At 43.9% G+C, this 576,716-nt stretch overlaps 9 protein-coding genes and 3 long non-coding RNA genes across 24 annotated transcripts; 4 read left to right on the top strand and 8 right to left on the bottom strand.

The window, feature by feature from the left end:
* Positions 1–182,955: 182,955 nt before the first annotated feature.
* LOC118667408 (death-associated protein kinase 1) lies at positions 182,956–341,088 on the top strand. Of its 4 annotated transcripts, none has more exons than XM_036330626.1 (27): positions 182,956–183,082; positions 184,184–184,353; positions 266,703–266,924; positions 291,967–292,105; positions 294,098–294,227; positions 294,404–294,452; positions 294,540–294,566; positions 295,037–295,189; positions 295,550–295,595; positions 297,236–297,325; positions 297,837–297,929; positions 299,194–299,313; positions 300,018–300,116; positions 300,971–301,069; positions 302,378–302,476; positions 303,416–303,613; positions 304,908–305,105; positions 310,641–310,739; positions 313,332–313,409; positions 323,544–323,766; positions 328,054–328,242; positions 329,885–330,082; positions 331,159–331,297; positions 333,132–333,252; positions 335,494–335,682; positions 338,552–339,780; positions 340,273–341,087. In XM_036330626.1, exons 2-27 carry the CDS (start codon positions 184,292–184,294, stop codon positions 340,304–340,306), a joined length of 4,323 nt encoding a protein of 1,440 aa, XP_036186519.1. In that variant the 5' UTR covers positions 182,956–183,082; positions 184,184–184,291; the 3' UTR covers positions 340,307–341,087. The 4 variants fall into 4 exon arrangements, with proteins under 4 accessions (XP_036186519.1, XP_036186518.1, XP_036186521.1 ...); XM_036330625.1 differs by having other exon boundaries at positions 182,997–183,359; XM_036330627.1 differs by lacking the exon at positions 182,956–183,082 and adding an exon at positions 183,717–183,862.
* Positions 341,089–345,349: 4,261 nt separating this feature from the next.
* Positions 345,350–349,227, bottom strand: LOC118667406 (cathepsin L1-like). Its single transcript, XM_036330623.1, has 4 exons — positions 348,848–349,227; positions 347,992–348,154; positions 346,756–346,873; positions 345,350–345,680 (listed from the first exon to the last, which is right to left on the bottom strand). Exons 1-4 carry the CDS (start codon positions 349,016–349,018, stop codon positions 345,581–345,583), a joined length of 552 nt encoding a protein of 183 aa, XP_036186516.1. The 5' UTR covers positions 349,019–349,227; the 3' UTR covers positions 345,350–345,580.
* Positions 349,228–349,479: 252 nt separating this feature from the next.
* LOC118667407 lies at positions 349,480–351,396 on the bottom strand. Its single transcript, XR_004971249.1, has 4 exons — positions 351,243–351,396; positions 350,685–350,793; positions 349,618–349,740; positions 349,480–349,517 (listed from the first exon to the last, which is right to left on the bottom strand). It is a non-coding gene; the product is annotated as an uncharacterized LOC118667407 (long non-coding RNA).
* Positions 351,397–363,113: 11,717 nt separating this feature from the next.
* LOC118666780 lies at positions 363,114–365,726 on the top strand. The gene is made up of 3 exons (XR_004971078.1): positions 363,114–363,236; positions 364,598–364,786; positions 365,670–365,726. It is a non-coding gene; the product is annotated as an uncharacterized LOC118666780 (long non-coding RNA).
* Positions 365,727–376,143: 10,417 nt separating this feature from the next.
* LOC118667715 (death-associated protein kinase 1-like) lies at positions 376,144–379,199 on the bottom strand. The gene is made up of 3 exons (XM_036331492.1): positions 378,948–379,199; positions 378,572–378,790; positions 376,144–376,233 (listed from the first exon to the last, which is right to left on the bottom strand). Exons 1-3 carry the CDS (start codon positions 378,999–379,001, stop codon positions 376,144–376,146), a joined length of 363 nt encoding a protein of 120 aa, XP_036187385.1. The 5' UTR covers positions 379,002–379,199.
* Positions 379,200–383,724: 4,525 nt separating this feature from the next.
* On the bottom strand, positions 383,725–395,663 carry LOC118667405 (cathepsin L1-like). Of its 3 annotated transcripts, XM_036330621.1 has the most exons (9): positions 394,455–395,663; positions 389,573–390,476; positions 388,993–389,128; positions 387,569–387,691; positions 387,319–387,465; positions 386,911–387,135; positions 386,286–386,448; positions 385,525–385,642; positions 383,728–384,484 (listed from the first exon to the last, which is right to left on the bottom strand). In XM_036330621.1, the coding sequence occupies exons 3-9, from the start codon at positions 389,116–389,118 to the stop codon at positions 384,385–384,387; spliced, it is 1,002 nt and encodes a 333-aa protein (XP_036186514.1). In that variant the 5' UTR covers positions 389,119–389,128; positions 389,573–390,476; positions 394,455–395,663; the 3' UTR covers positions 383,728–384,384. The 3 variants fall into 3 exon arrangements, with proteins under 3 accessions (XP_036186515.1, XP_036186514.1, XP_036186513.1); XM_036330620.1 differs by lacking the exon at positions 394,455–395,663 and having other exon boundaries at positions 389,573–390,665; XM_036330622.1 differs by lacking the exons at positions 385,525–385,642; positions 394,455–395,663 and having other exon boundaries at positions 383,725–384,484; positions 389,573–390,667.
* Positions 395,664–403,839: 8,176 nt separating this feature from the next.
* On the bottom strand, positions 403,840–461,697 carry DDX58 (DExD/H-box helicase 58). 5 transcript variants are annotated; one of them, XM_036330615.1, is made up of 18 exons: positions 461,563–461,697; positions 441,577–441,711; positions 436,494–436,675; positions 434,386–434,533; positions 432,962–433,081; positions 430,095–430,196; positions 429,536–429,689; positions 428,795–429,053; positions 426,302–426,464; positions 424,748–424,867; positions 421,959–422,116; positions 420,489–420,624; positions 419,493–419,641; positions 416,215–416,305; positions 413,401–413,571; positions 411,890–412,041; positions 405,192–405,335; positions 403,840–404,502 (listed from the first exon to the last, which is right to left on the bottom strand). In XM_036330615.1, exons 2-18 carry the CDS (start codon positions 441,665–441,667, stop codon positions 404,206–404,208), a joined length of 2,637 nt encoding a protein of 878 aa, XP_036186508.1. In that variant the 5' UTR covers positions 441,668–441,711; positions 461,563–461,697; the 3' UTR covers positions 403,840–404,205. The 5 variants fall into 5 exon arrangements, 4 of the variants coding, with proteins under 4 accessions (XP_036186508.1, XP_036186507.1, XP_036186505.1 ...); XM_036330614.1 differs by lacking the exon at positions 461,563–461,697 and adding an exon at positions 459,548–459,671; XM_036330612.1 differs by lacking the exon at positions 461,563–461,697 and adding an exon at positions 447,547–447,779.
* On the bottom strand, positions 452,733–461,698 carry TOPORS (TOP1 binding arginine/serine rich protein, E3 ubiquitin ligase). Of its 2 annotated transcripts, XM_036330609.1 has the most exons (3): positions 461,563–461,698; positions 459,548–459,742; positions 452,733–455,982 (listed from the first exon to the last, which is right to left on the bottom strand). In XM_036330609.1, exons 1-3 carry the CDS (start codon positions 461,563–461,565, stop codon positions 453,055–453,057), a joined length of 3,126 nt encoding a protein of 1,041 aa, XP_036186502.1. In that variant the 5' UTR covers positions 461,566–461,698; the 3' UTR covers positions 452,733–453,054. The 2 variants fall into 2 exon arrangements, with proteins under 2 accessions (XP_036186502.1, XP_036186503.1); XM_036330610.1 differs by lacking the exon at positions 459,548–459,742.
* Positions 461,431–462,248, top strand: SMIM27 (small integral membrane protein 27). Its single transcript, XM_036330619.1, has 2 exons — positions 461,431–461,608; positions 461,976–462,248. The coding sequence occupies exons 1-2, from the start codon at positions 461,564–461,566 to the stop codon at positions 462,087–462,089; spliced, it is 159 nt and encodes a 52-aa protein (XP_036186512.1). The 5' UTR covers positions 461,431–461,563; the 3' UTR covers positions 462,090–462,248.
* Positions 462,249–462,658: 410 nt separating this feature from the next.
* Positions 462,659–476,155, bottom strand: NDUFB6 (NADH:ubiquinone oxidoreductase subunit B6). 2 transcript variants are annotated; one of them, XM_036330617.1, is made up of 4 exons: positions 475,854–476,154; positions 473,443–473,535; positions 466,519–466,563; positions 462,659–462,837 (listed from the first exon to the last, which is right to left on the bottom strand). In XM_036330617.1, exons 1-4 carry the CDS (start codon positions 476,031–476,033, stop codon positions 462,769–462,771), a joined length of 387 nt encoding a protein of 128 aa, XP_036186510.1. In that variant the 5' UTR covers positions 476,034–476,154; the 3' UTR covers positions 462,659–462,768. The 2 variants fall into 2 exon arrangements, with proteins under 2 accessions (XP_036186510.1, XP_036186511.1); XM_036330618.1 differs by lacking the exon at positions 473,443–473,535 and having other exon boundaries at positions 475,854–476,155.
* Positions 476,156–542,681: 66,526 nt separating this feature from the next.
* On the top strand, positions 542,682–543,608 carry TMEM215 (transmembrane protein 215). Its single transcript, XM_036329106.1, has one exon. The coding sequence runs from the start codon at positions 542,682–542,684 to the stop codon at positions 543,387–543,389; it is 708 nt and encodes a 235-aa protein (XP_036184999.1). The 3' UTR covers positions 543,390–543,608.
* A 22,654-nt stretch (positions 543,609–566,262) lies between these two features.
* LOC118666878 lies at positions 566,263–570,919 on the bottom strand. Of its 2 annotated transcripts, none has more exons than XR_004971091.1 (4): positions 570,832–570,919; positions 567,399–567,492; positions 566,566–566,724; positions 566,263–566,354 (listed from the first exon to the last, which is right to left on the bottom strand). It is a non-coding gene; the product is annotated as an uncharacterized LOC118666878 (long non-coding RNA). The 2 variants fall into 2 exon arrangements; XR_004971092.1 differs by lacking the exon at positions 570,832–570,919 and adding an exon at positions 569,368–569,502.
* Between the last annotated feature and the right edge of the window lie 5,797 nt (positions 570,920–576,716).

The following is a 576,716-nucleotide window of genomic DNA, read 5'->3' as shown; positions in this document are numbered from 1 at the left end:
CTGCCCAGATGTGGACTTGAATCTGAAACTAGCTGTTCGTAGCATGTGACCTTGACCAAGTTACTTAGCCTTGCTGACCCTCAACAAATGAAGGGATAACACTCTTGCAGGGTGGGTATGAGGATATATTGAGATGACAAATGTACCATTCCTTGGTACTCAATAATGCCAGCTCCCTTCTGTCTTCCCTCCCCTAAAAGCCTCAAACTTTCATTGCACTGGCAGCTGGGCTGGTGAGCTAGTCCAAGTCCATGAAAGGAGTGGGTAGCAATTGGATGGGCAAAGGAGAAATGAGAGGGTGTTCTTGACAGCAGGAAAAGCCTGAGCTATTTTGAGGGGTTATTAGGAGACAGTGAGGTAGCCATGTGGCTGAAAAACCTACTAACCATCCAGCTGTGATGAAGAGTCAAGCCTGGCTGGAAAAGTGGGTATTTGGCAAAATTTCATTCTTTTTTTTTTTTTATAAGAATAAATCCCTTAACACAATGCTTTCAAACTAAAAATGCTTACTTCATAGCACTGCCCTTCATCCATGTATTCCCCAATATCTGTTAAGTGTATTTAATAATTGCCTATTATGGGCCAGCATTCCATTGGATATCAGGCGAACAAAATAAAACAAAGCCCCTGTGTTTATGGAGCTTGCACACCATGAGTAGAGGCAGACATTGGCCACATGCTCAGACAAATCAGGTGACGTTACAGCTGTGAAGTGCAAACAAGAGATACTAGTGCCATGAGAAGGTATGGGGACATGGGGGCTCCTCTAGTGAGCAGAAGGCCCAGATGGTTTCCCTGAGGCAGAGATGACAAAGTTGCTCGAGGCACAAAGGATGAGAAAGGTAAAACAGAGAAGGTGGAAGAGCCTGGCAGGCAGAGGGACCAGAGAAAGCGAGGCGAAGCTAAAGATGTCTGAGGATGTCTGGGCCAAGGTGACAAGGTGGTGAGCTCCTATTGAGTCCTTAAGCACATTGCTCAAAAAAGCCCACGGCTTTGATCAGAGCTGATTGTGATCATGAAGGACAGCACAAGAGAAACAGTAAGTATTTGGGTAATATTATCTGTGTTGTTAAAAGACACCAAGAAAGCATTACAAAAAATTACACAAAAAGGAGTGTTCATATTTTGATTTACAAATTGTCGATTTTGTGTGCATTGATAAAGCCATAAATAAGTTTACATCTCTACTTATATCAGGCATATAGGATAATTTGTACAACTCTGTGATAAAATATATCTCTGTATTATTTATGCACTAGTATATTTTGTTTTGAATAAAGAGCAATGTAATACTGGCATCTACTAGGTGAAACTCTTAACTTGTAGAAAATTGACAATATTTTTTTCAGAAATTTCTATTTAGAGTATAAATTTTTAAAAGCACACAGACACATTCCTATAGTGTAGACATTTCAAGGTGAAATACTGCAAAAGATTCAGACTCCACAAGCCCGACTTTCCCAATAATCTGTCATCACTGAAAGTCTTGAAGGTACTGAGTGGAATATAATCATTTTACCAGTGCTTTTCTTAATTTTTTTGCTCAAGCAAAAAGTCTTTGGCTAAATCCTCGATGCAATGAGCAACTCTCATTAAACCTTAAAGATTGGGACATGTGGCAAAGTGGAATAAAAGGACCCTTTAATTGCCTTTCCAGTTTGCAAAGTGCTTTCAAATGAATTGCTTTATGAAACAGGGTATTAAAAGGCCTGCTTTTTCTTTCAGTGCCCATGACTTTGAGCTATTCATTTCATTTACATTGGTAGTATATCATGTACTACATTTCAAGCTGTATTTTGGAGCCCATTTCATCATGGGTGCATATGCAATGTGTCCAGAAGGATCTAGAATGAGATGGAGAGCATGTTGCTCCCAATCGCACTGCAGCCAGTTAAGTCTGTCATGCTCCAGGATAAGTTTTGAGTTATTTTTATTATTATCTATTCATTTTTTTAAATTTTTTTATTTTTAATCCTCACCCAAGGATATTTTCGCACTGATTTTTAGAGAGAGTGGAAGAGAGAGGGAAGGACAGAGAGAGACATCGATGTGAATGAAACACATTGATTGGTTGCCTCCTGCAGCCCCAACCAGGGCCCAGGTCCTGCAGGAGCCTGCAACTAAGGTACACGCCCTTGACCAGAATCAAACCCAGGACCCTTCAGCCCGCAGGCCGATGCTTTATTCACTGCACCAAACTGACTAGGGCCATTGTTTTTCATTTTTTAAACCAACCTGCTACTTGAAAAAAAGCCTTAAAGCTAATTACAACTTTTTTTTTTTATAGAACCAACTTGATTACAGAGCTAATTTAATAGATGAGTCCTTTCACTGTGAAGTGGGGCTCCTGGGAGAGACGGCGTGTATGCGAGAGGAGGGTCTGTACTCTTCAGTGCGCTTGTCCTTAAAATTCACACACCCAGCAGCAGCCTGCAGGTCCCGCTCCTCCTCAGCCCACCTTAATTCTGATACTTTCCTGTCTGTTTGCTACCTAAAACGCCTAAACACAGAAGAATATTAACATGCTTGGGCTGCCATAAGGAAGTATCACAAACTGAGTGACTTAAACAAGAGAAATGTATTGTCTCGCAGTTCTGGAGGCTGGGAGTCTGAGATCAGGGTGTCCGCAGGGCTGGTTCCTTCTGAGGCTGAGAGGGAGAATCTGTCCCAGGCCCCTCCCCCAATTCCTGATGGGTCACTGGCCATCTTTGAGGTTCTTTGCCTTGCGAAGCATCACCCCTATCTCAGCCTTCATCTTCACATGGTGGTCACCTGTGTGTATATCTTTTTCCAAATTTCTTCTTTATATAACAACACAGTCATATTGGCTTAGAGGCCCACCTTACTCCAGCATAACCTCATTCTAACCTAATTATTTATATCTCAAACTACCCTATCCCCAAATAAGATTATATTCTGAGGTACTGGGGCCTTAAATATGTGAATTCTGAGGTGACACAATCCCAACTCATAACATGTGTCATGTATAAATTGCTGGTTAACATTTCATAAAGGCACTGAAATTATACATACTAAGCAATTGGCCATGGTTACCCCTGGGGATGAGAGAAAGCTGGACCAGAATGGGGGAAGTCAAAGAGGACTTAATTTCAGATGTAATATCTTCTTTTTTTACAAGGAAAAGTGTATTGCCTGTGTAAGTGGGAATTAATATAAATAAATTGAGGTTTTGTAGTGATTCCCAATGGAAATGATATCAGCTGCCAAGGCATGTGTTGGAAATTTGTGGAGGGTTCTGTTGGCTGTTGCAATGACTGTGGGCACTTCTGGCAGTCAGTGGATGGAGACTGGGGGTGCCAGACATCCTGCGATGCTGGGGATCATCTCCCACAGAGAAGAATTGTCTGTGTCCCGCACTATTTACTTTATAAAAACAAAGTGATCTTTTGGCATGATTTTAACATACACTGAATTTTCCAGGAATGCAACGTGTGCACCTATGGGGGGGATCATACTTTGTTTGGTTCAGAACATTACCATGACTTTTCCCCTTATTGAAAAACTATGTCACCAATGGCAATATCACTCTCAATAGTTGAGTCACCCCCAGAACATGCCTATGGTGGGCTGAGCTGGAAGCTGTCACCTTCATGGTGATTCTTTTTGCAGGTGTCCACTTAGTTCTGGTTTCCAGTGTGTGTCTGTCAAGCCTTCAGTTACTGAAGTATGTATTATATGACTATAAACTTCTTTAATTCTATTTTTCCTTTACAACAAAGTTTGGGCTCTATGAGTATTTTTTAAATGCGTGTTCAGGTAGATTGTATTGTTTATGAATTTTATTTCAGGGTAGGAAAGGGGGTGTCACAAAATGTTTCTTATGAAATGGGAGCCTTTGTCCTGTGAGCGCTGAGCACTGCCAGGCTTCTCTGGTGCTCTGAAGAAGACATACTGAAGACCTAACGCAAAGATTTTGGAGATGGAGGAGAGGGAATGTATGCAGGAGATATTTTAAAAGCAACAATAAATCAAAGGGATGGAACTGTGTATCATATTTTAGACTGAAATGGATGGAACTGTCAAAAACGCCTCTAAGATGTTTAACTGGGGCTAAATGAAAAGTGTTAAGTGCGAGGAGGAGGGTGCGGGATTCAATGTGGAACATTTCACCCCAAGGCACCGAGGGGGCAAGAGGGAGATGTCCACAGACATTGAGCGGCAAATGTATGACGAAGGGATCCCGAGTGGGGGGTGACCATGCGACCAGGATTGCTAGAACCTTGAAAATGGAGAAGGTCATGAAAAAGTCTTGTCATTCTTCAATCTTATCTCCCTGCTGAGCTTGAAGCTTCTCAACATAAAGAGCAAAAACAGGCAACCAACAACATAACACAAGCCCCAGGACACATATCACTTTGTTACCCCTCACAATGCCTAGCCTAGCACTAGATACCCTATAAGCATCTCCCCACCAGCCAACTGGTTTTCCACAGCCCTTTCCTCCTGGAACATTCAGGAAGGGGGAAGAACATCCCTGCCATGATTGGGCTTCACCAAGCAAGACTTCATCGGGCCTGTGGGAAGATTTCTCCCAAAGCTCAGGCTATCTCAGGGCTCAGAGTCCTCGGGCAGGCAGAGGGAGGCCATCTTTACCTGACCACTGCATTGCCATGCCGGGAATTGCTATCTTGCCACCTGCAAGAGAGGCCATTTCTCTCACCAACAATATTAGACTAAACCATAACTAAAATTAATATCTGGAAAAGTGTTACTCCCCAAAATCTTCATCTAGCACAAATTCAGAAAAAAAAGAAAAAAAGCCATGGTCATGGAAAGCCCACGTCCCACACACAGGGGCACTCACCCTCCCGACAGTGACATGGCAGCCTCAGGGGCACTCCCCCTGCCTCCATTTCACCTTCCACTCGCCTGCCAGGAGATACAATATGGGATAGGAGAGCTGTCACCCAGGGCACATACCTGTGGTCACATGAACACATAAACACTTTCCCTAGCAGCCACGTTCTCCAGCTCTGGCCATGAGGGGCAGCCCACGGCCAGACAGGAGAGACCACGCCGAGCGCTGGCCGCTGCTCGGCATCCCCCGTCCACCCTGGCAGGAAATGGGTTCCAGATGTGGCCCCAGCTGAGACTCTCACGGAGTCAGACTGTTATAAATGCGCCTCCGGGCCTGGGTCTCCAGCCTTCAGTAAGCTCCCTGGACAATGCTGAGGAAGGGTGGGGAGGGGGAGTGGGGAAAAGGTAAGACTATTCTGCACTGCAAGGCACAGTGTCAGTAGGAAGATGACAATCTGTTTTGAGTTTTCAGGTCCTGTTTGTATTTTGTTTTTTGGAGATGATGCTGTGTGTGTGTGTGTGTGTGTGTGTGTGTGTGTAAGGAGGAGGAGAACAAAGGAAATGGGGGAAGGGAAGAGAAGAGCCTATTTCAGTTATAGAAAGGTATCGTGCATTTTAGACAAACTAAAATAATAATATAATCCCATGTCAACCCAGGAAATTCAAAAAAGGTAAAAAAAAGATCAACACTCTATCTTTGTTTCATCTTCATTGTATGTGGATACTTCTGAATTGTGGGAACAGGGTTCCTAACTCAAGTTTGTTACAGATCTTTATTAATAGCATTCAACTAGAATAGCTTTTATTCTAAATTTCCACATTTTACAGATGCGTAACCTTAGAATCTCTATACTTTGGCAGCTTAATTTTATTTTTATTTATAGGGATAACCACTTTCAAATCTCATTTGAAAGTAGAATTTACATAGTATGAGATCAAGACAGCCTGAGAAAAGTAAACAATAAGTAACCTAACCTCTGACGTTCTCCATAAATAGGCAATTTTAGCTTGGGGGTGGGGAGGGGTGTCTAAGCCTAAACTGCCAGGTTCAGAATTGATTATTCTCCAGAATCCTGATGAGATAAGCAGGCGGTTGTAGATCAGGCCCTCCAATGAGCAGCTGAGGAGGGCCCAAGTCCGGAGCTGGGCGGCACTGGCCATTTGTCATCGACTTGGAGCTGCTGCCTGATGGACAGAGTCCCGCCAAGGCCACTGAGTGAACTAGGATGAGATAACCACTCCGGTTCGCAGTTTCTTCTCTGGTAAAGGGAAAGGTTAGGTTATAGTCCACGGTAGTTTAGCGTTTCAGAGATTAATTTTTAAAAGCCTACTATGTTTTAAGCATCATTAAAATTCATCGTTCATGTAGGATTTGTTATTTTCTTTTTAAAAAATATATTTTATTGATTTTTTTACAGAGAGGAAGGGAAAGGGATAGAAAGCTAGAAACATCGATGAGAGAGAAACATCAATCAGCTGCCTCCTGCACACCCCCCACTGGGGATGTGCCCGCAACCAAGGTACGTGCCCTTGACCGGAATCGAACCCGGGACCCTCCAGTCCGCAGGCCGACTCTCTATCCACTGAGCCAAACTGGTCAGGGCTGTTATTTTCTTATTAAGCTATAGGCAGCCTTTGTATGTTCTGATAGTAATTCTTTTTCGTTACACTTATTAAAACTTTTCTCCAGTTTAATGACAGTTATTTGGCTTTGTCTATGGGGACTTCGTGTGAATAAAAGTTTCTTCCTCTTTCTTCTTGAAATATTTTTTATACATATATCCAAATGTATAGATTCATCTGCATAATTAGTATTGTATGAGTGGGGGTTTTTAGTCCAGTCTCTTTTATCCTTCCTTCCACTTGTCTCAGTCCCCTCTCTGTCTTAACTTCTTTTAGTCTCCTGCCCTGAGCCCCTCCAATTCAGCTGTATGGGAGGCAATAAAGAAAGACATGAGACAGAAAAATAAAAATGAGGAAAAATATAACAGGCAAATATTACCAACTAAAAAACGTTGTTATAAATATATTACTATCAAACAACATACACTTTAAACAAAAAGCAGTATTATGAATAAAGAGGGTCATTACATGATGATAACTGATTTATTTCACCAAGAACGTGTTATAAAGTGTATGCACCCAATAGCAGAGCCTTACATTACACAGAGCCAAATTTTGCTAGATTAAGAGGAAAATTGCCTTCTTGAGATTGCCTTTTCCCCTTTTCCTGAAAGCACAGAGTTGATTGTCGCAGAAGCCTGAGGATAGAATTTAAGATACATGGGAAGAAAAGCAAGTAACTAAAATATATTTTACTAATAGGAAAATCTTATCCATTTTTCTTGGGAGGCAGTACCAATCAAAGGGATCAGAAGAGATCATTTTGTTTATAGAAGAGTAAAAGAAATCAAGGTAGATTTAGAGGGAAGATGCTTGAAGTAAGTGAAAAACCAAGCTTTCAAGGAAATTTCCTGAAAAAAAATTTTTTTCTAGGTTTGGCAGTTTGTGTATGTTATGCATTTTAATTACAAAGTTCAGTGTTTCAACACTTGGTTAAGGAATCATTTATAATTGGGACCTGCCTGACCACAGTCAGCAAACCTTCTTCACCTCCAGGAGGTTTGGGAAATCAAAACAGAGCCTATCTGCCAGCGAGCTGTGGTCCTCCTCAAATAAAGCAGCCGCAGCTGGCATGCCTCTGCTGGGGACGGCCTCGGCTACCCGACGCGGAGACGAAAATATCTCCGGGCTGGTTGGAACGTGGGTAAATTCATAGCACAGAAACCAGCCTGTGTGAAACCCCTCACTTATAGCCAATCGGTATGTGGCTTGTGGAAAGAAGGGAGGTTTAATTTCTATTTCTTTCCATCCCATGTCATAAGCACAAAAATTGCTGTTGAACATTCAGCTAGTGGCTCTAGGACTTTCCCATCCTGAAATGTGAGGGGAAGGTGTGTGCACTCCTAAAACTCACCCTGCACGAAGATTTCTCCCAGGGGGAAAGGGGACTCGTGCACTTGAAATAAGAATTGTGAGGAGTTTATTTGCCAACATTCTCACCAAATAACATTAGTCATAGAAAAAAAATATAGTTTTCCAAATAAAATAGCTTCACTAATAACACCTCTCTCCCACAAAATGAAGGTGCTAATAACTCCTTGTTGGGTTATTTCAAATGCTACCATTATCAATGTTTCATGAACCTGAACTATATGACAAATAGATGAAGGGCCAGCGGAAACCGGACAAAGGGAAGGGGAAAGCAGGTGTACAAAATCACCGGGCCCGAAGTCGCAGAATTTCATCCTAAAGAGCTTTTAGATGACCTTAGGAGACGATAGTTGCACAAAAACTTTAGGCATAGTACTACAGATTTGCATTTAGTACCATCCTTCTAGAGCATTCTAGAAAGTTCCTTCAACACTTTAACATCAAGATGAACAAGCCAAAGCTCATCATCATAAAACCTCCTGCTTTTTTATTTATGTGAAATCAGCTTCACAGAGATGTGTGGCAGGCAGGCCTCTCTGCCCTCATCCATGTGCCCACTCAGTTATCAAGGCTGTTCATCTACCTCCAGATGTCACTCGCAGTTGTTTCCAACCCCCTCGTCAGACACTGTAGGTCTCACCTGGACTATTGCGATTGCATTAGCACTGGTGTTCTCCAATTCTTCTCTCTTGGATCCATTCTATGTGTTTGTTTTTTCCAGAATAATCCTCCTAAGAAACATATCTGGCCATCCAACAAAATAAGTTAAGAAGTTCTCGATTTCTAACCATTTTCAGTCAATATCGAAGCCCTCTCTACTATTCCTCCAAACTAATGCCCTACTAAGCTCCTGCTCTCCCTTATAGTACCAGATGGGCCCAACTAGTGGCTGTCCATTAACCACCATATATCTTCTTGCCTCAATGTCTTGTTCAAATTGTTCCCTCTACTTAAAATGCCATTCTCTCAACTCCACCCAACACAGTCTGTACCTCTGTCAAAGCTAAGGTCAAATTCTACATCCACATGAATGCTTTCCCTGAATCTCTGCTCTGAACATCCCCCCACTCTGTACCTCCCCAACGTGCTTTGTCACATTCTCTCTTTATTGATAACTAGAGGCATGAAATTCGTGCAAGGGGCTCAGCCCTCACAGCCCCTGCTTCATCTAGAAGGTCATTTGGCTTCCGGCCTAATTAGCATGTTACCCTTTTATTATTATGATAACAAAGCATGGGACATCACCTACACCAGTGGTCAGCAAACTGCAGCCCCTTGAGTGTGGCTCTTCCACAAAATACCACGTGTGGGCACGCACGTACAGTGCGATTGAAACTTCGTGGCCACACTCAAGGGGCCAAAGAGTCGCATGTGGCTCGTGAGCTGCAGTTTGCCGACCACTGACCTATACCATCAATCTTCCTCCCTGTGTCCAAAGAAGACACCATTTACATCATTAATCAGTCTCAACACTCTCTCTTACTAAATCCAGACCTGTTCTCAGACTTCATCTCAACACCAGGCTTCAGGCAGCCACTGTCAAGTCATTGAAGTTGATAACGTGAAAGAAAGACCTATATCATAGCAAATACCCAATAAATGGTAACTGTTATCATCATCATTATTATTATCCTCTGCATAATGCTCATCCCATAAAAGAGGGGATTGTTGAAGATAACATTATTTCTTAAACAAACTGCTTCTAAAATGTTATTCAACATTTCTTCACTCTGTACTTCATGAAGAAGGCAGAACATTTATACTCCTTGCAAGCCAGAGATTTTCTGTCATGCTGAAGAAAACTATGTTGTTTCCCAAAGCGAAATGTCATGATTTCTCTCTCTTCATGCACATGCTGACTTGTAATAAATGCTATCAATCCTCCAGTTCAGAATGAGTTATAGTTTTATCAACCCCAGAGAAATTTGAGGAAATTATGTCATCTCTGACTCTCCAGGATGGCTGGTGCTGTTTGAGCTCGCCGTAACAGCTGCATTCCCATGGAAAAGCTGGGTCCTGTTTTAAGTGCTGTGTTTGTGTGGATAATTTGACTGGGTGTTTCCCCAAGAGAACAGGTGAGGGGGAAATGTGCACGTGGGAGCACATGTGGAAACATCTGTTCTTAGATGTCATTGGTTGACTCAGGATGCTCTCGAGTTTGCTCTTCCAAAAGCTTAAGTACTTCTGCAGTGATTGCTGTTCACATGCTCTTTCTTGTCACCCTGTAGTGACAATGACAATGATTATGATGACTTTAATGCTGCTGGTGATGATAATGATGGCACATCCCTCTATATAATCCTCTACAATGTTCAAATAGAGGAATGGCTGGCAATTAAGTGTAAATAGGGACGAAGGGAAGTAAGGCAGGGACACTCAAATTAAAAATTATAAAACTCCAGACAGAAGGAAACATCTAAGCCCCACTGCAAAATTAGGACCAAGAGCTACTCCCCACTCCTTTAGGGCCTCATTCCAAGTTGGATGGTGAGTCTCAGAAGGGAATGGAGGCTGAAACCATGTCCAGACACTCCATTTGTATGGGAGATTTTAAATATAATTCCAGAAGTTCCAACACCTCAAACTTCATCTCCATTTTGGACCTTTTACAACATTATTTCTCCTTCCTTAAGATGCCTTCAGGGACTGGGATTGTTTGCCCACCCCCAATGTCCCTTAGATCACTCATTCCCCTACAGCAATTAACTCCAGCTTTGTTCATGTTTGTGTTGCTTTACTGGACTGTTTCTTTGGGGAAGGGAGTCCAGTTTTCATAGTGATGACAGAATAATCCATTGTGGTGTCTTTTCACCCTCTTGGGGCACCAGTCACTGGGGTGGAGCAGAAGACCACCAACTGTGCCACGTCTGCTCCTTGCCTCTCACCATGTGGATTTTATCACGAGTGGAACCAATGGAGATGATCACGTCCCAGTGGTTGGGTTTGAAGTTGGGCTCAACGTGCCTTTGCTGTACTCATTGATTTGTAACTTCAGATATTGATTTATTATACCTTTTGACCTTCAGCCCAGAGATATAATCTTGTGAGATGCTAACTAGTATATTTCCATCCCTGAAATTTATACAATTCCTTGATCATGGGAGAAAATCCAGTAGAAATTTTTTTTGAAACATTTCTATCCTGAATTAAGGTGCCCAAGGAAAACCAAATAAATAAAATAAGATTCGGTAATTTTTTTTCTTCTTCCTCTTTCTTTATTTAAATATCTAAAAACCTGGATTATCCAGGCAACAGAATAGTCTGCCCAGGACCTTTATTTTGCAGACCTTGTTTGAGAGATTTTAGGTAAACCTAAAGCATGAGCCAAGACAGGTTGTTGGTATGGAAAAGCCACTGGAAACAGCTTGGGTGAGCCCGAAAGTTCAGTGGGGTGGGGTCTCAGGGAATCTCGAGGGCAGGGCAAACAGGGTTATGGAGACTCAGATATGGTATCTTCCTACCAGCTCTATGGGGGAGGGCTCATAAAAGCAACAATGGCCTCTGCCAGCACTTCCGTCTATCAGAAAGCTGCCCCTCCAGCTTCATGCTGATGCCAGATAATTCAGTTCCTCCCCATATGTTCCTGGTGCCTGCCAAGCTGCTGCCCCAGTGCTGGAACTTAGAGCAAGTGAGCCCAAGCAAGTCCATTCTTGGGCCCTTTAGAAGGAAATTCTAGGATTCCAGCTCCCTTCTTTCTCACACAGCCACAATCCCCTCTGATATTTATAGCCAGAAATTATGGAACCTTCTCTTCCTGGCACTAGAACCCTAGGGTGGGGACCTAGTGTGGGGCTGGGTCCCTTCACTCCACAGAGTGGCCCTCCACAGCTGAGATATCTCTCTCAATCTGCTACACATGGGTATGGGACCAGCTCATTCCTTGTTTCCACCCCTCCTACCAGTCTCACTGTGGCTTCTTCTTTATATCCTTCATTGTAAGACTTCTGTTCAGCTAGATTTCAGGCGGTTCGGAATAAAGGTTGTTCTGTGTGTTAGTTGTAATTGTGATGTGGTGTTGCAGCGGTTCTCAACCTGTGGGTCGTGAACAATGAAAATACATACTGCATATCAGATATTTACATTACGATTCATAACAGTAGCAAAATTACAGTTATGAAGTAGCAACGAAAATAATTTTATGGTTGGGGGTCACCACAACATGAGGAACTGTATTAAAGGGTCACGGCATTAGGAAGGTTGAGAACCACTGTTAGGGGTATGTAAGTACCACATTTACCTATGTCTCCATCTTGACTGGAAACCCCTACCATTTTCTTACAGCTCACATTTGGTACCAAATTATTACAAAACATAGATCTTTTTTTGAGAATACTAAACTTGTCCTGGAATGAAATTATTTAGAAGCCTTTAGATACCTGGGTCAGATCCCAGACACTGCTTTTTTTTTTGCAGAAACATTATTACATTCTACTGCTTGTGATAATGAAACTGCTAATGTGCTTATGCCCACAAACTTAGACATTTGAACAAGAGCTTATAATTCTTTTAAAGTCTAAGAAATCTGATTCCCCAGAAACATGAGCTTCTCTGACAGTTTTGCATCCTCTATGCAAAACCTGAGTCTCCGTCATTGTATCTCTTAAAGTCTCTGCTGTGTCATTAAGAAATTGGAGCAAAGACAATTGCTCAGATTCTGGCAAATACTGTAGACGGTCAAGACAACCTTTTTTCCCAGAATAGCATGCCTCTGGACAAGAAAAAATTCTCAGGCTGAGTTCTTGTCGATGCCATTCAGCTGTGAGAGACGGGTTAGTGTGTATTAGTGGCTTGCCTTCTTCATTCCTAGGAGTAAATATAAGGTATTTGCTTATTCTCTGAGTAACTTCTTATGCCAAGGAAAATTCCCCGAAAAGATAGGGGTGACAGACCTCAAAAATATTCCGCTAAGTGAAAGAGCCAGAGAGGAAAAACCACATATTGTATGATCCCACACATAAAATGACCAGAACAGGCAAATCTATAAAGACAGAGAGTGCATTTGCTTGGGTCTGGGAGTAGGAACAGGGATTTACTGTAATTGGGCCCAAGGGATTCCTTTGGGGTGATGGAAACATTTAAAAACTGAATTGTGATGGTTGAACAACTCCATAAATTTAGTAAAAGTAGTTGAATTATACATTTAAAGCAGATACATTTTATGTATGTAAAAAATACAATGGCTATCTAACAAGGTATTTATAACCTTTTCTAACGTATGCAATATACTATGTTCAGAAAAAAGCAGTCACCTGTAATTGCACACCTGCATCCAAAGAAATTCAAAGAATTTGCTCAGTTTGCATTATATTTCAGTAAAAGTTATGAACTGAATGTGCAGTCATGTCGTGCATGCTTCCACTGTACAATAGCTTCTCCCTCAGCCTATAGTTTTCTCTATTATATTTTAAATCTATGATTTTAAGCAAAGCCTGTAATCTAGGCGTTGTTGGGATTCCTAGGGAAATTCCAAGCAAATTTATTGGAATTACCCCTGTTAAGCATTACCCGAGAATTACTGACATGCCTTTAATCTGTTTATGCCATTACAGTAACTTTTTATTCTGATATTATTTCAAACTTACAGAAAAGTCAAAAGATTAGTACAAAGAATTCCAAATGTCATTAGCCAGGTTCATGAATTGCTTACATTTTTACCATTTCATTTTCATTCTTTCTCTATCTATATATATTTTCTATATATTTTTCTTTTTCAGATACAAACATGTTGCTTGTGCATTGGAAAAGCAAAATTATTTATAAAATTACTTAAATAACTGTAATTTTCCTGCTTCCCTAGAAAAAAATCATTATTAACAAATCCTTAATTACTCTTCATAAGAGTTTTTGAGAGAAGCAAATGAAATAATCTGTGTTAAAATGCTTTGCAAATTGTAATGTGCATATACAAATATGAGTTACTATGAGAAACAAAACAAAAACAGTCCATTCTAGTTTCCTCTTGCAGTTGAACTGGCAATGACCTTGTACTCTATATCTCTCTTTGTATGTAAAGTGACTTCTTTGGAAGGCAGCTGAGCTGACAGATTTTCAGACTGAGTGTAATGGCTAAGTGAAAAGTCCCAGAAAAATAGAAGCAATCATCACACTTCTATGATATGTATCATAGGACATTCACAGAAAGGTAGAGACACCTGTGTGATCATACACCCGTACAAAGGAAATGAACCAACATTGGTAACTGTGTTTTGTAATTGTTTTTCCTAGCCATCCATCTCTAAGCCATGGGTCTCCCATCATTGATCATGTGTAGTTGGAATCACAACAGACAAAGCACATCTGAGCCAACGCTGATCAGAGACAGTTCATAGAAAGGACCCCTGGCTGCAACCCTGCTGACAATGGAGAGAGAGAAGAACAAATAATAGTGAGTGAAAAGGAGCTGTGCTAACAAGGAACATGTTAAAACAACAGCTACCACGAGTGCCCCATCTCCATGTTTATCATGTGCTTTCCCTCCAGCAGCCGCCCTAGTCTACAGTTTCTCATAATGACCCTCCTGACCTCATGGAACCTCACAGATCCTGTGCAGACGCCCAGCGGGTGTGGAGAGCAGCAGTGGCTGTAAATATAGACATTAACTGCTCCTGGAAAGTGGCTTGAGACAACGCTCTGGAAGGGCAAGGTCTTCCAAAGCCATAGGGAAGTCTTGTTCACAGGAACGTGAGCATTTATGTGAGTAAACATGTGCATACCTGGGTGCTAGTGCACTTGCAGGTGTGTGATTTGGTTTATGTCTAAACCATGCTGTTGTGGAAATTATCCCACAATCTCAGCATTGCCTCTGTTGTTGAAGGAAGTGAATGGGCAACATGCTAGGTCTGATCAGCATTTGTACAGTCAAGCAAAGATGATAAATCTGATTTTTCTAACTGTAACTAGATCATACATAGAACTTCTAAGTATATTAACAAGATTGTCCATTGAGTTTAGCACAGTATGAGAGACTAACAACTTGGAAAAGAACTTTCTTGACTGTTACCAGTCACCAATTGATTTATGATCATCATTGTCTAATTAAAAAAGGCTCCCATGGCTCTTAAGTTTAAAATGTTAAACATGACCCCGACCTGTCATCCTGGGCACTAGTGCATTGAAGAGATTGATTAAACTAAAACAATAGGCAGGGACATGCCTAAATGCTCCTGTAAGAGATGGGGAAGGTGCTCAAAGCCAAGACAATTAGGAAGAAGAGGAGGATCGCAGTCTGTTTGGCCTGAAGAAGAGAAATCCTAATGTCTTCAACTTTAAGATGGCTGTTAGAGCTAGATTTAATATTAATCTACAGATAGATTAATATTCAATATTGGGAAGGTATTTCTAATTACCATAGTTAATTTTAAAATCAAATGGGTGACTACTGAAGGGACAGAGTCTCTCTTATTGGAGTTGTTCAACAGTGATACTTACCTAAGTTAGAAGCAAACAGAGAACAGACTGCATCTGTATCCCACAGCTTAGCACAGATCCCAGCATGTGGCAGGTATCCAAACACCACTGGTTAGATGAAGTATGCCCAAGGTTCCTTTCCAGCTAATTATTTGGTTCAGTGAAGTCTTGGGAAGGAACAAGAGTATGGGAATGCAAAAATACATTGGGAAAGCAGGGGACACAGCATGCTTTAAACAATACATAATTGATACATGTCTTTGGAAAATACTTTCAAATATTTCAAAGCAAAATTCCATGGAGCATAAACAGTGGCCAGTTCTATGGTCCCTATCTTAGTTAGGGTATTGCCAGCTGCTGTAACAAATAAGCACTAATATTTCAATGACTTGATGTAATGAAAGTTTATTCTTGCAGACATAGTGGGCAATACAGGCAGTTCTACTGAAAGCCAACTCTCCCACCTGGAGATTCAGATACTCAGGTTACATCTGTCTTAAAGTTCTGCCTTCCCTTAAGACTCCAGAGTCATTTTCAAGGGAAAGGGCTTGAAGGGGCATAAATACAAAAATTTTATGGCTTAAAGATGACACAGATTTGTTCTGTTCCCATTGCATGGAAGACTTTCATTCACGCCTAAATGCAAGGGATGCTGGGAGCTATTGCCAATAATTTTGGTGGACAGCTAGTAGTCTCCTCTGCTATATTCACGTGCACCCTTCTTCCCACACATAGATAACACTCAGTACCTCTCAGAGATCCATCTATTACAGCAACCATTTCAAAGATTCAGTTTTTTGAGAATTCATCACCAAATCAAGTGGCTAAGGATATGCTGATAAACTTTATGGGAGTCCAATAAAATGTTGAGAAATCTGCCAAAGTCACATTGCAGGAATTTATTTTCCAAGCAAGAGAACCCATGACTCTCTGAAACCAACTACTACACTTAATGCCATATTCAATTCCCTCTTTGAACAGTGAAAGGGATATCTCAACCAGGACCTGAGATGATACATTCTAGTTTTTCAACTATTCTGATTGTTTAAAGAGATTCTTTAATACCTAGCCAATGTTTCCCTCTTCATGGCAGCAAGCCAAAGCATTTTGCTCTTGTCTGTCAGTGGGTACAGTTTGCCATGCCAATAAAAAGAACAGCAAGATAAAACATGATGAAGGACTAATACCTTTGCATTCCTGTCTCCTGCCTTTTCTAGTACAGAGTGATTGGCACATTCTTGCTCCGTGACATCTGAGCTATATCCAGGATTACAATATCTTCAGAGTTCTTAGGGAGTCTGCTAAGCAACCTACCACTTACCCAAGCCCTTCAACTTCGGCCTAATAAGGCATTATTTCCTCTACATTAATGATCAATTACATGTTCATTGCTAATTTATTAACCATATCTCTTTTTTTAAGTTTACTTTCTGTCCCTAGGCCATAAAAAAAGAATGAAATCTTACTATTTGGGACAACATGGATAGACCTTGAGGGTATTATGCTAAGTGAAATAAGTCAAACAGAGAAAGACAAATGCCATATGATCTCACTCTATGTGGAATCTAGAAAAACAAAATAAATAAGTGAACAAACAAAACAGAAACAGATTCTTAGATACAGAGAACAAATTGATGGTTGCCAGATGGGAATGGGGTGGGGTACTGGGTAAAAAAGGTGAATGGGGTTAAGAAGTACAAACTGGCAGTTACAGAATAGTCACGGGTATGTAAAGGACAGCCTAGAGAATATAGTAAGAAATATTGTAATAACAATGTATGTCAGATGGGTACTGGAAATATCAAGGGGGTTACTTTGTAAGTTACATGTAATGTCTAACCACTATGTTGTACACATGAAACTAATATAATGTTGAATGTCAACTGTAATTGAAAAATAAATAAGTAATAATAAAAAGATTACTTTCCATTCTTTGCTCTTTGTTTTAAAACCTATCTTCCATTTGCTCTTCCAGGCCAATACTCTTTAATTTTAACAGCAATATCCTTCTTGCACTCAGCTACTGAATAATCAATTATGTTAAAAATTAGATTTCTTGCTCCAAAATACCTGGTTTTGTACTTTTTTATTATGCAATTTGTGATGTAGGTGTCTCCTCAGCCACCTGTTCTCTGAGCTCACCTTCTTCTCCCTCCCTGGGTTACGGTAGAGATTTTCTTTGCCTGCTCCTGTTTCTCCTCATCCTGTGGGCTCAAGTCCGTTTACAGGGAACCTTGAGCAGTAGCGACCTTATGAGGAGTTGGAGGCATAGGTTCCTGCCAGCAAAGTGGCCACCTTGGGTAAGGCACCGGAAGGGAGCATCTCTTCTCCTGGGAACGCTCAGCAGGGAGTCCTCCAGCCAGCCTCAGGGAGGCAGAAAGTCAGCCCACCAGGCATCTTCTCCCACAGTTCCCAAACCTGGCAGCCCAGAGGTTCTCTTAAGATGACATGCACACACTCTAGGGGTCACAGACCTCTGGTGGCCATGCAATTCTACCACCCTCATTCCGAGGTGCAAGTCCTGCACCTGTTCAACCTCCTCTGGCTCCTGGCAGAGCCTGAGGGTCACAGCCTTCCCGTCCTGTCCACTTGCAAGCCCGGCAGCTGTGCGCCCGGGACAGCTGGTGGTGGATCAAGAGGAGCGGCACAAGGAGGGCATCAGAAGTCCTCGCTCACTGCCAACTTCCCAGAATCTCCTTCACTAGATGCAATTTTAAGAATCTTAACATTCTTTCTGATAAAATGTCATTGTTCACTTATCTCCTTTAAAGAGTAGCATTTGGCTGCAGCTCAAATCTTTCAGCCAGGACTCTTGAGAACCAAGAGATAATTCTTCAGTTGGCTTGAGGATTTGGGGACAAAAGACCTTTTATTCTGATAGTTGATTCTGTTTCAGGAATCTATCAGGCTCTCCGATAGTCACTAATGTTTCCACATCTTCACATCTCTGCCCTCTTGGAGCTGGTTTGGGAATGTTAATTGCCAGGGCCAGTTAGGGGGAAAGAGCTACAAGAATGTCAACCACCATTTTGTATGGGAATGTCGTAGGGATGATCATAACAATGTTCTCTCACATTTATTAGGCATTACTATATATCAGACTGTCTTCGAAGAAAGTATTTTCTGCAAATAATGCCATCAAATTATCACAATAACCCCAAAGCCACCTTGCCGATGCGATACAAGGCGAAGGAATAGTCAGAAGAGAGACAACGGGACCATCTCAGCATTCTAACGCCAGTAGTGCAAGTCAGTGTGACCGTCAGGCTGTCGTTTCTTCTGCTGGAGTAAAGGTCTCCAGACTTGGGATTGCAGAGGAATGTTCACGTTGGCATAATTTGGTAATGAGTATAGGCCTGCCAGCATTTTTGTTGCCAAGTGTCTTTACTTGGAAACATCTACTATTTCATAAAATGAAATGTTAATTTCAAAAAAAGTAGGAAAGCCCTAGCCACTTTGACTCAGTGAATAGAGCATTGGCCAGTAGACTGAAGGGCCCCAGGTTTGATTCTGGCCAAGGGCACATACCTTGGTTTCAGTCTCAATCCCCAGCCCGGGTCAGGATGCATGCGGGAGGCAACCAACGGATGTGTCTCTCTCATATCTATGTTTCTCTCTGTCTCACCTTCTCCCTTCCACTCTTTCTAAATATCAATGGAAAAATATTCTCTGTGAAGATGGACAAAACAAACAAAAAAATATAGGAAAAGACAAAGTCTCATAATTTTAAAAGCAAATAAATATAAACTTTATGAAAATCTCACCCAAATGCGAAAATGTTACCACCAGCTGGCATCACATCACAGAGAAACTTTTGGAAACCAATTGTTGGGGAAGCTTCAGCTGCCAGAGGTATTTCCCTCCAGGAGAGACAAAGAAGGGTGGGAGTAGGCTCAGTGCTAGAGCCAGCCCTGCAGCATGCCTATGTCCCCTCTGGTTTCAAAGGGAATCCACCTAGCAAGTGTCATCTGCCTCCTTCATGTCTGAACAAGACGACAATAGAAGCAGCCACAGGGCTGTAATGGTGACAAATGATTCCACAAAAGAATAAACCACTGAAAGCCGATCTTTCCTCCTTTCAGTAGAATGTTCTGTGCTCCAGCTCTGGAGCCAGGCTGCTGAGTCGGAATTCCAGCTCCACATTTTACTAGTTTAATAATCTTGGGCAATTTTCCTACCACCTCCAAGCCTCAATTTGCTCAGCAAAATGGGGATAATAATACCTCAAAGAGTCGTGAGGTTTAAACAAGATGATGCATGTAAATGTTTACATAAGTGAAGCTTATTAAAATGCCAGTTCATATTACTATTGAGCAACTACGGTGCTCCAGGCATATGCTAAGTGTTGAGAATAAATAGGAGGTTACCAAAAAAATGGCCACATCAATCCCCTCATTCTCTCCTGCAGCATGACTTTGCTGATCCTGCCATCAAAGGGTGGAGTCTATTTCCCCACCCCATCAGCCAGGGCGTCCTTGTGTCTTGCTTTGGCTGAAGTGCTGCTGCATGACTTCTGGACTAAGATGAAAGAGACGTGGCACCTCCCATTTCTTCCTCTTGGGAGCCAGCTGCCATGTCAGAAGGCTCCAGCTGGACTATTGGATGATGCCAGACCTCTGGAGAGAGAGAACCTACACGGAGGACAACTGAGATGCCCCAGCCGACAGCCAGGACCAAGGCCCCAGATATGTGAGAGAGGTCATGGTAGGTACTCAGCCCCAGCTGAGCCACCTCACCTAAATTCCTCACTCCAGAGTCATGGGCAATTCAATGGTTTTAAGGCATTAAGTTCTGGGGTGGTTTGTGATGCAGCAATAGAAAACTGAAACAGAAGACATAACCCAATCCACAGTGGAAACGAGCAGAGACCCATAAACCACTCTCATGTCACATGGAAAATACCATGATAGAGGCACTAGGCCTATGCCACCTACTGTGAGCACACAGAGAAACAATGATTTGTCCTGTCTCAGCCAGAGAGTTGAAAAAGAGAAGACGTGGGCGGTTGGAAGGGACCATCAAAGCTACCTGAGTAGGCACAGCCCGAAAAATTGAAGGGAATTTCTGCTCTCCACAAAGGGCATGCCACTTCGTAGGCAGGGGGAGCTGGCAGGTCGGGACACCTCAGAGGGATGTATGTTCCTCTGCTATCTAGCTGAGCCTTTCTACTGAAAGGGACAGATATAAATATTACTTAAGTCAAGGATGGCCTGCCATTATCTTGTCATCTGTATGTATTTTGTGTTCCCAACAAAAATTGTACATTCCTTGAGAGCAGATGTTCCCTTTACTTTGTCTTATTTTCTACCCCTATTCCCACTCTGCCTATCCTACCCCCTAGCAAGGTGTTTTGCCTGAATATATGTCCAGTAAATACACAGAAAATGGTGGATTCATGCAATCTTATCCTTGAAAAGAAACTTGTAGCTCTTCTAGTTTAAGCTCCCCCACAAAGTCCTTCAAAGCGAGACAGCCCCAGCCTTGGCCACTGCTGACTGGTCAGTGGATAAATGTTCTATACGTCTCCTGCCCCACCCATGCAAGGATACAGAGACATGCTTGCTACCAGAGCCTTCACGAACCCTCAGGCTGAAGCAGGTCTGAAGACCTTACCACTCTCATGAGTCTTTGTGCTCCCTATTGATAGGAATTATCCAAGTACTTAATGGGTATCTGCCCCTTTGGACTATACACTTGGAGTGCATGGAAGCATTTACCCTGCTCTTTTCCAGACTCTTAAAGCCTAGAATAGTGCCTGCCACAGAGTGTGTGTTGTGTGAATGAATGAATAAATGAATTACTGAATCCAATTATAAAACATGGTCTTAGAGACCTGGCATTTATTGATTTATAATGTCTGGATATTTATGCTATAGCCAAATAAATAGCCAAATTCATGCAGGAAAGAGGTCCAAACATCTGTGTTCTATATATAATCTATATAATTTCCATAATAATAATTAATATAAGTTGAATGCTTACTGTATGCCAGGCAATGCTCTAAGTACTTACATATGTTTACCTTATTTTACACATGGGGGATTTCATTAAGGTAGTTCCTATTACAATCCTGATTTATAGGTGAAGAAATGTGAGGCACAGAAAGATTCAGTAACTTGTCCAAAGTCACACAGCTGGTAAGTAGCTGAGCTTGTATTCAGACCCAAGCAACTGCACATTATAGAGACTTCCCTTTACACCGCACAGTAATGCTTCTCTTAATGAGATTCCATTAAAATTAAAGAAAGAGCAACAGAAGACTCAGCTGACAAGATATGGCCACTTTTCCCCATGAGTTACTTTGCCCAGTTCCAGCTATGTGTGTGTTGAAGACTTGCTGTGTGTCTTTTGCAGCCTGCAAGGACTAAAAGTAAGTCCAAGAGAGTACTTCCGGGTGGGAAGGAGTCCGGGCATGGCAACAGCCATTGAGTGCTCAACATAGATAGCACACAGGGGATCCTTTTAACGAAGCTATTGAAGGATCTCAATGATGGGGCAGGGGCTCCTTCCAGAGAAATGCCCTTCTTTTTGAAAGGGTGGGGCCTCGTGGGCAGGGCCAAACACGTCTTGAAAGGAAGCACCAATTCTAGGTCCACCTCTGTCATCCACCAAGTGCTGGGGAAGTTCAGGGTCACATCCATCCACACCCAAAATCCCAAGCTCTTTTCCAGCAGCAAAATGCTACAGATTCTTTTGGAATTTACACGGAAACCTAACAGTTCCAGGAAAAGCAGTTCTAACAGTTCATGACCACCCTTCAGTCTAGTTCCCAATGATGACCGAGTGCAGGCGGCAGCAGCTCGCGGTCTTCAAGACAATTAAACCGAGTCAAGTCTTGATGGGCATTGGGTCTTGTATTAGCAACAATATAGCTATGAGAACTACAGACACAGCTTGCCAGACCAGAACTCTCTTATGTGATTTGTTTTTCATAAACAGAGAAAAAGCCACAGTTATCACACTGTGTTTGGTGTGAAATTTTTCCTAACAATGTTCTTGTAGATGTCAACAGAAATAGCAGGAAGGAGAAACTGCCATTACAAAGCTTTCTGTTTCTATATTGGTGGATGTCAAAACTTTCTGAAAAGAAGTGTGCTCTCCAAAGTCTCAGCTTGATTCTTTAGTCCTTTGCCCACATAAGTGAAGCACATGGGAGAACTTGAATGGCCCCACTCACCAAAGTGCTTCAGTGAAAGCAAAATTAAAAAGTAAGTATCGCCTGGCCAGTGTTGCTCAGTGGTTGAGCGTTGACCCAGGAACCAAGAAGTCATTGGTTTGATTCCTGGTCAGGGCACATGCCCAGGTTGTGGGCTCAATTCCCAGTATGGGGTGTGCAGGAGGCAGCCAGTTGACATGTTCCTCTCTCATTGATGTTTACATCTTTCTATTCCTCTCCCTTCCTCTCTCTCTAAAAATCAATAAAAACATATTTAAAAAAATAAGTATCTGTGTTGAGAGTTCCACAATCTCCACTTGAAGGCAAAGGAAACCAGATCCACAAGCAGGAAAAAGGAAGAAGACTCTAGGGTTAAAGGAAAACTCATTTTCCACATCTCTTCTCCTGCCACCCTTCTCATCTCTGGTCACTTCTGCTTGGTGTCCAACTGGCATCGATCCACTTGGAAGTCAACACCAAGAGTTTAAAATACAGTGACACCCTTTGTTTTCAGCTTTGCTGCATAGAAAAGAAGAAGAAGAAGAAGAAGAAGAAGAAGAAGAAGAAGAAGAAGAAGAAGAAGAAGAAGAAGAAGGAGGAGGAGGAGGAGGAGGAGGAGGAGGAGGAGGAGGAGGAGGAGGAGGAGGAGGAGGAGGAGGGGAAGGAGAGAGATAGGAAAGACCACAAAAGCCCTTATTAGAAGCTGCCTGATTCTGTTGAATGTAATCAATTTTCTGGTAGACAATGTTAACAAATCTGTGACTTTGTTCTTCTGTTCCAAGTCCCTTCTTGTCCACCCAGCCTCTCCAGCACTGGGTTCAAACTCTGAAAGCAGACTGGTCTCTAGGAAGACCCTTGCTTGTCAGTTTTCAGCCTTGTGATCATGGGCAGGTTGGTTTAACCTCTCAATGTCTTTATTCCCTCTTTTGTAAAATAAGGATAATAAATTGTAACAAGACATAGAGCGTAGTTATAATTGAGCAAATGGGTTAGTGGGTGCAAAGAAAATCAGCATAGAAGCACCTAGGAAACTCCAATTTTAACAATTAGTAATGTTATTCTTTTTATTAACCACCCTTATCTCACTAGTCAATGAAAATGATCTGTTAGCCAGTATTTGCACCAAGGCAGAAGCTCATTGACTTTAGTGTGTAAATTGGTGATGAATTTTCATGTTCCACTTTATATCTCTAATTGTGACATGCAAGGCTGTTTCCCTAGGTTACATTTATTCAACAGACTTTCACGAAGAACATATAGTATGCTGGGTACTATACTGTATTCCCAGTAGATAGGGGGTGCTCAGGAAATGTTGACTGGTAGATGAATGAATGAATGAACAAATGAACAACCCTCTCACAGATGTAATTGCAGAGGCTTGTCTGCCCCTTCATTTCAGCTCCTTCCAGATCTGGGTGCTCCCCACTCCTGCCCAGGGCTGCAGAGCCCCTGGCTTCAGCCCTTCTCCTGTTTCCCTACTTGGCTTCCAACCAAGAAGCTCTGACAAAGAAGCAGTCATTAGAACACATCCTCTTTGTATTACTATAGTCAGGGGTTATAAAGGATGCTCAAAAAGAATGCATCTCACATGCATATGGAAAGTATCTTCACCCTTTACTCCAATCAAGGACCTATTCTTATTTTGCCCCATATAACAGGGCCATCTCCCAAACTTGAATTACCAAGTGAGAAAGGAATACTTTGTACATGGCTGTGGCATCTGAGCTTTGACAGGCTCTGGGAGTAATCCAGCTGTATTTCCATCTTTATTTCCACATAGTAGACATTGATTGATTTTGGCCACTAATACCAATCTCCCTTATTTGGGTGATTACAGTCATACACCCTCTTCTGCAAGTGATTTAGGTGGGGCCCCTCCCCACCTAAAGTCTCCAAAATGGAACAAGTGTCACAACCTGGACTAGCAGGGCACCCAACCCACAGAGCCACAGGGATGGGTGAGGGAGGGTCCCTGACTCAAGTTGATCTAATCAAGATAAATCCCAGGACTAAACCAGGTGATTCCAGGATGAAACATTCTCTTCTTTTACGTGGACTATGCACAGGGGGAGATTGACCCTGGAACTATGGGGACCAGAAGATGGCACCTACGAATGAAGCAAATACAGGGAAAGACAGATCTGAGGCCCAGGAAAAGATTGCTTTGATGATTTCACTTGAGCCCTGAATCAACCCATGCGGGAAGCCAGATTTCCTCTGGATATTAAATGAACTCCCTTGTCCCTGCTTAAGCCTGTCAAGGTTCAGTTTTTATTTATAACCAAAGAGTCCTATGTTACCCACAGATCTTGTCACAGGGCCTAAAGTTTCACATTACTTATTCCTTTGTATTAATCCAGGAAATAAAGCTGTAAAATTGCAAATGTGTTCTAAGCAATCAGCCCAAGAGGCCTTTGTAGTTTGATAACTATCATTTTCATTTATTTGGTAATATTCACAATTAGACTGTAAGCACCCAAAGGATTTAACCCAAAACTACATTAAACAAAAGAAGCAAAGGCCACCGTGAAGTTTCATAGTCTAAGACACTCTTTTTAGGTAATCTCCCTTGGTAGAGAGCAGTAACTGAACACGGGAAGGTGGCTTAAACTTCTTGGATGTGTGGGGCTTGCAATGAGCTATAAATGGATAGGATTATAGAGATAACGGTAAAAGGAAAAATATTTTTTGTAAGTATTTTGTTTCCAGTGACTTCCACAGACATTATGGACCATAAAAGAAGAACCCAGAATTCAGTTACCTCAGCTGGATTGTCAGTAAGTCAGTTTTTCAAAGTCTTTGTCCAAAGTTGGCAAATAAGTGGAGCTTTATGAGCCCATGAGCCTGAGATTCTTTTATTCACTCAGTCAATGCTATTTATTGAGCACCTACTGAATATTAGGTGCTGTTATTGGGCACTGGAGATGCGAATGAGCACATTTCTTTCACTCAAGGCTTAAAGTCCATGAGTAATGCTGACAATTTCCCCCACAACTATAACAGGGTATTACTGATGCCTTTACAGAAATGAGCTTGTGGCAATGACAAGGGCACCAGTCCCAGGCTAAGAGATGGAGAAAGGGACTCAAGACCAAGTGGTTTTTGAGCAGGCATAAGCCAAGCAAATGGGGAAGGGATGGCAATGCAAGAGAGAATGATATTGGCAAAAATAGAACGGTAAGAGAAATGTTGGGACATTCAGTGAACTGGATTTGGTCAACTGAGCTCCCGTGCAAGAGTGGAAAACAGTGAGAGAGAAGACAAACACCTCATCATAAAGAGTTCTTTCTGCCAAGCCAAGGACAGCATTTGATTGGGGAAGCCTTCAGTGGCTCCCCATTTGCTACAGAATAAAATCCAGAACTCTGGGATCCTTGAATCAAGACCAGCGAGACGTGATTTTACTTTTTCACATCCAGGAGAAAAGAGAACAAAATATATGAAGAATGCAGAGCCTGAAGACACTCCCTGGTATGGCATTTTGTTCACATCAGCTGTATCTTTTCCCTTATCTCTACTTCCCAGGTAACCCTGGGCCCAGGAGATGAGAGGAACCACAAATATCCTCATGCAAGTCCCATGCTCAACGCCCCCTCCCCGCCAACAAGCCATACTCAGCTTAGAATCATTTTTCATTTGGTATGAAGTCATTTTTAAAGTGCCTGCTTTTCATTAGAAAGGTAACACGATAGTCCCCGCGGGGATGCATCTGAGGCAGAAGTGAAACAGCCTTTTCCTTCAGGCGGCGGCCTTTTCCTTCCCTGGTTTTCCTGAGAATAAGCGTTGCTGAGTCTTTTGTTCAGAAAACTCTGCCTGAATCTTGGACTCTGTGGTGTTTGGTGTTGTTGCTTTGTTTGTGTACTGATGTTTGTTTTGATAGGCATCTTTTCATAAAATGGGCCCAGTCCAAAAAACATTGGCTCTTTCCCCACGTCTCTGCCGTGGGTCAAATGTGTCCCAGGTGTGGCTCCCTCAACATTCAGTGTACACATGATTCTCATTACACAATTCCCAAGGGCTGTGAAAACATTTTCTTGAGCGTCCTCCAAACAGCCACAACTATGAACTGGTAAACACCCATTGGAAAAGCACTGTTTATTTCAAATGTAACTTGGGCAGCCCCTCAGCCCAATGCCTGCTCAGGCTCCACGTGGCTTCAGTGCCCTCCTGTCCATCACAACCAAGCTGTCTCCTACCCATCATGCTTCTTGGGTTTCTCAAGAGTCCCTCAGTCCTGCCCTGGAATTTCTGACTCCAAGGCACAGGAGCACCAAAAGCATGTGCAGGCGGGAGGAGGGCCAGACCTTCTGGTGCCCGCATTATAATTTCACTCCCTTGCTCATCCTTCAACTTGTGCAATTGGAACATGCTTATTTAGCCTTTAAAAAATATTGTAATTTAATAATTATTTAACTAAAATTCATCCATGGAAAGAAATGGACAAGATCACTAAGGGAAACATAGTTTGTAGAAAAAGCACTGGACCAAGAAGAGGGAGGAGCACTGGTGAAGGAATGCTTTGGGACCGTGTTAGAAAAGTCCTTTTTCCTCTCTGTGCCTTTGTTTCTCCATTTGTAAAATGAGGAGTTAGGTCAGATGGTCCCTAAGCTACTGAAATATTATGATTGGAATACTTGTTGAAATGCTATGATTCTATTATGTTGAATCTGGGTCATTAAAAGTAAAATTGTAAATTTAATTTGACTCATAATGGCATCTTCTTTGTGAAGCAGATATTGAGAATCTAAAATCTCACATTTGTCATCAATAAAAATAATCACTTTTAGAGTGGGAATGAAGGGGGAAATCTTAAGTCGTGTATAATACATAGAATAGAAATTAAGATGGGTTTTTCTTTCTCTTTTAAGGAACTGAGCATGAAAGTATTTCTGTAAAAGTCAAACTTGGCCTATCTGGTAAAGTCAACTTCTTCTCTAACTCTAGAGGTTTGAAACCATTCCTAGCAGCAAGCAATAGCAGACATAAAAAATGGAGAACGAAGTCATCAGAATCATGGCCAAGCTCCTCCATGCCCCACACCATCTCCTGATAATTCCAAGAGAGCCATCAGATAGAACCACTACACTGGGAACCCTGGGCCTGACCTAGGAAGGCAGCCTCCTGCCTTGGTCAAGCTCCTCTAAAGAGAAAAGAAAGAGGAACAGAAGGGCAGCTTAATACAGACACCTGGTTACCAGAACTTATATCTGAGTTTAATTGGAGCCCCTGAGGAGGGCTGCTTTTGCAGGGGAGGCTAGAGAAGATGACACAAAGATAAAAGAGGTCAGAATAGTTGATAGCAGTAAGGTTCTAGAAAAGCATCTCTCAGGCCCAGGATACTACTTGGGGACTAGAGGTATGGGGATAGGGTTCAAGATTCAAGGAATCTAAGCATAGTTTCAGGATGCTGGTCCCAGCAAGAAACTGGATTGCCAACTTTGAACCCAGTCTACTCTCCAGTGACAGATGGGGCAGGGTCTACTGAATCAAAGCTTTCCTGGCAGGATGGGCTCCAGAACCTGATGGTGGTATCAAGACTTAATGAGGAAATAAAAGTCCACCCTGTCCATCTTCCCTCCCCCAAGCTGCTCCTACTCCACTCTTCCTCCACCAGCTTAGACACTTGTCTTTATTACCTATTTACTGTCCTACCCCTAGCTGGAACCTGAGTTCTCATTTAGTTGGCCTGAGCTTAATCCTCACCTTTCCCTACACATTACATGCTACAGAGCCATGGGAAGGCTACTGCATCCTTGCTGACCCATAGGATATTGTCCTGCCTCCAGCCCCCAGCCAACACCTTAGCAAATACTGTGAAATCCAGACAGGATCGGGATCTGGACACCAAATCCAGGTGTTCTAGTTTTTTAGTCATTTTTAAAAACATATTTGACATCATCAATAGAGACTTGAACCTACTTCAGACAGTTTCCATTAGGAATCTCCAAATGAGTGCAGTGGCAAGCCATCCTATGGGTATCTCACACTTCTCAGAGGTTCTTGATCATTAATCAATTCCAAGGCAATCACTCAGGACACACTTATAGCCACACTCAATCCTGACAAATAGAGTTTCAAGTCCTTAGTTCTGTGACTCCAAGTTCTAAGTCATCCTGGACCTTCTGGATTTTCATACCAAGTCTTCCTGGTTTGGGGCTTCACATGGCCAAAGCTGTTCATCTCACACAGGGAAACAATAAAGGTCAAGGATTTTTCAGGCCATATTCATGCTCTGAGGCTTCAAGAAAATAAAGGAATACCAATATATAGTTAAAAACTGAGGTTAAGCCCAGCTGGTGTGGCTCAGTGGTTGATCATCGACCCCTGAACCAGGAGGTCATGGTTCGATTCCCAGTCAGGGCACATGCCTGGGTTGCAGGCTTGATCTCCAGTGGGGGTAGGGGGTTCAGGAAGCAGCTGATCAATGATTCTCTCTCATCATTGATGTTTCTATCGCTCTTTCCCTCTTCCTTTCTCTCTGAAATTGATTAAAAATAAAACTGAGGTTAAATATTTGCACCAAACAATTTAGCATTTTTAATGCAAAAAAATAAAATTCAATATAATTATGCTACTCACCGCACAAAAGATTAGTTAGAAATATTAGTTTGGTCCTAGCCAGTGTGGCTCAGTGGATGGAGTGTCAGCCTGCAGACTGAAGGATACCGGTTTCGATTTTGGTCAAGGGCACATGCCCGGGTTGCAGGCTGAATCCCCAGTGGGGAGCATGCAAAAGGCAGCCAATTGATGATACTCTCATCATTGATGTTTCTATCTCTCTCTCCCTGTCCCTTTCTCTCTGAAATCAATAAATATTATTTTTTAAAAGAAATATTAGTTTGTAGAGCCTCTGGTCTGGAAACGGGATCCAAAGTTTAAATTATTTCCATTTGGCCTTTTACACTATACATAAATTCATTTTGATGTGAACTCAAAGGTATGAATTGGAGGCCCGTGGTGAAAATGAGTCCTGTTTTGATTGACCTGTGGCCCCCACTTAAAGATGAATTCTTATCTTTTGAGCTCACCCCTTCGAAATTAAACCCCACCTCAGCTTGTCAAACTACCTCTGCTCTGCACCCTGTGAGGTTGGAGGTGCTTAGACACACTCCGGCCCTGATGATCAACACCAGTAGAAGTAACCAGAGGGAGTGATAATACAAAATGTATTCAATTTGATTCCCATATGCATTCCCCTCCCTCTCTCATTCGGGCCATAACTAGATTTTTGACTTGTTTTTTCCAAAATAATGGAGGCCTTTTGTGGGGTTGGAATGATGGATAATGAGGAAGAGAATATGAAAAGTTCAGTAATAAAGGTCATTCTGGCTTCTGGACATGCAGGAGGAAGGAAGCTCTCCCACTTTTTCTGATCCTTCTAGGCTGCCTGCTGAAAGCATCCTGAAAGATGAGGCTACAAAAAATGTCCGTAAGAAGCTGAATCCAAAGCAATGCCAAACGTAGCCAGACTTTCCATCTAGTCCCCAACTACCAGCCCTTGAATATTACAGTGGATAATGTTCAGGCTTTTCAGGCTTCCCAGTATGGTTTCCTATGTTGACGAAATCCCTTCCTTTGTGAGTCTTTGTAAGTAAGGGCCCCTGCCCCCTTCTAGAGATGAAAAACATTTATATTCATTTTCCCAGCCCTCTCAGCAGCTAGGACATGGCCACATGACTTAAATGTGGTCAGTAAGTGGCACCCACCCAGCACTTTAAATCTTAAGGGAGTGACATTGCAGGCTAAGGTCCAATTAAAGTTACTCACAGTGGCTTCAGGGAAATGGGCAGTGGCACGGGGAATGGAGTGCTGGCGATGCCAGAGGGCACAGCTCACAGGGGCCATGCTTGTGGTGGGACTGTGGTTGTGCCTCCCCCCCCTCCCTCTGGAGCCTTGTTCTCCAGGCTTCCTATCAATTGTGCGATTACCCAATAATCTTCCCATAAATCTTTCTTCTGCTTCAGTTAAAGAGAGTCCGCGTCTGCACAAATAAAATACAAATCATGTTGGAAGAGATTGATTTCTAGCCCCTTTGTTGAACTCAGGAGTGGCCACATGTCTTGTTGAGTGGAGAAACTGTGAGCAGAAATGACCACGTGCCCCTTCTGGGAAGAAGTTTTAAGAACCAGACCATGGTTTGCTCTGTCCCTTTTCCTTCAGCCAGAGGGCGGAAAATCATCAATGTTTCAGATAGACCAGGCAGGGGTCAGCCAACTTGCTTTATAAAGGACCAAAAATATAGACTTTGCTTTATGAGCCATATGTCCCTATTCCAACTACATTATTCTATTGTAGTGCAAAAGCAGCCATAAATAATACAAACACGAGTGACCATGTCTATGTTTCAATAAAACTTTATTTATAAAAAGAGATGGTAGACTGGATTTAGCCCATGACCCATAGTTTTCCACTCCTGAGACAGAGGCAGCTTTATCAGTCTTAGTCCTAGAGTAAGGAGATGAGGGGCAGAAAACTTGAAACAGGCATGTAGCATGAGTGAGAAACACACCTTTGTTTTTGTAAGCCTCTTAGCTTTGGGGGGTCATTTGTTACCACAACATAACTCAGCTTATCCTGACTGATACATAAGTATACAAAGATCACGTCCATGGGAGCAAACAAAAGTTCATTATATATGATTTGATGAGGTTGGATCTATGGAATGAAGCAAAAAACTCTTTTATGTCTCAAGGTCAGAGTCGTCAGTTCTGAGGTATGGCTTCAAATGGACCATCAGTGCCTGTAACCCCATCATCCTGGTCATCACAGAGCAGCAGTGTAGTTCTGTCTCAAATGGGCTGCTGGAATAGAAGCCCAGAGAACTGGATTCTCGTTCTCACTTCACCTGAAATTAGTCATGTGACTCTGAACCGCTCACCTCCCTCCCTGTCTCTCCAGTCCCCCATGTGAAAAACAAAAGGGTGCACCAACCCAGAGGCGTCTTCTTCAACCTCTCCCCTCTCCGACAGCCCTGTTTACCGGATGACTGACAACAACAGGAGGTGCAAAAACGGCCCTGGGTAACAAAAAGCTGCTTTTGAAATCGATCCTGTCTGCTGGCACATGCATGTTGAGCTCCTGGAAAGTTGGGGTCATTTTCCAGACCCACAGGAAGCAGCAGGATGGAGCCAGCCGAGCAAAGCCAAGCCGCCGGGATGAAATGTGAGTTCTGTGCCCACGCTTCCCTGCATCCCTACTGAGAACTTAACACTCAGCAGTTTAGTCACTCTTGGCCTTGGGAAGAAATTCCTTCATGCTCCTTGGTTGTTTCCAAAGTATGTTCTCATCTCAGATTCAGTAAAAATATTAAAAAATCGAGGCTGAAAGCAGAAAGGCAGACCCCCTCGTGTTTTTTCTTTAGTGTTATGCTCACAACAGGATTGAGGACCCTCTTGGAGCCAACAGCACGTGCTGCACCAGACCCAGCCCACCGTCTGGTGCCAGCGGGGTCTGTGCATGAGAAATTCCAGTTTAATCCCCACGCCGGAGGCTTAATCCCTGAACTCTGAATCAGTCCTTTGCACAGACGGCTCTCGGCCGACTTGTAAATTTCCATCCTCCAAACCATCCCAGGCCAGTCAACTGCTGACCAAGCTCCTGGTTTCGGCGTGAGAGCCTCAGCACAGCCCTGCCTGCATCTCAGGGACAGTCAGGCAAGGAAGGGGGGAGAGGCGGGGAGGGCAGGGCTCAAAGCCCTCTGCTTTAAAGTTCTTTCCCATAACCTGCAGCAACGTCTGGGGTTGCCACCGTCACTACCGTTCTTTTGTCTGTGGCAGAGGTCAGCAAACTGACTAAATCAAGCGCACTGTCCAGTTTTACAAATAAAGCTTTATTGGAACACAGCCATGCCCATTCATTTCTGTGTTGCCTACAGTTGCTTTCCTGTTACAATGGCAGGGTTCAGTTGTTGCAACAGAGACCGTATGGCCCATAAAACTGAAAATATTTACTAACTGGCCCTTTAGAGAAAAAGATGGCTGGCCCCTCATCCAGTGCTTTCTACCAAAAGTGGTTTTATGTTACATTAACCCATCAACAGCTCTGAAAATAACGTCAGGATAACAAATAGGGAGCAAGATCCTGTAGATTATGGGCCAAATTGGATGTGTGTGTGTGGCAGTTTGTGTGCATATATTAGAAATGAAACCTGGGAAAGAGAAAGCTGAGAGAAAAAATCTTGAATATTTAACAGGTTTAAGCAAAGCGTTTTAACAGAGGACTCTGGAAGGACAGCAGAATGCTGGGCTCTGGGAAGAAAAAAGGAAACTCTATTTATCTATATTATCACTGATATTATTATTAGACACAGTGTTTCACACAAACTATCTTATTTAATTTTCCCTCCGAAGCCACATGAGGCCTTAGGGAGGATGTAACTTTCTATCAGAGGGACCCGAGTTCTGAAACGTTGACCCAGTGTTGGGATTAGAATCCATTTCTTCTATTTTGGAGTTGAGTGCTCTTTTCACAGGGACATTTAGACTTCCTTCAAAATTTGCCCCAGGCTGAACATAGACCAGAACCAGATATGCCCTTCGACAGAGGAACAAAAAGCCTAGTAGAGCCTGATTGGGTATACAGCCGACAGGTGCCAACACAGAGCACAGGGGGGAGTGCAGGTGGAGCCAGGCTCACCCCATCCCGCTTCCTGCCACACCCAGCACCGCACCAAGCCACAACACATTCCAGACCTGCCCCTGCTGCCCGACTTTCTTTACTCCTGACTTTGGCCCAACACCCAAGATTTAAAATGGTAATGAGAAGCAAAATAAGCCAATCAGAGAAAAACAAGTATCACATGATCTCACACAAAATAAACTGATGGACAAAATAGATCCAGAGACATAGAAGCATGGAACAACCTGATGAATCTCAGAGGGAAGATAGGGATGGGTGGGAGGGGGGAAGAGATCAATCAAAGAACTTGTATGCATATATGCATAACCCATGGACACAGACAGCAAGCAGTGTGGTGAAGGCCTGGGGCAGGGAGCATTTGAAGGGATCAATGGGGGGGAAAGGAGGACATCGGTAATACTTTCAGCAATAAAAAATTTTTAAAATAATGAATAAATAAATGATAATAATAAGAAAACATTGAGTGCCTGCCTTTTATATATAACTAGAGGCCCAGTACACGGATTTGTGCACATCGAAAGGAAATTAATTAGCAGGACAGGGCTGGGCAAGACAGGCCAGACATGCCCTGGAGCCAACCTCCCTCGGTCCCTCCCTGGCCGGCCACACCTGGGGTGGCACTGAGGCTTGAAGGGCATCTGCCAAGTGAGTAGGGTCCCTCCGGCAGGTGGGGTCCTTTGGCCTAGCCTGCAGGGACCAGGCTGAAACCAGCAGTCCGACATCCCCCGAGGGGTCCAGGAGTGAGAGAGGGCACTCTGCAAAGTTGCTGTCACTTGGCAGCTCCTGCATTGAGCATCTACCCCCTGGTGGTCATTGTGCATCATAGCTACTGGCCGGTTGGCTGGTCAGCTGGTCACTTAGGCTTTTATATATCTAGATATCTGAGCTAACCCTAAGAACCCCATGAGGTGGTTGTGACCTCCTTTTTTTATAAGAACACTGAGGCTCAGAGAGGTTAAGGTCACACAGCTAATAAGAGAGGGAACCAGAATACAGATCAGCTTCAAGTCGGTGCTCTTCCAAGTGGCACACCAGCCCCTCAGGGCTGAGACACTAACACAAGGGTCCAGTGGGGATGTGGAGGGAAGCAAAGATGAGCACTCACTTCCCCCACATCCGCTGCCCTGACAAGGTGGTGGTCCTGGTGACAGTAACTTGGGGAGAGCTGTGGCTGTGGCAGTGAGGAGACAGACCAGGGAAGATGCCTGGCGTTCCTGCCTGAACCCCAAACCTTTCCTCACCTCTCTATCTTTCTTCACAGAATCTATCATTTGTTCCTAAACAACATCATTTTAGTTATTAATATAAGTCTTCAATACACGTGCATCATGCTATAGTTAAACAGGATTTCTACTTAGCAGGTTTGTTAAAGTCAAAGAATTATGATTAGGCCAGGGGAAAGTCAGGAATTTACAAAGAAAAGAGAGATTTGAGCCCTAACCGGTTTGGCTCAGTGGATAGAGCGTCGGCCTGCGAACTGAAAGGTCCCAGGTTCGATTCCAGCCAAGGGCATGTACCTTGGTTGCAGGCACATCCCCAGTAGGAGGTGTGCAAGAGGCAGCTGATCGATGTTTCTCTCTCATCAATGTTTCTAACTCTCTATCCCTCTCTCTTCTTCTCTGTGAAAAATCAATAAAATATATATTTTTTAAAAAAAAAGAAAAGAGAGATTTGAATGCTAAACCCAAATAATGGTAGAGAAATTTAAAAAACAACAACAACATGGTGTTCTTTCTGCATTTCTCTCCAGAGTCCCACATCTTAAGCTACCATTATATGTATAGTGACAAAAAAAGAAAAAAGGTGATTCTGAAAAATATCTATTCAGATTTGTTATTTGAGGTCTAAGGAATTCATTAAATCCCTTACACATTAATTTAAAATTTTTAAATAAAAGCCCCAATTTTCTTAATTTTTCATGTAGCTTTTATTTTTCATCTCTGGCTCTGGTGAATTTCAAGGCATTCGTTTTCCACTATAGGAAAAACAGTCTTAAGAGAAAGTGTGAAATCCCATCTCTCGAGGCTGTCTACACATCTGGGGAGGCGATCAGAGTGAATTCAAACCGCAAAGTCCAGGCTGGCACTAAATGTGAGCTGCTGGCCGGGAGGAGGAGGAGAGGAACTGGTCCTGCGATTCTGCACTTGCTCAGAGCAGAACGCATCTTTCCTTCTGTATTCTGAGCAGAAGGGAGATCTCAAACAAACGAACGAAAAGAATATGGACTGGGGAAGTTTTCACCTATCTGTTAGCCATATTTTTCTAAGCACATTTGCAGTGTAATACGTGTGTGTGTGTGTGTGTGTGTGTGTGTGTGTGTGTGTGTGTGTGTCTTCTAACCACAGACTCTCCTCTCCTTTGACTACGTCAACCTGCTGTGCCCCATTATCTCTGGCCTTTGTGGCTCAGAAGGTCAGAGACACTGGTCCCTGGATAAGACCCAGGGAAGGAAGGAAGCTGAAACAAAAATGTTTTCCCAGTGAAGTGACCTGATTACACACAGAGTGACTCTTTCTGAGCATCTCATAACTGCCCCCATTCACTGCTGGAGCCAGTCCACAGAGCAGCGGAGGCCTCCTCCAGCATCTGCTACTGGCAACACAAAAACTGCAGCCGCCTGGGGGAGGGGGCATGTGAATGGCAAAGATAGTCCTTTTTCCTGGGCGATTGTGGCTACCAGTGTGCATGGAGAGTTTGAAAGGATGGCCACACCTTCACGTTGACCAGGGGGTCCTCCTCAGTTAAGTGTAGTGACGACAAGTGTGGGTTCTGTATCCATTGGGGTTTGAATCTTGGCTCCATCATCTGCAAGCTGCATGACTTGAAACACTGCTTACTAAAGATGCTACCTCAGTTAGTCTTATCTGTGAAATGGGCAGCTGTGCTGAGTGATGTAGTGAAACAAATGAGTGCCCAGAATATAACATCACCTATTATTATTGTCTGATATCCTTACCGAGGCCCACAAAGCCCTCATCCCTCCCCAGTCCCTCCTGAACACTCTGACCTGGCCACCACCCATTTCTCAAATAGTCCAAGACCTTTTCTCTCTCGGGCCCCCTGCATTTCCTGTTCCTGCTGCCTGGGACACAATTCCCCTTGCTACCCACGTGTCTGCAACCTTCTCATCAGTACCCACCTTCCCATCCGTACCCACCTGCGTGTAAATGTGCTTTCCTCAGAGACCACCTTGAGACCACCCCTTCTGAAGTCCCAACGCACTGAAAATCCATGAATGCTTTCCAGAGCATCATCCTAAGAATTCGCTAGATGATACCTTTCCCTATCGGAAATTGCCTCTCCCTTATTTTTTAAAATTCACTTTTTTTAAAAAAAATTCCTTTATGTTCAGCCTTTCCCACATGGTGTGATGGACTGGTCCCCAGAACCTTCCCAGTTTTATCAGGAAGCCTGGGAAGGTGGGTCACCACACTCCTCCTAGGAGGTTAGGGCAGGTCACTCCTGTAGCTTCAGCTTTAGAAAAGTGTCTGACACAGAGCAGAATCCCAAGGACGATCTGTAGAATGAAGTAAGAAATTAATCATTTTCTCTTAAAAGTTGCTAAAAATTCCTTGTATCTAATCATAAGAGACTCGCGGTTCCTCTTGTTTCAAATCTATAAAGCAAACAGAAAAAAAGTAATAGTAAGAGTTGCCAGAGTGGTGGATGTTTTGAGCTAGAAGGAGCTTTGCTGGAAGGAAGACTCCAGGCCACTCCTCCCACCCTGGTGGGGAGGGGACGGGGGGAACTGAGGACCCAGACCTGAGAGGTCCTGGTTGCAGACATCAGCAGATCTACAACAGCAACAAGATCTCTCAGGATATGATTTATCTGAATGTGTTATATGTCAGTGATAGAATGCCTAAACCTGCAGAAAATTTTCATAGGAGTTTATTAGAATTTATTTGAGTCAAACAGAGGACACATCTGGATGCAAGATCTCAACAGACTGAGAAAAATGCTTCCCAGAATGACAATTTGCTGTTTCTTTTGTACATTTGGAATTGAGGAGGGAGTGTAAGGAAGATTGCAAGAATAGGAGAAAACTAGGTGGGGATTGGGTTACAAGGCAGTTAACAAGATTATGTGCTCTCCTGAGGGGTGATCATGCTTTTCAAGGGGTCTGAAAAAGAGGCATTTCAAAAGTGTATTAACCTAGATGCACAAAAACAATGTACAGGGCGTGTTTAACGCAAAGATAACCTTTTACTAGGAAAATTATAGTCCTGAGGTATGACCTGTCCAGTTAGGAATTTATGATCTGATTGCCCTATGAGGTTACTTTCAGTTAGATTCATTACAGAGCCCAGTTTTTATCCACATATATGGACTATAAAGCAGCATTTTGATGTAAGGCATTTACATTATTCTTTTTTTAATTAAATCTTTATTGTTTAGATTATTACAGTTGTTCCTCTCTCCCCGCCCCAATAGCTTCCCTCCACCCAGTTCCCACCCCACCCTCTGCCCTTACCCCCACACTCCTTACCCCTCCCCGAGACTAGTCAGTCCACTCCCTTTCTATGCCCCTGATTCTATTATATTCACCAGTTTATTCTGTTCATCAGATTATTTATTCACTTGATTTTTAGGTTCACTTGTTGATAGATGTGTATTTGTTGTTCAAAATTTGTATCTTTACCTTTTTCTTCTTCTTCCTCTTCTTAAAGGATATCTTTCAGCATTTCATATAATACTGGTTTGGTGGTGATGAACTCTTTTAGCTTTTTCTTACCTGTGAAGCTCTTTATCTGACCTTCAATTCTGAATGATAGCTTTGCTGGGTAGAGTAATCTTCGTTGTAGGTTCTTGGTATTCATCATTTTGAATATTTCTTGCCACTCCCTTCTGGCCTGCATAGTTTCTGTTGAGAAATCAGCTGACAGTTGTATGGGTACTCCCTTGTAGGTAACTGACTGTTTTTCCCTTGCTGCTTTTAAGATTCTCTCTTTGTCTTTTGCTCTTGGCATTTTAATGATGATGTGTCTTGGTGTGGTCCTCTTTGGATTCCTTTTGTTTGGGATTCTCTGAGCTTCCTGGACTTGTATGTCTATTTCTTTCACCAGGCAGGGGAATTTTTCTGTCATTATTTCTTCAAATAGGTTTTCAATATCTTGCTCTCTCTCTTCTTCTGGCACCCCTATAATTTGGATGTTGGTACACTTGAAGTTGTCCCAGAGGTTCCTTACACTATTCTTCATATTTTTGGATTCCTTTTTCTTTTTGCTTTTCTGGTTAGGTGTTTTTTGCTTCTTCGTATTTAAAATCTTTGACTTGATTCTTGCGATCCTCTAGTCTGCTGTTGGAACTCTGTGTATATTCTTTATTTCAATCAGTGTATGCTTAATTTCTAGTTGGTTCTTTTTCATAACCTCGAGGGTCTCACTACACTTATTGAGGATCTCATTAAATTTATCGGCGGTCTCACTAGATTTCTTGAGTGTCTCACTAAGTTTATCAGCAGTTTCTAGAAAATTCTTGAAAAACCGAAAAAGTGTGGTTTTGAACTCTATATCCAGTAGTTTGCTTTCCTCCATTTCTGTCATTTGTGACCTGTTTCTTTGTCTCCACATTTTTTATGCTTCCCTGTGTTGATAGAGTGGCTTTCTGTGCTATGTGTCCTATAGGGCCCAGTGGCTCAGCATCCCCAATTACCTGAGGTGGACACTCTTGGTGCACCCCCTTGTAGGCTTTGTGCACAGTCTTGTTGTAATTAAGCCTTGATTGTTATAGTTATCACTGTGAGGAATTGACCTCCAGGCCAATTGGCTGTGAGAATCAGCTGTGTCTATGGTGGGGGAACTTCTGTGCTGGAGACACCACTCTAGGGCAAGACTTGCTTCAGTGGGGCTTTGGTACTCACTGAGTCTGTCCCCTGAGTGTGTCCCTTATGGATCTGAGGACTTGTAATCTGGATGGTCCCACTCTGACCACTGGGTACACTGGCTCTTGGATCTCTAAGGAGGTGCTAATTTAGCCTCTGCCTGAGGCTACCCAGCAGGTGCTATGGAGAGATCTGCAGATTCCTATTCTTTGTTTGGGGTTTGCTGGTGCCCAGATGAGGGCCAGCTGTGAAGCAATGCAAGCTGCTGTGGGGCCTTGGGCCTTCTTTTGGATGTTCTGGGTTTCTCTGACCCAGCTGCAGTTTGTTAGGTAATTTTCAGATTGCAAAGGGCCAGGCCTTTCATATGCAAAAGCCTCTGAGCACAGCTTGAGTGGGGCAGGGTCTCAGGGGATCAATAGGGCGGAGCAAGCAGCTATGGCTGCTCCTCAGTCCTACCCTAAGAAGCCCGGGTCTCAGTGTCCCTGTAATCGCTGCAAGCACCTCTGAGAGAAAGCCGCCCTCAAGTTCTGATCAATGTCAAACAGTCCAGTTTCTCCCGTATGAGTCTGGGTCCCCAGAGACTCACCCAGAACTGGAGTTCATAGCAGTCGGGAGCTTGAGACTCCCTCCCAATTGAAAAAGTCAACCGCATCCTCAGCCGCCAGCCCTTTCCACGTGTGCCACGTCCTCAGCTGCCAGCCCTTTCCACGTGCACCTCCATACCTCTGCACTTTACTTCCGCACCTCCTCTGAGTCTCAGTGTGCTTTTCTCTTTCCTTCTAGTTGTATAATTTCCACTCAGCCAGCCTTCCTGTGGTTCTGGATGATGTCCGTTTTGTCTCTTAGTTGTATTTTTGAAGTGGTTGTGAGAGGCAGCAATTTCTGGTGTTTACCTATGCCGCCATCTTGGTTTCTCCCCTACATTATTCTTTTTTAATATATGTTTATTGATTTCAGAGAGGAAAGGAAAAAGAGAGGTTAAAACCTCAGTGATAAGAGAGAATCATTGATTGGCTGCCTTCTGCACATCCCCAACTGGGGATTGAGCCCACAACTTTGAAATGTGTCCTGAACTGTGTGATCTTCTGGTTCATAGTCCATGCTCAACCACATTATTCTTTAGTTATAAGTTTGTGATTATTTTATCTTAGCAGGAATCCAAAATGGAATAGGCTTAATACAGAGTGGGACAAAAGTTGTAAGTACTCAAAACACAGATTTCATTCTTGTGTCATTATTTATTAATTATTGTATTATTTTCCATACGAACAACTGTAAAACTACTTTTTCCCCACCCTGCATAAGGAACTGATCATTTATCTAGAACTCCTACATCAGTTCTAAACTAAAACATTACCATGACCCTAGTTGCTAATCAATTCAAATTATTTAAACATATTACATATTTTCATTCCTTTTTAATAAACTCAGCTATACCAGTGCCTCAGAAATGTCTGCCATTTGTCACAGGTGGTTCCATGAGACCAAAGAAAAGTTAAATCTAAGGATAAAAACACCTATGCAGGAAATCACACACACCAAATTTTTGGTGGGAATTTGTTGATCGCTGAGAAGAACAAGAAAAGAATACAAAAAGGGGTCCACCTCCATCTTGAGTGGTCTTCACGGTTTGGTGACACAAGACCCTATAGCCAGCCGGGGCGACAGCTGTCCTTGTTCATGTACAGTGGACAAAGGCAACGAAATGTCACCCTATTCATTCTGAGACCCAAATTCCACACGCGCATTTTAAAAATAAAGTCACCTTGGAACAAATTTTAACCTGATGTGAAGGCTGGTACTCATCCTAGTCACCTCTAGCATGTGTTTAGAAAGCACTCTAAAATTCACAGTGGGATTTCAGAAATAATCTTGCTTGTACTCAGTGCGGTCCAAGAGAACTATTATTCTGCTTATACACAAAATATCTGTAATTTATCAAAAGCGTGCTTTGTGGCCAGAGCTAAATGTGAAGAAAAGCTCAGTGAAATAAGCTGACTACCCCAAGTCTACCCAGCTATGATGCAGGAGAGTGGAATTCCAACTCAAATCTCTTTGTGTGATTCTCTTTCTTTTCCCCCATTTGTCTGTACACACGTGTGTAACACATACCCAAAATGATGTGAAGTAACTCATCAAAAGAAAATTCCCATACATGCATTTTATTTCCCAATTTACTATTGTCAGTGCTGCTTTGGGAAGAAGATAGAAGAAAAGAAGACCCTCAGACCAATGTATACTTTTTTGCGAAATGCACACCCAATGCAAATTACACAGTAAAGTTAGCCGAGGGGCGTAATTTGTTACACAAATAAACAAACACTATTTGGTTCCGTCTGTGGCTACTGCAGTTATAATGAAAATCTAAAAACAACTGTAATGCTTCTAACCATAAAATTATAAGGCAAGAAAGTGGATTTAGATAACTGTAAGAGCCTTAATTGTATGTTTGTAAACTCACAGACAAAGCTTCTACTCAAATTTAGCTCCGGCTCAAATAGCACATCCAAAGCCCAAGTTTTATTTCTCCCTTTCTTCTGCCATATGGGCCTAAGACCCCAAGCATTAGAAAATTCCATCCTTCTGAAAGTGTGTGTGCTGGCGATGGAGGGGAAGGAAGAGAGGAATGCAGCTTAATGTGGCCAACGAAGCCACAGAGACCAGATTTATTGATGTTGTGTTTCCAGGTACACCTACCTGTGTTCATTTAGCGCCTGATCAGAGAAGTCGGTCACAGTGCCAGAGGCTCAGAACTAGAAGGAGATCAGGTCCAATGTCCTCATCTTACAGCAGCTCTGAGAGGCCAGACAATGGCGGGGGTCCTACAGAAAGTTAGAACTCAAGTTCCCAGAACCCCAGGCCCCACTTTCTTGCCCTTCTCCGTGTCAGGCCGGCACCTAGAGACTGTGGCAGCATCTGTTTCCGGGGCCAGTGGTCAGGGAGATGTTTGGTCCAGGAATAAATTAGGGTGAGCAGTCCTTCCCTTTAGATGCCGCCCCAGTCACTTCGCCTCCGCCAACGTCAGGGTGGCGAGGTGCAGAAAGAGCAGCCGCCCGCCCTGTTCCTCCTTTCAGTCCCCAATTTTAACCTGGGCTGAGAACTGAGGAAGCAGCAGGATCAAGAAGTCTTGTCCTAGGAGAGCTGAGGGCTGCAGGCCACACACGGGTGAGAAATGTCAGAGCGCTCTCGCTGTGGAGACAGTAAAGCCAGGAGAACAGCGGGTGGGTGGTATTTTAGGTTAGGGGAAAGCTCTTATCTCCTTAGAGGTGACATTCAAGCAAAGACTTGAATGGCAAGAAGGGAGTAAGCCAATATCTGGGCTAAGAGCATTGCAGAGGGAGGGAAGGACAGGATGGAAAGATGAGCAAAGTCCTAAACGATGGGTGTACAACTCTGCTAAAATATGTAAAATTTAGTACAATATGCTAAAAACCACTCAATTGCACACGTTGAATGGATAAATGCTATGGCATGTGAACTACATCTCTCTCAATAAAGCTGTTAAAAATTAAAAATACGTTTTAAATGATAAAGTCACTCGTGGTTTTTCAAGTACACATTTTCATGATTCCTGACCACGTTCCTTTAGACAATGTACAGGAAATCGTGTGAGGAACAAACCCAGGGTCCTTCTCCTTAATCCTTTCCCTCTTCCTTTTATCGTCCTGGTCCCTGTGGCCTTCCTAAGTGACTGGGCTCATCAGTGAGTGAATTCCCGGTCAGGCCACCACGGTTGCTGATGGCACATCCACTGTTGGTTTCCTCCATCTCCACTCAACCAAGATTAGTATTTAGACAAAGGCCTTTGATGCCTTACCCCAATTTTCACCATTTTTGGCCAAAAGGCCTCAGTTTGGAGGAGAGAAGGACACACTTAAAAGTTGGAACTGTTAAATAACCTTCTGTGGGTTTTTTAAATTTTCAACTCCTAGAAACCCACATGCCACGATTAAGAGTGTGTGGTCTAAAGACTGGGATTTTTAAGCATCCCAGTAGGCCAATCGGACAGAAATGTTTAATTCGGGACAACTTTTCTGTTACCTTGAACCAAACCATATAGATAACTCTAGTTTCTCTTTTCAGGCATTCATATGCCAAAAGAGAGGGGAGCAAGCAGAAGAGAAACTTTCAAAGAATTTTTCTTGCACCATTTGCCCATACTTCTTATGTCTGAGTCAGACCACAGAAATGGTCAAATATGTGCAGAATACCTAAAAATATCAGAGGAATAATGAAGACAGATGTTGAAAATGCCATAAAGTAGAAATGGAGTTGGCCATCTTCTTAAAAACTCACTTTTAAAACAAATAGCACTTAATTTCAAACACTGTCAATAAGACCCAACTTCCTGGAAAACCATTCACCAAGGATTCCTATGAATCACATTGATGAAAGGCAGATAACGTGGTTCGTGTTGACCCAAACAAAACAATACTAATCTCTTCCATTTTTAGATACAACATCTCTCCCTGATGGATCACCAGAGCAGATTTTCTCTTCTCTCAGTTTGTAGACCTGCTTCAAGTTGTTGAAACCCAGGGCCACTGAAAGGGAAAAGCAAATTATTTCAATGCAAGAAAAAGCAAATGGCAGTACCAAGCTTGTGCAGCTGAGCTCCCGTAAAAGATGAATGTGGCCACGGTTAGTGAGCCTCCAGGGGAAAACTAAGGGGTGAGCTTACCACAGAAAAATGCAGGCCCCAGCTTGAAAGGTCTATAAAACTAATTGAAACAAAAAAAAAAAAGTGCAGGTTTTTCTGAACATACCAGGAAGAATCACCATCAGGCAATTGATGTCCATCAAGACTCACACCAGCTGTTGTGGTTTCTGGACAGCTGCTGTAGAGGGTTGTCACCTTATTTCTGTGCTTACAAATTAAATGGGGAGGGGGAGGGAATTAATATGTCAAAATCCAGAGATGAGATTTTAATAAGAAAAATATACCAGCAATGGTCATTCAAACAACTTGGCGGCAAGCATTGACCTTATTTGGGTGTTGTTGTTGTTTTTAGTTGTTTAAGTCATAGTTTCTTATGCAACACATGTTACAACATATTGTTACCCAGGTCGGCACATGTGAGACAAAGCCAGCCACTCAGCCAATTTTTCTCTGGAATAGACAGGGCCAAATCCTCCAACATGACCAATCAAAGAACAATTGTATGACCCAACTGAATGTAGGATCCAAACATGGCTTTGTCTTCAGCTGTGCCCCCTCTCTCCTTATGGCAGGAGGATGCTAGAACCAAGCTATCTAACTCATATGGCATAGAGACAAAGATAATGAAAAACAGAGTTACCAAAAAGTAGATATCCAGAGTATCCAAAGGAAAAGCTCCTAATAATAGATTTTTAAGCTTCTTTCCTCCTACCTCCTCTTTACTTCAAGGCTTCCAACACTCCCCTTCAAATGATATTCAATGTTTCAGTTGCAGAAACTGTATTAGTTTTTGTCAGCCTATTCCTTTGCATCTGTTAGGACTATGGGAAACAATATACTCATAAGCACCAAGCAGCCAACCATGTTTGATCTCTTTCATAAAAAATGCATGATCAAAAGTAAAATTTATTTTGCTTGGATGCCATTCTCCTACTCAAACTCTCCTCCCAGATTTGCACCTTGAACATAACAACTTTGGGAATTGCTTTGGAGGTCTTATCAGACACATGCTTCTCAACCTTTGTTTAACTAGGGTAATCATATACTTTAATGTATGATGATATAATTTAATGCCAAGATACATGGAAAGCAAAAAAGGGGTACTAAACATAATTATTTCTGAACAATAAGTATTAACTGGGACAGAACTAAAAAAACTGGACATACAGTCATCCTGTATCTAACTCATTCCTTTATAATATTATCTTTCTCTATTTTCTGCTTATCCACAATTTTCCATCTATCTAGAAGATATCCTAGCTCATCAAGCTAGGAAAATGTAGCCTCTCTTTCTTGAAGTCCATATTGTGGAAAAATAATTATATTGAAATATTTTTTACCCTGCAAACATCCCTCCACAGATACCACTATTCTTCCAAGAAGGGTATCTTTGTCCCTGCTGAATTGGTTCAATGGAAAATCACTGTATGTTGAAAACTCTGACAGAGACCCTGGGTCATGTGCTGTGGTAGAGAAAGCAGGCGGTGCAGTGCTTCCGCACCAATGAGCAAGAGGAGATCAGAGAGTTAGATGTCACCTTATGGCCTTTTAAGTTGAGTTTAAGGGATGGCTCTGTTCCAAATGTAGGGTCTGGGTGGGTCTAGAAAAATGGAAGGTTTCAATGAGTTTCCTGTCAATGACTGGCCACTGGGCAAATCCAACTTCAATGGCCTAGGCCTGGTTACTAAACCAACTACACCACGTCTAATAGAAATATAATCAAGGAAAGTAAAGCTGTCCTACATAATGTAGGAGACACTGCACTTCAGTTTCTTGATGATCTGTGAGAAACTGGACTGTGAAAGGGCTGAGATGAAAAGACATCTATGTGACAGAACAGGAACAGTATTTCCACAATGCAGCCTTTGAAAGACAAAGGGTCCAAACCCAGTAGGTCCTCAAGATTTGGTCATGTCCAAAGCTGTCGCCAACAGGGCAGGAAGCCACAGAAATGCTTGGTTTTGTTATTGTTGTGCTCTGGAATGGAGTTGTCCCAGACCGTTTCCTTCGCCAAAGGGAAAAATGCTTTATGCATTGGTATTTCACACAGTTCAGTAATATGAGCAGCCCTGCATAGGTCTTCGATAAGAAGCAGCAAGGTTGTTATTATTTATTTATCTGAAAGGAATCAGCTGGGGTTGGAGAGTGTTTAATGTCCCATAGGACACAGGATGGAAATGCTAACTCACAGAATTAGGGACTCACCTGAAGAAACCTTGCAAACATCTTCTAGTTCAGCCATTCATTTTTTTCTTAATCCTCACCTGAGGATATTTTTTCCATTGCTTTTCAAAAGAGAGTGAAAGGGAGGGAGGAAGGAGAGAGAGAGAGAGAGAGAGAGAGAGAGAGAGAGAGAATGAATATCAATGTGAGAGAGACACATCGATTGGTTGCCCCCACACACTCCCTGACCAGGGCTGGGGATTGAACCGCAACCCAGGTACATGCCCCTAATGGGGAATCAAACCTGTGGTGTGTGGGCAGATGCTCTAACTACTAAGCAACAGTGCCAGAGCCCAGCCATTCATTTTTATTGCAATATTGCCCAATAACCTAAATTTGAGTACTTCTGTTCTAGAATCAGCAACTTTCAGGGCTGAGTTGGATAATGGGCTGAGTAAGAATTTGTATCTGAACATCAATTCTAGAACTTACTTGATCATATGAATTATTTTTGATCGTCAGGGAGGAAGACAGAAAGATGAGCAAAGAGGCAAGACAGGTGGGCCTTCAGGGAGTCCCAGAACTTTGAGAAGATAGGTGGTCATTATGAAAAAGAAGTGATCTACCCTAAAAATAACTACCAAGGCCCAAGGGAAACTCAGAAATGTTCACGGCTGGCATTGGAAAAGTCTCAATGAAAATCTCACCCCCATTTCTCAGGTGGTGGAAAGGCAGTGAAGTTAAAAGCCTGGAAGCTTCTCTGAGGCCCAGGCCTACGGAGGCTTCAGCGATTCATGAGAGAAGATCCGGTTTGGCTGATGTTACTTATTATTTGTGGGGGGACCAGCATCGTGGTACGTTCTTTCATCTGAAGCAAGTAAATGCACAAGGATGTGTAATTTCCACTTACAGGGCATCTTCATGCCCCTACACTCCTGACTTATGAATGAAACCAGGAAGGGGAAACTCCTCACCACAAGGCTCGGTTACCACGGCCGGGGGCTTCCATTTAATTGCTCCTCCTCAACAGCCAGCCTCCATGGCGTGAAAACAACAAGAGACGCCAGACGATGTCTCCCTTTGTCGCCGGAGAGCCACATGAATAACCCTTGAAGCGCATTTTACATTCCTACTCTCCCGGAGGGTTTTTTTAAACCACGCAAGCCTGTGGTCTGTTTGAACAAGAAATCGCTTTACACTCCCGAATAATGCATTCCTCTCCAACGATTTCTCCATAGCCTTCCAGGGAATGACAACCACCCAAGGCTCCCAACATGGCTGCTTTCTTTGCCCTCATAAACACACTCCGCAGCAGTCATGCTGGTGTGGTCCCTCTGGAGCTCTGTATTGCTTAAGCTTTTCCCCTCCATCTTTTGTTCCGCCAGGCACTGATTATGGTATTTCACCCCAAGTCTGGAGAGGAGGAAGGCTCTCTTCTGCTGATCTCTTGCCTGCAGCCTTTTCCATTGTCGGCCACGCATACATGACGCCAGCATGATGGACCCAGGCTCAGCTGGTAGGTTCTCTACTGGCCCCAAAGATTGTAGGTTCTAATCCCTTGAACATGTAAATGTCACCTTATAAGGAAAAAGGGTCTTTGCCAATGTAATTAAATTAAGGATGATGACGAAAGGACATTATCCCGAATTATCTGGGTGGGTCCTAAATGCAATCACATGTATCCTTCCTAAGGAGAGTAAGGTGAAGGGAGATTTGACACACAGAAAAGGAGACGGCAAGATGTCCACAGAGGCAGAGACCAGAGCGATGCAGCTATAAGCCAAGGCATCCTGGCCGCCTCCGGAAGAACAAGGAATAAATTCTACCCTAGAGTCTTTGGAGGGAGCAGGGCCTTGCCAACACCTTGATTTCAGTTCAATGAAACTGATTTCAGACATCTAGCCTCCAAAACTGTGAGAGAATAAATTTCTGCCGTTTTAAGCCATTTCTGTTGTTATAGCAACCACAGGAAACTAATACACTCAGTTACCTGGGTCAGACCTCCAGTCCCTGCAGCTTTATTCAAGTCATTGTTGTGACTTGTGCACTCAAGTGTATCCCAGCACACTAATTTCTATGATTTTTCTGAGGAAATCTGATTTTTCCCTCCCTCAACTGACTCAGGCAACTTGGCATCTCCTGTGTCATTCTGATCCCTTGAGAATAAACTTGGGGAAACAAAAGCCAAATGAATATTCAAACATTAATTTTCAAGCTCAACTATTGACTCCCAATGTAGTATGCCCCCTCCACTGAGCTCCTCTCTCTCATCTAAACTGCAATGCTGCACAAACTGTCTTCAGGCCACTTGATGGTCAGAATAATTTTGGTTTCGCTATGTGAATTTGGTTACTTAATGTTTTTTCTAGACTTGAATTTTGTCATCTGAATATGGAGATCATAAAACACCTATCAAAAACAAACAAAAAAAGAAACTTTCCTCGCTGTAGGATATATCTGAAATGCATCAATAAAATGTTTTCCAGTGGGGTAAATGTTGTCACCTAATTCTTTCTTCAGTGCCCATAGCTTTGACTGAATCTGATAGATTCAGAAACACAGGGTTTTGTCCCAGAACAATGCCGAAGAAAAAAAAAAGGAATTTCCTAAGTAAAAGACCTAATATAAAAGAACTTTAATTATAACCAGTTCAGGAAGCATTATTTCATATTAGGTTATTCCATGATTCCCAAAGGAATTTTCAACTCAGCCATGAAAACTATGTTCTAGATTAAACTTTAACCAATAAGATTCAACATAGAAAAAAAAATTATTTTTATAAAATCTTAAATTAGAAATGCTTTATTGAGTTTGAAATCTTAAGGAAACCAAAGGAAAAGAGGGGATTCATTCATTTCTTTCCCGTTTTTGAACTTTGCATTCCATGCAACTCTGCAAATGGCAAATGCTTTGTTAGAATGCTGTTTCATGGTCTTAAATATGCTTCAGAGCTTCGGGGTATTTAAAAAATATCATTAATATAAGCCAGGTTTAAAAAAAAAAAAAAGTAGCACTTCTGGAGTCTAAATTAAATTGGTTGCTGTCCAAGAAAACTCTTGCATGAGGAGCTGCTGGGAGACCAAAAAAGACCATTAATCACTTCCTGCAGGTACTCGGAGTCTCCTGCGCACCCAGGGATGAAAAGTGCTTTGGAAACAAGCTGCAAGGCCTCAGAGAGCACAGCTGCGACCCACCTTTACCAAGGAGACCCACGGTGGGATGGAGGGTGCTGGTGCTCGGTTCAGACGGGCCTGGATCCTAGGATGGGGTACTCGCTAACCCCCTAACAGTACCTCTCTGAGCTTCTGCCTTGTTGCCTGTAAAATGAGAGTTGAATCAGATGACCTGGAGAATTCCTTCAAGCTCATGTACTCCAGGATTGCAGGAAGATCAAGGAAAATTTGGGGGAAGGGAGGATCCAGGAGTCCATTTATAAAGTCCGCACCAAATGACAAGCTCTTAAAGGCCTGGGAAGGTGATAGGCTCTGCTCTAGGCAAACTGCGACTCAAAAAAAGAGAATGCACCTCGGGAGAAAAACCTCACCTCCTCACAGAGGCCTTCCGTGAAGTCAGTAGACTGGCGAAGGTAGCGCCCCCTGCTGCCAGCGTCCCTGTGCTGTCGACCAGATTACACTTGGTTGATTTTTTCACTGCTCTTGTTACCATTGGAAGTTATCACTTATCTTAATCCATGTGTCCATTTATTTTTCCTCACCCAATAAACTATAATTCCTGACAGGCAGGGACCATCACTTTCTCTCTCACCATTGTATCCCAGGTCCTGGGCCTGGCTGGAGAACAGGAAACATTTCATGAATAAATGAATGATTGAATGGATCCACTCTGGCATTCTGAACATCTGTTCCCTACACTGAAACAGAAGTAATCTTCTTGAAATGCAAATTTAATCTTGTCACTTTCCAGCATAGAACCCATTAGTAACTCTAAGGCTAGAAGCTAAATCTCTCCTCCTGGCCAATATCAGGGGTCCGGGGACCCTGCAGGTCCCTGTTGCTCCACTGTCCCTCTCATACTCAGAAAGCCAGCCTCTCTGGCCCAGGTTCATTTCTTCTGTCACCATCTGGCCTTTGTACATGTCACTCCCTCTGTCAGGAACACATCACTAAAAGCATACCCAAACCTGGATCCCCACCGTCAGCCAATGAACTCTCCCTCTCAGGAGTGCCTTCCTCAGGAGAGAGCCTGCCCTGACACACGCCCCAGCTCTCACACCCGGGCCTAGGTGGGACCCTCCTGTTATCTGCCCTGGAGAGATCCTCCTCTCCTCAGCACACCTATCTCCGTTTACAAATGTTCACTTATGCGTGTGGCTATTTATTTAATGTCGGTCACCATCACTTTGTGTAAGAGCTGAGAGAGCAGGGCCCAGTCTGCTTTTGCTTACTTGGCGTCCTCCGAGCCTAGCACAGTGCCTGATGCATCGTGGCCATGCAATCAACATTTGCAGGATGAATGAGTGAGCAAACAAAAGAATGAGTAACGGCGTCATATTTGGCTAAAGTCAAAACCTCTGTATTGTCTCAAATAGTCTAAGAAATTGTTTTTAAAACCCAACTGTCACGGGTAACAAGAACAGACTTCCTCTCAAAACCCCTCTCCTCCAGCTCCAAAGCCATGCTCCTTTCAGCCGATTAATCATATCAGAGACCAGCGAGGAAGGTCTCCCCGAGACATAATCCCTCTGTACAGCCGGAGCTCCCTGCTGCCCTGTCTCTTTATACTCACTCATTCCAACCAGAACGTTTTAATTTGGAGAGAATAATGAACCTCAAGAGAAAAGGGGGAAAGGGGAGGGTGGCCATGGGGCCACGGAATTTGAGTCAGTGTCTGGTTACCATTTCGGGCCTAAAAGGAAACAACTCAAACCAAGGAACTGGCAGTTGCAACTGCTCTTTGTTCTGTTTTTAAAAAGAAAATTCCACAAAACACAGTTCTGGGGCTCAAAGCAAAAATGTAGAGGATCTACCAGAAATGTTCCTCAAAACTGCTGAAAACGCCAAACATTTGCTAATTGGAGAGGAAGGACCAATTGAGATCCAGATGGACAGCCTGGAGAAAGAAGTCTTTCCCTCCGAAGAGACGGCTCACCGATGCTGACCCCCGTCTGCACAGCTATTTAGGAGATAATCTCTGCACCAACCAGACAACAAAAGGCGGAAAGTGACACAAATAGCCCTTCTGGCAGAACACAGGTAACTGATAACAAAGGAAACGACAGAGGGACAGAGACGTGAGGGGAACATTGTGCACAATGAACAGAGTCAAATGGCAAAAGCTTATCTGGGAGAGGAGACCAGGGAGCTGGAGAGCCTAATGATGCTGCCAAGATAAGAGAAAAATGTAAACACAACCGAGTAATCCACCAGCATTGCTCCCAGCCCAGGAGAACACGGCCATAAATCTTGTAGAAATGTGATATATTGGAAACCAGGAGAATGGATCTAATCCAGATCTTATCCTGACTTATGTCCCATTCCAGAGCCAGAAAATGAAAAAAAAAAAAAAATGAAGGTGAAATATTGGTGAACTGTTCGTTTTCTTCCATGTATGCCCCCTCCTGCCCTCTGTGGAGGCAGGCACCTGGGCTGGAGTTCTGGTGCCTGCCATAGCTAGATAGCCAGTGCACCCCCTGTAGACCCTACTTTCTCATGTGTGAAAGGAGGGTGCTTCTTGTCCCTCTGTGATCCATGGGTCCCTAACATCTGGACGTTATAAGAGCATGTGGGAAAGCACAGCTTTCACCGACAAAATTAACCATCCATCTATATCTGTATCTCTTTCATGGACTTGCTGTGTGACCTTGGGCAGGTGGCCCAACTCCATTCAGATCCAGTTGACTCATTTGACAAATGGGGAAAACAATGGAGAATCATTAACTGTGCTCAAAGTTATAGTCAGAATTCGGGCTCGAATCTTAGTAATAACAATGACCCTATTCTTTCCAGTATGGCCCACTGCTATCCAATGAGACAACATCAAGTCTTGTATTCATGAAAGACAGCTACTAATGGTCAGAACTAAAGGTAATAATAAACCACATAAATTCCCAACAGTTAAAATATATTTAGCAAATATGAGCCACTATTATAGTTATTTTTTATAACTGTAAATCCCTTGAGCCAAGGGTCATAAGGAATAAAGGGAGAAAAATGAATAACTTAATTTTTCACAAGGTAAATTTTATATACTTTTTCACATCTCTCTGCTCAAAGTCTTTCTTCTAAATATTTAGTTCATGTCATGATCCACAAATAATATATACTGAGCAAACTCAAATTTGCTAACCTTTTGAAAATTTTGCACAGTTGACCAAGTTCATTGGGAGATAACTGAGAAAAGATGTACTGAAAAGGTTCAGGGTCTGGCTTGGGTGAAATATGTGCTTTCTTACTTGACTATAAATATATTCAAGTACTTGGTCTACATCTGTGGGACACATGAAACTGAGCCCCATTTCACTTCAGTTTTTAGGGCTCTGTATACCCAAATCCATTCTGTTTCCTAGAGAGGTACAACTTTTTCCAGATGGAATTTCATAGTTTCACTCTAGCTTCCAAATACTGAATGTGTCCCCCAGACCCATCTCTAGCCCTTACATTTGGTTTTGGATGGTAATCGCCAAACCTTACCATGTCACTAAAATTTCAATTTGGTTTCTTAACTGAAACCTTGTGGTGCTCTGAAACCCACTCCCCCCTCCATTAATGGGCTGAATTTGAATCCTCCAGAGGTTCAGCCCTGAAGCCATAATCCCATCTGGCACAAACTCAGAGAGTAAAAGAATTGAATACCCAACACAGTCCCGGCACAAAGTAGGTGTTCAATAAGCATCTGTTGAGTGAAAGAATGAGAAACAAGACACAAATGAAAGGAAACCATCACAGATGGTACTAGGTTTCTCACTAGGTCTTTTCAATATTGTAGATTCTTTCTTTTTAACCTGAGGCCTCATTTTATAGATCAGAAAAATGAGGCTGGGAAAGAGACAGTTTAAAAGTGTACAGCTTGGCAATAGTGGCGTCAAGATTTAAATCCAATTCTGCCAGATGCCAAAGTCCCTACAATTTCCACTACTTCCTCCCTCTTCTATGAAACTTCAACTAATAGTTTTCCACGCATTCAGTGACAACTAAGTCAAAGCAAAAGGGTTTTTCCTCAGGCTAAATTAAACTTGAAAGGATGCTGCCTTTTTTTTCTTTTTTTAAAACTAGGCCTCGGTGCTATATAGGATTTATAGAGAGGACATGTCCCATCCTCAGTGTTAAAAGTTAGAATTTCCCCAAAACTCTTGGGTAAAGAATGTTTTCATGCCAGAAATTTATTTTTCTGTCTTATCTCTAAGTAATGCAACCGAAAAATTGAGAATTGAGTTTTGCTGCAATGTAACAGAAAACACATGTGACTTGAAAGAACAGTAGAGATGAGAACGTGATGGCTGACATGAAATTTCTGCAGTGTTATTTTCGAAATTATGATAGGCTCCTTCTATCCTGAGCACATAGTTTTCAATCATATAGTGTCTTCATGATCCCAAAATGGCTGCTGGAGCACCAATAACTACAATAGCCATTCCAAGCAAAAGGAAGATGGAAGGGCCAAGAGCAAAAGGATGCATGTCATTTGAGACTTTAAACTTCCCCTTTAATTTTTCTTATCCAGAAGCCCTCATCCAGTGATTTCTGTGAACATCTCTTTGACTAGAACTATGTCTCATGCAATAGGGGGTAGGAAACATACATATGCAAGGCAGTTACACTGCCAGCCCACCAAAATGTCATTCTCTTGGGAGGAAAACAGACAATAGTAGATAAGTAACTGCCAGGTCTGACACAAATTCCTGACACATCATTTAAATATCTGGAATTTAATGAGTGTCTTTTAGTTCCATGAGACTAGACAATTGGAAGAATTGAGTGGTATGTTGAAGATAGAATCCTTACTTCTTTGGAGTATAACAAAGCCATATTATAGCCTGTGACCTCAAATATTGGATAACAGAAGTTAAAAGTTATCTATTAAAAAGTCAATTTAAATGAAAAGAAAGCATGAGTTTATCAAGAATATCAGTCTGCCATTAAATACCCTTGACTTCAAAGCCTCTGAAGTATAGATCTATGAGGTTTGCATTTTCCTTGCATGTTCTCCAATAAACCTAAAAGCACATGTTCCTGATCTGATGGCTAAGGAAAGGTAAAGCACCCCTAACTAGAAAGAGAGACTACCACACTCAGGAAAACCAAAGATTCCCTTCTCCTACCCCAGGGCCCATCTCACAAAGCTGCTGTAAATGACCTTCTGCCAGACGTTAGAGGGGCTCAGAACCGAGCCCCCACATCATTGGCAAGAATGCAGGCTCTCTACATCAGAATGAGTCTTACAGGTGCTCAAGGTCAGTGCCTCGCAACCCACCTCCATCTCTGCAAAGTTAAGGAGAGCACAGTGAGGAAGTGAAAGAGTGGCCATATGGATGGTGGATGCAGAGGGGGCAGAGGGCAGAGTCAGCAGGGGGCAGAGTCTGACTCCCAGGACTTCCCACAGGAGGCTCACTTTCAACCCTGAGGAAGGTGCCCACTCCCAGTGACACCACTGGGGAATTGTTCTTGAAAACACTGCACCACTTTTTGTAACATTAAGTTAGTCCGGTGAGCTTCTTTAGGGTGTATTAACACCATATGGTTGGCTGAGCAGATTTTGGTCAACACTCGGGTGATCAATGAAAATTAGAACCAGGAGTGATGTGGTCCACCCATAAAGCCACTCAGATGTTGGCGAACCAAAGGATAACAGCCATCTCAGGAACAAAAGCTTTCTCAATTCCATCCTTGTGTTCACATGTTGTGTTCACATCTACTCTTACCCCTTGCTTTTCAGGCCATGTTCATTCTTGTCTGGTTTGTGACGATGTCCTAAAAAGTGTTGACTGACACACTCTTCTAAAGAGTGACACATTACAGAACAGGACTAGGTGGAGGAGATGTATACAGAGAAAGCCATGTGATGGAAAGTGCAAAGACAACAAAGGCTGAAGATGGTGTCACCCCTTACATTGTTCCCATCCACATGCCCTTGACATTGATATGCAGTGAATATTTCCAAGATATAGTTCATTATTTCTAAACACAAATATGCATCAACTTGAAGTCCTTAGATTTGTCCTGTGTATTCGACTATGTCATTCTTATATGCCATGGAGAAACCACAACTAGAAGAAAAAACGGCAGAAGGGACTGGACATAACTTCTGGAACACGGCTACCACATACGCTGAGGTAATTTTTTTTTATTTTTTTGTCTCTTTGTGTATAAACTTAAACACAGCCAACTGTTAAAAGCATCTACAGATCGACTTCAGGAATATTCCAGTCTACAAGAGCATCCCATATCTCTGAACTCTGGTCAGAACCGCAGTCTTTTCCCCATCACAAAGTCCTTTCTTATATGCCATCTTTGGCTGGTCTTGCCTTTCATGCAAGTTTGTCCTTTCTTTCAAGAAGTTCCAATCTGTTTAAGAAGACTCAGAACTGCTTTGTTCTTCTGAAATCACACAGTCTCAGCAGTTTTGCACATAGCAGGAATGCCCTAAGAATTCATTGATTTGTGTATTGCATGCAAATATTAGCTGTGCATCTATTAGAATCCAAAAAATCAATAAATATTTCCATTGCCCATGTCTGCTCTAAGTCCAGAATCAGTTGAGAGACATGGGGTCATGTCCATGAAGTTGAAAATGTGAGCTTTATTACAAATCAAAGCTGTTTTGGAAGGTGTGGGTTAGACAGTCAACCTCCCCTCTGAACTGGACAGACCGCTCCACTGTCATTGTTACAGGCTGAGGCTGGCCTCTCACGCACCCCACAGGGCTCCCAGCTAGGAGCCCTGAGCACAGCCTAAGGCACCCCTTTGAAAATGAGGAGATCTAGAGGGGCAGATATCACTGAGCTCCTTTTCCAAATATCACTGAGCAGATAAATCTCTCCTCCCATGCGGAGGCATTAGAAAGGGACTTAAGAACAAGGACCACAGTTCTGACTCCTGGCGATTGGAAGCCCCTTTCCCTCTGAGAAGAGTAGGGCATCTTCCCATTGAAATTCCGCAGATGCCTGATTTGTTTTTCCTCCCTAAATGTTAATCTACTGTCCTGTGAGAATCATTTATATTTATTAGGTGCCAAACCCAACACCCAACACATAATTCAAGATAACCCCCCTCATAAATTCTATGCATAGGATTTATCTAGCCCAGATGGGTGGAAGTTTTGATCTTTAGAACTGAGCAGATTTTTATAATTCATAAAAGTCCCTGCAATGCCCAGAGCTCTGTTCCTCATGTTTCCAATGCAGCCTCCTCCCTGTGCTGGGAGATTATGGAGCAAAGACAGTGAAATAAATACTAAGCTTGAAGAATTTGTTATAAGGGTGTTGATAAATGTTTTTGGATAAACGTGATTTATTCCATATGACTGATGCCTTCTCAGACTCTTTCCAACTAAGTAAGACAAATACTTTTTAGGGAAAGGTCTGTTTTGAAGATTGCCTGGGAGTAACAAAAATATGTACCCAGGTCACAGGCAGGGGACCATTCTAAAGGAATCACAGTTCTTTGGGTGAGTGGCCAGTCTAAGACACCTTAAGAAAAAGACAACGCGTGATCGGAGTTCTTGATACATAAAGTATAAAATATACACAATCGTGGGTTTTCAGAGTGTTTTAGTAGGAAAGGGAGATAAGACGCTGCTGTAGTAGACAACTCCTAAAATGCAGTGGCTAATTTTGCACAGTCAACATTTGTTGAAAGCCCAGAGCACACAGTCCAATACATTTTGCTCATTCAGCATCCCAGGCTTTTCCTATCTCCTGCTTTCACATTCTTCTGGGTCTTGGCAAGTCTCCTTATTCAGCCCAAATGTGGGAAAGAGTGTGTATGGGGGTAGGGGGGACCCTAGGATATTTGGTTTGGTTTAGCTTTCAAAGAACCAGTCCTAGAAATGGCACAGCCATCACTTCTGCTTGTACCGCTTTGGCCAGAACTCAGCCACATGCCACACCTGACTACAAGGGGGCTGGTAATGGAGTTTGCAGAGAGCCCAGGGAGAACAGAACACGAGTGGTGGTGACCACAGCAGCCTAACACAGCCAGGGCCAAAAGAAGCCAGAAACAAATACCACATATTACATGATGCAAAGCATATGAAATATCCAGACAGGTTGATCTATAAAAACAGAAGCAGATTAGTGGTTGCTTAGGGGTGGGAGGGGCTAGAGGGGAATAAAGGGATGATAACTAAAATATCATACAGGTTTCCTTTTTGAGATGAGAAAAATGTTTCAAAATTGGTAATGATGGTTGCACATATATGTGGTAATGATTGCACATCACACATATGTGAATATACTGAAAACCATTTAATTGTAAAAGACAAATTGTATAGCATATGAATTATATTTCAATAAAGCTGTTTAAAAAAACAAGACAGGCTAGATATATGGGAATCATTTGCACAACCTTTGCAACTTTTCTGTAAGTATTTAACTATGAGAAAAATAAATGATTTTTTAACTATTAAAAAAATAAAGAACTAAGACCAATTTCAAGGATAGTGATTATGTTTCCCTGCAGTGTCTTCCCTCTCACCTTTTTTCTCAGGTGAAATCTGGTGAAATTAAATATGAAAGGCCTTGTATTTCAAATCAGAAAGCTTCAACGTTAAGGGAGGATTTCGGTCTGTCTGGGGTTCACTTTCCTATTTTGCAAAATGGGAATAATACATTGACCTCAAAGGTTTGTTGTACTGATTAAGATAGTAAGTCTGAAAGCCTTGGCAATCCAGGCATCTAGTTGTCTCTTGATTAAAGAATATTAATTACTTAAACTATTCAAATGGAAATGAAATATTAAAATAAAACTAACCCAATAAAAAAATGTAAGACTTAAACAGATACTTCACAAAAAGAAGATGTTCAAATGTTCAATGTTGTGGGCGAAATGTTTGTGTCACCCCCCCCAAAATATATATAAATGTTGAAATCCTCCAATATGATGGTATGTGGAGGTGAGACCTTGGAGAGGTTGATTAGGTCATGAGGGTGGAGCCCTCATGAATGAGATTTGTGCCCTTTATAAGACTAGACATAAGAAGAGAGCTCTCTCTCTCTCTCTCTCTCTCTCTCTCTCTCTCTCTCTCTCTTTTCTCCCCTCCATCCTTCTCTCTCTGACATGTAAGCCTACAGTAAGAAAATGGCTGTCTACAAGCCATGGACCAGCCCTCACCAGGCACTGCTTTCCCAGCCTTCAGAACTGTGAAAAATAAATGTTTAGGATTAAGCCACCCAGTCTATGGAATTCTTGTTACAGCATCTGGAATGGACTAAGACAATCAATAAGCATATGAAAGAGTGCTCATCATTAGTCATCAGGAAAATGAAAAGCAAAATCACAATGAGATACCTTATACAGTCCAGAATGGTTAAAATTAAAACCAACTCTACTAAGTGTTGACAAGAATGTGGACCAACTAGAACTCTCATCATTGCTGGTGGGAGTTTAACATTTGGAAACAAGTTGTCACTGATAAATTTAAATGTTTACCTACCCTATGACCTACCAATAACACTGCTAGGTATTTACCAAGTAAAATAAATGTATATGTTCATAAAAACAGCTATCCATAAATAACAGCTTTATGTATAAAAAGCAATAATTGTTACAGTCCAGGTGTTCATCAATAGAAAAATGCATAAACAAATTGTGGTATGTCCATACAGTGGAAAAATACTGAGTAAAAACGAAGAATAAACTACCGATATACATAACATAGATGAGTCTCAAAAAATGTGCTAAGTGAAATGATGCACAAACAAAAGAACACATATGTATGATTCCATTTATATAAAGTTCGTAAACAGAAAATGAATTGATAGTGACAGAAAGCATGTCAGTGATTACCTGGAGGTGGGAGTTGTAGAATAAGAATTGACTAGAAAAAAGTTTGAAATCACTTTCTAAAGTGATGGGATTATTTTATATGTCAATCAGGGTACATGCATTTGTCAAAATTCATTGTGTTGAAGACAAGATTTATGCACTTTACTGAATATAATACAATACTTTTAATGTAAAAAAAAAATAAGGAAATGGGCTAATGGGAGGAGAAGAGAAACTATTCTATCCTTTTTGCCTTGGAAATGAGAGGGTGTGTGGTGCCTACATGTGTGTCCCACCAGCTGCCTTCCCAGGTCACCAAGGTGCAGAGCCCTGGGAAATGACCTCTTTAGACTCAATGTCATCTAAAGACAACTTTGTAAATAGCCATGCCCAGTGTACACGATGATGGTCAATATATTACATAGTACTAAAAATATATATATATATAATAACCTCTAACCCAGACATCTTGGATCACGGTTTTCGTAAGTTATAGAAAGCTAATGAAAACAGGAAATCAAGCACATTGAAGACATGGCAGAAAAAAATCCAAAATAGACTAAAATGCAAATGAAGGCTATGAGAAAAAGACAAAAGATGCTTTTTTTTTTCAGCTGCAAATTATTCTGGACACAACTCAGGAGAGGAGGAAATGAGAATCCTGGGATAGAAGGGCAATCAAAGGCAAGGAGACTCGGAACATTTCAAAGCATTGTGCATAAGCATGGAGGGGGGAAAGCTGCATAAGTCTGCGTATTAACTTACAGCCGGCAAGCCAGTTAAAATGGGAATTTAATGACTCTGACGGCTTATGTCTTATACATGAACGGGAATGGAATCAAAGTTGGAGGCAGAATCTTATTAAGTTACTGGAGCAGATTTTATTCCTTCATTTTTAGGTTTTAAGACTTAATCTTTGGTGTGATAGAAACATTCAGCTACCTGTTAGTAAACTTTGAATGTTCTTCTAATGGCTAATAAGACTTTACTGTTGTTAGCCATTTATGCAATACACATGCTTAGTAGCTCCTCTTTAAAAAATGTTCATAGATTCTAAAATAAGAACAAATTATGTACATGTATAAATAAGAAAGTATGTGTATCACTGCTGTTTATGAATTGTGCCTATTATAGTATCTGACCTATATTATCTATTTCTCTTAATAGTTTGATTTTTCATATATTTCAAGTTTACATTGTTAGGAATATAAAGATTCATCATGATTACATCTTCTCTGTGGATTATAAATCTTACTAAATAGAAATGATAACTCCTTTTCTCATGTAATGCTTTTCCCTTCGACACTATCTCTATCAGCCATTCACTTTCCTGTGCTTGCCTTTCCTTTGGCCAGAACCTGCCTGTTCTTTAATTTTTCATGTTCCTGGGTTGTTTTGTTTTAGGTGCACCTCTGTTAAACAGTATGTGGCTGCATTTTCCTGTCGATGCTGACGGGTTTTTATTGCTGCTTGGATTGGGTCTGGCTTCTCTGTGGCTTTTTGTCTTGTTTGGGAGCACAGAGTCCTTGGCCCTCCACACTTAACAGTGACATCTTCCTCCACCTCGTCCATGCCAACAACAGCTCCTGTGGCCCCATCCGGGGCCTGACCTCCACCATCTCCAGCATCTCAGGTTTAAGCATCTTACTGTCTGTCTATGATCACCACTCCTGGTATCAATCTTCAACAGTTCCTTCAGCAGTCCACTTAGACCTCAGATGATTGAATATGCCCCTTTATCACTTCTCCCTCAGCCCAAACTAGACTACACAGCCTGTCGCTGTTGTCATTCTGTGCAGATTCCCAGCCCTCTGTGCATATATGGCCTCACTCTCCTTTCCTGTCTCCGTCACTGGCACTTGGCAAATCCCATCGTGACTGAAACCAGCTCTGTTTACTCTCCACCTGCATCCGAGCAGCAAAACTTAGATGAACATGGAGCATCACTGAAATGGCCTGTATCTCTACAGTGGTTTTACTCTGAAGGTTGCTTTGCACCTACATTTTCTACCCTCTGGTTTCTCTGAAAATATAACCCTGTGCTCTCTTATCTTCCAGGAACAACACTTCTGGCTCCCTGGTGATGGTATCTCTTCTTGTTTCAAAGGCCATGTTTTTTTTTAGCAACTGTTCCTCTTACTTCAAGACCTAGAAAGGTGGGAGATGGATTCGTTCAGCTCACCCTCTACACTAATCTTCTGTCAAGTCATGGGATTGTTGGTAATACACTCAGAACCAACCAAATACTTTTTCATTTTATTGAAGAGGATGGGACAAATACTAATATATAATGAGGGCTGGCCTGGGGGGTGGGGGAGGTGCATCATCCCCCTTGGCCCTTTGGTAACAGAATCAAACAGATATCGGTCTGCCCTAGTTGATTTGGCTCAGTGGATAGAGCGTTGGCCTGCAGACTGAAGGGTCCTTGGTTCGATTCTGGTCAAGGGCACATGCCTGGGTGGGGTGTGTAGGAGGCAGCCAATCAATGATTCTCTCTTATCATTAATGTTCTCTCTCTCTCTCTCTCTCTCTCTCTCTCTCTCTCTCTCTCTCTCTCCCCCTTCCTCTCTAAAATCAATAAAAAAAATTTTTTTTAATTTTTAAAAGGGAAAGAAATCAGTCTAGAAAAAGAACCAGCAAGTCTCAGTATCTTCCCCTGAGCCAACAGACAGTAATAGGGAAAATGCACTATCGCCCCCACGGAAAAGAGGAAAGGAACTAGAACTCTGAAGAAAATAGAGCAGAAAAACATATTACCCAGTCACACTACAAATGATTCTCTTTTAAATGATCAGTCCCCAGAATAAACATTAAATTTACAAGGTCTTATTCTTTTCCTTGGTTTCACTACCTTAAAATATATCTGCTATATAGATTGACTGCATCCTTCATTGCAGGCCTAATGAATTTTTGGCATCGAAAACCTGATCCATTTTTGGTCCATACCTTATAAAACTTCATGTCTGTCAGATTCTTTAATGGACACAGAAGGTCATTAAATCTCCAGGCATTTCTGCAGCTCAGGTCTGGGAAGTAGCAAATCCCATTTTTTTTTTTTTTTTTCAAATTCAGTGATGGTCTGTATTATACAGCTGACTACAAAGATCTGATTGGACTGAGAACCTCCAAATCTGCTGAAGGTCTTTCTGAACCTGCATTTGTAATTCATGGTTCTGGAAGTCGGGCCCCACACCCAGTGGACATTTTTAGCAGCAAGAAGGAAAAATGATTAGTCACCTCTCAGCCAAAGTTGGAGAGGTGGTTCCTACCACCTTTAGGTTGATGGCATGCGGCTTTGGTCAATTGGGTTTCCACACAGGAAAGCATTCCAGAATATTCCTCTCCAGCACTGCAGTCCTTCAGGCAGATGTGGTAAGGTTGACAAGGTCTACATGACTATTGAAATACTACATACGAGTGGTGAAATTGAAAAGATCATTGAGTTTGAGATGAATTGGTGGGTCCAGGTGTAGCCTTGCAGTTATTTCATGGGCAGGATCTGGAGAAGAGGGTTGGTGATCATTATAACACAGCATAATCAGCTTTGGAGTTAAGAGTTGCGTGAACCTCAGTTCTGCCACTTACTAGCCATGTGGCCTCAGGTAAAACACCTCACCTCTCTGAGCTTCAGTAAAATGGAGATTGTAACAGCGTTGTTCCATGAGATCACAATGGAAAGTATGTATTAAATCAGTCATGTGCTAAGTAAGTCAGTACTCTTGTATTGAGGATTTGACCCTTTCCAAAGATTCCAAGTTCCAAGGACTTCAAATTTTCATAACTCTCTCCGGTGCCATTAGCTACAACAAGGTGACAAGAGTTGGTACTTGCCCATAGTAGTTGCTCAGGAAATACTTATTAAGTTGGTTTAATTTAACTGTGTCCTCAACCCTGATTAAACTGCCATTATCATTCCAATACACTACGGACTCTGCAGTCCCCAGAAAGACCAGATTGATCCTAGAGCCTCTAAAACTAACCCAGAGATGGGACGTTGAGGGCAGAGTGATCAGAAACAGGGCAAGATGACCACTCTCCAGGTCTGGAACAGTGTCTAGTAATTAGTGTCCAGGGCACATGGATAAGGGTTAACACCATCCTAGGTGTTGGTCGTTGCTCTAGGAAACCACCCATAGCCCATTTTAATTCAGACTTCTCAGAACCATCTAGAAGGCCTAAGAGTTCCTAAAATTATCTCAGGATTTAGGAGTGAAATCTTTGATCGCCCCACTCGTCATCCACATACCTGAAATGACCAAGCCTCTTGGTCATCCTACTGGTGTGCTGGACATCTTAACCTTGAGTATCTCCTTTTTGCTGAGACTTGGGAGTAAATGGAACTGCTTGGGGGAGGCATTTTCCCACATTCTGACCTATAATAACAGACACTTGGTAGCATCACATTCACCCATTCTGAGCTAATATGTTCATAGCTCCATTATTACAGAAGACCAAAAATCATTGCTATGGAGATCCTGGAGGAATCCAAGTAAGGTCAGTAATTTCCCTTTTTCTTGTTGTGGTCAGCTGAGTTTAGCTTGCATGAACACCAGAGCTCTGGTTTCTCGCAGAGCCCTGATCTTGGAAGTCTAGATCATTTGAGACAGCTGATGTTTGCTCCATCATATAGGTTTGGGATCCAAGTGAAAATGAAATGGAAAGCCAGCCCACAGATTCTCATCAGTCACTTTAACGATCTCAACAGGTAGTCAGGCCACGTGGGCACCGTCCTCTTGGGAACTCAGGCATCTTTCAGGGTCTCAGAGGACTGGCTGCAGCCCAGCCCTGGGAGTCCAGCTTGCAAGCATTAGCATTCACACCTGTATTCAAATGATGAGGAAGCAGCACTCCCTCCCTCCCCAAAGAAGAGATCACAGGACCATGATGCCCGACCTTCTGCTTGAATTAAAATTATAGTCCAGTCGTGGTCAAATCTCAGCTTGAGGAGCCTGCCTTCAAATAAGGGGTGGTAGGAGAATACAGAGGAGTGCATACAGCTAAATTTAGCCTACTAAAAGGATGTTAAAATACACACAATGTCCTTTCTTTTATGAGCGGCACTGACATCAGATAGTAGTTATGGCTTCTTAATGTCTTTACTTGTTCAAAGAAGAAGTTGGCAATTATATTATATTATATTATATTATATTATATTATATTATATTATATTATATTATATTATATTATACTATATTAATATTATTCATATTATATTATTCATGCTCCACTCCATCCCTGTTCCCATTTTTTTTAAATTGCTGATCTTTAAAATTCAGAAATACAGGACATCTGACAAAAAGTAAAATAGCAATATGTTTGTGCTGTACACCAGCTGTGGGATATCAAGCAAACCCCTCGGATTCCTTGGTATTTAGTTTCTTCATCAGGAAATTCCGGGGGAGTGGAGCCAGTGCACCCCCACCGGTGTGCTCATGCATAGCTTGGTGGCTTGGGGTCTCCTGGGGATCACACACATAATAAATGGCAATTTTTAAGAAAACTTTTTAAATGATGGAAATTACTTAGGTACATTTCAGATACCTATAACACTGTATAAGTATAGATCAAGAATTTTTCACAACATATAAATCTAAGGAACTCTTTCTTTCTTTCTTTCTTTCTTTCTTTCTTTCTTTCTTTCTTTCTTTTTCTTTTTCTTTCTTTCTTTCTATAGTGGCTGTAACAATCCTCCACCTAGCTTTGCTCTCCCTGCTCTCCATTTGTTTCTGAAATGCCCAAAGTGGAGACATTGGCACCAAAAGCAGCCAACAAGCCGGGACCCAGCCCTGTCCGTAACCTTCCTGGCTATGCTATTCTCTCTCCCAAGTTTCACTTGGAAGCTCATGATTAATCAGCCCCCACAGCAGGGCTCGCAGCGCTGGCCAGCCCTCCTCAGCTGCAGTCAAAAGCTCATAAATCTAATGAGGTAAAGACAGAGGGCAGCCAACAAACCCCTCTTTGAAAGAGTAGGGAGTGTCGAGGCAAGATCTCTGGGAATGTTATGGACACAATCCTGGCCTCAGCTTTTTGTTCCAGTCAACTAGCTAGGGATTCATAATCCAAAATTGGCATCTAAAAGTGTGCTCAGTACATACCTCAGACTTTCAGCTCCTCAGACCCCAAAGCAGGGGTTCACTGTGAAGTTAAATGTCCTCTGAATCTCCAAGGCTATGGAATCTTAAGACAGAGCCCAGGAAAGAAGATGCAATGGTTTCTGATCCTACTTCTGCAACTGACCAGCCATGTGACTCTCAGCAATTAATCCCTCTCAGGGTCAGTTTTGTCTTCATTGAAATGAGATACAACAATGGCTTGTCATCAGGCTTCAATAAGATAATGCAAGGAAAGCACTTAGCACAGTACTGGGCATATAGAAGGTGCTCGAAAAATATGTCCTTGTTATCCAAGGGTTTGTCTGTTATAGCAGTTGTCAAAGTTTTTGGCCTCAGAACCCCTTTGCACTTTAAAAAATTATGGAGAACCTCAAAGAACTTTTGTTCATAAGGGATATGTCTTTTTATATTTACCACTTTTGCTATTAAAACTAAAACAAATCTAAAAAACAAGAATACAGAAGCCCACATTCCATTAACCATCAGAGTAATGATATCATCACATGTCATCTGGCTTCTGGAAAACTCCATGTACATTCAAGAGAATGACAATGAACCCAGCAGGTGTGATTCAGTAGTTGAGTGGCAACCCATGAACCAGGAGGTCACGGTTCGATTCCTAATCAGGGCACATGCCCAGGTTTCAGGTTCGATCCCCAGTAGGGGGTGTGCAGGAGGGAGCTGACCAATGATCTCTCTCATCATGGATGTTTCTCTCTCTCTCCCCATTTCCTTTCCTCTCTCTGAAATCAATAAAAACATATTTTTTTTAAAAAGAGAGGGAATGACAATGAAAACGGTAAACAACAGTTTAGTTATAGCTTGGACCTGTACAGACCTCAGATTACAGTATATTCTTTTGGTGTATTATGTTCCTTTTTTCAAGCAATAGTATACTTTAAAATGCCCCACACTATGGCTGTCCTAATCAATTGGATGCCATCAGGTAAAGAAGCCAAGTCTTATTTTAAGGAGCTATTTACAAGTTGGTGCCAAGAACTCTCCCTTATATTATTATGTAATTAAGTCTATAATTTGCCTCATGTCTTTAATTCTCTTCTGAACAGAAGTGATAAATGTCCAATGACAATAATAATTGCGATTATATACTGGGCACCAATGTGCCAGACTATGCCAGGAGCATAAAAAAACAAGTTGTCTGACTTGATGCTTATAATCACCCTACAATATACCCATATTTACTCCAACTTTATAATTTTTATGAGGAAACAGAAAAAAAGTTAAACAGAAAAAAGTTAAATAACTTATGCAAAAATTATATTAGTAATTGGAGCACCCAGAAGGAGCCCAGACCTCCCTGATTCCAAGCATATGCTACAATTTAACCTTCCTCTCTAGCTCACTATGCACACACTTCACAATCATTTTGTTTTCTTATATTTTAAGATAATGGTAGTGGTTGAGTCATGACTTCTTTTTTTTTTTAACAAATCCTATTTCACTATCAAAACCTCAGCTGCCACTTTTGCAAAAATTGACCAGCTGATTTAAAATTTATATAGAAATGCAACGAATTCACAATAACCAAAAATATCTTGAAAAAGTTGTAGGTCTTCATACTCCCCAATTTTAAACTTACAACAAAACTACCATAATCAAGACAGCCTGGTTGGTGCTGGCATGATGATGGACAACATAGATCAGTGGAATAGAATTGAGAATCCAGATATAACCTTGATTTTCAGCAAAGATGCCAAGGCAATTTAACGGGGAAAAATAGTCTATTCAACAAATGGTGCTGGGACAACTGGATATTCACTGCAAACATAAGAAGGTGGAGCCCTACTTCACACCATATACAAAAATTAACAGACTATGGATCCAAGATTCCTTTTAAAGCTAAAACTATAAATTCTTAAAATAAGACATAGGAGTAAATATTCACACCTTTGGATTAGGCAATGTTTTTTTTTTTAGATAAAACACCAAAAGCATAAGTGAAAAAAGGAAATATGATCAATTGAACTTCATAGAAATTAAAAACATTTGCGTTTTTAAAGAAACCCCTAGGAAAGTGAAAACACAGTCCACAGGATGGGAGAAAACATTTGTAAATCATATACAAGGGACTTGTATCCGGAATATATAAAGAACTCTTACAACTCAACAATAAAAAGACAAATGACTCAATTTAAAAATGAGTGAGAGGTTTGAACAGACATTTCTCCAACACAAATAGCCAACAAGTACATGAAAAGATGTTCAACATCATTAGTTATTAGGGAGATGCACATCAAAAGCACAATAAGATACCAATTCACACCCACTAAAATGACTAAAATAAAAAAAGAAAGATAATAACAAGTGTCAGCAAGGATGTAGAGAAGTTAGAATCCTCAGACACTACTGGTAGGAAAAATGGTGCAGCTACTTTAGAAAGCAATCAGTTCCTCAAAAGGTTAAACACAGACCCAGCAATCCCACTCCTAAGTACACAACAAGAGAACTGGAAACATTCGTTCACACAAGAACTTGTACGTGAATGTTTATAGTAGAATTATTCATAATAATCAAAAAATGTCTTGAAATGTCATTTAACTGATATATGATTAAGTAAAATGTGTATATATATGTGTGTATACACATAATAAAATATAATTCAGCATGAAAACATGCTAAATGAAAAAAGAATGTCCAAAAAAGCACATTTATATAGCTTCATTTATATAATGTATCTACAATAGGCAAATCGATAGGGACAAAAATGGGGTTCTAGAATGGGGCTCTGGTGAATGGGAAGTTACTTGTAAAAGGCTTTTTTCTGGGGTGATGAAAATATTCTGAAATTAGATAGTGGTGATGGTTGCACAACTTTACGAATATACTAAAAATTACTGAATTATTATGGTATGTGAAATATATCTCACTAACGCTGTTATTTTTAAAATGTCAAATCCTATTCTTGTGTTGGGCTTTATATCATTGCATTACTTCTGTTTTTCTTGATCTTCTTACCCACCCCAGGCAGTGAATCTAAAAACGAAACAAGTTATTAATTTTATTTAGTTGAAGTACTCTGCATTGCTGAAAGCTGAAGGAAATACTGTTTACACCCAAGCAAACCATATCATAAATTAAAGCTAGGAAGTACATGTAAATAAAACCAGCAATGATTCAAGATTTCACCTTGTGAGTGGGTGTTAGTTATCCAGAGAAAATGTGTTTCATAGGTGGGGGAAAAATGGGCCTGCTTTTGTGAGCAGGATTGGATCACTTTAAGCAGATAATAAATGCTACGTCCCCATGTTTTACCCTCTTGTGCCCCACCGCCCAAGGTACCAATTCTCACCTCAATTCACCAACATTCTGTGAGCCTCTGGAGACAGCTAGTGGACACAAGCAAGCTCCAGAGTCCTGTCTTCTGCAGAGGAAGGCTGTTAGCAGGGTTGGCAGGAGCCTGAGCCTCTCTGAAGAGCCACGGACCCACCTGAGTCTTGCAGACCAGCTGTCCTCCCGTGATTCCTGCTGAAGAATAGCACTCCAATCCAGCAGTCTGAGAGCAAAGCATTCTTGACACTTGTCAAAGTCACCAAATCTGGAAGAGCTGAGTAAAATTCACCTAGGAAGTTGGAATGACAGGAGAATTAGATAAAAGAAGACAGTTGGAAGAATTAAGGAGGGAAAATAAACTGTCCAACAGACCTTCATACTATCTCAAAGGTGACAGATCATAAGTACTCTTTTTACTTTATTAACCCATGTAAAATACTTGGGATTCTTTAAATGTGTTACTTTGGAGCTACTTTTTTGTAAAGCAAGGAGTAGGGATTGAGTTTCAGTGTTTGTGCCGGGAAGAGGGGAGGGGGTTAACAGGAATGGGAGCACTGCTTTTATTGTTGTTCTCGTGTCCAAAGCCATTATTCGTAATACCAAAGCACCCATATTAGCTTTAAGAACCAACAAAAGGGCAAGTCAAGAAATAAGAGAAGTAGTAAAAGATTTCCAAGCCCCACCTCCGGCTTGCAAACAACCCCAACATTCCTTATGGGAAATTCATCATGTCCCACTTTGGGAATATTGATGTTCTGACAAAATTTGAGCCTCTCAAAATGCAAATATTTTTGTTCATGAAAAGGACATTCATTAAATTAAAGCCAAAGAAAGGAAATGGGTAAAAAATTCATGAGGTTCAATGAAAATTAGAAATGAAAACAACAAATAACTGACCAAACACCATTCTGCTGAGTTATATGCAAATAATCAGAAACATATTGTGCTGATTAACTCTCCCTTGAACTTCACTTCGATTTTGAAGTTAATAGACAAAGAGTTCAGCAAAAACTAAACCAAAAACAGCCAAACATATATGGGGTTTTGCCAGGAATCAAAATAGCTTTAAAAAAAAAAAAAAAAAAAGCCTATGATCTTGTTTTTCCTAAACTGTCTAGATGCCTTCAGGATAACCATTTTTCCTACCAATGGTGACTAAAATAAGAAATATTGGGAAGTCAAACCTCCTTCCCTTATCCAAATCTGAATCCATTTGCTCTAAAAATGTTCACTACCTTATTCAAGCTATTTTAACTCATTTGTTTATAAGTTTAATGCTTTAAAAAAGAGAGAGAGAGAAAATAAAAAAATAAAAAAGAGAGAGAGAAGTTCCTTTTATAAAATAATACCATATATGTCAATACAAAAAGAAGGTGTGAGTTTCCCTTCTGGGTAAGAAAAAATTATGTGCAAAAAGTTGAATAGGGACTGTATGAGTCTCTTTGGTCAATATTCAACCTGTTCATGCTCCTTGAAAATTCCCTTGCTCTCAATCATAGAAGTTCATGCCTGAATATAAACACAATCTAGTCAGTTCTGCCATAATGCATATTTCTGGAACATAAACTATTTCCTATGTGATTAATAAATAAGGGAATGATGTAAGTAGGAGTTACATGGATTCATACAAGTCCCAGTGTGTTAAAGTTGAGCATCACTGATGCCAAGTACACTAACAAGATTGAAAGCTGCAAACAATGAAGGAATACAGTACCGTGCAAGATGCCCACTCACCCCATGTCTTCCTCTTTGCTCTGTTCAGCTACGTATAGCAAAGACATATTGCTCAGCTGTCCCCAAACTTTATGCATCGCCCTTGTCTCCAGAACTCAGCTGCCGGGAGCCGGTCCATGCTTGCTGTTTCAAGGGACCTGGCATATATGGCATACTGTTCTTAATATGTTTGCTCACCTTCTTGGCACTATGTGTTTTAACCAAGGTCTCTGAGAAAGGTTGTTTCCCCAGGTAGGGATTTTCCCCTGAAGTTAGGGAGGGAATAAAACCTCTTAACTAAGTACCAGGCGGGTAATTAATCACTTTAACTACGAACAATCATGCTTAAGCTACATAATCTTTACTCCCTGGAATGGAGATAAGAAACACCCTAACCTTTGGAATAGAGATTGATAGGATTGGAATCAACTGGTATAAATACAGATGTAAGAACACAGAACTTAGAATACAGAACTTAGAACACAGAACTTAGAACACAGAACTTAGACACAGAACTCAGAAGACAGAAGGAAGAACACAGAACCTACTCAGAACCTAGAGACAGAAGAACTTCGCTGGAGAGAACATGGCAAAAGATCCTGGACTGAACCTGACTACAGAAATTGGCAAGAGAACCTGACTAGAACCTGGTGACTGAACCTAGCTGGAGAACCTAGCGAGGGAACATGGCTACAGAACCTGGCTGGAGAACCTAGCAAGAGAATCTAGCAAGAGAACATGGACACAGAACCTGGCTGGAGATCCTAAGCAGAACCTCTCTGGAGATCCAGACCAGAACTTGGCTGGAGATCCTGGCTGGAGATCCTGGCTAGGCTGCTGATCAACTGAACACTGTCTCCGTGTCCTTCCTTCTTGGCCGACTCCGTCTACACCTTTGGGGACCCCTGGACCTGCTGGGGTTGGACCCTGGCACTCAGCAAGCCCTTCTTGTCTAAAATCCCCTTCAAACAAGCTACCTTCATCTTTGTTTTAGAGGCAAAGTCGGTTTTTAAGTAGTTTTTATTTTTTTAGAAACTTAGTCTTTTATAATGTATTAGCATTTTTATGATGATTATTTGTATTGTGTTGTCCAGTTACAAAAGTGCAAAGGTAAAAATAAGCCCAGTTCTTTTAATTGCTCAATTTCGCAGAATTCAACTTTCTTTGAAATGCAAATGTCACATGACAGCAGAAATATATGTCTATGAAATGGAATAATATTTGCCTATTTACCTAGGATGGTAATAGTCGTGGTATAGAGAATCCATAACTTTGGTTGGATCCAAATCTCTAAACTGACTCAGCTAATAAAAGGCACTGGCAAGTTTTTTTTTCCATGAGTCCTAGTTTAGTCTAGTTTATCCAATCATTTGGAATTGTGCCTAGTTGGGGTAAATATTGCCTCCAGCCCTTTCATTGACAACAGTCCAAAGTGGATTGGGAGTTTGCCAACAACAGTGGATCTGAACTCAAAGGACATCACTAAACACCCATGATAACCCAGCCTGACCCCTGACCCCAAGGCCCGCTTTGTTTCAAAGCATCACAGCTAACACAAGCTGAAAGGCAAAAGCTACACCAACTTTCTAAAGAAGTTGGTGGTCCAAGACTCGCAGTGGAATTTTTGCTGAAGTATCAATTCTCGCTCTGATTGCAGGAAAAAAACAGTGCTGGTCTGTCTCTCTATAGATGAAAATCATGTTATTGACCACTCAAGGGATGAGGCCTGGGAGGGAGATGAAGCCAACACAGCTCTGACCAGCAAGAAGCTTATGGTCTCTGCCCAGGGAGTGACAGATGCTTGAGTAGGCATGTGTCCACTCTGGCATGAGCCTGGTAGTAGGTCCCTCCTTACATTTTGCAGCCTAGGCACCTTGCTGGCCTCACCCTACTGAATGGATTCATACTTTATGTACACACTGAAAACCTCAAGGTGATATATATGTAATTTGCACAGTTTCTCATTTTCATTCAGCCAAAGGAAGTTGGTCCTAGTCATTATATTCATCACAAAAATGCAGAAACTAAGGCCTAGATATCATTCAGCAAACAAACAAAGAAGCCGGGTCCAAAACCTCCAGGCCTGACTTTAAAGCCTGTGCTCTTCCATAGCGTAGTGCTACTTTTTGTTAAGTAATGGCCTAGTACATACATATATATATACTGTATGTGTTACTGTACATCTACGATATAATGGCTTAATAAACATAATAGCTTGATATATATATATGCCTAAGCGACCATAAAGATTGAGGAATGACCAGTTGCTATGATGCACACTGACCACTAGGGGGAAGATGCTCAATGCAGGAGCTGCCCCTGATAGTCAATGATCTCCCACAGCCAACCTCCCCTGGCTGGCCAACCTCCCACAGCCCCTCCCTGCCGGAGTCCATTCGTTGTCTTTACTAGTTGAGTTTAGACAGAGACCCCCCAAGAAAGGCTAGTAACCTTTGAAGTTCTGGTGAAGGTTAGAACTGTGAACTACCCAGTTAATTTGGGTGATAATGGTTGAAGCATCTCCACCTTAGTTCACTTAGTTCCTTGGGTGCTTATGTAGATCTTTGCTGATTGTTGTTGATCAGATACTCCTGGAGATCTGTTGATGAGTTAATCAGATACTCTGCCTATTCCTGAAAATTGTCTGCTGATGTGTGTCATTAAAACTTCCTTACCCTAAGGGCTACTCCAGATGAATAAAAGCTTGGTGAGACCTGAGCACGGCGGAGGAAGTCTTTCCAGACTTGCCCGCCTGGTCCCCCGGTATTGCAAAATTATCTCGTGTCTCTTTCTTTCATTTGTGTGCAGCTCCTCTTCCAGATATTGAACCCTGAACCACGCAGGACGTGGAAGGAATCACTCAACACCTCCCCCCAGCCCTGGGCTGGGATGGGGAACCTGGGGTGGGTGGCTGCAGATGCGGCCACCCACCCCCGGCAGCCAACCTCCTGCACCCCGTCCCTCCCCCCAATCGGCCTGCCACCCACCCGCCATGGTGGCGGTGCGGCAGTGAGGGAAGGAGGAGGGGGCGGTGCGGGGAACCACGCTGTGGTGGCATCAGTGTCAGGCATCCGTTCCTTCCGCACCCAGCCCAGAGACCATCGCCTCCTCTCCCGACCCCGCCAGAGCCTCAGACCCTGATCAGCCCAGCCCTGATTGCTGACCAGGCCTAGGGATCCCACCCATGAGCGAATTCCATGCACTGGGCCTCTAGTATGTATATGTGTGTGTGTGTGTGTGTGTGTGTGTGTGTGTGTGTGTGTGTATATCCCTAATATGCAAATAGACAGAACAGTGGAACAACCGAACAACCAGTCGCTATGACATGCGCTGACCACCAGGGGTTGTGCGTGGAACATGGCGGACGTCAGTTGCAGCAGGATGGTGGAGCAGGTGAGCGGGGGCACCAGACCAAGGAGGGGTGCCAGTCGCTGTCATCGGGGTGAGCCTCTGGTGGTTATTGAAAATTCTTTGCTCCCGTGCACTGCAGTCCCACCCAGCACTCACAGCTGCTGCTGGCACCGGCCCCGCTCACACCCACTGCCGGCACCTGGCGCCAGCCCAGATTGCTCGGCACCATTAGTGGGTACAAGTGGCAGCAGCTGGCCCTAGTCACCCCTCAGGGCTTCTCCACCTCCCCCTGCTCCTGAAGGGTGATCAGGGCAGCAGCCATTGCTCACATCCACTGCTGGCGCTGGCCCCAATCACTCTGTGCCATCAGCAAGTGCGAGCAGGGCCGGCACCATCAGCACATGGGAGCAGTGGCAGCAGGAGCGGGGCTGCTGGCAGACAGGGACCGGGGGCCGTGGCAGGAGGGACCAGGCAGGGGCTCAGAGGATGGGCCAAGACCCACCCCTTTGCCCACCGTGGCCCACAATTCCTTTCAAGGTGTACGAATTTGTGCACTGGGCCCCTAGTATATATATATATAATGTGTGTGTGTGTGTGTGTATAATATGTGTATATAACATATACATATATGACATAAATATATATATACTAGAAGCACAGTGCATGAATTTGTGCATGGGTGGGGGTCCGGCCGGCTGCCCCAATCGGGGCCGATTAGGGCCAGCCAGCCAGGGGGAGGGGACACAGGTGGTTGGCCGGCCGGCCTTGCCCCCATTGGGCCAGTGCAGTGTGCATCATAGCAATGGTTGTTCTGGTCATTCTGGTCATTCCGGTAGTTCTGGTTGCTTGGCTTTTATATATATAGATATTTATACCAGTCAAAATAAGCTGAGATTAATCTATTAAAACAAATCATCAAATCTTGGTGGCATGAAATATACCTTAGAGGTCAGGGCCACTCTGCAGGCCAGCTGTACTCCACGTGCTGACTCACCATCAGCTCTCCATATCAATAAATATTTCCATACTTGCTGAGGCAGGGAAAAGAGGCTGGACAGTTGAGCACCATTCATTTACAGTCTCCTCTGGAAAGTGACACATGGCACTTCCATTCACATTTCACTGGTTGAAGCAGGTCATGCTTCATGTCTAACTTCAAGGGGACGGGATGTACAATTTTTGCAGGTGTCTGCAAGCAGAGGTAAATCAGACCTTGATGAAAAGTAGCAACATCTGCCACTTTGCTCACCAATAGTAACTAGGCAGTGCAGTGATTCCAACAGGGAGGTGGTAACTTTCTAGTCATACCCCCTTGGACTTTCACTAATAAAAGAGAGCACCAAAATAAATAAGTAAATACAAGATTACAACTGGTCTTTAGATCTCTGGGCTCAACCCATCATTTATTCTGGCAATAATAGCAAGGCATCTACTGGCAACCACAATGAAAACCATCATTAACATGTATAGAGTGCTTTATAATTTACACACCATTTGCATATATATGAGATCTATCGAGCAACATGAGAAACCTCCAGAAAAGTTTTCAAGTGTTCCTTTCCTTCAGAATTTCACAACATGCTATGAAATAAACACCAAGGGTTAGACTAAGTGCTGAATCTAAGTATAAAAGGATGTGAGGGAAAGAGTGGTCAGTGTGGGCCCAATATGAGCTTCAAGGGAGGGAAACTTGAAACCACAGTACAGGGTGACCTCCGGTCACCTCAAGGATGGAGTGTGGACGTCAGTTTTCTCCACCCTGCCCTCCTCATGCTGACCCTGGGGAAGCTGTGACCCACCCTGGGCTGGGCAGACATTCTGAAGTTTGATTAATGTATCCCATAAACTGGAAGTTGGAAAGGGATGGCTGCTGAGCTGAATCTGGCCCATGGATATATTTAGTTTGGCCCACCATTTTAGTAAATGAATTTTCATCAAAATTATTTTTTAGAATTATTGTGTTTTATTTCTTAAAACATATTTCAATTTTAGGGGGGCTTTAAAAGACAGTCACCACTCATATATTCTCCCACCTCCCCTCCTAAACCTCTTAATTTTTAAAAATTATATTAGGAAGTACTATGTTTTCATTGTAAGCATAACACAAGTATATGGGTTGTGTGTTTTTTTAATTATAGGAAAGTCTTTAGAGAGGAAGGATCCAAAATGGCAGCAGAGTAGGTGGTTGCTACATTCACCTCCTCCTGGGACCAAACTGAAATTACAAATAAGATATAGATAGATCAACCAACCTGAATAACCAACTGAAGACTAGCTGAAGAGAAGTCTTATAACCAAGGATTTATAGGAGAAGCCATTTTGAGGCTGGTAGGAAGGGTGGAGATGCAGAAAGGGCTGGCTCTAGGCAGTGGCTGAGATTCCAGAGGGATGTCTCTCAGCTGTGGGGGTCTCCCCTGAGAAGCATGGTGTCTCAACCCCAAGCCGGGCTCCCCAGCCCAGAACACCAGAGCCAGGAAGAGGTGCCCACATAATATCAGGCTGTGAAAACCAGCAGGGATTCTGTCCATCAAGGAAAGACAGGAGTCTACTAGAGACAGAGGCACCCTCTTAAAGGGCCAATGCACAAAAACTCATTCATTTGCCCTGGGTTCCTATGGAGAGAGGGCAACATGGACTAGAGTCACCAGAGGAGAGACTAGAGTCTATGGCTCTGGGGAGAGAGCTGAAGGGACAGTCTCCAGGATCCCTGTGCTGAGTCACTATTCCACACCCCAGACACTATCTTTCTTGGCTGAAGCACTTCCTTCCGTACCCATCAGCCTGGGAGAAAGCAATAAGCCCCACCCTCTAGACTTCCTCTTTCCCCAGCCTGCAGAGCTTGCACCCTGCTGAGGAGTCAGCTGCCCAGGCTGAGTTGTAGAAGTCAGGGCAGACTCAGAAGATGTCATTAACTGGGTTGTGTGGCTTTGAGGTGGGGGTCATTCCCCCCACTTACCTGTGAACCTAACTGGCACCTCCCCTTCAGGGGAGATCTGTTAGCCCCACTCTCTGGGCTCCCTGTGGCCCCACCCTCTCAACTCCTGGTGCCTCTACCTGCCAAGGTCTAGCCAGAATCTGGGACAGACTGAGTTGTGTGGCTTTGGGGCAAGAACCACTCCCCCCACCTTCTCCCAAGCCTGACCAGCATCTCACCCTCCCAGAAGATCCACTAGCCCCATCCCCTTGATTCCTGGCAGCTCCACCCCGCTGTGATTGGATCACCTGACTATTTGAACATAAAGTTGAGCCAACCAAGAGATGAATGCAAAAAGAAAAGGCAGGGATTATGTTTACCGAACAAAATATAAATAAGATTTGACCACGATTGACATTTTTAAACCGGAAACTTCACATGAAAATTCTGTACTTCCAGCTCCTCCTTAAATGGCTGACCACTCCACGCTCACTGGTGTCATCCTGCTAGAGTGCCGGGGGCTGTCCTGGTGGGTGAGGCCCTCGCTGCATCTCTAAGACTTCCAATTGTCTCCCCCAGGCCTGCCTCACTAATGTGCCTGGCCTCCATTCACATTTTTGTTCACATTTCCTGAAGCAGACAAATAGTGGACCTGTGCTGGAAAAAAAAACAAAAAAACCCACTGGAACACTGACTGCTTCATTTCTATTAACAATTTACCCAAGTATCCACCTCAGTCTTTCACAACGACAGTCCCCCTGGACCACTGTTCCTCCACACGCCTGCAGGGATGCACGCTCTCACCTCCTGCAAGCCTGCTCAATGTGTGTATGCATTCAACTACCACCAACTGCCAACCCCCAGCGCCCGCTTTCTCCATAGCAATCACTGTCTAGCTTCCTTATGGACTCAATAAATGTATTATATTATTTATATTAATGTAAATTTATTATGACTACATCTATTGTTTATTCTCTGTCCCCTCCAGCCCTCACTGTTAAAATATAAGTTCCATGAAGCCCGGGATCTTTATCTACTTCATTTATTAATGGATTTCAAGTGCTTAAAAGAGGCCTGGCACACAGTAGGTGCTCAATCAATACTTGTACAATGAAGGCTGTCCCCAGTTTACCTCTGTTGCTGCAAACATCTTACTCTACTATGTTACTTCTACTACTGAGACAGAATATATTATCATCATTACAATAAAAATACTTTAAGACATTAGCTATCACTTAAGAAAGTGATAATATATTTGCTCATCATGAAGAAAGCATTTTTGCATATATCATCTTTCTTGAGTGCTTCAGTGAGCCCCTGAGGTTGACTAATGTGGCAGGCTGAATAATGACCCTGAATGATAAAGACCTAAGCTCCAGAATCTGTAAATATTACCTCATAAGGCAAAAACTGCAGGTGTTAAGGTTCTTAAGATAGGGAGTGGATCCTGATTGTTAGGTGAGCCCTAAATGTAATCACTAATATCCTTATGAGAGGAAGGCAGAGGGAGATTTGACACACACAGAAGAGGAGGGGGCAATATGACCATCGAGGCAGAGACTGGAGTGATGGGGCCACGAGCCAAGGAATGGCAGCAGCTTCCAGGAGCTAGAAGAGGCAAAAGAAACGGATACTCATATAGAGCCTCCGGAGGGAGTATGGCTCCAACCAACACCTTGATTTCAGCCTAATGACACTAATTTTGGACTTCTGACCTCCACAACTGTAAGAAAATAAACATCTGCTGTTTTAAACCACCAAGTTTGTGGTGACTTGTTGCAGCAACCACAGGAAGCTAATATGACTAGTCCCCTGATTATTATGATTTTCCTTTTCCAGATGAGACGACTGTGGCCCAGTGAAAGAAAACAACTTCCCCATCATCTGGAAGCGAGATAGTAGGGGGTTAAGACTAGAAAACAGGAGCTTCTGGCTCTGCTCCTTTACCAAAGCATCTCCAAGCAGGATGTATGTGACAGCAGGACTTCTCCCAGGAGATCATAGGAAGTGACCCACCATGACTTATAATAGGAAAAACAAAATACTCCATCACTGCAAGTCAAGGGTAAAGCAGTGTGGTGGTTGGGAGAGGGAGAAGCTTCTGAAAGAAACACTCACTGCTTCGCTCACTTGCAGATGCTCTTGGGAAGGCCCTGGGCCTCGGTCCCTCATACGTCAGAGGAAAAAATTGGACCACTTTGCTGGTTCTCAGAGGCTCCTCCTGGGGGTTGTTGTGAGAGCTGAGGGCACAACCCTGGAAAATATTAGCCCACACGCCCTGCCTTGACCGCTTTAACCTGAAGTGCCCCCTTCCATCAACTTTCCACATTGCAATTTTGTAACACATTTATTTTAAACAAAAGACTCCTTAACGAAAATTAAGTTTGAAAACCACTAAACCCACCATCTCTAAGGTCATACCCTTCCAGTCCCAAGTCTCTGTGGTTCTAGAACTCCACATGGAACAGTAGCAACCAACCCACCAGAGACCAGATCTGTCCAGAGACTGGATCCCAGCCAGCATGACAGAGAAGGTCTTCCCAGGCGTCAGAAAGCATTTAAGAGGCATAAACTGCAAAGTCATTTCACCTCCATGCTCTGTGTCCACAGCAAGTTAGAGAATTGCTCTGTTTACAGGCCCTGGGTCACAGCTGTTTTATCATAAAAGCGTCCTGAGCCAACCCTCATCAGTGAGCACTTACTGATGTGAGACTGCTCTGGGATTACACAGAACCATCCTAGTCCTCCTTAATGGTCCACCAGGACCTGGGGCTACCAGGCTTACATAGGCATGCGACCGTTCTCACCAACACACACTAAAACCAGACAGCAAACGACCCAGGCCCAGTGAGCACACCTCCTAGATCAGGCCACTTAAGTCAAAGAGAATCTGTTTGGTTCCACTTTAAGTGATGGACCCTGACACTTATATGGCTGTTCTCCCCAACCCGCTCAGACACGTGAGAGAAAATGCATGATGAATAGCAATCAATGCATTATGAAAATGAATTGGGCAAACTATAATTTTATTGGCTCTGAGGCCAAGTAATAAAGAGGAAAATGTGAGCAGGTGTGCCAGTTAATGTTTCTGGGTAATTGATTAAGTATGGTAACCCCCAAGAAGCTGCCTCTATTCAGCTCACACAACTTAAACTGCAGAAAGTAGGAAGTGCAAAATATGCCCCCTTTTTAGAGCTCCTTTTTTAAAAAGCTTATTATATGGTCCCCACCTGGTCCATAATTAAGCTCTCATTATTGCAGTAACAATGACGCCATTGTTTCTTTTTTATCCTAATAACCATATTTAAATTACAGAAATTTTTGAGAGCTATAGCCATAATGAAACTGAGGCCCAGGAAGGTTGATTGGTTTTCCCAAGGTCACAGAGGGCCAGAGCCAGAAGCCTAACACAAGCTCCAAATTCTCAACCCAATAATTGCTTTAATGGATGTAACAAGGGGTCATTCACTACTGTTCCAGCTCAGAAGGCCCTGCGCTTACTATAATCTGTGATGGTCTGGGTCCTACAGAGAAATAGAACCAACAGGCTCATAAAGAGAGAGAGAGAGAGAGAGAGAGAGAGAGAGAGAGAGAGAGAGAGAGAGAGAGAGAGAGAGATTTTAAGGAGCTGGCTCACACAATTGTGGAAGGGATGGGTGAGTTCAAAACCCGATGGGGTAGGCCACCAGGCTAGAGACTCAAGGAAGCATTGCAATTCGAGTCTGAAGACCTACTGCTGGTAGCATTTCTCCTTGCTCTAGGGAGGTCAGTCTTTGTTCTATTAAGGCCTTCAACTGATTAGATGAGACTCACCCACATTAAAACTCAAGTCCACAACTTGCACTATGGCACTGCTGTAGTATTCTACTGTTAAAGTAACTCACAGACCCAGATCAGATTCAAGAGGAAGAGACAACACAAGTCCAGCTGGCATGGGAGAGCGTCGGCCTATGAACCAGATCATGGCTCGATTCCCAGTCAGGGCATATGCCCGGGTTGTGGGCTCCATCCCCGTCGTGGGGCATGTGTGAGGCAGCCAATCATGATTCTCTCTCATCATTGATGTTTCTCTCTCTCTCTCCCTCTCCCTTCCTCTCTGAAATCAATAAAAATATTTTTTTTAAAAAAAAAAGAGACAACACAAGTGTGTGAATACTGGAGGCATACTTCATTGAGAATCACAAAAATGACAACATACTCCATCATTCATGATGACCTTTGGCTAAGTGTACATAGCCATGCAAGTCTTCCCAGGGTGAGAGTCCTTATTCCTTGGGCAATTTCTCTCAGATCAGCTCCATAATTCCCTTCCTTCTTCTTCCCCATCCTCTGACTTCATTTTGTCTTAGAGATCTCATCCTATATCAAGCTAGCTGCATCTCAAGCTCACTTTTTATCTAGTTCTTTCACACTAGAGTACATAATCCATTAAAAGCAGAAACTTTCCCCAAAGCAAAACTAGTTTCCCTTTCCTGGAGCGTCTAGAAGATTTAATATCCAAATTTTCTAGGAGGTTTGGGGCAGGAAAGATATTGCATTCCATTCTCCTAAGGCAAAAACAAAGCGGGTAAAACAAATGAATTGCTTTTCCATTTTCAGAGACAGACACCAGAGTGGTTGAGACAGCTGACCTCAGAGTGAGCCTGGCTCTTACTAGCTATCTCCCTGTCCTCAGCTGCAAGTGGGTATATCCATCCCATGGGGTTGCGGTGAGCATTAAATGAGTGAAAGTATGTAAAGTGCTTAGAACAAAGAACAGTAACTGTTTGCTGTGCTTCTATAAACAGTTGTATCCTGTCACACACATCATGCGTCTGCCTCAAGTTTACGGTGTGATGAGCACAATCCAAGTGCATATAATTTCTAAGATATACATCTTAATCCTTTTTCTTGGAAAACGAAGTTCCATCAAAATGCAAAAAAAAAAAAAAATTATAGGGCTCTTCTCCTAGAAAATGAAGAAATATGGGTCAGTGTCTGGGTGTACATCTAGGCATTGGGTTCCCAGATGAAATACATTTGGGGTATTTTCTCTAAAATATGTTTCTTTTGGGAACACATTTACCTAAGAAACACTGATCTCAGTGTTAATCTCAACTAAAGAACACCTGTACAGAAACATCCAGAATACTGTGTGACCACATATCTGGGCACTATGGTCCAGCCAAGTTGGCATAAACCTATGGAAGCGATCATACACTCAGGGTGTGACAGTACAAAAGAAGCATAATTCCTCTGAAACTAATACAAAGTCATATTGAATGTAAATTGCAATTGAAAAATAAAGAAATAGTTTCTACTTCCATGTATGGGTTTTCCCAACCCTCCTTCCCAGCTATCTATGCAGTCATGGGCCTTGGGAAAACCTGGTTCTGTGTCACCACCAGCACTCATCAAAATGTCTGGGGTGGAGAAAGGAAGAAAGGAAGGTCAAGAGAAAAACTGTAGGGCCATGAGAATATGTTTCTGGTGAGACAGCAAATATGGGTAAGACTTCACAACCCAAACTACTCCCTGACTAGCCCCTTTCTCTTCATCATAGATCGAGGGTTAAGCTCTTAAGTAAGAGCGTCTTGATTTTTTCTTAAAATGTCATTTACCAAGAAGACTTTTTTTAAAAACACAGTTAGATGTGGTTTTTCCCCCCTTTGTGTTTTCAAGACAGGATCTGACCTCTCCGTAGGACATGTAGCAAATACACGACTCTCCAAGCAGTGGCCCTCGGGCCTGCAGAGGCAGTTTCCTAGTCATTCTTTGCTCTTGCCAATGCTCTCCAGCCCTTGTTTTGTGCTTGTGGCTGCATGGACCCTGCTCTGGGTGGCTTCTCTCACCCTCCCATATCCGCAGTTCCTTTGGAATTAGTGACAGATGTGGGTTCTCCAGTTATGAGTCTCTACACACTGTGGCTGAACCCCTACCGTCTCTGGGACCTGAGTGAACTCTGGTCCCCGCTACTCTCCTAGACTCCCATGGGCTACTCAAGCCCTTCATGAGGTTAAATCAAACTGGGATAAAAGGAAGGTCACTTTCCCTGCACCATTCAGCCAGATGGCCAACCAGTTGACCATAATTCCAAAACTGCCTCTTTCTTTCTTTTCTTTTTAATTAAATCTTTATTGTTCAGATTATTACAGTTGTTCCTCTTTTTTCTCCCCATAGCTCCCCTCCACCCGGTTCCCACCCCACCCTCTGCCCTTACCCTCCCCCCCCCCCACACACACACACACACTGTCCTCATCCATAGGTGTACGATTTTTGTTCAGTCTCTTCCCGCACCCCCCACCCCCCTCCCCCCCACCAGAATAGTCAGTGCACTCCCTTTCTATGCCCCTGATTCTATTATATTCACCAGTTTATTCTGTTCATCAGATTATTTATTCACTTGATTTTTAGGTTCACTTGTTGATAGATGTGTATTTGTTGTTCATAATTTGTATCCTTACTTTTTTCTTCTTCTTCCTCTTCTTAAAGGATACCTTTCAGCATTTCATATAATACTGGTTTGGTGGTGATGAACTCCTTTAGCTTTTTCTTATCTGTGAAACTCTTTGTCTGACCTTTAATTCTGAATGATAGCTTTGCTGGATAAAGTAATCTTGGTTGTAGGTTCTTGGTATTCATCACTTTGAATGTTTCTTGCCACTCCCTTCTGGCCTGCATAGTTTCTGTTGAGAAATCAGCTGACAGTTGTATGTGTACTCCCTTGTAGGTAACTGACTGTTTTTCCCTTGCTGCTTTTAAGATTCTCTCTTTGTCTTTTGCTCTTGGCATTTTAATTATGATGTGTCTTGGTGTGGTCCTCTTTGGATTCCTTTTGTTTGGGGTTCTCTGTGCTTCCTGGACTTATAAGTCTATTTCTTTCACCAGGCAGGGGAATTTTTCTGTCATTATTTCTTCAAATAGGTTTTCAATATCTTGCTCTCTCTCTTCTTCTGGCACCCCTATAATTTGGATGTTGGTATGCTTGAAGTTGTCCCAGAGGCTCCTTACACTGTCTTCATATTTCTGGATTCTTTTTTCTTTTTGTTTTTCCAGTTGGGTGTTTTTTGCTTCTTCGTATTTCAAATCTTTGACTTGATTCTTGTGATTCTCTAGTCTGCTTGTTGAACTCTGTATGATATTCTTTATTTCAGTCAGTGTATGCTTAATTTCAAGTTGGTCCTTTTTCATATCCTCGAGGATTTCACTAGACTTATTGAGGGTCTTACTAAATTTATCGGCGGTTTCTAGAAAATTCTTGAAAAACCTCATAAGTGTGGTTTTGAACTCTATATCCAGTCATTTGCTTTCCTCCATTTCTGTCATTTGTGACCTGTTTCTTTGTCTCCGCATTTTTTATGCTTCCCTGTGTTGATAGAGTGGCTTTCTGTGCTAGGTGTCCTATGGGGCCCAGTGGCTCAGCCTCCTCAGTTACCTGAGGTGGATACTCTTGGTGCACACCTTTGTGGGCTTTGTGCACAGTCTTGTTGTAGTTAAGCCTTGATTGTTGTAGGTATCACTGGGAGGAATTGACCTCCAGGCCAATTGGCTGTGAGAATCAGCTGTGTCTATGGTGGGGGAACTTCTGTGCTGGAGACACCACTCTGGGGCAAGACTTGCTTCAGTGGGGCTTTGGTATTCACTGAGTCTGCCCCCTGAGTGTGTCCCTTATGGATCTGAGGACTTGTAATCTGGATGGTCCCACTCTGACCACTGGGTACACTGGCTCTTGGATCTCTAAGGAGGTGCTAATTTAGCCTCTGCCTGAGGCTACCCAGCAGGTGCTATGGAGAGATCTGCAGATTCCTATTCTTTGTTTGGGGTTTGCTGGTGCCCAGATGAGGGCCAGCTGTGAAGCAATGCAAGCTGCTGTGGGGCCTTGGGCCTTCTTTTGGAAGTTCTGGGTCTCTCTGACCCAGCTGCAGTTTGTTAGGTAATTTTCAGATTGCAAAGGGCAAGGTCTTTCATATGCAAAAGCCTCTGAGCACAGCTTGAGTGGGGCAGGGTCTCAGGGGATCAACAGGGCGGAGCAAGCAGCTATAGCTGCTCCTTGGTCCTACCCTAAGAGGCCCCGAGTCTCAGTGTCCCAGTAATCGCTGCAAGCACCTCTGAGAGAAAGCCACCCTCGAGTTCCGACCAATGCCAGACAGTCCAGTTTCTCCCAGTATGAGTCTGGGTCCCCAGAGATTCACCCAGAACTGGAGTCAGGGCCCTCGGGAGCTTGAGACTCCCTCCCGATTGAAAAAGACAACCATGTCCTCAGTTGCCAGGCCTTTCCACGTGCGCCTTTGTACCTCTGCACTTTACTTCCGCAGCTCCTCTGAGTCTCAGTGTGCTTTTCTCTTTCCTTCTAGTTGTAGAATTTCCACTCAGCCAGCCTTCCGGTGGTTCTGGATGATATCCGTTTTGTCTTATAGTTGTATTTTCGAAGTGGTTGTGTGAGGCAGCAATTTCTGGTGTTTACTTATGCCGCCATCTTGGTTTCTCCCAAAACTGCCTCTTTCTTATTCTGAACAAAAATGAAGCATGTGAGAGGGTCCAGAAAGGCTTCTCAATTGGCACCTGCAAACAGGGAGATGTTCAGTGGCAAATGTCTTTTCACAGCACTTTGAAGTTAAAATTATATTTAATTCTGTGAATTAATAATTTCTGCTTTATACATGAATCACAAACATTGGTTTTATTCCTAAGGAATATTTGATGAGTTTATAACAATCTTTTTACAGAACCAAGGAAAAGAGATGACACAAGGATAATAAAATAGGGTTTTCTCACTTCCCTTGCAAAGCAGATAGTCTCTGTAAGTCAATTTTTCTAAATTACCATGTGTAATTTTTAGCCAAGAAAGTAAAGTGAAAGTGAACACAGCTATGGGTCATAAGCTCCTACAAGGACCACAGAGCACATCTCTCAGTCTCCATGTTAGATATTTTTAAGAGATTTTCCCTCTCTCTTTCGGATTATAAATGATTCACTTTTTTTTTTCCACCTTTGCTATTTTCTTGCATTGAATATAGCGTGTCTGAAATCATTTTAAGCCAGAGAAAACTGGCTTAACTGTTTCACTTTTTGGATTTCTCTGTAAGAGCTCCTTTAACACCAGACAAATTGGGGTTCACATATCATCAAAGCCAAGAAAATATGGCAAAGTCAAGAGTATTTGAAAACACCTGCAAAATGAAATAAAAGTGGGGAGAAAAACTTTTCAAGACAAGCCAGGAAGATGAGGCAAGTTTGGAAATGTTAATAAAACATGGAGAAATGAAACCATAATAAAGTTCAGTTTTATACACCACAGCACGTTTTTCATTGAAACTGCGTTTCTGATGCCCATGTTCTCTTCATCTGAGTCAAAACCTCCCTCTACATCCTCCAAGTCATTATCCTTGAGGACTTCTGACCAAGTTTCCAATATTAAAATAAAGTTAAAACAAGTTCATCTTCATCTATTTTAACATTAGTGCTATATTCATGCAACTTCTCTGCATTGACTTTTCTCTCTGGGTTGCAATACTTGTCATTCCGACCACTGGAACCACTGCCCAGGCAGCATTTCATTGTCTCATTCTCTCACGTTCTCCTTCATTCACTCATCATTCATTCAGCTCAGGCGATGGGCTCTCCTATTGAACGGCGGCAGAGTGGAGTATGTGGCTGTGACTTCTAGAGCCAGATTGCCTGCTTCTTACCAGCTCTGTGACCTTGAGCAGTTCACTTTGCTCTGTGCCTCCATTTCCCAAATATGAAATGAGGGTGGCAATAACTACTTCCAACTTTACTGGAGCATTGTGAGGATAAATGAGTTAATACTTGTGACAGACTTAGCACATAGCAAGCCTTTCATAAACACCTAGTGCTACTGGCACCTGCAATGGACTTTTTATTTGGATATTTTTGAAGTGAGTGAGTGCTGGGAGGGGGAGGGGATGTTCTTTACCTACCCTGGGATTTGTATTTCAAATCAGTGCAGCAAAATGTTTGTATTGCCTTTTTGAACACGGTTCTGTCTGATAAGTATAAAATTATGGTGTTTTTAGGAATCTGACTGAAGACCTTGTGCATAAGTGATTTTATCTATATCCCTTAAAGTTGATGGATCCTGAACACGCTCCAGTTCCTATCTCTATCTTTGCTATGGAAATGGCTCCCCTCGGTGGAATTGCTGAGTTATTACACAGTATCCTCCCCTCACATTTAAGAACAGGAGTCCCGCTTTAATGGAAACCAGCATCAATAGCTAAAGCCATTTTGTAACATTACATTAAATTGGGTTTAAAATTATTTTCCCAAAGATTCACTCAACCAACCAAAACCCCATTCCAATTTCATAACATCATAATGTCCTATCGAGAAGAGAGTTAGTATTGAGCTGTACCAACAAAAGGCAAAGACATATTGCCACCTAATTAAAATGATGTCTATCTATTCAAGTTGCAAAGTAGTTTACACATTTGTCTAATTCTGTGCATGTTTTAAACATCAGTCTTGGCCCTTTAAGAAGTATCTGCGTTCGGGTAGGATTGGTCTGTTGACCGCTAGGAAACCTGGGGGAACAAAGAAGAACCAGGTTTATACTTGTCCAGATGCCGAAGCTGGTCTGGACATTATTGAGATCTTCCACATTTGAACTGGCATTTCATAAAGTATTTGCAGGGTCTTCCAATTGCTGGCATGCGAACTATGCAATCAGAACAGGCTTTCCTGATCTCCTTGTCTTCTTTTGTGACATTTGGGGATTGGACTAATCGCTTTACAGTTCTGGAATTAAATAGAAATTAGTGGATTTTCTAAATGTGTATTAGTCAATGTATATTTTCAGGGAACATAGTCATGGACCAGCTGATGATAATGATGATGATGGTGGTGGTGATGGAGATGATGATGATAGTGACACTTATACAGCACTTACTATGTGACAGGCTCCCCTCACTTACTTATGTGATAGTAAGTGCTGTCACATACATCACATGAATCATCTCATATTATCCTCACAATAACTCTTCACAGTAAATACTCTTCTATCCTTATCTTACAGACAAGGAAACAGTCACAGAATTTCACAACAACCTGCCCAAGAGCATGTGGCTAGTAAGTTACTGAGCTGCAGTTAGAACCCTGCTCCTGTCCCTAACAACTACACTCTTCTGCGTCCTCCATAATGATTAGAAGTAAACATTTTAAATTTTATGTGAACATCCATTATGTGTTGGAATTAATTATATTTGTTACTAAGCATAAGGTTAATGAAAATAAAATTTTATTTTTAGGAAAGCATTTCAAAGAAGACATAGAGATAGCCAATAAACCCATGAAAACATGCTCAGCGTCACTAGTCACGTGGAAAATGCATATTAAAACCACAGTGAGAAACCACTACACAACTATTAGAATGGCTTAAAAAAAATTTTAAACCTGACTATTCCAAGTGCTGAAAAAGATGTAGAGCAACTGAGAAGATCACACATTGCTGGTGAAAACACAAAACAGTACAGCCTTTTTGAAAGAAGCAGTTTGGCTCTTTCATACAAAGTTTGATGTTTGCTTATTATATGACCCAGCAATCCTGCTCCTAGGCATTAACCCAAGAAAATGAAAATATTTTTTCATACAAATATCTGTAGGCAAATACTTATAGCAGCTTCATTCATAATCACCTAAAACTGAGAAATAGCCATCAAGTGGAAATTATATAAATAAACTGTTAAGCATTCATACGATGGAATACCCCTCAGTCATAAACAAGAACAAACTACTCATACATGCAGCAGCATGGATGAATTTCATGCACATTATGCTGAGTGAAAGAAGGCTACTCAAAAGGCTACACACGCTATCATTCTACTCATGTGACATTCTCCAAAAGGCAAAGCCACAGGGAGAGGGAATAGATCATTGGTTGCCAGAGCCTGGGGGTGAAGGAAAATAACTTCTTGGAGTGAAGAGAATGTCTGTATCTTGATTCTGGTATCATTAGCCATTTGTCAATTACATAATAATGTAATATAAACATGTGTTAAAGAAAAAAGAAGGAAAGACAAACAGAAGGAAGGAAAGAAGGGAGGGAGGGAGAAAGGGAAATGCATTGGCAAGAGAACCAGGGTAGCAAAGTGACTGAGAGCACGGATGGGCCTAAGTGTAGACTTCCTGTGTTCAAATAGGGTTCAACCACTGTGGGACCTGAGGGACATTATTGGGCCTCTCTGTGCCTTAATTTCTTCACCTATAAAATGAGATAATAACACTTCTTACTTACAGTGTTGATGTAAGAATCAAATTACTTAATTGTTTAAAGCAGTTAGAACAATATCTTGCAACAGTAGGTTCTCAATTGTGCCATAAATGATCATAGACCTTAATGCAACCCACTCAATCAGCAAATTATGCCAGCTGTAAAGTGGGCAGAATCAGGGCTTGTTAAGCCATCTGCCCTGACAGTGTTTACTAATCTAAGCTGGTGATGGACATCCAAGTGACATCCATTTCAACTTCATGATGCTGAATATACAACTAAATCCCTGGTTGATTTTTTTAAATAAGTCAGATGCTTTATTTAAAATTACAGTTTCTATTCAATATTATTTTGTATTAGTTACAGGTGTGCAGCATAGCAGTTAGACAATCATATACTCTGGTTGATTTTCAATGCTCTAAACCAACCCCTAAGGTAGGCCTCCTGCGAGCACCAACATTGTCGACTCCAAACCCAAAGCTGCAGCCCAGCTGCCCACACAGTCCCGTGCACAGCATTCACAGTGTGCATCGTTTAAGCCCAAACCTCAATTGATTGTGAGTAGTCTCTCCACAACCCTTCCAGGACCCTCCCACCCACTTAGATAGGAATACTTCAGAGTGGCTTCAGGAGGCAGGGTGATGAACCCCTCAGGCTCTACTTCACTGCCCCTACCCCACCCACCCCCAAGGGACAAGGAGTCTCTTAGAAGTGACCAGAGTGAGGCAGGGAAAGAGGCACCAGCAGGGGATGCTACTGGCTGCTTCAAGAGGCGAAACAGCTGCACCGCAGGGCAGATGGTCCAGGGAAGTAAGGGCACTGTCTATCTACTGGCTCCTATGCCCCAGCGCCAAAGGTTTGGCCCATGGGCATTAGCTCCCCGCACTTCACGGTATACACGCTAGGTAAGACATTGAGCAAGGATCTGTGGTGTCCCTTGCCTAAGCCTGAGCTGGTGGCAAGAGGCAGGCAGCACAGACAGGAGGAAATGCCTGTGCAGAGTCACTGGGAACTCCCTCAGAGCTGGTTGCCATGGCAATAACAGAAAAACCAGGTCAGGCCAACAGGCAATGAATTGTGCATAAGTGGTATCTGAGTCTCCACAACCCAGTAGTTTCACTCCCCAGTATATCTTGGAAATAAAAGCCACACATGTCCACAAAGGCACACGTACTAAAGTTTTATTGGTGCGTTATTATGTAATAGCAAAGAAGAAGGAGGAGGAGGAGGAGACTAAACTACCGAATGTCCACAATATGAGAATGGGTTATTGTGTGGTGTAATCAGAAAATGAAGCCTTTTACAACAGTAACAATGAGTAGATTAAAACTGCAGGTATTGACATGCAAAACCTTACAAGTTCATTAGAATTACTGAAGGATTAGCAAGGTGACTGATATAAGAACAAAATGTTAACATCAGTTGGATTCCTATAACAGCACCAAACAGTTAAAAGTGCAATATTTCCAAAAGACACCACTTATAATGTAACCAAACTGTAAAGCAGAAAATATTCATATATTTCCTCACCTTTTATACCTGTAGCTGTCAGTAAATACTGCCCAAAGGTGACCAATCAACAAGAAAGTATTTTTTCAAAAAAAAAAAAGTACTTTTTCATATGACACAAAGATAAGCACCAGAATTAAAATATATGTAAGTAAGAAAAATCAGTACATAAATGAGGAAGAAGAAGAGGAAGTAGTGTAAGTCAAAAATAACTTCTTATTCTTCATGACAGGGGTTCTCAGAATATGGTCCTTGACAAAAGCATCAACATCACTGAGGAACGTGCTAGAAATGCAAATTCTCAGGCCCCACCCCCACCTGCTGAATCAGAAACTCTGGCAGTATTTTAAGAAACCTTCAAGATGTTTCTGACAAATGCCAAAATTTGGGAACAACTGCTTGCTAATGAGGACACAACAAATACTGTTTAAATTTACCAATCAAGAAAGAAAGAAAGAGAGGTACAAATATATTAGGTTAATTTCCAATGGCAGCCCTGGACTGTGTGGCTCAGTTGGTTGAGCGAAGTCCCATGCACCAAGAAGTCACTGGTTCAATTCCGAGTCAGGGCACGTGTCCAATTTTCAGGCTCAATTCCCAGTAGGGGCTGTGCAGAAGGCAGCCAATCGATGGTCCTTGCTCAGTGATATTTCTCTCTCTCCCCCTTTCATTTCCTCTCTCTCTCTCTCTCTCAAATCAATAAAAACTTATATTTAACAAAAAGAAACAAAAAATTTTCCAATGGCAACGACCAGAGGATCTGACACCAGAAACTGTTGATGGTCTCTGGAGATTGGTGCAGAGTTTTTGAAAGAGGTGAGGCATGAGCAGAGAAAAATTTTTCTGTCATTCTGAATTATTTGAATTGTGATAGCATGTTAAACTGTGTTTTAAAAACACACACCAGACATACACTAAAATTAAATTAGTGGGGAAATTCCTCCTTTTTTCTCGTTAGGGAGGACTGCAACTCCTTGTTGATGTTCCATTACCCAGATTATAATCAGCCAGAGAATTCATAACAATTTACAAAAAAAAAAAAAAAAGGAATGCTGTGGTGGCTCTCTATTCTGCATATCAACGCTAAATATGACTCGGTGTCATACCATAATCCCTGTTTTTCCAACTTTTTACCAAGATTTACTATTCAACAGAAGGAAACATCACATGCATTTTTCTTGCACTGGATTCTCGGGAGATAGAGAGTGAAATATCATCCATTTCATAAATTTCCATACTCACCTCAGTTGGTTTTTCCTACTAGAGGGTATTTTCTGAAATGTTTCCCTAATGTAAACTAAGTAGTGATCACTGCACATAGATTTTATTACCAGGAAGGCCAAAGTTACATTGGCGGTAGAGTATCACACTTCCCAAACGAATTAATTCATCCTTGACTTACAAATTCTAAATACAGTTGTCATCCACAAGGTGGCTCTGTACGCAACAAAATACAGCCTTCCAGACCAGCCCTGCCACTAAAAGGAGTTATATTCGTGTTTTTTTTTTGTTTTCCCATTCTCATTTATGGGCAATTAACTGAATGGCGGGGTGGGGAGCGGGGGAGGGGGGATAATTAAGCATTGTGCTAACAGATTGGTGTCTTAAGTGAGTGGAAAGGAACCACGTAGACAGCAACACAGCACACCTTGTCTGCTTCAGAAACCAAGGGACCTTGCGTGACTTCGAAGGATTTCTGCCAATTTTTTAAACATAAAATACTGTAATAATGGTAAAGGAGCCAGCCCTGATACACTAGCAATTGTGCAAATGGGGTTTTAAAAAAAAAAGAAGAAGAAAAACAGTCTTCAGCCATCACAAAATTCCAGATTGCCAGATTTCTTGATTGTGGCTTTTAATCAAAACACAGCCAGCTGCCTGTATTTAAAACTAATCGTTAAGCTCTAAGTCTCAGCCAATCATCTTACTTCTGAGCTGGCAGGGTAACAACAACAACAAAAATATGAAACTCCCTAACCCAGTTTAGGGGAGCGTGGGGGGAAAGAAGAGGAAAAAGAATGAATACTAGGATTTGGTCGGCTTTCCTATGAAAAATGCATCTCTAGCGTTCTAAAGCAAAACATCGGTGCCTGGAAACTGGCCTTGCGCCTTCAAGATGAACAGATAGTGTGTTTACAACCCTGTAATTCCCTCTCCTTTCTCCTTACCTCCCCCTCCATCGGAAAGCAAGGTTAGCACTTCAAAGAGATGAGTGTGTTGTTTGTGCTCAGCCAGTGGGGTGGCCCCTGAGGAATCTTTCTTAGCTGTCCTCTGCTTCCCTGTTGGCTAAGAACTCACTCTGTGCTCATAATTTCTCTGTTCTTGACCCTTTGGGTGATTTGGAGGAAGAATTGCTCTCTCCTCCTAGATTACTAACAGCTCCAAATAGCCAAGACCCCTATTTTCCTATCTGTCCTCAGGGGACTGATGCCTTAGCTGACTTTCTGGACCTGCAATGCGAAGAATGCTCCTTCTTTTAAGTGAATTAAGAATTCTTGATAAACAGAAAGAATCCATCTCTCTCTGTCCTCCTTCCATCTTTCTCTCATAAATCATAAATAACAGACAAGATGGAGATCTTTCTGACATTCTTTAAAAAAACAAAAGCTGCTTTTTAGAATCACCTTAAGCACAGATCTGGCAGGTGGAGTGTCTTCCTTCAGGGTCTGCAAACAACCTCCCCTCACCCCCACCCAGCAACCAATTTGACTTTGAGCTTGACCTTGAGATCTGACACAAGGTTAGCCAGCAAGAATGGCGTCGGGAATAGGTCACAGTGCACAGCAACAAGTTTCCTTCTCTCCGGTCATTTACATGTAGACGACAGCTAATATTCAAATTGGTGCAAGCAAACACACCGTTGATTAAATTAAATCTCTTCCCTAGCTTGATTTGCATAACTTGCAATAATCAGAATGGAGAGGAAATCATAATTGAAAGGAGAAAATATAACTGCAGCGACTTGGAATTAGGTGTAGTTGAATTAAGCTTGTAAATTCTGCTATTTCTAAATGCAGAACTGTCCTGGGCTAACTTTAATTTTAAGATATTAAGATATTTGAGTTGAAGAACTGGAAAGTCAATGCACAAATAAAGTCCTAGAACACCTTTGATTAACTACAACATCAAAAAAAGTAAGAGAAAAAAATGTTGAGCAGGGGTCTGAAAAGTTTGCTCACATGATCTTGGGCCCATCAGAGGCCTCTCTGCATACCACGCTCTATTCTAGCCTTTGGAAGGGAAATAATTCAGCCAGTATTTTCTTTATTTTATTGAAAAAATTTACTCCATGATCCTCCCCCCATTGCTGCACCCAAATTCCAGTTCTCTTTTGTTATAGCCCATATATGGCACCCCCACTTCCTCCCTCTGCCCACATTACCTTTATATAAGAACAAAGCCTGAAAGAAAACCCCCTCCATGCCCTGCAAGGACTGGGCGGCCCACTGTCAGGAAACGAACTTTACAGATCTGGTACACAGACACCTTAATTTTCTTCATTTCACCTTTCCTTGCTGTTCCCATCACCTGGGGTCTCAGAAGAGAAAGGGGAAAAGCGAACTGGCACAGCAGCAATGCCTGGATCTAGAGCGCGCCACCTCCCACACCCTCGATTACCTCCCATCTCTTTCTCAAGTAGCAGAGGCAGCAGCAGGTCGAGGCCCTGCACCCCAAACTGAGCAGAAGTAGAGGACAATCTAAGGAACAGAGTCCCCTCACATGAGCACGTCAGGCCTTGGACAGTGTCACATTCTCCCACCAACAGCACAGGTCGCCTTCTTGTCTGCAGTAAACATGTTCCTTTGTCGTAGAATTTCCACAATAATGTGCAGACTGTATTGGTTAGGATAAATGTCCTATATTTGTTCTTGAAATCCACTACATACTGAAAATGTCAAAAATAAAATTGAAGTTTAAGGGTAAACAAGGATTTTATAACAGAATGCATTAGAACTTCCTTTCACTGCCCCACAATTAGCCAGTTATAGTAATCGCTGCATTCAATAGCCATCACGTTTAAGGAGATGAATATGAAAATTAATATGTTCCCCTTTTTGCAGATAAGAACACTAAGGCTCAGTGAGGGGAAGTAACTTAGCCACGACCCACCCCTAGAAAGAAGCAGCCAGCAATTCAAACCCAGGCCGTCTGTACAGAAACCCCCACTCTTAACCACCAGGCCAACTGCCTTCCTAAACAGCAGGAATAATTTTTCTGGGTATTTAGAGATTGTTTTACTTTAACAGCCAAGGTGGAGAACACAGTTCAGAAATAGTTGTTTATGCCTCAGAGTTTGGTCCACGTCCCTAAGGTCCTCTTTGTTTTGTCTCAATTTACCTTCCAGCACTGAGGTTGGTGTAGAATGATCTTCCTTCAGGGAACTCCTAGAAAGTTCTATTCTTTGCTCAGCTGCAAATCCCAGGGAACTTGGAATTTGGGGAAAACCCTGAATATCTAATAAGCAAGCACAAAGACCACTCTAGTCAGCAAAACCAGGCCTGGGTGCAACTCCGGGAGACTATTGAGTCTCCCTCTTTCAGCTCTAAGGACAGGGGCACATTAGAGTTGGTACAGGTGGTTGAGAGCATTGAAGGACACCTGTGTAAACAGGCTTGTTTCTGCCAACTGGGCTGACAGGGACTTGGGAACAACCTACTCCTGAAGAAGAAGAAACCCTTTCAAGTCCTGGAGACCAGCTATAGCCAGGCCTCTTTCCTCCTCCTGGGAACTTCCCAGGCACTGCCCAGACTCCCTTGCAGCTCGGTGCAGGACCACATAACAAGTAAGTTCTAGCCTATTCCAAGCCTGTCCCTTAGAAACATCCCTTCAGCTCTATCCTCCTGGGTCTCAACCTCTTGGGACCACATGTTACAGATGGTATAACTATAAAAAGGAGAGTCTGCCCTGCCCTTATTGGAATTTGTGTGAGAAACAAATATAGTACATTAAGCCACTGGGATTTCAGGGTTAATTTGTTATAAGAGCACAGCTTGATCTATCCTGACTACATGCTCGTATTCCTTCTGCAACAGGGATTTTAGTTCTGACTTCGGTGCAAGGCAAACTAATTACCTGGAAAGTTATTGGAAATAGAGATTCCTGGATTTACTCCTGAGATTCTGAGGAAATGGGGAGGGGGGCTGTGTTTGGGGCAGGCAACCTGGGCCCTGGTGTGTCCGGTACAAAAGGGAATGAAAAGATATCCCAAAAACATCTCTAAAGAAGAAGCCACAGGATTTCTGTGACAGTTTGGATGAGGCATTGGGGGGAAAAGTGAAGTCCAGGGCTTCTAGCTTGAGAGGCTGGAAAAAATGGGATAGTGGGAGTCTGAGGGTCCATGTTAGAGAGAAAGCTGAGTTTGACTTCTAGATGCTGGAGGTCTGAGCTGAAGGGTGTCTGTACAGTTAGAAACACAGCCAGGCATGAGGGTAACCACAGATACGCAGGTGGGAGGTTGGGATGGGACTCCTCCAGGTGTTTCAGAGCCCCCCACGGAGCAAGTGCATAGAAAAGGGCGGGTCAAGGCCTGGGCACATGGGGATGAGTCCCAGGCCTTGGGCCACCTGCCTGCTCTTTCTCTTCTGCTGACCTCATCAGTGCCCTTCACCACTTGTTCCTCCTGCGCCCACGATGTCACAGCAGCCTTACTTACTGGTGGCCACGGCCAGTTCCCTCTGACAGGACACTAAGCCCTCTTCTTTCCTTGCCTGTTGGTCTCTGAACACCAGGGCCCCATAGAGCTCAAGTAGCAGCTGAAACTTACGGTTCGAAAAGAACTCTGGATTCTTGATTAGATCCTGGGCTTCAGCCTCAGTGTTCACTGCCTTCCCACAACAGGAGATGAGACCTCTTTGTAAGGTACCAAGGACACCCTCAGGCGTTTATACTTGGCCTATTCTTAGAGCTTCCAGGGGCCATCTTTTTCCAAAGGCCAGCAGGGTCCTTCAGCATCTCCTGGCTGGTCTCAGTAAGAACTGAGTGGGGATAATGAAATCGCCCGAGGTTGTCAGCAATGAGTCCCAGACTGAAGGACTAGGCCAGGGGTGGGCAAACTTTTTGACTCAAGGGCCCCAATGGGTTCTTAAACTGGACCGGAGGGCCGGAACAAAATCATGGATGGAGTGTTTGTGTGAACTAATATAAATTCAAAGTAAACATCATTACATAAAAGGGTACGGTCTTCTTTTTTTTTTAGTTTTATTCGTTTCAAACGGGCCGGATCCGGCCCGCGGGCTGTAGTTTGCCCATGGCTGGACTAGGGGCAGGTCAACCTGCTGGCTCAGCAGGGTTAAAACATGAGGGAGAAGGAGGAAAGTTTCATTCTTCCGAATCTGAGCACTGGGGCTGAACTGAACCTGAATTGACAAGCACTCGGTCATGTCTGAACTCGCACAGATGGAATTTTAAATACATGAAACTCTGCAGCGCTTGTGCCAAAGAGCCAGCTTTAGCAGCAGACTTCTGCTGGTCCCACGAGGGCAACAGGAACGAATGAGCCGATGTCTCAGCAAAGTGAATGTCTGTCTATTTTGTACCTGGAAAACATGGCTCCTTAGCAGGCACCAATGGACACACCTTCGTGTGGAGGCAGATGCCTCGGGTCCTGGTAGTGAGGCTGATTGACCTTCTCTCAGCTCATCCAAATCCCAGAGAGAGGCTCTTACCTCCTCCACCACAACCCTCTCTGGGTTCCTAGGGCCCAGTCTCCATCTGGAGGAAATGAAAAAAGAGATTTTACATGTGTGTTAAGTCACATGTAGACTGAGAAAAGACTGGGAGCTCAAACATATAACACTCCTGTTGGACTGTTGTCAAAATGAGGGGAATGCTGTCAAAATGAAGCCAATGGGAAGGGTGATCACATTGTCCCACGACGCAGGCCCTGTCAGGTGCTTCTTAGTTCCCGCATGGGCTCTGGGTGCTGGTAGTTGGTGGTGCTGGCTCCAGGGGCGGGTAGCGTTCTTTGAGTGCTGATGACACTCTTCCACTTGGGGTCCCCTAGGGCCCTATGCTTTCAGAACCTTACCAACCTCTCTCCCTTTGCCTTTCCTCTCTGTCTTTCCCCACACTCCCTAGGTCCAGGAAGTATTTTCTAGTCAAAAGAAGGGGAGGAAAGCTTTGCTCTCATATTACGTGCATTGTCACAAACCTATTTTATTGCCTAAGATGCAATAACTTCATATTTTGTGTCACTCCAAAAGTCTACCCTTTTGAAACATGAAAGCCAAGGGAAAAAAAATCTCCTAAGTTCCCTCCTGCTGCTGCCTCGCCTTTTCCTTGTGGTGATGAGTGGAGGTGCCCCTGGCTGTTTTTCAACTTAGGCAGCAGTGGGGAAGGGGCATATGGTAACAGGGATACTCAGGGACACACATCAGCTAATATTTTTAAAAAAGCTCCCACCTTTTTGATAATGTCTCAGAAATAGTCATTTTTACACCCTGTCTGCATTGTCTTCACATAATAGTCATTCCAGGCCCATTGAAAGTCTTTCCACATGGCCTTCCCTAAACAGCGCCTCTGACATCCTAAGGGTTGTCCAGCCTGGAGTCTTCTGCTCCAGGTGGTACATCAGAAAGGAGTGGCTCCAGGAGGCACTGGCCCGGGGGCACCTAGGCCCAGTCACAGATGCCACTGCCACGAGTCCTCAGGTTCACTTTGTTCTCCCCTCAGTTGGACATCACTGAGTCTCTTCTCTTTAGCATTTAAATAAAATAATAATGAGAATAATAATAATAAATAAACAAATAAATAAATAAAATAGAAACCATTCTTTGGTGGAAGATGCACATCCTAAGCTAAATTCAAATCTTAACTTTGCCCTCAAATTAACTTCTGTTATGTTGTTCCAAACTCTCTAAATCTATATCTTCTGCCAAATTGAGTTACTAATACCTGCTACATGGAGTCAACCTACACAGTAAATACAGGGCTGGCTTCCTATCCCCTCCACAAACGGGAGAGGAAATGCGGGTTGTTCTATCAGACCAATGCTTCCCTCTTAAATTAACCACTCACCAAGTGCTGCGCCATTTCACATGGAACAATACCATCCACCCACACCATCAGCCCTGTGCGGGCAAATTCAAAAGAGAGCAAAGCTCACAAACCAAGAAATAGCTCTTGATTCCTTTTCCCAATTTAAAAAAAAAAAAAAAAAATTACAGGCTGCCTCCTGGTTCTCCAGGCCCTGCCTCCTACTTCTCAGCACTTCCAGTGTGTCCTGCCTCTTTCTAGGCCTTTGTTTGAGATGTTTCCCGTTTTCTCTAAATTGTAGCCTGCCTTGGGAGCAAAGAATATGTTCTGCCTGCCATGCTAAGTGCCCAGGGCATGCAGAAAACTTCTTATATTACAAAATCCAGAAGATCCTGGTTCAATGGGAAGATGTATGCAGTGATCTCTCTCTAGTCTCTCCCCTTATCCTGGTGTATTTTCAGAAGGCAGATACCTTGGAGCTCCAGGGCCCACAGAGCCAAGTGTCTACAGGTTTTGGCAGAGAAAGGCCATCTCTCAATATCCATTACCAAGTGATTCCTCCAAGTCTCCTGCTAAGTAATTCCAGGAACCCTGTTGTATCACTTCCCACTTACTGTGGCCAGATTACCTCATGGTATTGAAGCAATTTACCTCCCTAGGGGTGGATGCCATGTCCCATTCACCTTTGCATCCCTCACCCTCTGTACAACGCCTGGCACACAGAGCAGGATGGTTGGATTGAATGAGCCACAATATTCCTCGCCACAGTGCACTGTACTTAGACTGTTCACATGTGGATCGAGCGCAGCTGAGCACACTTGGTAGGAATCCTGTGATTGCTCTCCAGCTGGAAGCAGCGTTACGTGGCCCGACTTGAGAAGTGATTTTGTGCTCTGGCTGTTTTAAGTAGTGAGAGAGTCTCCAAGAAGAAAGAGAACCATGAAAAGGGACTAGCAGATGGTATTCAATATAGGAGAGCCACATACTCACCGAAAGGGCATTGTCTAGGTAGTTTGAGAGTCAAATGGAATATTCCTGCCTGACTTCTTTGGAGGATCAATATTGCTCCATCCCAAAAAGAATGGAGCCTGAATGTTTTGTTTGTCCAAGATGTTGAACCAGATCTTCCGACTCCAAGGTTCAATAGCTTGGATTCCTTAGAATGAATTCCGCATGTTGGTCAGTGTATTCACTTGCTAGAGCTGCCGTGACAAAGTGCCACAGACGGAGTGGCTTAAACAACAGGAACTTATTTTCTCACAGTCCTGGAGACTAGGAGTCCAAGATCAAGATGTTGCCAAGGTTGGTTTCTGCTGAGTCCCCATTCCTTGGTTTGTAGTTGGCTGTCCTCTTGTGTCTTCACATGTTCCCTCTGCATGTGTCTGTGTCCAAATTTCCAATTCTTATCAGGATACCGGTGGTACTGATTAGAGTCGACACTACTGAGATCATTTCGCCTTACTTACCTCCTTTATGGCCCCTCCCTAAATACAGAGCATCAGCCCACGGAAGTCTACTCTTGAGACTTAAGATCTAATGGGATTTTGCCTTGCTACGTTTTGGACTTGCTTGGTTCCCACCTCCCATTCCTTCTTTCCTATCTCTCCCTTTTGGGACGGGAATGTCTGTCTTATGCCAGGTCCATCATTATATGTTAGAAGCACATCACTTGTCTGTGGGTTCATAACTGGAGAGGAATTTTATCTCAGGATGAATCATACCTTGAGTCTCACCCATACCTGATTTAGATGATATTTAGATAAGACACTGGACTTTTAGAATTTAGAACTGCTAAAATGAGAGTTCAGACTTTGGAGCTTGTTGCGTTAGAATGAATGTATTTTGCATAGAACTCCACAAATTTTGAAAGAATCAAAGCAAAAAATATTATAGACTGAATGTGTGTGTCCCTCTAAAAGTTATATGTTAAAGTCATAGCGCCCCACTGTGATGTTATTTGGAGGTGAGGTCTTTGGGAGGTTAAATAGGTTTAAATGAGGTCATGAGGGTAGGAATCTCATGGTAGGATTAGTGTTCTTATCAGAAGAGAAAATGAGACCAATCTCCTCTCTCTCTCTCCCTCTCTCTCTCTCTCTCTCTCTCTCTCTCTCTCCAGAACTACGAGAAATAAATTCCTATTGCTTAAGCCACCCAGTTTATGATATTTTATATTTTGTAACGGCAGCTCCAGCTAACTAGTACAGTATATAAGCAATAAGATCAGGGAGTCTTCACCAACAATCAGCACATTCATAACCCATTTAAGCAATTTTCTTCCCATTTTATTGGTTTCTTTATTTAACCGTTGTTTGTATTTCCTTGAGGGGCTGTGTGATAGCTGGCCTCAAGGCCAGCAGCACATTTCTGCACAGGCACTGTAACTCGTGCATTGACTGCGCGATTCAAATTAGCTCAAGTTTAAGAGGTGAAGCCATTTAAATTCTCAGAATAGATCTTTTTTTTAATTTGGTTGAGCCTTAAGGGCACTTTTTATTTTGTGGAATTAAAAATCTGTCTGTATAAAAAAAACCCAATACAATAGAAAGATTCATAGGGGGCTCCAGGGCATCTGTTACTGTTGAAAATCTATTTCAATAAATTTTCAGAATTGGCTTAATTACTTAAATAACTAGGATGTGCTAAAAGGAAAGTCTGTTTGGGGTTATTTTTTTTAAATGTATTTTTATTGAATTTTTTACAGAGAGGAAGGGAGAGGGATAGTCAGAAACAACGAGAGAGAAACATGGATCAGCTGCTTCCTGCACACCCCCCACTGGGGATGTGCCCGCAACCAAGGTACATGCCCTTGACCGGAATCAAACCTGGGACGCCCGCCCACCCCACCCCCCACCCCCCCAGTCTGCAGGCCGACGCTCTATCCACTGAGCCAAACCGGCCAGGGCTGGGGTTATTTTTTAATATTGGAAATGAAATAAGTAAACTGAGTGCCATTAAAGTACACGCTGAAATAGCCAAGCCTTTGGGGAGTTAAGTGCATTCTTTGTAACTTCTCCAGGCAATAATCACAGTGTATGGGATCAGATTGTGTTCCCTACTTTGTATTACCAAGAAAAGAAACAAACACCCATTTTCCCTCGAGCAGTTTATGAAAAGAAAGTCCAACGTAATTGTGGCAATGCATGTCCTTTCTCCTGCTTGCAGCTCCCAGAATGGTACGTATTTTAATCATGTCTCAGCCTTCACAGGGAAGTCCACCACTGTTAAGCAAGCGAGACATCTATCAACTTGTGTTTCAAGTTCCAAGATTTTTGTTTAACAATACCCGAAGGCTGTCAGCTCCCCAGACAGGCGTATCAAAATGATGAACAACCCAGGCATGGCAGGAAAGCCTTTGCGGAGGGAGCTAGAGAAGTCTGTGGAGGGAGGAGAGATGAAAGTGAAGTGGTCTGTCTCTCAGAGTCAAGTTATCGGTGTGTAGGGGACCATGACGGAAGTGGCTAGGTCAGTTTTACTATCCCTAAAATCTTTTCATTCATTTAAAAATAATAATCAAGATCTATCAAGTACCGGGCATTGTTATGAGCTCTGGAAACCTCAGGGTATGATAGGAGGCAGATCTGGCAAATGCAGTAGTAATTTTTATTCACATGAACTCATTTATCTTTTCGTTTCTATGTGAACTACAAATTTAAGAACAAGATCCAAACACAGAGTTGAATCTGCAATGATTATATTTATATTCACTCATTCGAAGAACATTTTTAGTTTTGGACTTTGGAGTGTTTTTTCAATAGAAAACTCATTGCTTGAAATTCAGATGCTTCCAAAATAGTTTTTGAAACCTACTATGGCCTTTTGATGTAGTTCATTAAGGAAATAACATTTATTTTATTTTTACCATTGTTTCTATTAGCGATCATATTACCATGACTGCTTGGCCAATGGCACTTCACATTTTTTGATTCCTTAATAATTTTCAAAAGATTTAACTAATTTTGATGACATTTATTGCACTACTAAATCATGTCAAGATTCATATTATCACTTCTTCCTATTAAAACAAATTATTATTCAGCAGATGGCTCCAAATCTTGCACATAGACAGTACCTTCACCCATATGTTTTAAAAGTGTATTTATTTTCTGTCAACTATTTTTCAACAGATTCCAATGTTTGGTTGTTTTTATTACTCATAATGGCTATAAAATATTTTCATATTTATATGGTTTCACTGATTAAAGTCTCTAGTTCATAAAAACACCAATTCCTTTTATAAACCCAGAATGAGTGCCTATATCAATCTCTTATTTCAAGCAGTTTAATTGAGATATAATTGGCATATTAGACTGCACATGTTAATCATGTAAACTCAGATAAATTAGGCATATGTATATATCTGTGAAACCATTACCACACCAAAATCATGAGCATATTTATACAAAAAGATTCCTTGTGTCTTTTTCTAACTCGTCCTTCCCACCACTCTCCACACTTTCCCTCTCCCCTCCCCTTTCCAAGGATCCGCACACTGTGACTATGGATTAAATTAAGTTTTCTAAAATGTTATGTAAATTAAATCAGACAATCTGTACTCAATTTCTCATGCAACATAATGCTCTTAAGATTCGTCCATATTGTTGTGTCTTTCAACAGCTTCTCCTTTTTACTAGTATTGCATGGATCCACCACAGTTTGCTTGTCCACTCACCTGTCGATGGCTATTTCAGTAGTTTGAAGCTATTACAAATAAAGCTACCAGGAATACTTGTGCACAGGTGTTTGCATGGACATATAATTTTATTTATCTTTCATAGGTTCCTAAAAGTTCAATGACTGCATCTCTGGGATGTGCATGTTTAACATTTGAAGAAACTGTCCAACTGTTCTCCAAAATGGCTGCTCCCTTACACGCCCATCAGAAGTGTCTGAGAATTCCGGTTGTTTCACACCCTCACCGACACTTAGTGTGGTCAGTTTTTATAAAAGGTAAACCACGCTCATAGGTCCCTGTGGTATCTCATTGTGTGAACTTTCATTTCTCTGGTGACTAACGATGGGGAGCAGCATTCCACACGCTTACCGCCATCCTGATGCCTCCTTTGGTGAAGTGCTTGTTCACATTTTTGGCCATTTTTTTCATTGAGTTTTTGTTTTCTTCATCCTGCATTCTCTCTATACCCCTCTCTCCTCGCTGGGGCTCTGCCCTGTGAATTCTAGCAGCCCCGACTGCAGTTTTGTTTTTCTCAGCTCAAAGAGAGTTCCCCCTCCCTGCACTACAGACCAGGAACTTACCATAGGGCTCCTTTCATTTGTTTCAGGTCATGGTCTTTCATTACCTAATGCTCCACGTGTTGCCTGCCTTCCCCGCCCCCCCCCCCCTTTTTCTTTTGGTATACTTTTGTCTGACTTTTTGGTTATTTCAGGCTGGGAGATAAATCCAGTCCCTGTTACTCCATTTTGACCAGAAACAAAAGTCTATTAACCTTCTTTTTAATCTTTTCTAGAACACAGAGCCTCAGTGGTCATTTTTGAAATTCCAAATGAATATAATATATGATCAACAACTGTAAAATTTAAGATATATGAGCCATAAATATGCTTTTTAAAGATATGTTTCCTTTAATCTTACCAAATATGTGCTCCCAATTTTGCTTTCCAGTATTGTTGTTTTTTTTTTCCAGTATTGTTTTATTCGTTGTGACAGCTTGATTATTTTCTTCATGAAGAAGTAAACTATGTCAGACTAAAACAACATGGGGGTTTATTTTCACCTTTTTTTGTTGTTGTTAGCAAATGCAATGATTAAAAAATTAAATTTGACTTAAGTTCAAACACACAAAGAAAGCAGTAGCAACACTTCCCTGAGTTAGAAATACTTTTGATTCTCTCTTGTCTTGATGTTTAAAAGTTTGTGAGTTTAATGACTTTGAAAGAAAAATGACTCTCGGCCATTTCAGGAACAAGGAAGGAGACAGCTTAAGGGAGGATTGGAAATTTGATCTTTATCTTTGGGTTTGCAGCTTTTAGGAATGACACTCTACCCATCTCTAGCTGTTTCACCACTCTATCCCCCACAAGTATTCCTGGCGCTCTCCTAACCCTGACTCAAAACATGCTTCCTTTTTGTTGCTCATCTACATCTAAGCAAATCCATAAGAATGAAATTTGAGCAAGCTCATGATCTTAATCAGTGCTGCCTAAGGCTTTAATGTCCGGGCAGCGGGCTTGGAGTCAAAGAGATGAAATTCACCCAGGACCTCCCATCAATTTACTTATCTTTTAAAGGCACTTATCTTTTAATGACTAGGAGAATGCAGCCTGGGTGATAGTTTGGGTTTGTTTTGCTTTTGTTGGTTTATTTTGGGTTAAAAGGTATTAGCTTAAAACAACATCAAGGACATTCCCAAAGAGGGAAAGAATCGATAAACAGGCAACTCACAGCTGAAGGAGAGAAAGACGGTGGAGGGGATGAAGAGCTGACTTCCACACACGTCTCTATCATGGCAGGGGCAGGATGAGAACAGGTCCTGAGGTGGCGAATGTGTCAGACACTCAGTGGTTTAACCCGCACCCTGGACCAGGCTACACATAGGCAGATGAAGTAGCAGGTGGAGTTCACCTCGGCCCAGGTCTCGGCACAGGCGACTGGCCTTGGGTGATCCACTGGCAAGCTGGGGCGGACGAGAGTCTCGGGAGCAGAGTCAGGGACAGGGCTAGGTGCTGGAAGAGTCACATCCGGAGGGAAAGGCTCTGGTCCTCTGGGCCTTCCATTTTACCAACAGTTGCTGAGCCCCTGCCTCTGGGTCAGGCGCTGTGCTCTTGATAGTGGTACTGATACACCAGAACCAGTCCCTGGCGTGGGCTGTGATGGTGCATCTTACCGGGACACACACACACACACACACACACACACACACACACACACACATACACACACGTACACACACACACGTGTACACACACGTACACACACGTGTACACACACACGTACACACACAAGCAAAAATGAGCCATAAACAATTAACTATAACCCAATAGCAGATCTCTAAAAGTGATACCAGGAAAATTTGTGGGAAACAGGTCAGGGAGGAATCAGTTCTTGAGAAAAGAGGAGACAGAAGTTTCTAGAAAAGGGACATTTGAGCTACACTTTTTAAAAGAAGGAAACTAAGTGGTTGGAGGGGGAGAGTTGGAAGGAGAGCACCGAAGGGAGTGAAAGCCACGTGGTGGAAGGCCCCGGGTGTGGGAGGCCTGAGTGGTTCTGTGGGACTGACCTTGGGGGTGAGGAGGCTGGGAGGCAGAATCAGCCTCGGGTGGTGTGTGGGGGGGGGGGGGGGGGGGGGGAGCCTTTCCCTGGCCTGTAAAGTACCCTCAGGAGCAGTTCTGTGTTTTAGAAAGCGAGAGCCAGCAGTGAAATGGAGAATGAAGTATTACATAGGGAGTGACAGGAAGTAAGGAAATCGATGAGAAAGTTACCGTAATAGACCAGGCAAAGGATCTTGATGGCTTTTCACATGGTGGAATACTCCTAGAGCAAGAGTTTTATGAGCACATTAAATTACAGTTAACATATTTATGTTCAGAAACTAACAGAATTGAGAAATGGGAACACATAAATTTCCTTCCCGGCTCGCCTCTCTCAGTCCCAATTCCTGCAAAAAAAAAAAAAAAAAATTTTTTTCCCCCCTCATTTTAGCTTTAAATTTTTCAGAGTGTTTACATCTCTACTTTTCACAACACCTAGCAGGGATGCGGGCAAAGAGAAGGTGGTTAATAGATAACGTTGCCCTTAGAGAAAAGTAACACGGGATAAAATATAACTCTGGGTGACCTGCTGTTGCCCCATATACGTGCAAACACCACACTCCCCTCAAGTGCCGTTAATGAAACCAGGGAGAGTGGACAAGGGCCGTTACCACAACACGCCAGCACGCCCCACTGCATTCCTCAGAGGCAGATCCTCGCCTCGATCCAGCCCCCATCACCACCACCACCCGTAACTGGGAAAAACAGAGATAAAACCAAATATGCAGACTGTGCCTGGCCTTTAACTATCAACCCCCATTTCAAAATGCACTGGAACTATCACACACAAAAAACTCTAAAATGGGTGTTAGGAGCCTTCGTATGAGCCGCTGCTCTGCCATCATGGACCAACTGGGCATCAAGCAAGTTTCCCCTTCTGTTCAAGGATATGTAACTTCCCTACCCATGTTTCCTAGAGTGTTTTCATAAAGGTAATAGCTGAAAAATATAATCTGCGAGATGATATGTACCTGTAAAATATGAACAAATAAATATATATAACATGGTATTTGACTTTAAAAATTAGAAAGGGCTTCCCTTTATCAATAACCAGCACCTACATATTGATCCTAATAAGTGTTAAGATAATATGACATCGTATTTGTTTTCCTTTCCTTTCTCTCCTCCTTTCTGTATTTTTCTCTGTGTACTGTTACTTCTTAAAAATCAATCCAAGGTCCTGAATGATCTGAGAAGGTCTGCTACTGTTTTTGAAAGCCATCTGCCATCTTTGCTGGATCTTCACTTTTCCCTCGACTCGATCCCTGTTGCAGAACTAGTCTGAGCCTCGAGATCCATTTGAGATGGAAAGATGGTGTCTTAGGACAAGCTCTACCCAGTGAAGGAATTTAGGCCACAGGGGCCTCTGGGTGCCTCTCACATTTGCTCTCCTAATTTGCTCTCACATTTGCTCTCCTAAAGGCCGCATTCAAAGCTCTCCTAAAAAGCTTTGCTAGTGAGTATAGTCTTTCGTAGCACCTTTAGTAAGTAGGCTAATTAGTCTGCACATCTACTTCAGCGGCTGAAAAAAAATCACCGAGTTTAGCCCCTTTATACTTTGTCCACAGAGACACCCAGATGGTCACACTGCTCTTACTGACCACCAGGCTCACTACACCAGCACGTTTACAAATATAATTATTATTCAAGTTATTTGCTTTCCTGGGAAACTAGAGCACAGTTGAGGGGGGCAAATGTTTACAAAGTTCATCAAGGAAAAGAGTTCTTGCTGGGGCTGAAGCAGGACTTCAAAGCCTGGAAGCCAGACGTTGATCTACAGCACAGTTTGCTCGCATGGCAACCTCAAGTTTAAAATCAACAGTTGGTAATACTTAGTGACGGCCTAGCTTTGTAGTGGTCTGCAGTTAAGCATCACTCTTGTCAAGGAGCTTTAAAATATACCCTAGACAAACATGGAGATCTATGGGCAGATATGCAGAGTATTTGGAGATACAGATGGCAACAAGGTTTAAAATATAACTAGGATCCCAAACGCAAATGTCTTCAGAGCCTCTCAGGTAATATAAACGTGTACATGGGAGACAGGGACAAAGGAGAGTGGTGGGGCCTGCAGCAGAGTGGAGAGCACATGCTTTGCTGAAAGTCTGTAAATTCCAATTATCCTAACACATGATTTGAGACATGTCGGTGGACTGCAGTGGCCTGTGGACCACAGCCCGAGACTCTCTGATTCTGATAGGCTGCCAGAACATTCATTTCTTTATTGCTGTTGCTAACACTAAAGGTCATTGCCATGAGTGCCGACGAATTAGTAAACAGGATTCATCCACACTTGTTGACCTCAGTGGTTTGGGGCAGAAAAGAGAGAGGGGCTGCATAATGATGCCATTCATTCATGCCCACCATCATAGGAGATGCAAATCCCTGTCCTCCACAAGTTAAGGGGCAAAGAGAGGGAAAATGGGTTTGTAAACGAAGGGCCAATTACCAAGCAGTACCAACAAGACTGGTCCAGACGATCCATATCACAGCTTGTCAGAGCGGGGGAGGGTCTTTCTAGATGCGGTCAACTGGAAAAGCATTACAAAAATATTTGGGGTTTTCACTCTACTTGAAGAATAGGTGAGCTTTTTGAGATACCAAGATGGAGAAGAATAAGGTCAGCCTTTTCCATTAGTGTGAAAATGTTTAATTTCAAAAATTAAAATTACAAATTGATATTCATGCTGCCTCCACAAACCAACTCAGTCCATCTGTGAAACTTGATGAAGATAACAAAGAAATACTTTGGAAAGAGGCCCCAAAGTCTAGAATGGAACCTAGAGACGGGTACCAGGAGCACAAATGACCCAGACCAGAAGAAAACAACAAAGGGCTGGTGGCCAGATCCTCCCCTTCACGGTGAAATCTGCCGGAGTCTGGACACCACTTTCCAGACTGAGCTGCAGTGACAGTACCAACAGCTTGGATAAGCCATCCCAAGAGTATAAACTAATCCAGAAAAAATAGGCCTGTCAAAATATTTGTGTAAGCCCAGCAACGTTAAACTGCTTATTAATATGTTTTTTCCCAACACCATTTGCTGTGCAAGATCCCATAATTAACCTTTTAACAATGATTCATTTTGGTTGGATTTTAAAAATCTTTAAAGAAGACTAGAGTTTCTGGAATGGCTATCATGTGAGGACATCTAAGTTACTCACAAATATATCCTGTCTTCGTCATTGTATCCCTTAGATTTCTAGGGTCACAAGCAAACAAAACCAGATCAAGTTAATTTAAGTAACAATGGAGAATATTGAATCAGAAAAGGACAAATATAGAGAAACTAAGATGGCGGCATAGGGAAATTTTATCCATAACCAGCTGAATGTCTGCCTTGGTAAGATATATAATTTTTGCTTCTTCTGTGGGGCTGATGTTAGTCTCCCTTAGAAATTTATTAAAGAATGGATGACAAAGGAAATATTTTAGGCACTTAATTTGTACTTAAAAGTTTGCTTGACGTTATTTTTCTACCTAAGGTTTCCTCTGACCAAGTATTGAGATTGACATAAAGACCACTTATATTTAGAGACTGAGAGTCTCTCTATGCACTGGGGAGAGACTCTGGAAGAAATAGAATGTTATATTCACTCTATCCACTGCCACCCTAATATATAAGCTATTTCGTTTAACCAACCACCAAAAAAGACGGAGAGGAGAGTAGCATGTGCCATTAAGGGTAGGAAGATGGAAAAGGAAGAAGAAAATTTAGGGGAGAAACTAAGATGGCGGCATAGGGAAACACCGAAATTGCTGCCTCCTACAACAACTTCAAAACGCAATAAGAAGACAAAACGGACATCATCCAGAACTTACAGGAAGTGTAGCGGAGTGGAAATTCTACAACTAGAAGGAAAGAGAAAAGCACATTGAGGGTCAGGAGCTGCAGAAGTAAAGTGCAAAGGTACGGAGGCTCGAGAGTGCGCGGAAGGGGCTGGTACTTGAGGACGTGGCTGTCTTTTTGAATCGGGAGGGAGTCACAAGCTCCCGACTGCTCTGAACTCCGGTTCCGGGAAGTCTCTGGGGACCCAGGACTCATACGGGGAGAAACTGGACTGTCTGGCAGCGGGCAGAACTCGGAACTCGAGGGCGGCTTTCCCTCAGAGATGCTTGCAGCAATTAAATTATCAGGACACTGAGACGCGCACGGCCCCTTAGGGCAGGGCTGAGAATCCGCCATAGTTCCTTGCTCCGCCCTTTGATTCCCTGAGTCCCCACCCCACCCAGGCTGTGGCAGAGGCTTTTGCATATAAATGCCCTGGCCCTTTGCAACCTGAAAATTACCTAACAAACTGCAGCTGGGCCACAGACCCAGAACTTCCAAGAGAAGGCCCAAGACCCCACAGCAGCTTGCATTGCTTCACAGCAGGGCCTCATCAGGGCACCTCCAAACTCCAAAAAAGGAAGGGGAATCTGCAGTTCTCTTCATAGCTCCTGCTGGGTAACCTCCAAGAGCCAGTGTACCCAGTGGTCAGAGGGGGACCATCCAGATTACAACCCCTCAGATCCATAAGGGACACACCCACGGGGCAGACTCAGTGAGCACCAAAGCCCCACTGAATCAAGTCTTGCCCCAGAAGGGTGTCTTCAGCACAGAAGTTCTCCCACTGCAGACACAGCCGATTCTCACTGCCAATTGGCCTGGAGGTCAACTCCTCCCAGTGATCCTACAACAATCAAGGCATAACTACAACAAGACTGTGCACAAAGCCCACAAGGGGGTGCACCAAGAGTGTCCACCTCAGGTAACAGGGGAGGCTGAGCCACTGGGCCCTACAGGACACCTAGCACACAAAACCACTCTACCAACACAGGGAAGCATAAAAAATGTGGAGACAAAGAAACAGGTCACAAATGACAGAAATGGAGGAAAGCAAATGACTGGATATAGAGTTCAAAACCACGTTTATAAGGTTTTTCAAGAATTTTATGGAAACCGCCGATAAATTTAGTGAGACCCTCAAGAAATCTAGTGAGGCCCTCGAGGATATGAAAAAGGACCAACTAGAAATTAAGCATACACTGACTGAAATAAAGAATAATATACAGAGATCCAACAGCAGACAAGAGGATCCCAAGAATCAAGTCAAAGATTTGAAATACAAAGAAACAAAAAATACCCAACCAAAAAAGAAAAAAGAAAAAAGATTCCAAAAATATGAAGATAGTGTAAGGAGCCTCTGGGACAACTTCAAGCGTACCAACATCAGAATTATAGGGATACCAAAAGAAGAGAGAGGGCAAGATATTGAAAACCTATTTGAAGAAATAATGACAGAAAACTTCCCCTACCTGGTGAAAGAAATAGACTTACAAGTCCAGGAAGTGCAGAGAACCCCAAACAAAAGGAACCCAAAGAGGACCACACTAAGACACATCATAATTAAAATGCCAAGAGCAAAAGACAAAGAGAGAATCTTAAAAGCAGCAAGAGAAAGAAACTCAGTTACCTACAAGGGAGTACCCATACGACTGTCAGCTGATTTCTCAACAGAAACCATGCAGGCCAGAAAAGAGTGGCAAGAAATATTCAAAGTGATGAATAGCAAGAACCTACAACCAAGATTACTTTATCCAGCAAAGCTATCATTCAGAACAGAAGGTCAGATAAAGAGCTTCACAGATAAGAAAAAGCTAAAGGAGTTCATTACCACCAAACCAGCATTATATGAAATGCTGAAAGGTATTCTTTAAGAAGAGGAAGAAGAAAAAGGAACTCTTACCATTTGCCACAGCATGGATGGAACTGGAGAGCGGATAAATACCACATGATCTCACTCATTTGTGGAATACAATGAACAACATAAACTGATGAACAAGGACTGATCCAGGGACAAAGAGGCATTGATTGGACTGTCGGGCCTTGGAGGGAAGGTAGGGGAGGGTGGGGGTAAGGGGGAAAGATCAACCAAAGGACTTATATGCAAGTATATAGGCCTAACCAATGGACACGGACAACGGGGGGGGGGGGGGGGCATGAGCGGGGGGGGGGGGGTAGGGGGTAACGTGGGGATAAGGACACATATGTAATATCTTAATCAATAAAAAATATATTTTAAAAAATGGGAAATATTGAATGGCTGACAGAATGGGAAACAAGGCTGAAGAAACAGATCTCATGAGGGAGCAGACACTAAATGTTAGTCTCTCTGGGGTAATATCCTTGAATGAATGAATGCTACTTGTTTTCCGTTTCTGCCTAATATTCAGATTCCATGGGGAGAGTGTGATTGAACTTGGGATTACACACTTGCCTACCCCCTGGCAAGTAAATGGAAGACACCTTGGACACCAATGCCATCAACATTATATCTGATAACAGCATTGAGGTGTGATTTCAGGAGCGTGTCAATGGATCCTTGTCACTCAAAAGCAATGGAACACCATGTATAAATGCAGCGTCATTATAACTGTATGCCCATGTTACAAAGGGAAAAGGGAAAATGTTTGAGTGTTGAGTCAGTTGTAGCAATCTCATGTTCTCAAATGCCATCTGAAAAACACCTAGCTCTTGACGATTAGCTCTGCTCTAACTAACGCAATGTAACATATAAGGACAGTAACAGAATGTGGAGTCATGATTTGCAGGATAAGACGATGGTAGTGAATCTCCCTAACATCCAGAGGATCATTTGGGTGAATTTCAAGGAGCTGGCAAGAAAAGAAATTTTTTTTAACAACATGCTTTTTCTGATATTTCTGACTCTGGGTTTGAGGAAAATCAGCATCTTTCAAAAATTTCTCTTAGGGCCTTTTCAGATTTCTTTTGATTTTAGATTCATGTCATCCATTATTGGTTTTTAGCTTAACCCCTCTGTCACAGAAGAGCTAGTGTGATATGCTGTTCTTTTGATTTAAGAAAAGATGATTAATTTAAGCATAAAAATTAGAAAAGTCTTTTTAGAAAGAAAGAAAGAAAGAAAGAAAGAAAGAAAGAAAGAAAGAAAGAAAGAAAGAAGTGATCTTCCTAGAAAGATGGTGATTTCCTTCTCCCAAAAAGTTGCCAAGCAAAGGGAGAGGAGTCCTGAGTTGTGTCCTAATGGCCAAATCTTATGACCTTCATGTCTGTTTCAGTGATAAGAATCTGGAATGCTAAATCTATTTAACACCAATATAGCATCTCAAAACACAACCAGCAGTTGTAGAAAAGGAAGATATTATTTCAGAAGATATCATCACTTTCACCCAGAAATTATTCAAATCTTAACACCTAAAGAAACCAATAAATTGAAATTTATGAAAAATTATAAATAATGGAAAGTATGATGTGCTTCTTCAGTAAGATTGGCTGTTGCTTTTAGCCTGGCTTTTAGAACAGTGGAAGCAAGTAATTCTAGCCAAAGCAAAGATTTGTAAATGGAAAATGACTTCATTGTTAATGATATTTCTAAGTGCTATGCTTTGGTGTAGTAGAAGAGTGTGATAGCATATCAAAGCAGAGTATCAATTGCACTAAAAAAAGCATAAGCCAAAACAGCAAAAATTGGCAATATAAAAACATTATGGAGTTATCAAAGAAAAGAAAAAAGGCTCATAGAACTTTATAAGAGTCTAAATGTAATCATTAGAATAACATATCTTTTAATGAGTAAAACTCAAGTGCTTTCTAAATGCTGCTGAAATAATAGCCATTGAAATTCATATGTACATGTGATTATCAAACTGGTAAGTCTAGAGAAAGAAAGGGAGATGAAGCTATTCAATGGATTCTAGATCTTCAATTGTTTTTTAAAATGCTTAATGAATGGAAACAATCTCAAACTTCCCGTAGAAAGCCTGGTTAAATCAATCCTGATGTATGCATTTAATGATAATCCATGCAACCGTAAAAAAAGGGGGGGGGGGAGAAAAACAGAATGAAAGGCCCCATCATGTTGTAACACAGAAATCAAGGTCTAGATCAATTTATATTAGCTGCTGTTTGAGGACAAAGAGAAAAATACCAAGAGAATGCTTTCGCATATGCTTCTATGTGCATTGAATAGCTCCGAAGGTCATATCAGAAACTGATAGCACTGATTGCTTCTGAAGCAAGCTGGGTAGCTGGGGAAGGACTAAGTAGAGATTTTTTTTTTTACTACATATGCTTTTTTTCCCCTCTTGGGTTAAAATAATGTGAATATATTATCTAATCAATACATAAATAAAAAAAATATTCACTTTCTCGATTCATTAAATTGTTTCTAATAATGGATGAGACTATGGGATATTAAATCAAGAATCACCTGGTAGTGCTACCTAAAGCAATTTGGACAGCTTGCTAGAGGACGTTCACATTACATGGTGATCAGTATCAACCTTCAGCAACACCCTATTGCTGTTTCCTTTGGCCTCTATTAAGAACATAAAAAACTCAGCTACCAGATGGCAAAAGACAAATCCGTTGGTATTGAGCAGAATCAACAGGACCAACGGGGGGGGGGGGGGGGGGGGGGTCTTCCTCCTTATTCTTTCTGTCAAAAGACAGACCCAAACACAGTGGGTACCAATGTCAGACACAGGTGTATAAGATCTATAGCATTTTTTATTTTCTGTAATTCAACTAAAACTGTCCTGAGGCCTGCTCCACCAAATCCCATATTCTCCCTTCTTTTCCAAGAATGGTTCCTAAGGTCTTTGTGCCAAAGGGCTGGGGTGAGAGGAGGAAGTAACATCTGATTTTCTATGTCTGTCCATGAAGACATCTGTTAAGATTTCATTGCCCCTACTTGGTCCCCCATCGCAATTTATCCCTCGTGTCTACGAGGGTCTCCAACACCCCAAATAAATTAGCCTCATCACTTTCCCCCTGGTTCCTCCTTTCATCATCCTTGCAGCCTAAAGAATCTTTTCCTTTGCTTTGCTTCCTTGTAACTCATGCTGTTTTCTGTGGATCTTCTGTCTGTCTTGTATCCTTTCCATTCCCCTGCTAGTCTGCTAAAACTCACACAGAGTTTTCTGATATCTTTCTTTTTTCTCTCTTTAAATGTTTAGCTCTTGCATGAGAATTTCAGTCATCCCAGTGATCCTCAAATTTGACTGTATGTTAGAAACCTCTAGAGAGCTTTTCAAAAATATCCATGGTCTGAGCCAGTATCTGTGCCCTCTGGGGGTAAAGCCCATACAGGGTTAATTTGTAAAAGCCCAGGTGATTCTAAGGCGAGGTCAGTTTTTTAGCACTGAAAGAAATGGAAGTTCAAAGGAAATACTGGGAAAAGAAAACTTTGCTTAATGAATATTTCATGATATTACACAGTCATATAGGAACGCCAGAAGATAGGAAAGTCCTTGAGAAGGACTTTGACTGTGAGTGTGAACAGAGAAAATGAAAAGAAAACTGTGAAAACATTACCTTTCACAGGCATCTAGTGGCTTTTCTCTTTTATGTGACTCAGGATATCAGAATACTGACCCCATCCTGGCCGTGTATTTAGAAAATCCTGTTTTCCAACTTACATATTTTGATTATCTTACTTTTTTTCTGAAGTCTAGCAGCCAGCTAGGACCAAGCTAGCTTGGATTCTCATGGAAAGGAGAGGGCTCAGGTTTGACTGTGACCTTCAGAGGTATCTGAGCACAAATTACAGTGACCTTTGAACAACAGTGAGGTTAGAGATGCCAACCTCCCACCCCCCCATGCAATCAAAAATCGTGTATAACTTTTTACTCTATAGCAGGCCCGTCGCATCTGCAGATTCAACCAACCTCAAATGACAAACAGTATTTTCAGTCCCACGGGTGGGAATGAAAAAATACTGGTTTTGATCCTCAGTTGGTTGAATCCATGTATGCAAAACCCATAGATACAAAGTGCCAACTCCATTTATTGAAAAAAAAATCTGAGTATTAGTGGATACAGGCAGTTCAGTAAACCATGTTGTTCCAGGGTCAACTGTAGATCCTGAGAAGCTAAAAAGAAAAGGATCCTGATTCCAAGTCCTAAGAGCTTCAGGGTGGTACGTTGTGACCCCTTATGCCAAGTTCTAAGAAATCAGGATTCTGTCCCACATGCAAAAGGCTACACCCAGCTTCCTTCTCTGGAGACTCCCCTGGCTGCTCACTGAGACCCTCAGGAAGTCCTTGGGAGAGGCCAAGGCGTGGATCTATGGGCGTGGGATTCAAGCACACAGTGTTCCTGTTCAGAATGAGTAAGTCCAGCTGAGAGTTTGCTACTTGAGCACTAAAATCTCATGATTAGAAGATACACCAGTGCTTGCTTGGAAGCAGAAATATACAAAATGTGGGCTCTGGAACTAGTCCAAATCCTGGCTCCTGGCTCCACCGTGTGTCAGCTGTGTGAGCTTGAGCAAATCACTGGACCTCTCTGTGCCTCATTTGGCACATCCGTCAAACAAGGACAATAAGAGAACCTTCTTAGTAGGGTTTTTAGAAAGGATTAAATGTGAAAAATTGATAGAAATCTTCATATGGTACCTCACCCAGAAAGCCCTCAGTAAACACCAGTTAACACAATTTTTTAATTTAGTTACATGGATGAACCCCTTCTATGACATTTCTAAAGAAATGGTGCAGATCACCTTGAAACGTGCTAAGTGGCCAGACAGAAGTAGTGAAAAAGAGAAAGAAGTCACAGAGTAATATTTTTTAAGAGTTGGCATTTCGATCAATCAGTCAGAGCGACCCTCCGTCATCGAAGCGTCGGGCAGCCCTCCGCCTGCTCTCTCGGCACATTGGGTAGAGATCGCCGTGTATGCGTGAGTCTGTCTCAGGACAGGAGCTGTGTTTTCTCCATCTTTGTCCGCCCAGAGCCGAACACCTACTAGGTGCTCAATAAACGGACGTTTAACTGAGCCAATCACCACGTCTTCCCCTTGCAACGGTACAGCACTTCTCTAGACTTGGGGAGACTAGAGAATGACGAAGGAAAGCAGACAGGGAATATTCTCCCTCCTTTCTTAACACTGACAAGAGCCGCCAACCAGCACATCTCAAAGACGTGCCTTGCCCATCTCCAGGCAGGGTCTCAGTCAGGCAGGCCCCTCCAGGTCCTCTGTTTTTATTATCAGGGGTTGCAGCCCTGCTGGTGATGGCACGCCTCCCCCTCCTCTTCCTCCTCTGTTTCTCTAGAGGACTTCACAAATTCTCAATTCTTCCTCTCGTTCTCCAGACTCTAAGGAAATCTCAGTGAGGTATTGCTGGGAGTTCCGTACCAGATACAAAATGGCTATGACTTCTATGCAATTACAAATTTAATGATACGTAAAATTTACCATTTAAAGTGAGAAAAGTGGTTTTGCAAGTCTCTGAGTCCTATTCACAGGGTAAAATATGTATTATGCAAAAAAGAATAAGGTGACAACAGGTACAATGGGAGTTAACAATTGTTATTACTCCCTCCTACGTGATGTTTCCCTTTTCATCTTGCCTTTGCCATCGAGAGCTTTCCTCTCCCTCACACAAACCTCCCTCGGAAGCCTGGTGTTTGCACACTGCCGCGTGATACCCTGCAGCTTGACCCCCCGTCTAACAAAAGGCATGGAGAGAAACTGCAGCGAAGCGGATGAATCATAATTAGCTGAAGAAACAAAACAAATGCCCACCTACGTGTGAACTGATCTCACCCGTTGCCTGAGAACCACTTTGTGAGAGAGAGCATGGAGATTCCGAAGGGACATCTCTTCATAACCTGGCCTCGCTGGCGATTGCTCGTGGATTCTGGGAGCTTAGACACTCACCTTCTGCACTGCTGCCCATGTTTGTTTATATGTAGGAAAGGAGAGGGAGAGAGAGATAGAAACATCAATGATGAGAGCGAATCATTGATTGGCTGCCTCCTGCACGTCCCCTACTGGGATCAAGCCTGCAACCTGGGCATGTGCCCTTGGCCGGAATTGAACCTGGGACCCTTCAGTCCACAGGCCGATACTCCATCCACTGAGCCAAACCAGCTAGGGCTGCTGACCATGTTTTATCATCGAGAGGCTTTCTTACAGAAATAGGAAAAATAAAGGAGAAAGAAAAAAAAATATTAAGATGAAATTAATATGAGGCCCTTGGTAGTTTTTAAATCTGCCATTGATTAGTGTTTACTTATTGCTATGTACTAAAGCAGCCCAAACTTAGTAGCAGAAAACAGCAACAATTTTTATTAGAAAGAGGAGGAGGGAAAGGGGAGGGGGAAATCTCTCTTATTTCCATAGGTTGAGTGGGTTCAGCTAGGCGTTCTCACTCAGGGTCTCTCATGAGGTTGCTGTTGAAACTGGACTGGGGCTGGGTCTTCCGGAAGCTTCCTCACTCACAGGTCTGACAGGTGCTGCTGGTGTTGGCTGGCAGTTCAGCTGAGGCTGCTAACCAGACCCCCTACACATGGCTCTCCATCATTGCCTGGGTTTCCTCCAAGCAAGGTAGCTGGGTTCCAAGAGCAAGTGTCCCAGGAAAAAGCCGGGTGATCACCGGCTAAGACTAGCCTCTGGGGTCATGCTGTCACTTCTATTACATTCTATTAATTAGGAGCTAACCCACATTGGAGTGAAGGGGAATTAGACTCTTAGTTGGAGGAGTATCAAAGCAGATGCGGACATGTTTTTAAACCACCACAATTAGCATTGTCATCCTTTTTCTTGTTTATCTCTTTCAAAACCTTGACTAAACATTTTTTTAAAACTCTACAAATGCAAGCATCCAAAATTAGATCTCTCTACTTCTTTTTGCTCTAACAATCAACCCCTTCTTCTCACACATTCTTTGATGACTCAAAGCATCTCTGACACAGTCTCTTCTTCCTCCTTCCTTGCCCATTCCTAAATACATCCTCTTGTGGGCTCCTTTGGGAAAGACCACTCACCACAATGAAACCCTAGACCAGTGTTCACAATAGGAAGACTTGATAGAAGGTAAGTTTACTTTCTTTCAAATCTCCTTTCCATTCAACTACAGCACTGTTACTGGTAGCGACTGTCTGCTGTCATCTTTGAGAGTCTTCACATCCTGTCAGTCATCAGGCCCAGAACTAAGCATTCATATACCAGAGTCTTTCCCACATCACCTAGACTGTCCAGAACTCACCCTCTGTTCTCTGGACTCCCACCTTCTCCATGGTTGTCCATGGAGATAATGATGATTATCTCTTCAAGTTTAGTGACCAAGATATCTTTTTGAAATGTTGGCTACCTTCACAATTCTGGCAAGACCTCTATAGTTGCTGTATGCATTTTACCCAAACTCATGGTCATGGATTTCAAAGATCTGATCATCACTCACAGATATATATATGCCCTGCAAATTGTGTTCCTCTTCCATTCCTGTCCTGTTACAACTTCAACTGCATGTTCAGGAAAAACTTTTTATTGTCCTGTCTCCACACTCATACGCCCAATGATGGATGATTCCTCAATCCAACTATGTGTTTTCACCTGCCAGCCTCCTTCAGTGGTAGAATGGAAAGATCACGGGATTTAAAAACAAGAGACCCAAGTTCCAGTGTTATAAAGCTAAAAATAAGATATTCAATACAATTATTTTTTAAATTTTATTTATGTATTGATTTTTTTTTTCTGAGAAAGAGAGAAAGACATCAATGTGTTGTTCCACTTATTTATGCATTCATTAACTAATTCTTGTATGTGCCCTGACAGGGGACCAAACACGCAATCTTGGCATCTTTGGGTGATGCTCTAACCAACTCAGCTATCCAGCCAGGGCTCGATACAATCATTTGAAGAAGTAAAAGATACACTATCACAGTGAGCATTCCTTCCATCTTTAGAAAATTCTTCTCAAGTTTCATTTACCTCATGAATCTTCCACTATGAAAAAAAAAAAGGAAGCTCCCATTGTGTTGCTGCTCACAACAGCCTTTCCTGAGAGCCGGTGGCTGTGCCCATCCTGCAGCCTCCCTTCTGTGAAGACAGTGTTGACAAAGGCCAGCTCAGGGCTTATAGGCCTCTACGGCAATCACAGAGTATTGGTGATGTGAGAAGACCCCAGGTATCTCACGCTGGACACTCCCTCAGTTCACACATAGCTGAGGGCTTGTCCTGAATTCCACCTGAGCAGCAAAGGATATTTACAACCAATGAGGAGGTCTCAGAATGCACCTGGCAAGGACTTCCTGAGAAGGCACGGAGATTTGGAGATTCGGGTGCTCATTACACTGTCAGAGTGGTAGAGACTTGCCTTTCTTGAGGCAGGCCAACTTGAATCTTCCAATAAGATAGCGAACATATGTGCAGTCCTCTAGAAGTTACTAGGACATTTCATGTGAATTCCCTCACCACAATCCAACAACATATCCCGGAATATACAAGGTGGGGCAAAAGTACATTTACAGTTGTGAGTATATGAACCACAGAGTTCATTCTTATATTATTATTTATTTAATTTTGTATTCTTTTCCATACGAACAACTATAAACCTACTTTTGCCCCACCCGGTATTATCTCTATTCTGTAGGCTCTGTCTCTTACCTCCGCATGTCTCACACCTAAAACAGTGCCTTCCAACTGCATGCCCCAAAGGGTCACTGAATGGCAAAAACGGAAGTTCACATGTTCATGTGGTCCAGCCCACTATTTCAAATTGGGATTTGGGGACAAAGTTCCAATTGATTATAAAAGATATATCCCCGAGCTTCTGTTGTGCATACAGCTCCCTCAGGAAGCCTGAAAGGAGACGTGGCTGGTGCTCTGTGAGGATGTGGGTGTTCCCGGGTCCCTGGCCAAATAGCATTAAGTCTGTCCTATGAGCTCTCCCAACCTGGGAAGGACTCAAGCATTGGCACTCCCTGAAAAAATGACTGTGCCCAAAAATCTAAGTGGAAGCTACCCATACGCACCATTTAGACAGAACCGGGATGTCTAAATCTTGTTCAGTGCACAAGCAGAGATCAATGAGAACACCTTCAAGGGCGGTCGCATCTTTCACATTTCAGTGACACTGTCAACATTTATTCATTCAACACCTATCTGTTGAGTACCTCCTGTGCGCAGGCACTGCTCTGGATGCTGGGATATAGAGGTAAACAAACCAAGCTCACATTCTAGGGTGAGACAAACAACTTACCTGTGTGTGGCTGATAACTACTGTGGAGAAAAATCAAGCAGGGAAGAGGCAGGCCTGGGTAATAGGGATTAAGCATATAGGATGGTCAGGGAGGCCTCTGATAAGGTGCCATTTGAGCCAAGGCCTAAAGGAGGGATAAGGATGAGTCCCGCAGATGTGCGGGCAGAGGAGGTAGGAACCTGAGGTGTAAGCAGGCGTGGCAGACCCCACTGTCAACCCCCACCCTAAGCAGCTCAAAGCTTCAAGACAATGAAGAATTCCAACTCCCTCCACACCCAGAGAGAGTCTCCTGTAAGAGCCCAGTCCATTCTCCCAATAACTAATTGCAGAGTTTGTTCGCTCAAGTTAAGAATTTCACCAGAGCCTCTTGTGGTAGCGCATGGACTCACTAATAGATGTTGGAAAGAAAAATGGAAAAATGAAGAACAAAGAGGAGGTAGAAATGGTGTAGAAGAAAGAAAAATATATATATAATTCATATAGTAATTAAAGCAGTCACATCTTTGATGCCTAAGGCAAGCAATTTTGCCTAAGCCTCAATAACTTTATCTCTACAAAGGTGCATTTGATTAAACAGTGGTTACCCAGTTTTAAAGAGTTCAACCTTTCTGTGAATTAGCATGAAAAATAAGTATTTTCTTTATAAGCTTTTTTTAAAAAAAAAAAAAAATCCACAATTAAAAAAAAACTCTCCCTTTTGATCTATTTCATACATGTATTTATATACGTCAGGTGTACTTATAGCTTATAAGTTTATTCTATTTCAAATATGTCAAGTAAATGTATTTCTTCAGCACATTTCTAACCTCCAAAAGCCCTTTTATTGTATCTGGGCAGATTTCTTTCAAAAGGCCATCAAGAGTTATTTGAAATGTGCAAAAATAAGGAGAAGTTGAATGAACAAATGCTAAAGCCTTTATTTGATTCTAAAGTATTTCTCTGATGTTTTGGGGGAAACTTTTTAAAGGCTACTGGCCCTTTAAATATGCTTAATCCCATCCTGAACAGCAGCTGTCATTACAGGAAGCAGGGGTTCTGGCTTCCACAAAGCAGTTGATAAAGAGGTGCTGATTGAGAGGCCCATTTACCCTCTCTGCCTCAACCACACCGCAAAGAAGTGGTTACACCGGGTTTTCAGACTCAGCTATGATCTGGCTGAGCAATTCTTGTCACTAAGGGACTTTACCTTGAAGTTCTTACATAAAATAATACTAAAATTACATTCGAAGAACGATTGCTTGTGATTTTGTGTTTGTTATCAACACAAAAGACCTGCATCCAAAGCATGATAGTCTGAATACTTTGTACACAAAGAAACAACAATCATCTATAAAGTCCTTTCAAAGCATAACTGGCAACACCAAATTATATTTAATTACCAGAGGAAGTGATCTATATGCCAAAAACAAATATCTAAATTAATTCTAATGTGAGAATTTACAACAGCCTAGAATGTGGCCGCTGAAAATAAATAGCACAATCAATGGTGCTGAAGTTTCCGGTCAAAAATGGAGGAGTGACTTGTCTTCTCCTTAAAACAAACCAAACATAAAAGAAAAAGAAAAATTATTTAATGCATCTTTCATGAAACCAGAAGTATGTCATCATTTTTTTTTAAAACATATTCAAGGAAGAAGGACTATAAAATGCAGAAAAAAGTGAATTAGCCAAGGCAAGGGCCATGTGATGGGGATTGCTATGTGCTCACAGAACTCATTTCCTATTCTTGCTTAGCACACAGACAGACTACATTTCCCAGCCTCCCTTGCAGTTAGTTTTGGCATGCTGCTGAGTTTTGACTCAGAGAGCAAGAGAGGGAACAAGGGGAAGGGGTTTAAAATGGCCACTTTCAATTTTAAACCACATTATTTGATGAGGGAAGTTCATACTCCCACCCAAATTTTGTGATCAAAGAGTTTGGTAGCCCAATGCTCGAAGGAGAAATTCTAGCAGGGAATATAGTTTGATTTGGTTCTGTTATGTTAGAAGCTGAAACTATTCTACGACCAGTCTGGGCTCTTCATACAACTGCCCTCACAAGCAGAGGAGAGGGTTTCTACTGACAAGGTGACAGGTGGGCACTGGGTGCTGGGACAATAGATATAAGGAGCTCCAGGTCTGGGATCCAGGAGGCTGACTGCGGTGCCTCTTAATATTTCCTGGCCCAGTGCTTCTGGTCACTGGAAAACTGGCAATGTAATAAAGAGAAAACAATCAAGGTGTCAGACCCCACAGAACTGAAGATTTCAGTAAGGTACCAGGAAAAGGGCCCGATGCAGCTGAGATGTTGCTAGAAAATATGAAAACATGGAATGCGAGTATTCACTTTGCTATGCTCTGTTGCCTTCTGAGTTCGCAAAATGCATAATAATCATTATCTACTAATATGTAAGCTGAGGTTTTCTAAAAATCTTAAGAGAATGTGGTAAAGTGGGTTTTTAATAAAGTCTAATCCCTCCAGCCAAGACCTGGCAACAGAGTGGCCATGATCGTAGCAGAGGGCAACAGAGCTGAGGCCTGGACCTTTCCCACAGATTGTATTTCCTCCAGCTCCCTGACTTAAAAACAACAAAGCAGAACACAGGCATTCACTAATTCTCTTTTCTACATCCTGAAAAGCACCAAAAAGACATTTGGTAGCAAGAGTCTGCAAAAGAAGTAAGCAGCATTCACTTTGTTGACTTCTATGTAACCCCAAACATTTTTAAATAAGCAACCACAGGAATTATATCATGAGAAGACATAATGCATGATAGTCAGCGAAGCTCTCAAAACCAACTATATTATACTAGAGGCCTGGTGCATGAATTCATGCACCAGTGGGGTCCCTTGGCCTGGCCTGCAGGATCGGGCCGAAACCAGCTCTCTGACATCCCCCTAGGGGTCCCAGGTTGCGAGAGGGTGCAGGTCAGGCCGAGGGACCCCACCGATGCATGATCAGGGCCAGGGAGGGATAAGAGAGGTTGTCCAGCTGGGGAGGGACCATGGGAGGACTCCAGGGCATGTCCAGCCCATCTCACTCAGTCCCGATCAGCCAGACCCCAGCAGCAAGCTAACCTACCAGTCGGAACATCTGCCCCCTGGTGGTCAGTGCACATCATAGCGAGCGGTTGAGCGGCCTTCCCATATCATAGACATATTACACTTTGATTGGTTGAACAGATGACCAGATGACTGGACACTTAGCTTATTAGGCTTTTATTATATAGGATTACTCTTATAAATAAATAAAAAAAAATCCCAAAACAAAAACAAAAACTAATTCAAAGAATAAGACGCTCTGGATAAATTGGAAAGATAACTCATTATCCTAGATTGAATGATGAAGACCACAGGAGGGTGGGAGGGTGGGGAAAGGGGTAGATTAAAAGACTATTTTCCTAAACTCCCATGCAGTGATCTGATTATTTCCTGGGTCGTAGAGCAAACATGCCTTGAAAGAATGTATTTACTTACAGTGGTGCCCTTTGGAAGGTACTTGTATGACCTCACTTTCCTTTTATGCCTATTGAGGAAACCCAAGGTTGGGTCTTCCCATGTTTCCCATGGGGCAGCCACGAGAGCATTCAGGCACACAATGTTTTTCTCTCAAAAAAAAAAAAAAGAAAGAAAGAAAAGAAAAGAAAGAAAAAGAAGAGAAACCAAAAAGAAACAAACAAAAAAATACTGTCAGAACCAAAAGATAACTAGAATCTTCTCCGAGTTCCTTTATCACTTAAAGCCCAAATTTTTAGTTTGATTTCTCCCATTGTGAGGAATTTCCATGCCAAATCAATTAATTACAGATTTATGTGTCCCCATTTCCCTTCCACTCAAAATAAAATGAATCCCTACCACATTAGAATTTCATGCATGTTTCCCCATGAAAAAATAGTCATGCTCATTTATCTAACCTCCAAAGTAAGATACCGTTTTATTTTTTAAAGCATTTTAGAGCCATGATTAAACTAGCAACCAAAATGAATATTAAATGAAGCAGATAACTTTAAAATTGCTTAATACCATCTTCATGTTGAGCTCTAAATATTTGCTGTCAACTAAAGACGAAGAATTCATCAGCACTGTATTGTGTTTTATTGAACATTGACATGCTTCATTGTTCTCTTTGCCTGGTCTTAACATGCTCCAACTCTTTTTCCAGGATGAAACCAGAACAGTCATCTAAAAGCCACAATTCTGATCTCAACATATCCCTTTTTTAACCCATCACTGGTTCCCATTGTCCTTTGAGTGACGCACGAATTTTCAACATGGCTCCCAAGTTCCCAAATTATCTGACCTCCTGTTTTCCTCTCCAGTTATAACAGCTCAACCTTAACCTTCATATTCTATGTTCCTGCCCAGCTAAGGCTTCTTAAAAATGCAACACTACCTCCTGCCTATGATCTTCACATGTGCTGTTCTATTGTAGAAACTTAGTGCTCACCATGCATCCATGTCTTCCTATTTCCCAGACCCTATGTATGTAGGAGGGTCACGTGTTGTTTTTTGCCAATTATGTGTGAGCAAAAGTGGGCATCATCTCCAGTCCAAGGACTGAAGAACAGGTATGAGATTTTCATTCTATACGTCACTGTCTCTCCCATCTGTGCACATGGAAGTGAAGGACTGCAGGGTTCCAAGATGGAAGCAGCCAGGGTCCCAAAGTCACTGCTTGGAAGAAAGTCATGCTGAAAAGCTGCCTCATCCACCTTGAACTTGATATGACTAAAAAGTAATCCTTTATTGTTACATCACTGAGATTTAGGGGTTTCCTACTGCAGCAGCAAGCTTTGATTAACTTGCTAACCACTCAGCCTGTAAAATGTTCTCCCTATTTTTTCACCTTCACCTCTACCATCTATTCCTCTATAAATTTCCATGTAAATCTCTCTTTTTCTAGGATTCCTGTCCTCTCACATCAGGTCTCACATTTCTTCAATGAATTCATTCATCATATTTCATTATAATGACTTTATTAAAATTCCTTATTCCTATATGGACAGTAAGGTCCAAAAGGTCCGGGATTCAGACCACATTAATCCCCATTGTATCCTCAGGGCTGACATGCTGTGTCACATATAACAGGTGCTTAACCACTAGAGGAGAGTGAATGAATGAACAGAGACTTGGTTTTCAGCAAGTGTTAAAGTCAACATGATTTTGTTCATTGAGACAATAAATGTTCACTGATTATCTAAGAGACTAAATATACACATGGTCAGCGGCCAAACAGTATATAAAAATAAAACTCTCATCTCCAATCTGCAGTAACCAGTGTAGGACACCAATCCATTATCTACAGTAAGCAGCCCAAGAAACCAGCCAGTCTAGCAATCTGTAAGTCAGCCTAGGAAGCCAAACCATTATCTCTAGCAACCAGTCCAGGAAGCCAAACAATAACCACTGTAGCAATCAGCCCCAAAGGTCCAGGACTTAATTAATAACTGACAGCTTCTCTGACTTTTGTCAACACTTCTAACTTAAGACCAGCCAGAGAAAGCCAAATGTAGCCCACTCCCAGTTAGCCTGTCTACAGCTTCCCCATGCAAACAATCTCCAATCAGAGCAGCCCTGAGGGCTGGGAAAGGCAATCTTTTGACCACCACTAAGCCGCATAAGAATGGGTCTATGGGCCCTAGCCAGTTTGCTCAGTGGATAGAGCATCGACCTGCAGTCTAAAGGGGCCCGGGTTCGATTCCAATCAAGGGCACATGCCCGGGGTGCCGGCTCGTTCCCCAGTGTGGGGAGTGCAGGAGGCAGCTGAACAATGATTCTCTCTCATCATTGATGTGTGTCTCTCTCTCTCTCTCTCTCTCTCTCTCTCTCTCCCTTCCTCTCTGAAATCAATAAAAATATATTTTTTAAAAAAGAATGGGTTTTTGGACTGAAACACTTTCTTTCCAACACATAACATGAGTCCTCATAGCCTATGAGGGTTATCTACTTATGTGGGAATCTCTTGCCCTATTTCAAACTTAATGAATGCTCTTTTGTCTATGCTTAAAGCATGTGCATCATATAGCACCCAGCCAACCCTGCTGTTACACTGGTCCTCCTTTGCGAAGGGACAGGGTCCTTCCACTGCAGTACAAGAGGGGTACACTTGGGCAAATTGCCCTGTGTTGACCACAGGGAAAGACCCATTGGTCATGGGGAACCAATACTCACTATTGTTGATCCTGCTCTATCTCTTCTCTATGTGAGGAAAGTGTTATTCCATCTAGTACTTGAGTGTGTTGTTTTCTTTGATGACTGATACTGAGATGCAATGAGTGGAAGTGGTTAGACTCCTCCCCTGGCCTGGTAGATACCCTATTCCCTTGGAATTCGTAACCAGTGCTTGGTGCTCTGCCCTACATGAAGTTTCTATTTCTAAAGTTTCCCCACTTCTCTGCCTTCTTCCAGTCTCTGCCAAAATGCAAGTGATGGTGGCTGACTCCCTCACGACAGCACACCCTGAATAAAGAAGGAGAGCAAGGGCAAGTCAACCTCTAGTGGCTCATGTGGAACTTGGACACCAGCATCAGCCTCATCTGAGAAGTGGTTAGAAATGCCAATTCTCAGGCCCCATCCCAGACCAACTGAGTCAGAAACTCTGGATATGGGCCCCCCATCTGTTAAAACAAGGTCTCCAAGTGCTGCTGATGCTAAAGTTTGAGAACCACAGCCATATAATCAGATCTGAATTACCTTATGTCCCAAAGGCATCTACCCTTTGGGGCCTATTTCATAAGTGGCACCAGAAGGTTCCTTCCCTGTGAGAAGGTCCTACCAATCTGTTCTTCCCCCAGTCATTGCTACCAAGCGCCAGACAAGCCCCATCTGAACATCAGGTACAGCAAATGCCTTCCTCTGGGATCCATGCCTTTTGCATAACACAGCAATCCCCTTTGCAACATGCTGCATGCTTCTCCTTTCCCTCTTTTTCTATGCCACCTGGCATTATGGTCTGTTAGAAGACAAACACACCAATTTTGGCTGCGCCCCGTTACTAACTGTTCTTAAGAACCAGCCAAATTATTCTTATGACATGGCTTCCTTCCTACTGAACGTTGCTTTATATTTTTAGAGATTTCTGTGTGTTGATCTAACATGAGGAAATGGCTGAAATCTTATTTTTATAAAAGCCAGGAGAATCTGAGTACAGATTCAGAATAGCAGTTTCCAATATTGATGGCCTTCTCTCCAGGCTCAAATATATTGTTTTACAAGTGCCTGGGAACACAGGAGACTAGGAAGGTGAAGCTTTTAACTTCCGAGTTGAAACCTCCTGATTTAGAAGCCTTACAAAACAAGTTTCTTTCATTTTTATTTTTTCAGCTTTTATTTTTTCAGAAGGATCACAGCGCTTTCAAACAGTTGGAGCCAGGAACAGGTCTAGGTGTGGAAGCCTCTGAAGATTTCTTTTTTTCAGAAAGGATACAAAATTGGGTATAATGAGAGGGAAGTCAGAAATCATAACAAAATACTAATTTTGGGAAACTGACAAATATCACAAGCAGCATAAAACACAGGGGAAAACAAAATAAAATATACAATTAATACAAATTAAAGTCCTGACATCTCAATAACACCTTCCTTCCCACATTTTTGGCTGCATTATCTTTGATCACCTCTTCACATGGCGAAGAGGTTGTAACATCACATACAAGATCAAAGACCTTTACGTTAGCATGCTTGAGCAAATTGTTTTATTGATAGTTGAGAAAATGCTCTTAGCATCACAATCACTATTGATACTGCTTGGGAAGCTTTCTATTAACTTCCCCTCACATTTGAGCTTTAAAACGTGGAAGAGTTTTTCACAGACTGGCTTCAGGCTCTGTACCCTTTAGATTGCATCTCTCCAGCCTCACATATATTTAGGGTGTGAGGGTCCCTAGGTCATTCTCGCAGAGAACCAGAGCTCGCCATTCCTCCATGAAGGCAACCAGCAATAACTGAACGACATACACAGACACGAGTGCCAACCAAGTAAGTCTATTCCACTGAATCCAAATCAGATGTGTCCCCAGCTCAGGTTTCCCTTAGTTCCCCCAAAATGTCCATGGCCATTGGAACTCCGCCCGTGTGAAGGGAGATGGACCGAGAAGTCGGAGTAGAGAGAGGCTAAATATCTGACATTTGTCCCTTTCACAATGTACGGTCATGTGAACACTTTGCAAAGGCCCTAAAGCTAAACTTCCTCAAAAAACCCACCTGCAGTCGAGCCTGAGAAGCCGCGCCTGAGTCCTGATGAGCCCGGGCAGGTGCAGGTACATTTGGGCCTTTCATTGGCAACCGAGGAAAGGGGGAGAGCAGAAGGAGATGATGTAGAGAAGGTGATACGAAAACATGAGTGGCCTGAGGCTAGTGTGTGAACCGGGAACAGTACACTGGAGAATACGAGCATTTTTAAAGAGGCAACTGGGCTCCCCTGTTCTGGGGCTCGTCTGCACCACAGAGCGCACGCATCTGCCAAGCAAATTTGTCACAAATGATTAACTTTTGGGAGAACAAATCCTTTGACCTCTCCAGCTGAACAAACACAGAGCTGCAGTAACTAAACGAGCCAAAGGCAATGCTTCAGCAACACTGAACACATTTTCATGGAAGTCCTGCCGTTTTATGTCAGGGGAGCCGGAGGGGAAGCTCAGGTAATGGCGGCTCTTTAGCTAAAGGAAGCTAAGGGTGGCAGTCTGGGAAAGATGCAGAGAATGGCTTCCGATTCAAAGGCTGATTGTGCTTTAAAAGCATGGACCTATGAGTTCTTGAAAGGAGAGTTTGATTTATGAAAAGATTCTAATTTGGGAGATGTCAACAGAGAAACGGAATGAAGGAAGCAAAATGGCACAAGGAACCATCCGGTAACACCATGTGCAAGTTTCAAGGGGCTCCGTGCTTCTCTCCTAAGCGCCCAGCCACCAGCATTTATACAAAATAGCTTTTAGCTAAAGGGTTCTTTAAGATACAGCATGCAAATGTGCAACCACATTAATTCCAAGCTTCCCTGTTCCATGCAGCCTTCAATTTCAATGACAAGTAGATTTTTAAATAAGGACTAAGCACCCCTGCCCCCAGGGAATTCTTGTTTCATTCAGATATCACGTTACAAGGACTTTCACAAATAAAATGCAAATGAGAATAGAGAAAATTAACTAGAAACAAAGATCAGAATTCCGTTTCATTAACTCCTTAAAAACCACCATTTCCCTCAAAGAAACTCTAAGAAATGTTAATACACTAAAGTTGAAATTGGAGTCCCCACTTGGTGGTGGTGGTGGTGGTGAGGGGGGGGTGGGGGGGCGGGTGTTGATGGGGTGTTGTTTTTTTTTGCAATGACCTTGCTAAACTAAAATTAATGATCTGGTCAGCCCAGAGAACACGTCTTAAAGGGCATTTACTTCTATAAAACGAAAGGTCAGAATTCTGTTTTGAAGCCTGTACCTGATCCATGGTTATTTTAAAAACTGCGTTCTCCCTTTATAGGCTCTGGAAGCCAGAACCCACTGAACATGATTCAACAGCCCTGATGGATTGTTGATTTCTTTGGATGAAGCATCAAGTACATGGCAATTCCTGTAATATATTTTTAATTATCTCAGCTTTACTTTATTTTATATTTTACTTTATTTATTATTTTATTTTATAGTATACCCATACAGTACATACAGAGTCACCTATGGTTTCATCTTACGTTTAAAAAGTTGAAAAGATAGAAATAATTTATGAATAATCATTTAAAACAAAATGCATTCAAGTTTAAAGCAGCTCCATTTTTATACCATTTACATGCAATGCATGCTTGACCCTGGCTGGGTAACTCAGTTGGTTAGAGCATCGTCTCTGATACTCCAAGGCTGAGGTTTTTGATCCCCAGTCAGGACACATACAAGTATCAAACCATGAATGTATAAATAAGTGTTTATTTGACGTTTCTTTCTCTCTCTAAAATCAATCAATAAGTAAACATTTATATGCAATGCATTCTTTAAAAAACACATATTTTTTTTAATTTAAAAGAAAGGTGTGCTCATCACAAACCACTACTTGAAAAAAAAACAAACCCAGAAGACAAAAGGAAATCACTGAAATATCTAACCTCTAGATACAGTACACTCATGCTAACCCATGGGCTCATCTTCTTCCAGTATTTTTGCTGTTCATATTTTTATGTATATGTCCCAATATGTGGAGTACTCAAGATTTTATATGCTGATTTTCAGTCTTTTTCTGATTATAAAAATACCTGCTTATTGTAGATTATCTGAATAATATAGAAAATTATACACCTAAAATGCTTCCATGCAGAGATAACTTTTTAAATACAATGGTATAATTCTTTATATTCTTTTTTTTTAACTTCAACAAGTAAATATGCTTATATTTTTGTTTAAAATATTTTTTAAAAGAGAAACATAAGGAGTAAAACATGAAATGGCCCCTTTACACTCCCCATCAATGTCTGCCACTCCCACCCCATCTTTGGGCATGTATGTTAGTCCTCTTTTTTTATTATAAACTAGAGGCTCTGTGCACAGACTTCCTGTACTCTGGGGGGGGGGGGGGTATCCCTCAGCCTGGTCTGCACCCTCTCGCAGACCAGGAGCCCTCAGGAGTTGTCTGACTGATGGCTTAAGCCCAAGCGGGCTTCAGCCGTCAGTCAGACATCCTTAGCGCTGCTGCGGAGGCGGGAGAGGCTCCCACCACCACTGCTGCACTCTCCATCCATGAGCCAGCTTCTGGCTGAGCGGTACTCCCCATGTGGGAGCGCACTGACCACCAGGGGGCAACTCCTGCATTGAGCGTCTGCCCCCTTGTGGTCAGTGCACATCATAGCAACCATTCGTTCTGCTGTTCGATGGATTGCATACTAGCCTTTTATTATATAGGATAATGCTGCAAAGGACATCTTTCTATACACATTTGTGTACATATACAAGTATTTCTTTAAACAAACCCTAGATTTAAAATTCCTTCATCAAAGAATAATTTGCAATTTGTATTCTAATCTATAGTGTGAATATATATCCTTGCCTACCAATTATGAACTATACTTGTAATTCATACTTCCCTAATGGCTAGCAAGGTTAAGCATCTTTCTATTTGCTCATTGGCCCTTTGTGTTTATTTCATAAATTTCTTGTTCATATCTGTTCATTTGTATTCTTTATTGATTTTTAGGAGTTCTTATGCTTTCTGGATACTAATAATCTTCTCCCTGTCTGCCAAGTGTCTTAGCTTTTTACAGTGACATTTGTCATAATGACATTTGTTATTTTTATGTAGTCCCATTTGTAAATCTTTTTTTCTGGGACTCTGGGTTTTGTATCTTACTCTGAAAGTCCTTCCCACTCCCAATATTATTTTTTAAATTTAAAATTATTTTCTTCTAATACTTCTTTGGTTTTTCTCTTGAGACTTATCTCTTTATATCTGTTTCTGGTATAAAGTAAGGTCATAATTTCATATATTTCCCAATAGCTTAGTGTTCCAATATTTTTCGTCAAATTGTCCAAATTTGTGTTCGGCATCTAATAGCATATTTTAAATTACTCCAGCTTTGTAGTATATTTTGGTGCAGGATAGTGGATAGTAGTGGTGAAGGGTCTCCCCTCAGCCTCTGTTGGTTTTTTTATTATTTCAGCATTCATAACTATTCTGTGTTTTCTCTTTCAGAAGAATTTTGAAATTATTTTACCCATAAATAATTCCCCTGGGATTTGATTGGAAATATCCTGAATTTATAGATTAATCTGGCAGTTGATAAAATTCTGATAATATCATCTTGCCATTAAGAGCATGCTATCTTTCTCCAACATGTAACTATTATTTTGTGTTTTTCAATAAAGATTTACAATTTTTTCTTGTTTTATTTTTCTTATTTTGTTTTTTTAATTGAATTTATTGTGGTGACATTGGTTAATAAAATCATATAGGTTCAGGTATACAATTCTATAACACATTATCTTTTAGAATTTTTTCATATAGGCCTTAAACATTTGGGAGGGTTATTTCTGGGTTTTCAATTGGAAATAGTTTTGGAATATGATAATTTTTATTTTCCTGGAAAATCATTCTTTCAAATGCATTAGCTTGACTTGTCCAATTATTCCCTTCAATATTTTTTCATTTCCCGCAGTGATGTCAATTTCTCATTTCCAATATTTTTTTGTGTGTGATTGAGTTTGCTATAAGTTTGCTTCTTTAATTTGTATTTTTTAAAATCAAGTTTGTTTTTTATGTCATTAATTCTACTTTTTTTGTTTGTTTTCTTCCTTCTTTTTGGGGAGAAGAGGTTTGTGGGTGGTTTTTTGTGTGTGTTTGTTTGTTTTGTTTTCTTCCTTCTTTGGATTTCTTGTTGTTCACTCTTCAGCTTCTTTCTTATTCTGTAATACAATGTGTAACACTATACATTTGCCTTGAGTACTCCTTTGGCCACTTCCCACATGGTTGATACTTCGGAGACTTCAAAGCTGATAGCCTCTGTCTCTGCGTCTCCTTCCCCCACAGGGTATCCCTTACATTTACCCCCTTTCTTCAGCATTGCTACACCCCACACTCCTGGGATTATCCAGTTATGTTTCATTACCAAGAAAACCACTGATGTGCTGTCAATTGATCACATCAGGCTGCCCTGGGTGCCAGAGCCACATTCCTTAGCACATCTTCCTCCTCCCTTGGCAAATTCTCTGTGCTGCCAAGGGGCCCCCATACTGTTACTGCCCCTTGTGAGTCACTGATACCCTTTTTGCCTCCATCATGAGAAAAGCCAGATTATCATATTTTTCTAAATGGATTACCCATAAGAAACAAACCTTTTCCTGCTACTATCAACCACCTCTTTTACATATTGTTGGTATGTGATTATACTATGCATATAAGGAAACACACAACGTGCTCTTTAGGGCTGTCAAAATGGGATGAATTTCCTAATGTCCTTTTAGAGAGAACTTTTCTGAATCGTGGTTGGGATTTTCCCATCTCTTACCATTTTCTTCCCCAAACAGCATCCATCCTGGGCACACCTACTGAATCTCCCACAGGCCAGAAATCTGATGACCTATACTAAGGTCTAGATGAGAAGGGCGTGCCCCTGCCTTGGAGAATTAGAAGCTGGTCCTCCACTGCACCCCAGATGGAGTTTACCAGGTTCACAACCAGACCAAAGGAGAAACAAAGAGCAGACACACATATAAATCCCAAGAAGTGCTAAAATGAATTTGCATAATAAATGCAAAACTTGCTTTCCATGAGGAGGGAGGGGATCAATTGCCCCTCCACCAGACGAAGTTTATTTGCATGCCCATGGCCAAGAATCATGTTCATTGCTATCAGTTATCTACAATTTACAAAACTGTAAAGTAGCTAAAACAATAAAACTGTAGAGATAATTTAGAAAAGTATGCTATACAAGACATCTGATAATCTGTGTTGCCCATTTCAAAGGCATTCACAATTTTTCTGATGTGCTTACCTTAAAAGCTTCAGTTCCAGCTTTACTGTATAAACTGTTAGGGTCCCCTTACCATGCCTGGTAGTTTGTGACTACCTGGGATTTCCAAATGAGATATATTCTGACTCCTGCCAGGCCAGTTATCATGGGGCCTTCTGTTGAATAATCAAGCTCCCATGGATACCAGCTATTGAGCTGCTTGTAACTTTCCCTCAGATCAGGTTTGCACTGGATGAGTCTTTCTTCTTCTGCCTTTTAACCACACACAAAAGTCACTGGGTATCTAGGGGTCCTTCAGATATCAAGAGCTAGGAACTGAATCATTATTTGCAATGGCTGTATGTGGACCAGTCCTTTTTTTTTATTCCAATTCATCTTACAAATATGTTGTACTCCCTTTCAAGAGCATAAGGAATGGCTGTAGACTTTTTAAATGTCTCCCACTGAAATAATTCCAGCACGAATCCACTCCCACAATCTCTCCTTTGCTGCACATGAACTCAATCTAAATTCATGAACCTACAGGCACTGCTCTGATCTCTTAACATAAGTGGGATGTGGATTGTGATAGGCGACTCTTGACTTTTTAGAGTCATTTTTAATGTGATTGCTCTTTTAAGAAATAATAATTTAAAGGGTTATATTAATTCTAATCCTGACCTAGTCCTACTGAGGTCAGTATAATTTTCCCACTACATAGATGAAGAAACTAAAGCTCAGAGAGGTTCAGAGACTTGCTCAGAATCCCACAATGATTAGGTAACCACGCAGAGGTTCAAGCGAAGTCATTGTGACTCCACATACTAACTGCCCCCATCACCCTGTGCTGTCTTCTATATTCCAGGTATTTGCCCCGCCATTCTGCAAATATTCACTCAGTGCTTACCGTGTGTAAGGCATGGTGGGCATCACCGTCTATCTGGTCATCCAAGATAGAAAGTTTCATATTAGCCTCACCCCCATTGGCTCCACCGTGTACATCTGGTTGAATTCTCAGTTCTAGAAATTTTATCTTGATGTATTTCTCCACTTTATTCCTTCATCTCTATACCCCACACTATTGGCTTATTCGTCTCTTTTCTGGAACAACACAATGTTGTATTCTGGCCACCCCAATCCTCATGTGTTCCCACCTCTTTTTCTTCTCCATGTACCCTTCCTATTATCAGTGACTAATACTGCTAATCTGCATGTCCCCCCTTACTTGACAAATCTCAAAGGCTCCCTTTTACTGTAAGATAATGTGCAAACACCTTAGTTATCCTAGCCCATAAAGACTAAAAGCATACCAGCTCATCTCTCTGATCACTCTTCCTCTTCGCTGTGGGAGAACCTATGATCTAGCCACAGCATATTACTGCCTAATTCCTTTGCATCTTCTCACTTTCCTGCCTCTGTGCCTTTCCTCATGTTGTTCTTCTGAGTTGCAAAGCCCTTCCCTGATTCCAGGTCAAATCTTTCCTCTTCTCTGACACATTCACTGATACCACCACCACCACCATTCCCTGTGCACCAGGGAAAATAATTTTCCAATCGGACTGTACATTCCTCTATCACACACACACACACACACACACACACACACACACACACACACACTCTTTCTACAATAGATGGAGCATTGTATACTTTTACGTTTGTATCCCTGGCTGGGCTGCAGTCTCCTAATGGGTGAGGGCCCTTCCATGCACCTTAGAACTCACAGCATACAGCACAGAGCCTACCAGGAGGCACTCAATAAATGTGCTGTTGAAAATCTAAATTAATAAGGAACAGATGTTGAACTCAAGGATCGCACTCTGGGGCTCTTTTCACCATATCTTAGAAATTTAGAGAAAATAATAATAAAATCAAACAAGCAGAAGGAAGTACATTCCAAAAGCTAGCATTGCTGGAAAGCTATATACCCCTCGAGGTCTCCCTAAACCATGGTGGGGAGGAAACAAATTCCCACCCTGGGAACCAGCGGTGCCCTGGAGCCTGTGCCCTTCCCAGTGGCACATTCGGTGATCCCATTGGGGCCCCTTGAAATCAGAATCAGTGTGAGTATTTATACCTTGGACACTGGCAAATGGTGTGAACAAGGTTTGGAAGGAGGTGGGTTTTGTGTTGTTGTTCCTCATTTTAATTTGTACAATTCAGTGTAGTTCAGTGTATTCACTATGTCATCAATATCAAATTTTAGAATATTTTCATCATCCCCGTAAAGAAACCCGTACCCATTAGCCATCATTCCCCTTCCTCTCCTGCCCCCAGGCCCTGCCAATATTTCTAGTTTTTTGAGAGCTGGTTGTTAAACATTTACAACACTCCACTGCTGAAACCCATCTGTTTCCATAATAACAGTTACTTTTCTCCTCTTCACTTAACTCCTTGATTCTTCAAGTACCTAGAGGCCTCCAAAACCTCAAGGCTTCAATCACAAAGATTTATATATCTTTAAAAAGAAGTTATTTCAGCTCTTGCTTAATTCAATTTATCCATCACAGAATGGGATGAAAAATAGTCATGCATAGAAAGGAGATCAGGAACTAATAAATCTTTTAAAAGGCTAGATCACTTTCTGGCGGATTCATATGTGGGATTTACTTTTGCCTGAGACAATGGGCTCTTGTCTATTTTTAGATTAGATAATGCATTTCCTAGGACCCACAGGAGGCCTTGGCTTCTCTTATTACTGAGCACACATGCAGAGACCAGAGATTTTGTGAAAGGGAAAAAGAAAAAAACAGGGTGAAAGGATTGGTGCTTTACTCTTTTGATCACTAATGCAACTCCATCAGGAAAAATGAAATAACTGCCCAAGAATTTCCTCAAAGAAGTTCACCACAAATGCACAAAAACACACATGTATCAGAAGATGTATGCACATGCACACACACACATGTTCATGTGAGTGCACTTGCACTATGAGATCACTGGTTAATGTCCTAATGACCCCATAGACCCAGAACAGTGTCCTCACATGTGGGCCCCAATACACCAGATGCATATTACTCATCTAATTAATGCCTGCTGATTGAACTTGTTTCTAAATCTTTTATATTAGCAGGCAGGGAATGCTGGGCTGTCCTCTAAGCCTTGAATGTAAAGTGTGCTCCATGGACCAGCAACATCTGCATTATCTGAGAGCTTGTTAGAAATGCAGGGCCTCAGGCTCCAACCAGACTTACTAAATTTGATTTGTGTTGTATTGACATCTCTAGTTGTTTCATGTGCACATCAGTGTTTGAGAAGGACTAGGGACTAAAACCAATGGAGGACCCTTTAATCGGTATCTGCCCTCAACTCACTTTCTTGAGTTTGTGTGGAGGGAAATGTTGTTGAGACTTAGAATTCATCCAGACCATCCCCAGTCAGATCTTAAATGTCTGGGGAATTCTCATCCCATCTCTGTCTTTAGTTTTGGAGCTAGAACAAGAGACTAATTCTCTCCATAGGATGGAACTCTACTGGCTCCAGAAGGGCCAATACACATCTGTGAAGATGTGTTACTTAAAATAACATTTTTCTGTTATAAAAGAACATAATATGCTCATTACAAAATCTATGAAGTATGAAGAAGAAAATTCAAATCATCTGACTTCTACCATTGAGTGTTAATCACTTAATATTTTGGCACTTTTTCTTTCTTTCTTTCTTTTTTTTGTACATGTGGGTGTTATATGTCCTTTTTTCAATGGAATTCTTTATTTTACATAATTGGGAATAAAAAGCATATAGAGTGTATTCTGGTTGTTGTTGTTTTTTCCATGTCATGATTATTCTCATGCCCTTAAAAATTCTGCAAGAATATGATCTTAATGAACTTACATTCTTGAGTGACTAAACCATATTTTATTGACATATTCTCATATTCTACAATGCTTTTAGATTTTTTAAGCCCTCATAATTGGATTAACATCCTTGTGTATAACTCTCTCTCTGACTTTCTGAGTATTTCTTCTGTATAGATTTTCAGAAGTACACTTGCTGTCTCAAATGGTGTTAGATTTACAGATTATTGATACATAATGTGGAACTTTATTCTGTATCATAATATGGGACTCCCCCCAAGACCCCAGCAGTCAAGTCACACTTCCCCAACCTTTTCAACTCCCCAGCCTCTTGGGTTATAATTACCGTTGCATGTTTTAATTTGTATTTCTTTAATAATCCCTGTGTGTTTTTCTGTGAATTTCCTATACGTCTTGGTCTTGGTCTTCTTTATTGATGGGGTGTTACTACCATCAGAAATGCTAATATATTAAGATCATTAATTCTTTATTTATCTTATCATTTCTCTATCTTCCCAACTGGCATTTAATTATTTTTAAAGTCATGTAAATGTTTTACATTTTAAATTGAATATAGTAAAAATTATGAATCTTTTTTGTGTGATTCCTTCCATAATGCCTGTACTTAGAAAAATTCTCCCCATTTGCAAAGGGCATAATTAAATCTATATAGTTTTCCAGAACAAAGTGAAAAAGTAAGACTGATAGCAGCTATCTTCACCTTATTCCTGATCAAGTGTGATTGCTGGCTTTTACCTGGATCCCTTGCTGAATAACTCATTCCTTCATATTTTTTGTAATCTTTCCTTAATCATTTTATTTGCTCCTAAAACATACTCAGAAGTCTGTTTCACAGATGCCCTTTCTCGCTGATCTGTCCATTTTTGCTCTGGTATCATATACTAGTATGTCATAGCCTTAAAACACCTGGCCAACTCCATTTTTACAAACAAGGTGTCTTTTATTACTTTACTTTCTAACTCTGGCCCCTTATAAAATAAATCAAATTTCTAACCCAAAAACTGATATGTAAGTCCACATTTTCAGACAAAAAAAAAAAGAAAGAAAGAAACCACACCACTAGTCGTCTTTTGTTGTCTTAATGTAGAGCATCAGATATGAATAGAGGTAGCTCCTCAAAATGCCCTGATAGCTTTGCTTTTCCAAGCTTTTTAATGTAAAGTCTGAAGTTTCATTATATTTTGTCTTGCAAAATGATGCCCAGTCTCCATTTTTTAACATATCTGGCAGTATGGGGATATTAAAAAGTCCCTTTAAAACAGCTAGGAAAACATCTGTTTGTTTTTGTGGCTATATTTGGTGTTAAGATCAAGTGTCTTATATTTTCTTGAAGAAAGTTTTTCTTTCACTTTTGGCTCATCTCACACCAACTCATTTTTTAAATTTCTCACAGTTGTTGTTCTTAAGTAAATGACTCAAGGGCTGTTGAGAAGGATGAAGAATTTGCCCTCTGGTGCCCATCAGAACTGGTTTGCCTGTACATTTCCCTAATGCCCATTAGCTTTCGCTATATCAGCTATAAAACTGAGAAAGTAATTGTTCCTGTCTCGTTGAGTTGGTAGAATAGTTAATGAGATTAGTCATGGGAGGAGCTAGCACAATGCTTGGCTTAAATGTAAGCTTAAAAAATAATCAAGCAGAGGGAAAGGCCCCCACAGTCTTTGCAGATGATCTTGCTGGGCTGCTATTTTGCTGAGAAGATAAAATTCTCAGTCGACCCCCTCTTTAATGCTCATCCCTAACAATCTTATTCCTCTTTCTTCTGATCTCAAGAAAAATAGGTCCTCTTCCCTGATGAGCATCTTAGAATGGGTTCCCCAGAAGTAAACCCAGAGACAAGACTTCATTTCTGAGCAATTTATTAAGCAGTCAGATTAGATAGCAGGAAAACAAAGACACGAGAGAAGCTTAATAAGGTTACTGAGTGGCATTCAATGTGTAATGGAGATTTGTGGTCACGAAGCGAAGCAAGAACCAGTCAACACAGCGTTGTTTTTCCAGCAATAATTAGCTGCTCGATTTTAAGTGCGAAGGAGATGGAGAATCGGGTTTAATTAAGATTTTTAGGCTTGCTAGAGAAGTAAACCATTGGGAACAGAGCCTGTGAGCTTTATGGCATGTGCAAAAGGGGGCTGTAGTGATGAGCCATGACCTCTAAATGAGAATATGATGAAGTGCTGCTTGTGAAAAGGGGATAGGACCAAAGGATTAGGGTCCTTGTTGAGGCTGGAGAATTGTTGGCGTGGAGGTTCTAGAGAAAGAGAGGCAGAGGACAGGAGGTCATGGTCACATAATGAGGTACTGAAGTTGATTTTCAGGGACCATGCATCTAGGGATAATGAAAAGTTCATGTTGTAGCCATGTCAGTCAATAGCTTAGGTCAGTGGTCAGCAAACTCATTAGTCAACAGAGCCAAATATCAACAGTACAACGATTGAAATTTCTTTTGAGAGCCAAATTTTTTAAACTTAAACTATATAGGTAGGTACATTGTTATTAACTTAATTAGGGTACTCGGAAGGCTTAGGAAGAGCCACACTCAAGGGGCCAAAGAGCCGCTTGTGGCTCGCAAGCCGCAGTTTGCAGACCACTGGCTTAGGTGGAATAAAAGAAAATAATGGACGTGAAGGGGTAGAGAAACTGAAACTCTGAAGTGCAAGATGGGTCATCCATGTGGTTGTGGAAATCTCCAAGAACAGAGTGGAGAGGTGAGTTTTCGGTGAGTGAACCATTAAATGTCCTTGGGATATGGAGGGCATTTAATCCTCTCAAGGATTTTATGTGGTATGACAATTTTATCCCCATTTTACAGAAAAAGGTGCCTTGAATAATAACCTAACAGCACTCAGAGACTAAGGGGTTGAGCTGGAATTTGAAAATAAGTCTTTCTGGCTCCAAAGTTTATTATAGTCTTTCTATGCCAGGGTATTTCTTCCATTTTTCACTGGTGAGACTAAGCAGAAGAGAATTAAGACATGATCCATGGCATTCTCAGGCAATGAATTCTAAGCCCAGCAAAGAAAATAAAAGGCCGAACTGAGATGCCTTGGGGGAAAAAATCAGGCTCTAGAAACTCTTAATCTCATTAATCTTAATAATATTAATTTCTAGACACTACAATCCCAGTAAGAAACGTGACTTAACTGTTCAGAAGAATAAGCAGGGTTCTGAAAATAAAGGTACATAATTGAACCATAGAATCTTGGAACTAAAAGGTACCTTAGAAAGTACGTTTCTCCAACTCGTTTTCTGCTTAGAAAACTGGCACCTAAAAAGGCTAAGTGTTTTTGCCCTGGCTGGTTTGGCTCAGTGGATAGAGCGTCGGCCTGTGGACTGAAGGGTCCCAGGCTTGATCCCCAGTGGGGAGCGTGCAGGAGGCAGCAGATCGATGATTCTCTCTCATCATTGATGTTTTTATCTCTCTGTCCCTCACTCTTCCTCTCTGAAATCAATAAAGAAATATATATATTTTTTTAAAAAAGCTAAGTGCTTTTGCCTAATATCGCAAAGCTAAGAGGTAGCTATGTCAAGTCTAACCAGGCCACTGCCAACCCCTTCCATCATACAGACTGTGGCTTTTTCCTCCCACTCCAGGAATATTTTGACTCCAAATCTTGGAGACTGTATCTCTTTTCTCAGATTGAAGTTACCCACAAGTTAAAATTCATTTTGCTTGGAGGTCTTCTCTGCAGTGCATTTGGCATTGATATCCATGTGGGCCCTTTTGGCTTGGATTTGCTGATGCTGGCCTTCTTAGGGACCCAGAAACCATCATAGAAACCATGACTTAACATGCTGTGACCTTGTGGGCAAATCTTGCCAGAGGCAAGAGCCACTTCCTGATGGGTCTTTTCTCGTGCAGGACAGCTCTCTTGAGAAACCGGAAATGCAAGTACCTGTTGCCAAGAAAAAAGTACAAATCATTGAGCACTAAAATGTGAGACAATAGAGGACCAACCGCTCACCAACTGAAATTTGGAAAGCTGAAAATACACTGAGCTTTCCTGGCTTCTTCAGTGAAGTCAGATTCAGCAAATGGGCATTTTTCTGTACCTTCCAGTCTTAGGATTCTCCTGTGCTGGGAGAAAGAGTGGGGTGGATTGGCTTAAAGCCTCCACTGTCAACCTATGCTTTGGAGTTGTTATTCTTTTTCTCTGTTTTGAACAGGACTATAGCGTTCAAGCACAAATCCAAATCAAAACCTCATTTCTTCAGGTGGTTCATTGAATCAAAAGAAGAGTTGCTTCTAATTATCAGCTGTCTCCTGATTGCAGGGTTTTATCTGTATTCATCCATGACTAGGAAATTCATAATTTATGAGCCCTACACAGCCACTTGCCTTAATAGCCTTCATCTTAGAAAGCTGATGTCTTCGAGCCAAAGGATGCTTAACACAATGTTTATTAATGTTTGATATGCCTTGATTGACTTCCTGAAGTAAGTGCTTGTGGAAAAGAAAGTAGTTTCTAATTCATCTCTCTTTCTTTTCTCAACTATGGTTAAACGTCAATGCTTTTTTATTTTTTTAATCTCTCACCATGTGTTATTGTTGTGAATGATTGCCATTGATCAAATCAGGTGGGAGGATGGGACAAAATATCTTCCATTTCTGAAATCTGATCATCCCCACAGTTGAAGACAGGCACCTGCTCCAACCGGTTTGGTTTGACGAATGGGAACCTAAGGTTGAGAAGTCGCCCCGTGATTACCTAGTGAGTAGGCTATAGACTGAGCTCCTCATTTTCTAATCTATTGCTTGCTACCTACAGCAATGACCCCCCAGATGTGCAAGGATAGAGAAGGAAAATTCATCTACTGATCTGTATTAGATCCTGTGCCCCCCTTCCAACCCCCCAGTTTGCTACCCTATTGATATATAAGACAGAGCAGAATGTTTTCCTCCACCCTCACCCCCACAAGTCAGGTGGTTTAATAAAATCTACAAAATGTAGTCAGCTTACTATTTTCAGATTCATTAATGATATTACATGAGTAGTTCATCTTTTTTTCTTTTTCTGAGTAGTATCATCTTTGGCTGTACCACTATTAGTTTATCCATTCCTTTATTTATAGACAAGTGTTTCCAGCTGTATTTCCCTTATCTTTTCTCAATAACTTAGAGTGCACTGTCTGAGTCACAGTGTAGGTTAACATTTAAGTTTGGGGGGAAAAACTAAAAAATTGTGGTCTAATCTGATTGTACTTTTTGCATTCTTACCAGCAGTGTATGAGGGTTCCATTACTCGCACATTGTAGCAAATTCTTCAGTTATTTGTTTTAAATTTTAGTTCTTTTAATAAATCTGTCGTGCTATATCTCTGTTGTTGTAGTTGCATTTCCCTGAGGATTCGTGATGAACATTTTTGCAGATGTGTATTTACTACTGATAAGTTTTTACTAAAATGTGTGCTCAAAAAAAAAAATGTGGTCAGCATCTCTGAAGAAAGGTGTTGCCTGGCAGCAGTGACCTTTAAAAAAAGGTCAAACAGGTTTTTCCTGAAGATTTTTCAGGATATTTGCAGCCAAGTTTCCTAATTATTTACCTAAACATAGTACTGAGAACTTACCACCTGCATTATTAGAGAGAGCCTTTCAATACTCAGGCTCGATATATATATATATATATATATATATATATATATATATATATATATATAAATGATGGGCAACATTGACTTGGTGCATTGTTTCACAAAGTATGGTACAGTACCTGTTCAGATACCACAGCTGGTATGCAAAGTGATCTTAGGTCCTATCAGGTGAATATTTATTATTTTAAAGGTTATGTATATGCAATAGAGTGGCTCATACCAGCTCATGTGAGTTGGTTATGTGCATCCCTTCCCAACTCTGCATTCCAGAACAGCATGTTGGTAGCTTGAAATTGCCCATGATGAGAGTATTTACACCATAGGTATTGGTAAAGGCTATAACTTAGAGTTTGAGTTTGTTTCCTGCTGGACAACCAGTTGTTAAATATTTACCAAAATAAAACTGTATTCAACCTCATTTGTAAAGTTTACCTACAACACATCACTCTGTCTCTGCACAATCAGAAACATCTACCTAAACATATGTGCAAATATGACAGCAGCAGAGTGAAGCATGGAAGGAAAGATAGATAGTTTCTTTTTTAAAACTCTTCTTCCATTAAAAAGATAAATTTAAAAACTGAAAAAAAACTTTCCAATAAATGCAAGTTTGATTATACAAAAAAAATCTCTTCTTCCAATCAAAACATATACTTTTGTTACATGGCTAAAAGTGGGTTATTAACTTTTTAAAATCCTCACTCATATATTGATTTTCTGGAAAGGAAGGGAAAGAGAGAGAATGCGCCCTGACCAGGATCAAATCAGCAACATGGGTATGTGCCCTGACCAGGAATCAAACCTGCCACCCTTTGGTGTACAGGAGGATGCTCCAACCAACTGAGCCACACTGGCCAGGGAAGGTTGTTAAGTTTTTACCAGTAAATGCTACCAGGATTGCATATCTTCCAAATGACATTAGTAAATCAATCAGCTCTCTACTCGTTTATGCTACACACCACATCTTAAAATATTGTATCTAGGTGATATCTGATTCATAACAAACATCAAGCTAATATCAAAAAAGGAAAGAAATTAGAATGCCACAAGAAGGCAAAAAGTAAAATGGTGTGAAGGGGGAAGGAAATAGCGTTGCTAGGCAACTACCTCCATAGTTAGTTAATATACATATGATAATCTCTAGTTTTTCTCAGCATCATTTGACCCATCTTTCTCTACCCAATCTGCGCTGATGCTCCTGTAGCCTGACAGAAAGTATCTCTGGAGTCCTCAAAGCTCAGAGTTCAGGACCCCAGTGTGAGCCTGATTGGCTGTCTCCTGTAGAGATGAAAACTTCAGAACATGTGTAAGCTTTCTGTTTCCCTCATAGGTTTATACTTGCTGATTCCCACTTAACAAATAAAATCTCAAAAGCATAAAGCTCATTACAGCAGGGTTGACTACTTCCCTGGTGGGCATTTCATTATGACTTCAAGCGCATACCATTGACTATGGACTACACCTTGATTATGGGAGAGGTCAATGAGGTAGCATTGACTTCAAGCCAAGAAAGTCACAATTCTTACTAGGCTCTGCCACTGAGGGTAGTTAGCAACAGAAGGCCCTCCATGGTGCACTCCAGGGAATCCATTTTACATTGTCATCTATGTGATGGTGGCTCCTAAATGTTGTACATTGCACACAAATTATCAAACCTTCACAGGTAAAGAAAGCAAGGCCGTTGGTTAGAGAAGATGACTTCTCCCAGTTATTTAGCTACTAATAGCAGAACCGGATCATAATCTTTCTAAAACTCTATAAACTACCTCCCATCTTTAACGAATAACAACAGAAATTTATGATGCTCCTGTATTGAAGATTTACTTTGTGCCTGGCTCCTGAGGGCGTCTGGACCCACCACATGTTGGCCAAGTCATAAGAAAGGATTTGGTGGAGTTTTAGAAAGCCTCGGGGTGAATGCAGCAGGACTCAATGTTTCTCCTTGCTTCAAAGCACAATAGCCTTCTCTCATTTACTCTGCCCCTGAGGTGCCGGGGTCCAACCCCAGCAGGTCCAGGGGTCCCCAAAAGTGTGGACGGAGTCGGCAAAGAAGGAATGACACGGAGACAGCGTTCAGTTGATCAGCAGCCCTGCCAGGATCTCTAGCCACAATCTCCAGCGAAGTTCTGGTTAGGATCTCCAGCCAGGTTCTGTGTCCATATTCTCTTGCTAGGTTCTCCAGCCAGGTTCTCCAGGTTCTCCAGCCAGGTTCTGTAGCCATGTTCCCTCGCTAGGTTCTCCAGCCAGGTTCTGTCCAGGTTCTCCAGCCAGGTCCAGTCACCAGGTTCTAGTCAGGTTCTCTTGCCGTGTTCTATCCAGGTTCTGTAGCCAGGTTCTGTCTCTAGGTTCTTCAGCCAGGTTCTCTCGCTAGGTTCTGTCTGCAGGTTCTGTGGCCAGTTTCTGTCCAGGATCTTTTGCCATGTTCTCTCCAGCGAAGTTCTTCTGTCTCTAGGTTCTGTGTAGGTTCTGTCTTCTTGGTTCTGTCTTCTAAGTTCTGTGTCTTGTCTTGTTACATCTGTATTTATACCAGTTGATTCAATCCTATCAATCTCTATTACAAAGGTTAGGGCGTTTCTTATCTCCATTCCAGGGAGTAAAGATTATGTAGCTTAAGCATGATTGTTCATAGTTAAAGTGATTAATTACCCCCCTGGCACTTAGTTGAGGGGTTTTATTCCCTCCCTAACTTCAGGGGGAAATCCCTACCTGGGGAAACAACCTTTCTCAGAGAGGTGACCCTGGCCAAAACACACAGTGCCAAGAAGGTGAGCAAACATATTAAGAACAGTATGCCATATATGCCAGGTCCTTTGAAACAGCAAGGATGGACCAGCTCCTGGCACTGAGGAGCTGAGGTGACTTAACTAATCACTAGTATTTGGCCTGTGTAGTGCAGCCCACTGTCTTTCCGCTGTCTCTGCATACTTTACATCTTACCTGGGCGAGATTATCATGTAGACAGAGCCTGTCCTAATGTTCCCCTAACCTAGCAGCCAGAGGGGTCCAGAGAAAGGCCTTCCCGGGCTACACAGGGAACAGATGCCCCTGTATATGGGCTGAGAGGCAGCTGGTGGTAGTCATGGCCATGTGGTCTCTTGGATAGCTGGGGTTCTGTACTCCCATCCTCCCACTGCACCATTTCTGGAACCCGGGGAGAGCCTCTTTCTGGTGTGCTTGATAGTCTTCTTCCTATGGCTGGGCCCTGTTTACACTCTTCATTGCCCCTGAGATTGATTCATACAGGGCTCTGCATGCCCGAGTTGTTCCATGGTCTTCCCTCTATGCTGAGCAGCCACAGCCCCTAACAAACAAACTCACTCCCACCAAACACAAATGCACACCTCTCTGCTCTGGCTCTCAAAGCCTATTTGAATCTAGCCTATTTTTCTGCAGCTCCACCTCCTATCTCTATTTCTGCTCTCACACACACCCCATCTGACACATTTTGACCACACTAACCAGTAAAGACTTTGTCATTGTCTAACTAGGGGAACTTGGATGAATCTCTTAGTCCCTCCTATCTCAGTTTCTTTATCAGAATGATGGGGTTGAACAGTGAACTTAAAGATCCCTTCCCATTCTTTCTTTTTTTTTAATGTATTTTTTTATTGATTTCAGAGAAGAAGGGAGAGGGGGAGAGAGATAGAAACATCAATGATGAGAGAGAATCATTGATCGGCTGCCTCCTGTATGCCCCACACTGGGGATTGAGCCCACAATAAGGGGATTAAGTCCACAACCTGAGCATGTGCCTTGACCTCCTGGTTCATAGGTAGATACTCAACCACTGAGCCATGCTGGCTGGGCAAGATCCCTTCCCATTCTGAAAGACTGCCATATTTTGTGCATAGATTCTCTCCCATTCAGGCCCATATCTTTCCTGATAGGTAATATAGATAGTAATAGTGATAGCTGACACAGAGTACCTACCATGTGCAAGGCATAGTACAAATGGCTTGATCTGCATTATGTCATTTGACTCCTCCAAACTAGTCTATAAAAAATGAAGACAGCCCTAACTGGTTTGGCTTAGCGGATAGAGCATCGGCCTGTGGACTGAAGGGTCCCAGGTTCGATTCCGGTCAAGTGCATGTACCTTGGTTTCAGGCACATCCCCAGTAGGCAGCTGATCGATGTTTCTCTCTCATCGATGTTTCTAACTCTTTATTCTTCTCCCTTCCTCTCTGTAAAAAATCAATAAAATATATATATTTTAAAAAAGATGAACACCGTTATTCTCCTTCTTTTGCATCAAAGAAAAACCAGAGTGTTAGAACAATATGTCCAAGGTAACAACGATTGCAGCCAGGACTGACCCCAGAACTGATCTCATGACCACTGTGCCAGAGTCCTAGGTTCAAATTCTGATACCACCACCTCCAAGTAAAGTTTTGAAAACAATGTCAGCATTTAATAAATGACCAATTTTTATCAGCTATTATTCTTGTTGCTCCCAAAGCTCTTCCGTTATTGTTTCCTCTTAGGAGCAACAGATTCCTTTTGTCTGCAATATACATAGACTACCTCCTGAAAACAAATTAATGACACCACAGAAGAGGGAACTCCAAGAAAAAATAAACCCTTTGGAGAAGAATTTATTTTTCAAAACCTTGACATAATTCAACCTCCACAAAGTATGATTGTTTCAGAGGAACATTTGAAGCGGGGGGGAGGGGGGGGTGGTATATATGGAATTCAAAGAACTGCTTTAACAAGAATTCAAGTTCCACTTAAAAACTCTACTGGTAATAGCATGTTCTGCAGATATGCTATTGGGTAAAGAAGCTACACTGTTCCTAGGCAACAGACCAAAGCAACAGAGGTGAACTAGCAAACAACTCAAGCTCAAGGACTGTGAATTCCAGTTCCCATTCTGCTTCTATGACTTTGAGCAAGTCACCTGCTCCATGCACCTTTTGCACCTTGTTCTGTTAAATGGGGATAACAAATTCAGCCTTGTATTGAAAAAGCAATTTCTCAAAGCAACCTGCCAATAAAATGCATAATTAAAATGTATAATAGAATGTTATTTATCCATTAACATAATTGCCTATTCATTAATATACATGTGTGGCCTTGGCTTTCATGCATTATAATTATTAAGAATTCTTCAATCAGAGTCTTCCTGAATGTAAACTAGGGCCAGACTTGTGTTCTATATTAAGATTGAAAAATGCCAAAACTGGTTTGGCTCGGTGGATAGAGCGTCGGCCTGCGGACTGAAGGGTCCCGGGTTCGATTCCGGTCAGGGGCATGTACCTGGGTTGCAGGCACATCCCCAGTAGGAGATGTGCAGGAAGCAGCTGATCGATGTTTCTCTCTCATCAATGTTTCTAACTCTCTATCTCTCTCCCTTCCTCTCTGTAAAAAATCAATAAAATATATTTTTTTTAAAAAAAAGATTGAAAAATATGACCTCAAGGGAGCCCAGGTCTTAGAGCTGTAATTTATACAAGGACACAAATACCTTTGATATAATTGTTCTGCTGCCCATCGTTATTTCTAGCTAAATTAGCTTTAATTGAGAAAGATCCTGAAAGCTGTTTAGCATCTCGGTAGGGAGGATGACCCCAGATGCCCTAAGTTTTATGTATCATTCTTGTATAACTAATTATAATCATCATCCTATTATCAACCACAAGAGAATGAAGACCCAACTAATTACTTAATAGAGTAGCTGAGCGTCAGTAAACATTGGGAGGCCCTTCCATTTTCCTTAAGTTATTATTTAGTTCAGCAGAGAACATGAAGTTCAACCTCACAGTACATCTGCTTTCATTTTGATGGAGAAGAAAGAAAAAGAATTCAGCCAAAATTAAAGATAAGACCTGCAGGCTTCTTGCCCTTTTCTTCTGAGGAAAAGCAGATTATAAAGCCTGCAGAGAGTCTGACCTGGTTATTTCTATATTTTAGAAATTGGAGAGAAGAGAGACACTGAAAATGACCCCCCAAAAATTTATTACTAAAGATTCATGACTAGCTGATCTATTTCCCTCAGTCATGGTGGTAACCCAGAATTCCCTCACATGCTTGTACTTTCTTTGGTTCTTTCTTTTCAAAGACACTATGAGCACCCTTGGAAAGACTCGGTCAGAATCTCACCTCAAGGAAGACTGAGACTCAAAGAATCTCACCTTCCAATAACAATTGAGAGTGTGCCAGAACTTCCTTGGTTCTTATATTGTTTTTGTTTTGCTTCTTTCCTTTTTTTAAGAATTGTTTTTGGGTTTGTTTGTTTTTTTACAAAATGAAGCCACTCTGGTTTGGAAAGCATCCAATAAGCGGTTCTTTATTTGGAGATTTCCCTTTCTCACTTTAAAGACATCTCTGGTGAGCAGAAGCCTGTTTAAATCAACCAAGCGGGGAGGAAATTGTTATTAATAGAGCTCTCCCTTCAGGTCCCCAAATATAATTCATAAGAGCCACTCGAAGCTGATGTTCTCCTGCTGAGAGGTTAGTAATATAAACATTGGAGATATCAAGTTAAACAGCGAAGTCAGTATTGTCTCAGTTTACACATCAAACTGGAAAACCAAACAAACGACTCTGACTGTAAGAAATGAACTGGGGATGGCGATTTTGTTATGCTATTTTGATAACAGGGTCGGCAGGAGCCCAGAAGCTATCTACCAAGGAAGTCATACACAGACGGGGTAACACAATCATAAGACCACAAAGTTATGAATATGTGAAATCTACTCGTCTGCAAACCAAACATCCATTCTTAGGTGTTGACAGAAAAAGGCAGCCACAGTGTATCTAAGTCCTGAGGTCACTGCCCCTGGTTACCTCATTCCCTGCACACAGGTGGAAGGAAGCAAGTATTTCTTGGTGATGATGTCTGTCGGTGAGGGGGGAGCTGAGTTACCTCATCAGAAGCCTCCACCTCCCTTTCTCCATCCCAGGTCAGACCCCCCCTCACAAGGTTATCAACTGTTCAGTTAACATCTTCTCATAGTAAAGGCTCTTGAAAAGGTTCACTTTTCAAACGATCAACTTTCTTGCCCCTTATAGTTAGTACACTATGTACCAACTATATTTATTAACTTTCAAATTATTCTTTAGAACTTATATAAAAGTATCATTGTTCAATTTTCTGTCTGTAAACATTGTTTGAGCATGTTGGTGCTGGTCTGGAACACATTCTAATGTTTTCTATTAAAGATAATGAGAGCCCCGCCAGTGTGGTTCAGTGGTTGAGCGTCAACCTATGAACCAGATCATGGTTTGATTCCCATTCAGAGCACATGCCAGCTCCATCCCCAGTAGGGGGCGTGTAGGAGGCAGCTGATCAATTACTCTTTCTCATCATTGATGTTTCTATCTCTCCCTCTCCCTCTCTGAAATCAATAAAAATAGAAATGATAATGGAAATTTTTCTTCACTCAATGGCTTTTCAATGAACAACAGGGTTTGCAGGAATGAATGATACTTGCTAAGGGAGGAACAGGTGTACTCTTTAGAATCTGATCTACAAATGCATTCTTGCATCTTCTCAGTGGAATCTGTTCTCTCTAATCTCTAATTGGGTGCTTTCACTGGGCCTTAAAAGTAGTTCTTTTCCTAGCTTCCTTCTTTTGGCAGGTTATTCCCGTTCCTTGGAATTTTTTCTCCATGCAAATCACCCAAACCAAAGCATGCTCATGCTTTAACATTATACTTAAGTGCCTCTGATGTATAGCTGCTTTCTCTGGCATCCAGATTGTCTTCTTGGCTGCACCATTCATTTTTTCATGTAAGCACATCTTACTTGAACATTACCATAAAACCGGTGCACAAGGCCAAGTCCTTCCCCCAGTTAGACTGCAAATCCTATTGTTTCCTCTCCCCACCATCACCAAGTCACCTTCTCACAGCAACTAGCAGGGAGCTGGACAAAGGTGTATATACTCAATAAATATTTATTGAATTGCAATTCAATAGAATTGTTTTCTAGTTCAGCATACAACAGAGGCCAAATCTATGCACATCCAAATCATTTTTAACAATGTATTCTGTTGCATTTCTTCGATTTCTGCCAATGCCTGAAACAGGCAAAGACATTTTGCCCTCGACACTGATGAGTAATAATAATAATACAGTGCTTAAGTCATTGGCTTTCGAGGCAGCTCTGAGTGTGAAACCTGGCTCTCCTACTTACTGGCTGTAGGATATTGAGCTAGTTTCTTAATCTGTCTAAGCCTTAGATCCTTAATTAGCAAAAGAACAAAATGACACCTGCTTTCCTGTTGTTGTAAGGCTTAAATGAATGTTTTTCCTTCCTCTGTCTCTTTTAACGGTAGGCATACTTATTTTACAGTCATTTTCAGATTGCTCCATTATTTTCATTTCCTTGGGAGTAAATTCATCACTCAACTGCGGAGCGTATTCCTTGTCTTTGTTAGCATCAGCTTTCTTCAAACGTTTTGACCTTAGAGCCTGTGAGCATCTCATGAGTAGTTGGGCTGTACTTGTGTTCCCTTCTCTCCAGTTTGGCCTCCCTTTCTAGCAGCTTTGCTGTTTCCCCGGCATGCTACCTCTGTGCTTCCAGAGAGAGCCAGATCTTACATGACAATCGCAGGACTCCTACCTTAGGGTGAGATTGACGTTGCAGAGGCATCGACTGACACACCCATGACGGTTGGACTCCTTCTTAGATTGAGGCTGAATCTGCTTCCTCCTGACACCAAGGTACATAACTTTATCAACACCACCCTCCAGAAAGTATTGGCACGCCCGTCAGTTTCTGTTTGTGGGCCAGAGATTTGATGGGATTCCCTAGTGTTAGGCAGGGTGCCTGATTCACCTTTCCGGGGGTATTTTGGTCCTAATTACCCCATAGAAGTTGAATTCTTTTCCCAGACCCAGAGACCCACTGGCCTGTGATTTCAGCCTGCTCACTGCTTTGTGTTTCTGTCCTATGTTCAGGCTTAGAAAGATCTTTGTCTTGTTTGGGGGAAAGGCACGCCTTTATTACTTATTTATGTTTTATTATTGTCATATATTTTTAATATATGTCTGGAGCTATAGACAGAAAGAAACAGGGTGCTGGAGGGGGACTTGCGGGTGTTTGAAATCACAGTGCCATCTTAACCTGCAAGGAGCGCCGAGGAAGGCTTACTGAAGGAGGCTCCTTTGAAGTGGGCCGTAGACTATGGATGGCAAGAGATGAAGGCCGACCCTGTGGAGGGGCATGAGCTCCCCTCTGGAGGAAGGAACTGAAGCCATATGTCAGGGAGGGCAAGGGACTGATTTCAGTAGGTATACCATGGCTGCTGACCTCTGAAACTGTTCTCCTGTAGAAGCAAATTAACTTCAAAACTGAATCATGTTTTTCTCTCAAGCATAAACTTAATGCATAGATGTAGCATCTTTTTTTTCTTTCTAATCAAAAGCTGACCTTCTCTCCAAAGCCCCTAGTATTGAATTTTGACATTTTATTAAACTTTGGTTTGGTTTCTAAAGCAAAATTGAACCTTAGGAGACACTAATAAGATAAAGGAATTTATTGTCCTATCCTATCATGCTGTATTTCTAGAGATAGTGTATGATCTTTTCACTGGAAAGACTATGATTTTTATCATTATTAAAGTTCTTATTGTTTAAAAAAAAAGAAGTTTAGATATTTTAAGCAAGCAATTCCCTTTCTAGGAAGCAACTCTAAGGAAACAATCAGAAAGTCAGATTAATATATAGATATGCTCATTACTTAATCACCTATCATCATAAAAATAAACGTCAGTCCAAAAGTCAAACAATACTTGAAACCTATATAATCTTATTAAATAATATCACCACAATAAATTTAATTTTTAAAAAAGAAGAAAATTCAAACAATAGTAGAATAATTAAATTATATACACTAGATACATACATACACTAGAATATTAGATACTATTGAGTTACATACACTAGAATACATACACTAGAATATTAGATACTATTGAGTTCATATTTCAAAGAACATTTAAGGTCATGGGACAATATCTCCTACAGAATGTAAACTCCATGACAATAGAGGCCAGATCTGAGTTCGCTCTACACTGTTTTCTCAATTTCTAGCACAATAGCTCAATGAATATTTGTTGGATGAATGAATGGGTAGATATAAATATTAAGTTAAAACAAGAAAGAATAATTTAAAGCTATATATACATTGCAAATTACACTAGTTCTCAAGTAGAAGACTCCAAAGAGATACTGTCACTATTATTACAAACAAAATAATATCACCAAAAACATTTCTTTCTTGTGGCTTTATATCATGTAAACATAATTAAACTGTGTTTGCTTTTGAAAGTAGAAATTTGTTTCTTGGGTGCTCATGTAGCATTTTGGTGCATATAAAAAGTTGAGAGTAAAACAAAAGATAAATAGTTTCTATTCTAATCAATTTTTCTCCCCTAATTCTATTATATTGAACGCTATTTTTTCAAAATGTGTTCTCTGTTGCCATAGTGATCAGCTCCCAATGTGAAATTATATCACACTGGCTTTCTTTCAAGTTTCAATAATGTGCCATCACCACCCACTCCTCTTTCAAAATGTTCAAATCCTCTAATCACTCAGTACCTTAAGCCTCACTTTTGGGGAGCTGAAGTAGGAGCTGGGGGGTTAGGAAAGAGATATATGCAGAGAGTAGGAATGAAATAAAAAGAAAAAAGAAAAATTTGAAAATAAGTTAATTTACAATATAAAACAAGGCTTCGCCTCCATATAGCAATCTACTCTTCCCAATATACCTTAACTTTTCATTTTATAAATGATATGCTAATGAGTGAATGGAGCCTTAATGGAAAATAAGAGTAATTTGAGAATAAACGTGTATGATCTGTATTAGAACTTACAGGTTATTCTTAATAAAGAAAAAGACTTTGCAAAGCAATAAGAAAATTTTTCCCAATAGAAGAATGGGGGAAAGTTATAGACAGCTGCACATTACAAAAGAAAATAATAAAATGGTCAATAAACACATAAAAGATGTTCAACTTTGCTAGTACTTAAAGAAATAATAATAAAGTAAAATGCCATCTTTTGTCTGATGAGTGGTAAAAATTTCAAAAGATGATAATGCCAATATAATTAGAGTTTAGAGAAATAGACATTCTTATACACTGTGGTAAGAATGTAAATTGATACAGCCTTTCTGAATATCTTTTAAATTCAAATTTCCACTTCTAGGAATTTATCCAAGAGAGGAAAAATAGAGAAATGGGAATATATATTTATAGAGATGAAATAGATAAAGATATTCATCTTAGCTTTGATTTCATACAATAAATGGAATCAAGCTCAATGTCAGTCAATGGAGGATAGTTATGTAAATTAGGACAATTGTATAATGGAGAGTTCTGAAGCCCTTGAAAATGCTACAAATCTATATTTCTTCATGTAAAAAGTTTTCATATTGAGCCCTAGCCTGTTTGGCTCAGTGGATAGAGCGTCAGCCTGCGGACTGAGGGGTCCCAGGTTCGATTCCGGCCAAGGGCACATGCCTGGGTTGCGGGCTTGATCCCCAGTAGGGGGCGTGCAGGAGGCAGCCGATCAATGATTCTCTCTCATCATTGATGTTTCCATCTCTCTCTCTCCTTCTCCCTTCCTCTCTGAAATCAATAAAGAAATATATATATATATATTTAAAAAATTTTCATATTGATATAAAAAGATGTCCACATAACATGTGGTGGTGATGGTGGGGGGAAACACAGGAATTTGGAAGTCTTCTGAAAATGCCCTAGGAGAACATAAATATGTATGAGTCTCCACAGAAACAGGTCTAGATCCTGCTATATCAAAATATGAACTGTGATTATTGCTGAGAGATACACTTTCAAGTGATTTTTAGTGTCTAATGCCTGTATTATATGAATATTTATAATTGGCAAGTGGAAAAAAGGAAAAACAATAGAGATGTTTTCATTTTTGTTACACACTAAGTTCCTTACAGGATTTGAAACCTAACTTCACAGACACATAAAGCGATGAGGACTGAAGTGGACCTTGGAAGTCAGGTAGCCCTAAAGGGAAATGGAGATTCCTGGCACATACCTGTTAGTCAACAAGCAGCTATTGAATAAGAACCTGGCTTTAGCCTCCTCATTGAACAAGACAGGAAGCCCAGGCTCAGAAGGGTAAAGATGCTTGCTCAAGTTCACATGTGAATGAGGGAGGAACTTATGTTTCCTGACTCTGGGTGTCTTGGTTTTCCCACCCCAACATGCCATCGCTGTTGTGCAAACCGACTGCAGCCTGCAGCACTTCCAGGTGACCGACTGCCTATTTTGTACAGCCAAACATGCTATTGTTGTTGTTTTTAATGGATGACAAGTCTTAAGCAAAGAAAGAAACAGACCAAGCCTCAGTCAGTTGAGTTTACATAGAAATTACAGGCTGTGCTGCGGTTTGGTAAGCGTTTGGAACTAATTACAAGGTAGTCCCCAAACAACACCTCTTTGGGCATCACATGCATTTCTGAAGATTTCCTGCAGATGACTGTTGGCCAGGGGCATTTCCTCTGTGAAAATCCAAACATTGCTTGTTTATTCTTACATTCCAGTGTAAGATTTCTAGAAGTCTTTCTAGGAACCAAAGACTTAACTGGATGTGTTTCCTCTCGCCATTGACCTGCCTGCTTGGTGACCTATCACGCTAAGGCAGCATTTTTGTTGCTGATGTAAATCGTCATTCCCAAATCAAAGCGATCCCAACTTTCTAGTAGTCGAAGGTCTGCTCGCCTATAGCAGGAACTGAGTATAAATGGAGTCATACTAATGAGAAAAGCATGTATTTCTCTGAGTCTTGACCTGATCTGTTCTAGAACACTGAGAAGTATTGCAAATGATATCTGGGTGCCCCTGGCTGGTGTCTCATGTGGGCTCCCACACCTGATCCTCAGCTACAGCCCTCAAGGAGGGGTGGGTGGGCACCCTCACATTCTTCCCCTCTGCTTGGTCTCTTCATTGATACTCTCTGCCCTCTGAGACCCTCATCCTGCTGCCGGCACCCACCAGAGGAAGATCAAAGTTTATCCTCTGGCTCTCTCTGGGGGCTCCCAAGAGTATCAAGCTTTAATGGCAGCACGGTGACATCTCTGCGGATTGGGAAGAAAGCATCAGTGACTCTAACCATATTTTGTCACCAGCTGCTGAAGGAAACTCAGTCTCTTACTAATGACTCCACCAGGGCCAGAAAGAGGGGGGTTGGGCAGGCACCAGAACACCCTCCCCAAACACCTATCTCTCCCTAGGAATCCTCCTCATCTCTCCTGCAACAAAAAACAGGCTAGATGAAGATCAGCTCATGTAAATCTCTTCTCAACAACCCACCCCCAGCTCTTGATCCAGGTCTGAATCTTGAAATGGGCTCAAGTAAAAATCTTGGCTACACCCATTTCCCTTGCCATTTTACAGTCCAGAGCAAAAGCCTGTTTTGAAAGAATAAAACCAGTTTGAATGTGATAAAAGAAATTGAGCATCTGGCATCCCTAAAAAATGGTCTATCGGCTCAGGTCAAATTCACTGGGAAAGGAACTGGCAAAGCAAAACACCTAAACATGGATATGAAAACAAACAATGAAAATGTTGCCTTTCCTTTATGGCTTTAATTTGTCATTTCTGTCAGCTCAGATAAAATCACTATTTAGACAGCTTTATAAAAGTTAGCAACAGTTCAAGCTTAATTTTATTTCACTTTTCAAAGTCAACTTAAAAAATGCCTTACGTGACTTCCACGAATAGACTGAAATGCTAAACACATTATGCAGTGGCTGAAAGAGATCAGACTCCATTTCGATAATATATGCCTGGGTCTGCGGGGACGCACTCAGATCAATCTCAAACGTCAGGGATTACCTACACAAACACGCAAAACTTGGCACCACTGAATTTGACCACTCAGACGTAAATGCAACTGTTCTCAGAAAAGATCGATGTTTATGGCCTTAAATTCATTCAATATTTGATTTAAATGCAAGCTGGTTTATGCCTCAAGCCAAGGCTTGACATTTCAGGATTTACTTTTTTTAAATTGTTGACAGCCCAGCCCAGCAAAAAGCATCAAACAAACTCTCAGGTGCCAGTGAGGTTTCAGGGCTGCAACCACAAGTACCACCCGGCCAGGGGTCCAGGAAAAAGGTAGGAAAGCAGGCTCACTCACCTGACCGAGTCCTGGGAAGCCTGCTTGCTGGCTGCCCCGCCTCCTGGCTGGTTTTTCTGCCTCTCCTTAAGCCTCTATATGGGGCTGCCAGGGCTATCCTTTCAGGGGCAAAGTTGAGGAAACATTCAACTCACCATCCCATTCAAGGCCAAAATAAACACTTAGGAAAACATTGCCAAAAAGCAGAACAGACATAATGGGTTGGAAATGAGAAGCAGAACCCAAACAAACGCTCCAAATAATTCTAGATCCAACTCTCCATTGTTTCTTTAATTGGATTTTGTTTTATTATCTTGCATTTCAAATGCCATGCACGCTTAGCCCAGAAAATAGAAATAAGCAAAAAGAACATCTTTATATTTAGACTTGTATCTCCTGGAATGGAATATTTGTACCTGTCCTTCCAGGTTCTTTTTCCTGGCAGCACATAAACATATAGACAATATTTTTACAAAACTGGATACCTGAAGTTTTGTTGCCCACCATGGCTTGGGTCAGTGGTTCTCAGACTTGACTATATATTATAATCCCCTGGGGAGATTTTTAATACCTTGGTAGACAGGCCTCACTCCTTATGACTAAATTAGAATGTCTGGAATGAGAATCAGACATCAGTATTTTGTAAAACTTCCTAATGCATCTAAGGTAAAAACTAGTTTGAGGTCAATAGTCTTATGAACCTGCCACTCCAAACTACACATGTGTATTTTTAACATAAGGGTTATTTTGAGAAACTGCAGACATAGAAGTTACCCTTACCTAAGGAACATTTGCATTGATAAGGGAAAATTATGTAGAAGATTTTGAGCTGTCAACAATAATTAAAAAAAAAAAAAATCCTTCTCCATCCTACCAGAAAAAGTACGATGACTCTAAATCTCCAGAAACTCTTATCAATGGAGAAGGCACCACTTTACCCAGTTTGCTGTGCTTTTCCTGGTAACCTCCCATAACTGGCCTCCCCACCCCAACATTTTTCTTTTGTCTTTAGCTGAAGATCGTATTTTAGGTGGTGCTTGAGCCATATCAAGGAGAGTTACTCAGTTTTCCTGGGTTTCTCCCAAGTCTCCAGGAGGTACATACCACTAAACTTCTATTTGTTTTTCTCTTGTCAATCTCCTGTCTTACAGTGTGACTCAGCTAAGAACCTAGAATCGGGGAGGGAAGATTATTTTTCCTCCCCTGCGCTTGCCTAAAGAACTGGGAGGGGAAAAGATTAGGTTTGGGGTGAGGAAGGGCAGTGGTTGCTAAACTTTGCTGTGTATCAGGGTCCTCTGGGGAACCTGGTGAAGATGCACAGTCCCAGGTTCTCCTACTTCCTCGAGCCTTGGGTTCTGTGCTCTTTGTTAGTTCTCTGGGCAATTCACATACAGACCCAGTTGGAAAGCCACCAGTGTAGGTGAGCGTCTCCTACAGTGTCATCGCTTCTTAGGCGGCCTGCTCCTTTCTCAGGCCCACAAGACTACGCTTCAGGAGCTGGGCTGTTCCCTAGGCACATGGGGCTATTGAGCACTTGTAATGTGGCCAGTTCAAATAGAGAGGTGCTGCAAATATAAAACGAGCTCTGGACTTTAAAGACTTAGTGCACATTGAAATGATAGTATTTTGGGTTCCTTTGTTTCCCCTCCTTTTCCCCCCAATGAAATTACACATATAACTCACTTTATACTACTAAGGGAGAGACTGCTCTAGGGAACAGAATCTATTTCTATTCACTACTGTCTTTCCAGCATCTAGCTCAGCAATTTGGCATCGAATAGGCACTCCATCAATTTTTTTTTTTTAATGAGTCAATTCCACATCAAAGGAGAAGCTTCTGGAAAATAGACGTTATTCTGGTTTGAATTCCCCTGAAGGAGTCCCTGAGACAAGGATCCAAGTGCAAGCAATCTATTAGGGAGCGGGAGGGGCGGGGGGGGGGGGGAAAAACCCCAGTCCCAGAGTGGAGAAGTAAAGCTGGGAAGGGAAGGAGGCCGATAAGTGTGTTTTCTTGAGCCAGTTACTGCTGTAGGCAACTGGAGCTTGATCTTGCTGAGGAACTGTAGGGGACAGGACAGCATTTGTGCCTCAAAGTTATCTTCTTCCACCAGCGTGAGGGAGCCAGGGCACTTACACACCATTTCCCATGAAGGCTTCTGGGAGGGCTGCATGCATTACTCCCAGGCTCTTCTGTCCTACTGTGTAGGGTACACAGAGAAAGCCTGCAGGCAGAGATACTATGCTTAGAGATAGCATGTGTTAAAATGGTATGGCTGAGGGGACAGGGGCAGAACCAGTGACAACTAACTATAGTTTCTTTCTAAACAAGCCTATTAACTCCATCATTTAATAATTAAAATTGTTGCCACCATCACACAGCTCTACCCATCTCCCTAGATGGTCAATAAAGCCCCTTTGTGGTCCTTTGCCAGCTCCTTCCTTGTGGAACCCACTTCTTTCTCTGCCATCCTATCCTTGAGGTGCCAAACAGATGTGGGGAAGAGGCCCCCAGTGATGAGCCCAGTGTGGCTTGATTACGAGTTGACCGAGTTGAGGGACTTGATGAGCTCTGGTGGGCCTAGGCCTCTTCCCAGGCCGGCGCTCGTCAAGGAGAAGGCTCTGTTCGGTTAAAACACCAAGATGGAGAAGCCCAACAGTGAGAAGAAGGATGAGTTCAACTCGCTGGAGCTGGAGATGAACTCAGACCTCAAGGCCCAGCTGTGGGAGCTGAATATCAAAATGATCAAGGAAATTAAAGTTGGTGGCAATAGCAAAGTTAGTATCATCTTTGTTCCTGTTCCTCAACTGAAGTCTTTCCAGTAAATCTAAGTACGGCTGGTACATGAGTTGGAAAAAAAGTTCAGCGGGAAGCCTGCTGTCCTGGTCACTCAGAGGAGAATTCTGCCTAAGCCAACTCGAAAGAGCCGTACAAAGAAGAAGCAAAAGTGTCCCAGGAGCCCCACTCTAGAGGAAGCTCATTGGCAAGGATGTTAATTTTGAATTCCCAGAGTTTCCAATGTAAACAAAAATGACTAAATAAAATATCACTTAAAGATAGTCCCACCTCCTCTGTCCCTGAGTCCACAGCTCCGCCTTCCGTCTCCTGTTAGTTCACCCTCCACAGCTGTTGGCAGGCAGTTGTCTTTCTTCTTCTTCTTCTTCTTCTTCTTCTTCTTCTTCTTCTTCTTCTTCTTCTTCTTCTTCTTCTTTTTTATTATGATGTCAGCTCGCTGTTGTCTTTGAATTGCCCACAATGCATGCACACAGACCTGAAATGGTAGCAGCTGAGTGTTTTAATAAAGAGTCTCAAATTCTTAGCTTCAGAAAATATAACTCCACTCGATATTAAATCATTTCACAGAACACAGACCATCTTGGTTCTGTGTGGGGAGGTTAATTCAGTCTAGTTCTAATTTGAAACGAATCAGGAGAAGCTTCGGAATCATTTCCTAAGCACAGTGGAGCAAGGCAAATAAGAGAGAAGTTGAAAACAAACTGAAGCTGAGAAATGGCTGTTATAAAGGGAATTGAACTCTAAGGACTTACAAGTTTTTTCAGTAATTTTAAATTTACTTGATGCCATAAAAATGTATCTGTGTTTTCCATGAACCGTTCATTTCAGTCAAGGCCTTGGTTTCACTCAGAAGACGTGGGCCAAACCATTGTCACAACCTATCATGGCTGAAAGTTTAAGTTCAAGGTCTTGTCCCCAATCTAACATTCTAGTATTTATTTCCTCCCTCTGGAATTCAGGAAGTATAAAACTTTAGGTTATTTAATTAAAATGTTGTTATAGCCGAAACCGGTTTGGCTCAGTGGATGGAGCGTCGGCCTGCGGACTGAAGGGTCCCGGGTTCGATTCCGGTCGAGGGCATGTACCTTGGTTGCAGGCACATCCCCAGTAGGAGATGTGCAGGAGGCAGCTGATCGATGTTTCTCTCTCATCGATGTTTCTAGCTCTCTGTCTCTCTCCCTTCCTCTCTGTAAAAAAATCAATAAAATATATTTTAAAAAAATAAAAAAAATAAAATGTTGTTATAGATAATTAGGTTATTTAATTTAAATAGATGATAGATAGCTAAAAAGATCATAGATGATAATCTTATAAATCCTGCAAATAACTGAGCCAGGACAACTTTCAAAATAAAATGAGAAATTCCAATAAAAATCATACAGATTTAAAGGAATCCCCAACTCTCTCTCCCTTCTATGAAACATCAAGGATTGGCAAACACAGATGTCTATAGTCAGGTATACTGGATAACACCTCTGTCTAGGCAAACAGCCCCCAAGGAACTCTACCCAATTGTTGTGATAAAGACATATGAGCTTTGTGTTTTCAAATCTACTGATTTTACAAGAAAAGTCAAATTCCCAAATTTTTATGAGAAATACTCTTTTTTTAAACATTGGCGACTAACTTGTAAAAATACTGTACAGACCCAAATGAGCAGGGCTGAGCAGGGGACAGGCAAGGTTGTGAGTTGGATCTACTAGATACAATCCTAGGCACTAACGGGCTTGTTACAAAGATCCTTATGCTCTGCCTTCCAGCAGTTCCAGAGGAATTCAATGATGAATACAACTGAAATTTTCATACAAAGAAAATAAGGTGGGCATAGGGTGGGATGTGTGAGTCAAGGTTCTCCAGAGAAATGAAACCAATAGATTCTCCTCTTAGGGGATATATATATATATATATATATATATTTCTAATAAAAGAGAAACATGGTAATTGGCGTATGACTGCTACCCTTCCCATTGGCTAATCAGCGAGATATGCAAATTAACTGCCAGCCAAGATGGCGGCCGGCAGCCAGGCAGCTTGAAACTAACATGAGGCTTGCTTGCTTCAGTGACGGAGGACTCCAACGTTCCCCGCCTGCCTTGCTGGCCTCTGAGCCTGCAGTATAAGAAACATTGTAACAAATATAGAAGCTAAACAAAACCCCAGAAACCAGCTTTCAGCGAGCTGGGACCTCAGAGCTGGAGTTATACATTGTTTCGATTATAGAACCTAAACAAACCAGATACCTTCTTTCAGCAGCAGAGGCCTCAGAGCTGGAGCCAGAGCTAAAGCTGGCCCCGAATTAAAAAAAAAAGTAAAAAAGGAGCAGTTGGGAGCTTCAGTCGCAGCCTGAAAACAACCCTCAGCCCCTCACCCAGACTGGCCAGGCACCCCAGTGGGGACCCCCACCCTGATCCAGGACACCCTTCAGGGCAAACCAGCCAGCCCCCACCCATGCACCAGCCCTCTATTCTATATAGTAAAAGGGTAATATGCCTCCCAGCACCAGGGAGCCGCAAGGCCTCCAGGCACCAGGATCAGCATGATGGGGGCAGCGCCCAAACCCCCTGATCGCCCTGCGGCTCTGTGTGTGACAGGGGGCGGGGCCACAACCTCCCTATCGGCCCTGCTCTGTTCCTGATAGGGGAAGGCGCCCCAACCCCCTGATCGGCCCTGCTCTGTGCCTGATAAGGGGGAGCTCCCCAACCCCCTGATCGCCCTGCCGCTCTGTGTGTGACGGGGTGCGGCGCCGCAACTCCCCAATCAGCCCTGCTCTGAGCCCGACCAGGGGCTGCACCTAGGGATTGGGCCTGCCCTCTGCCACCCGGGAGCAGGCCTAAGCCAGCAGGTCGTTATCTCCCAAGGGGTCCCAGACTGCGAGAGGGCACAGCCCTGCCTGTGCCCTCTCGCAGCCTGGTACCCCTCGGGGGATGACCACCTGCTGGCTTAGGCCTGCTCCCCAGGGGATTGGGCCTAAGCTGGCAATCAGACATCCCTCTGGCAGCCCAGCAGCCCTTGGGGGATGTCCACTTGCCAGTGGGGAGCAGACCTAAGCTGCAGTCGGACATCCTTAGTGCTGCTGAGGAGGCAGGAGAGGCTCCCACAACCACCGCTGTACTGGCAGCCATCAGCCTGGCTTGTGGCTGAGCAGAGCTCCCCCATGTGGGATCGCACTGACCACCAGAGGGCAGCTCCTGCATTGAGTGTCTGCCCCCTGGTGGTGTGTGTCATAGTGACCAGTCTTTCTGCTATTAGGGCCAGTTTGCATATTACCCTTTTACTATATAGGATAGAGGCCTGGTGCACAGGTGGGGGCTGGCTGGTTTGCTCTGAAGGGTGTCCCGGATCAGGGTGGGGGTCCTGCTTGTGTGCCTGGCCAGCCTGGGTGAGGGGCTGATGGCTGTTTGCAACTGGTCACACCCCCTTCAGGGTGGGGGTCCCCACTGGGGTGCCTGGCCAGTCTGGGTGAGGGGCTGAGGGCTGTTTTCAGGCTGGCAGTGACTGAAGCTCCCAGCCTCTCCTTTTTTTCTTTTTTTTATTCTGGGATTTATTTACCTTCTATAATTGAAACTCTGTTGCAGTCACTGGCACTCCCAGCTCCTCGGCTGAAAGCAGGTATCTGGGGTTTGTTTGGCTTCTATAATTGAAACTTTGTTGCTTTCAGAGCTTAGAGCAGGCCGCGGCAGGCAGGGAACCTTGGCTTCCTCCATCACTGGAGCAAGCAAACCTCATGTTCACTTCAGCTGCGTGGCTGCCGGCCGCCATCTTTGTTGGCAGTTAATTTGCATATCTAGCTGATTAGCCAATGGGAGGTGTAGCGGAGGTATGGTTAATTACCCTTTTTGTCTTTTATTAGATAGGATATATATATGAGAGAGAGAGAGACAGAGATAAATGGAGAGATTTATGATATTTGCAGGGTGGCATGGGATTGGCAAGTCTGTAAGTAGGGCAGGCTGGCAGGTTGGCAACTCAGGCAGGAGTTGGTGCTGCAGTCTGGAGGCAGGATTTCTTCTTTTCCAAGAAACCTCGTTTTTTTCTCCTCAGGCCTCAACGGCTGGATGAGGTCCACCCACACGATCCAGGGCAGTATCAGTGACCAGAAGCCAGCTGAATATAGATGTTAGCCACATCCACAAAGGCCTTCATACAACACGTAGTTTTGTGTTTGACTGATTAACTATATCCAGCCACGTTGACACATAAAACGAACTATCCCGTGAGATAAGTGCTCTAAGAGAGGTACGAGAAATTACTACAGGAGTTCCAAAGAATGAAAAATTAAGGCGCTTTCAGGGGTTAAAAAAATAATCCTCATGATAAAAACTAAAGACATATGGATGTCTCAATAGAGAAGATCAAAAAGAAATACTACTAGCACATATTAGTTGTTATCATGTAATATTTCATCTAATCATCTCGACTCGCCCTGTTGGGGGGTATCAAGTATCATCATCTCTGTACAAAAAATATATCTAAAAGGAGCCAGTTTAAAATTTGGAGTTGGAGCTGCCATGCCAGAGGAACTGCCTTTCATGTCTGAGGCCTCAAATCTCTGGAATGTTAAAAGAAAGCAAAATAACCTTTGGACTGGGCCTAAAGCAACATGATGTCCCAAAGCACTACTTGCAAAGATAACAAGAAAACAGATATTGTAACTATCAGATTGAAAATTAAAAACATTCTTTAGAATTAATGTCACTGTGTTAGCTTATCTGCACCCACAGAATGCCTTGGCTCCTCTTCCCTTTCTCATAAATCCCCTTGCCTTTGTCTCCCACTTGGAATACCATTTGGGCTTCTGCCTAAATCAGTGCTTCCCAAATAGCTATTCTTTTTTTTTTTTTTTAATCTCAAATAAATGCTTACTGGCTAGCTTTGGTCTTTTCTTTTTAGGTTAACATCCCCATTTTATTGATGAAGCCCCCAACCCCAGTGTCTTTAATACCATCTATAATAATAAAAGTGTAATATGCTCCTGGTAATTAGACTGGGCAGCCAAATGACCTCCCGGATGATGCGGCGGCTGCGAGGGCTGAGCCCCTTGCACGAATTTTGTGCATTGGGCCTCTAGTACAACTATAAAGTGATGGAGATGGGACTCAGATTCTGGCAACTGAAGTCTTCAGAGCCTTAACCACTACTTATGCCACCTCTCAAATGAACTCATACCCATACATGACCTCATCAATTCTCACAAGAGTCCCGTGAGACAGGAATTATTATTATCATTATTACTCACATTGGACAAAGGAGGAAACTGAGTCTTGGAGTACAGGTGGCAGCACAATTAGATCCTCGCGTATCTGACTCTGAACATGTGCTCTGATCCCTCCACTGCACCCATTATGCGAGGGACCCACCCCGCTCCAATTATACAAGGGAGAATGAGTCAAGTGGTCTGGTTTATAGCCATATGTGACCAACAAGAAGAGTGGGGCTTAAATTAAAGTGGAAAAAAGTGTTGGTAGAACATTGAATGTAACTTCATGATTGTCCATCAGGGAAATACATACCTCACCTGGAGAAAAAAATCATCCCTCCTCAGAGATCCAGCTACTTTCAACCTGAATCTCCCTGAAGACCAGAGATAAGGTTATGGTCATTGAACGGGAACGTGCATTGAGACTCTAGGTTTTGGTTATCGGTTGGCAAGAATAAAAACATAGCATTGCCACTCACACAACAGCAACGTTGGCTTCTCTTCCATGAAAATATTTTCTTGGCTTTCTCTGAGCTACATATTTTTAGCAGAAATTTAACATACACTGCAAACCATGCCTTCGTTTCTTGGGTGGGAAACAGACTCATTTCGATCGAACGTCAAAGGAGCATCCAGGGAACTTTCTTTCCTAGCCCACTTTGAAACACTCCTACACTATTTTGTCCTTTTTCTTCTCAGAGTTATTTTTTCTCTCCTCGGAACGTATAGTATGTGAGAAATCTGTACTATTCTATTTTTTCTGAGGGCTGAATTTTGAACTCAGAAATTGTTATCTATTCAATTGTTATCCTTTTTTTCAGACCATTATATTAGAATCAATGCCAGGTCATATTGCTAACATGAGAGGAGCTGATGTAAGTATTGTCTAAGACTAAATGATGCCCTTTAATTGTAAGTACTATTTTCATTGTAATTATATCTCTATCATAGTAATCAGCCAGCTTCTCATAATTTTATGTGATGGCTATGATATCACAGATCAAGTAATAAAAGTAAAATCTATATTCATTAGCCCTACTATGTCCCAGGCACAAAGCTATACACACATTTAAAACTCATATCAACCCTATAAGATAGATACTAATTATCCCCATTTTTTTAATCTTTAAAAAAATATTTATTTTTCAATTACAGTTGACATTCAATATATGTCCATGTTTTCCTCGAGAGAAAATTGAGGTGTAGCTGACATCAGTAACTGGCCTGTGTTTACTATATAGGGATGGAGTTGAGATTTAAGATGCAGCATCTAACTGTAGAAACCATCTGTGTTTGTAACGTGAACAACTCCCACTAAAAAATAATGAGATTTTATTTTCTTGTGTTACTTTTCCTTCTTGGGAGTTCAAAACAACATTCTATGGCAGAACAAATAACCACAAACACTCCAAGGGGAAACACTGTGGTTAAGTAGGTGGTTTTACCCATCTTCCAGGGGAGATGCCGGCAAAGAGGTGAGCCATGAGTCTATTCCTGAGAATAACATGGAAGGTGAAGACTTTGGGAGACCCTTCACCCAAATCACCAGACCTTAAGGACCCTAATAGGATTTTTCTGATGTAGCAAACTTGGGGAGAAATGGTAGACCTAGAGCCTGACAACTGTTTCAGTCTCTTCAGGCTGCTGTAACAAAATACTGTAGACTGGATGGCTTATGAACAATAGACATGTATTGCTCACAGTTCTGGGGGCTGGGAGCCCAAGATCAGGGCGCCAGTGTGGTGGTGGGGTTCTGGTGAAAGCCGTCTTGCAGGTTACAGAATGCCACCTTTTTACTGTGTCCTCACACAGTGGAAGGAGAGGAAGTTCTCCCAGATCTCTTTTATCGGAACACGAATCCTATTCATGAGGGTTCCGCCCTATAACCCAATCATCTCCCAAAGGCCCCATCTCCTAATACTATCACACTGGGCATGAGGATTCAACATACACATTCGGGAAGGAGTACAATTATTTAGTCCATAGCAACACTCAACCTAACTCCCCGTTTTTACCGAAGCGACAACAGAGGTCTAAAGTGGCCAAGTGGCATATCCAGATCCACAAAAGTTTTGGGTAAAACTAGAACCATTTATCCAGTTAGCCAATTTCTCTGCACTTCATGCCCAAGTTAAACACAGAGACAAGAACACCAAGGTAGCAGACATTCCCTTTCTACGTGGCGTTGCAGCAGGTTTTAGTGATCTCTCGGCACCTCTGAATCTCTGTTAATCCGACTTCTATAAAAGATGCTCGTAATTCTTCAAGAGCTCATGGCACCTTCTGGATCATTTTGGAAGAGATAAAATTGTGGTCAGTGCAGTTTTGCTGTTGTGCAATCTATTTTATTCCATCTCTTCATATGGTATTTTATCTCATATCTCCTGAACTTGAGAATGCTTGTTAACCAGAGCAGCCAGGCTGAGCAGGAGCTGCTAAAAGTCAACGGAGGTGAATCATCTTGTCCCTCCAGAAAAGGCAGTGGGTTCTAAGTATAACTGGAAGGAAACTGGGACAATATAACAACAAAGAGCTGTAATACAGCATCAAGATCTCTCAGACATAGAAATATAATCTCTGCTTTCATGCAGGGGGGGTGGGGGGGAAGAAGCTTCCTTAAGCTTATATATAAAACCTTTATAAACATACCTCTTCCACATATTTAAAGCTGCAGAACTCAGTCTCATTTCAAGAAACACTCGGAGCCTGGCCAGCATGGCTCAGTAGTTGAGCATCAACCTATGAACCAGGAGATCACAGTTCCATTTCCTGTCAGGGCACATGCCTGGTTGTGGGGTCGATTCCCATTGAGGGGTGTGCAGGAGGCAGCCTCATCATTGATGTTTCCATCTTTCTCTCCCTCTCCCTTCCTCTCTGAAAATCAATAAACATATATTTTTAAAAAGAAAGAAAAGAAATACTTGGAAACAGGGTGCAGAGCCCTGCCAGAGAATCCAGGTGGCTCTGAACATGTAAAACCAGAGCAGAGGGTGTCATTTCAGAAGTCCTGGAGGCCCACGTACAGAGGTGTGGGCAGGCTGGATTCCTGGGATTCTGAGCTGAGGAGATAAGCCTGCAGAGGGTCGGTTGCTTTGGGGATCAACACCTGAAGAAAGAAATGGCAGGAAATAAAACTGGGCCAAGGGTGAAGCTGAGCAGCCAAAGGCCATAGAAAATTCCACCAGGAGGTCTGAGACTGGGATAACCATTCATAGTGGTCCCAAGTTCCTGCAAAGGGTGAATGGGTCTTTGTGCCCCATCTCCGGCAGTCACTGGATGCTGTTCGCCCCAGCGAGGACCAGGAGTCCCCCAGTGGGCTGACAGTTAAGAGCTTTCTGCCAGGAGCACCCCCAGCAGCTGGAACCATTAGTCCTTCATTCCTAAAGGGAACCCTGTGGGGGCACATCCCAGGACCATCCCAGGACCGTGAACATGCTCCTCTCCTGGGAGCGGGGCCTTTCAAGAGGGTGTCAGAGCTGCCATCTGAAAAGCAAGGGGAGGGAATATATGGGGCCTGCAAGATGAATCTGTGCTTCCCAACAGAGCACCAGCTAGATTCAAGGCCAGCCTTTGACAGGGCCAACTCAGACAGAAGGGGTGCCAACATGCGGCTATGTAAGGACTTGGGGTACGACATGAGGCCCATGCCCTGCTGTCCTCTCTCTCTCCCTCTCCCCCACCCCCACCCCACCCAAAGCCCCCTCTCAAGCCTCTTGAGTTATGAGCCACCTCTGCACTGAGGTGGCTGAGCCATTGCGGATTTCCTTGGCCCGGTGACCATCCTTGCCCAGGAAGACGCCTCTAGTAGTCCTTTCATCTTCTTACCCTTCACTTTCTCATTCACAATGTTAAATGACATCACCATTTTGGGGGGGGAGACTCACCCAAACTGGGCAGATGGCGAGGTCATGTCATTACTTTAATGTTTAACCAAACCAGCCACAGCACTGTCAGCAGCAACCTCAGCTCCAAGGAAGTCGCTCCTCGTGTCTGGTCTGTGGGACTGAAATACGTGTTTTGTGCAAGAAAACATATAACAGCAAAAGATAAGCTCTCAGCAGTCGTAACTGTCAATCAAACATGACTCTGCAAGAGGTGCATTGTGGGACCAAAGCATAAACTAAGGTAAACAGTAATGCACAGGCTTGCCTATTAAAATGAAGGGTTGACCACATCCCATGGCTGTAGACTGGATTGAGTGGCTGTAGACAAAGAAGGCAGGACAATGGAAAATCATATACGCACAACCTGAGAGGCTGATTGAAATTGCCATTGCCAGCTGCTCACAAGTGGCTCTTTGAGGTCACATCCTTATTATTTTAACAGGCGAAGCATAGCCCTTCAATGCCAATTAACAAATGCTTTATTCAGTTATTTGCATGCTTATAACTGTTGAGGGATGTCCTTGCACAGGGCAGCATCTTGCTGTCTATTTTCAGGTACAGTACCTAATTAATGGCCTTGCTCCAGGATAAACATCATGTTTTCAATAACTCGATGAAAAGCTTTGGGGGGGGGGGGAGGGGGGGGGAGGGAGTATCTTGAGCTTCCTTACACTTGAAATTGTCCTTCAACACAAAATTGTGAACAATTATTTTATTTTTAATCCTCACCCGAGAATATGTTTTTATTGAATTTTTAGAGAGAGGAAGGAAGAGAGAGAGAGAAGGAAACATCGATCAGCTGCCATTTCTCCCACCAGCCTCCCCGTATGGGCCCCTACAACCCAAGAATGTGCCCTGACCGGAAATTGAACAGCAACCTTTTGGTGCACAGGATGATACTCAACCAACTGAGCCAACCCTAGCCGGGCGTGACCAATTATTTTAAAGAAAACTATGGTAGCAGCAACTGAAGAGGGTGTGAATTCTGTGGTTTCTCTGACAGCTAATTCAGCCATACTGCAGAGATTTTAAGAAGATGCTTATACTATATATTAAATGTAATATGTGGTATGTTCGATGACATCCCAGCAGTACTCACCTTCAAGAATTTCAAAAGTGAGGAGCAACTAAGATGGCGGCATAGGTAAACACCGGGAAATTATCGCCTCACACAACAATTGAAAATTACCGCAAAGGACTGAGCAAACATCATCCAGAACAACAGGAAGGCTGGCTGAGTGTAAATTCCACAACTAGAAGGAAAGAAAAGCACGCTGAGAGCCAGAGGCGCTGCGGAGGTGAAGTGCAGAGGTACAGCGGCGCGCGCGCGAGGAAAGGGGGTGGCGCCTGAGGACGCGGCTGTCTTTTTGAGTCACAAGCTCCTGACTGCTCTGAACTCTGGTTCCGGGAAGTCTCTGGGGACCCAGGACTCATACGGGGAGAGGCTGGTCTGTCCAGCAGCGAGCGAACTTGAGGGCGGCTTTCCCTCAGAGGTGCTTGCAGCCGTTACCGGAACACTGAGACGCGCGACTCCGGGCGGAGAATCGGCCATGGCTGCTTTCTCCGCCCTCTGACTCCCTGAGACCCCGCCCCACCCAGGCTGCGGCAGAGGCTTTTGCATGTGAATGTACCTAACTGCAGCCGAACCAGGCAGACCTGGAACTTCCAAGAGAAGGCCCAAGGCCCCGCAGCGGCTTGCATTGCTTCACAGCTGAGCCTCTTCGTGGCTCCTGCTGTGTGGCCTCAGGCAGAGGCTGAATTAGCACCTCCTTAGATCCAGGAGCCACTGTACCCAGTGATCAGAGGGGGTCCATCCAGACTGCAACTCCTCAGATCCATAAGGGACGCACTCAGGGAGCAGACTCAGTGAGCACCAAAGCCCCACTGAAGCAAGTCTTGCCCCAGAAGGGTGTCTTCAGCACAGAAGTTCTCCCACTTTAGACACAGCTGATTCTCACAGCCAATTGGCCTGGAGGTCAATTCCTCCCAGTGATTCTACAACAACCAAGGCACCAAGAGTGCACCAAGAGTGTCCACCCCAGGTAACTGGGGAGGCTGAGCTACTGGGCCCTACAGGACACCTGGCACACAGGGCCACTCTATCAACACAGGGAAGCTGCCAAAATGCGGAGACAAAGAAACAGGTCACAAATGGCAGAAATGGAGGAAAGCAAACGATTGGATATAGAGTTCAAGGCCACGGTTATAAGGTTTTTCAAGAATTTTATGGAAACCGCCGATAAATTTAATGAATCCCTCAATAAGTATAGGGAGACCATGGAGGACATGAAAAAGGACCAACTAGAAATTAAGCATACACTGACTGAAATAAAGAATAATTTACAGAGATCCAGCAGCAGAAAAGAGGATCCCAAGAATCAAGTCAAAGATTTGAAATACAAAGAAACAAAAAATACCCAACCGAAAAAGAAAAAAGAAAAGAGATTCCAAAAATATGAAGATAGTGTAAGGAACCTCTGGGACAACTTCAAGCGTACCAACATCAGAATTATAGGGGTACCAGAAGGAGAGAGAGGGCAAGATATTGAAAACCTTTTTGAAGAAATAATGACAGAAAACTTCCCCTACCTGGTGAAAGAAATGGACTTACAAGTCCAGGAAGCGCAGAGAACCCCAAACAAAAGGAATCCAAGGAGGACCACACCAAGACACATCATAATTAAAATGCCAAGAGCAAAAGATAAAGAGAGAATCTTAAAAGCAGCAAGAGAAAGACAGTCAGTTACCTACAAGGGAGTACCCATACGACTGTCAGCTGATTTCTCAACAGAAACCATGCAGGCCAGAAGAGACTGGCAAGAAATATTCAAAGTGATGAATAGCAAGAACCTGCAACCAAGATTACTTTATCCAGCAAAGCTATCATTCAGAATAGAAGGTCAGATAAAGAGCTTCACGGATAAGAAAACGCTAAAGGAGTTCATCACCACCAAACCAGCATTATATGAAATGCTGAAAGGTATTCTTTAAGAAGAGGAAGAAGAAAAAGGAACTCTTACCATTTGCCACAGCATGGATGGAACTTGAGAGCGGATAAACACCACAGGATCTCACTCATTTGTGGAATATAATGAACAACATAAGCTGATGAACAAGGACCGATCCAGAGACAGAGAGGCATTGATTGGACTGTCGGGACTTGGAGGGAAGGTAGGGGAGGGTGGGGGTAAGGGGGAAAGATCAACCAAAGGACTTATATGCAAGCATATAGGCCTAATCAATGGACATGGACAACGGGGGGGGGTGAGGGCATGAGCGGGGGTGGGGGGGGTGGGGGGTAGAGGGTAACGTGGGGACAAGGACACATATGTAATATCTTAATCAATAAAAAAATATATTAAAAAAAAAAAAGAATTTCAAAAGCACTCTTGATTCCACTCTGGATAAAATTCTGCAATTCGTTTGTTTTAAAACAGTTTATGTGTGATTTACTTGTTTTAAATGCCCAGTTGAATGATGGTTAGTACATTTTGCAATTCCTTTTAAAAATGATTGTCCCTGGTAAAAGCATGTATTGGGTTTTTCCCAGTCAGGTGAATCATTTTCAATTCAGGTATTTGGGCTGCTCCCGTTTCTAGGTGACGCATTTGTGCAGAACTTCCAGATCTTTCTAGTTGGAAGATTGAAAACCCTGGGTTTCCCTCATGACAGATTTTAACAAATATTTGATTGCCTCTGCATTGTAATCGGGATACTGAGAAATCAGCCTGACTAATCCTATTTAACACCACAAATCCCTCCAAGGGCAGGCCGTGATATGTTAAATATTTGCAATGCTGCTTATACGTCTGTCCTGTTGCAATCATATTTTAAAATGGTTTATTCCACTGTCAAAATACAATGCACTTAGTCATCATTAAGTACATTTTGCTCTGCTTTTTGGCAGATGTACAAGCTATGGGTGTTTGGAAAGATTGCCACAAAGCATAATTTAAAGGTGCTGGAAAGTTTGCACTTATGGACACCAGTGCATTCATGTGCTTAAACAGCTCACAGTACATATTAGAAGAAGCCAGCTGATGTAATTTAGCAGTACTGTGATCCACTTTGAAAACAGAACTGTTATGCTTTCAATTAACATATATTTTTAAAATATATTTTATTGATTTTTTACAGAGAAGAAGGGAGAGGGATACAGAGTTAGAAACATCGATGAGAGAGAAACATCGATTCAGCTGCCTCTTGCAGGCCCCCTACTGGGGATGTGCCCGCAACCCAGGTACACGCCCTTGACCGGATCGAACCTGGGACCATTCAGTCTGCAGGCCGATGCTCTATCCCCTGAGCCAAACCAGTTAGGGCCAATTAACATGTATTTAATCAAAATGAAAGAAGGAAAAGTAGGAGGGAGAGAGGGAGGGGGGAGGGAGGGAATGGAGGGAGGAGAGAGAGGGAGGGAAGGAAGGAAGGAAGGAAGGAAGGAAGGAAGGAAGGAAGGAAGGAAGGAAGGAAGGAAGGAAGGAAGAAGGAAGGGTATGGAGAAGGAAAGAAGGCAGGCAGGCAACCCTAGAAAAAAAACACTATCTGACAGTTTTAATTAAAAGCCATGTGTAGAACACTCAAATACAAGAAGCAAACTCTGTATTGAAAGATGAGATCATGGAACATAGAATAATGAAGGCTATACAAGGGAACACATTTATGGGGGTAAATTGCATAGAAGGAGCGAAAGGTCAAAGTAGTTTAGAAAAGAAAAACCAATGTAGACCATAAATATTAGGGAAATTTTCATGGAGGAAACAGGACATCAGGAAAGGTTAATACTTTTAACAGTAAGTTTCCAAATTTGGGACTACTCTGGTACATACAGGCATAATTTTGAGAGAGTGGCATAACCTATATTTATATCCACCTAAATTCACTTAGAAATAGCACATAAATAGAAGTGTGTCCATATGGTTTTATGCAGAACAATGGAGCTGAAAGACACAAAAAGTAGTTTGCCAGCACCTAGTGTTCCCAGCTGTTCTCATGGTCCTGGCAAAATGGGGTCCAATAACCTGGCTCACCAAATTCTGGACTTGGAACATCACCCATACATTAGAATATTAAAGGCCTGAGAAGTTGTACTGAAGCAAAACCATTTAGCTCTGCTTATTTTATTTTATTTTTAATATATTTTTATTGATTTTGGAGAGGGAGATACAGAAACAACAATGATGAGAGAGAATCATTGATCGACTGCCTCCTGTATGTCCCCTACCAGGGACGAGTCCGCAACCAAGACATGTGCCCTTGACCTGAATCAAACTTGGGACCCTTCAGTCCACAGGCTGACGCTCTATCCACTGAGCCAAACTGGCTAGGGCAGCTCTGCTTATTTTTAAATTCCCCAAGGTCATCTGACTATAGACCTCTCTTTCCCACAGAATACACATGTCAAGGAACTAAATTCCATGGAACACAGACAGGGAAATAGTAATCCACAAAACAAACAAACAAACAAAAACCAACAAGTAACCAGATTTTTAGAAATGGGCAACAGACCTTAACAGACACTTCACCAAAGAAGATACATAGACGGCAAATAAGCATATAAAAAGATGTCCACATCACATGTCATCAGGGAAATGCAAATTAAAACAACAACGAGGTGCCACTACACACCTATTTGAATGGCCAACACAGTGACAACACCAAATGCTGGTGAGGGAGTGGAGTAGAGGTATGCAGAAGAGGTGAGCAATGCATTTTCATTTATTAGGCCTTTTTCAGTAATCTTGGTCAGGAAGTACTTTCGTTGATTGTGGTTGCAGAGCTCCAATTGGAGAATGTCTTCTGGGAAACTTAAACAAGACATTTCAGAAAAAACAACAAGTAGATCTTTTATTTGAGAAGAATCTAAAGAAATACAAAATGTGCTTACTTCTAAATCATAAACTCCTTGGATCTATCTTATTCACCATTGTCCTTATCACTCAATAAATAATTAAATGAATGAGGAACATTAACCTATCAGATGTAAGTCTGGATTTCTATGGTAGCATAAACCCAGAATAGTGTTCTTTTTTCTTTTAATACATTTTTATTTATTTCAGAGATGAAGAGGGGGCAAGAGTGAGATAGAGAAAGAGAGAGAGAGATCAATGATGAGATAGAATCATTGATCGCTGCCTCCTGCAGGCCCCACACTGGGGATCAAGCCTGCAACTTGGGCATGTGCCCTGACTGAGAATTGAACCGTGACCTCCTGGTTCATAGGTCAACACTCAACCACTGAACCATGCCAGTTGGGCTATAGTATTCTTTTTAAATTAAATTTTTGGGGGTAGCATTGGTTAATAACAGGATATACTCTTTACATGTATAACATTTTAATTTGACATCTGTGTGCTCTATTGCCCGTTCCCTGCTCGAAGTTAGTTTCCTTCCATTATAATATACTAGTGACCCGGTGCACAGATTCATGCACATTGAAAGGAAATTAATTAGAAAGTGGCTGGCAGGGTGGGACTGGGTGAGATGGGCCAGACACACCCTAGAGCCAATCTCCTGCGGTCCCTCCCCTGTGTCTGCAGAGTGAGCAGGGTCCCTCCAGCAGGTAGGGTCCCTAAGCCTGGTCTCTGGGGATGGGGCCAAAACCAGCTCTCTGACATCTCCCGAGGGGTCCTGGAGTACGAGAGGGCACTCTGCAAAGTTGCTGTCATACAGGGTGTGGAACGCAAACACAAGTGTGCAGTAAACCAGATTTGGGGCCGACAGAGCCCCAGCAACAACATAACCCATGGCCAAAGGTGGAATCGCCCAGCCCTGCGAGGAATTGGGCTCCCTCATCTCTGGTTTTGGGGTGTGTCACCTGAGAAATGCCGCTGCAAAGTCCCTGCAGCTTGGCCACTCCTGCATTGAGGGTCTTCCCCCTGGTGGTCAGTGTGCATCATAACGACTGGTCAGGTGATCGAACACTTAGCATATTAACCTTTTATATATATAGATTAGAGCCCTTTACCCATTGCACCCTCTTTCCAGCCTCTTTCTCCTCTTGTAACCACCATTCTGTTATTAAACTTAATTTATTTTATTTTTCAGTTTTTGTCTCCTTTCAATATTATTTTGTATTGGTTTCAGGTATACAGCATAATATTTAGACAATCATATACTTTACAACCCAATATAGTGTTCTTGAGAGGTATTTCCTCAGAAATTCTTATCAACTCAGAATCTCTTAAAATTAAGAGAAAAATTCCAGAAAATGTTTAAGCAAGAAATAAAATTGCCAATTTTCTCATGTAATTTTTTAAAGAGTATATTGAATCTAGAAAAGCAAAAATATTGGACTTATGGAGTCTAGATAAGCAAAAATCACCAATTTTATAGGTGTGTAAATTTATGAGACTACAGCATTGAAAGGGTCAAAGATTATTGCTCTATTTGCAAATCTTCAAACTGACAAAACCTCCTGGAAGAATTTATGGAAAGTTTATCTTTTTTAAAAAGCAATATTTCTATACATCCTACCAAACTGCTATGAATAAAGCTGTAAATCACTTCACTGGCTTGAGTAATGGGACTTTGCAGTTCGCAAAACCATGCCAAGGCACCTACCTAAAGGCTTTCACTGATATTGAATTTTCTGTAAAACTTAATACCTATCTGCCCCTAAAAGATGAATTTTGATTCAACTGAAAATATTTTTACCATGGTTTTTGCTGAAAGAACACCAAATAGAAATCACTGGTATTAAGTCTGGATGGTTCTAAAGAAGTTCATTAGTCACCACAGAGAAAAAAAAGTTGGAAGCAACAGAAAATAACTTCATCACTCCATCAGCGTGGCTGTAAGTTCAGATGTTATCTGTAATTGTGATTTGTGCATCCAGTTCTAATGGATGAATAATGTTGAGTGCTTTTTTCTGGGTGATTTTTTCTGTCTCGCTTTAAGTTTGACAAAACAGAAACTCTTTTGAATGTTTCACTCTTCTCCTTCCCCATCATATCTATGTATCTCAAAGGGAAACAGAGTCTGGTAGCTAATGGCACTTCACATCCAATAGCGGGAAGCCCTGTGGGGAGGAAGGGTACAGGTTACATGAGTGCTAATTGGCATTACCAGCAAAATGAGTGACGTCTACACTGCCTAAAGGCAACTCTGTGTACCTTTAGTTAGGACCCCGGCTGATGTTCTGGGCCATGAGTTTTATAAGTGCTGTTCAGTGCTACCAATTCTTCGCTTCAGGTAGTGTCAGAACCTAAAAGAAATCGGGCCAGGCACTAAAAGAAATCAGACTAAAGGTAAAAGTAAACCTGTAACCCAAGATACTTACAATCTCCTCTGGCCTTTCAAATACTGGTCAGTGATTTGTATGTCTTTATGTACCCCCTGCTTATTTTTACGAAGGATTTAATGAGGGTTAGAGATACATTCAATACCACGAGGCCCAATAAGTGAAAACTGGAAAGAAACTGAGTCAGGGGGAAAGAGAGTTGGGCAAGGTCTATGCCATGGGGTCTTCAACTTGGCGTCACAATCAGCTAGTTCAGAGGGCCAGGCAGGTAATGTGAGCCCTAATCTTTACACCCATGAGCTACAAAACGCTGTGTTTTTGGAGCAATGGTGGTAAAAGAGGTCAGAGGGGTGCTTTAAATAACTCACAGCTCAGAAGAAGGTCTGTAATGTGCATTTGCTATTTTGTTTGTGAATATTACATTTTGCTGTAGAAAACAAGAAAAGAAAAGGGATGGATGAAACCCACAAGATGTGTTAAGCATAGATAAGGAAGTTAATTATCTACTAAGCTGAGAAGACAAGAAATATTCAAGACGTACTATGTATACAGGAGGCATATGAGGCACTCAATATTCATGAGGTTTTAATCCACCACCCTTTAGTGGTGCCCATTCTAGCCCCAAGAAATACAAGCAAACCATAGCTGCTCACAAGACTAATTGGCAATCTATAGCTATTGGCCAGGCATACTTTCCTCCGTATTTGCTTAGGTTAATATGCTTCTGTTCCCACGAGTTCTGCCCCCTAGTGCTCCTCTTTTCAGTCTTGTATCCTGTTCCTAGGTGACCTCATCTACCTCATGCTCGAGGGTACCCTGGTGTACACCACAATCACTCCTGTCTATCCTGTAGGTACCCATCTACACTTTGACATCATCTAGATGCCCTCAAATTTCAGATCTCCAAGACATTTTGTCTCCCCCAAACAGCTTGCCCATCTGTATTTCAGTCTACATGGCAGCAATATCTACCCAATCACTCAACTAAAACTTTGGATAGTGCCTGGTCTCTGTCCTTTTTCTTAAATACCAAGTCCTACAATTTTTACTTCCTTAAAGGATCTTATAGTTTTTCTCTACTCACCATCTCTGAGGATGTGCCAAATTAATCAACCCTGAGTATCAAAGAGTCTTCAGAGCAAAGACCCAAGTGTTGAGCATAATGGACAAGACTGTCAAGATCTAGCTTGGTTTACCTTTCCACTCTTATCCAAGACCTGAGTATGGTGGAAAAGGCCCATCCCCTCTCTGTTCTTACTTCTTGCCATTTCATTATGTGACCTGTTACTACTTATAGATGCCTGAATGAGCCACTATCTTTTTCACGTCTGTGGTTTTCGTCTCACTCTTTTCCTCTGATGCTCTCCAGATCTGCTAACCTTACCATCCCATCATCCACCATTTTTTCTGCTCTTACTCTTCTTTCATGTTTTTTACTGGGATGTCAGCTCCTCTAGGAAACTTTTTCTGAAACCCCAGGCTCACTCCTATGGTTACCCCCCATCCCTGGCCTTTATCTGAATTAAGTGTTATGACCTTTGTGTTTCCACAGCAGTCTGAGATTCCTCTCTTACGCTATCAAGCAGGGTCCCAGAGGAAAGAGATGGCATATTCCAAAGAGGATGATTCAAAGGAGGTGCAGGGGAACCATAAGGGATGGGAGAGGAACACAGGTTAGTAACAGTGGAGCTGGCACCAACTCTAAGTCCAAAGAGACAAGGAGAGAGAGTGGTTTAAAAAGCCTGGACAGAGAAAAACATGTGGAAAAAAATTACCTGGTGAGGCATGGTGACTTTTGCTTGATAGTAATTGAGGCAACCTAAAGAGAGAAAAGCAAGAGAATAACTATCCTGGCCTTATTTGCCTCCCTTCTACTGGACCTCATTCCAAAATTCCTCACTGGCCAAATGGACCAGAAGCCAGAGGACAAGGAAGTGAGTTTAAAAACTCTTACAGCTCAGCCTGCTGATTGTCAGGGTGAAGGGTAGATAGTAATCTAGAGAAGCAAATGGATTGTATCTGGCACAATCACACTTTAATGGAATTGTCTCTTTGTTCATTGGTCTTCCTCATTAGTTTGAGTTACTTGAAGACAGGGAATGTTTCTTTTATCTCTGCATCCTTAGCATCTAATATATACTAGATAATAAATGCTTATTGATTGATTCAGAGGACATGGTAAATGGACATCACTTGGAGGGCTGTACTTTCTGAGCTTGGCACATGCTTTCCGCATTATCTTGTTTTGTGCACTATCTTTTAGATTCTTCCAACAACTCTGAGGAATATCCAGGGAGAAATGGAGAACAGAGTGAGCTCTATAATTTTCATTATCTGGCAAAAAAAAAAATGAAAAAGAAAGAAAGGAAGGAAGGAAGGAAGGAAGGAAGGAAGGAAGGAAGGAAAACATTTGGTCAAGAGAGGCAAGTTCTCTTAGCACTCAACACTGAGAGGAACTGGAATCAGTCATAAGATTGCTTATACAAGAAGCACTCAGTTGCAAAATGGTCAATATCTTCAACAGCAAAACCATGGGTGCAGAAACTTTCTCATGGAGCCATTTAAAAGTATTAAACCTTACTAAAAGCCAAAGGCCTGTTATTAAAAAGTAACCCAAAGGTTAACTGAGTTAGTGTAATTCACTTTGGTTGATCTTAAAAGGCCTTACCCCCCAAAATAATTAAGCTTTAAACTTCTAGCCTAGCCAGTATGGCTTGGATTCTCCCTTCTCTTATCAGCCAATAGATGAAAAGGACCAACTGAGAAACTCAGATGCACCGAGAGACCATAGATCCACGGGAAGGCAAAACCTGAGTCCCTGAATAATACTACGTGGAGTGGAGCCCTCTCCCCAACCCCTCTAAACATCTGTGCTGAGAGCAAGAAATAAACCTTTAATGTGTCAAGCCTCTGATATTTGTTGGGCTTTACAGCAGTAGGTTTCTTCCCCTGACTTATAAGACATATAAAATAATATTCTAAATTTTATATTTGAGTCTGTTTTCAAAGCTATCACCATGATTATCATAATCTGTTGTCTATATCATCAGTTATTTTCATGAAAGTCCTTTCCAGCTTGAATCTCATAGTTTCAGGGCTATTGTATTGTCATCTGCCATGTGAGAGGTGTCCCTTAGAGCCCTTCTTGCTTGGAACATGATGAAAAATATAGTACTGACATTCTGTGTATTTTTCTAATGTACAGAGTCTTGTTTCGTGCATTATCTCTTTAGATTCTCCCAACAACTCTGAGGTATATGCAAGGGCCTATTATTGTCCCCATTTTTCAGGTGATAAAACTGATACTAAGAAGGTTAAGTATAAAGTGTGTGTGTGTGTGTGTGTGTGTGTGTGTGTGTGTTTGTGTGTGTGTGTAGAACCTAATTTACAGAGTTGTTTGAGGATTAAGTGAGAAAATAATTGTCAGCCTGGAACCTGGTACATGTTACAAGTTAAGTTTTCTTATTCTCTTTGTAATTTCCTTATCAGTTATCTATTGGTGTATAACAAACCACCCCAAAATAAGGACTTAAAATAGTAACAATAATTTATTCTGCTTACAGAACTTGGGCTGAAAAGACACAAATAGCTGGGGTGGGGGGTAGGGTTGGAACAGCTGGCTTCCTTCTCTCTGTCTGTGATCTCTCCACATGGCAGCCCCTGGGTAACCATGGCAGCTGACGACTTCCAGAGGGAGTGGAGAGAGCGAGAAAAGTGCAGGTTCAAGAGAGAGAAAAAGAGACAGACAGAGAGGCAGACAGGCAGAAGCTCTGACACCTTACGACCTAGACATCACTTCCATCATATTTTCTTAGAAGCAAGCCACTAGGGCCAACTCATATTCACAGGAAGGGGAAGTAGAATCTACTTCTTGACTGAGTTTTGGGGTATATTCTTCAACTACCACATTTTCCTCTCTAAAATGCTTGCCTAAATTAGCACAGACATGAAGCTCAGGAATAAGTGAAGTGACACACCAAGTGTCATTCAGCTGTTAAATGGTTCCACCAATATTAATCCAAGTTTGTGTTTCCCAAGTCCATGCTCTTTTTCATTACCCCAGAAAATCTCCTGTGATCAGCATGTCGAATAGAGAAGAGAAGACATGCCAGTGCCCAAATGGGGCCAATATTTTTCATTGCCTTGAAAAACACATTTATTTTGCAGGAAAAATGTTATCCATAAAACAGTCATCCATAAACACTTTCCAAGTTTCTCCCAAACATCTGTGTTTTAATTTTCCCTGTGACAGATGTATTCATTTGCATTTCCCCCAGATGAATCTCTTTTCTGTTATTTTTTTACTATTTCTCACCTCCCAAGATCCTTTTGTATTAATTCTCAAACCCCACCACTTGGGTTCATAGCACCTCCTAATGTAGACCTTTCCCTCGATTCTATCTCATGAAAATGTGCCCTTCCTGCGGGCCATTAAAATGTTCAATAAGAGACAGTGTGATCTAAGTTCTGAGGGGCATCACACTCCCCCACCCCACCCCCCAAGAGATCAAAATATCGAAGGTTGAAAATTTCTATTGAACCAAAGAGAGTTTAAGTTCTTCCATTTTAGAAAATCTGGGAATTTGAACAATGCTGTGGATCTGAAATCTCAAAGGTCTCACACATCAGGTTTTGTTATTCTAGGCAGGAAGGCAGATTTCCCTGTGGGGGCCTTTCTCTGGGGATCTCTAGCAGTTCCTATGGGGGAACCATCCTTTCTGTTCCCCACACCCAAAGGCTTAGTGGGAACATGGGGTAAGAAATACAGAGAACTAGCAGTGGGTTCTGTGTGTAGGCTACCTCAGCCCACAGAAATATAACACAAGCCACACTGGTCCATTTATATTTTCTAACTAGTGGCCCAGTGCACGGATTGGTGCACATTGAAAGGAAATTCATTAGAAGGTGGCTGGTGGAGCAGGACTGGGTGAGATGGGCTGGGCACGCCCTGGAGCCAACCTCCCATGGTCCCTCCTTGGCCAGCGTACCTGGGGCAGTGCCACAGCTCAAAGGGTGTCTATGGTCACTGCAGCTTGGCAGTAAACCAGATTCAGGGCTGACAGTGACCCAGCAACAACATAACCCATGACTGAGGGTGGAATTGCTGGGCTCTACAAGGAATTGGGCTCCCTCCTCTCTGATTCTGGGGTGCATCACCTGAGAACCACCGCTGCCAAGTCACCGCAGCTGGGCAGCTCCTGCATTGAGCGGCTGCCCCCAGGTGGTCAGTGCACATCATAGCGACCGCTGGTCGGATGGTCACTTAGCCTTTTATATACATATATAGCCGCATTTTAAAAAGTAAAAGGTGAAATTAATTTTGATAATATAGTTTATTTACCCCAATATATCCAAAGTACTATGATTTGAACATGTGGTTAATATAAAAGTATTTATGAGATATTTTTCATTCTTATTTCAGTACTGTCGTGGAATCCAATGTGTATTTCACACTTACTGCACACCTCATTTGGAACTAGCCACATTTCAACTCATCAACAGGCAGTACTGTATTGGACAGCACGCAGACACCCTTGGTTTCTGTTGCTTCATTGGGCCTCTGAGACCTCAACCCATTTTGCTGTGGTTGCATGCCTTTTACAGTTATGAGCTCAAAACACCTACATTGGAGAGGAACTCCATCTAATGCGGCCCACTTCCTCCTTGTCATTCTGTCCCATTATCCTGTTTTATGGTCTCAATAGCACTGATCTCTTCGAAAATAATCTTATTTGCTTGCATCTTCTCCACCAGAATGTAAGTTTCACGAGGACAGGACATTTTTTTAAATCTATTTTGGTCGCGGTGATTTTTCCCGTGGCGAGCACCATTCCTGGCACACCGCCGGCGATCGCTTTTGCGGGACGCAGGAATCGCATTTCTCTGGAGCCCAGCCGAAGGGGGCAGCAGAGCGGCGTGTCCCAGGTGGGGCGCCCACGTTGCGCGCGGCTGCGCCCGCTCTCCGCTCAGCGTGGGTGTGGAGTGGGTGGGTGTGTGCGGGGTGTGCGCGGTAGAGCGCGCCAGTGAGTCCGGAGCGGTGAGCCGAGGGGAGCAGCGCGCTGCTCACAATCCGCAGCGCCGGCCTGGCTAGGCAGCGTGGAGGTGGGTGGGCCGAGCCGCTAGCCCGCCCGCGGGGTCCCCATTGGTCGCTTGCCGGCCGCCCATCGCCCGGAAGCCGGCGAGGAGCCGAGGGGCTGCTCCCGAGCCGGAGCGGGAAAGCCCGACTGAGCAGACGCTGGGGCGGACGCACGGGATCCGCGTTCCCCACTCGCTCCCTCCCTGCGCTCTCGCCACCGCCCCGATCGTCTCCGGCGCTGGCGCCAGCGATCGGCCTCCCACCGCGCTCGGAGGGACCCGGGCGGCAGCTCCCGGGCGCCGGGTGAGTGGCCGTGAATGGCTCCCCGGCTGCTCCCGGGCCCCGCCGCCTGCTTTTGCTTTCGCGGCCGCAGCGCGGCGGGGTTTGCCGGGGCAGCGCCCCGGGCCACCGGGAAGGCCAAGGCGGGGAAACTTGGCTGCGGAGAGAAGGAGGCGCCCCCAGCCCTGCGGGCCGGGTGGGAACAGGTGGCGCGGGCCGGGCCGCGTGCTTTGTGTCGGGGCGCTCAGACCGGCAGCGGGCGGCCGCGCCTCCCTCGGCCGCTCCCTTCCCTCCACTGTTCCCCCGGGCGGTCGCACGCCGGGTCGGCTCGGTAACGGAGCGGGAATCACCAGGAATGAGCCTCTAGGGACTGCCTGGCTCCAGGGAGGAGAAGGGGTGGCGACCGTGGTGCGGGAGCCGAGAGGTGGCGCGGGGGCTCCGCCGCGGATGCCGGTTGGAGAGTGATGTTTCCAGCCGGGCGCGTTCTTCCCGGGCTAGCGCTTCATTCTTCCGCGGCATCCCTGGAGGTGGGGAGCTGGGTGGGCGTGTGTGCAGAAAAAGGGGAGGCGGGGAGGCCAGTCACTTCCGGAGCTGGTTCTTATCAGTACAGAGCACCCTGCTTTTGGGGACGCGGGTCTTGGGGTGCGGTTGTGCCCGGCCCCAAGCGCGCCGACGATGCGGGGCTGGGGGACGTCCCTGGCCCGGTTTTAACAAAGGGTGCTCCTCTCCACCTGGTGGGAGGGGCACCTCCGGAAAAGTGGTCGTTAGCAGCGGGTCTTAGCCCTGGGGAGGTTTTTTTGGGTTGTCATTTTATTAGTATTATTGCCTTTTTTTTTTTTTTTTTAAAGGACCGGAGACTGATGCCTGAGGGGCCCATGGAGGCGAAGGAGCGGTGGTGATGGTTTGGGGAGCGGAGCTGAAGTGCGCTGGGCTTTGGTGAGGCGTGACAGTTTATCATGACCGTGTTCAGGCAGGAAAACGTGGATGATTACTACGACACCGGCGAGGAACTTGGCAGGTACTGGGGGTGCCAGAGGCTACCCTACTGAGTTGTGGGGCTGCATAATGTTGTGGGCAGTGGGGCTGTGAACACATGCAGTTTGAATCAGGCGTCTCCCTCACCCTTCCAGGAGATGCGCAAATTATAGAGAAAAGAGTTACCCGCTGAGGGCCAGGGACCAGAAATAAACCACGTAGTCAAAGGGACTGGGGTGGAGAGGCAGTTTCAGTGTTAGGTTATGATGCAAAGTGTATTGATCAAGACCCCTGGACAAGAGCAGACAGAATTGTCTGCAGTGACTCTAATCAGCTTTTGCCCTCAAGACACAAGGAGGCAAATGCTAGGATATCATTGCAACAGGAGTCGGCTCTTGTGTGATTAAAACAGAGAATAAAAGTAACTAATAGACTTTTTAAATGTTCATTCTTGCCTTCCTTCTGAATTTTTGGAATAACATGCACAAGTATGGTGCCCTGTATGGAGACTTGCCAGATGTTGATGTTGGGTTTGGATCTTGAAAGGGACTCAAGCCAGGAATTTAATTACCCTGTTGGTGTTAGTGGTAGCTTTGGTTTCATTCCTAACGTTAAATTTTTTTAACAAATCAATGAGTGAGAGTGTAATATGGCCATCTGGATTCACAGCCCATTCCACTGCTGTGGGAGCTGTGATTCTGTGTGTCAAGTCCTTCAGTTTCCAAGCGAACAAAGAATGATTTCTTTGGGGGCATCTAAGGGCTGGTTTGGTTTTCCATTGACTGGCTATTTGACAGGGTGTGTTGAGCTCCCATCTTTCTGGAGCAGAAAACCGAGTTTTAACACCTAACTTAAAATTCAACACATGAAACTTGACTGCAGCGTATTTGTATTGTGCGTAAAGTAGGCAAAAGGATCTTTAAAACAAAAACATATGCATTGACTTACACTTGTATCAAAATATGTATTTTTCCATATACACCTGATGTCCTGATACCAGCTTCCTTTTGGTGAAAAGGAAATTTACAAACAGCCACACCTAGATTACCTAATGAGAATTGTGAAAGTTGAGCTTAACTGAAAAATGTTTTATGGGTTTAAATAATACTGCAGAACGCAGGCAATTTTTTAAAAGTTACTGTAACCGCATATTTCTGTATATGTTTAGGATTGGCTGAGAACATCACTGGCTTTGGAGTTGCTTACTATATATTGGAGATTTACTGACTGAGTAAGTCAGAAGGAAAGCTCTCAAAAGTCATGTTTCGTGGCTATGATTAAGATTTATGAGTATGTGGTTGAAATACTTGGTTTAACTAGAATTAAATCACTTTATCCCTGTGGTTTCCAGCAAGATGAGTGGCATATGGAGTTTTCCTTTGGAGGTAGGGGGAAAGGTGAAAAAAAATGTATTTGAATTCTGTTTGTGTAGTGTGGCCTGATTATCTAAATTCTCGTAGAGAGAGATGATTAAAATTAGGTGAGATGATTGCTTTATGGATTGAGTGTATTGACCTTATTTTCATTAAGATCTTTTGCTTAGAGTTATGTGTTATGAAAAAAAAAATGAGGCCTCCATGTGGCTGGTTCGGGGAGTCTGTAATCTTTATTTTGTGGGTGTGATGGCCAGCCCTCAGCCTCTGGGCTAGAGGGTGGTTTGCGGGTTTGTCACTAGCACTTCGCTTTGATTTTGGCTCTGTCTACATTTCTGTGTATAACTGTCTCCCCGCTGTGCAAGAATAATTGACAAGTTGTTTCTTGAATAATTTCATTTCTGTGACCTCTGTCTTTGAAAGAAGTGCTCTGAAAAACTGAGAGTTGGGGATTTTTAAAAAGAAAGAATATGTGCCCCTTCTAGCTGCTATAGCTTTTGGTTCTGCTTAAAAAATGGGTTAAATGTTTGGGTTGGTTTTTTGTTTTTTTTTTAAGTCCTCTGATTTTTATGTCCTATGATTTTTAAGTGGAAACAACCACTTCCTGAAAACAAGTCCTGACGTAAGACAGACCAGTAGGAAAGATGCTGCTTCATGTGTTTCTGAGAGAAGATTGGGAGTGGAGACAGGAGTTTTAGTGGCAGAAAATGGAAATGGGCAGGTATTTCACACAAAAGCAAGGTTGTTCTAAGCTAGTGATGGCGAACCTATGACACGCGTGTCAGAGTTGGCACGTGAACTCATTTTTTTGGTTGATTTTTCTTTGTTAAATGGCATTTAAATATATAAAATAAATATCAGAAATATAAGTCTTTGTTTTACTATGGTTGCAAATATCAAAAAATTTCTATATGTGACACGGCACCAGAGTTAAGTTAGGGTTTTTCAAAATGCTGACACGCCGAGCTCAAAAGGTTCGCCATCACTGTTCTAAGGAATGAGTTATACGCAGACCGACAGCCAGGATTTAAGACTTTACATACTATAGTATCGGTCATCTAAATACTAGTATTAGCTACTCACCTTATAAATGTACTGAGACAAGGTCCACGGCTAGAGGGGGGAAAATAGATTTTTAAACAAGTAGAATATTACTGTTGTCATTTTACTTTTAGGAAAACAAGAGAGTATGTATGTTGGAGGATGAGTAGGTGGGTGTGTCTGTGTGTCTGTGTCTGTCAGTCTGTCTATGTGTGTTAGTGTGTGTCTGTTTGTACTGCCCCAGGCTGCTATACCAAAGTTGGCTTTGAACACTAAAGAACTTGATAAAGTATGCTTATTGCAGTAGCGATACAGCTAATAGATCATTGGACAGATACCCTGATCCAAAATCAGCTCTGCCGCTTGCTAGCTTTATAACCTTGAACAGGTCACTTACCCTCTCTGACCCTGAGGATCTTCATCTAAAAAACAAGAGGCCTAGTGATTATCTCATGGCTGTTGTGAAAACCAAGTCATCTAACACATGTAAAAGCTTCTTATCCGCAGTAAAGAGTTAAACATATATAGATATCATCGCAGGACTGGCCGAGACACGGGGATGTTCCAGGCAGGCTGATAACTCGGCCTGCAACTCACTATTCTTTTAAATATCTGCTTACTCATTTGGGGAAGGGAGGCCCTCTGGGAAAGGGTCATGGGGAGACCCATTGCTGCCAGCCCTGGGCCTCTCCACTCTGATTCTAAATAATGCACCTCTCTCTGGCCTCGAACTTGCACACCTTCCGAGTGGAAACAAGTCCCTGCAGTGAAAGGACATCACCTTTAGAAGTCTGTTTGGTGACCTTCTGTATTGACTCCCCGGGGCCCCTTTGGGGTCTCACCCTGGGTCCCAGGAGGTAGTGGTCTCTGGGAGGAATTCTTATAAATGCAGATTTCTCCATCTGCTGTTATGCTTGGGTGGTTTTAATGCCCAGGTGCCTTCGATTCTCTTATCGATGGGCACTTGGGGCAGCTGCAGGCTGGCTTGTCCCACCATTGGGCTCTGGTTACACCCTTGGCTGTGGTACAGCCTAACCTGTGAGCTTTCTGGGCACCTCTCCGAACATTGCTACCCTGAGGGCCTGGCCTTCTTCTCTCTTCTGCTGTCTGACCTTACATGATATGAAGACCTAGGTCCCATGCCCTGAATAAATGACCCTATGATGCTTTCTCCTTTTTAGGAGCCCAGTGACTCGCTGTCTGAAATACCCCATTGGTCCATCGTGACCCTAGACTTCCCTGTGCCATGCCCCTCCTTGCTCTGTGTTATTATCATCCTTGTAGCCAGCTTGACAGTTCTTCCAGGTGGTCTTTTCTCCCCAGGGCGTGCATAATACCGGGCAAAGTTTGATTGATGCCTGAACGAGTAAAGCAGGTTGGCAGGTGCAATATTGAGACCAGAATGGGAATTTAAGATGTAAATGGTGATGCAGATGCTGATGCTGATAGAGAGGCAATGTGCAGTGTGGTTCAGCCACGGCATACTCATATGCGGGATGTTGTGAGAATTAGAGACCGTGGCTACAAACATCTGACACATAGTCACTGCCTACGATATTATTTTTAATAACCTGCTTCTCCTGTCACAGCGTTTACCACATTGCATAGCCATTACTTAGTTGATCATCTGCTTTTCCCACAGGTTATCACAGAGTTGTGACCTTGGACTTACATGTCATTTTATCTCTAATACCTAATTAGATGTGTGACACCAGGTGCTCAATAAATGCTGATTAAATGAATGGATTAACATATGTAAAGCATGCACACATATACACAGATGTGTGTGTGTGGATGCACACACATATATGGTCCTCAATAAATGATATCTCTGGTGGAGATGAACTTAAGACATGAAAGGCTGCAGCTCATAAGAATAAAAGTTTCTTTTGCTTTTGCGTTCTCTGTGACTGAACACTAATGTGCACAGCAGCCAAAATTTCCAGCCACAAGATCAGTTTAAGCAAAGCAAGGTGGAGCATTAAATATTTTATGTTGGTTTGGGAGGGTTGCTAGAAAGTAATAATTCTCATTTAAAGCATCCTCGTTTTGGCGTAAAATCCATGGGCATTGTAATTGGCAAAATAAAATCCATGGGCAAGGAATGGTAAGAACCCCTGACAGTCCGAGCACATCTTTCAGTTGGCTTACTGCGGGCTGCGGGAGGAGTCCTGGGAATTCTGGCATTCGTGTGTGGATGGAAGGAGGAGAAAAACGTCCGTGTGGGAAACGCGGGCTCACGAGGCTGACCAGTGAGAGCGTCCTGGAGGACTGTGCCGAGTGTGGTTTTTCTCTTTCCTTTCTGCTCCCGCGGGCCCTCAGATGTTTCCTCTGATCAGAAGGGCTGCAAAGTTTTAGAGAGATAAAGTTCAAGTGTATGTATTAGAGGTAACCGTTGGTGATTATTAAATTCTCTGCATTTTAGGAAGGTCTGATAAGGGTCTTCGAGGATGTGAAGGGAGGGCATGATGATGGTAGTGGGTGACGGTTTGGCTGAATGCTTACTTACTTGCTAGCACTGGGAATGTATCTCTGGGCCACCCGAGCATCATCGTTTAGGTTCCATGAGGCCAGGAAGCTAGCGGGGCTCAAGGTTCTTACTGATGGAGAAACCAAGGAGCACTGAGGCTGCCTTCTTTTTTGTTGTTGTTATTTACTTTGAGGCTGACTTCTTGGTCCCTCTATGTCCATTTATCCTCAGCTTTTGTCTTCTCCAGCCACTTAGGAACCGAAAGGCCGCATAGCATTGTCACACCCTCTCAAGCTGGGAAAAACACAAAAGCTTACGCGATGGATGCTCAGATGGATTTCAGTAATTACATACAGGGGTCATATCGAGAGGTGACATTGTCAGACATGCCCTCTTGTTTCCAGCCAAGTTGTAAGTCCTCGAAGGCAGAAGCCATTTCCTTCCAGATGGGATGAGGGGAAGGAAGTCGTCTGGGGGGCGAGGCACGAACCTGTGCTGCTGGATTCCTTTGGAGATGGTGTGGCCTGAGCCACTTGAGTGACAAGATTAAGGTTACTTTGTCTACCCGGCTTTCCTGCTGGGAAATGTATCATGAACGTTCACCCTCAATTCTAGCCAACTGCTGTCTGTGTGCCTAACCTACCCAGGCATGTTGATCTCACTGACGACACACCAGGAAGTCTCTCCTTCATAGTAGAAACTTATTTCTAATTAGGAGATACAGAAAGCCTCCTATTGGTAGGAAGGGAGGCGCCTCGTTTCTGTTGGTGAGAGCCCCACAGACACCCTTAGTCATCCAGACCTGGAAGAAGCTGGAGTGATCAGCTCCCTTCTCATTTCGTCCAGTCAGTGCTTAGGGCAAGTGTCTTTCTCAAGGCAGCTGGTTAGTAAATAGCAAGAGATGGACCCAGAACCCCAGGCAGGCCCAGTTGCATTTTGTTCTCTGCACTACTTACTTTTGGCAATCTTTTTTTTTGGGGGGGGGGGGGGGTGGGAAGGGGCAGATAAAATTGCTCTTTTAAAAGAGGTGGTTTGGGCAGCCACCTCAGGACAATCCATTTTAACATCCATATTGGAGAGGATGGTTAGAAATAATTGGCACCATTTCATTTCTACCCCAGCCAGAACCTGACCCTTTGACCTCAGAACTCACGTGGGCACTTACTTTACTACACACGGGACCTTCTTTCTTTTTCCAAATGGCTTGTGCCCAAGTAATGAATGGTGTTAGTGTGTGGCATGGTTTTACCCAAGCCCCAGAGTTAATGGGTTAGCTTTTTAGAAACTTCACAGAACATTCTTATTATTATTTAACCTTTAAGTAATGTAATGCGTAAGAGTCCTGGCCCCGCCCATCTGGCCACCCCCTAAATGACAGTTTCTCATTTCATTAAGTGGCACTAGTCTGTCTGGTTTAGGGCGGGTGTGTGATTGTTTGAAACTATGTGAAAGGTAATGCTTAATTGTTTTGCTCTGATTTGTTGTGGTAAATTATGAAAACAGAATGCATCGTCTCTCAGCCTTGAAGGAGATGATATAGACGTATAATTATTTATAATAAATCCAGTGTATCAGTTTGTCAACATTCTAAATGAATTCCTTTAAATGTTCAGTTAGGAGGTTGTGGGGGCAGAGTTGACATTTGTTTTTTTCTATATCTAACAAAAATGGGTTTAAAATAGCTTTGTCTAACAAGTAAATTTTTCTCAGGTAAAACAAAAGGTGTGGTTGTACCCCAATTCTAGGTTTAATGTGCTGGGAGGGTTTTTACAACAACAAAGTCTAAAACCTAAAATAGTTTGTGTCTGATTTTCAACCCTGGTCCCAAACAAAACAAAACAGTCATGTGCTGGTAACTAATCTCTGGTGATAGCTGACAAGTGTGATCCTGTTTGTCACTTCTGTCTCTTTAGGTGACGCTGAGAGCTAGTGTGGCTTACAGATCACACTGTGGTCATTGAAGTATAATGTTGCTTACCTCTGAGAAATGACTGTGGGGTTTGCCCCGTATGTTCTATTTGTCCACATTTCTGTTGCGAGCTTGAAAAATTTTATTCAATAACCTAATGTATATTCAGTAACATCAGGAAGAGGAGGGGAGAGGGAGATATTTTTTCCCTTTATAAATACATTCAACTTTGGATGTAAAACAATGTTTGAACAAATGAGTACTGTAAACTGCTGATCTCTGGTGTTTGAAAATTTTATATTGGTGATGCTTATAGTCATAGGCCTGGTGGTTTTTGGCTGAGAAATTTGGCTCTGAGTATGGGCTCTTGGGACACATTTTTATTTTTCCTTCCAAACTGTCTGATTATTCTTATTTAGATATAATGTGATGAATGGGGCTGGCTTTAAATACTTCAAGTACAATTGATGTAAGTTTTTCCCTTCAAGGAATGAGCTGATTTCCATTTCCCCCCATTGCTGAATAGTTCTTTCTGCAGTTCATTGTTAGAAAATGGTACCTTTGAAACGATGCAAACTTTTCCTTTTTAACTTAAAAAGAGTATCAGGATTTTTAAACCTTTACTTTAATCTTCCAGCTCTTGTTCCTGGTCCCCCACGGAAGAATTTTCTAGCTGAAAAAGCAATGTAGGGGAATATTCAATCCCCTCCCCCCCTTTTTTTGGTCCTATCATAAAAAAAGCTTAGATTTTCCTCTGAGTTTCTTATGTGTGTGTCTGTCTAGCAACTCATACGTCTGTCTATGACCAGGCTGTATATGCAGGAGGGTAGCTATGACTCGGGTGACGCAGGTAAAAGTGACAGAGGGATCCAGGGGACAAAGAGGGAGGGGCTTGGGAGCGAAGAGGTCAGTCGTTGATGCTGGTTCAGTTCTGATGTTTCCATTCTCCCCTGAAAAGTTCTAAATCTGTGTAGAGCTCAGTATTTTTTTCTTTTTTCATCTGTGGTTTACGAGTAGGCAGCGGAAATGTGTATCTCTGAGATAGTGATGGAAGGCTGCAACCTTTTGAGCGTAATATTTAATAGGCTGGGAGCTACAAGCTGCTTCCCTTTACAAAAACAAAGTGATGGCACTGGAGGTGTATGGCTACTGTAGAGAATAGACCTAATAGCTAACTGCTGACGTTTGAGACACTGAATTGCACATCATACTCAGGGGAAATGTCTGTCAGATAGCTCTAGGACAGGGGTGGGCAGCCCCTGGCACACATGCCGAACATGGCACGCCAGTAACTTTTGCTGGCACGCGAAACCCTCTCTTATAATCTTCCATTTACAGTTTTTTTTTCTTAATATCGACTTTTTTATTTTTCAGATAAATTCAGTGTAGGTGCATCTTAGATAAATAAATAATTTTACATAACAAGTTATCTTAAAGACCGTAGACATGGATTGACAAGAGAGGGGAAGAGCAATTTCTATGCCTCTGCCTTAACTCTCCCTGCCTTCCTAGATCCAACCAGTGTTTTGGTTTCATCCACATACGCTTGTGAATCTTTGCTCTCAGTGATGAATTTTGTTAAGTCTCGTAATAGGAGTAGCCTGACGGATGAAAGTAGTAGCTCGTGCATATCTCTGAAGGTCACGAAATATAAACCTGATGTAAAATCTCTGTCATCAGTGATGCAGCAGCAAAAGTCCCACTGATAATATCAAACAGAGTCATAAAGTTTTCTGTCGGACTATCAGTGTACATGTATACATTAAAAAATAAATGTATTTTTCATCATCATATACTGTGTTTTTGTCGCTCAAATGAATTTTATTATTTCTTCAAGGTTCTTCACATACGTACACCTTAAGAGATATCAAGCAGGTGTAACATGTTCTCAAAAAATTAGGGTTGGCACGCGGAAGAATTTTGAGTCAGAGATTTTGCTGGTTTTGGCACGCACTCACAAAAAGGTTGCCCACCCCTGCTCTAGGAGGTCATTTGCTATCCATATAATTGAAAGCAGAACCTGCCAGGAGATTCCTCTGCACACCTGGCATGTGAATATAGGGAGTTGTCTTTCTAAATGTTGTCTTTGCCACTCAGGGTGTCCAGGATCAGCATGTAAACTGCTGTTAGTGGAGCCGAAACTGTCACCGAGTTTATCTTCAGCAGCTCCTCTGGCTTCAGATAATCACGGGGTTGCTTCCTTCCCCACCACAGCCTGGAGTAGCCCCTCTCCTGCCTGGTTACCCACTCCACTGACCAGTAGTGCATTGGCGCCCACGTGCTCGGGGACCAGGCCTGGCCCACGTAGGCATTGCTGCTCTCTGTTCTCCCTGACGTCACTTTTTCCACATTGTGCAATGGGAATGAAGTGGAATCCTCGCCTGTCATACCATTTGCTGGTGACATTTCTTTGCACCGTAATTCAAACGAGCTTCAGGATAGATGGGAGATATTGCAGACTTTCCATTTAGAGCTGATAAGGGTTTGGTCCAAGCACCATCATATATGCAACCCCCTCCCACCCCCACATCACGTAGAACTGTAGGCAGATGACCTAATTGTTTGGGAGAGGAAATGGATTAGAACAAGTAGAATCTTTTCCGGGACAAAGTGTTATCAGTCTGTGTTTTCCTCCCTCCCCACCCCTCCTTTGGCACAGAAAGAGAGGAATGCTGGCCAACAGAGCCACGGCCAGGCGAGGTGAGCCTGGTGGCGGTGTGGAAGTCCCTCGGCTTTGCGAGATGTGATTTGGACACTGACTGGGTATATGCGGTTTTATGTATATGACTAATTAATGTGGACCAACATTTGCAGGCCTCAGCTTCGGAAGCAATATTCTCTTTAATGCAGATCATTTAAAAAATTATCTATGTTAGAGAGAAGTTATAACCTGGAGAAATAAGCAAACGCGAAGTGACCTGGCCAATTTCAGCCTGCAGCCTTCTCCCCAGCATGTTCATCGGGGAGGCTCTATTCCTTAGTTCCCGCAACCCTTAGCAGTTTGGATGAAATAGCTGGCCACTTTGTCGTGTTTTACAGTCAGTTATGCATGTGATTCTTGCTCTCTCTATGGATTGCAAGTTTTGTGCAAGTAGAGAACATGGCTTTTTGTGTCTCTTGTGTTGGGTGGGAGTAATCGAAGCGCACAGTAGGCCTTGGTTTTTTTTTGCCCAATGAAGATACATATCCAGAAATGAGTATGGTTCAGAGCTTTGAGCCCAAATCCCTGACTCCACAATGTACTTACTGTTACTTTGGGAAAGTCACCAGACTTTGTGAAACTCACTTTTCTCATCTGCAAAATGGGAATAATGATTATACTAACCTCAAGGTTGTTGTGAGGGTGTGTGTGATGTGTGTAGAGTGCTTGACCTGACACCGGGCACACAATAAGTGCTCAAGGAGTGGTGGTTGTTTAACAAGACAGAGAGAATGAGTGAGAGCAAGAAGGAGAAATGCTATAACATGCGTCTGAGTCTCTGTGACCAGGATCCTGCCTCTTCTCCGTCTGTCCCTCATTTCTCTGCCCAGGCTCTGGCCTGGACACCCAGGGGGGCTGGGTGGAGGTGAGGGCTCTTTTCTCCGCAGTTCCATCCTTCCTCTTTCTCTTCTCCCTCTCTCCCCATCTTGGGCTCAACCTGCAGGTTGGGCTCATTCTGCCAAATTTGGCCTTGTTTATCCTATCTGCCCTTCAAGAAGTCCTAACCCCATTCTGGCATAAACCCAGGACCAGGACTGATTTTATGTGCTGGATAGATGATTCTTAAGAGTTCCTGAGAAACAAATGAGCTAGGATTGAGCTGTGCATTCAAAGACTGCTAGAGACAGGGTTTAAGGAGATGCCATTTTCAAAGCCCACCTGGTCACCATGGGGAGAGGGCAGAAGTCTTATGCTAAAGAGTTTCTATTAAGATGGAAAGAGCTGCATTCAGGGAAGCCCGCGCAAGTAAAAGCTGCCTGACAAGACAGCCGGGAGTTGGCTGCTCAGTGAGAGAGCTGCTCACACATGTGGGCGGGATGGTCTCCTGATGCTACTGAGAACCTGAGCTTTGTCAGCATGCAAATTTATGTGTTTAATATGCTGTACTTTAAGTTCTGAAAAGTCTATTTTGTTTTTCTAGCTGATTTTTAAATTAAAAACCATTTTAGGCAGCCAAAAAAGACCCTAGGAATTTGATCAGAAAAACAAATCGTTGATTTCCGTAACCGATCTTTATGGAGAAAGGAGCTGAAACGCGTGTGTGGGCCCCTGAGTGCCTGACCAAGATGAGCTTGCTGCAGAACGCATGACATACAGCGGGTGTGAGCCTCCATTCATTTCTGACACATGCTGATTTAAGATGTGAAAATGAGTGTTTGGCCAAGCCAACAGTGCCCGTGCCAAGAAAAGCCTATTAGGTTGGTGGCTGAAAGGCTGAATTGTTAGGATTTACTTAACGGCGAGTCTCTGCCAGCTGCTGTGAGTAAGTGCCCACTTACATGTCTGAGTGCCCGTCCTTGTTCCCCTGGACGGGGGTCTTGTTTGTGCAAGGAACATGGCTGCCACATGAGAGGCCACTTGAAAAGGACGCTTCCTTATTCTTTGGGCCCTTTAAGTGGATATCTTTAGTTTAGCAAAGTAACATGAGGCACTCACAAATTTTAAAAGGCAAATGCCTGGAAATTGGGTCTATAGATGTGTGCAGGAGGAATTTCAGGGAGTGCCAATGGTAAACAATAGTCAGCATAAACAGACTGTTAAACAAAACTGTCATGGAAATCATACTGTTTGTCCCTTACCCATTCATCCAGAAAGTGGGTTGGACATCTAATCTATATGGCATTTGCTGGTGTGTTGGGTAGGACCCCACATCTCAACAAGTTTCCAACCCAGCAGGGTAGACAGATGTTACACAAAAGCCTAAGGAAGAAATGAGAGGCACCAAGCCTTAAAAACTGTTTTTGGAGTTCAGGCACGAAGAGGCCATTCTGACTTGGAGGGTTTGTTCATTTTTTCTCTCCTTCATCCAGATTCTTGTGGGAACATAAAGATGTATGGAAGCAGGTGGGCGTGAGAACGGATATGTGTGTCTCTACACATACATTCCCTGGAAGGAACTGGAAATTAGGCATGAGAAAGGAGACAAGGAAACTAATATTTACTGGGAACCCATTCTCGACCAGGGGCTGGGGATGGGTATTGTAGTCTACCTTTTACAGATGAGAAAACTGAGGTTCAGAAAGACATCGGTCTTAGATAATATGCTTAAAATGGTGGCGGTAACCGTTGGACACTCCAGAATGCTAAGCCGTGTCTGGAAATTGGGCGGGTAGGTTGGGGGGGCCACTCTGTGTCCTGTTTTTCGGTCACTGTCTCCGAAGGGAAGTTTAAAGGACTTGAAACATTTAGCCAGTGCCTGGCTCATACGATGTAGTCAATACACGTTTCCTTCCCTCCTGTAAACCAGGGATTCTCAACCTCGGCACTAGTGCCACTTTGGTCAGGGGTGCTGTGCTTTGTAGGCCTCGGCCCATTGGATGCCAGTAACACCCTCTCCCAGGTGTAACAACCACAGTTTTTCTAGACCTGCTAACAGCCTGTTGGGGGCACCTCTGACCCATTGAGAACTACTGAGCTACAGAATCCAGACAGGAAAGTGGGACTGTGCGCCTAGGGGTTGGAGGTGATAGTAGGCAAGGAGGATCCTGGACCCAATGGGAAAGAAAATGACCTTGAAAGAAGGTATTTACCTTGGGTGTCCAGAGGTGGGGAAGGGAGAGAGTGGATGTGAGTAGAGGTCTGGGGCAGTGGCTGTTTTAATCTGGCTGTAGTGTGCTGTCCTAGGAAGGGACAGGTCTGCTGTGTCCCAGAGGCTTAGGGCGGGACCAACAATGAGTAAGACTTAGAGAGGCTGCTGGTCAGACTTCCTGATGTCACGAACCTGGGTGTGAGAGCCACCCATGGCTAACACCGAAGTTCCGCTGTGCCCCTCCTTACTGAGCAGGCTGCTGTGAGCCAGGGCTCTGAGGCCTAATTGCCTAACCTCCATCCACCTCTCTCCCAGGCTGGCACTGGGCTGCCATCTTCATGATCTGTTTTCAACCTGCTTTAATAGCTGTGTGTTTTTTCATGTTGATTCCTAATTTTTAGTCAAAGTTAAATAACTCTTACTTTTTAGTTACAGCTAAATCACTCTTCTCATTCTCTTGGGCCCCCGGTTTCTGCCTTTCCAGCAGGCTGGATAGTGTAGCTTGCTGTGTGACTGTGGGGAGCCCTCATAGCTTAGTTGTTGCATCAAATATCCCTTCCTCATCACAGGGCTTTTAAAGGTGAAAGGTCGGGTCGGGGACCCCTGGCAAGTGGTGTGAAGTGTACTTTCTGCTCTGTCGCCCAGCTCTCTGGGGAGGGGCACTTGTTTGCAAGCCAACGGGGGAAGCTTGTCAGAGGGGAAGAGTGTGAAAGGCAAGGGCTGATTGGGAGGGCACGTGGAAAGGGAAATGTGTCAGTCATGGTGCTGGCTGGAAAGAGTCCACTCCTGAAGGTCTAGGGCCTAGGCGAAGGCTGTGGGATGGCCAAGTGTGCGCTGTCTGGGGATTCCGCAGAGTGCCTAGGGCCGAGGAGGCCACATGCACCTGCCACTTCAGGGAAGAAGCACCCACCTCTCCCTCCTTCTGCCCTGCAGCCTCCCGCCAGTGCCTCTCATCAACCACCTGCAGGGAGTCAGGGTGGCGGTATTCAAGGACAGCCTCCTGGCTGGGCAGAGAAGAGTGAAGAATAGATTAATGGGGCTGGGGGGGGGGGGGGCGGGCGGGAGGTAGATAGAGGAGATGGAGAATATCCAGGAAAGGGACGTCCAGTGGTGACAGTAGTGAAATGATACTGGGTTTGCTGTGAGACTGCTCCCCTCTTGGTGCACATGATCCGAATCTGCGCTGTCAATATGCGGAGCCCTCTTCTCTACTCTGATCCTGGGTTTAGCCTTCATTCTCCCCAGGAAGACATTCCTGACCACCCCCTTCAAAGCGCTGCCCTCCTCTCGCAAATTCCTGGGGCATTTCCTGTATAAAGCAGTCTTCCAGCATTAGACTTCCCACACTGCACTGCTGGCTCTGTGTGTGTGTGTGTGTGTGTGTGTGTGTGTGTGTGTGTGTGTGTCTTCCCTAGTTTGCCCCTTAAGGTCTTCTTTTGTTCCCAGCGTCTTGCAAAGAGAATGTATTCCAGAAATATGTACTTTTTGATGATCGATTATTATAATAAATCATAATCACAACATTTTGAAATGAAGGAGTGCAGTCATTGTTCCTATGAGTTTTAAAAGTGGACAAGTAATCACTAAAAAGTTCCTTAAAATGCATGGTATGTTTTCATCCTGGGAGTCGCCCTGAGAGGTGACAGCCCCACAGAAGTATGAGGGTCCCAGTATCACTGTGCTAAATGGAGAGCAGGATATGGACAAAATGGCTACCTCCTTTCCACTGTAGCCTACTGATGGTTTCCCCAAAATAGGTTGGCACTTTTTACCATCTTACCTATTCTCAGTGTCATATATATTTTAAAATTTTTAAATATGGGGGAAGAGGTGAGTCCGGTGGGAGTAAAATGTGGTTCACCCCATTTCAATGACCTGAGGGGAAACAGGTACCAGGAGCAGTGGCACTCAACACTGACCCGCCCCACGTCACAGCCAGGGCGGTCCTTAGAGAAAGCTGGCATCCAAGCTAGCACCCATCGTGCCTAGCCTGTGGGCACAGCCTCTTAACGGCGACAGCACATCGGGTGGCCCTGGAATCTTGGTGATTTAAAAGGGAAAAGTCAAGGGACCTGGGTTGAATCTTTTGGGAACTGGCACTCTCTCTGCTGTCAGTCAGTCCTCTCAAATTTGCTCTTTTTTATGATGCTTGAAAATTGGGGCAGCAAAAAGGAAAGAGGGAGTTTTAAGATGGAATTCTTCCCCAGTAAATTTTTTTAATTGATTCTAGGACACGTAGAAAAGTGTACCATGTGTGCTGAAAGGATAGGATTTAATTATTGTTTAAAATTAGTTCTAGAGGACGTGCTTGGAGTTGTACCCAAGAGAAGTGAGGGTTCTAGTGGAATTGTGTACACGGGTTGATGGGAAAAGAGGCTTCCGCTGCACAGGGTTTGGGGGAGTGTTGTCAGCCCTACAACAAGGGGTCAGTCAGCCTGCCTGCACTGGGGGAGCAAGTGGAAGATCCGCCAGGTGTGAGGATGTGAAAGGATCAGGGAGAGCTTCCTTACCTTACAGACAGGGACAGCTGGACACAGAGCCGTTTGCAACGCGGCATCACTCTTGTTCCTTGGGTTGCACTCTTTCCTGCAACAAGAAAGAGGCTAAAGGCAAGAAGACAGTAGCCTGAGAGCCAAGTGACCCGGGGAAAGTTGTTGGGAGCAGGCATTTAAAACCCAGCCGCTGCGGGGTGGGAGGAATGAGGATATTGGTGACAAGTAGAGTTCAGCGTGAGAGCTTCCAGTTTCTCACTGACCCTGGAGGGGAAATGGGAAGTGGGTTTTTATGCTTCTCTTACAGAACTCAGAGAAGTTAAGCTTGAGGTGGCAGAGTTCAGTTCAGTGTGGATTGAAATGCATGTATGTATGTTTGTATAGAAAATAATATAATAAATAATATAAGAATTAACTGTCTCATGTACTCACAACTGTAAATCTACTTTTGCCCCACCCTGTACTTACGTGTGTGTGTGTGTGTGTGTGTGTGTGTGTGTGTGTGTGTGTGTGATGTATATAGTTGACACTTGAACAATGCAGTGATTAGGGATTCAGACCCCCTGTGCAGTTGAAAATCCACTTATAACTTTTGACTCCCTAAAAACTTTACTTACAGCCTACTGTTGACCAGGAGCCTTACTAATAACATAGTCAATTAACATGTTTTTTGTATGTTATATGTATTTTATATATGGTATTGTTATAATAAACTAAGCTAGAGGAAAGAAAATGTTATTAAGAAAACCGTAAGAAGCCCTAACCGGTTTGGCTCAGTGGATAGAGCGTCGGCCTGGGGACTGAAATGTCCCAGGTTTGATTCCGGTCAAGGGCATGTACCTTGGTTGTGGGCACATTCCCAGTAGGAGGTGTGCAGGAGGCAGCTGATCGATGTTTCTAACTCTCTATCCCTCTCCCTTCCTCTCTGTAAAAAAATCAATAAAAATATATTTTAAAAAAAGAAAACGATAAGAAAAAGAAAATACATTCATAATTTGTGTATAAGTGGACCCCCCACAGTTCAAACCCATGTAGTTCAAGGGTCAGCTCACACACATATGTGTATACATGGGCATATAGTTATTGTAAATTTTACTGATGTAGAGGATGTATAACAATTTATAAGTAATAACAAAATATGCATATTCTTTATTGGAAATTCCATATGGCCAACTAAATCTCACAGAATGCTTTCATTGATTTTTCCCATGGCCTGACCTATGGTGGATCACGTTTTGACAAATAGATTTACATCTTGATCTGCTAATTCATTTTTCCAATAAATGTATTGCCATTAAGTGTGACATGTGATCTACTGTTCGGCTATTTCTCACACTTCTACAAATTATATTCGTTAAACTGAACTTCTTTCAACCTCAGCACTGCTGATTGCTGTAGTGCTAACTATCTTTCTAGCTTTTGGTGTCATTGCAGGGATTGGGACAGTGCATGAGTCTATATTATTTAACAGTGACCGTGTTTAACAACCGGCTCACAAAATTCCTACAAAGTGAGCAGTGGGCTCTCACGAACCAGGATGGGCAGGCTCAAGCCCTTCCCCAGCTCCATTGTTAAGGTCTGAAAAGGCAGGTGCTTATCTGTCTTATTCACTATTGATCCCCAGTCCCAAGGATGATGCTGATGGTGTGGCTAGAGACTCAGTAGTATTGGTGGCATGAATGAGTGAAGTTTGAAAGCTGGGCCAAGAGCCAGTTCATGGGACTCCATTTGCAACGCTTGAGGACAAGGTCCTTCGTTGGCAGTGAGGACACTCGGGAGAGAAGGGGCACTAGAGACCATCTCCAGATCAGAACCTGCTGACAGAGCCCTGCCTTCCGGTAGGATGTTAGCACTCGGGGCCGTGTGACACCAAGAAGAGGGGAGAGGCCAGCATCTCCTTTGTGGCCCGTTCTTCCAGCTTTATTTAATCTGGCATGATCTTCCCCATCTTCAAGGAAAGGAAAGGCCTTCTCGTCTAGCAGTGTGGTGACTTCTGGTAGTCATCATACCCAAGGGGAGCAAGAGTGTTATGCCCCCTGTGCCATTTACATTTAAGTAGATAATGCATCATGTGACACAGAAGTCAAAGAGGGTATGCAGGGAAAGGTAGTGTTGCTCCTTCTGTCTTCCAAAAATCAGCTCCTTAGCCTCTTGGGGATCCTTCCAGATTCCGTCTATGCATAAAGTCAAACTTCTATTTTTATGTTTTTACTGAAATAGTATCATGTTAAACACATTGTTCGGTACTTTGGTTTTTCCCCTCCTAATAACATATCTTGAAAATCATCACTCTACAAAGATAAATGCCTCTTTCTATTCTCTGGGTTTACCATCATTTATTGAACTCTCTTCCCTATTTATGAACTTTGGAGTTCTTTTATATTTTCTTATTACAAACAATTCTTCAATGGACACCTTTGTATAAAATGTTGAAATTATCTGTAGGAAAAATTCCCAGAAATGGAGTTGCTGGGTCAAAGGTTATAAGCATTTGTCACTCTGGTAGGTATTGCTGACTTGCTCTTCATATAAGTCAGTTTGCAATCCGATGACCCACAATTGAGAGAGAGCTGATTTCTCTGTCCTTTCCCACAACGATTTAGTTCTTGCCACTCTGATAAGTGTAGTTCCATTAATTTTTAAGTATGAATGAGTATACACATTTTTTCCATGTGTTTAAAAACTCTGCTGTGAACTTTCAGTTCATACTATTTGCTCATTTTTCAATAGCTTTCTAGACCTCTATAATATGTAGGAGCTCTTTATATTTTAAAAATAACTTTATGCCCAGGTTGTGGACTCCATCCTCAGTGTGGGGCGGGCAGGAGGCAGCCAATCAATGATTCTCTCTCATCATTGATGTTTCTATCTCTCTCTGCCTCACCCTTCCTCTCTTAAACCAATAAAAAAATAAAATAACTTTATGTCTATGGTGTGATTTATACATCTGTTCTCTAGGTTGCCATTTGTCTTTTGACTTTGTTTTTGGTGTCCCCCCTCCACAGATATGTTGTTTTGTGTGTTCTTTTTTAATTAATGTATTTTTTAATGAGTGAAAAGCAGAGTTTTATTACAGAAAAGCTCCCTGCTGCAGGGAAGGGACCCACGAGGGTTGGTGGAGCAGCTCCTTTAGGGGTTAATATGTGCCCTGCTGACTTCTCATTGGTTGGTTTAAAATTTCTACCCTAGCAACATCCATACATTTTCACTTCAGGGTTCCCGCTCATTCTCCCTGCCCTGGGTGTTCAGCCCAGGATGAGGGCCCTTTGTTCTTGCGATTTTACAGGGGACAGGGTGCGGCTGAGGAACTGGTTTCTGTCCATGTCTGCAGAATCCAGCTGCACCTCCCCTTTACATTTCCTCTTCTGTGTTGTGATAAAATACACATAACAAATGCATCATTTTAGCCATTTTTAAGTGTACAGCTCAGTGGCATGGAGGACATTCACATTGGTGGTACAACCATCACCACCATCCATCCACCTCCAGAACTTTTTCATCATCTCAAATGGATATTTTTTTTAAAGTGTCAAATTTCTCAAAAATTTTTTTATCTTTCACAGGTTTTGTGTCACCGCTAAAAAGTCCTTTCCCACTTTGAATTTACCAGAAAATATTTTCTATGGTTTCTCCTAGTACTTTTATGTTTGAATAGATGATCCATCTGGAATTCATTTGGGTGGAAAGTGTGAGGTGTGGCTCCAACTGTATCGTTTCCAGATAGTGCGCCTTTGAATGCCGCTCGGTCATCAAGCACGGTCTGAGGCCTAGCTGGACTCAGCTGGGGAAGTTTCTGGCACTCGTGGTGGCTACAGGGAAACGGCAAGGAAGCCATTGTGATCAGTCCATGTGAGTTTCTAAAGTTAAGCCTGACCGAGAGTAATGACATCCCATTCTAGAAAAATCCGAGCTCCCGAGTGTTTGTGTTTGCTAACCCCATAAAATCGCAGACACGCCAGTCAGGACTGTGTATGAAGTTGCTGACTGCCGTCAGGATCCCCAGCAATGGAGTTGGATAGGATGGACCTAGCCCACCGAACTCCCTGACTCACAGTCAGCGTGTCCCCTGGGCCCGCAGTCTGTGCCTTGCCAGAGGCTCCAAAGGAGGCCAGGAAGGGGGAGGAGGTTCTAGACTGAAATCCTGCTGATGCTCTGAGGCCTCTGCCTGGAGGAAGTGGCACCTGTTTCTCATTCACCCAAAGGCACCCAATAGGCCAAAGGTGCCCTGACACTAGAAGTCAGTTTCCCAAGTCCCCAGGCCCATTAGCAGGACCTTCTGCATATGTCCTCCCAGGACAGAGGAAGGTCATGGAGCACCCCTGGCATTCCGTCACTCAGGGTAGCTGGGCAGGGTCTGGAGGATTGGAGCCCCCAGGCTGGTTATCTCAGGCTGCAAGCAGCGGAGACAGCATTTCTGTGTGTTCCATGAGGTGTCAAGCACAGACCTGACACCTTGGACTCGCGTCTTTCTCGAAAGCCTGAAGGTGAAGCTGAGGTGGGTTCCCTGCCAGAACCACCTCCTTACAGAATTCCAGGGGACACCAGTCACCGTCCGTTCACATTCAAAATGGCATGGACATTGTGCCCGTGGTCTCCCCAGGGTCCTCTTTTATCCCATGGGAGCCTGTGGTTGACTATGGAAGCAATTGGGGTGCAAGAATGTGTTTTTTTTGCATGTGGGGGTGAGTTCCAGGACTTTCTGCATCTCTGTTTTTCACTGTGCTTCGCTCAAAATGAATTGAATTCATGAATCACATCTTAAATTCCAGAAATAATCCAAGGTAGTTCTTTTGTCAGAGCAGCCGTGTCTGTGTTGGGGACTTCTGGTCCACCTCCTCCCTGTGTTTCCGTCTCTTCCCCCGTGAGCTCTCCAAGGTCTGGCTCTGCGGCTTCTCCACGGGCTGCCCAGCTCCTCTCACTATGCCTGGCACATACTGGATGCTTGATGTTTGAGAAGCTTAATTATCTATCCCTGTTGCTCTCACTATGAAGTAAGAAGTCAGTTGTTCTTAAGGACATGACCAATCAATTGAGCCACAGATGCACAGAAAGATGTAAGTTTGTTTTTAAATATTAAAATTCAGTAAATATTTAAATTCTTTGTTGAATTTTGCTCTTTTTCCTGATTACTACTAGTTGTTGTTTTTTTAGGTATAATTTGCATACAGGAACATTATACTTTTTATTGTACAGTTCTATGAGGTGCTTTTCTTTTTATTTATTTATTTATTTATTTTTTTGTTAATCCTCAAAGGATATTTTTCCATTGATTTTTAGAGAGAGTGGAAGGGAGAGAGAGAGAGAGAAACATCGATTGGTTGCCTTCACACACATCTCAACCAGGGCTGGGAATTGAGCCTGCAACCGAGGTACATGCTCTTGACCAGAATCAAACCCAGGACCTTTCAGTCCATAGGCCAAATCTCTTTCCACTGAGCCAGGGCTAGGGCTCCATGAGTTTTAACAAATGCGTATTGTTATGTGACTACCAATGCAATAAAAATATACAGCAGTTCCATAATTCCCCCAAATTCCCTGTGCCCTGTAGTCAACACCTCCATGGCCCCCAGCATCTGGCAGCCACTGATCAGTTTTCTGAATTAGTTTGAGCATGGCATAGAAATGGAATCATAGCATAGGTACCTTTTAAGTGTGGCTCGAATAATGCATTTGAGATTCATCTATGTTGCTATATCAGTTCTTTCCTTTTTATTGCTGAGTGGTCTTCTATTATATGAATATGCCACAGTTTATCTAGTCACCAACTGAAGGACATTCAGAGTTTTCCAGTATATTATTATATATTTTAACTATTTCTATCTACTAGTCGGTGGGATGCTTTTTAGAGAATCATTACGGTACTAACCAAGTATGTTTGGTATCTTTTTTTGAGGGAAAAGTGGGCAGCATCCCCCAAGACACTCTGTATAATTGTGCACTGAATAGTCCTTTAAGATGATGGCTGTAGTGGTGGCATTACTGTTCCCAAATCTGGTTGACATCTCACCTCTCAACCAGCCTTAATGATTCTCTGCTGCTCTCTCTTGTGAGTGATATGCCTTCTTTGATGTTGAGGCCAATTAGAAAGTTATAAAAGTGTTTCTCTGACAATGCAGAGCCCAAACTAAACCATCTCCAGATGCTGTTTTCTACTTCAAAGACAGTTGGAGGATAGTTCACCACAATTTCTCCCCATTAGGATGGGAAAGACTCTTAGCATTGGGGGCCAGGGAGGAGGGCATAGAAAGAACCAACTGAACAGACCTGTCTTGGCAGGCGGTCAGAGGGGACACCTGGAGATCAGAGGGCAAGATGTTGTTAGTTGTTTGTAGTTATTTAGCTGATGGGAACAGAATGACATAAACATTCCGTGAGAGCAAGCCTGGGACACAACTTCACACTCCAATGAGGAGAACTGGTGTCTGCTTCCTCACTGGCAGGTTGTGTCATCTCAGGCAACCCTCTGCCTATGTAGGTGTTGGTGTCCCAGGGATTGAAAAAAATCCAAGAGTGGCATTCAGGAGACTCGGCTTTTGACCTTGGCTTGTGTACTCTCGAGCATTGTGTGTCCTTGGGCAGATCACTGGCCTTCCAGCTCCTCTCTGCTAAGGTGTAAGGCTCGGAGGGGATGGGCTTCTTGGGGCTCTGACCCTGTTCTCACCCTCTCAGAGCCCTAGCACATGATTGCTCTTTGTATCTGCTGGGTCTACAAGTCCAGAAATGACAACTCAGCCCCACGGACGTCTCTGTTGCTATCATTGCTTACTGAGCATCAAGGGTGACTATGCTCAGTTGTGGGACAAGCCTGGGCTGGCCGAGCCCACCTACTAGCAGAACGCAGATAGAGCTTGCTCCCGCAGAGGTGAGCTTCCAGGGAAATTTTCTGATGTTTTCTGAATCCAGGCCTACAAGGAAAGTGATCTGGCAAAAGATCCCCCAAACCTTTAAAAGTCCCTTATATAGATGTGCATGCAATACAGTCTTCCATTAACCAATCTATCAAAACACAAACCTAATGTCGTCTTTGGACCATTTCCAAACACTGAGCTTTTTGAGCTATTACTTGCTGAATTATTGGGACTTCCCTTAGGTGGTTATTCATATCCTCCTTTTCTTGCAAGTGACGTTTGAAATACTTCTCCTTTAAAGCACGCAGGCTAAGCCTGGAGAAAATCCTAGGACACGAAGGGATCTTTTGGCTGAGGGCAAAAGATCATTTGCGGACCAGAATGCGGAAATCACTAAACATCTTTACTGCTGCGTTCCAGTGAGTTTGAAAGGGAAAGTTACATTTTAAAAGCATTCACGTTGCACATATGCCTCCCACATTATTTCAGACGCATAAGTAGTGTGAATTCCATATGTCGCTATAGCAAGTCACACTTGTACTGAACATGCTGATGACACTAATATTAATGTACAGCGTAAGTCTAATAGCCTCTACTTTGAACACTCACCTACATTAGTCAGACCTGTGAGAACGAAGCCTGCCGTGAGTGTGTGGACGCTGTGTCCATTGGGAGTGTACTGTTAGGATGCATTGACTGTTTTCTCTTCCTTGGGTGCTGTTCCCCTGAAGAGCCACATGTTAACCCCCATCTCCTTCAGCGTTAGCTCCCAGGTCATATTCCCAGTGAAGCCCTATAAAAATCACCTCTCACCCCACACCGTTCCCCATTTTCTGCCCTACGTTCTCTCCAGTATTTAACATTTTCTAAAGCACTTCTCACAGAACCTCACTGTCTCATCTTCTTTAAATGAAGGCTGTTGTTGATGGTGACTCCTTGGGCAGAGACCTTTGTTTCATCCCAGGCATCTAGAACAGTATCTGACACGTAGTAGTTGCTCAAGAAAAAGTGGCCAATGTGTGTCTGGGTGCATGAGGGGGTGCTTCGCATGGTTTTTTGATTATTAGCTTTTTTTCCCTTCATTTCTTGACTGCAAGGCTGGAGGAAAGGCCCAGGTTGCATTGGAGGAGGCTGAGCTTTTTGCTTTTCTTAAAATATATTTTATTGATTTTTTACAGAGAGGAAGGGAGAGAGATAGAGACTTAGAAACATCGATGAGAGAGAAACATTGATCAGCTACCTCCTACACACCCCCTACTGGGGATATGCCGGCAACCAAGGCACATGCCCTTGACTGGAATCGAACCTGGGACCCTTCAGTCCACAGGCCGACGCTCTATCCACTGAGCCAAACCGGTTAGGGCGGAGGCTGAGTTTTAACAGCACATGGTCTGCAGCCCACATCCCTTTTCCTGCAAGAATGACTGACCGCATTGAGGCTGCCTGGGGGCAAGAAGCCGCCAGCCCCAGGGGCTCAGGCCAGCCCAGGAGAGCCCAGAAGGGAGTTCCTGTCACTTGCCCCTCCATGCAGGTCAGATTCCCCCTGCTGCACTGGGATCTGGTCGCCTGCTGTGAATCTCCTCCTGGTCACCTCTGGCTCTTTAAATTTGGGGAGATTTTGAGAATTCTTGGTGTGGGGGAGTATCTGATGGCTCCCTAACTTCTCAGAACCCCTCGTTTCTGATCTGCAAAATCAGATCATGAGAACTGCCGTAGAGATCTGTGCACATTATGTGAAAGAATGTACATGATTTCTTATCGCAGTGCTCTTATTGTTTTAAAGCTCCCCCCTTCCCCATATTACCTCTCCCTACCCAGTGTTTACAAGGAAAAAACGAATCTTGTCCCCGTCTTTTTCCCAGCAAGAAGCTATGTGGTTTCTCTTGTATTCTGTTGTTATTCCATTCACCATAGCTTATGTCACAGCAACATAGCATCCTCCAGGATGTGAGAAATAAGCCGAACCTTTAGGCCGTCGCTTTCATGCACTTGTCAGAAGTCCAGACGCAGCTGTGAGCTCTTGTAACTTTGAACATTAACCTCAGAGACCCTGCATTCCCAGCACAGTTGTATCATCAGTTCATGCATGTAGTCCTCTGTAGGGCCACCTGATTTTAAATTTGCAAATTGATTTCAAGTTTATTTTGTATGCACAATTTCTATCAAGCACCGTTAGCAACATCGGTCTCCCCGAGGGTCAAATAATACGTCTGCTTTTCTGGACCCATTTTGAAATTGGAAGAGAAAGTTAAGATGCAGCTGCATGCACCATTTAGTTTTAATAATGGATGAGTTCTTTCAGCCACTGTACGTCTTTAAAAATCCCAGAATAATGTCCTTCTGTTTGAGGAATATTAATTTGGCGCCTTAAAGAGATAAACATGTTATTTAATTTTTAACCCCCCGCCCCCCCCCCCCCCTTTATGTGGGATTCTGACATTTTGCAGCAGCCCGAATAGGAGGATTTTCCTTTTTGTGGGCTGGGTATGGGTGGTGCCATGTGAAAAGGATGCGCAGAGGGGAGCCTTCTGTGGCAGGTGGGAACCAATATCCCAGGAACTCCCCAAGGGGCCCTTTTGAAGGTCAGCCTTTCTGGAACAAAGGTAGTCATTGGGGCCAGACCAATGACCTCTCCATATTCATGCAGGTCTCCCCTTCAAAGGAGACTTTTAAGTAATTTTCTTCCCCATGGGGATGGAGCAGCTGTGAGCCAAGGATTAGCATCAGGCCTTTTAAAAATAGACTGGTGAATTTCAGAAATGCTTTCCCTCTGGAAAGTCAAGTAGAGGCATGGAAATATTTTAAAAGTATCTGTTCATCTAACCCTGTCTCTCAAAGGGGAAGGAGAGGGAGGGGGCAGTCAGAGTGAGAGAGAAAGCTGAGAGAGAGAGAGAGAGAGAGAGAGAGGCCCTCCAGCTGCATTTCTGGAAGGGGGTGGGGGGACGGAGGCGGGTGAGAGAAGGCTCAGAGAGACCTTTGTCAAAAGCATTATTTAAAGGAAAATGGCCTGGTCTTTTCGGTTTGCACGCAGTGAGTACTCTTCATGTCCATCCAGCATGGATCATAGCTTGTCCACGAGCATCCCTTTTGTGCACGGTCCCCTCTGAGTGGAGGCTGTGCCCCTGTGCCCGCTGGCTGCCAGGAGCTGGCTGGGGCTCTTTACTGGTGCCACCAGTCCCCAGCCTGGTTATTCAAAGGAGAAGCAACGTTTGAAAGCAGGCCTGGTTTCTTTCCCCTCCGGGCTGTCCTGTGTTTTCTTCATTGAGCACGTATTACTTTGTAATTGGGAAAGACAGAATAAACAGCAAAAGGAAGGGCCATGAGGTTAGCCTATCTGAAGGTTGTGTAAGTGGTAAGAGGGACAGGCAGGGGCTGAGAGCCCATTTACTGGGCAGCAAAGACTGGCGTGTTTCAGACCAGTGCAAACCTCTGGTAAATGGTGACCCAGGACGAGTAGAGAGGCAGAAGAAAGTAGCCACTTCAGTTGAATGCTAAGAAAAACAACCCTTGCCAGACCAGTTTGGCTCAGTGGATGGAGCGTCGGCCTGCGGACTGAAAGGTCCTGGGTTCGATTCCGGTCAAGGGCATGTGCCTTGGTTGTGGGCGCATCCCCAGTGGGAGGTGTGCGGGAGGCGGCTGGTCGATGTTTCTCTTTCTCTCTCATCGCTGTTTCTGGCTCGCTGTCCCTCTCCCTTCCTCTCTGTGAAAAAACAATAAAATACATTTTTAAAAAGAAAAGAAAAGAAAAACAACCCTTTCCTCAGCAGAGGGCACGGAATCCCTCAGAATTTCATACTGAGGCTATATACACAGTTGACCTTGAACAATGCGGGGTGGGGGGCCAGATTAGGGGTTCTCACCCCTGCACAGATGAAAATTCACATATAACGTTTGACTGCCTTGAAACTTAACTACTAATAGCCTATGTTGGCCAGGAGTCTTACCAATAATCCAAACAGTTTATTAACACATGTTCTGCATGGTATATGTACTATACAGTGTACTCTTACAATAAAGTAAACTAGAGAAAAGAAAATGTTATTAAGGATATTATAAGGTTTGTAAATTATTTCAAATTTTTACAAATCTTCCAAAAACTTTTCCAATATACATATTTAAAAAAATCACCATGTAAGTGGTCCTGCACAGTTCAAACCCATGTTGACCGAGGATGAACCGTATTGTATGTGGTTTAAAAGGCCAGTTGCCTGAAAGTTAAACTATCATCTTGTTTGCTATGCACATGGAGGAGTTCACAGAATGCCGGAGAATACTGGAATGCAGGGAGGGACCAGTGTCTGAGCGCTGAGTATCAGTTCAGAACAAACCTCAGGGCTTTCTAAGCATATTTTCCATGAGACGTAATAGGTGATGCTGAGAGTGGTCAGGCTGGCTCTTGGCTTTCCTTTACGAGGTACCATCATCATTAACAAATTCCTCAACAGGCGTTAGTGCTGAGGTAGGCCTGCTCTTTTTCTGGGCAAATTGGGATTAATGACACCCTTTGATCTGTTGGCAAGCACATGCGCCATTAGTAACTGGTACCAGATGTGGCCAGGGTCGCGTGATTTACATCAGGGGTCACAAAATACGGCTTTAAGGCCACATCTGGCCCCCTGCCTTTTTTTGTACAGCCCACATGCTAGGAATGTTTTTCACATCCAAAAAAAAAAAAATGATTAGGGGGGAATCAAAAGACAAATAATATTTTGTGGCATGTGAAAATTACATGAGATTCAAATGTCAGTATTCATAAATAAAGTTTTATTGGAACACAGCCACGCCCATTTGCTGGCCGTTGGTCTATGGCTGCTTTCATGCCGCAGCAGCAAAGCTGAGGCGTTGTGACAGATCTGTAGCCTTCGGAGCTGAAAATACCTCTGTCCAGCCTTTTGCAGAAAAGCGCCAGTCCCTGGTTTACATCAGTGGGCTAGGCATGTTGTACCATCACCCTGTGTTATTAAACTCTGAGATCTGAAATGTATTAAACTAGTTCCATTTATATCATAATGTAACAATTTTAACTTTGATAATGTCAATACTTTTCATGCTCCCTATAAAAATCTGAAAATGCCAAACCGTGAAAAATGTGTAAACTGTTGAGTACCCAGAACCTGTTGTTCCTGACAGAGCCCTTCGATGCTTTCAGAGAAGAAAAACCTCATCCTTCTCTGCCCTTTCCTTTTCTTCCAGCGTCTTATGATGGACGTTTTCAAATATACAGAGAACCGTACCATGACACCAATATGCCCACCACCAGATTCTACTACTGCTAACACTTTGCTGTGTTTCCTCTCATGCATCGATCACCTATCCATCCATCATTCTGTCTCATTTTTTGATGCATTTTAATGAGTTATAGATATTGCTACATTCCACTATAGGTTACTGTTATTTCTATTATTGATTAGCCATTGCATGAATGAATATTTTCATTCCCTAAATGGAATAAAAGGGAGGTATTAAAAGCAGATTGGAGCAAACAGGAAGCTATGATATAATTGAAGCTTGTGTGTGTGTGTGTGTGTGTGTCTGTGTGTGTGTGTGTGTTGTTGTTGTTGTTGAGAGGGAAGCTTCCCTCTATCCCTCTTAGTTCTTCTGGCCTGTCTAATAATGAAATGGACATAAGACACATTAACAGGGGGGAAAAAGACAAATTTTAATTTTGTATGTACAGAGGTCTCATAGATATAGGAGCAAAAGAAATGACCAAATCAGACAGCTTTTTAAAAATTTTATCTTTATTGTTGAAAGTATTACAGACGTCCCCTTTCCCCCCCATTCAACCCCTCCACCCTGCACCTGTCCCCCTTTTCCCAGGCCTCACCACACTATTGTCTATGTCCGTGGGTTACGCATATATGCATATAAGTTCTGTGATTAATCTCTCCCCACTCACCCACCCACCCCCACCTTCCCTCCGAGATTCATTGGACTGTTCCATGCTTCCTTGTCTCTGGATCTAGTGTGTTCATCAGTTTATTTTGTGCATTAAATTCCACATATGAGTGAGATCATGTGATACTTGTCTTTCTCTGACTCTGGCAGCTTTTGCACTTTTTAGACAAAGAAACAATGCTAGTAAATTTGTGAGGAATTGACAAGACCAATTTAGGCATGGCTACTTACTTAGTGAAGAATCTAAAGAGAGTCTGAGCTTGGGGTAGTAAATTAGTGAAGAGAAAAAATAACAAGGTTTGTTTACACAGGATTCTCGGCCCTGAACGCCCTATCTGTGGTGATCAGGTGACCAGGTGTCTCTCAATCTCCTGGTGCAGGGAGGTTACCTTTACCGGGAAAGTTATCTCCTGCTTCCAGGTGGGTAGAGAGGAGGGTCAGAGTGTCCTTCTATACCAGCTGTTTCTCAAGTAACTTTGATTTTAAATAATCAGTATGCTATTGTGGCATATTTTGGGGTGTCCTGCCCTGAGCCCCAACTATGTGTGTGTGTATGTGTGTATATATATACATACATATATATATATATATGTATGTATATATACACACACATTGTAAAATTTTGTAAAATATGTGTGTACGTACACACATGTGTGTATATATATATGCATGCATGTGTATGTATGTCTACATATAAAATGAAAGAAGAAACTTGTCTATAAAGTAGTGGAGTATTTGGGAAGCAGGCTCAGGCAGCTGCTGGGAGAGAACCATACCTAGCAGTGCTCGCACACCAGGGCAGTGTTGTGAAATTAAAGATGCCAGGCTCATGTCCCTGTTGAGTGTCTAGATTGTAAGCAGATGTGTTTTAACTAGCAAGAAGACACATGTCTACATGGACAGCTCTGCCTCTAGCCACAGCACGTGGATTCCCCAGGATGGCCTTGGCTTTCACGCCCATTGCTGGGGAATCCTCGAGAAGCCAGAGGGCTCCTGCAGTTGTGTCGCAGTTCTGCCAGAACCTATTGGGCTCCACTCCAGAAGGACATCCAAGGAGTAAAAAGGGGCAGGAGAAGCAGCATGTGTGTGTTCCAGGCATTGTCAGATGGGTGGAGAGGTGCCCTGCAAGACCAGAGGCTGGGCCAGCCTGGTGTGTGCTTGTGCACAGGTGTGCGAGGAGCTGCTGGGAGGCAGAGATGGATTTGAAATGCAGTAGGCAGCCTGCTCCCTGAAGGACCAGGGAGGAAACTTTTGGTGACCCAAGAATCCTTTTAGGACAGGAACAGTTAATTCTTAATTGACCCATTGTGTCCAGTCATTTTCACCACAGTTCTCAGGTCCCTGCCCATAGGCCGCTTTGAATGGACATTTGCGAAGCGCTTTACAATTTTTAAAGCACTTTTTATGGGTAGTATCGGCTTTCACTGTGATCCTGTGGGAATTATTATCCCAGTTTCTTAGGTGATTTTTTTTTTTTAATTTTTAATTTTGCTGCTTTGAATTCTTGGGAGAAAATGTGAAATAAACAGTAGTGCCAGTTTATCAGTAAATGTATGCTGTGCCGTATGCCACATGTGTGGCTAAATGTGGTGTTCTTTCCTGATTTATTTTCTATAATCAATTTGATTCGTGCAAATGTATTTCTTAATATGAAGAGCACTTTTTTAGAAGGCATGTTATTCAGAAGATTTGAAAACAAATAAAAGCACTTTGTGATTTCAAATGGTACTACAAAGCCCTAGTAATCACAACAGTAGGGTATTGATACAAAAAGCAGACATGTAAATCAGGGGAACAGAAATAAACCCACATATATATGGTCAATTTTCAACAACGGAGCCGAAAATATACAACGGGGAAAAGGCAGTCTCTTTAATAAATAGTGTTGGGAAAACTGGACAGCCACATGGAAAAGGATGAAATTGTACCCCTATTTTATACCGTATGCAAAAATCAGCTCCAAGTGGATTAAAGACTTGAACGTAAGACCTGAAACCATAAAACTCCTAGAAGAAAACATACAGGATAAGCTCCTTGGCATCAGTCTTGGCAATGATTGTTTTTGGATTTGACACCAAAAGCCAAAATAAACAAGTGAGACTACATCAAACTAAAAAGCTTCTAATAATCAACAAAATGAAAAAACAAACTACTGAATGGGAAAAAAAATCTATAAATGTCTGATAAGCGGTTAATCTCCAAAATACATAAAGATGTCATACAACTCAATAGCACACTATCTAAAAATACAAGTTTTTTACCTCCAAGAAAGGCTGTATGTAGTCTTGGCTCTAATTAACTTCAATATATAGTCCTTCAGAGTTTTCTCTTTATATCATAAGAACGTAATTATAAATATCTTGAAAGAGTTTTTCTAGATCCATTAATTTTCTCCACCAATTCTTTACAAAATTATTAGATAAAATATGTATTATTTTTAATAAAATAGATGATGGTATAGTAAATGTAAGTTCAAGGATGGGAAAGAATTTTAATTAAGCTGATCATTTTATATATTTTTTATAATGGAGTAACTGTTTCATCATCTGGTCAACAATAGTTGTTTTAAATTAAATTTTACTTTAAGAAACTTGGTATTGGAAAGGTAATGTTTTGATGTGTTCTGGAAGCCCTGTTTACGCAGTACATCCGTGCCTACTGTTCTGCAGCACAGTCTTAGCTCACCCCACTGGACAGGCTGATGCCAGGGAGGTGTTGCTGGGTATGCTTGGTATGGTATTTGTGTGTGTGGTATATGGTGTGTGTGTGTGTGTGTGTGTGAGTGTGTGTGTAGCATGTGATGTATAGGGCAGTGCTCATGTATATGTGATGTATGTATGTTTAGAATATGTGATATGTGTGGTATATGTATATATAGAGTATATATATTTCATATATATGATGGGTGCATGTGGAATATGGTGCATGTGTGTATGTAGAGAGAGAGTGTGTGTGTAATATGTGGTGTGTGTGTAGTATATGGAGTATATTTATATGTTTTCAGAAGGAACCATGGAAAACATCATATAAAGGATTCATTTCTCACTCTGTGCTCTTAATGGAGAAGGTTTTTTGAAGCAGCAGATGGTATGAAAAATACAGCTGTAAAACTGGAAGAAAATCTTGGTGAGGGCCAGATTGGTTCTGAGGACAAAGAAGCAGCATCCTCATAAACCATAAACCTCAAATGGTGGAACCCGAGGCCACCCAGGGGTTGAGAGGAGCTGAAATGTGCTTCATTCACAGAAGTAGCGGCTGCCAGTGTTGATCCACTGTCCCTTACGAATTACAGTTCTTTTACTGTCCAGAATGCTTTGTGACTCAGCAGATGGCTTGAAGAATTCAGTCTTCCCATTTTTCTTTAAGGTCAAAGGGATTCAAATTAAAGCTAAAACTACAATCTCAGTGTCATTGTGTATATGAATTCACCAAGACTGTTAGCTGTGGAATCCTTTTTTAAGAGGCAATTTAAGATGTTAATTTCCACAGAGGTATAATATGCTAATAATTAAGCCAAATAATAGTACTAATGAATGATTTAGGAATCTTCCTTCTTGTAGTACATATTTAATAAAGAAAGGTATTTTTTCCTAATTATTAAAAGTAATACATGGTCGTTGAATATGAGTGAAGGGAGGAAAGGGGAAAAGAAAGGAAGAAGGAAGGAAGGAAGGGAGGGAGGAGGAGGAGGGTGGGAGGGAGGGAGGGAGGGAGGGAGGGAGGGAGGGAGGGAAGAAGGAACCCCACCACACAGAATAATTATAAATAGCCAGTCATTTCCCAGTCATATTTGTAGATGTCTGAGTGTGTGATGTGTGTGTATGTTGGTTTAGTTTGCATCTCTGCAGTTCATGTTGTATGTATAAAGGCTAAGATGTTTCCACTCACCTTAAGATTCTATTATTTTCTTCCTTTAAAAGGCCTTTAACTGAAGAATACTGAACTCATCTGTGTCACAGTTCACAACAGGAAGACCTGTTGTTTGATCAAAAATTTGAACAGAATTTTTTTTTTAAATATGAAGTAAGTGTGCCCCAGTATTTAAGGAAGAGTGGCTCTCTGCCCAGCTGTTTTCTTGCTGGCTGATTCTACAGAAATTGCCCACATAACTAAAAAGAAACTGAGAAAGTAAAAAAAAAAACCAAACAAACAAAAAAAACAAACCCTCTGTATGTTGGCTTTGTGCTTTTTTAAAAATTAAATTTAACTCAATTTTTTAAAATTAGGTGTTTTTGAGTTTTTAGAGGTGATGAATCTTTGCACTTGTTATTATAGTAAATGCATTTGTACTCTAAGAAGTGGGCTAAACACCCCAATTGAATTGCATGTGTATATATGAAAACTCTTTGTATGTTAGCTTAAATTAAGTCTTATAAAAGTGATGAGACTTTTTAAGACAGTTATTGACGTTTAAGATGTATAAATTTTGTATAGATTTTAGATCTATAGCTGTATAGATTAAAGTCATATGTAGAGTATCTGTGCTGGTGAAAACTAAGTTATAACCTTTCCTGACTGCTATTAAATCAGTTTAATAAGATAAATAATTGTAGCTGATAATAGGAGTATCAGTGGACCTCAGTAAATGATTCTTTTGTTATACACATTATACTGTCATCAAAAGTTTGCTGCCACCAATTCAATGCCAACAGAGCCCCCAATCTGGGGTGAGGTAAAGGGAAAAATTTTTTTCAGATGAACGGTTTGCAGACTGGGGAGATGCAGCCTCCAGGGGGAACTGAAAGTGCACTCCCTGAAGATAAAAGGGAGGCCCCTTTTTACAAAGAAAGTCCTGCCCTAGTCCCTGATTAGTCCATTTTGATGCAAATGAGAAATCAAATTTACACAATCTTGATTTGTCCATATAATACTGTCCTGATTGGTCGGAATTGGGTGTTCTTACTTGTTGTTGTGGAGATGCTCTGATTGGTCAGTAAAGGAGGATATAGCTGTGCAGTTCTGATTGGACAGGACCGGACAGGTCTCCACCCACTGGTAAAAATATGATACTAGGAACTCCTTTAAAGGTTCTGCTGGAGAACAGTGGAAGGAAGCTAGCAGCCCAGTCTGTGGCTTTTCCCCGAGATGCAGGGTGGTGGGTGAGAGGCCTCCATTAGCAACCACTGCTGGACTCTGCTTATGATTTGGGGCACAATTAACTATAAGGAGTCCTTTCTTTTCGGGGCCAACAATACCAAAATGTAGTTGCTCACTTCTTTCTCTTTCTCATACTGTGAGTGCTTAAGAGAACCTGTGTCTTAATCATTTTTTAATTCCTAGGGCTGCCATGTACTTGAGTTATAAAAAAATTATTGAATTAATGAAAGGCCCTCTCACTGACCCGCTTTCCCTTTAGCCAGGTTCACCTGGACTATGACATACACACCACGGAAATCTGTTTTAATTTTCCACACCAACCAAAACCTCATCCAAAAATGCAAGTACTTTGAAAGACTTTCCAGCTGCCATTATCATATTTTACCATATTTTAATGACAATGCTCCAAACGTTCAAAAAGTGATGATATTTATGTGTAAATTACCGAAACTATTTTTAGAAAAGACAAAATCAAGACATCCAAATAGAACACCCTTTTACTAAACATTGAGTATTGGTAACTGCTTTTATTCCTTGACCAACCATTTTTGGTAACTGCTTATCTATTCCTGCATAATTCAGGCCCCGCTCAAGTATAAGGGATTCTTCCAATACTTAAAGAATAATGGAGAAAGACAACATAAGGCAGTAGAGCAGACTGCATTCCACTAGACTAGAAGAAATATGACTTTGAAAAGTTTCTCAAAACACCCTGGTTGACCATTGGAGAAATGCAGTAGAGGACATGTGAGATTTATTTTCAGACGAGATAGACGTGAAAAGAGAATCTCTCAAGGATATGTTTACACAAACTACTATAACGCATTACATGTCAACACATGTGGTTTGTATAGCCATTACTCTTACTAATGTGTTTAACTCATTTTTCTATTACATACCGTCTACGGTGTAGTCCACATATTATATTTATGTTGTTCCTGTTTGTCACAATTAGATATTGTTGTTTTTGATTATTGCTCATGTCTCAGGTCAAAGAGGTCTTGACTCATCTTTAAAATGTTATATTGATAGCTACACAAAGTTGAATGAATTTTTTAAGAAATGGAAATAAGCAGATTGTTTTAGATCCCAAACTAAAGGACAGCAGCAGTCATTATAAGCCCTCAGCTCTGATAAGAAAGAGTCAGGGACTTAGTCAAAGAAAAATAAATAGCTTACAGGGTTTGTCAGCAAAGTTTCATACTAATCTGTACCTGGGGAACATCATAATGATTTAGCTCACTTTCACTCCATTTTAACAATAAAAAATTAATGCTGTACTTCCTAAGGTGTAAAAATTACTTATTAGCGATAATAGGTAACATTTCCTGAATACTTAAGACAAATCAGACAGTGTTTGTGTTTAGCATTGCTCTCTATGGGTTAACCCATGAATCATCACAACAATCCTAAGAGGTCAATGCTGTTATGTGCATTTTACAGACTTGAAAACTGAGTCCAGATGAGGAAAGGGATTTCATTCATGATTACACAGGGACTGGGGGGTAAAGGCAGGCCATGAGATAGGTGTCAGACATCCTAGTCCCTGACCCTGTGCTCCACTCACTTTTTTGCTAACTTTATCAATAGCCCAGTGTGAAGCTGCAGGCAGTCTGCACATAGGCGCCTTACCAGAGCCACTCTGTGTTGGTTTCCCTATGCATGCTAATACTCTAGTTTGTAAGAGAAATGAATATCAAGTACCTACTGTGTTGGTTGACTTACATTCAGTGACTTCTTGAAGCCTCACCAAACCCTAAGAGGTAAGAAGGATCATTCCCATTTTAAGGATGAACAAACAGTGGCTAAGTGGCTAAGTCACCTAAGGACAGAGGTCCAACAGAAGTGAAATTCAAGTCTATCTGACAGTCAGAGGATTGGCCAGGCCATTGCCCAAGGCTGTCTGACTTCAGAGTTAACTCCGACTACTCCACCAGGCCTCCAAATGAATTGATGCAGGTACACACATTTCCTTGCCCTCACCACACAGAGATCATTGAGATATATGAAATGTCATCATGATCATAAATAGACATTTAAGTAATATGTCTCTTTTTTTTTTAATATATTTTATTGATTTTTTTACAGAGAGGAAGGGAGATGGATAGAGAGTTAGGAACATCGATGAGAGAGAAACATCGATCAGCTGCCTCCTGCACACTCCCCACTGAGGATGTGCCCGCAACCAAGGTACATGCCCTCGGCCGGAATCGAACCTGGGACCTTTCAGTCCGCAGGTCGACGCTCTATCCACTGAGTCAAACCGGTTAGGGGCAGCTCTTTTTATAATTAAACTAGAGGCCCAACGCACAAAATTCGTGCGTGGGTACAGTCCCTAGGCCTGGCCTGCGATCAGGGCCATTAATTAAATATCTTCATGTGACTATACAGGTGACAAATTAGAAAATGCATTTTTATTGATTGTATAGTGAAACTTGGTAGTAATTAGTTTAATTACTTTATTTAAAATATGGGACATATTGTATAGAAGAAGTTAGAGAAGGTTAACATAAAAGAGGTTTTAAAAGTACTATTTAAAGGTTCACATTTATGTGTAAAATATGTCATCTTTGACTGTGATCGTTCTGCTTGTCTAAAACAAATGATCTGATAAAGCATGTACCTTATCCCTGAAATGGAGGGAGAGGAAGCCTGTACCAAAAAAATATAAAAAAATAAAAATTACGATGGGCTTCCTAATGGGCATGTGCTTGAGTCTTTCTCAGTGCCCATCGCGTACAAATCACTTTTCATATAGACAGTTTCCATTGCTTACCAATTAAGTATAACTATTAATCATTTTGAACTCAATTTCTTTAAAACACACGGTTACTAATAAAAGTTTTCCTAGCATAGATAAGTGGATTCTGACATAGTTAATCAAAACAACACAATCAGCCGAAATGCTTCTCAGGATTATCTTTTCATTTCATGGAGCTTTCTGCAAATTCATCGTTGGTCCTTACCTGGGGGTTTTCTGCATTTGCTTCATTAAGCATTGCATTGTTTGGTGGTACAGACTGTGAGCTGGATAAAGTGACAAACTTGGAAAAAATGTAAAAGCCTCACTTGTTAAATATCCAGATTAAATACAGTATAGTCTAGGCATATGTGTTTGGATTTTGTTTATTTTAACATATGTCGTGGGTTTAAGAATTGAGGGTTTAGAAGATTTGGTGTGCCCTTAATTAGCAATCGGTCATATTTAAAAATAAATTTGTGTTCAGTTAATAAAGGTAGAATTTGTAAATATATAATCTCTTGGAAGGCAGGGATTTATCCATGAAGTTGTTTCAGATAAAGTTTCAGAAGAGTTATATACATAAGTAGATAAATAAATACATTAGCTTAGCTTAAAAATATATACAATTGTTATAATTCACTATCCTAACTTTGGAAAGAAAGGGGGGGGGGGAAATCACTCGTAATTCCTAGCTCAGTGAAACCTTTGTCATGATTTTGAGTTATTAAATGGTTTTTGACAATGAAGATAAACCAGCAAGCTCACTAGATTTTCATTTTTAAATATTGCATGCATGAGCAGGAAAAAATGTCATAAATATCATACTCAAGGATATATAGTATTTGAGAATATACAGTGGGGCCTTGACTTACGAGTTTAATTCGTTCCGTGATGGAGCTCGTAACTCAAATTACTCACATGTCAAATCAAGAAGTGAACGAGTGAGACACGTGATGCTGGGCTGATGTTGTGGCGTTCACTGTGACGTTCACTGCGCCAACTAGAAGTGGGGTATCTGAAGCTGGCTCGCAACCCGAATTTTAGCTCGCAACTCGAAGCAAAAAATCGGCCGAGAGACGGCTTGTATCTCGAAAAACTCGTTAGTCGGGACACTTGTAAGTCAAGGCCCCACTGTATGTGTGTACATGAATAGGTATATACAGGGTGGGGCAAAAGTAGGTTTACAGTTGTGAGTACACGAAACAAGAGTTTTATTCTTGGGTTGTTTTTTTTATTAATCTTTGTATTATTTCCAACTGTAAATCTACTTTTGCCCCACCCTGTATACACGCATTTATGTATATACACGTATCAGTACATTTATCTAAATTCCTCCCAAAACACAATCTGCACCTTTCTGAAAATAAGTATTTTTGCAATGTATTTAGTGACCGTAGCATGATTTTTTAAGATTTGGGTAACCCTTAGCGATAGTGCTCTCCTCCCAGCTCTGATTATAAGGCAGGAGGGCTGGATAATGGTAACTTTTAAATGAGAGTTTAAAATTGACATAAAGCTAATTTCCTAACAAGTATCCAAAATGCAGGAAGAAAGGCCTTCTTCTATAAGATAAAACTGAAAAATAGAGATTTTTAACCCCCCCACACCCACCCCAAATGGAACTGGCCATAAGCTGTGCTTTCTCACAGTAAAAGGGTTTTATGCACCAAGGCCACCATGTCCCTGTACTGTGGGCGCTTGCTTTCCTGTCTTGAAGATTGTCAGTGACCCCTGTCCTTTTCATGCAAGGACAGAACTGAAGAACCGAGGTTGTCAGACCAGCTGCTGAAGAGCTTAACACCTTTTGTTTAGCAAACAGAGGCCTCCCATAGCCTGGTCCCTTGCTTCTCCCAGACCAGGCTCCCTGGTGAAGTAAGTGCCTAGCTTAAGAAACAGTTCCTGCACTGTTAATTATTATTAATAAAGTTATTATTATTAGTCATCTCAACTCCAGCAGTTACATGGAATGAAGAGATCTTCATGGCTGTTTTAATTAAAAGAGACACAATGCTGGAGGTTTAGCAGACCACAAAGCAAGAGTCTAAGTCATTGATTAGTTTCTTTCCATTTTAGGTGAATGTGGAATGATCTGGGGGGAAATGCCAAACAGGCATCAGGCAGGATGCTTTGCCCCCACCAGTGACTTTGGGCGAGAGCTTTCATCTGTAAAATAGCAGGTTTACCTGATCATCTGATAGCTAAAGTTTGAGCCATTCCACACAAAAAGTGTAAAGAAAAGGTGGATTTTTATTTTATTTTATTTTTTACATATCCTCAGTACTTCCCACAGCACAGTTGAATAACATAATGCAACTCATTGGCTGAGAAATGGATTTTCCGTTAAATAAACTAGAGTTTTCCAGTAGCGAGACTGTGTGTGGTGGAGTGGAAGTATTTTAAAATATGGATTTTGTTATTATTCACATATGGTGAGGCCTCCAGTTCAGCAGACCACTGCCGTTGAAAAGATTGCTACTCACAGTTCCCAGGAGGAGGGGGAACACCACTTCATGAGGGGGCCCCACGGGGAAGCCCCTGGGTGGGTCAGGAGGCCGAGGGAGTGAGGGGAGAACTGGACAAGAGCCTTTATTGTGGGTTCGCAGGAAGGAATGGGGGAGGCAGGGTAAGCAGGTTTAGGATGGGTGGTTCAAAAGTTTTAGGGGGCTCTGACGCAGGAGCTGTCTGACACCTGGCCGTGCGGTGATGAAGACGGGAGCAGTGGCCTGTGTGTAAGGAAAGGACACTAGCAGGTGAATTGTCTACTGTCGCTAGGAACTGGCTAGCCCTGGGAGGGGCAGCCCTCCAGGGTCAGCAAGGCCCCGGTGTCCAAGCATCAGAATGCGGAAAATGAAAAGGCATGGTTAGTACAGACAGACCAGGTGTTGGCTGTGGATGACAAGATGACCGCCTTCTCTCTCTTCCCACACCGGCTCCCTGTGCACCTCTCTTCCTTTCCCTGCCCCATTCTCTCTCGCTCCCTCCTCATCTATTTCTTTTCCTCATCCTTTCTGTGAGTGGAGGTGTCATTTCAGGTCAGAAAAAGGCTGCATTGACTAGAGGCATCTGCATTCCATGTTACATTTTTAAGGAAAAAATTCACAGGGGGCATTACAAACCTTGTAATAATGATGAGGAGGATGGTGGCGATGATGATGATGATGATGGCAACCTTTTACTTATGAGCCACTGGCTTCCCTGGGGAAAAGCTCATTCATTTCCTTTTCTAGGCGAGCACCGTCCAGTAGAGCTTTCTGTGACGATGGAACCTTTCTGTATCTGCACTGTGCAGCGTGGTCCCACTGGCCACAGGTGGCTATTGAGCATTTGGGAAGTAGGCTAGGGAGGCTGAGGAGCTGAATTTTTCATTTTAGCTCGTCTAAAGCTAAATCTAAATAGCCACCTCTGGCTAGTGGCTACAGTGCTGGACAGCACAGGTCTGGGGACCATCTGCCTGCAGAGTGCCAGGGCATTATTCCAAGCACTCTGCTCGGGGCTCCATCAGGTACGTGGGGTTATACATACTATAAACCCGTTAATGCAGCAAGAAGAGAGGAAGGCACTTGCCCAAGGTGACACAGCTAGTCCATCAGGATTCACACCCAGGCAGCAGCTTGGCCACAGGGGCTGAGTTTACCATCCCCTCTGCTGAGCCTCCCTCAGCTCTGATGGACGGAGTTATTTCCTAGATGCAAACCGTCCCCCCCCCCCCCCCCCGGGGGCTGAAGTCAGAAGGCCTGGATTAGAACCCGGTTCTGCCCCTTCAACAGCTGTGTGATGCGGAAGTCACTGGACCTCTCTGGACCTCTCTGGACCTCAGTGTCATCATCTGTAACACGGGGATAACTCTCTCCCTGGGGATTTTGGGGGAGGAAGGGGGGTCCTGACATTTTGCTTTCTTTCTCTCTCTCACCATTTTGTGGTCTACATTTTTCCTATTCCTGTGTCTATTCTGCAAAATATAAATAAGCTGGATGACACTATGAATAAAAGACGTCTGGTTATTGAAAAGTTGAATTGATTTACATTCTTGTTTCTTTCATACGAAATGCTGCAATTCTTTGATTCTGCAACTGAATTTACGCGTTCAGAGGTGCCTGGCCTACTCAGAGAGGAAAGCATGGCATTGTTCTTATTTGTGGACGTTTTTCTCTTGGGAAGCTGTGTTGAGCCAGCATTCTGGGTGTTTGGCTGTCGTCTTGGGAAGCAGTGTGTTGATTTTCCTCCTGGGGAGCACTCTTCCCATGTGCGTTTCAGTTTCTGGTTCTGCTTCTGAGGCTGCCGGCAGCACCAGCCCCCCAGGCGAGGTTGTAAAGAACGCACCTTTGGGAGACTCACCACCAAGTGTCAATTTAATCTTATGGCGTTGGTTGGTTTGGGCTGACCTCGGGGTATTTAAGAAGAGACGCCTCTGAAATGCGCCACACAGCACGAGGGCCAGATGAGAAGGCGGGCCTGCCAGGGGCTCCAGGTTTCCAGACAGAGGACACTCGGAAACCCTGTGTCATCTCAGGAACCGGGGACCAAGGACAAGGGTGAGAGGTCCCAGCACCCAGAAGCAGCACTGTTCAGGAAGGCGAAGACAGAAAAGTACGGGGATGGGGACTGATCTTGGGGCTGATGATCAAGCATGCGCCCCTCTAGGCCAGAGACCCCAGCCGGCAGGGACCCCCATCTCACCGTGGGCTGTAGCCTGGAGTGTTGCGGGGACAGAGTCCAGATAGGAGGCAGCAATTATGAACTACAGGTCCTCCTTAAAAGTGAGCGACATCTTCATGTCCTTTTAGTTAGATGCTAAGCCAGGGTTTGTTGGTCTCCTTGTACATTTAGTGATGAAATCCTTCAAAGACCCAATGGCTTAGGCCTGTTATCTGGGACAGCAAAGCAGAGGAGAGCTAGAGAGATTGTTCTAGTTCTCAGGCCCGTCTAGGACAGGGAAGCAGGCAAAATCCCCCAGAGCTGCAGGGGAAGGGGAGCAAGATCCCTACCCCGCCAGGGGAAATGATCAGCACCAGACACTGTCAGGGCAGCTCAGGTCCTGATACATCAGCACAGAGAAGCTGTAACAGAACCAGAGGTGTAGCCGCAGACCCTGAAGGAGGATCTTGAAGATAAGCATCACCAAGGTGCTGTCATCTCCCCGGAGGGAGCGCTGCTGATAGACACGCGAGCCTGAAGCAGATGCGGAGTTTCAGATCCCTCTGTGGGGTGGCCATCGGCAGGGGAATCTAGATGAAGTGCACCGGGTAATCTCAGCTGCCAGTACGCCCGGGTGTCGTGGGCACGGAGTCTGTGATAACCAAGATCAAGTTCAGAGATGACCAGGAGGCCCATGTAACTCTCCCGTCCAAGCTCCCCCACCTGGTGGCTCACTTTTCAGGCTGCTAGTCAGGGAAATGTGACACTGAGGCCGCACTCTTCAGGACCCAGCGGGGGGCGGGCAGGAGAGGCTGGTGCTGGTGGCTGCTGCCCAGTGTGGGAACGTGGTCAGATGAGGCTGTCAGTTCTGTCAGGGCCTCCCAGGGCTTCCTTCCCAGCCCAGCTGACTGTCCCAGAGAAGAGAAAGGAGCTGAGGATGTCACCTGAGCAGTGACAGGAGCGCTGGAAAATAGCACGGATATTAGGGTTCGTGAAGCTCTCAGCCCAGCAGACCATTTTCTCCAGCACCTGGCAGAAATGGACTCCAGGAACACCTCTCTTTGCCAAACACATACCAAAAAATCGAGACTACTGGTTTTTAGTGTGCTAAAATCTATACTCTATAACATTTACCACTTTAACCATTGTGTGCGGTTCATTGCCATGGAGTCCATTCACCTGGTGTAACCATCACTACCATCCATCTCCAGAACATTTCCATTTCACCTTCCCCAACTGAAACTCTGCCCACAAAACACTAACGCCCATTCCCAACCCTCCTCCCAGCCCTGGTAACCATCGTTCTACTTCCTGTCTCTGAATTTAAGACATTTGAGAAGACTTGTTTCATCCTTGACCTTAAGTTCCAGCCAGCCAGCTAGGCAAGCAACCAAGCAAAAAGCTATTCATCAGACTCTTCATATATCTTTTTCTTGTATCTTGTCGATGAGGGGGGAGGGTTGTGTGATGGGGAATGCACCCACTTGCATCTCAGTGATTACACACACCCAGTTCTGCGTCCTTTTCTAGGAGCACCTGGAAAACATGGCCCCTGTCTGCTTTGTCTTCATATCCCCAATACTGGGCACTGTGCCTGGCATGTGTGGTGCTCTATATTTGTTTTTTAAAACTATATACCCCCTAATTTTTTAATTAAAATATATATATATGTGTGTGTGTGTGTGTGTGTGTGTGTGTGTGTGTGTGTGTGTAAAGATGAGGGGGATGAGGAGAGGAAGAGAAAGAATGAGACATGTGGCCTATGGGCAAAAGGGGGCGCAGGAAAACACCCCCAATATGTGCCTTCACCGAGCTTTGATGTTTTCAATGGGATAAAAGGAACTGGATTGGGAAACTTTGCTGTAAATTAAGTAAACTCTAAACTTAGTATTTTGGGGACCCCCCCTTTGAGAATAGTTGAGAGCTGTATATCTCCCCAGAAAAATGCCCTCAAATACGCGGTCATATCGCCCACAATCTCAGCTGACTCACAGACCCCCAGTCAGAAATCCTGTGCCAAGATGTAAAAAATACATTTTGTATTCCTCTATGTAGCTTAGTTCATAAAGAGCTACTGATTCATTAAAATTTTTCACTTGGTTTTGCCATCAGTCATCCTTTCAACAAGCACCAGGAAGTCAAAGGAGGTTAGTCTTGAATGCATTTACACTGATGCTTTTAAGGGTCCTTGAGCTGACTGCCGCTTTTTAAATTATCATCATCCCCGTTTTCTGCTCCAGGTGTTTCTTAGCTCACTAGCAATCATTAATTTAAGTGATTGTGAATTACTGGAAGAAGCAGTAAAAATAAACTATAACACACACACACACACACACAAAAGTCATCTTTTCTTCACCTAGAAATTCGGGTCAAAGGGAAAAACCCTTTGACAGTGACAAAGCTGGAGTGCTCCCTCTAACTCAGCAGGAAGCTTGGGGCCCAACCTACCAATTCTGTACACAAAGCCTCCCCGTGCCCCCCACTGCCATGTGACTTAGGGTGCTCACTTAGCTCACTTGTCAAGAAAGTTCCAAGTGGTTATATAGTGGGGCATTGAGGGAGACTGCTGATCTCCATGGCAACCTACACCCATCAGCTGTTCTGGGCCTGCTGACTACTGTAGGAAGGCAAGAGGCAGCCATCCCCCCTCACCCCACCCCCAAAGACTTCCTGGCCACCTGTGAGCACAGGGCTTTTACTCTCGGCCTCAGCTGATTCTCCAGGTCTTTATTGAGAAACCCAGCTGGTGACAAGTTCTCTGCCATAGCGTGCAGTGAGATTGTAATGATGGCTCCATGGATGGTTCAGCGTGCCCAGTGACATGCTGGAATCAAGGATGAACCGTGCTGGCCTCTCAGAGCCAGCACAGAGCGAGTGGGGAAGACCTGTGTGCTCAGGGCAGCCTCACTCACCATTATGACTTTAGGACATGAGGGTTTACATAACATCCCTTTTTCTCAGCGAAGTTCCTTTTTATCTAAACCTCACTAGAAGTCCGGTGCATGAAATTCGTGCATTCAGGGGCGGGGGTCCCTCAGCCCTCTCGCAGTCTGGGAGCCCTCAGGAACTGACCCCTGGTGGTCAGTGCACATCATAGCGACTGGTTGTTCTGCTGTTCGGTCGATTTGCATATTAGCCTTTTATTATATAGGATGCTCCCAGAAGACTCAGTTCCTGACCTAGCTGCCCCACTAGAGCCTTCTGTAATACAGCATGTTCTTAAACAGTTGTTATATCAGGAAGCAATTAGGTCAGAACTGAGCCTGGTCTTAACCTTTTAAAGTAATGTCTCCATCCTTCCTTTTGTCTTCAGTTTTCTCTCTCACAGACACAGGGCGAAGGGGACCCTGGGGTCACCTGGTATTATTCCTTGGAAAAGAGTAAATGAACAACAAAAAAAACAAAAAAGTAAATTAAAAAAAATTTAAGCCCCAAATTTAAAAAAACAAAGCACTAGAAGTACCTTAAAACTTATTTTTAAACCCAAATATGTAATCATGCAAGAGCACACTATTAAGAAATTACTGGCTAAAAGAAGGTGAGTTCCCTATCAATATGATTAAACAATGCATAGGAAATTATTATTTAAAGGAATGAAAGTAGTCATATGCTGTCACTGTGGTAGATATTTTGTTATTCTAAAAAGATGAATGAGAGCCTGGCCCATGTGGCTCAGTGGCTGAGCATCGACCTATGAACCAGGAGGTCAAGGTTCGATTCCTGGTCAGGGTGCATGCCCAGGTTGTGGTCTCGATCCCCATTAGGGGGCGTGCAGGAGGCAACCAATCAATGTTTCTCGTTGATGTTTCTATCTCTCCCTCTTTCTCTCTAAAGTCAATAAAAACATATTTTTAAAAAAGACAAATGAGAAAATTAGATATCATAAAGGAAAAAGCAAGAGTGAATGTGATCATCAGAATTACTGCCGCGGAGCTGATGAGGAGTGTTTATTTGCATTCTGGTCTTGGTCACTGGGACTCATCGGTGATGCAGGACCCAAAACAGAAGAAGACAATTTGGGTGACATTTCATTCACCATAATTTATGTGGCTGGGCGTGTGTGTGAGTTGGACATGGTGCTAAGTGCTTTTTCATGTATCATTTAATCCTTACACCAGCCCTGAGGTAAATCCAAGTATTATGTTCATATCCTGGGTGAGGAAACAGAGGCACGGAGAGGTGGCCAAGCTTCCCTGGTCAAGGGTGGCAGGTCTGCATAAAGTGCCCCTGCTTGGGCTCACACCCACCTTGCACACAGCCTCTCATGCTACCCATAGTGGGCTTCGGGATGCTCTCTGCTCTGATTAGTCACCGTATATTGATGGGGAAGCTTTCATATACCGGTCAGTATTCTGGCTCCTGAGTGTGCAGCAGTGGGCAAAATAGTCTGACCTCATGGTGCGCATGTCTGTTGGGGTGGAGGAGATGGTTGGTGGGAGGTGGGGCAGGAAGAGCCATAGTGTTCTCCTGCCCAATCCCTGTGAAGTGGCCTCAAATGCCTTTGCAGGGAGGGGCGTTTGGGTCTCTGGGAGGTGAAGCCATTTGCCCAAGGCCAAGGTACTTGGAACATGGTGGCGAGGATTCCAGCCCAGGCCCGTGTGGCTCCCTCAGCCCCACACCTCAGAAGGAGGAATCGCCTCCTCGAGTTTTACTTAAAGAGGTGGCAGAATTGCTCTTCCTCGCCATTGCTCTCAGCAAGGGAGCAGGAATGGCAATGGCTTGCCCCTGCCTGGCTGATGTGGGGTTGTCACAAAGGTCGGCCTGTGGGCCTCCTTCTGAGTTGGTGTGAGTGAGGGACCAGCTCAGTGGTTGGGGGCAGGGTGGGAGGCGCTCCTTTGAGCCTGGTGGCTTCTCCCTTTCTGGCCTCCAGCTGCCCACATCTGAGGGACAGGAAAGAGGAAGGCGAAGGCCTGTCTCTGCCCTCCGATCCCTGTGGCTCTGTGCAGAAAGGGAGGGGCAGCGCCTCCCTCAGCAATGGGCCTTCTCTAGTCAGTGTCTGGCTGTGCAAGGCCAGTGGTTTTCAAACCCTCCTTGGTCTCAGAGCCCTTTGCTTCCTGGGAGCCCCACACCCCCCAGGCAGCCTCCTGAGAGACGGGCAGGACCCTCTGAAGAGTGCGGGAATCCAGGACCCGCCTGGGTCACCTTGGCTGGGCCTGGGAGGAGCCTTGTCCCTCATCTTCCCATCCAGCCCCCTGTTCACTACACACGGCCGCCTCCCTCCTCCGCCTGAATGCAGAACCGTCGTCTCACGAAGAAAATTACAGATTTCTTTCTATGACTCAAAGAATCCTCTTTTGTGAGCTCTCAAACCATGCAGATTAAGAAATTATCAATTCAAAATAGCATTGAATGTCCACAGCTCTTGTTGACAAATGATTCTGGGGACAAAAGTCCTTGGATTTTTTAAAAATCTCCCACAGATTACTTATTACTTAAATCATTACTTAAATCATTACTCATTGAGATATAATCGAGTAAAAGAAAAATGTATTGGTTTTTTTTTTTTTTAAATACCTAACTCTTCAGGCAGGTGTATCTCTTGACTAAGTCAGCCAGCAGTCCTTTGAGTGCCTTCCTTTCTTCACTTACCCAGCGTCATCTTTGTAAATGTTAGTGATCAGCATCGTGAGGAAGAGCCCAGTGTGGTAACTGGTAGTTAGCTCGCCACAGGCCCACTTATCTCCCCGCTCCCTGGAAAGCCAAGTGCAGGAGGCAGGTGATCTGTCTGGTTTCATATCTTGGTCACAGAATCTCCTGGTGGCTGGTGTCTTATCTGCACAGCAGGGCTCTTAGCCTGTCAGTACCTCCCTGCAGCATCCTAGGAAGACACGAAATTAAGTGGGCCATGTCCTTTTTTCCAGAGCAGCCCATTGGGTAGCATTACAGAACCCAAGGATGAACCCCAGAGACCAAGGGAAGAAAAGAAATAAAGCAAGTCTGAAAAAGAAATGAAGAGATATACTCCATTAACCTTTAACTAAAAATCTGAAATGAAGACACTTGACAGTATGCTCCACACATGTGTATATGCCCTCACACAAATATATACATGCACGTGGCCCATACACATAAACATGATTCTATCTCCATATAAATACCTGTGTGTATATGCATAGCCATAAATACACTCATGTGCGTACCCACACATATGTCTGTACACATAAATACTCACAGGTATCTATGTCTACACACATAAACACGTTTATGTCCAGGCAAATGCACACACTTGTATAGGTCCACGCACATAAATCTGCACATGTGTAGCGGTATATGTGCATGCAGGGTGCAGACACTCATTGCATGTAAACATGCCTTTTGAGAGAAATGAAGCGTTGCCAGGCACCAGCTGGCTCTGGCTTTCTGCTGTCTATTAGTCTGTTCCTGCAGTCACTGCAGGGAAGGGCTGTGATGGAAGGCGTTCCTGTTGGCACGGGCAGCAGTTCCCTTCTGTGGATCCCTCACTTGCCTTATTGAACAGCCTGCCAGGGCCAGTGAAGGCTCAGTCAGAGCCTGCTCTGGGCTGCACCCACCCAAGTGGGCTCCCACACATGGTCCCCCCTCCGTGCCCCCTGTGGGTGGACTCCTGATAGGTGGGTGGGGGAAGGAACACCAGGCCACCTCAAGCCTGGCCACAGTGCCTGGTACCCGGTAGAGGCAGTCCATTTCAGCTGTTTAATCAGAATCTTCTACTCCTTGCAGGGGTGGGGAGGGTGGGCGGTAGCGGGGAGAGGAGTGATTCATGGTCTCCCTCTGCAAGGAGTCACAGATGTGTTTGTGTGCATACGTGCTCCAGGTACCCCTTCCTCCCCCCGCTCCCCCCAGGTAATAGCTAGCATTCGTTGAGCCCTTACTGTGTCCCAGGCGTGTGTGATTCATATATATGATCTCATTTACTCCATTTAGCCCTGTAAGTTAGTGCTACTATCAACCTCCTTTTACAGATGAGGAAACTGAGGCAGAGGGCAGGTGTGTGTCATCACTGGTACTCCCCGAGTTCCCAATGCCCAAGGAAGGCTTCTTTCATCACAGTGTAGTCTAAGGTGCAGAATTCCCTGCCATGATGGAAATGTTCTGTGCTATCCAATGTGGTGGCCACTAGCCATGTGCAGCTGTGGCGCATGTGGGATGTGAGCAGTGCTTCTGAGGAACTGATGTTAACATTCATTCATGTTAGTTCATTTAAAGTTAAAATTTAGTAGCCACTCGAGGCACGGCACCTCGCAGTGCATAGGGGCGCTCTTCAGAAGCGCTCTAAAGCAGGACTCGGAGGCCACTGCCCTCGATGGTGCTAAGTCATTGATTGATTGCTTTACAAGGTCTTCTCGGAGCCTCTGGGGTACCAGGCAGCTGAGGCGGTGTGAAAGCATTCGGAAGCCCTCCCCACCGAGGGCGCACTCCACGTTTCTTTCTGAACTGAGACCAGGAGCAGCTGAATGCCTGTAACCGTCGTGGTGCCGGTGTTTAAAGGGAATCTGACTTGGGCTTCTGACGTCTGTAGCCCCAGCCAGTCACCCAGCGGGACCAAACTTGTGTACCCACACCTCAGAGAGCCCCCACCCATTCTGCATCCCCTCCTCCCGGTGTGAAATCTCCGTTCTCCGCTTCCCTCCTAGAGCTTCTATCCTGAAAATGTTTTATATTCCGTTTACTTGTGGTGCAATCACAGAGCACTAGATTCACCACCTCACACATTTCTGCGTGCACAGCTCAGTGGGATTAAGTATATTCACATTCTTGTGCAGTGAATGCCCAGAACTTTTTCCACCTTGCAAAACTGAAACTTTGTGCCCATTAAACATTAATTTCCCCTCCTCCCAGCCCTTAGCAACCTTTTTTTTTTTTTTTTTTTTTTTTACTTTCTGTCTCTCTGACTTTCACTACTTTAGTTATGTCACATGGGTGGAATCAGAGGACTTGGCCTTTGGTATCTGGCTCATTTATCCATGTTGCAGCATATGACAAGCTTTCCTTCTTCCGTTGTAAGGGTATGTCACATTTCCTTTATCCATTCATCCCTTGATGGACATTGGGCTCCCTTCTATCTTGTCTTATCTTCCTTCCCCTCCCATTTTCCCCAAAATATAATATGTAGTAAACTATCTAGACAATTATTATATGAGATAAAGAGTAGTGTGTGCTTATTTCATATTTTAAGAGCAGCAAGAGATACTCTCCGCCATCATCACCCCAAATGTACCTAATATGTTGAATCAGAGTAGATTTTTAGTTTAATGAAACCTTCCATTGATTTTTAATTTCTCTAGGTCATTGATTTTCCAGAGACAACAGAAATCCCCCAGGCCTGCCTAGGGGATGACCCTCTTCAGATGGCAGGCTGGACAGGCATTGCATCTGGGTAAGGTTTGGGCATGCTGGGTGACAGTAATTTAGAAAAGTTAAGGGTCAATTTTATGTCCTACAAAAGCAGGGAGGGAGGTGGCCTCGTGTGACATAGCAACCCCTCAGTGCCATTGGAGCCTCGGGCTCCTCCTGCGCGTCATCCTTAGAGGTCACTGTCATCTGTGAGATTCCATGATGTTCCCCAAACTCCATCCCCATGCCTGTGGTTTGGGCAAGAGGAAGGGAAGCATAAAGGGCAAAGGAGGTGTGCGACTGCTTTATTGGTCCCGGGACAGGCTTCCCCAAAAGTGCCGCGCGGGACTCTGTTCTCATCAGCCCCGAGCGTGGAAATGAGGCACATTGCTGCCCTGAATAAAACTTGATTCTGATGGGAAGACGGGAGGGGGTTCAGCAGGCAGCCAGCAACTGCCCATTCACGTGGTGGTCTCAGCATCCGCCCTCTTGGGATTCAGGCCATGGTTCCAAGAATTGGGGGCACAGGCTTCTTTCAAGTGGCCTGCCCTTGGTCCTAGAGGCATGCGACTGCCTTTTTTTACTGCTAGAGCGTGCCAGCTTCCCTTTGTGGGTGCGGATTCTAAATTCTTCCAGAAATAGAGGAAAGGTTGTGTTGTATCTCTGTCTGGTCTCAGTTTCTTTGTGTGTCTGGTCATGGAGAAGTGTGGGATAAAGTAGCTGCTTGTCAGGACTCCTGGATGGGTCTGCTTTTAAAATTCTTCTATTTAAATGGGTTTAAAATGTGAAAGGGATTGGCCCCTTAAAAAAGTCTCTTTCAAATGATAGTTCATCAAACTGCCGTTTAATAAAGACACTCATTCATAGTGATTAGGCCTTCATTAAAAAGGAGGGGGAGAGTTACTGAAGCTTGTTTGCAGAGGCTGCGATGGCACAGATACCCTCGTGGTTGGAGCAGAGGCGTAACTTAATCTTCCTCCACACTCCACTGTGGGTCTGTGAAGAAAGGGGGTGCGGGGAGTGCAGGAATGCGGTGAGTCCTGGCTCCCAGAAGGTGTGAAGCAGGAACTGGGTGGTCAGGCCTAGCCCTCCTTTTGAGGGCTCAGTGGGAGTGCCAGAGAATCTAGCCACGTTTTCATTTCTGAGCCTCTGAAAGCAGAAGTTACTGGCTCTTGGCATCCAGAAGCTGGCCTTTGGGGAGAGGCAGCTGTAGGGCCAGGGAAAAGAAACCTCACGAGGGAGCAAAGGGACTCAGGCCCAGGAGCCCTCTGATGAGCTGCAGAGACAGAAATTCAAGTTCAGACTGCAGGGGAGCGAGCAGGCAGGCTGGAACGGGGTTCCACACAGTGCATGCACTAGTGTTGGGGGGCAGTTCAGGAGGCAGCACTTGGGCCAGGAGTGAGCCCACAAAAGCAGCCTGGGTTTCAGACCTGGGTTTGCTACTTACCCTCGGCAAACTGTGAATGAGTTGGCCTCTGGTCCCATGATCTAGACTTGGGGGGTGGCTATCAAAGGAGTGAAAGCAAAGGTCCTGTGGCCGGTAAGGAACCTGATATGCCCCAAGCTCTCCCCCTTCACCCAGTAGCTTCTGTGGGTTTCCTGTAAAGAAAGGAAATAAAGCAGTTTCCTAAACTCAAGACAAGCAGGAACAGAGAAGTAGGAGTGATTAGCTAGAGGGAAGTGGGGAGCAGCATAGGTACTAGCATTTTAATTGCTCTAAAAGCAGAAGCCATCTTGCTTACAGTAGGCTCTTTCTTCAACATAGCAGTTAAAGATAGTTATATGCTCGTTGTAGTTATACTGTTAGGAGAGGCAAAGTTTTGCTGCTGTAACAAACAACACCAGTGGCTAATGTGAGTTAGCTGGAGACCGTCTCACACGTCCTGAATCTGAGACCAATTGCAGTCACTTTTGGTGAGGGAAGAAGATGTAGCAAATTGAGGCATGCTCTTGAAGCTTTCCTCTGGAACCAACACAAGCACTTCTGCTCACATTTCATTGGCTCAAAGAAGTCACATGCCCATGTCTACCTTGAAGACCATGGGTCAGGGGGCTACCCTCCTACCATATGCTGAAGTGAAAGGACCCTGATACAGTGATGAATAGCACTGCCACTGTAGTTATTTTAATAAAGAATTACATTTTTACAGAAAAGGGGTCAGGAACTGGGTCATTTGCCAACCCCAAATCCCTACATTATTTACACCCGAAGAAAGTTGAGATTGCCCATATAACCTCTGACCATGCTGTTTCTCTTACTCTCGGGCACAAAGTCCAGAAAGGAAATAAATCTTTCCAATTCTAACTCATAAAATGATAGCTTGTCAGCTACCCAAATTAGGAAGACGGACGGACACAGCAGCCTGCTGCTGTGGCAGAGCAAAGGCAGTTTGCTGTGTATGAAGCTTCCAGCGCGACTTAAAGAGAATTCTGCCCAGACATGACTGGCCCTGCCTTTTTATGGAGTCTGAAGCAAGTGCCGACCGCTTAGGTTCTTTGACTTCCTCCGTGACAAACGGTGGGATTTGGAGTGAAGGTTGGAAAACAGAAGGAAAGCAGCAGTCGGCCCTCAGATTTGTTACTGGTGAATTTCAGGGCAGATATTCCTTGTGAAGTAATCATGTGCTTAGTCTACCTTCTGGAAGTTTCTCGTGAGAAAAAAGGACTTTTTACTTTTTAGTAACTGTACCTTCAGGCATTCTCTGCTAGTAAATTCAAATTCCTAAGTTTATAAATATGTGCATTTGTGAGAATTTAATTAATTCACGCAAATTTATTCAACACCCACTGTGCTGAAAGAACTGTGGGGGTTGCACCTGGGGGGTACAAAGGTACATAGGATTTTAAGCCCCTCAAATGCTTTTGAATTTAAGGGGCTCACAGATAGAGTGTGAACACAGGCATTGATAATATGTCTTTCCACCCTGGAGTGGATTATAATATTCACGGTTCCCCCAAGAACCTCCCTGTGCCACACGGACAGTTTGGCTTTGCTGTTCTTCCCACCCCTTGAATCCGGGCTGTCCTGTGGCGGGCTCTGAGTAGCAGAGTGCTGCAGACGGGATGCTGTGTGACTTCCAAGGCCAGGCATTGCTTCCTTGGGACAATTCACTGTCAGGTAGAGAAGCTCTGGGCGGCCTCTTGGAGGAGGAGAGGCATGTGGAGGGAGAGGCCCTGCTAGCAACCAGCACACACCACCAGACATGTGAGCGAGGCTGGCCGCCCCAGGCAGCCCCAGCTGATCTTACTGGGCTGCAAACACGTGGATGAGTTCGGACAACACCACGAAGAGTGGGCCACCTGCCCAGAAGAGCCCGGCCAGTATTGCAGCCCTCAGAACTGGGAGTGAGACAGTGGTGGTTATCTGGGTGTGGTTTGTGTACCCAGTGGTTGATCTTTGCCCACCCCTTTGCACTTTCCTTCTGTGACAGCCACACAGATCTTCTTGCCATTCCCCAGTGTAATGTGATTTTTGGCACCTTCTCGGGTAGGTCCTTTAGTCTAGAGTGCCTGCCTCCCCTTTCCTCCCTCGGCACTTCCTTGTCCTGTCTTCAAGACCCAGGTGCCTCTCCTGATTCCCCCTAGCCCTCCGTACACATTGCTGTTATTGGCACTTTCGCCACTGCCCTGCGGTTGTTTACAGGTTGGTAACTCCCACTGGACTCTGACCTCCTAGGGGAAGAGGCTGTTTCCTCTCCTTCAATGACTCTTGGCTACTACTCAGATCCTGGCACGCAGCAGGCAGCGTGTTCCATTGAGTGGCAAGGCACGGAGAAAAACTGTTTTGTGAGGGTGAGCACCACACTGGGAGTCAGTGACGTCGAGTTTTGGATATAACTGGATACCATACAAACAGTGCTTCTCAAATTTTAATAATGTCCACAAGAATCTTCCAGGATCTTGGCCAAATGCAGGTTCTAATTCAGTAGATCTGGAGAGGGGCCTAAAGGCCTGCATTTCTAATGAGGTCCCACAGTCCACAGTTGGAGTAAGCAGGCCACGGAAGATAATTCAGGTGCCCAAGAAAGATGATCAGTAATGAAACAGGCCACCCACTGGGCCTGTCTAGGAGATGAATGATAGAGATGAGTCTTGACCATTGTGTGCATGGCCACAGAGAATAGAATATGACTAATAAAGTGAGCCTGATTGTTTCTAGGGTGTCTCAATTGAAGAGAAATTGTAGGAGAATACTTATTGGGAAAGGAATGTTCTAAATACGTTTAGATTTTTAAAGGCTCTACCAAAAATAAGGTGGAGAGGATCCATTATTGTAAGTCCTGTTGACTGTAGGGCCTGGCTGATTGTGACAAATACTAAATACAGAAGCAAGATAAACAAACAAAAAAATCTCTGTAGACCTATGTTCTGAACAAGAACAAGGATGGGATAGACATATTGGTTGGGCTCTGAGGATGAAAGAAGCACAGTGAATGCTAGGGAGCAGTTCCCTGGGCTCACCTTATTTTCTTATTTGAAAAGGTCGCTGGGCTGCTGACCAGAGATAGGTAGTCATGGCACACAGAGCATTGCAGTCGGGGTTTGACAGTGTCCTTCCTGCGGCAGATCCTGAGGTCAGTATGGAGAGAGCGTGTACATTTGGAAAGATACCACACATTTCAGTGACTGATTAGAAAGCAAACTAAGAAGAAAGCTGGTTGATGAAGGTTTACCAGTGCAAACAGAAATGCCCCGGAATTCATGGTGGTAGTTCATCTGAAAATATAGATAAGCTACTTATGAAATCTAGAGTTCCTTCCCAACCTAATTATTATTATGAGATTAAAACATACTCTTTCTATCGTCAAAGCGAGTGAAGGCAAAGTTGAGAGGACATGGCGGACTTCTGAGATGCTTGGCGCCTCTTCCCGGGTTTGCCGGTGCCAAGTCAGTCTGTAGTTGATTATTGTGTTGAATACGTACTCAAATTAGCTGTGTAGCGGGCCATCTGCCGTCTCCTCCAGACTTGGTTGACAAGCCCCCGGAAAAGGGAAATCCTGCCAAAATACAAATAACCTACTAACCTGGTGATACAGGGAAAGATAAGGTCCGTGGGGGGGTGGGGAAGGAATAAGGGACTATCTTCTCAGCCCGTCTATGTCTCTCCTTCCTCCTGTGTTTCTTTCCATTGGAGAAACACCACGTGTGGATCAGGAGACCCTAGACTCAACCAGAGATGCTGGGTCAGACCCGAATGAGGGAACAAGGAGGCTCAGTTGTGAGAATGCATTTTGCAGTCTCCCAAACTAGTCTCTTCATTGGAACTCAAGAGCTTGCATCCTCTTGGTTTTTCTGGCGGGCTTGCCCTGGTGGGAGCCATCCTGGGATTTGTGCTCTTCTAGGTGCTGCCCCCTTGGGGCTATACCTAGACTCTCCACGTTGCCTTCTCATTCATCCGTGAGCCCAATCCCACCTTTACTGTCCTCGGTAGGCATCACTCAAGTTTTTTGAGTAATAGTCTTGAACTGGTTGAACAACCGTCATTTATATGTGCATACTGCTTTGTAGTTTCCAAACACTTTCATATTCACATTCATTTCCTTATAATACTCAGACACCCCAAGAAGTTGTCACTGTTCAATCGAAATAGTAATGCCAAAGCAACTAAGGCTCCACCAAGGAGATATGGCCATCTGAGGTCTCATGACTAGTAAGTAGAAGACCAAAAATGTGACTGCACAACCTATCACTAGTTCCGCCCCTTTAGAGTGAGTCGTTGATTAAAGAAGAGTCTGCAAGGTGCCGTGCTTGCAGGGGCTCTGCACGTTGCAGCGGTGAGTGAGGCAGACCAGGCGTAAAGCAATAGGGAGCAGTGAGGCCTGTGTCCAGCGGGAGAGCACAGGGCCACCCAAAGGGGCAGCTGTTGGTCACTGTGTGGGTTGTATGTGGGGATGTCGGCCAGCGCTGCCAGCTCTTCCAGGTCTAGGCAATGCTGAGAATTGGACTTTTACGGTATTGACAGTGGATTTCATTCCTTTAAAAAACACTCTGAGGCTCAAACAAAAATCATCTGCACAACCCTTCAGCTTTGATTAATGGATTAAAGCAGCGGTTTTCAACTGCTGTGCCGCAAGAACTTCTAAAACATGCAGTACCGGACTGTTCAGTCAGAGGCACTGACCTCTTTTCCCTTAGATTGTCAAATTAAATATGACAACAACCCACACAACCATAGCTGTCGGGTGTGAATGAATCAAAATTATACCTATTTTGGGGGGTTAGATCGGCCAAAAGAAAAAAAGATGTGTTTTGGTGTGCCTCAGAATTTTGGTGATTATTTTATGTGTGCCATGAGATCGAAAAGGTTGAAAATTGCTGGATTAAGGTCACACTCCCTGGGGAACGAGGCTTAGCTTCTTTGGAAGCTACTTGCATTTTAAACGTTCATTGAAGCAATTTTGTTTCTAATGAATGCTGTCCATGGGAGAGATTTGTTTCATCCATCACACCTTCTTGTGCCTGCTCCCAGTCCCCAGTTTCAGCGAACCTTAGCTGTAGAGGGTGGGGAATTGAGATGCAGTGCACATCGTGTTGCCTTGCAGCTAAACCTTGTTCCCCCGTTCTGTCTGCTTGGGGTTCTGAACCCCACAGGGTGACAGTCCCCAGGATATTGAGGGTGAGGCTATCTAAATATACCCTTGGAGATGCACAGAAGTCATGAAAAGGCCCTTTTCTAAAACACCTTGGAACGAGGGGAAAGTGCTGCCTGAGCCTTACTTTGTACTTGGGGAGTCCACTTTTAAATCACCTATGCCAGGTGTCTGAGGAGGGGCTCTCCGCTGGAAAGGGCTCAGTTTGCTCCTGGGCTGTGCTGTGGGTGGGCCGATGATCAGCAGACTTCCTACTAAGACAGGAATTCTAGGGGAACATGGAACCAGCTCCTGAAATGAAGTGTCCACCTAGCAGGAGGGATTAAAAACTATTTGGGGGAAGAGGGGTCTTCTTGATAGAGGAAGCTTGTTAGAGCCTCAGTGGTTCTCAGCACTGGTACCTCCCAGGAGCCTTAAAAACCACCACCACCTGGGCCCAGCCTCAGAGATGAGGATTGAATTGGTCCGAGTCTGTCTAGGCACCTGCCTTTTCCACAGCTCTCCGCACGCTGGTTGAGAAGCACTAATGTCTTAAGTTCCAGACTTCACTGCCTCAGAGCACCTTCCCTGAATCCTTATGTACCTAAGGGAGGCCCTGGAATCTGCATTAAAGTATTTATTGTTTAAAGTATTACATATGTTCCCCTTTTTCTCCCATTGACCCCTTATAGCCTGCGCCCCCCTCCCCCATCTGTATTTTTTTTTAAAAATATCTTTTTATTGATTTCAGAGAGAAAGGGAGATGGACAGAGAGAAACATCGATGAGAGAGAAACATCCATTGGCTGCCTCACACTGGGGATCGGGCCCACAATCCGGGCATGTGCCCTGACTGGGAATTGAACCATGACCTCCTGGTTCTTAGGTCAACACTCAACCCCTGAGCAACAATGGCTGGGCTGGAATGTGTAGTTGTGAAGGCACTGCCGCTAACCCTGGCTGCAGTGATCCTTGGCTTAGGTTATGAGCAGCCCTTTCTGCGTCCCAGAGTGGGCGCCCCCGTGCAAATACACACACTGTTTGCAACTAACAAATAGAAACACTCGAGTGTCCCACTTTGGGCACTTGAGGGAGAAATAATAGATTTTCTGGAACAGATGTCAGTTGAGTTGCCAAGGCGGTGACTTCCTGATTCTTCACTGTGGGGGTGGGGTGGGCTCTGGCGGGGCAGGCTGTGTCGGCGAGGGGCAGGGGAGGGCTGGATCAGGCAGTGGGTGGCAGTGGCTTTCCCAGCGAGAGGTCTTCCAGTCCATTGGTCTTGTGTCCTTACTTCTGGCCTGGAATGGTGGCTCATAGAAACGGTGCCAGACGACCATCAGTGCAAGATGGGGTCGGGGGAGGGGGAGTAGCGGGGGAGGAGGGCTGTTTGTCCCCTTGCTTGGTTCATTTTAAGGATCCAGACAACAACTCTGCCCAATGTGGTAAGTTAAGTTTTCCTTCTTCTCTTTTGATTGAAGACATCACTGTAAAATACAACTTCAAGGCCTCTGACTGTCATGGTTTTATTTCTGGCAATATAATATTTGTGTATCTGGGTCTTAACTGGTTACAAAAGCTTATGAAACAAAAGCAGTTTGTTTTTCCCGCCTCTGATTCTTATGCCCCTTATCTCGACGTTCGCTTTGCACTTTCGGTGTTGGACTTTGCATAACTGAGTCACCTGCTCGTATTTGTTGTTGTTGTTACTTTGTGATAAGAGAAGGATGGATGTGAGCCACAGCCCAGGAAAGCGAAGGCACCAATACTGTGGATCAGATATCACCTCAGCCTGTATGGACTCCTGACCTCATTTTCCCTCCCGTATTTACAGAAGACTCACCTCATTCTGACTGTTTAGGCCTCTGTCTTCCAGAAACTTCCCTTCTGATTCCAACCTTGTCTAATCATTAACTCTGAGAGATACTACAAGTTGTCAGCTGGGGGAGAAAACGTATGTGTAGGGAACTCACTGTATTGCATCTGAAAATGGCTTTGATGTAAAGCTACCCTAAGTGTCTTTTTCTATATTGTCAAACACTTTGCTTTAAACTCCGAGAAGACGACCCTTCCAGTTGGGTCACGCTCTTTTCCATTCTTTTTGTTATTTTGTTATGCAAATAAATAGTCAATTATACGTACATGGCATAAATATAGGGTGTCCCCCAAAAATGTATACACACATTTTGAATCATTATAAAGGCAGTGTTGTTTTTTTAAAGTACATTTCATTTTCAAAATTGAGCTGGTAAAGTGTGTATATATTTTTGGAGGGCACCCTGTATATGCAGGCTTTCCCCTGCAGAGCTGTATAAATGTATGAGATACCTATAGGCAGGGAACTTTTGTGCAAAGACTAAAAAATAAAAAGCCCACTTAACAAACATCGTTTGTGGCAGCCATTTAGATTTTCTTCCAAAGACTGGATTTCCTGTTTATATATTCGAAATGCCTGATTCCCCAGATGTGGGGGGCAGGAAAGGGAGAGGAACCACTCAGGAACACATAGGAGGTCGGGTATGAGTCTCAGTGATTTTTTTTTTTTCATCCAGAGTCTCATATACTCAATGTGTTTGCCTTGCTTACATGGGGAACTGACCCCTAAACGTGCTGATAAGAGAAGAATAAGTAAGCAAACGCTCCCAGGGTTTGAGGCTGATATAAAAGTCACTTGGTTTCAGTAAACCGGACTGGAACACGAGCCTTTTGTTTGCTGTTGAAAGTTTAGCACTTGAATTTCGGGTTGGGCTGTTCGGTTCATTAAGGAAAATGTGGACACCTCATGCCAACGCCTGTTTTCTTTAGTCCCTGAGAATGGAGGGCATTGTGTGTTCGGTACACACACCAGAAAAGCGAACAGTGACTTGCTTGTGCCCTGGGAACAAAAGCTCTTACCTGGGGACAAGAAGGGAGACCCCAGGCTTCTGCTGGCCCGGCTTCGTGCTTTGCAAGGCCCGTGTTGCTGGGAACCCCCGAGCAAATGTCTGCCATGTTGCTGGTGTTTGAGTGTGAAATGAAGCCGTGGATTGCTTTCTCCGGGAGCTTACAGATGAGAGGGACATGGCACATTGGGAAGAGACCAAGAGCCTGGGCCCTAGGCTTCCCGACAAACACCAGACATCACGCAGGAGCCTGAAGAGGGAACAGAGTTTGGTTCCCCCGCTCAATCTGCCTCTTTGCGAACACCCCGGTGACACAGATTGATGGTTGCGTCATGTGGCTGCCCATCTGCTTGCCAGCAGTTGAGCTTTGGTTAAATCCATTTTAAAAGCCTTTGCCCACTGTTCAGTTGTCTGCAGCAGTGGGTGCACGAGAGAGTGAGTGGGAATTTGGGAGCATTTGGCCAGGAATTGGCTTTGCCGTCGGCTCCAGCCAGTGCTTTGGTTGGTGACCCTGAGTCCCGGGTCAGTGTAGTTCTTTTGGCCTTTAGAGTATCAGTCAAGACCGGGATTTCAAGTGTTCTTTGTTCATTGGGGAGAATGTTAGCTTGCCAGGGGTTGGGAATATAGGGATGCAAGTAATAAGTTGCTTCAGTATTTGAAATTCTTATTCCCCCAGTGGTTCTCTTGAGTTTTTGTACATCTAAACCAGAGAATAGAGCTGCTAATAATAATAATAGGGGTAGCAAAGTCAAACATGTACTGACCTTTCACCTTGTACTGTGCCCTTTATAAGCATTATCACACATAATCCTCACAATAAGTGAGGGTTTTGAAAATTAAGCAAAATGAAAAGCAGGTACTTAGATTGGGTCCCAGGATAATGGCTGAGTATATTAGGTTCTCCTTGAAGTCATGACATCATGGCTCTAAGCCAGCATTTCCCCACATCAGTGTATACATGTGTCCTCTGGGATGTTAACATGCAGACTCTGATTCAGTAGGTCTGGGTGGGGACTGGGAGGGTGCAGGTCCACAGAACATACTGGGGGGCAAGTTTCTAAGTCAGGCATTGCCAAGCCTGGCCCATGATTGAAATTGCCTGGAGAGATTCTAAACACACAACCTCCCTCCCATCTCCAGGTGCTGATTCTTAGGATGCCAGCCTTGCTTCTCAAACCAGTGAGCAAACGGGGGGGGGGGGGGGGGGGGCCTGAGAGCATCCAAGATCTGTACAAGGTCACACAGGGAGAACTCCGGGGCCCAGGACGTGCTCTGTCCTCACACTGCCTGGGACTTAACGCTGACTGGTACCACCTGCTGAAAGGTGTGCACAAATTCATCCTCCCAGGTGGCACTAAATTAAGCCTTTGCCTCTCCTGGGTAGAAGCACTGCTCCCCGAAGAACCCGTAGGAACTCAAGTTTTGTCCTTGGCTCACAGCTGTTTATGAATACAGCATCTGGTTGACATGAGGAGGAACAGGAGAGGGGGAGGGGGTGAGTCTGAGGTGGAGGGGACATGTGATTCTGGAAGAGGCTGGTGTGTTTGCAGAGGTAGGCAGCACAGCTGGGGGCTTCCCCCAACATGTGATTCTGGAGGAGGCTGCATTGTTGTGGCCTGTCCCTGGCTAGGAAGGCTCAGCCTTCCAGAAGGGCTCCCAGCCCCAGCCAGCACCCTACGGACCTCAACAAGCTGTAGGAAACGGTCCCACAGGATTCAGGCCCCTGATCTCTAGGATTCTAGCTCAAGCTGACCCTTGATCATTTGGAGTTGTGAAAGTATTTTTATTATTGAATGTTTGTTAGGATTAGTTTTGGCTACTTGTGCCAGAAATCCAAAATCATCGTGGCTTTAAAAAAAAAAAAAAAAAGGAGTTTATTTCTATCTCATGAAGAAGAAGCACAGAGCTGGTGTGGTAGCAAAGACTTTGCCTCCTTTTATGATGTCACTCTGACATCCTAAGCTGTGACTTTTACTTTAGGGTTCAATACAGCTGCTCCTGCTCCAGCCATCACATCTTCATTCCGTCTGGAAGAAGAAGGGCATGCTCTTTCTCACGAAGGACATTCCTTGGATGTTGCACACAATACCTAAGTGTCCATCCTATTGGCCAGAACATAGGTACCTGGCCTTAGCTAGGTAGTTACGCGGCCATACGAAAGGGTAGGAAATGTGGTCTTTACACCAAGGGGCCAAATTCCAGCTAAAAATCAGCATTTCTAGGACTCAAGACAAAGGAAAGATCAAATATTGGGATGAACAACCGACCCTGCCTTACCAGGATCTTAAGATCATTTCCAAAGCCACATAGTGTTTGGATTAGATCCACACGTTTTAAGATCGATGCTTCTGAGCCCCTTTATATATCATAGGAGGTTTGGGGTCGTGCTGGCTCTCTTAAGCATTCCTCCAAGAGGAGCCAGAGCTAGCCATTCTAGATGTTATTCAATTAATTATGACTTAATGATTTAATGAGAGCTGATGTGGAATGCAGATATAAGGAGCAAATTGCTGGCAGTAATCAAAGCTTAAGGGTAGAAGGCAAGACTTGCGGATTCATAGTGGTCCCCCTGGTGCCATCTTCAGCTTGCTGGGGATGTCTGCTCATGTGTTTGGAACCCTACTGAGACTAACAACGGTAACCACAGCAAGAGCAGAAAAATGGTCCAGGTCTCAGTGCCAGAAGGGATGTTGGTTCGGAGTCACATTGGGTGCTTTCTGGGGCATGATGGGTCTTAAAGGCGTGTTTGGGTCCTGAGATCCTTATTTTGTAAAAGGAAGCCTAAAGCTGGGGGTACCTGGCCTATCAGTCTTCATGGAGGTTTCAAAAGAGCAATGTGAAAAGTAGCATCCATATTATGTGAACATTGATAATTACATAGATTTCTAGAGCTAGTGGGCCAATCTGTGTCCTTTCTAGAATGTTCCACCTTGTTCCTAGAAAATACCTAGGATGACTCCTGTACAGCCAAAGACTCATAAGTGGGAATGGGAATAAAGGTTACAAACTCCCCCTGCCCCCCATTCCCCACCCCCACCCTCACCCCCGTTTTGCCTAGCAGTAAACAACATTTTCCCTTTAGGAGAGAATGTGTGAAGAGAGGAGGAAGAACAAGTCATTTTCTTCAACCTCATCACCCCAAACTTGAACAGAACACCCTGCACATTCACAGACATGAAGGAGCTCCCCTGGCAAGTGAAATCTAGGGCAGAGCAGAAGGTGTGGGCAGGATGCGTGCTGCAGGGCCTGGGGGCGGACCCGGCCAGGCCTTGGGGGAGCTGGGAATAATACAGTCAAGTCCTGACCCCGAATTAGCCAAATCTCACACATTTCACAGAAGCTTCCCCTGGACCCACATTTGCTTTTTCTAACCAGCGCAGGATGTCTGTTTTAGTATAATCCTCTTTAATGTGAATTCCAATTCTGAGTGGATTTTGATGGGCTCATTCTTCACACACATGCGCATACGTGCAGGGCAGTCAATGAAGAAAATGTTTGAACTGGTGCTAAAGGCAGGCTGAGCAAATTAAGATTTCCTGTTCTGAATGCATTGCTTTCTTATGTGTACTAAGAATTTAAAAATAAAGCATAATGAACTCATATATTTGCTCTTATGTTTTTCCAATAGTATCTAAGTCATGTCTCTTTAAGTAGCATGATGTCTGCATTTAGGAAAGGTTTTGTCTTAAGTGTGTGTCTGTTCTCAGAGGGAGAGAAGCCAGGACTTGGACGTCTGACAATCCTTGGTTGCGTCTCTGCCTCTCCCCTTCACTAGCTGCCTGTCTCTGGCAAATGTCCATGTTTCCCTAGATCTCAGTTTTCATTTTTCTACAATAGAAACGGCTGTGCCCTCCTTCCTCGCAGGAGGATGACATGAGCTCTGGAGGCTATGAAGGATCCAGCCCAGTGCCTGGCCCCCTGCAGCTGCTCGATGAATGGGCATTTCGTTTGTCTTGATATTTTGCTTTGCCTTTTTTAGAAAAAAAAAAAAAAAAAACCTGCCAGTCAAGGGAAGAAATATTAATCTGGTTTGTCAATACAGTTTTTATGAGCTGGCATGGCTCAGAGGTTTGAGCATTGTCACCCTGCACGCGGAGGGTCTTGGGTTCAATTCCCAGTGAAGGCCACGTACCTGGGTTGCAGGTCTGATACCCATATCCGGTCTGGGCTCACGTGGGAGTCAATCAATCAATGTGTCTGTCACATCAATGTTTTTCTCTCCCCTCTCCTTTCTCTTTCTCTCTCTCTCTCTCTCTCTCTCTCTCTCTCTCTCTCTCTCTCTCTCTCTCTCCCTCTTCCCCATACCTTCCACTCTCTCTTTTAAAAAAGTTATGAAAACCTGATGTGGGATTCAAGGTCAACGGGGCAAATCTAAGAAGCTGTCTGCCCTCCTTCTGTGGTCCATAGCACTAACAGCACCTGGAACTCGTTAGGAATGCAGACTCTCGGGCCCGCCTGAGACTTACCGATCCAAAACTCTGGGATGGGAGTCCAGCGATCTGTGTTTAAACCAGACCTCTGGGTGATTTGAAGGTATACTACTGTTTGGGAACCACTGGTCTCTACATCTTGGTTCTCAGACCTTGCTGGGACTTAGAATTTCCTGGGGAGCATTTTAGAATACCAACACGAGAGATTCTGGTTCAGTGGGTTTGGGATAGAGCCCAGGGGTGGGGATTTTTAAAAGGCTCCACGGGTGATTCCTGTGTGCACCCAGGATTGAAAAATTCTGCTCTGAAGAGTCTTTGTCCTCTCTCTCCTTCCCTTTTCCACTTCTGCCTCCTCCTCCTTGGACTCTGGGTTGGTAGGTTGGAATTAGGGGAAGAATTCTCTTCCAACCTCAGCTCAGAGGAACTCATGGGGACTGGGCAATATGCTACTCACAGAACATGGAAAATTCCCATTGTCCTTGCCTCATTCCTACCGCGTTCTGATCTCTCTGGATGGCAGTCTTCTACTTTTAAATGTAGCACATGCTCATGTAGAAAGTTTGAAAAAAACTAGGAAACTTTGCAGGAGAAAATAGAAATCTCTCATAATCTTGTTCCTCCAAAGGTCCTGTTAAATGTTAACACTTTGCTGTATTTGCCTCTGATCTTGCATGTAGATGTCATTTTTTTTTTAAATATAAAATTGGGATTATACAATGTATGTAGTTGCATGTGTTGCTTTTTTACTAATACCATATTATGATAATTTTGCTTGATATTCTTTGAATTCTGTTTTAAAAGCCAACATCAGATTGCATCCTGTGGATTTTTCATAATTGGTCAGCCATTTCCCTTTGGTTAATCCCATCCCCACCTCATCCCACCTCACCTCCCTGCCCATGATAAGTTCAAATACCCTTGTAAATAAATATTTGATTGTGTTTTCATTTCCTTAGGATAGATTCCTAGAAATAGAATCACTGAGCCAAAAGTTAGAAGCACTGTAAAGGTTCTTGTTACATAGCGCTATTTGCCTCCAGAAGGCTGTGCCATTTTTACTCCCACTTTCAGAGCTGCCTGCTTCCCTGTACTTTCGCTAACATTGGTTATTATCTTACAAAACAAGCAAACATACAAACAAAATGTGTCATTTTGCTGAGCCAAGTGGTCATGGCCTTATTCTCTAGCAGCTCTCCGTGAATGTGGTCACAGGTTTCTAAACCCATGTGGGTTTGTCTTCCTTTCATTCATCTTTGGAATCATGTTTACCTTTTCATGTCTGACAGCTCTGGTTGGGGGATTTTCATCTTATCTGGGGATTTGAGACCTGGAATTCTCAGCTCTGCTCTCTGTAGCTCTGTCTTCATTGTCTCTGGGCTTCATCTTTAATGCCTTTTGTGCCTTTTAACCCATTCATGCCATGCCCAGCAGCGCTTACCAAGAAGACACTTAGCACAACACCCTCAAGAGACCCTTAGTGAATGCTCTGGAATCTTGCCGCAAAAGGCAGAGATAGCATTACAGTCAAAGGTAAATTATTCTGGATCACCGAGGTGTATGTCATCTAGTACAGAAGTGATACTGTACCCCTGTCCACACACACACACACACACACACACACACATATACACGCATGCACGTGCGCACACAAGCTCAAGTGCACGTCAGTGTATCATGCAGGGAAGTCTTTTAGGGCTCCCAACTGAAATAATCAGAGAATCCATTTTCTTGGCCTTCCTTGGCAAATGATATCTGATGTAGACTCCTTTCAAACAGAAGGTGGTAAAAGAAGAATTACTTAGTAAATTCTTACTTACTGGGGGTACCTGGCTTGTACTTAGTAAAGGAAGAAGTTAAGAACATTCCCATTGTCCACATTCCACATCTTGCAGCCACCTCAGCTTATCACAGTGGCTAACAGAGGGTCACCACTGTCCTAACCCAGGGGGCTTCCTTGGGCACCCCTGTGTCCTAGGTGCTCCACTTTTGGAGGCGTAAGCATCTACCTGTCTGCTTGAATTCAAGTTCAGAGCTTCAGAGGGTGAAGAAAAACAGCAGAGGCTCCGCTGTTGATGAATTCAAATGACTTGACATTATTTGGGGAGTTGAGACGCTCAGGAAGGACAAAGCAGAGGGACAGCTCAGGGTCAAGGCCAGACATTTACACACTCTCTTCTGTTTGTTTACAAAGTGACCCCTCTTCTTCAGCTTATGGACATTGAATACTCATGTTGCAGGAAAGAACTGGTGGTCTTACCTTTATCTCAGAGGCTGCTGGATGTGTTCGTTCCCATCCATCCACCCATCCATCCATCCATCCTTCCTTCCTTCCAGTAAATATTTATGGAATGCCTACTACTAGGCAACCACTTGTGTGTGGTCCATGGCTTTCTAAAGCACAGAAATAACGTACAACACCTAAGTGTATGCTGATCCCGAGGCCCTGTCGTGTAGACGCATTAGTATATACAGAATGTTTTTTTTGTTATAAGAAGCAAATAGAATATTAGCAATAATAAGGCCTTATCTATTCAGAGACAGTGCGTACAGCATGTCAATAGGGACTGAAGAGGCAGGCAAAGAAAACCTTTAACTGTGGGTGAGAGAACATCATGGTTATAGATGGAACCGCCCAGAACTTCTTCCAGACAATTCCTTTAGTTCCTAATTTAAAAAAAAAAAAAGTAAATAAAGAGGTCTGTGGTCGTGGTTAGCCCATTTGTGGGGGGAGTAGTCTCGGATAATGGCCCCCAATGATGTCCTCCTCCTAGCCCCTGGGACCTGCAGTTGCATTATATGGTATAAGGGACTTTGCAGAGGTGGCGGTACGTGGGGTGCGTGTTCCTGATGTTGCGATGCAGAAGCGATGTCAGATATTTTGTATAATTTTACTGTTTAGACCACAGGTCCTAGTTTGGGTTTGGAAAATACAATCTCCACGGCAGATTACACAGGAGTGAATTCTATCCCTCATCCTTGTATCTTCGGAAGAATCTCTTGCTCCAAAGTTTCATTTATTGGATATTATTGAGCACTTTCGGTATACAAGGCTAGCATAGGAGTGACGACACAGGTGATCCCTGCTCCTGCTCTGCTGGACCTCACCACCTGCCCTCAGACTTCCTTTGTTTCTGTCCCCGTGGTCTTCCGGCAGTGATTGGAGGGCCCCTGTAAAGGTCGCCCATATGTGGATCCCCCACGTACGACTGGATGTTAAACATATAAAGAGGTTTTCTAAAATTTTAAGAGAAGCAGTGCTCAGAGTGTGGTTCTGACTGCACGTGAGGACATTTAATACGAACACTTGGTCGCTATTTTGGTATGTGGCCTTTATTCAACTCGGTGTAGGCTTTCCTATAAAATGCTGATGACGCAGACCTCTGTCGGACCACTGTACCCACTCCCTCTCTTCCCCCCTCAATTGCAGAGTCAGTGCAGAGCAAACACGTGGCTCAGAGAGATGAAATCAGGTAACTTACCCGAATGGTTTCCCTCCACCTGCTCTCAGTCTCCATAACCGCTTTCAAACTCAGTGTCTAAAACTGTGATGCTGGCTGTTTTACTCTGCTGGTCAGACCAGCGTCCAAAACCAAATAGCTTTTGGAGATGCACAGATGTATTTATTATTCCTTGGAAACTGATTGTATCGTTCAAATTGCACATTTTTATTGTGCTTTTGTTTTCATTTTTCCATCCGAGGGGAGCAGCTGGGAAGAGCAGTGAGTGGGGCTTGGCGGGTGGGAGTGTCCTGGCTGCATGTCAGAGCTCTCCTGCCTGGAGGCAGGTAGGCTCAGGTTCGCCTGAGCACCAGCCCTGAGGATGGAACCAGCTGTGACTCTGAAAAACTTAGTTAATTTTACTAACAACAATATCCTGAAATCAAAGTGCGTAGTTATCAGATAAATCCCAGTTACCAATAACAGAGAAGGCTGGTGCCAGGGCCTGAGTTTTCGGAGGCATTTAAGCCTGCTTCAGTTTTGAGATCCACCTGTCCCGTGTGTCTTTGGGGCCAGGTTGGGTTGTGAACTAGAATTGGTCCTCTCCCCTAACCGCCCCACTTCCCGTTTGGCTGCATGGAACATAGCCGTTGGGGACAAAAGCAATGTGCTCACATGACAAGCCCACAAAACAGAGCCAGCCTGGAAACCTGCCTGGCAGAGCCGGCTGGGAAACTTAGAGGAACCTCACCTGGTGGGGAGAGAGGGTCTGCATTGAGGGAACAAACCAGCAATTAATTCATCACGCCCTTCACCCTGGAGTAGATCATACATCGGAGACCATATGTTGTAACACATTCATTCCCTCTCATTTTCTTTCATTTGAAACTCTTGGGCTTAATGTGATAAGAAATTTGAACAGGGCCTCACATAGAGTTTGGTACTACATAAGAATAGAGCTAAACCGTAAAAGAGAACAACATAGAACAGTGGTTCTCAACCTTCTGGCCCTTTAAATACAGTTCCTCATGTTGTGACCCAACCATAGAATTATTTTCGTTGCTACTTCATAACTGTAATGTTGCTACTGTTATGAATCGTAATGTAAGTATCTGATATGCAAGATGGTCTTAGGCGACCCCTGTGAAAGGGTCGTTCGACCGCCAAAGGGGTCGCGACCCACAGGTTGAGAGCCGCTGACATAGAAGGCCTTCGAAGCTAGACTACGTAAAAGAATCAACTTTATGTTTTCAACAAAGATGGGTTTTGCGCTCTGCTGGAATCTGGTCCCATACCAGGTCCATCCTTCTCCTCCAGTTCCTTTCTTAACCAGCTGGAGTATCTAGTGAGATCTGAAGTGAGTGGACATAATGTAATATTGAAAGAATTGCTAGAATCTTGGCAGCTTTTCTGATTGTACCAAATGATTTTAAAGCAAAGGGGACTTGGAGGTGTGTTTTAGTCTTATCACAGACTGAGTGGTTTAAACCAGTTTAATTAAAACTGAAATTAATTTCCTCAGTTCTGGAGGCCGGAGGTTGGGATCTGTGAGAGCTCTTTCTCGCTTGCAGACAGCTGCCTTTTCACTGTGTCCTCAGATGCCAGAGGGAGCAAGCTCTCTGGTGTCTCTTCTTCTAAGACAGCGGTTCTCAACCTGTGGGTCGCGACCCTTTTGGGGGTCGAACGACCCTTTCACAGGGGTCGCCTAAGACCATCAGAAAACACATATATAATTACATATTGTTTTTGTGATTAATCACTATGCCTTAATTATGTTCAATTTGTAACAATGAAAATACATCCTGCATATCAGATATTTACATTACGATTCATAACAGTAGCAACATTATAATTATGAAGTAGCAACGAAAGTAATTTTATGGTTGGGGGTCACCACAACATGAGGAACTGTACTAAAGGGTCAAGGCATTAGGAAGGTTGAGAACCACTTGTCCTAAGAGCATTAATCCGATCATGGGGCCACTCTCATGACCTCATCTAACTATAATCACCTCCCAACGGCCCCACCCCCAGGTACCATCACAGTGGGGGCTGGGGCTTCAACATATGAATTGGATGGGACGGGCACATGCATTCGGTCCATAGCAGGTGAAAGGAGTTAAAAGGTGTCAGGAAAAGGCCAGTAGAGAAGCAGGAGTCATTAGAATCTCTGCGGCTGTAGCATCTAGCCTTCGGGGCCCAGGGATGGTTGACATTCCGTGACGGTCTTCACTGCGCTTCCATAGATGGACAGGTCCTGGAAAATGTGGTCAGGACATGCTTAGCAAGTTCATTGAAACTGATACCCATTTCAGTTGGTTCCGCCGTGGTTCCCGGTGACCATGAAGCTTTTCTCCCTGCCGCAGTCACACTTTACCAACTGCCCCCACTTCTAATGGGATCTCTGAGCTATGAAGGACCCTGCGATATTGATGATCGGAATCTGCAGCAGCGTAGTATGTTCATGTTCTGTCAAGAAGTAACTGATCTGGCACCTTCTTTCTCTAGGTCAGTAGCGGACACAGCTGGCCACTTCTAAAGGGGCAAGATGTTTATCTTTCTGTTTTTTATAGAGAGAAGGGAGGAAGCCAAGGCATGGTAAAGTGGGAGAAAGACTCATAGATTGTCTCAGCCGGGAGAGGGAAGAATATCATGTCATTGTTACAGATTCCCCTTTTGCGGGGGGGAACCATCATGCCATATCTGACACATAGACAATCCTCTAGAAATATTCATTGAGTGAGTGAGTGAGTGGATGAATGAATGAATGAATGTAGCAATTACTTGGAGTTCAGGGAGAAACCCCAGTTGTTTCACACGTTTAAACTGGCAGTTTGGCAGGAGCACTGAGCACTCTGTGAAAATGCCTGCAGCAGTCCTATGTGTCCCTCATGACCGGCTTGCTAATTCCTGTGATTATCATGAGCTGGGGCAAATAATGGATATCAGTGTGAGGATCTCTCACAAGGGAAGAAGAAATGAATGAGCCCTGGGTTTATGGGCAGATGCCTGTGAACAGTGGAAACCTTCTGCTCCCCTGCCATCCTGTCAGCCTGGTTAACCTCCTTGAGAATGATGTAACCATTACCTCCTCATTTCCAGGAACCTTTTCCTCTGCTCCACAGCATCACCAGAAACTCGACCCAAATCTCCACGTCCAGGCAGCCGTTCTCACCGCTCCTCCTCCCACCCCTGCCGCCATCGCCGCTCTTTGGCCTCATTGGAAACTTCTAGTCCATCCACCACTTTTTCACTATCTGTCACTGTCCTCCTTTCTGTACTCTAGTCCTTGGCAGGAGGGAAGGGGTAACTATGAAATAAACAACATTATATTAAAAAATCAACTTACCAGATAGGATCAGACTTTTAAAATCAGCTGAATCATAACCTCTGTATTTCTCACTGGGCTGGTTATTTTTTTGCATAGAAATCTTGATGTTTGCCTTTTTGGAGCCACCAGCTCATCTGCATGAAGCAGTGGTTATACCAACAGGAATGTGCTAGAGAAAGACTGATTCAAGACTTGGTAAATGCCTTCAAGAACATAAATGTTTGTTAGAACATGTTGGTTGTCCAATTGACTTCCATAGTCCAAATAGCAGGGTATGTTTAAAAAGAAAGCCACCTTAATGCACATAACTGAAGAGGTGAAAATGTGCTCACATATTTTTAAGAGAAATGTCCAAAATACTTACTAGTAGAATGGTTTCCAAGAGAAATCTTGGTCTCTATTAGTCTTCTAATAAGGTCAGCTGTGATATCTTTTATCTTCCAGTGCTGAATGTGCTCAATTAGCCATGGTTGACCTCCCAGTGACTTTATGAGTATCCTTTCCACTTTTCTTCTATAAACAAAATAATCAAGATATGCCCCAGTTTTATATTATAGCTCTAATATTAGCTAGAGTACTTAAAATGCGGCTAGTCTAAACTGAGGTGTGCTGTGGGAGTAAGGCACACGCTAGGATTCAAGCACACATACACACAAAAAGGTAATATATGTCACAATTTTTAATTCTTGACATGTTGAAATTATAATATTTTAATATGTTGGGATACATAAAACATATTATTAAAGTTAATTTCACCTGCATTTCCAAATAGAGTTTAGCGATGTTGAGGGCAATATGGGTTTTATTTTGAGTTTCAATCTGGGACGATCATTAGTATAACAGAAATTCAGAAAATACATAAGAAAGAAATTCTGTTGTAGGATTTCAACTGCACATACTCGAAAATATGTTCTCCTTATTTCTGCAATATGTTCTCCTGGGTTTCTGCAGTCCCTAGAAGCAACGCATCGTAAGGTTGGGAGGAATCTAAGAGACCATTGTGCAACCTCCCCCTCATTCCTGGTTGATGGCCTCTTGACAACCCTTCAGGTAGCAACAGTTGTCATCACCAGAGGCAAAACCTTCTTACTGCCCTGTCCTCCCCCTGACTGCCACCTACACTGTCAGCATCTTTCCTCAAAAGTGCAAGTGCCCAGCACGGGGCCCAGCTCTTCCTGAGCACTGGGGTGACAGTGCCGTTGCACTGTGCTTGTGTCCTTTGTAATCAGCTAGAACCATCAGATATTTTCTATATGAATTGCCTATAGTTAGGTCCAAAGATTAATTTCTTTGGACCTAACTATAGACATTTCTCTTATGAAATTTTTTAAAAATATATTTTTATTGATTTCAGAGAGAAGAGAGAGGGAGAGAGAGATAGAAACATCAATGATGAGAGAGAACCATTGATCGGCTGCCTCCTGCACGTCTCACACTGGGGACCAAGCCTGCAACCTGGGCATGTACCCTGACCAGGAATTAAACCTCTGACCTCCTGGTTCATAGGTCGACACTCAACCACTGAGTTATGCCAGTCGGGCTCTCTTATGAATTTTATTATTGAGCCTGTGGGATAATTTAGATTCTAGGTTCTGTCAGTAAAGTCAGCCATTCCTTTTAGACTAGTTATTTTAAAATGTGGTAAGTATGCTTTCCTCTGATGTACTGAAGAATGTCTTGTCTAGGACAGCGCTAAACTCCAGAGCCTTGTGGCCTGCCAAATCCACCACATGGTGAGTCATCACTTCACCTACAAAAATATCATGAAAAATCATGTCACAGGCCATGCTGAAATAAAAACATTCCTTTCTCGTCTGTATAATTTCCCATTTCTGCTCGCCTCAGAATCCAGTCGGGGGCAGGGGAGCATGTTTGCTGCTTGTGCAGCCTATTGATCCACCTGCTGTTTTGAACTCATTTGATCAGTAATTGATTCTCAGTGTTTGCTGGCGACTAATAAAAGCTAATTGATCTTACAAAGGGATCCAGTTAGGTCTTCTTTTCAACATCAGTACAGCATCACTTCTTAACATTTGTCCAAGATGATCAGCATGGTTTTAAGCTGCTTCCGCCGCACTGAAGTGTAACTTTCTTAGACCTGAAGATATGGACTTCTTTGAAATGCCTAGCCAGGGAATCTTTTATTTTCTCTTTTCCAAACTCTAGCTTCATCTCCACCTTAACAGTACTCTCCCAACTTTCCCCTCACTAAAGGTCATTGCTGGCCTTCCACACACTAGTCACACGCAAACATGGAAGCGGAAGAGTGTTAGTTTTGTTTTCTACACCCTTGGCTCTGACCGGCCATTTTTAGTCCTTTTCTACCCATCGTCTTGCTCAGAAGTGAACTTAAGTTTGGGTTATGGTTTTTGTTTCCCATTTCTAAATCTTAGTTCATTTAGAAATCTGACCTTCTTAGAGCTCGCACATTTCATTGGCCTTTCAAGGGCCCATTATAAATTGCTTAATGACTATGAGAAATTTTTATTTAAGAAATATTTAGGTTGTGCTCCAATTAGGGAATTTACCTACCTACCTGAAGTTATGGTCTAAGGCAACCGCTTATGCAAAGCACTTGGCCCCAAGGAGACTGGGAGAATTCCCCTGAAGCGTAGATAGCCTACATGAGGACTGTCATATACCTTAGCTTTAAAAGTGAATGTAGGATGCCCTAACCGGTTTGGCTCAGTGGATAGAGCATCTGCCTGCGGACTGAAGGGTCCCAGGTTCGATTCCGGTCAAGGGCATGTACCTTGGTTGCGGACACATCCCCAGTAGGGGGTGTGCAGGAGGCAGCTGATCGATGTTTCTCTCTCATTGATGTTTCTAACTCTCTATCCCTCTCCCTTCCTCTCTGTAAAAAAATCAATAAAAATATATTTTTTTTAAAAAGTGAATGTAGGAGATCAAATACACTGATTGTCCCCTTGACAAGCTTCCAAGGCAGATGAGCAGCTCCCAGGGACCAGTTGGGGCCCAGCACAGAGCTGGAGCCTAGTGAATGTTTGAGAGAAATAAATGAATATGGACTGCCCTGGGCCAAGATGTTCTTGAAGCAAATGATGAGACATCTTGTGTGATATTTTTAAGTCCTGGAATAACTGCTTTTCCATGTCCAGAAAGGTCAGTGGAAACAATTTAAATAGATAGGTAGTCCACTTTTAAATTAAGGTGACTCATAAGGTGATTGAGTCAAACATATTAATTCTAACGTGTTACTGAGTGCAATGTTGGACTCTTGGGACTGAATAGTGGTGTTAATTTTCAGAAAGAATCCTGTATACAAGTGTGATGTAAACAGTTTCCCAAAAGCTAATATATTGGGTGATGATCTCTATGAAGTGGCTCAAAGTTCAAACTTTAAGAGTCAAAGTTGTCATCAGTGTGGAGAGGGGTGTCGAGACCCTCAGCCCCCAAAACTATTGATGAGGAAGTGGGAGCCTGCGAGCAGAATGGGGGCCAGCACCCCCTCCCACCCTTGACGCCTTCCTCCCTCGCCTGCCAGAAAGTTATGTTTCTACCAGACAAAGCTCCTGAAGCCCCCTGTGCGCGATCACTCCAAATCTCCCTGAATTCAGGTTACACGTTTTCTTAGGAAGCGATGCCCCATGAAAAGGTCGTTGAGTTTGCAATCCCAACTTCAAGAGGTATCACTTTCATACCTCATACACACAAATTACTTCTCACTTCTTGAGGGTTTGACCTATGACCTGATTGGAGACATCTGTTCCTCAGAAGTCTCATTTCCTGGGAGAAGTGGCGTCATCCATGTATTTGGTCTCCTGGATGCGGTATTTACAGCCTTCCCCTGCCTCTGACAGGAGCCTCACGTCTGCTCGGTCTGATCACAGGGGTGAGGTCAGCCCGCATGGCAGGCTTCCAGGGAGCTCTGCTTCCACTGAGGGAACACTCAGACTTCCCGGGAGCTCTGGTTTCTCTCTCACTTATCATCTTTCAGTTTTATCTGCGTGGCTCTCTCTTCAGGTAACTCCAGCAGTGAATTTCCCTGCCAGCCTTGCCTGGCCTGGCCTGAAGTGACCCCCCTCGGTCCTCTGCCTGTTTTCTCCCCTCCTTAGACTTCCTCTGTGAGGTGAGTCCCCACCTGGTTCCTAGCCAAGGTGACAGATCTGTAGACATCATGGGTAAGGGCTGGCCAAGAGCACAGTGAAAAGGATTCCTCTCGGCTGGGCAGACAGCCAGACAACCACTAGCTGCCTTCGCTGAGACCCGGGCCTGCGACTCTTGCAACCACAGGGAAGGAAAACCCGGAAGAAGCTGCTACAGCCCCTGTTGGATTCAGCCTCCAGAGCCAGGCAGGCCCTTGTACAGCATCTCCGATGAGCATCAGTCATGGGGCTGCCCTAAAAGCCACACTACGCCAAGCACATTTGCATTTCTTTCAAGTCACTCAAGTCCAGACTCTTCACCAACACAGACCTGACTTCTTTGGAGCTAATTCTTTCCATGACAAAGCATGACAGAGGGTCCCAAACCTGCCCATGAAAACACACAGGCAAACAGCATTTCCACCGAAGCTGATAGGGAAGACATGAAAATACTAGTACCTCTGTATGCAGGGCCTGTCATGCTCCAGGACTGGGCAGAGGACGGACGGATCAGGGAGGATTGCCCACAGATCCTAGAAGCTCCCTCTCATCTGTACAACTCAACGTAGTATTTGCACAGCCCCAGCCTGCGCCCATCAGCCTGCCCCACTGTTCCTTTCTCTTTACCTTTGGCTTCCATCTGAGCCTCTTGAACGAATCTTTCTTTTTGGGGGCCATGGAATAAGGAACTTCACCTCAGCTCCTTGTCTGTCTTCTCTTTCGCCATGAAGTTACATGAACCTCCTGCTCCCTTTTTCAACCTTTTTCCCCTGAGAGCAGCTTGCTGAGTTGAATACAGATCGTGCCTTATGGCCCAGTTAACTTTAGCCAGTAGCTGAAAGGGGATTACATGACAAAGTCAGGATGATCAAATAATGGGAGTGGCCCAAGGGACAGCACGCTGAAGTCGGAATGATCAAGCACAGGACTGAGCCCCCTGAGACTCAGCTGGGCGGCCGGAGGGCCCCCCTGCAGCTCAAACATGGACTTGGGGAAGGAAGCCTCGATCTCCAGTCACCTGATGTTGTTACCACTGATTAAATGGGAGGGCTGAGCCCTGTGTGACAGCCTTTCTCTATTAGGTCATTTTATTCTCCCCGGGGTCATCCTGATTCCGACAGGGCGCTTGTATATTTCGGAGAAAATATTTGGGGTATTGTTGTTTGTTTTATAGTCTGGTCCATTGGCGGTCCCGTGTAGACGGTGTCGGATGACACTTTTCTAAGGCTTGTTTTCATCTTTCCTTTCTCTTCGGCTTTAAAAAAAAAAGCAAACAACCCTGACTGGTTTGGCTCAGCGGATAGAGCGTCGGCCTGCGGACTGAAGAGTCCCGGGTTCGCTTCCGGTCAAGGGCATGTACCTGGGTTGTGGGCACATCCCCAGTAGGAGGTGTGCAGGAGGCAGCTGATCGATGTTTCTCTCTCATTGATGTTTCTAACTCTCTATCCCTCTCCCTTCTTCTCTGTAAAATATTAATAAATAAATAAATAAATAAATAAATAAAATATATTTTTTAAAAAAGCAAACAGCTATCAAGCACCAAACCTACCCTGTGCTCTGGCCCTGGCCCTGAGTTAGGTTGTCTCAGGCCTCTTCTAGAGCGGGATCCCCCCCCCCGCTCGCTGTGCACACCCCCTTCATGTAGCATTCGCTGCTCTGATAAGGCAGGGTCTTGTGAATTCCTGCCGGTTGTAAAATCCCGAAGTCACAGACCAGATATGAATCTGGCAGGATTAGGCATGGCAGCGAGTGACAGAAACCAAAGGAGCTGCACCCAGAACACGATGGCAGCGTTATCGCCAGGCTTGTGTCAGTCAAGGGCCTGGGAGGCCAGTCAGGCCTTGCTCAGGGCTCCACAGGGTCGGGCCCCTGCCCGTCACCTCCTCACTCTTCTCCGGGGTGGGTCGCATGGTCCAACGTGGCAGCGAGGGCTCAGCAACACCTGTAGATCCACCAGCAAGTACCACTGCTCTGCCTCGGAGCTCCCGCTCTCCACACCTGCTCTGCCTGCTCTCACTGCCTCTTTAAATAACCAAATACACTTGATTCTGGAAGAAAAAAACATCAGAATCCCCTGCTGGGCTCAATGGTACCAGGCTTCTGGCAGGACTGGGACCATCGTGCATTTTCCTGTCTCCTCTACTCAGCCCTCGACCAGGAGGCAGAAGGCAGAGGCCAGGGGTGGCCTGACTTAGTTGTCCCCACCCTTCTAATGGGCCACCATCCGAAAAGGGTCTGCACCTCGTGGGCACCTGCACCCCCAGCCCTGAGCTCAGCCCTCCCAGGCCTGAGGGAGAATACTGTGACTGGTGTCCTGCGTGAGGAAATAACCTCCAAACACAGCTCTGTGCTGAGAATGGAAAGGAATCAGTGTGTCGAGAGTCCCAGCTCTCAGAGGCCAGCCATTTAATGGGAGAGAGGACCAAAGCGAACTTTCCTAAGAAAACTGGGTTTCAAAATGCCCCGTGCCAAAAAAAAAAAAAAAAAAAAAAATGGGGGGAATAGTCCCAAACCCCTTGAAACACTGAATGCTCTACCCCCTCTTGGAGAGAGCAGGGTCTGCTGAGTCCTGCATACAGAGGCCTGTTGTGACTCTGTTTACCCTGTTTCCCCCAAACTTCTTGGCCGTGAAACCCCTTTCTCTCAGTAGCATGTCTTTAACGGACGTGCCCCTCCAGATGGGTCTCAGACGGCCCCTGCTACGGTCTCATCGAGACAGGTGGACTGAACAAAGGTGCTCACTGCTGTCCTAATTTCTTATTTCTGAGTCCTCACCGGCTCTGCTTTGCTAAGCCCTTCATTATCATGAGGCTGCTCCAGCCACCCAATCCTCTGTGTATTTGGTTCTTTGACCCCCTGGCTGCAGCACTTGTGCAGAAATTCAGACCCTCGTACGCTCTTGCCTTGGGCCCCGGGTTTTGCCCTGCTCGGCTTGGCAGCCTTCTGTGTGTGGTCCTGACCTCCGGGGAGGGTGCTGTCCCCAAGGTGTGCGCCTCTGGGGCTGGCCCTCCTCCACCAGGTGTGTTCCTCAAGCCTCCCTGCCCGCCCTTGGGCAGCGCTTCGCATCCAGCATCTCACTCCTGAGTCGCATGTGTTGCCCGGTTCCCAGGGTGACCTGCTGCTGTTTATCCCTCCGCAAACTCTGCCTCTCCCTGTGGGCGCCCTGGCAACCTGCTGCTTTCCTCCTTGGGTTCTCTAGACCTTGCCACCTTGACTGAGCCCTGGTAGCCATTCAAATAATTGTTGGAGTGTTTAAAAATATAATAATAATAATAATAATAATAATAAATCACAACTTTGGCATTTTTGTCAAAAGCGGTTTGCCTTCCTGTCACGCATAGCTTCTCAGAGGCCAGGAAGAGAGCAGTTCCTAATGTGGGCTTCACCGGGGGACACTCTGAGGGAACTGAGCTCGGTGCTGAGGACCCAGTTCCCCGAGGGGGTCAGCCTTCTTCATCGGGTTAGGATGGAAGGGGAGGTTTCCATGAACCAGGACGAAGCACTTGGTCTTCACCTGGGTCCCCTAAGGTGGTGTCACTGTGGGACTGTGACTGGCATTCGGGGCAGTCAGAATACAGATTAGGTAGCGGTATGTGTGCTGGGTCCTGTTGGACTGGTTGGTTTATGTGTTTCCCTGGTGGGGGAGGGGAGGCAGGGGGAGGTGAAAGGTAAACTGGAGATGAGCACAGCTCAGCCAGAATTCTGTTAAGACATTTCAGTGAGTCTTTGGGGTTTGGTGGTGATGGTTTTGGTCTTGGCACAGAGGTCCCTCCCAGAGGATGCAGCACTTTTGAAAGATGGGGGACTGCTGCCAAGATGAGAAGCGAAGAACCTGAAAGGTGAGCCCTCACACGCTGATGTAACGAGAGGGCTCGCTTGTGAGCCTGGGGGGAACCTGTGTTCAAGATGGTCAGGGCGCTCCCACTCCTTTCCACGCTCTTTCCTTAGGTCGGTCGGTGGCATTGGTCAGCTACTGGCCGCCCACCCTCTGCATGGAAGCCTTCCTCCACACCGCTTCCTGGGTCCTCCGTTAAACCCCAAATATTTCAGTGGCTGTTCCTCCTGTCCATTGCTGTGTAACACACCACCCCCAAACCTGGTAGCTTCAAACATCTCTCATGCTCTGTGGCTGCCTAGGTGTTCTCACCTAGGGTGTCCCGTGTGGTTGCACGAAGATGCTGGCTGGGACAGGGGCCATCTGAAGACTTGCTAGGCCAGACATCCGTGATGGTCAGTCGCCTGGTGGGCCTTTTAAAGCTGCTTGCAGCTCAGCAGGAGCTGTTGACGGAAGCACGTCCATGCGGCCTCTCCACATAGCTTAGACTTCTCCCAGCACGGTGGCGGGGCTCCAAGAGGGAGCTCCCAAGAATGCGTGTTCTGAGAACTCCAGACAGAACCCCCAGAAGCGCTTCTGCCACATTCTCTATTGGTCAAGCAAGGCTCAGGTTCCAGGGGAGCAGGCTGAGGTCACCCTGCAGGGGAGCATGGGAGATGAAAGATACGGCCAAGGCCATCTTTGCAAACTGCTGTCAGACTCACCTCCCTACCGGCGAACACTTCAGCAGCCAAAGTCACAAGGTCCTTTGGGGACCCAAGGGGAGAAATTGAATAGGCCTCCATCTAAAATGAAAATAGCTTTGTTATTCCTGATTGGGGGTTGGGGGTGGGGGGGGAGGAGGAGCGGGGGGAGCTAGAGACTTAACACATAGATTTCCAAGTTGTTGGGTAGAAAGGCCAAGAAGAAATTGGTGCTGCTTTTCAGCCTCTGAAATATGACCCTTTGTGCTTCTTTGAGAAGCAGGAAGCAGAGACCGCTTGCTACGCTTGCTAATTTTCATCCTTTATATGGACCTGATGTGCTTAGAGAACCCAGTGTACACTCACATGCAGGGTCTCACTCCATGTTGTCATCACCCTTGCATGAATGGGGAAACTGAGGCTCAGAAGCCCCTGCTTTCCCACGTTACTGACAGAGTTGGGGTTGGCCTTGCTTCGTTCTGGGCGGGACCCTGTTTGTGGAGCTGCTCTTCATCTTCCCCCACCATTCCCTCTTCTCTCAGAAATGCTAGGCAGGCTCTTTTGTGCTCCCTGCCCTGGCTCACCCATGCCTCCTCTCAGAACTCATCCCTCCACACACACCTTCATCTCCCAGGTCACATCCTGCCTTCAAGACACAGCCTGGGTCTCCTGACCTCCCTTCGTCTTTTTTATGGCCCTTCCAACATTCTGGTGTTACATGCTTGTCTCTCCCATTAGTCTATAAACTCTTCAGGGTCTTTCCGCTGCCATAAATGTGAATTATTACCCAATGTTAACTCATCCTTGAAAAATCATTTCTGTCTCTTCTCTTATTTAAGACCTGTAAGTCCAGTTTTCTACCGGGATCCAAGCTGCTGCCACTCTGTCAACACAGCTCTTCAGGAAAAATAGTTGGCTCATAAGCCAGCACTATAATTGTGCCAGGGGGTTGATAGGTGAATTCAAAAGTAAAAGTTATTTTGTGTTAATTAGAACCCTTATTGAAAAGACTTGGAAGGAGGGTAGAGTTGAAACTTTTCAGCTGTTTTGATTTAAGCCAGATCTGTTTCTAGCATTAATGTAGGGAATTCGCAATAACACATAGTTCCCATAAATAATTTTTAACTGTCATATGTACTGGGTAGATGCATGCTTTAAATTCTCCCAAAAATTATAAGCTGTTTGAGTATGGTTTTTTTCAATCTGCACTTACTGGGTGGGAGCTTGTTCTAATGTGGCGTCTGGATCAAAGTCCGCAGTGAAAGTGTGAGAGCCCAGGTTAGGCACCAGCCCACGGGCAGGAAAAATAGTTGCTCCCAGACAACTTGCTCTTCCTGCATTCTGAAAGCAACATCTTTGACTTCGCTTGTCCACCCCATCTTTCCCAAAGTGAGAGCAAAACTCCCACAAAGAAATGAATTGGAAAATAAAACCTGAAGGGATAAAACAGAGTTCAACCAGTGTTTGTTGTTGTTGTTTTAAAAATATATTTTATTGATTTCAGAGAGGAAGGGAGAGGGAGAGAGAGAGAGAGAAACATCAATGATGAGAGAGAATCATTGATCGGCTGCCTCCTTCACACCCCCCACCAGGGATCGAGCCCGCAACCCTTGCCTGAAATCGAACCTGGGACCCTTCTATCCACAGGCTGATGCTCTATCCACTGAGCCAAATCAGCTAGGGCCGACAGGTTCATTTTTAATGCACTGTGAAATACATAAGACCTCCAAAAACACAGATGCTTCACCAATTGCTTGCCATCTGACCTTGAGACTCTCCTGTGGTTCTTTCTAATTGTTAATGCCGTGCTTCCTAAGCACACACGCAAATGTGGTTTACCTTTCCTTGCAGAGCACCGACAAGGATATTCAAGCCAGGGCTTCGTTCATTCAAGCACTTGATGAATTTTTGGTGGCGAGAAGGCTACATTGCCCAAGCGTTTTAACCACAAGCCTCTTCTCCTTGCCTTCCCCCCAGAAGGCTCTTTCCTAGAATGAGGTCCTGCTACTCAGAGGGGGGTGGCTTATATCTCAAACAAAATGGACCCAAGCCTAGCATAGCAGCCTGGCTCAATGAATAGAGCTTTGGAGCAAATACACTTGCATGTGGAGTCATTTCTGAATTTTGCAAACTTACTTGCTGAATGATTTAGAGAAATTTTTAAAACGTCTCTCTGAAGCTTGGCTTTCTCATTGACCGAAGAAATGAAGATGGTGTGAATCTCATAGAGTTAAAAGGGGGAAACAGTCAACAATGGATCATTTGGCGATGAAAACATACTCAGATAGTCTTTAAATTTAGGCTTGTATTTAAATTCTTTGTGGTTTGCCTGCAGATTTTATTTTGTTTGGCACGTTAGTTTTGTTTTTTTAAAGCAAGGTGATTCAAACCACAGGCTGCCTCAAGTCATTACAGCCCCTGAGACAAGTCTGGTGCCTGTAGGTGCCTGTAGCCTGTGGGCGGCATCACAACTCACCACCACCACCACCACCACCACCACCACCACCACCCCGCCCCCAAGCACAGATGTTTGTGGTTTGGAGGTGCTGCCCTGGGAAGTACACTCTGCCTCCTCTTGCCCTGGGGTCCCTTGAGAGCCCTCTGTGGGGACATGATACCGTCTCTGTGAGGAGTGGGGCTGAGTTCCTGCTTTTCTCCATAAACCCCATCTCTGCAGCCCACCCCTTTTCCCTCAATAGACAGAAAGCCCAGTCCTTCACTCCCCAGAGAAATTAGAAAATGGTTGTAATAAAGTCGTAACAGATTCCCCTGGCTCTTTAAGGTCGGGAGTTTACAGACAGTCGGCGCTAGGTGTGATTTATTCTTCAACTTCTCTGCTCTCCTGCTGCAGGGGGAGAGAGGGCATTAATAACCTGTCATGCAAAAAATTTGATACTGCCATAAAAATAATCCTTCACTGTGTGTTTTTTCTTCTCTGGCCTCCTGCTGCTCAAGGAAATGAATAACATTTTTAAGTATCCATTCTTTAGCATCAAAATATTACCAGTTATTTGATTTTCTCTCCCCTTTTTGTCTTCATGTGAGGGGAAGGAAACTAGCTGAAAATAACTGTGATCATGCTCTGCATAGCAGTTCTCCAGCTGGTGCCAAGCAATGTACAGGTCCTGTGATGGGGGACCGACCCTGCCTTGGGCGCTAGGGAAGAAGTGAGGGTCGTTACAGGAAGCATCTTTCTGTTGTTTCACCTACATTCAGGGTAGCCTACTTACCTCTCAAGATCGCACCCACTTATGTCTTCACCTTTTATTGTGTGTCAAGTTATTTTATAACTAGCGGCCCAGTGCACAAATTCGTGCACAGGGGCCAGCCGGCAGGGGGAAGGGACCGCAGGAGGTTGGCTATGGGAGCTCACTGATCTCCAGGGGGCAGCTCCTGCATTGAGCATCTGCCCCCTAATGGTCAGTGTGCATCATAGCGACCAGTCGTAATGGTCGCTTAGGCTTTTATATATATAGATATTCCTTTATATATGCATAGGAGGCTCTCGTTATTTGCTGTGGCACTGGATGGATAGGATGCTTTCCTCTGTAAGAAATGGAAAACACAAATCACTGGCTTTAGCAGTAAAGAGAATTTATTGGCCTATGTTGCTGAAATTTCCAAAGGCAGATGGCTTCAGGCTAGGGTTGATCTAGCCACTCCTGGTGTTACCACAGACCTAGTCTTATTGCTTCTACTGGCTCTGTCTCTGCAATGTGATTAGCTTTAAACCAAGAGTGACTCCTCATATGGTTCCGAGGTGTCTGCCAGCAGCTTTGAGGGATCAGAAAGTCTCAGAAAAAGTCTCTGTCTAAACATTCTCTGGAAGGTCTTTACTTAGGTCCTGGGCCTATCACTGGAGCCAGGAGAACATCGTGCACTGATTGGCCAAGCTCAGGTCACATGATCTGTATCTATAGTTGTGGATGGAGACAGCTTCCCAGAACCACAACAATCCCTAGATAAAGGTATTGGAAAAGGAAGAGGAGGGTGGTGATGCTGGAGAAGCAGCCAGCAGATGTCTAGTCCATAGGGCTTATCAATTCCCAAAGTGTGAAAAAAACATATAGCTTATTTTTGTTCTGGGTGTTTCAGTTGATAACTGTTGGTGCTAGAAATATGTCATCAGAGTCAGAGCTCTATATATTTTCCTACCAATTCCCTGGTCTCCATCTCTTGTTTTCCTACACACACAAGGAAAAGAGCTTGTTGGGAGTGAGGTCTGATCCAGGAGCTCCTTCCTGTGGTCCCTGAATCTGAAATGGGAGGGAAGGAGGCCAGCACAGAAGTGGAGGCATCATTGCCGATTCAACAAAGCATAATTCAGGAAAATAACTTTTATCCCTCGTTCACAAAGAAACTGGCTTAATAAAACTGAAATAGAATAAGAACTAGCCCTATTTACTGTGTTAATTGCTCACAATTTGAACTTTTCTACTCACAACTCCCACTTTTCCCCCCCCCCCCGCCCCCCCCACCCCCGCCACACACACACACCCTTGCTCAAATCTTGTATTTTAATGAACAAAAAGAATGTGTAAATGACCCGTGTCCTTCTTCCGCCCCTCTCTTCAGCGGGCAGTTTGCCGTGGTGAAGAAATGCCGCGAGAAGAGCACGGGTCTGCAGTATGCCGCCAAGTTCATCAAGAAAAGGAGGACGAAGTCCAGCCGGCGGGGCGTGAGCCGCGAAGACATCGAGCGTGAGGTCGGCATCCTGAAGGAGATCCAGCACCCCAACGTCATCACCCTGCACGAGGTGTATGAGAACAAGACGGACGTCATCCTGATTCTGGAGCTGTGAGTGCCCTCTGCGGGCTGGGGCGGGCTGGCAGCGGGGAGGCAGGGCGCAGGCATGAAGGTGGGCCGTGCCCAGCCTGGTCAAGAATGGACTCTGCTTTGCCACGTCCGAGAAGTTACTAGGGTGTGTTGCCTGCCCCGAGGCCTAGCTGCAGTTACCTGGAGTAATTTTGAAGACCATTCACGTTTTCCCGCCTGATTTGCGAGTGTTCCCCAATCGTAGGGTTCTTTGCTAATTATGAGGTTACCTGTTTTCTGAGTCTTATGTTAAGCTTTTAAGTATACTATGTCCTTCTCTGCTTCTTTCTTCATTCTCTTTCCCCCTTTCTTCTACTCTGTCTCTCCCTCCTTCCTCTGTCTTACACACACACCCATTTTCAGCTGCTGGAACTGTCAGCACTCATTATATGAAAGGGTAAAATGGAACCAGAATCACTCAGAGGTGATTACGAAACTTGTTTTTAAAGCAGTTTGCTTGGTGTCTGAGGCCCACCCTGCCCACGGGATGTGGATCCTAGTGCGCTGCTCTGGGACTGGCGCCCGTCCCTGGCTGCTGTCTGAATGCCCAGTCCCCGCAGCACAGGCGGGGGGAGGGGAGAGGACACTGTCCCGGAACAGCTGGCTGGGAATGTCTCTGGGCTCTTTGGAGAGAGGAGAGACTTGAGTGCGCTTAGGGCGGAGGGATGGGTGATGCAAAAGGACACTGGTGACAACCAAACCTGGAGTTCTGAGTGCTGACGGGCCCACTCATTTCCTGGGAGCCTCTAGAGTTCACATTCCCTCCTGCCAGCCCGCAGCTCCCCTTGTCTGCAGATCTCTTAGGGCTACCAGGAAGAGACCAGAGGAGATGGAAGTGAGGAGGGTAACGGAGGGTCCAGCCCACCCCTGAGCACCACACTGTGGGAACGCTGGGCTTTGTCATCACAGCAGCCTGGGACAGCCACAGCTTCTTGTCTCATCACGGGGGTTTGGCCACATTGCTCTGTGGGTCTGAGCCACCACCTTCTTAACTGTAAACTGGGGTTAATAATACTTACCTCAAAAGGGTCTTGAGTTACGCATTTAAAAATGCCCAGCCCAGTGTCTGGCTCATACATATTTCCTCTCTTCATTCCTTTAAACCAAGAGGTTTGAGCCTCTGCACTGGTGACATTTGGGGCTGGGTAATTACTTTTTCAGGGGGCCATGCTGTACACTGTAGGATGCTTAGCAGCATCTCTGGTTCCTACCTACCAGATGCTGGTAGCATTGCCCTCTCCAGCTGTGACAGCCAAAACGTCTCCAGACATTGCCCTATGCCCCTTGAGGGCAAAATAGTCTCCCTTCCCCAATCACTGCTTTAAAGGCAGAGCAGGACTTGAAGAGCACCAAGGATTAAGGGGCCTGCTCAAGGTATAGCATTGAAAAGAGAGGAGTCACAGTTTAATCCACGCTGTGGCTTTCTGTGGCCGCTGGGGAACCAGACAGAACCGATATCAACATCAGGGTAAATCCTTTACCATCGCTAAGCCTAACTTTCCTCCCTTACAGCAGTTGTAAGAGACCATGGGTACAAAGTTCCCGGTAAGGAAACGTTACAGATCACAGCTCTTTTGCCTTTTCAGAGAATTACCAGGTTGTGCCCAGTGACTGAGTGTCACTTACCCTCTTGACATACCAAACTGTACCCAGGAGGCCTGTGAGTTCCTGCCCTCCTCATGCCACCTGCGGGTGTTCGGTATGGATTCAGCCTCTGTTGACTGGCCCCATTTCAGAGACATTTTTTATTGGGCGCATTTACCCGGAGTGTAAATTGGGTGACATCGTAAATTATCATACAGTAAACTTGATGTTGGAGGAGGGTGGTACAAATCCATGGAACTTAACGTGGATTCCTGTACCCACCACCCAAATCAGGATTCAGAACAGTCCCACCACCCCCTAACTCCCCTCTACTAATCCCTTTGTAGTCACACCCACCCTCCACCTCCATCCCCACCCCCAGGCAACCAATGTGCTGTTCTCCATCCATTTGTCTTTTGGAAAATGTCATGTAAGTCTATTTATATAGTATACTAGAGGCCCGACGCACAAAATTCGTTCAAGAGTAAGTCTTCCTTCCCCCCGGTTGCCGGCACAGGCTCTGGCACCCAGGACCCAGGCTTCCCTCCGGGCTCCGGCTTTGTCAGGAAGGATGTCCAGTCTAATTAGCATATTACACTTTCATTAAATAGATAGTCTTTAGAGACCGGCTCTTTCACTCAGCATAATGCTTTTGAGATTTGCACACGAGTTCCTCGCTGAGTAGTATTCCACTGCATGATGTTTATCCACTCACCCCCTGAAGGACGTTTGTGTTGTTTCTAGTGTTTGGCAATCATTAATAAAGCTGCTCTCAACATTCACATACAGACGTGTGTGTGAACTTAAGTTTTCATTGCCTGGGCGTAAACACCTATGAGTGGGATTGCTGGGTCACGTGGTAAGTGTGGGTATAACTTTAAAAGACACGGCCAAACTGCTTTCTAAAGTGGCCGCACCATCGTCAGGCCCTCCAGCAAAGGATGAGAGTTTCCGTTGCTGCACCAGCACCCAGTGTGATCAGAATCTGTTTTTCATTGTAACCGTTCTGGTGGGTACGTAGTGGCTCACAACATTGCATAGTTCATTGTGTGGTGACCTTGAATAAAAGTTGCGCCAACTCACCAAGAGCAACTATGGGAAAGGGCTGGAGGGGCCTTAGGACACAGTCCCTAACCCACAGGAAGACTCTGTGCTCTCTTCAGGGTGGTTATGCTTATTTCAAAGGTGTGTTAACCTAGATGCATAAAAACAATGGACAGGGCTTGCTTAAGGCAAAGATAAACCTTTTACTAAAGAAGTGACTAGTGTATGCCTGGGGCATGACTACCCACAAGGACCTGGCCAATTAGGAATTTATTATCACATCACCTGTGATGTTACATTCCATAGAACCCCGTCTCCGCCTACAGTTCTAAATTCTAACAGCTTTAAAGGAAGATTTAGTCCTCGGTGACATATTCCATCTCCTTTCTTTCTAAGGAATGCTGAGGTACGGTGGTGGTGAAGGAGAGAATAAAGTTTGAGAATTTGTCGGAAGATAGCCCTGTGATGTTAGAATGGCCGTGTATCTCTCCTTCTGGCTCAGTGATCTCTGAGTAGCTGTATTTCTCTGATGTATTGCTTTGGGATGGGCGCCATGGCACGTGTAGCTTTCTGGAGCTGACTAATGAAGCTTATTGCCTCGTTGAAAACTTGGGCCCATCTCCACTGTGATGTGTGAGTTCCCCCTCTGAACCCCAGGCCACCGCTCCGCTCACCTTTTCATGAACTTGCTCCCAGTGTCTTGGGTGAGGTACGGAAATGGTATCTTTTCTTTTTTCTAACTATTTGGTGTCTGGGTTACAGGCGCAGTTGTCAAATCTAGTCCAGGATCTGCCCTTTAAAATATGTGTAAGCCTGAAAGTAGTTTTAAAGTCTGACTTTTCCCCCACTTGCTTCTCTGGGCAGTAATCTTTTCACAGCTGATCTGCTATTGGAGCTCAGCCTAGCATAGACACGAAGGAGGCCTATGTGATGCTTCAAAATCACGACCTCATGCCCTGCACACCCACTGTTCCCCAAATCATGCTGATGTAAAATCTCTTTACCGTGTTATCGCTCACCTACGCATGGTCGCACGGGTAGAGCCCTACAAACCTTTGATCCTCCGTGCTGTAGGATTTCTTAACTCAACCTGTGAAACATGAAGCTAAACTCTCAGAACCGAAGTCAGTGCTAATCAGTGACGCTGGCTCTGAAATTCCATTTCTAAAGTTGCTGCTCAGAAACAGTTAAGTATCCTTAGTTAAGTATTTCAGGCTGTGGATAGGGATGCATTTTTCTATCTGCCTTCCTTCTCTCCAGCATGGTTTAGATCTAAATGTTTTTAGGGGCCAGATAGGCGATGTAAATAAGCGAGGTTGTTCTGCATAAGGCCCCAGTGTCGGGGAGGCATCAGGGAATGGTGAGGACTGTGGCTAACTGGAACCCTGATGCCCCACCTCAAAGAGGCAGCCATCAATCAGTTGATGGTTGCTGTGTGGAATTTCAGATCCAGTGATTGCCAGCAATCTTGCAAAAAAAAAAAAAAATCTTTTTTTTTGTTCAAAAAAACCCCCTCTGCAGTCTAGGTTTTTTATGTTGGCAATTAGTTCATAGTATTCTGGGGCAGACAAAATAAAACCCGTCTATAGGCCACATGTGGCCTGTACAGACGTCCAGATTCTAGCCTACCAATGCAATCATTATTTATTTATTTATTTATTTATGTGAACGATAAGTATTAGTTGCTCACAACTGTGGAAGAAGCAAGATGGGATAAATACAGTCAGAGACAGCCCCAAAGGGCTAGCAATTCTGTTGGAAGGGCAAAATATGCACTTAACATGCCGGAATGATTTTTTAAATGTACAGCATGATGTGACGTCATGGTCCTCAAACTCTAGCATGCATCAGAATCACTTTGAAAGGCTTGTTAAAATATATACAATTGATCACCTGCATTTCCAGAGTTTCTGATTCAGTGGGTCCAGGGTGGAGCCCAAGAATTTGCATTTTAAACAAATTTCCAGCTGATGTTCGTCTTACACACACACACACACACACACACACACACACACACACACAGCTACGTTGAAGTTCTGAAGTTCTAATCCCCTTTACCTCAAAAAATGTGGCCTTATTTGGAAATAGGGTCATTGTATATGTAATTTGTTAAGATGTTGTGGCAGATCAGCCAGCACTCTGAGGGAGGAAAGTTTAACCTTTATTTTGCAAATCTGCTGGTCCAGGAGAATTCTGATCCAAACCCTCAACTGAACTCCTGGGGAGACTCTGACCTATATATCTCCTCCTGTGGCGGCCCTTGAGGGTCCCCCCAAGTCAGCAGTGGCAGGGCCCTGGGGTTAGGCTCTGTAGCTCCGCCCAAGTCAGAGTGGGGAAGTAAGACTACAGTTTTAACCAGATACTGAACTAGGTTGCAAGCCCCCGCCCGTTCCTGCCCCCCATTTTCCTTTTCAAGATGGGTCACACTGGAGTAAGGTGGGCCCCTAATCCCATATGACTGCTGTCCTTGTAAGAAGAAGGCCGTGTAAAGACAGAGACAAAGGGAGAGTGCCATTCGGAGATGGAGGATTGGAGTGGCACTTCCTCCGAGCTCTTAGGAGGAACTAAGACTGCCACCCTTTGATTTTGGGCTTCTGGCCTCTAGGGCTATGAGACAATAAATTCCTGTGGTTTTAAGCCACCCCGTGTGGGGTGCTGTGTTACAGCAGCCCTCACAAACTAATGCAGAAGCACTAGTTAAATCGAAGCTAGTTAAAAATAAAGCACGGAATCATGGTAGTCACGTCAGGCAACTGAGAAATGATGTGGAGTGTGATTCGTACTCCCTGCAGGCCCGGGCAGAGGAGCGCTGCAGAGGGGCGGGTGTGTCTGGGTCTGACCTGAGGCAGGAGTGGGCATCACCCCGTCTCAGCCTGCTCCAGGATGGTCGCCTTAGCTTTGAATCACCCATCTGAAAGGCCACCCTGTTAACATTGAAAGTAAAAATCCTAGCATGGTCACGTAAGTATTGGCATAGTGCATTGTTTCAAAGAAATCAAGCCAGTTTTAAGTCTCCAACTCTAAATTTTCCCCTTATTTGTTCTGCTTGGAATTTAAAGGCGATTCTTAACCCTTTTTAGCTAGCATGCATGTGTTATTGTGTTCGTTTTCTCTCTCTCTCTCTCTCTCTCTCTCTCTCTCTCTCTCTTCAGGAAACTCAATTTAATTGGTGAAGTATGCTGTGGTTGTAGCCAAGGGCATGGAATGAAAAATGCATTCTGTTATTTTTTTTTAACTTAAATTTTTTAAAAAACACAACATAAAATTGACCATCTTAACCATCTTTAAGGTACAGGGCAGTAGTGTTAGGTGTAGGCACCTTGTTATGCAACAGATCTCCAGAACTTCTTCAACTTGCAGAACTGAAACTCTACACCTCGGGAACAACTCCCCTTTTTAGCTCTCTTTTTGACTTTGACTGAGTTAATAATTTGTGGAATTTGGTTTGCTCATGGCAAACAGCTGCCGTGTTGTATCGAAACATTTGTGCAATATTACACCACTTTATGCATGATCATTAAGTTGGCTCACTCTCTCATACCCAAACCGAGATGCAAATTAGTAGGACTATGAATATGAATGTTTCTCATTCTCTATCAGCACAGTGGATGTATGTGGATGAGTTCATGCTGCACCGTCAGCAAGTCCAGAATTGCAAGAACCTTTCGGGAAGTAAATACAAGGATTGAAGCGATGGTTTAAAAGTGACAGAGCTGCACTAAGCTGGAGACAGTCACAGGGACCGACGTGATCCTAGTAAATGAGGTGATTCCAATGCCTGAAGCCTTTCTACCCCCATCTCCACCCTTCTCTCTGCCTCTCCTAGTCCTCACAAGGCACAATAGCGCGCTCAGATGTCTTAAATGGTTGGGGTTTTTTGCTGCTACATTTGTTCTCTCTTCCCTGACCTCGAGCCAGCTCTTTTGACTTTTTGAACTTTTGTTTTTATTCACAAAGGTAATTTCAAGAACTGTTCTGAGTTACACTTTTGGCATCTGGCTCCTCAGATGTCTGCGGTTAGGCAAGAACAGAGATCTGAAAGCACATTTGGCAGCAGTCTCAACCTTTACAACAGAATTAAATCACATAAAGTAGGTGAATTTCCATCCAGGCATTCTCTCGCGAAACAAAGCCCTGTACGTACGGCGTCTTCCCCCGCACTCTGAACTTCTTGCCAGTTCAGTTGTAAGGTGTTTCCTTCGTGTTTATTGAATGGGCATTTTTGGTCTTAGAAAAATTGGGACAATGCAAATCATGAAAGCAGACTACATGTGGTATCTGAGCTCATGGATCTGTAGTTTTTATTATGTAGTCATAACTTAATATCTGGCTTGATGTTCTCTGCTGTATCCATAGGTTATAAATAGAAGGTATTTTTGCTTATTTCCAAGAAAGCTCTATAATCGTTAAGGTTTGGTATACTGGGTAACATTACCGCCCGCCAGCCAGCCTGAGGGACTTCCACAGCTCAGTCACGGTATTCTTAGACCCTCGTCTGGACGCCGCAGACTCTACCTATGACTCGAAATCCCTGAGAACTGCTCACACTTCCTCTTGGAAATTCACAGCCATGTCATGAATCGTATTACTCTTCCTGTCTTGGCCAACCACCCCCCCTAACCATTGACTTGAGAGGCTGTCCTAGGAGGAACTCTGTGGAATTGTGGCTCCAACTGACCCTTCGGACATTCTGACTTCCCCTCTTGTTCTGTGCCCTCTCCTTGCTGGCCCCTCTTTCCTCTCTGTGTGGGGGAGGTTGTCCCAGTCACAGGCTGCCTGCCCCACTCAGCTACCTCTGCACACCCAGATCCCAGGAGTAGAAAGGGGAGCTGCACTTCATTTGATTCTTCGGGTCAGCACTGTGGGGCCCCTCCCTTGCATTATCTCATTTAATCCTGGTTTCAGAAGGCTGAGCCCTTCCTCTCCCGATATAAGGGTGGGGACCCTAATTCTCAGACAGTAGCTTCTTGGGGAGGGAACTTTTTTTGTTTGAGTCCTTAAATTCTGCTGAGCCTGTATGGGACTTAGCCTACAAGGCCCATTGTCCATCTTTTCTAAGCTGTCGCCTTTCCCGGGAACAGGAGGAGTGAGTTAAATAAAAAAGACCACCTTGGAGCAGAGAGGGTGTTCCCAGCCTGCCCCAAGGCTGGGGGCTCCCCTCCTCATCTAGGGCTGCCAGTCACCTTGACCTCTACCACCGAGGGCAGTGCTTCTCGTGTTCCTGTGGCCTTGAGCTGCCTTTGGCCGCCTCCATGTCCAAGCTGTGGCTCAGCAGCTTTTGAAAGCCAATCTGGACTTGGAGGAGCTTCCCAAGTCTCTCTCCAGGGCTCCTGCTTCGGCAGCCATGTTGTTCTTGCCCCTCATTTCTTAGCATTTCCATGGTGCTGGGAAGGGGCAGAGAATGTGCTCATGTTCCTGTGGGAATGAAGGCCAGGATGGCTTTGTGAGGGCTCTCATTATAGCTGTACGTGCATATCTGCCCCCTCAATGTGTTTCTTTGAGGGCAAGACTGTGTCCTGCTTTGGCACCCACAGCACCTACGTTGTACTTGGCCCAATAAATGTGCGGACAGTCCAAACAGAGCAAGAAGCACAAGACAATGTGATGAAAGTACCTCATGTGGCTGGAGAGCCAGTAAGTTGACCACTAATGGAGGTGTTGTTCTTTGTGAGATGCTGATCTACCTGCTTGGGCCTTAGGCAACAACTCTTGACTAAGTGTCCTAGAGGGTAAGGAATGAAACCTTGAACATTGGAATAAGGAAACAAGTGACAGGGCAGCACCCTAGGACTATTTTTTTTTAATATATTGATTTTTTACAGAGAGGATAGAAGAGGGACAGAGAGCCAGAAACATCGATGAGAGAGAAACATCAATCAGCCGCCTCCTGCACAGCCCCCACTGGGGATGTGCCCGCAACCAAAGCACATGCCCCCGACCGGAATCGAACCTGGGACCCCTCAGTCCACAGGCCGATGCTCTATCCACTGAGCCAATCCGGCCAGGGCACCCTAGGACTATTGATAGCCAGAAGCTCCGACCACCCTTAGACCTGTAGGGTAGGAAGGGAGTGGCTTGGGGAACCTGGAAAGGATAATTTCAGAGAGAGAGAGAGAGCAGAACCACCTGACATGAGCTGAGCCCTCCGTAGGGGAACTCAGCCAACTCATGGCAACTTGACAGTGAGGAGGTGGAGTTGACCTCAGTCTTCTTCCTTATTGGTGCTACCTGTTGGCCAAACCAAACGAGAAGCTTGACAGAGAAAGCTTTTTATTCCGCCTCTGTGCGCAGCTTCCCTGGACCCAGAACTGACGGAGAAGCATAGGACATGGATCTGGAGAGGTAAATAGAAAATACCTCTAGTGTCTGGTCCTCTCGACACTTCAACCCAGATGCTGTAGCTAAGGCGTTACAGTCCAAACTTACTGGTGCCCCACAATGAACTCTTTCCAGGACTGAAGAATACACAATTTGTCACTGGATGGGCAGGATCCGTTGGATCTCATGCCCTTTTTTCTCAAAGGCGGTGTGCCCATCACAGATTCTTAGAGGGGAAGTACATTTTTTTTCGAAGCATCCCCCTTTTGTGTTCCTAATTTTTCACTTTTTTAAAAGTGTTACTGGAATGAGGAAGTGGAGACATGGCCCAAGGCTAGAAGTCTTGGTTCTTTTGCAGGTGGTAGCTCTCTGTTGCCAGGGCAACTTGCCCGGCAGGAGAGTTGTGTTCATTCTGCCTCGCCTGCCCTTTGGGTGCTGTGTCCCCCTCGGAAGGGTTGGGAGTTGTCTCTGAGCTCCTTGGCATCCATGTGTCTACTGGACACTATGGGAAGAATTTCCATAGAAATAGGAAGCAACCTATACCTGCCCCCTTCTTTTCCTTGACTCCCATTCCCTCTTCGGATCACTTTAATCTACCTTTTAACCTTCTGCTTGCCACTGAAAGGATTCCTGCCAAAGCTTCCTAATTTGCAAAATTCCTTAATATATATGCAGCTCATAATACTCCATTATCACCTCCCAATATATTGATATTCCCTAAAGCTATATCTCTAGGTCTTTCTCTGGAACCCCACAATTACTTCTCCAGTTGCCTATTCAACATCTCCACCAAATGGATCTCCCCCAGGTACCTCAAGCTTACTGTGTCCTAAACTGAATTTATAATCTCCCCCCCCCTGCCCACTCTCTCCTCTCCTTCTCTAGCTTGGTTTATGACGTCACCATCTTCCAGTTTTCCCAGACTGGAAGCCATGGCACCATCCTTGCCTTTCCTTCTCCCCTGACTCTCTGCCATGCCACACAGCCCGTCTTTCCTTAAGTCCCGTGGGTTCTGCCCGCGTCTCTCTCTTTATTATCGTTCTCGTGTTTTCTCTCCTGTCCAGCTCACCCTCAGATTTATTACAAAACAGCTACATATCTTGCTTAAGAATCTTTGCTGAATAATTATATGAAAATATTCTCATTATCACTCATCATTAGGTATCTCTTCAAATCAAAACCACAATGAGAGCAGCTCATGTCCACTAGGATGGCCATAATTAAAAAGACAGGTGATATTAAGTGTTGGTGGGGCTTTGGAAGAAATTGGAACATTTCTCCATAACATTACCGGAGACTAGAGGTATTTTCTATTTACAGCAATGGAACTACTGTAATGTAGTGTAATATAAAATGGATCAGCTGCTTTAAAAAACAGCGTGGCCATTCCCGAAAATATCCAGTGTAGAGTTACCATATGACTCAGCATTTCCACTCCTCAGACTATACCCAAGAGAAATAGAAATATATGTCCACACAAAAACTTACACATGAAGTTTATAGCAGCATTTTTCACAATAGCTAAAAAGTAGGAGCAACCCAATGTCCGTCAGCTGATGAATGGATCAGCAACATGTTGTGTAGTGATCCAACAGACTATTATTTGGCAGCAAATGAGAGAGAAACATCGATCAGCTGCCTCCTGCACACCCCCTACTGGGGATGTGCCCGCAACCAAGGTATATTCTGGCCCTTGACCAGAATCGAACCTGGGACCCTTCAGTCCGCAGGCCGACGCTCTATCCACCGAGCCAAACCAGCTAGGGCTGGATGTATACTTTAAAAGAGTCAATTATATGGTATGTGAGTTATATCATAATAAAGCTTTAGAAAACATCTCTGGCCCTTCTGCCTACAGAATGAGGCCCAGAGAAAGACCTAGAGATATAGCTTTAGGGATATCAATATATTGGGAGGTGATAATGGAGTATTATGAGCTGCATATATATTAAGGAATTTTGCAAATTAGGAAGCTTTGGCAGGAATCCTTTCAGTGGCAAGCAGAAGGTTAAAAGGTAGATTAAAGTGATCCAAAGAGGGAATGGGAGTCAAGGAAAAGAAGGGGGCAGGTATAGGTTGCTTCCTATTTCTATGGAAATAGCACACAGTCAGCCGTCAGTGCCCCACAAAAGTGGTTGAAGTTGAATTCAGTCGAGGAGACCAGTGAGAGGTCCCGATGAGCAGCAGTGAGGGGCTTTCCAGAGTGAGGACAGTGGAGATGTGAAGAGGAAACAAGCCAAAAGTCTGCATCGTCGGTGACCTGCTGAAAGTAGCCTCCCTCCCGAGAACGGAGCAGTTTGTCGTCTTAGCTAATGTCCACTCTGGGCCTGAAAGGGGTGAGACGTGAGACCAAATGTCTAAGTTGGGCTCATGGGTGGGCAGAGGGTAGGATAGGAGGAGAGTTGATGGCATTCCAAGGGACAGGAGTTGAGAACCTACAATATGCCTGACATTAAGAGGCTAGATAACAATCAGAGGCCAGCGGCTAAAATTAAAGCTGCTGATTATCATTGGCATCTAGTATGATAATGTCCATCACATGGCAGCTACTCAGTAAACATTTATGCAAAGGAAAGAAAGCAGGTGAGCTCTTCAGACACTCAAAGTCACCTTTGCCCATTAGAGCAGCGGTTCTCAACCTGTGGGTCGCAACCCCTTTGGCGGTCAAACGACCCCTTCACAGGGGTCGCCTAAGACCATCCTGCATGTCAGATATTTACATTACGATTCATAACAGGAGCAACATTACAGTTATGCAGTAGCAACGAAATAATTTTATGGTTGGGTCACAACATGAAGAACTGTATTTAAAGGGCCAGAAGGTTGAGAACCACTGCCTTAGAGTCTCCTACATAGAGCCAACCCTGCTCAAGCCCTGGTATGGCCCCAGGCTGACTGTGCTGCTGAAAAAGAGACCCATTCTCTTCTCATCTCCATCTTAGAGGCCTCTGGTGGGGGTGACTCTCCACTCCTGGCCTCCTCTTCCAACACAGCAGGGTTTCAGGTAGACTTCTCCTTTCTTTTCCCTTCCCTGAGGTGGCCAGTAGGAAGTACTCAGCTCCATGCCCCTTCCCTGCCTGACTCCCCATCTTCTGCCAGTGGCCAACGTCATCTCTGAGCCTCACCACCTGATGAGTGAATGTCAGCTCGCTCACCTTTTCCACCTCTTCCTCCTCCAGCCTTCCTTTCTTCTCAAGCTCATCCCAAACTGAAGGGCAGGACCACTCTGCCCTGTGTCTCTTTAAGTTGCAGGCTTCTACATCCCAGGGCAACACCGTCCTTCAGTCTGGCTGGGGCTTCTATCTGATGGGCTAGGGGTCTTTCATCCAGGATTTCCAGGTTCTTAACAACAACCAGCAGCCTTTATCTCAGCCCTTTGAGCTCAGGGAGAACAAACCCGGTCAGCAGTGAGAGGGGCGGGTCCCCGTGCTTCCCCAGATAATAGCCTTCCCTTGTTTTCACCCAGACCAGACGATAGACTTTGGAAAAACCTGCATCTTTGCTCTCCCAGCTTGGTTCACTTCCCACGGCCTTTATTCTAGCACCAGTTATAATGACCCAGGCCGCAGAGCTGTCTGGCTGCCCCAGCTTTTCCGTGTGCCCCACTTTTGATCGGCCTCGTTATTCCTGTGGGTCCCCAAAGCTTGAACTGAAGCCATGGAAGTAGAAAGAGGCTTGGCGTTGGCTGTGGTCGGTCCGGCTGTTAGGTTTCTTATGTCCCTGTACATGAGGACCTTCTTTAGTTCAGGAACTCTGCCTGGGCCGATTGGGGATGGGACTCCAGTTTGTCTCTCAGCCCCTTCTCTGTCTCTAACAAATTTTCTCATCCTGTTGGTCACGTCATTTGTTCGGAGCACTGGAGTGAACGGATGAGGTTATTCGTGGCTGGGATGACCACCTCTAGGTCCAGCCAGGCACCTCTGAGCCCCATACAGACACCTGAGGGCTCGGGCTCCTGTACCCCTGCACACCTGTACCCCATTGTTGGTAACCCTGTTGGCAGGCTCAGCTGCAGAACGGTAGGGCACCATGCCTGGAAGGCCATCAGTGGCCTTTCTAGTGCGATTCCTGCCTGAACTAGCCCAGCCAAGGATTCCTCCATTCCTGAGGCCACCTGCCCAGCATTTCTGCGCCTTCTGGCCTCCCGACACTTCTCAGACCCTCTCACCCTGGGTTCCCCTTCTGGCACGTCAGCATCTGCTTTCTTCTCATCTGCATTAGTTTATAATTTCTCCAGAGTGGACATTTTGGCTCTTCCTCTCTACCCTCCCTTTCCACTTCCCCACCACCCCCAGAACCAAGGCCTGGGTGGTTCCAGATCCCAGGCTTCTCATCGCTGTAACCCAGAAACCCCGGTTCTCCGGACATCCACGCTTGGCTGCCGACACCCTCTCTTGCACCTGTCACCTCTCTCTGAGTGCACCCTTTGGTCTCATGGAATTATTTGGGAAGCACATTGAGCCACTGCTCTGCACAGGTTCATTCTTGCTGTCTTACGCTTTTCTCCTGTTTCCCTTCCTGAATTGACGCACTCACTCCGTTGTTTTTGCTTCTGGGGTGGGTTCTGGAAGCTTTAAACTCATTTCATCCATTGGAATATTTTTATGTTACCTCCCCCATCCGTTTCTCTTTCTCACATCGCCTCTCTCTATTCAGTATGGAAACAAAAATGCAGGTGGGGAATCAGAAAATGAGCAGGCGCTCAGAGTTGGGGGTGGGAGGGCTGCGGCTCACATTAATCCACAGTAGGTGTGATGACCACCTACATAAGACATCCTGTAGGTGTGACATGTCACCCCGCTGCCTGAGCAGCCGGCCTCGATCGCCCAGAAAACAACCGTCAAGGTTTTCTTCTCCAGAGAGCTGGCTCAACAAACCACGTCTCTGAACTAGTAGCATATTTTCCAGAGTTGCAATCATTTTGATCTCGTCAGTGGGTAGAGGGCACCTAGATTCAGTTCCCTGAAAGAGGAAGAGGGAAATGAAACTGGTTTTGGTTTGTCGGCTTGTTGCATAAATGCCTCGTTATATTCCACATAAAGCTTCTTCAGTTAAAAAAAGGGGGGGGGGGTGATTTTTTTTTTCCCTTTAGTATCATGTCTAGCTGAGAACTGCAGCCTCCTTTTTGAAAACCTGCCTCAGCAAACTGCAGTTTCATCATTTGGCCTTGAATTTGAACATGCAGTCATCCAGTGAGGGGGCTGGACAGTCCTATGAGGGGGCCCCTCGGACTGGAGCACAGCCTCTTACTATGCTTTGTCCTCAACTCCTGCCTCCTCCCCAACGGCTGAGCAGTGTGGCTGGTCCCATGTCATGCTGTGCCTGCTGATGTTGACAAAAGATGATGCATTTTCTGTTTACCCATCCAGCATCCTGTTTCCATCTTGGGACTCAAAGAAAGTCGTAATTCTGCTCTTTTATCTTGAATGAAAGTGATTGCTTTGAAATCTTCTCCCTCCCCTCTCCCCCGACAGAGACCATACTTTCATTCAGCTTCACAGATTAGTCCGTTGTTCATGACAATAGAAGACCAGATTTCTGAGGCTAGCGACCTTTGGGGGATCCCAGCTTATTGCCATGCGGGTGGTTTTACAGGACTGAAATCTTTCTTTTCTTGCCATTAGCTGGCAGACCTAACAGCGTTGGTCCCTCACGCACAACGCATACATCGCTAAAAGCATATAGACCAACTCTCCATTTATTCCATGTTCTTGCCCGTGACAGCAGGCTCCCCTTTGAATCATGGAGGCCCCGTGTCCACCTGGATGCCAAGGAACTGAAATAACAGTTGTTAGTTCTTGGAGGGCGTAAAGGTCAGGCAGAACTTTCAGGTGCGGTGTTTATATGGCGGGCTGCAGGGTGGGTTGGGAGTGAAGGTGTGAGACGAGTTAGAGCTTTCGTGACAGTTTCTGGGCATCAAAGCGGACAGATTCTTGCCATTTCCTGAGCAACTACTATATGCCATACGCTGTGCTAAGTGCTTTGCGTTTTATTTCATTTAATAAAGAAATCACAAAAAGCAGCCTCTTCAGAAAACGTCCTGAGGACCAAGTCCCCTAAGATAATGAGGTAAAACATATCCCCTATCTCTGGAAGGGAACTCAAGCCGCTGTATTTTTTCTGAAAAATAATTACATTCATTGAGGCCTTTTTATGCGCCAAGCATTAAGCTAAGCACATTATAGACATTTAATCTTCACAAAAGCCCAGGGAAGTAGGGCTCTGAACCCCGATCTGGTTATCTTTTGCTGCTTAGCAAACGACTTCAAAGCTTAATGACTTCAGATGGCAACAGTCATCTGTTCTGATCACGACTCTGCGATGTGCCAGCTCATCTCTGTTCCCTGCAGCATCAGCTGGGAGGCTGTCTGGGGCCCTGGATCACACGGCTGACGTGTGGAGAGGTCCCCTGTGCTCTGCTGCTACTAGACCCTGTGGCATTCCTGAGTTGGCCAGAGCCCCTGACTGGCCTCAGCCCAGGTTTCTGTACCTTTTCCCGCCTTCACTGGGCCTGTAATGTCCTGCCCACCACAGTCCAGGCCCAGGGAAGCAGATTCTAGGAACATTCCTAAATCCCTTCACCTGTGCAGAACCCTCGGCGTGAGAAGAAGAGACCCTGAGATATGTGAGAGCCATCTTCAGAGGTGGGAGGGTGATTGTGTGGGTCGCAGAGTGGCTTGTGTTCTGTGGCCCGAGTTGGTTGTGAGCATCGCTTGGCAAACTGCAGCCAGTGGGCCGGAGCCCGCTGCCTGTGTATGCATAGTCCTTGAGGAAAAACAATTTTTAAATGGCTGAGGAAGAAAAAACACCAAGGAGAATACGGAGCAGAGTCGAGTAGTTGCAACAGAGACATATGGCCCACACATCTTCTTGTAGAAAATGTTTGTTCTAGAGGCAGACTCTGGGTCTGTGTTGGCAGAGCCAGATTCCAGGTCTACACAGGAAAGTTTCCTGGCTACAGCTGTCCGTGATAGGCACAGGGCCCTCAGCTGAGCGTATGCAGGCAGGTGGCTGTGCCGAGGGCACTGTCGGCCAGTGGTGTGAGGGTAAATGAGTAACAACGGGTTCTCCGGGCAAGAAAAGCCCTGGTTTTAATGTTTGTCTATTTCTATGATGGCCCATTTCCAGTCCTGATGTGATGTCACTAAAGGTGGAGTTGGGACGAGATGCATGTAATTGGCTCTGCAGGGGCTCGGGGCATCACCAGTTGTCATGCTGCCCTCGGGGGGCTCCCGCTCTAGAGACACACGGGGGCTTGGGAAGGAACATGGTGCTGGAAAAAAGCGTTGACGTTCCATTGGCTTCTTGGGACTCAGGCAGCTGCCATCAATATCTGCAGAGCAGGAAGATGAAGCCATGGACCACAGAGCTGCCGAATTCCACCTGCTATTTCATTGTCCTCACATGGGTTTAGAAAATCTTGATTCCTGCAAAGATTGATAAGTTTGAACAAAACCACTTTGAGTAACGTTAAAAGGCAAGTGACAGATGGGAGAGAACATTTGGGATACAGAAGAGATCCAGGCTTAGTATGGAGAGGAGGTAAGGAGCATCCATCAATCAATTCAGAACAGTGACAGTCCGGTAGAAAAATAGGCAAAGGGTGTGGGCAGACAGTTTATACCTACTCAAATACAAACGGTCAATAAACGATGAAAGAGTATTGGTCTCTCTGCCAAGCAGGGGAATGTAGGGTAAAACAGTGCCCTGTGTATTTCACCCATCGGATTAGTTAGCCCAAACTAAGGATATCAAGCAAGAGGCTGTGCTGACAGCAGCCCGTTCCTTAAATACATAACAACCAGCATAACCTTTGACCCAGAAATTCTATATGGGGGGGCTGTATATCCCCCCTGGCTAAGAAAAATTCTCACACCTTCAGAGGAAGCAGGTACAGCAAAAGTCATTGCCTCATTGCTTGTGGTAGTGGAAAATTAAAAACACATAATGGCTAGATAAACTCTGATCTAGACATCCCGACGAACATCAGGCAGCAGCGAAAGCAGGACGTGAGAGCTCTCTACCAAGGGTCATTGCAGAGGTGAGCGAGGTGAGCGAGCACACTGCAGAAGAGCGAGCATAGTCTGATGCCACTGGTGTTCTAAATGTCCATAAGTCGGTGCTGTATAGTACACACACACACAATGTTCCGAAGGGCTGTGCACCATGTTCATACTAGGATATACTTTTTTTTTATAAATATATTTTATTGATTTTTTACAGAGAGGAAGGGAGAGGGATACAGAGTCAAAAACATTGATGAGAGAGAAACATCAACCAGCTGCCTCCTGCACACCCCCCACTGGGGATGTGCCCGCAACCAAGGTACATGCCCTTGACCGGAATCGAACCTGGGACCTTTCAGTCCACGGGCCGACGCTCTATCCACTGCGCCAAACCGGTTTGGCCATACTAGGATATACCTTGGGGGAGGTAGGGAGGGGAGAGGTCCAGGATTGGGGTGGAGGGGAGCTAGTCCGAGGGTCTTTAGTTTTATATATGCATGTTTTTATTTTTCTTAAGAAGAATATATTCGTGTACTTCGTGTGTAATATTTCTAAGAAACCAAATTAAAGTTTAATTCTCCCCAAATGGAACGGAGGGGGGAATTCCCATCCCCCTGGGTAAGCCCAGATCTTCCAGGTTGGCCTGTGGGGCCACATGGGGAGAAGGAGATTGAACTTTAACTTCCTGCTGTTACACAATTGAGACTGGACAGAAACCTGTTAAATACATCTTTATTTAACAAGGAACTAGAGTCACTTTAAATGGGTGCTGCTGGGTTGGGGTTGCCAGCACTTCCTCCTGCTGAAGCCCAGCCCCCCTTCCCCCTCCAGGCGCCCTTTCTCCCCCCCTCCCCTCCCCCTCTCTGGCGGCTCTCAGCACATCTAGATTCCTCTATGGCCAGACTCAAGGAAAGATGCAGAGAGAGATGTTCTCTCTCCCCCGAGCCAAGGCCCAGCTTCCAGCTCACCTAGTAAATATCCAGGTATCCGCCTCTCCCCCAGGTGTTTGGCCCCAGGAATGTCCACCCATTTCAGGAAAACCCCACTATTTAAGCGCAGGCGTGTGTGGCCTCATTCCATTGTTAACACGACAGCCACATCTGCACCCACATCAGAATCTGCCGCCATTAGCCAGCATCTGGAACAGAGAGCAGCACAGACAGTAGCTTCAAGGGTTTTTCTACCCCGTTGCCTGTGGCCAAGAGAAGGTAAGGCACTTACCTTGTGTCCGACACTCATATCCTTATCCCCAGCCCCCAGTAGTAATGATGAACAGCAGGCATTAATGTACCCCATTCTGTAGGCAAAGCATGGGTGCCGCAGAAAGAAACTTAACCCATCTGAGTCACAGGGCAGACTGAAACCCAGAATGCCTGCCTCCAACGCCTTTACCCTTTGAACATGTTCTTCCCTTAGGGGTTTCATTCTAGAAACGTTCAGAAGGCTCCTGCCTGCTTTTTGCACAGCCTCCCTGGGTAGCATGGAAATGAAAGATCACTTCCCCCGTGTGATCTTGAGTGCCAGGCTTGCTTTCCTGTGAGAATCCCCAGAACTCCTTTTAAGTTGTTACTGAATTTTAGGTGAAACAGATAGAACATGTGTTTTCAGAGACAGCTTGCATTTTGGATCCAAAGAAAGTGTGAAGGTTAGGAATTCCTTTGATATTTTCTGTGTAATTTAGATAAACTACAAATGGTGTTCCCAAACCCCCAGTCTACTTCGGACCTTAAAGTCACACCTATTTTTCACGAATGGGAAAAGGAGGGTGTGAGGCCTCATCTTTCCCTTTAAATTCTGCAGAGTCCTCAGTTACCCGAGGAATGTAAATGAGAACAGGAGAGGTGAGAATGTGAAAACCCTCCAGGACTTCCCCACAATTAATGAGATAGAACAGTCAGCACAGGGGAGGACAATGGGGCACTAGTTTCAAGTTTGGGTTTACTTAGAGGCAGAGCCAAGAAGTTGAGAGGACTTCCTCCCCTCACCCGGCACATCACAGCCACCAACATGGTTATGTTTAAAGGAAGAACCATCTCAAAGGGTTGAGGGATTCCTTCAGGACTACAGCAGCTCTGCACTTCTCACCCACGTTTTTCTGATCTGAATTTAAAAGTTTTTACACAGTGCGTGAATGAACCCTTCCTTCGTGGGAGAACTGGAAAGCAAGACTAACAAAAACTATCGGATTCCAATTCTCTCCCTCTGCCCGAGTTGCTTTAGCCATCCTGTAACATTTTGTTTTCAGCCTGTGAGCAGTTACTCTCTGTTATGGGTTGAATTATGTCTCCCCCCCGTCCCCTCCCCCCCCCCCAAAAAAAGATAAGTTGAAGCCCTAACCCCAGTATATAGAAACTGGCCTTATTTGAAATTGTAAGCAGGTTAAAATAAGGCTGCTGGGACGGGTCCTAATCCAGTCTGAATGGTGTCCTTATAAAAAGCGGAAGTGCTGCACAGAGGGACGACAACGTGAAGACACAGGCTGAGGCTACGTAAAGGCCGGAGATTGGAGTGGTGCATCTACATCCAAGGGATGCCAAAGGTTGCCAGCAACTGCTAAAAATTAGGAATATGATCCAGCTGACACCTTGATTTCACACTTCTAGCCTACAGGACTGGGAGAAAATAAATTTCTGTTGTTGTAAGCCATCCAGTTTGTTAATGCAGCTCTAGCAAACCAATACCAGTACCTGTACCTAGCCCTTATAAAAGATACATTTAAGATAAAATAAGATTGAGAATGTCAGTTCATCTGTCATAAGTAATATGGCATGTTTTCCAAAGATGGCTGTAGCATCTTCTCCTGACCTACATGTTTGTCTAGACCTTGGAAATTTCTCCATCAAGCAATGGAGTCTAAATCCCTTTTCTTTGAATCTGGATGGGTTTATGACTCACTTTGATGCTGTGTGACTTCTGAGGCAGCTTCTGCCCTGCTTGCTGGAGCTCTTGCCCTGGAGCCTTGGATTGCCATGTAAATGGTCCACTTGCATTGAGTCTGCCATGCTGTGAGGAAGCCCAACTAGCTCAAATGGAGACCACGTGGAGACTTGAAACTACGTGGAGAGAGGGGCCCAGACAGGTCCCAGATGCTCCAGTCCTGGGTTCTACTTCAGCCACTCTCTGATTGTACCCCCATGACAAGGACAGACCCTGTGCCAGAGCTGCCCAGCCAACCCATCCTGGACTCCTGATCCATAGAAACTTTCAGAGATAAGAACAAAAATGATTGCCAAAAATGAGTGTGCTCTGTGCATTGCACTGGATGCTTGCTTTTAATTTTAATGTTTAAAATGTACTGTATTATCACTTCTGATTAAATAAACTTGTATTTAGAGCAGATGAAACACAACCACAAGATCTCAGTGGCTTAACATGATAGGATTTATTTCTCACTTGCTCAGAGTCTCATGTGGATGTCACAGGTTGGCTGGCTCTCCCTCAAACAGTGACTTGGATACATATTCTTTTTTCTTAAATTTTTTTTATTGATTTCAGAGATGAAGAGATAGGTAGGAAGATAGATAGATGAGAAAGAACCATTGATCAGCTGCCTCCTGCTTACCCCACAATGGGAATTGAGCCCACAACCCAGGCATGTGCCCTGACCGGAATTGAACCATGACCTTCTAATTCATAGGTCAATGCTCGAGGGCCAGGCAAGGGATCCATATTCTTAAACCTAATGTCTCTGCTGCCCCCTGGTCCTCCTTGGGGCCCTCTGCTGGGTATAGAGGTGTCAGGGGTTATTTTCTGGTTAGTTTCATTTTAAAGAACATCATCCAAAAGGAACCAGGACCCAGGCCAGTCTGCCCCCAGGCAGTCTGGAATGTGTAAACCATTTGTTCCTTGGGTGGGAACGATAAAACCTTGTGATTCATTAGCTGGCTGTAAACTGCTCAGATTGTTTGGCCTCCTTTAACCATATTGTCTCTTATTCCACTTGTCAAGGAATCTCCCCAGCTCCTAACTATCCTGCCTCATGGTCAGACGCAGTCCCAGCATCAAGTCCTGTTAAGTCTTGCGTAATTTCTAGGAAGCGTTAGGAACCCCAAATAGTGTTTTATGTTAGAAATTGGAATCCTGTGATCGTTTCTCTTATGTAACTCTGAAGGCCCACTTTGTTTTTAAAGCTGTAATGTATCCTAACTACATTCTGTTAGGGATCGCTTTTAGGAGAGGCATTGGTGGGAGGGGAAGGAATGGGAGGAGAGGGAACCTTCACATTTCCCAGCTCTCTCTGGGAGAAAGCAGCCCGTGCTCATTAGCATTCATTTCACGTAATTTCCATAATAATGCTATAATTTAAAACACTCTGACTCAAAGACCTAATAAAGGAGGTAAGATTTTCTAAATTTGCTGCATAGATTGCTCATCTCTCCTTCAATCTTCCTTCTCTTAAGCAAAATGTAAAATTTGGAACGAAGAGTGGAAGTGCCAGGGTTTGACTGATCCCTTGTTAACATTATTCTGCTCTTCAGCCTTTGAGTTCTGGTTCTGACATGTGTGTGAAAGTGCCTACATGAAAGAACCTTCAGGTCACTTTCTACCTTCTGAGATGGGGGCAGGGGGACAGTAAACTGCCAAACGATGCTTGTCATGCTCCCCAACCTTGGCTGAAATCACTTCCTTCCAATCACTTTGATTAATGACTAGAGATTTTATAAGCAGAGACTCATGGTGGAGACATCTGCCTTCCCGTAGGGGTGTGAGGAGGATGCATGTGTATGTAGGGCCTTCAGGCAGCAGGAAACCAATGATGGGCCTGGGCCTAGTGAGCTGGGCTCCCTCACCCTCCTGATGTCCAGCTGCATGACTTGGCTTCCTGGACAAGAGACGGTGTGGACCTCGTCGTGAACAGCAGGATATCTGAACAGGACCTGCGAGCGGGGTAGAGGAGAAAGCTGGAGATGGCCCGGGCCTCCTTCCTCAGTCCTGTCAGACCCTGCCCCCCTTCAGGCTGGTCCCTCACCTGGGGGCCCCAGGGTTGTTCTGGTTCTCACTTCTGTGGTCAGGAAGCACCTTGGAGGTGAGTTGCTCAGCACAAGAAGACTGAATAGGGGACCGAGCCGGTTTGGCTCAGTGGATAGAGCGTCAGCTTGAGGACTGAAAGATCCCAGGTTCAATTCCGGTCAAGGGCCCATGTCCAGGTTGCAGGCTCGATCCCCAGTAGGGGGCATGCAGATTACAGCCAATCAATGATTATCTCTCATCATTGATGTTTCTATCTCTCCCTCTCTCTTCCTCTCTGAAATCAATAAGTATATTTTTTTAAAATATATTTTATTGATTTTCTACAGAGAGGAAGGGAGAGGGATAGAGAGCCAGAAACATCGATGAGAGAGAAACATCAATCAGCCGCCTCCTGCACACCTCCCACTGGGGATGTGCCCACAACCAAGGTACATGCCCTTGACCGGAATCAAACACGGGACCCTTGAGTCCTCAGGCCGACGCTCTATCCACTGAGCCAAACTGGTTTCGGCAGTATATTTTTTTTTAAAAAAGAAGAAGACTGAATGGGAGAGTATGAGATGGCCACTCCAGCTGAAAAAGAAGTGCTAAGACTTGGCTTGGGACAGCAGTGGGGTTCCTAGGAAGGACTTGGGCCTCATCCCTGTACCAAGCTGTTCAGGAGCTCAAAGATTCTCCCCAGCTCTGGGCAGCCAAACCCCAGCTGTTTCTCCATGTCAGGAACCAGCAGCCTGTGTGAGCAGGGGGAGTGCGGAAGGTCCTGGAGGGGGACAGAAAGAGAAGCTGGAACTGGGCACCACCGTCCCTGGAGAACCCCTGAGGGGGCGGGGGGTGCAGCCATCTGGCCACACCCATGGACTGGAGCGGGGAGAGGGAGGAAGCAGGGCGGGGACTCTCACGGGGAAGCCTCGGGGAGGGGTGGTGTTCTGTAGGAAAGGGCTTTCCTTCCTTTGTAAGGGTACCAGTTCTGCTTTCTGGGCCTCAACTCCTGCCAGACCTGCCTGACAGTTGCTTTATGTATATTTACTATCCTCAAAGCCCTAAAACTAATAGGTCCTATTATTCCCATTTGATGAGAAAATGAGGCTCAGAGAGAAGGAATAACCTCTGGCTGCAGAGTTAAGATTTCAGCCGAATGTGCCAACTGTGGGCCAGCCTCCCACGGAGCAGCCCTCTGTGGCTCCAACGGCAGAGGGCACCGAGGCAAACAGGATGCAGCATCTGTCTCAGCAGCGGTCGGTTGACAGTTTACCATTTTTCCTCCTTTTTGTTCCCTGTGGTTGAAGGATTCCCTCTCCATTATTATTGGTTCTTTATACATATATGTATGTATATGTGTGTGTGTGTGTATATATACACTTTTTATTGATTTCTGAGAGGAGTGGAGAGGGAGAGAGAGAGACAGAAACATCAATGATGAGAGAGAATCATTGATCAGCTGCCTCCTACATGCCCCACACTGAGGATCAAGCCCGCAACCCAGGCATGTGCCCTGACCCGGAATCGAACTGTGACCTCCTGGTTTATAGATCCACCCTCAACCACTGAGCCACACCGGCCAGGACATTATTGTTGGTTTTGAGAGGAATACGGACACAGAGACGTGAGAAGCGGAGGGTCCGTGGAGTCATGCACTGTGGGGAGGAGAGGGCAGCCGGTCTGAGAGGCCGCAGGCAGGAAGGCCGCTACCCGGCCAGTGTCGCCACCTGCAGGCCTCTGCCCCGGGGGGGGGGGGGGGGGGGGGGCTGCGGGCCTTCCTGGCTGGCTCCGGCGCTGTGACACATTGCAGATCTGCCAGAGCCCAGAGTGGAGGAGTCACCTCGCCCTCTGGGTAAACATCCGGTAAACATCCGGAAGTTAAACATCAGAGGGCGGCCCTGCCGCAGAGGCAGGTAATTAAGACTTTGAAGAGGGGTCCCTGTTTTTAGTGTGCTAAGTCACCCGGGGTGTTTGTTCAAAATGCTGCTGCATTTCCTGATCCCCACTCTTAGAAACCCTCAGGCAGCAGTTTGGAAGTGAGGCCCAGAATCTGCATTGTCAAAACGCCCCAGGCAGTTCCCATCCTATGGACCGTGGACCAGGCGAAGGAAGACACTGACTTGGACGGAGGACTCTGAAACTTGTCTCTAAGAAAACAGCTTTTTCTGTCCTATTGTTTAATCCCTTGAGCACCCTCTTGTCAATATAGGTATGGTGTTCATGGAGCTGTCTTGCTGAAAGAAAGATAATGAACACAGCAGTTACATGCATAATTGCAGTTAATTATTATGTTGTGAATGTATAGTTAAATGATAAACATTAATTTATAAGCACTCTTATTAAAAGTTCCCTTTTATTTGCCATTAATCAGGGAAGTTTGCTCCTTTATCCACTTGATAAAAAAGTTCTGAGTTCTTGCTATGTGGTGGGCACTGTTCAGGAAGGTGGGGACAGATGTGGGTCAACAGCTGGAGCTGATCTCTACCCTTCAGGGCCTTACAGTCTGGCCAGGGAGATTGATTAAATAAATCCCCAACAGCCATGTGCATTTCAATTTTGTGTAAGTTTATTCTTATTGCTTAGGGTATTTGTTAAATTCATTACTAAATGTGACTTATATAAACATAGAGGGATTTGCCAATAAACAAATACAAAAGAAAAAAATTCTTGTCAATCTAAGTACTGTGATTTGGGGTTTAAAACATTGGTTGACATATGGAATATGAACTTTCCAGGTACCCTCTGATTGAGCTAGGAAGATGTATTTTTAATAAACTCTATACAAAGTTGTCATTTTGTTTCTTAGTCAGGGAGTTGTGACTTCATCTCCAAATACGTTTAATTAAAATGTTTTAAGGATCCATTGATCCCCACCCCCATCATGTCTCTGCTTCCTCCCTCATTTGTGAACATAGTGCCATTAGGAAAATGGTACCCAAGTGCTTTTGAGCACAAATGTACCTGAATGCAGATGTCTCATCCGGTGAGAATTCTGATTCCGTGCTTAGCACATCCTTATGCTGTTCTCTGGCCTGAAATTTGAATGTGCCGATAGTCTATGAGAGAACACATCAACTATGAAACAGAACTGTCATCAGTAACCTCTGCTCCTTGATTTCCAGTGTTGCAGGTGGCGAGCTGTTTGACTTCTTAGCTGAAAAGGAATCTTTGACTGAAGAGGAAGCAACTGAATTTCTCAAACAAATTCTTAATGGTGTTTACTACCTGCACTCCCTCCAGATTGCCCACTTTGATCTTAAGGTACGTTGCTGAGTGTTAGTCAGAGAGAAGCGGATGAAAACCACAGCATTGGTTGTTTGTTTGCTAAGAAAAAAATGGAAGCACTTGAAAGAGATACTTGTCGTTCCTGTGGGTATAACAAATGGAATTATCAGTGTAAATCAGCCAGTGTATAATGCATGCCTTCTGCAGTGACTCCTAACTTTTTGTGGAATGGAGGCTTAAGATTAATGATTACATTTGAGAATCTCTGGGGAAGAATCAAGAGGTCTCATCAGCCAGGTCTTTAAGCAACAGAGCTGCTGGTGGTGGTAGGACATTTTCAGCTGGGAGTGCCCACTGGCTTCCCAGTCTCCATCCCCCGGTGGCTGTAGGGCATAGAAGATAGAGCCGCAATGTCTACTCTTCCTCTTGATGCAAAAAGGCTTATGGGTCTGACTCTGTCACCGGCAATCAATCAAGCCAAATTCTGAGATTGGCTAAGTGGGGTCATACCTGGCTAGAGGCAGGGCATTACGGGATCTAATGTCATACTCGCAACAGTCACAGAGGTCATGATATCTTTGGGAAGGTAAGACACCCTTGAGCCACAGGAAGTGACAATGTCAATGTTTAGATTCAAGTGCAAAGTAGCATATGATCGATTGCCAAGTGAATGGTTTGTATCATTGGAGCTAGGATAGGACCATAGCAGAGGAAGGATTTTCTTCATGCTGTTGTAGCAAAGCTATGAAGACCCCATCTGTATCCCTGCAACACTCACTAAGGCACACCCCAAAGACTGCTGTTGCAAACACCTATGGCTCTCTGCTTGACCTCTGGTTTCTGGCCCTGGGAGCTGGCAATGCTAAAGAGTAAATGCTGCCCTAGCCGGTTTGGCTCAGTGGATAGAGCGTTGGCCTGCGGACTGAAGGGACCCAGGTTCAGTTCCAGTCAAGGGCACATGCCCAGGATGTAAGCTCGGTCCCCAGAGGGGGTCATGCAGGAGACAGCCAATCAATGATTCGCTCTCATCATTGATGTTTCTCTCGCTCTCGCTCTCTCCCTTCCTCTCTGAAATCAATAAAAATATAGTAAAAAATAAATAAATAAATGCCCATAGGCACAGCTCTTAGCAACGAAGAATGGCAAGATGATCAGTAAACCCCCGAACTCCCTCCTTCCCTCCTGTTTTATTTGGAAAACTCTGAGTGCTACTTTTTCTCCCCAAGTTCCTCAAAGGGGTCACACTCCAGTCACCCCTAACTTGATAAGATGCCTTGTATTGGCTTCCTTCCATTTCCTGTCTCCCCATTCCTCTACCAAGTGGCTCCCACATAAGCCACATGCCCCCAAATGTCCCAGGTCTACTCCTGGGAGAACCTAAACCAGAACATTTATTTTTCCTGGTGTTCTGTTGCAAGTACCCTTTATGCCTGTTTTTCAGTTGTTTTTTAAGGCGGAGAGGAAGAGTTATTCAGCCACCTTACTTTAGCATAGCATAGCTTAGCTGCTATATTTTTTTTGTTGTGGTAAAATAAAGATAACATATAATTTATACCATTCTAACCATTTTTAAGTATGCAGTTCAGTGGCATCAGTATATCCACCTTGTTGTGCAACCATCACCACCATCTACTTCTAGAACTTACTGACCTTCCCACCCTGAAACTATGTGCCCATTAAACAGTAACTCCCCATCCTTTCCCCCAGCCCCATCTTCTCACCACCACCATACTGCTTTCTGACTCCATGAATTTGCCCATTCCGGGTACTTCATATAAGTGGAATCATATAACAGTTATCCTGTTTTATCTGGCTTATTTCAGTTAGCACGATGCCCTTCAAGGTTCTTCCATGTTGTAACAAGTTTCAGACTTGACTTCCTTTCTAAGGCTGAATAAATATTCCATTATGTTATCTACCACATTTTGTTTATCCATTCCTCTGTTGGTGGACATTGGATCTTTTCCCACCTTTTGGTTACTGTATCGCTGCAGCGCTATTTCTTTTTTTTCTTTTCTTTTTTTTAAGCCTGAAAATATAATGCTTTTGGATAGAAATGTTCCCAAACCTCGGATCAAGATCATCGACTTTGGGCTGGCCCATAAAATGGACTTCGGGAATGAATTCAAAAACATATTTGGGACACCAGAATTTGTTGGTACGTTTCTTTGCTCCTGTGGTCATTTATTTCTCATAAGCATTATAATGGCAAAATTTCCCCGGCTGCAGCATCATTTCCCTGGTACGTGTGTCCGGTTTATACATGAAAATGCGATCTGTTGGTTTGCTTCCTTCTGAAACTGTCTCTCTCAGTGTGCGTTTCTTTCCTCTTAGCTCCTGAGATAGTCAACTATGAACCGCTTGGCCTCGAGGCAGATATGTGGTAAGTAGTGCGCCCTTGATGTTGTCATCTTTCTGATTTAATTTATTATTATTCTGACATTTGTTTTTGTTTCTGTTTCGTGTCTAGGAGTATTGGAGTAATCACCTATATTCTGTAAGTACCAGAACCCACAACTTGTATTCTTTCCCTCTTTCTTTGAGACCATATGTTTTATTAAGCAGTCGTGTTGATCTCTTCAGCTTATGCGTGCTCTTTATGTAAACATTCATTTTACACCCCCAGAACACGCTTAGTTTATACTAATTAAACATTTTCTCCGACTTTGAAGTGAGTCATCAGAAACTGCAGCATAATCACTGGAAGAAAGCATGTCTGTCCATCACTGAGGAAAACAGGCTAGAGGTTTTTTGTAAACTACTAGATGCTGTTCCAGATTAACTTTTCAAATGCATCCTTTGCATTAAGCCGAAGCCTTTGTGCCTGACAATTAAATGGAATTCTAAAACGATTGCCCAAGCACCACATTATAATCTCATTCCTCACCCCCCTTATCAGGTATTATGGGAACGAAATGACAACACAAGAGGTAATTGCTCATGTTCTGTGCCCCACTTTATCAACAGCCTAAGTGGGGCCTCGCCATTTCTCGGAGACACTAAGCAAGAGACGTTAGCAAATGTATCCGCTGTCAACTACGAATTTGAAGAAGAATACTTCAGTAATACCAGTGCCCTCGCCAAAGATTTCATAAGAAGACTGCTCGTCAAGGATCCAAAGTGAGTGTCCATTGTTCCCGAAAAGTGCTCAGCCGTGGCCTCCACTCGACGAGGGTTTGCCCCTGTCCTGTGCACAGGCCACACCTAGGAGACCCCGGTTGCTTGCTCCTCGCAGAGGGAAGCATGCCATGTGAAAGGCCTCAGAAAATGCAGGCTCCTGTGTACCTGTTCAGTCAGTCCTGCAGGCACAGTGGAAATCACCACACAGGCGTACTTTTTTCTCGACTCTCTTCCATGAAGCAAGCCCCAAACTTCATTTTCGAGAACATCTGTTTTGTAGGCCCAGCCAGCATGGAAACAACCTAGTATTTGCTTCTGTGGTGACAGCATTTTTTTTTTCTTTCTTCTCTCCCCACAAAGGAAGAGAATGACCATTCAAGATAGTTTGCAGCACCCCTGGATCAAGGTAAGCTGCCTTTGGTGACTGGTTTGGGTATTAAAGGGCCTCCTGAAATTTGTGTGTTCCAGGGCATTACTAATTCTGTGGGTTCTAACCACAGGACACTTCTGGAGAGTTGTGTTTGCTTTTGGTGCCATATTTTAACACAACTAGCAGGTAAGAGTATGCTCACGGTAACGGAGGTGGAGAGGAGAAAGCTATCCTAACACAAGATTGTAAAGGGATCTGAAGGTCAGGTCTACTCAAACTGAGCCCTCATTCCAGGAGGCCTTTCGGCCAGGGCCTATGGCCACCTCCTTGCATATTACACCTTTATATTGCCTGCCTGGCGCCTTCGGGCATTTAGATTAAATAATTGAAGTTGCTGTGGATGAAAAGGGGTCCTATGGAAAGTAACCTCACAGAGCAATCTGATTATAAATTTCTAACTGGGCAGGTCATGGGTCACAGTAGGTAGTCATGCCCCAGGCATAAAACTTTTTTAGTAAGAGGTTTATCTTTGCCTGAAGCAATGGACAGGGGTCCGTTGTTTACGGTGTATCTATGTTAACACACCTTTGAAATAAGGGATAACCACCTTCAAGAGAGCACATAATCTTGTTAACTTTCCTGTAATCCAATCCTCACCTTGCTTTCACCCATCATCCTATAATCTTCTTTACGTTCCCTCCCTAATTTCAGGTGCATAAAAGAAACTGAAAATGTCATTCCCCAAAGCGTTTGAAATCTTGCTCCCTGGCATCAGTTTGGTTCAAATAAACTCTGATAGAAATTTCACACACAAAAGACCTGAAGTTCCTTCAGCAAGAACAGAAAGGCCTGAGGGTGGGGGAAGATGGCAGTTCCAGAATAAAATCATGGAACCAAGAACAGGTTGTGATGTCATGACTTGCATTACAAAAGTAGGTCTGGTGCAGCTAGAGAACTCTTTGCCTGTACCAGGCCCAGACAGTTGCTAGAAGGCAGTGGTGTCTCTCTCAGAGGCAGAGCTACATGGCTTCCTGAAAAAGGGTGCAACAGAAGGCATACTAATGCTGTCAGACAGGCTTAATTCGCTGACCTCTGAGGTCCCTCCGAGCTCTAAATTACTTGATGTTCAAGTTCAAATGCCTCAGAACATGGCCTCACCATGCATCTTTTTTATGAAAAGTTGTAATTCAGCTTGGCCCAAGCTCAACTTTGCAACTTTTCCCCAGCATCCATATATATTATCCAATACATTATTGATTTCAGAGAAGAAGGGAGAGGGAGAGAGATAGAAACATCAATGATGAGAGAGAATCATTGATCTGCTGCCTCCTGCATGCCCCCCACTGGGGATCGAGGCCACAACCTAAGCATATGCCCTTGACCAGAATTGAACCTGGGACCCTACAGTCCACAGGCCCAATGCTCTATCCACTGAGCAAAACCAGCTAGGGCCCCAACATCCAGTCTTTATAGATTGTAGCAAATCCTTAGCCACAAGAGTTAGCCTCTGCTGACTAGGTTCCTAGATCCTGCATTTTATTTGAATATGTTTTGTTATTCTAGCAAGGTAAATGTGTAAGCAAGTATTCCAAATAATGAGAGGTTTCAAAAAATTGTCATGTAACACATTTCTGTAATTTGAAAGCTGTAAATATTTTCTTGGACTTTCATTTTAGCCTAAAGATACCCAACAAGCACTTAGTAGAAAAGCATCGGCAGTAAACATGGAGAAATTCAAGAAGTTCGCAGCGCGGAAAAAATGGAAAGTAAGATTATTTGACATGGAGGGATTTGCTGATTCTATTTCTTGTGCATTTCCAACAATTGTATGAGTTGATAGTCACATTGTCTACCATTACCAGCTTGCCTGGGACCATGGACACAGGGCCAGACCCTTACATACTATGCTTCTCTGAGGGGGGACGTGCAAGGGTTTTGCTAGGGTAAGAGCCAATTCCTCAAAGAATCAAGAGCAGCATATTGAGAGGAAAAGGGATGTAAGGCATGCAGTTCTGTAGTTTAATAATGAAATGGAGAAGGAGACTTTCTCTCTATCCTATTGTCTTGATGCGTAAGACCTGTAGCATGATTCTTTAAGCAAATACAATCCAACCTGCGCGTGGGATGCCTGCCCCCGAGAATGCATGTTGTCAGCAGTGAATGCCATCGCAGAGACAGTGACTTGCACTGATTTGAGTATTGTTGCATAAGCTCTCTCTCCTCTTCTCCCCCTGCCTTTACTTATCCTCTTCTTTTTTTCTTTTTTCTTTTTTTAAGCAATCAGTTCGCTTGATATCACTGTGCCAAAGATTATCCAGGTCGTTCTTGTCCAGAAGTAACATGAGTGTTGCCAGAAGTGATGATACTCTGGTAAGCAAACTTGTTTCCCTTGGTGAGGTTCTTTCTTAGCACTAGGTATAGAAATGTTTCCGAAACCTTCTACCAGCATATCTAGGTTGTTTGATTTGTTCGACAACGCAGAAAACCTGAAGTCATGTAAATGTCAGACTGACCCTTCCTCGTCTCAGGTTAGGGAGTTGGGATGGCTGATATATGTACTCTGTTACTTCTTCGTCCTTTTTTCTGTATTTTGATTGGCACTATACCTACTTCCACCCATTACCTCTAACACTGCCACCCACCTCCTCCCACACTCACAGTTTGATAAAAGAGACGCTGGTCAGTAGAAGAGGGAAGAGCTCATTTTAATTTTTATTAACTGAAATGAGAGCCTTCTATTGCCACTGACCTGGGAGACTCTTGGGTTGTAGTAGTAAAAAAGGGCCAGATAATCCTCCCCCTGAACACACACTCACACTCCCCACAAAATCAAGGGAAAAGCAGTACGGCTTGCTGGTGTAGTTTGTGGTAGACCAGAAGGCTAAACCCACTTGCTTTGTTAGCATTGTACTGACTGTCCAAAACCCTTGAGAACAACTCCATAATTTTTTCCCTTTAATCCAAACTGAAACCTAATCACAGATTGACTCTTCAGATATGACTAGACATATTTGAATTCAACAAGACTTTGCTCTGACAGTCAGACAACAGGGCTTTGTTAACCCTGGAGGTAAAGGGAACTCCAGGAAAGGCAGAAAGGGTGATTCTGTGGGAACCAGGACACTCCTGTAACTGAATAGTCGGCGTTTCCTGAGTGGAATCTGGGGATTCCAAGGGCAGGATCACACATCAGCACACACCAGCTCTTTCATCCTCCCCTCCCCCGCCCCCAAAGTTAGTACTAGTTTCCCTGAGGCTCAAGCTGTAGCCTTGTAGTGTGAAAAGAGATTGTATATGTTAAAAAGAAAAAAGAAGTGGGAGAAAAGCAAGGTAGAAGAAGGGAGAGGAAGGAGGCGGAAGGCTGGATTTGGGAATTGTGGGTCCAAAGAAAAGATAAAAATATTAATATAAGATAATGAGAATGATTGAATATTATACATTAAAATCATCCTGAATAATCGGTTGGGAGAAATGACATTTATTGCAAGAAAAGTTTAAGGTAGAAGAGGAACCCAGCCATGTAGGAACTCCAGGTGGGAAGACTTCTTCCTCCCAGACCTTGGGTTCTCATTCCTCTCAGTATCCTGCGAATCCCAGGACATGTTAGAACACGCTCTTTGTTGTCTCTCTCAAGGATGAGGAAGACTCCTTTGTGATGAAAGCCATCATCCATGCCATCAACGATGACAATGTCCCAGGCCTGCAGCACCTCCTGGGCTCATTGTCCAACTATGATGTTAACCAACCCAACAAGGTCTGATCCTGTTCTATCAGGGATAGTGGCGCCGGCGGGCGGGGGCGGGGGGAGGGCATGGGACTATGCACCTCCAAGTCCCAGGGGGAGAGACCCTGTCTGCTTCCTCATTCTCCCTTCTAGTTGCCAGCTCCATACTGTGGAAAAGCTCTGCGTAGAGAGTGAAATGACTTAGACATAAGATCTTTTTGCATTCAGTGCCTTTCTTCGTGCAAGGCCATTCCACATGCACCAATTACACCTCTAACCATGAAAATTTATTTTTTAAAAATATTTTTATTAATTTCAGAGAAGGGAGAGGGAAAGAGAGAGATAGAAACATCAATGATGAGAGAGAATCATTGATCGGCTGCCTCCTGCATGCCCCCTACTGGGGATTGAGCTTGCAACCCGGGCATGTGCCCTTGATCAGAATCAAACTCAGGACCCTTCAGTTCTCAGGCCAACGCTCTATCCACTGAGCCAAACCAGCTAGGGCTAACCATGAAAATTTAAAGGACTCATCCCACAAATGAAAATGTTACCTTTTGATTGTGAAACCAAAAGAGGAAGCATGCTGTGTTCTGTCCTTCGTTCCTGTTATGTAGCAGTCCTCACGCACCTGTTGAGACAGGAAGGTGTGTGGGATAGCAATGATAATTCGGGCATTTTTTTCCTACCAAACCTAAAAAAATAGTTTTGTTTTGTTGTCTTGCCTATTGCAGCATGGAACGCCTCCGTTACTTATTGCTGCTGGCTGTGGGAACATTCAAATGCTACAGTTGCTTATTAAAAGAGGCTCAAGAATCGATGTCCAGGATAAGGTATCATTCTGTCTTATTGCAAATAAATTAATTTTTTTAAGTATTCCCAAATGCCTCTGATCTTAGAGGTAAGAGAGAAAATAACATGTATCTCTACTTCAGTTTCCTACAAGGGAAGCTGAATTGCTGAAGTAGCCTGGTCCAAGCTAACAGGTGTTGTAAGGCAAGAGGAAAACGTTGATCTTTCTCTGGGCTCTGTGTTTGGGTATCAGCCATTCCTTGTTCACTACCCTCGATGTTTCTCCTCACTGATCACTTACGGAACAGTGTTATTGTAAGATGTCACAGATGGGAAAGTTTTCATTGTCTAATTCGTCTCACCAGAAACGTATTTGCCTGCTGGTTTATTAGGGCCACAGGGAAGGATGATATGCTTTGAGGTGTAAATCGCATTGGAAGTGTAGGCACATTGATTAACAGCTAATAGTCATTATAATGGATCTGTCCTCCGCTTCTAAAGACTTTCAACAGAGCTATAAAAGGACTAGATCTGGCCCTTGACAATATAGGGACTTCCAACCAGAGGTTCAAGTGAAGGTTTTAAGAAAAGAGAAACAGCTCTTTATTTTGATGTAATTCTAGAGTTGCCAAAAAAAATCTGCAAAGATAATACACAGAGCTCCCTTATCCCCGCCCCCCAGCTCCCCGGAATGTTAGCATTTCACATGACCTCGATCCCTATGCAAAAATAAATGAAATGGGCGGGAGGGGGGAGGGGAGGTTGTTCCCCATGGAAGGTGCTTCTGTGGAGTTTGCCATCACGGAGGAAGGGGAGTAGAGTAGAGTGTGTTTGAGTGACGTGCATTCAGATCCCTCAGCTCTGGAAGTGTGACTGCACGCTGGTTTCTGCACAGGGTGGATCCAATGCCATCTACTGGGCCTCTCGGCACGGCCACGTGGACACCTTGAAATTTCTCCATGAGAACAAATGCCCTTTGGATGTTAAAGACAAGGTAAGGCCGCTTTCCTTAGGGACGGGGGAAGTACCAAACGGCTGCATTTGAGCTTCGTCTTGTCATGCACATCAGGAGCCAAAGAACAAGGATTCGGGACCCAAATCTTCCTACAGAGAATTTAATCTAGAAATTTGTTTTTGCTGGTGGCTTGGTCTAATGTTAAAATCTGCTTTTAGCTGAAATCTGCCAGACAGTTGCCATGATACACAAGCCGTGAATTAATTTGCATGAGTTACATGAAAATTCTAAGTTCTAATAGAAGGACAACCAGAAAGAGACCCGAGTCCTGAACCTCACATTGGCTCACCGTGTGCGTGTCTCTTGACCACACTCTTCATCTCTGAAGTGGCTGACAATGCTGACCTTACAGTCACTGGCACTAGGAGGATTCATGAGACAATGCATGTAAAGTAATGCATGTAAAGTAAGGCTTTGGGGGGGGGCGGTTAGAGGTTATAAAATTATTAACTTAGGAAGATACCTTCCTTTCACATACTCGGGTGTCATTCAGTCCATCCCACAGTCCTGCACCTGCACAGAGAATCCCTACCTTCTCACCCAGGACGGGTCCTACTGTGCATCCCATCTCTGCTTCTAACACTTGCCGCATAAGGTGTCGCCTTTGGTCAGAGCTGCCACACACAGTCGTATGGATTGTGCCCTGCACCAATCTAAGAACGACATTCACATCATAGACAAGTGTATTTATTATGGCCTTTTTCTGTCAGGTGGCAATAAGGTATCTCGTTTTACTGTGTTTTAATTAATTTATTCTGATGGGTTTTTTGGCAGCTCTACGTAAAATACCTTAAGGAAGTTGCTTCTATTACTAATTCACTGAAAGCTAATAGTGATGTTTTAAAATCTCTGAGAGTATAAGAAATGAGATTCTAAACATGGACAATGAAATCAGAAACATGTTAGTTAATAAAACTGTCCCTTTATATATCGGCTGGTGATGAACCTAGTATTAAAGAAAGGAGTTTTGTGTTTAAAGAAATCACATAGCTAGAAGCAGCAGTAGATAAGTGTGCAAACAGCCGTCGCAGCCCAGGGAAAGCCGTCTCACCTGGGGTTGTATGACAGACAGGGTGAGCCCGGCATATGGGTTTCACACCAGCTCCGTGATGGACACGCCACTCTCAGGGTCCCTGGCCCAGGTACCATCTGGACAGAGGGAGGTGGGCACCCCCCAAAGGAAGGAAGTGGAGCCAGGTGTGTGTGGCCGGGCCTTCAGTCCTATGCCTTCCAGTCCCCGCAGCCTGCTCCCGGGGCGCTCTGAATCTCTGGCCGTTTCTTTTGCAGTCTGGAGAGACAGCCCTGCACGTGGCGGCTCGCTACGGCCACGCCGATGTGGTTCAGTTACTGTGCAGCTTTGGCTCCAATCCCAATTTCCAGGACAAGGTGGGTCATGGTAGCTGGTGTCCTCCCTTCCTTCTGCTCTCTGCACGGATGTACAGGCAGACAATGACATGGCCCAGTCCTCCCAGTTTTATCCAAGTCTCTGCTTTGATTCCAGAGGGCGGGGCCTCAAACAGAAACACCACCTAACATCCATCTACTTAATCCTCTGGACAACCCTATGAGTTGTTATTACTGTTACTGTCATTCTCATTTTACAGAAGCGGAAACTGAGGCAGGGAGAGGTTCAGTATCTTGCCCCTGCTCACACAGCTCATAAGTGGGAGAGCTAGGGTTTGGGATTCGAAACCACAGGGTCTGGCTCCAGCGTCCCTGTCAGTACCCACTAACTCCAATGGCCTTGCGTAGGCAGACATATGTGTCTAATGATGCTGACCATGAATATACAGCCTTCCAACCCTATAGATCCCACGGCCAGCCCACTCTTTGACTATTACAACATGGTTACCTCCGTTACTTTTATTTGCCTCAGCAATAATATGTTATGTGACTCATCTTTGTCAAATGCATGGCAGACATGCTGAGGCATCAAGATTGTTATGAGAATTCTTGTTCAAAGAAGTGCTCTCTTACCGTCAGTAACCTCAGATGAAGTAAACGTAGCACTTTTGTAAGAAAGATGCTAAAATTCCACCTGCACTGGGGCTCGATTGTTCAGAAGAGCTGAGCTGTCGGTTCCCGTGGGCTCCTGACGTCCCTCGTCGTTCAGATGCCGACAGTGCCACACGCATCCAACGCACAAGCGTTGAGGAGACAAAACTAACGAAGGAGGGGCCTGTGTCTATTAATTTCAGACTCATGTTTCACTCCAGTAGCTGTCAGCTCACTCTCTCCGTGGCCTTGACTTTGCTGCCGGGTTCAGCGGGGACTCTCGCCTGGCCTGCACTTTCTCTCATGTTGTTGCACTTGTCGCCTCGGCAGGAAGAAGAAACCCCTCTGCACTGTGCTGCCTGGCACGGCTACTACGCTGTGGCCAAAGCCCTGTGTGAAGCCGGCTGCAACGTGAACGTTAAGAACCGAGAAGGAGAGACGCCCCTCCTGACAGCCTCCGCCAGGGGCTACCACGACATCGTGGAGTGTCTGGCCGAACACGGAGGCGACCTGCATGCCTCTGACAAGGTGCGTTGCGGGTGAATGCAGCACACTCGCCGAGAAGTGATCTGGGGGGCTGGAGGGACCACAAGCCTTCTGCAGTGAGTTTACCCAAGAGGAACTTGAATGCAGCAAATTGTAATTATCCTTTCTCTTCTCTGTTCCAAAGATTCCGTGAGCTTTTCTAGATTCTGTTTAATAATTAATATTCACTTGTGGCATGGAGCAAAATTTATGAATTGGTCAGATGCCTCGGGTCTCTTATTTTAGCCTTTTCAGCTGGGAGCGGGTACAGTGATGATCGCTGAGCCCAAGACAATCCTCATTTAGGGCTAAAATTGGCAGCGCACTATTAATTGGTAGATAAACAAAGAAATAGGTGGCTTATTGATTTCCATCACCTGCTATTTTGTAGAAACTCAATCTAGACCAGGTGTCGCTTTTTAATTAAGCAAATTCAACGTGATCTGTTTTTATTGTGAGCTAGTACTTAAAATGAGGCCATGATCTTGCCATATATAGTTAGACTTGGACACTGTAGTTAATTTAGTAACAGCCATTTGTGGAGTATTTTCTTGGTACAGAGAAACAGTTCTCAACTGGGGGCGACCTTGCCCCCAGGGGACATTTGGCAATGACTGGAGACATTTATTGGTTGTCTCTGGCATTACTGCTGGCGTCTAGTAGATAAAGACTGGTGGTGCCTCTTATATCCTCCGACTCACGGGATAGGACCAAAATGTCAGTCAGTGTGCTGAGATTAAGAAATGTTTCTAAAACCCTCTACCAGCTCCTGAACTCAATACCTCTGCTCACCAGGGATTCTATAAAAGGTACAAGGACTCCTCAGGCTGGTCTTTGGTGGGACGCAGAGAGTAAGCATGTCATCTTTGCTTTTCATACATATGACAGCCCTGGAGCAAATCCCTTCGCATCACTTTCGCAGCTTCTCCTGGTGTAAAGATTGCTGAGCAAATGTTCTTAAAGGTATCTTTCGACGACCTGAGAAAACAGCCATTGGAGGCCTGTTACTTAAGTCCTGTACAGTCACAGACAAAAAGCAGCGTCCAGCCTTTCCACCCGATTGCACTGGCCAAACCTAGATTCACCGCACCGATGGTCAGCAGAGTCTGATTATTCAGAGTGGAATGTATGGAGCCTCTCCCCCGCCCCCCAGGAGTAAATGTGTGGTTTCTGATCCTCCTTCAGCCTTTGCAGTAGGGCGCCTTTGCCAGTTAAACCCAGCCCGGTGGCGGCCGGAAGGCGAGGCCAGGCCCACGTGCCCCAGTGGAAGTGCTCAGGGCCCTGGTGTCTGTTGCAGGATGGACACATCGCTCTTCATCTCGCTGTGAGACGGTGTCAGATGGAGGTCATCCAGACTCTCCTCAGCCAGGGAAGCTTCGTCAATTTCCAAGACAGGCACGGCAACACGCCCCTCCACGTGGCCTGCAAGGACGGCAACGTGCCCATTGTGGTGGCCCTCTGCGAGGCCAGCTGCGACCTGGATATCTCCAACAAGGTAAGGCCGGAGAGAGCGACCCCTGAGGGCCTACTGACCTGCTTCCGGATGTTGTTCAGATTCTCTTTGCATCTCAGTCGGTATTCCTCCTGTGGGCCTTTTCTTTTTCTTTTCTTTTTTTTTTTTTTTTGTTACTCTTCACCTGAGGATATTTTTACGTTGATTTTTAGAGAGAGTAGAAGGGAGGGGGAGAGACAGAGAGAGAGAAACATCCATGTGAAAGACACACATCGATCGGTTGCCTCCCACAAGCACCCGAAACAGGGTCGGGGATCGAGTCTGCAACCAAGGTACTGCCCTTGACCAGAATCAAACCCAGGACCCTTCAGTACTCATGCCAAAGCTCTATCCACTGAGCCAAACTGCAGGCTAGGGCCATGTTCTTTTTCTTTTCTTTTTTTAAATATATTTTTATTGATTTCAAAGAGGAAGGGAGAGGGAGATGGAAACATCAGTGATGAGAGAGAATCACTGATCAGCTGGCTCCTGCACACCCCCCACTGGGGATCAAGCCTGCAACCCAGGCATGTGCCCTTGACCGGAATCGAACCTGGGACTCCTCTATCCACTGAGGATGCTCTATCCACTGAGCCAAACAGGCTAGGACAGGCCATGTTCTTGTTCAGGTGGCTCTCCACTTTCAGTCATAGCTTACATACGACTTTTGAATAGTTTTGTAGAGTAACAGAAATTATTGCATTAATAAGTACTTCCTGCCTAACCTGGTTACTCCGTATGGGCACTGAGAGACAGACACAGAAACTGTCCACTTGTAGAGGAATCTGAGAACATGGTACAAAATTGGGGTATCTTTCTGGAGCTCTGAGTCTTCAGGAAAACACCTCCTGAGTTCTGATTTGATTGGGATTTCCAGGACCAGATTTCTCCCCTTAGCTTACCCCCACGGAGAGTTTTATGGTCAGAAGTTCATTACACCTTTTTTTGGGTGCTAAATAAATTTTTAAGACCAAGAGGATGCTATTATTTGGTGAATAAAAAAGAAATTCAGCCCTAACCAGTTTGGCTCAGAGGATAGAGCATCGGCCTGTAGACTGAAGGGTCCCAGGTTCGATTCCGGTCAAGGGCATGTATGTTGGTTGCAGGCATATCCCCGGTAGGAGGTGTGCAGGAGGCAGCTGATCGATGTTTCTCTCTCATCGATGTTTCTAGCTCTCTATCCCTCTCCCTCCCTCTCCCTTCCTCTCTGTAAAAAATCAATAAAATATATTTTTAAAAAAAGAAAAGAAATGCAAATAATTTCAGGTTCCTAGGTGGGTTTTTTAAATGCTATTATGTTGACTTTTAGAAGTTAGCTAACACTTCCCCTTCCCCTAAATGCCATCTAGATTTTTATCACCAAATCAGATGGAACAGTTGACTATTCAGTTGGTTTTGACCCTGTGACTGTATGAGTGGCAAACACTATGCTGTGAAGATAATGTGAAAAACAAAGTCCAAGGGAAGCTATTTTGATTAATTGTGAAAAATGTTTTTGTTGTTGTTTGTGTTTTGTTTTGTTTTTTGGTTAATCCTTACCCAAGGATATTTTTCCCATTGATTTTTAGAGAGTGTGGAAGGGAGGGGACGAGAGAAACATCCGTGTGAGAGAAACACATCCATTGGTTGTCACGCCCACGTGCCCCAACCAGGGCTGGGGATCAAGCCTGCAACCAAGGACCCAAGACCCCTCTGTCCCTGAGCTGACGCTCTGACCGCTGAGCCAAACTGGCTTAGGCAGGAAATGTTGTTTTATAAATGGCAGGGATGATGCCAGAAAAATTTTACTATGATTTGTTTGAGGTAAAAGAATTAAAATCTGAAACAGGCAGAAAATTATACTTCTACCAAAAAAAATTATTTCTGTTGCATATTATGTGATTAATTCTAGTGGAAGTTGAAATTGGTAATCTTCACATTCTAGAAATATGAAAAGGCATTAGCCATTAGCTGCTGGTTGCTTTCTGAGTTTATCCCATTCTAATCTTGCCAAGTCAGTTATGTAAGTGGCTTAAGGGGAAAGCCAAATGTGATGTTAAGAAGCATCAAGGTCCTTCTAGGAGTCTCTAAATGAGTAAAAAGTGGCTTCAAGGAACATTGGGGCACTCATTTGAATACATTTAGAGTTGGCCATTGTCTGCCGGCTGAGGCGTACGAACACCATGTCTCACCAATAAAGAGGGACCGGGTATTCGCCTCATGCCTCAGTGCAAAATAGTGCGTTTGTTAAGTATGCGCTATAAAATGCCCAGAAAGATCGTAGACTTTCATGATTAAAAACAACTGGTTCAGCCTTTGCTGGTTTGGCTCAGTGGATAGAGCTTTGGCCTTCGGACTAAAGGGTCCCAGGTTCGATTCCAGTCAAGGGCACATGCCTGGGTTTCGGGCTCAATCCCCAGTGTGGGGTGTGCAGGATGCAGCCGATCAATGATTCTCTCTCATCATTGATGTTTCTCTCTCTCTCTCTCCCTCTCCCTTCGTCTCTGAAACCAATAAAAATATATTTAAGAAAGAAGAAAAAAACAACTGGTTCATTTCATAGGAAAGCCTCAACATTTGGGAGGTGGGGGGGGACACATTAGGAAGCGCCGACATTTTTGATACTATAGATGGCCGTGGTAGTTCACACACACCAACATAAACTTGTGTTGTTACTATGTCGACCCAGCAATGGCACATACAGGGCATTCCGTCGATGATTTTGTCATTGAGTTGAGCTCAGCTGGAGGAAAACTCATTAACTGCACAATTTCAACCTCCTGGAATCAGCAGCGAAGTTCAGCCCGTTCCTCAGAGCCCGCCTGGCGCAGCAGCTGCTGGAGCAGCTCCAGGTTCTGGACCTGCAGGCAGGTCCCCGCTGCCCCCAGCGCCAGGCTCAGCCCGCAGCGACTTCGTGGGTCTCCCGCCTTCAGAAGGGCTGGTGTCAGCTTTGCTTCTCTATTCCTTTTGGGTTTTTTTGAAAGATAACAGGGACTCTAGAAGAACTTAAAAGATGTGCAGTAAGGTAAGAGGAAGGTATTATTTCCCCCAGAAAGCACACCTGGCTTCCCATGGACTCACCCTAGTCACTGGCTGTCAGGATTTTTGGACCCGGCACAGTGACAGCCCACGCCTGCGGACAGACTGTCGCTCCTTCCCTGTGGTGTGCCTGTTCCTTACTTGGATTCAGTTCCCCCAGAGGTAAAAATGCCATTCAGATGCCACCCCTGTCACCAGGATGTGACAGCGACTTGTCACTACCTTCCACACTCATAGTGTAATAGACAATTCTTAGTCTTAGCTTTCCTCGTATGAAAATCGGGGGAGTGGCTGTTGAGCACGGCCATGTTAGGGAACACGTGAGCGGGAACTAGACCATGCAGAGCACACAGCCCTTAACTCTTCATTCCTTTCGTGTTGCCTCTTCTCATCAGTTCAGAGAGAGAATCGTGTGGTACACAAGCACATGTACACACAGATGCACACACACGTGCATCAGGAGCATGAGAGAGGATTTCGTGCCCATCAGGTGTTTATCGCTTCCCGGCTCAGACAGCACTGTGCCAGGCCCGTGGGAGGGAGCTTGTGGGCAGCAGGGTGATAGCTCTTGCCCTCAGGCTGCTTCTCTCTCTCTCTCTCTCTCTCTCTCTCTCTCTCTCTCTCTCTTTTATTTTTGCTTCTCAATGTAATAGCATCTCATGTCTCAATCACGGCAATGACAGACGCACAGGCGCGATGGAAACGCTGACATCTGGACATTAAGGAAACTAGGAAAAGCTTTTCAGGCGCAATCCCTTAAAATGATTGGGAGGTTGACAGATGAAGAGGGCAGACTGCATTGCAGACCAAGGGAAGCACACGTGTGTGTTTAGGGGCTGTCTGGAGGCCCCTGTAGCTGACATGTGGTGTAGGTACTGAGGGTGCTGCTTTCTGAGTCGCTCTAGAAGATAACAGTAGACAAAACATAAACAGGCACACACCTTGCAGGGTTATTCACAATGGCAAGGAGTGGGACGGCCTTCAGTGTCCCTCCGCAGTGGGCTGGCGAATGACTGTGGCATGTCCATGTCGTGGGCATTAGTCAGGCGTCCGAAAGAAGATTTCGTGACACATGGGAAAGTGTTCACAATCAATTGCTAGGTGCACGAAGCAGGTGACAGAATAGAATTGGAGGATGATTACGTCTGACTTTTCAAACAATGCATGTCCTTTTATGGATTCACAGGTAAAAGCTTGGGAGGAAATGCCCCAAAGTGTTAAGTAGGGCCAGCTCTGAGCAGGGGCAGGGGAGGGAGTGAGTAGGGAAGGAGGACTTCTGTTTTCTACCATTTATCCTTCCACGTTGCTGGGACATTTCAAATGAGCCTGTGTTAACTTCATAACAGAAAAACCTATGTTTGCAAATAAACAATAGAAGACAGAGGTACCCTAACTTTCTTGGTTCCCAGCATCTGTTGTGTCTCAGTAATTTTTCCGTGATTCCCCCAGGGCCAAAGAAACACCTAACAGTTCTGTTTATTAAGTGGCTCAGTCTAAACAGCTCAGTAAGTCTTTATATCCTAACAAGTTAGTAGCCGTTGCAATGAATGATTCACATAATCGAAAGAAAACGAACAGGTTAATGTCATTCTCACATAACCACAGTTATGTGCTAATGGGATGTTCTCGCCGCCTCTCACATCCTGGACTCAGATTGAACATGACAGTAACCGCCAAGGCCCCGCTGGCGTCAGTGAAAGGAAGACAGTACAACCCAACGCTGAGACCCTCACTGCCTGGAGCTGGTGGCCCACCTGGTGTCCCACCTGCTGGTTTCATCAGAAATTTAAAATATTTAACATGCCTCCAGGAATCGACTGCAGTGCCCGGAGGTGCCTAGTTACACAATTTGGGAACCATGGACATTTTTTTTTAAATGGTGGTCATGCCTAGCCGGTTTGCCTCAGTGGATAGAGTGTCGGCCTGCGGACTAAAGGGTCCCAGGTTCGATTCTGGCCCAGAGCACATGTGTGGGTTTCGGGCTTGATCCCCAGTGTGGGGTCTGCAGGAGGCAGCCGATGGATGGTTCTCTCTCATCACTGATGTTTCTATCTCTTTCTCCCTCTCCCTTCCTCTCTGAAATCAATTAAAAAATTATTTTTTTTTTTATATAAAAAAGGTGGGCATGACCTCATTAATGTGCCTTCAATGGCTGTCCTCCCGTCCCTTCATCCCTTGCTGAGTCTAAATGTGAACTGTGGTGCAGATCTTTCTGGAACCTGGGGGCTGGCCGTTAAGCCTTGACTGAACCCTCCTTTATGCCAGCGCAGCAAGAGACTTAATTACCTTATGATAAGCCTCCCACTCTTTCACCCTTTGAAGTTACTCTTTTAACTGAAAAAAAAAACACACTTGAGAACATTGTGCTTGGCTTGCCTCCTCCAGGAGGCGCAAGTTCCTGGAAAAGCAGGCCACGCCTCCTGTTTCTTTCTGGTGGGTCCCAGGCCCCTCGCAGTGGGCTGGCCCGCCATCCTCGGGCACCATCCTCAGAACCCTCCGGGGCCTCTCTGTGTCTTGCAGTATGGCCGCACACCCCTGCACCTGGCCGCCAACAACGGGATTCTCGACGTGGTCCGCTACCTCTGTCTGGCGGGCGCCAACGTGGAGGCGCTGACCTCGGTGAGTAGCCTTGCGGCAGGAAAAGGCAACCTAAAGCATCCGAGGCCCGGCAGCGGCACCTGGAGCAGGCGAGCTGCTGCCTGCAGTGCGGGAACCTGTGCCCACACAAGCCGGGGTGGCATCTCCTCACGGCTTCCTCCTCTCCTCTCGCCGGGCCCGCGCTGCCGGGAATGCTGCTGCCTCCCAGGGGCCTATTTGTTCCCCGTGTTACGTAACTGTGCCTTTGCCGGTTTTATTAAATGTGTGTGTTCTTTCCTAAGTGCTCCCCCTCCGTGCAGGGCACTGGAGGTGCCTTGGCTGTCGGAGAGGGAGGAGGAAGGGGCCCTGGGTGTGTGGGCGACAGTTGACGAGAGCTGCTGTCCCTTGTTTAGAAGCCTGGCTCTGCTAGCAGGCCTGCGAGTTATTTTTAAGTGAGATTTTTAAGTGAGTTCCCCTCACTCCCCACTCCCCGCTCCTCACTCCAGACCTGGCAGGGGGTGGTTCTTAAAGACCCCAGTGATTCCCGTGTGCAGTGGAGTCTGGGAGCCGCTGAGTCCTTCTCTTACCATGTCAGTAAGGATCTAACCAGTTTGCTGTGAGTCCTGACGTGGTACCTAATGCATCTCCAAAGCAAACTAGAAGCCCCGCCTGCCCATTGGACACTTTTCGGGAATCTTGGGGAGCAGAGAGGGGTGACACGGGACTGTAGGCACGCCTCCTCCTAGCACCCATCTGAGCTCCAGCTTCAGCCCAAGGTGCTGGTTCTCACCTGGCACTTTGCCCCTGGGGAGCACTGGGCAGTGGCTGGAGACACCGAGGGTGTCGCCAGTGGAGAAGGGGAATGCTGCTGCCATCTAGAGGTGAGGCCAGGTTGCTGCCAGACATCCCAGGATGCAGGGACAGGCCCCCGCACTGAGCATGACCCTGTGCGAAATGTCAGTCATGCTGAGGTTGAGAAACACTGGTTGACTGGGACCCCACGCGTGGCTCAGAGAGTGACTGGCTGTGAGCGATGGGAAGGTGTGCTGTTGAACAGACGGGCATTTCTCAGCTTCCCGTGGGGATGGGACTTGGCTACTGCCAAACACTGAGAGATAGGCCCAAAGGCTTCTTGCTCTTCTTGTTTAAAAACGTTGCTTTTATTTATGTGGAAATGGCTCCTCGTCATTTCTACTTTTAAATGTGTAATGATTTCTAAAACGGCAGCAGAGCAGGGCCTACGCCTCGTGCCCTCCTGGGCGGCCTGGGAATAGCCGTACTTCCCGCCTCCCATGAGTGACTGCGTGTGCACACAAAGCTGTGAGAGCTGGACCAGGGGGGTGCTTGGGAGGAGCTCAGGAAATCTTAGCCACCGTCGTGCACGTTCATGGCACGAAACAAATGAACTCGGGTAGTATGGAACTGCAGCCCCAGCGAAGTACCATCCATGGACCCTTATTTATATCCTGTTGACGTAAGGAGCACCCAAAACTGTAAGACTTCTTATGCGTTTATTTGAACCAAACCTGACAGTTGCAGGGAATCAAATTCTCAATGGATTGAGAAAATGCTCCCGAGAATGGCGGTTTTGCACCCTATTTTATACATAGAATCAAAGGAGGAAAGTGTAAGGATGTCACATGAAACCGTTGGTGATAGATTAGGGATGCCGGAGGATTAGGCACGTGGGGGGTGGGAATCTCTGAGACTGGATAACAAGTAAAAGGAGAGACACATACTTTTACGTAGGTGGGCAGGGGATAGTTAGTTAGCAATGACAATGGAGGGTTCTGTGGTCTGTGCTGTGGTGGGAGATTGCGCCCTGAGGGGTCTGGGAAAAAGGGGATACTCTTACATTCCAAAAGTACGCTATCATAGATGCAAAAAGACAATAGACAGGCTCAATTAAGCTAAAGATTGCCCTTTGTCAGGGGAGATACAGGCCTAAAACAGGACTACCCGCCCTGACTCACTTTCAGTTAGAACGTTTGAATTTCAGTCCATCCAATGTGGTTACATTAGGTCTGAGTTTGTAAGGCCTCCCCTGAGCTTGTCAGGTTTAACATGTGGCCCCTTATCCTTGTTGCCCACATCCTTCTTTTACATTCACTGAAAGTCTGTGGATATAATTGTCTGTTAAACAAAACCTTTCTTTGAATGCACAGCAGTGACAAGTAACTAGCATGACGTCGGTGCTGAGGTGGCCTCTGGAAGCATTTTAAGATGTTAGCTGATGCTCACTGGAATGCTAACTGGAATGCGGTGTCTAATGACCATCTTTATTGTCTGCCTAATTGGAGAAGGATTCAGTTCACCAAGTAGTCTGCCTGCTAAGGAGGTGCTGAGTACCATGAAACCGATGAAACCGGGGGCGGGGGGGGGGGGGGGGGGCGGCCTGCGGCACCTCACTATTGGACCTCAGAACACCAGTGCACGACTTCTTCCTACTTCTCTTCCCTCCCTGCACAGTCAAGTGAAATGAGGATTCCCCTGAGAGGGAATCAGCCGGATGCGCTCTGGCCACCGTCTTTGCTTCTGCCTCCTGTTCTGTTTCTGCCTCCGATGACGGAAAGGGCGTGTGGAACACGCACTGTCTGTTGAGAAGGAAGGAAACTAATCATTTTTCTCCGACAGGATGGGAAGACAGCAGAAGATCTCGCCCGCTCGGAGCAGCACGAGCATGTCGCAGGTCTCCTCGCAAGACTCCGAAAGGTGAGAGATTCCGTTTATCGGTCTGGTTTTAAGTGCAAAGGTGTTCTTTCTCCTGTAAACTCGGAGAGTGAGGCTTTGGACTCACAGGCTGCATGAAAAGGCAGCTCGCTGTCCTGGTCCTGAGGCTCGCATATCGATTTGCATGTATATCTCAGCTACCTGTCCGTTTCTTTTTCCGTATTTGGACTGGGAGACCACTGTGCCCCTGTACAGTCTCTGAGCCCAGTTTCCCCCCTCCCGCCCTCTCTGTAATAACCCCTCACCCCCCATAAAGTGGAGGGAACATGAAAAAGCTGACGGCTGCTTCTTCATGTTTTGAGCTTTAAGACACCATGTATGCTCTGGTTTGTTTCACATCGTTGCTCTGAGGTTTAGGGGAACGTGACACAAAGAAGTAAATGCAGATATGACCTTCCGGCCCACGTTATAGCACAATAGTCATACCCTTTAAGCTGGGAACTGGACGTCTGGGCCGTGTCCTAAAGAAATGAAAGAAACACAGGAAAAGCGTTGTAAGCACAGAGATGTTCACTGCAGTGTTATGTATAATAGTGCAATAACAATCAGAACCAGCCAGAATGCTGTCGGCGGTGGAAACGGACCCAGGGGTCTCACCAAACCTGGGTTCAGCAGCCTCTGTACTTGGGTTGTGGCTAGGAAAGAACTCAGAGCGAGACCCAAACTGTAAGAGAACATTTATGGGGTGAATTGCAGAGGTAGAAGAAGTAATTCCTAGAAGAAAGGGGCTTAGGAAATGAGTTATGGAGGTAAAGGAGGGGCCCTTGGAGCTTGGGAGTGAGGAAGCTAATGGTAACCTGCGGGGAGGGGGGAGGGGAGTCAGGGGGGAGCTCCCAGTCAGGGAGTGCGCACTGGGCCCTCCATCCTAAGGGTCTTAAGGGCGGAGATTTTAGGGGTGGTCCCAGGGGATGTTCTCAATAGAATATTCAGCAGCTTTCCAGGTGTGTCCCTTCAGGATTGTGGTCTCCACTGATGGGTTGACTGGCACCAGGGCAGGGGGTCATTATTCCAGGCAGCTGGATCAGCAGTGGCTGGTTTTGTTGCTTATGTGGGCCTGGGGCTGAAATACAACTGAGGCCTAGATGTTCTCTCAGGGAGGACAGGTCAGGGGGGTCCAAACCTCCTGACCAGCCATATGCTGGGGGAGGAGAAGTCACCCTGGGGGAGGTCCCACCCTATACTAGTAACTGACTGTCCATTGCTAGGCACCTGGGGCTGTCCATCCTGGGGACCTGCTGTACCTGGCCCATGTCTTGCTCTGCTCATGTCTGTCTAACTGCCTACGGCAAGATGACCAACAATAATGTCTGGAAAATTGTCATCCAGCTATAAAGCAGAATGGTTTTCGGCCATTAAACTATTTTAGACGAGGTTTTTTAGTAACAGGAGTTCAATGCTGAGGGTGTTCCTGGACTTCAAAGCAGAAGATAAATTATGTGCACATTATGATCCAACCTGTGTTTTTCTAAAATGCCTGGGAAGAAAATGTTGACGGTGGTGTTTTTAGAGTTTGCCAGTGTAATTAACATTTTCTTCTTTAAACATTACTGTTTTCCTAACTCTCCTATAATGCTTTTTAAAAAAAACAAACTTTATGGAAAGGAAAAAATAATTTACTGATTTAAGCGTTCATTGAAAATGTATTGCCTACTGCCCTAGCCCAGTGGTCGGCAAGCTGCGGTTCAGCAAACTGCGGCTCTCGAGCCACATGCGGGCGGCTCTTTGGCCCCTTGAGTGTGGCTCTTCCACAAAATACTGACTTCTGCGCACGGGCCACGAAATTTCAGTCACACTGTACGTGCGCGCCCGCACGTGGTATTTTGTGGAAGAGCCACACTCAAGGGGCCAATGAGCTGCCTGTGGCTCGAGAGCCGCGGTTTGCCGACCACAGCCCTAGCCGGTTTGGCTCAGTGGATAGAGCATTGGCCTGTGGACTAAAAGGTCCCAGGTTCTATTCTGGTCAAGGGCACATGCCCGGGTTGTGGGCTCGATCACCAGTGTGGGGTGTGCAGGAGGCAGTCAATCAATGATTCTCTCTCATCATTGATGTTTCTCTCTCTCTCTGCTTCTCCCTTCCTCTCTGAAATCAATAAAAATATTTTTTTAAAAAAAGAAAGAAAAGGAAAGGTAAAAAGAAAAGAAAAGGTATTGCCCAGAATATGCTCAGGGTATCCCCTGGAGGTCCTGCCTTATAAACTGAAAAGTGCCTGCAGGGGGGCGGGGAGGTTAGGGGTGACAGTGCCTTAGCTCTCTCAGCTACTGGAAGTTGCCTTTCCATCGTGGTCCCTGGTTGGGGGGGAGGCGAAGGGACACAAAGATGAGAACATTTCCCCCCAGTGCTTGGAGCTGACCTTGGGGTGTCAGAGAGAGAATAATCCATTTTCACACCCTGTGCTTTGGAGGCTATGAACCGGCCACAGAGCCTGGCCAGCGGCCGGTGAACCTGAGCTCTCCCGGCTGCTGCAGGGTTCTGCCTGTCCTTTGCTCTGGGAATTCCAGAAAGAGATCCATCTAGAAAAGCTCTCCTCGCCTCACTCACTTATTCTCACAGGAAACCGGACTCAAGTTGGTGAAGCAACTTGCTACCCAGTGCAGAGCGCAGACTCAGACCTGACATAGAAGCATCTGGTCCTCAGGGGGCTCCCGTCTGCTTCAGTTTCCTCCCCAGCCAGGGCGCCCTTCTCCTCGCTGGGCTCCCCCGCTGTGGGCTGCCAGGATCGCCTTCCTTGGAATAACCCAGGGATATTCCCCTCGCAGACTGCTCCAGGGAGATCCACCTATTTGTTTGCCTTTGTCAACCCCTCAAAGGCCTCTGGGCCTCGGCTTCCTGAGGATCCAGAAAAGGGGAGTCGGCTGCCCAGCAATTTCTGACCACACTACAGGGCGGGCGGTGGGCGGGGCTGCCTGTCCTCGCAGGACTCATGGGCCCCCAGCACCTCATGTGGCGGCTTCCCTCCTCCACCTGGTGCAAACCACGGAAAGGCCTCCACGCTTTCTGACACCCCCTGAAGACTCGGCCCTGGATGCTAATTAAATACATTCACGGGAGAAATCTGTGTAGGGACAACAGCGGGGGAGGGGGTGGCTTTAAATGGTTGTGCCATTCCCTGTGGGTTCCAACCAAATTAGCAAAAAAAGAGCTCCCTGTGCCCCCCCACCTCCAATCAGCTGACACGCCTGGAAATGAAGCTTTAAACAATGTTTGCTGGGCAGCCTGGGGCTTTCTGTTCCTGAAGTAGAGCCAGCCATCGTGTTGACCGTGTGGGCAGCAGAGGCCAGGCCAGGAGAGTGTGGGGTTCCCTGTGCAGACAGCGCAGGGGCCGGCCCAGGGAGAGGAAACCTTTCAGCCGGTGCATCTGGGCAGCGTGGGGGTGAGGGTGGCCGAGGCCGGGTCTTGTGTGGGAAACAAACACAGCTCAGCCATGAAGTGACGTGTGGGTGGTGGATACCCGAGCCTCCGTTACCCTCCGGGAAAGCCCCCCATCCACGTCTCTTTCCAGCTGTGTGCTCAGTGCTGCCACCTTAGGGCCTGCAGTCAGCCGTGGAGGTGGTGTCTGCACCACAGGAATAGCCAACGTGAAGCTTCAGGGCTGTTTTCCTGGCATGTTGGTTGGTCAGCACACCATTGCTTGGGGGGTCTCTAGGGTTTTAAGTACAACATTTTTAAAAATATATAATTTTTTATTGATTTCAGAGAGGAAGGGAGAGGGAGAGAGAGAGAGAAAAACATCAATGAAGAGAGAGAATCATTGATCGGCTGCCTCCTGCACGCCCCACCCTGGGGATCAAGCCCTCAACCAGCCATGTGCCCTGACTGGGAATCGAACTGTGACCTCCTGGTTCATAGGTTGGTGCTCAACCACTGAGCCACACCAGCGGGGCAGGTACAACCCTTTTACAAAAAAAGAGCTGCCTGACCCTTCTACTCTCCACTGTGCTCCCCCCACCTCTAAGCAAAGCCCAGGTGCGCCCTCCAAGCCTGCGGGACGCCTCCTGAGGAGGGCTGCTTGCTGTGACCGGGAGAGGAGGGCACTTACACTTGCATCAGCATCCATTTCACTAGCCGTGCAAGTCCCATTTTTACCTGATTTTAAGATACTAATTTCAGGAGGTTTGGGGAGCTGGCTTATTTTTATTTTGTTTGATTGTCCTTCTAATCAGATTGTCCACAAGCTGATATTAAAAGTAATTGCTTTTCCTAAGCCCAAGAGGAGGCAGTGAGAAAGGTGCCCAGGAATGTTTTGGAGAAGAGGACCAAGTTGGGGATTTGCCCGGAATTAAAAACTCACAAGCAAGCTGCATTTGCATAATTAAAAGTTGCTGCTCCATCCGCGCAGGTTGTAATTGCATCCTGCCACATGCGGAAAGCGCATCACCCCTCCACTTATCTGGCGTTCCCAGGCTGCTGCAGGCTCGCCCCTGTCAATCAGCGGGTGTTCAGTCATCTTTCCTGAGGAGAAAGTGAAAGCTCCATTTCCAGGGGGGAAGTTGCTGGAAGAAAGGAAACTGGAAACCAAGATTCATCAGGGCTTCAAAGAGCAAAACGGATACCAAATAATACTCATTTGAAAGATAGTCACCATGTCTCTTATATGCCAAGAACTGTTCTAGGCAGCAGAGAGACCACAGTGAACAAAAGAGGCAAGACTCAGCCGATAAACAAATAAGAAAAATGCAAGACAGGGTGAATTAGGGGTTGGCAAGCGATGGCCTATGAGCCAAAGCTAACTCACCACCTGTTTTTGAAAATAAAGTTTTATTGAAACACAGCCATACCCACGGACTACTGTCTATGGCTGGTTTCTGGATGCATGGGAGTCCCAACAGAGACCACCAGGCCCTTTACGGAAAGGTTTGCTGTCCCCCTGGTGTAAGTGCAGGCGATTCAAATAGGGTGAAATGAAAGACAGTAGAGGGTGGGGATGGCAACTACTTTCCACTGACTCATCAGGGACAGCCTCGCTGATGGCAACGTTTAAACCAATTCCTGAAGACAGGCTTGGTGGAAAGCAGAGGCAAAGGTCCTGGGGCAGTAAAGGGCTGGGTGTGTCCCAGGAAACAGCCCGAGGAGGGGGGTTGATGGGGCTGGCTAGGGAGCTTGAGCGCAGTGGTCTGGGTGGAGAATGTTGCCCGAGACCCTCTGATCAGAGAGGTAGGCCAGGCTTCTCAGACCTTGGTAAAGAGAGTAGGGCTTGGTGCAGGTGTACTCAGCAGGTGGGAGCAAGACCTGACTTGGGTTTTAGGAATTTACCTCTCACCGCTCAGATGGACGGTGATCCCATGGCCAGGTGAGACAGGAAGGTGCGTGGACTGGGGGTGTCCAGGCTCCATGACTTTGTGCAGAAATACAAACGGAGGCTCACGTTCCTGCATAAGTATTCAAAGTATGTGACTAGTACGGGGGAGAGATCAGCCAAAGGACTTATATGCTAGCATATAGGCCTAACCAATGGACACAGACAACAGGGGGATGAGGGCATGAGTGGGGGGAATGGGGGGTAATGTGGGGATAAGGACACATATGTAATAATTTAATCAATAAAAAAATTTTTTAAAAAAATTAAATAAAGTATGTGACTAAAGCTAACGAGAGGGAATACGCCTTTATGACCACCTGGAAGGCCAGTTCTGGTTTAGATTCCGGCTGCTTCCCCCCTGTCTTCCCAACCCTGGCGGCCCTGCACGTAGGGGCCACACCCACAGACACCCAGGCCTCCTGGCCTCACCCGCCGGCTCAGGGGGTGCAGTGGGAGACACAAACAGGAAAGTATTTCAAGTCATGAGCCAGAATTTAGGGACCACCATAGTCCCAACTCTCCACCCCCTGGCGATGCTACTGCAGTGGACGGAATTGTGTGCTCCTCCTCCTCCAAGAAATCGGTATTCTATCGCCTCCAGAGCCTCTCTCATCAAAACCTTAGCCTCACTGGAGAGCTCACACTCAGGTTGGTGGGAGCTGCCTTGCTGGGGAGGCTGGTCAGGGCCCTGCTGCACCATCTAGTGGTGAAAAGTGATAATGCGGCGCCCGCCGCGAGGGAAGAGATTGCAGAAACTTCTGTGGGTCCTGTACATCGTTATCAAATGCGGCTGTATTCAGATTCTGCAAGATTGTTAGTGAGCACAAGGAGGGAGCATCCTTCAGGTGAGGTTAGGTCTCCTTACAAAGGAGAAGACGCGAGACTATGTTGTTTTTCTTGGCGTTTCAAGATGATGGCAGATTCTGTCCGTCTTGATAGAGAGCAGTTTCCTGATTTATCTTCCCAAAGACAAGGTGGGGTGTGAGTCAGTCCCAGGCAGGCCATCAGCGCCTGGTGGAAGGGGAGGGGGCAGGGGCCAGGGGCCAGGGAGATGTGCCAAGGCCCTGGGCAGAGGGCAGGAGGGAGGGTGGGATGTCTGTACTCCCTTTACCCCTTTCTCGCTGCCATCCTCATCCCCACGCGAATGGAGAGAGTGTGTGTGTGTCCGTGTGATCATGTAGAATCCGGGACATCGTAAAGCTGAGCTGTGAGCCCAGCATAACAGAAGTTTCTTGGGAGAGAAAGATTTCTGAGGACAGTTATTACTTGGGAAACAGCATGTGAGCTTGTCGTTCTGAGATGAGCGCAGCCCCTTCACATGGGGACTCAGCTGTTTCTGATAAAGAATTAAAGTCTCTCTAAGCCAGTGGTTCTCAACCTTGGCTGCACATTAGAATCACCTGGGAATCTTTTTAAAATCCTGATTTCTGGGCCTCATCCTCCGGAATTTCTGTTTCTTTGTTACTAATGTTGTGTCCCAACCCCTAACAGAGTGACAACAGGTCCTACAGGAGGCGGAGAGCTACAGGAGAGGGCAGGGAACAGTTTGTTATGGGGTAGGGCCACAACATTAGTAACAAAGAAACAGAATTTCCAGAGGATGAGGCCCAGAAATCAGGATTTTAAAAAGATTCCCAGGTGATTCTAATGTGCAGCCAAGGTTGAGAACCACTGCCCTAAGCTCCCTCAGCTCCCTGAGGGCCCGAGAGGCACACAGGCCAGCAATCCAAGTCATTTGCATAGGAAAAGAGGCTCTGACTCCAACAAGGACAGGAAGAGATTACTAGCCAAGGAGCAGGGTGGGGTCTATGGATGGGAAGTTGCTGAGGAAACATCAAAACCAGGGGCTCTTGCTTTGGGTTCTTCTATGAGACAGTCAGCCAGGTGCGGCCCCTAAAGGAGGCAGAGGGGAGGCTCAGGAGAAAACAAAGTTTCTTCTACTCACTAGTCCCAGAGAGACAGGGGTCAAGAGGAGGTCACAGGGCAGAGAAGACCCGGGGCGAGGGCCTTTATTGGGGGTCAGGGTGGGGTACACAAAACAGGCATCAGGGATGTCACTGTTAGGGGGGCAGGAAGAGGAACTTGAGGCCCTGACCACCGTATCACACTGGTGGTCCTGGGCAGCTGCAGGGATGTTGAAGAAGGAGGGGACTAGGACGTTTTAAAGGTCACAGTGCAGACTGAGCAGGATTCCCGCTGAGGGCAGGCCAGGTGATCAGACATCACGGATGGGAGTGAGCAATTTCATCAGATTCAACTCAGGAGAAGGGACTGTCACTAAACCAATCCAACAGGATTCTTGCTAAAACCAGGGGCCAAGGACACCGCCCAAGGTCGAGACCTTGAGGGCTCTGAGGTCCGTACTGGAGGTAGGACAGACAGTCTTACCACCAGCTGCCTCTTTTCCCTCTCAGCTCCGTGTCTGTGGCTGGTCCAGAAAACAGGCAGGCAGATCGCCAGCTGCCTCCAGCCACCAACTCCCTGCGTGGAATTCCAAGGAGAGCAAAGCCTTGGTTCAGGGAGGCTTCTGGAAGCCCACCAGAGCCGCACTATGGGGGGGGGAGGGGGGCCAAGGGGACTACGGTTCAAGTGAAAGGGCCTGTAAAACTCATGCAGACAAGAACAGGCCCCCATTCCTTCCCACAGGACAGACATGTTGGGCAAAGTGTCAAGGGCAACAGGGCAGGAAACAGACAGAAAAGAGCCATGAGCTCACTGGTTGCTTGGTGCACCCGGGGCCAGTGATTGGATGAGAGCCGGAGCAGGTTTGCTGCGTTCCCTGTCTCCGCAGGAGCAGACACTGTCTCCACACAGAGAACCTGTGTGTTAGGAAGCTGTGTGTCACGAAACAGGCAGAGACCCTTCTAGTCTAACTCCCTGAGATGCTCAGAATGGGAGGTGATGCCCATGGACACCGACTGCAACTCAGATGCTCGCCACATGTCTCAGGGCGGGCTGATTTAAAGGGAAGATCGAAGGGCTGGTTTTGTAGCTTAAATTAAAACGAGGGAAGGTAGCTTTGCTTCGGGGCCTCATGGGCTTATCTGCAACAGCAGACGGCACTGAGGAGATCTCCACACCCCGCTTGTCCCAGCCTGGTCAGCGCCACCCCGATCAGTTACGATCTCAGGATAGAACCTTCTCAGCTTTTGTGCTGACTTGGATAATAATTCAAGGAAATTGCTGGCAAATCCCAGCCTTTTCTATCCTCCGCCGCACTCTGAGGCCAGAGGAAGAAATCGGCGTAAGAACAACCCCATGTTCTACCGTCCAAGCCGCGGAATCACCATCCAAGCCGCGGTTCCAGCCCCAGCCAGTCCAGCACTGTGCAGCCACATTTAGTGATGCCTTCTTCACCCTCCTGAAATGCCAGGCACAGATAACAACGTGCCTACTCAGGGAATTTTAAAAGATGAATAGAGCCCTGGCCAGTGTGGCTCAGTTGGTTGAGCGTTGTCCCATGCACCAAGAGGATGCGGGTTGGATTCCAGGTCAGGGACACAGGGCGTGAGGGGACGTAGTGAAATCGGCAGATACTCTGACCCACCCACGGAATCACCCTGCAGACGCCCAAGGGTATCCGCGGGCTGGGATGGCAACTCAAACGCTGCAGCCACTGCGAGCATGCTTTTCAGAAATGCAAGGACAGAGCTCATGAAAGATCAAAATTATATATACACACACATTTCCACCAATTTATAAAGTAGTTGCATTTTTGGAAAACTCGGTCTATATTAAACCATGCCCCCTCTGCAGCCACCCCTAAAAAACCCTCTGGGTCATATGTAAAGTGATGCAGGTAAGTCCTAAGCTCAGATATTATAAACAGGTTTATTTCCTATATAAATGCCCAGCAGACACTCAGAAATCAGCCCAGGAGAATTCTTCCTGCTCAGGACCATGTTCATACACATCTGGGCACCTGGGCCCCCTTCCAGAAGCGTCCCCCAACCTGAGCTAAAAATGTCTCTGTAGGTGGCTTACCTGCCCACCAGGGGGCAGTGTGGCTCTGTGGAGAAAGAAGGATCACACTTCAATAGAAAACAGGTGGGACCTTCGTAGCCTTCGGGAGAGCCCTGAGTCTGTTAGATGAGCTTGCTTGGCTGTCAGCGGGGAAAGTTAACTGGCCAGGTAGTCAGTCAGCACCTCCCAGGGTTTAGAACTGGAAGCAGTGGTCTGGCCAGGTCTGCGATCACACGGAGACCGAAAGGAAGGCGCTTGCCTCGGGCCTGCCCTTACGGGGTGCACCTGAGTTGAATCATTTACACCACCCCTCTTCATGGAACAGCCCACCTGAGCCAGGTGCTCTGAGGGTCTTGGCTCTGCCCTTCGGGTCCGGGCTCAGCTCTTCTGGGGTGGGGGCTACGTTGGGCTACGGGTGTAGGCGCACCATTTCGGGACCAGCTCCACCTCTTCAGGCCTCAACTCCACTCCTTGGGGCTACGCCAGGCTCCAACCTCCTGGATGAGGCTGGGCACGTTGGGACTAGGCTCGGCTCTTAGGCAAATTGAGAGAAGGAGAGAAGTGAGCGATCCAAGGGAATTGAGAGAACGAGGATTGACTCGATCAGCTGGTTGTACGACATGGTGAATGTCCTAAAGCCTCTGAATGGTACACTTCGAAATGGTTAAGGTGGTGAATTGTATGTTACGTGCACTTTACGTGAGTTTTGCAAACCTGTATTGAGGACAGGACAAAATGGGTGAGAATGGCCGACCAGGAGGACCCGGCCAGGGGTGCGGAGCCCTGGGAACCAGCACTGCCGCCTGCTCGGGCCGTCTCTTTGGTGGTGACTAACAGGCCCTCTGTCATCTGCTAGGACACGCACCGAAGCCTCTTCATCCAGCAGCTGCGGCCCACACAGAACCTGCAGCCCAGAATCAAACTGAAGCTGTTCGGCCACTCGGGCTCGGGGAAAACCACGCTGGTGGAGTCACTCAAGTGCGGGCTGCTCAGGAGCTTCTTCCGACGGCGCCGGCCCCGGCTCTCCTCCACCAACTCCACCAGGTTCCCGCCCTCACCCCTGGCTTCCAAGCCGGCAGGTAGGCACCCTCACCCCGGCCCCAGGCTCTGCAGTAGGTGCTGGGGGTTGCCCTCTCTGGGTCAGGGTCCAGGGTGAGCTTATGGGCCCTGGGTCCCGGGCCAACTGGATTCCAGCGCCTTGGTGGCCGTGAGGTGTGGGCCAGCCGCGCCCTGGGCCTGGTATCTGCCCTGCTATTGCCCAGCAGTTGCAAGCTGCCCCCAGAACAGCAAGGAAAGGGCCTCACTGAAGTTGGGGGCACAGACCGAATGTTGGCCCCGAATGGCTCCTCCCCCATGCTTCCTTCTAGGACAGTGGTTCTCAACCTTGGCTGCACATCAGAATCACCTGGGAATCTTTGTAAAATCCTGATTTCTGGGCCTCATCCTCCGGAAATTCTGTTTCTTTGTTATGGGGTGGGGCCACAACATTAGTAACAAAGAAACAGAATTTCCGGAGGGTGAGGCCCAGAAATCAGGATTTTAAAAAGATTCCCAGGTGATTCTGATGTGCAGCCAAGGTTGAGAACCACTGATCTAGGAAGACAGAGCAACAAAATTGGGTTCACGTGGGATCAGCATCCCGCACACTCGGAGTGGCTCAGTGGTTTTGAAAGGCTCAGTGGTTTTCCCAGTTGTCCCTCTGCTCACAAAGACAGGGCAGCAGGCTTTGCTGCCTTCCCCTGCCTCCTCAGACACAGTGAGCAGTGATTCACACCCAGAACTTCGGGGCTACCTGTCCTTCCCCAGGGAGAAACACCGCCATGAGCAAGAGGAAGGTGTGCAAGCTGGGTGTTCTTTCTCCAGAACCCCACTTTAGAGCAGGGGGCTTAAGTGTTGCTAAGATAAGAATAGAGACCTTCCAAGAGTTTCCTAAGCAACATCAATTTTGAAGCCTTGTGCCTGGGGCTCATTTCCTGTGCATCATATCGCAAAGCTGTCGTATCGGTGCCCGAGGTTGAAAACAAATGTTTTATAGTTTGGGTTTCTATGTAATTCTTCTCTCCAGGAGGAGGGAGGTCTGGGGGCGTTCGTGTGAGGGACGGGTGACTGAGCTTTATATGCCCTTTCAACTTGTTGTCTCTGAACACAGCAGAAACTTGGAGAAAAAAATAACCCAAAATGGATTTTTAATTAGAATGATGACAAAGTTGCTAACTGGTTTTGCTAATACTTACTGAGCACAAACTGTGTGACAGGAGCTGGGCACAATGTGGCCGTGTGAAACCTCATTTCATCCATGAGTCGGGGTTTTGGGGTATTTTTACCACCGTTTTACAGAAGCCGCCAGGGGTGAAGTAGGCTGTCCGAGTCACAGCAGGCAGCTCACAAAGTGTCTGGCTCCTGAGCCATGGCTTAGTAACGACACCACCTCTGAGTAAGGGCTTTGTGTGCACACACTTTCCATTTGCCACTGTAATTTCGCCAGTGTTCCTAGTTCAAGGTCAGCTCTCTCCTGCTGTGGGCCAAGGTCAGTCTGAACCACTGTTAGGGAGCAGGGAGGGCGGAGACTGTGTGTGTGTGTGTAGGACAGAGAGACCAAAAACAGAGATCTATCTGGATCTATGGTCTGGAATTTTTAGTCCTCACTGGGTGTGATGATTATGGCCCAGGTCCCGTGAGCTAAACTGAACCAGCCACACATCAAGTGGCCGCTGGCTGCCCCTTGAGGGACAGATTTTAACTGCTGCTCAACCCTAGCACCAAGAAGGAACAGCTCCATTCACCTTCCTCTGGGTCAATGTTCCACACCTGGGAGAATCTGGGAGTAGATTCTAGATAAAATTAAACTCAGTAACTCTCCCGGGTGTAACCGCGCCCGTCAGCCGGTGCTTAGACTTGGGGCGCGGGGCTCAGTGACAGAAGGTTCTCTGGAGCAAACGAGCCACCCCAGGAGCACCCAGCACAGAGACGCTGTGGGTCTCACCGGAAGGCTCCTTCTCGTTCTCTAGGCTCCCTTGGTTCAAAGCGGCCTTCTTGGGCTGAACCCACAAACTTCTGTGTCAGGGTAACCCCTTAGGGAGGACCAGGCTTCTCCAAAAGGACTGTTAGGATGTGAACACAGCTCTTGTATCCCATGGGTCCTTGCTCTTTAGACTCTCCCTGGTGTCCTGTCATCTCAGGATGCTGGTTTCTGACCAGAATGGAGAACACCTTCCAGATCTGTCCCCTTCTCCGGGGGCTGAGGTCCTTGTTCTCTCAGGAAGCACAGCTCTGCTGCCTGTGGTCCCTGGACTGAAAGAAAGTCCACGTGGGGACGTGCAAAACTGGAGAAAGTAACAAATGCCAGGAACACGGAGAGAGAAGGCCCAGGGGACACCGAACGGTTGCCCAGCTGACAGAGCTCTGCTCCCTGGGAGACAGAAACAAAGCTTAGGTAGAAGCCAGAGCGTGTGGAAAGGCAGGTGTGCGATGAACAGTTTGCGCTGACCTGTGTCCCAGGTGCTGCACACATCGTCTCATTGGACGTCTCATGGGTTGTGTCATAAACCCATTTCAGAGAAAAGTAGCTCAAGGCTCACAGACATGAGGCGTCTGCCGAAGGCAGAGGCTGAAACCCAGCAGCCTGGCAAGCTGCAGCTGTGCAGTAGGGGGAGGGGAAAGAGGAAATTGCATTAGCTGCCAACAGTGAAAAAGGTGAAGGGATTAAGCAAGAATAAAACAACGCAAGGCCACAGACAACAGGATGGCGATTAGCAGAGGGGGAAGGGGTGGGGGCAGGCAGAAGGTGGTGATGGAAGGAGACCTGACTTGGGGTGGTGAGCACAATACAATACACAGATGAGGATTACAGACTTGTACGCCTGAAACATATATCATTTTATTAACCAATGTGACCCCAATAAATGCAATTAAAATTTTAAAGGAAAATGAAGAGATTTCACTAAAAAGCTAAGTACTTTGCTTCTTGTGGAAAAGTGGAAGCTTTGGGTACGCTGGATGCACATTCCTGCCTGGTGCCAGTTAGTGGGGAGGGGGGCGGCGGCCCCATGTAGAGGGGCACGGGCTCTGCATTTCACCTCATCTCCATCCACCCAGCCCCCTAACTCCAAGACTCCCATAGGCCAGGAGAGAGAGCTCAGAAGCAGACTCCCACCCCCGCCCCCCTCCCCAACTCCCATGCATGGAACTCTTTCCTGTGATAGAAGTGACATTTTAGGAATGCATTGGAGTGTGTGGGCCACGGTGACCCCTAGTCAATGTCAGAGGTGTAATTCAGTCCCAGGTCTGTCTGGCCAAAGCCAGGTGGCCTCCTGGAGGGCCTAGGCAAGTGCAGAAGAGAAGGGTAGCCCATAGAGGCCTGTAGTGCTTGATGCCGAAGTGGGGGGCCTGCACTGAGGAGTGGGTAAAGTTTCCACCCAAACAGTCTCTGGAGGAGAGAGACTCCTCCTCGGTTAAATCTAGACCTGCCTGAGGCCTGGAAAGGGCAGGAGCTCTGCCTGCAGGCTCTGGGGCAGGCCCTCCTGCCCAGTGCCGGGCAGGCACGCCCTGGGCTGAGCGAGCCACCAGCAGGGGCAGCAGCACCAGGGCCTGGGCCCCGAGCCCTAGTCCAGCAGCTCACCAGTCACTTCCTGGCCCTCACAAAACAGCATTCACAATGTCCTTGGAAAAGCAGAGTGTGGCACAAATATGAGGTGCTGTGAGGACCACCTTGGGGAGACTGGGGCGGGGGCGGGGCAGGCTGTGCTGGCATGGGGTGGGGGGGTGCTGTGGCCTCCAGGGAAGGAGGTCTGTTTCCAGAAACAGCGACATTATCACTGCGGAGTGGCATAGGGGCCCTGCCCTGCTACCTCCCAGAACCTTCATCACTAGAACGGCCAGGCCTTTTTCCTTTCCTGGGCGAGAGGCTCCCATTGGCTCTTTATATCACACAGACCAGGAAACTTGTTTGCCTCAAGAAAGCTGGCCCTTTGTGTTACCATCTCCTAAAAACACTGGAAGCTAAAGGCTGAGCCACCAGCCAGGAAACAGGGCCAGGAGGCAGCCTTTTCCTCCTCCCAGCCTCTCCAGGGCCTCCCATTGGCTGACCCAACGCAGCAGTAAATGGCAAGCAAGCCTGGGAGATGCAGTCCTTGGGGGCAGGGGCATGGGGCGGCGGGCGGAGATTGGCGCAGACAGAAAGAATCAGCCCAACATCTCTGGGAAGTGCTGTGCACAGCACACCCGAGGGGCACCGCAACCCCGGGGCCTGAAGCAGGAGTGGGGTGGGGACAGGAACGTCCCAGAGGACAACACAGGAGCGAAGGCCGCAGGGAGGGCAGGCGTGCACGGTGCCCTGTGCGAGTCCCACCTGCCTCCTCCGCCTGCAGTCTCCGTGAGCATCAACAACCTGTACCCGGGCTGCGAGAACGTGAGCGTGAGGAGCCGCAGCATGATGTTCGAGCCGGGCCTCACCAAGGGGATGCTGGAGGTGTTCGTGGCCCCGTCCCACCACCCGCACTGCTCCGCCGATGACCAGTCCACGAAGGCCATCGACATCCAGAACGCCTATCTGAACGGTACGTCCTGCCCACTGCAGAGGGAAGGGCCTCCAGCGGCCCTTTGCCAGGTGATCCCCCTGGGGAGCCTGGCCCGGGGGGCACCCAGCCCCACGGGCGCAGAGGAGGAGCCAGTGCAGTGATGTTGGATGTGACCCAGGACTGAAGCAGGGCTGGTTAATACCCCTAAAAAGTAAAGCCAAACACCGTGATACTCTCTGCTCCTAATAAAGCACAGGGCACACAGTAGGTGCTTAATAAATGACTGTCAAGTAAATACATTTTTTAATTGATTGATTGATTTGAGAGAGAAACATTGATTATTGATCTGTTGTTCTACCTATTTATGCATTCATTGGTGATTCTTGTACGTGCCCTGACTGGGGATTGAACCTGCAACCTTGGGGTATCAGGACGACACTCTAACCAACTGAGCTACCCGGCCAGGGCTAATACATTTGTTAAAGTAGAGCTAAACATGCACTTGGATGGGAAATCTCATAAAATACAATCCCTCTGGCAGTTTGATACCCAATATAGAAGAATTAGTTTTAAACGCATCTACACTCGTGCCTAATGCTCTGACATAGACACAGGCAATCTTTTTTCATAAGTAACACTTCAAGTGTGTTCTTTGCCATCAGACATTTCCAAGGAGGTGAAGCTTCCCAGGTTGCCGGGATGGTTTGCTTCCTCCAGCCACCACCTCTTCCAGGTGGCACCCCGGGCTCGAGCCCCAGCCGCATGGACACAGCGCCTGCTTGTGGAGGCCCGGTGTACAACAACGATGCAGGCGTTTCTCTGAGATTCCGTTCCCTCACTCCTGAGGGTTTTATGAGCTGATGTTTATGAAAGGCCCTGGTAGAGCATCTGGCACCGGCAGGGAGGGACTCAGAAAATGGCGACCGGGAGCCTCTTCGTGGAGGCCCTTATATGATCCCGAACCCATGAGAAACAGAATTCAAGTCCAGGCACAGTTTGCTCCCTTAAAAGTTGAATGTTCTAGCGAAGCTGGCCCTGCAGCATAGAGAAAGGAGACAGGCGTCCTCCGCACTTACCAGCTCTGCCCTCACCCCTGCTCCGCACAGGCCTCCTCCCCACCCCAAGCCTGCCTCCCAGGGCTCAAGGCCTCTCTCTGTGTTCCGGAACTTTGCACACTGAGGCCTTAGCTGCCAGACCTCGCGTGCCTGTGCTCCAGGGGGAGGCTCTAGAAAAGCCCTGGGGATCTTCCAAAATGCATACGTCATAAAGATATGGCCGTGTTACATACATAGATCTACACTTAACACATTGCGGACCAGTAGTTTTATTGCTAGCTTTACCCAGTGGCCAGATAAGTTTCTATTGAATGAGTTACAAAAAACATTTTACATAAATCTTAAAGGCACGCTTTAAAATTAAATACTCATTGCATTTTGAAGGCATTACATGTTCTTACAAGCTAATATCTTTCTAAAGAATTCTCGTGATTGGCCACAAGCCTTAGAACAGAAAACACGGTAATTCTCGTGATCCATCCACAGTGTCTTAAGTAGATGCCTAGATCCACGGATGAATGCTGTGGATGGCACTGCCCCCGCTGGCAACCTTCACCTGCTAGAAAAACTGCGCCTGAAATTGGGTGGTGGCGTTTCCCGACCGTCATCTTTGTTTTTCTCCGTAGGGGTTGGCGATTTCAGCGTGTGGGAGTTCTCTGGAAACCCTGTCTACTTCTGCTCGTATGATTATTTTGCTGCAAATGACCCCACGTCAATCCATGTCATCGTTTTCAGTCTAGAAGAACCCTATGAGATCCAGCTGAATCAAGTGGTTTTCTGGCTCAGTTTCCTGAAGTCTCTTGTGCCGGTTGAGGAGCCCATAGGTAAGCAGAGACACCCCTGGGCCAGCGAGCAGCCTTCGCTGGCCTTGCTGCCCACCAGGCTCGGCTCCGACCGCTGGTGGCTCCCAGCGGAGCTCCCTGCGCCCCTCCTCCCTGCAGGAAGGTCTGCACCCTGGCGGTTCCCCGAGGGCCAGCCGTTCATTTCGTGCTGCAGGGAGTTGTCTCATGATCACATGTTTCTGCCCCCAGGGCCTGATTCTGAGCTTTTTCCTTGAGGGCCGTTTCTCTCTCTCTTTCTCTGTTTTGGGGCTGTGGGCACTTCTGCTGGGTGCAAAGTGGAATACCTCCTTCAACAGCTACGGCACCTTTGCCTCTTGGGTACATAATTCATAAGCGGCACGCGCTCTCCTGCCTTCTGTGGCTCCCTCACATGCAAGGAAAGGGACCATGTTGACTGGATGCATTGACTTTATTCTCGAGGGGAAGATGGCATGTCCTTTTCCTACAACAGAAGCAGCAGCCTTCTCTGGTGAAATACAAAACTCAAATAGTCATTTTTACTTTGAAAAGCACACACATAACCAGATACACTGAGCTTCACCCCCACGGGGCACCATCACTTTATCTCTTTATCTCTCTCTATCTCTCTCTCTCTCTCTCTTTTATCCATGTTTTTGTCTTAAACACTCCCAGAAGCGAGAGGCCGTCTGTGTGAACTGCAGTTTCCCTTCTGAGTCATTTCTGGGGCGTCCCTGCATCCAGGGGCTTTCTTTGGTCTTATTTAGGGTGACCCGGGTCAGAGGTTAGATCTCCCTTCACCCTGCAAGCCGGGCCCATTTGGAGATAGATTTGAGAAGCTGCCTTGTGTTCTGTGGTCGGTTCTGGTCCATTTCTGAGCATCTTTCCGCCAGGCCCAGAAAACAGGCTCATTCTGTTACTGGCAGCCCACGGCCCAGAGGTTACAGTGTGCAGCAGGCTTGTGGCCTCGCGTCCTCAGGCAGGTGGCACATCCTCCTGGAGAGACAGAGGGGAGTGAAGCCAGCTCACCCCACCGCACCTGGGGGGAGAGGCAGCCAGGAAGGGGGGCCCGCCTCTGAACCTGTGCTCTCCGCCCCCAGCCTTTGGCGGCAAGCTGAAGAACCCACTCCGCGTCGTCCTGGTGGCCACGCACGCCGACATCATGAACGTTCCCCGTCCGGCTGGAGGCGAGTTTGGATATGACAAAGACACGGCTTTGTTGAAAGAGATCAGGAACAGGTAAGGAAGGGGCAGCCACGGGGTCCGCGGGGCCAGTACAGCCGAAGGCCTGTGAACTAGGGAGAGGAGTTAGAGACGTAAAGGCCTCTTTCCTTGGTGGGCTTTTGGTTGTATTTTTCATTTTTATCAAAGCAATGAATACACATATTACAAATCAAACAAGAAAATAACACAGAATAAAAAGCAACAGCCTGCTAACTTCTTTCAGCACCTCCTGGTACGGCTGCCTTTAGTTGTTTTATGTGGGGGTTTTATGTGGGGAGTTTATTGAGGCATCATTGACAGATACGATTGTAAGATACTTAAAGTATACATTGTGGTGACGTGACACGTATTTACATTGTGAAAGGAGTCCCACCACCTAGTGAATTAAAGCATCATCATTTACATCTCTCTCTCTCTCTCTTTAATATTTATTTTTATTGATTTCAGAGAGGAAGGGAGAGGGAGAGAGAGGGAAACATCAATGATGAGAGAGAATCATGGATCAGCTGCCTCCTGCACACCCCACACTGGGGATCGAGCCTGCAACCCAGACATGTGCCCTTGACCGGAATTGAACCCAGGACCCTTTAATCCGCAGGCCAGTGCTTTATCCACTGAGCCAAACGAGCTAGGTCTCTCTCTTTTTGATGAGAACATTTAAGTTCTACTCTGTTAGGAAATTCTAACTGTAAAATGCAGTGTTGTCAACTATGGTCACCATGTTATACCTTAGATCCTTAGTTCTTTTAGTTGTCTGAGCTGTCAGGGGTTTTTTGGGTTTTTTTATGACTATCTAATGATACCACTGATCAATATTTATCAAAATACTGGGTTATGCCCTAACCGGTTTGGCTTAGTGGATGGAGCGTTGGCCTGCGGACTGGGGGTCCCGGGTTCGATTCCAGTCAAGGGCATGTACCTCGGTTGTGGGCACATCCCCAGTGGGGGTTGTGAGGGAGGCATCTGATTGATGCTTCTCTCTTATCGATGTTTCTAGCTCTCTATCCCTCTCCCTTCCTCTCTGTTAAAAAATCAATAAAATATATATATTTTTAAAAATCCTGGGTTATGAAATTCACTCAGGGGGTCCTGACCAACTCTCTGAAATGGGGTGGGGAGGAGTCCAACAGAGAATAGCAGAATGCACTTACCGTCCAGTAGTTTTGCAAAGCTTTTGTTTCCCTTATAAATATGGATGCGCCCAGGGTCACCTGTTAAAAATACAGAGCAGGGCAAAAGTCGGCCTACAGTTGTTCATATGGAAAATGATACAACAATTAGTAAATAATAATAATGCAAGAATAAACTCTGTGTTTGGCACACTCACAGCTGTAAACCTACCTTTTTTTCTACTTAGTACCTGTCAACAGAAAACTTGAACCTGCAGCTCTGTGCAGTGTGCTAGTAACTCAACTCCTCTCAACTGAAGACATTGCCTCTTTTCCTCCTGATGTGAAAATAGGGCTTCTGCTAATGTTTTTAGATCTGAGTTGTACCTTTCATGCTCATCCCTCTGTTCCTACTCTGTCAACCGCAACAGCATCTCTTCTCGTAACCTGTAAGGTGAGCACATTGAGCCTCACCTTTCCTGCATCAGGGCAGCTGATATCTTTCTGCACCGTGTTCCTGCCATTTTGTGGGGCCCGAGGTGCCTGCCCGCGTGACTGGAAGCACACGGGTGTCTCCCGGCCTCTGCTGCCGTGTGACCTTACAGAGCCCGGCGGACAGCAGGGAGGGGCCCTCTGAAGGTTGCCAGGGCTTCCTGGCCTCCGCCCAGCCTTGGGCCCGGCCGAGGGAACACCTGGCGAGACGGCGTGGCTCTGATGAGGCCCCTGCGCTTCCCTCCTAGGTTTGGGAATGATCTTCACATTTCAGATAAGCTGTTTGTTCTGGATGCTGGGGCTTCTGGGTCGAAGGACATGAAGGTACTGCGAAATCACCTGCAAGAAATACGGAGCCAGATTGTTTCCGTGAGTATGCGTGCCTGCGAAGGGCGGGCACCCCCTCTGCCCAGCCACCCGGTGACCCCTGGAGGTGGGCTGCCCTCTTGGTTTGGTTCAGTTTTCAGGGGACCCAGCGCGAGGTGGCTGCATGGACATGTTTTTATCTATCGCTCTGGGTCGGGGAAGAAAGAGTAGAGAGACAAGGAGGTGGCCGCGAGGGGAAGGGGTTGTTATGGACAAAGTGGACCGCCTTAGAGTGGAGGAAATTCTGATAGTTTTAGTGGTTTGTTTAAAAGTAAAATTGCTTTTTACACGTTGCAAAAGCAATTCAAAAGTGACTTGAGTGAAGACCCATATGATTTCCCTCATATATGGGATATAAAACAGAAGGCAACAAATGATCTAACAAAACAGACTCAGACAGAACAGAAAGGTGGTTAGCAGAGGGGAAGGGGGTTGGAGGAGGATGAAGAGGGCTAAAGGGGTCAAACTTACAGTAACGGTGGTGGGAGGAGACTAGATTTTGGTGGTGATCACACAGTGCAATATATAGATGGTATAAATTTTACTACTAAAACAAAGTGTTATTAACCAATGTCACCCCAATGAACTTAATAAATTTTTAAAATATATAATGAGCCCTAACCAGTTTGGCTCAGTGGATAGAGTGTCAGCCTGCAGACTGAAAGTTCCCAGGTTCGATTCCAGTCAAGGGCATGGACCTTAGTTGCGGGCACATCCCCAGTAGGGGGTGTGCAGGAGGCAGCTGATTGATGTTTCTCTCTCATCAATGTTTCTAACTCTATCCCTCTCCCTTCCTCTCTGTAAAAAATCAATAAAATATATTTTAAAAAATAAATAAAATAAAATGTATAATGATACAGCCCTAGCTGGTTTGGCTCAGTGGATTCAGGGTCAGCCTGCAGACTGAAGAGTCCCAGGTTTGATTCCACTTAAGGACACATGCCCAGGTTACAGGCTCAATTCCCAGTAGAGGGCGTGCAGGAGACAACTGATCAATGATTCTCTCTTATCATTGATGTTTCTATCTCCCTCTCTGAAATCAATAAAAATATATTTAAAAAATTACATACACACACACACACACACTCACACACTCACACACTCACACACTCACTCACACACTCACACACTCACACACTCTAGGGGTCCAGTGCACGAATTTGTGCATCTTGAAAGGAACTGTGGGCTGCGAGGCTGCAGTAGGCACAGGGAGGGTCTCGCGCCCCTGCCAGGCCTCTCCAGCCGCAGCCCTGCTCCCACGCACTGACCCCACTCGCACCCGCTGACAGCACGGAGCAATTGGGGCCAGTGCCAGCAACGGGTGCAAGCAGGGCCAGCACCGTCAGTGGGTGCAAGCAGCAGCTGCTGCCCCCGATTGCCCCTCAGGATCACCCCCTGAGGGGTGATCTGGGCCGGCAGCCACCATTCACACCCACTGACAGCACCAAGCGATTGGCACCAGCACCAGGCCCCGACAGTGGGCATAAGCGCCAGGCAGGACCACAGCACGCGGGAGCAAAGACTTCTCAGTAACCACCAGAGGCTCGCCCCAGTGACAGCAACGAGTGCCCCACATTGGTCTGGCGCCCCCACTCAGCTCCACCATCCCTCCCGTGGCCAATGCCCACCATGTCCCACGTGCGCCCTCTGGTGCTCAGCACACGTCATAGTAACCAGTTGTTTGGTTGTCCTGCCATTTGGTCTATTTGCATATTAGGGCTTTATATAAATAGATTATATATATAGATAATGATACAAAAAAGCAACTTGTGAAATATTTAAAAAATGCAGAAAGGTAGAAAAAAATTCAACATTTGTTGAAGGACATAAAATAATAAACAAATGGAATGAGACTGTGTTTTCGGGGTGTGGCACAATGTCCACTTCACACACACACCCTCCATTCCTGAGGTCAGGCGGTTCGAACTTGCCTGTATCCTGGGCATTTTGTGTGTGTTTTTTAATAAGGAGTGGAGTTTAGCTGACCTAAAAGCTACTGTCCACCAGGGGGCAGCCTCATCAATGATGGAGTGCAGGGTATGGCTGCTGCAGCTTTTAGTTAGGAAGGTGTGGTTGGGTAGATGAGTCTGTAGCAGACTGATTTATTTAATCACGTTAAAAGATTAAAAACCCATTTCAAGCCAATACCAAGAATTAGTCTAAATTGAAAACTTTCAACAGTCCCCATGAAAACCCGGTCTCCTGCCAAGTCCCCACAGCTGTAAATTGACCTGCATGTTCTAGGTCTGCCCTCCGATGACTCACCTGTGTGAGAAAATCATCTCCACGCTGCCATCCTGGAGGAAGCTCAATGGGCCCAACCAGCTGATGTCACTGCAGCAGTTTGTGTACGATGTGCAGGACCAGCTGAACCCCCTGGCCAGCGAGGAGGACCTCCGGGGCATCGCCCAGCAGCTCCACAGTGCCGGCGAGGTGAGGGCTCTGCAGCCGGGCAGGGCTCCAGGTGTCAGGGCAATTGAGTTTGGGAGCTTTTCCTCTTCAGATCTGAAGGATAGGTATTAATTCTTTGAACACTTAGTAGAATTCACCTGTGAAGCCTTCTAGTCTTGGAATTTTATTAGTTGGGAGTTTTCTGGTTACTGAATCAGGAAGAAGCAGAAAATATGAACAGACTGATTGCTAGAAACAACATTCAGTCTTGGAAGATTCTGTTTCTAGGAATTTATCCATTTCTTCTAGGTTGTCAGATTTGTCGGTGTATCATTGCTCATACTGTCCTCCTACAATCCCTTGTATTTCTGTGGTGTGGGTTGTCTCTTCTTTCCTTTTTGAATTAATTTAGGCCCTTTCTCTTACTTTCTTGATGAATCTGGCTAAAGGTTTATCTATTTTGTTTACCTGTTCAGAGAATCAGCTCTTAGTTTTATTGATCTTTTCTATTATTTTTTTAGTCTCTACTTCATTTATTTCACTTTGCTGGCTCTTTCATCTGCATCAATTAATCTGTTGATTCCCTTTGTTTTGTTTTGTTTTTTCATTTCAGTTACTGTGTTCTTTAGGTCTAATTGGTGTGTGTGTGTGATTTTAAGAATATGTTTATTAACGCTGGGACATGAAGAAGCAAGAAGGGATTCGCATAGAAGAAGCAACAAGAGACCCTAGGCGGGGCTGCTTTGTTCTCTAGGAACATTATGGGAAAGAAATGAGCCAAGGCAGGGCTGCTATTGGCTCAATGAAAAGTCAGAGAAAAGGGGGCCTTGGAGTCAGGTTCAGGGGACAAGCTGCTGGTCCCCATTGCTCCCCTGGTTGCAAGTTGCTAGGGACCCTTAGAGTTTAGGGAAGAAAGTCATGGACATGCTCCCAGGAGGGCACTGATTGTTTGTTTTTTCCTGTCAGTTGAAGTTCTCACTAAGTTCATCTAGTCTTTTCCCAAGTTCATTGAGCAGCCTTATAGCCAGTGTTTCAAACTCTTTATCTGGTAGGTTGCTTGTCTCCATTTCATTCAGTTCCTGGCTTTCATTTGGAACATATTTTTCTGTCTCCTCATTTTAGCTGTCTCTCTGCGTTTGTTTCTATGAATTAGGAGAAACAGCACAGCTGATGTGGCCCAGTGTTTGAGCATCAACCTATAAACCAGGAGGTCACAGTTCACTTCCTGGTCAGGGGACATGCCCAGGTTGTGGACTTGATCCCCAGTAGGGAGCATGCAGGAGGCAGCCAATCAATGATTCTCTCTCATCTTGGATGTTTCTATCTCTCTCTCCCTCTCTCTAAAATAAAAAAAACAAACAAGATTTTGACCTGTATTTCCTAAAGAGGACATTTTCCCACATAGCCACAGTCCTATCTAATAATAGAGAAACATGGTAATTAACCATACTTCCCTACCCTTCCCATTAGCTAATCAGCGAGATATGCAAATTAACTGCCAACCAAGATGGCGGCTGGCAGCCAGGCAGCTGAAGCGAACAGGAGGCTTGCTTGCTCCAGTGATGGAGGAAGCCAAGGTTCCCCGCCTGCCGCTGCTGGCCTCTGAGCTGCAGTCTAAGAAACAATGTTGCAATTATAGAAGCTAAACAATCCCCAGAAACCTGCTTTCAGCCGGCCAGCCTCAGAGCTGGAGATGAAACAGTGTTTCAATTATAGAATCCAAACAAACCCAGAGACCTGCTTTCAGCAGCCGAGGTCTCAGAGCTGGAGCGAGCCTCAGAGCTAAAGCTGGCTCTCAGCTCCAGTGACAGCCATGGAAGGTAAATAAATCCCAGAATAAAAAAAAACAACGAAAAAAAGGAGAGGTTGGGAGCTTCAGTCACCCACCAGCCTGAAAACGGCCCTCAGCCCCTCACCCAGACTGGCCAGGCACCCCAGTGGGGACCCCCACCCTGAAGGGGGTGCGACCAGATGCAAACAGCCATCATCCCCTCATCCAGGCTGGCCAGGCACCCAAGCGGGACCCCCACCCTGATCCGAGACACCCTTCAGGGCAAACCAGCCGGCCCCCACCCGTGCATCAGGCCTCTATCCTATTTAGTAACAAGGTAATATGCAAACTGACCCTAACAGCAGAATGACTGGTCACTATGACACACACTGACCACAAGGGGGCAGACGCTCAATGCAGGAGCTGTCCTCTGGTGGTCAGGGAGCTCTCACATGGGAGGAGCTCTGCTCAGCCACAAGCCAGGCTGATGGCTGCCAGTACAGCGGTGGTGGTGGGAGCCTCTCCAGGCTCCTCAGCAGCGCTAAGGATGTCCAACTGCAGTTTAGGCCTGCTCCCCGCTGGCAAATGGACATCCCCCAAGGGCTGCCGGGCTGCCAGAGGGATGTCTGATTGCCATCTTAGGCCCAATCCCCCAGGGAGCAGGCCTAAGCCAGCAGGTGGTCATCCCCTGAGGGGTCCCAGACTACGAGAGGGCACAGGCCGGGCTGAGGGACCCTCCCTCCCCCCGAATGCACAAATTTTTGTGCACTGGGCCTCTAGTATAATTAATAATCCCATTCTGGACGCATGTGCCAATAATTTCTTTTATAGCTGGTTTTACTTATTTATGTATTTATTTTGGAACAGAATCTAGTCAAAAATCACTCATTCCATAGCTGCCATCTCTCACATTTTGTTTTGTTTTTTTAAGAGTCCATGGTCTTTTCAAAATTTCTCTTCTCAAGCTGGCTTTTGGCTTAGTAATTGATATTTGAGAGCCAGCCATACGAATGATGGAGGAGTCATTCCTTGCAACATCTGCTCAGATTCTGTCACTGCTCGGGCCTGTTTGTTCTCAGAGCAGCTGGTGCCTGTTCATGTAGGTTCCTCTGTGTGACTTGTCGTTGTCTCCTCTGGCAGATCAACATCATGCAGAGTGAAACGGTCCAGGACGTGCTGCTCCTGGACCCCCGCTGGCTCTGCACCAACGTCCTGGGGAAGCTGCTCTCCGTGGAGACCCCGCGGGCCCTGCACCATTACCGGGGCCGCTACACCATGGAGGACATCCAGCGCCTGGTGCCCGACAGTGACGTGGAGGAGCTGCTGCAGATCCTCGATGCCATGGACATCTGTGCCCGGGACCTGAGCAGTGGGACCATGGTGGACATCCCCGCCCTGATCAAGACGGACAACCTGCACCGCTCCTGGACGGACGAGGAGGACGAGGTGATGGTCTACGGCGGCGTCCGCATCGTCCCCGTGGAGCACCTCGCCCCCTTCCCGTGCGGCATCTTTCACAAGGTCCAGGTGAACCTGTGCCGGTGGATCCACCAACAGAGCGCCGAGGGAGACGCAGACATTCGCCTGTGGGTGAGCGGCTGCAAGATCGCCAACCGCGGGGCTGAGCTCCTGGTGCTCCTGGTCAACCACGGCCAGGGCATCGAGGTCCAGGTGCGCGGGCTGGAGACGGAAAAGGTCAAGTGCTGCCTCCTGCTGGACTCGGTGTGCAGCACCATCGAGAATGTCATGGCCACCACGCTGCCAGGGCTGCTGACGGTGAAGCATTACCTGAGCCCCCAGCAGCTGAGGGAGCACCACGAGCCCGTCATGATCTACCAGCCCCGGGACTTCTTCCGGGCGCAGACCCTGAGGGAGACCTCGCTGACCAACACCATGGGTGGGTACAAGGAAAGCTTCAGCAGCATCATGTGCTTCGGCTGTCACGACATCTACGCACAGGCCAGCCTGGGGATGGACATCCACGCGTCAGATCTGAACCTCCTGACGCGGAGGAAACTTAGTCGCCTGCTGGACCCGCCCGATCCCATGGGGAAGGACTGGTGCCTTCTCGCCATGAACTTGGGCCTCCCTGACCTCGTGGCCAAGTATAACACCAACAACGGGGCTCCCAAGGAGTTCCTCCCGAGCCCAGTCCACGCCCTGCTCCGGGAGTGGACCTCCTACCCCGAGAGCACGGTTGGCACCCTCATGTCCAAACTGCGGGAGCTGGGGCGCCGAGACGCGGCAGACTTCCTACTGAAGGCGTCCTCTGTGTTCAAAATCCACCTTGATGGCAACGGCCAGGAGGCCTACGCCTCGAGCTGCAACAGTGGCACATCTTATAATTCCATTAGCTCGGTCGTGTCCAGGTGAGGGCAGCTTTGGCTTGGGCAGGGTGTCTTCAAACTGCAAAAGCAAGGGGGATGCAGCCATCTTTCCCACCAGAGATTCCAGATGCTCCCCTTCCTATGCCCCCCTCCCTCCCGAAGGGCACCCCCCTCCCTCCCGCTGCACCCAGTTCTCTGCTACTCCCTCCCTCCCTCCTTCCTTCCCCCCTTCCTCTCACACATTCCATTGTGAGTGAACGGTCTGTTCTAGTTTAAGAGCTAATCATACCCGTTCGTTTGGCCATTTGAGAAGCTAGTGTCCCTCCTCTCCCTGTTCTGGACTCCATCTCTCAGCCTCTAGTACCTTGCTTCTGACTGATAATTTTACTGGAATCCCTAACTTTTCAATGGAAAAATTTTTAACGATTATATTGATTGTCCTTTAAATAAAACGCACATTTATCCAAAATGTGCATTTCATACTCTTCTATGTTACATTATCATGTCCTCAGCTTATCTTTTTTATATTTATAGGAAAACCCCTCATGTATGGACTCCCACTGTATGATTTATAAATAGACAATATGTGAGTGCCTTTTGCAGACGAGGGTGTGTTGAAATCATCACGTCAGCCAGGAGCTGTCCCGAAGGAAACGCTCCCCTCTGCTCCTTGCTGTATGCTGATCATCGCCAGAGGTGCTTCACCCTCCGATTTGCGTTGGGTTTTTCCCCCGGCAATTTTTGTGTTTTATTTGGCAAGGCAAGGGGAAAAAGGAATCCTCCTCTAGAGTGATTTCATGGCCAGTGTTGTTGCTACGATGACATGTATTCGTTAGCTTTTGTTTAAACGTCAATGTGAACGTCCCCGTGGAATCGACAAACTGTGGCGCTTTATCATTCCCTCTCATCTCAGGTAGAAGGCTGACAGTTGTAGGGCTACGAAGATCTGTGTGAGAACTCAAAACCCCCGACTCACAGTTTGTGGCAGTCCGTTGTCATTTGTGCATAGCAGATGGTTTTCCACATTGAGATCCTGGTTTGATAACTTCCTGTACTTGAAATCTACAAAAGAAAATAAAGGAAGCAAGTTTCCTTGCAGTGACTTTAAATTGTGATAGAGTTTTAAATCCATATGGGGGAACATGTCCTAATTCTTCTGTCCTGAGAAGCATGTAATTTTAATATTATATCATGTGTGTGTGTATATATATATATATGCAGTATGTATATACATATATATTAATACAAGTATTTTTACTTAATCTATGAGATAGTAAAGAAGGTCATTTGTTTTTCTTTTTCTTGTTTTTTTTTCCCCTTTTTTTTTAAATAAACTATTGCTTGTTGCATTAGTTTGTCTTTAGTTGGTCTTTAATTCAAAAGGAATTCTTTTCCTTTGCTTTGTTTTTACTTACCTATGCCGCATGTGGTGGGACAGACGAATCTATAATCCAGAAAGTCATGAAACCTAAACTCCCAGGTCTGGAAAACAACCCAGCTTAATAATGACTACAATTAGGAATGGTGCGGGGAAGAACAAGAGCCCAGCTGATTTTCACATTTGTCCTCACGTTAAAGCAGTGGTTCTCACCCTTGGCTGCACATCAGAACCACCTGGGAATCTTTTTAAAATCCTGATTTCTGGGCCTCAGCCTCCGGAAATTCTGTTTCTTTGTTATGGGGTGGGGCCACAACATTAGTAACAAAGAAACAGAATTTCCGGAGGATGAGGCCCAGAAATCAGGATTTTAAAAAGATTCCCAGGTGATTCTGATGTGCAGCCAAGGTTGAGAACCACTGCTTTAAAGGAAAGAGACTCCTTCCATTTTCCCTTGGGTGAACCAAAAAAACAACACACACAAGTGGAATCATTTAGACTCAGCAATGGGGGGACAACGGAAGCTTTCCGTTTCTATACAAACGAGAGGGGACGGTGCCCTGCAGGAGCAAGAGGAAACCTGCTGGAAAAGATAACTTCCTGCCCTTCTTTAAATCTGGACCAACTAGAAACTCGGGTTCTGACCTGCATAGCAGCTGAGACACAGAAGCTCTACATGACCAAAGCCTGTATTTAGTAAAATCTCATGACTGCTTTAAAAAAAATGGGCAAAGAAAAAATATTGGAAGGAGGAAGATTAAACCGGTAACAATGGCCCTGGTTGGTTTGGTTCAGTGGATAGAGTGCCAGCCCTCAGATTAAAGGGTCCTGGGCTCAATTCCAGTCAAGGGCCCATACCTCAGTTGCAGGCTCGATCCCAATTCTGGGCCACTCGATGCGTGTCTCTCACATCAATGTTTCTCTCCATCTCTCCTGCTCTCTCTGTAAGTAAATAAATAATAAAAAGGTAACAGTGACTGCCCAAATTATTCACAATAAACATGATTTACTTTTTAAAAAAACATGATTTACTTTTATAATATAAAAAGAATTAATGAAATTAAAATAAAACCTACACATAGGCATGCTTAGGAAAGATAACACAAATCGAAACTGTGGTTGCCTTAGGAGACTGGGACCACTTTTCTTGTGTCGACTCCCTCCTAATGCCAACTCCATTCTTTTCTACTTCAAGAGCACTTTACACCCCAGGGATATAGTATCAGGCAGCCAGGACCCAGAGGCAAGAGGTTTGCCTCTGGCAGCATCAGTATGTAAAATCCAAGGAGCCCTGGCCAGTGTGGCTCAGTGGGTTGGAGCAGCAACCTGTACAGCTAAAATCCCAGAGGATTCTGACCGGTCCAGCGTGGTTCACTGGGCCATCCACCTGCAAAACATGGTGGTTGAATGAGATTGAGTTATAGGACTGGGCTGGCCCAGGGACCCTGGGTGAACAGGAGAAAGGGGCAGGGGGGAAATGCTGAGCAAATAATGGCAAAGTACTGTACTGTACCAGTCTTTTTTTAAAAAAATTTGAGAGGAAGGGAAAGAGTGAAACATTGGTTTGTTCCACTTATTTATGCATCATTGGTTGATTCTCCTATGTGCCCTGGCCAGGATCGAACTCACAACCTTGGGGTATTAGGATGATGTTCTAACCAACTGAGCAACCAGGCCAGGGGTGGCTCACATAAATTTTTATAAAAATTATCTACAGGTTTGGACATCTCCTATCTGCCCTGCATTTGTTATTTCTTCAGCCTTACAAATCCCCCAGTGGACTTTGCTCCCTGAGAGAACAACAGCATCCGCTCTGAGAACATCTAGAAGGTTTTCTCCATTCTGGTCAGAAACAGGACACCAGGGAGAGTCTCAAGAACAAGGACCCGTGGGCTATAAGAAAGGGCAGTGTTCGCCTCCTAACAGTCCTTTTCGACAAGCCTGGTCCTCCCTAAGGGGTTACCCTGACACAGAAGTTTTCGGGTTCAACCCAAGAAGGCCGCTTTGAACCAAGGGAGCCTAGAGAACGAAGAGCCTCCCCGTGAGACCCACGGCGTCTTGTGCTGGGTGCCGCTGGGGTGGCTCGTTTGCTCCAAAGAATCTTCTGTCACTGAGCCCCACGCCCCAGGTCTAAGCACCGGCTGAAGGGCGCGGTTACACCCGGGAGACTTACTGAGTTTAATTTTATCAAGAATCTACTTCCAGATTCTCCCAAGTTTGGAAAATTGGCCCCAAGGAAGATGAATGGAGCTGTTCCTTCTGAGAGCAAGGGTTGAGCCACAGATAAAATCACTTCGAGGGAACCCATAGGCCACTTGATGTGTGGCTGGTTCAGTTTAGCTCAAGGACTCGTGGGCATAATTTTCATACCCAATGAGATTTGTAAGAATTCCAGATCACAGATCCAAAGAGATCTCTTTGTGTTCTCTCTCCCTCTCTCATACACGCAAGCATGCATGCAGTATCCCCTCCCACCCCAGCAACAATGGTTCCCCGACCTTAACCACAGCAGGAGAGACCGGCCTCCCTATAAGAAGTGACATCATGAGCTGTCAGAGAAGCTGACCTTGAGCTAAAAACACTGGCCAGGCTCATACACGGGGGCTGAAACCTCATTAAATCTGGAAAACTAATGGCCTTAGACAAAGTATAGTGGGGCCTTGACTTACGAGTTTAATTCGTTCCGTGACAGAGCTCATAACACAAATTACTCGTATGTCAAATCAATTTTCACCATTATAATGACACATGATGCTGGGCTGATGTTCTGGCGTTCACTGTGACATTCGCTGCGCCAACTAGCGGTGGGGTATCTGAAGCTGGCTCTTAACCCGAATTTTAGCTCACAACTCAAAGCAAAAAATCGGCTGAGAGACGGCTCATATCTCAAAAAACTCGTTAGTCGGGACACTTGTAAATCAAGGCCCCACTGTACAACCCTTCTTATATATATCCTCAAATTGATCCAAAATGACAGTGGAAGATGGAAAACATTGTGCATGAAAATGTTCTTACTCCGACAGAGTTAAGTATCATTAAAAGATAAATACCATATTATCTCACTCTTATGTGGCATCCAATGGACAGATTAAACGGACACAAAACAGAACCGGAGGGAAGGGGTGGGAGTAGGGAACTGGCCAACGGACGCAGACAACAGAATGGTGAAGGCCAGGGGAGGCGGGGGCTGGGTGGTGGTGGGCAAAGAGGGGTAGGATGGGGGACATCTGCAATACTGCCAAAACAATAAATAAATAAGCACGATGCATGCCTCACAAGCCAGACAATTCATGAACTGCCAGCTGACAAGCACTCTTGGCAATCCACCAGGTCCGGTCCTCCTTTGCCTGCAAGTAGCCAGAGGGTCTTCACTAGCAGGTGGGGAAGATGCAGCAAAAACTGTGACATTCATCCTGTAACGCAGCTGGGTTATAATTATCTTGGGTCAAATAATCGTGATTTCTAAGGCCCCTTTTTAATCTAGCAATCCTACATGTGTGTGCTCAACTTCTCTAAAATGTGAATTTTTTCCTTATGAAAATAATTGCCCTTGCCCTGGCTGTTATGTCTAAGTGGTTAGAGCATCTCCCCGAGGACTGGAGGGTCATGGGTTCAATTCCCAGTCAGGTGCACATACTTGGGTTGCAGGTTGACCTTGGCCCCCAAAGGGCATGCACGGGAGGCAACCAATTCATTTCTCTCACACTGATGTTTTTCTCTCTCCTTCCCTCCCACCCCTCCTCTCTAAAAATCAAGCAGAAAAATATCCTCAGATGGATTAACAAAAAACACAAAATTGACCTTTGTCCTTACATATAGTTTGTCAAATTTTGCTCCATTCAAGGGTTGGGTCAGACACAGCCAAGAGACAACTGACATAAGATCTGCATATTTAGTATTTATAACTAGAGGACCCAGCAGGCCACCCAGCCATTGTCCTAATGGACCACAGGCACCTTCAGCTGTCTTTAGGGTCCAATTACATTTTTGTCTTTTGCAAGTAAATGTATTAAGAGCGAAAGGAACCCCACCTCTACATATAAAATAAAGTTTTAGCCCTGGCTGGGTGGCTCAACTGGTGGAGCATTGTCCCGTACACCAAAAGGTTTCAGGTTCAATCCCCAGTCGCAGCACGTACCAGAGGCAACTGATGCATGTTTCTCTCCCACACTGATGTTTCTTTCTCTCTCTACCCGTTCCTCTCTCTCTAAAATCAATAAACATATCCTTGGGTGAGAACTAAAAATAATAATAAAGTTTTATTTTGAAAGGTAAAAATTTATACATCCTTATAAAAGAAGTGCTAACATTTTAACAAATATAAAACACCACAGAATGCAAATCATTTTGGAGCTTCAAGATTCAAGTGTTGTATCCCAGTAAGTAAAATGTGCTCAGTTTTAAGATAAAAATTCCTCCTCTGGATCTCCTGTTCTCCATCAAGGCTTTCTTTATCACATCATCTCACACAGTAGGATAGCTGGCCGCGGTGGCGATTCCACAGTGGTTGTTCCGGTCCTTGGCCATCTTTATGTAGCCATTCTGGCCCCAACCTTCACCCCAGCTGTAAAAGAGAGGGTTTTCCATTTTATACAAATAATCAAACACATTTACTTTTATGAACAACTACACCTGCTACTGAAGCAGTGCACCAGAGAGGCCCAAACAGATTCAGGAAGAATCGGGAGAGGCGGTTCTAGTTCTTGGCTGAGCTCTAAGCCTGCACAGAACTTCTCTCCCCAAACCTTTCACAGAGCTGCAAAATTAGAGAAAAAAAGGAAACTGGTGGGGTCAGATGTGTTTCGAATTAAGAAAATTTTCAAATTTAGAAAAATTTAGAAAATTTTCAAATTTTGATAGTTTCAAAAACTATCAATTCTCCGAGCTGAGGGAGAATCTTCACGTTATAATCACATTCGTATGCTGTGTTCCGTAAGTGGGATAAAGACTTCTGGAACTTTGGTAGAGGTCTTCATCCCACGTAAGGGACACACAGGCATACGAACGTGTGATCATGTCATTAAGTTTCGGCCCTCATCGATTTTGCTCAGTGGTTAAGAGCATCACCCCAGGAGTTCCATCCTGGTCAAGGGCACGTACCTCGGTTGCAGGCAGGTGTGGGAGGCAACCAATCATTGTGTCTCTCACATATCAATATTTTGTTCTTTGTCTCTCCCCCTCCCGTACACTCTCTCTAAAAAAATCAATGCAGCCCTAGCCGGTTTGGCTCAGTGGATAGAGTGTCATCCTGCAGACTGAAGGGTTCCGGGTTCGATTCCAGTCAAGGGCACATGCCTGGGTTGCAGGCTCAATCCCAGTAGGGGGCATGCAGGAGGCAGCCGATCAACCATTCTCTTTCATCACTGAATGATTCCCTTTCATCTATCTCTCTCCGCCTCTCCCTTCCTCTCAGAAATCAATAAAAATATATTTTAAAAATAAATTTAAAAATCAATGCAAAAAAAAAAAATCCTGCAGTGAGGATTAACAAAAAAATAAAATAAACAGCACTATAGAAAAAAAAAAAAAAAGACTTCTGGAATTTCAGAAGTGTGCTCAAGAGTTTGAAGACCTGTATCCAAATACTGATTCCAAAAACGTCTCCCTTTTCAAATGTAAGTATTTTTAGCAGTTTATACCTGTTCTTGACAATCCAATATGTATTGTTACTTGATTCTTCTCCTTCAAAGCCATAGCCAACCACCAGAACGCCATGATCTAGATGCACGCTGCTGCAGCGCCGCTCATAATAAACGCCTGGGAAAGTGACACTCGATATTGGGATGGGGACCTCCAAGAGCAGGTGACAGTAACCCCGCAGATCAAAAACAGTAAGGAAGCATCTCAAAATCCAGCTAAGTGACAAAACCAAGTAAGATTTGAAAACAAGATTTTTTTTTAATTCTATGCTAGGGACTCAGGCCCTCATCTAATACTAGCAGGAATCTGAACTGGCATAATCTCTTTTGTAAACAATGGGTCAGTCAGGAGGCATAAAGACACTTCTGGAAGCCTTGTCATTCTACTTTTAGGATGTCAGTCTTGGGAAATAGCACAGAACACAAAATTACTTGAGTCAAAGGACCTCTATAGTTTTAATTACAACAGTAAAATTCTTTGGAAAATTTTAAAGGCCTAACAATTGCAAAAAGGTAAAGTATATTAAGCTATACCAGTGATGGCGAACCTATGACACGCATGTCAGAGGTGACACGTGAACTCATTTTTTTGGTTGATTTTTCTTTGCTAAATGGCATTTAAATATATAAAATAACTATCAAAAATATAAATCTTTGTTTTACTATGGTTGCAAATATCAAAAAATTTCTATATGTGAGACGGCACCAGAGTTAAGTTAGGGTTTTTCAAAATGCTGACACGCCGAGCTCAAAAGATTCGCCATCACTGAGCTATACCAATCAAATTATGTAGCCATTTAAATATATTTACAAAGTGCTTTGCCCGAACAGGTTTGGCTCAGTGGATAGAGCGTCAGCCTGTGGACTCAAGGGTCCCAGGTTCGATTCCGGTCAAGGGCATGTATCCTGGTTGCGGGCACATCCCCAGTGGGGAGTGTGCAGGAGGCAGCTGATTGATGTTTCTCTCTCATCGATGTTTCTAACTCTCTATCCCTCTCTCTTCCTCTCTGTAAAAAATCAATAAAATGTATTTTTAATAAACAAAGTGCTTAAAATCATGAGGATATAGCTCAAGTAATGTCAAATGGAAGCACCTGGGAAAGATATTGTGTGTGCACAATGAACAATGATAAATCCACACACCCAGAAAGTATGCAAACCAAAGAGTGAATCTTGCTTTAGGTCATGGTGGTTTTCCAGTTCTTCTGCCTAAATTTCTACACAGACAATGCTTACCATCTTCATAGAACTGGAAGCTAAGATGGCTTGCATCTATAGCCACCGAGATGGGCCCCACGGTTGCCACTGCCTTCATGAGGGCACTCTCCTGCCCAGGGACGTCCACGAAGCCGGTGTCATTGGCAACAGAGTCCTCGGGCCTGTATCTGCAGGGTCCAACCTTTAAAGGTCAAGGGGAAGAGATCTGGTTACTAATCCACCTCCCAGGAAGCATGAGTTTCAGGCAGGAGGTAGCTTCATGATTTCCAGGTTAAGTCTGTGAAATGCTACTGGCTGTTTTGAAAATGAAAAACTAGCTGGTGTCTATTCATTGAGACGCTTTCGGTCTATCTCTCCATAAGAAGTGTTTCACTATGAAGAAAAAGTGCTGTATTTAGAATGGTATGTATGTCTCCATGTAACACAGAAATAAGAACTGTGAACATCCCAAACAGAACTGTTCAAGGCTGATATATTTTGATGGAAGTTCTGATGGTTTACATATATATATACTCTATAATCTAAAATATGAATTCTAAAAATAATTTTTTAAATATGAATTCTAAATATGGCATCTGTTTTCTCTAAGGTGTTCAACTTTCTTTTTAATATATTTTTATTGATTAAGATATTACATATGTGTCCTTGTCCCCACGTTACCCTCTACGCCCCCCCCCCCCCCGCTCATGCCCTCACCCCCCCCACCCCCGCCCCCGTTGTCCGTGTCCATTGGTTAGGCCTATATGCCTGCATGTATGTCCTTTGGTTGATCTTTCCCCCTAACCCCACCCTCCCCTACCCTCCCTCCAAAGCCCGACAGTCCAATCAATGCCTCTCCGTCTCTGGATCAGTCCTTGGTAAGAACTTTGCTTACCTTTGCTTGATATGGATAGGACTCCTCTGAGTCCAGGCCGCCATTGGACTTCACATACTGGAAAGCATTATCCATGAGGCCACCATTGCAGCCCTTATTGCCTTGAGCCTGAGAGCAGTCCACAAGGTTCTGCTCACTCAGTGAGATAAGTCTGCCAGTTTTCCGGAACATCTGTCCCTCAAGGGCACCAGTTGCACTAAATGCCCAACAAGAACCACGGTGACCCTAAGCTCTCAGTCTACAGAATAGCAAGATTTTGACAACTTTGCCAACAATGTGTAAACTCTTAAAATTAGTGAAACACACATTGCCCCACAGTCTACCACAGCCACGACGCCAGCTCCTTTGTGGCTTTAACTCTTGGAGAGAGACCTGCTGAGTACTGTCATACCTGGTGCTTCACGGGAGTTCCACAGCCTTTTTTTTTTTTTTTAATTCTTTATTAGTTAAGGTATTACAAATGTGTCTTTATCCCCCCAAATAACCCCCAATCTCCCCCCCCCCCCCCGCCCACTCATGCTCTCATCCCCCTGTTATCCATGTCCACATAGCCTTCTTTTAATCAATCCACTCTTGGCGGGATTTCGGCAACGTAAGGTTTCCGGAACACTCTCCTTTTCTTGCACTTCTACTTTTTACCGCAGTTCATCCGTGTGAATTCTTCCTGGGTCTTCAAGGAAAAAGTAGAATGTTGTCAAGCATGGGATTATTTCGGCATAGTACCGAATGAGGAGAGGAAGCACAAGGTAAGCCTCCCAAGCCACACTCACCATGTCACTAAAAGCATTCATTCCCAAGGTGTAGCTCGTTCTCCCTAGCTTGTATTCCTCGTTGTGCAGGTCAACCATTTTCTTATTCTTCTCCCACACTGTTCTCCTCCATCCTTCTTCATTCTAGAGGCAAACATAGAACCAACCTATCCTTTTGATTCCTATTGAAAACCAAGTCACCTTCACCAAGAGGATTTGCAGAAGAGAAACCATGGCCAGGAAAGGTTTCTACTTGTTCTCCAGCACGCATACACCAGGGAGGTTTGCCCATATTGTGCTCAGTAACAGGTGTCATGCAGTCATTGCCTTGGGAAGAGCCAGCTTCAAGAGCAGTGGTTCTCAACCTTCTGGCCCTTTAAATACAGTTCCTCATGTTGTGACCCAAGCATAAAATTATTTCCATTGCTACTTCATAACTGTAATGTTGCTGTTATGAATCGTAATGTAAATATCTGATATGCAGGATGGTCTTGGGCGACCTCTGTGAAAGGGTCATTCGACTGCCAAAGGGTTCGCGACCCGCAGGTTGAGAACCGCTGCTCAAGAGGCTACTGTCTGCCCTAGCTGGTTTGGCTCAGTGGATAGAGCATAGACCTGGGGACTGAAGGGTCCCAGGTTCAATTCCAGTCAAGGGGTTCATATTCCCAGGTTGCGGGCTCCATCCCCCGTAGGGGGCATGCAGGAGGCAGCCAATCAACGGTTCTCTCTCATCATTGATATTTCTCTGTCTCACTTTCCTCTCTGAAATTAACAAAAAATATTTTTTCCTAAATATATTTTTATTGATGTTTTTACAGAGAGGAAGGGAGAGGGATAGAGTTAGGAAGATTAATGAGAGAAAATCGATCAGCTGCCTCCTGCACGCCCCCTACTGGGGATCGAGCCTGCAACCAAGGTGCATGCCCTCGACCAGAATAGAACCCAGGACGCTCTATCCACTGAGCCAAACCAGTCAGGGCAATAAAAATATTAAAAAAAAAAAAAAAAAGCTACTTTCTGCTATAAACTCCAAAAAGTCTGGACCATTCTCTGAGGGGTCCCTCTGGGTAATTTCAGATGTTACCAACCGGGCCATATACTTTTCCATGTGTTGCCTTCCACAGCTGCCATTCTGCATCTAAACTTGCATCATGTTTTGGAGCAGATGAAGCTCCTCCTGGATTCATGCTTCAAAACCTAGGGAGGGAAAGAAAGCAGTATCTGATTACACCAATCCCCCTAGAAAGCCATCCTACCTTCCTGAGAAGTTGCAGCACCGGGGGTAAAAAATGAATGTATCCTCCCAAGTATGTATCCCTCCCAAGGGCCGTGGAGGGAGGCTAAGCCTGTGGGTGGAGAAAAACAGCCCAGAGACCCCACTCCCGCACCGGCGCGGGGACAGACTCTCCCGACGCTCAGAGCACCGCTGGGGCCGGGCCTGGAGGCGGGGGGGACGGCCCGCTTCCCGCTCCACACAAGCCCACCCACCGCGGCCACGAGCGCAGGGAGCCCAGCAGCCGGAGGTCAGGCTGCCTTGCCCGCCATGCCAGGACCCGGGACGGTGCCTCCTGGAACTCCCGAACCCTCCACCGCAAGGCTGGTTCCCGGGGTGGCCCAGCCGCGTCGGCCCGGCCCGCGACGCTCACCTTCGGGGCGCAGCCGAGCAGGTGCAGTCAGCACGTAGAGACCCAAAAGCTCCCAGCGCTGTGACTCCGCGGCAGCGGATTTAAAGCCTGGGGATTGGACCCGAGCGGCCCGCCCCACATGGCCTCCGGCGCCTCGATTGGCTGATGGGGCCTGTGGGCGGGGCCTGCGAGCGTGGAATTCCCGGCACCTGATTAGGTTCGCACCGAATCGCCCCAGGCAGACCCGGGGGATTGAGGTGTGGAGCAGTGGTTCTCAACCTTGGCTGCACATCAGAATCACCTGGGAATCTCTTTAAAATCCTGATTTCTGGGCCTCATCCACCGGAAATTCTGTTTCTTTGTTATGGGGTGGGGCCACAACATTAGTAACAAAGAAACAGAATTTCCGGAGGATGAGGCCCAGAAATCAGGATTTTAAAAAGATTCCCAGGTGATTCTAATGTGCAGCCAAGGTTGAGAACCACTGGTGTGGAGGGAGGCGAGAGGGGGGCCCAGGGGCTGTGCTGGGGAGCTCAGCGCCTCCCTGGGAGCCGGGTCACCCATCACCCCGAATTCATGAGCTCAGCACGTTGTTCACGGAAGAAGCGTGTGGGGAGCTCCAGGTGCTTTTTTCAGCGTCCCTTGCCTGTCCTGACATCTCCCCGAGGGCTGAGGACCGGACGATCTGGCGAGTGATTCCCGCTGATCACACAGTGAAGGCCGGCAGGGTGCCAGAGTGCAGAGCCCACAGGCAGATGCGTTATCAGGGTGTCAGGAGGGTGCAGCTGGGCTGATGAACAGTCTGGAGTGGTAGGCAACACCCAAATCACTGGCCTCAAGGGCGGGCGCGGGCGGGTTCTCCTGTGAAGGCCTGGCTTCTTGTAAGGCTCCTTTCCTGCCTTCCCGTCAGGAGTCTTCTTCCCTCCCAAGCCTTTCTCAAATCCGACAGAAAGGAGTTATTGACCGAAGAGTTTCATTATCAGAAGGAAGAGGAAAGGCTGAAAGACGACGCTACTTTTACCTCCTCCTTCTGGGTTACGGACTGTCTTCCTCAACGTGCTCTTCCTGAGATTTCGTTTAAGAAATTTCCTTAAATGACATTTACTTCAGTGATTTTTACTTTAACCTGTAGTTAGTGTCAGGATTTAAATGAATCTGTGAAAACATGTTAAGTAAAGAAAGTATATTAAATAGTAATGTACATAATTAAGAAATACTGTACGCTTTCCTTTTTTATTACATAAACAAACTCATTGTTGAAAATATCTTTTTTTAAATATATTTCTTGCCGAAACCGGTTTGGCTCAGTGGATAGAGCCTCGGCCTGCGGACTGAAAGGTCCCCCGGTTCGATTCCGGTCAAGGGCATGTACCTGGGTTGCAGGCACATCCCCAGTAGGGGGTGTGCAGGAGGCAGCTGATCCATGTTTCTCTCTCATCGATGTTTCTAACTCTCTATCTCTCTCCCTTCCTCTCTGTAAAAAATCAATAAAATATATTTAAATATATATATATTTCTTTATTGATTTCAGAGAGGAAGGGAGAGGAAGAGAGAGATAGAAACATCAATGATGAGAGAGAATCATTGATCAGCTGCCTCCTGCACGCCCCCCACTGGGGATGGAGCCCACAACCTAGGCATGTGGCCTTGGCCAGAATAGAACCTGGGACCCTTCAGTCAGCAGGCTGATGCTCTATCCACTGAGTTAAACTGGCGAGGGCTGAAAATGCCTTTTTAAAAATATACATCTTTGCCCTTGCCGGTTTGCCCTCAGACTGAAGGGTCCCAGGTTGGATTCCAGTCAAGAGCATGTACCTCAGTTGCAGGCTTGATCCCCAGTCCTCACCCAGGGCACATATGGGGGGCACCCAATTGATGTGTCTCTCTCACATCAGTGTTTCTCTCTCTGTCTCTCCCCCTCCCTTCCACTCTCTAAAAATCAATGGAAAAATATCCCAGGAGAGGATTAACAACAACAAATATATATATATATATATATATATATATATATATATATATATATTCTCAAAAATATATCATTACCTCATGTTCCTTTCCACATCACCTTTTTCTATGCATGTTTTAAATTCGTTTGATAAAAATGGAGTCAAGTACCTTTTCCCGCCTTCACTGGGCCTGTAATGTCTTGCCCACCACAGTCCAGGCCCAGGGAAGCAGATTCTAGAAACATTCCTAAATCCCTTCACCTGTGCAGAACCCTCGGCGTGAGAAGAAGAGACCCTGAGATACGTGAGAGCCATCCTCAGAGGGGGGAGGGTGACTGTGTGGGTCGCAGAGTGGCTTGTGTTCTGTGGCCCGAGTTGGTTGTGAGCATCGCTTGGCAAACTACAGCCAGTGGGCCGGAGCCCGCTGCCTGTGTATGCATAGTCCTTGAGGAAAAACAATTTTTAAATGGCTGAAGAAAAAAATACGCCAAGGAGAATACGGAGCGGAGTCGAGTAGTTGCAACAGAGACAGTATGGCCCACACATCTTCTTGTAGAAAAGGCATTGCAGGGGCTTAAAAAGTGGGATCTGCTACTGCCTTACAGGGGCTAGTGAGCCTGCCTGTCCATCTGGTCCTCAGTGTTCTCCTCTGTACAATGGGTTAATGATAGTACCCATTTCAGAGAGGTTGCTGTGGGAATAAAGGGTGATGATGCAGGGAAAGCCCTCAGCCCAGTGCTTGGCACCTGCAGTAATATTATGAGTGTTAGTGAGGGGAAGAGGCAGAAGCTAAGGGGAGCTGAAGAGGTGGAGACAGCCTGCTACTCTTTCTAAAAGCTTGGGTGAGAAAGGAAGGGAGAGGGAAGGCATTAGGAGATGGAGACAGGGCACAGAGGAGAGGCAGGTGTTCCTGGGATGAGGGTGTGAGAAGAGACAGAAGGACCAGGAGAGAGGAAGAGGGGGAAAGAGAATCGAAGGGGGATGCACATGGGAGGACTGAGGACCTTCCTTAATCACCTGCTGAGTGTCACCGGCTCTAGAAGGAAGCTGAGCAAAGGAAGGGTCACATGAGGCCCATTCGTGTCCGGCTCCAATTCCCCTCTGAAGACTTCAGTGTCTGCAAAGAGGGGTGCTGAGGTCCGTGAAGGGTGGTTTGACTCTGCCCAGGGGCCTCGTGACACTGGCTTGCTTATTTCTGAAATGACATCATCTATTGATGACTCCTGCTTAGCCCAGTCAGAATGGCCTTTTCCAGTTAATGTTTTGATTTTTCGGTCTTACTAATGGACCGGCCAAGCTGCCAACATTTCTAAAGATGCCAGTTCACTTTTTTGCTTAAAGCCAGAACACCAAATAGATCAATTATTTGGCTGCTGGGAGACATTACCAGTTTAAAGCCACAGGCCTGTTTCTACGGCACAGCAGGAATCAGATAGCCTGATTCAGGGGCCATGTCCTCTCTTTGTTTTGTTTGTAAAATCCACCTTTGGTAAATCATGACAGGACCTGACTCTTTTTGCTCTTATTGATAATGAAAGAAAGAGCTATTGGAGTCAACCTTGGTCATGTCTGGGAGGTTTTCTTTGATGTTAGGAGGTGCTAGGTTCATGTCTGATCTAAAAAACTAAACAAACGCAAGCATTTCTTTTATTTCCTCTTTTCTTACATCCTCTTGATTTTTCCTCAGAGAAAAACAGATTTGTGAAAGGGCTGGGCATTACTGTGCATGAGGAGAAACGTGAGGGAGGGAGGGGAAGCAAGCCCGGTCCCTGTGTCCTGTCTCAGCTCTCCTTCTCAAGGTCCTTAGCCCGAGCCTCTTGTCACCCTGGAACTCCTAGGGTGGTGACCCCGGGCATTCCGGGGGGTGATTCTGGTGGATGATGAGCTGTGGCCACTGGGTGTTCACTCTCCATGCCTGTGGGACCGGGAAAGCAGAAATGCCTCTTGGCCTCACTCAGCCTCCTTCATGGACTCATCTCTCCTGCCCGTTCTTAAATGTTGGTGCCACTCTCAGCCCTATTCTCTTTTCACTCCAGACCCTCCTAGAATCCCATTCTCGCTATGGCTCCAAGCTCCCCTATAAACTAACAACTCCCAAGTTCATGTTTCCAGGCAGGACTGCTCTCCGGTGACTCCTGCCAGTTGGACAAAGCCAATAAAACATCCCAAGGGCACTTCACCACCAACAGGCCCAGGCTCGGGCTCATCATCACCCAGTCCTCCTCTGGTGTCCCTCCTCTTGGTCAGCAGTACGCCATTCACCCAGATGCCCAGCCAGAAACCACCTTTCCCTTTGCCACCCCATTCCTTTGGTCAAAATCCTGCCAATTCTACCTTCCTCAATATCCCTCCTATTCATTTCCATACCCCCATCACCACTCCAATCCATTACTTTGCCGTCTCTCTCCCGAATCATTGTCAGAGACTCTGTAAAGTTTTTCCACCTCAAGTCTTTTCTTCTATGCTGCTGTGAAAAGATCTTCGTGAAATGTAGCTATGACTGTGTTGTTCCCTTCCCTTTGGGGGCTCCCCATTTCCTACCAGGTCCCTTAGCATTGAACACCAGGATCATCTAAGACCTGGCCCCAAACCTCTTCTCCAAATTCACCTCTTGGCACTGCCATAAATTCTTTTCATGGTGCAAGCATACACCCCTTCATACCTCGCTGCCTTTGTCTCTGCTGCTCCTTCTACCTGGAAAGCTGGTCTCTCCCTTCTGAACATGGTGAACTTGTAATTACCCTTTAAAGCCAAGCTCCTATTGCCTCATCTGTGCTCCCACGGCCCCCTGAATGGACCTCAGAGAATCCGCATACTGAGCTCTAAGTGGAATCATCCACCTACATCCTTATCTTTGACTAGACCAGTGGTTCTCAACCTGTGGGTCGCGACCCCTTTGGGGGGTCGAACGACCCTTTCACAGGGGTTGCCTACGACCATCAGAAAACACATATATAATTATATATTGTTTTTGTGATTAATCACTGTGCTTTAATTATGTTCAATTTGTAACAATGAAAATACATCCTGAATATCAGATATTTACATTACGATTCATAACAGTAGCAAAATTACAATTATGAAGTAGCAAAAAAAATAATTCTATGGTTGGGGGTCACCACAACATGAGGAACTGTATTAAAGGGTCATGGCATTAGGAAGGTTGAGAACCACTGGACTAGACTAATAATTCCTTGAGGATAGAGTTTATGGCTCATTTATTTCTGTTTAGAGCTCTTTATAGTTTTTGTTCTTTCCTTTTTCCCCCCTTCCCTCCAATCCTTACCAGAGGATATGTTTAGAGAGAGAGAAAGAGAAACAGCGATATGAGAGAGAAACACTGATCTGTTGCTTCCCATATGCGTCTCAAACAGGGATTGAACCCACAACCTAGGCATGTGCCTTGACCAGGAATTAAACCCACAAGGTTAATCAAAATTAACCTTTTGATGTATGGGACAATGCTCCAACCAACTGAGCCACCCAGCTAGCGTGCATTTTATACTTTAATAAATGACTGACCACGAATGAATGAATGAATGAATGAATGAATGAATGAATGAGTAAGCATAGGAAAACCCTGTGATAACTATGACAGTCACACAACATCAACCAGCTTCTACACGTGTTCTCCCATCCCACCAAACCCTCAAGCCCATGAGGGCAGAAACCACACCTATTCTGGTCCCTCGCTGACTCTGCAGCCCCTGTCAACCTCATCACAATAAGTAGAACAAGTCCACTGTCTCATTTGAAACTTGGTAATGCTGTAAGGAGAAAGGACGGGTCTTATTACTCCATTTTTGTAGATAGGACAGTGAACCCCAGTAAGAATTGCTCCAGGTCATCCAGTTGGGTGTGTATTCCAGAAGAAACAAACTGTTCTCCAGGATTTGGTAAACTTGAGAAATGAGAGCCCTGGTGTTCCATACCAGTGCTTCTCTAGTGCTTGAGTCACTCAGAATCTCGTTAAAAATGCAGATTCTGGCTCAGTAGGCTTGGGAGGGACCCGAGATTCTGAATTTCTAATAAACTCCTTGTTTCTAACGAGCTCTCATAAGCTTATTCAGTAATAAGCTTAACAATTCCTAATAAGCTCTAATAAACAGCTAATAATGTGATGCTCACCCTGCATACACATTCATACTTTGAGCACCAAAATGAGCGCCAGTTATCCCAAAGTTTTCCCTTGGCTGTTGCATTTAGATAGTGTTCTTATTGAAGTCTATAAATGAATTCCGCTAAGCCCTGACTCAAAATCAAAGTCTCTTTCTGTTCTTTGTTGTGTTTTTCTTTGTTTGTTTTAAATGTAGCACATGCGGGCACTCAGAGCATGATGGGGCACATGGGGAGGTGCACAGAACAGGTGCAGCCCATGCCCCCGCCCCCACCTGTGGTCAGACACGTGATGGAACACTAGGATGGGGCACGCGATTGGTGGGCGGGGCATGCAGTGGGGCACATGCCAATTCATCTTGCCTCCCTTTGTTCAGTGAGTACACTGGTGGGATAAATTCTTAGAAGTGGAATTGCTGAGTCAGAGGTGGGTGCATTTTGATAGATATGGCTTACCTTGTCTTGACAGAGGGTAGTGCACCAATGTAGATCCCTTCTGTGTGAGCGCGCTGGTCTCCTCCACATGTTGGGAACACTGGAAGGCCTAGGACTTTTCTCTTTGTCAATCCCGTAGAGGAGCACTGATGTCTCATTTCTCAATTGACTTCTCTATAGTTATGAATTGCCTGTTCCTTTCTTCTTCCTAAATTTTTGCTGGGCTGTTTTCTTTTTCTTTCTTCCTCTTTCTTTCTTTCTTTCTTTCATCTATCTATCTATCATCTATCTATATCTTTGTCTATTAAACAAATTAACCCTTTGTTCAATGTGCAGCAAATATTTTTTCCCTGATTTGCTATTTGCCTTTTGGCCTTGTTAGTGCTAATTTTCACATGAGTTTTTTTGAAAATATAAGACCACTCTTCATAAATGTATGAGGCAAAGTGATAAAGTTTGTGCTTGTAAAATGGACAAGAACAGGGGTGAGCTCCACAAGTTTTCCTACAAGCCAGTTTTTATCTGCCAGTGGTTTTGACTTATGACTGTCAAAATGAATTATCCTGCTAGGCATTCATTCATTTATTCAACTAACTGCCTTCAGCCCCTGAGAGGGACAGGGCTTTGTGTTGGGCCAGGGGAGACAGAGATACTTGCCCTCAAGTAGCTTTCAGTCTTGGGGTGGGGGTTTCAATGAGAGGATACCTCTGATGGCAGAACTCTGACGGCCTCTCCCATTTGTATTAAGACATTTGGTTGCTAGATGCCTTTAAAGCTGGTGTGGAGAGAGATGACACAGAAGACAGAGGTTGATGGGAGGGCACAGTGGCCGGAACTAGGGAAGTTGAAGAGATGAGCGGAGAAGAAGCCAGAGTATGGAGAGTGACATGGTTCGCAGGGCAGGTGGGCAGGGCAGTGGGGCAGAGAGATGATCTCAAAGTCCTTTCCTGGAACCCTGTTACTTACAGTGACTGATGCAGTGACTCAGGCACCATGATGACCTCAAGAGATGCAGAATAATGCCAAACCGGTTTGGCTCAGTGGATAGAGCGTCGGCCTGCTGACTGAGGGGTCCCAGGTTCGGTTCCGGTCAAGGGCATGTACGTTGGTTGCGGGCACATCCCCGGTAGGGGGTGTGCAGGAGGCAGCTGATCGATCTCTCTCATCGATGTTTCTGACTTTCTATCCCTCTCCCTTCTTCTCTGTAAAAAATCAATAAAATATATTTAAAAAAAGAGATGCAGAATAAACACACACTGGGCCTTTCTGACTCCACTCACTGGACATCGTTGACGGACCTGTGGACCTTCGAGGCTCAGTGTGCCCCGGGAGGGAGCTCGTAGCAACTGCAGAGAGAGATGGAGTCACCGTGTTCAGCTTCTCTGGTTTTTCAGAAGGTGCTTTCCCATGTGACTAAGAGAATGAGATCAGCCAGGGAAAATAAGTGCACATGGGCCTGAGAACAGTCTTTTAAAGACCGCTGGTCTCTGAGTCCCCATTCTGTCCATTCAGTGGCCCCAAACATGTTTTTCATAATAGAAGCAGGTCTTGAAGGGCCTTAAATCTCAACTTGTCAAGTCCCAGTGGCCACATACCCGCTGTACTTTTCCAGTTATGTATGTTCAAAAACAGACAAAGCTAATCTATGGTTTTAAAAGTCAGAATAGTAGTTACCATTTAGGGAGATGGGGTGGGAAGGGGGAGTGAGAAAGCTAGAAATGTCCTATATCTTCATCTGCGTGTTTACATAGGTGTGTGCCTATGGGAAAATTCAGTCAGCTGTCCCTTAAGATTTGCACACTTGGCTGTATACAGTGGCTGTATACTGTATAACCAATTCCTTATTTAAAAACAAAACAAAACAAAAAAACAGCTCTCCAATCAAAAGTAGGAGCCCAGAGCTGAGCTCCAGCATGAAGTCCAGCAAGACCATCATCAGCCCTGCTGTGGCCACTGTACTTTCATTCATGCAGCAGAGATAGCAGCCTGACTCTTGGGACCAAGGCCTCACACTGTTGACTTACATTTGGGGGGACAGTCACTTGAGAACCCCCAGATCTTTCCATGGCTGTTCAGCCCATCTAGGGCTTGTGGGGCTGGCTTGTTGGGCTGGTGCTTGTTGGGACTGAGGCAGGGGCATAAAAACCAGCAAGCTGAACCGCATCATCCTTCATCTCATTTCCCCTTCATAGCACCCTTGAGAGGTACCTGTTGTGCCCTCGCTTTACGAACAAATCCCTGAGACAATGAGTGACGTGCCCGAGGCTGCCAAGCCAGTAAGAGCCAGAGCGGGGTGTTAGCCCAGGTCTGCAGGACCCGAGTGCGAGCTTTCACCTTTTACCAGGCTGACCCGGCAGGAGGCTCATTGGTAAAGTGGAGCTAATGACCCTGTGAGGGAAGTGGATGAAGAGATGATGCATTTGACATTACCCCAGGGATCCTTAACTGTAAGCTTCCGAAGGGCTGGGGACTCCCTTATTAATTTCTGTTTCTCCCACACAAGCCCACACTGCACAAAGTAGGTCTTCAATAAACACTCAATTAGGTTGTGGGAACTGAGATCCAGAGAGGTACAGCAACTTGCTTCAGGTCACACAGCAAGTCCTCAACCAAAGTCAGGACTTGTAACCAGTCCACTCCCACCTGAGCTCCTTCTGCCACTGTACATGGCCCCAGCTGCCTATAGATCCAGGGGACAGGGATCCCAGGATCTGGAAGAAAACAGGGAGGAGGAGAGCCATGTCAGGTAAGAGAAGGCTGAGCCTGGCCCTGGGGCCTTCGAGGCACGTCTCCTGGGAAGAGGGCTGTAGGCTGTGCGGCTGCACAGAGCCCTTTTCCCGCTTAACCCGTGCTTGGTTAAACGCGCTGCAGATGCTTTCTTGAAATTCTTCATTTTATCTCTGGGTTTCTATTTTTAAATGAGGCCCCACTGACAAAGGCGTATGCACCAGTGCTCGGAGCCTTGGCTCACAGGAGGACCCACCTCCTGCTGCCTCTGTGCTTCCTGGCGATGTTTCTTAGACTCCAGCTGCCTCACCTCCCGTCACCCCCAGGCCCCACTAGCCCAGTGATGGAGAACCTATGACACACGTGTCAGAGGTGACATGCGAACTCATTTTTTGGGTTGATTTTTCTTTGTTAAATGGCATTTAAATATATAAAATAAATATCAAAAATATAAGTCTTTGTTTTACTATGGTTGCAAATATCAAAAAATTTCTATATATGACACGGCAGAGTTAAGTTAGGGTTTTTCTTTTTTTTTTTTTTTTTCAGTTGATCAGCAGCTTAGCCACGTTCTCCAGCCAGGTTCTCTAGCCAAGTTCTGTCTTTTTTTATTATTATTATTAATTAAATCTTTATTGTTCGTAGGGTTTTTCAAAATGCTGACACGCTGAGTTCAAAAGGTTCGCCATCACTGCACTAGCCTCTCTTCCCCACACCCGATCAGCTTCCATTTGGGGTTCTCTGCACACAACCCCCCCCCGCCCCCCCCCCCCCCCCCGTTGCATTCAGCTGGCAACTCTGGGGGCAAGCCTCTTATCTCTACCCCTGACCCAGGCACTTAGGCTCATGTGTTGGGGCAGCGGCCTATGGGAAGGAAGGGGAGATGCCTGGCTCAGCTGGCAGCCACTGGACTTGGTGTGAATTGCTCTGGGCACCTGTGTAGACAGTGACATTAAATGGTACATTTTAAAAACGCCGTGATCGATTGAGAGAGAGAGACCAGGAGAGAAAGGAAAAACTTCATGTCTCAGTACCTTTGATAGCACTTTCCCCCCATTTTTGAACAAAGGACCCCACAGCCTCATTTTGCACTGGACCTGGCCAGTTCCATGGCCAACCGTGCTTGGGAGAATCGGCAGGGCAGGGGGAGCAGCTCAGGCCTCACGCAGGGTGCCCCGGGGAAGCGGGAGGCAGGGGGTTGGGACCTAGGGGGCTGGGAGAGCTCAGCCCTCAGTCCGGCTGTCTCCCTCTCCCTGTCTGTCCGGATCCCTCATGGTGACAACACACCCAGGTTACAGGGCACCTGAACCTGCAGGCCTGAAAATGGTGGTTGTTTCATAAGCTGCAAGGGTCTCTGCGCAGCGGAGTGATTGTTGGTATAATTACTGCATCGCATTTTAAGTGTTTTAAAATGTAACCATTGAGGAAGCTCCCCAAAAGCTTCCATTACCTGCTATCTACCCCTTTCACACCTACCCACCCCACCATCTCTGGTCGAGGCCAATTTACTATGTTCCTTACTATGTTCCCTGCGGGCCGCTGGCCTGGGATAGAACATGCTTGTCCACCCTGCTCCTGGGGGACTGTCCCCAGAACTCTGTTCCTGACTGATCTGCAGTCCTGGTGCCTTGACTGGGAGCCAGGCCAGGGCTGCGCACAGAGATGGGGAGCAGGTCAGAGGTGGTTGCTGCCCTTGCCCGCCCCGCCTGGAAGCTGAGAGGTGTGGGAGCCACAGTCTCCTCTGTAAGATGGGGAAGCACTGCTTTCAGAGGGCTGCACCGGAGGGTGTGGGGAGAGGCCACGTGCACCAATAAGGAGGCTGGGGGTGCTGTGTGAAATTCCAGGGCGCTCAGGGACGAGTGGTCTGGGATGGCTTCAAGCCCCAGGCTGGGGAGTGTGCTGTCTGACATAATGGGGGCTGTTGAAGTTGGCTTTCAGCTTGGGAGCAGCATCAGAACTGATTTTCACGAAGATCATCTGGACAGGAAGGTAGGAGAATGGAGGCAGGGAGACCCTTTGGGAAGCTGTTGTAATAACAGATTTAAAAAGGCAAGCCCCATGAGCCGGGGAAGAGGGACAGACACAAAGGCTGTTACAGAGGTAGGATTCTAGTCCAAAAAGACAAGTAATGTATGATTCCACTCAGGTGAGGCACGCAGAGTAGTCAGAAAGCAGAGTGGTGGTTGCAGGGGGCTAGGGGTGGGGATGGAGGAGGATGGGGAGTTGGTGCTTAGTGGGGACAGAGTTTCAGTTGGGGAGATGACTGGTGGTGATGGTTGCACAACAATATGAATGCTACAGAAATTTACACAAAATGATTAAAATTTTATTTTACATATGTTTTAGCACAATTTAAATAAAACTATAACATTCAAAAAAGATAAAGACAGAGATAGAGAAGAAAAAGAGAGAGGGTATTGACAGGTGTGGGGACCTACCAGAGCTCAGGAGTGGGGAGGGGGGAGTTCAGGCTGACCCCAGGTGTCTGGCCTGGGTGACTGATGGATGGCAGAGGGGCCATCACCCAGGTGAGGAGATGGTGGTGGAGGAGAGGTGGGCCATGCTCAGGGTCAGGCACGTGAAGCCTGAGGGACGCCAGGAGACTGCCCAGCAGGGAGCCTGAGCTGGAGAGAGACCATCTGAGTCATCAGCTTATCTCTGGTAACAGACCTCACATGGGAGATAAGAACCCCGGGGGGAGTGTGAGAAGTGAGAAGAGGGAAGAGCCCAGGGGAACAGCTGGGCAAGAAGAATCCATCATCAAGGAGACTGAGAAGGAGGGAAGCAGAGGGTGAGAGTCTGAGCTCTCCTCTTGTTTGGCTGTAGGAGCAGGGACTCACTCAAGGTACCTGAGTGCTTTGACGGGGGCCTCCTAAGGACTGTGGGAGGACAGGGGCCTCAGGAATCCAACATGAGCCATAGCAATGCAGGCCTGAGGGAGCAGGGACTGAGCACGTCTGGGGACACCATGTTCTCCATCTCTCTCTCAGCCCATGAATTCACACATCCCCCATGAAGACTCTCACTCCCCACGCGTCTCTTACCTCATGGCCTCAGCTTTCACACATTCACCTCTCTTCACTCCCAGCTTCCCCTACCACCTGCCTTATCCCCTCTTTATGTCCCAGTTCAGTGCTGTTATGGGTTGAATTATCTCCCTCCAAAAGTTCTACCTATAAATGTGACCTTATTTGGGAATAGGGTCTTTGTAGATGATCAAGTTCAGATAAGGTCGTGAGGAAAGGCCTTAGTCTAATTTGACTGGTGTCTTTATATAAAGGGGACATTTGGACACAGACACATACAGAACTGGGAGCCGGCCAGCTGAAGCCTCGGAAAGCCTGAGGCTCCCAGGGCAGGGGGAGAGGCATGGAACACATTCGCCCTTTGAGCTCTCAGAAGGAACCAGCCCTGCCAACGCCTAGATTTTGGACTTCTAGCCTCCAGGACGGAGAGACATAACTTGCTGCTGGTTAAGCCATCTGGTTTGTGGTCTCCGTTAGGGCAGCCCCGGGAAATGAACACAAATGCCGAAGAGGAAAGGAGCTCGTATTCAGCCAACTCATCCTTTTTCTTGTCCCGGCCACCTCCAGGTCATTGACTTGAATCAGGCACCTGTTCTGTCCAATCTGCTGGGGGTGGGGTGATGATATAAAGCATGGCTGCCCCTCATAGGTGCCCCTTGAAGGAGGGCTTGGGAGAGACAGCTCCTTCCAAAGGAATAGGGACTCTCAGGCCCGCGTGTGTCCCTGAAGCCCATGGAAGAGAGAGGCACAGCCTTCAGTGTGAGGGCGCAGGGCATTACCCTTTAGACAAAGTGTCTTCCAGCTCTGGCCGGTGTGGTTTGATTGGTTGGAGCTTCAGTCCATACACTGAAAGGTTGCAGGTTCGATTCCTGGTCAGGGCACATGCCCAGGCTGTGGGGTGGATCCCCGATTGGCAACTGATCAATATCTCTCTTTCACATGGATGTTTCTGTCTCCCTCATCCCTCACTCTCCTTCCCTCTCTCTCAATAAAAGCAATAGAAACACATCCTTGAGTGAGGATTAAACAACAACAAAGTGAATTCCAAAATAGAAGAGACAGAGACAGGAGGAGATGGGGTATGAAATCAACTTTGTTAATCACTCTTTCTTCGCCCACTATTCAGATGTTCTCTGTGGCTAAATAAGAAGATGCGATAAGTGGAAAATATTCATTTGAACTTGTGACTCAGCTCCTCCTGACCTCAGGGAAGTGTATGCCGTAAATCAAGATGCTACTCCAGCGCTTCCCCCAAGTGTTCCCACAGGGGCGGAGGCCGGAGGAGCCATTAGCGGGAGTGACGGGGCCCACTTCGGTGAGAGATTTAAAGGCTTATTTGGTTCTCCAGGAGCGTCCCGTCTCCGACCTCTCCTTTCTGAAGCCGCTGATGGATGGCCTCAGCCCTTGACCCGCTGGTTTTTACTGACCATCCCTCCCAGCTTCATTTCCTGGCACAGCTTGTAAATTGTTTTTTTTGTTTTTTTTCATATTTAGCAGCAGCAGCTTAAGGCTGCTGAGAAGCAGGGTGGCCAGATGCACTCAGTGTGATATACACACCAGCTTTGAGAGACTTCGGTTTTTAAATGGGTGTTACATTTATGGAGCTGCCCCTTACTTCTCTCACCAGCTCTTACTGGGACCGGGACCCGTTTAGGAAGCAGGCAGCGGGCACTGTTCTGCTTCGGGCGGGCCATGCAGGGGCCCTGGCAGCTTCATCGCCTTCCTCCTCCCTCTTCCTCCCGCTCCCTCCCCCTCTCGGGCTCCCAGCCCTCCAAGACCTGGTCACATCTTTTCATTTTAAAGGTGGGAAAAGAGAGGATCCAAGAAGAGAAGGGACTTGCCCAAAGTTCCAAGGACACTTTTGAGACCAAAACCCAAATGGGCTCATTCCCTACTAGTACGTTCACCAGGCACAGGGCCGGACACCGGGATGTGAGGACAGTAAGACACAGGGCTGCCTGAGGGAAGCTACCCTCTGGTGATGTGTGCGGGGAGCAGGGTTGGGGCGGCGGTGACTCCAGCAGCAGCCTCATGATAAGGGCTCCCAGTTGTGAGCCTGGTTGCCCGTGCACCAGCCCCGGCTTTATGCCTTACTTGCTTGTTGCCAGTTACTCCTCACAACACCCTAGCGGGGAGCACTCTTACCCTCCCACTATATAGATAAAGAAACCCAGTCCAGTGATTCCCAACTTTTTTAGCAGCTGAATCCTTTCTTCGAGGGAACTCTTACATGAAACCCCAATAAACAGATCAGGTAAAATCAGGGGTGAGCCCCCTCGACTGGCCTCTCGTCTTAACCCCCAGAAGGGCCCTGAGATCTCCCCTGTGATCCAGGTCTTGGATGCCTCCAAGCTGGAGGGTTACAAGCAGAATTTCCCAGGCCACTGATGCTCACTTTACAGATGCGCAAACAGAGGCCGGGAGGAGAGGAGCCCCGCGAGGGCACCCAGGGAGTTACCACAACTCTCACTCCAACCAAAGTCTTCGGAATCTCAGGCCTGTGTCCATCCATGACAGCTCTTTTATTAGGAGACAGAGGCCTTTTATTAACAGCTGTAACGTACCATCTCTTCCAAGCCGTGTTTTAAGGCCCAGCTTGCAGTGGGCTCTAGTAGAACGGGATTTTCACCCCCTTCCCAGCCCCTCCCTTCCCCACCTCCAGTTCCCTCATCGACCACAGGAGGAGCGTCTCGCTTTAGAGAAACCATGCCTGGGAGCCGAGTGGATGAGTGTGGCTTGACGCTCACAGCTTCGAAGTTTACCTTAGGAGTTCTCCGTGCCTCTCAGCTTATTTAACGTAGTGCCGCATCGCTCTGTAATATTCACAGGACACTTGACAATAGAAAGAGCCTTTTAAAGTCCTCTGAAATGGGATTTTTTAATTCAACAGCACCGTTGAGTGTGTAAGTGGATGGTTATCTTTCTTGTGTGTGCTAAGAGCGAGACTTGATCCTCAGGAAATTTAATGACGGCAGCCTCAGGATGGCCTCCCTGGCGGTCCCACCTCCTTCTCTCCTTGGGCTCCCTCCCGGTTCCTTTCTTCCAAGCTGGCTTTGATATAGATTCCTTTCTCCCCTCTTCCTTCTTCCTGGTTCAGCTCTCTTCAGTGTCTGTCCATGACTTTTTAAGGATTTTCATGCAAATTATCTAGAAAATGAGTCAGCTGGCAAAGATAACAAACAAGCCAGTTCCTGGGCCAGCCTTCCCTAGCTGGTCCTGTGCCTATGTCCCTTCTTGCGTGAGTTTGAGTGGCTCCTCTCTCATGACCCAGCGGTGAGTCTAAGGCTGTTTTCCCAACTTCGTTTCATGAGAGTCCAACCCCAGGAGCAGTTTTCCAGAGACATGTTTTCATGGTCAAAAGGACAGGAAGTTCTGCTTGTAACCCGGCCCTCTTGGAGACATTCAGTGTGTGGAACATACCAGAATTTTTTAGAAGTCCTGCAGCCCAGAGTCCTGTGGAACTTCATTAACCCAAACCTGTTTGAGCACCAAAAACGTGTTTTTCAACCCACTTAAGAGACACTCGTTCAGAGGTAGCTCTATGAGTTGGTTCTGGAAGATTCTAAGCCCTTGACTGGGGTTGTTCTTGGCTCCGGGATGGAGACCTCTCCTGGCTCCACTTAGGAAAAGCCAAATTAGGTTATTCTCTGAGAGCCTTCAGGAAGGATTTTTCATTTTACCAGAACATTGTCAGCTGCTTCTGCTTTCTTTGGAAGTAAATAGAAGTGAATGAGGGAAGGTGGGGGTACTTATGGCCTGAACATTGCATTCTTGGGGTCTGGTCAGAGGAAGACAACAGGCCAAGCGAGCCATTCTTAGAGAAAAGGATGCCCTAGGGTTTTCTGTATTTGGGAAGCTAGATCTTTCTTATCAAGCCAGCTGTCACACACTGGGATTTCTTCTACAAATATGCCCACACATGCACAAGCCCACATTAATAACACGTATCTCTGCCTTCTGAAATGGAGACATTTCTGTTAGCTTAGTGGACTTCAGTTTCAGTTTATTTTAACTATTTTCATGATTTTTTTTTTTAATATATTTTATTGATTTTTTACAGAGAGGAAGGGAGAGAGATAGAGAGTTAGAAACATCGATGAGAGAGAATCATCGATCAGCTGCCTCCTGCACATCTCCTACTGGGGATGTGCCCGCAACCCAGGTACATGCCCTTGACCGGAATCGAACCTGGGACCTCTCAGTCCGCAGGCCGACGCTCTATCCACTGAGCCAAACCGGTTTCGGCTTTTTTTTTTTAAATATATTTTATTGATTTTTTACAGAGAGGAAGGGAGAGAGATAGTCAGAAACATCGATGAGAGAGAAACATCGATCAGCCGCCTCCTGCGCATCCCCCACTGGGGATGTGCCTGCAAACCAAGTACATGCCCCTGACCGGAATCGAACCTGCGACCTTTCAGTCCGCAAGCCGACGCTCTATCCACTGAGCCAAACCGGTTTCGGCAACTATTTTCATGATTTTTAATTAACAGTTAATACCACCTTTTTGACTGATTAGTTGGTTGTCTCTCCCTAGTTTTGTTTCTCTCTACTCTGGAGAATTCCATCAGTCATTTCACAGATGAGCCGTGGGTTTTGTTTGTTTGCATGGGGTGGGGGGCATCTAAAAACACAAACTGCTGTGAGGAAGGTGATACTGACTGTATATGTTTGCTAGGGCTGCCATAACAAAGCACCACACACCGAGTGGCTTAAACAACAGAAATTTATTGTTTCAAAGTTCTAGAGCAGGGGTGGGCAAACTTTTTGACACAATGGGTTCTTAAACTGGACCGGAGGGCCGGTACAAAAGCATGGATGGAGTGTTTGTGTGAACTAATATAAATTCAAAGTAAACATCATTACATAAAAGGGTACGGTCTTTTATTTCAATAGTTTTATTCATTTCAAACGGGCCAGATCCGGCCCACGGGCAGTAGTTTGCCCACGGCTGTTCTAGGGGCTAGAAGTTCAAGATCAAGGTATGGGCAAGGTTGGTTCCTTCCAAGGGCTGTGAGGCTCTGTCCCAGCCTCGCCCCAGCTTCTGGTGGTTTGCTGGCAGTCTTCGGTGTCCTTGGCTTGTGGGAGCATCACCCCGATCTCTGCCTTCATCATCTTCACATGGTGTCTCCCTGCATGCCTGGCTGCCCACATTCCCTCTTTTTATAAGGACACAGTCATGTTGGATTCGAGGCCCACCTGCCCTTCACCATGACATCATCTAAACTAATTATATCTGCAAGGACCCTGGACCACCCCCCCCCCGCCCCCACGCCAATCACTTTCTCCCTCTGAGCCAGCTCCCTCAGGAGTAATATGAAGGGTCTGGAGGAGACAATCTCCTCTGGCCAGGACTTCGGTGATTCTATGAAAAAGGTTGAAAGGGCAAGGGCTATGCCCTCCATCTTACCCTGGGTCCTCCATTTTGGGGCAGCAGCCATTAGCCATGTGCTCAGCAAGGAGCTTCTTCCCGGAAGCCCAAGCCTCTGCTAGCCACACCTAGGATTTCTTTAAACTAACCAATGACAATCAAGGGAAGTGCACGCCATAGACACAACCACATCCTGTGTAACAAGACGCTGACTTGTGCCTGGCCAATCAGCAGGGCCCACAGTCCTCTCTCCTCCCCTTATTCCGAACCCCCTATATAACCCCTCTCCCCACAGAGCTCTCTCTCTCTCTCTGCCTCCTGCTGCTGCGTCGGCGAGTGTGGGGGCGGGGGGAGCTCGAGCTAGCTCAAATAAAGACTCTTTTTGCTTTTGCATCGGACTCGGCTGGCTCCCTGGTGGTCTTTTGGGGATCCTGAAATCTGGGCATAACATTTGGGGGCTTGTCCGGGATCCCCAAGACCCTCGAGGGACCCCCGATCCGGAGAGTCTGACTGGCCACGGTAGGTGTCTGTGTGTTGTATATTCTGTTCTGTGTGTTATATGTTCTGTCCTGTGTGAGCTCACTTCTGAAATTCTGTAGTGCCCGAAGCGGTCTAGGTATATGCACTGCTGAAGGACCACGGGCGGGGAGAGTCGGAAGACGTTCTGCTCTTCAGGAGGGATGCGTATTCCCCTCACGAGGGATGTGGTTCCCCTCGAGGATCTGAGACGAGGTGGGTCACTCCTGCCGGTTGGCATAAGGCCATCGTCTAGCTTTCGAGTTTGCTTCCATGGAGTTGGAAGGCTGTACTTTTTTTGGGCCCTGTAACTAATAAACAGGGTTCACAAAAGGGCACTCTCCCTGGACCTGGGAGCCATTGGAACTTTGGGATTCTCCAAGGGAGGGGGAGTCTGGCTTGGAGACTGGCCGAGGCATCGTTGGGTTGGGAGAACCGGAGGCTGCGCATTGAACTTTTAGACTGCAGTTTGCTGGGCAGAGGCCCAGGCCCAGTGGTATAGGGGTTAAGCTACCTGTGTACAGCAAAACAACTTTCTCCTGTGCCAGAATACATTTTAAGGAAATTGGACAGACTGTGTTTATCGCTAGAAAGAAGAACTGGCCGCAGTGCACAGCCCTGACAGTAACCTGCAGAAAACTGTATAAAAGACGCAGATGATGCCTGCATCTTCATGGACATGGCTCCAAAGAGACAAGGACAATTTATAGAAAGGTCAAGAGTAGACTTTAGTATCTCATGTTTAGTAGCAGAAGATTTAGCTGCCTGTAGCGGCCATGGTGCCAATATTATGTTTCATTGTATTAATATGTTGTATTAACCTTCAATTCTCTTACAGGTTTAAATGTAGCTGTAGCTGTGGACTGGTGATGGCCTACAGTCCTTGGTAGTCTTAGGGAATAACTGGCAAATGTCCAGTCTCCCACACTGAGGGACATTGTTATAGCTATGTGTTAGCTGTCCTGGAAGGGGACTATATGGGATGAACCCCAAAAGTAAAGGGTGTCTAGCTGCCAAGGGGGCAGGTGCCCAACAGGCAAAGAAGAATCAGGTTTTGGTCTCTACTGAGAGACAGTTGACAATTGGCAGCCTGTATACTGTCTTGTAGGCCTGCATGACCATGCCCATGTCAGGGGTAGTACAAACCTCAACTGTAGAAAACTGGGAAAGGCCTGTTTGGAATAGAAGGTCTGAGGCATGGTTATGCATAGAAAGAAGGTTTAAAGGCTAATTTAAAAGTACAGGCCAGTAAGCCAGAGAAAATACATTCTGCCTCCCTAAACAGAGGGTAAATAGTTATGCCAAAGTACTTAGGGAGGACAGATAAAAGAAATCCAACAGTTACTGTTTTGTTATAACTCTGAAAAATCCATGAAAAGAAATTGGCAAGGAAAATCAGAAAATCTTAAGAGCAGATCAGTATGTTTTTCTCCTTAAATAATTCCTCTGAAATATTGGCAATGCTAAATAAGTCATGGCAATACATTTCTTTGCATAGATTCAATAAGACTGGTTCCTAATAGTGGTTTTATTAACAGAAAACTTTAACTGGAGTATCATGTTTTAAAGAGCCCTGTCTGAGCTCTAAAGACTTAAAGCTAGTAAGAATGCCACGAAGAAAGCCTGGTATCCTACTTGGAAGCCCTGAAAATGGCTGGCACTGGAGCATCAGGCCCATGCCCTACCATCACTGGCGGTTGGTCAGAGCAGAAGGGGAGCAATAAGGATGCCTCTGCATCCCTGAGAAACCCCCACTCACTCTGGGCCGCAACGAGTAGGAGGGCTACTGAGATGGGCCTTAAAGCCTAGAGCGTAGGCTCAGGTGGAGTTGCTACAGGTGAGGGATTCACCTAACTCAGCAGATACTGCAGGCAGGCCTGATAGCAGCTGGATGGCTTGGCTTCCTGGCCTTACAGGGCACATTAAGATTCAATCATGAAATTCCAACAAAGGTAGTCAGTTACCATTCTTGTTGTGTTTATGCAAACATCAGAAGATGGATTAGTCTTGATTTGGCTTTTTGATAGCCATAAAGGAATTTTAAGAAGAAAAGTCCCATTTCAATAGAGATTGTTAAAAACTAAAATGGTTTCTTTCCCTTCCACCGGCTGTTGACTTTCGGCCCCTGCATCATCAGCAGGCTAGTTCATTTTGTCAAGGAGCAGGTAGGGATTGTGCAGATGATGGTTCTACACACCCAGTACAGGCCTCTAGCAGAGAAATGCAAACCGACCCATGATTGGGCCTGTAAGTCTCAAGACAAGGAGGGAATGATAGGGCGAGGGCTACACCCTCCATCTTACCCCGGATCCTCCATTTTGGGGCAGCAGCCATTAGCCATGTGCTCAGCAAGGAGCTTCTTCCCGGAAGCCCAAGCCTCTGCTAGCCACACTAGGATTTCTTTAAACTAACCAATGACAATCAAGGGAAGTGCGCACCACAGATACTACCACATCCTGTGTAACAAGACCCCAACTTGAGCCTGGCCAATCGGCAGGGCCCACAGTCCTCTCCTCCCCTTACTCCAACCCCCCTATAAAACCCCTCTCCCCACAGAGCTCACTCTCTCTCTGCCTCCTGCCGCTGCGTCGGTGAGTGTGGTGGACGGGGAGCTCGAGCTAGCTCGAATAAAGACTCTTTGCTTTTGCTTCGGACTCGGCTGGCTCCCTGGTGGTCTTTTGGGGATCGTGAAATCTGGGCATAACACTCAGCGCCTCCCTGGGAGTCGGGTCACCCATCACCCCGAATTCGTAAGCTCAGCATGTAGTTCATGAAAGAAACGTGTGGGGAGCTCCAGGTGCTTTTTCAGCGTCCCTTACCTGTCCTGACATCTCCCCCGAGGGCTGAGAACCTGACAATCTGGGGAGTGATTCCCGCTTATCATACAGTGAAGGCCGGCAGGGTGCCAGAGTGCAGAGCCCACAGGCAGATGCGTTATCAGGGTGTCAGGAGGGTGCAGCTGGGCTGATGAACAATCTGGAGTGGTAGGCAACACCCAAATCACTGGCCTCAAGGGCGGGCGCGGGCGGGTTCTCCTGTGAAGGCCTGGCATTTTGTAAGGCTCCTTTCCTGCCTTCCCGTCAGGAGTCTTCTTCCCTCCCAAGCCTTTCTCAAAACCGACAGAAAGGAGTTATTGACCGAAGAGTTTCATTATCAGAAGGAAGAGGAAAGGCTGAAAGATGACGCTACTTTTACCTCCCCCTTCTGGGTTACGGACTGTCTTCCTCAACGTGCTCTTCCTGAGATTTCGTTTAAGAAATTTCCTTAAATGGCATTTACTTCAGTGATTTTTACTTTAACCTGTAGTTAGTGTCAGGATTTAAATGAATCTGTGAAAACGTGTTAAATAAAGAAAATATATTAAATAGTAATGTACATAATTAAGGAGTCCCTAGAAACACTGTACGTTTTCCTTTTTTATTACATAAACAAACTCATTGCTGAAAATACCTCTTAAAAAATATACATCCTTGCCGAAACCGGTTTGGCTCAGTGGATGGAGCGTCGGCCTGCGGACTGAAGGGTCCCAGGTTCGATTCCGGTCAAGGGCATGTACCTGGGTGGCGGGCACATCCCCGGTGGGAGATGTGCAGGAGGCAGCTGATCAATGTTTCTCTCTCATCGATGTTTCTAACTCTCTATCTCCCTCCTTTCCTCTCTGTAAAAAATCAATAAAATATATTAAAAAAAAAAATACATCCTTGCCCTTACTGGTTTGCCCTCAGACTGAAGGGTCCCAGGTTGGATTCCAGTCAAGAGCATTTACCTCAGTTGCAGGCTTGATCCCCAGTCCTTGCCCAGGGCACATATGGGGGGCAACCAATTGATGTGTCTATCTCACATTAATGTTTCTCTCTGTCTCTCCCCCACCCTCCCACTCTCTCTAAAAACCAATGGAAAAATATCCTCGGGAGAGGATTAACAACATATTTATCATATGTATATCATTACCTCATGTTCCTTTCCACATCACCTTTTTCTATGCATATTTAAATTCTTTTGATAAAGATGGAGTCAAGGTCCATGTGAATTTATAAACTAATTTCTATTTAGCATTAAATTGGTAAACCTAAAAGCACAATCAGATGCATAATCTTTTTTTACTGTGATGATACGTATGTAACAAAATATCTATTTTAACTATTTTTAAGTGTAGAGTTTAGTGGCATTAAGTTCATTCACATTGTTGTCCAGCCATCACCACTGTCCATGTTCAGAACTTTTCATCTTCCCAAACTGAAACTCTATACTCATTGAACAATAACTCTGAATTCCTCCCTCTCCCAGCCCCTGGCAACCAACATTCTACTTCCTGTCTCTATAAATATGACTACTGTACTCTATTATTGACAAAAGGAACGTCCAAAACTGTAGAGAACTTCCCTGAGTTTATTTGAACCAAACTGACAACGTATGCCACGCAGCAAGATCTGAAATGCTCCAGAGAGTAACAGTTTTGCAGTTGTTGTTTTTAATCCTCACCTGAGGACATTTTTACTGATTTGAGAAACAGGAAACATCAATGGGAGAAACATCTGTTGGTCGCCTCCCATACACGCCTGGACTGGGCATGGAACCCACAACCTGGGTATGTACCCTGACCAGAAATGGATCCCACAGCCCTAGGGTGCACTGGATGACTCTGCAACCAACTGAGCCACAACAGCCAGACCTGCAGTTTCTTTTACGCATTTGAAATTGAGGAAAGTAAGGAAGATTGGAGAAAGATCGGTGGGGATAGGATTATAGGACAGTTAAGATTTTGTGCTCTCTTGAGGGTTAATACCCCCTTTGAGAGGTATTGCTTCTGGCATTCAAAGGTGTGTAAGCTAGGTACACGAGAACATGCACAGGGTGGGCTTAAAACCTTTCACCAAAGAAATTATAGGCCTCGGGCATGACTACCCACCTTGATCTGCACAGTTAGGGATTTTTGATCAGATCACCCTTTTTTCCCCCCTTCACACTGGGTACCTCATATAAGTGGGATTACGTAATATTTGTCCTTTTGTGCCTTGCTATTTCATTTAATGTAAAATTTTCTTTCTTTTTTTTAAATATATTCCACTGATTCTTCACAGAGAGGAAGGGAGAGAGACAGAGAGCCAGAAACATCGATGAGAGAGACACATCAATCAACTGCCTCCTGCACATCCCCCCCTGGGGATGTGCCCGCAACCAAGGCACATGCCCCTGACCGGAATCGAACCCGGGACCCCCTAGTCCGCAGGCCGACGCTCCATCCACCGAGCCAAACCGGTTTCGGCCTAATGTAATATCCTCAAAGTTCATCCATGGTGTAGCATGTGTCAGAATGTTCTTTTCTTAAAGGTGAATTCCACTGTATGAATGTACCATGTTTAGTGTAGAGAAACAAAAACTCATGCCTGAATAGACATGTGAGTTATGTCCACATTTTACTATTTTGAATAATGCTGCTGCAATCGACGGTGTAGTACAAACGTTTGAGGTCCTGTTTACAATTCTGTGTGTATGTGCCGGGAGCCGGTCCACACTTGCTGCTGCTGCTGCTGCAGGGAAGAAACATCTGCACAGCTTATGTTTCAAGGGACCTGGCGTATATGTTTGCTCCCCCTCTTAAGCACTATGTGTTTTAACCAGGGCCACCTCCCCGAGAAAGGTTGTTTCCCCAGGTTAGGGGTTAACAGGACCAGGAAGAGAATAAATCAGTAAATCCCCCTAGTGTTACTGAAATACCATGTATTACTTATGAAGAACTAGGACTAAGACTGTTGGCAATAAATTTGGGACTTGTTGGGCCCACATCCCCAGGGGTCTGCCCACCAGGGAAAGCACCAAAGCCTATATCCCTGGAGACCCACCGACACAGGGCAGTCCCAGGGAAGGCAAGCAGCGAGGCTGGGAGGACATAACCTTTACTGGGAGGATAAACTCCTTCAGTCACTTCCTTGTAGCCTATCAGTAGAGCAATAGAATAGTGACCTTGGAATGGCCCTTATAATGGAACACAGAGATTAACCTAGACAAGATTAAAATCAACAGAACTAGGTAGAGACATTATTATGGACATGAAACTAGGAACTGTAGAAGGTTTCCTGAAACATACCATGATGTATGCTTATGGGATCAAACAGTATAAATAAAGATGTAATAGGAGAATACAGAGAGAACCCAACCATGCTGACCAACTGAACGCTACCTCCATGTCATTCCTTCTTCGCCGACTCCGTCCACACCTTTGGGGAACCCCTGGACCTGGACCCCAGCATGTATGTACATATTAAAAAAATAGAATTGCTAGATATGATAATTCTATTTTTAATCTTTTTCTATGTTTTCCTCAGTGGCTGCACCATTTTACATTTCTACCAGCATTGCATGGAATTGCCATCTGATATGATTTGCAAACATTTTCTCAAATTCTGTGAGTTGCCTTTGTATTGTATTGGTAATGTCTTCTAATGCACAAATGTTTTTAAATTTCTTTTAAAAAAATATATTTTATTGATTTTTTACAGAGAAGAAAGGAAAGGGATAGAGAGTTAGAAACATCAATGAGAGAGACACCTCGATCAACTGCTTCCTGCACACCCCCTATTGGGGATGTGCCAGCAACCAAGGTACATGCCCTTGACCGGGATCGAACCTGGGGCCCTTCAGTCCGCAGGCCGACGCTCTATCCACTGAGCCAAACCGGTTCAGCATCAAATAAATTTTTATAAAAATTATCTACAGGTTTGGACACCTCCTATCTGTCCTGCATTTCTTACTTTCTTCAGCCTTACAAATCCTCAAGTGGACTTTTAGTCCGGGGACCACAGACAGAGCAGAGCTGTGCTCCCTGAGAGAACAACGGCGTCCACTCCAAGAACATCTGGAAGGTTTTCTCCATTCTGGCCAGAAACAGGACACCAGGGAGAGTCTCAAGAATAAGGACCCTGCCCTAACCGGTTTGGCTCAGTGGATAAAGCATCGGCCTGGGGACTGAAGGGTCCCAGGTTCGATTCTGGTCAAGGGCATGTTCCTTGGTTGCAGGCACATCCCCAGTGGGAGGTGTGCAGGAGGCAGCTGATCAATGTGTCTCTCTCACTGATGTTTCTAACTCCTTATCCCTCTACCTCTTTGTAAAAAATCAATAAAATAGATTAAAAAAAAAAAAAAAGAACAAGGACCCGTGGGCTATAAGAAAGGGCAGCGTTCACCTCCTAACAGTCCTTTGGGAGAAGCCTGGTCCTCCCTAAGGGGTTACCCTGACACAGAAATTTGAGCGTCAGGCTCAAGAAGGCCGATCTGAACCAAGGGAGCCTAGAGAACGAGAAGGAGCCTCCCGGTGCGACCCACAGCGTCTCTGTGCTGGGTGCCCCTGGGGTGGCTCGTTTGCTCCAGAGAACCTTCTGTCACTGAGCCCCGCACCCCAGGTTTAAGCACGGCTGAAGGGGACGGTTACACCCGGGAGACTTACTGAGTTTAATTTTATCAAGAATCTACTTCCAGATTCTCCCAGGTGTGGAACATTGACCCTGAGGAAGGTGAATGGAGCTGTTCCTTCTCGGTGCTAGGGTTGAGCAGCAGTTAAAATCTGTCCCTCAAGGAGCAGCCAGCAGCCACTTGATGTGTGGTTGGTTCAGTTTAGCTCATGGGACCTGGGCCATAATCCTCACATCCAGTGAGGACTAAAAATTCCAGACCATAGATCCAGATAGATCTCTGTTATTGGTCTCTCTGTCCTACACACACACACAGTCTCCGCCCTCCCTGCTCCCTAACAGTGGTTCAGACTGACCTTGGCCCACAGCAGGAGAGAGCTGACCTTGAACTAGGAACACTGGCGACATTACAGTGGCAAATGGAAAGTGTGTGCACACAAAGCCCTTACTCAGAGGTGGTGTCGTTACTAAGCCGTGGCTCAGGAGCCACTTTGTGAGCTGCCTGCTGTGTGACTCGGACAGCCTACTTCACCCCTGGCGGCTTCTGTAAAACGGTGGTAAAAATACCCCAAAACCCTGACTCACGGATGAAATGAGGCTTCACACGGCCACATTGTGCCCAGCTCCTGTCACACAGTTTGTGCTCAGTAAGTATTAGCAAAACCAGTTAGCAACTTTGTCATCATTCTAATTAAAAATCCATTTTGGGTTATTTTTTTCTCCAAGTTTCTGCTGTGTTCAGAGACAACAAGTTGAAAGGGCATATAAAGCTCAGTCACCCGTCCCTCACACAAACGCCCCCAGACCTCCCTCCTCCTGGAGAGAAGAATTACATAGAAACCCAAACTATAAAACTTTTGTTTTCAACCTCGGGCACCGATACGACAGCTTTGCGATATGATGCACAGGAAATGAGCCCCAGGCACAAGGCTTCAAAATTGATGTTGCTTAGGAAACTCTTGGAAGGTCTCTATTCTTATCTTAGCAACACTTAAGCCCCCCTGCTCTAAAGTGGGGTTCTGGAGAAAGAGCACCCAACTGCACACCTTCCTCTTGCTCATGGCGGTGTTTCTCCCTGGGGAAGGACAGGTAGCCCCGAAGTTCTGGGTGTGAATCACTGCTCACTGTGTCTGAGGAGGCAGGGGAAGGCAGCAAAGCCTGCTGCCCTGTCTTTGTGAGCAGAGGGACAACTGGGAAAACCACTGAGCTTTCAAAACCACTGAGCCACTCCGAGTGTGTGGGATGCTGATCCCACGTGAACCCAATTTGTTGCTCTGTCTTCCTAGATCAGTGGTTCTCAACCTTGGCTGCACATCAGAATCACCTGGGAATCTTTTTAAAATCCTGATTTCTGGGCCTCATCCTCCGGAAATTCTGTTTCTTTGTTACTAATGTTGTGGCCCCACCCCATAACAAAGAAACAGAATTTCCGGAGGATGAGGCCCAGAAATCAGGATTTTAAAAAGATTCCCAGGTGATTCTGATGTGCAGCCAAGGTTGAGAACCACTGTCCTAGAAGGAAGCATGGGGGAGGAGCCATTCTGGGGCCAACATTCGGTCTGTGCCCCCAACTTCAGTGAGGCCCTTTCCTTGCTGTTCTGGGGGCAGCTTGCAACTGCTGGGCAATAGCAGGACAGATACCAGGCCCAGGTCCGGGCTGGCCCACACCTCACAGCCACCAAGGCGCTGGAATCCAGTTGGCCCGGGACCCAGGGCCCATAAGCTCACCCTGGACCCTGACCCAGAGAGGGCAACCCCTAGCACCACTGCAGAGCCTCAGGCTGGGGTGAGGGTGCCTACCTGCCGGCTTGGAAGCCAGGGGCGAGGGAGGGAACCTGGTGGAGTTGGTGGAGGAGAGCCGGGGCCTGCGCCGTCGGAAGAAGCTCCTGAGCAGCCCGCACTTGAGTGACTCCACCAGCGTGGTTTTCCCCGAGCCCGAGTGGCCGAACAGCTTCAGTTTGATTCTGGGCTGCAGGTTCTGTGTGGGCCGCAGCTGCTGGATGAAGAGGCTTCGGTGCGTGTCCTAACAGATGACAGAGGGCCTGTTAGTCACCACCAAAGAGACGGCCCGAGCAGGCGGCAGTGCTGGTTCCCAGGGCTCCGCACCCCTGGCCGGGTCCTCCTGGCCGGCCATTCTCACCCATTTTGTCCTGTCCTCAATACATGTTTGCAAAACTCACGTAAAGTGCACGTAACATACAATTCACCACCGTAACCATTTCAAAGTGTACCATTCAGAGGCTTTAGGACATTCACCATGTCGTACAGCCAGCTGGTCTAATCAATCCTCGTTCTCTCAATTCCCTCGATCGCTCACTTCTCTCCTTCTCTCAATTTGCCTAAGAGCCGAGCCTAGTCCCAAAGTGCCCAGCCTCGTCCAGGAGGTTGGAGCCTGGCGTAGCCCCAAGGAGTGGAGTTGAGGCCTGAAGAGGTGGAGCTGGTCCCGAAATGGTGCGCCTACATCTGTAGCCCAACGTAGCCCCCACCCCGGAAGATCTGAGCCCGGACCAGAAGGGCAGAGCCAAGACCCTCAGAGCACCTGGCTCAGGTGGGTTGTTCCATGAAGAGGGGTGGTGTAAATGATTCAACTTAGGGACACCCCGTAAGAGCGGGCCCGAGGCAAGCGCCTTCCTTTCGGTCTCCGTGTGATCGCAGACCTGGCCAGACCACTTCCAGTTCTAAACCCTGGGAGGCGCTGACTGACTACCCGGCCAGTTAACTTTCCCCGCTGACAGCCAAGCAAGCTCATCTAACAGACTCAGGGCTCTCCCGAAGGCTACGAAGTTCCCACCTGTTTTCTATTGAAGTGTGATCCTTCTTTCTCCACGGGGCCACACTGCCCCCTGGTGGGCAGGTAAGCCACCTACAGAGACATTTTTAGCTCAGGTTGGGGGACGCTTCTGGCAGGGGGCCCAGGTGCCCAGATGTGTATGAACATGGTCCTGAGCAGGAAGAATTCTCCTGGGCTGATTTCTGAGTGTCTGCTGGGCATTTATATAGGAAACAAACCTGTTTATAATATCTGAGCTTAGGACTTACCTGCATCACTTTACATATGACCCAGAGGGTTTTTTAGGGGTGGCTGGAGAGGGGGCATGGTTTAATACAGACCGAGTTTTCCAAGAATGCAACTACTTTATAAATTGGTGGAAATGTGTGTGTATGTATAATTTTGATCTTTCATGAGCTCTGTCCTTGCATTTCTGAAAAGCATGCTCGCAGTGGCTGCAGCGTTTGAGTTGCCATCCCAGCCCGCGGATACCCTCGGGCGTCTGCAGGGTGATTCCGTGGGTGGATCAGAGTATCTGCCGATTTCACTACGTCCCCTCACGCCCTGTGTCCCTGACCTGGAATCCAACCCGCATCCTCTTGGTGCATGGGACAACGCTCAACCAACTGAGCCACACTGGCCAGGGCTCTATTCATCTTTTAAAATTCCCTGAGTAAGCACGTTGTTATCTGTGCCTGGCATTTCAGGAGGGTGAAGAAGGCATCACTAAATGTGGCTGCACAGTGCTGGACTGGCTGGGGCTGGAACCGCGGCTTGGACGGCGATGTGTAGAACATGAGGTTGTTCTTAACGCCGATTTCTTCCTCTGGCCTCAGAGTGCGGCGGAGGATAAAAAAGGCTGGGATTTGCCAGCAATTTCCTTGAATTATTATCCAAGTCAGCACGAAAGCTGAGAAGGTTCTATCCTGAGATAGTAACTGATCGGGGTGGCGCTGACCAGGCTGGGACAAGCGGGGTGTGGAGATCTCCTTGGTGCCGTCTGCTGTTGCAGATAAGCCCATGATGCCCCGAAGCAAGGCTACCTTCTCTCCTTTTAATTTAAGCTTCAAAACCAACCCTTAGATCTTCCCTTTAAATCAGCCGGCCCTGCGCCGTGTGGCAAGCATCTGAGTTGCAGTCGGTGTCCGTGGGCATCACCTCCCATTCTGAGCATCTCAGGGAGTTAGACTAGAAGGGTCTCTGCCTGTTTCGTGACACACAGCTTCCTAACACACAGGTTCTCTGTGTGGAGCCAGTTTCTGTCCTCCTGAGACAGGGAAGGCAGCAAACCTGCTCCGGCTCTCATCCAATCACTGGCCCCGGGTGCACCGAGCAACCAGTGAGCTCATGGCTCTTTTCTGTCTGTTTCCTGCCCTGTTGCCCTTGACACTTTGCCCAACATGTCTGTCCTGTGGGAAGGAATGGGGGCCTGTTCTTCTTGTCTGCATGAGTTTCACAGGCCCTTTCACTTGAACCATAGCCCCCTCCCCCCATAGTGAGGCTCTGGTGGGCTTCCAGAAGCCTCCCTGAACCAAGGCTTTGCTCTCCTTCGAATTTCACGCAGGGAGTTGGTGGCCGGAGGCAGCTGGCGATCTGCCTGCCTGTTTTCTGGACCAGCCACAGACACGGAGCCGAGAGGGAAAAGAGGCAGCTGGTGGGAAGTCTGTCTGTCCTACCTCCAGTACGGACCTCAGAGCCCTCAAGGTCTCGACCTTGGGCGGTGTCCTTGGCCCCTGGTTTTAGTAAGAATCCTGTTGGATTGGTTTAGTGACAATCCCTTCTCCTGAGTTGAATCTGATGAAATTGCTCACTCCCATCTGTGATGTCTGATCACCTGGCCTGCCCTCAGCGGGAATCCTGCTCAGTCTGCACTGTGACCTTTAAAACGTCCTATTCCCCTGCTTCTTCAACATCCCTGCAGCTGCCCAGGACCGCCAGTGTGATACGGTGGTCAGGGCCTCAAGTTCCTCTTCCTGCCCCCCTAACAGTGACATCCCTGATGCCTGTTTTGTGTACCTCACCCTGACCCCCAATAAAGGCCCTCGCCCCGGGTCTTCTCTGCCCTGTGACCTCCTCTTGACCCCTGTCTCTCTGGGACTAGTGAGTAGAAGAAACTTTGTTTTCTCCTGAGCCTCCCCTCTGCCTCCTTTAGGGGCCGCACCTGGCTGACTGTCTCATAGAAGAACCCAAAGCAAGAGCCCCTGGTTTTGATGTTTCCTCAGCAACTTCCCATCCATAGACCCCACCCTGCTCCTTGGCTAGTAATCTCTTCCTGTCCTTGTTGGAGTCAGAGCCTCTTTTCCTGTGCAAATGACTTGGATTGCTGGCCTGTGTGCCTCTCGGGTCCTCAGGGAGCTGAGGGAGCTTAGGGCAGTGGTTCTCAACCTTGGCTGCACATTAGAATCACCTGGGAATCTTTTTAAAATCCTGACTTCTGGGCCTCATCCTCCGGAAATTCTGTTTGTTACTAATGTTGTGGCCCTACCCCATAACAAACTGTTCCCTGCCCTCTCCTGTAGCTCTCGGCCTCCTGTAGGACCTGCCCCGCGCCCCAGGTCTAAGCGCCGGCTGAAGGGCTCGGTTACACCCGGGAGACTTACTGGTAATCTGGTCACCCTCAGTTTAATTTTATCAAGATTCTACTTCCAGATTCTCCCAGGTGTGGAAAATTGGCCCCAAGGAAGATGAGTGGAGCTGTTCCTTCTGAGAGCGAGGGTTGAGCAGCGATAAAATCACTTCGAGGGAACCCATAGGCCACTTGATGTGTGGCTGGTTCAGTTTAGCTCACGGACTCCTGGGCATAATCCTCACACCCAGTGAGATTTACAAAAATTCCAGATCATAGATCCAGAGAGATCTCTTTGTGTTCTCTCTCCCTCTCTCATACACGCAAGCATGCATGCAGTATCCCCTCCCACCCCAGCAACAATGGTTCCCCGACCTTAACCACAGCAGGAGAGACCTGGCTTCAAGAATGACATCATGAGCTGTGGGAGGAGCTGACCTTGAGCTAGAACAGCCGTGGGCAAACTACGGCCCAGGGGCCTGATCCGGCCCGTTTGAAATGAATAAAACTATTGAAATAAAAGACCGTACCCTTTTATGTAATGATGTTTACTCTGAATTTATATTAGTTCACACCAACACTCCATCCATGCTTTTGTTCCGGCCCTCCGGTCCAGTTTAAGAACCCATTGTGGCCCTCGAGTCAAAAAGTTTGCCCACCCCTGGGCTAGAAGCACTGGCCTGGCTCATACACAGGGGCTGAACATCATTAAATCTGGAAAACTAATGGCTTTAGAGAAAGTACAGCCCTTCTTATATATATACACATATCCTCAAACTGAGCCAAAACGACAGTGGAAGATGAAAAACATTGTGCATGAAAATGTTCTTACTCCGACAGAGTTAAGTATCATTAAAAGATAAATACCATATTATCTCACTCTTATGTGGCATCCAATAGACAAATTTAACTGACACAAAACAGAACCGGAGGGAAGGGGTGGGAGTAGGGAACTGGCCAACGGACGCAGACAACAGGATGGTGAAGGCCAGGGGAGGGGAGGCGGGGGCTGGGTGGTGGTGGGCAAAGAGGGGTAGGATGGGGGACATCTGCAATACTGCCAAAACAATAAATAAATGAGCACGATGCATGCCTCACAAGGCAGACACTTCATGAACTGCCAGCTGACAAGCACTCTTGGCAATCCACCAGGTCCGGTCCTCCTTTGTCTGCAGGTAGCCAGGGGGTCTTCACTAGCAGGTGGGGAAGATGCAGCAAAAACTGTGACATTCATCCTGTAACGCAGCTGGGTTATAATTATCTTGGGTCAAATAATGATGATTTCTAAGGCCCCTTTTTAATCTAGCAATCCTACATGTGTGTGCTCAACTTCTCTAAAATGTGAATTTTTTCCTTATGAAAATAATTGCCCTTGCCCTGGCTGTTATGTCTAAGTGGTTAGAGCATCTCCCCGAGGACTGGAGGGTCATGGGTTCAATTCCCAGTCAGGTGCACATACTTGGGTTGCAGGTTGATCTTGGCCCCCAAAGGACATGCACGGGAGGCAACCAATCCATTTCTCTCACATTGACGTTTTTCTCTCTCCTTCCCTCCCACCCCTCCTCTCTAAAAATCAAGCAGAAAAATATCCTCAGATGGATTAACAAAAAACACAAAATTGACCTTTGTCCTTACATAGAGTTTGTCAAATTTTGCTCCATTCAAGGGTTGGGTCAGACACAGCCCATAGACAGCTGACATAAGATCTGCATATTTAGTATTTATAACTAGAGGACCCAGCAGGCCACCCAGCCATTGTCCTAATGGACCACAGGCACCTTCAGCTGTCTTTAGGGTCCAATTACATTTTTGTCTTTTGCAAGTAAATGTATTAAGAGCGAAAGGAACCCCACCTCTACATATAAAATAAAGTTTTAGCCCTGGCTGGGTGGCTCAACTGGTGGAGCATTGTCCCGTACACCAAAAGGTTTCAGGTTCAATCCCCAGTCGCAGCACGTACCAGAGGCAACTGATGCATGTTTCTCTCCCACACTGATGTTTCTTTCTCTCTCTACCCCTTCCTCTCTCTCTAACACATCCTTGGGCGAGGATTAAAAATAACAAAAATTAAGTTTTATTTTAAAAGGTAAAAATTTATACATCCTTATAAAAAAAGTGGTAACATTTTAACAAATATAAAACATCACAGAATGCAAATCACAGTTTGGAGCTCCAAGATTCAAGTGTTGTATCCCAGTAAGTAAAATGTGCTCAGTTTTAAGATAAAAATTCCTCCTCTGGATCTCCTGTTCTCCATCAAGGCTTTCTTTATCACATCATCTCACACAGTAGGATAGCTGGCCGCGGTGGCGATTCCACAGTGGTTGTTCCGGTCCTTGGCCATCTTTATGTAGCCATTCTGGCCCCAACCTTCACCCCAGCTGTAAAAGAGAGGGTTTTCCATTTTATACAAATAATCAAACACATTTACTTTTATGAACAACTACACCTGCTACTGAAGCAGTGCATGCACCAGAGAGGCCCAAACAGATTCAGGAAGAATCAGGAGAGGCGGTTCTAGTTCTTGGCTGAGCTCTAAGCCTGCACAGAACTTCTCTCCCCAAACCTTTCACAGAGCTGCAAAATTAGAGAAAAAAAGGAAACTGGTGGGGTCAGATGTGTTTCGAATTAAGAAAATTTTCAAATTTAGAAATGTAATGGCACAAAAACTATATCGATTCTCCGAGCTGAGGGAGAATCTTCACGTTATAATCACATTCGTATGCTGTGTTCCGTAAGTGGGATAAAGACTTCTGGAACTTTGGTAGAGGTCTTCATCCCACGTAAGGGACACACAGGCATACGAACGTGTGATCATGTCATTAAGTTTCGGCCCTTGCGGATTTTGCTCAGTGGTTAAGAGCATCAGCCCACGAGTTCCATCCTGGTCAAGGGCACGTGGGTGTGGAAGGCAACCAATCATTGTGTCTCTCACATATCAATATTTCTTTCTTTGTCTCTCCCCCTCCCTTACACTCTCTCTAAAAAATCAATGCAGCCCTAGCCAGTTTGGCTCAATGGATAGAGTGTCGGCCTGCAGACTGAAGGGTTCTGGGTTCGATTCTAGTCAAGGGCACATGCCTGGGTTGCAGGCTCAATCCCAGTAGGGGGCATGCAGGTGGCAGCCGATCAATGATTCTCTTCCATCACTGAATGATTCCCTTTCATCTATCTCTCTCCCGCTCTCCCTTCCTCTCAGAAATCAATAAAAATATTTTTAAAAATAAAATTTAAAAATCAATGCAAGAAAAAAAATCCTCCAGTGAGAACTACCAAAAAATAAACAGGACTATAGAAAAGAAAAAAAAAAAAAGACTTCTGGAATTTCAGAAGTGTGCTCAAGAGTTTGAAGACCTGTATCCAAATACTGATTCCAAAAATGTCTCCCTTTTCAAATGTAAGTATTTTTAGCAGTTTATACCTGTTCTTGACAATCCAATATGTATTGTTACTTGATTCTTCTCCTTCAAAGCCATAGCCAACCACCAGAACGCCATGATCTAGATCCACGCTGCTGCAGCGCCGCTCATAATAAATGCCTGGGAAAGTAACACTCGATATTGGGATGGGGACCTCCAAGAGCAGGTGACAGTAACCCCGCAGATCAAATACAGTAAGGAAGCATCTCAAAATCCAGCTAAATGACATAAAACCAAGTACGATTTGAAAACAAGATCTTTTTTTTTTTTTAAATCTAGGCTAGGGACTCATCTAATACTAGCAGGAATCTGAATTGGCACAATCTCTTTTGTAAACAATGGGTCAGTCAGGAGGCATAAAGACACTCTGGAAGCCTTCTCATTCTACTTTTAGGATGTCAGTCTTGGGAAATAGCACAAAACACAGAATTACTTGAGTCAAAGGATCTCTATAGCTTTGATTACAACAGTAAAATTCTTTGGAAAATTTTAAAGTCCTAACAATTGGAAAAAGGTAAAGTATATTAAGCTATACCAATCAAATTATGTAGCCACTTAAATATATTTACAAAGTGCTTAAAATCATGAGGATACAGCTCAAGTAATGTCAAATGGGAGCACCTGGGAAAGATATTGTGCGTGCACAATGAACAATGATAAATCCACACACCCAGAAAGTATGCAAACCAAAGAGTGAATCTTGCTTTAGGTCATGGTGGTTTTCCAGTTCTTCTGCCTAAATTTCTACACAGACAATGCTTACCATCTTCATAGAACTGGAAGCTAAGATGGCTTGCATCTATAGCCACCGAGATGGGTCCCACGGTTGCCACTGCCTTCATGAGGGCACTCTCCTGCCCAGGGACGTCCACGAAGCCGGTGTCATTGGCAACAGAGTCCTCGGGCCTGTATCTGCAGGGTCCAACCTTTAAAGGTCAAGGGGAAGAGATCTGGTTACTAATCCACCTCCCAGGAAGCATGAGTTTCAGGCAGGAGGTAGCTTCATGATTTCCAGGTTACGTCTGTGAAATGCTACTGGCTGTTTTGAAAATGAAAAACTAGCTGGTGTCTATTCATTGAGACACTTTCGGTCTATCTCTCCATAAAAAGTGTTTCACTATGAAGAAAAAGTGCTGTATTTAGAATGGTATGTATGTCTCCATGTAACACAGAAATAAGAACTGTGAACATCCCAAACAGAACTGTTCAAGGCTGATATATTTTGATGGAAGTTCTGATGGTTTACATATATATATATATATACTCTATAATCTAAAATATGAATTCTAAAAATAATTTTTTAAATATGAATTCTAAATATGGCATCTGTTTTCTCTAAGGTGTTCAACTTTCAAAAAGAATGACATAAAGGTAAGAGTTTTGCTTACCTTTGCTTGATATGGATAGGACTGCTCTGAGTCCAGGCCGCCGTTGGACTTCACATACTGGAAAGCATTATCCATGAGGCCACCATTGCAGCCCTTATTGCCTTGAGCCTGAGAGCAGTCCACAAGGTTCTGCTCACTCAGTGAGATAAGTCTGCCAGTTTTCCGGAACATCTGTCCCTCAAGGGCACCAGTTGCACTAAATGCCCAACAAGAACCACAGTGACCCTGAAAACAATATAGAAACTCTCAGTCTACAGAACAAATAGCAAGATTTTGACAACTTTGCCAACAATGTGTAAACTCTTAAAATTAGTGAAATACACATTGCCCCACAGTCTACCACAGCCATGACGCCAGCTCCTTTGTGGCTTTAACTCTTGGAGAGAGACCTGCTGAGTACTGTCATACCTGGTTCTTCACGGGAGTTCCACAGCCTTCTTTTCGCCAATCCACCATTTGGGGGATTTCAGCAATGTAAGGTTCCCGGAACACTCTCCTTTTCTTGCACATCTGGTTTTGATGGCCATTCATCACCTGCGTGAATTCTTCATTGGTCTTCAAAGAAAAAGAAGTAGAATGTTGTCAAGCAAGGGATTATTTCGGCATAGTACTGAGTGAGGAGAGGAAGCACAAGGTAAGCCTCCCAAGCCACACTCACCATGTCACCAAAAGCATTCATTGCCAAGGTGAAGCTCTGCCTCCCTAGGTTGTATTCTTGGTTGTGCAGGTCAATCATTTTCATATTCTTCTCCCACACTGTTCTCCTCCATCCTTCTTCATTCTAGAGGCAAACATAGAACCAACCTATCCTTTTGATTCCTATTGAAAACCAAGTCACCTTCACCAAGAGGATTTGCAGAAGAGAAACCATGGCCAGGAAAGGTTTCTACTTGTTCTCCAGCACGCATACACCAGGGAGGTTTGCCCATATTGTGCTCAGTAACAGGTGTCATGCAGTCATTGCCTTGGGAAGAGCCAGCCTCAAGAGCAGTGGTTCTCAGCCGAAACCAGTTTGGCTCAGTGGATAGAGCGTCGGCCTGCGGACTGAAAGGTCCCAGGTTCGATTCCGGTCAAGGGCATGTACCTGGGTTGCGGGCATATCCCCAGTAGGAGATATGCAGGAGGCAGCTGATCGATGTTTCTCTCTCATCGATGTTTCTAACTCTCGATCTCTCTCCCTTCCTCTCTGTAAAAAATCAATAAAATATATTAAAAAAAAAAAAAAAAAGAGAGCAGTGGTTCTCAACCTTCTGGCCCTTTAAATACAGTTCCTCATGTTGTGACCCAAGCATAAAATTATTTTCGTTGCTACTTCATAACTGTAATGTTGCTACTGTTATGAATCGTAATGTAAGTATCTGATATGCAGGATGATCTTGGGCGACCTCAGTGAAAGGGTCGTTCGACCGCCATAGGGGTCGGGGCCCACAAGTTGAGAACCACTGCTCAAGATGCTACTGTCTGCCCTAGCTGGTTTGGCTCAGTGGATAGAGCATAGACCTGGGGACTGAAGGGTCCCAGGTTCAATTCCAGTCAAGGGGTTCATATTCCCAGGTTGCAGGCTCAATCCCCTATAGGGGATGTGCAGGAGGCAGCCAATCAATGATTCTCTCTCATCATTGATATTTCTCTCTCTCTCCCTTCCTCTCTGAAATTAACAAAAAATATTTTTTTCCTAAATATATTTTTATTGATGTTTTTACAGAGAGGAAGGGAGAGGGATAGAGTTAGAAAGATTAATGGGAGAAAATCGATCAGCTGCCTCCTGCACGCCCCCTACTGGGGATTGAGCCTGCAACCAAGGTACATGCCCTAGACCAGAATCCAACCCGGAATTAAACCCAGGACCTTTCCGTCCACAGCCCAGTACACAGCCCGACGCTCTATCCACTGAGTCAAACCAGTCAGGACAATAAAATTATATATATATATATATATATATGTATGTGTGTATATATATATATATATATATATATATATTTTTTTTTTTTTTTTTTTTTAAAGCTACTTTCTGCTATAAACTCCCAGAAGCCTGGACCATTCTCTGAGGGGTCCCTCTGGGTAATTTCAGATGTTACCAACCGAGCCATATAGCTTTCTGTGTGTTGCTTTCCACCGGTGCCACTGTGCCTCTAAACTTCCATCAAGTTTTGGAGCAGCTGAAGCTACTCCTAAGTAAAGGGCAATCAAGAAGAATGAAGGATTCATGCTTCAAAACCTAGGGAGGGAAAAGAAAGCAGTATCTGATTACACCAATCCTCCTAGAAAGCCATCCTACCTTCCTGAGAAGTTGCAGCCGCCGGGTGTAAAAAATGAATGTATCCTCCCAAGTATGTATCCCTCCCAAGGGCCGTGGAGGGAGGCTAAGCCTGTGGGTGGAGAAAAACAGCCCAGAGACCCCACTCCCGCACCGGCGCGGGGACAGACTCTCCCGACGCTCAGAGCACCGCTGGGGCCGGGCCTGGGGGCGGGGGGCGGGGGGTACGGCCCGCTCCCCGCTCCCCACAAGCCCACCCACCGCTGCCACGAGCGCACGGAGGTCAGGCTGCCTTGCCCGCCACGCCAGGACCCGGGACGGTGCCTCCTGGAACTCCCGAACCCTCCACCGCAAGGCTGGTTCCCGGGGCGGCCCAGCCGCGTCGGCCCGGCCCGCGACGCTCACCTTCGGGGCGCAGCCGAGCAGGTGCACTCAGCACGTGCGCGTCCAGGAGCTCCGAGGGCTGGGGCGCCGCGGCAGCGGATTTAAAGCCTCGGGAATTCGGCCCGAGCGGCCCGCCCCCACACGGCCTCCGGCGCCTCGATTGGCTGATGGGGCCTGTGGGCGGGGCCTGCGAGCGTGGAATTCCAGGCACCTGATTAGGTTCGCACCGAATCGCCCCAGGCAGATGCTAGGGACCGAGGTGTGGGCAGAGGCGAGAGAGGGCCCAGGGGCTGTGCTGGGGAGCTCAGCGCCTCCCTGGGAGCCGGGTCACCCATCACCCCGAATTCATGAGCTCAGCACGTGGTTCACGAAAGAAACGTGTGGGGAGCTCCAGGTGCTTTTTCAGCGTCCCTTGCCTGTCCTGACATCTCCCCGAGGGCTGAGGACCGGACAATCTGGCGAGTGATTCCCGCTGATCACACAGTGAAGGCCGGCAGGGTGCGAGAATGCAGAGCCCACGGGCAGATGCGTTATCAGAGTGTCAGGAGGGTGCAGCTGGGCTGTGGAAGAATCTGGAGTGGTAGGCAGCACCCAAATCACTGGCCTCAAGGGCGGGCGCGGGCGGGTTCTCCTGTGAAGGCCTGGCTTCTTGTAAGGCTCCTTTCCTGCCTTCCCGTCAGGAGTCTTCTTCCCTCCCAAGCCTTTCTCAAAACCGACAGAAAGGAGTTATTGACTGAAGAGTTTCATTATCAGAAGGAAGAGGAAAGGATGAAAGATGACGCTACTTTTACCTCCTCCTTCTGGGTTACGGACTGTCTTCCTCAACGTGCTTTTCCTGAGATTTCGTTTAAGAAATTTCCTTAAATGACATTTACTTCAGTGATTTTTACTTTAACCTGTAGTTAGTGTCAGGATTTAAATGAATCTGTGAAAACGTGTTAAATAAAGAAAATATATTAAGTGTTAATGTACATAATTAAGGAGTCCCTAGAAACACTGTACGTTTTCCTTTTTTATTACATAAACAAACTCATTGCTGAAAATACCTCTTAAAAAATATACATCCTGCCCGTAACCGGTTTGGCTCAGTGGACAGAGCGTCGGCCTGCGGACTGAAAGGTCCCAGGTTCGATTCCGGTCAAGGGCATGTACCTTGGTTGTGGGCACATCCCCAGTGGGGGGTGTGCAGGAGGCAGCTGATCGATATTTCTCTCTCATCGATATTTCTAACTCTCTATCCCTCTCCTTTCCTCTCTGTAAAAAATCAATAAAATATATTTTAAAAAAATATATACATCCTTGCCCTTGCCGGTTTGCCCTCAGACTGAAGGGTCCCAGGTTGGATTCCGGTCAAGAGCATGTACCTCAGTTGGAGGCTTGATCCCCAGTCCTCACCCAGGGCACATATGGGAGGCAACCAATTGATGTGTCTCTCTCACATCAATGTTTCTCTCTCTGTCTCTCCCCCTCCCTCCCACTCTCTAAAAATCAATGGAAAAATATCCCAGGAGAGGATTCACAACAACAAATATATATATCCTATATATATCATTACCTCATGTTCCTTTCCACATCACCTTTTTCTATGCATGTTTTAAATTCTTTTGATAAAGATGGAGTCAAGGTCCATGTGAATTTGTAAACTAATTTCTATTTAGCATTAAATTGGTAAACCTAAAAGCACAATCAGGTGCATAATGTTTTTTTACTGTGATGATATGTATGTAACAAAATATCTATTTTAACTATTTTTAAGTGTAGAGTTTAGTGGCATTAAGTTCATTCACATTGTTGTCCAGCCATCACCACTGTCCATGTTCAGAACTTTTCATCTTCCCAAACTGAAACTCTATACTCATTGAACAATAACTCTGCATTCCTCCCTCCCCCAGCCCCTGGCAACCAACATTCTACTTCCTGTCTCTATAAATATGACTACTGTACTCTATTATTGACAAAAGGAACGTCCAAAACTGTAGAGAACTTCCCTGAGTTTATTTGAACCAAACTGACAACGTATGCCACGCAGCAAGATCTGAAATGCTCCAGAGAGTAACAGTTTTGCAGTTGTTGTTTTTAATCCTCACCTGAGGACATTTTTATTGATTTGAGAAACAGGAAACATCAATGGGAGAAACATCTGTTGGTTGCCTCCCATACACGCCTGGACTGGGCATGGAACCCACAACCTGGGTATGTACCCTGACCAGAAATGGATCCCACAGCCCTAGGGTGCACTGGATGACTCTGCAACCAACTGAGCCACAACAGCCAGACCTGCAGTTTCTTTTACAAATTTGAAATTGAGGAAAGTAAGGAAGATTGGAGAAAGATCGGTGGGGATAGGATTACAGGACAGTTAAGATTTTGTGCTCTCCTGAGGGTTAATACCCTTTTGAGAGGTATTGCTTCTGGCATTCAAAGGTGTGTAAGCTAGGTACACGAGAACATGCACAGGGTGGGCTTAAAACCTTTCACCAAAGACATTATAGGCCTCGGGCATGACTACCCACCTTGATCTGCACAGTTAGGGATTTTTGATCAGATCACCCTTTTTTCCCCCCTTCACACTGGGTACCTCATATAAGTGGGATTACGTAATATTTGTCCTTTTGTGCCTTGCTATTTCATTTAATGTAATATTTTCAAACTTCATCCATGGTGTAGCATGTGTCAGAATTTTCTTTTCTTAAAGGTGAATTCCATTGTATGAATGCACCATGTTTAGTTTAGAGAAACAAAAACTCATGCCTGAATAGACATGTGAGTTATGTCCACATTTTACTATTTTGAATAATGCTGCTGCAATCGACGGTGTAGTACAAATGTTTGAGGTCCTGTTTACAATTCTGTGTGTATGTACATATTAAAAAATAGAATTGCTAGATATGATAATTCTATGTTTAATCTTTTTCTATGTTTTCCTCAGAGGCTGCACCATTTTACATTTCTACCAGCATTGCACGGGGTTGCCATCTGATATGATTTGCAAACATTTTTTCAAATTATGTGAGTTGCCTTTGCATTGTATTGGTAATGTCTTCTAATGCACAAGTGTTTTTTAATTTTTTTTAAAATTATATTTTATTGATTTTTTACAGAGAAGAAGAGAGAGGGATAGAGTTAGAAACATCGATGAGAGAGAAACATGGATCAACTGCCTCCTGCACACCCCCTACTGGGGATGTGCCCTTAACCAAGGTACATGCCCTTGATGAAACTGAACCTGGGATCCTTCAGTCCGCAGGCTGACGCTCTATCCACTGAGCAAAACCGGTTAGAGGGCAATATTTTTTAATTTCAATGAAGTTTCATTTGTCTATTTTTTCTTTGGTTGCTTGATGTCATATCAAAAAGATATTACTAGGTCCAATATTAATATCCAGTAAGTCGCTTCCTTTGTGTCCTCATCTAAGTTTTGTAGTTTTAGCTCTTACATTTGGGTCTCTGATGCATTTTGTGTTAATAATTTGCACATGGTATAAAGTAAGGTTACAACTTCATTCTCCTGTATGTGGATATCTAATATCAACATTTGTTGAAAAGGCCACCCTTTCCCTATTGAATGGTCCTGGCAACCCCATATCATTTTTAAAAATCAATTTATTAAAATTTTCATTTTAGCTCTGGCCATTTTGGCTTAGTGGATAGAGCATTGGCCTGTGGACTGATGGGTCCCGGGTTCGATTATGGTCTATGATACATGCTGGGGTTGCAGGCTCGATCCCCAGTGTGGGGCATACAGAAGGCAGGCGATCAATGATTCTCTTTCATCACTGATGTTTCTATCTCTCTCTCTCCCTCTCACTTCCTCTCTGAAATCAATAAAAATATATATTAAACATTTGTTTTAAGAACTTTGAGGAAATTGAAGCTCTTCTCTCTCAAACACAACTGGAGGCTGGAGCTATTTAGGTTACAAAAATATATTGTATTGTAAATAAAGTGGAGGTTTAAGAAACGCTTTTTATTACACCAAGGAATTCAACACAATCAAGAAGTCTAATATAGGGGTTTAAAGTTGCCCTGGAGCGCAGTGGAGGGTGGGAAAACCTGTGACCTTGTGAACGCCTGCACCTGAGGCAACAGCCTGTGCAGCAGGTGCTGCTCCAAAGAATGGCACACCCTTCGTTTTTTGGAATGTGATACAAATGCAGTGAAGAAATCATAGACTCCTTTCATAATAAATGGGCCCCAAATCTAAATTTTTAAAGTTTTTTATTGATTTGTTAGAGAGAGGGGAAGGGGGAAGGATATATAGAAAAATCAAGGAGAGAACATCAGTAGGCTACCTCTTGCACGCCCCCTACTGGGGATCAAGCCTTACCTCAGGCATGTGCCCTGACCAGGAATCCTCCTGTTTCCTGGGTCCATGCTCAACCACTGAGCCACACCAGCCAGGCCCAAATCTAAAACTTGACCAAGAATCATCTAATGCCAGAGAAATATTGGAGAAGGCCATTTAAGCAAAAATTGTAACATTTATTTTCACAAAACCTGTTAAATTATGTATTAAAGACTGCATTTTGTTCTTATCTCTACTCTTCTGTGCCAGTTTCTTTGTTAGATAATTCAGATGAGTGCTATTTATTCAAATGGCCACATTTTATATAAGTGACCAGTCCTTAGCTCTGCCTTTGATAAAATACAGCTGGCAGATTTCCCTTTTTTTTAAAAAAAAATGAAATCTCTGAGAAAGTTTATTTTTGTGTGCATCTGTCTAGATTTCTTTTACCCGCTAGAAAAACAGGATATAATTCTCTACCCCATCTCTGGAAGTTTTAAACCATAGGGAAATGAACAAATCTAGTGTGGTGGTATTCAAGATTCTGAAACCACTTAACACTTCTCCCCAATATAACAGTTCCTTCAATTGGTTTTAAGTCAATGAACCAAGACTTACTTTTATAAAGCATTCTCCGGACAGCTGTCCACTGGTTTTGTGGTGTGGATTCCAGATACAATGGCATGGGTTCAAATACCAAATACACCTCTGAGCACCTGGGTAAAGGGAACAATAGCAGCATCTACCTCCCAGGGTTGGTGGAGGAGGAATAAGAGAATTCACTGAAGTGCTTGAATAGTGTCTGTCCTGTGTAGGCAGCAGTGTAGCTACTGCATTATTTTTTTAGATATATTTTTATTGATTTCAGAGAGAAAGGGAAGAGATAGAAACATCCATGGTGAGAGAGAATCATTGATCAGCTGCCTCCTGCACACCCACTACTGGGGATGGAGCTCACAACCAGGGTATGTGCCCTGACCGGGAATTGAACTGTGATCTGGTTCATAGGTCGACACTCAACCACTGAGCAACACCGGCCAGGCTACTGCTGCGTTATTTTTAACCAGAGGTAACATTTTATGTAAAGGGTTCACTGGTGCTTATAAAGAATATGGGTGTAAGAAGAGTTTTGGCTTAAGAAACCTTTTGTTAAGTTTCTGTGTGTCTAAAGAAAAGTTTTCCAAACTCCTCTCTTGGTGAGAACAGGGGTAATCCCTCTCTAATATCCCCCTGAGGAGACTGCAGACACCCTGGGACTCATGGCGGCAGGAATACACCATCAGCACCCCAGAAAACCTCAAACCACGAATGAAAGTCCAAGTCCAGGTAAGCCAGCTAAAAGGGACCTTGTGTTTGTAATCAATCTTCTTAGGGGAAATCTGTGAGATTTGGAAAGGAACAAAATCACTTAGTAGGACTGCATTAGACTTAGGAATCCTACCAGCACCCTTTCACCTGCCCTCACAACATAGTAAGGAGGACACCTGTTGATTTAGTATGTATTTCTATTCACTGCAGAGTTTTCATCATTGTCATTCTTACCTTTCAGCTGTCTCCCATTTCTCCCTATCACAGCCCAGAGAATAGTGATGAAAGCTGGGGGAGAGAACATTACCTAAAAAACACCTCTTTATTATAAAAATGTGAAAAACGCTCTCCCCATCCCCAAGCCTCAGGCATTGATTAGCCCAGCTCCCTGGGCGTGGCAGGGACGAAGTGTCCAGCACCAAGGTCCCAAGGGGATTAGACGCCCAGGTAGAGAGGCAGCTGCTGAGGTCTGTGTCCCAGGGTGAGTGGCTGGGCCAGCTGCCTAAGGGACCTTTTTTTTTTTTTTAATATATTTTATTGATTCTTTACAGAGAGGAAGGGAGAGGGATAGAGAGTTATTAACATCGATGAGAGAGAAACATCAATCAGCTGCCTCCCGCACACTCCCTGCTGGGGATGTGCCCGAAACCAAGGTACATACCCTTGACCGGAATCGAACCTAGGACCCTTCAGCCCACAAGCCGACGCTCTATCCACTGAGCCAAACCGGTCAGGTAAGGGGCAACCTTAATGAAACCTCTGCTGACCCGAGACCCTTGTATCCACACAGAGCTTCCTGAGATGATGTAGAAAATATCATCACAACATCACTATATACTGCTGCCCTGAGAGGCTTTTTCTAATTCCCAGGCGCCCCTCGCCCCCATTGTGTATACCCTGCAGTGCTTTCCAGTGCAGATAAGCCTGCTGGGAATCTCGTTAAAATGTAACTTCTGAGTCAGCGGGCGTGGGCTAGGGCCTGAGACCCGCACGTTCCCAGGCGCCGCCGGTGCTGCCAGTGTGCGGACTGTACTTCGAGTGGCAGAGCTTCTCCTAGCAGAGCCCTCGCGCTTCCTTCCTCAGGGGTCCTTCTCTGCTGCTGTGTCATCGCAGCCGCTGGCCGGGAAGACCTGGCAGGCAATCACGAGATTTGACACTGACAGGAAGCTCACTGCCACATGGGATTATCCTCCCCTATGTGACCCTCAAGATGGCCCAGGAGGCCCTCGGTTCTTAGGTCTGCACCGGGAGCTGCATCCGGAGGGTGCGCAGCGCCACCAGCCAGCTGAGCGCCGGGTGCAGAACGCCCCCAGCCCCGACAGAGCACTAGAGTTCCTCCAAGCACAAACTCAGCAGTTTCTGCGTCCTCTAATTTTGTCAGTCTTTTTAGCTTCTTCTAGAATTTGGAAGTTAGAATGGTGGGAATGTCGGCGTGCCAGGAAGAACTGAGCTGGTCTTCAAAGTGATGCTGCATTTTCACGCTTAGGCTCGCACTGTTCAGATGAACAAATACGTCTTCTCATAAGGGGTCTCCTGTCCTCTTTTTTGCTCCTCTGTGTTCTCGGCTCAATGAGACCTTGCCCTGGAGGGTCACTCGCCTTTGCATATACAGCAGCGTTAACTGACAGGGTAGATAAGAACTTTTTAGGGCTTCAGACCACAGTGGTGGTAGCAATTCTCCCCTCTCCCGCGGCCCCTTGTGGACATTTTCTATTATGTGCCTTTTGATGAACTGACTTTAAAGATATGTGAAGTTTTCTTTTACTATTTTCAAAATTTCCCCCAGAAAAATCTTCATCTGTCAGTAAGAGAGCTTTGTTTGGAGGTGGTTTTGGAGAGAGACACAGAACATTTCTAATTTGAATACAATTAAACCTATTTTCAAGGAAAATTCTTTTACTTTGGAATTTAATTCTGTTGTGTGTGTGGCTATAGTTTTGGTATATTTAGAGCAGAGTGAACCTTAGACTGCAGCTTCCCGAAGCCCAGTTGACCTCCAATTTCTCCTGATTTTACAACCAATTAGATCAGTGCTATGCAGGTAAAATCCAAGTGTTGAGGAACCAACATGATCTCTGCCCTGTTTGGGAGCAGACACGAATGCAGCAGTAGCAGTCATGTAAGGATGTTGAGCTGATCATAATTTTTTGTTTTGTTTTGTTAATCCTCACTAGAGGATATTTTTTCCATTGATTTTTTAGAAAGTGGGAGGGGAGAGACACACACAGAGAGAAACATTGATGTGAGAGACAAATTGACTGGTTGCCTCCAGAATGTGCCCCGATTGAGCCTGCAACCCAGGTAACGTGTCCTTGACTGGAATGGAACCTGAGACCCTTCAGTCCTCAGGCCAATGCTCTAACCACTGAACTACCAGCTAGGCTGATCATAATTTTTTTTATGTCCTGTAGTTTATCTGTTCAGTTTCATCACTGAAGTTTTAGGTCATGTCTTAGTTGCTTCTAGCTACCACAACAAAGTACAGATCAGGCAGCTCAATCATCAAAACTTCATTTTCTTGCCCTAGCTGGTTTGGCTCAGTGGATAGAGAATTAGCCTGTGGACCAAAGGGTCCTGGGTTCGATTCCGGTCGAGGGCACATGCCCGGGTTTTGGGCTCGGTCACCAGTAGGAGGCATGCAGGAGGCAGCCAATCAATGATTCTCTCTCATCATTGATGTTTCTCTCTCTCTCTCCCTCTCCCTTCCTCTCTGAAATCAATAAAAATATATTTTAAAAAAACTTTGTTTTCTCATAGTTCTGGAGGCTAGAAGACCAAGATCAAGGTTTCAGCCAATTAATTTTCTGGTGAGAGATCTCTCCCTGGCATGCCGATGGCTACCTCTTCACTGTGTCCTCACATGGCCTTTCCTCAGTGCATACATCCAGAGGGGGAACGAACTGGCTCTCTGGTGTCTCCTCTAATAAGGGCACTAATCTTATTGAATCAAGGCCCCACCAATATTATCTCATTTAACCTTAATTACTTCCATAGGGGTCCCATCTCCAAAGAGGCACACTGAGGCTTTCACATATGAATTTGCAGTAGGTGGGGACATGAATATTCAGACCATAACAGAGTACCTTATAGATTACAAGTTAATCTCCTTGTAATAAATTTTAAATCTCAATTTTAGCACTCAGGGGATATGGCCTGGTCATCAGAACACCCAGGATTGAGTCTTATCTTCACCTCTTCCCAGATGAGAGATAAGACAGGTGTCTCTGAGGTCCTGGGATCTAGCTTGTGTTCATGAATAACAATTACAAAAAAAACAAACAAACCCACAAACAAAACAAACAAACCACAAACCCTGTTGTACAAAAACAGCCTGTGAACCTCAAATTAGGACCAGCCCTGTCATAAAGACGCTAAGAACGGCTGAGAAAACAGACCTCTGCCTACTTAGCTCTCCATCATTGAGCATCTGGGAGCTGTCTAGCTCCTGGATTTGGAGGTTACAGGGTAACAGATTCTTGTGGTTATGACTTCTGGAATGGGGTCCCCACACTTCTGGATTCTCCTCCTCTACCCCCAAACACACCTTCTATCCTGTTCTTGGCCAGTGTCACATCCTTGCCCACTCCAAGGCTACACAAATATCCCCTTTTACTAGTACTGGGTTTCTCAAGAAGGCACTGACCTCTTACTCTCCAAATTACGTGTGCTGCACCTGCCGGTCCCCATCCTCTTTCTCTGATTCCCATCTTCTTTGTTCTTCAAGGCTTCTAAAGCCATCACTGCCTGAATCCCTCCTAAGGAAACAAGCCTTCTTTGGTGTGCACAGTGAGTTAACTGACAAATGTATTTAATGCAGCAAATGAGCACATGTATCTTTGGCTAAGGGACAGCCTTCATGTAGGTGGAGAGTAATCTAGGAAGCGAATATATTAGTCACGACTCTCTTTGTTATGGCGGTAGAAGCACAACTCTGGCTTAAGAGAATAATAATAATGATAATAATGATAATAATAATAATAATAATAATAATAATAATAATAATTAGATTTATAGAACTTGAAAATCAGGGGTGGCCATGGCCACAGGATTGGATATAGTGGTTCAAACTCAGGTTATCTCCCTATCATTCCCCCTCTCATCTGACCTTCCATTTGCAACGGCTTCATTCTTCTGGGCCACTCCAGCTGCCAGGGGACATGGCCACCAGCAGTTCTAGGATAACAGTTAATGATTTGTGACCTTAGAGATTTGTCTCCCAGTATTTCCTAGTCTAAAAATATGGGAGTTTCCTAGTCACTTAAATGAAGAACCTTATTTTGGCATAGTTTCCCTGCCAGGGTTATGTTAGGACAGTGTGGTTACCCGGCAGGACTATATAGGAACAATGTAGAGTTAACTTTTTCCCCCTGTTAATTCTCACCCAAGAATACTTTTCCATCAACTTTTAGAGAGAGTGGAAGGGAGGGAAAGAGACAGAGAGTGAAAAACATAGGTATGAGAGAGACACATCAATTGGTTGCCTCCTGCACATGCACAGGGCCAAGGATCTCTAGCCTGCAACTGAGGTACGTGCCCTTGACCTTCAGTCTGAGGGCCGACGCTCTATCCACCGAGCCAAACCAGCCAGGGCCAGAGTTACTTCTTGAAAACAGTAACGAAGGTTCCACTAGCTGCCTTCTTAGAAAGTTGTTAAACGTCATGACCACAAACAGAATTTAATGTCCAAGTCATTTTTGTTCACCCAGACAGCCAAATTACCATGAACAAGGATTATATAATTATAGCTGATATTTTTAACGGTTTCAATAATTTGTGTCCCAAGTTCTAAGGCCTACATATTAAATACAGATTTAATGAAATGTATAGTTTTATTACAAAGTATAATAAAAGTTACTGGTATGATCCTGAAATTAATATTCCAATTTGGTTCTGGTTGTCTAGTCAGCATCAGAGCTGTAAACCTCCACTGTGCTTCTATAGGATGTTTACGATGTCCCATGAATAATAGGGTTCTAGCCCTAACCGGTTTGGCTCAGTGGATAGAGCATCGGCCTGCAGACTGAAAGGTCCCAGGTTCGATTCCGGCCAAGGGCATGTACCTTGGTTGAGGGCACATCCCTGGTGGGAGGTGTGCAGGAGGCAGCTAATCGATGTTCCTCTCTCATTGATGTTTCTAACTCTCTATCCCTCTCCTTCCGCTCTGTGAAAAATCAATAAAAAAAAAAAAAAAAAAAAAAATATATATATATATATATATATATATATATATATAGTTCTAGCCGGCTGGTGTGGCTCAATGGTTGAGCATTGACCTATGAACCAGGAGGTCACAGTATGATTCCCAGTTAGGGCATGTGCCCAGGTTGCACACTCAATCCCCAGTACAGGGCAAGCCAATCGATGATTCTCTCTCATCATTGATGTTTCTATCTCTCTTTCCCTCTCCCTTCCTCTTTCTGAAATCAATAAAAACACTTTTTTTTTTTAAAGGCAAAGACCTTGTATGCATAACCCATGGAGACAGACAGTGGGGTGGTGAGGGCCTGGGGCGGAGGAGGCTGAAGGGAGTTGATGGGGGAATAAAGGGGACATTTGTAATACTGTCAATAACAAAGATTAAAAAAAAAGTGTACCAGGGTCAGGCCCTGGTGGGGTAGCTCAGCTGGTTAGAGCTTCTGCTTAATATGCCAGGGCTGCAGGTTCGATCCCCAGTCAGGGCACATACAAGAAGCAACCAATGAACGCATGAATAAGTGGAATAACAAATCAGTGTTTTTCTCTCCCTTCCTCTCTCTGTGCCTTCCTCTATCTCTAAAATCAATATTTTTTTTTAATTAAAAAAATAAATGAATAAAAGGGTTCCAGGGTCAGTGTACTTGGGAACTACTGGATTAAATGAGTCTTATTACCACAGGACTGACGCAGTGACACACAATCACACATCTGAGGGGAGAGGTGGCAGCATATAAATAGAGACCTGCTTGACCACAGAGCGCTTGCTTTCTTTGGAGCAAGCAGCTCACAGCACCTGTGCTCCACAGGACACACTTGAGGAAATGCTGATGGTCTGATTATTTGCTTTTTAAATTCAAATAATATCAGATTTAAGGGCAAGGATCAAAATTCACTGACCTGTTGTACAAGCAGGTATTTGCTTGAAGGTGACTTTTCATTTCAGGTGAAAATATCGCAATGTCAGCACTGACAGGGACCACAGATAGTAAGATCTGAGATTGTAAAATGAATTGTATAATAAACCACCTGAGGATTCTAATACCGTAATTTTGTGAACTAATATCTAGGCCCGTTGGCAATCTGGTCTCTGACCCTGCGTGAGTAACTGGGCCATTTTCCAGTTTAACCTGTCTACCTGACCAACTGCATTCCCTGCATTGTTTATGCCACCACAAGACTTGCTTTATCAGTTTACTTTATAGACTCCAAGGGCAATTGAGGCACTGGCCATATCTTGTGACTCTACCTGCTGATCATGAGTCAACTGAAACTACCCATTCATCTTATCTCACAACCCCACTTGCTGAGACCACTGGGCCAGTAGACCCTGGAGAGTCCAGTTGCCCCGCCAATCAGAAAATGGATGATGTAAGTTTATGTTCTTGTTTACCTAGCAACCCTCCCTTTGATTCTTGTTTTTAAAACCCTTGCCTATTCTCCCCACCTTAGAGAGTGTCTCTGGTTTATACTGAAGGCTATGTTCTCTGATGTGCAAATCATGTAAGAATCAAACTCTCTTAACTCCTGTGGACTTTCAAGTCCTGAGGAACCTGAAGAAATACACACAGTTGGACACCCTGCCAGGATGTTCTAATGAGGGCTGGGCACATGCCCATGAAAAAGACTCCCAGTTGGTTCTGAAATGCAGCCTCTGATCCAGAAATCCAATGACCAGTATTGGGACATCAGTCAAGAGTTTTCTTTCTTAAAATCTTACGTACTGGTTTCTTTCATTCAATGAATATTAACCAAGTGCCTTCTCTGTTCCAGGCTCTATGCCTGGCAATGGCTTGACTCCATGCTAAAATCAAACAGGAAAGTTGTTCTTGTTTCAGCTTTAGTTTGTCTTCTGTTGGCGGAAGAGAAAAGAGACTATTCACCTTCATCTAGAAAGTCTATTAAAAAAAAAAGACATATATATTTATATTTCAGAGAGGAAGGGAGAGGAAGAGAAACATTAATGATGAGAATCATTGATTGGCAGCCTTCTGCACACCACCTAATGGGGATCAAGCCCGCAATCCAGCATGTGCCCTTGATCGGAATTGAACTGGATCCTTCAGTCCACAGGCCAATGCTCTACCCACTGAGCCAAACCATCTAGGGCTAGAAAGACCCTTTGGAATCTTGAAAGAGCTATTCTCAAACAGATTTCTAGCATATGTTTTATATGTCCTATTGGAGTTCTTGAACAGCAGCATCCAAAAAGGCAATTCTATAGTAAAAGAGATACTTGTGAGATTGTGGTTTATAATAATATGTATATTTGGTCTACACACACACACACACACACACACACACACACACACACACCTTTCTGGTAGAGTTCCTAAAACAATTGAACAAAGATGTCTCTTATTATGTTAATGAGATGATTTTTGGAACACCAACATGAATTACAACTAATCTGAATCTGTTTTAGGAAGAGCTTAAATTACTATAGAGCCTACCCTGAATTAAATACAAAATACCCTGGCCTGGATAGAAACAGCAAGACAGTTAGTTGTCTCCACATCTGAAAAACCTCAAGCTAAGCTCTGGAGCAACAGCAAATCTTGTTAAATGGCAGGAGTGCCATTTGGATATGCACTCTGATTTTTAAACAGAAAGAAGAGCCAAATTAAACTGCTCATCAGTATCAGCCAAGGGAGCTAATTGAGAACAGAGTCCTGAAGTGTTGACCAGCAACTATTACTGGGAAATGGCTTGGGATGACCAATGAAAGGGAACAGTGGCACAAGTTATGAAAATAATAGGGCAAGATGTACAATAAACTAAAGAAGAGAAATCAACTTTTCAAGAAATGCTGTATCATTTACATGCCCCATTACTAACAGTTGCCTACTATAGAACTTTAAGGTTACATGCCATATATTGCTACATAGAGAACATGATTATATGTAACCATCATCAATGTACATATATGTGTGTGTGTGTGTGTGTGTGTGTGTGTGTTGAACCCTTGGAATTATCAACATTTAAGGAACTAGCAAAGAGGAACCAATTGAAAAGAGTGGGATAGAACTAGAAAAGACAGAAGCCAAGAAAGAGTTCCAAGAAAGGAATACTCAACAAGGCCCAAAGCAGCAAAGAGTTCAGAGAGAAGTACTAAGTAGTGCCCAATAAATTTGGCAACCAGAGTCTCTAGTGACCTTGACAAGAACAATTTCACTCAAACAGATTGTCAAACTGCAGCGGGAAGGCCGGGGAGGGTTGGGGGACAGGAGGTAGGGGGGTAAGAGATCAACCAAAGGACTTGTATGCATGCATATAAGCATAACCAATGGACATAAGACACTGGGGGATAGGGGAGGCTAGGGGACTGTCTAGGGCGGGGGGGGGGGGGAAATGGACACATATGTAATACCCTTTGTATTACTTTAAGCAATAAAAAAAAAAAGAAAGAAAAAAGAAAAAAAAAAGAACAATTTCAGTAGATTGTTAAAGGCAAAAGCTGGTTTACAGTCGGTTAAGGAAAGAAAGGGAAGTATGGAAAACATTCCATCCATTCATTTATTTATTCTAATGTATACTGAGTGGCTACTGGGTATACACTGACAGTTGGTTCCAAAGGGAAGAATAGAAAGAGAACAAGGTGAGGCTTTAAAATTTGTCCCAAGTACTTAGAGCTCTATTGGCCTAGGAATCATTGAGGGTCTGATTCACTCCTATATGCTTTATGTATATGATATCATACAAACTGTTGAAAACTATGAACAGAAGGTGAGTAAAGTGATAAATATTTAGTACAGTACAAGCCTTAGGTAAATATCTTCATGTGGTACAAGCGATCTGCCTACTAGGGATAATTTCTTCTTCACTCATGATCACCCATTCGCTGTAGTAGAAACTTGTGGTCCTGAGGTCATTTGGACATTTCTGCAGGATCAAATGGTAGCTTCTCAAAATGAAAGTCCCTCCACTTTGCATACAGTCTCTGCTCTCCAGTTGCAATATCCTCCACCACAAAACTTTCAATTTTTATGATTGGGATCTCAAATGTCTTATACTTCACTTGGATGCCCCAGTCGTGGCTGCAGTTCTGTCTGGCACAGAATACCTTTGCTTTCTTCTCAAAAATCCCCACACTCTTTGGTCTGGGGTGTGCCTTAGTCACGAAGCACTCCTTGAAAGCATCTCCAACCACAGTGTAATGGCATTCCTATGGATAAAGGGATCAAACATAAAATAAAAAAAAAAAAAGAACATTAGAACCAGTTCACAGTGATAGCGGTTCGCTGTTATTATTTCACACATTGATAATTATAGCATATTTATAATTTTGTATCATGATTATTTTTCCGCTTTACCATTAGTTTATAAGGAGTTTTTCATTATTCTATATAAATTTCATAATCATTTTGTTTAATAAACCTGACTTTGGAATAATTTTAGATTAATAGATAAGTTACAAATGTAGTCCAGAGAACTCCTGAATTCACCTTTCCTGAATGCTAACATCTTACATAACATAGTGCATTTGTCCAAATTTAGAAGTTAATATCAGCAAATTACAATTAACTATAGATTTTACCTTTTTCCTAGTAAAACCTTTTATCTGTTCTAAGATTTAATCCAGGGAACCACACTGAATTTAGCATATCCATATTTCTAATGGCTACATAATATTTAATTAAGTGGCTGTGCAGCAATTTTTAAAATGATTTCTTTATTGTTAAAATTAAGGTGTTGTGTGTGTGTGTTTTTAACTTTTTAGCTTTTGTAAAATACATGGACCATGACATTAGTTATAAAGAAAGTATGGCATTCTTATAAATATCTCACCAGTAATGAGTAAGCTTTAATTAGTGCTAAAAAATGACCCAGTATTCTTTGGAAAAGGCTGCTCACCTCTATCACTCTTATATCTGCTGTATGACAAGCAAAGGCTTTGCACTTTCTGCAGAGCAGTTTTTTATTTTTCTTATCAAGTGCAGGTTCTGCTTTTCCTTGACTATCCCTGATGAATTTTTCATGAATCTGGATCTGGTGAATCTACATGAGAAAAAAGAAATACCTCATAAATGTAATTAAAGTATATATATATATATATCATTCATTTTGCATACACTTCCATGAACATGCCGTACCTGGTGACTTTGTAAAAATCCCATAGGTAGTTTTATTGATTCTCCTAACTCTTTGTTAGTCAATGTTTAACTGTGGCCTCCAATTAGTCTTTTAATTTCCTCATCAAAGTTGCCCATAGAGCACTATAGATGTCCATAAAATAGTCATATGAACCATGCTTTCTACTTTAGTAGCCAGCAAAACTTAAAATGTTCTTCACAAATAGATATATGATACACATGGACTGTTTCAGACATATTTACACCCACTTCCAAGGCATAAACCCAACTGAATGAAACAGCAGGCAGAAGAGCCCTCACCATCCAAATTGGTTTTCTCCTCTTTCCTCTTCCAACCACAGAGAGCACTGTCAAATTACAGTAAAGTTAAATGTATGTATGGTATGACTGCATTATATTTCAAAATTTAGGCATTGGCTAAGTACAACTTATGTTTATTATTTTTTTAAAATATATTTTATTGATTTTTTACAGAGAGGAAGGAAGAGGGATAGAGAGCCAGAAACATCAATGAGAGAGAAACATTGATCAGCTGCCTCCTGCACGCCCCCCACTGGGGATGTGCCCGCAACCAAGGTACATGCCCTTGACCGGAATCGAACCCAAGACCCTTGAGTCCGCAGGCTGACGCTCTGTTCACTGAGCCAAACCGGTTCTGGCTATTTTTTTTTTTAAATTTTTTAAAATATATTTTTATTGGTTTCAGAGAGGAAGGGAGAGGGAGAGAGAGATAGAAACATCAATGATGAGAGATAATCATTGATCAGCTGCCTCCTGCATGCCCCTTACTGGGGATCAACCTGGGCATGTGCCATGGTTGGAATTGAACCTGGGATCCTTCAGTCCGCAGGCTAACGCTCTATCCACTGAGCCAAACCAGCTAGGGCCATATTTATTTAAAATAAACATAAGGAGTTCAGCTGGCATGGCTCAGTGGTTAAGCTTCAACCTAGAACCAGGAGGTCATGGTTCAATTCCCGGTCAGGGCACATTCCCAAATTGCAGGCTCGATCCCCAACATGGGGCATGCAGAAGGCAGCCTATCAGTGATTCTCTCTCATCACTGGTATTTCTCTCTCTCCCTCTCCCTTCCTTTCTGAAGTCAATAAAAATATTTTAAAAATAAATAAATAAAATAAACATAAGGAGATTTAGATTTAAAATCTAAAGGGTGAAGAGAGGAAGGCAGACTAGCTAGGAACCTTGGGATCCTATGATAGTAAGTTCCCTGTTTGTTTGTTGTTGTTGTTTTTCACCTCATATATCCTAGACTGGAGCTGAAGAAACTGGCAACCAGAAATACCTATGGGCACAGGTAAAAAAAGTATCAACGGCCAGACCAGCGTGGCTCAGTGGTTGAACATCAACCTATGAACCAGGAAGTCACGGTTCGATTCCCGGTCAGGGCACATGCCTGGGTTGTGGGCTCAATCCCCAGTGGAGGTGTGCAGGAGGCAGCCGATCAAGAGTCTCTCTCATCATTGATGTTTCTGTCTCTCTCTCCTTCTCCCTTCTCTCTGAAATCAATAAAAAATATATGTTTTTTAAAAGTCTCAACAAAAGCTTATTCTCTCAAGCCAAAAGGCTAGGAAAGGGGCAGCCTAGAAAGACAGAAAACTTTTAGCCAAGAAATATTCTACTCCAGCCAAATACCAAAGAATAAAACAAAACAAATAAAAAAAAACTGTGACCCAATTTCCACCCATGGCAGCAAAGGCTGAGTGGGGAACCTAGATTTCCACTTTGTGGGGCTGTAATGAAATGCCCCAGCCCACTCACCTGGTGGTGTCAGAGAAGGCCAAGTAGGGAGCTAGGACTTTCATCCCTGCTTAATGGTAGCCGCCCCTCCCCCTTGCCTATGGTGTCACTGGAGACCATGTGGGGAGCAAGAACTCCCACTTCCACCCAGCAGTAACAAGAAGCCTCCCCCTCATTGGTATCAACAGAAGCTAAGTAGGGAACTGTAGACAGCACCTGGGAAGGCGCATGAGCTGATTGTTGGCTGAGTCCAGTGGTGTCAGCAGAGCCACATCCTGGAAATATACCTTGCCAGAGGCAGGTATGTTGTCAGCCTGACCTTTAGCTCAGGTGCCAGGGGGTGGGTTTCATTATCTAAGTTTAGCCAGGGCCAGGAACAGATGCAATTATCCGGGCTTAGCCAGGAATGAAAATTACAAAGAAGAATTGCAGCTTGATCTTTAACCATGACTTCACATAATTTCCTTTGTCTTAAACTCTAGTAAAACTTCCTGGTATCATGCTGTATATAGTAAACGCGTTGCTCTAGCTCTGGGTCACTGTCTCTCCATCTGAAGGCAGCGTCCCACCTGGCCCCAGCTTTACTTAAAGTCTTTGTGTCTGTTTCTTTTTTTCCTTTTCTCAATCCCCAGCCGCCCCGACTCAGGACTCGTTCGCTCTCTAGACGTGCTGGTCGAGGCCCAAGAGAGAAAACTTATAGGGAACCTGGACTTCTATTTCCACCTAGCAGTGATGAGATAATGTCCCTGTCTACTCTGCCAGAAAGGTGCCAGAAAAAGCCAGCTAACACAGAAGGTTAAATAAGATCCCAAATCTCTTAATATAATATGAAAATGTCTGGGTTTCAATAAAAAAATCACTCTTCATACCAAAAAACAGAAAAATCTCAAACTGAATGAAAAAAAAGTTAATCAATGGATACCACCACTAGAAGACAGAAGTTATCAGAGAAAGATTTTAAAGCAGCCACGATAAAAATGCTTCAATGAGTACTCAGAAACACACTTGAAACGTGAGCAACTATAAAGGCTCAACGAAGAAATGGAAGTCATAAAAATCCAAATGGATGTATTAGAATTGAAAGATGTCGCCGAAACCGGTTTGGCTCAGTGGATAGAGCGTCGGCCTGCGGACTGAAAGGTCCCAGGTTCGATTCCGGTCAAGGGCATGTACCTGGGTTGCGAGCACATCCCCAGTGGGAGATGTGCAGGAGGCAGCTGATCGATGTTTCTAACTCTCTATCTCTCTCCCTTCCTCTCTGTAAAAAATCAATAAAATATATTAAAAAAAAAAAAAGAAAGATGTAATAACCAAAATAAAAAGCTCAGTGTATGGGCTCAACAGCAAAATAGAGGAGACAAAGGAAAGAATCAGTGAACTGGAACATAAAATGATAGAAATTACTCAATTGGAACAACAGAAATAATATAGAGCACGAAAAAAAAATAAAATAAAGAACAAAGCCCCAGGGGCCTTTAGGAGAGTCCTGGCAGGAGAGGAGAAAGAGAGCAGAGCTAAAAAGTACTGGAAGAAATAATGGCTGAATACTCCCCAAATTGAACATAACATAATATAAACTTACAGATTCAAAAAGCTGAACAAAAACCAAACATGATAAATCCAAAGAAATCCACACCAAAGCACATTATAATTAAAGTTCTGAAGACTAAAGACATAGAAAAAAAATCTTAAAAGTAGCCTGAAAAAAGTGACACGTTACTTATAGAAGAAAAACAATCTGAATGACAGCAGATTCCTCATCAGAGACCATGAAGGCCAATATGTTCTTCAAAAATAAAGGGGAGCTCTACCCGGTTTGGCTCAGTGGATAGAGCATCAACTTGCTGACTGAAGGGTCCCAGGCTCGATTCTGGTCAAGGGCACATGCTCAGGTTGCGGGTTCAATCTCCAGTGGTGGTAGGGGGGAGGGCGTGGGCAGGAGGCAGCCGATCAATGATTCTCTCATCACTGATGGTTCTATCTCTCTCTCCTTCTCCTGAAATAAATAAGAATTAAAAATTAAATAAAAATAAAGGGGAAATCAAGACGATCTGAGATGAACAGAAACTAAGAAAATTTGTTTACCAGTGGAATTTCCCTAAAAAAAAAAAAAATGGCAAAAGTAAGTTCTCTAAACAGAGGGAAATGATAAAAGAAGGAGTCTTAGGACATCATAAAGAAAGAACATGGTGATTTCCACAATATCAGCTATCAAATCAAGCATCCAATTTTAAAAAATGCACTTATATCTAATTATACTCAGTTATATACTAAAATTCAGTTAAATACTAATAATCCCAAATATTTTAAGTGTTACTATGGGCAATAAATCCCAGTAAGTTAAAAGTATTACTGCTATACTTAAACTCAACAGGTAAAGAGGCTCAACCAATATCACAAATTAAGTTTATAGCTCACTGCCTCTCCCTTCCACCCGTTGTAGAAGAAGCTTAATTCCATGCACTAAGGTGGAAAAAAGCAAAACCATAAAACCCTGATTGTGTGCTGTCCTGGGTACACATCATGTTGGAAGTTCTTTTTGACATTTTATTCTCTACTCCATGAGGAAGAAAAGTGGGCTTCTCATTTTAATTTCAAACTAGCAACTGGGAAAAATGCCCTTTATACCTTATTTCTCCAGAATTAAACACTCCCAAATCCTGAAGCTTCCCCTCATGGAAATCAGTCCTTGGATACCTCTGGACCATCTACATGTTAAAATGGCTGCAGAGTCACCAGAGGTTCCCTGGGGGCCACAGTGCTCTAAGGAAGGTCAGCCGCATGCAGACAATGGACAAGGTAACTATGGGACCAAGCTTACAGTCTCCATCTCCATCTACTTGGTGTCGCCCTAAAGAGTTTCTTCCCTCTCTTCTGCAGGGTTTCTTCCTCCCACTAAAGCCAATATGCAGGGACCAGGGTGCTCAGATCCCAAGCCCTTATCAAAACAACACAAAATCTATAATACTGTCAACAATAAAATAAAATAAAAAACAACACAGAAAGGGGCCTCACCTCAAGAAACATAATTCCTTTTAGTTTTAAGAATATAAGGTTGTTCCTACCTTGTTATACTTCCACTAAGCCTCTGAAAGTAAAGCCTTCCTCTACGATAGGATAGGGGTGATGCCAAGACTCCATGCTCCTAGCTGCCACATAATGACTATCAGCTACATTTGTTCCGAATTCCCTCTCATTCTTTACCATCTCTGCCCATTTGCATTCTATGGGTGTTAGGCGGATCCCAAATGCTATGCAATAGCCCAATTCGACAGATATGTTGCCCGTTTTCTCCTTACTCCACTGCTTGACCTGATGTTCTGGCTACAAAAGAATGTTCATGCCTGGTCCAGCCTTCATCTTCCTTATTAGACTTTTACTCTACTGTTTCTGCCACATATGAATCTAATAAGTAGCTTGTCACCTGTGGGGGGGGATAAAAATTATTTCATATTAAAGCGAATATGGTTTTAAGGCTTTTATTGGCAACATCCTTATGTCCTACATAGGTGGCTCAGTTAAAAACCCCTATCTCTCAGTAAAATTATGGGGGAAAAATGAAGAGAAACTAAGAAATTTCCCTGCAATTCTTCCTGAAAATATGGAAGAGGGGTTTTTAAAATATCTTGGTTTCCAAACTTTAGGAATAAATGTTTATTAAAAATGAGTAAACGCCAACATAAAATTGTATTTTTGTCCTAAAATAAGTGTTAATTTGCTTTACATCACTGATTCTCAGTACTTTTTGAGCATAGAGATTATGACTTTTTAAAAATTGTGGCCACTGTGCAGTTGGCCTACTGAAGTGGAAGGTTCATCTTTCTGAAATTACAGTATGCCTTTCACCTGTGTCCAATGACTCATTTTTTAGCACTTATTTTATACTAGGGACTGTGCTAAGTAATGTATACATTTTATTTTAGCCCCAAAACTACTGTGAGTTTAATACTTTACAAATTTCCCCAACTGTACAAATGAGGAAACTGATGATTTTAAAAACAGAGTAATGACCTGAGGTTATACATCTTGTAAGTGGCAGAACTGGAACCAGAACCACTGATTCTAATGTGAAAGCTCTCCCCCGGCCCTGCAGTGCTCGATGCTTCCAGAGGTTCTGAGATGAAAATCTCTGCAGAGTCTGGAGAAAGTCTGAGTGTGCATGTGCATGTGTGTCTATTTTCCCTCATCTGGTTCCATGCTTCTGAGTTATAAAGGAAATTACAATAAAATGAGAGTTACTACCAAGAGGCTGAACTGAACAGGTGATCCACTCCAAAGTATACATTATTATCCACCTCTACAATTAGGCACCCAACACTTGCACAGGGCAATGGGAGCCTTTCTCTGGGGACTCCAGATGTTGGAAAGAGATCTGAGAAAAAGACCAAGAAAGACTATGTCTTGCAGTGTTAGGTTACTGTCCTCATGATAAACTCAAAGGAAGAACGATTCTAGCTCAGTTTGCCTTTTAGATTTAAAAGCACAACTTCGGGCATCAGCATTAATAAAACATATTTTAATCTCATTGAGACTTAAAAGCAGAATAAACTAGATGTTCACTGCAGAACAAATTTTTAAGATTAAACTTATTGTTCTAATGCAACACTCAGCCATCTGATAAAAGGTACCAACCTTGCTCACCTTCTCTATCTGTTACTTATGGCCAGATTCTGAAAGAGTAGCACAGATGAAAAGACTTACCTTTTTTTTAAATACTGTTTCATCCCATGCCTGGAGGCTTAGAATGGAGTCATTCATCATTTTTTCTTTGTAGATGTTTATTTTTTCTTTTTCAATTACATCATCATTACTAGTCAGAAGAAAGCATTTGCTACCTCTTGCTCTTCCTCTGCCTGTCAAAAATAAGTATTTCATTCGGTGCCTTTCATTTAAAGCTCTGATAAATCTGAGCATAGGTAAGCTAGGGGGAAGGGGTATTCCTAAAATGCAACTCTGGTTCACTGAATCCCGCTTTCCAGGGAAGCTGAGCCGTCAGAGCACAGACCGAGAGGCGGGCGTGCACCAGCCCGCTAGGCCCGCAGGCGAACTGGGAGCCCGCCGCACACGGGCTTCCTCGAAGTCTCCATGCTGCAGTGTGATCAGACAGCCGCACTATCAGAAACACTGCTTGACAGAGAGTCCAACATGAACCCTCATGATGACACTGTGAGGGCTCTAAGGTGAATAATAACAGATCCTCCCTCAGGAGCCTTCTAGGAAATGGGGAAATAAGCTATGTTCACAACCACAAGAACATAGGTGGAAAATGAGAAGTGCTGAAAGACATAGAGTTACGGATGTTCAAAAGAGAGATGACTGACAGCTGGGGGAACTTGGGACAGGTGATAGGGAGGTGGGGGAAGAGGTAAAACGATCATCAGTAGCAGTATATGAGCAATTCCTTCAACAAGGAGAAAATGATGAAGTCAGGTTGGCTGAAGTGAATTATGAATAAAGGGGAAGAATTGGAAAGATAAATGGGTGCTCGATTTGAAAATTCGGTAACGTCAAGCTTGGCTGGTGTGGCTAAGTGGTTGAGTGTCGACCTATGAACCAGGAGGTCACAGTTTGATTTCAAGTCAGGGGGCTCCATCTCCAGTGGGGGTGTGCAGGAGGAAGCCGATCATTGATTCTCTCTCATCATTGATGTTTCTATCTCTCTCTCCCTTCTCTGAAATAAAAAATATATATATTTAAAAAAACACAATTTTGTAACATCAAAAAATTGGGGAACCACTGCAATTTCTATACAGGGAAGTGACACGTTCAGAGCTTTTTCCAGGAAAGGTAATGTGGCAGCTGCTGTTACAGAAATTGAAAAAGGAAGCGAGACTAGTTAGGAGACTCTGGTGCAAGTGGGACAGAGAGCTCCTTGGACCCAGCGGGCCCAGCGGCACCACATGCACAGCCAGGAGAGGTGTGCATGCCGACTGCCAAAGCCCCAAACCAACGGGAATTATCCTAAAAACATGTCAATCAGTGTTGACCAAGTCCACAGTTTTCATTGTGAACAAGAATTAAAATAGTGGACAAAACCATAGCCACCTAATCCTCGCCCAATAAGTCACCTTTCGGGCAGTGATACCAGAGTCCACTGTGCCACTGGCCACACACACAAGCAGGACTCAGTAAAGGAGAAAGGCCGGAACGACGGGTACACTCACAAGTCAGACAAATTGGCTGACATTTAAAACAGCACCAAAGCTTCTCACCTCTGGTTTGGATCATTTTGATGACATTGCCCACGTACTCGTACAGAATGACCAGATTGCACTGCGCAATGTCGATGCCTTCATCAGCAACTGAGGTGGCGATCAGAATCTTCTTATCGCCACTGGCTCGGAATGCATCCAGTACACACTTCTGTGCTGGGAGGGTCATTCCTGTGCCAGAGTCAGAGGGCATTACAACTCACCAAAGAGGGAATTTTACCCTTGAAGAAAAGCAGCTATTAACTATGGAATGCTTACTGCATGCCAGGGACCGTGATAAGTGCTTTGTATTCATGATCTCTCAACAACCTCAGGCTGTAGGGCCTATCCTATCATCGCTAGAGAGAGCACATGTAGGGCGGTGCAACTTGGACTCTGCCACAACACTGCCTGAGTTCAAATTCCAGCGGCGGCATTTACCAGCTGTGTGGCTTTAGTTGTGTTGTCTCAAAACAAATATTGATTAAAAAAATATATTAACTAATCGTAATACCTTTGCAAGTGTATAGGAGTTTACAGCTGACAAAACATTTTCATCTACTTACTCACGGGAACCTCACAAAGCTCTCTTAGGTTGGCGTGGCAAGTGTCACCATTCCCCTTCACAGATGAGGACCTTGAGGCTTTTGGAAATATGATAACTGACAGGCTACCTTGCAGCAGAACCTGGCCTTGAATTTTTAAGTCTAGGATCCTAAGAGTGAGCAGTTCTCAGCCACTGATATAATGAGAGGAGAAAGAACTTCAGTGACCCCCACTTTAGAGTTAATAGAATTTATAAAAGTTCCATTTCTTTCCTAGTATATCGGCTGTCAAAGTCTTGAGATATACTTTGTGAAGGACAAAACAACTTCAAGACAGACACCATACTTCATTAATTTCATTCATTTGTTCATCAAACATTTATTCGGCATTATGGTTTGTCAGATAAGAATACAATGGTTAAAGGTCCACTTTTACCTACAAGGAGCTCATAGTTTGAGGAAGAGGGGTACAATAGGAAGCTATAGTTCCATGTGACGAGCAATGAAGTGGAGGCAGAATGGATGCTGTGGGAATGTGCAAGGCTGTCTGGCAGAAGCACAATGACTGGCTAAGTTCTAAATAAATGTGGCTGGATGGATGAATAACAGAGGAAACAAATAAGAAAATATTTTCTGAGTGTTTATTTGTGGGGAAATAACAAAGGTGGAAAATCATATAGGACTCATGTTGGAGTCAGATGGTAAAGAACTTTGACCACAAGAATCTGTGGTGTTCAGCTGGAGAAAGATAAATATCACATGATCACACTCATTTGTGGAATATAATGAACATAAACGGATGAACAAAAATAGAGCCAGAGTCATAGAACCATCTAACAGATTATCCAACCTAAAAGGGAAAGCAGGGGCGTGGGGCGGGGTGAGAGATCAACCAAAGGACTTGTACTCACGAATATGAGCATAACCAATGGATAGAGACAGTAGGGGGGTGAGGGCGTGAGCTGGGGGGTTGGGAGTGGCTGGGGAGAGGTCAATGGGGGCGGAGGGGAAGGAGACATATGTAATACTTTAAACAATAAAGAATTTAAAAAAAAGAATCTGTGGTGTTGGACTTCATTTGGTATGCCAAATTTTCAAAATCTGAATTTGCCCTTTAGAGTCACGGAATTTAAAATTTGTATAAGGGGGAAGTGCAAGGGTGATGATTGAGGACTGACAGGGTGGGAACTGCTTATCCTAACACTAAAGAGGAGGAGCAGAGAGGAGCTGGCATTGCTGGTCACTGAGGCGTGGGGAGCACGGCTGTGAGAATGCCAGGTGAGGGCTGGCCACTGCCTCCTCCTGGACAACCACAGAGGCAGCCTTACCTCCTCTGACCACCCTCGCTAGAGTTCAGGCTTGTCTACTTGGACTATTTTTTTAAACTCAAAGTATATAATACACACAAAAGCATCTATAGTTTAAAGAACAATAAAGCAGAAACAGAGCATTTCTACTTCCAGTTAATCTACTGGTTGAGCAGAAGAGTGACATGCTCAAACAATATGTAAAAAAAAGAACGGGAGGAGGCAATGTCTGCAACTTTCTGGCATGTGAGCATGTGATGGCCTTTTGATATGTCAACTTGCCTAGGCTGAACTACAGTCTCTAGTGGGATTTGCAGTTGTAATTAAAGTTCTTAATCAGTTGACATTAAGGGAATCAACAGGGGCTTCACCCTAGGTGGGCCTAACCTAATCAATAATACTGATTAGGTATTAGTATTAGAAAAGGGCTTAGGTCAGTGATGGCGAACCTATGACACGCGTGTCAGAGGTGACACATGAACTGATTTTTTTTGTTAAATGGCATTTAAATATATAAAATAAATATCAAAAATATAAATCTTTGTTTTACTATGGTTGCAAATATCAAAAAATTTAAATTTCTATATGTGACATGGCACCAGAGTTAAGTTAGGGTTTTTCAAAATGCTGACACGCCAAGCTCTAAAGGTTCGCCATCACTGGTTTAGGTATTTCCTGAGCTCAGGACTTCAAACAGCTCATGGCTATGGGGTTCCAGCCTGCTCCTGACCACCTACCCTGCAGACCTCAGACATGTTTTGCCAGTACAATTGTGTATGCCGTACCTTGTAATAAACCCCTGTGTGTATGTATATGCACGTATCTCTGTGTGTGTGTGTGTGTGTGTGTGTGTGTGTGTGTGTGTGTATATATATATAAAATCTCCTACTGGTTTTGTTTCTTTAGTTGAACCCTGATACAAACATAAAAAAGATTCAATAGATTACATATATTCTTATATATAGTATACCATATATAAATACCTATGTTCTGATTTGTTTTGCCACGTCCAGTCAATATGTCAGGTTTTAGAAAGCTGAGTTTAGAATTTTCCTCAATCCATTTCTTTAAAGCCTGAAAACGAAAAGCAATTTTCAGTTAGGCCCAATTTGTATGCCATCTGTATTAATTCAATACTGAAGTATATGCAAGAAGTATATGTTAAGTTAGTATACAGACAGTTTTCAGATTGATAAAACTAAGAAAACTGCTTCTTGGAATTGAATTCTATGCAATAATTAACCATAAAGGTACAAATCTTTGTCATCAAAGATATTTTTTAAGTGATAAAAGCAAAGTTTAGATTGAAAGTTTAGATTAAAACTAAAAAGTGAGTTTAGCAAGATCTAGGACACAAGATCAGTAGACAGAAATCAATTGTATTTCTATATACCAGCAACAGACAAAAGAACCATTTACAACAGCATTAAAAAGTAATACTAGCCGAAACCGGTTTGGCTCAGTGGATAGAGCGTCGGCCTGCGGACTGAAAGGTCCCAGGTTCGATCCCGGTCAAGGGCATGTACCTGGGTTGCGGGCACATCCCCAATAGGAGATGTGCAGGAGGCAGCTGATCGATGTTTCTCTCTCATCGATGTTTCTAACTCTCTCTCTCTCTCCCTTCCTCTCTGTAAAAAATCAATAAAATATATTAAAAAAAAAAAAAAAGTAATACTAAGGTATAAGTCTAACAAAATACGTGCAGAATCTGTATGCTGAAAACAACAAAACACTGATAAAAGGAACCAAAGAAGATGTGGTAGGTGGCGTCGGAGGTAGCCCTCAACGATCTGTTTCCCCTGGTATTCAGATCCTTGTGTCCCTTCCCCTCAAGTGTGAACTGAACTTATTAACTTGCTTCTAATGAATAAAATAGGACAGATATGATGAGGTATCACTTCCCAGTTGAAGTTATAAAATGACTGTGACTCCATATTAGGCATTTTTCCTCAATCCCCCTTGAATCACGCACTCAGGGAAAGCCAGCTACCATGCAGCCTGTGGAGAGGCCCAAGTGAGTGAGCTTAGAAGCACATCTTCTGCCTGGCTGGCCATGGCTCAGTGGTTGAGTGTCAACCTATGAACCGGGAGGTCACGGTTCGATTCCTGGTCAGGGCATATGCCTGGGTTGCAGGCTCAGTCGCCAGTGTGGGACTAGAGAAGGCAGCTGATCAGTAAGTCTTTCTCATTATTGATGTTTCTATCTCTCTCACTCTCCATTCCTATCTGAATGGAGATAAACCAATAAAAATGTATTTAAAAAAAAAGTAGCACATCTCCCGATGCTGCCAATAGACATCTCAGTGAGGTGGAAGTTGATCCTCCCAATTCAAGCCTTGAGATGACGGCAGCCATGGCCAACACCTCACTGCAGCCTCAAGAGACGCTGGGCCAGAACCACCCAGTTAGGTTGTTTCCGCTTCCTGACCCACAGATACTGTAAGATAATAGATGTTTGTTGTTCCCAGTCACTAAGTTTTGTTTTTTTTGGGGGGGGGGGCAATTTGTTGTCAGCAATAGGTAACTAATATAGAATCTCTATATAAATGAAGAAATATACTATGGTCATGGATTGGAAGACTCGATATTATTAAGATGTCGTTTCTCCCCAATATTGTTTGTAGATTCAATGCAATCCCAAAAGAGATCCCAAGTAGACTTTTTCATAGATGTGGACAAGGTGATTCTAAAATATAAATGGAAAGACAAAGAAAGACAGCTAAAACAATTTCAAAGAAAAGAAAAAGTTAGAGAACTCATACTAGCTGATTTCAAGACTTACTATAAAGCTATAGCAATCAAGACAGTGTGGGATGTATAACAATAAAAAATGGACAATTTACTTCTGTTTCAACATAGATAGATCTCAAAAACATTATGCAAAAGAATTAAGTAAAATGAAAACAGTCACAAAGGTCCACTCTTTTCCAGTTTTATCTACATGAAATGTCCAGAATAGGCAAATGTATAGAGACAGAAAGTGATAAATGATTACTTAGGACTCAGTAGAATTTTGATGAGGAGTTATTGCAAATGAGTGGGGACTTTCTTTGTGGGGAGATTGAAATATTCTAAAATTAGATTTTGGTGATAGTTGCATTACTCTGTAAATATACTAAACAAAGTAGTATTATATAATTTATATGGATAAACTCTAAGGAATAAAGATTACCTATAAATAAATCTAGTATAAAAAAAAGACAGTGTGGGATGGGTGAAAGGACAGACATATAGATAAATGGAGCAGAATAGAGAATCCAGAAATAGATCCACATAAATACAGTTAACTGATTTTTTTTAAAGTTACGAAGACAAGTCAATGGAGAAAGAATAGTCTTCTCAATATACAGTGCTGGAACAACTGGATGTTCACATACAAAAAGAAAAAAAAAGCATCTCAACCCATACCTCAAAGTGGATTGGAGAGCTAACCATAAAATGTAAAAGCTTCTAGAAGATAACACAGAGAAAACCTTTGTGGTTGTGGGTGAGCAAAGTGCTCTTAGATACAATACCAAAAGCTCAATCCACAAAAAGCAAACATTGATTAACTGGACCTCATCAAAAGTTAAAACTTTCCATCTATAAAATATATTGTTAAGAGAATGAGAAGACCAGAAGACCAGAAGAAAAAATTTCAAATCACGTTCCCAACAGAGGACTTTTTGTCAGAATAAAAGATCACTCAAAATTACATGATAAGCCCTAGCCGCTTTAGCTCAGTGGATAGAGCGTTGACCTGCGAACTGAAAGGTCCCAGGTTCGATTCCAGTCAAGGGCACATGCCCAGGTTGTGGGCTCGATCCCCAGTGGGGGACTTGCAGAAGGCAGCCGATCCATGATTCTCTCTCATTATGTATGCCTCTCTCTCTCTCCCCCTTCCTTCCTTTCTGAAATCAATAAAAATACATTTAAAAAAATATAACATGATAAACAATCCAGCTACACCCATTTTAAAATGGGCAAAAAATGTGAACAGACACTTCACCAAAAAAGATGTGTGGATAGCTAATAAGTATATGAAAATGTTAAACAGTATTAGTTTTTAGTTAAATGCAAATTAAAACCCTAGTGAGATATCACTACATACCCATAGAATGGTTAAAATTTTTTTAAATCAATGAAAAGAATAAAAAACATGTAAAGGTATCAAGACATCATTATAAACTAGAGTAATTACAACAGTGAAGTAAAGAAAAGACAATCTTTCCAATAAAATGGTACTGCTCAATTTGTTATCCACAAGGAGGAAGAAGCTTACATCCACAAGTGCTCTGGTTTTAACAAAGAGAATGGTTCTGGTTTCTGGGTTTAAGTGGTACTCCTCTTGCAAGATGAAGCAGAGGTCCTTCAGTTTAGGGTTCTCGTTGCTGGGATCCATAGAAATGCTCTCTAGTTCTGGCAACTTTTCTGCAAAAGGAGTACGTTTTGTAAACGACTTATAAATTCTAGAAATTTAGAACACACTGGGACTTTCAGCTATAGTTCCGTTAATCTCTTAATCTGACCAAAATTGTGTAAGTGAAAACCACCAACTGAATGCATACATTACTAGTAAATACACCAATAAATGCATATATTTTGTTTCCCCCCTGAAGAGCTGGTTGTTCAATGTTTAGCAGCACATCACTGGGTTACACATATGTGTAAATAAATACTTCAGTCTAGGCCCCCCCAAATTTTTTTTTTAATTTTATTTTACTGTTTAAAGTATTACAAATAGTAGTACATATGTCTCCTTTTTCCCCCCATTTCCCCAAAAATTATTAACAGCAATTATCTTTGGGGGGAAAACAGGGGAGAAGGAGAAGGAAGCCTTACTTTTCATTTACTATCTTCCAAAATTTTCTTAATATGAGGGAGATGGAATTATGAGCCATTTTGATTTTCCTCTTTACATAGAAGTATATATAAATTACAGTATTTTTAATATCATTAAAACACTTTTTTTTGTAGTTTGTAATCTTTATAAAATTACTGAAAGTAAAATCAAAATATGCTACTATTAACTATTTCCATGAAATATATCCTTTGCAAGTCCTACTATTTTTCCTTCTTCAAAACCGGAACTAGGATAAGCCACAGGTTCTTTCCTTTAGTACCAGACTTCACTGAAGCTCCATGGTCCGGCCATCTGCGTAAGTCCAGGACAACATTCTACATGAGCATCACCAAATGCTAAATAAAATGCTGCACAATTATGCTATCACTGCAGTCACCAGGCTGCATGGCTTCCTCCTCCGGAAACACCACCCACCTTCAAATCTGCGAGTGAGATCTTGCTCTATCTCATCAAATCCTGCTGAGCGGACATTGCTGAAGAAGTCTTTCAAGTAATCCAGGGCATCTTTCGTCCGTGCATGCTCATTGATAAGGAGGGCATCATTAAATTTCTGTTTAAAATGAAAACGGAGTTTCAATGTATTTCTAACGTCCAACACATCTGCTGTACTTAAGTTCAATGAGCTGTAACTTGGCATGGAATTAATTTTAAGAATAAACTTTTCTCAAATATGTTCCAACTTAGTTTTTTTTTAAATGAACAGTCCCTTATGGTACTTAGTGAAATCTTGGAATCAAATACTGTTTTCAAAAAATCTCAGTTAGCTAGAATCAATAATTAATTAGGATCACTTTGGATTCTAGAGGTCTACCTTGGAAGAGAAAGAGAAAATTACAAGAAAAATGCATGTCAAAGACTAAAAGCAAATCAACTTCTATATCAATCTGCCTCAAAATTCAGACATTCAACTCAATCCCTTTATACATCTAAAGTCATCACTGAATGGTGATTGCGCCTGCTCAGAATGATGGCGCTTGACCACCTACACCAAATATTACGTTCATTAAAATCCTATAAATGCATTCTGGTTGAGTGTATCCTAAAATATCCGTATCTTCCTGTGCACATGTGGCTCTATCCGAGGTAGGAATACATGCTCAGGATAGCGCAACAGGAGTCCCGTACTGACTTTAAGGATGGCTGTCACCAGTCACATATCTACAGTAATGTTCATCCTCACCCAGCTTTTCCTAATTGTGTCAATCATGGGCATGCTGGAGGCACAGCCTAGAGCAGTGACGGCGAACCTTCTGAGCTCGGCGTGTCAGCATTTTGAAAAATCCTAACTTAACTCTGGTGCCGTGTCACATGTAGAAATTTTTTGATATTTGCAACCATAGTAAAACAAAGATTTATATTTTTGATATATTTAAATGCCATTTAACAAAGAAAAATCAACCAAAAAAATGAGTTCACGTGTCACCTCTGACACACGTGTCATAGGTTCGCCATCACTGGCCTAGAGCCTCCCCTTGTCCATCCTATTGCCTCCAGTGTTAAGTTCAGAAAGCAGACAAAGACAATGCTGAATGGGGTAATTTTTGGAAGTCTGCTTCATAAGAATCTTCTGGAAAGTTCCTGTATGAGCTGTGGGGGCAGGATGAAAAATTGATGTTCCCTCCTTGGCTGCCACAGCACAGCTCCCAGTAGGTGCTACAACTAAAATATGCCTGACTAGCCCTGGCCGGGTAGCTCAGTTGGTTAGAGAATCATCCCAATATGCCAAGGTTGTGGGTTTGATCCCAGGTCAGGGCACATACAAGAATCAACCAAAGAATGCATAAATAAGTGGAACAACAACTCAATGTCTCTCTCTCTCTCTCTCTCTCTCTCTCTAATCAATAGATAAAAAATAAAATATGCCTTTCCAAAGAAGCAACGTACCCGCAGATGTGAAGTGTACAAAAAAAGTGCTGTACAAATCCTGCTTTCCTTGTCTTTGTCTGGCAGGTGCAGCACCGCGCACTTTTTCTGAACTGCAACGATCCACTGTTCATATTTCTGTGTTCCAAAATTCCTGTTTTGAAACTGAGATAAGTTTTCTGGAAAGAAAAAGTTTTTCATTGTGTCATATGTCAGTCATTTCAGGTTCTGAGCATGCCTTACCCTCTAATTTTCTTTCTTATTCTGTGCACAGAGTGGCCAGGGTTCAGCAGTCCGGGCTCTGTGTAGGCGCTGGGGCCTCGGTAAAGGAGGAGGGACACCCAGCCCTGTCCTCCAGTAGCTCAGTCTGCGAGTGACTCTAGGAAGAGTCAGTTCTCAGGGCTCCCGGGGAAGAGCACAGTGCAATAAAATTCAGAGGAAGAGCTCTATTTCTGGGCTAAAATGTTCCTCTTTTTAAATAAAAGGAACGAAAGAGGCTTCTGAGACAAGTGGCCTTGACATGCTTCTTCCCCAGGCCAACTACAAACGAGGTGGCCAGCAGTGAACTACATGAATCAACAAGTATTTATTGAACTTGGGGAAGCATGAAAATAAGCAAGGCTGTGGTCACGGAGGTATATGGGAAATCTCTGTACATTCTGCTCAATTATGCTATGAACCTAAAACTGCTCTAAAAAAATAAAGTCTAGTAAAAAAATGAGCTAAGCAATCCAGAAATGAACAGTTGACAGGATTTGGACTGGCAAAAAGGAGGACGTACGATATTAGAGATGGAGGGAATAAGAAGGTAGAAATTCAAGCCCCCTCCCCAGGTCAGATCACGTCATAACACTCCTGGATGGTATCATGGCCTCCTAACTGGTCTCCCCACTTCTCCCCGGATTCCCTTCAACCCATTCCTCACTCAGCAGTTAGAGGGAGTTTCCAAACTGAAGGTGAGGAACTGCTATCCCACTGCTTCACACAGGTCCTCTGTGACCCAGCCCTCCCTGCTTCTGATCCTCATCTCTATACACTCCCCTCCCTGCATTTATAGGACTGATGTGAGTCCCCACTCTCTACTCTCCCAGCCTCAGTCCATGCTGTTCCCCCGCCTGAAACACCCTTCTCCCACCACCCACTCACCCCATCCCGTTGCTTTATTTTTATTGCTTCCTAATTCTGGTTTTACTGTTACACTGGAAATGCCATGAAGGCAGGAGCTGTGTCTCAGGGTCCACTGTGTATTCCCATCACCCAGCACCTTGCCAACACTGAATGAACAAACGAATGAGTGAGCATGTTCAAGGCTAAATAAAAAAATTTAGTCGGGGAAGGAGTGGAAGGTAAAAGTGGAAAGAAGTAGAACCAGGTTGTGCAGGCAGGACTCAGACAGTCAAGGAAGAGACCTGGAGGGTTTTGCCTGTAAACAAAGGGATTCAAGCAGGACACTGATGCGGTAAGACTGGTACTTCAGGAAGACTAGCCAGGCAATGGGGGAGGGAATGGATGGAAAAGAGTGAAGGTGGGCACACCAGCTAGAAGGCTATCAGAAAAAGCCCTAAATCAAGCTGTAAAAGAAAAGAGAAGTAGAAAAAGTGTGAGAGAAGGTGAGGCACCACGAGATACCCTGCAGACATTAGAAATTCAATTGTCACCCAAACTCTCAACTCACCCTGTGCCTGCCAAAGCTGCTCCTCGTTCTAGAACCAGTACCACTCACAGGCATATGCACAGGTGCCCAAGCGAGAAGCCTGTGGGGAAATCTTCCACTCCCTTCCTCCCTCCCACCCAAATCCAGTTAGCCATTAAGTCTGAACACTTCCTGTTTGCAGCGCTTTGCACAAGCCTCCTCCCTCACCACGCATCTCCACAGCCTCCGGCCCTCTACCTTCACTGGTATCCTTATCACATCAAAATCTTCAGTTGCTTCCCATGCTTTTAGGGAACAATTTAAACTCAGCTTGGCCTACCAGGCCCTTCCCTGTCTACCCCCTGCCTCTCCCTTTAGCCTCACTCCTTACTCACATGTTAAAATTATCATGAAAAAATATGTAATATATAAATAAAATTATCATGAAAAGCTTGTACTTTTTAAAACTCACTGCACTCTCTCTTCCTTCCATGCCTAATGCCTTTCGATCTCACTTATGTCTCTCCTTAACCTGGCTGACTTCTAGATCTGTCCCAGGAAGCCTTCCCAGCAGCCCAGTCCTGTTCCCATGTGCTCCCATGGCACCCAGCGTGTGACGCTGCCCGGTCCCATGGAAACTACTCGCATGTGATTCTCACTGTTTCACTGTGAGCTCCCGGAGGGTGGGGACTATGTCTTTGATCTTGCTGTTTCCATCTCTACCACAGTGCCTGGCACAATAATCTCTGGTGAATGAATGAGTGGATAATGAGGAGAAGAAAAGAACTTGGTGACTTCATGAGAGAGCCTCAAAAGAAGAAGGATCAAAAAAAGGTCACCTCTAGGCTTGAATCTGAGCCATAGAGGAATGGTGGTTTCATTCCTGCAATAGGAAGTCAGGACAGAAAGCTAATTTGGAAGTCAAAAGAGCAATGAACTGATTTACATGTAATATATTTCAGGTGTGTTGTCCTGCATTCACTTTGGATTTACAAAGGGACAAAAAGCAATAGAAAATAAAGGAGGACTTGGAAGGCTCTTGAATAACCTATAAACAAGAAAGTCAACCTCTGGATAGGTCTTGGCATTGTCTGAACTAAGGAAATTGCAAACAAATATTAGTAACAATATGTGGCTATTCCCAAATGGAGAGGACAGGAAATGAAATTTATCTCACCGAGACTTATGGTACCAAGTTCACCAAAGATGCTCTTTGCCAGACTCTCTGTCTCCTTCATCAGCTCAGAGATGATACATTTAAATGTGTTGGTGGTCCGTGATTTCACTTTCCTGAAAACTAGAGCCATCAAAGGAAAGTTAGTATTTTTCAGGAAGCTTATGTCAGATTTAAAGCAGGCATCCCCAAACCTTTCTCTACTGTTGTTACTTCCTCTGAGGCCCCAAGCTCACAGGTAACTCACCGAGGTGATCCAACAAACAAACCTTGCAACAGATCCCTCCTGCTAACATGTCTGCTGTGCTCTGGGTCTGACCCAACTTCTCACTCTGGCTTTCGGGTTACTCCACACGGAGCCCCTGCTCTAAGGAGGCTGGTGTCCAGCTTGTCTCTGCAAATGACGCTTTTTAAGCCTGTCTCTGTTCTTCGATTCCTTTCCACACAACCCTCAGGACTGTTTGCACTGTCCCTGACATTCACTATTGCATTGTTTCAGCAGAAATGTATTAACAGACCGCCATGTGCCATATTCTGGTGACAGACAGTTGAACAGAACTCACTCCGTGTGTTCTCAGCGGACAAAAAGACAACTGCCAAGTAACCACAGCAGAGTGCGGTAACATAAGTACGCACAAGTGTCATGGAGCACAGGGAGGAAAAAAAACCAAATTCTTCCGAGGGAGGCAGTGGTGTGGGATACGCAGGGGAAGAGGAAAGGAGGAAGCAAATGCAATTATGTACAAATAGAGCATGGACCAAAGTTAGAGAGAAAAGGCATTTGACACATTTGAGGAGCCCACAGGAATGCAACGATTGGGTTTATGGGAGTTGGGAGGAGAGGAAGCTCAGAGGGCAGGGCGGACCAGGTTATGAATAAATATGTACTTGATACTAAAAAGTTCAGAGTGTGTATCTTCTCTAAACCCCTACAGGCAGCTCCAGAAAGAAACGTAACTTCCTCCTCCCTGACTATTTCATGTCTGTCTGTTCTGCCTTGTACAGTCACATGTTGTTCAGACAAGCATGAAATCATGTGTATTTCCTCTCCCCGCACCCTCTTGCTGAATTAGTACAGCACTGGTATCCAATAAACATTTCTAGTCAATCTTATAAAAATCATATTCTCATCTTTTGAGGTATGATGAATTCAGATAATTTCAACCAAAATTATCAGATAAATACTGAAATGATGAATGACCACACAGTATCCTCCCCAGGCATGGACACCAGGAAGGACCGAGCCCGGGTCTTGGCCATTTACATGCTTAGATTTTCTCATCACCTCTCCCTCTCATGGTTCTCTGTATGAGTTTTATGGAAATGAAGAGTCAGATTGTTTGCTTTCTACAGGCCATTGCTGAGGTTCATCCATTGCTTGGGGAGAGAGCTCCGTCGAGGAGAGAGCCAGAAATGTGATTATTTTCCAAGTTTGGGGTTAAATAGTTTCTACTAAACAGAGAAAGTGTAAAAACTTAGTGTCCATTCAAATGGCTCTGAACTAGGAATAGCAGAGGATTACAGAGTCTAAAGGGCTTGTTACTGGATCTCACTTACACTTCTGGGGCTTATAAACAATCTCCTCCAGTTCCTCCAAGTTGTCTTTGACTGTTGCCACCACTGATGTGTCAAGAGAAGCGCACAGCTTGCAGATATACTCCGTGGCTTCCGTTGTGTTTTTGGCATCCCCAACGCCAACCGAGGCAGTCAGCCCAATGACCTGTGAAGAGCACTCCAAGCCATGAGATGTCCGGGGAAAGCATGGTATTTCCTCAGCCCCTCCTGTAACTCTCTCCTGCTACCGCAGGCTTCCCCCCAACTTCAAATAAAGAATATTTATTTGAAGTTGGGACATTTTTTCCCCCTGAAACTCTCTATGATAGTGTAAATAGAAAGGTCCTCATTAAGTAAAGCACTGAATAAATGCAGAAGTCACAACGCATGAGTTGAACACAAATCGGCATAGATATGAAGAGAGGAAACCCTTTCAAGGCAGGGCTTCTTTCTTCTTTACCCGTGTGTCCCCCATGATGGGTAGAACAACATACTGAAAAGGAAAAGGGCTGCAATCCGACATACTTCCATTCCAAGCCCAGCCATGTCACACTGGCTGTGTGTCCTTGGACAAGCAGCTCCCACTCTGTAAAGCTGGGTAACAATAGCGATTTAAAATGGTAGCTGTGCGAATTTAGTAAGATAACATTTGTAAAGAATATAGGTTAACAGTCACCTAATAAATATTTGTTTCTTCCTCTAAAAGCTTCTCAGTAAATATTGAATATTGAACTACCAATTTCTGCTTCTAGAAGAAAAGGGTGTAAGAAATGTGATTGCAACTGAATTTCGTCTATGGGCACCATCCCGAATTTCTTCCCATCTGTGTTTCCTAAACAGGTAATTATTAGGGTTAGAGAACTGTACACAAATGTGAGATTACTATGCTACAAATTCATGATTCCCAACTTCATCTGAGCCCCCAGTATAACCAGGCAATTCTTCTGTGGATTAGTTCTCTCTTCCATTTCAAATCCTCTCTATGCATCTTCCATTCCCATCTTCTATGTTCAAGAGAAAAGAGGGCTTATATCCAACTTCCCTTCCTTTCCTGCTCCATCTGAGAACTACTCTCTGTGATGACTCCTCTTCCCTCTCCCCTCTAATGACACCAAAAATAGCAAAAATGGTTTTCCATCTGGTCTCCTGTACTAATCCAGCTACTTGCCTACTTATCTAAAACCTCTGGTCTCCCCTGGCATCTTTTAAAAATAAAAAAAGTTCTTATTGATTTGAGAGACAGAGGAAGGGAGAGGGGGAGAGAAATATTGGTGGGGGAGAAACATTGATCAGCTGCCTCCTGCATGCCCCCGACTGGGGGTCAAACCTGCAACCTGGGCATGTGCCCTGACCAGGAATGGAACCAGCAACCTCTCAGCACATGGGACACATGCAACCAACTGAGACACACTGGCCAGGGCTCTCCTGGCACCTTGTTCTATCAATCATTCCCTCTCTCCCATCCTTACTCACCTACTGCTATTCACTACTTCACACTCTACACTCAAGTGATACTTAAAAGCTTCAAGATCCTTAAGCACACCATGTTCTTTCATCCCTCTGTGCCTCTGGACACACAGTAGCCTTTCCAGAAAACCACCCCGCTATCTACCTTGTAAACTCCTGTTAGTGTTTGCTTAACCTAACTTCTGTTAGGACTTGCCTTACCTTCACAGCACACTCAGGAGCTCTTTTACTTCTCTTGTGACTGCACCATGTACTCACCTCCATAGTGTGCCATCATGATATACTATGACATAATTCTAACATAACCGGCTCCCCATGAAACTTCAGCTGTTTGAAGGCAAGGAATATGTCTTTTTATATTTGCATCCCCAGTGCCTTGCACAGTGCATGGAGGCACCTGATACATATTTGTTAAGTGGATAAATTAACCAATGAGTCAAATTTAATCAATGAGTTATATAATATGGACTTAGAACCTGAGAAGGACATCTTCACTGTGGCCATAAGAGTTAAGTCAAGCCTGGCCAGTGTGCTCAGTTGTTGAGCATCAGCCTATGAATCAAGAGGTCACTGGTTCGATTCCTGGTCAGAGCACATGTCCGGGTTGCAGGCTTGATCCTCAGTAGGGGATGTGTAGAGAAACGATGATGTTTCTCTCTCAACGATGTTTCTATCTCTCTATCCCTAGCCCTTCCTCTCTCTCTAAAAGTCAACAGAAACATATATATATGTAAGTCAAGCCTGGTATATGTAGCTCAGTGGTTGAGCATCCATCTATGAACCAGGTGGTCACAGTTCAATTCCTGGTCAGGGCACATGCCTGAGTTGCGTGCTCAATCCCCAGTGTGGAGCGTGCAGGAGGCAGTTGATCAATGATTCTCTCTCATCACTCATGTTTCTATCTCTATCTCTCTCTTCCTCTCCCTACCTCTCTGAAATCAATAAAAAAATATTTTTTAAAAAGAGTAAATCAATACGATTTAGGAAGGTGACAGCTCTGCCGAGGAATCCATCTGATGTTGCAGATACCTGGGGCAGTGGGTCTGAAGATCCTCCAAGTTTCTGATCTAGATAATGAAACATGATCACATTGTAAGGATGGAGTTTGCTGGTGTTGTGGCATTCATCAAATATCATCAAAGTAAAGACAGATAGTGATGGAATAGTCCCATTTTTAAGGCTGTTCACAAGAATCTGTGGAGTTAAAATGATGATGTCATTGTTCTCAACAATCTGATCCACTGAGATATTTTCAACTGTGGCTCCAGAAATGCCTGCAATTTTGTACCTGGAAATGACAGAAACTGCCTATTACCAACCACGGTGTGAGTGAGAAACCACAAAGATATGAAACACTAGATCAGAACATTAATTGACTGCATTCTCCCTAAGTCAAAAAGGAGACAAGTGCTTAGCAACGTCTTACACATAGTAAGTGATCAATAAATGCAAGCTAGGTAAAATGGCTAGGAGTATATATTAAGTCACTAAGAAACTAGTACTTAAAGAGTCATAGTAAATAAATCATAAAGTCATTAAAAAGTTAAATGTGCCAGTTAAATGTAAAATGTATCTCAAGTCATTTACTTAGGATTTCAGGTATAGCTAACAAAACAGACTTGAATCCTGAAGGAATTACATCTGGATTCTATAAAAGCTGAATCTACTATGAATTTTTTAAATCATGGTTTCCCAAAACCAAAACAAAGCAGAAAGCACCCAGTTACATAAAGCTAGAGAAAAACAAGTTCAAACAACTGTTATACTAACCCATGTCTTTCAAAATATTTTAAGAAGACGGATTTCTGCTGTTCATACACTGGGAGTTGATTAGCAAAAAACACAATCTTCCCCTTTTGTCCTCGTGGAAATTTCTGAAGATGATGTTCACATATGAGAAGTGCAACAAAGGTTTTCCCACAACCTTTTAACATAAAGAAAAAGAAAAGGTCACTAATATCCTATTAAAATATTTCAGTCGAATGGTAATTTTTTTTGGCTCTCCTAAAACCACTGGATGGACTAGTAAACCGGTAATGTGAATGGGTAAACAATGGCAGAATTACACCAGGACTAACAAATATTAACCTACTCCCTAGGTAATATGAACTCAAACAGTCAGGGCCTGCAGCAAGCGAAAAGATGGCATGTTTCTTTCCCCTCGGGTTCTTTAAAATACCTTGAGACTATATTAATAACATGGTTTTCTCAAAAGACAAATGGAACAAGGAAAAAACTAAAACTTGCCCATTTCATCCCAGTATTCAATAAAAGGGGGAAAAAAAGGAAGCAGAGAAACAAACCATCTAAGTTCTGGCAATCAGCTTACCAGTAGGAGCACATATTATTATGTTTTTCCCTTCTAAAGCAGGACGAGCGAGCTCTAGTTGGTAATTTCTTGGCTTAATTGGGCTCTGAGTACAAGATGCTTCTGAAACACAAAAGGAACAAAATTACCAAGGAGTTTCTGCCTGAGGGATCAAGGCAATAGCTTTCTATTGTCAGACAGACAGGAATGCTGACTCCAGTAAGAAGGGCCTCATGTCGGAAAGTTTACAATCCTTGTTTTTAACATTCTAGCTTCTCCACTGATTTGAAGTGAAGAATTCTCCCTCAATGACAAAGTAGTGATGGCAAAAAGGGAAGAAAAAAATAAAATAACAAATGGCTTAATTCAGGGCAACACAGATGCCCACCGGTTAAAGGAAATGCTACATGGAACAAAACAGCAAGAAATCTTTGAAAAACACTAAACTGTGTAAATCTTGAATTCTCAAAGCAATCTCTTCTTGAAGAGCAGTCATGCTTTGTAATTCTGAAGGCTCTCACATGGGCTATTTTCTCTTAAAAGTGAAGGGGAAAATAAGACATTTGGGGGCTAGCTATCTGAATTCTGATGCACACTCTTGCTTGCAGATAAACTCCATTCTATCTGTGATGACTGGCCTGCCTTGCAGAACCTGTTTCCCAGAATACTCCCATTTTACAGAGGCCATAAACCGCGAACCATATACAACACCCTGAGGGGTTTGGCAGTGCTGGCACCAGACAGGCCTCTGAGTGTAATCTCACTTCCGCCATCCTAACTCACAGGGGGCTGCAAGCCCATGAAAAGTCCAGAAGCCTGTACTATATTTGGGGGACAAAGAAACTAAAGGGTATAAAGGGAAAGCTTCATCCATATTCATCACTCAGGATTTGGAAACTGACTCCCCTGAGTCACGGCACGTGTGCATCTAGAAATAAAGGCTATTTTTTCTGAATATCCTCTGAGTGCCCAGCTGATTAATTCTTCTGCATTAATCTGGTGTGTTAGCTGGGAAAATACCAGTCATGCTGTCTACTTAGGGCACCGCTGGTAAAGGCCAATGGCCGGTCCTTTTGCCCAGCTCCCTCCTGAAGATGGGAAAGGCATGCCTCCAGTGATTTACTGGATTCAGTCCTCATCGGACCCGGATGACCGGGACCCCCGCTTGCGCCCCAGTGGACTTCAAGCAGGACAGAAAAGCCCTTTCGGGAACCAGACGCCTGACTGGTAAGTTTTCCCCTGGGGGGAGCAGTCTGAGTTCAGGACTGTCTTTTGGGACAGAAGAAGTGGCTGATCACCACTTAGGCAAAATATTTGCCTCGGTTCAGGGACTTTCCGTGAGTGGAAGTCAAAGCTCAGACTGACTGTGAATTTAAGAGTCTGTGTGAAGCGAAAGTTACCTTGTGCTTGTCCTGTGTCTCTTTAACTGGGAGGTATTACATGGTTTAACTGCAAATATGGGAAGTAGTTCCTCCAAACCCACTGTTTTAGAATGTATGTTAAAGAATTTTAAGAAAGGTTTTCCTGGGGACTATGGGGTGAACCTAGTTCCCTGGAAGTTAAGAAAGATGTGTGACACAGACTGGCCATCCTTGGGTCAGGATGGCCAGAGGAGAGCACATTGGATATCCCCATAATCAGGAATGTTTACAGAGTTATAAAGGGAGTTTTTTGTTGTTGTTTTTTTTAATATAAATTTTTATTAATTTCAGAGAGGAAGGGATAGGGAGATAGAAACATCAATGATGAGGAAAGAATCATTGACTGGCTGCCTCCTACACCCGCACCCCCACCCCCCCACTAAGGACTGAGCCCACAACCTGGGCATGTACCCTGACCAGAATCAAACTGTGATCTCTTGGTTCATAGGTCTACACTCAACCCCTGAGCCATGCCAGCAGGCAAGAACCAGAAGTTTTAAAAAACAATCAGAGGCTTTATATCACTAATAGATAAACAAATGGAAATATGTTAAAAGCCACAAATACCTTGAAAATCATCTATTGAGTCCAAACTATCCATTTGAAAGAAAAGAAGACTTTCTAAAAGGTTTAGAGAGTTCACTAAGGACCTTTCACATGTCACAAAAGTTGAAAGCAACTTACATTCATTGATTTTATTTTGAAATGACCAAAAACTTGAATCATTCAGTTGCAGAAGTAATCTATAAATTTGCTTCTCATGGTGTTATCCCCAAATCACATCTTTCTTCTTCTAACACTACTCATGTATATCATAATTTTCCCCCTGGTGCCCTTTGGTAAATAACTTTTTACTATGGCTTATTATGCAACTTTCTGGTCTCATGAAAAGAATAAGATGGGCCTTTTACAGCCACAGGTAACTCATACCGGGCCTTTGTATGAATTAGAAAAAGCTCTCTGCTCAGAGGACATAGCCCCTGTTTGACAAACAGCACAAGCTGGATCTCAATCCCCTCTCAACCCTCAGCCGCGTACCATGGGCAGCGCACAAACTTCATCAATTTACACTGCAGCCCTGGGATCCTAGAAGGAAAGATAGCAAATGACTCTCAAATAGTAGAAATATTTCATTAGAAAGCAGGGCTGATTTTTAAAATCCTGTCTGTGAAAGCAGGAGCTCATGGACATTGAGTTTCTGGGAGGACTATTTGCATTTTCATGTAGAGATGCCTGTATTTTCTTAGTGATAAAAGAAGACCAAAAAAAGAAGATAGAAGAGGAAGAAGTTGACAATTGAATTCCTAACCATAGAAAAAAGTATTTCTTGTCATGTAAATTCTCTTTTCTTTATTACTTTCCCTTAAAAACCTTTTCATAAGACTGTGACTTTTGGTACTGAAAACATGTCCCCACACAAAATACTTGAAGGGCAACATATGGAAAAGAAAAAAGAGTGCTGGGTACCTGAAGGTGGACATGAATTCTGACTAAGATTCTGGCATTCTGGTTCTTCCTTGTAGAAAATCTGTACGTCGGAAGATTCTATTTCTCCATCCTCAAGCTCTTTCGTTTCCTCTTTTGCACCTTTATGAGACCAAAAAGCATCTTAGAATCTTTACATAAACTAATTGATTGTGAAAGCCTCACAAGGAGGTCATAATACTAAAATTGTAAACTCCCATTAAGATTTCTCACAAACATTCCTGTCACCTTTAAAACAATTAAAAGAATCTTTTCAAGTTTGCTATCTCAATTTGGAGTTTGAACTCCAAAGTCATTTTGGACTTTATTATTCAAAGTGTAGGACACAGATCTGCAATTTCAGGAACTTGTTAGAAATGCAGACTCCTGAACCCCTACTGCATCAGAATCTGCATTTGAACAAGATGCCCCGGTGGCTCATATGCACACTAAAGAAAATATTCCTGTCTTCCTTTCCTGGCCTCCCCAGGAAACCAGATGTGTATTTCTGGAACAACTTGTGATCTAAAGAAGCCACAAAAAGCTAAGAGGGTTTACCAAACTCAACCTTTAAAACAGTAGTTCTCAACCTTCCTAATGCTGCAACCCTTTAATACAGTTCCTCATGTTGTGGTGACCCCCAACCATAAAATTATTTTCGTTGCTACTTCATAGCTGTAATTTTGCTACTGTTATGAATCGTAATGTAAATACCTGATATGCAGGATGTATTTTCATTGTTACAAATTGAACATAACTAAAGCAGAGTGATTAATCACAAAAACATTATGAATAATATATGTGTTTTCCAATGGCCTTAGGCGACCCCTGTGAAAGGGTCGTTCAACCCGCAAAGGGGTTTCGACCCACAGGTTGAGAACCGCTGCTTTAAAATGATGCTTTGAGGTTAGCTTCAGGACTCAGATACTTAATACAATAGATTATTTTTTTCAATCCTGCTCTGGTTCAGTTCCAGGTGGCTTCCAGGCAAAGAACCAAGCAATGTCTATCATGAATCTACTGTGAAAAGGGATAAGTCCTGGTTTGGACCCTCTTAACTCTTGAATTTTCAAGAGATTTCTCTGATAATCTAAACCCAAATATAGTGAGCTCAGACCCTGCCTCCCCCAAGTCCTTTGGGCCAGATGGGCTAATTCTGGATGAGAATGGTTTGCCCTGGTCCATATTTAGGGGTTATATACACCCAAACTACTTCTGTAGGCAAGTAGCCCCTTGCCTTCCAGAATTCAATTTCATGCTGATCTCTCATTAGAGAGGTAGCGATGGGTATCAGAGGGGAAAAATGCCTCTGACAGCGCGTGAAAAACAGGTAGGAGTGAAGGAAGCCCTAAGGAGAACTATGAGGAAGCAGAGTATGCTTTCAGACCCTCCCTCCCCCCTTCAGAACTGTTCCTTCAAAATCCTACCTTTCTCTATAATCCAAAGTTCACTAAAATTGCTCTCTTCTTTCTCCAAAGCAAGTTTCAAATATTTGGGCCAGTTCTCCTTGTCTGATCTGAGAAGGCATTCAACCATTTTCTCTGCACCTGCCATCGGCCCCTTGTTGGAACAAACCTGAGCAAGACAACTGCAGTTGACTGATCAATTATTTCAAAGTTTTCCTTTCATGAGGTTTTATCGAAGAAATACCAACTTAAGTGCTATCTGATTTAAAATTATTGTTTGGTTCAATAGGTCTTATTCATGAACATTTTTGCCCCATCACACACAATTTTTTTAAAAAACCCTTCCTTTGCCCTAATCCCGTGGTCGGTAAACCGCGGCTCACGAGCCACATGCGGCTCTTTGGCCCTTTGAGTGTGGATCTTCCACAAAATACCATGTGCGGGCGCGCACAAACAGTGCGACTGAAACTTCGTGGCCCATGCACAGAAGTCGGTATTTTGTGGAAGAGCCACACTCAAGGGGCCAAAGAGCCGCATGTGGCTCGCAAGCCGCAGTTTGCCGAGCCGCAGTTTGTCGACCACTGCCCGAACCGGTTTGGCTCGGTGGATAGAGCCTTGGCCTGCGGACTGAAGGGTCCCAGGTTTGATTCTGGTCAAGGGCATGTATCTTGGTTGTGGGCACATCCCCAGAAGGGGTTGTGCAGGAGGCAGCTGATCGGTGTTCCTCTCTCATCAACATTTCTAACTCTCTATCCCTCTCTCTTCCTCTCTGTAAAAAATCAATAAAATATATATTTAAAAATAAATAAATAAATAGAATAAAAAACCCTTCCTTTGTCCTTGTCCTCTTCATAGTGTATCACTATGTCAAGTCAAGTATTCTCACCTCCTCTGAGATCTTATATTCAATCATCATCAGCAATATTAGGAAAATAACCCACACGCTAGCCATTCAAAATATGGGTATATTGGCATAGAGAGATATTTGAAAGGACATAACCAAATATGAACAAATGGGTTTTTCAAGGTGGTGAGATTTACATGACTTTTATTATTAATCATAATCATAATAACTGCCAAAACCGGTTTGGCTCAGTGGATAGAGCGTCGGCCTGCGGACTGAAAGGTCCCAGGTTCGATTCCGGTGAAGGGCATGTACCTTGGTTGCAGGCATATCCCCAGTAGGAGATGTGCAGGAGGCAGCTGATCGATGTTTCTCTCTCATCGATGTTTCTAACTCTCTATCTCTCTCCCTTCCTCTCTGTAAAAAATCAATAAAATATATTTAAAAAAAAAAAAAATCATAATCATAATAACTAAAATTTATTGAGCACTTATTATGCACCAGGCGTAATATATATGTAATATACTTTATATTAAAGTATATATGTAATATACTTTACATATATTATCTAATTTAGTATTTATAAAAATATAGTAATAAGACACCATTTTAAACATGAATAAACAGAGGCTTAGAGAAACTAAGTAACTTGCCTAAGATCATATCACTAGTAAGTGGTTGAGTTAGGATTCTAACAAAGTTTATTTGTGTCCAGAGCCTGAATACTTAGCCACTATATTATATGGCTTTTTTAAATTTGCTAAGCTAGTTGATTTTATTTAAATTTGCATAAGCCGAAACCGGTTTGGCTCAGTGGATAGAGCGTCAGCCTGCGGACTGAGAGGTCCCGGGTTCGATTCCGGTCAAGGGCATGTACCTTGGTTGCGGGCACATCCCCCGGTGGGGGATGTGCAGGAGGCAGCTGATCGATGTTTCTCTCTCATCGATGTTTCTAACTCTCTCTATCTCTCTCCCTTCCTCTCTGTGAAAAATCAATAAAATATATTTAAAAAAAAAATAATAAAAATAAATAAATTTGCATAAAACATTATTCAGAAAGCAATAAAAATCTTTTTAACTGAAAATAGGACAAACCTGAAAAAATTTGTGACATAAAAATTACTCAATTCACAATTAAATTACTATTCTAGGTAAGTAAGCCTGAGATTTGAAGACTTTTGTGGGTTGCAGGATCTTTCTTAGGTCTAAAGTATAATAGAAAACAGAAAACATTTTCCATGTTCAAATTATTTCCCAATTCAAAATTTTATTTTAATTAAATTACCTGTCTAATTTCTTCACATTCCTGATTAATTAAACATTCAGATAGTTCAGGAAGGATATCATTTGGATTAATTCTGGTTTTAAATTCTGGTTGCAAACGCCTTAAAAGTGATCTATGTTCCTCCAACTTTTCTATTTTGTGGAAATCCCAGCTTTCAATGGCTTCATAAAGTCCAGAATAACCTGAAAAAAAAAAAAGAGAGAGAGAAAGAGAATTGGGGGCTTTTATGAGACCAACTAAAAAATACTTTGAGATTATTTAATATCAAGAAATCATGTCTGAATGTACAGTGAGAGAACTCAAAAATATCTAAATCTCCTTAGTTATTATGAACTTTCAAAAAGAAAACTCGATATTCATTTTAGGTACACAACATTTTAGATCTTCTAACAATATTTATCATCTCTTGGGAGAAAATACAAAGGATATATGTGAGGTTTTACATTTGATCTTAGTATAAAATCTTCCTTCCAAAGTGCATCCATAGATCCCACCTACAACTCCTAATTTATCTTTCAATGAGCCAAGCCATCATGTTAAGTTTGTCAGTGCAAATTAGTAAAGGCAAACAGAAATATAGATTATAATTCCAGCCCCTTAGGAGATTACCTTCTGTGTTATTCCAAGAAAATAAAACTAAGTATAATGAGAAAATCTGAGGTGGGAAAAAATTACTTCCAATTGTAATAATCCAAGAATGCTTCACTCTAAAGTTCTCTAAAGAATTACCAGGCTTGTCCAATCTTAAGACCCACAACCTTTTTATTAGTATACTAGTGGCACAGTGCACAAAATTTGTGCGGGGGGAGGGGGGTGCCCCTCAGCCCGGCCTGCACCCTTTCCAATCTGGGACCCCACAAAGGATGTCCTACTGTCGGTTTACAGGGATCGGGCCTAAACTGGCAGTCGGACATCCCTCTCACAATCCGGGACTACTGGCTCCTAACCACTCACCTGCCTGCCTGCCTGCCTGATTGCCCCTAACCACTCTGCCTGCTGGCCTGCTCACCCCCAACTGTCCTCTGAGCCAGTGTGCTCACCCCCACTTTCCCTCCCCACTGGCCTGCTCACTCCCAACTGCCCCCCTGCTGGCCTGCTCACTCCAAATTGCGCCCCCACCCCCGCTGTCCTGATCACCTCCAACTGACCCCCACTGATGGCCTCCTTGCCCCCAACTGGCCCCCCTGCTAGTCTGCTTACCCCCAACGGCCCCGCCCCCCATCAGCCTGATCACCCACAACTGCCGTCCCATCCTGGCTTGATCACCCACAACTGCCCTCCTCTCTTGGCCTCTAACCACCTCTACCTCGGCCCCGCCACCATGGCTCTGTCCAGAAGAATGTCTGGAAGGTCTCCTGGAAGGTCTCCCAGTCTAATTAGCATATTACCCTTTTATTAGTATAGAGGCCTGGTGCACGGGTGGGGGCCGGCTGGTTTGCCCTGAAGGGTATCCTGGATCAGGGTGGGGGTCCTGTTGGGGTACCTGGCCAGCCTTGGTGAGGGGCTGATGGCTGTTTGCAGGCTGGCCACAGCCCCTTCAGGGTGGGGGGGTCCCGCTGGGAGGCCTGGCCAGCCCGCTTGAGGGGCTGAGGGCTGTTTTCAGGCTGGCCACGCCCCCCAGAGAGGACCCTCACCCCGTGGGGGTGTGGCCAGCCTGGGTGAGGGGCTGAGGGCCATTTTCAGGCTGCCCACAGCCCCTTCAGGGTGTGGGGGGGTCCTGCTGGGGTGCCTGGCCAGCCTGAGGGGCTGATGCCGTTTTTAGGCTGGGCACGCCCCCCGGCGACCCAAGCTCCCAGCCTCTCCTTCTTTTTCTTTTTTTCAGCGCCTCCTTGAGCAGAGGCCAGGGCAGGCTGGAAGCAGGTATCTGGGATTTATTTATCTTCTATAACTGAAACTTTGTAGCCTTGAACAGAGCTCAGGGCTGGCCAGGGCAGGCGGGAAGCTTGGCTTCCTCCATCGCTGGGGGCAACCCAAGCCTCCTGCTTGCTCCAGCTCTGTGGCTGCTGCCATCTTAGTTGGGTTAATTTGCATACTTGCTCCTGATTGGCTGGTGAGTGTAGCAGAGTAATGGTTAATTTGCATGTTCCTCTTTTATTAGTGTAAATAAATAGCAGAACAACAAAATGAACACATGTAAATCCATTCACAACTTAAGAACTAGAATATTCCATTATATTGCAGGTGTGTGCCTCTTTTTCTCCCACCCTCCTATCTCCTTGCAAATATACTCCTACCCTGTATTTGATGTATCAATCCCTTAATTTTTTTGAGTAGTTGCATGACATATCTTTGATTCTCTAAACAATATGTTTTGTTTAGCTTGCTTGGAACTTTATAATTATATTCTACTAAAAGGAATTTTCTCTGATTTTTAAAACAGTTTAATATTACATTTCTAAGCTTCACCTGTGTTGTTGTCTGTAGCTTTGCTCATACTGAGGACGAAACTGGTCTAGCAAGGCGTGTCAGGCCATAAAAACTGTGAACAATGCACTGCCCTGGGTGGGGGAGGGTTGTTATGCTGTGCCAGGATGTGGCCTGATACCTGGGGGCCTTTCTGCAGGGCCACGAAGGGGGCAGGGGGCCTATCTGCAAGACAAAGACCCCAGTGGGATACATAGACAGGTTCTCTGCATGTTTCTTCACTCTGATTTGGAAATTATTCCCGGAGTCCACTAGTGTTAATAAATGGGGTCCCTCCCTTTCTCTACGAAGCGAGCTTGGTATTTCTTTGGTCTTCTGTAACAATACCTTTTCATTGCAGTATATTCAACCATCATGTGAATATTTTAAAAATTATTTTTCCATTCTCCTCTTCTCAAGGTTGCTTCTAGTTTTGTTTGCTTGCTTGCTTTTGTTAATACAAACAATTATACTATGAACATTTATGTATGAATTTGGGAATATATGTGTAAGAATTTTTTTAGGGTACATACCTAAGAGTAAAACTGTTCAATAGGATACATGGGAGTTGAACTATGGCAAATTGTTTTTCAAAATAGTTTTATTAAGTTACACTCTGTAGGGTGATTTTTTTAAAATTAAATATGTTTTTATTGATTTGAGAGAGAGAGGAAGGGACAGGCAGAGAGTGAGAAACATCCATTGGCTGCCTCCTGCACGCCAAGGATTGAACCCACAACCCAGGCATGTGCCTTGACCAGAAATCAAACTGGCAAGCTTTTGGTGCCTGGGACAACGCACAACCAACTAGCCACACTGGCCAGGGTTGTAGGGTGAGATCTAAGATTATCTGTTATTAAATGTCCTCTTCAAGCCTTAACACTGTTGGACTTATTAAGTTTGGCTATCTACTAGTTATAAAATGTTACCTCATTATGTTCCTAATTTATAATAAAAATTAATTAATTATTTTTATAATAATTATTTTTAGAGAGAGAGGAAGGGAGGATAAAGAGAGAAACATCAATGTGAGACAGAAACATTGACTGGTTGCCTCCCATACACACCCCAACTGGGGATAAAACCATGGGTTTGTGCCCTGACCAGGAATTGAATCTGCGACCCTGCAGTGCATAAGACATTACAACCAACTGAGCCACACTGGCCAGGGCTGAAGTTTTCTTTCTTTTCCTAATTGATTTTAAAGCCTTTTAAAAAACATTCTATATATTAATTCTTTCATCATAATGTATTTTGCGGATATCTTCTCCCAATGTGCTTTTTTTCACTTTATAGTGTGTTTTGACAAACGAATGCTCTTAATATTAATGTCATGGAACTTTTCAATCTTTCTTTTATGGTTAATGCTTGAATATCTTGTTTCAGAAATCTTGCCATAATCCAAGGTCATAAAAATATGATCCTATATTCTCTTGTAAAATTGTTAAAATTTTACCTTTTAGAATTAAATCTTTAATTCTTTTGAATTCATATTGTGTGTGTATATATGAATGGAATGAATTAAGGAACACAAATTTATTTGTATCCGCTTGGATAGGAAAGTTAAGGTTTGTTTGGTTTTTAATCTTACCCTCTTTAAACTATCCTGTTTATAATGGTCCACTGCAATTAATCAAAAAGCCCCTCCTTTCCTAATAATCCTCCTTTCCCAGAGATCTATAATATAACAGGTTTCCATAAATACATGAGCCTAGTTGAAGACTCTATTCTATTTCATTGGTCAGCTGGTTGGTTCTAGGAACAGAGTTGCACTGTCTCAATGCCTACAGCTTTACAATAAAACTTGATATCTCAAAGGGAAAACCCCAGACTATTTAATTCTTCTTTAGAGAGTTACTGATTGTCCTTGGGTCATAATTCTTTCAAATACATTTTAGAATCAGCTTGTCAAACTCATAAAAAAGCATGTAAGATTTTTACTAGAATTGTATTGAATATATAGGTCAATATAGGGAGAGATGACATTTTTATGATATCAAGTTGTCCTCTTCATACACATGGGTATGTATTTCCATTTAAATAGGACTTCTTTAATATCTTTCAATAACATTTTATCATGTTCTCCATTCAGACTTTACCCACCTTTTGCTGGGTTTATTTCTAAATACATGATAACTTTTGTTACTAATATAAATGATACTTCTATTTGCTTCCAGTGGGTGAAAATGCAACTAACTTTTGTATACTATCTTCTATCCAATGAAGATGCTAAATTCTACCATTACTTACAATACTCTGTAGACTCCTTTAGATATTTCAGGTAGACAATTATATTATCTGCCTGAAAATAGTCTTTACATTGCCTCAGATTAAAAGACATGAACTAGACCTGCTGGTATAGCTCAGCAGTTGAGTGTCAACCCAGGGACCAAAAGGTCACTGGTTTGATTCCTGGTCAAGGCACATGCCTGGGTTGAGGACTCAATCCCTAGCAGGGGGCATGCAGAAGGCAGTCAATCGATGATGTTTCTCGTTCATCAATGTTTCTATCACTCTATCCCTCTCTTCTCCCTTCCTCTCTCTCTAAAAATCAATAAAAACACTTTAAAAAAGACTAATTATATGTGGACACCTCAAGATTAATAGCATTTCACTTTTACAGCATTTGGAAACAGTCAAGTAATATACTTTGATTTGTGAGGGAAAAGGATAAACAAACCTGCATGGTGAAGAGCATCCAAAAAGCCACGAAACCAGCCTTCCTCCTGCAGCTCCAATAGGAACTTGAGAAAAAGTGTAGCAGCCTCCATCACACCCTTGTTGTTTTTCTCAGCTTGAATATACTGCACCTCATCTACAGAGAGAAGCAAGAGTGATTCATCAAACTGTAGAACCATTAACCATCGTGTTATTGGTGGCGTGCTCTCTGTGGCAGCCTCTGTAACCTGTGGAAGTAGAGTTCCTGGGATGTTGCAAGAAAATGAATTTTCTGAGACTCTTGAGGGAGGAGGAATGATCTTTATTTCTGTGGAATTGAACCCCTAGATTTCCAATGTCCCATGTCCCTCCTTCCCACCATGGAAAAAGTCCAATCTTGCCTTCAGCAGGCTAGAAATAAGGCCACTGCCCAGAGTCTCCACTTCATATTAAAGCACAGTCCAATCCAGCATCTGGCTAGCTTAGTTTGTGTTCCCAGCTCCAGTCCATTGCATGCTTAAGGCCACATGGTGGGCAAGTGCAGGTCAAAGAGCAAGAGAGCTCAAGAGAGAGAGGAACTCTTTGGGGACTGTAACCAGGAGCTTAACCAATTAACCCTTCAAGACTTCATGTGCTTGCAGTGGCTTCACCCCCTTAGCCAATTATCTTTCTCCCAGGGTAGACTGGCAAACAAGGACCTTCCCTATGACACCCAGACTTCACTGCAGATGTGCTTATCTTCCTCTTTGTTGGGTTCCTTCCCCCAGTGATCTGCAGGGTATGGACAGGTGGTTCCCTGGGAAGCTTGAAGCTGTACTTTCCTGGTGAAGCTGCCCAGATGACCATGCTTATTATGTCTGGCCTCCCCTTTGCTCTCTTCATATTATTAATATTAATAACTAGCTAATTATGACAATAACTGAAAGAAAAGCCTGAACAGGGTTGTCAAAATTTATGAAGTGGAGATGGAAATTGTAACAAAACAGCAATAGAAGGCACAGCAGGAAGGCAGCAAATTCTCTGCTCATTCTTCACCAACCCCGCCATCCTTTCTGGAAATGCTCCTAGTTTGGTATGAAGTCTAGGAGCACACTCTAAGGCAGTCCTAAAGAAAAGGAGTTTATTGGCTTCTGCTCAAGATGGCGGAGGAGGTAAACAATGTGCTCACCTCCTCCCTCGACCACATCAAAATTACAACTAAACTACAGAACCATCACTGAGAATCACCTGAAGTCTAGCTGAAAAGAAGTTCTATAACCAAGGATATACAGAAAAAGCCCCATCAAGGGAGTTGAGAAACAAAACGATTATTATAAAGAAAAGAAGTTTCTTACAGATATACGAAAAAGTCTCCCACAACAAGGGCAAAGTCATGGTAGTTCTGGTTTAGATGGAAGAAAGGCTTCTTCCAACATTTTCATAGTCTCTTGTTCAAAAGTCTGAATTAACTGTAGGACTAAGAGTGTGAGGATAGGACCACTCCATAGCATCAGTAACAATTACAGTGGATTCAGCAAGCAAAGTTAGAAATAAACAGAGATATTTTCATGGTCCTTTTTCTAGGTTCTTGCTAAGACAGTAGGCAGTATGGCAGAAAAGAGAAAGCAAAAAGAGCTAAAGAGAAAAAAAGTGAGGCCAGGTAGCAGGAAAGTACCCACCAGCCAGCAGGTTGTCATACACACCTTGTACACTAACTCCATGTCTGAGGTGGTAATCAAACCGTTGCCTTCATTATGACCTGACATTTGGTAATTTTCCACTTTTCCCCACATTGCCAATGGAATGTAAATCCCAAGGGAGTAAGCCAGATGTCTGGATGGTCAACCATCATATTCTCAGGGATTAGAAGAGAACACAGTAGGTAACAGATATTCAACAAAGGTATGCTGAATGAAAGGAAGGGATGCCTTCCTTCTCTGTCTTAGCAACAATAAAATTCAATGATTTTTAAGAGTTGTGAAACTATCACCATATCTAATTTGGGTACCATTGTAATTAACCTAGTATTAATAACAAGAACAAAGGAGCAAAGAAGGCCAGATATTACAGGCATGTCATTTGGGCAGCTTCACCAGGAAGCTAAAGCTTTACATTCCCCAGGGAGCCACCGATCTGTTCCCCACAGATTGCAGGGGGAAGGGATTGGACAGGGAGAAGGATATACAGACGCATGCCCAGTAAAGTACCCGGGAAGGTACTTGTCTGTCAGTCACACCTGGGAACAGATCATTGGCCAGAGTGGGCATAGCCACTGCAAGAAGGAGGACATTTGGGATAGTTAATTCTCTGAACAAAGAAGCTCTTGTACTCTTGGTTCCTCTTATGCTTTTGGGACTCTGATTGCTCGAGGTGTGCTCCCCAGTATTTGCCCTCATTAGTGTTTCCACTCTCTGACTGAATCCTGACTGATAGAATATACTTGTCACAATTAAGGTTGACCCATAAAATCCACAGCTTCCAAGAGAAAAAACAGGAGATATAGAAACTTTATCAATCTAACAGAAAACAGAAAAAGATGGGGAGAAAACAAAAAGTTTATGGACCCATGTATATGCACTGTAGGGGTGGGAAAGAGATTAACCAGGAACTTATATGCACATATGCATAGCCCATGGACACAGACAGTAGCTGATGAAGGCCTAGGAGGGGCCGGTGTGGGGTGAAGGGGGTCAATGGGAAAAAAAAAACCAAAGGAAATATCTGTAATACTTTCAACAATAAAGATAAATTTAAAAAAAAGAAATGAACAGTAAAGATACAAACCAACTAAATGATAAAAGCTGCCTCTGGTGAGGGACTTGAAATAAAGCCCTATGGTACCTTTAACATTCAAAATGAAGATAATATACATAGTGTTCTTCAGCTTGTTTTTTGTTTTCCTTATCTTTAAAGAAGATTTTTTTTTTTTATTGATTTCAGAGAGGAAGGGAGAGGGAGAGATAGAAACATCAATGATGAGAGAAAATCATTGATCGGCTGCCTCCTGCAGGCCCCACGCTGGGGATTGAGCTTGCAACCCAGGCATGTGCCTTGACCAGGATTTGAACCATGCCCTCCTGGTTCATAGGTCAATGCTTAACCACTGAGCCATACCAGTCAGACTAGAATTTTTAAAGACATTTTACTTATATTTTGGTTATTTTTACTGAGGTTGCATTGTAACTGTAAATTAAATCTAACATATGCATTAAAAACTATCCTGCCTATGCACTCCCACAGCATACTATGGTTTTCCATCAAAGCACTTGCCACACTTTATTACCTATTGTTTATTTAGTCACCTGCCTTCACATATGCACTCTAATCTCAATCAAGGCAGGGACCATTTCTATCTCGTTCACTATGAATTCCTTAGTCCTAACATGATGCTTCCTATTAGGTTATATATGCAGAAATATGGGTAAATTATCTCCAATGCTAGCATAAGGCCTGACACATGAGTTGTTTATTGAATCAATATGAAAGAATGGAATTCACACCAGTTTGTTAGTGTTTCACCCATTCCAGGAAATTCTAAAAGAATGTCTTGCATGTGCTTACAGTCTTCAGGGGCGGAAGCTACTCTGTAGTCACTAGGATGTTATTTTGTGACTTTACTCTGAGCACAACTAGAAAGTGGAGGTTCACTGTTGGTGGTATACTCTCACTCCTCACTCCACAGCCTGTAGTCTGGTTTTGCAGACAATTAGCAGAAAAGTTATCCAACTGCTTTTTAAAAATATATATGTTTTATTGATTTTTTACAGAGAGGAAGGGAGAGGGATAGAGAGTTAGAAACATCAATGAGAGAGAAACATCCATCAGCTGCCTCCTGCACACCCCCTACTGGGGATGTGCCCGCAACTCAGGTACATGCCCTTGACCGGAATCGAACCTGGGACCCTTCAGTCCGCAGGCTGATGCTCCATCCACCCAGCCAAAGCGGTTAGGGCGGTTATCCAAATGCTTTAATGCAATTTCCAAAAACTGACTCACATCAGGAAAGGCATGTAGGCACTTGGAGTCTGAAAAGAAATTGCCAGATCCACTCACCTCAATTCCCTCCCAGTACCATCTCCCTTCTGTTTCCCAAAGTCTGTGCTTACCTCCAGCACAAAGCACTTCAATACAGGGGGGAGGGGGGGCAATGGGGGGGGATAACGACACATATATAATATCTTAATCAATAAAGAAAAAAAATCAGTAAAAAAAACATTATTCACTGTAAAAATAAATAAAATATACCATGAAGTATATTTAAAAAAAAGGCATTTCAATACAAATGTACCTAATGGCCATTATCCATCATCATATGCATCAAAAGCTGAATGGAAACACCTGAATTAAAGCCTAAAGTCATTCAGTCCAAGTCTCCTTCGCACATTTTCAGTTATTTTGGAAGTGACCTGCAGAGTCAGCATGAACTTTCTTGCAGCTCTGAGTGTTTTGTAATCATTTGTGTACATCTGTCCTCACCCGTGTCCCACCCCCAACACCGTGGGCTGCGAAGTATTTAAAGGCAAGGCCTGTATCTTATTTCTGAATCGCTGATGTCAGCACAAAACAGTAGCCATAACTACTAATAGAAATAAATGGACAGCGACTTGTTTCTTCAGCTTTGAATCTAAATAGATGTGTACCCCTAAGTAAGTCATTTCACCTCACTTAGACTCAGTTTCCCCAGTTGGGTCCTCAAGTGTCAGGGCCAGCCTGACAAGGTTGAGCCGGGCTGAGGCAGGGAGATGGGAATTGAGAAAAGAAAGACAGGAAAGCGGGGTCGGGAGGACCCCAGTTCTCTCGATGAACTGAAGCGAGTTTATTAGCTATACAATCCTATTTATACACAACATACTGAATAGGAAGTCTGTCAAGAGGAATGTGTTCTTTGTTTCTCTTAATCTCTAAGGGAGAGATACAGCAGAACAACAAGTTCTCAGTACAGCATATCTCAGTAAATAGTTACAGACTTCTTGGCAAGCTATGAAAGGCTCTCATTCCACAAATGTTACTCCCATTCTACTGATAATCGCTATCCAAACAAGTCTGGGAAAACTGTGTGGATAAGGGTCCCAGCCTTGCTAGCCCCTGCAGGTGCAAGGACCTTGCCAGCTTACATCTGGCCCCCAACACTCAAGGTCACCCTCAAACTCTGACAACCACTAGTCCAGTGGTTCCCAACCTTTTTTTGGCCATGCCCCACCTAAGCATCTCTAAAATCTTGATGCCCGCCCCCGCGACATATAATTCTTATTATTCAAAAAGTGAACTTCTATTCACGTGGAGGAAGCCTAAAAGGCCATTAACTTGGTCTAAACAAGCTTCCAAAGAACATGACATCCATGAAAGAGAAAAATAAAAGAACAAAAGGGCAGCTGAAGTACTGAGGAAGAAATTGTTAAAAAAAAATAATATGAAATGATATGAAAAAATAGCAAATAAAGTTTCAAAACTGGAATGCATAAATATATCACAATATATATTTACATACTTTATATGAGGCCCTTAGAACCACAAGAAATGCAAAAACTTCACTGTTAATAACTCATTCTTGAATTGCCCCCCTTCAAAATCAAATTGCCCCCCTGGGGGCGTGTGCCCCACGTTGGGAACCACTGCTCTAGTCTGAAATGCTGTGGGGATCTTGCCATAAACCCCGCGTTCCCAGCAGTCTACCCCGTGTTGATTAAAAGAAGGGGTAATAAAACCAACGGGAAGCCGAAACCGGTTTGGCTCAGTGGATGGAGCGTCGGCCTGCGGACTGAGGGGTCCCGGGTTCGATTCCGGTCGGGGGCATGTGCCTGGGTTGCGGGCACTTCCCCAGTGGGAGATGTGCAGGAGGCGGCTGATCGATGTTTCTCTCTCATCGATGTTTCTGACTCTCTATCTCTCTCCCTTTCTCTCTGTGAAAAAATCAATAAAATATTTAAAAAAAAAACAAAAAAAAAACCAACGGGAAAACACGTCCTGAACAGGTTTCCTGTCCTAAGGGGGGGCGCCACTGCCGACCACTCACCCTCCTTAAACCAGGGGGCCATGTAGCTCAGGATGTAGGTAGGGTCCAGAATCTTGGTGACATAGTCCCGGAAGGCGTGCAGATTCCGCCGCTCCTCGGCCGTCATGCCTGCAGCTGGGCTCCCGCAAAGGCCCTCCTCACCAGCGCCCCACTTTTAAAGCGCACAGCGAGCAGGAGGCGCTTTTTCAGGATGCCGGCGGGGAGAGGCAGAGCTGCCGTGGAAATCGAAACTGCAACTAGCGGAGAGGGGCAGGGCAACGCCAGGGCGCAGCCTCCCCGCCCCGCCTTCCCCTCGCGGTTTCCTTTCCTCCCCAGCTCCCTGCTTTTCCCACCTGTGGGGACCCGTGGGGATTGCTTTTTTGATTTTCATTTTATCTTATTTTTTTTTGTTTTGCTAATATAGGGGTAAAGTTTAGATTAAATAAAGTGCACAGATTTGAAGGGTACAATTCTGAGTTTCCAGAAACGTTTACAGTGGAACCGCTTCCCCCCGGGTTGTGCGGGCGTATGTTTAACTTCACAGGAAACTGCCCCCTGTTTTCCCAGATCCTTACCACTTGCATTCCCACCGGTAGAGTAAGAGGAAGGAACTAGATACACACCCAGTAAATACACACCCTGGCCAGTTTTCTTGTTTATGTAACTTGGTGTATTGTGGTTCTAATTTTTTACTCCTCGACAATTAATGATGTTGGGCACATTCTCATGTACTTATTGGCCACTTTTTTTTTTTTTTTGGTGTGTGAAGCATTTGCTCCTCGGTTTTGCCTGAGTGGTTTTTGTTAGTATTATGGATTTACAGGCTTATTTATTTATTCTGGAAACAAGCCCATTGTCAGATATATGTATCCCAAATGTCTTCTCGTCTGTGATTTACCGTTTAACTTTCTTAAAGGTGCCTTGAGCAAAAGTTTGTTTTGGTGAAATCCAAACTTCAGTTTTTTCTCTGTGTACTGCTTCTTGTGCCTTCTAATCTTTGCCTACTCCTAGGTCATTAAGGTATTTTGTCTTTTATTTCTTTGACATTTAGGTCTATGATAATTTCAAATTAATTTTGTTGTGCTATGAGGTAGGGGGTCAATGTTTCATTTTTTACTTCTAATTGTTACAGCACAAAGTATTTCATTTGTTGAAAATTTTTTCTGCTCCCATTGAATAGCTTTGGCACCTTTGTAAAAAAAAAAAATCAATTGACTGTATGTATGCAGGTGTATTTTTAACTCGAATTAGTTCCATTTGTCTGTGCGCTGACACTGCTTCATTCTGCTTTGTAAAGACTATACTGGATCTCTGCATTTTGTTATGACATAAGAATAAATGTCAATTTCCCCCGCTTGCCCCCCCCCCCCCCCCACACACACACGCGTGATTAGGATTTTGACCAGGACTGCATTGAACCTATAGATAAACTTTGGGAGAATTGACATTTTAACAACATTGAATTCTAATCTATGAATTTGTTTTCTATACTTTCAGTAGTATTTTAAGTTTTAACAGTACAGGTTTTGCCCTGGCCAGTGTGGTTCAGTTGGTTGGGGTGCTGTCCTGTATACCAAAAGGTGGCCAGTTTGATCCCCGGTGTCAGGGCACATACTGGGTTGGGGTGCATGAGGGAGGTAGCTGATCAATGTTTCTCCCCCTTAACTATTTTATGTTCTTTGATGCTACTCTAAATAGAATTGTTTCTAAGGTTTCATTTTCAAATTGTTTGTTGATAGTAGATAGAAATACAAGTTTTGTGTGTGTTTTTTTTACCTTGTTTTATGCAACACTGCTAAATTCACTTATTGGGTCTAGGAATTGTTCTGTAGATTCCTTAAATTTTCCTAGGTAAATAGTCATGTAACTTGTGAATACATGGTTTTTACTTCTTCCTTTCCAATCTTTTAAAATTTTTTAAAAAATATTTTATTGATTTCAGAGAGGGAGAGGGAAACGGAAACATCAACAATGAGAATCAGTAATCAACTGCTTCCTGCACGCCCCCTACTGGGTATTGAGTCTGCGACCCAGGCATGTGCCCTTGACCAGAATAGAACCCCAGCACCCTCTGTCTGCAGGCCAACTCTATCCACTGAGTCAAACCAGCTAGGGCTCCTTTCCAATCTTTATGTCCTGTATTTTGTTCCCTCATTACACCACCCATGACCTCCAATAACAAGTTGAATTAAAGTGGTGAGGGGGTGACATCCTTATTACTAATTTCAGCGGGGAAATGATCTGTTTCACTTTAATTACAATGTTGGGCATAGGTTTTTCTCAGATGCCCTTTATCAGATTGATATTCTTTTATTCCAGGTTTACTCTGCTGTTATCATAAATGGGTGTTGAATTTTTCAAATTTTTTTAAAATGTATTTTTATTGATTTCAGAGAGGGAGTGATAGAAACATCAATGAAAATCATCCATCAGCCTCCTCCTGCACACTCCTTAATGGGGGTGGAGCCTGGAACCTGGGCATGTGCCCTTGACCCAAATCAAACACGGGACCCTTCAGGTGTGCAGGCTGATGCTCTATCCACTAAGCCAAACCGGCTAGGGCCAAATGTGTTTTTTTGCATCAGTTGAGGTGATCGTATATTAATTAACAAAGTGAATCTCGTTGATTTTTAAAAAATATATATTTATTGATTTTAGAGAGAAAGGGAGAGGGAGACAGAAACATCAATGATGAGAGAGAATCATTGATAGGCTGCCTCCGGCATGCCCCCCACTGGGGATTAAGCCTGCAACCCAGGCATGTGCCCTTGGCCAGAATCGAACCTAGGACCCTTCAGTCCTCAGGCCGACGCTCTATCCACTGAGCCAAACCAACCAGGGCGAATTTCATTGATTCAACCTAATCTCTGGGATAAATCCCATTTGGTCATGATATAGCATTTTTAATTCAATTAGCTATTTTTTTGTGTGTTAATAAGAGATATTGGTCTATTTTTCTTATAATGTAAGAATTATGCTGGTCAAGAGTGTAATACTTCTTAAATGTTTAAGAGAATTCACAACGAAACTATTTGGCTTGGAGTTTTCTTTGAAGATACCTTGATTCAATTTCTTTACTAGATATACAGCAATTCTGATTTTAAATTTTATCAAGTCAGTTTTGGTAAGTTGTGCTTTTTAAGGAATTTGACCATTTCCTCTAAATTATTAAATTTACTGGCATAGTTATTTTTATATTCCTACTGATCAAAAAATCAGTGTTGCCAAGAATAATTTTTATTTTTTCAAAAAATCAACTTTGACTTTGATACTTTAAAAAAATTATTTTATTTTCTATTTAATACATTTCTAATCATTATTCTTTTCTCTTACTTCCTTTGGGTTTGCTTTTACTAGTTTGTTAAGGTGTAAGTTTAGATGACCAATTTTATACATTTTTCTTTCCAATATAAGTATTTGAGGCTATAAATTTCCCTTCTCAGCTGAGTTCTAGCATCCCCATCACTTGATATTATGCTGTTTTTAATGTCATTCCTTTTTAGTGTATATTATTCCTGTGATTTCTTCTTTAACCTATGAGTTAAAATTATAGAAGTTGTTTATTTTTCAAATATTGGGAATTTCCTAAACATTTGAGGGTTATTGACTTCTGATTTTAGTGTTGAGATGTTCATTATGTTTTAAGACTTTGATCTTTTGAAATTTATTGAAACTTGTTTTATAGCCCAGCATATAGACTGGATCATCATTTAAGAATATTTATGTTGCAGTTCTTGGGTAATGCTTTATAAATATCAATTAGGTTAAGTTACAGTTGGCTCTAGTCGCCTACATTAATACTTACTTTCTGTCTACTTGTTCTGTCAAGTACTGACAGGGGGTGTTAAAATCTCCAACTATGGATATTTATTTGTCCATTTGTCCCGTTCGTCCTATTGGTTTTTGCACCATAATTTGATAGCTGTTATTAGATGCATAACATTTAGGGGTGTGATGGTACCATGTATTAAGATGGGGTTTCATTGTGTTTAACTGAAAACATCATGTAAAATCAGAATGTGGAATAAAATAGCATTAAGTTTGGAATACTTAAGAAAAACTACAGTCATTTTATAATTTTAAAATATAGTCCTTGGTCAACTAGTCTTCCCATAATTTGTCATCAATTTCTGAACTTATTAAAAATTGTCAAATCAATGTTAGATTCTTGTCATTTTAAACCAGTTTCCTACTGCCCTTAAGACAAACACAAACTCTACACATGGCCTACAAAGCTTGGCCCCAAAGTCTTTGGCCTTTAGCTAGCCCAGTCTTGGACTACTTCAGGCTTCCCTTTTGCCTTTGGACCTTTGCACATCTTTTCCTTTCATAACAACTCCATGTCTACCTATTTACTGGATTTCAGTTCAACCATCACTTCCACTTGAGAGTAGAGCCCTATTGTATGCTTTTAGAGCAAATTATACTTTCTCACCAGAGAACTTAGTTATATGTCATCTGTTTTGTTCTATCACTGAGTCCCTAGTACAGAACCCATCACACAACAAGTATTCCAATTTCTGTTAACAATGAATGAACATGGTAGCAAGGTAAATTTGAAGGCTAAGTTTAGATTTAATCCAAGTTCTGCTGTTCACTGGCAATCCTACATCACACTATAGATGTAGAGCAATTTTTATCTCTAAAACTGGATAAAACATAAACACAGTCACTTTGTGTAAAAGAACTACCAATGTAAAAGTCTGGCAAGGGTTTTTGTTTGTTTTTAGTAAGCTAAATGCCACATAACTGCATTTTTCTGTAGAAAGCAAATATTATACTTTTCACAATCAGGTTAAATAACTAAAATAAAATTGTGAAATGCATCTCACCTGAAATTCAGAATTTATAACACAAGTATATCCTTAATTACTTTTTAGTAAAATAGTTTGACTTAAAAATTTATCAGCCACTCACTATATAGGAAAATTTCTAGATTTTAAAGTGTTACTGTTTATTTTTTTCTTTCGTTGATTATACACTTTTTTACTGGCAGATCAGATAAACAAGTATATAAAAGAAATATTTAAACTATTCTTTTGGCAGAGGATAAACTGCAGATTAAATGTCTCAATTTAACCTTAAGTAATGGTTTGGAATCATACAAATTTTTAAGAAGAAAAATAAAGACTATCTAAACAGATTCTCTTAGTTTATAACACACTTCCAGAATAACTCTCAGAAAAAAAAATTCAAAAATACTCTACTTTAAAATTGTCAATACCATATGGCTTTATGAAATAACTTCTAAAATTATATATTTTTATTTAAAAAGGATCCCAAGTTTTAAATAAACTGCTAGCAATAACAATTTCTTCACTTAAAAGTGCATATTTGAGGGTGCGACATACTTTTTGAACAAATAATTTTTACAAATTTTTAACACATAAAAAAAAATAAATCACAAAATATTTTTAAGGGGGAAAAGTTTTCACCAAAACTCATCTTTATATAGATTGCAATAGATGACACTTTTCCTTTTTCTTCTTTTTATAGCATCAGAATTCTCAATGAGGTGCTTTGGCAGTTTTAAGATATATCATAGTCTCCACCAAGACATACCGGCATTAATGATTTCCGTGGAGATGACAATTGCCTCGATGACTCAGTGTGAATAGACACATTTCTGGGCTGGTTCTCCAAATCAGCAGCAAAGGTGCTCTCTTCTCTTACATTGAGAGTTTGTTCAAGTGAAGCTGGCTGGAGAGGAATATTATCTACAGTTTTGTTGGCATTATTTAAGTCGTTAAGAGTGGTAATATCACACTCTTTGTCCAGAACACTGACTTCATCTTCTATTGTAACTATATCTTCAGTTTCAAATGTTTCCAAAGGAGCCAAAAATTCACTTTGTAGAGGGTCTTGAGGACCACTATTGTCACATTCTGTATCCTCCTTTACTTCAGAATCCTTATCACTATCACTGTCAATGGTAATTACAACTGGGGAATGTGAAGCATTATCTCCATGGTGTTTCTTATGCTTCTTCTTATGTTTCTTCTTTTTCTTTTTATGATGTCTATTTGTATCAGTAGCTTTCCCTTCATAAATTATCTCTACACTTAGGCTCCGGGTCCTCCTTTTCCTCTTCTTGTGTTTTGTCTCTCTGTCTGACGATCGGCTATCTGAAAAACTATCACTCTCATTTTTATAATTTCCACCCAATTTTGATGAAGATTTTTGGCAATGACCTTCCTTTACTTTAGAAGTAAACTCACGAGATGGTTGAGCCACTTCGTTAGTACCCTCCAAATGTCGTGTTTTGTATTTTCGTTTCCCTCCAGGCTTTTCATTTCTTACCCTATCCGGCCCTGTAGATGCAGTCTTTGATCTATTACTAGATAGGCTCCTTGACCTGTGCCTTTCATAGTAGTAATATTTTCTTTCACTGTGATTATTTTTTTTCCTAGCATTTGTTCTTTCAGAAAAGGACTGAATTCTAAATTCTGGACTTGAAGATTGTCTGGAATAATGAGCTCTAGACAGAGTTCTCCTCCTATAAGATGATTCATAGCCATCTCTATCCTTGTTTCTACTATAGTAAGTATACTCCCACTTATATCTCCTTCCATAATTATTTTTTAAATAATAATGATCTCTAGTTCTGCTCTGTGATCTTCTTTTATTATGATCACTGCTACGAGATCTTGATCTGCTTGTGCTTTCACTACTTAGAGAAAGAGTTTGGCTTTTTCTCGACCAACTACTATCTCTAGTTCTTGATCTTTTTTTGTCTCTTCTACTTCTAGGTTTACTACTCTCCCTGCTTCTGGATCGTTTTCTTTTCATTCTTTTCTTTCCATGATGCCTTCTACGATTCTTCTGATCATGCCCACTTCTACTCTGGGAACGTGAATCTGAACTTCTCGATCTTCCTCTCCTTCTGTGTCTATGGTTATATGGGGAATATACTCTGTCTCCTCTGACAGATGAGCTCAGGTCTCTGGGAGAGGACAATGATGTACATTGTTTCTCTTCCTTCTTTGACTTGATTCTTGTACTGGAATCACAATGACCTTTATTTATTTGCTCATCCTTTCCAAGGACATAGCGTGGAGATGAACATCTGCTAACATCACTATCACCAGAACTGTAAGATTGTTCTTGTTCTTGCGTCTTCACAGTCTCCATTTTCTCATAAGAGCCTAATTCCTCAGAATCCGAGGACAGTTCAACAAGTTCTGGAGTCCTCTCAGCTAGTGGCTTAACAAACCCAACAATGACACAATTATCTGAAGAAGAATCACTGTCATTATTTAGGTCCTCATTGGTTTGTACTTCCTGTATCTGAGATGTGGCTCTTTCTGTTACAAGTTCTTCATCTGAACTATCAGAAGTATTTAAAAGGGAAGACATGACAGCATGTACTTGCTCTGAGCTTGAGTAAGATGGCCCTGGCGTCTCGTCATCCCATGGTGCCCGACTGACAGTGGCCACATTAACATCCATCTCTCGGGTCTCAGCCTCATCTGGGGAGATTGTTATGACAGAAGAATCCGAATGGCTACCTTCTTCGTAGGAAGGAGCAGGGCAATCATAATTAGCATGCTGATCAAAGGCTGCCATGTTAAAAGGAGACCTAGCAAAACTGATGAATTCATGTATAAAATGCTCAGTCCGATTAAGTAAAAATGGCCTTAAATCAGACACAAATGCCTGACTCTCCAAGTCATAGCGAGTAACATTACTCATAATGATGTGCTGTACTATATTTACTAAAGATCCATGAGCTCCAAAAAGAACTGTAAGTTCGCGTTTTAACCAGGGGACTAATCTGTGAAGACAAGCTGGATTTCTGCGGAAAAATTCAGCTGAAATATCCCTGTAGCGACCACCATCTTCAATATTTCTAACACGAGCACCAGCTCGATAGAGAGTTCGCCTAAAATTAATAATATCTTGTTCTTGAATTTTCCGCAAAGATCTTTCATCTGTAGTAGTTGGCCTCCTTGGAATCTGTCTCATAAATTGAGAAATTTCACCATCTCTGGGTCTTGTAGAAATGCCTAACCCTTCAAATAATACTCCACTATCTGGTGGAGTTGTTGTTCTTCTATTCATGGTTCTACTGGGTGAATAAAAAGCATTTCGTTCTCTTGTCATAGTTGTACGATAGCGAAATCTTCGACCATCAGGGGTGGCAAAAGAACCATTACATGAAGGCCTTAGGACGTACTCTTTGAAGTCATCTTCTGCCCTCACAGAATGGAAAATAGAATCAAAGGGCTGTTTACATAGCGGACATTCAGCTTTGTTTTTAGACCACTCTTGTACACAGCGAAAACAGAACTTATGTAAACAGCGATCTAAGTAAGACACATTATCAAATCTATCCAAGCAAATAGGACACTTAGAATCAGGAGATGCATCAGCTGGTACTGTCTGTTGCAATTTGCTAGTGCCAGCTTTAGGTGAAAAGTTGTCCATTTTATATTCCTTAGCTGCTGATGCCATTACCTGTAAAAGGGAAAAATTTACATCAATAATCCTGTAAAAGAGAAATGACCAAACTTGCAAAAAAATACAAACATACTTTGGTGAAAATAGTTCAGTAGTTCATTATCTTTAAAGGGGCAGTGTAAACTACTAACATAATACTTAAGTACAAGTTCAAAAGACAAATTGTCTGGGTTTGAATCCTGATTCCATACTAGCAGTATGCCTGTACAAGTTACTATCTCTATGCTTTAATTTCATCTGTAGATTACTGCATCACAGGGTTTGTGAAGATGTAAAAAACCCTTAGAAAAGGCGCCTAGTACATAATAAGCTCTCAAAATATTATATAACACTCTGTTATTCTTTTAAAAAATAATTTAGCCCTAGCTGGTTTGGCTCAGTGGATAGTGACAGCCTGCGGACTGAAAGATGCTGGGTTCAATTCCAGTCAAGGGCACACGCCCAGGTTGCGGGCTCCGTCCCCAGTAGGAGACATGCAGGAGACAGCCGATCAATGAGTCTCTCTCATCACTGATGTTTCTATCACTCTCTCCGTTTCCCTTCCTCTCTGAAATCAATAAAAATATATTTTTAAAAAATAATGAGAAATATTTGATATATACAAAAAAGTACAAAGAAAAATATTCCAAGAATCCATGTATCTACCACTCAGATTTAACAGCATTTTCTCTGGTTAGTCCAGATTTCTAAAAAAATCTCCCTTATGTATCCTCCTATCCTCTGTAGAAAACAAAGACCCCAAAACATGAAAGTCCTCAGTTGGTGTTATTTCTATGTATAGTTTATATCTTTCATATACATACCGCAAATAATATAGACTACTGATTTATTTGTGGTGTTGTATATGCACCTTTAAAAATAGCTTTAGTAATAACTTTCTATGGTGACAGTAGGCTTATTGTGGTAATCACATAGTAGATATATAAATGTTGAATTACTATATTGTACACCTGAAAAATAATATTGTATGTCAACTATACTTGAACTTAAAAAAAAAGCATTAGTGAGATAATTTGCATACCAGAAAGTTTACCTGTTTAAACCAATTCTGTGTTTTTTAGTGAAATATTCTTTTAAATACAAGAAGGACTTTTAGTGAAAATTAAATTAAATACTAAATGTAAAACCACCCAAGGGCAGTACATGGCTCACAGCAAATGCTCACTAAATATTATTATGCTGTGATTATTATTACTACACTATTGTTACTATGCTATTATAGTCAGTTAGTCACTGATTTCCTTTCAACTCCCTTAAACAGCCTTTCTTAGCCTTTTTATTTAATCAAAAGTCAGCCAAAATGTATCCTGAATTATGCTTTCAGTCCCTTTCCCTTATTATCTTTCCCACAAGGATCATTAGAATCTTAAAGATTAGTTTTGTTTATTTTAAATTCATCAGTTTATATTGTCTATAGCTTAACAAATGAATTTGCCAGAGCTGAAATCTAATTTGCATTACATTTTAGCCTTATTATCTTATAAAATTCATCTAGGTGCATTTTACACATATATAAAATGATATATGTTAAATATTAGTTTCTTCCTTTACGTTTTCCTGAGCCTATTATTAATCTTAAAAAAAATTTTTTTTTAATTGATTTTAGAGAAGAGTAAGGGAGAGGGATAAAGAGAGCAGCATCAATGATGAGAGAGAATCATTGATTGGCTGCCCCCTGCATGCCAGGAATTGAACCTTAACCACCTAATTCATAGGTCGATGCTCAATCACTGAGACAAGTGGCCTGGATTATTACTCATCTTTCTCTACTCCTCTATCACAGGAACTCCCACCACTAGTCAGCTACTGTCAAGTTAGTCAAATAACAGACCTGTGATTTTCTAAACAATAGACTCATTGGTTACACCAAGTTCTAACAAAAACAAACAAACCCCACAACAAAACTCTGAAATTGTAAAGTATTTCATCATAGATTTCAAATTAAATGTGCTCATCTAGGGCATCTTAACTTTCTCAGAGCAGTAACTTAATAGGAACTCAGTGCTGAACAAGTTTCTTCAAGGGGTCCAACTATTTCTAGTTTTCTATTTTCTACAGTGGAAATGCAAAAATCACCATTGTCCTTAAGAGAATAGAATCATAAATATAGAACACCAATCGTTTTTCTGTCAACATATTTACATTCTGAAACCTTAATATTGCATACATTTCTCAGCATTTCCTCCTATGTCTATTTTTTATTCTCCTACTCAGGAAAAAAAGCAGACAACAAACCTTTAGGATAAGGCACAACTAAAAAAATTAGCCTGCTATAATTGGTCAAACATTGAATTAACATACCCCTAATGCCTTGGCAGAGACAGACCAAATGATTTCGAGGGGCTTATACGAGAGGTTCCCCACCCCTGCTCTCTATATAATAAAGGGGTTATTAGACTTTTAAATACATTGTTTCTAATTTTTTATTTATTGATTTTAGAGAGAGAGGAAGGAAAAGAGAAGCATCTATTTGTTGTTCCACTTATTTATACATTCATTGGTTGATTCTTTTTTTAAAAGATTTTTAAAATTGACTTTTAGAGAGAGCAAGGGAGAGGAAGAAAGAAACATCGAGCAGCTGCCAGGTTCGAGCCCAAACCTGGGCATGTGCCCTGACTAGGAATCCAACTGGCAACCTTTCGGTGAACCAACTGAGCGACACCAGCCAGGGCCATTGGTTGACTACAGTTTTGCATGTCACTGATTAAAAACAAACGAATCTCACCCCCAATCTTCACCACAATTAAATTATCTACCAAAACTTCCATTCACTTTCCACTTCTATTCACTAAGTCACTATTTGCCTCATCTCAGTCCCGCCCCCTTCCAGTGTAGGAAACTGCGGGCCGCGAGGAAAGCCACACTGACTGACTGGGCGAGCCGGCCCACAGTGTCTAACACTGCACGGACAACTCCATCAGGCACGGACTATGTCCACGCTTCCTTTGGTTGAGAACTGCCACCGGCCAGGACCTAACACAATCACCACGTGCATTACATTAAAACAACGAACTAAAATACTGTTATTCCCATTTTACAGACAGGCTCAGAGAGGTTAGAGTGGTTCTCAACCTTCCTAATGCTGCGACCCTTTAATACAGTTCCTCATGTTGTGGTGACCCCCAATTTCATTGTTACAAATTGAACATAATGAAAGCAGAGTGATTAATCACAAAAACAGTATGTAATTATATGTGTTTTCCGATGGTCTTAGGCGACCCCGGTGAAAGGGTCGCGACCCACAGGTTGAGAACCGCTGGTTAGAGCATCCATCCGTCACACCTCTGAGAGGGGAAACGCCACGGTTCAGACTCGAACATTTAGTGCTGGTGCCCCCATCCCTCAGAGACCAAGGTCTTTCCAGGGCACGGCTCGGCTTGTCGCCCTCCCCACCCAACCACCGATCCACAGGTGCGTTGCAGGTGTCCCGCCGTGCCCGCCGAGGCCCGGACGGCCTCTCAGCTCCCGAGTCTACGGAGTCTACCGGCCTCCCTCTGGAAGGGAGCTCCTGCTCGCCCTGCCCTTCCGACCCCCGCGCCCCATTGTTCCCGACCTCACTCACCTCGGAGAAGGTCGGCGAATGCCGGGCTGGGGCACTGGTGGCCAGCTCCCGACGGCCGAGGAAGCCAGGTCGGTGACGGCAGGATCCGCGAAGGCGTACCCGGCGACTTCTCCGCGGACCCTCCGGCGTCGGGGCGTGCGGGGGAGCTTCACCCTCCTCGCGAGACAGCGGAGACCCCGGCGGCTGTTGCGACCCCTGTGACGTAAAGCGCTCATCACCAATGGTAGCTGGGAGGCGGCGGCAAGAGCCCAGCCCACCCAAGGCCCCCCGCGCGTCAAAACAAAACACCCGCCCGCGTGACGCATGCGCAGTAGGAGGGCGCCGGCACCGAGGGCGGAGCCAGGTGCGCTCGGCCCTTCCCCCCCGACCCACCGCGGTCCGGGAGGGAGCCCGCCGCCGACCCTCCCGGGCAGAAATCCCAAAGCTCCCTCCCCATCACCGACCTCGATGCTAATCTCTGGAGGTTACAAAGGCAGTAACTTAACGTTCGCTCCTAACTTAGCAGGGAAACACGATAACTAGCTGGTCTCCTCCAAACCTCACCAAACTTTTCGAGCAGTTACTAAAAGACTCTAGAGCAGCGGTTCTCAACCTGTGGGTCGGGACCCCTTTGGAGGTCAAAAGACCCTTTCACAGGGGTCGCCTAAGGCCGTCGGAAAACACATATATAATTACATATTGTTTTTGTGATTTATCACTATGCTTTAATTATGTTCAATTTGTAACAATGAAAATACATCCTGCATATCAGGTATTTACGATTCATAACAGTAGCAAAATTACAGTTACGAAGTAGCAACGAAAATAACTTTATGGTTGGGGGGGTCACCACAACGTGAGGAGCTGTATTAAAGGGTCGCGGCATTAGGAAGGTTGAGAACCACTGCTCTAGTGTGTAAAGGAACTGAGTGACAAGGAGGTGAAGTCACTTACCTCCTAGGTCTAGGTCCTCCAGACTCTAGAAAATAACACGGAGATGTGACTGGAACCCAAAGCCAGGGCCCAACCAGCAGCTACAGTCTTCAGACAGAAAGCGCTAGTCTAGTCGGGATACACAGGAGCCAGCTTGAGGACATGGCCTTGAAATCTCCGCCAAATAGACCGTTTTCCTATCAAGACGGCTTCCCCCTTTCCCCACCCCCGGGTCAGGGTTAAGACCCCATTGTTTGATGAGCTCGGAGATGGACGAGAGAGAGCGCTGCGCCCAGCGCGGCCCACTTGCCCGGCCTCCCCCGGCCTCGGCCGCGAGCGTCCCCGACGCCGTGGGGCCGCCCCGGTGCAGCCGCGCGGGCCAAACCGCCGTCCTCCTGCCTCGTATGTGACACGCGCTCACGTTCCAAGCGCAGCAAACACTGGCTGACTGGCAGGCAGTGTGCCGGGCACGGAGGCCACGTTACTTCTTCTGAGAAGTTACCATTTACATTAAACCAGGCACTGCGTTATCAAAGACTTGTTTCTTGAAGAAGCGCACAGTTAACAGGGATTCCCACAACGATTTGTCACTGTTATATACATGTGGGTGGTATTGTTTCCGCCAACGATAAATATACGAAAGACTCTCAATATGAGGTGGGAACAGATGCAAGAGGAAACGTTAATCCTTCCAGAGTTAGACGCCGGTGTCATGTTTGAAATACGTTATTAGTTTTTCAAATACACGTTAAAATGCACAAGACGGTACATTACCTTGCATTAAACTGCACTGCAACTGAAAGAACCCGCCGACGAGGTGCGCCTAACTCTCTAAACGGCCAAAAAGGCCATTGAAATCATGTTCTCGTTGGTCTAATCCCGGCCGGAAAGGCGGGCCAGGCCCGCGGTCCGTAAGCCCGCCCCCGCTCCGGGCGGAAGAGCCGCCCCGCGCTCGGGAAAGGCCCCTGGAGGCGAGGGGGCGGGCGCTCGTGCCCGGATGTAGGATGGCCGCCGCCGCCGCCGCCGCCCGACAGCCGGCGCCCCGGAGGTCACTCTAGGCCGGCAGGCCTGCCCGTTCCCGCGGATCGCCGTGGTCTCCTTACCATGAGGCCAGTGAGTCGCCGCACCCTGGACCGGATTTATTCCGTGGTAGGTCCCGGGTCTGGCGAGGCTCCACGGTGTCGGCTCCGTCGCCCCCGGGCGGAAGCCCCCGTATTACTTCAGCGCCCAGAAACCCCAAAACCCATTCCTGAATTAAGCTTTCCACTCCCTCCCCGGACTCCGCCTCTTCCTGGAGGACACGCTCTTCCGCTTCTTACGTCAGGACAGTGGGTGGATTCGCCTCCGGAATTCCATTTATTCGTTGGTTACTGTAATTTCCACCTTAGCAACGTACATGGCAACCAATGGGGAGAGGGCAGCGAGGAAGTACTACCCACAGTGAAATTTTTGCTGTTACTCCCCCTCTTGCATTTTTATTTAATTTTTTATTTATTCATTCATTTATATTTTTTAGTTGCTCCTCGCGATCGTATTACTTTCCTGGGGATATGTCATCTATGCATCGACAGTAGCCGCTCGACGACAACTAAGGAAGAAATACCCTGACAAAATATTCGGGAATGAATGAAATTTTTAATTCCTCTAGATTTTATTCTATGCAAATACTTCACTTTAAGCTTACCTGACACATGTCTATATTTAAAGTAAAATCCATAATATAAAGTTTTCAAATTTATTATTGCATACAGTCCTTTATAATAAACCATGAATGTGCTAACTTTTCCAATACGTGTACTTTTAAGTTCTCATATAACAAAGCAACCTAGATCTGACAGCCTTTGAGTATCAGATCATAGATGAAATGACGTGATTTTCCATTTAGAGTTCCCAAAATACTTCTTTTAAAATGCCTCAGAAAGCCACCTTTAAAACAAGTGTGTGGAATTTCTAACCTTATATTTGTTTATTACATTTCATTCTGTTGCATACCTACACAACAGACTAAGTATCATGTAAGAAAAAAAATATCGTGTGACTAATTTTCTACATCTTATTTTCTGACTCAAGAATGGCCAGAAAAAGGTGATCGTTCATATCATTTTTTTAAGCAGGTCCAGTTTGTACTTACTGTTAAATACCTAAATAACTAAAAATATCTTAAATTGTACAGTGTTTCGGAAGAAACAGGCAAACATATCCGAGAGTAAACTTTATTAAAGTTCCTTTTCCAGAGAATATAGTCAGTAAATATGGTAATGTAGCAACAAAACTTAGGTTCATATGCCTTTGAAATTTTAAATTAATCTTCAATGATGTTGATCAGGAAATTCTTTCATTGGTGGAATTACTTCTCCAGTCTCCAGAATTATATCACCCTAGGAAAACAAACATGTATTAGTAGAAGGATCTTGTCTGTAAAGTATATCCACTCAGTCAGAACTCACAGTGAAAATCTAGTTCAGCTTTGGCATTCACATTATAAAGGGACTTAGACAAAGCAGTGTCTGTCTAAAGATGAGAAACCAGTATTCAAAATCTTAAGGTATAAGTGAAAGAATAGGGGAAGTTTCACTCAAAACAAAATGACCAGAAAGAGCATAAAAGTGGTCTTCACAAAGTGACACAGGAATAATGTTTACTTGCAAGGCCCCAAGAAATAGAAGAAGCCCTAGAAAAAAGTTACACGGAAACACCTTCAGCTCAATCCTGGAAACTCCATTGACAAACTATATAATTAGTTAATATAATTTCAGGCAAATTACTTAGCTTTAGTTTCAGCTTTGTGTTCAAGATAGCAGATTCTATCAACCTGACAGTCCATGAATGACTGGGTAGAGTAGAATTATTCCTCATCCCCACCCCAGCCTTTTCCTGACCTGGTACTGCTCAGGATTGTTATTTAATAAAAAAATAAACTTTATGTTTAAGCCATTATACATTTTGGGGATAATTTATTACCACAGCTAACATTACCCTAACACAGACATTAACATTCTGAAGTGGTACTAACGCTGCCATAATAAAAATTAAACCACATGGCGCTGGCTTAGCAGTCTGGAGGCAAGGACACTGGCATTGGAAGGTAAAAATAAAATGAAGGCCAGTAGTAACTTGGAAGCAGACTATCTAATGAGCTTGAGGTTCTAGGAGAGGAAGCTGGAAAAAAGTTAGGAGTTCAACTATTAGTTGCCTTGGAAAAGTACCTTAGGAAACATGAGCTCTGGCAAGAAGTAGCTGATTTGAAAGCAGAAATAAAAAGATATCCAGGACCTTTCAGGATTGGAAAAACAAATTGCTTCTGAATCTTTAAATAGTAAGGGTTAACAATGAAGACATTCTGAGAAACAGAAGCCCAATAAAGCTCAGTAAACAGGGATGCAGCCCTTTGTCAAAGATCAGATTGAAGTGGAGTCTGTTTCAGATGGCCTCCGAATAGCTGCCACTGCGTTGAGAGGCAGCTGGCATGAGGACAGCGAAAGGAGAGAGGAAGGCCGCCGCCTCCTCCCCGCCCCCCGCTGCGATCTCCGGAGTTTCTCCGGCAGCGCAGCGCAGGAGCTGGAGGTTCGCTCCGCCGCCCCAAGCCGCAGGGCACCGGGTGGGCGGCAGCGGCCGGTAGCCCGGGGCTCTGCACCGCCCCCCCGTAGAGTGGCGTGGCCGCCCTCGCCCCTCGCCATCTCTGCCGCTCACGCCCGCTCGGGGACTGGCGGGCCGCGGCACATCTGTGCTCTGGCGCGCAGCCAGCCCGGCCCTGCCCTCCGGGTGTAGCGGGCAGTCATGCCGCGCCCCACGCCCGGCAGCGCGCGTCCAGCCCGCTGACCTTCCCTTAGGGCAGCCCAGCCCTGGAGAGCACGGCGTGCCTGGCCGGCGGCGAGATGAGCTTCTTCGGCTTCGGGAAGAGCGTGGAGGTGGAGATCGTGCTCAACGATGCGGAGAGTAGGAAGCGAGCGGAGCACAAGACGGAGGACGAGAAGAACTATTTCCTCTTCTACGACGGCGAGGTGGTCTCCGCGAAGGTGAGCCTCGCGCTCAAGCACCCCAACAAGCTGGAGCACCAGGGCATCAAGATCGAGTTCATCGGGCAGATCGGTCAGGAGCAGATGTCACAGTGAACACCCCCGTGTGGGTTGAAAACGTCTGGCAGAGAATTCATGCCCTATACCACATGCTGCATGTTTAACTCCGTTTTTAGGCACTTCCTGGGAAAGCTTGTTAGATGCTCTCTCAGGTCCTCAGGGTTCAACGAAGAATATCTGTTCTCCCCTTTTGCAAAGGCCAGAAGCACTGACCCCAGGTAGGAGGGGCCTGGGGAAGGGGAGTCCCTGCAGGCAGTGAGCCTGAACTGTTCACCTCTGGCATTTCAGAGAATGAAATCAGGTGGAAGACCAGCTGATCCCGCAGGAACCTCTGTCGTTTAGTCAAATCCAGATGAGTGTGGCCTTTTATGTATCGGAAATAGGTCTAAAGAATGAGTTTCATACCCTTTGCTCTCCGGCTTCTAGCTTAGATAGGATTTCTCAACAGCATGCTGTTGACATTTGGGGCCCGGTCATTCCTTTTGGTGTAGAATGTTTAGCAATGCCCCCGTTTCTACCCACCCAATACCAGAAGTACCCCCCAGCTGTAACCTCAAAAATGTCTTGAGATACTGCCTTACCTACCCTACAGGGTAAAAATCCCCCTAATAAAGACCCACTGAGTAGATAGGATGAATCCAAAATATTTTCAGCTGAGTGTAACATGTGAGGTAGCGAAGTCCTTGCCTGCTTCACATTAGGATTTTCAAGTAGCAGCTTTAACACTGTTGCATGGATTCTTTGGCTCTGTCATAGCAGTGTAGACAGGCAGGGTTAGCCTATGTCTGAACCACCGTTCCAGGTGGCCATACCTTGTCAATACAGAAAGATAACCACAATGTCTGCTGCCCCAGCGGGATTGACTGAGCTGCCCCAGCTGGGGAGAGGGGCTGGATGTCAAGATTTAGTCTGAACGAAGAGGCTGATTGCTGTACCTGCCCTGACTGGTTTCTGGTCTAACTCCTTGGATCCCAGAATAGCGTCACTGCTGAGTTTTCTCAGTATGTTTTATTGCTTCCATTGATAACTCTTCCTGGGCCCCTGAGCACTCTGGGCTGACTTGACCTTGTGCCTTTCTCTGGGCTGCTTTCTTCCCTGTAAGACGAGGATAACAAAATCACCCCGTGAGAATGTTGTGATGTCCAAGGGTTGTGCTTCATGCAGCGCGTGGCGTATCTGTGCCATATACCTAAGACAGTGTGCCTGCTGACTGACCGCAGGGCACCAGAGTGAGGCCAGTAATTTTGTTGAAGTTGTGGTCTTGTGGTTTTCTCCTTCATTGCACTCTTTGGCTATGTATGAAGTGGGTGGGACTCGGTCAGATTCTTTCTGAGATCTGGCTGTATGGTAAGAAAGTTGATTGATATCATTGTGCTCTGTCCCCTTCCTCATTGATTTCCATTTTAACTCAATTTTTTTCTTATAAATAGTAGTCTCTTTGACTTGGTTCTTTTCTTCTCTCTCTCTCTCCTTTCCCTCCCTTCCTTCCTTCCTTCCTTCCTTCCTTCCTTCCTTCCTTCCTTCCTTCCTTCCTCCCTCCCTCCCTCCCTCCCTCAGAAGAGTTAGTTCTGTATTTTGAAAATGAAGTGCTTTATGTAATTAACCTTATCCTTATGACTAATTTATTTTTCCTCCTGATGAAAGTGTATTTGTCACTGGCTGGGGGGGGGGGGGGGGAAGAAGGGGACATATGTAATACTTTCAACAATAAAGAATTATTTTTTTAAAAAAAGAAAAAAGAAAGAAAGGAGAGAACTTGGTAACTGTATAGAAAGGTGGCCACCTCCCATTTTCAACTGGAACTACTACCTTACAATATTACACTATTTCCTCCTCTTTTTCTTTATTTTTGTATAAGACTATACAAAATAGGCACTTGAAGTGACAGTGAAAAAAAAGGAACATTTTAGTCAATCACTTAGCAAGGGAAAGGAGAAAGAAAAATAGTGAAAAAAAGGAAAAATCAGGTGTTTTAAGACTTACTGGGAATATTCTGGGCTTCCTTTCAACCATGCCATATGGTTTTGTCTGCAATGAAAGTAATGCTCTGTTAATTATGGTTTTAGCGTTTCTTCTAAAGAAATAGATCATATACCAAATGTTTAACTTAGTCCCAAATTTCCACCAAACTCCAGACTCATACAACTGTATACTCAATATCGCTACCAGTATTTGGCTGTCAAGCAGGCACCTCAAACTTAACCATGTCCAACACTTAAGTTTCCCCAGTCCCTAACTTACCCCTGTCTTGGTACAAGACCCTTTCATTCTCCCAAGTAAGTAGGGCAAAAACTTTGACTTCTCAGCAGCTCCTGTTGGTTCTACCTTGAGATTATTTTCTGAATGTGCTGCTCACCACCTCTAGTACTACTATCCTTGTCCAAGTCTATCATTTTTCACTTGCGTGCCGTCCTACAGTCTAAGCTCTACACTGCAGGCAGAGTCAAGTAATTCTTTTATCATGTATCACTCCTCTGCTCAAAGTTTCTTAATTCTTTGAGACAAAGCCAAAGTCCTTGCAGTGATCTCTAAGACCCTGCACAATCTGGCCCTTGACTACCTCTCTGAACTCCTACCTCTCTCTCCTGTACTATAGTACTTACACTAAGGTAGCTCCTTTGCTATTGGTCCAATCAGTTGGGCCAGCTTGAGCCTCAGAGCGATTATACTTAACTAGAGGCCTGGTGCACGAAATTCGTGCACTGGGGGTGGGGGAGGGTGTCCCCTCAGCCCAGCCTGTGCCCTCTCACAGTCCGGGACCCCTCACTCCTTACCACTCGCCTGCTCACTGCTCCTTACCACTTGGCTCGCTGCTCCTTAGCGCTGCCATGGAGGCAGGAGAGGCTCCCACCACCGCCACTGCACTCACCAGCCATGAGCTCAGCTTCTGGCTGAACAGTGCTCCCCTTGTGGGAGCGCACTGACCACCAGGGAGCAGCTCCTGCATGGAGCACCAGCCACCTGGTGATCAGTGTGTATCATAGCAACCAGTCATTCTGGCTGTTGCACTGTAAAGGCCCCTTAGGCTTTTACTATATAGATGATTCCTCTACCTGAAATGCTCTCCTAGTTATTTGCTTGGTCCATGCCCTCAAGTCATTTATGTTTCTCTTCAAATAACACTTCCTTAGAGAGGTCTAATTTTAAAAAAAACCCAGCTCCTATCATTCTCTAGTCTTTTACCCTGCTTAGTTTTTCTTCTACAGACTTATCACCTCCTTTTATACCTCTTTGTTTATCTATTTATTACCAGTCTCCAAGACCAGAATAAACATTTCACGAGGGCAGGGATTCATCTGATTTGTTCACTGCTGTATCCCTGTTTAGAACAGTGTATGAACATAGGAAGAACTAAATAAATATTTGTAGAGTAAATGTATTGATTAAGCATATACATCTTCATGAAATACCAAACCAAAAAATGTATGGCATGATATAAAATTCAGAGAAACTGAAGCCAAAAGCAGGAAACTTAGAATACAATTAGAGGACATTAAAGTGTTTTTAAAAACATTTTACATAATACAATGTGAAAACATTAAAAATGTCTTTAAGAACTCTAGTCTGGCTGGTGTGGCTCAGTGGTTAAGCATTGACTTATAAACCAGGAGGTTATGGTTCAATTCTCCAACATGCCCTGGTTGCAGAGCACATCCCCATTAGGGGGCATGCAGGAGGCAGCCGATCAGTGATTTTCTCTCATCATTAATGTTTCTCCCTTCCTCTCTGAAATCAATTAAAAAATATTTTTTAAAAGAACTCTGACCAGAAGTAATAAGACATTGAAATGTCATCAGAGAGAGATGGTAAAATTCAAATAGGCAGTAAAGGTGTTAGCAAAGTGGCTGCAAGGGTTATTAAGAATGCAGTCCTGCCCAAATCAAGAGAAAATAAGGTAAGAGAGAGGCCTTCGGACCTCTACTGACACATAACCTTTAACTAATTATGTCCATCTTTGACCCAGGAAAAAATCACCTGGAAGTACTAATCCCTCAAATAAGCAACCATATTAATGTCTTGAATTGTTGATCCAATAGCTGCAGCTTGTTAAATTCACTTCTTTTAGGATATAAGTGTCTTTTCAATCCTAGAAAAATTGTTAAATACAGATATTACAAAGTAAATCAAATCCAGAGTATAAACTGGTGAATGTCAAATTTAATAAGTTCCAAAAACAACAGACAATCCATATATTGTTTACAGTATTTGTAATGTGTAAGGTAATCTGGCTATTAGAGGTTTTAAAATACTAATTCTAGAATTCTAGAATTAAAGAGCATAATTTATTTAGACTTGTGATTTTAAGTTTTAAATGATTTTGTTTCTTAAGGTCATTAATTTGCCCTATAAATACTTAAAAATAAAATGTATAAATGTAGTCTGAAACATTTAAAGAGAATTTGATTATGTTTGTAGGTAGAATTGTTTTAGGAAAGTTCAACTTGAATTAATCCAAAAATAATGAGAGCAAAGAAAGGAGAGTGTTCATATTTTCCTAGCTATATAAGTATTTTAACAGAATTTAGAAAACAAATTTAAAGAATTAGAAAAACATTTTTTTTAAAATTTGAAATTAACAAACTGAGTATTAATTTATATTCCAATAACTGTGAACAGTTCTTTCTGCACATAAAAACCACTCTTGGATGTTAAAAACAAAACTGACAGAAAATAATATATTTTCTTTTCTAGGGTCTTGCATGTTAAGGAAAAAATACAGACCTATAATCATATGAAGTGGCCTGTGTACTTGTAGGTGAACATAAATACAAAAACTTTAAGCCCATCAACAATAAACATTTAAAATATTCTCTGAACCTTAGATATATAAATTGTTAGTACCCTTTAATGGTTGCAGAAAAATTTTTGTGGGGGTTTGTGTGTGTGTGTGTGTGTGTGTGTGTGTGTATGTGTGCGTGTGCATGTAGTGAAAACACTAAATCCCAACTCTAATTTCTACATTAACCTCAGATTTCTAAACCTAAGACACACCCTGTCCACTGGGACATCCAGAGAAACAGATGTGATAGCTCATGTTCCTAAACAATTTTACTTTCTCCCCAGGACCAGAAAGCCCTCCTTTCCAAGGCTAGAAATTTTAGAATCATAAATGACTCTGAACCTTGGTTTCATCCCTAACTTAACTTGGCCTGTTTCTTCCTTTGAAAGTATCTCCTGGTTTCACTTTTCTCTTCCATTCCTGCTTCTTTGCCCTAAAAATATTCTCATCAACAAACACCTACTAAACCATGACAACGTCCAGCTGATTTGCTTGATGTTAGGACTTTCCTCCCTCCAATTCACCCCACATTTTATGTTTTCCTAAATCTATCACTTTTATAAAGTCACTTTCCTACTTAAAAGTGGAAAGCTTCCCACTGCCTACCACATAAAGTTCAACCTCCTCTGCCTAGTTTTCAAGACCTTCCATTAATTGGTCCCAGTCTACTGAGCCAAGAGTCTTGGGTAGATATGGCTATGCTCATTAGTGACTCCATATCTTTCTTTGTCACTGGAATAACTTGTCTCCAACATACTCCTACTAGAATCACCTATCTTCCAACTGTACTATAAACTCCTTGAGGTCAGGAATTTTGTCTTATATATTTTCTATAGCAATAAAGGTAGAGAACATAGTAGGTACTCCATAGTTGTTGATCAATGGATATAATCTGCTTAGTTAAGAGAACAAAGATGATGTCAGCAATCAGAATTTTAAAGAGACCACACAATCAACAGAGAACGAGTCATGTTAGAAGGAATTTTTTGAGAACCCCAGTTATTTGTTTCATTCTCCTTTTAACAAACTAACTTCAATGAGATTATCTACAATTTGTTAGGCAATCCCTACCTTTTGTTTTACCTTGAAATAATAGTTGCAAGAATTATAAAAATAATTTTTTTTTTACCCAGTTATTTCATAGTAAATTGCCAACTAGTTTACTTTAGGTTATTTCCTACAAATAAGGACAATATTCTTTTGTTTTAAGGAACATATTCTTAAAATAATCGCAATAGAGTCATCAAAATCAGGAATTTAACATTGCTATATTACTGCCTCCTGCCTAAAGAACCCATTCAGTCCTAACCGGTTTGGCTCAGCGGATAGAGTGTCAGCCTGCGGACTCAAGGGTCCCAGGTTCGATTCCGGTCAAGGGCATGTGCCTTGGTTGCAGGCACATCCCCAGTGGGGGGTGTGCAGAAGGCAGCTGATCAATGTTTCTCTCTCATCGATGTTTCTAGCTCTCTATCCCTCTCCCTTCCTCTCTGTAGAAAATCAATAAAATATATATTTAAAAAAAAAGAACCCATTCAAATTTTACCAATTGTCTCCATAATTGTTTGAAATTCTCAGAAAATTCCCTTAGATGACTTGTTCTTCATTGTTTAGACTGCTTAAAAATTTGACTGTTAAAACCATTTTTTTTCTTTTGACTAAACAGATTATGCCTATTAATCAAGAACTGCATTTAGTTGACATGTCTATTTAGTTTTTTTCAATATAGAAAGAATCTTCCGTTAATCTTTAGCTTTTAAGATCTTGACACTTTTGAAGTTGAACAAGGCTGAAAAGTCCCTCAATTTGGGTTTGTCTTATGTATCCTCACAATTAGATTCAGGTTATGCATTTTTGGCAGGAATATTGCAAAATTGATGCTGTTTTCTTTTTATTGTATCCTATCAGGTAGTACATTTCTGTTTGTCCCATTATTAGTAATGTTAATTTACATTTCTTTTTTTTTCTTTTTTTTTTTTTTAAATATATTTTATTGATATGTTACAGAGAGGAAGGGAGAGAGATAGAGAGTTAGAAACATCGATGAGAGAGAAACATCGATCAGCTGCCTCCCGCACACCTCCCACTGGGGATATGCCCGCAACCCAGGCACATGCCCCCAACCGGAATCGAACCCGGGACCCTTCAGTCCACAGGCTGACGCTCCATCCACTGAGCCAAACCGGCTTCGGCCTACATTTCTTAATTTAGGTGGTATCTGTCAGGTTTCTCCACCACAAAATTACCCTTTTTCTCTTTGAAACAAATAAGTACGTTTAAGATCGGTATTTTGAGATAAATCTTAGTATCTTTTGATGTTCCCTGCATGAAAAAAATATTACTCCGATGATCCTCAAATTATGACTTTTCTATCATTCCTTGTCCATTTATTATTTAGCAATCTATTATACAAAAAAAAGCTTTCTCTTTTACCCATTTATTATTTACTTATCTATGAGTATCGGCTCATGGATTTACATTTTTATTCAGTTGGCTATCATCTATTACCATCATTTATTTTGATGCTCAAACTGTCCCAATGAGAGTTCTTTCAAGCTGACTCTGTGTCCTTTTGATATAGCTCCATCATTCTTTGAACAATTCTTTACCTTCTGGAACAACAAGCTCATCTTGTATTTTCCCTGCCTCAGCCCTGGACCTGGCCATATCTCCAAAGAGCTCTGGATCCTTTCAGTGAAGAATTTTATTTAGAAAGTAAGACCAGGCTTCTGAATGTGCTAATTACCATGAGGTAGCTCTGCCACCAGGCACTGTCAGTGGACAGAGCTAGAGAATATCCACACTTACATCGACATTTACTTCTATATTTATCAATCATTATTAAAAACCATGAGTTCACAGCCATACTCCCAATTCCATTCTAGTAGCACAGGGTTTTTCCCCCTTCCCATATGTGTAGCTCCCTTTTCCAAAAATGGGAATCCTGTTCCCACTATCATCAATTTTTGTACTTATCTGACCAATGTTCCTGTATATAATCAATCTCCTGTCATGATCACCACACTCCAATATAAATAACATCCTCACCTCATTCAGGTTCTGACATCTTACTCTGTGCTGCCACCTCCATCACTGCCCCAAACTACCCTTCTTCTAATATCCTACACCAGGTTGCTGCCACTGCTTCTTTCCAAACAGGTCTACTCACCAATACTTTCCCTCTACCCCCCATGCAGCAACCTACCCGGGATCTAACACTCCTCAATGGGTACAAGAATGCCCTCCCACTCTGTCTGGGTTATAACACTCCACACTGGGTAGCCACCACTGTTCTCCCTTCCATGCCACTCCCCAAATGCACTCCTCCCTCACCCTGCCTGGGCTCCAACACCCTACACCAGGCTATCCTTAGCCATTAAACCACCACCTGCAAGATCTTTCAGTGAAAAAGTTCAAGCAAGCCGAAACCGGTTTGGCTCAGTGGATAGAGCGTCGGCCTGCGGACTGAGAGGTCCCAGGTTCGATTCCGGTCAAGGGTATGTACCTGGGTTGCGGGCATATCCCCAGTAGGAGATGTGCAGGAGGCAGCTGATCGATGATTCTCTCTCATCGATGTTTCTAACTCTCTATCTCTCTCCCTTCCTCTCTGTAAAAAATCAATAAAATATATTTAAAAAAAAAAAAAAAGTTCAAGCTTTTGAACATCCTGGATTCTAAAGAAAAAAAGTTGTGAAAAATCAAATAGAATGAAAAAGAGGGAAATGGAACGATGACAAAGATAACCTTTGACTATTTTGAATTTTACCTTATACCAGATCTATGCTCAAAAAGAGAAACAGAAATCCCTTTCTCCCTTCCTACTCATGATCCTGAATTTACACTAGTATTATTAGGTCAATTACATTCTGATCACTTAAATACTGTTTCTAGGAGGAAATGCATTTTAAGTTGTAAGCAATTAATATAAAGATTAACTTTTTGAAAAGCCATATATTACTTATATTTAATTAAACTTTTTACCTAAAAGGATTCAAAGGTGTTCACAATCAGTTACAAGAGGCACATTATTTCCACTAAGTAAAAGCAGGGTAAGGCATACCCACATAGGAAATAATTTTGTACCATATTAAAAATAAATTCTGAAAAACACATATTTAAAACATACTTACAGCCACATGATATTTTAAATGATAATGAATAATCCAGGCAGGTATAAGTACATGAGTAAAAATAAGGAAACTGTGTCGGTACGTCTTATAGACCTAGGGAGAAAAAACCATACACAAAATAAAACAGATATCCCATCTTTTACATTTGTGGCAGAAAAAAACAAAACATCAATAATACAACAATGTCATGATTATTTTAAAATCTCTAAATGCTACAAATTCCTTATAGTCTGTAGCTAACCTCACCCATTTAAATATTTTTACTAAACATAGGGCCTGCTAGGGGATACCTAGAGTGCAGGGCAAGTTGCATTAAGACAAGTAGCATTTTGCAAAACTATAGTAAGGCATTTATAGATTTCAAAAAAATATTACTTCTAGCCCTGGCCGGGTAGCTCAGTTGATTAGAGTGTCATCTCGATACACCAAGATTGTGGGTTCAATCCTCAGTCGAGGCACATACAAGAATCAACCAATGAATGCATAAATAGATGGAACAACAAACAAATTGATGTTTCTCTCCCACCCCCTCCCCCACTCCCTTCCTCTCTAAAAAAATAAATTAATTAAAAAAATACTTCCTTATTATCTTTATTATAAGTTTGTTAAAGATAAAGCATGGCATAAATAATGAAAGAATAATTTTAATCAATTTAACCAGAATGATCAAACCTACATCATTTTTCAGGTAAAGTCATCTCCCTAATTTATCCATGTCAGATACCCACAAACACCACTTGCATTATTCTAAGTGTGAGGTGACAATCTGAGCACACCAATGCTGGAAAAAGTGTTTTATGTACTGGGATAGAGGGTTCCAAGCTTACTTTCAGATGCCTTTATACTATTTTAAGAAAGGCAAAAGAGAACTAAAAAAAATGGAACTTTTCCAAGGCAGCCAATTTGACTGAAACATACCTATCCTTTCAGGGAAAAAATTCTAAGTGTTGTAATATGATTGTGGGGAAAAAATTAACTCAAAGTAAGGTAGGATGGATTTCAATAAATGATTACTTACTTCTTTACATCATGGGAGGGATGTCTACTTTCAACCAGTGGCTGCCCAAATCAACAAGTAATGCCAATGATACAAAGGGTGAGAGAGAAGTTGAATTAGAGTTTCATTTTACCATCATAAAAAAAGTATCTAAGCCCTAGCTGGTTTGGCTCAGTGGATAGAGTCAGCCTGTGGACTGAAAGGTCCGGGGTATGATTCTGGTCAAGGGCATATGCCTGGGGTTGCGGGCTTGATCCCCAGTAGAGGGCGTGCAGGAGGCAGCCAATCAATGATTCTCTCTCCCTCTCTCTTCCTCTCTGAAATCAATAAAAATATATTTAAAGAGAGAAAAAAATATCTAAGACCACTTTTTCAGAAAAATTTGCACCAGACTTCGTAGCACTGTAAGAAAGTAGATACACATAGATTTCAATGTGAACTCCTTTAATTCCTAGCTCTATGGCCAAGGGTAAATCACTGAGCTTTTGTAGGCCTCAATTTCCATTCATTAAGAACAGTTTTCTATCTTATAGGAGAAAAGAATTACATAAAGTAACACATGTAAAACCATCAGCAGAGCGCCATGCACAACGTAAGCACCCGTGTTACGTATTAGTAGTATTCCATTATTATTCCATTATTATCAGCCAATGTCGTAGCGAAGTGAAAGCAATTCTGAGATATAGTGCTTATCACTCATAACGGATGTGATTTAATGAACGACCTCAAGAAAATGTTCAGAGACCCTGAAAATAAAGACAGCTCCTTGAATGAGTGACTTTCTGCAGAGTACAGTGCAGGAATGGCATTTTTAAGTGACAAAGTGTATTTCACGCACATGGTGGTCGTTCAGAAAGGTGGCTCTTGAATATGACTCACTAAGCAGGGCAAGAGGATTCTGTCCGTTATGGTGACCACATGGGCCCGTACCATCAGCCGGAGACTCGTTGTGCCTTGGGATAGTGGGCTGCAGCGTTAGTTGGGTCTCTATAGCCTCAACCTTACACAAGTGTTCTCAAATACTAAAATCGTGGAATTCTAACCGGTGGACCCTTGGCTCTCCGTCTGGGGGAAGATCTGTACAATCAAGAGAGACCCAAACGAGTTGTAAAACCCAAGCAAGGATTCGCCTCCTCATCACACTACACAGCAAAGGGGCATGACTCTCCCAAAGTCACACATGCCCTTGGACTCCTGACGCCCAGGCCAGGACTCGTGGGACAGGGCTGCGATCTGGCTACGCCTACGTCTCGGTAGGACCTAATGCTCCCTCTTTCGGGAGGAACCACCGGGCTTGCGGGCGCAGAGCGATGTCCGTGTCCTGGGTTTGGCCACAGGAGCAGGCATCCCAGCAGACGAGTCTGGGGGCCGTGGAAGGTGGTGGTATGGCGGGCGAGGGAGGCCGGTCACTCACCAGGTTCTTCCAGGGGGCCGGGTGCTGCAGAAACTTGTTCCAGAATCTCTCCACAGGCCACATCCTCTGCGGGGGCAGCACCGGCTCCCGGGGGCTCAGCTCCTGGTCCTTCAGCCATCGCCGCCTCAGTTCTCGCAGCTGCTGCAGCCGCAGTTTCTCATCGGGCGTGTACCCCGTCATGTCGCCGCTGGTACCCCGGGAGGAAACGGCGCGCCCCCCGGACCTGGGACCGGTCACTGACGCGCGCTCCCTCCGGGCAGAGCGACCTTGCGAGGACGCCTGGGAGCGGCGCGCCGTGATGACGCCGCTCTGGTCTGCAGACGCTCCAATCGCCGCGCACGGGCCGGGCATGCGCAGAGCCTGCGCCCACCGCTCTTCGGGTGGGTCCTGAGGACCAGCGGGAGGATGGGAGGGGCGCTGTAGTTACGGGATAAGGGGCGCGGGGAGACGTAGGAAGTGTGAGGTCGAGGTAGAGGCTCTGACCGCGAAGAACTGGAGAGCTGGGAGTCGGAAGGATGCGAGTATGCGATTCACTGAACGTGATGTCCAATGTAAAATTCTTGACTTGCCTCTCCCACCTTGGAATTCCTCTTCTTGTGACTTCGAGTCTGTGGATTCGACTCAACAATTCCACTTTTAGGACTTTGCCCCCAAAATACGGTAGTAAAAATATGAAAGGAATATGTACGACTATTCACTGCAGCACCATTTATAATAAATACTGGAAATTACCCCAAAACTCCTCAATAGAGAACTGGTTGAAGAAATTATGGTACAACGACACAATGACGTGTTCTGTATACAACTGGATTAATCTCTAAAATAGATTGTAAAGTGAAAACAGTTAAGGGGAGAGATAATAGTAATACTAAATATATAAAATGTTTGATTAAATTTTAAAAATAATGGAAAGGAAACTTGATTTAAAAAATATTACCTATTTTTTTTTTTTTTTTTTTAGGACAGAGGAGAAATGGGATAGAGGAGACAGGGATAGAAGCTAAACTTCTTAGAATATATCCTATTTAGCCCTATCCGGTTTGGCTCAGCGGATAGAGTGTCGGCCTGCGGACTGAAGGTCCCAGGTTAGATTCTGGTCAAGGGCATGTACCTTGGTTGCGGGCACATCCCCAGTGGGGAGTGTGCAGGAGGCAGCTGATTGATGTTTCTCTCTCCTTCCTCTCTGTAAAAAATCAAAAACATTTTTTTAAAAAAGAATATATCTTATTTAATAAAACTGACTCTAGAACCATGTAAACATTTCATATTATTACAAACCTAAATTTACAAAAAGAAGCCTCTGAAAATGAAAAACTCAACGGATCTAACTGATCTGCTTAGTGGCATAATCTCAAAAACACACACCATTTCAAGTAACTTTATTCTTTCCATTATTTTCCTTCATTCTACTAAAATTTAACACAGACATAACAAAAATACAAATAAATATCAGTATATATAGACTAATTATAGTAAAATATGTTTAATTTTATAGAACTTTGTTACTTCAGGACCAAAAATCTACATTTTAAGTACCTTTAAACCATCAAATTATTGTACATCTAAAGAGAGATATACCTCAAGGACAAAAACTCAAGCTGTTTTAAGTAATCATATTGTTGGTAGTGATGGTGGTGGAGGTATTGTTAATCTGACACTGAAATGAAATGGTTTTGCTGGGATTTCTGTAATGGGAAAAAGGAGATACAAACGTAAACTTTATGAGTTTAAGTAAAAACTCTATAGTCCTGAATTTGCATCAAAAGCATCATGATCAATTTTAGGCTCATTGAATGGCCAACCTAGTAACCATGAACATCTCTAGTTCCTAGATTGTGACCTCTAATTATCATTTTTCATTCAAAGAAACTAAGACTTTTTGGAGTGGCAGTTCTCAAATATTTTGCTCCCCAAACTTCTTAAACTCTTAAAAATTGTTGAGGAGTCCAAAGAGCTTTGTTTATGTGGGCTACATATATAATTAGAATAACACTAGAAATTAAAACGGATTTTAAAATAAACTATCCATTAACAATTATTTAGTGAGAAGAGTGCCATTGTTTTTACACTTTTGTAAATTTCTTGAATGCCTGGCTTAAGTAGTAACAGCAGAATTCTTATAACCGCTTCTGCATTCAATCATATCACACAACATCACATATCATGTAGCCTTTGGGAAACTTCATACCCATTTGTGAGAGAATGAGAGTTTAAAAGGGCAAATAGCAATTCAGTATTATTATAAAAAGAATTTTGATCTCCCAGACCCCGTGAAAGGATCATAGGAACTTCCAGGGAAGAGAATGGTCCCCAGATTACACTTTGAGGACCACTGCCTTAGAGAAATAGCTAATTCCAGGTCTGAGTTAGGAAATGTAAAAGAAGCTTGTCTTAGCAAAAAGCAGGGAAGTTTTTTAAAGACTAGTAAAGTCATGTCAAAAGGATTCAGGAGCCAAGCTGAATAGACTTCCATTCGTCAAAGATTGAACAACGTGATTAAAGCATTAATAAGTATAATGATGTCAGTGGATTGAAAAATGTAAAATACATTCACATACATAAGTTTATAATGATTTTTAAAAACTCATTGGTCACCCTAACCGGTTTGGCTCAGTGGATAGAGCGTCAGCCTGCAGACTGAAAGGTCCCAGGTTTGATTCCAGTCAAGGGCATGTACCTTGGTTGCAGGCACATCCCCAGTAGGAGGTGTGCAGGAGGCAGCTGATTGATGTTTCTCTCTCATCTATGTTTCTAACTCTCTATCCCTCTCCCTTCCTCTCTGTAAAAAATCAATAAAATATATTTTAAAAAACCCCAACTCATTGGTCACTTTTAAATGGTGGTAGGGAATCAATTCCTCATTTGGAAAACTGTTAAGTAGAAGAAAAATTACGCATTTTTCTGGTCTCTATAAATTGCACCTTAAAGTAACAGAAGTTGATGAGAGGAAATTTCTTCAAAGAAGAAAAAGAACTAATAGAAGGAGGAGGGATGGCAGTTAGAATATCACTGTTTTGCAACCATTAGTTCATTAATGAATCAATGCAGTGATCAATAACTTCTGATATCTCAAAAATAGAGCAACTCCTCCTCCTAGTGGAAGCCTACCTCATTGCCTGTGAAGTAACCTTGCCAAACAAAAAACTGAACCTGAGTCTGATCAAATTTCTAAATCTAACTACTCATTTAATGGAAATACAGAGGAACTCCTATACAACACTGAAAGGACGTTCAGAAAAATCCAGATTGTAGACGCTGCAGAGAAGCGACTGTTTCTTAAAACAAACAAACAAACAAAAAAATCGAGCCCTAGCTGGTTTGGCTCAGTGGATAGAGCGTCGTCCTTCTGACTGAAGGGTCCCGGGTTCAATTCTGGTCAAGGGCATATGCTCAGTTTGCAGGCTCAATCCCCAGTAGGCAGCCAATCAATGATTCTCTCTCATCATTGATCTCTCTCTCTCTCTCTCTCTCTCTCTCTCTCTCTCTCTCTTCCTCTCTGAAATCAATAAAAACATATTTAAAAAATATATGTCAAGGGAAAAAAGAGAGTGAACCCATAGATTAAAAGAGAAAATCATAACTCAATAATAACAACCTGATTTAAAAATGGGCCAAAGGCCTTAACAGATACCTCACCAAAGGAGATATGATGAGAAATAAGCATATGAAAAGATGCTCCACATCATATGTCTCCAGGGAAATGCAAATTAAAACAATGAGATACCACTACACACCTATCAGAATGCCCAAAATCTGAAATACTGACCCCACCAAATGCTGGTGAGGATGTGGAGCACCAGAAACCCTCATACATTGCTGGTGGGAATGCAAAATGGTACAAATACTTTGGAATACTGTGTGGCAGTTTCTTATAAAATTAAACATTCTCGCCCTAGCTGGTTTGGCTCACTGGATAGAGCATCAGCCTAGGGACTGAAGGGTCCCAGGTTCGATTCTGGTCAAGGGCATGTACCTTGGTTGCAAGCACATCCCCAGTAGGGGGTGTGCAGGAGGCAGCTGATTGATGTTTCTAACTCTCTATCCCTCTCCCTTCCTCTCTGTAAAAAACCAATAAAATTATTTTTAAAAGTTACATTAAATTAAACATTCTCTTACCGTACAATCCAGCAATTTCATTCTTTGGTATTTACCCAAAGGAACTGACAACTTATGTTCACACACACACAAAAACTGCACACAAATGTTTATAGCAACTTTATTTGTAATTTCCCAAACTTGGAAACAAACAGTACGTTCTTCAATAGATGAGTGAATAAGTAAACTATCGTACATCCAGACAATGAAATATTATTCAATGCCAAAAAGAAATGAGCTATCAAGTCGTGAAAAGACATGGAGGTATTTTAAATGCATATTACTAAGTGAAAGAAACCAATGTGATAAGGTTATATACTACATGAATTTAACTGTATGACATTCTGGAAAAGGCAAAACTTTAGAGACAATAAAAAGGTCAGTGGTCACCAGGGCTGCTGGTGGTGAGGAGATTAATAGGCAGAGCACAGAGGATATTTAGAGCAGTGAAAATATTCTGTATGATATTGTAATGATGGCTATATGGTGTCATATATTTGTCTAAAGCCATTGAATGTGCAACACAGAGTAAACCCTTAGGTAAACTAAGAACTTTGGGTGATTATAACATGTTGGTATAGGTTCATCTTTTTTTTTTTTAAGTACTATTCTGGAGAGTGATGTTGATAATGGGAGGGGCTATGCATGTTTGAGAATAGCGGGTATATAGGAAATGCCTGTACCTTCAGCTCAATTTTATTGTAAATCTAAAACTGCTCTTTAAAAAAAGGCTTTTAAAAGGAGAGAGAGGCAATGAGGGAAATTTGAACACTACCTCAATCTTTTATGATATTAAGGGATTATTGTTCATTTTTTTAAAAATATATATTTTATTGATTTTTTACAGAGAGGAAGGGAGAGAGATAGAGAGTTAGAAACATCGATGAGAGAGAAACATCAATTAGCTGCCTCCTGCACATCTCCTACTGGGGATGTGCCCACAACCCAAGTACATGCCCTTGACCGGAATCGAACCTGGGACCTTTCAGTCCGCAGGCCGACGCTCTATCCACTGAGCCAAACCGGTTTTGGCTATTGTTCATTTTTGTATGTGATAATGTGTGATTGCATTTTAAAAATATATATTTTTATGGATTTCAGAGTGGGAGGGAGATAGAGAAAGAGAGAGAAACATCAATGATGGGAATCATTGATTGGTTGCCTCCTGCACACCCCACACTGGGGATCAAGCCCACAACCGGGGCATGTGCCTTGACTGGGAATTGAACTGTGATTACTGGATCATAGGTCGACACTCAACCACTGAGCCATGCCAGACAGGTGTGTGATTGTATTTTTAAAGGGAGCGTTATCTCTTAGAGATACCTTCTGAAGTATTTATGGATGAAAGGATGTGATATCTGGAATTTACTTCTTAGAAACTGGAGAGGGAGAAAGCAGTATGGTGGAAATAGATTAGTGATGAATTGGTAATTGTTGAAGCTGTCTAATAGGTAAATGGAGATTATTTATACACCTCTTATATGATTTTGTATATGTTTGAAAGTCTTCCAAATAACAAATTTTAAAGATCTATGCCTTGAAGTAGTAAGTAAAGCATTTAAACTATTTTTAATCCTCATTCTGTTTCATAACAGCTACATTTCAGGTTAAAATTCTGCAGCCTACTTAGGCTAACTCTCAACTCTGCTATGAGGAAATCCAAACAATTGGTACTCAAGTGAGAGTAAGTCCCTGAGTGCTCACTCCTTCCGAAAAGGACTGTATTTAAGTCCTCAATGAATCATTTGATAACCCAAATAAACATTTCCTTTGTGATAGAGATAAAGACATCTAGTAATTTCTTGAATTTAGGGTTGGCTTTCTGACTAATTCTGGAAAATTACTACTCTTTTCCCACCTCCCACCACCACCACATTTAAAAAGAAAAAGAAAGAAAATCAATATTGTTTTGGAAGATATACTCTTATACCACTGGCTGCTGCCTACCATATTTCAACCCCTTCCCATGTATCTATGGCTGTGAAACCATGAAGATGAGTGGAATAAAGCGCAGTAGGGAGCATGTTCCATTTAGCACCCCTGGGAAATGTGCACTCACAAAATCAGATGGTCTTGCAGTATCTGGATAACTACTGAACATTCCCACAAGGGGGCACTCTGGCTCACTGAAAAATTAATGTAATTAAATTGGTTTTTTTGTTTTTATATTTTATTGAGTTTTTACAGAGAGGAAAGGAGAGAGATAGAGAGTTAGAAACATCGATGAGAGAGAAACATGAGAGAGAAACATCGACCAGCTGCCTCCTGCACATTCCCCACTGGGGATGTGCCCGCAACCAAGGTACATGCCCTTGACCGGAATCGAACCTGGGACCCTTCAGTCCGAAAGCCGACGCTCTATCCACTGAGCCAAACCGGTCTCGGCTAAATTGGGTTTTAAATAAGGTTCATTAACCAGCCCACAAAACTTGGAAAGGGCAAGGTTGGCATAACTACAGCTATCTTAGTATTCTTTTGACATTAATATAGCAGAATAAGTTGGCTTCTCAAGCACTTAGGAGTAGAAGGCAATGTTCATCTGCTCAAGTTTTTACTTCTAGTTGGATCCCTGCACATTCCATGGCAAGCGATACCAATCAGACACTCTAGAAAGAGTCATTGATTAAAATTACTAACTCTAATACAGAAGGCAACATTGCCTTGAGTACTCTATAAGAATTTCTAAATTTTTTGTTTTCATTTCAACGATAATTTAAAACATGTAATGTGAGCATATTCTAGATCATTTGGATAACCACCTTATTAGAACCAAGTACCCACATTTGCATGTGCATTTACAATTGCACGGGAGCCTAGTGGAGGCCATGTGATGATATGACACATGATATGAATAAAGTTTCACACCATTCAGAGGGAGGGATGAAATCTTGTATATATGGACTAGAAACAGTTCATTCAGTGAGATAATAAATACTCAAAATGAAAAAAATTTTAATTGTGCCTTCTTATTGTTGTAATATTTTGTTTTTATTGCAATTTTGAGGGTGCTATTAAGCAGATCAGCCCAATAAAACAATGAATTGGTTAACTTTAATGTCATTGCTTAAAAGGAACAATAAAAAAACAATGCTCAATGATGCAAATAATATTACAGGTTGTTAAAAATAAAAGCAATACACAACAAAGCAGAAAACTCCAAATGCATCTTTCTGCTATTCAATCTGACATTATTCTTTTTGTTTTGTTAAAACAAATCCATTATGTGAATTTTATTAGTATTAGATTTTTGTTCGTATTTAGTCTGAAATTTTTGATTTTGTAGTTAAAAAAGAATATAGAAATTATATGTGCTTGTGAATATTAAAGGAAAGTTATAATAAAAATTTATTCTAGGAATATGCAAGAATTTGTTTGCCCTCCTTTAAAAGAGATTATTACATTGCTTAAACTTTAAAACACTTGATATATTTCACAGAACATCAAGGCAAAGTGTTTAAACCTTAAATTTTCTGAAATTTGCCAGAAGGACAACTTTTCTTTTCTTCCTTCCTTTTTCCCCCCTCTTTTTTCTTTACCTTCCCCCTCCCCGCCCCATGAGCAACTAATTTCGTCTTCTTTCCTTCTTAATTTTAATTGGTTTTCTTGGATGAAAGAGATGGCTTTTGGATTATAACACAAATTTACATAATCATTGATAAACTTTGCTTTCACTTTTTACTTATTAAATCTAAGAGTCTTAAAGTCCTTAGTACAAGTAAAAAGGAAACACATTGTTTAAAAAATTTAATTAACATCAAAACCCTTTATCACTATGAAATGCAGGTGTTCTTTGTTTGTGTTTTTGAAATAACATTTTGTGTCTTTGCTGCTCTTACGTTACCTTTGATCTCCACACACCTGCTTTGATGTATTCACGGGTTTCTGTAATGATGAGTGATGGGAACATTTGAATGGCTTCTTTGTTCTCTTTTCTGTACTTATGCATTTCATTAGCATGGTGATGCAGTGGCCATCATCCAGAAGCGTTATTGTTATTCTCTCCACTTTCTTGTTCACACACACACACACACACACACACACACACACACACACATTCTGCCTACTTCAAATAACACCATAGCTACTATCATCAATTTATTTACCTGGCAAATTTAAATTAAGAAGCAGTATGTCTAGACTGGGCCCAATGAAATGGAGAGCTGAGACAAAAACTAGATAAAACCCTCTCCTTAATATCTATTTTAGCCAGAATTATACCAATGCTTGGTAGCATTGCTCAATTCATTGAACGTTACTTGAACTTTTTATCTGCATCTTTAGGGAAAGAATATTTCATTCATTGATTATACCAATATTTGTTCAGTGAAAACAACATGTGTTTGTGGATAAATCCGAATTGTAATACCTATTATTGGCATAGAGTTGTTTTCCAGTTTATAAAGTACTTTCATATACAAGGTCACACAAGGTCACATTGGGTTCCAAAGTATCATCTGAACTAGTAGGATGTACCTTTCAACAGCCCTGCCATGGCTGGCCTCAGTGCACCCATCAGATGGAGGTCAGCTCCTCACTGGCCCAGATCCCCAAGGCTACATCATCAGAAACATGACTTACTTTTTTATTGGCCTGTTTACTCAGGAGAACTACTCAGAGAAGCAACAGACTAACTACAATGGGCTCAATTTGGTTATCTTATGCAGGGAGAAAAGGTTACAATATCAAACCCCAAAACATTCCTGTGGCCAAGTACAAAGGTCTCTGTAATTTGCTTACTTCAAACAATATATCATAATAATATTCCAAATATGCTCCACTCCCAAGTCTGTGTCTTATCATGTGTGAATATGTAAGCACTCTTCTAGCAACTATTTACTTATATCATTTTTTAAGTCAAGTTTCTTCCAAGATCCCATACCACCAAATCTGTGTAATTTGTCAGTGCTTACAGCAGGAATCATCCATGCTTCCATTCATCCCATAAACATTTTACTGTGTTTTTTATACAAGCCAGACACAGAACTGTGCTGAGGATAAATTTATGAACCAGACTCAAGGAGACTTATAATCTAATAAAGGAAGACAAGTATGTAGACAGATAACTATACATAATGGCTGTGGTGGATGTGTGAATGAAGTCTCTGGACTCAGGAAAATAAACCCATCAACTTTCATTCACCCATCCATCTGTGCATTAATCATATATTAATCTTGAGTACCTAGCGGATGGCAGTCCTTACCGTCAGTGTCAGGGATACCGAGTTAAATGAGACATTGCCCCTGCCTTCTTGGAACCCACAGTTTAGTGTGAGAGCCAGATAAGTAGTAAGTACTCGCAATAAGCAGGAGACCGTAGAGGCATGTACCGTGCCAGGGCTGCACAAGGAAGCCACCTGGGGAGGCATCACAGGAGGGAAGGCGATAGAACTGGATCTAGAAGCAGGAGACACTGTCATTGGGCAGACAAGCAGGTACTCCACGAGGAAGCCCAGATTGGTATGTTTCATGGTCTCTGCAAGTTTAGATTGAGGAGCAGGGTGTTCAGTCAGACCCTCTCCCAGCTTGATGCGCCTATGAGTGTGCCCCCGGGGAGAAGTGAATGATGGCAGGCACCAGAGCGAATGACTGGGTAAGTCCAGCTTGTCTAGTATTCATATTCGATTGGCCTGGGAGCTCTGGCCTGCAGTTTCAAATCCAAGTCCCAGTGATGACTTTTAGGCTCTTAGTAACTTGCCTTCATTTTGTCTGTGGTGCTTAACTTCGCCCTTCTCTGCTACATCAGTCACACATTAGAGGACCAATCGCCTTTCTACCCCTCGACAGCATCTCCTTATTTACTCGCCTCTTTGCTTTCTGCCACCAGTCACCCCTCCTTCCTCTCTGCCAGGCGACAGTTTTGCTCAATTCCTACCTCCTCTGCAGAACGTTGACTCTGTGGTGCACTGATTTCTATTTCTTTTGCACATTTAAAGACTCCTCGTGTGTTAAAGCTGTGCTAAGAATGACTTCCGCAAACGGCTCAGATGAACAATTTTGCTAGCATCCCACTCTGCCTTGCCTGAATATACCTGGAGCTGTTACAGGGAAAGGGCACATGCCTTATCATGCAGGAGGACATCTTGGAATAGAGTTAACGGAGAAGTTTAATTAGTGTCAAACAATTGGTAAACACTTCATACTGTGCTCGCCACAACTGAGCTGTGGGAAGCGTCTCCGCCCACAGCTTGCCTCCCTCACCCCATCAGCTCAAACCTGTCAGACAGCGCTCCGTGGTCCCACTTCCCGCTGTCCTGCTCGGTGTTTTCAGAGTTTATCAACCCCATGCTTACTCTGAAACCCGGAGTCAGAATGCTCACCAAAGCCTCTGAAGGAAACTTAGACCTGACTGCCTTTCTCTTACATCCTCCTCTCTCCTTTCTTCTGGTTGTTTCTTCTCTCCTGTGTTAATCATGGCAATTCCCAAACAACCCCCAAATCTCACTGGCTTAAAATGATGAAAGCATGTTTCCTGTCCACGTTACAGTCTGGTGTAGGCTGTGGGGTTTGGAGGGGAGGGGTAGGCTCCACACAGGCAAGGAAGGACCCAGGCTGATAAAGGCTCCTGCGTCCCCGGCATTGACATCTACTGGATGAAGGGTGAGGAGGGAAGACGGAAAAAAGCATGGAGGGTGATGCAGGTATTGTAGGAACCAGGACTGGAAGGGGAGTATGTCTCTTCCATCTGCATCCCACTTGAAACAACTCAGCCACAGGGCCGCACCTAACTTCAGGGGATGCTGTGACATGTAATTCAGCGATGTTTCCAGGAGGAGAACGAGATGAGTTTGGTGAACAAACCTTCCATCCCATTTGGTTAGGGAGAACTTTTTATGCCTTTCCACAGAGGATTGTTTTCTCCAACCCGTCCAAGGAAACACCCCATTTGACAGGTCACACAATTCCAACAACGTGTTTGATGGGCCGTGGAAAGTCTAGGTACATTTGTAACAAACATCTGGATCCTGTGCTAGTATCGTACACTATCTTCTATAATTCTCAGATTGCCTCACATATACATTTCTTCATTCTTCAGTGAGATTTCATGGTGTGAGAGGAGGCAGGCTAAAAGGACTGCTTTTCATAGGAAGAAGGAAAAAGTAAACAACTTTAAACTTTTAGAAACTTAATTGAATGTGTATCCACAGATTCAGGTATTGTCAAATGATTCAGTACAGGAGTTTGAGTGGAAAGGTATTTATTTTTTGTAGACTCTTTAAAACAGGAACAGTTAATTTGGACTAAGAAGCATCACAAAGTTAAAAACTTGGATGTAAGAGCTGAGATGCACTCATGGCTGCACAGGTAGGGGACTCCACTAGATGGCCCTGTTTGAAAATGTTACAAAGTTGGAGATGAGAGGAACAGCTTTCTGATCAATTGCAACTCCCAAACCTTTTCAAGGATGTAGGGCACTTCATTATCAGTTATAGGTTTTCTTAAAATAACATTGATGTGGCAAATTTCATCTTTTAATATGACATGGAAACTGTTTTGGTAAAAGAATTTGGTCCAAAGTTTTCTTAACGGAGAGTATTTTGTTCTGAACAGATCATTTAAAATGAACAACCGGCAACATTGAAATGACAACCTGTCCTCCAAAGTGCAGAATCAGCAGTGATGTCTGGAGAGTCCAGAAGGCAGCTCAGGCTGTAAATTTCCCTTGCTCCAAGGGGATTTTAAAACAAACACAGGTTCCACTCCTTTTGTTCCAGCTCTATTTTGAGATACACATTTCAAAAACCCAAAGGTTATTCTGTTATGTTGTATGGATTCTGACTACCCCAAATAAGTCAAAACCACCAATTAAAATTTGCTTTGAAACAGAAATGGGATGATTATAATCAAAAGCTGCAAACCCAGTATTTAGCAACCAGAGCCTGGTAGATGGTATGATAAGGCATCTCCAGAACTGCTCACGAGGGAGAACAGAGGACACCAGTGTCTCTTTTTCCTATCGGTGCGTCCGTTAATACTGGCACCTTCTGTATCAGTGCTAGTTCTCAATCTAAGAGAGCTTAGCTGATGAAAAATAAAGGAAATGGATAGTGGGCCATGAATCTATCCTTCCTTCCCTCAGTCCTGCTCAAAGGAGACCAATGGTAGGATCTCCTACCCCTTCTGCTCTCATCACCTCTCTCGCAAATCTGATCATACCAACACTGGTTTATTCCTAGAAACAAAGGAAGTCAACACCAGAGCCTTCTGCCTGATTAGAAAATCAGACACACTTGGAGCATCTACCATGAGTCAGCCTGGGGTGTCAGTCCCTTTGCAAAATACAAAGATGAATAAGACAAAGCATGTGTCCTTAAAAGCAAAACCCGGATTTCAATACACAATGATCAGAGCAAAGTGATACTAAAATATAGAGGGTGATCTATCTACTCATCTAAAAGACCTTATTTGGTTTCTAACTGTTTCAATTTCTTTATAACTTTCTGTTGTGTTCGTAGTGATTATTTTAAGTCTTTCTTCAATGCCAGTAATTCTTCAGTTGTGTCTAGACCCGTGGTCAGCAAACTGCGGCTCAAGAGCCACATGCAGCAGCTTTTTGGCCCCTTGAGTGTGGTTCTTCCTAAGCCTTAGGAGTACCCTAATTAAGTTAATAACAATGTACCTACCTATATAGTTTAAGTTTAAAAAATTTGGCTCTCAAAAGAAATTTCAGTCGTTGTACTGTTGATATTTGGCTTTGTTGACTAATGAGTTTGCCGACCACTGAATTCTAGACGAGTCTCAACTGGGCTGACTGGGCACTTCAAGTCTCTGCCACGCATCTGTTCCATGCCAGTAGCTACCTCAGGAATGTCCTCATGGAGATGACAGAAACACAAGAAAGAGCAAGGCCTCTCGAATTGTAGACTTAGAAGCACCATACTTGCACTTCTGCTTCATTCTATTACCCAAAGCCAGGCACATGGTCAAGTCCAGAGACAGAGGCAGAGGACACTTCAAAGTTAAATGCCCAAGGGGGTGGATGCAGAGAGGGTAAAAGATCATTCAACCCATCAGCAAGACCTATCAATTCTACCTTAGAAACACTTTCCACACCTGTCCAATACTCCTTCTATGTTATTGCTACCACCACTTCAGTTCACCATGATCTCTCTTACCTATCACCACCTGACTTCTCTGTCCAAATCTTTCTTGTCCATTCCTTCTCAGACCATTCTCAATGCAGCAACGAGAATAAACTTAAAAAGAAAACCTGCTCTGACCACTCGTTTAATTAAGTCTGCCAAATGGTTTCCTATTGTTTTCAGGATAAAAGTGAAAATCCTGACTAAGGCCTGAATTGTTTTCAATTATCAATTGAGGGGTTATTTTAAAGCAAATAGGTGAACCTGGTGAAAGGGAGAATGAGAGTGAAGAGGGAGTGTGGGAAAGAGAGGGATTGTAATGACTTCCATGTGAGGACAGCCTGGGACCCTTTTCTCCAACGTCATCTCCTTCCATCTTTTCTTTCACTTTATGGTTGGAACACATCATAATTTCCCAACTTGTACACTATTTCAAGCCTGTGGGTTCTTACTTGGACTGCTCTGTGTCCAAGTAGAGAAGTAGAGTTCTTTATCCCTTCTTTTGGTTCGGCTTCAAAACCCTCTGTCTTATGCCCTAAAAAAAAAGAGAGGAGAAGAGCGAAGATTGGTTTGGCTCAGTGGATAGAACGTTGGCCTGCGGACTCAAGGGGGGGGGGGGGAGAGAGAGAGAGAGAGAGAGAGAGAGAGAGAGAGAGAGAGAGAGAGAGAAGGCTTTTGGCGAGGGAGAGGATGAGGACGTTTTTAGCAAAGGCCAGCTTAGGAGTACCCTAATTAAGTTAATAACAATGTACCTACCTATATAGTTTAAGTTTACAAAATTTGGCTCTCAAAAGAAATTTCAATCGTTGTACTGTTGATATTTGCCTCTGTTGACTAATGTGTTTGCCCACCACTGGTCTAGTGCATCAGAAAGTCTTCTGGGCTCTGCCTTCAAGCGCCCGGAATCCGACTCCTCCCACCACCGCCCCCGCCCCCGCCTCCGCTCAGGTCTGAGCTGCTGTCCCCTCTACAGCAGCTTCCTGGCATCTCCCTGCTCCTGCCGGGCCCCGCTTCATCAGCCTCTTCTCCCGGCGGCCAGGGCCCTGCACAGCTCTCCTCTGAGGAGCTCCTTGGGCTCCCATCACCCTCGAGGGGAGCAGGTGTCCTGCCTCAGCCCATCACACCCACAAGATGCCCTGACCTCTCTCCCTGCCCCTCCTGCTTCCCCAGGGTCCTTGCCTTGCACACTCTTCCCCGGGGTCCTTGCTGTGTGTACTCCGCCAGGAGAGCACGCAGGGCTCCTGCACTTGCTGTTCCCTCTGCCTGGAACAAGCCTCCTCACTTCCCACACATCCCACCCAGAAATCAGCCCTTCACAGAGAGAGAAACATCAATGTGAGAGAGACACATCCATTGGTTGCGTCCCACATGTGTCCCAGGGTGGGGATCAAACCTGCAACCAGGTATCTGCCCTTGACCGGGAATTGAACCCAAGACCCTTCGGCACGTGGGCTGATGCTCTAACCACTTAGTCCCATGGCCAGGGCAGGATTAATCTTGGATTCCATCTATTCCTCAGCAGGATATTGGTGCTCAGGTTTTTGGAAAATGAATGAAAGGGCAGACCTGAGTTTAGCAATATTCCTGGTGGGAGGTGCAAGATCCTGACACACCTGCATGTCACGAGGGCCAACCCCTTGGTAGACAGCGATCTGACAGAACATATCAAGAGCCATAGAAACCATTTGTACACTTTGACCAGCTGTTTCCTCTGAAGTTTGTCCTCGTGAAGCAAAGCAAAGCAGAAATGAAAGCCCATAGGATGCTGATGGCCGTGCTGGTCACAGCGGGGGAGGAGGGCGAGCACACCCAGCCGTAACAATGGAGACCACAGAGTGAGTGATGCTTGCATCCTTGGCTCGTCAGCCAGCAAAAATGATCATTTTGGGGAGACAACGTAGGTAATACTTACGTTCAAAGGTTTCCTGTCAAAGGGGAAATTTCAATTGTTGTACTGTTGATATTTGGCTCTGTTGACTAATGAGTTTGCCAACCACTGGTCTAGATCGTTGTTTGATTTCTAATTTGTTTGTAGACCTATAATTGTATTATTTTCCTTAGCCTTGCAATTCTTCTTTCATCTCTTTCTGTTGTTTCAGCATTTTGTCTTTGAGCTCTTATTTTATTGATAGCATATTTTTGTTGTTTTACTTTAGCACAAGGCAATCTGAGGTAGTTTTCTTCTGTGTTTTTTTTTTTTTTTTTCCTTCCAGATTGTCTGGCATATTCTCTCTCTCTCTCTCTCTCTCTCTCTCTCTCTCTCTCTCTCTCTCTTTCCTCTTTCCTCTCTGGCACATTTACAAGGTTGACATGCCATTTATTTTCATTTTCTTCAAACTACAGTTGAGCAGTCCTGTATAACTCTTCAGTTTCTCCGACTGAATGTAATTCTTCTTGACCTTCTTCTGACCTTCCCTGGAAACGATCACCCCTGCGGGCAACAGCTTGGGGGCTGGATGTCATTTTCTATTCACTGCTGTAGCTGAGACAAGAGAGTGCGGAGAAGCGCGCCTCCGGAGCTGCCTGCAGTGCTGGCTGGGACCCTGGACCACATTCTCTCTTCTGCGTCCCAGCGAATGTCCTTCACCAGGTCAGCCTTCCCAGCGAAGGCTGGCATTTCCTGCTCCATGGGCTCTGGTTGTTCCTCCCACTCAGCGACAGCCTTGGAGCACAGCTGGCCGTCAGCCCCTCTTGCCTCAGTAGGATCTGCAGTAGTTTCCCCACCCATCACCCTTCTGGCCACTTCTCTTCAAGTCAACGTGTATTCAGGATACCAGGCTTTTGTTGACTCACCTTTCCTCAGTTCTCTTTCTGGGGAGCAGGTGTGGTAGGCAAGGTTTAGAGCCAATTTTCAAACTTTACTACATGAAGTTTTACCCTTTTTCAATTTTTGATAACTACCGACAAATTCTTGGCCTTTTGAAAAATAACATTTTTGTCAATTTCAGTGGGTACTGAGGAAGAAATTTTCTCTGATCTGACTTCCTTTACACCAAACTTTCAGAACAACACTTAAACAAGCACTTCTGGTGATTCCAAGTGGGTGGTTCATGGAACACACTTATACAAAAGAAAAAAAAAAAGGCAAGAAATTCAGAGGCAAGGTAAAAATAATATTAAGGATGGGGGTGAATAGTAGAGAGCCTTATTTCATATTGGCTTTAAATGTTGAAATGGACTAGGACAAAAAAAAAAAAAAAAAAAAGAAGGAACGTTCTAGAAGGAGAAACCAAGATGGCGGCATAGGTTAATGCCGGAGATTGCTGCCTCGAACAACCAATTCAAGGGTACACCTAAAAGACTGAACGGACATCATCCAGAACCACAGGAAGGCTGGCTGAGTGGAAATTCTACAACTAGGAGGAAAGAGAATATCATACCCAGACTCAGAGGAGGCGCAGTGCTGAAGTGAAATACTCAGGTTTGGAGTGCGCACGGAGCGGGCTGGCGGCGGAGGGCGCGGTTGTTGTTTTCAACTGGGAGGGAGTTTCAGACTCTGAGCTCCAGATCCGGGCGAGTCTCTAGGGACCCAGACTCAAACGGGAGAAGCAGGACTGTCTGGCTTCGGTCGGAACTCGAAGGCAGCTTTCTCTCCGAGGTTTGCAGCGGTTGCTGGGACTCTGTGAGGCAGAGCCCCTAGGGACGGAACTGAGAGCAGCCATAACTGCTCAATCCGGCCCACCCTGTAGATCCCTGGGGACCTGCCCTGCCCAAGCCCTGCTCAGAGCCATTTGCCAGATAGCCTCAGGCAAACGCTAGATTAGCACCGCCCTAGAGATCCAGCACAGAAGCTCTCCCACTGCAGACACAGCTGACTCTCATAGCCAGTTAGCCTGGAGGTCAAATCACCCCCGGTATTGCCGACAACAATCAAGGCTTAACTACAACAATACTGCGCACAAAGACCACTAGGGGGTGCACCAAGAAAAGATAAAAAAAATGCGGAGACAAAAAAACAGGACGCAAATGTCAGAAATAGAAGATATAGAGCTCAAAACCACACTTTTAAGGTCTCAAGAACTGTCTAGAAGCTGCCGATAAACTTAGTAAGGCCCTCGAAAAGACTGGTGAGACCGCCGATAAATGTAGTGAGATCCTCAAGAAATCTAATGAGACCCTCGATATTGTGATAAAGAACCAACTAGAAATTAAGCATACACTGACTGAAATAAAGAATATTGTACAGACACCCAACAGCAGACCAGAGGAGCGCAAGAATCAAGTCAAAGATTCGAAATGCGAAGAAGCAAAAAACACCCAACCGGAAAAGCAAAATGAAAAAAGAATTCGAAAATACGAAGATAGTGTAAGGAGCCTCTGGGACAGCTTCAAGCGTACCAACATCAGAATTATAGGGGTGCCAGAAGATGAGAGAGAGCAAGATATTGAAAACCTATTTGAAAAAATAATGACAGAAAACTTCCCCCACCTGGTGAAAGAAATAGACGTACAGGTCCAGGAAGCGCAGAGAACCCCAAACAAAAGGAATCCAAAGAGGACCACACCAAGACACATCATAATTAAAATGCCAAGAGCAAAAGACAAAGAGAAAATCCTAAAAGCAGCAAGAGAAAGAAACTCAGTTACCTACAAGGGAATACCCATACGACTGTCAGCTGATTTCTCAACAGAAACTTTGCAAGCCAGAAGGGAGTGGCAAGAAATATTCAAAGTGATGAATACCAAGAACCTACAACCAAGATTACTTTATCCAGCAAAGCTATCATTCAGAATTGAAGGTCAGATAAAGAGCTTCACAGATAAGGAAAAGCTAAAGGAGTTCATCACCACCAAACCAGTATTATATGAAATGCTGAAAGGTATCCTTTAAGAAGAGGAAGAAGAAGAAAAAGGTAAAGATACAAATTATGAACAACAGACATGCATCTATCAACAAGTGAATCTAAGAATCAAGTGAACAAATAATCTGGTGATCATAATAGAATCAGGGACATAGAAAGGGAATGGACTGACTATTCTTGGGGGGGAAAGGGGTGTGGGAGATGCGGGAAGAGACTGGACAAAAATCGTGCACCTATGGATGAGGACAGTGGGTGGGGAGTGAGGGTGGAGGGTGGGGCGGGAACTGGGAGGAGGGGAGTTATGGGGGGAAAAAAGAGGAACAAATGTAATAATCTGAACAATAAATATTTAATTAAAAAAAATAAATGTTGAAATGATTCCTAATTTTATATTTACTTAAATATAAATATTTACTTAAATATCATGTATGCTTCTAAGAGCTAAAAGAAAAGAAAAACATGGCCAAGGCACTTGTAAGTTTTTACCTTTTCCAGTGATCAAAAGCAAAGAAGGTGAATAGTTCTGTTGTGCCCAGATTTCAAGGTTCCCAAAAAGTCCACCAGGGAGCCAGCGAGTCTGATGCAAAAGCAAAGAGTCCTTCATTTCGAACTAGTTCGGCTCTCCGAACACACTCACCGATGCAACGGTAAGCCCAGTGGCCGAGAGAGCGAGGCCTGATGGGATTGTGGGTTTTATAGTAAGGGCAGGGGAGGGGACTGTGGGCCCCGCCGATTGGCCAGGCGCAAGTCGGGTCTTGTTACACAGGATGTGGTCATCTCTGGCGCGCACGTCCCTTGATTGTAAAGAAATCCCCGGCGTGGCCAGCAGGGGCCTGGGCTTCCGGGAAGAAGGTACTCTCCTGAGCACATGGCGGCTGCCCCAAAAATGGAGAACCCAGGGCAAGATGGAGGGCGCAGTCCTAGCCCCCCCCAGGGCGAGCTGAGCCCGGGCTCCAGGGGCCAGTCTGGTTGCCGGGGGTCCAGCAGATCGACCAGTTCCAGCCCAGACAGGAAGTCCACGTCCTCCGTCTTGTCCCCGGGGGCGCCGGTGATCGCTGCCTCCTCCTCCGCCTCCTCCTCCATCTCCTCGGGCCCCGCCCCGCCGCTGCTGCCGCCGCGTGGGTCCGGTCCGGGGGTGGCAGGCGGTGGGCCTGTGCCGGGCTCCCGCCGTGGGCTGGGGAGTCGGTGCCCGAGGCCGCCAGCAGTGTGGTCAGGCTGTGCCTCATGGGGCCCGGCGGCCAGCCCACGTAGACCAGCGACGACTTGCCCTTTCAGTTCCAGGTTAAAAAATTCTCACACATTAAATATATTTAAAAGAAGAAACCCAATGTACCATAATCACCTAAGATATCAGAGTGGTATTGAAATGTGTCCCAAGTATACAATACCCTCCCCCAACACGTCTACTGCTAACAGCTGCTGAGCTGAACATCTCTGACTTTCCCATGCTTTGCATTTATTTATCTTACAGAGTGAAACTAATTCTTTCATTACTTTCAGGGATTAATTCCGTGTGCTGACTTCAACAAGACTTGACATTTTCCATTTGTGCTCAGCCACATTTTAAGCAACACCCTGGGAGATAGAGTCAGTGCTGTGTACAGGGATTTCACTGCACAGTTCACACCGAGATCAGCAAAAGGGTGGATAAATCCCTACCTACAGTTTTAATTTTGTTGCGGGGGGTGGGGGTGGGGCCGGAAACAACAACAACAACCAGTGTTCAGAGTCATCAGGCCTACCTTCCCTGATGCGCCTCTGTGAGGTGCAATAGGCAGGAAACAGCACATCTTGGAGCCTGATGCCCCTTGAATCACAGCTGCCAGCCAAGCCCGGGCGGCTTGGTCCTGGAGTCCGGCAATCACACTGCCCGCGTTGCAGGTCACGGGCTCTTGAGGGCTGCTTATCTTCTTTGCAGCATTTGCCAGGGGTGCTTCACCATTGGCTGAATTCTCTCTGTTCCTTGGCTGATTCACAATGATTGCTTCACATGTCACCTTAACCTAGTGAGCAAATTTGCAAGGGTTGTTTATTCATTTGAAAGTGCGGTAATGATGCTTCCCAGTCACAATGGCTGAAGAGGCCATGTGTGAATGGCCTTTACCATGGATTTCCCGGTATGCTTCACAAGGACTAGTTAGATACAGTAGTTATGGGGGCAGGGTAAGCAGCGATTACACACCTATGTTCTGGACTCAGAAATCTAAATCCTGGCTGGACCACCAATTAACTGCATGACAGGGCCAGGGACTTACCCCCATTGAATCTCAAGTTCCCTTTCTGTAAAATGGGAGTAATAATGGCACCCACTGTGAGGAATGCTTAGCCCTGTGTAAATGATGCAGCTTCTGAAGATGGTTATCATATTATTTTATTGGAGAAGGCTAGGACCAAAGGTTTGCTTTTATATATTTCAAATTTTTACTGAGGTTTTTTGTTGTTGCTGCTTAACCAATGAAAATGAACATAGTGAAGTACTTCTAAAATCAGATGCTTTTTAATTCAAGTTTTAAAAATTTATTTTTAACTGTATAAAACCACCTTGTTTTATGGATAAGGGCATAGAGAAATATAGAGACTTGCAGAGGTCACAAAACTGGAGGTAAAGTTGATACTAAACCTCCAGTAGCCTTATTCTGGAGATACCAGATGAAAATCTTCATTCTCTGCTGGCAAAGGGCTCATATCTTAGCGAATGCAAAGGAAAATGTCACTGAAAGGTTACATTTTTTTTGTTGTTAATCCTCATCCAAGGATCTTTTTTCATTGATTTTTTAGAGATAATGGAAAGGAGGGGGAGAGACAAAGAGAGAAACATGGATGAGAGACATTGATTGGTTGCCTCCTGCACACACTCCGACCAGGGCTGGGGATCAACCTTGCAACTGAGGTATGTGCCCTTGACTGGAATCTAATCTAGGACCCTTTGGTCCGCAGGCCAATGCTCTATCTACAAACTGGCTAGGGTTGAAAGGAAATTTTGATTGCATATAGTGGACTGGATAAATTAAATAGACATTTAAGATTTCATGGTTTTAAATGTTCAACCAAAACCCTACTGACATTTATTCTCTTATTTGATAGGTTGTGATTATTTACATCTCATGTATGCATCCTCAGAGCACAACTGCCTTCTAATCTGGTAACTTTACCTCAAATGGTGTCTTTTGGTTTCTGATAACCACACTCGGGTCTCTTGAAAAATACTTTTAAATGAATCTTGCCTCTGCCATCATGATGCTCAGCAGTGTCCTCAGCCTATGAAAGGAATGAGATCAGTATCACCAGATGCCCTATAACATCTTGTAGATGTAGCCTTTCATGAGTGTAAGTGTGCTCTTCATTTGTGGTGTAGCCTGAGAAAATCCAGAATTTGAGGACACACCTGATTAGTTGCTGGGGAAATTAAATGGTTAAAAAAGCCGTGGCCTGTGCAATACTCAGGGATGGGAAAAGGTAAACCAGGAGAGTGGCAGCAGGCAGTGGAGAAAGAGAAAGAGAAAAGCCAAGATCAAGCACGCCAGACTTTTGGGTGGAGAATAAACATGATGAGTTAGGGTATATGGAGGAGAGTGAGCCAAGCATGCAACAAAAGCAGCATTCAGAGTACATTCCAAAGTCTCTGAGGGCCAGCTCAATCTCCTACAGTTTCCATGAGATCAAACCATACTGTGAAAACTGATGTTTCTATTCATTCCTTCATCCAGCCATCCATCCACTCTAAGGAAATAACCTATTAAGGGCACAATGATCTAGGTATAAATATATTTTCTGTAGAGTGATATATAACAGAAAAATTGGTAACAGTCTAAATGCTCATCAGCATTGGAATGGTTAAATAAAATATGCACATACCTCCAATGACATTTTATGCATCTATTAAAAGGGATGTCTGGAAGATATAAACCAAATTGGTATGGTTATGATCATCTCTGAGGCCTAGAATTATGGGGCATTTTCAATTTCTGCTTTACATCCCCCGCCCCCACTGTATATTACTTTTATGAAAGAATAAGAGTATTTAAATTAAAACAACAAAGATACAGTATTTAAAAGGAGTCCTCCATACGGTTCAGTCTAACTGGACTTCTGCTCTGGGTGGAGCTTGGAGCCCACCTTCAGAGCAATGAAAGCTCCCCATTTGCCTGGCTGGTCATCTGTGTACATATGCTGTTTCCTCTCGGATCGTGTAAGCTAAAGGTGCTTCCATCGTGCCTAATGACTAGTAATTACTTCTTAGAGAATGAGGGTCTTGAGCTCAACTTATCTTGATTTGGAAAAATAATTAACTGAATACAAAACATTCTCCCAAATGATTCAAAGTCACCACTTAGCATGAATAAGTATGAACACGATTCAACTGCACATATACAAGTCTCCAAATGCTGGTAGATGTTTTAGTTCTGTTTCTTCCCACCAATAATTTATAAAAATCAGTGCCACTACCCCAAACTAACCATAAGGCTCTGTACTTGGGGATGATGAGTCACTAGACCAGTGATGGCGAACCTATGACACGCGTGTCAGAAGTGACATGCGAACTCATTTTTTTGGTTGATTTTTCTTTGTTAAATGGCATTTAAATATATAAAATAAATATCAAAAATATAAGTCTTTGTTTTACAGACACATCTCAATTAAGCCTATCAACAACCCCAGAAGGGAGGTAGAATATAATCATTTTACAGGTGTGGACATTGAAACTTAAAGGACTGAAGTGATTTGGCCAAGATCATGCAGCTATTAACTTGTAGAATCACTAGTCAACTGCAATTCAAAGCCCTGTTTCAACCAAACTTCCAAATTAGAGAGAGTACCTTTGTGGACTATTTAAACTGGACACTCACCCTCACCCAGAAATAGATCTGATATGAAAGCACGAGCTTGTGGACAGCACAGACTTTATGAACCCTCAACTTTTATTCTCTCTCTCATTCATAATCTAATCCCACCAAAGGAACCCCAAATTCAGAGGGCTGGTGACCATGCCTGCTGCCTGCATATAGCCTGACTCTGCCAGCTCTTCAGTGCATGGACTTGGGATGCTTCAGTACCCAGGAGAGTGTCCTTCCTTACTGAGCTAATCTGATGGAGCTGGGTCTGGGCTGACTGCACCTCCTGTGGTCCCATGAACATAGTCACGATAATTACCAGTCAACTTTGGGATGAAGAAGTTGCCTGACTCAGCAAGACTGGCATTTCCTCCTACACAGTTCTTTCCAGCTCATTGGCAATGGTATCCAGGGGTGGCTGGAGAATTCTGATAACAGCTTGCTGGTTGGAGTCCAGAGGAATAGCTCAGATTCTGCTGAAGACTCAAAGGAAAGTGGAGAAATACTGACAAAGGAAATTAATGATGACCACTCTGGAAACTTTGACTACCTCCAAGGATGACCTCACAACTATTTAAAGCATCCCCTTAGAGTTAACTGAGACACCAGAAAATGAAACAAACCCCATGAATGGAAATTAGCAATCAGGCTGTGACCCACTTAAGTAGGTGTTACACTTCTTGCCAGAGGCCTGCCAGAGAGAGCACCCTGGGTTAATGACTTGGTGCCTTTATTTTCACCACTTTTAGATGGAAATTACACAATTGTCTCTTTATCCCCTTGCAGAACCATGGCCTCTTCCTTTCTCTCCTCCATTCTTGGTAACTTTTTCTAACTATTTAACCACTTTCATAAAACAACGAACAAAGAACTGGAAAAGGTGGCTGGTCAAATAATTGTGGATATGGTCATATTAAAGTTATAATATGCAATATTAAGGCCATGACTCTTGCGTGAAGACATTGTGTATTTCTGTAAGTTGTGGGCAATATTTGGCACACTCGGAGTGATTTGTAACGTTCTTCACTGCCTACAGAGTACATGGGATATGGCAGCAGTATAGAAGAAGACAAAACAGAAATTAGATACTTGTTGCACTGCTTACCGTTCTTTTGTTAAATTTTAACCCCAGTTCACATGCTGGCTAGCTTAGGTTTGACTGGTTCTGGGAGTGCCCCTGAGGCCCAGATTTAGTCTTTCTATAGCCTGTGGCAAGAAAGGCAGGAAGGATTGTTGTAGCTGTGACTGGATCCCACTTCCTTCTGTCCCTGACTGACAACAAATACATATATAAGTAAACAAGTAAATACATACATAAATAATAAAAAATAGAAAAATTTAAAAGATTCTTCCCAGAATCAACTATTCCACAAGAGCATTAGTGGGCAAGTTCTGCCTTTGCTGCTGGCGCTCCTGCAGTAACCATTCACTTCTCATGGCAGCAGCACGGCACAGCCATAAGATAGACCCAGCATTCATTCACCTGGGCCGTCAGGTGTTAGTTACCTGGCCTTGAGCAACTTCCTCTGAGCTCCAATTATTATTATTATTTAACAATAACAAAATCATAATAAACAAGTATAATACTTCAGGGTTTACTATGTGAGTATTTTACAAAGCACAGAATATGAATTATCTCATTTAATTCTCACCATCACTGAATATGAGGTAGGCACTATGTTTATCCTCATTTTACAGAAGACAAAGCCTGCCTGACGTCACACAGCTTATAAGTAGCAGCAATAGGAATTGAATCCGGGTCTAGCTGACTGCAAAGCCCAAGGAGCTTGAAGGCTACATAGAAGGGCCTACGACAACGGGCTGAGCACCTTGAACCATAGGGACTCCTGATATCTAATTTCCCTGCTAGTCTGTGTCAATATTGGTCCTGAATATCTGTATTGGCCCCTGTGTTGTCCAGTTAACTCTTCTCTGTGCGTATATACAACTTTTCAACAAGTCCCGCATTTATTCTGACAAAAGCACTTGGACCTGTAACTATGACTTATCACTTTCCATTTGGCCCCATATTGGGGTTGGGAGTCATGTCACTGCAAGCTCCCCCTAGATCTGGAGACAGATGCCTGCTGGTGACCGCCTGCGGCAACATACCTGAAAGCCAGTGACAACCTGGGCAGGTTCCCAGCTGCTGAAATTAGCCTGCAGGATCCTTGTAGGCAAAGGTATATTTTAGGACAGCAGTACCGATCAGCATCACAGAATGGCAAGTGATCAGAACACAGCCCCTTCCACGTCTCTTTAATGTCCAAATCGCTCCTGCTCATGTTTGACCCTATTGCATAGGTTGTATGGAGTCAAGAATCTAATTATGTAAATCATCACATATTCATGCACATACAATTCAGGAAGTGATTAATAGTGAATTTTAAAAATCTATATTGTTGAAAGTATTACATAAAATAATGACTTTAAAAATAAATATTAATTATAATAAAACAAATTCTCTTCTTCATAGGACTGCACCACATTTTAGATAGCAAATCCATTTGTTGTAAATTATTTCATTAGTTGCTAAATTCTTCCACAGAAAACATTTAGAGTTATGACTGCTAATAATGGTTCTTAATGAATTATCATGAGCAAAGGTATGGCTCAATAGCCCAATAGGGAAAGAACTTTCTGACCTAGATTGGGTATATGCAAGACAAAAGAAAACTTAGAATGTATTTATTTTACACCATCATTCACACTTTGAGCATAATTTATAAACCAGGAAGCAGGCTCAGAGTCAATATCATTTCAAGGTCACTCAGTGGGCGATAGGTACAGCCAGGGGTCTTGACGTCCAGAGCACTTCACCACACTTCCCTGTTCACATTCTGTCATACAACTATGGCAGTAACTGTGAACAGGTCATTCATTGCTTCCCATTTTTGGGATAGAACTTAGAGGTCATTACACAGGTTATATTCATAGGAAGAATACAAAATATTTGTTGAATAGAAAGTAGAGATGTTCTAGGAATCCAAATTCAGAAGGAATTCATTGGATCTTCACCATGCCAGACACCTAGCACCTCATCTCACCTGTACAACAATCCACGAGATTGATCTAATGGCCCCATTTCACAGTCAAGGAAATGGGGCTTAGTGGGGTATGAGGTGACCCCATTCACACAGCTATTAGCGGATCTGGGATTTGATATAGAACTCTGTGACTCCAGTTCCTTTCTACTTCCTCATAGGAACAGTTTATTAAAGCTTCCACAAACATCCCCAAGGGGGATGAACTAAGGATCCCCTTGGCTCTGTAAAGTCCAGATATTGCATCATGCCATATTTCCAGTGCTCTTTTAAGGTAAACTTAGGTTTATGACCCTTCCCTTAGGAATTATTCTTCCTCCTGGCTGATGAACTAAAATTATTCAGAAAGATCTTGGGTAAAGTGTGACTGTTGGCTTGAAATAAAATGTTAAGTGGAATAATAATAAATTACAAACTCAAGCATCTTCCCTTCTGTTCCAGCTTTGAGAGCTTATTACCATATCCTCCAATTAGCTTAGGAAAAATATAAACGTCAGCTCCTGCATTTTACCCATATTGGTAGCTGGTCACTTGCTGAATGGGTTTGCAATTTAGTATACACAATATTAAAACCTCTAAATCCATCATCTTTGGCTTGCATCTGATTCCTTCCAAATGCTCAAAGGCTCCACCATTTATCTCATGCCAGCTGGGAATTTGTAACTGTTCATTAATCTCTCCGACCTCTTACAGATCAGCTTCTCTTCCTCCTTCTCCCCCTCCTCCTCCTCCTCCTCCTCCTCCTCCTCCTCCTCCTTCTCCTCCTCCTCCTCCTTCTTTGCATTTATTGCATCAGCTTGCTATGTATGCTGAAAACGTTTAAATATTTAAAGTTGTAATTTAGCAAACTACAAAGAAGCCAGAAATAGAAGTTTGTATTTTTAACTTTTTTAAAAAAAGAAAAGATTGGGAAATGCACTAATCCAAAGAGGAAAAAGACTGGCAGGTGTGGGAAGTTGCTGGGTAGATTGTCTTTTTAAAGTGGCACTCTGTAACCCATTGCATGTAGAAGCAAAAGCATATAATAGATATTATCTAATTCTCTCCCCTTCACAGTTTTTCCTGCTGGAGCCAATGCCCTCTCTTTCTGCTTTCTCTTCCCAACTTCCTATTTCCTCTGCACCCCGACTGCAGTGCAGCTACAGCATCACCCCATCCATTGGTAGAGTTCTTAGCATGATCATCAGTGACCTCCCAGCTGTTAAATCTATTGAATTTTTTTCCAGTCCTTATCATACTTGGCCTTTATGCCATACTATTTATTGTTCCCTTCTTCTCGAAACTTCCCTTTTTTAGGTCAATAATAGTAATTATTGTCATTATTATTACCAGTTTGCATTAATACAGTACTTACTATATATAAAGTGGTGTGTTGAATATTTTACATGCATTTTGCTCTTGAATACTTATAACCCTACGGGGTAGATATTATTATTCCTATGTTACCAATGCAGAAATTGAGGCACAAAAGGTTAACTAATTTGTCCAAGGCGACACAGCTTGAAGAGGGCAGAGCCAGGTTTTGAACCCGTGTTTCTAAGCAGTCATTGCTTTAAAAACTTTTCAAGGGAGTGATTATGGAGATGCCAGAGCCACTAAAGCTAGATCTAGATTGCAATTAGTGTTTCCATGTTTGAGCTGGAGCAATGTTTGAAACATGGAATCTTTTTTTATGGAAGGAAAATGGAACAATGCTGTATCAAAAACGATAAAAAGTGAGAGTGAAAATGTACCATCAAAAAAATTCTAGTCTTTTAGAAGCTCATTAAAGTAAAATGGAAAAGAGTTTGATTATCTACAAAGTTTCCCCCACATCTTGTTTGAAGTAGTTTTGGTTTGTAGCTGATGGCAGACTCCGGAGGCCCCTCATGATCCTCGCCTCTTGGTGTTTAGTTCCTTGGTGGATAATCATCTCCACTGAGTGTGAGCAGCACCTGGACCTGCTTCTAATCAATAGAACATGGCAAAGGTGATGGGATGTCGCCTCCGGGAGCAGGTTACCTTTTATAAGGCTCCGCCTTGCTAGCACACTCGTTCTAGAATCTGCCTGTTGGGCTGGTGGAATAAGTGACTACTAGTATGTTGTGGAAGCCCCTGTAGAAAGAAATTGAGGGTGACCATTAGACGCTGTGTACACCCTCCAGGCAAAAGCCAACTAGAAGCTGAAGCCTTCAGTCCTACAACCACAAGGAAATAAATTCTGTCCAAAACCTGCCTGAGCCATGTGCAGTCCAAGGCTTCATCATGAAGTTGGCAGGGAGGTCTGCCAGGGCCAGGACCAGCCGATAGACACAGTGGGGACACATGTGGCCCTATGGCCAAGGACTCAGTGGGATGAAGGATGGATCTCAGCAGATGACTTTGTGGACAAATAACATAGAGGACAGATACCTCCTTTATACCCATTTCCTTGGTCCTAGGTAGGTACTCCAGTCCTAGAACTGAGACACAACCTCCTGGGGCGGACAGGAAAATAGAAAATCCCAAACATAAAGAGTAAGTCTCTGCCACATGAATGGGATGGGAGTGCAAAATAGAAATTAATTTGAGTTTTGGAAAAGTAAAAGAAATGTATAGTTTCCACTTGCCCCAGTTTGGGACTTAGGTACCCATTATAAAAGTAGGATTTTACTTATATACTTGTTTTCTATGTGCACACACTCTTTTATTTTTATTATTTTTATTTTTAAAATATTTTGTATTATTTATTTGAGAGAGAGAGGAAGAGGAGAAGAGAGAAAGAGAGATAGGTAGGTAGGTGAGATAGATAAGTAGGTAGGTAGATAGATAGATAAATATTGATTATTTCATTGTTCTGTATCGGGATGATGCTCTACCCAGCTGAGCTACCCGGCCTGGGCCTGCACACACCCTTTTTAAAATCATATCAGGTAAGGGTGAAAAGGGTGGTGAGAGAAAACAATTGTGACTGAATCTTCTCTTCCAGAGGGAAATGAAAAATTTTGGTTCATTCTGGAGAGTTTGGAAATGGATTGATCATTATACCAGGGGTTCTTGACATGTTTGGGTCATCGACTCCTTTGAGGAGCTGATAAAAAATAGAGACAATTTGCTCCAAAAAATACACAAACACAACACTTGTATATATAATTCCAGGGGTTTCAGAATTCATGCCTTTTTGGAAGCCCATCCATGGATCCCAGGATACAAAGGCTCCCGGCAGGGCTGCCTCTGCCTGTCACTCTTCCTGCCCCCGTTTCCTTCTAGGAGATTTCAATGAAAAGAAGAAAATCCTCAGCCTATTTGGAATACAAATAAAACTGCCACCCACAGTCTCCCACCCCAGCAGACTCGCCATCTGCAGCCTTTCAAAACCCTGCCCATTCCCATCCCCGTGGAGCTGTCCGGGCAAGTGCTGAGTTCTGCCCCAGCACCCTCTTCGGAACTGCCTGTCACTGAAGCATGTTATAAATAGAAGGGATGAGACCCCGAGTGCTCAGGGCACTTCTAGTCAGAGACACTTACATTTGCTGTGTGTCAGGAAACTCACCCTAGACACAGCAATATCCTGGGCAAGAGATGCTCATCCAGAAAGGGTGCAGAGTGTGTGGCTGAAGGTGAGGCAGAAAGCACGCCCCGCCAACTGGAAGCCACAGCACACTGTTCAGTCGCTTCAACTAAAGCAGGAGTCCATCCAGCCCCAGCCACATGATGGCGCTTCCTTTGTGTGCATTGGGCTCTAGAGTGCATCAGGCTCTGTGCCAGGCACTGTGGAGTCCCAACACCTCCCTGCTCTCCAGGAGCATGTGTCCTGCAAGAGAATGGGACCAGGCAATGCCCACCTGGAACTCAGAGTAGTGAAGAGTGCTTTTGGCTCATGACCTACGGTGAGGCTTTCAGCAACTCGTTTTCCCCATCTGGAGTCTCATTTGTAACGTGAGGGTGTTGGGCATGAAGATCCAGAGTTTCTCTTCCAGGTCATAAACATTGTCTGATTCCTTTGACCTACATACAAAACTTTTGCAGGAAATTTTATTGCTGTCTTTGAGCCACTAGATGGCGATTGTACTTAGTTTAGGAGGAATGCTGACTAAGAAGAATTGCTGGTAAAAAAAGAAATAAAATAAAATAAATGGGTTGCTCAAGGCAGTGAGAAATTATGTAGAGTTAAATGGACAAAACTGAAATGCAAAGCAGCTAATGGTGTCTGCTAAAGCCTGTCTGATAAAATATGTTTGAACAGTTACCAAACCAACACATCTAGCTTATCTGTGCTGATTCAGCAGGCGCTTGTCTAGTGGTTGTGGTTGGGTGCAGGCAGCAGGATGCTCTGCTAGTCCCAGCTCTGCCTCTAAGAGGCTGCTGGACTTTGGTGAATCATCTGCCCTCCCCCTGCCTCAGTTTTACATCTTTAAAATGAGGAGGGGCTCTGCTATAATCTGTGGATTCGTCCTAGGTCTAGCATTCTATGATTCTCTGGGAAAGATTGCCAAGTGCTAGTTAATAAAGATTTCCAGCACTACCTGTGGATGACAAATTCCAATATTGTTGTCTTCTAGGACAAGAGAAAGAAGCCCTATTGCCACATCCACATTTACAACACATCATGCTGCTGCCATTATTTGAAGTGGCCTGAGGGAGTCTCTGCCCTTTGCCAAAGTAGCCTTTGCCAAATCAAAGTAAACATGTTTTTAAACCTGAAATCAGCTTCTGTGCAAGGGAGTGTGGCAACAGGTCCAACTTGTCAGGCAAACCAAACTGTCTCACCCATAGCCAGAACCAGACCGTCAGGCAGGCAGCTTGAGTTTCTGTGAAAAGTCTCGAGGTCATTCCAGGACTACCACCAGTGCTTCCTCTCCTTTGTTACTCCACACGGGCTTCAGAGCCCCCACTTCCCTTCCTTGGGGTGCATCAGACTTCACTCTGGTGGAGGGAGGAACCCCTGGCTCTCAGAAGCAGAATAGGTCCCTTGCTAGAGCCCATAGCCACAGAGGAGCCTGCACCCTGACCTACAGCCATTTTTCAAAGTGTGGTGTTGACTCTATGTATGGGAATCAGTTATGCTAAGAGTGCAGACTCTGGGTCCCACCTGGGTCTACTGAGGCAGGATGTCTATGGGGAAGCCTGGAATATGCATTTTCACAAGTGCCGGGAGCCAGTCCATGCTTGCTGTTTCAAGGGACCTGGCATATATGGCATACTGTTCTTAATATGTTTGCTCACCTTCTTGGCACTATGTGTTTTAACCAAGGTCTCTGAGAAAGGTTGTTTCCCCAGGTAGGGATTTTCCCCTGAAGTTAGGGAGGGAATAAAACCTCTTAACTAGTGCCAGGTGGGTAATTAATCACTTTAACTACGAACAATCATGCTTAAGCTACATAATCTTTACTCCCTGGAATGGAGATAAGAAACGCCCTAACCTTTGTAATAGAGATTGATAGGATTGAATCAACTGGTATAAATACAGATGTAATAAGACAGCAAGACACAGAACTTAGAATACGGAACCAAGAGAGACAGAACCTAGGCACAGAACCTACACAGAACGTTCTCTAGAGACAGAAGAACTTCGCTGGAGAGAACATGGCAAAAGATCCTGGACAGAAACTGGCCTCAGAACCTAGAGACAGAACCTAGGGAGAGAACATGGCAAAAGATCCTGGACTGAACCTGACTACAGAAATTGGCAAGAGAACCTGACTAGAACCTGGTGACTGAACCTGGCTGGAGAACCTGGACAGAACCTGGCTGGAGAACCTAGCAAGAGAACATGGACACGGAACCTGGCTGGAGATCCTAGCCAGAACTTTGCTGGAGATCCAGACCAGAACTTGGATGGAGATCCTGGCTAGAGATCCTGGCGAGGCTGCTGATCAACTGAACGCTGTCTCCGTGTCATTCCTTCTTCTTCGCCGACTCCGTCCACACCTTTGGGGACCCCTGGACCCGCTGGGGCTGGACCCCGGCACACAAGCACTCCCGATGAGACTGAGGTTTGAGCCCCACTTCTTCACAATGAGGCTCCTCATCAAGGTCAAGGTTACTTTAGTTTACGGGCAATTTCGTGGAATTCTAGGCACTGACACTGGAAAGAAGGCATACATGGCATTTGTTGAAACAGAAAATGTCAGAGAGAGAGGTTTACAGCTCACATGGGGCTCCTCTGAGTGAGTGTTTTGTAGAATCCAAATCTGTTCATCTCCTTTAAAGGTAGAGAAATTTACATTTTCTTTCCCAAATTCATCAGAACCAGGGGCAGCAACTTGCCCTAATTAGCCTTTCACAATAGGTAAATAAACTAGAATGCTATTTCATTAATTACAAGGAAAGATAAAACTGCCAAGCAAACTGGAATATTCATGTCAGCATGCCCGGGGAGGCAAATTGCCCTTAGCAGGTGGTTTGATGAACACAGACTAAAAGCATGGAAAATAGATGATGTTAATGTCATGAGATACAACAATTAGTGACGCAATCTCCACCAAGGGGAGGGAGAGGAGAGTAGACCTGCCATTTAATTAAACACTGACTGTGGACCAGATGCTGTCCCTGTTTTTAATTCTATAGGAATATACTCCGCAAGGAACAAGGAACTTCTTGCTAGCTTGTCTGAGCACCCTGTGTGTGGAGACCCAGTGACAAATCTTTGCCCTTTTTTTCTTTTGCTGTTTTTTTCTGTACACCCTGGTGGCCATTACACACGGCCAACTCTATCGTTATTCTGTCCACTTACAAAACAATTGAATAGGATTCTAGAGAAGCACCCTAGTCCTATTGACTAATAACATCTCTTACGTTTTTTTCCTCTGCAAATGAGATTCCAATCCATTACCCATAATTCTGTTTGTATCTTCACCTAATCTGCATACCTGCTAAACACATACTTTAACAGAATGAGGCATACCAAATGAATTATTTGTGTTCCTACTGAAACATTTTCAAATTATATACACATTTAATTGTTCACCCCTCTTCCGAAAGCACAGCTAAAGCAGCCCTAGAGGGATTTGAGGGGGCCGGTACCTTATTTACGTGCAATGCATATCTAACCTGCATGAATCTGACTGGCTTTCAGGCTTAGCTTCCAATCTAGGTCACAGTGGTGCGAACTGCCTCACTGACATTCCCCATCATCCCATGGGTCCACTTTGTTACCATTAGTCACTTGTCATGTGGACTCTATTGATGTGATCTGTCCTCTTGAGATTTACAGGTTAAATTTTTCCTAAAACCAACTTAAATTTTGGGAAAAGGACAAAGCAGAGAAGGCTGGCTTAAACTTATAAACTGCTGGAACTGTTGAAATAGAAAACACTGGCTTCTTTCCCAAGAGCTTATATTTAACATAAAAATGTAATAATAAAAATATCATCATACAATATACCGACAATGTATTATGTAATTGTATACCTGAAACTTATATAATTGTATTAACCAATGTTACCCCAACAAATTCAATAAAAAAGAAAAAAATAATAATACCACCATACATTAAAAAGTGGTCAAAGCATTAGCAAAATAATGCTCTTAAGACTTTGTCCACATTTTCTTATTTCAATGAAAATAGAATGGAATTATCACATAGAAGAGAGCCAAAGGCATAGATAATACAAAATAACAAATAATTTACCAGACATTTATCCTTTCATTTGCAATGCACTTTTAGATTTTACAGTGCAATGTGGAAATAGAGGCAAAGTGCTTTGGAAAACACATTTTAGCGTAGGCATTTTCTGACCACACTATCCTGTCTTTTCAGACCTTCCCAGCCCTCCTTTGAACTTGCTTGTTCTTTGATCTTTACAAGATCTTCAGCAACTTGAGGGCTCCATTCTATCTCAGTCTTTCACTTGGCATCAATCTTTTCCTGCTTCTTTTTTCCTCTCCCATGGTTCATCATTTCAACTACTCTACCTAGAGAACTCAGCTTCCTCATCCCTTTGTCCTGCTATTATTCCTATCTTATAAATCCCCATCCCTAGATTAATCCAAACATATCTATCTTCTCCAGCTCTACACACTGGTAGCCAAGCATTAGAGAAATACACACAACTGGGTGTATTAGTGCTACCATCCATTTAGGATTTCCAGTCTCCTTTGGGCCCATAGTGCTTCTTAGCTAACCTCATCTGTTTCCCTGGCTGTTTTCTTTCCCCTGTTCTCCATGGTAGATCCAAGCTTTTGCCACTTCTCTCATGTTCCTTAGCCTACCTCAACTATCCCTGCTTTCCTTAACTGATAAAATTGAGATGACCAGGTATGAACTCCCTCAGTTCCCCACACCTCATTCACAAGTTTAACTTATCCTTCCTTCCTTGATGTCTTGGAAAGGGCTTCATAGCCAGTCTCACCATAGTGCTCTTGATTTACTCTTCCTCATTTCCACCCACAAATTTGTTCTATCAATGATTCCTTTGTTCTCCTGATTCTTCAACTTCTCCCTCCTCATCACCATGGAATCATCTTCAAGTCTCTTCAAACCTAAAAACAATAATAAACAAAACTCCCACTATACTGCATGCCTCCCAGTTATCACTCTATATTATTTTCTCTTTTATCCAGGCTTCTGGAATCATCCTCATTCAGCTTTGCCATTTCTTTGCTGTTCATTCAATCCTCCATCAAATATGATTTGGCTTCTGTTCCTATAAATCCACAGAAACTGCTTATCCTAAAGTCATTAATGACTTCCTCAATGCTAAAGCCAGAGGACAGTTGGTTCTTTCTTACTTGACTTCTCTGAAATATTGTCTGCTCTCTTTTTTGAGATCCTCTTCTTAACTTCCTATATTTGACTAGGCTGTAGCTTTTCTGATGGCTTTCAAATTGTATCTCTTGCCAAAACCTCTGCTTGGAGCTTCAGATCCTCATATTGCACTGCACATCAAATTCTTCACCTGGATCCAAATGTAACATATCCAAAATGTGTCTCATTTATTTCTGCCCAAAGCTCTTCCTTCTGTGTGTTCCCACAGCCAAGTCAGAAGCCTGGGAGTCATCCTTAACTTCTCCCTGATCTCTGCCCTTATAGATCATGGTTGCCAAGTTCTTTCTACTCTACCTCTTAATAAGAAAGCCTCATTTCTGACCTACCTATGAAAAAAATCAACTGACTTTTCTCCTGTTTTCCATTTCAACCCGGAGAACTCTTATGTAGAAACTAGAGGCTCAGTGCACGAATTCATGCATGGGTGGGGTCCCTCGACCTGACCAGTGATCGGGGCCGATGGGGGGGGGGGGGCAACCAGTAGAGGGGAGGGATCTCGGGAGGTTGGCCGGTGGCTGGGGGGATGTTGGCTGTGGGAGCACACTGACCACCAGGGGACAGCTCCTGCATTGAGCTTCTGCCCCCTGGTGGTCAGTGTGCATCATAGCAACCAGTTGACCAGTCGTTCGGTCGTTTGGTCGCTTAGGCTTTTATATATATAGAAGATTAGAATTCTGTAGTTTTCTTACCCGGCTCTTCATATATAATTTCCATTCCCTGAATGGAAACACCGGACTTGGGAAGAGTGAACCCAGCTGCCATGAAGGGTGTCCAGAGTCCAGCTGATTTATTTTTTTCAATATTTGTGTTGAACAAATGAGATTTTTTTTCAAACTATAATAACTTTGAATTATATAAACTTGGGCTGCTTTAAACAGAAAAGTAAAAGAAATAAATGTGTAAATGTTCAGAGGAAGATTGGGCCATGAAAATCATCACAATGAAGTCATTTGGTTGGACCGTGCCAGATTCTTCTAATAAGAATGGATCCCATCAGTTCCCTCTGAAAGGGAGGACGTGAGAGGACAGATGTGTGCCTGCCGCCCCCTCACCTTCTGACACATCTGGGAGAATAATCATCCCACCACTCCAGCCCCTAATCTGGGTCATCGTGATGCACTTTCCACGAACCATCTGGAAGGGGTTTGGGAAGATAAAGGTCTAGAGGACTTCGATGTTTAGAAAACATTTCAGGTTAGTCAGACTCAACATTTTATATCAGAAAAATTAAAATTCCTTTCAGCTCAAAATTCTATGACCTCTTTAAGTCACTGTTTTTTTAACTTTGGTGACAGTGGGGCTGGGATAGGTGTTGCAGACTTTAAGAATCCAATTGAAGCCCTAGCCAGTTTGGCTGAGTAGATAGAGCATCAGCCTGTGGAATGAAGGGTCCCAGGTTCAATTCTGGTCAAGGGCATGTACCTCAGTTGCAAGCTCTTAGCCCTGCTCAGGGGCATGCAGGATGCAACCAATCGATGTGTCTCATATCGGTGTTTCTCTTCCTCTCCCTTCCACTCTCTAAAAATCAATGGAAAAAAATATCCTTGGGTGAGGATTAAAAACAAAAAAAGGAATCCAGTGGAAAAGATGGATGCTTTTTTAATGAAAATTTTTAAATAAACAAACCACACACACACACACACACACACACACACACACACACACACCACAGAGCTTTATGAATAATTTCAGAGACTTCATGCATCCCAGTTTAAGACTGGGCATGACAAAAGCCTTTGGAGGACTTGATCCTTCTCTGCTCTTTCTTCCCACATCTGCGGACTGGCTGCACCAGGAAGGCCAGACCAGATTTTAGCTCTCCCAGTGGGCTTTCCTCTCTAGCTGGACCCTCGGATTATTTTCAAAGTGACCCCAGATGTAAAAGCTGGTTCAGAGGTGGGATGGAGATGAGCAGGATCAGTCAAGCTGCTCCTTTCCTGGGGAGACAAGAAAAAACTGGTCTGGCTCCTCCAGAGGTCTGGGTAAGGGATGGATGCCAGATAAGGAGAGAATTGGTGCCATTAAGACAAAGAAGCTTTTAAGGGCTTTGGAGGTGCTGGTAGTTGGGCCGAGTGGGACATATAGAACTGGAGCTTGTATTAGGAGGCTAATGCTGCAGTTAAACATTTCTCACTCTTAAATGTTCCCAGTGCTCAGATCACTCCCCATCTCTGGACATGTGGGAGAGTGTGGGGGAAGCATTATTCTCTTTTATTACCACCATTGGCATGTGCGCTCCAATCTCTCTGTTGCTAAAACCACTCCAGTTTCCCCACGTCCTTCACTTCTGCAAAGTCCCCTCTATATGATGTTCTAATGGCTGTTCATTTGCTACCTGCATTTCCCTACAATTCAAGGGCTTTTTCAATAATTATCCAACAAGTAGTCAAAATTTCTTCTAACTCCCTTATAATTCCAAGCCATGAGGAAATATTTTGCAGGTCATAACAACCAGATAAACACAAGTTGCAACTTCTCCAACTGATGAGAAAGTCCAATCTTGTTTCATGTTATTTCTGCAGAATTGTAGAAAATAAAACGTTGGCAGAATTCCATGGGGAAAATGAGAATTTCAGCAATTTCACCTAATCCCATTAAATCATTATTTCCCAGATTCACCAGTTGTCAAACCATATTGCAAAATGTCACCAGCAATTTCCCTATTTTATGTACTATGGAGAAAAGAGAATTTTGTTGGATGCCTGGAGAGAAAGCAGAAGAGGAACTTGTACAAGAGAAATGTCACATACAGTCACTGTGTGCATTTGCCTCCTACAAATTCTGATAGGTGCAGAGAAAAGATTTTGACAGTATTTTCATTCATGATGTTTATTTTTTTAAAGAACAGAACTGCCAACTTTAGTTTGCATCATTGAGCTACCACAGAGTGCTCAGCACAAATGACTGTAAGCCCTATGTGGGTGGAGAAGAGGCTCCACAACTGAGGACATGGTGCCAAACTGCTTGTGAAAAAAGGAGGGACGGTGGGGAGTTAGTGAGCGTAAGTTTTCAATGGAAACTGTCATTCTCTTCCAGCTCCAATCCCCCAGGCACTGCAAGAGTGAATGCAGCCTCAGCCCCAGGCCCGGGGAAGACTAAACCATCATCACGTATGCAAGCAGCAAAGCCATACAGTTGTTAAGAGCACCGAATGCCTGGATTTACTCCTAACTCCAGCAGTTACTCTCTATTTGATGCCACAGATTTCAGGTAAATTGCTGAATCTCTTTTTGTCTCAGTTTCCTCACTGGTAAAGGGAGATGAATAATCTTCATCATCTCTGAGGAATAAATAGGATGCATAGGAAACAAATGAGTTGCTATACGAGAGACAGCTTGAGCCTAGCACACAGGATGCACTATTTAAGTACTTGCTATTATTGTCCCAATTGTTTAAACTATTTTACTGGAACAGAACAATTTTTTGAATTACAATCACTGTCTTTTAGCAGGTCCACAACTACACTTCATTCTAATCTGGGACCCTTTTCCCTTTCACTCACTGGGCAACCATTGTCAAGAAGAGACGTTACATTGGGCCTGATCCCTTGGGAAGAACATTTGCAGAATCAGCTTTCTCCCCCTGATGCCTGAGAAAAGGTTAAAAAGTTTCTCTGAGAAACAGCGATCAGGCTATCAATCCCCAGAAGGAAAGTAGGGGAGGGCGGGGGTAAGGGGAAGAGATCAACCAAAGGACTTGTATACATGTATATAAGCCAAACCAATGGACATGGACAACAGGGGGATGGGAGCATGAGGGTGCGGGGTGGGGGGGGGGGAGGTTGGGGGTTAATGGGGGGGGATGAGGACACATTTGTAATACCTTAATAATAATAATAAAAAAAAGAATGAGAAAAGAGGAAAAAATAAGTTTCTCTGAGCTTCGAGGGGACAGTCAGAAGGGAAGCAAAGAGAAGAGGCTGGTGATGGTCTCTGAGGAGGATCCTTGAGCTCTGACATGATCCTACCAGCCAAGACTTGGTACATATGAAGAAACGGTAAGATCTCCAAATGAAAGAGGGGAGCTGAGAGGAGAAGAAATCTCTGCCCCACGTCCCAGCCAGACCTAAGTAGTGTCAGCAACACAGAAACTCCTGCCTCACTGCAGAATGGCAGTAGTTGGGCACAAATGGTTGCAGATGGTGTTGAAGCAGAGAAGACTTAAAACTCCCACAGGGTTTGCCGCTGATCCAAAAGGTCAGGGAGCAATAAACCTCCCCTGTTCCCTGGAGGAGGATGGGAAAATTTCACTGGGGAAAGGAGAAAGCCAACCTATAGGGATATTACAGTCCTCATACAGGGACACCCCAGTAGAAGGGAGAGGATTACATGGCTAGAGGCCAGTTGGGAACCTGGTGTTTCACTAGATGTCAGTGTGGCTGGATAGCAGGGCCTGGACACACAGAGAAGTTCTGTACATCTCAGTAGATACCAGTATGGAAAGGTGCCAAAAACCAGGGCCCGATCCCCTCCCCATTGATGCTATGATGCTACATAAGGCCCCTGAGTCCTAGGTGCCAACTTTGGGTGTGTAGGTATCAAATCAGAGATCAGGGAGGACAAACTCCTGGATCAACTCAAGTATAGAAGCATATAAGCCTGCAATGAATGTCTTTCCCTGAAAGTAAACAAAATTAATTTTTCTGCCAGGAAGCAAAATGGGGTTTGAAAGAGAGAATAATTTGATTCACAGAAAAACAGACAAAACAAAAAAACACAGGGACTGAAAATTCATAGTTGCTAACTTCTCAGAGAGTGGGAGTGGCTGGGACCCATGTTCAAGAGTACTCTGTGAACTGAGTCACCAATGCCCCTCAGAACCTCAGCTGCCTCTTCTAAAAGTGATCTTGCCAGATTAACATTAAATGAGGGTAAGTCTCATGTGGCCAGACCCGTGGTAGATGCTCAGTGAGTATCTGCTGAAGAAAAAAACTCTTCCTCTATCTCCTTTACTTCCAAACCTGGACTGGCTTCTTCCCTCCAGTTAACCATCCTGCTCACCACACATACTTCCATCTCTGGCTGGGGTCTTGCCCTGAATGGACAGATGACCCAGAACCACGATGCTGCCCCTGACTAATTCAAGTGTTATTTGACCTTTGGATTCTGGCAGAACCTGCTGGCTGGCTGCCCTGACCTTTGACCCCCCAATCCCAACCCCAACACCACCTACACATCCCCCCGCCCCCCCCCCCCACACACACACCCATCCCTTACCAACCTGTGCCAGGTACCAGCACACCAGGGACAAAACCTACCCTATGTGGCTGGAGCAACTACAGCTGTCTCACCCCAGAGATGTCTTAAAATAGCTCGTTAAAATAAACAGACGGCTCTGGCTTTGTAATTAAACCAGAGCAAAATTGTGCAGCAATATCCCAGGGTCTAATTTAAGCCATGTTCAGGCCCAGGTGGCTTAAGGGGCTCTTGGTGAATGCAGCAGAGATGAACTCAGCCCCCGTAATGAAAGCAGCGGTTTAAAAGGAGTGACTCTTAAAAAACTTTCTGTTGGTTGGCAGAAAGGAAAGGGGGTGCACAGGGAAAGAGATGGAGAGGGGCCCTAAGGGCTTTCCCAGTTGGAAGTCTGCCTGCCTCCCTGACAGCCTGATGTTTCAGTGCCAAAACTGCTGACCATGTCCTTTCTGTGTAAGTTAGCACATTTTGTTGGCTCCTTGTTGTAGGCATCGAGTTATTCTTTCCTAGCTTCCTGTCTATATTCACTTTTTCCCTGTAGCACACTTACGTCTGGGTCCACATTCTTAATAATGAAGTCAAAATGTCCCATTGTCAAAGCTCCCAGAAATAAATAAAAACACTAAAAACAACAACCAACGGACTATAAGGAAACAGTAAAGGCAGCTGCATTTGCACCCAGAAGGAGGGATAAATAAATGCAAGCTGCACTCAATGAAACCTGAAAACTCCATCAGCTTTTCCAGTCTCTCCAGCCTGCATGTCCCCAAGGACGTCATCGTCCCTAAAGAAGCTGCTAGTGTGCACAGGCTAATGAGACCCTCTAGTCATCAGAACCAGAGACTCATAGGCCGCCTGTTTCTGCCCACTTGGCAATTGGCTGCTGGAGACACCTGATCCTCTTATCCTGCTGGGCCCCCTAGATTGCCTTGAGCTTTTTTCTCTTCTTCACTGGCCCAACCTAGTGCCCTTCCTCTGGGGCCCAGGAAAAAAGCTCCCTCTGCTGGCGTCTGATGTTGACACCATCTTCCTAAACTGGGTTCTTCCATTCCAGAAGGCTTTATTGCTCCCCCTGCCCCTGCACACACAAAAGGGGTCTGGATGTAGCCATTCAGGGTTGTATGACACTTCATTCATTCCTGCCTCTGTTCATTCATTCACTCATCAAATGTTATGGGGTTCTGATACTTAGAAGCAGAGCAGTCTTAGTAGAAATTAGACCACAGACTCAGAAATGCTTGACACTGGCTTTTTCTTTTTCTTTCTTTTCTTTACAAATATATTTTATTGATTTTTTTACAGAGAGGAAGGGAGAGGGATAGAGAGTCAGAAACATTGATGAGAGAGAAACAACGATCAGCTACCTCCTGCACACTCCCCACTGGGGATGTGCCCGCAACCAAGGTACATGCCTTTGACTGGAATCGAACCTGGGACCCTTGAGTCCACAGGCCGACGCTCTACCCACTGGGCCAAACCGGTTAGGGCTTGACACTGGCTTTTGACTGAAATTGCTAAAAGACGTGAGAGGAGCTCGTGCCAGCTCAAAGCTGGTTGACCGCTTCACCTCAGTTCAGTTCTGGACACCTCAGTTCTCTGGGTTCTCTTCTTATATTGTGCATTACCCCAAATCCTCCCCTTCTCCTTTCCAGAAATGGTTTGGGGACACACAGGGGAGAGAGGCCCTTGTATTCACAAGTAAACAAACTTAGATGTTGCGTTTGAGAAGGGACTCAAGGGTACATTTTGAAAACCAGGGAATTAACAGGAAAAAAAGATAAAATATACATCTGAAAAGAGAGTCAGATACAAATTTGGAAAGAAAGGCAGTAAAACACTACAGATATGAGTGTTTAACCTTGAGTGACATGGAGTTCTTCTGAATTCAGGAGTGTTGGGTTGTCACAGCGTGGGAGGCACCCTAGGAGGGGACGCAGCCCTGACTTGGGGTCAGGCTGCACACGGCTGCAATAATGACGCTGAGCATAGAGAGCAAGCGAGACCATACCATCAAGGGGCTCACAGCTCAGAAGGAAAAACACTCCAACACAGAAGCACAAATGTCTGCCAGGAGACTCGCCCCTGGCTGTGCATCAGAATCTCTGCAGACGTAGAAAAATAGTCATGCCCAAGTCCCAGCCAGCCTTCTGAATCCGAATCTCTAGCTCAGATACCACCTTTACTGTCAAGCTTTCCTGAAGCCCCCAGACAACGTGACTCACTCACCTGGGTACCTGTGCAGATGTCCATGCTGGGTTTTTATCCCCCACCTCCTTCCTTATGTGTCCACCTGCCCTCCGGGTCCCACTGGGCTCTGAGCCTGGTGAGTCAGAGAAAGACCCATCATACCGCTAAAGGCTCCCCCTAGCCCCCAGAAAGTGGCTGGATTTTCTAAATTAAAGTTCACAGTTCAGTGTTAACATTAATGATTAGAACCCTATGTGGAATTTCCTCTTTAATTGGGAGCTGACATCCTATATAGCGTTCTAGGACTTAGAAGTAAATTTCCTCAGATTGCTGTTCTATACCCCGAGATGGACTCATTAGTCTAGGCTGTGACCATGGCCTAAATCTTTTCCAGCAGCAGGACAGAAAGGTGAGCCTGGGGAAAGGAACAGCTGCCAGGCTCTGACTTCCTCTCCGTGCCAGTGACTCACCTGCAGCCGCCGTGTGACGGGAGGGCCCAGGCAGTAGGTGGGACACTGTGCCACCCCATTGCCAACTTTCACATTTCAGAAAGACCAAGACAGGAGGAAACAGACTATGATAAGTCCTAAAACCATATCACATCTCCTCTCTCCATACAGTTTATTTTCATTTGCTAGTGTCATCAGCTGTGTCAATCAGTAGTGATGTATATGCTGCTTCTCCTCAAAACCCCTCCGGTAGCAAATGTCCCCTGAGGTCACCTTCTCAGTCAGCTGAGTCAGAATCACAGGATTCTGGAACTGTGAGCTGACAGAGACGTTCCTAATAATGGGGAGCTGTTACCATTTCTTGAGTGCCTACTATGGGCCAGCCACTTAATATATTTTACTTTGTTTAATCCTCACACTAACCCTGCCACATAGGTTTCATGGATCTCACATTTTAGATGAAAAAACTGAGGCTTGGGAAGGTGAAGTGATCTGCCCAAGTTGACCTATCTAGTAACCCAGATCTGTATAACGCAAAAGCCTGTTTCTCAAAGCGGGCTATGTACAAGGCAGCATGCCCAGGGTCACAAGAAGCCACATTACACAGCACACCCTCTGAAGTGCCAACTTAATTCAATAACCTAGAACACTGTTTTTATTAAGGAAAACTTGCATTTATTATGAAGGGGGAATCCAAATTTGCACAAAATTTAAAGACAAAACATGAATTTAAGAAATTTATAGTGGTGGCAAGCTACTTCTGGCTTTGCCTTCTAGACCCCCAGGGGTCCACCACATTTCTCTGCCATGAGTATTCTGGCAGAAAGATTTAAATTAGAGCCATAAATCCAAACAAAACTCAGGAATGATGCCCCCAAGTGGAAGGAGGAATGTTTTGTCATCAAAGAGCAAAAAAAGCAGTGATTGCATTTTGCTGTGAGGCTCAATTTCAATATCCATCTCTGGAGGAATATAAATTGTATGAGTCCATGGGTAGCCAAGACTCTTCCCACCTGACTGATGCTCTCGGAGGTTTCTGAAGCTGTCCAGTGTGGAGTTTAGAATCTATCACTGAATGAATGAGCCAGTGGCTAGCCTAACCTCCCCCCTTCCCTCCCCCCCCCACCCCCCCGCCCCTACACACACACATCCAGGATCATCTTTGAGGTGGTTGCAATCATCAGGGACCTGATTCTAACCTAGGTAGGCCAGCCTATACTCTGCTGATGCTTGAAATCCTCCAGAGAAATTAATGAATGGATTCTGAAAGGGATGAAAGGACAGGCTATAGCCAGATGCTTGGCCCAACTGAGGCAGGCACAACATCGTCTGGTATCTTAATATCATCTGAAGTTCATAGGTATTGCCAAGAAAACCACCGAATACAGTGAACAAGGGTATGGCCTGGTTGGGTTGTGGAAAGGAGACTCTGACCCAGAAGAAGCAGCAGTGGCAGCACATCTACAAGCACGCGGCCGCCAGTCTGCACCAGGCCCACCTCCCCAAAGACACCTGCTCCCTCTTCCCATTACTCCACTGCCATTCCCTTTTCTTAAACTTTTTTACTTATTTCTTAATTTTTAAAATGTTTTTCAATTACACTTTACATTCTGTATTATTTTGTATTAGTTTCATGTATACACCGCATCAGTTAGACATCATATACTTTATAAAATGTTCTCCCTGATGTTTCCAGTACCCACCTGGCACCACACATAGTCATTACAACATCACTGACTATTTTCCCTAACCTGTACTTTACATCCCCATGGCTCTTTTGTAACCACCAATCTGCACTTCTCAATCGCTTCACCTTTTTCATGCAGGCCCTCACTCCCCTCCCATATGGCAACCTGATATGAATCTGTTCTCTGTATCATTGAGTCTGTTTCTATTTTGTTTATCATTTACATTGTTCTTTAGATTCCACACATAAGTGAAATCATATGGTATTTGTCTTTCTCTAACTGAATTATTTCACTTAGCATAATACCCTCTAGGTCTATCCATGTTGTTGCAAATGGTAAGATTTCATTCTTTTTTTATGGCTAAGTAATATTCCATTGTATATATGTACCACAGCTTCTTTATCCACTTGTCTACTGATGGGCACTTGGTTGCTTCAAAGAGAGCCTTCCTGTCAAAGGGAATGGCAATTGCTCATTGCAGTGTTTTTACAATTGCCATTCTCTTTGACTGGGAGACTCTCTTCCTTGCTCATTGCCTGGCTAATCTTTTTTAAAAATATGTTTTTATTGATTTTAGAGAGAGAGCAAGTGAGAGAAGAGAGAGAGAGAAACATTGACGGTTGCCCCCTGCACGCCCCCTCTGAGGATTGAGCAGACACCTGGGTATCTGCCCTGACCAGGAATTGAACCGGTGACCCATTGGTGCATGGGATGACACTCAGTCAACTGAGCCACACCGTCCAGAGCTGCCTGGATAATCTTACCCTTTAGGCCTTAGCTTTGATGCTACTTCTTCCTGGAAGAGTTTTCTGATTCGGCCTAGCAACTTCCTGTTTACTCTCATAACACCCTACATTTCCCCTATCCTAGCACTTACTAGACTGCATTACGATTGCCTATGTACTTATCTGTGAGTGCCACAAGAGCGTGAATCTCAGAGACAATAGCCAGCACATAGTTGGTCCTCTATGAATATCTTCTGAATGAATGAAAATTAAAGACACACTACAAGTCCCCAAGGATGTCCACTGGGCCACAGGGACACACTTTCCTGTCAGCTCAGCCACCTAAAAGTCCACAGAAGTAAAGGGCTGCTTCTGAGAGGGCTGAGAGGGGAGAGGAGCCCATCCAAACAACTGAGCACCCTTATGTGCCCTAAGGACACCGAGGTGAAGCAGAAAAGGTCTTTGCACTGGAGAAACTCAGTCTAATGAGGGAGCTTATTAGGGACAAATAGCAAGGACAGATTGCTTCAGTACAAAGCTGAAATGGAGACAAATGTGAAAAACAAACTCGGTGAATAATTCCATTGTTTATATACTAATCTTATTGCTCTAGAAATTCCCAGGAGACAAAAGTTTTAGGGGAAATAGTCATGAGAACTTTGATATATATATCATGCTGTTCATTTATAAGATAACTAAGAGTCAACAAAACTCTTATATATATACCATTTTATTTCATTTTGCTTAGGTATCAAATATTTTGGGGGTGTTTTTTTATACTGCACTAGTATCAAATATTAGGCTATTTGGGAGGGTTCGAAGATGACTGTCTTCAAGGAGCTAGGAGTCAGGTAGAGGAGATACTGATAACAATAGTTAAAAGCAGATAGATGTAAGTGTTGGGTAAGTCCGGATTGTTTCTGTAGTAAGTGATGCATGCTGGCTCAACTAACAAAGGAAATGTGTCTCTCACAGATCTGAAATGCCCAGGGGCATTGTTCAAACCAGGAGTAGCTTTATCCAGGGGCTTTAACAATGCACACCAGTCACTTCTCTCAATCTCTTGGCTTTGCCTTCTGTTCAGCTGGCATCACTTTCAGGTTCTGCCATGGTACTCACACATAGTGTTAGGTTCATATCTTTCTTGGCCCAGATTTAACTGAGACTAGGGCTTCTCTTCTCCCACAAGATTTAATAAAAATGAGAAGTTGGTCTTCCCTGGCCTGAGTGATGATCATATACTTCCCATGACCCAGTTGCTGAGGCATAGGAGCAGGACAAGATGACTGGTAATCCTAAATCACATCCCCCACCCCCTGCTGGTGTGGGGTCAGATTTTCGTGATTCAGCCTAGCAACTTCCTGTTTATTCCCACAACACCCTACATTTCCCCGATCTTAGCACTTCCTAGACTGCAAACCACCCAGGTAAGAGGAGAATGAATCTTGCATAGTCACGTATCAGAAAAGACAATCTGATTAAATGCTTGAGATTTAGTCCTCACCACAGTTTTGTGCTTTTACCCATTTTACAAATGAGAAAAATGAGACTAGTAAGAGCAAGAAGAGAACTAAAATTTGGTCCTGATTTAGTGCTGTGTTTCCTCCATTTGTGTTTGTTTGTCAGGGGCACTGCTGGAATTTGGGATTGTCTGAGACTGTCCCAAGCACTACGAAACATGTCACCTCCACAGCTCCAATACCAGTGACACCTGCCTCCCATCATTGTGACAAATGCTCACACACATTTTCAAAGATCCACTTGGGGGGCAGGAGGAGGCAGCACCTTCCTCATTTAAGAAAAACTGAATATTACATAAATGAACCTTATTATCAGGAGTCTCCCACTTCTCAGAGTTCCTCAATGTATGCTCTAATATTTGGCTTTAGAGATAGACTGAACTTTTGATTGGACATACCTTAGGGATCATCTAGTCCAATCCTTTGGGCCGGCAGTTCTGGCCGGGATGAGAAAAGATAAGTGAGGGAGGAAGGAAAAGATGGGTGTGATCACTCTCCTAAAAGGTAAGTGTGAAGGGTGGGAGGTGGGAGGGCTCAGTTTCTTATTGATGCCCCTCTTCTTCAGACAGTGAAACCACAGAATTAACACATTTTTTAGTCCCAACTGAAGCTGTTTCTTAGGGAAGGCAGTATTATCCTCTCTTACTTAAGTAGGATAAGAAATTATGGGCTTATGAAAGAATGTTGAATTCTGGACACTGCTCACTAAGAGAGGATATTGCCAAACTAGTCTGCACACTGATGATGCAAACAGGATAGGTGAGGATTTGAGACCAGCTCATCACATGAAGAACATAGAAACAGGCAAATTTGCACTTGGGAAATATTCAAAACGAGACAAGAAACTGATCTCCTAAGAGACTGAAAACAGTAATCTAGGAGTATATTTGAATTACTCTATATGGCCCGAAGGGGCAAGCCAGGTCTGATAGAGGGGCAGAAAACACTTGAACAATGAGAGATGTCTAATAACAGAAGGAGGCATCTCATGAAGTAGTAAGCTCCCCACTGCTGGAGGTAGCCAAGCACACCCTGAGATGTCAAAGTGAGCTTGAAGCTCAGTCTCTCAAACATTCTGAAGCAACACAAAATGAATGAAGTTTTATTGCCCCTCCCCCCACACACACATTGCCAACAGAGACTACATAGAGAGCGTGGCTTGTGAGTTATGCTTAGTTTCTATTAGAATGACTGTAGAGTAAGAGCCCCTTCCTCCCTACCCCAAAAGCTGATCAGAGTATGAGAGACATTAATGTAGGCTAAGTTTAAATTTGTTTTTATTTACAAAGAAAAAAAGGAAATATTTAACCAACTTTCATACTTTATTGATAATGATAGTACTTTCGTCAAAAGAAGGAATCTTTTGGTAAAGAACTGCTGTCCTAAAGGGTTACACTAGATGATCACTAAAGTTTGGCCAACTGAGAGTTGAGTTTCAGTTAAAACTCCATGAAAGACAGTGCCTAGAGAGTGTTTGGTAATTGACTGAAAGGAATTCCGGCAGGTATGGCAAATACGGTGCTTCTGACTATCTCATGGCCCACAAATAGAGGCCCACAACACTCTACAGTCTAAAATGAAATGGACTTTACACGTCACACTAAACTGCCTGAGGAAGCAGTGGCCAGTTTCACAAAGCAATTGTGGCCTTGCTATGTCTCTCCCTTGTCTAAAGAAGTACCAGCTGTGGCAGCTCTCTTTGTAAAGGTCCATCTCTGTTGGGAGGACTCTGAGCTAGAGAAGGTATTTGGCATTACCAGCCTCTAGCAACGAAGCCATTTAAAATCAGAAATGCAGCGCTAGTTGGTTTGGCTCAGTGGATAGAGTGTTGGCCTGTGGACTGAAGGGTCCTGGGTTTGATTCTGATCAAGGGCACACGCCTGGGTTTTGGGCTTGATTCCCAGTAAGGGGCATGCAGGGGGCAGCCGATCGATGATTCTCTCATCATTGATCTCTCTCTCTCTCTCTTCCTCTCTGAAATCAATAAACATATAAAAAAATAAAATAAGAAATGCTGTGACATCATGGGATACCAGGTCAGGTATTACAGAGGCTGGAAAACTCCCATTTGGCCTAGAAATGCCATTGGAAGGACCTCTCCAGTCTTTGCTCTCCAAAGCCTCTGGGGCTGAGCTAGAGGGCCATGGCGTATTTTCATGACATCAAGTCCCTGTGAGTGGAAATGTTATTCTATTTTATCCTGTAGGTCTTGCCAGGAATTCTAGGACACTGATTTGGTTAAATTACAAAAAAGCAATGTTTCTGTGGGACACCAGGGGCATTTGAGATTGTTGGGATCAATGTATAGAAATATGGAAAAGTGGGTCTTGGTCTTTGTCAAGAGACCCAGAGAGTGGCTGTGCCTTATTCTTTTTCTCATCAAAAAACACATGCAGCCCTAGCTGGTTTGGCTCAGTGGATAGAGCGTCGGCCTGTGGACTGAAGGGTTCCCGTTTCGATTCCAGTCAAGGGCACATGCTTGGGTTGTGGGTTCAATCCCCAGTGGGGGGTGTGCAGGAGGCAGCCAATCAATGATTCTCTCTCATCATTGATGTTTCTATCTCTCTCTCCCTCTTACTTCCTCTCTGAAATCAATAAAAATATATTATTAAAAAAACAAAAAACAAAAACAGATGCATACCTGACTGTCACCACTATCCCTTCCTTCACATCATCAAGGTCATCCTTTCACTATTTGAAATGAATGAAGTGATGTCCTTGCTGCTTAGTTGCAAGGCCTCATGGGAGCAAACATTCTTCCTTGGAGATTTATAACCTTCTGGGTGGTGCTACCCCCACCTTGTTGCTATGGTTAGAGTAGGTGCTGCTCTTCTCTTTTCAGCTTCTACTGCAGCACCGCAATCATCAGCACTTGTTTGTGCTATTCACCCTCATGCAAATCAAAGCAGTGGTATTGTCCTACTCTCACAGTGCTGACTTACCACAGTAAAATAAATATTCACCCTCATGCATTCAAAAAATAGTTATTAAGCACTAATATGTGCTTGCTTGGTCTCTCGGGTTGATTTTACCATCTTGTTTGCATATGGATTGCTTTTCTGTTATATTTACTGAATATTCCTAATAAACATAGAGGCAGAGACTTCATAAGAATCATGAAAATGGAATTCGACAATCAACCTAAATTCTACATCATCAGTCCATGTATCACTGCTGGATTTCAGACCTGTATGTCAACTACTAACCAGTCATCTTCAGAAGTCTGGCAAGAAGCCAGATTCATGATGTTCCCAGACCGGCGCTCATCATTTGACACCCCTGACCCTTTTTCTTAGCTTCCTCCCAACCCCTTCCCCAAACAGCAAACCAGTTTTCTTCCATGTCCTCCCAGACTTAGCTGGTGGCACCATCTGCCCATCAGAAACACTGCTATCCCATGGGACTCCTTTCCCTTCACTCTCCACATTAATTCATAGAACAGATCACATTGATTGAACCTCCCAGAGGCCTCTCAACTCTTTTTCCCTGTAGTTCCCACAGCCACCATGGGTCTCAGCTCCTCTCACCTGCACCATTTCTCTGATTGGTATCTTGGCTTCCAGCTAAACTCCTCTGTGTGATCTTCCTAAAACACCAATCTGATTGTGTCACCTTCCACCCATCCCAACCCCCACCTCCCCTACATGCTTCAAGCTTCCCTCCTCGCCTGTGGAGTAAAACACAGGAGGGTCTGACCCCCTGGACTTCCTCCCACTCCCCCTGCATTTAATCTGTGCTTCAGGTTTGCCCATCTTGAATAACCCCCATATGGCACACTTGCTCTTGTCGCCATATCATTACCCTTGTTTCCGCTGCTTGAAATCTTTCCCCACTTCACCCATCTGGTAAATTCTTATTTGTGCTTCAAAACCCACTGCCAGGCAGCCTCTTTCTGGGAGCCTTTCCTGCCTCTGCTGCTCCTTTCTGCCTCTGCATCTCTCTGCCTCCCGGTTGTGGCTACTGTGCCTGGCACACAGTGGGAGCAGATGACTTACAAAGTGTAGAGGGGATGCTCTTGACTAGACTCCAAATGGGAGGAAAAGAAAAGAAGCAAGACATTCTTTTTTTGTTAACCTTCAACAATTTCTCAAGTCCTTTACAGATGGAGGCTTGGGTTCACCTGTGAGCGCACACTTTGTTCCTTTGTTTCTGGAACACTTTAATGATCCTTTCTGCAAACGTGACGTTCTGATCCCCAGTTGCAATGGAGAGCTTCTAGAGACAGTGGGGAGTGACACTGTTTCACACAAACGTATAAAAGGTAGTTTTTATCGATGGAGAGCCAGGCCCAGGATGATGATGCTATTGAGACACTGGTTATAGACTAGCAGTGAGGGGGAAACGGGTGTTTCCCTGGGTGCTGGGGGAGTAGGGGTCTGGATCAGAAAGGCAGAAACTCGGCAAGAGCACTCGTTTACAGGGATGCAAACTGGCCCCGCAGAGGCCATGGGTTGCAGTAAGGGAGGGGTGGCCGGGAGGGGATCCCTGGGGAAGAACATGAGAAAAGACACATTTGATGTCCAGCTGTGAGACTCCTGAGTCCCCATGTCATCCTCTCCATGACCCTGTCCTTCAGTAAAGCTTATGAAATGCCACAGCCCCATCTTAGTTGAACTCTGGGGAATAATACAGCAGCTGGCGTGCACTGTCACAGAATCAGCACAAAGACCACCAAAACCCTCTAAAAAGGAAGCAGTTTTTACCCCCAGGCAAAGGAGAACCATGTTCCTTAAGAAAAGTCAGCGCCCCTAAGCCAGGGGTTCTCAACCTGTGGGTCGCGACCCCTTGGGCGGTCAAACGACCCTTTCACAGGGGTCTCCTAAGACCGACCATCCTGCATATCAGTTATTTACATTACGATTCATAACAGTAGCAACATTACAGTTATGAAGTAGCAACGAAAATAATTTTATGGTTGGGTCACAACATGAGGAACTGTATTTAAAGGGCCAGAAGGTTGAGAACCACTGCCCTAAGCGGAAAGTGAGGGGCAGATACACTATGGAGAAGGGGACATTTTCCTATACTTATTGCTTCAAAAGTGGATTGTGAAGTCTCCTTGAGACTGCTTACTTTCCTGGTATAGAATCACTGAGGCGCAGATGCAGTTTGCCAACAGGTATGGAGTGGGCATTAGGCTGGCGAGGTCTCAGTGGACGAATTCGAATGGGCATGCTTAAGACTTGGTTGAATTTTTTGTTAACATTTTCATTGGAATAAGACAGTACAGAGGAACTTGTCACAGTCTGCATGTTGCTACAGATAGAAAGTGGCCACGGTTCAAGGTCAAGATGACAAGCAGCAACCAGGATGGATTTTGAAATGTGTCCGTGTTCCTGAGAGATTCCCGGGGCACCTGGTAGAATGTTAGGGCTCAGATGACAGATATTTGGCTATAAAAGAAGGACTCCTGAACCTGGGACAACGAGGGCCACCAGGGTTATGTGAGTGTCACCACACACCCCAAAATAAAATTACCTTTCAACCCAGTTCTCCCTACAGTTAGTATAACTTTTACCTTCATATTAATTGAACTCAGGGAAAACATCGCATCGGAGTTAGAGGGGGGAAATTGGGCCTATTCTGCATAAAGACAATCATGCCCTGTGTTACACAGGTGCTGGTTTTGTCTAGTTAAGCAATGCAAGGCTTCCATGCCTTTTTTAGAAATCATTACCATTTCCTTTCTATGAAAAATTACCACAGAGGCCTGTGTTCATTTTTTTTATCAATGCAACTGAAATTGTACATGGTAGGAAAGTTTTTAATTAGTTCATTCCAAGCAGGAACTCTGTGTGCTCTGTAGTAGGAGCCTAATAAATTACTTCATCGTCGCAACCGGAGTCTTTGTGTTGGAAAATACTCATTAGTTTGCACCGGCAGCCAGCGGCTTCCCGAGAGCGGTCTGAGAAGGAGGCTGCAGGAGGTGTAGCCCAAGTTGCTCGCAGCGGAACTTCTGGGGCAGTGGAGATAAACAGACCTGGGTGGTGAGGGAAGCCACGTGGATCGGTGTCTGAGGACAAAAGGACTCTTGGAAACTCCATGCCAGCCCCTTCTGTCCACTTTCCTGATCATAAAGCTCTTCTCCCACCCCTACCCCCAATAAAACTCCCCCCAATCATCCCAATGTCATATTTTTAGTGTGAATAAATCAAATGCTTGGAAATGCTTGTCCCAGACTAGTAAGAAAATGTTTACATGTTCTATTTAGATTGATAGATACATGTACACATACATACAAGCACATACAGATAGATATATGAAATGTGTGGGCTCAATGTTATTAGCTCAATGGCAAGGTAGTTCTTCTGAGAGGAAGCATAGGATTTGATATGTAGGCAAGTCACTTGGAGTAAAGGGTGAGACCCCCCAAGAGACATGCTCTTATTATAAAAGATGTTCCCTCAATTGTTTTCTAAGGAGACAGTGTCTTGCTGATTTCGGGGTTCTAATATTGTTGCACCCTCATGGTTTGGTAAATAAGTTTGGGTGATGGCTGAGTTAGAATTGTTCTGCAAAATAAAGAGATGAGAATTTGAAATGGGGGATGGAAGATCCAGGAAGAAAGGTGGAACCAATAAAGCCAGGCTTTGTGTACAAGACAGGAAAGAAGGAAAAACATACTTCTTAACGGAGCCGGAGAGGTGAGATGTCTAAGGGGGATTTTGAAATCATTTGCTGTAGGATGAACGTGGTAAACGTCTCCCTCCTTCTGCCCTAGAAAACTGTTTCCCAGAAGCAGACCCTGAGGCTAGGCTTCCTGTGCAAGGGACTTATTAAGGGGGTGCTCTCATGGGAGACCACCCAGGGAGCAGGGGAAACGAGGCAGAGTTGAGGGAGAGTCATAGCTAAAGCGCCATCGGGCAGTCCTTCAGTCTGACACACAGGGGGACCCTGGAGTATAAATAAGTACAGCTCAGGGTTGTCCCCACCAGAGGCAAGGGGGCTGGGTTTCCACACTCCTGCACTGCTCAGCCATTGGTCATGGGTGGGTGACGGAAGGGGATACATTCCCAAGCATTTCCAGCTCTGTTCTGCAGGTAAAGTGGTCCAGTGGCCTGAGGGCAGTCTCTTACAGAACTTACAGTGTTCTCTAAAGAGGAGCTGCACAAGGTGCCAAGTGTTAGAAGCCAAAGGGGTGGAGGGCAGGGCAGAGCACAACATTGCAAAGGGGGTTCAAGGAGACCTGAGGTTACACTGATAATGTCCACCACAAAAATCTCTACTAACGCCCACCTCTGCTCACCAGTGCTTCATGGTATGAGTCAATTCTTCATTTTAGTAAAAGGAAAAACTGACATCTGCATCCAAGTCAGATCTTCAGGGAGTAAAAGCTGATACTGTACTTGTAGGTGAAGAGAATGGGGACCACCTGACACCTGGGTCCATACATCTTTGCGATCAATTGCACAATTACATCTAAATATATTGTATATTCTCATGAAGCTATACTATGGATGCCATATTAAAATGAAGTTCCTGTTATCAAAATACAATTTAAATATGGGAGCTACGTGTATTCACAACTTTGACCATTTCTGTTAGGAAAATGGCCAGGATTCCTTCTTGCCCACCTCTCACAGGCAGTCATTCCAGGCTCGCCACAACCCAGCTCAGCCCCCTGTTCCAGCTCCATCTCAGCCGAAGTCCTGCCACACGTTGGTCCCCATCCACACTCCATGCTGTCCTTGCACAGTAGCCACAACTAAACCCAACATTCACCAGGCCCCGGTTAATATAGGTTATGGTGCCACTCGATATAACAGTAACTCCACACCTTAGGGGCCATGGTCTTTACTGAGGTGAGGAAAGGGCAGCTTGATGAGGTAAAGTCCAAGTTCTCTGTCTAAGGGGAGAGGCGCATGTGGACCCAGGACTGGGTGGTGGAGAGTGCTTTCAGAAGCCATGCTCCTCCTCTCCACAGATGTTTATTCTAAAGCCCCATCTGCACTTCATAATGTCAATACCCTCCCATCTTCCTCCCCAGAGCCTTTTAAATCAGTCAGAGCCCTTGGAGAAAAGGAAGAGAAATTCAATATACAAGAAAGTCAAGTTATTGGTTTGAGTGCTGGGAAGAGTACTGGGGCGGCCTATATGTTCAAAGGGATTACCACAGGAGCTAAGGCTATACAAGGGACCATCTTTCACCATACACCCTCCTCCCAGCCCAATTACCTCAGCAGTATGAGACACCTCTCCCTCTCTCTTTGTCCATTTCTCAATCCCTGATTGGCCCTATTTGGGTCACGTGCTTACCTCTGCCTTAAGCTCAGAATCCAAGGGAATGGAGTATTGGATCAACCAGACCAAGGAGTCTGGCTTGCTACATAAGGAAGGGTGTGGGAGAAAAACACTCTGGGCTGTTCACAGCAGTACTCCTACAGTTCCTTACACCATCTATGTAGACCCAGACAGAATTACTCTGTTCCAGTTTCTCTGGCATAAACAACCATGTATCATGCTCACAGATTCTGTGGGTCAGGAATTTGGATGGACACAGTGGGGAGGGCGTGCCTCTGCTCCACACTGTCTGGGGCTTGAGATGAAAGACTCTAAGCCAGGGGCTAGATTCATCTGAAGGCTCATTCATCTGAAGGCTCATTCATCTGAAGGCTCATTCATGTCCATGTCTGGCAGTTGATGTTGGCTATCAGTGTGAGGGCTTGCTTTCCACATGGGTCTCTCTGTGTGAGATCATTTAGGCTTTCTCACAGCAACATGGCTGGATTCCAAAGCTGAGCATCCTGAGAGATGGGTGGGATTGCATTGCCTTTTCTAACCTAGCTTCAAAGTTCTGCCGACTTAATTTGTCAGAGCCTCGTGTGCTTAGTTCAAGGAAATAGGAGACAGACTCCATTTCTTGATGGGATGAATCTCAATCCCGTCAGTGTTAACCACTGTAGGATCTGATGTCTTTGACAAAGGATGTTAGTCCAACATCTCAGGATCCAGAGGAGTCTTGGAGTGGAGTTACTACCTAATAAGAGTTGGATCTTTGCCTCTGCGTGATGCCATCTCTACTCATTTTCCTGTACTTATTTCAGAGAGATTTCATATGAGAGGAAGATTACCACCAGAGATGATTTTTAAAATGATATTTAAATAGGAACTCCTGCTCTTTCCCCATGCTTTTCATAAGTTATCTTTGTGTCTTTTCTATTTGCAAATGATATCGCTGAAACATTTGTATTTTAAATGGAGTCCCTACCACTTGCAGGAATTCCTCTCTCCTTTTTTCCTGCTGCTTTGTCCTGCCTGGAGTCCAGACTCCATTATGTCACAGTCATTTTCAGGAGTACAGACACTGCTGCCAGAAGCCCAGATCATAATTGTCTCATACAAAACAAGATTGCTTACAGAGCAATTGTTCATAGAAGTATACACCCCCAAGTGATATGAGGAGGTGATAAGGAGTCAAAGAAGGGATCCAGAGGCTCAGCTTCAAGGGCATGGTGTAGAGGCCCCCTCACTCATGAAAGGGGACTAGGCAGGGCCCAGCACATAGTAGAAATGAATGAATGAATGAATCACCCAAAGGGTGGCGTGAAATATACAATTTCATTCCATTTAGTGAATTCACATAAGAGTCCAATAGTAGAAGGAGAAATATTATTTGACTGTTGTTGTTGTGGGATACACTTGAGGATTCAAAAATAATTTACTGCCTGGCTAGTATGGCTCAGTGGTTGAGTTTCAACCTATGAACCAGGAGGTCATGGTTCAATTCCCAGTCAGAGAACATGCCCAGGTTGTGGGCTTGATCCCCAATAGGGGGTGTGAAGGAGGCAGGCAATCAATGATTCTCTCTCATCATTGATGTTTCTATCTTTCTTTCCCTCTCCCTTTCTCTCTGAAATCAATAAAAACATATTAAATTTTAAAAAATAATTTAATAAAGATTATTTTCCTAGATCCATACGTGCACTGGAAAGAAGCTTACATGCAGGAAATTTCTTTTAAATATCTACAATTGGCCCTGAAGTTCTCCAAACTGAGTTTTTCTGAGTATATTGTGGAATATTAAGAAGTATTATTTGAAGATAGGATTCCATGTTGAAACAAGTTTGGGAAGCAACATGGTAAACAGAAGTAAACAGGCATCTTATTGGAGGACTTCTCATAGCCTTTATTGGCTATTGTTCATTGTAAACCTCCAAGGAGCACTATAGTGGACAATGTTTATAAAATATTTTTAACAGAATCCCCCCCCCACCTTTTTTTAAGTTTCTCCTATTACCATTCCAAGGATCTTTGATGCACACTTTTAGAAAGGCTGCCCTAAAACAAAGTCCTGATTGTATTTATTTTTATTTCTCCTAAGGATATATTTAGAACAAGGGAGAATCTACTCTCTTTCCCTATTTTATCAAGTTCTTTCCTTCCTTAATTATATAGTCCTAAGGCTGTATTAAAATATTCTGGTTCTGCCCTAGCCGGCTTGGCTCAGTGGATAGAGTGTCAGCCTGTGGACTGAAGGGTTGAAGGTTTGATTCAGGTCAAGGGCATATGCCTGGGTTGCAGGCTTGATCCCCAGTTGGGGGCGTGCAGGAGGCAGCTGATCAATGATTCTCTCTCATCATTGATGTTTCCATCTCTCCCTCTCCCTTCCTCTCTGAAATCAATAAAAATATATTTTAAAAAATATTCTGGTTCTAAACAAAGCAAACAAACTCACAGACAGAGATAACTGGTTACCAGAGTGGAAAGAGTTGAGCGGAGAATGAACACGGTAAAGGGGCTCAAATTTATGGTGACGGAGGAGACTTGACTTTGGGTGGTGAGTACACAATGCAATATATATAATTATATACATATAATTATATATATATATATATGTATATATATACACACACACTTAAAGCTTATATAAATTATTAACCAATGTCACCCCAGTAAATTTAATAAATAATGTCAATTCTCCCTAAGTTATTTAATGAAATGTGAATAAAAATACCTATACAATTTTTTAAGTAGTCAAGATTATTCTAATGTTCAGATGGAAGGACAAGCAAAAATAATAGAAAAAAATATATAATAGTTAAAATTGTGTAATACTGGCACTTGACTGCATCAACAGACCAATGGAACAGAATAGAAAGCCCAAAAATGCACCCAATGTGTCCAGGCACCTGAAATCAGTGGGGGAAAAGGTGAGTCATGCAATATATAGAATTAGGACACTAGCTAGCCATTGAGACAAAAATAAAATGAGATCCATATTTAACATCTTATGCCAGAATAAATTCCAATGGTTTTTAATGGACAAAAGATTTAAGTGTAACAACTGAAATCATAAAAGCGGTAGGGCATCAACCCATGCACCAAAGGGTTTGGGTTCAATCCCCAGTCAAGGGCATGTACTTGGGTTGCGGGTTCTCTCCCCACCCCTCGTCAGGGCAAGTGCAGGAGACAACCAGTCAATGTGTCTCTTCCATATCCTCTCCCCCTCCCTCCCTCCTTTTTACTCTCTCTGAAAAGCAATGGAAAAAATATTTTCAGGTGAATATTATTAACAAGACAAAACAAAAATTATGGAGGAATTGTTTTATAATCTTAGAGTAGGGCAATTTTATTATGTTGCAATTCATGTCACAAAGGAAGGTTCAATTCCCTAGTATAAAGGAGCTCCTGCTGGTCAATAAGAAAAAAAGACTAAAAATGCAATAGAAAAAAATGAACAAAGGATATGATCACTCCACAGAAAAGAAAATACGTGTCTTAAAATATCAGAAATCATAATCACAGCTCTCATTCATAATAGGAGAGCTACATTTAAAACTATACTGAGCTATCAGTTACCATAGTTTATATAGTAAATATTCTATATAGAGAGAAGCATAGTAAGTGCTGATATGCATTAAATACACCTGCAGGTTTGCCCAAGAAAAGTCTGTTGTTTGTGGGGAAATGGGGTGGTTAAGAAACTAGAAAGGAAGGGAAACTTCACTGTTTTTTCTTTTGTGCCTTCAGAATTTTGAATCATGTTAAAAAAAAAAAGAAATAAAATTGGATCTAAAAAGTACATTTATATTCAATTTTCACTACTCTATTTGGTTCAGCTAAGGATGGCCTCTGCCACTTCGCTCCCTCTAGCTGCCCTGGCTCCTTCAAGAACTTCAGGTGCCGCTCAAAGTCTTCATGATGCCAAGAGCTAGTTTTTTAGCTCACGATATGAAAGTTGTCCTCAGAACATTGCCAAATGGTTTCTGAACACATTTCAATGTGCTGTTTCTGACAGAGCAGCTGTGGCTTCATTTAGCAGAATATCTGAGCATTTTAGACTAAATACAGCAGTTGGGTTCCTAGAACAAAAGATGGTGAAGGGATGAAAGTGTGCAAAATGTGGAAAGTGACTGATTTCCTATGTGGCACATATTAAATTTTAGAACTGGAATTTTATTTTTATGTTATTCTTCTGATTGGATTTTACATTGTAAGCCATATTTATATTTAATCCCAACTCTAAATATACAGATGAATGTTTCTCTTTTTATTTCATAATTGTTATCTAATATTTCTGATTATTCTCCTCACAGCACTAGGTGAAGTAGTCGTTAGAGCTGGAAGGGACCAGAACGATGACTTATTGGTGTTATTTGGCATAAAAAATCTGTCTGCAGGGTATCAAGGGAACACCAGGTGATCTTTCTTTCCTTCTGTATGTGGACCCGCTGCCCATTTCTGGTAGGATTCAATACAACAATCCATTTCAGACTCAAAAACCATGTGGGGTCATGATGGTTTCTATTAATATATGTTGAGCTCTGGGAGCATGGTGGGAGAACTAGGGAGACCCCCAACAGGATGAGATATAATACCAGTCAGGGACCCAGCAGGAAAAACAGACATGGACACTAGGCACTCAAATGAGGATAATTTGACAAAGACGTAATAAAGGACTATTGATTGAGGGGTGAGCAGTTTTAGGAAGAATACGAGGGCTAGCACAGTAGCCAGTACTAAGAACAGGGCTGTCACCACCAGAGGCCTGGCAGGTGAAGGGACGAGTAGTTGTTGGAACTGGCAGGAAAGACTTGAGGAGAGGGCCACCTCGAGGGGAACTGTGACTGTTGTTGGAGGGATGCAGCCAGCCCAAGGCCACACTGCAAGGACGAAGCCTAGGCAACAGATACCCCACCCACTCCTTCCTCCACCCCCATCACAGAAGAAATCCTCACAGTCACTCTCTTTTGTCAGCTCACAGCACTCTTACCTCTTTCTAACACTTTCCATATTTAGTGGTAATTATCCGTTAACATTTTATCTCCCCACTACACTGCGGGCTCCCTATGGACAGGCACCACATCCTATTCATTTCTGCAGTCACAAAACCAAGAAAACTTAGATTTCCTACAAAAATATTAGTTGAGTTTCAATTTGAGGCAACAGTTTTGAAAAACAAGTGCCATATGGCCAGCATAGTGTGGCATCTGCTGATACTGCTGAGTGTTCCTAGGACCCATGGGTCCTGGAATACATCTCCTTTCCCAGAGTTCCACATGAGATGAATGGAGAAAATCACACCATTCATGTGTTTGCAAAGATGAGGCCAATGAAGGAATACGTCAAACAAACCTCTTAACTGAAGTTTAGGATTGTAATACACATGATTAAATAGCTAAACTTATGGAATGGCTAATCTTCTGAAAGTTTCTGAATGGCAAGTTTCCTTTTCTTACTTCAGGGTGTCTCCTACTGCGGGGGTGAGTGATGAGGGGTGGTGAGGGGAGGTGGAGGATGGTATTGGGGGGATAATTGATGATGATGGAAGGAGACTTGACTTGGGGCGGTGAACACACAATACATTGTACATATGATGTATCATAAAATTGTATAATTCTGTTAACCAGTGTCAGCCCAATAAATTCAGTTTTTAAAAGTGTCTCCTATTATATTGCCTTCTCTTGTTCCCAGAGTCACAGAACGTTGAAGAGGTTGGGGACAGTGCATGTGAGAAAGCCTTTTCACAGAGGTCTCTCAGATTCTGGAATAAGAAGTCCTACTCTGAGAACTATGACCACAAGATCTAATGCTGCAGAAGAACCTCTGAGAGGTTATGGGATGATGGGGTTCTCTGGACAGAGCTCTGCCCATTGCAGGTCTATCCACACTGACTTATGGGTCTTCTCTTCCTAAACCCTTTTCCTCAGCATCAGGTTGAGACAGTTTGCAAATGGATGTAGATTTCCAGTATGATGACTTTCCCCTGGTTTCTGGCTGGGAATGTAAGCTGAGAGAAATGTGACAGTGCTTTAAAGTAACCCAGACCTCAGCGGGGGCACAAGCCCCACACATACATTCCAAGAGTAATACTACACAATGCTTTAAATTCTCAAGACTAATATTTGGTCGACTGGCAGGAGGTGTGGTAGGGTGGTGAGAAGGTCTCCATATCATTCTGTGATTGAGAAGGTGAAGGAAAAATGTTTGGTATGGGTGGGTCACATGATCCCTGCGAATAAGTGTTGCCCCAGAAATTAAGCCCCAGAGTTGGACTAAGTCCCGTGATGGAGTGAGGGGTGGGGTGCAGAGCTGCTCAATCTTTCCTTTTGTAGGTCAAGTCTAAGGCCTTCTTCTCTAGTCTACTGGGCAGTGGAGTAATTGTTACAGTGATCAGACTAGCAATACTTTGACCAAAGTACATTTTGATCCATTGCTGAAATGCAAAGAAGCTGAAAGTGAGAGAGTTGTGTGTATATAAGATGAAGAGAAAGTAGACTCCAGATGCAAATGTTTTCCCCAAGTGGGTGCAAGAGACACAAACCCTAAATCCTAAAAAAGGGGGAAGAATCAGGCCCAAACCTGAGGAAGAATCTGAGGAAAAAGTTTACAATGCTTTGCTTATGGCACTATAGAACCTAAGTAGTTGAACCCAAATCATTCTTAGAAGGTAGAAGAAAGGAAAACAGGAAGGTAACAGCAAAAATTAATGAGAGAAATAAATGCACTGGGGAAAATCAGCTAAATGAAACATTGGTTCTTTGAAAAGATTAAGAACATTGATAAGGCTTTAGTAAGATGATTCAGATGAAAAAAGAGAGGGCACAAACAAGCAATGTCAATAATGAAAAGGGAGATATAATTATGATGTTGTGGACCTTGAAAAGACAATGAGTGTATTTTTAACTAAATCATGACAATAAATTTGAAACTTCGCATGAAAATAGACAACTCTTTAAATAATATAACTCACTAAACTAACATGAGAGCTAAAATATGTCCTATAATCTTTTTTTTTTATCCTCACCTGAGGATATTTTTCCATTGATTTTTAGAGAGAGTGGAAGAGAGAAGGAAAGAGAGAGAAATATTGATGTGAGAGAAACATCAATTGGTTGTCTTCTGCACATACCCCAACTAGGGCCCCCGGGCCGGGGAGCCTGCAACCTAAGTAGGTGCCCTTGACTGGAATCGAACCCAAGATCCTTTGGACCCTTTGGCTCTATACACTGAGCCAAACTGGCTGGAGCTGTCCTATACCCTTTAAGAAATTAATCAGAAGTCAAAAATCTCTCACTTTCAAATCCCAGATAAATTAGCTTCACTGGCAAATTCTACTGAACTTTCAGTAGAGCCAGTAGTGATACCATCATACCCAAAGTTTTTCAGAATGTATAAGTCTTATATAACCATAATTTCTGAAACCTGAGAAGAACAATGTGAGAAAAAACATTCAGGCTAATGTCATTCATGAACACATATGCAAACTAGTTAAACAAATAATTAGCCAATGGAATCCAGCAGGTTAGATTTAATTCAAGAGTATAAAATTGATTTGTCATTAGAAAATTAAAATACACCACAGTAACAAATTGGGAAAAAAATATATGAGCATCTCAGTAGATACACACACAAAAAGCATTTGACAAAATTCAACATTATTTTATGACAAGAACACTCTTTGCAAAATAAGAATAAAAGAATAGTCTATTAATCTAAAAAAGTTATCTGCCAAAAACAACTATAGCAAATATTCTATGTGTGAACTGCTGAATGCATTCCTTTTGAGATGGGAATGAGATAAGAATGCCTGAAATCACAACATCTATTCAACTTTGTACTGAAGGTTCTAGCTGTGCAGAAAAGCAAGGAAAAGAAATCAGAACAGTTGGAAAGATCTGGAGGTAACCTGTGTCACAGTGGTTGTCTCAGCATAACAGTAGAATTATGACTGATGTGCATTTCCTTATTATATTTTTTATGCTTTCAAGTTTTTCTATATTAAACACATTGCTTTCAGAATCATTAAAACCTTATGGAGTAAACAATGAAAATGACACCTCTCTCACAAAATGTGGGATCTCAGTAATCTCTGCACTTCCTCTGATGGGCTTCACTCTGTCATTCAAGTGCTTTTCACTGTGGCTACCAGAAGTTAATTTCTGGAGCACAAGGTATCCCAGGCTTTTCAGAATAGACCCTGATAAAAATGAAATCAAAACCACTGACTTGGTTCTTGGACATGAATAGTATTGCCAAGTCCTTGATTTTGCTGCTCAAATGGGAACTGTCAGTTAGAGAGGGAAAGGGACAGAAGGGGCAGAGAGTGATGAATTGAGGTGTCTTGCAGTCTCTCTAGTTCGAATCACAAGATACCAAGAATTTGGAACTGTAGATATCTTTTGCAGGTCATCTACAAATGTTCCTTCTCTGATTTAAAGTTATAATTGGAGGAAGTTAACTGTAAGGCCATGGGAAGTTATAGGGGAGGAAGGGAAGGCAAAACTATAACCTAATAAATTAAGAGGCTGGGTTCTGACATCCAACTTACTCATTGCATGACCTTGTACAAGTTACTGAATCTCTCCATGCCTCAGTTTCCTTCTTTGCGGGGTTGTTATAAAGATTAAATGAGATAATATATGTGAAGTGCTTAGCACAGAGCCCAGCTCATCAAAAGCACTCAGTGAACAGTAGCTATTCTGCAAGAGGCACTCACCAGCATCAAAGTAGATGCTGACATAGGACATGCGACTGGTGAGCACTCTCCTAGGAGCTTCAAATATATTGACTATTTAACATGGTATCTAATCCTCATAATACCTGGGAATTAAATGTTATTATCCTCAGTTTACATGTTCATAGCATCATTTTCCCCAATAATCAAAAGGTGGAAGGAACCCAAGTGTCCATCAACAGAGAAATGGATAAACAAAATGTGATGTGTATATATATACACATACATACACAATGGAATGTCATTCAGCCTTAAAAAGCAATGAAATTCTGATATATGTTTGAAGACATTACACCAAGTGAAATTAATCTAATGCAAAAGAACAAATGTTCTACAATTCCACTTATATGAGGTACCTCAAATAGTCAAATTCATAGAGACAGCAAGTAGAATAGTGGTTGCCAGGGCTGGGCAAGTGGGGAATAGAGAGTTATTGCTTAATTGGGACAGAGACTCAATTTGGGAAGATGAAAAAGTTCTAGAGATGGATAGTTGTGGGGGGCCACTGGCAAGCACCTCGGGCGTTTTAAAATATGTTGGCTGAATCCAGGGTGCAGGCAAAGCCACTCCCTGGAGGCAGTCCTAGCCAAGAGGCAAGGACAAAGACTCAGTCTGACTTTTCCAGCCCAGGTGCTAGGGGGTGGATCACATTATGTCGCCAGAAACTCAAGGCCCACCCAGATGTGATGAAACTTCCTATTACTTTGAGTATATATTAAACTTACTTCCCGTGTCGGTGGCTCTGTTCATCTATCAGAGGCAGACGCCACACCAGGCCCAGCTTCTCCCTCTGTTTCTGTCTCAGTCTCGTTTTCATTCTTCCTTAACCCTCATCGGGTTCTACTCAAGATTTCTCGAACCCCCGCATTCTCCCTTTCGGCGCTGGTCGCGGGAAGAGAGAACGTACCGCCATAGATAGTGATGATGGTTGCACAACAATGCGAATGTACTTAATGCCACTAAACTGTACACTTAAAATCGTTAAAATGGTAAATTTTATGTTATGTATATTTTGCCACAATAAAAAAATAACTCCACTTTAAAAAAAAGAGAGAGAGAATCCAACAAATTGATGAATTTCAGAGGGTGCTGTGTGTCAGGTACAAGTGTGAGGTACCAGGAAAGGAGAATGGAAAGTTCCACTCTTTTTTCATTTACATAAAGTCAAATAACAGGCAGAAGTAATCCATGCTGCTAGAAGTCAAGATAATGGCATCTGTTGGGGGATGGAGAGAGGAGTGACATACAGGTATGGGGGTGGGGGGGTTGCTAAAATGTCTCCTTCCTGATGTGGGTGCTGGTTGAATGGACATGTTCATTTTGTGAAAATTCATTCAAATGTATACTCATGATTTGTGCTCATTTCTCTATATGATACTTCAATAAAAAATTAATGTAAAAATTCCCTATGGCCACCTCCATCATCTCTTCTAAATTGACAATAAAAGCATAAGTCAATTGAGGCCTAATTTGGAGGCATCACTTTCAGAGAAATGCCTATCATACCAGAGACTCTTTGGATTTCAAAGAAGAAACACCACTCATGCTAACTTCATACAAGGGGGCATTATTGAAAGGATACTGGGAGATCTTACCAGTCTGAAGGGCAGGAAGTACTACTGTCCTGAGGGGGAATCTGGACATTGGCAAGATGTATGCTTTGGCTTGTGCCTACATTGATTATGACATAGTATGCAAATATCTATTTCAACCATTTTATGAAAGGGACCACGTAACAAGCATTGTGCTAGGAACATCACATTCATTTAGTGCTCAGACTGCTCCCTCACATACGTGGTAGTAATATTATCCTTTTACAGACGAGTCAACTGGTTCTCAGACCAATCCAGTCATTTTCCCAAGCACACAAAGAGGCGGGGAAGGCCTGGATGTCAAAGTTCTTCCCACCAAGGCAGTGCCTTGTATTAAGGAATGTATCCCATACTCTGTTCTGTCCCTCACTATTCCCCATCTACCCCAAATGGGCATCCTGTTGAAGAACCACGGCTAAAGCCAGTCTTGCCCCTGGGGCCAGAGAATCCATCACCCGCTGCTGTGGGAGGGAGACTGGCTCTGCACACCAGCTTCAGCAAGGGAGGAGAGAACCACCCAAAGCTGGAACTGTAGCGGGGCTGGTCAGCCAGTCCCGTCCAGTCGAGGTTCCCCCATCTCCTTTTATCAGGGTCTTGGGTGCGACGTGTAAGGACGGGAATCCGACGGCGAGAGCCCTCTTCCCTGGACCCAGCAGATCTGGCTGGATCCGGGCTCCAAGGCCACCCCCTCCAGAGTCCGAAACTGGAAGACCTGGGGGGAGTCTCTGGTGACTCCACCCAGGGCTGAGCAAAGCCTGGCACCCACCCCTCACCATGAACTCGGCCTGGGCGCCGGTCCTGGGCGCCCGTCCAGGTCTCAGCCCGCTCCGCGGCGGGAGCGCTGTTGAGCACCGCTCGCTGCCACCAGCGCCTGGACCGAGAGCAGCAAGGCACCTGGAGGTGTGCCGCCTCCGAGCACCCTAGACGCTAGCCTTGAGGTTGAGAGAGGAGCGGTTGGGGTAAATCCTAGGAGCCACCGTCAGTCCGGTCGAATCATCCCGATTTGTAACTAAAGAGTGGTCCAGGTGCCGAAAGACATCTCCCGCAGGCAGCTCTGGTCCTCGGAGCCCAGGCTGCCCGGTGGGCGAATACAGCCGAGTTTCGTCCCGATCAGCAGCAGCCTCGCCCCTCTGGCCCTCCCGGGCACTGAAGTGAGTCCAGCCTCCTGCTCAGCCCTCCTGGGCAGCGGAGGGACGAATCCCGGCTGCTCTGAGGATCCGACTGGACCTGGGCAGCCTCTTCCGCTGCTCCTGGGTCTGGCCCCCCGCGCGCCCCCACACGTCCCTTTTGTTTCTGAGCTTGCTCTGAAAGTGATGTAACGCGGACAGGCTCGCGCTCGCTGCCCCTCTTTCCCACACTAAGTCCTCCCCCCTCCTTTCCTCCTTCCCTCCCACGCCTGGAAGTCCGCGCGCAGAGCCAGCACCGCCGCCAGAGCTTCCAGAGCTTGGGGACCGCGACCCGCACTGTTGGGAAAGACAGGCTTCCACGTCCCACTTCCTGGTTGTCAGGAGGAAAAGCCAGGCTCTCCTCCCAGGAACAAGGGAGAGAGTCGAGGGCACAGCTGCTGTGGAGGTTCCTAAGGAGACTCCGACTGGCTTCTTTCCCTGCTCCCAGGAGACTGGAGACAGGAGGAAACCTCAGGTACCTCAGTGACCCCCGCCGGTGGACGTTTATATGAAAGACTGAGGTTAAAATAGTAAAGACACAGACAGATAGACGGACAAAGAGCAACAGAAACAGGGCAAGAGATAAAGAGAGGCAGAGACCAAGATTGTCAGACAGGTGGAGAGAGACCAAGAGTAAGAGACGGAGTTAGTTGGTGGGTGGGAAGTGGACTTGGGGATTTCTTTTAACCCGCTGTGGTTTCCTCTGTGACGGAAGACAGCGGAGCTGCTCCCTGGCCAGCAAGAAGCCCCAACCTGGATGAGTGAAAGATGCGGCCTGATGACATTAACCCGAGGACGGGGCTGGTGGTGGCTCTGGTCAGTGTCTTCCTGGTCTTTGGCTTCATGTTCACTGTCTCGGGGATGAAAGGAGAGACTCTGGGAAACATACCCCTCCTGGCCATCGGACCAGCCATCTGCCTGCCAGGCATTGCGGCCATTGCCCTGGCCAGGAAAACTGAGGGGTGCACCAAGTGGCCCGAAAATGAGCTGCTCTGGGTCCGAAAGTTGCCCTGCTTCCGGAAACCCAAGGACAAGGAGGTGGTGGAGCTGCTGAGGACCCCTTCGGACCTGGAGTCAGGCAAGGGAAGCTCCGATGAGCTGGCTAAGAAGGCAGGCCTCCGGGGGAAGCTGCCCTCCCAGGGGCAGGCCGAGGTGCCTGTGGCCAGCTCTATCACTACTCCCACCCCCACAGGAGAAGGAGAATGCCAGAGCCTGGTCCAGAGCGGGCAGCAGGAGGAGACTTCCAGATACCTGGACGGCTACTGTCCCTCCGGCAGTTCCCTCACCTACAGTGCCTTGGATGCCAAGTGCTCAGCCTGGGACAGGTCCGAGTGCCCCGAGCCAGAGGACAGCATCTTCTTTGTGCCCCAGGACAGTATCATCGTTTGCTCCTATAAGCAGAACAGTCCCTATGACAGATACTGTTGTTACATCAATCAGAGCCAAGGCAGGTGGGACCACGAGACGATAGTCTAAGCTTTGCATACAAGGGTCGCTGTGCTGATAGAAACATGACTACACTCAGCTCCCGATGGAAGGAAACTGCCCGCTCCAACAGCCTTCACACTGTTAGAGATTGACCTGGTATGTGATGGGTGTGCAAACGTCTGGTGCCTGAGAGCCATGTAAATAGGCATGTTGGGGACACATTTTAGGGAGGGGTGGTGAGTGTTAAGGACACTGGAAGAGGCAATGGGTAGGAGAGGAAGCAGTTCCAGTTACTTTTTAACAATTTAAACAATGTTGGATGTTTCGTAAATAACCCAACAAGTGCCACTCAGTACCTGCTGAAAGCAAGGCAAATCTTGAGTGGGCTGCAAAAAAAAAGGCTATTCATAGGGACCCTGAGTTGCTTTAGGTCTGAAAAAGATTGAAAGAAGAAAAAAACAATGCTTCATTATAAGAAATAATTATCTACTGAAAGCCTTTCACACTTAGTATTTGTTAAAAGAAGAAAAAATCAGGACAGAAAAGCTGCATCCCTCCTTAGGTAGGATGGTTTCTGGAGAAAGGAGAGTTAAAGACAGTTGAATTATGTCATTGAGTTTTATGATATCTTATGACAAGATCAGGAATTTCAAATAAAGTAAAGTAAATGTGACCGGCTATGTGAAAAACTAACATTTTTAGATGGCTATGTTACTTATTAAATTCTTCACTTAAAGTGACTTACTGGTCTTTATCTGAAGTGTTTTCTAACATTTACTACCATTCATGTATAATTTCCTCATCAGGTGCAAAATGACTTAATGTAATATTTTCATAGATCAGAAATTGTTTTCATCCAGTCAAAATGGATTCTGCATATGTATACAAGTGTCTTTAACATTTTGGGAAAACATGTACTGGTGATTACTATTCTTATATGCCTTTTAAAATCTAAAGACTGTGAAGTCAATACCTTAGTCTTGAACTTTATGCAGAATTTATATGTGCAATGATTAAACTTCTGGAAATGTCAGAAATGTCATTATTTGTACTTTTGTTCAGCATTCCCAAAGACAGTAAGTGCCAATGAAATGAGAGTTAATCTACTAGGATTAACCAAAGCCCAGTTTTTATTAAGCTCATCTGATCAGTAAACATTACATGGCAAAGGTCTGCTTTATTTCATGTTTAATCTTTTGCTGCTGAGGAAAAAAATCACAATGGGGCCCTAAAAAGTATTTCCTCTTTCATTTGATCAACTGTAATAGACAAGAGGTCAATCAGCCAGAATAGTATCTGTTCCAGTTGAAGAGAAATATTGAGTTATATATAGAAATGATGGTATATTTAATCTTGAAGATCAGAATAATTTTGCACCCTTTAAGGAATGATGATTTCTTTTTATTTTTTTTTTCATTTTTTTTTTTCAGGGCTTAGGGGGTGATTTCTTTTTAAATGTCAGATAGTTTCGGGCACTTTTTGCCAAAAGGGGAATTGAGGACAAAAAGTTTGGGTATATCTCTTTTGTGTATTTCAGGTCCAACTCTGTAATTCTCTAAGTATGGCAATTATTCTTGTTTTTAAACATCATGCCCTTAAAAATCACAATTTTCTAGTCAAATGCAACATCAAAAGTATGTAATTGTTTTTTGGTAGGGTTTAAATGTCAGCAAATGTGGTCGGTGATCCTGGGCAAATTTTATCTTCTCACACCTCTGTTCCCTGAGAAGGAAGGAGTGGGACTGACTGACACTATGTTACCTCTGAGTTCATTCCAGGTTGAATATCCTATGGTGTTGTGGCAAAGGCACTTTATATATTGCCATGAAATGAGTTACAGCAAAATGCAGGCCAAAGTTATGCAATTCATGATTACTAATATGTGACATGGATTGAATTCTTGCTACTACTAAAAAGAATTTTATAAATGTGTGAAAGCAGATTTGTTTTATTACCAAATATTTTTTTATTCAGCAAAATACATTTCTGGGAATAAAATGAAGATAGTCATAGTATAATATTTTTGAGGAGAAATTTTTAAATATTGGATCCCTAAGTAATCTAACACATACCCTTATACTAAATGTAATTTATTTTGGATTTGGCATGGAGGGAAAATAGTTTCCTAAAATCACAATACCTCTTGATAATTCGAATGCATTTTGAAAAAGGAAAATGATATATTGAAGGAGGTGAAATTCTTTCTTGATTCCAAAGTGTAAATTCAGCCAAGATACCCAAGCTGGAGCATATTTAGACAATTGTTTCAAGACTTAGTCTCTATTGCGATTACCATGGTAATCAAAATTCAGATAGAGTTCAGTTCAGGCTCTCTTCCAAACCTTGCTAACCAGTTCCTTTGAAAATGTTTTCAATTCTATGGATCTTAATACCCATTGATCTGGCAAATATGGGAAGAAATATTTATTCTTTTAAATGTGTTTTCCCTTTTGATAATATCCAACCTCTAATTGTTTGTTAATATCTCCCCTCTACACCTACAGCATCATTTATTTGGTGAACTCACTGTTACTAATTCTTCTATATTGAAGAAAATATTTTTGAAAATCCACAGTCCCACTATCCTAATAGAACTATAGTATTTCCATTTTAGCACATTATCTTCCAGGCCTCCTCCATATGCATATGTACCTTACCTATTATAATCATGTGTTTTTCTTTAATATTTTTATTATATCCTAAGTATGTTTTCATGTTTTTATGCAGTGTCTCTAATTATCATTTAACAATTGTGTAATATGCTATTTAGTGATGTACCATGATTTGTCATGCCATACCTTATTGCTAGTCAGATATCGTGTTTTATGGATGGTTTCATATGGGGTTTTTTTTTTTTGTTGTTTGGTAACACAGCTACATTAGTTGCTATTTGCCCAGAGAGGTAAAAATTTACAATTGAAAAAGCTGTATCTTTATAGATGAGAATGAGGGGGCAGAAATGTGTAAATGGATAAAACACTCAATATTGTTGGTTTTCTCTTCATTCATGTAGATGCAAGATGTAGGGTAAGAAACAAAACTATGCTTCTTCAAAACAGTCCCCCATTGGGACCAGAGCCAGTATTTTTAAGAGTAAGAATAAGATGAGACCGTTCCCCAGTCAACATCACAATACCTCTTGATAATTCGAATGCATTTTGAAAGAGGGAAATGATATGTTGAAGGAGGTGAAATTGTTTCTTGATTCCAAAGTGTAAATTCAGCCAAGATACCCAAGCTGGAGCATATTCAGACAATTGTTTGCATCACCAATTTGCATCTCAAAATCATATTACAGTGGTATCCATCTTCAAGAGCTTAAGGTTGAATAAACAAAATGAAAATAGAAATAGATAATAATAATTACTTTGTAATATTTCAAAAGCATCTTCTTAAAGTATCTCACCATATATTTTATACTTAATATGTATGTAAATTGTTATCTATTAGTGACTTACAACTGAACTAGAATTTCAGGAATTCAATAGACTCTACCCATGAGTTTTCTATGTTTCAGTTCCTCACTGGAAAAACTAAACTGAAGATGGAGATGTAGACAAATGCTTGCCTCAACCAAATATCTCAATAAAGGATTGAATTCCACTCAGCCTCTTGTCCAGATAATATAAAATCACATAAACACAATTAAATCAGAGATCACTTACTTGATTTATCACTGCCCACCACAGAGTCCTCACTCCATGGACACCCAAAAGAAAGAAGTTTATACGTGATTCTGTCCAGATACACAAATAGGAGGGCACCGACATTAATCTCCATAGTCTAGCAATTTATTCCTGGACCTGACCCTTGTTAGGGATTCTTTCTTTACTTTTTCCTTTATTCCTCCTCCTGGCCCCACGTTAGAGCGTGCAACCTCAGTGTCCCCAGTGACAGCACACGCCTTTGCATGCTTTACTCCTAATAATACAGTTACAAAATTGGCTGGTTACAAAATAGATATAAAGCTATTAAACATCTTTTTGCTATTCTTTAACAAATCCATCCCTAGAAAGTTAAATATAATGACATTTTTGTAGTTAATCACTTTCTTATTCTTCATGGTAATGAACCATTGTATGTGAGACAGGTAGTTCTTCAGTCTGAGGCAAGACCACATTTGTTTAGAAGAATTAGGCTTTTGAAAATCACCTGCCTGTAATTCAACATGGAAATATGAACAATTACCTTCTATGTAAGTGATGAGATCATCGCACCTACTCAAAAAAGACCACCTGCCCCTCCCACCCTCTGCAGCAACTTCTCGGCTCTTCCATGACTGTGCCCTGCAGCTGACCATCCTGAACCTTTGGCCAACCATGTTCTCTGCCTCAAATGCATACTGTCTTCACCCCCCTGCTGCTAAATGCCCTAACATCCTTCAAGTGGAAGCTGCCACATCTTCCATAATTTTTTAGCTTTTCCCACTCAGACTGAATACTTCTGTCACACTGGGGTCAGATGACACCTCCACCATCATTGCACGTATTAGTTGAGTACGTATCTGCCTTTCTAACTACAGCTCTTTGAGGGCAGGGGCCACATTTTATTCATCTTTCCACCCCATCCTCCCTCCCTACACACATACACACACACACACACACACACACACACACACACACACACTCTTCCATGCTCAGTGAAAACTCTAAATTGCACCATTTGGGTCATCCTCAAAGCCTACTCGCTTCCATTTCCTCCTTCTGGCATGAAAAGAAAACTCTGCCTTGTTGATGTGAACAAAATTAAATTGAATATAGTCAGCAACAAAGTGGGTTAAAGTAGGCTTGTGGTTTGAGACCCTAACTTTTATTTAGCATCTTGTTTCTTTGGGGAAACCACATCTTACATAAGAAGAAGAAAGCAATGAATCTTTCCAGAACATTTTCTCTTCCCTCCATGAGTGACCTAACTCCTGCTCCCTGCTTCCCTCTATGAGCCAGTGGCAGTTCTTTAAAAAAAAAATGAGAACTTGGATCTACATAAAGAAAGGAAAAACTGCCCAGCCAGTGTGTCTCAGTGGTTGAGCATCAACCTATGAATCATGAGATCACGGTTTGATTTCCATGGGCACATGACTGGGTTGTGGGCTAGGTCTCCAGTAGGGGCATGCAGAAAGCAGCTGGTCAATGATTCTCTCTCATCATTGATGTTTCTACCTCTCCCCAACCTCTTCTTCTCTAAAATCAATAAAAATAGATTTTTAAAAAACAGAGCATCTGAATAGGCCTATATCTATTTTAAAAATTGAATTAGTAATTAATAACCTTCCAAAACTGAAAGCATCAGGCTCACATGGGTTCACTGATTCTTCTAAACATTTAAGGAAGGAATAATACCAATTCTCTAAAATCTCTTTTAGAAGACAGAAGAAGAGGAATACTTTCTAAATCATTCTATGAAACATAAGTACCCTAACACCAAAACCAGACAAAGATTTTAAAAGAAAATTATAAACCAATATCTCTCATGAACATAGATGCAAAAATCCTCAACAAAATATTAGCAAATTCAATTCAACAATGTATGAAAAGAATTAGACATCACAACCAAGTGGGATTTATCCTAGGTATGCCCAACTTGCCCAACATAAAACAATGGGCCCAGGTCTGCAGGCTAATGAAGAAAAATCAGATGGTACATCAATAGATGCAGAAAAAGCACTTGACAAAAGCCAGCACCCATTCATGATAAATGTTTATTCCTAAATAAACAAAAATAAAAGGAAATTTCCTCAACTTAGTAAAGAGATTTAAAAAAAAAAACTATAGCTAACATCATATAGCTAACATCTCACCATCATTAATGGTAAGAAACTAGAAGCTTTCCCACTAAGATCAGAACAAGGCAAGAATGTCCCCTCTTACCACTCCTTTTCAACATTGTACTGGAAGTCCTATTTAATGCACTAAGACAAGACAAGTCAAGACAAGAAGAGAAAAGGCATATTGATTGGGAAGGAAGAAATAAAACTATCTTTGTTCACAGATGACATGATTGTCTATGTAGTAAATCCAAAAGAATCAACAAAAAAAATCTCCTGGAACAAATAAGGGATTATAGCAAGATTTGCAGGATACAAAGTTAATCTATAAAAATCCATCACTTTTCTATATACCAGCAATAAACACGTGGACTTTGAAATTAAAAACACAATACCATTTGCATTAGCACCCAAAAAATGAAATATTTAGGTATAAATCTAACAAAACATGTACAAGATCTATATGCAGAAAACTATAAAACTGATGAAAGAAATCAAAGAACTAAATAAATGGAGAAATATTTCATGTTCATAGATAAGAAGTCTCAATATAATCAAGATGTCAGTCCTTCCCAACTTGATCTATAGATTCAATGCAATCCTAATAAAAATACCAGCATGTTATGTTGTGGATATTGATAAACAGACTCTAAAGTTTATATGGAGAGATAAAAGACCCAGAAGAGCCAACACAATACTGAAGAAGAATACAGTCAGAGGACTGACACTACCTGACTTCAAGACTTACTATAATGCTACAGTAATCAAGACAGTGTGATATCCCTGGAATATGCAATAAGCAAACAGTAAAAAAAAAAAAAAAAAAGAGGATGGAAAGGAATGTGGGCCCACCTTAGAGAAGCAGGAACTGTGGTATTAAAGGAGAGGTAGTCCCAGGGCCACACTTCATGGGTTCAAATCCCCATTCTGCCTCTTGCGAGCTTTGTGATCTTAAGTATAACTTCTCTGTACCTCAGTTTTTTCAGCTGTAAAATGGGAACAATAATGGTGCCTGTCTCTAGGGATGTGAAAATGAAATGGATTAATATGTGTAAAGTGCTTAGAACAATGTGGGGCACATAGCAAATGCAGCACAAGGGTAGTTGCCAACATTATTACCATGGGGGTTCTGAGAAGCCAGAGTCAAGTATCTGCATTCAACTCAGACAGAGAGCCAGGGATGCCTTTCTGAACTGGGAAGTGAAAAGATTAGAAGCAGATTTTAAGATAATGAGTCTGGCAAGGTGGAAGGGATGAGCAGGAGGGAGGTTGGGGAAAAGGGGGAGTAAATATAGCGAAAGTAATAAGCTTGGGGCTGTGAAAGAGGAACTGATCTCTCTCCCTGAAGATAATGTGGGTGGTTGTGAGGGCTCTTAGCCTGTGGATGGCTGCATTCCTTCAGATTTCTCCTCCTCATTCAAACCACCTGATTAAAATGTCGAGGAAAATGAAAAAGTTTTAATACATTCGGCAAGAAGCTTCTACCAGCCTGAACCAAAGAATGGCAAGCAACTCTTTAAAAAAAAAAAAAAATATATATATATATATATATATATGTTTATATATATATATATATATATATATATATATATATATATTATTGATTTTTTACAGAGAGGAAGGGAGAGGGATAGAGAGTTAGAAACATCAATCAGCTGCCTCCTGCACACCCCCTACTGGGGATGTGCCCGAAACCAAAGTACATGCCGTTGACCGAAATCGAACCTGGGACCCTTGAGTCCGCAGGCTGACGCTCTATCCACTGAGCCAAACCGGTTAGGGCGGCAAGCAACTCTTGATATATCAAAAGGAAAACCAATTTCTAAAAGTTTCCAGTTTTCCTTCTGTAGCCTGAACTAAGGCTGAATGGAAACGAATTGTCCTTTACAAGAACAGACACTTTCCTCTTTGGAAGGTGTGGAGGATTGCTAAAAATTCCCTTCTTTGGGGTTGCCCCCAAACCTGGGTTCTCACTATGTGTTCCTTCCATGAGATAAAACAATAGTGTTTCCTATTACAATGCAAAAGACCACCTTTTCCAACCATATCCGATATCTCAACAAGAGTAATTTATTTAATTAACAATAAGCCAGACACTAATGAGGCCCCACAGAATGAATGGGTTTGACTGGGAGCTTGGAGGAGGAGGTGATGATCTAGAACTCTGGATGAGACTGTGGCCATGAATGGGGGCTGAGGAGGGGATGGGCAGAGGCCACATTAGGAAGAAAGGAGATATAGAAAGGGGAGTGAAAGGGTTAGGGAATACATTTGCAAATCTCAAAATCTTGTTGAAAACCAGCTGACATGTTTAATGAAACTTACATCTACCACCCAAACTGGAAAACCCCAATCTTCACTGCCACCTGACTTAATGCTCTCTCCTTGTCACTGCGGGAACACCCCTGCCAGGGACCCCTACTCACTCATCTTCCCTAGGAAAAAGGAAAAAGAAAGACGGGGTTGGGGGAGACTCGCCAGTCACCTCTGTGGTTCAGGTGGTCTGAAGGGAGTAAATGTCTCCCTTCCCACTGGCCCAAGATGTCACTAAAATTTCAAAATTCTGGGATCCTTTAAGCTTCATGAGGCGACTGTGACAGGCTTGAAAGAGTCAGAAACCAGGCATAGAACAAAGAAATTACTTGAAGCTGAGTTTTTAAAAAAGGTTTGCTGTTAACAACTCCAGGAATTAATTAAAAAGGTTTCTCTCTGGTCTTTGAATAGGGTTAGCAGTGCCATAGACCTCTTTGGGGACTGTAGCAAACTTCTTTCTTCTCAGCCCATAGGTAACCATTCCTCCTCTCCCTGAGAGGAAAAACACAGTGTTTAATTAGGGAAGAAATAGCCAACTCAGCCAGAAAGGGAGCCACCAGTGATAGACGGACCAACTAGCTCATTGGACATGACAGAGCACATCCTCAGCCTGCCCAGGGAACCCTGGGTCCCCAGGAACTGGCATCCCTGAGAGACTGCTCTTTAATTGGCTGCCCATATTGCTGCCCAGAGCTCGCCCTGCATTCAGGGCAGTGACAACTACTTCACGGACACTGTGACACACTGGCTAATGAGTCACGATCACCCGCACATGTGCTGCCATGTCTAAGGAATCCCACGTGTGTGGCCGGCCCAGGAAGGAGAGACTTGGGCTCTGCAGCTACTTGGCCTTTCTGGCAGAGCTAAAGAGGATGATGGCCCAGGAACTCTGCGACCTGACATCTTCTTTTTAGGACCGTTATTAAGCACTTATCCCCGCATGTGAAAAATCCGTGCCCTTCCATCAATTGTGGATCAACAACACTCTCTCAGCCCTGGGGTCAGAGCCTTGGCCTCTCATTTACATGAAAACTGGTATTTGAAAGCTTTCAGCCCTAAATTCATTTTGATACACTCGGTAAAAAAAAAAAAAAAGAGGAAATTCTCTGCCTGTATTTGATCAAATCCAACTGAATTAATCATGATTCATTTCAATAGAAAAACACTCATGCAGGCAGCTCTCTGTGCAAAATTAATTTCAGAGTGAAGCCACACGAATGAGTTGCTTTTTCTTGGGTTTTTCTACATGGGTTGCCATGGTACTCACTCTCAACATAATTCACATTTGAAATATACAAAAACACCATAGAAACTATTTGGACAATGTACAGAAGGAACCTCCCACAAGTAATACACACACATCTCATTATTTTATAGTTTGTTATTAAGTTGGTTTCAAGCAGAACTTGTTTATTTAGTGTTCTGGTAAGTCACACAGTCATTATTCCTGTGTCTTTCCGTCACGGGGAGCTGGAGTAGAGGCAAGTGTCTCAGGCCATACCTCCCATAGATGGTGACCTTTAAGCTGAAACCTGAGGTTTGTAAAGAGTGGAGGGAAGGGGTCAAGGAGGAGAGCAAGGCTGGGAATGGAATGAGGTGCCTCAAGAGAGGTAAGAAATCACTTGAGTGGTTATTTAAAATTGCTGTTGACCAGGAAATCAGAATATCTATTGGAGGTGACTGGGCATGATTATTTTTTAAGTTCTGTGGTGCAGCCTGGGGTGAGAAATACTGTTTTAGTTCAAACATTTCTTGAAGACCACAATAATGAGTTTGCTTTTTAATCAGGATGCTATGGGAAGCATCTGGAGAGTTTCAAGCAAAAAAAAAAAAAAAAAAAAAAAAAATGGCACCATCACATTTATGTTTTTAAACAATCAGGAAAACTAAATGGTGGGGAAGGACTTAGAAGGGCAGCTCTTTTTTAAAACAGGAAAGAAATACTTTTTTTAAAAAAATATATTTTATTGATTTTTTACAGAGAGGAAGGAAGAGAGATAGAGAGTCAGAAACATCGATGAGAGAGAAACATCGATCTGCTGCCTCCCGCACATCTCCTACTGGGGATGTGCCCACAACCCAGGTACATGCCCTTGACCGGAATCAAACCTGGGACCCTTCAGTCCGCAGGCCGACGCTCTAGCCACTGAGCCAAACCGGTTTCGGCGGAAAGAAATACTTTTATAGACAAGTTTAAAGATGAAAGGGAGAGTTCCCATCTAAGGACCTCTATTGCCTCTGAAAAAGGAAAGACAGTCCTACCTGCAGTGGTTGAAGGGATGGGGGCAATGAAGGAGAGATGGGAGGCCAGAAAAAAACAATAAAGGGAAATAGGAAAGGAAGACACCTGGGAAAATAAAAGACCTAGAGTGAAGCACTGTGAGCCTCAGAAGATGCCAGAAAATAGCTTTCAGTGGAGCCATCGTCACTGGGCAGTTATGTGTCTCCACTGTGCAGAAGAGAGAGGGGTGAATTGTAGAGCAAATGCAGAGGAAAATCCAGGAAGTTGAGTGTTCTCCATAGGAAACCAGTATAGAGATTGACTGTGGATTCCAGGCCGCAGGGAAAACAAGCCTGGAAAGCCTGTTAGACGAAGCAGCTGGGATCCTGGAGCCTTGAGGCAGCTGAAGAACAAGCAGATTTAGAGAGAGGGGAGGAGGAGGGATGCAAGGATGTGGATGCTGGATGGGATTTTCTGAAAGGAACATTTTTAAGCAATGACAGGGTCTGGGCTGTAACCACAGGAGCAGCACTGGCAGCATCCAGTTCACCCATCACCCTCTTCAGGGAGCCTTGCAAATAGACAGGCTTTTGTTTATGGATATTATTTAGATTCCAAATTTAAAGTGCTCTGCACCCACCAAGTATTAGAATATTATTGTGAAGGGATGCTGGGGAGATGGTTTCAGTCATATGCTTGATGATCGCCTAGCACCTTCCCTGAAGTTAAACCCTAAACACAAACAATTACTGGCCTATATTAGCCCAGTGGGTGAGAGAGTTCTATTTAAAAGAATAACTTCCATCATCATGTCATCAAGAAACTAAAATCACTGTCTCAATCCAAAATGTCACTCTGTTGCTGACACCCGGTTCTTAAAACCCTTGGTTATTTCTTGTTCTTGGATGCAATGCCTGTCAAGATCTCAGCTGGCCTATTGCAAGGTAATTGCCCATGGGTTGTTGTTGTTGTTTTTAGTCAACTGAAAAGTCAGCAGTAAGATTCAGCTGAAAACACAGGGGCTGCTTTGGAGAAGTGAGGGTGAGAAGTAGGGACTGAGGCCCCAGGCACCTGGCTGTGAAAGGCTGCGGTAAGAGGTAAGATCACTGGCTCAGTAGTCAGGTATGGCATCAAACTCATTTCTACTTGCCATCTGATTGGATGGATCTTACTCTCAGCGACCTCATTTGCACTGAGGGCTAATAATATCTACTTTGCTTGCTTTGTTACAAAAATTAAGCAAGATAAATTATATAAAGCACTACACACAGGGTTTGGCACTACACAGTTCATTTAACTGATTATCAGTAGTCTTATTCTCAAGTTGTATCTTTGGACAATGAACCAGCTCCAAGCCTCTCTAGAAAGCTCTCCAAAGCAATATATGCAGTGAACAGGTAGGGAGAGAGTTAGGGGGAGAGGAGATCCCTGATTTGAATGGTTACCAATTTCCATGGTGTAAATACATCCACCTTGACTGTCTTCAAGCTACCAATGTGACTCACTAAAAGTACATTTGGCTGTCAGCAATCAGCATGGAAGCTGGAGGGGCTGATGGAACCTTTATTGCAATAATATGGGGCTGCCGGCACCCTTTAAAGGTACAGATTTAACTTTACATTAGAAAATATTCCAGCTGTCTGCTCATCCCTCATACCCACTGATGAACAAAAGCACACTCAGAACAGACGCTCAACTAGCTATAGGAATTCTGACATAAATTTCCTGGAATTTGACACTGTATTGTAGCACGCAGCTTTAGGAGTTGGGCAGGAAGGAGAAGGTTTAGCACAATACAGGGGAAGGCACCAGAATGTTTTTTTGCCAATAACAATCTCATTGCATTTCTTCCTTTGTCTTTACAAGCTGAAGTCATTTCCAATATTGTACCAATATCTGACCATCTTTGCCAGACTCAACTAAAGAGAGAAGAAAACAATAGAGTGGGTATGACCTGTAGGGCTCAGAAGATTTATTTGTTTTGCTAAAACTCTTGCAGCTAATCATTTGGCCAGTGTAGGCACATCTGCCTGCCTGTGTCCCTGGAGGGTACTATTTTAAGGAGAAGATGATCCTAGTAACAGAAGGGCTTTTTCACTATTGAGCCTTCTCTTATTATTGCAGCTAACAAACTGGGGAAACTAAATTTGAGTTTTAATGTGGACTGAAAAGGCATTTCCCACATATGGGAAAACTTCATCTTTAAAGTAGAATTACTTTTCTTTGAATAAGAAAGTTGAAAACAGCTGAGGCCCCAAACTAAAATATTTCTGTTTTGAGAACTAGTACTAAGGACTCTGAAGGGGTGTGGAATCAAGGTAGAGGTGGTGGGTTGTTCTAAGTTTGGGGCTAAGACAATTACAAGATTAGAAGTGAAATCACACAGGCTGCTCTGTTGACCAATAGTCCTCCCTCCCTCCTTTCCAAATCAAGACAACACATTGCTCTGTGGTCTATGACCACAGACTGTGTTTACCTGGGACAGACTTGGACTTGAACCCCAGCTCTGCCACTTACTAGGTGGGTAAACTTGTTACCTAAAGTCTCTAAGCTTCAACCTCCTCATTTATCAAACAAGGCTATTAATATACATCTCAGAAGATTGTGAGGAGAATAGAATGAGAAGCCTTTGCAAAGTAGCTGGTCCATAGCAAGCATTCAGTAAGTGACACGAATAAACAAATTGAGTTCTTCTGAGCATACGGTCAAAAAATATTGGGAACATCTTTATTATTTCAGTTATCAAAATGTGACATCTGAATTCTAGTATTCTTAGCCTAATTTTCAAACTATTCAAGTATCCATCATATAGCTCTAAAGAACCACTACAAAAGGTAAATGAGGGGGGCAAAGACTGGATGACCAAGAGGCTAAAGGACAGGTGTGGGAGGGAGAATTACTTTTCACTGTTTATATACTTCTTTTGCAAATGGAAATTTATTGAGGTATAATTTACAAAATTAAAATTCACCCATTTCGTAAAGTATGGTTTAATGAATTGGGGTAATATATATAATAATGTAGTTACATAACCATTCAATCAAGGTATACAACAGTTCTAGCACCTTAAAAATTCCCTTGTGCTCCTTTACATCCAAACCCCTCTTCCACCTGGCCCCAGGCAACCACCCATCTGCTCTCTGTCATGATCAGTTTGTCTTTTCTAGAATGTCATACAAATTAAATCATACAGTATGTAGCATTTGACCTTTATGCTTAGTATGTTTTAAAATTCATTCACATTATTGCATGTATTGATATTTCATTCCTTTTATTGCTGAATAATCATTATAATGTGGATATATTGCAATTCATTTATCCATTGGTTGATAGACCTCTGGATTGTTTCCATTTGGGGGATTACCATGAATAATGCTGCTGTTCACATTTGCATACAAGCTTTTGTTTTGTATCCTTTAAATTTTGTTCCAACTGCAAGTATTTCCATTTTAAAAATTAGGCTGTGGGAAGAATCATCTCTCTGAATAACTGGTACCTAGAATAAATGAATATAATTACAGTTTGGCTGACCAAGATTTATATAACTTCTCTCCACATGCAATACTTGGTGTCCTTTTATGTACTGCGTATGTAAATACACAAGAACTACTTGGCTTCCTCAAAGCAATACATCTGGTTGATTTCTACAGCAGACAAGATGAATTAAATCACTATGATGATGTAAAATGCTTCCCGGTGGCCTTAAAGGTGTTTTTCTTTAAAAAAATCATCTTTAAAATGTGGAGACATCTGCAACAGTCTCAACAATAAAAACATTTAAACAAAAAATAAATAAAACTTACAAAAAGTAATCTTTAACAATTACGTGCAACAACATGAGGAGATGGAACAAAAGAATACATAAATTCAAACATAGACAAAACTGATCTATGGAGATAATAGTCCGGTGAGTGGCTACCTCAGGCAGGGGTCAGTGATACTGACAGGTGCAGGGTGGGGGAAGGGTGTTTATATTTTTAAATGTTTTACTTTGGGGGGCTAAGACAATTATAAGATTAGAAGTGAAATCACCAAAAAGGAAAAAAAAAAAAAAAGGAAGTGAAATCACACAGGCTGCTCTATTGACCAATGGTCCTCCCTCCCTCCTTTCCAAATCAAGACAACACATTATTTTAAATTATTTTGTGATAAACTAAGACATGAACACACACAAGGTCAGGTTCATCAATGTCACTGTTTTCTGCCTCCACATCTTGTCCTACCAGAAAGTCTTCAGAGGCAGTGACATGCATGGAGCAGTCATCTCCTATGATAAAAATGCTGCTTTCTGGAACACCTTCTGAAGGACCAGCTTTGGGCTCTTCTTGAGGAAGTGCCACTTTTTTCAGAATACGTCCATTAAAAAACAAAAACAAAAAAGAAATATATCCATGGTGGTTTGCTTGCTTGGTTACTTTTTTTCATGTAGATTTGCTTGTAAGCAGATAATGCACCATGAACATTGCTATTAATGAAAACCTTTTGTAGTTAGGGTTCATGTCTTCAAACTTTTTAAGGAGCTTATTGAGGTCTGCAAACGCTTCTGCTAAACTATTCACTGCAAATTTTCTTGGAGGCTCTTTTTCTTTTTCTGCAATTTCTCTTACCGCTTTTTCAGTTATGCATTCCTGTTCCAATTCCAACAACTTATTAGTCAGTTCCTCAGAAACCATCTCTAGGAGCTTCTCAGTGTCATCCTCATCCACACCCAGGTTAAAGTTGTTTGCCATCTCAACCACAGCCTTGTCAATTTTTGCATCCTCCTCATCCTTGGCAATCGTTTGAAATCATGGGCCACATCAATCACTAGGCGATAGGATTTTTCAGCTCCATTAAAATCTTATAGGACTACCGTCACATATATAGTCTGTCACTATGCAGCAGTCATTATTCAGCACATGACTGTATTTATCACTAGACTGTAAATTCCCTGAGGGCAGAGATCCTGTCTGTCACGTTCAGCCTTATAAACTCCAGAGTTTCAATGCTAACCCAATACCGGGCACATATTGGATTCTCAATAATTATGCATTGAATAGATGATTGACAGTATCTTCTAAATCTACATTGCCTGATGGCTAATGAAACATTTAATTGTTCCCTTCTCAATTTATAAAATTAAATTTTGAATTGAAATGATTATTGATATCAGTTTATGTAATTGTTACTGATGGGGAGATCTCCTCATCCCCACCTGTTGCTGGGGGAAGTGGGTTTCTTGGGGTGCCGCTGGAATAAGAGGATGTGATATAGTAGAAAGCTTTCTTTCTGTGGAGTTACACCCCTGAGATTCCACAGTCTCATTTCCCTTTCTCTCCCCCCGCCCCCAAGGAAAGTCCAGCTGTTGTGCCTTCAATGGGGCTAGAATTAAAGCTGTTGACCAGAGATTCCATTCCATGTTGGAGCACAGGTCCAATCCAGCATCAGGCTAGCTTAGTTTGTGTTCCCCACTGTAGTTCATCAGTCCATTGTGTGTGGGGTCCACAGGTCTCATGGCTATGGAGGGAACACAGGCTAATGCAAGAGAGCCACAAGAGCGCCTGAAAGGGCGAGGACTACGCCCTCCATCTTACCCTAGATCCTCCATTTTTGGGCAGCCATGTGCTCGGCAAGGCTTCTTCCCGGAAGCCCAAGCCTCTTCTAGCCACACCCAGGATTTCTCTAAACTAACCAATGACAATCAAGGGAAGTGCGTGCCATAGATATGACCACATCCTGTGTAACGAGACACCGACTTGCGCCTGGCCAATCAACGGGGCCCACAGTCCCCTCTCCTCACCTTACTCCACCCCCCTATAAAACTCCTCTTCCCACCGGGCTAGTGCTCTCTCTGCCACTTGCTGCTGTGCCAGTAAGGAGGGTAGGGGAGCCAAGCCCGGGTTTGAATAAAAAACTCTTTGCGTTTGCATCGGACATGGCTGGCTCCCTGGTGGTCTTTTGGGGATCCTGAAATCTGGGCATAACACGCAAAGAGTGCCAAAAGCCAAAAAGTGGTGTGCAGGTTATTCAGGAAGTCTACTACCTAATACAGCGTCTGGCACTGGAAAGCATAGTGAAGCCCATAATGTCACTGGAAAGTGGCAGTGAGGTACAAAAAGTTAAATCAGGCAAAATAATTGGCAATACTTGGTTAACCAATGGAACATCCTTACTTAGCATCATTTTTTGAACTCTCACAATTCTGAGCCAGGGAGACCTAAAAGTGATGGGCCAGTTAATTGCTTTAGAAAATATTTTTAGGTGTTTGATATGTTTGGTTGGGGTTATTTGGTTTGGTTTGGGTTTGAGATTTTGGGTGTTTGTTTTTTGTTTTTCACTTAGCTTTGTTTTAGATTGTGTTGGTATATTCAAAGGTAGGGCAGGTTGTTTGATGAGAACTCCATCCCCTAACATCTGGACTCACCCTGTTTCTGTCCATCAAGTGAGTGGGTTAATATAACAAGAGATTTACAATGAGACTGTGCAAAGCTCATTTAGAGAAGTCTCAAGTTGAAGATCATTTGCTTGCCAGTTAAACTCATTCCTACCTACATCCTAGATATTTTATTTCTTAGACTCCTAGCTGAAAAAAGGCTTTCTGCCCTCCTCACCCAACCCCAAACCCACCCTGGGAGAGAGCCATCATTAGTGACAAGGCAGGACTCCAAGTTTTTCTAAACTCTCCTCACTTTCCCCATCTGTAAAACAAGGAAGGTCCCTTAAACCCTAGTTAGGACTGACTAATTTGAGTGCCTGCAGCAAACTGTTCCTGTGCAAACCATTTAGAATCTTTCAATTTACAACTCCAATTTATGGGTTTTACTCTGAACTTTAAAACTTGCCCTAAGGCAAGGTGACTTCAGTTCTGCCTCATTGGATGATGTGGCCATTGTATCCTTTGTCATGGAAGGGAAGAACTATATGGCCTATTTACTTCAAGTTTTGAAACTCATCCCCTAAGATAAAGAAGTATACCTTCCTGAAGTGATTTCCTGTGTCTTTGCTAAACTGGATGCCTTTTAGCTCTAAGAAATTGATTTAAGTTAAAAAAAAGAAAAAAAAAAAAAGAAGAAGAAGTGGGAGTGGAGGAACTTAACAAAAATCACACCAACGCATCTTATTAACAGCGTGCCTAAGTGGTAAACTTGCTGCCACTTTACTGAAAGGCCTGCATTTTCTTCTTTTACAGGTATTATTTACTCTCCATCAACTAGCAGCCATGCACAAATTGTATACTGTAGATTGCTCCATTTCTCTGCCTTTTGAATTGAAATCCTAACTACACTTATATTCTTTTACTTGAAAAAGATGGATGCACTCAGCTAACTCTGAGCTTGGCAAAATTGGCCTTGTCTTAAGGTCACCAACAACTTGTTTGAGTAACATTTCTGTTTTCAAGTATAAATTAGAACAGTTATTTTATCCTCAAGATAAAAGACACATAGCGCCCAATGTTCATGTCTGTACCATCATTTGTCACTATTGGCACTTTCGATTGTTCTGGCCTCCATACACAATAGTGGGATATTGTTTGTATTGTTTGCCTGGCCATAATGGATTTGCACCAAGCCAAGCATATTCCCACCCCCAGATCCCCTGGGACCAGTGTTGTAAAGGGGTCATGAGTGCTGTCAGGGGTGGAGAGTTAATTGAAGAAATGGAAGTTCTACCTGTAATGGCATTCTCATGGGGCTTCGCTCACCTCACACTGAAGTTAACTGGAGACACTATTATTGGAACCAGGACCTCTAAGGGTCAGTTATGCAGGCCCAGCTGCTACTTTATAATTTAGTTGGTGTAAGCAGCCAGCATTGTGCAGAAAGCTCTGAGGCTTTGAACTTTAGGGGGTTTTATGGGCCCTTTTGTTCCCAAAAGCAGGCTATTATCTTCTTCACAGGAGTTTTTTTCCTAAACTCAAATTGGTACATGAACAATTTTACCCTGCCTCCTCTAGTCTCAGAGATTAAAAATCTAAAGTTATTTGAATCTGTGAACTATTGGAAGAAGCACACTAACTAAGATCACCAATCTGGCTTCAGAGTAAAATCAGTGATTTACTGGCATATTTAGCACACATGTCACTTGCAGGAAGCTTGGGACCCCCCTGGAGGGACAAAGGATGAATATTTATTGTGGTCTAATAATAGTGGGAAAACTGAATTTTGTATTTTTTTCAGTGAAAGGAATAGGGTGATATTTTTGTATTTCCCTCAGGAATTTCTATCTCAATAGACCATTTGTGATATACATATTCATAACCTATGCTGGTAATATGCTAAATACTTATAAATACATCATGATCTGGCTATGTTGTTATGTCTTGTATTTATTGTTAATGGGAAAATACAAAATGCATTCAGGCTTCCCATCAATATTTAAAGAGCACCTACTATGTCCCAGGCACTGGGGTAGGCACTGGAGACACAAAAATTCATTCCACACACATAAATAACACATAATTCTGCTAGGGAAATAGAAATGTATATAATTACCCACATATATGTGTTAGTTGAATATAAAACCCGGGCTTCCCATGGCCAGTGGAGGGTTTAAGGAAGTATTGACATGTCTTTGCCCAAAAGGGGATTGTTTCAGATAGATTTGAAAAGTTACTTATCCCACTGAGGCAGGATAGTAAAGAAGGTAGGAAAATTCCTGGGCAAATAGAATAGGGAAACTGAGATAAGATAATCAAACAAGGCCAAACAATTTGACCAATTTATAGCCAGCTTGTGGATCACAAGACCTTATATTCCCTAACCAAGGAAACCTGAGAACAAATGATTTATATCTGTCCTTCCTGAGCAGAGAATAAATAGCTTAAATCACTCTGGTCAGAGTAACAGAGACCCAATTAATGCCAATTATGCCAGCTAAACCCAAGAACGGATGAAGTCAGGGGAACAAATAACAACAACAAAAAACAATTAGAGCCTGACAGACTCAAGATGAAAGTAAAACAGGAAAGCCAACCAAAGAATAAACCCAAACTCCCCATATGCTCAGTTTGATGCATCGGCATATTAAAAATGCACCTGGAAAGTTGATGAATATTCTGCTGAAACCCTCCCTGAAGATTCTTACCAGCAGAAGGGAGATTTTAAAAAACAAAAACCAAAAACACACCCTCAAGACAAAGGATACCAGCACAGGCTCTCTCTAGAGCACACCCATGCCTATTCTCGGACATGAACATTTTACTTTCTTTCTCCTAAAGAAACTTGCAAAGAGGGAGAAGTGAGCAGCAGCAGCTCATCCTGTGCTAACCCCCGAACCTGTTTCCAATGCCCCTTTTCTCTAACCTTCCAGTGAACTAACAGCAGTCCCACCTTGGCTCACTTCTTTCCTATAGCTTTTCTAGGGATCAAAGCAGAGCACCATCTAGGCTCCTTCCTGTTGCTCCTACCCTAAGACCTTTGTTTCACTGTCTCCAGCTTTAATAAATGTACTTTCAAAATAACGTGCATTCATATTGTGAAATCTTTCCTGCACAAAGTCAAGAATCCACCCACTGCCAGGCAGCCCAAGGCAGACCCACTATGGGCTCCATCCCCATCTGGCGACACCACCCAAAGGAAAACAGTAACTCCTCTATGTCTATCAAGCATGCCAAGGATAGACCCCAGGAAACTGTCAACATCCAAGGTGTGCATGAAAGATGCAGAGCTGCTGAAAAGACCGAGAGGAAGGCTGAGGGGCAGTAGGAGGTGAAGAAGAGAGAGGAAGTAGGGACATCCAGGGAGGAGAAGATTCAAAAAGAAGGGAGGAGTCAGTGATGTCAAATGCTGAAAAGAGGTCAAAGAGAAAACAAACCAGTTATTCCAACTGATTAGTAAAGAATTATGGGTTTGCCGAAACTGGTTTGGCTCAGTGGATAGAGCGTCAGCCTGCGGACTGAAAGGTCCCAGGTTCGATTCCGGTCAAGGGCATGTACCTTGGTTGCGGGCACATCCCTAGTGGGAGATGTGCAGGAGGCAGCTGATCGATGTTTCTCTCTCATCGATGTTTCTAACTATCTCTCTCCCTTCCTCTCTGTAAAATATCAATAAAATATATTTTAAAAAATAAAAGAATTGTGGGTTTGGCAAGTATCTTGCTACTATGTGTTTACTGATTCTGTTGCATTAAAACAATGTTTAGTTTCCTTGTTAAACTGCTAGTCAGTAGTTTTCCAAGTAGGGTTGCACATTAGAATCTACCAGTGAACTTTCACAGGATATCAGAGAGGTGGGGCCCAGTTCATTATGAAAGCTCCAGAGCAGTGGTTCTCAACCTTGGCTGCACATTAGAATCACCTGGGAATCTTTAAAATCTTTATTTCTGGGCCTCATCCTCCAGAAATTCTGTTTCTTTGTTATGGGGTGGGGCCACAACATTAGTAACAAAGAAACAGAATTTCCGGAGGATGAGGCCCAGAAATCAGGATTTTAAAAAGATTCCCAGGTGGTTCTAATGTGCAGCCAAGGTTGAGAACCACTGCTCCAGAGGGTTGTAATGTGTAGCCAGAATTGAGAAGTACTGTGCTGCCGGGAGCCGGTCCATGCTTGCTGTTTCAAGGGACCTGGCATATGTGGCATACTGTTCTTAATATGTTTGCTCACCTTCTTGGCACTATGTGTTTTAACCAAGGTCTCTGAGAAAGGTTGTTTCCCCAGGTAGGGATTTTCCCCTGAAGTTAGGGAGGGAATAAAACCTCTTAACTAAGTGCCAGGCGGGTAATTAATCACTTTAACTATGAACAATCATGCTTAAGCTACATAATCTTTACTCCCTGGAATGGAGATAAGAAACGCCCTAACCTTTGTAATAGAGATTGATAGGATTGAATCAACTGGTATAAATACAGATGTAACAAGACAGCAACACACAGAACTTAGAACACAGAACTTAGAACACAGAACTTAGAATACGGAACCAAGAGAAAGAGAACCTAGGCACAGAACCTACACAGAACGTTCTCTAGAGACAGAAGAACTTCGCTGGAGAGAACATGGCAAAAGTTCCTGGACAGAAACTGGCCTCAGAACCTAGAGACAGAACCTAGCGAGAGAACATGGCAAAAGATCCTGGACTGAACCTGACTACAGAAATGGGCAAGAGAACCTGACTAGAACCTGGTGACTGAACCTGGCTGGAGAACCTGGACAGAACCTGGCTGGAGAACCTAGCAAGAGAACATGGACACAGAACCTAGCTGGAGATCCTAAGCAGAACTTCGCTGGAGATCCAGACCAGAACTTGGCTGGAGAGCCGGCTGGAGATCCTGGCTAGGCTGCTGATCAACTGAACACTGTCTCCGCGTCATTCCTTCTTCGCCGACTCCGTCCACACCTTTGGGGACCCCTGGACCCGCTGGGGTTGGACCCCGGCACTGTGCTAGAGGAAACTGGGCTTTCTACAATAACCACATGGGGAACCTCCATGCCTGGCATATACAGGGCAACCCAGAGGACAGAAAACTTTGGTCCTTGGATAATGGGACCAACCTGTTGGGATACTGGTGACACTTGTCTCAGCACCTAAACCTCTCCGGCAGGTCCCTCAAACAAAGATCCTTGTCTATCATTATCATCATCATCATCATCATCATCATAATCATATACATTGAGCTCTTCATTGTGAAAGGGCAAAGAGAATAAAACGGGACAAAGGAAACTTATTGTGCTTAGCAGATATCTTGCAGAAAGTTTGCACCTTTGAGCTCGGCATAGCCTAGATAACCACTAGACATCAGCTGCTGGGAGGAACCAAGGACAGACCGGACCCGTACAGCAGCAGAACTGCTTGCAGCAGGCAGAGGTTAATAAAAGTCTGCCTCCCCCTTCAGTCACCACGGATTCCTTTTTCAGATTCCATCCACCTGCACCCAGGTGCCTGGGATAAAAGTTCTTCTGATACATTATGGCCTCATGTCATAGGTGCGCGAACCTGGCCCACTCGGAACCTTTCACATTGTACCAGAAACTTGCTAAGAGCATTACCTCTGCATTAACTTAATTAACTCACTTAATGTGATATTCCTATGAAGTAGGTACAGTTTTAAATTTCTATTTCATGGGATAAAGAAACTAAGGCTAATAAAGTGACTTGCTCAAAAATCATGAAACTAGAAAAAGGCAGAGCTGGGACATTAATCCAGCTCTGGCTCACTCCAGAGCCCAAGTTCTGAACCATATCTAAATCATACTGCTCCACTCCATTGCTAGGGCTGAAATCTTCTACTTGCCTGAGCACCATCCCTTCAGCTTCCTAGGAAAATTGTTCTTCCACCTCCATTCCCTTAGGCTGGGCCCTTCCATGCAAGACTCAGGTACAGATGCCCAAGATCCAGTGCTGACATTAAACCCTTTCCTTGGTATTACAGGTGAAGATTTGTCTTCTACCTTCGACCTTTTACAGACTCTGATTTCTGTTAAAAGGACTCAGAGTTACCGAAAGCCTAGTGCAAATGAAAACTGACCCTTTAAAATCCATGCAAGGAGAACACAGGATTTTAAAACAAGAATGTAAAATTGTTATTTCCATGGCTTCAGTAATTGTTCTCAGAAAAGAGTATTCCAGAGAAACAAATTAAGTAGAAATTCATGAACTAACCAAATCAGGCTTTATATTGACATGTATTTCAATAAGACATTACTTACTATAGAGCAGGCAGCCGGTTTTCTGTTGTTCATGCATTAAGTCATGGGTCCTTTCTGCCACAAGTACTTTCAGGTGTTTGCTGCACTTCTCCAATCTAAGCATCAATCACAAAGAGAAATTATTTCACGGGAACAATTTGCTCCCTGTGTAATAGTCTCTGACTCTTTGAAAGCACCTAGAAAGCAGTGGCATTTCCATAGGGGGCCCTTGGCTTATCATTATCATCTCCTTGTGATCAGTAACCAAACCAGTTCTGAAGGGGTGCACCACTGAGACTTGCCCTGAATGCTCTGGTAAATCCATACCTAAATGGATGCACTTAGTGAGAACTGGGAAGTCACCCAAGCTTAACAAAGAAATCATCATGTCCGGAATAATTTTGCTGGGATCTTGTATAAAAGCTTCATTACTTGTCCAAACATGGGTCTTTGGGGTGGGTTGTTTTTTCTTCACCTCCCAATCAACTGTAGTGATCAAGAATAACAAGCACACACTGATTTGTGGATATTCTGAACAGAATTACAGAACTGAGCAATTTGGAATCATCTATTTTTGGGTTTCTATGCCTTTTTTAACCTTAGCTGTCCCATGAACAGTACGTAACCCTTTTACAGTCACAATTCTCATTTTATGTTCTATTAACTTAATCCCTATCAATTACACACATTATCATAAAGCCCATAAGCTTATCTAAATCCCAAAGCAATGGGTATTATGGCACCACAGCTGCATCTGTAGATTTGTTTTCATCCTCATATGTGTCACTTTGTCATCGTGTGTCTATGGCACCAGAGCTCTACAGTAATGCTGGGCTTCTATCTCAGGATTCTGCCCTCTCTTTTCTTTTCTCTCCACATCTCCTCCCTAAGAGGCTTCATCTCCATCTACAGCTCCATTATAGCCATAGATAGTGGTGGTCCCCAAATTTCTGTCTCCATCTGAGCCCCTGTTCCAAGTTCCTAACACATATTCTAATTGCCTACTGGATTATCTCTATCAGAAAAATGCCAAGAAGTTGTTACTTGAGGGAAGAGATTACTCTTGTTGATACATCTCTTTCCAATACATAACATGAGTTCATGCTTAGTTGATGTGATGGCTCGAGTTAGAACTCAAGAAGTTCCCTTTCCTTCCTCACTTTCTTAACCTCTGCACACTCTGAAGGGCAAGGACAGCGATTCTCAGGCTTCTCTGTCATCAAGAGGACACTCCACAGAACAAGGCTCTTCTTTCTGTGGGAGGGGAGAAAAGAAATGAAGAAAAAAAAAAAACAGCATTAGAAATAATCAGCTGGCCATGGTGGCTCAGTGGTTCAGTATCGACCAGGAGGTTATGGTTCAATTCCCAGTCAGGGCACATGCCCAGGCTGTGGCTCCATCCCCAGTAGGGAGTGTGCAGGAGGCAGCCAATCAATGATGAAAGATCATTGATGTTTTCTATGTCTATCTTCCTCTCCCTTTTTCTCTGAAATCAATAAAGATGTTTTTTTTAAAAAAGAGAAACAATCAAAAAAAGCATGTGCAAAAATCTCAGAGCAAAATATAGTTTTAACCCCTCTGAAAGCTATCCTTGCTTTTACTGATTTATTTATTTATTCATTCATTCATTCATTCAATTAGTATTTACTGAGCACCTACCATGTCTCAACTATGATCTAGGCACTCAGGATATAGCAGAGCAAACCAAAGGCCCTGCCCTCAAGGAATTTATAGTCCAGAGATGGGACATAGCAATCCACCAAACATATATAATTTGTCAGTTTGTGATAAGACAACAGAAGAGAGTTAGGAATCTATATCAATGACAGACCATGTAATCTAAGCCAGGTGGGAAGGTAAAGGGCATAAGAGAGGAAGTGAGGTGCAATCAGGTCAATGGATTGGACCTCCCAGCCTGATACATTGGTGGCGTTGGGAAATTAAAGGGCATTCGATAGAAAATGGGAGGTGGAAGTCAAAGAGTGAGATATTGAAATGGAGAATTTGGAGGAGATCCAATTATGGGCAATGATGATATCTCAGATTGAGATATAGAAATGGGTAGCTGAGGCAGGTGAAGGACAAGATGATGGGAGAAGATGGGGGTCAAAGAATTGACAGGATGGTATTGGACACATTATCCTCATGGATATTGAGGTTGCCTAAAATTATAATGGAAGTGGAAGAAACGGGATTCCAGGGCTGAATCTGTGTCCTTCCACCAGAGAACTAAATGGGAATAAGGGAGTAGTGAGCTCGAGCCTTAAAGATGTCTCTCAGTCTCTCTGGGTCTCAAATGCCTCACCTGAAAATAATGGCACAAATAAATAATCTATAAGGTGACTTACAGCTAATAGCTCTAGTTCTGGATGACCCCAAAGGGATAAGCTGAGGTGGTTGATTCAACCCCTTGGCAGGTGAAAAGGACAAATTACAAGTGTATCAATTTATCTGTTAACAAGAATTTAGAATTACACTGTAAATTAGACATTCCCTTATGAGATTCACTCTGGAGGCCTTACTAAGTGCCTTAATTAACCACAAAGGAAAGAAAATTCTATTCTGCCACCTCTCTCTTCTTGTCAGTTTGTGATAAGACAACAGAAGAGAGTTAGGAATCTATATCAATGACAGACCATGTAATCTAAGCCAGGTGGGAAGGTAAAGGGCATCTTTTTTCTTTAATGTCATTCCCACTAGTAAAGAGCTGATAGCGCTCCTTTCTGATCACATGTGACTTTCTCAACCTGGCATTTAAGAATCTCCAGCAAAGGACCCCTCCTAAACCCCCCTCAGCACGGCTGACTGACTCTAACTGCTGCTCAGGCCCTTTATTGCCCACTGCCCCCTGCAGCCCACACCCTCTCCCCACACACTCACTCCTGTAGAGGACAGAGTGATGTCAGCCTAGCCCCTGCCATAGACAAGTTCCATATGTGGTTTACTGCTCAGTGTAGAAATGACCTTGCTCATCTGCACTCTGAGAGAATGTACTTTCAGATATTGATGACAAATTATGACTAGTATGAGTCAATCCCCATAAAGTGTGGTAGTTTGTTTCGTGTTTTTTCTCCCATCTCTGTGGAATTACACTTAAATTGCATGGTTATTGGAAATTAATTTACTTACACATATATTAAAGCTGGGCAGTAACCAGATAATTGGGAGAAATGAGACAGATTTTCTCATTATGTACTATCATCTTTCCTTCTGTTCCTTTTTGCATCTATTTAAAAGTATCAAGGTCAGTCAATAATGTTTGATCCTCCTGGTTGAAATCCCCATGTCACTCGGTTTATCTGTTAAATGGCATTCAGAAGCACGTGAAACTATTGGTCAACACAATTGCCAAAGGTTTTACATTAAAAATAATAAAATGAAAAATAATTTCAAAGAACCATGCCCCACCCTCATTCGCCTCCCATTTCTCTATAGACAATGTCTTAATGACAGTTTTGGTCTCTGTTGAAATATGTATAATTTTTGTGATCTGCTGGAATTCATATATCTGGAAAGAAATTTCTTAAAATAAATAAACAAAGCCTGAGGGTGAGAAAGATTTATTAAAGGACAAGAACTCGCATCCTGGGGAATAAAATCCATGCTCAACATCATTATGATTGGAATGTGGTCAAAGGAAACAAATCCCAAAGGGTCCCTGTGTTCCAGATGCAGCCAGAGTATTTTTAGTGCTGCTCTCCTTCAACTCAATAGGCCTAGATTTGGATGGAGGAACTCATCCTAGTACCCAGGAGACTTTACAGTATGGGATTTTGGTTCAGTGCTTTTTCAAACCAAATACATATGCTATCCTATATAATAGAGGTAATATGCAAATTAACCCTCACGCCCTCACAAAGATGGCTGCCTACGACCAGGCCGGCAGGGGGGTTAGTGAGGGATGATCAAATGACTGAACAAGCAGGCTGCGTGGGGCGACCAGGCCGGTGGGGGGGCCGTGAGGGGTGACCAGGCTGGCAGAGGGGGACAGTTGGGAGTGACCAGGCAGGTGGGGGGGAGGGGCAGTAAGAGGTGATCAGACCGGCAGGGGATGGCAGTTGGGGGCGATTAGGCCAGTGGGGGAGGGCAGTTGGGGGCAACCAGGCCAGCAGGGGGGGCAGTTAGAGGTGACCAGGCTGGCAGAGAGGGACAGTTGGGGGTGACCAGGATAGAAGGGGGGCAGTAAGGAGTGACCAGGCCAGCAGGGGGGCCAGCTAGAGGTGACCAGGCTGGCAGAGAGGGACAGTTGGGGGTGACCAGGACAGAAGGGGGGGCAGTTAGGGGCGATCAGGAAGGCAGGTGAACGATTAGGAGCCAGCAGTCCAGGATTGTGAGAGCGATGTCCTGGATTGGAGAGAGTGCAGGCTGGGCCGAGGGGACCTCCCCGCATGCACTGGGCCTCTAGTTTAACTATAGATGAGGAGGAGAAAGAGCTGCAGGAGAATAGATATATCTTATTTTCTATTAAACATATATGAACAAATCAGACACAATATTGTTCTATGTCAGGATAGGGCACACTGTTTGCTGCTGAGCAATGGAGAAGCAGACTCCCTGATGGCTCACTTGAAAATATGTTCAATAGCGTCTTACCGAGACTGGGTCACTTCAGATGGCAACCTCCAACAAAATCATGGCATAGCTACAAAAAGATACACAGGTCATTGTGATGTGAAATTCCTTACCCAGAACAAATTAAAAATCCACACAGTTTTCTCTTCCTCTCTGAAATGCAGAGATAGTGGAGACATTGTTTAAGATAAACTTAGCTACACCCAAATTTGTTAATTCTATAAGGTCATAATTATCTGTTAAAAAAATGAATTTTTTTCCAAGTAAATCTGGTTCACTGGTATATATTTAAAAACAAATTTAGATGTTCATAGATTTGTCTATAGTTACAGACTAGAGGTTGTTATGCTTTTTACATTGCTAATACCCACTAGTCTATGGATATCAACCTGAACTCTTAGTTATACTCAGTAAGAGATCATGTTAGAAAAGCTTTTCCCAATTACTCATTTGCCTGTTAGTTTTCATTGTGGTATTATATAATCATAAATGAGTGTTTCCTTTTAGTACCTCTAAAGTTTCACTTTTTATTGAAAATTTAAAGCAGTCCCCAAGTTAATTTTGGTTAAATGTGTGCACTAGGGATATAATGTTATTTTTGCCAAATGGATAGTCAGTCATCCTGAATCCTTTATTCAGACAATCTCTCCTCACTTATTTGAAATTCCATTTTTATCAAATACTAAATTATCATATCTACTTTGGCCCATTTAAAGACTATTTACTTGTCTTTCTAGTCTCATTTCTCACCACCCTTACCTCCCACATCCACCTTAATCTTTAAACTCAGGTCATACTAATCTACTTACAATCCCAGATTGGACCATCCTCTCTTACACATGCTGTTCCCTCTCTTTGGAATGGCCTTTCTTCTCCCCTTCTCCTGGCAAACTTCTACTCTTCCTTATCCCACCTCCACCTTGAGAAAACTTCCTTGGCCCACTCCCATGCCCAGTCTGGACTAACTGCTACTCCCATACACTTGACACTCTCCTAAGGACTTCTATCAACTGTTCTATAACTCTACTTATTTGTCTTTCCTACCAGACCAAGATATTTTTGAATGTAGGGAACATTTCTTGTTTATTTTTGTGACCTTCAGGGTCTAGCCCAGTGTTTGTTAGATAAAGTAATTAGACCTAGCCAGTGCCTACTTGCTATGACTTACTATTGCCTGTAGCTTATATTCTTTAGATGCTAAAGGACTTTCTGCCAGCATTTCCGGCCAGGTCTTCCCTGGGCACGGTGGGTAGGCCCGATTCAAAATCCTGTTCCCTCTAGATATCCCTGTCTAGATATAATGACTCATTCATTCCCATCTGTGCCCCAAGATATAACATAAAACCTCCTCCAAGAAAAAGCAATGAATTCATTGCATTACAATAGATCCTTTGGAACGTTGATGGAAAAAGGGCTTGGTTGTATCTCCCACTACTCAAATGCCTGGCTCTCACTGAAAACCCAAGTTGAGAGGAATGTCAGCATTGAGCAGAACATCCATCAAACTTCCCTTTGGGCAGTATTCTGTCATAATAACCACATCTGGCACTTCAATGCTGACTCCAATAAATCTGCAAATGGTTGGATGGCCTAATTCTCTGGAGAAATCAATAACACAGACCAGAAAGGATTTATCTGGATCATGATCTCGTAATTCCCACTTTAAAATCTGACCTAGTTTTTCTGACCACATAAAGGAACAAATATAAAATATCCTCATAGATTTAGTGTGGTGTGCAAATAAAACTAGCAAATTCACCCACTGTGATGCAGAATAAAGTATTTAGAAAAAGAAATGCCATCATCATCACAATTCATTCTGGACCAGGCACTTTATATCCAGTATCTCTAATCTGCACAACAACCTTGTTGATCACTATGATTATCTCCCCTCTGAATGAGGAAACTGAAGCTCAGAAAGGTGAAGTAACTCGCCAAGGTCCCCCATAGGTAAGAGAGCCAGATCCTAATCCTGACTTTGCCTAATTCCAAGTCATTCATGGTCATTGCTATACTGCATTCATTTCAATATAAAATACAAGTACAAAGAAAGAAGTTCTCACATGGAAAAGTTTCGTTTTTCTTAAAAATGTTGCTTTGGAGCCCTAATCAGTTTGGCTCAGTGGATAGAGCAGTGATGGAGAACCTTTTGAGCTCGGCGTGTCAGCATTTTGAAAGACCCTAACTTAACTCTGGTGCCGTGTCACATATAGAAATTTTTTGATATTTGCAACCATAATAAAACAAAGACTTAAATTTTTGATATTTATTTTATATATCTAAATGCCATTTAACAAAGAAAAATCAACCAAAAAAATGAGTTTGTGTGTCACCTCTGACACCCGTGTCATAGGTTTGCCATCACTGGGATAGGGCGTCAGCCTGTGGACTCAAGGGTCCCAGGGTTGATTCCGGTCAAGGACATATACCTTGGTTGCGGGCACATCCCCAGTAGGGAGTGTGCAGGAGGCAGTTGATTGATGTTTCTCTCTAATCGATGTTTCTCTCTATCCCTCTCCCTTCCTCTCTGTAAAAAAGTCAATAAATTATATATATATTTTTAAAAATGTTGCTTTGGAAATAAAAGGCACTTTCCCAAGCCAAGTAGTCACAAACTTTTCAGCGTCTTTCCACACCTGTCTCTCATGTTTGTTTCTCTTTAAGCTGGAGTTCCCCACCCTCATTCCCAGAGAGGGAGAAGGCTTTCCCCAACCCAGGTGTGAGACTGGCATTTCAGCATCGCTAATTGCTACATGTGCATCATCAGCACGAAGGCACAGGTGCTGCTTTGCATAAACCGAGGATTGACTTACAGCTTCTCCATGGGGAGTTTTCCAGTCATAACATTTTTCTCTGATCAAAATTCCACCATCTTTTGAGATTAAAGCTTGTTTCAATCATCAACCCTTGGATTCTATCACAAATGAGACATCCTACAAGGGACAGACAGAGCATTACTTTAAAAAACTGATGCTGGTGAGGGGAGGAATAGTGGTGCTTGTTGTATATTCCCAATGGAGAGATGAAGGGCCTTGTGCTCCCTCTCCCCTCTCTTAGGAGGACTGGATGGAATGCTCTGGTCTCTCCTGTCCCAGACTCACTTTCCACTGAGAAAGTGGGCCGTCTGATGGGTAAGAGCTCACACTCAGTGTGCTGCAGTTAATGGCGTGCGGCATCACTGTATTAAATACTACCACTTGGCCCTGGCTGGTTTGGCTCAGTGATAGAGCATCGGACTGCGAACTGAAGGGTCCCAGGTTCAATTCCGGTCAAGGGCACATGCCCAGGTTGTGGGCTTGGTCCCCAGTTGAGGGCCTGCAGGAGGCAGCCAATCAATGCTTCTCTCTCATCATTGATGTTTCTATCTCTCTTTCCCTCTCCCTTCCTCTCTGAAATCAATAAAAATATTTTTAAATAAATAAATACTACTGCTTGCATTTCTGTTCCTTATGGTAAGCACCCGTGGGCAGGCCCTCCTTGGTGGGGCAGGCCTGCCATTCTTTTTTTTATATATTTTTATTGACTTCAGAGAGGAAGGGAGAGGGAGAAGGAGGTAGAAACATCAATGCTGAGAGAGAATCATTGATCGACTGCCTCCTGCAGTCCCCACACTGGGGATTGAGCATGCAACCCAGGCATGTGCCCTGACCAGAAATCAAACCATGACCTCCTGGTTCATAGGTTGATGCTCAACCACTGAGCCATGCCTACCAGGCCTGCTCTTCTTCTTGTTTAACCTATGACTGGGTGGGTGTGGCAGGCTTGTATCCCTGGCATGTGAGTAGTTGGGTAAGTGACTACATTGGCTCTGCAGGCCCAGCTACTCACTTGCTCACTTAGCCATGCGGCTGAGCATGTGAATTTAATGACAGGTTTGGTTGGGCTGGGTGCTGGAAGCATGCACTTCAACTTCACACTGAATAAGGTTCTCCAATCCAACTTTTACCAAAGTTTACTTTGGGTGTCAGGAGCTTGTTTATCTATGAAAAGAGTGGTACTTTTCTCTATTATTCCTTATGTATGTTCCCCATTGGTTAAGATCAGAAAGAGCAGGAGAGGTGAATAGCAAACTGAACATTTAACAACTGAGGGTTCTTGGAAACTGTATTCTGAAAATATTCTCTATTAACTTTAGAATGGCACCAAGTCAAGGGCACATAAAGAAAACCCTCCTAACTGCAAGATGAGACCTGAAGGATGGCATATTAAAAGAATGACCACTTGTGCCTGCTTTATTTTTTTAAAATATATTTTATTGATTTTTTACAGAGAGGAAGGGAGAGAGATAGAGAGTTAGAAACATTGATGAGAGAGAAACATTGATCAGCTGCCTCCTGCACACCTCCTACTGGGGATGTGCCCGCAACCAAGGTCCATGTCCTTGATCGGAATCGAACCTGGGACCTTTCAGTCCGCAGGCCAATGCTCTATCCACTGAGCCAAACCGGTTACGGCATTGTGCCTGTTTTATAATGTAATCCACAATAATATGCTTTTTATATATACATCAAGTCTATGATACTTTGGTTTGCACAATCTGGCAAGCCACAGAGTACTTTGCAAAGGTGAAGAATTGTGAGTCAAACAGTATGTGGCCACCACTGCAAGCTACATTGTACCCAAAAGACCAGTTTCAGTTTTGGGACTATTTTGCAAAACTACAAACTTCTACCCAACCCAGTCTCTTCTAACCAATTTAAAAAGCTGCCAACCCAGTGCCTCCCCATTTATTCCCTTTCTTTTTTCTTTGAAGAGGAAAATGAAGACTCACATATTGCCCCATTAGTCTTGGGAATAATAAAAAATGGTAAAAAGCTATGTGTGAGCAAGGTCCATGGCATGAGCATTGCAAATATTTTCATCCTTGATAGAAATAGATTCTTATCCTTGAGTCCAAAGGCCAGTTCGTAAGGACATGGGTCAGAGGTCTAATGTCACAATAATATATACAGTGGGGCCTTGACTTACGAGTTTAATTCATTCCATGACGGAGCTCGTAACTCAAATTACTCGTATGTCAAATCACTGGCGTTCACTGTGACGTTCGCTGCGCCAACTAGCGGTGGGGTATCTGAAGCTGGCTCGTAACCCGAATTTTAGCTCGAAACTCAAAGCAAAAAATTGGCCGAGAGACGGCTCGTGTCTCGAAAAACTCGTTAGTCAGGACACTCATAAGTCAAGGCCCCACTGTATAAAGAAGGTTTGGAGGTTGAACTGACTTAAGTTCAATATAAGTCAGCAACATGAAAGCTGACAGGGAGGCTGATGCTATTGAGGGTACTGTGGGTAGAGGCGTGCCTCCAAAGTTAGGGAGGTGTGTTTTGCTCTGCACTGGCAGTGTTGGGTTCCATCCTAGATGCCACACTTCGAAATAAATGTGAGTCAACAAGCTGAAGAACAATGCATTCTATAAAGGGCCTTAGAACCTGTGTTTCAAGAAGGAAAACAAGGATATTCAGCCTGGTAAAGAGAAAATGCGCATTTGAGCTACATCCAAATAATTGTTCACCAAGCCATTATTACCAAGTAGAAATTCACTGCCCCCCCCCACACACACACACACAGATTCATTATCTTAATTAATGAACTTCTGGCCCACTACCAATAGATTTGGATGCCCCGGTGTCTTTAAATGCTTTAAAAATTAGATAGCTGATGATTGTACAATTTGAATGTACTTAATGCCACTGAACTGTACACTTAAAAAAGGTTAAAATGGTAAATGCCATGTCATGTATATTTTACCAAAATAAAATTAAAAATTAAGAAATAGCATGGTGTACTGCTAAAAGTATAGACTTTTGAAGCAGTTAGAAAGGAACATAATTCTGGCTGGGCTACCTGTGATTTCAACCAATTTGATAAATCTTTCTGAATCCCAGTTTCCTCCTCTATAAAATCAAGTA

The sequence above is a fragment of the Myotis myotis genome, unplaced genomic scaffold (assembly GCF_014108235.1).
Source record: "Myotis myotis isolate mMyoMyo1 unplaced genomic scaffold, mMyoMyo1.p scaffold_m19_p_12, whole genome shotgun sequence".
Classification (NCBI taxonomy): domain Eukaryota; kingdom Metazoa; phylum Chordata; class Mammalia; order Chiroptera; family Vespertilionidae; genus Myotis; species Myotis myotis.
Note: the sequence above shows the minus strand (reverse complement) of the source record. Positions and strands in the feature narration are given on the sequence as shown.

What these genes read in the sequence shown, in the direction of transcription:
- SMIM27 (XM_036330619.1), top strand. Translation starts at nt 461,564, where the DNA reads ATGAGGCCAGTGAGTCGCCGCACCCTGGACCGGATTTATTCCGTG. An exon ending in TGGACCGGATTTATTCCGTG is followed by an intron (nt 461,609 to 461,975) that starts GTAGGTCCCGGG and finishes TATATTTTTTAG; the next exon opens with TTGCTCCTCGCGATCGTATT.
- LOC118667408 (XM_036330626.1), top strand. Translation starts at nt 184,292, where the DNA reads ATGACCGTGTTCAGGCAGGAAAACGTGGATGATTACTACGACACCGGC. An exon ending in CTTTGGATGTTAAAGACAAG is followed by an intron (nt 301,070 to 302,377) that starts GTAAGGCCGCTT and finishes TTTCTTTTGCAG; the next exon opens with TCTGGAGAGACAGCCCTGCA. An exon ending in TACGGAGCCAGATTGTTTCC is followed by an intron (nt 333,253 to 335,493) that starts GTGAGTATGCGT and finishes TGCATGTTCTAG; the next exon opens with GTCTGCCCTCCGATGACTCA.
- LOC118667406 (XM_036330623.1), bottom strand. Translation starts at nt 349,018, where the DNA reads ATGTTCCGGAAAACTGGCAGACTTATCTCACTGAGTGAGCAGAACCTT. An exon ending in CCTATCCATATCAAGCAAAG is followed by an intron (nt 348,155 to 348,847) that starts GTAAGCAAAGTT and finishes TGACCTTTAAAG; the next exon opens with GTTGGACCCTGCAGATACAG. An exon ending in TATTGGATTGTCAAGAACAG is followed by an intron (nt 345,681 to 346,755) that starts GTATAAACTGCT and finishes TCTCTTTTACAG; the next exon opens with CTGGGGTGAAGGTTGGGGCC.
- TMEM215 (XM_036329106.1), top strand. Translation starts at nt 542,682, where the DNA reads ATGCGGCCTGATGACATTAACCCGAGGACGGGGCTGGTGGTGGCTCTG.
- LOC118667715 (XM_036331492.1), bottom strand. Translation starts at nt 379,001, where the DNA reads ATGGTACACTTTGAAATGGTTACGGTGGTGAATTGTATGTTACGTGCA. An exon ending in GTATGTTACGTGCACTTTAC is followed by an intron (nt 378,791 to 378,947) that starts GTGAGTTTTGCA and finishes GTCATCTGTTAG; the next exon opens with GACACGCACCGAAGCCTCTT. An exon ending in CGCCCCTGGCTTCCAAGCCG is followed by an intron (nt 376,234 to 378,571) that starts GCAGGTAGGCAC and finishes GTTTCTGGCCAG; the next exon opens with AATGGAGAAAACCTTCCAGA.
- TOPORS (XM_036330609.1), bottom strand. An exon ending in ATTCGCCGACCTTCTCCGAG is followed by an intron (nt 455,983 to 459,547) that starts GTGAGTGAGGTC and finishes TCCCTTTTACAG; the next exon opens with GTAATGGCATCAGCAGCTAA.
- DDX58 (XM_036330612.1), bottom strand. Translation starts at nt 447,652, where the DNA reads ATGACGGCCGAGGAGCGGCGGAATCTGCACGCCTTCCGGGACTATGTC. An exon ending in AATAATATGTGCTCCTACTG is followed by an intron (nt 429,690 to 430,094) that starts GTAAGCTGATTG and finishes TTATGTTAAAAG; the next exon opens with GTTGTGGGAAAACCTTTGTT. An exon ending in TCTCACTCGCAGATTTGAAG is followed by an intron (nt 419,642 to 420,488) that starts GTGGGTGGTGTT and finishes CTCCTTTTGCAG; the next exon opens with AAAAGTTGCCAGAACTAGAG.
- NDUFB6 (XM_036330617.1), bottom strand. Translation starts at nt 476,033, where the DNA reads ATGACGGGGTACACGCCCGATGAGAAACTGCGGCTGCAGCAGCTGCGA. An exon ending in CGGCCCCCTGGAAGAACCTG is followed by an intron (nt 473,536 to 475,853) that starts GTGAGTGACCGG and finishes TTTTCTCCCTAG; the next exon opens with GTCTATAAGACGTACCGACA. An exon ending in GGAAGCCCAGAATATTCCCA is followed by an intron (nt 462,838 to 466,518) that starts GTAAGTCTTAAA and finishes TTGTTTTCCTAG; the next exon opens with GGTGATATAATTCTGGAGAC.
- LOC118667405 (XM_036330621.1), bottom strand. Translation starts at nt 389,118, where the DNA reads ATGAATCCTTCATTCTTCTTGATTGCCCTTTACTTAGGAGTAGCTTCA. An exon ending in TGAATGCTTTTGGTGACATG is followed by an intron (nt 387,466 to 387,568) that starts GTGAGTGTGGCT and finishes TTTTCTTTGAAG; the next exon opens with ACCAATGAAGAATTCACGCA. An exon ending in TATTGGATTGTCAAGAACAG is followed by an intron (nt 384,485 to 385,524) that starts GTATAAACTGCT and finishes TCTCTTTTACAG; the next exon opens with CTGGGGTGAAGGTTGGGGCC.